The sequence below is a fragment of the Streptopelia decaocto genome (assembly GCF_964273445.1).
Source record: "Streptopelia decaocto genome assembly, chromosome: 1".
Taxonomy (NCBI): Eukaryota; Metazoa; Chordata; class Aves; order Columbiformes; family Columbidae; genus Streptopelia; species Streptopelia decaocto.
The window spans coordinates 43,992,758-44,569,473 of NC_138663.1; the positions used below are offsets into that span (position 1 = coordinate 43,992,758).

At 37.8% G+C, this 576,716-nt stretch overlaps 5 protein-coding genes across 27 annotated transcripts; 2 read left to right on the top strand and 3 right to left on the bottom strand.

Moving 5' to 3' along the window:
- Nucleotides 1-14,148: 14,148 nt before the first annotated feature.
- Nucleotides 14,149-447,310, top strand: ANKS1B (ankyrin repeat and sterile alpha motif domain containing 1B; the record flags this gene model as incomplete). 16 transcript variants are annotated; one of them, XM_082076086.1, is made up of 27 exons in its annotated part: nt 14,149-14,282; nt 61,137-61,217; nt 65,338-65,494; nt 76,172-76,468; nt 84,271-84,346; nt 86,461-86,562; nt 95,077-95,187; nt 98,167-98,342; nt 119,834-119,974; nt 142,274-142,439; nt 169,153-169,289; nt 183,678-183,858; nt 224,453-225,036; nt 227,137-227,209; nt 249,706-249,812; nt 276,698-276,796; nt 288,906-289,058; nt 393,561-393,668; nt 398,859-399,038; nt 409,496-409,573; nt 413,939-414,013; nt 419,324-419,452; nt 423,700-423,771; nt 433,619-433,705; nt 438,216-438,353; nt 445,851-446,018; nt 447,200-447,310. In XM_082076086.1, 27 exons carry the CDS (start codon nt 14,149-14,151, stop codon nt 447,308-447,310), a joined length of 3,921 nt encoding a protein of 1,306 aa, XP_081932212.1. The 16 variants fall into 16 exon arrangements, with proteins under 16 accessions (XP_081932212.1, XP_081932220.1, XP_081932221.1 ...); XM_082076094.1 differs by lacking the exon at nt 409,496-409,573; XM_082076095.1 differs by lacking the exon at nt 409,496-409,573 and having other exon boundaries at nt 413,942-414,013.
- Nucleotides 447,311-462,215: 14,905 nt separating this feature from the next.
- APAF1 (apoptotic peptidase activating factor 1) lies at nt 462,216-497,398 on the bottom strand. Of its 3 annotated transcripts, none has more exons than XM_082076083.1 (27): nt 497,017-497,355; nt 495,309-495,446; nt 494,836-495,025; nt 493,380-493,577; nt 492,181-492,364; nt 491,022-491,134; nt 490,370-490,501; nt 489,717-489,955; nt 489,007-489,174; nt 488,064-488,195; nt 484,489-484,602; nt 483,705-483,883; nt 481,781-481,907; nt 479,572-479,697; nt 478,827-478,958; nt 476,803-476,928; nt 476,157-476,318; nt 475,718-475,846; nt 474,805-474,930; nt 473,790-473,909; nt 471,240-471,365; nt 470,750-470,875; nt 468,822-468,941; nt 468,360-468,485; nt 467,457-467,582; nt 466,853-466,996; nt 462,216-463,882 (listed from the first exon to the last, which is right to left on the bottom strand). In XM_082076083.1, exons 2-27 carry the CDS (start codon nt 495,444-495,446, stop codon nt 463,739-463,741), a joined length of 3,747 nt encoding a protein of 1,248 aa, XP_081932209.1. In that variant the 5' UTR covers nt 497,017-497,355; the 3' UTR covers nt 462,216-463,738. The 3 variants fall into 3 exon arrangements, with proteins under 3 accessions (XP_081932209.1, XP_081932208.1, XP_081932210.1); XM_082076082.1 differs by having other exon boundaries at nt 495,309-495,450; XM_082076084.1 differs by lacking the exons at nt 462,216-463,882; nt 466,853-466,996; nt 467,457-467,582; ... (10 more) ...; nt 479,572-479,697; nt 481,781-481,907 and having other exon boundaries at nt 484,474-484,602; nt 495,309-495,450; nt 497,017-497,398.
- A 98-nt stretch (nt 497,399-497,496) lies between these two features.
- IKBIP (IKBKB interacting protein) lies at nt 497,497-507,010 on the top strand. 2 transcript variants are annotated; one of them, XM_082076107.1, is made up of 4 exons: nt 497,497-497,654; nt 499,212-499,439; nt 501,055-501,172; nt 502,067-504,226. In XM_082076107.1, exons 2-4 carry the CDS (start codon nt 499,246-499,248, stop codon nt 502,832-502,834), a joined length of 1,080 nt encoding a protein of 359 aa, XP_081932233.1. In that variant the 5' UTR covers nt 497,497-497,654; nt 499,212-499,245; the 3' UTR covers nt 502,835-504,226. The 2 variants fall into 2 exon arrangements, with proteins under 2 accessions (XP_081932233.1, XP_081932234.1); XM_082076108.1 differs by lacking the exon at nt 502,067-504,226 and adding an exon at nt 505,979-507,010 and having other exon boundaries at nt 497,504-497,654.
- Nucleotides 507,011-511,826: 4,816 nt separating this feature from the next.
- SLC25A3 (solute carrier family 25 member 3) lies at nt 511,827-521,456 on the bottom strand. Of its 2 annotated transcripts, none has more exons than XM_082076110.1 (8): nt 521,316-521,456; nt 521,009-521,162; nt 517,365-517,486; nt 514,141-514,320; nt 513,844-514,025; nt 512,960-513,132; nt 512,287-512,397; nt 511,827-512,176 (listed from the first exon to the last, which is right to left on the bottom strand). In XM_082076110.1, exons 2-8 carry the CDS (start codon nt 521,154-521,156, stop codon nt 512,016-512,018), a joined length of 1,077 nt encoding a protein of 358 aa, XP_081932236.1. In that variant the 5' UTR covers nt 521,157-521,162; nt 521,316-521,456; the 3' UTR covers nt 511,827-512,015. The 2 variants fall into 2 exon arrangements, with proteins under 2 accessions (XP_081932236.1, XP_081932235.1); XM_082076109.1 differs by lacking the exon at nt 517,365-517,486 and adding an exon at nt 517,079-517,200 and having other exon boundaries at nt 521,316-521,455.
- Nucleotides 521,457-526,485: 5,029 nt separating this feature from the next.
- On the bottom strand, nt 526,486-549,921 carry TMPO (thymopoietin). 4 transcript variants are annotated; one of them, XM_082047432.1, is made up of 11 exons: nt 549,441-549,921; nt 539,423-539,549; nt 537,872-538,030; nt 536,287-536,387; nt 531,842-531,961; nt 531,643-531,738; nt 530,982-531,092; nt 530,016-530,105; nt 529,863-529,928; nt 529,608-529,702; nt 526,486-528,374 (listed from the first exon to the last, which is right to left on the bottom strand). In XM_082047432.1, exons 1-11 carry the CDS (start codon nt 549,681-549,683, stop codon nt 528,083-528,085), a joined length of 1,500 nt encoding a protein of 499 aa, XP_081903558.1. In that variant the 5' UTR covers nt 549,684-549,921; the 3' UTR covers nt 526,486-528,082. The 4 variants fall into 4 exon arrangements, with proteins under 4 accessions (XP_081903558.1, XP_081903560.1, XP_081903559.1 ...); XM_082047434.1 differs by having other exon boundaries at nt 529,863-530,105; nt 549,441-549,885; XM_082047433.1 differs by lacking the exons at nt 529,863-529,928; nt 530,016-530,105 and having other exon boundaries at nt 549,441-549,906.
- Nucleotides 549,922-576,716: the final 26,795 nt, after the last annotated feature.

Below are 576,716 nucleotides of genomic sequence, written 5' to 3' on the forward strand. Positions count from 1 at the left end.
TCTATCGATCCAGTTCTTAAAACATTCATCACAAAATGCTTCAAGAAGATTTTTAAGCTCACTGTTGCTATCTCCAAATTGTAGAGAGTACTTCAGATTCCAGTTAAGCTGTTGATATAAATCAGTATCTTTTAATCTATTGTAGGAACAGAAAATGGCCTTGCTAATACTCTAAGTAGCGATGAAGTTGTGTATACTTGCTGTGAAATCCACTAATTCATCCCTCCCAGTAGGGAAATAAGTTTTCTGAGGGCCCTGCAACACAACTGTACCTTTGTTTTGTTTTGTTTCTTTCCTTCCAACCCATGCCTTTTGAAGCGCAGCCCCATTTCCTCAGCCTCAGTGAAGATACCTGTCCCTGTGAAGCTGGTAGCAGGCTTTGGAGTGCTTGAAGCATCTCTCTAGTGTATTCAGGCAAATGCTTGGCTTCCAGCAGTGCAGGCAACCTGCAATGAGCTGCACTCCCTTCAGCTTTGTGGCAGTGTACCGCCTGGTCTTGTATTGCTTCTTAATGACATGGAATCTGAAAGCATGAGCAGCATAAAGATCATGTGAAGCGGTATTTAGGTATGCCAAAAATGTATAGTGAGAGGCTAGGAATAGTGGTCGTGTGCTGGAGAAACAAAGCTCTGTTTCTCAATCCAATTAAGGAAAAGCATAAATCTGAATAGAAGCTGCATAGTTACAGGTCTTTCTATGTCTTTTTAGCATTCTTATATAAAAACTTTAAAACCTCACATTTCTAAAATTATTTTACTCTTTGAAATTTGTTTTAGTGAATTAATTTAATTTGATGGTCTCCTCATTGCATGTAGAGGCCCAAACTTGCTGTCACTTCAGTGATTATGGATTTGTACAGGTTTCAAGCAGTTGAAACTGCTTCATGAATGTAAGCAAGGGTTAGACATTGTGTCTTTTGTTACTAATTAAAATCTGCTTATTTGCTATTATGTATCTTGGATATAAAAAATCAGAACAATTTTAAAGATGAAAGGTATTGTTGAAACACTTTAATATTTAAAAAATATTTTTGCAACTTTCAGCTTCTCAAATCCTATAGAATGTCTCCCAAGTATGTGTCACACTACTTGCCAGCTGAAACAAGGTGCAGCAAGTGAATCTTCAAAAGTCAGCTAAGCTCTTGATAGCCTGTGTTCTTTCCCAAAATAACTGGAAGCTTCTGCAGCATGAAGAGATGAATCTCACATTGCCAGCTACTTACATGGATAAATATTAGCTTTGTTAAAAGGTCATTTTGGTTTTATCCATCATTGCCCAAGCTGTACCTAACCAGTTACCTTAAAGTATCAGTGTTTTGTTATTTCTTCGCTGTTCTTCTAGGTTAGAGTATGCTTGAAACCACCACAATTTGTTGTTTAGGGGGATTGGACTAGATGATCTTTTGAGGTCCCTTCCAATCCCAAACATACTGTGATACTGTGAAGTATTTGAAACATTTGGAAGACAGGCATGCACACATGAGCACTTCAGAAGTGCTCGCCTGAGCCAGTAAGTGTGGAATAAAAAATAAGCCCCTAAACAGCTTATCTGTGGAACATATCTGCATGTCTTCATGTTGTTGGCAAACCTCAATACACCATTACCATGAGAGGTGCAACTGTATCTCACTGTGATTATATTGCTCTAGTAACTGTTGAGGCTTTTGAGCACTGGAAAATACTCTTGCAGTGAGAATTACCATATTGAAGGCTATGGTGGTTCACGGTTTACTAATAAGAAAAACAGTGCTTAAGCATTTCTCAGAATTAGGATTTTTTCAGGCATTCTCAGACAGGGAATGGAAGATGGTTGGACTAGATGATCTTTCGAGGTCACTTCCAATCCCTGACATTCTGTGATTGTGTGGCGGCGAGCGGGAGCCCCCGCAGGAGGCACCGCTAGATGGCACGGCGAGCAGGCGCTCGGCCCTTCGTCTCCCCCGGGTGCCCGCACGTCTTGTTTCTGACTCATGAACAGTCTCATTAAACTAGGAAATGTCAAGATACAATTTGGAGTTCTTATAAACTTTTGATGATTAATTTCATAATATGATTTTACATCAGGCTGGGTTTCACTTTTAATTTAGATAGCTTATCTTTGTTTCTGCTGCCGCCTTTATGGCATATTAATTTTTTCCTCTTTTAAATAAATCATAGGAACTGCCTGAACATTGTTAGAAGAAAGGCTCTCTTCTCCTTTTTAGGTTTAAATAAATTCTAAAAGCATGTTTTTATACATATTGTCCCTTTTATAGTAAAATGTTTATGATATTTGTAGTGCTTCATCATTATCTGTTAAAAGTTTAGGAAATGGTTCTGGTTTTCCTGTCATTACATAGGTGAACAACTCCACCTTGATATCAGTTTATTTGTTCCATTTCCATGCTAGCTAGAAAAACCTCTGATTTTAATTCTACTATTTTTTTTTAAAAAAAGGAGCATATATAGAGAGAGGATTCCTACACTTCTTTGTGAATAACCAAATGTAATCCTTTACAAATGCTTACCTTACCCACCTTCACCTGATGGTAATCTAACAAGATAGTCTATATCAACGCTATGGTGTGTGGTAAGTGATCTGGAGTAATCTCTTTTTATGTCGTGTTTGGCTTTTCAAAAGCTTACAGGCAGAATGACTAAGCAAAGAGGAAAGCAATCTATATAAAATCTACTGTAGGAATAGGGTCACTTTATTTTTGTCAAAGAGAAAATAGCATAGAAAGCAGATGTCTTTTCATTCCTCTGGAATCCCGATGTGACTTGTTCCTTCCACTTACTTTAAAATTTTATTTCTAATAAGACACTGCAATTCAGGATAGGTACGATGGAGAGGGTTTTTTTAAGGCGATGCAATGCCACATACTAGAACATGTTGCAGAATTTGGCAAGATACTGGACACCAAGACAATCAGAGCCACTTACCTGAACTTAACTTGGTGTAGAAATTAGGCCTCTTGGGTCAAACTTAGCAGGAGGAATCCCAAAAAATCATTTGTATCTAAAACTAAGACTCAATGCATGCTTGAAAACACATACTCACCAAAAAAAGTTACTTACATATTTCCTGTGTACTTAAAAATATATATGCAACGGTTTTCTTTAAAAATTATAAAAAATGTTGTGTCTCCAGAATTTTATTTCTTATCCAGGGATAATGTAAGAAACAGTCACTGATAAATTCTCTAAATCAGTATGACAGCTATTAGCTTTAACTGGATCTTGAGTCCTTCCAAAACACCAACAGCTGGCAACATGTAACTCTCATGGAAAACTGCAAGTTCCCAACACCTGTTGATCTGATGATGTATCTGGGAGCGGTCATGACCTGAACAATGAGGTTCTTAAACCTTCCTTTGTAATTATCTGAAGCATTTTCAGCTTATGCAACAGGAAGGCATGCCTTTGAAGTCATAATGTTAAGATTTAAACAGACTCCTTGAAGTGGGACTTGACAAAATATTTCAAGAAGCAAAGACAATGTAGAGTTAATCTCTTTTGACTTTCCATTATGCAAAACATGTCCCTTATTTAGCTACTGTAAGTCACTGCTGTCAGGAAAGAGGGAAAAGGGAGGGTATTTGAAGGAAGTAGGGAAAACAATGCACTAGAACAAATTTTGGGCACCTTATTCACAACAACTTGTTCCCATCAGGCTGAATAGTTGTCATGTTTAATGTCATTACGGCTCCCTTTAAATCTACAGCTGCTGGAGTCAAAAGCAAGATTTTTACCTAGCATAAATTAGTCAGATACAGCCAGTAACAGATTATTTTTTTTCCTTCCCCATCTGTTGATAGAAACTTGTACATGGAGCAACACCATACTGTATGTAGTAGCTGGCTGCTAAGGACAAGCACTGCCATTTAGAGTGCCACTGCCATAATCTCCCACTTTGCTGATGTGCCTTCACTTTAATGACACTTGGAAACTTCTTATACCAATTGGGAGAACTTGCATTAAGTGAGATTTCTGAATAACGGGATAGTTAGATACTGTGAGATCTCATCAGCAGTATGGTTCCTGACATCCATCAGAAAAAGGCCTGCCAGAAGAATTGGAGACTGAAGCACTGGAGGTGAAGTTACTGGCTGAAGTTACAACTGAAGCCACACTTAAAAAAGGATGAGGCAGAGCTGTAACTGAAACATGTCCCGAGCACGATGTACATTTTCACTACAACCATCCTAACAGAGTAATCATCCTTGTGAGAAACATGAAGTGATACCAAAGAACAGAAAGAAGTAGAAAAGAGAGAATTATTTTGAAAGGAAGTTTAAAAATTGAGACAAGAGAGAAATGCCCAATAAATGAAAGACATGCTGAGTAATCAGTCAGGTGGGATGAGTGTTTAGATACCACAAAGACATGTATGCACAATGTACATTAGATCAGGTACCTTACAAAATGTACCAAAAGATTACCTGGAAAAGATTATTTGATGTAAAAACAGTCCTACCTGAAACAAAAGAAACTGATTTGGGTTCTACAGCAAATCTGAATTGTTGTTTCCTTACTAAGATGGTCATAGTGGAGGAAACCGGCTTATAAAAAGGTATTGGGCTAATGCAAGGCAGTGTCTTTACTAGAGTATCACTCAGAGAAGCAGTAGTTTGATGTAAAGCTAACATCAAAATAAAAGTGGGTGTCCCATATTTTGCTGTTCCAATTTTTAAAATGTTTTATTGTACCTTCACTATGAAAAGGGATGATGTTATAAAATATTAGTGTCATAGATGCTCACTAATTTGCCATTACAAAACCTATTTTCAAGAATCTACCATGCTTGGCAGGTTCAGAGGTGTGAAGGGAGAAACAGATGTAAGAAAAAATTGATCACAGTAGTTATCAGGTTTATGTTACTTAAGAATTTTCCTACTTGAATTACTCATCCCACTTTAGTTATTCACCCTGCTTTAATACAGTTTAATACACTCTTTTTACACTGCATCTCTTTATTGGAGAGAGATCTTTTTAGCTCCAATTTGTGGTGTACTAAATTATTTGATTAAAGATTACTTTGCATTAATTATTGCATATTTTTCTAGGCTGATGCCAGCCTATTTGCATATCTGTAGCAGAGCATGTCTCTGTACTCTCTATCCTCTTAACAAAATATGAAAATAGAACATATATCACTAATAGCTGTACCAGTTTTCTTCCTATGGAAAAGAATCCAAAATTTAATTGCTAAATGTGTTTTGCTGAATCAGCTCTAGTTAGAAGAGTGTCACAGATATACTGGTATCCTTGTAATCCTGCCTGGCTACCTTTGCCACTGATGCTCTGGTGTAGGTCAACACACTATTGTGGTGTTCAAGCATATATCTTTTATATATACACATAAATGTGTGTTTCTGCCTCTGAGCTCTTAGCTTTAATTTAGCTACTGAATTAAAATTAGTAGGGCTTTTTGCCTGGCGTCCATAGTCACCTTCGTTTCAGATAAATAATGAGTGTAAATCAAATGAATTGGCTGGTTTCACCATAGGCTTTACCAATTATTATTTTTGACCAAAATCTATTGTATTGTCTGAAGGCTGAACATGAGAGTTGTCACATTAGCAAACAAATTACTCATGCTAATATTTTCCTCTGTAATCCAGTTACACAAGAGATAAATGAGATTTAGAAATTCCCTGCACAACCACGTCCTCTCACGCAAAAAGCAATAACTTTCATCCCTAGGCAGTACAGGACTAGCTTTCAAATTTTAATAAACGCTCTAGAATGTTATTTTGCGGGGCTTGGAGAAGTAATTAAGAATGAAGAACCTTTTTACTGTCGGACTATTTGAATAAAGTACGTCAGGGGCCTAATCTTGCGCTGGGAGCAAAGTATCAGCTTCACAAAATCACTATCTCTGACAAATTTGGTATTAATGTTCCTCTCGGCAGACAGAAGAAGCACCCGTAACATCAGAATCCCTGTGCAGTTGTACATGTACTGTACAAAAACATAATAAACAATACTGTGTATTTAAATTTACATATAAAGGCTACATTAAACTATGGTCTTAAACAAGGCAGTATCCCAAGTCTAGATAGATTAGTGAGATGATGAGCAAAGCTTACATACCTATTGCGTGTGCTGCGTTACTATCAGTGTGCACACATAGGTCGCAGTCTCCGTGCTAGCAGGTAATTCATCAGAATAAGAGCACGTGCAACCAAGCATTATACAAAGCAACCCTAAGCATATCCTAAATTAAAGTATTTGAATGGTTTGTGCCTGTGCCCTGACGATTTCATTATATTTCCCTAGTTCTTGTTTAGGAAAAAATAATGGATAATGGTTTTGTATTCACCTTTTCCATACCACTTACGATTTTATATGCTATCTTCCTATGGTTACCATTTTTTTAAAGCGGAAGTGGCCTAGTCTATTTAGGCTATATGAAGGCTGTACTATACATCTGATCATACTTCTTCACTGTATCTTGCTTAGTTCTGATATAATCTTTTTGAGACAGGACAAACACAATGGCTTTATACATTGACATAATGATGCTCATTTCCTTTGCTAATAATTCCCAATGATTTTATTTGCCATTTTGATTACCACATAGTATTAACGGACAATTTCTTAGAAATATCCCAAGTAACTTGAGATTACAGAGATGTAACAGCAGTTTGGGGATTGTAGAAGGGGAATGCAAAATCTCCCTCCTATGCTGCAACAGAGAATTACTTTCTTTTGTCGGTGTTGAATTCCACCTCCTATTTTACTATTTCCTAGAACAATGCCATGATGTGCTTTTTCATACACAGTTGTAGTTCGAACTGTTCTGAAAACCTATTGTTTCCTTAGCAAATTTTTCTTTCTTCACTTTATATAGTCTTCAGAAACTATGAGTTTGCTGGACAGTGCAGGCCCTAGGAGAGATCTCTACACAGCTTTCCTGACAACCTCTTACCCTTGTGAAAACTAGACGTTCTTCCATTTTATCTTCCCTCCTTTAACCATTTGTCCATTCACAAGAGAATTGTCCCTCTTTCTCAGTAACAGTTTAGTTTCTTTGAAAGTGTTCAGTAAGGACCTTGTCCAAAGCTTTCTGGAAAGCTAAATACAGTTTCTTGATTGAGTTGCCATTTTCCACATGCTCTTTGACTCCTTCAGAGAACTCTAATAGATACATAAGACATGACCTGCGTCTCCAAAGGCTGTACAGAATCTTCACATTTCTATGTAGCCAGATATCTACCAATTTGCCAGGCACAGAAATCAGACTCATTAGTTCTCCAAATCCCGCTTCAAGCCCCTTGAAAGTTTTTAGCATCACATTTGCTGCCTTCTACTCATCTAATACCAAGGCAAACTGAAACACTAGTTCACACCTCGCCCTTATAATTTCCTAAGTGTTACATCTGAGGTTTCTTCAGACTCTTTGGGGAATTTAATCTGGTTAAGGCAAGTATTTATTGATTTGTTTCAAAAAAACTTTTCTTATGGGACTGTAACTTGAGTTAACTCCCTGGGCTTGACCTGTAAATAAAGGCCATAGTAGTTGAAAGGACAACCACTTTTTCACCACAGGTAAGTTATGTTCACTCAAAAAGAAATGGGCCAGATCCAAGAATCCAGTGAAAAGTTAGCTAGCTGCATCATTTGTGTTAAGAATAACTATCAAAGTTAGAACTTGAAAAGATTTGGTAAATTATAGCTAGTAAGAAAACCAGTGGAAGATAGTTCTTCATTGTATATTTGAAAGTGCTATATCCTTTTGTTTTGTTTTGTTTTGTTTTAGTTGTGGGTTTTTTTTGTTGTCATGTGTGTGTGGTGGGGTTTTTTGTTTGTGGTTTTTGTTTGGTTGGCTGGGTTTTTTGTTTTGCTGGGGTTTTTTGTTTGTTTATTTTTGGTTTTGAGTGCTGTGTGTTCTTTTGGTTCCACGTTAATTCCCCTGCAACATTAATCATATATTTGTCTTTGCCCTTCAAATGTTTTCCTATTATTCCTAGTTGTATCAACCTCTTATTGCCCAGCTCTCAGTCTGAGATTTATACCTTTTAAACACATATAGACAGTTCTGAGCCTTCCCTGATTATTACCCAAATATATTCTGTTTTCTTCTGTGTGCACGATACATTTCCATTAATCACTCTCACTTTCAGACCCAATGAGGTCTGAAGCCATGTGTTGCAGAGCAGCACAGTTGGAATTTCAAATTCATTCTGCCTTATTGGCCATCACAATGTTTGTTCACAAGCATAAACATAGCTGAAGGATGTACGATGCACAAGTGTTTGCTCAACCATTTCTGTTAATCCTGAGGAGTCATTTACTGCTGTATATTCCTATGTAACAGTTGCTATTAGTAGAGACACAAACAGAATGGAAACCACTGGCAGAATACCTCTAGCTGTGCTATTGCTTTGCAGTGCACAAGGTCCCCTGTGGCACCATTCCTGTCTGCTACTGTCCAAGAGCCAAGGGGAACAGTTGTGCACAATTTTAACAGCTGTCTCTACTCCCCATTGTGGTCCCTCATCACTAGCGTGTTTCCGCTGAGATTTCTCTATGATCCTTCTTTCAGACAGTCAAAATCTGACATGCAGACAATGTTGTACATAACTTAAAGGGAAGACAAGAAGGGGAAAATATTTTAAAGTCTGAAAGGGGTTGCAATGTATCCAAGGTAGAAACGAGTTATTTTTATTGCAACAAGCAGTATATTGAGCAGTGCAGGCAAAGCTTTAATACTGTATTGTATTTGTCAGCACATACTGGACATGGCCATCTAATTAGCATGCTGCTCCTACCTACTTGTATTCACATTTCATTCTGCATTTATCTCTAATGCATGAAAAACAGTCTTAGGCATATTTTGATAGCAAACTGATGTAAACCTATGACAGAGCAGAAGGATTGGATGAATAATTATACTGCTAATCCCACCTGCTGTCACACAAGAAATACATGTAAAGAAATGTATAGACATACCAGTTAATCTTAGCATCTGCCATCAGAGCAAAATTGCAATTGCACTGGAAATGGCACAGCAGATTTGACTTACTGTCAGTGCTATCCCATCACTGTTTTCTGGAGGCTCAGCTCTCCAGCACAGATACAACCTGCAGCCAGGATGTACTTGAGACTTCTGAGCAGCAGGATATCACAGCCCCTTGGGGAATGCAGCATGTTTCCCATGGTACATCTGGATGACTCTGTAGGTCAGGGTCTGGGTGACAGAATAATAGTTGAAGTTCTTGCTCTTCTTCTGTATGTTCAGAGCCCCGTGAGAAAGACTTAGTGAGGTCAGTCAGTGCAAGCATTGAGACAGTGTCTTGCTGCTGTGCAACGTCATTGAGCGATTGTTTCCTTGTGTGTTCTTTTCCATTACAAATTTACACCATGACAACATGCCTCAAAGCAAGTAAGTGTTTACAGAAAATGCGACCTAGTCAGAATTGTACAGTCAGAGGTAGGATTGTTGTGGATAAATCATCAAAAACGGCTTTTCCCTCACCTGTCACTTCAGCTTCTACTCAGTCTGGTAAGTCCAAGCATTCCTGTGTTCTTTTGAAACCATAGTGCTCTTGGTGTTTTTATATTCCTCGTAAGTTAGGTTTAGTACCCTCGGTTTCTAGCATTTTCTTTCACAGTGGAAGAAGGATGCAAGTTCTTTTGCGTTTCTTAGTGGTGAGAGCTAAACTAAGCAGAATGTGAGTATTATGGCATGTCCCAATTATCTAAACTGAGGATCTGTCTGCCGTGTCCATCTGCCTTCTGTCACCGAGCGTCTTGGTTTCACCCTAATGGGGATTCAGGACATGATGGGCATTCAACCCCAGCCTTAAGAGTTCAGCTGTGCTCCTGGGACCTCCACTTCAAACTTAGCCTCTGAGCCTGATGTTTAGATACCTCCTAGATGAGCAGGGCAAACACAAAGCTAGACATGATTGTTTGAAGTTCACTCTGTCTTTTTTTACACTCTTTGTATACTATAAAGAGTAAAAGACACTATCAAGCCTGAAAAACTCCTGTCACCCAGGTGCATGAGAAACAGCACTTTCTCTCAGGCACTTTGCAACCTCTGTCCCTAACTTACCATGGGGCTACGAAAATGAAAATAATTAGGCCTATTTAATGCTAATTTTTTTTCTCGCTGTCAAGCTGATCTGATGTTTTATTCTAGCATTTTGAGCTCTATCTCGGAATATCCCTCAGAATTTGTAATAGGGATCTTAGACCTTCCTTATATCTTTACATGAGAGAATTGATAATAGACTGTTCTGAAATATGATGTTAATACATTTGCTGTTCTACACAGCTATTTTTAATGTCACAGATTTGGTGGTTTTTCTCAATATTTGCAACTCAGTTTTTCGTATCCCTTCTATGCTTCTGCTTGAAAACAGAGAGAGGAAAGTCAGAGAATGTTAGGAAGCACCCATTTAATTGGCCTTTAAGTAAGGGAGGCTGCAGGAGGAAGAAATCAAGAAGTTGTCACCCTGAAATGAGAACAAAGACAAGTGATAGTTGCATTGTAAAAACATTAAGGAAATTCCTTGCTTATTACAGTCAGTCTCAGTCCTTTCAAATGACAAACGAGTTAAAGAATTTCTAGGTAGGCTAACTACTTTCTCTGGTATTTTAGAAAATGGAAGAAAACAGAATGCAAGGCATATGTTGTGTTAAGAGAAATTTTAAGATTGAAGGTGTGATGCCACTTAGACACTGACAGCTGCAGTGGTCATAACTGAAAATGTCTTCACAAATACTAAAATCACAGAATGAAAATTCTGCTGTGGTATGGAACAGCACTGCTCAAAAGGCACACAATGGTTTGAAAGAACTCTTGTCTGTTTTACAAATGATTTTTCTCATCTGTAACTGCTTCAAATTATATGGTTATGTTTCTACTTTCTATGTTTAGTTAACATATTTATCATACATAGAATTTTTAACACTCCACAGTGAGTGTTGTCCCAATATTACCAGGAACAAATAATGTAAGGCATCTAAAAACACCTGATCTAATAGGTTTGACCATTTACATTCAACTCGGTCTTCGTATGATGTGGCGTTTTTTTCTTCTTTCTTAGTACAGTCTACTATCGATTTCACCTCTGGAAACAGACCAAGCCATGTTCTGAATTCTTTGCTTCAGTAGTCCTTAGAGTTTATCTATGTTTAAACCTCCCTTTTTACTTTTCGAATTCATTGAATAACTGTTTTCTGCTCTATTTGCTAACAAAACTAAATCCCCTGTTTGGCCTTTGCAGTTTTGTTGGGCACTAGGCCGATGTGTTTACTAGGGTGTCTTTTGAGCCTTGCTACATTCATAAAATCCTTCTGAATTTGCTGGCTACTGCATACATCTGCTCCATTGATATTTCTATCCTGATTCTCTGTACTGTTCTTCAACAGCTTTCTGGATGATCTTTTCAATTAGAGCAGAGTCTTGAGATTTTATTTTCCCCAAGAAGAATTATGTAACATTTATACTGAGTCATATTTGCCATCTGCTGATCCAACCACATAAACATTCCAAATTCTTAAAAACCTGAGTTTTCCTTAGTATCTGCTTCTTATCTAATCTTTCACAAATGCGCAGGTTTACGCACACACCCTAGCATTACAATTAGCTCTTCACAGAATACTGACACCTCTTCAGAAGCTCTCAGAAAACTTGAAGAAATCTATTCATGCAGAGGATACACGTGAGAGCGTATTTATCAGGCAATGCATGTGATCGCATACAAAATCAAATGCAAAGCAGAAATAAAGGGAAATTATGGCTGCCTTAACAGAGGACATTGATTCAGAATGCAGGGGTATTCTTAGTTTACGGCTAACTTCTTTGGAACTAGTTAATGCTCAAGTGGCTGTTAACAAGACATAGAACTTTTAACTCCAGCTTTAAATTACTGTTTTCCACTGTGACTCTGCTGTGACTACAGACTTAAACTGAAAATCTTAATTCCTGTGACTATACATTTATTTATTTAAACTATAATGAAACACTTGTGATCACAGAATCAGACTTTAAAATTGCTATTTATATCAGACTCTCACAATCAGAAAGACTATAGAGTCTCTCCACCAACTAATTTTATGCCAATGCTCAATTCCATGTCTTGTTGACAATATTGGAGAAGGCAAAATTTCACATTCTGGAAATGCCAAACTATGTAAATTAAATTTTCTAGATTAAAAGAAAAAAAAAAAGGCAAAACCCCCACACCACCACTACCAAAAAAACCCCACAAACAAACAAAAAGCAACCCAAAACCAAACAAAAAAAACACACACAAACCCCAGGTGGTTTTGGTTTTGCTTTGTTTTGGTTTTGTTGTTTGTTTTCCCTACAGACAACTATATTGGAACAATAGGTCTCCATTATGATGCTATTTTTTTTCCTTTGTAAGAAAAAAATCTGATCCCAGAAAGAAGTATCTCTTGATTTTCAGAGGTTAAACTTGTTTTATTAGCCAAGAAAAATATGAAAACACCTGTAAAACTGTTACTGACGTGCACTAAACCCAACCATTTGTGAAATCAACAAGGATCTTACCATTGACTTGAACGTACCATAGGTCTGGAGTAATTAACACCCTTCCTGAAAGCATAACGTTAAAATCCCGCCTACCACAATGTTATTTTGCCATTGCTGTGCTTTACATCTTGTAAGCACAGTTCGTGGCAGAATGCCGCTGATCTTACTGGGGGAACGGTAAAGGGTCTTAACTTATTTGCCTGTTGCACCTATGGTTCTACCTACACAAATTATTAAACTAAAACAGGAACATGGGGCTGTAATTTTCACATATGCACGGTATCAGATGGTGCATTAAACAAGGATGTCCGTATGAGCTGGCCAGCACTGAATATTTTCAGCATAGCTTTCAAGAACCCAAAAAGCTGTAAGGAACGATTAATATTGCTGCCTGGAAAAATCCTACAATTCAAAAGGTTACACGTTTGAAACCCGTAACAAAACCAGGAGCACCAGACTAGATGTGACACCAAATACACTCAGTTACACCTCTCATCCCTTGAAACATTGAAAAGCCACAATCCTGGCGTTTGGTGGGTGTGAACAGTCCCCGCCTGCCTCATTCGCCAAGCCAGCAACTCAGTTCTGCTCCTGACCTCAGCGGGACCCGGATTTTCCTTTTTGTCTACCCCGGTTTGCTCAACGAAGCGGACTCGGATGCGCGCTGGAGTGTCCCTCCGTGTCCTCGGAGGGGGTTAAATCCTCGTTCGCCGCGGTCCTCTCAACGCCACCCCACCCGCTCCTATTTGGCCTCAGGGCGATGTGCCTCAGCTCCCACCTCCGACCTGCCCGCGCCCCTCCGTAACGCACCCCCGCGCGGGCCAGCGCGGCCTCGCCCCTTGCCGCACCCAGGGGCGCGCGCAGCCTCCTCAGCAGCGGGAGGACCCCCCCTCACCATCGCCCTCCGCCGCCCTGGCCCCGGTGCCAGGTCCCTCCCTTCCCCTTCCGCAGCGCGAGGAGGCGCCAGCTCCCCGGCGCTGCCCCGGAGCACCTGCGGCCGCCCCGCAGAGCGCTCCCGCCGCCGGGGCCGAGGGCAGCGCACCTGGCGGGGCGGGCACCGCCCCCCGCGCGCGCGCGCTCCCGGCCCGCAGCAACGGCCGGCGCGCGGCACCGCAGTGATGCGCGAGGCGCGGCCGTTACCGAGGGGCGGGCGGGGCGGGGTGGGGGGGTGCGCACCCCGCCTGAGCAGCCACTGAGCGAGCGCCAGCCGCGTCTCCCCAGCAACCGGGCTGGCAAGTCAGGGCTGCGCCTCCTCCCTCCGTCCCTCCCTTCCTCTGCCCGTCCGTGAGGGTCGCTATCCCCCTCTGCCCGGCCGGCCACGGCCACGGGGGCTGCCCGCTCCCCACGCCCCGTCCTCCAGGCCGGGGCTCGGGGTGTGTGCACGGGAGTGGGGGGGGAGATTCTTTATTGGCCTCGTTCTCCCCCCCCTCCGCCTTCTCTTCCACACTCCACCCAGAAATGATCCAGTGAAACTAGGAGGAGGTGATTCTCCTCCTCCCTCCTGCTGCTGCTCCTGCTGGTCTGGAAGGGACTGCAGGAATCTCTGCCGTGCTCTGCTCTGAGGCAGGGGCTGGGGAGGGGGCAGAGGGGGCTGCTGTGGCCCGGGCTGCGGCTCCCCCGGCGGGGTGCGCGGGGGCTGCTCGGTTCCCGACCATGGGCAAGGACCAGGAGCTGCTGGAAGCTGCTCGCACTGGGAATGTGGCTCTGGTGGAGAAACTCCTCTCTGGGAGGAAAGGAGGGATCCTGGGCAGTGGATCTGGAGCTATTCCCTTATCCAGCTTGCTGAGGTAGGGACACCGTCCCCCATCAGATGCTGGGGGTATTGACCTCTTCTTCCCTCTCATCATCATCGTCGCCTTCATCTACATTTCCATTGCTGCATCTTTCATAGTAACAATAAATCGTTCACTCTCTAGCCAAGTAGAAGAGTGCCTGTGTTTAAAGTCACAGGCAGTCATTTTATTAATATAGTGCTACTGAATTTCTTGCCTTCAATGCGTCAGTAAGGTACTTGTTCATTCCGTTACTAGCTGTGGTGCAGAACTTATATTTTTCTGTCTGGGCTAATATGCACAATATACTAATTACTCACCCTTCCTTTGATATTTCATCTTCAAATTACTACTCTTAATCATGAATGGAAGCGTTAATCACAGACGAGGCATTGCATTGTGGAATTCTGTGTAAAAAGCCATAGCTTCAACCCATGCCCTCACTCATAGTTGCTAGCTTCACTTGCAGAAGAAATTAGGCAAAATGAGCCTACAAAACAAAGAAGCAATTTTTTATTTTATTTTGTGTGTGTGAGAAATCATTGAGGCAGTGGACGTGTGAAACTTAGGGAGCAGGTTAGGTAATAGCAGCATGGCTTTCAAGGTACCTGGATTACTGGAGTGAAACTGGGTTACTTGCCATGTTGGGTGAAAGGACTCAACTTTAGTCATTAGTTGTATCTCAGGCAATATACAGCATGGCTCTGTTGCTATTTTCATCATGATCCTAAGTAGGGACATTGTCACAAGCATTTATGACATTTGACAGTATCCAAACAAGAGAGGGTCTGCAGCACACAGTGCAATGCTAGTGTTCAGTGTTACACTAGGTATAGCAAAAGAAAACAAGTGAACTGAAACACTGTTGACCTAGACCTTGAATAAATTGTTGTTCGTTTTGTTTGCTTTTTATTCTCCTGGAAAGAACAAAAAGGCCTAGATGAATGGAAGTTGCTCAACTGAGAATATATTTGTGATTCTGCTGCCAGTAGCTCCTTGTCAATATTTCAGTGTTCCCTATCAGAGGAAATTTAATGTAACTGTCCAAATGATACCTGTTTAAACTCTGTTATGAAATCTTGCTATTTTAATTTTTAAAGCTGGTTTTAGTGCTGTAAACAACAACAGTTCAGATATTCATAGTTTACCCAAGTTCTATTGTGCCCCAGTTCAATTAGTTATTGTATTATCGTTTCACTACTAGTCCTTTGACCAAAATCAAAACACTCTGTGTGATTGCTTTTTGTGCTGTACTGGAATAGCCTGCTTAGCAAGGAGTATGCCAGATAATTGGTTGAATTTAACATATGAGTGTTCTTAAAACGTGATACCCATTTTTTGCAAGTACAGAAGTTCACTTCAGTGCAATGACTGGCCATTTATATTCCAGTCCTACTGCATGATTTGTGTAGTCACTTTATTCAGGGCTGGTGCCTGTGCTGTATTTTGCATTGTTACTTTCATGTTGTGTATCGTAAGTTCTATATACCCAGAGGGAGTGTATTTACTTGTGTTTTTCTTTTCTATTAAACAGCAGTGTTTTGGTGTTTTATTTTGTGTATACAGAACACTTTAAGTATGTGTTTTGTATATACAGATGGACCATGACAGTCATTGTTTGTTACTCAGAATTTAAGTATTTTAGGTTGTAAACCTTTGGAAGTACACTTAGCTTAAAAAGAAGTAAAGTAAAACATGTACTGTTTTATTTATGATATTTCTTATTAATGTTATAAAGAATGTCTATGGCTTCTGTAAGTGTAACTTCAAAAATTAAAAATAAAGATTTAGCATACAGCTCTTAAAATATTTCTAATTTTAAATAAGTTATTTGAATACATTTAAAAATGATTCAGTAATGGATTGATGCATAAACATTCACAATGTAACACACTATTGAATGTAATGCTTCTTAGAGGGAATCTTAGTAATTTCGTTGACTTTACCAGGAATGTTCAATGTAGAAACTACTATGCATTATAGAAAGTGTTTTCAAGAAAGAATTATGTGTGCTAGGTATTTTAACTTTTTTTTTTTTTCCGAGAAGTTACGTGATCTAACTGATGCCAGTAATTATGCATTAAGTCCAGAATGACATGCAAGATTAAGTTTGGATGTATCTTGGTACAGAACGCATGCAAACAAAAGGACGTACTGAAAGGGAGTCATATTAACATCTCAATCCTGTTTAGGAAATCAATGCTTACTGAAAATAGCAAAGTTGTGGAAAGCCATAATTGTATGGTATAAAAGTTTGAATTTGAGGTTAGGGGCATCTGAACATTTTTTTAATAGAAAACCCATTGAAGTAGCTTACTAGTAGAACTATACTAGTATTTTTGCATACAGTTTAGTAGACTAAAAACTGCCTTTGAAAGTTCTAATAAAGAGAAAGCATTAGATAAAATATAGAGACATATTTTTCTTATTTTAATAGAATATTTAGGAGATGTGTTTGACAGTAACTCCTGGTGTTTCATTGATCATAATTTTTCATTAGTTCCAAAAATGGTGCCCCAGAACTACACCTGTCCCATTGTGGTGAGAAAGGTCCATGTCACTTTTTCCTTTTGGCAATGCTATTCCTACCATTAGGTTGGAAATGTCCGAGTCTTTCAGCATGCAAATGCACTAATACTGTGCTTCATATGTTGGTCTAAGTAGCAGTACACTTTCCCTTTGGATTTCTTCTAAGTACTAGAGATAGCTCAGGTCTATGTGGCTGAACATTCCATGGCTTGATGCCTTTTTTTGTGGGAATTTGCTTTGCAGTAATTATTTACCTTGTGAATGAAATTTAATATTCATGAATTGACAAATACGCATTGATTGTTATCTGACCGAAGGAACAAACTATCTGGGCTCTGATCTATTTACATTTTTATAACCTTTTTTTTTTTTTTTTTTTTTACTGTATATATGGTACTTGGGGGAAGAAATGGCAAGATTTTGTGTGATTGTTTTATAGCTGAACCTGTTCATTGATGTTAATTGCAGGGTAAATTGTCTGATTTTTAAAGGGCTGGCTTCTAACTTGTAAGTCATTGTATTAAATTATGACAACAGTTCAGGAAAACAACACTGTTCCAGAAGACTATTTAAGCACACATATAAATATATGAATGAATTATGTGAGGATTTAAACACGTGCTTAAAGCAGAGTATGTGTAAAGTGCAGAAAAAAATGATATATGCTTAATTAAGAGGTCATATGCACCCAGATATCTGTAATAGATACTATGTAAGACCTTGTGCCCAAATTGATTTATCTAAAGCAATGACAACAAATCAGTGATGTTTGACTGTGTGGACTGAAGAACTTGTTTCAGTTCAGGAGAAGTATTGAAAGGCTCTGGGTCAGTTCATGCTTCCTACTTCTATCTCCATACTTTGCTCTGGGATATGAAGATTGTGGGTAAACATACTGAGGGTGAATACCTCAGATGTAAAAGTTAGCATAAGGCATTGCAACATACTAGAGCAAGGCCACACCTAGAGTAATGTGCTCAGTTTTGGGCCCCTCACTACAAGAAAGACATTGAAAAGCTGGAGAGAGTTCAGAGAAGGGCAATGAAGCTGGTGAAGGATCTAGAGAACAGGTCCTACAAGGAGTGTCTGAGGGAACTGGGGCTGTTTATTCTGGAGAAAAGGAGGCTGAAGGGAGACCTTATCGCTCTCTACAACTACTTGAAAGGAGGTTGTAGTGAGGTGAGTATTGGTCACTTTGCCCAGTAGCAAGTGATAGGAGGAGAGGAAACAGCCTCAAGTTGTCCAGGGGAGGTTCATATTTGGTATTAGGGAAAATTTATCAAGCACTGGAACAGGCTGCCCAGGGAAGTGGTTGAATTACCATCCCTGGAAGTATTCAGAACACATGTAGACATGGCATTTAGGGACATGGTTTAGTGGAGGACTTGGCAGTGCTAGGTTAAGAGTTGGACTTCATCTTACAGGTGTTTTCCCACCTAAATGATTCCATGATTCTACATGTATAATCCTCAGTAAACATGTGGCATAGACTAATTTAGTTGCTTAAACCTGGCTATTTAATGGCATTTTAGATGCCCATGAGTTTCTGAGGTATCTGCATGGCCTGATGGACTTTAATGAAGAACCATGCCCTGTGGAGATACATCTAAATTCCAGGTGGGATATACTAGGTTTTCTAAAGCTGTGTTACATGTGTTTGTAGGCTACAGTCTTCAACCCAAACCAGCAGAACAGGGCTGGGATATGTTCTTTTGCTATGAAACAAGGATATTTTGTGACTCCTCAGAAAACATTCGGAGTTTAGAAGACTGAACCATAAGGGAAGGTTCTTGTCTCTGTTTCCTCTGGGATTCCATTTCCTGGAATTGTCACACATTAGTATATTAACTATGTTTCATGTTAAAAACCAAATATGTTTTTTAGGTGTGTAATAGATTGTAAATACAATTTGCAGATTTTTAAATTCTTTTACTGGCTTTTATATTATTCCAGTATAAATTGAAAAACTTGAGAGTGAAATCCCACAGTCCCCTTAACAAAATGTATACTTCAATTCCTGTATCCCATATCCTTAAATGTACATTAAGTGATTTATCACATAAAAAGAGTAAAGTGTTTCTAACAAAACCAGTATTTTTAATTTTCTCAATTTGATTATCTGCATATACAGAAGACATTTTTATTGACCAACCAATTTTTTATTATTGGATAGAAACAGGCTTCATTTCTTTTGAAGTGTTTCAGGAAAAATAACTTTGAAGGTTTTTGTGTATCTTAGAGACCTTATATCATTTTGCCACATGCACACGGACGTGCCTTTTGCCCTACAAGTATTTACAACCTAGTGAAAAATGGACATTTTTTTATTAAATGCTGGTTTTTAGTCTTTTTAAATTTCACGTGCTAAAAGAACTTTGGATTTCTAGCAGGACTATGGGATAGAATCTGAATTAATATGAACTGGCACAGGGTAGTAGGGAAGGGTGAGTTGGCCCCTTCTGACTCTTTGTTGGCTGCTGCTATTACACAACATGGCAGGGTGGAGCAGCCTGCATGGCGTTGGCTTTTTCTTCTTCTACACTTGGCAGACTGTGGCAAGGAATGGCTCCATCGTTGCTTTCCTTACTTACTGCAGCTACACTATGTATAGGCCTGGCCCAAGATATTTCTCCTCTAAAGTATAAGAAACCCAGCAAGCAGATTGTCAGTCTGGGAGTTGCAATCTGTTTCCTCATCTGTTTCTCTGAGCAGTGTCTTGCTCACAGCAAAGCCACAATTTAGCCTGATGGCCTCAGTGCTGAGAACAGAAATCTACTTCTATCCTTGTGCAGAGCCCTGTGATTCATTCAGCTTCCCGTGCAAAATGAGATCACACATAGATATGACTTGTAGAGCAGAAAGGATTTAAAATATTGAAATACTTTACGAAGCTTTAGTTAAAATTTTCACAAAATTGTTTTCAGATTATAATTTAAATAACAAATGGATCACTGTATTAACAAAAATAAAGGCACTAATTTTGTTTTTCATTACAAATAGCATTGTTTAAAGTAAAAGAAACTTTCCTAGGTTGATTTTGTAAAGAGATTGTATTATATGAGGCTTGCAGTAGCAGGGTTCTGGGCTGATGTACTTCTGAGGTCACTTGTTTCTATGTTAGAAGATATTTATTTGAGATAACCAGTGCAGATAATAAAATGGCAAGTATTTGTTACATATAAGTCAGTGGGGCATCCCATTGGTCTACGCTTATCTTAGTTACACTACTTTTAATTAATGCATAGAGGTTTTTATACTGATGTCCCAAGCAGAGACCTGTACTCCCAGGTTCCTCAATTACATTCTTTATCCTGTTAGAGCAGGAAAAGTCTGTCTTTTGGGGACATATTTAATTTTTATTCCTTTTATCTTTCAATATGAAATGCAAATTATTGATCACTGCAACACTTAGTTTATCCTGTTCAGTACTGGCAATAGCTGATCTGCATGTTTGGCCTTTGAAATGTTTGAGCCTCTCTTAAAACTTAACCTTTGTTCTGTTATTTTCTCCCTCTCTTTGACTTATTTTTAGTTTTATTTCTGATAAATGCTTTCAATCAAAGTTTAAACAAAATTTTATCTATGGAATTCCTTAGATTCTTTGCAAATTTGAAACTTGCGAAGTTATATATGTGTATACATATGTGTACATATATATATGTACACATATGTATACACATATATGTAAAGGTAGCAATATGGACAGTATCCAGGACATCTGGTAGAAATCTCACTGTTAAAGACAAGGCAATTCACAAAGTTTGTGTAACAAATCTTTCCTGGGAGCTCAGCATGATCCTGGATTCACAGCTCTGTAGTTAATCTGTGTGGATAAACTTCTCACTTCTCCTTGCTCCAGATCTTTTTTTCTGAGTGTTGTTCAAATGCACGGCTTAATAATTTTCTAGAATGTTAGACCAAATGTAAAATCTAGTGTAAAAATTACCGAGGTCATATTATCTGTCCATAGATAGGATCATAGATACGGGGCTTAGCAGTGCTGGTAGGACTGATGGAGTTTATGGTGGAGTCAGGAAGACTAATAAGAGGTATTTTACAAACGTATTAAGGAGAAAGTAAGGAAAAACCCCAGAAAGTGTCTGTAACTTCAAATAATTATTTTAGAATTCTTGAATTCTAAGCCACTAGATGGCTAGTGCCTAACTCTGCAGAGGACCATATAAATACATTTTGATCACCATCTTGTTTTCCCTTGTCTGATATTGACAGTTCTAGTAGTTTGGTAATTCAATAGAATTAATGCTGCTTTATACATTTAAAAAATTGATATATGACATTTCTGCTTTTAAGTGGTAGTGTTATAGCAGCACTGAGAGGGGAAATAAATGAAATAAAATGAAGAATGATGTAATCTGAAAGGTCTGCTATCTTGTGACTTGTCAAGGTTGGAAATGTTATGATGAGCAAACACAGATGCTTTTAAGACAAGCATTTTCACAGTCACTGCATTGTATTCACGTTTCTAAAAATTTACAGGTAGATCTCTTTACTTGCCTCAGTTTCAGTTTGTATGGGTATTCATGGATGAATTATTAAGGAACTGCTTGTAGCTCTAAGACATTTTTTTATTGGCTTGACATAGGCATTAGTTGAAGCATCCTATAAACTGCTTTAATTTGTGCTATTGGTATATAATCCCTAAGGGACAATACAGCATAGAGTGCAGTTACACTCCCTTTCCTTCAGAAAGCTTAGCCTCCTCTCTGGGAAGGTGACATATACAAGAGTCCCACAGCTGGCATTCCCTTCTGCCATGGAACTTTTCTGCTGGCCGCTTCCAATCAGAGTACACATCCTAAGCCTTTTTATTACTTCAGAGTAAAATATTTTGACAATTTTTAATGTTAAATGTGTAAGGCATAATAAGCAGTGTTAATTCCTGCCTACTGATACATTTTCATGTACATGGAACCTTTTGGGAAATAGGGAATACATTTTGTTTGAACTTTATAGCCTTTTTGTTAAGACTTTTATTACTTTTTAATTACTTTTTCCTGATCACAGTATTTTCAGTACGTTCATTTTGCATTTAAGAAGTGATATAACAACTCTTCTGCACCCAATTTAACATCTATGAATTTCTAATAATGTACAGGTATCTAGTATAAGAAAGGTTTGGTGAGATTTAATTCCATGAGGTTGTGCTTTTATTAAAATCATTTTACACTCTTTCCTATTTATTGCACATACACTTTCTAAAGAAAGAAGAAATGCTAAAAATGACATCTTGAGTGCAATTTGGTTCCAGTTAAAAATACCCAATGATAGCTATGTTTCTGTAGGTGTTGCAGTCTGTGCTAGGCGTCTAAGTTCCCGTTGTAGCCGATAGAGATGTAGTCAGTACAGTTACGGAGCATACAGAGTGATTCAGCTCACCACAAAGTAGATATGGAATTATTTTATTTCAAACTGAACCACATCCCTAATTTAAATATTTTTGTAGGTAAGAATATTTCAGTGAAGAACAGGAAAATGATTCTAATTGAAAGTATATTTAGAATAGATATATAAATGACCACTTAAATAGCTAGGTTGAAAGAAAATTTATGTAGAATTTCTCTTCTTCTGTTTTATAGCTGATTTGGATGAATTCAGAAGTAGTAGGCATTAGGAAGTGACCAGATAATCAATAGATTACCTGGTCAAGAGGCACAATCCTGGATGGTTGAAGTTAGAGATACATGAAAAATATATGAAATGCATGATGTTGTGTCACATGTGGTTCTTTACAAATGCACCAAGTGTAAGTGTGCAAGAATGGAATTAGAAAAACCTTAGCTGGAGTTGAAACTAGTGAGGGATGGGAAGGGAAAAAGTAAATATGTTGACAGCAAAAGAAAATGTGGACTCACTGCTCAGTGAAGCAGATCTAGTGACAAAACACATTGAAAAGGCAAACTCATTGCCTATTCTGCTTTGTTTTTTTTCGTGGTAAAGTTTGACTTCCCAGGTTCCTGAGCCTACTAGCAAAATTTGTGTGGCAATGAAACATTACATACAGTAGAGACAGATCAGAAGAACACTTAAATTCAAGGGTATGTAGTCCCCTAAGCTGGAAGACAGGAACAGGGAACATACTGAAGCCCAAATAATCCAAGGGGAAATGGTTAGGGACCTGCTACACCACTTAGACACACACAAGTCTATGGGGCCAGGTGGGATCCATCCAATCCTACTGAGGGAGCTGGCGGAGGTGCTCACCAAGCCACTTTCAATTATTTATCAGCAGTCACAGATAGCTGAGTAGGTCCCAGTTGACTGGAAGTTGGCAAATGTGATGCCCGTCTACAAGAAGGGCTGGAAGAAGCATCCAGGGAATTACAGGCCTGTCAGTCTGACATCGGTGCTGGAGAAGGTCATGGAACAGATCATCCCGAGTGCCATCAGGCAGCACATACAAGATAACCAGGTGATCAGGCCCAGTCAGGATGGGTTTATGAAAGACAGGTCCTGCTTGACCAACCTGATCTATCCTTTCATGACAAGATGAGCCGCTTAGTGGATTAGGGAGAAGCTGTGGATGTTGTGTATTTAGCCTTCAGTAAAGCCTTTGACACTGTTTGCCACAGCCTTCTGGAGAAACTGTCTGCTCATGGCTTGGACGGGCTTACTCTTTGCTGGGTAAAGAACTGGCTGGAGGGCTGGACCCAAAGAGTTGTGGTGAATGGAGTAAAAACCAGTTGGCAGCTGGTCATGAGTGGTGTTCCCCAGGGCTCAGTATTGGGGCCAGTTCTGTTTAATCTCTTTATCGATGATCTGGACAAAGGGATTCAGTGCACCCTTAATAAGTTGGCAGATGACACCAAGTTGGATGGGAATTTTGATCTGCTGGAGTATAGGGAGGCCATACAGAAGGATCTGGGCTGGCTGGATTATTGGGCTGAGGCCAATTGTTTGAAGTTCAACAAGACCAAGTGCCAGGTCCTGCACTTGGGTCACAACAACCCCATGCAGTGCTACAGGCTTGGGGAAGAGTGACTGTGAAGCTGCCTGGCTGAAAAAGATCTGGGCGCATTGATCAACAGCTGGCTGAACATGAGCCAGCAGTGTTTCCAGGTGGCCAAGAAGGCCATCAGCATCCTGGCATGCACCAAGAATAGGGTGGCCAGCAGGACTGGGGAAGGGATTGTCTCTCTGTACTTGCCACTGGTGAGGATGCACTTTGAATCCTGTGTTCAGTTTTGGGCCTCTCACTACAAGAAAGACATTGAGGTGCTGGAGAGAGTTCAGAGAAGGGCAATGAAGTTGATGAGGGCTCTAGAGAACAAGTCTTATGAGGAGCAGCTGAGGATGCTGGGGCTGTTTAGCCTGGAGAAAAGGAGGCTGAGGGGAGACCTTATCACTCTCTAAAACTATCTGAACAGAGGTTGTAGTATGGAAGGTGTTGGCCTCTTCTCCCAGGCAATAGGAGGAGAGGAAATGGCCTCAAGTTGCACCAGGGGAGGTTCAGATTGGATATTAGGAAAGATTTCTTCACTGAAAGAGTTGTGAAGCGCTGGAACAGGCTGCCCAGGGAGGTGGTTGAGTCACCATCCTTGGAGGTGTTTATAAGATGTGTAGAAGACGTGTAGATAAGGTTCTTAGGGACATGGTTTAGTGCCAGAGTTAGGTTATGGTTGGACTTGATGATCTTGAGGGTCTCTTCCAACCAAAATGATTCTGTGATTCTATGACCAATGTTACTGAGAGGCCACTGTATTCTTTGGAATTTCATGTCAAACGTGGGACATTTCTGATGAAAAGGAAAATGTCACACCCATCTTCAGAAAGGGCGAGAGGAAGGTTCCGGGTTCATCAGGCTGGTCAGTCTAACCTAGATCCCAGGAAAAGTTACAGACCATATCCTCATGGAAGTAATTTCTAGGCACACAAAGAACAAGAATGTGATTTAAAACAACCAGCATGGATTTACAAAGCTCAAATCATGCTTGACCAGCCTTACTTGCTTTCTACAATGAGATAACTGCCTCTGTGGACAAGGGGAGAACCGTGAATGCTATTTACTTTAGTGCAGACTCTTTCAGTCAAAATGGTGAGCTGTGGACTGAATAAGAGGATGGTGAGATGGGTGGAAACTTGGCTGGACTGCATGGCTCTGAGGGTTGTGATCAACAGTACAAACTCCCACTGTTGTTGTCTACTAGAGGGTTTCCCCAGGATTCGAGGGCCAGTATTGATTGCAGCATATCAAGTATAGCAGGTTTGTAGATGATATCAAATTGGGGAGAAACAATTAATATGAAGAATTGCTATTAGGAGGGATCTGGACAGGCTGGAGAAATGGGCTGATTAGAGCCTCCTGAAATTCAGCCAAAGCCACTGTGAAACCCTGCAGCTGGGAGTGAATAATGCTGGCAACACTACAGGCTCTTATGCTGGAGTTAGACAATTTTTTTATATTTTTCTTGTTTTTCTGTCACATTAGTCATTACAAAAACATCAACATCACATTTAGTCTTTGAGTTTACACATTAGTAACTTTCTCCTATAAGGACAGTGTGATTGTTGTGTGAATTTTTATCCCAACTCTTCATATCCCAGACAAGTGCTGAAATAGTTTAAGTTTTAAAGTGTTTGTGTTGTCACAATATGAGAATTGTCCAGGAAATAGATGGCTTTTAGAGAAGATTAAAAAAAATAAGAGTTTTATAAATTAGAATTGGAAATACCTTCTGGAACAGGTATTTTCCCTCTGCATATTGCCTGAATTTCAAACCTTTGTGTAGTAACTTCCTAGTGGGTTTGTTACTGGTAGTTCTGAGAGTTAACTGTGAGTTTAATATCTTCCATGTTTAGTTGCTGACTTGCCAGGGTCATTGTTTTCTATTTTTAGATGCCACTAGACATGTATAGTGAATCTGTGTGTATAGGTTATTTTTGCAGATTAAAACCCCCAACACATTAATATTAGCAGTTTGACCCCAGAATCTCAAGTCATTGGTATGGTTTCCTAAAAAACCTAATTTATTCTTATTTTTAGTTTTCAAATTTCTTGAGTAATTATTTATCCACTTCCATATCCTCCTTGTCATCTGTATAGCTAATTTGTCAGATTATGCTCATAAGTAATTTGCAATCACTCTGCTTCCTGTTTTGTGCACATTTATTGCAGAGCAGTATCTTGCATAACCAAGTAGTCTAATGATCTGCCAGGGATCTTCTCACATAATGTGCACAAGTTACATTTCAGAGAACCAAATATTCCAAATGTAGAATAAAGCATATGGTATTAATATATAGTTTACGTATGTGTTACAAATCTGTTGTTTGCCTGTCACAATAGTTAAATCTATTCCCTCTATGTTTGCTTTCCTGTAGACTGTGTGAGTCTTGATTTCAGAAGGACAGGAGTCATGACATAAGCAGAAAATGAAGCTTCTAAAATAAAGAAAGAGGCATGTGTTCTGGGTCAGGAATTGTGGCTAGAAGACAGGTGAAGGGAGAGATCTGAATAGGGGTATTTGGAGTGTTTTGGCAAGTAGGTTGTATATAATAATTTGAAAAGGCTGGAATGCTATAAATGGTTGGTAACAAAAATGGGTATGAGAACTAAGACTGACTGACCATAGTTAGAACTGGTGGGGAGCAGAAGATGGAAGTTTAGGAGACAAGATCCAAGGAACACAGAGAAAGGAATTACATTCAGCAGAGTAAAGAGAGAATGGAAGTGCACAGAAATATAGTTTTCATTCAAAGCCTGATGTTTTCATATTTCCTTGCTATAACAAATATTTGTGAAATACGTTTGCAAATTGTCTAATTTTCTTTCAGTGCTAAAAGAGACAGTGGTTAATAAAGTGCCATCAGTCATTCCATTAGTTTAAGTGGAAGAGATTGTTGTGATGGATATAGAGATCCTAAATCATCTGTTTTTCATCAAGATGACACCACATGGTGAAGTTTCAGGAGTGTTAGTTTGCTTTTTTATTAATGGTAAAAATAAGGTTCCCAGTGCAGTTCTTATTTAGCCCCCTGAATGCAGGCATTATTTTTTAATGACACAGTCCTGTAGTCTTTTCTTTCATGAGGTCCTTAACTCAGTTGCGGCCCAGGATAGACAGTGCTCATTGAATAAGCAGTTATTCAATATTTTTTATCCTTACTATTCAACGTTTAGCCCCGAGCCTTATTTACTGCACACAATTCAAACTCTTCTCTAGAAAAAGAATGATTAATTTTTGTCCTGGGCTTTTCAGTGGTATTTGTCACTGTATTATCTGTGACTGAGTAAGGATGTAATGTCTGCAGTTCACGAATGTTAGCTGAAGCACAGTTAGATTATGGTGAGGAGTATCCACTGACTTGGTGCTTCTAACTGGTGACTACAAGGAGCTCATTTTTCACGGTATTGGTATAGTTAGTGAAAACCATAGGAATGGCTCTTCTTGGTCAGAATGAAGGTCTGTCTAGCCAAGCACTATTCTCCAGCAGTGAGTGACTGGGAGTTAAGAGTCTGGTCATAGAAGAATATAGTAGCAAAGCAAGCAAAATAATACTTCCCCCAGTGTAGTCTCACAGCTTCCAACAATTTACAGCAGCTTTCTGAGACAGATGTATTGTCTTTGTATTTAATAGCTCCAGTGAGTTTTTCTTCCATGCATTTGTTCAACTGGTCTTTGAAGCAATGCAAATTTTTAGCATTCATAGCATCTCACAGCAAGGGTTTCACATCTTAATGAAGTATGATGTGAAGAACATTCTCTATAAATTAAGTAGCATTTTATATGCTCAAATCTATAAAAATCTGTTCAGATGTTCAGAGATTTGTTTCTGGAGTAGACATGGGGAGAATCCAGTTCTGTGGTGCAGTATTAAACTGCTATTCCTGTTCTTAACTTGTTTAATTGATTTAGTAAATACCAACATACCTTTTAATACCTTTGATTTTAAAAAAGAAAAGACTTCTTATTTAGTCATCCCCATTATAGGGGATAGGCCTTCAACTGTTCCAAGATCAGCATTCATTGCACAGGGAAAAATAACATGGAATCCATGTAGTTATTAAGGCTAATACATTTGCGTAAGCAGGCTAACTTAGCACCAACACTTTAATCCTTGTCTTTCCAACCTCACTTTTTTAATGCAGCTTTCTCTGTATGTTTTTATACAGACTACCTGTGTGTTGGTGAACAGAGCATAATAAAATTGGAAGTGCCTCTATTAATTTACAAAAAATACAACTGCTGATATGTGCATAATAACTTAGAAAAATGACATGGAATTAGATGTGCTGGAGGATCTTTCTTTCTTTCTGGCAAGTAATCATATGCATTTGAACAAGATCCCCATTATATTATGTGAAACAGCAAAAGTGACCCAAGGAAAATCAAACTTTAATTGTTGGAAGTAATTTGTGAAGATGGAAATAAAGCAGCTGTGTGTTGGGGAAGGATGTGACTTTGCTATCTTCTTTTGTGGGAAACAGTTATCGAGGACAGAGCAAGGTCATTCCCCAGTGGTGGAATGTTTCTTCTTATATGTCATGCCTTAGAAAGGTAGTTTGAGGCCTAAATGGGATGTGTGTTATTTCCCTACTTAAGCTGGTGAATCAGAGTTAACTAATTACTTCAGGAGTAAGCTTTACAGTAGATGAAGCCAGTCATGCTCACTGGTTCTTATCATGTTGGTTCATACTGCTTAACCAGAAAGGAGAGAAGCTTCAGCATTCAACATCCATGTCTCTGTCATTCAGGCAAGAATAAATAAAAGAACGGAAAAATGAAAAGTTTGTGATACATTGCAGACCCAAGAATTTTAACATAATGCCAGTGTTTGAGGGCACACCCATTTCTACCCATTCTCCATCTGAATAATATCTGTGATTGATTTGGAGCTGCCTATAAGAGTCTAAAAATATTAGTACTTGATTGTGTTATTATTGTGACACCAGTTTTGTGCACTTTGTGAGTTATGGTGAAGATTATCAGAAATACAACCAAGAAAGAGGGTTTGGATCCACATGCAGATTTTGCAGAAAATCAGTGTGAAATAATGAGAGCTACTCAGTATGATGCCATTGTTTGATCTCTTCTAAATCCCAGGAAACTGATCTTGGGGAGCAGGTTCAGGCTTAGGCATCAGCTGGGTTCAGAGGTGGACTATTGAGTCAGATGAGGTGAAGTAATGAGAAATGCAGTGACATCTGGAATCTCACGGAATGGGGTTCCTTTACTCACCACTCATGATGATCTAGATCACATATGTCTATTATTTAAAAAAATACACTGCTCGAAAGACAAACTTATTTGAAGACATGGAAGCATGTATTAATACTTAAAAAGCACCCACCTTACTGGTTTCTTCATTTAAAGGATTAAAGTGGCAAATGTTTCATAGGGTTAAAATTCCAGATGTTTTGTCAAGTGATCTGGATGTGTATTTTACAGCTGCTTCTACATCTAAGAAGCCACTATTTAATGAGTTGCTCCTAAAGAATAGTAGTTTACTTGGTGATGTTTGCTTTGTCACACCAAGTGTGCAGGGTGCCAAAATCTTAATTTGAAGATGTAAGTATATTGCACTAGATTTGAAAATATTGCAAGCTTTTATTCTTTTTGGAAAAAAAAAAAAATATATATATATATATATATATCTTTAAAATAAAGATAATAGTTTAAAACAAATAAATTTTTGGTGAAAGGAAAGATACGGAAATTTATATAATTAAAGGGCTCTCAGCAACAACACAGACAAAATTGATAGATTTCAGAAATACTTCCAAGGTGTTAACTTGTGAAAAAAAGATTCAGCTATGCTGAAATAAGAACTTTTTTTTTTCATCCTGTATTTTCCCTTGGTCAATGTGTCTCATACAATCAGAAGAATCTTTGGCTTGTGTTTCTCACTTATTCAAACTAGACCAGTGACTTCTTCAGTTAGTGTTTAGGAGTAAGTTTTGTTTGGTTGAATTTTTCATACTGTTTCTCACAAAGTATTAGATACTCATGGCTAAAGAAATTTGAGCCTGTTTGATGTGACTGTTTTTACGATAAATACTCAAACCCTTAATTTTTCTGTTGGTGAGGGTTGTATAATGGAAAAACAGGCTTTTTGTTGTCAGTTTTCAAAACATACTTGAAGTTGACTTGAATCATATGGACTCTTCACTCTTTTGATTGAGCTTGAGTGTATATAAGGGCTTGGAGATCTATACCCTTAGCAGCAGTAACAACAAAGTATCATTTCCACAGGAATCATTTAAGGGTTCCAAAACTGTGTAAGAGTTACACAGGTACAAATGTCAGAAAAAGAGTAACAGCAACAGAAATCTCGTGATGTGTTTCCAATCCGTAAATAGTTTTTTCCACAAAATGAACTGTTGCAACATTTGCTTCTTCTCCTGTTGCTTTAAAGCTCACCTGGTTGCAACAGGGCACAGACTCAGGAAATAAGTTTTGTAAAAAGCAAGTGAGGTTGCTAATAAATGTCTGTATTTTAAACAGCCAAAGGAACATCCTCTTTGTTAGGCTGCCTACTTCAGCAGGCAACCTCCAGGGAATGAATCAGCTAATGATGATAGTTGTAAGAGACAAAAAGAGCTTTCTTTCCATTCCCTCAGTAACTAAAGATTGTTTTCATAGAATTTTTTGTCCTCCTCATCCCTCCTTTTCCCAGTTTAACTATTTTTCTCCCCTTCCTTTCTCCTACTCGGACATCTAGCTTGAAAAGGGGAAAAAAGTTAGGAAGTGAAGAATCCTGAAGTTCCTTATGCCAACCTTGAAAAAGAGGACCTTGCTGCAGATACGCCAAGGCCAGGGAGTCCAGTATGAAAAATATTGAAGATGTAAGTTAATGCTTTTGGAGAATGCTGAAGGTACTAGGTTTGAAAATGACATGGAAAAATTGAACATAATCAAGGCAGAATTCGTTGCGAAGCTTGAAAGAACAGACACAGTGCTGGGCAAAAGTGATAAGATCAGAGATACAGGGTTGATTTCGAAAGTGGGCCATGATAACTTCTGGATAGAGGGGTAGAGGTCCACTTTTAGAATCTTCCTCAAGGACTGATGAAAACTAAGAAGTGGCAAATAAATTTGTTTGGAGAGTGACAAGAAAACATATGCAAGTGTTTGGATGTTGTCTGAGCTTTGCCCAACAGAGCTGTAGCACATGTGAATGGATCTGCCTAGGTACTTGGGAAAATGCCAAAACCACCAGCTCTGAAAAAAATTCGAAAGAAAGGAGCTGAGTCCCTTTGTGGTATTTCTGTTTAAATGTGTTCTTGGGTTAAAAAAAAAAAAACTCCTGAGAGAATGAGACAGCAGTCTTCAGGTTTACTCTTTGAAGGATGGAGACAGATTGTCTAGACATCTTTGGAAGGAAGTATGCTACTTTGGCTAGTATTCATAGTAGCTAATTACCTAAATCTCCTTTGAAAATATGACTTACTTCAATGACACAAGTTGTCACCATTTTTGGATAAGATCCCAATAAACACTGAAGAGGAAATAAGAACAATTTTTCCAGAAGGTCAGCTCACAGTACACACTCCTATGCAAGTTTCACTTGATTTGTGAGCTGCTGTGTCATTGTCAGTATTTTCAGCAACTGTCATGCAGCATGCATTGTTGCAGTCTTCTGGGATTCTTGGAAGAGTCTGGAATACGACTGAGATCTTCCTGAGAAGAATGAACCTTTTGGTAAAAGTGACAATTCATTATATTCCTGAAAAGTATCTTCAGTTATTTTTGGGTCTTTGGGGATTTCCTTTCTCAGCTCCATAGAAAGCAATCTATATACAAGATCCATTTCTATTGCACTGCCACACTTATTGGGCATTAGATGAGCCTCTTGTAAAGCATATGAAACTCTGCAAGGAATTGCTTTATTTTCATTGTAACTAAAAGGCAGATGCTGCCTTTCGAAGCAGTTGGATTGACACTCACATAGGGAGTTGCCAGGAACTATTTTAAATGAGTACAGATTTATCAGAGCAGTGAAGGGGGCTGTCCTGTCTGTGTCAGCACTGCTTCATGTGTTCTTCTAATTGTATGCCATTTTAGTCACATGGCCTAACATTCAGAACATCACAGGCAGATATAGTTTTGATGACAAATCTCTTTCTCCAACCTCTTTCTAAACATACAGAACTTGACAATAATACAAATGATTAAAATATTTGTTTTTGTTTTTGTTTTGTATTTGTTTTTCATTTAAAGTTGGTATTTAAAACACTCCTGGTTAATTTAGGAAGAATTATTTTCTTTCTAAATGTGTTTTCAGTTTGGTTTTGATGGGCATAATGCAACGAGTTTTTAGCTAGATTTGAAAATGTTGAAAAACCTATAAACAAACATATTGGACTAAGATTAGTGTTTTGTGACCCACCTTAAAATTGTCAGAAAAGGAAATAATGGCCTGACTTTAACTTCTACTTTGAAACATAATCTGTCTCTTAATTTGGTATTGCATTGCTGTGCTTAAGTTGGTCATGTGTAATATACTGTCTGGGTTTTTTTTCTGTCATATTCAAGTGATTGTTTGATTTTTGAATAGATTTTTTGGTCAGTAAGCATATGTTCTGAGTAGCAATTACTGTACCCAAAGAGAGGTTTGCCATGCATCCCTTAAAATTGATTCTCAAGCTTGAGCTGTGATCATTTATCTTTAGCATAACAGCTGAAGATTTGTACACCTAAACATTAATTCACAATCCAAGTGAAGAGAATGTAATTTGGCTAATAGCAATGTATTCTGTAACTAGACACTGAACATATTAATGATACTGTGTAACTAAGTGTTACTGCTAGTATTTGTGCTAAATATTGCACATCTCTAATTCTGTTAGTGCTTTGATCGTTAGATTCCCGTTTCCATTTGAAATGCTATCAAATTGTGGTTTTGTGTTTCCCTGTTAATCAATAGTGAGCTAGCCTATCAATTTTTCAATAGGTGAGTATTTTCCAGTACAGCTTAAAAACTTAAATGTAAATAATTGTTCACTTTATCTTCACACTTTATTCTGTTAAAGGATGTTATTTAAATGCTAATTAGACAAGGCTTGGTATCACCATCCTCCAGAAAATAATGCAAGTAGGAGAAAACATAGTGAAGAAATGTCCTTTTCCCCCCACCTGCTGTCTTTTTTCTGTAGGTGTGCATGAATGTGTGACATACTCATGGAGGGCAGCTAGTCCTACTGAAACAGGTACTAAAATTAAAGTGGATAAAGTTTTTTGGTTTGTAGTTGTTGTTTTTTTGTTTTTCACCAGCTTTTTCCCTTGAACTGCAAGAGTTTTTATGATACCTGTAGTGATCTAAGTTTCTCAGCATAGAAATGACATGAAGTGTAAGACAATCCAAAAGAGTAGTTAAGCTGATAAACATATCCCTTATCTCTGATGTGGAGGCTCGCGTTCAAGTCTCTGTTTTGTCATTATCCCAAGAGAGTTCTCTAACAACTCGTTTAGCCAACACACACATTTTCCCTGGTCCAAAGGTTATGTATAATTACGTAAACGTGTTGAAATAGTTTTTAAAAAAAATTAACCCAAAAATTCAAAGTATTATTGGTCAGGACACTTGCTTGGGAAACAGAATAGCGGTAAAGGGGGACTTTAATTTTCCCATCATAACCCAGCCATCTTGAATTTCATGTTCTGATTTTTAAAAGTTTAAAAAAGTAGAAACAAGCAAACCAAAAGCATTTCAGAATTAATGTTAGTTTATGTTTCACATGAAAAAGTGGAATTATCAAAACCTCAAAAGTGGAGGTCAAAACATTTTGTTGGATGGTTAAGACAGTATGATGCAAAGTAAGTCAGTGTTCTGCTTGTGCTGTATTGAATCCTTTCTACACTGCACTTCTCAACTCCATTTTTTTTTGTGTGATGACTTTTTTTTGAATGAGTAGAAATGTGTTAGAGCTTCGATGGTAGCTTCAGAAACATTAGCACTCTTTGAAGAGGACTTGCAGCTTTCTCTGTGGCTTGGACTTCAAAGAAGTACAGTACTGTGAACTTCTCAAAGTATTATGATTCTATTTTTATAGACTTAGCAAGAACTATACAGTTACACATGTATAGTCATAGGTTTGATTTGTTTAGGCACTGAACAAGATTTAAAATTGTTCCCTTTGCAGTTGGGTATCACCAGTCTATTCTTATCCATGTAAAGTGTTATGTTTTTACAATAATTTTCATCTGCTGAAGTAATTCCTGTTCATATATGACTTCTAGATGAACTATTTGGGGAAAAAGTATGTTCATGAAATACAGGAATTTAGAACACAGAGGTATCTTAAGTATCTCTCTTTCTCTCCTTTTCCCTCCATGTCTCTCCCTTTGTTTCTGTCCACCTCTCTTGCTCCCCTCCCTAGACCCCCTCCCTACCACTCTCTGCCTCTTTCGCCCCATCACTCTCTCTCTCCATTAATCTATCTTTCCGTTCATCTCTCTCTCTCCACCTCTTCCTCTCCTTCATTTCTCTTTCCCCACTCTCTCCATCTACATCTCTTCCTCCCTCCTTTTCTCTCTCTTTACCAGTTTAAGTCATAAAGAGAATCACCAAAACCAAAATAGTACAAGAACACAACTCAGGAAACATTGCCTATTGAGCTGGAAATAGTGAGGTAGAAGGATATAGTGACAAAAAGTAGTCTGAAAAGAGATAAGTTGATGTCTTTATTTGGAAAAAAAATGGTGTTTCTCCCTGAGGATGAGCCAATGACAAGTATGATTAGACTAAAACAGGACAAGTCACCCATAATCCCATCCAATATTAAAAAGGAAAAGAGTGACATAGAGAAGAAGACATGTTTTACTTAGAATATGGAAATCTTGGGTTGCATGCTCTTCTCTATGAACTGAGACTTGCTATAATAAAAACAGCAAATATCCTAAAGAATCGCTGGAGTATTTGACTGATTATTCTTAAGTTCATGAAGGAATAAAATCCTGTAGAGAAATATCTGATAGGAACATGAGATACTTCAGACATTTAAGAGAAGAGCTTAAGATGAGAATGTGTGATATATTTTCAGAGATAATTTAGATGACAGCTAGAAGTGAAAAGAAAAAAAAAAGTGTGTCTAGGGATCATTGGCAGTAAAGAGAGAAAAGTTTTAGATTTACATGTGTTTGATTTGCTTTGGTGATATTACTAGATTGTGTTGGTTGGGTATCACATATTCAGAAATACCTTTATTTTTTAATGTATTGTAAACAAAAGAATTGAACACTGAAGTGCTTCAGATTTACAATGGAGCTGCTTTGGAATAAGCTTGGAAAATAGGATAGTTAAAGTAATGATTTGTATAGAAAATCAAAAAGAGTGGGGACAGTATAGTGACTGGCTAATATACTGAGCAGAACAATAGTTTATAACAAACCTGGGGAGGTGATTTTTTAGTTAAAGCCTAAGTATGGATGAGCACATTCTGTTTAGAAGAGATATAAAGAGAAGGTATGAAAGGGAAGTTCTTTACCGTCAGTTTGCAATTGTCTCGTGAAAAGGGTAACTCATGTAGTGAGTAAAAAAAGCTGTCTTGGAAATATCACGGTCATGTACTCTTGCATTCCACTTCCTAGGCTTTTCTCCTGAAAGATCTTAAGTCTTGACACAGAGGCACAGAATTGGGGAGACCCCATTTAGGGTCACTTAGACCCAGAGGCACTGGGAAACATGGTGGAGTAACACCTGTATTATTGGTGGGTGACATTATCTGTGTCAGGGTCAACAGAGCCAGCTAATAATCTATGTATGTCTCTGCTTAGATTCAGATAGGCAGAAGAATGACACCCAGCCTAAATGTACACAGAGCAAGCTTAAGTCTAGCAGGACTACTTAGCTGAGATTCAGCAGCATGCAAATGTGACTATAATCCTTCCAGGTCTTACCTGGCTTTGGAAGCATTATAACTGCATGTGGTTGGCTAAGAAGTGCTATTAGATCCAAACTGGCTTTTTGCAGACAGTTCTATGTGTCTGAACCCATGTTTGCCTGCAGGTAGACTGCCCATGAACTGCAGCATGCGAACTGCATTGACAGCATGTTGTATGTACCCTTGAATGTTGTGTGTTATCACATAGTATTCTTCAGAAAAAAATCACTCCCCTTTCGCAGTACAATATGGATGGAGCTCCCTTGGTTGCTATTTAGTATTTTATATTCTCATTGTTAATATGGGCTTATGCTTTTAGTGTGTATTATGCAGATATTTCTATAAAGAGAATTCTTTTCCTCACATGGTTCTCTGTAGAGTTTTGAACACATAATGCATTTATTTTCAAAACAACCTTGTTCAGTATTATTACTCCATTTTACAAATGCATATGTGAAGCCCTGAGACATTAAGGTCAACATTATTGGGTAATTTTAGACGCATAGTTCAAAACACTTAAAAAAGCACAATTTTCTCTGACTTCTAGGGCAACTACAAATAGTGCTTTTGCAGTTAAAACTCAGGATATGGAATGAGGCACCCTGAAAGTTACATGCTTACTGATAATTCTTGCACAGTTAGATTTAGGAGACTTTCATACTGTGAAAAAAACCTCTGTTGTGGAAAAAGTCTGCATCTCTAGGGCAACATTGCACTACCCTGCACACAAATTTATTCTTTTTCCCCTTGCAGTCCTCTAGTTCATTCAGAATAAATTCCACTTTCTGTTTAACTTTGCATTCAACAGGTTGTGTTGCTACAGAATCATGACCTACCTTTAGAGCAGGTTACATAGGCTGCAACAGGTTTATCGAGATAAAAAATTCATGCAGTTAATAGATCATTGAATCAGAGATTATGCATACATAAGCAGGAATTGAATTACCATCATAAAGTCTTATTTGTGCTATTTCTTGACTTTTCAGTGTGTCTTGGTATAATATTTTGACATAATTGTATCTATGTAATTACGTTTTTTGTGTAAAAACAAACTGATAAATTAGAAATTCCATTATGTTTGTGGTATCAGCACTCATATACATTAGGCCTGTGTAACTTTTACACCACAGCTGGCCAGCTGAATGGTAACAGCTCATGGGGCTAAGAACCTGAATATTCATAGGCAAAGAAGTCATCTTTTAGGCCTGATCAAGCTTGCAAGCCATCAACTAGATGAAACTGATGTAGGCCAATAGCAGAGATGGCACTTCAAGATGTGCTACACAGAACTCTATGTGCTTTAGTGGAATTCTTGGTAGCAGTGCACAGCGGTCATACACATTATTATTTTGCTGAAAGTGGTGCTGACATTTGCTCAGTTACATGGGATTCAGTTTAGGAAAACGTATTATAGCAGAGTGTCTAACAAATGTTTCTGCTCACTCAATGAAAGTTCAGCTCTTCTGCTCTGTCCAACTGTCTTCTTAACTTTAGCCTTTACTCCAAATATCTTGTGCATCTTTGTGTCCTTTCACAGCTTCTAGTCTTACCCTAGAGGCTGATGCTTCCAGTCTTTTTACTCAGCTGTTTTCATTCCTTCAACTCCCCTCCTCCAAATTTCTGGTCTTGCCTGTACTAGTTTGGTCCTCTTTGCTGTCTTTTTATTTAATTTTAATTTCCTGTGAATTTCCCTTCATATGCTCACTCACATTTCCCGCCCTCAGAAATCTCATGTTTTCTCATATGACTCTGGATCTCCTTTCTTAGAACTCTTTAGTCTGAGTTAGGTGTCTGACATACAAAATTCTAACTGGAATAAAGCAGCTGTAATTATAAGCAACGTAAAATGTGGTTTTACACCGGGGAGTGGAGATAATGCTTAAGAACAGGCAGTGTTGCTAGGGCACTTACTAAATTTACCGCCAATAAAGAAGAAAGGCAGAGAAAGTACATCCATGGATCTGTTTTTTACTGATGGGCAGTAACTTTTTACCATGGTTTGTACAGGAGACCATGATTTATTTAATTCTGCATGGTAGGATGAACAGATTCATAGAATGCACTAGTGCATGAATAGTACACTCAAGGAACTTAATGTTCATAAAAGACATTCTAATTATTGTAGTAGAATGAAGGGAATAGTCTAATTAAACAGTGTGGAAATAGTTTGAGAAATCTTAAGATTTAAGAGACTTTTCAAAAAATCATGCATGAAAGTGCATGAAAATTTGTCAATTAAAAACCTGCTGGTTGAAAGGGTAACAAAGGGCATTTATCCATATAGAATTATCATGTGTATGCATAAATACATAAAAGGAAAAACTAAATCCCTCAGTAAATGAAGATAATTTTGCTGGTGTAACTGGTTAGTCTGGAGAGTGAACAGGAGAATTTCTTTGTGCCATTAAATGTACTATTTTGCTCACACCCAGCATATAGGCATGTTACAGGTATTTTGTGTTACACTAGTACTGCTGTACTGGTGATATGTTCCAAGTGGAGAGCTAGCTTCAGAGTGCCTGTACATTGAACACCTTTATAAATCAGACCTGACTATGAAAGATGATACATTCTCAAAGTATTTGACTGATAAGTAATGGGAGAAGACCTTGTAAAATTAAAAAAAAAAAAAAAAAGCAAACTCCAGAATACATGATACTTAAATACTTTCTGTTATATAGGCTGGATCTTTTATTTTATTAAGGATATTAACCTGAAAATATTCTCAATATCTGAGAATCCTTTTCTAAAGAAAATTGTGAAGAACTGAAATAATCCCAAAGTATGATTTATAGTTTTCCAAAAGGAAACATATGATGATAAATAGTGCTTTCTATAAGTCTAATACAATATTTTACTATCATTTTATTTTGAATATGAATAAAAAAATCATTATCTTGAATCTAAGCAGAAAGCATAAATGATTCATGAATCATAATTTATGAAAAACTCAGTTGTATTTTAAGAGATTTATAAAATTAGATAATGATAGGAATGCAGAATATGCAACATTTTTATTTTAAATATATAATTGGATTTAAGTTAACCAAATGATACTGTGATTCTTAAAACCTAATTATGAAAAAAATATTGCATTAGCTTGAATATAAATGGTGTAATGGATTAAATTTTACTAGATATGAGACTGTAAAAGTAGAGACTATAAATGATAGCTTATTCTACCAAATTTTAAGGTTTGTAACTAGAGGGTTGGTCCAACAGTAAAACAAAGAGGAAGATGCATTTAAATATGGCTGACTCCCAAGACAGCCTCAAGAAAGTCTGATATGAAAGCTGTCATGTTCTTCCAGCCTATTTGTTTCCTTTGTTCAGTGTCTAGAATAAGTTCTCACTTGGGGACATGCCAAAGTTTGATTCCGCTGAATATTTTCTTTTTGGAGGAAGAAACCAAAATTACATTAGTCAAATTGACAGATGCTGAAAAACTGGAAACAATTACAAAATACTTTATAGGATAGGATTAGACTATAATAAAACCTTGATAATCTGCAGGAATGTGTTGATCTTAATAAAACAGTTTGATAATTAAAGAAAATAAAATTATACAGTATATAAAGAATACTGAGTATGCAGAAATTGATATCAGATACTTTAGATAACCTATACAGATACTTCTGTTTATACTATCAAGAGAATTGAGAGATCTCAAGCAAGCTCAGGGTACCTACATTCTCTAGCAACATATGGTAAAAATGCTTCTAATCCCAAACAGTTTACAATACAGAAAACACAGGCAAACAAAAGTAATAGAAAAAACCCCATCATTTGATCTGTTTTTCTCAAATCTACAAGAGAAGAGTGTGCCAGAATTGTGATTTCTTTTCACATTTAAGTATGGGCAACTGGTACTTGTCTTTTAGAGTGTACCTAGTGTTCCTCAGATGTCTGAATTTTGGTATGCAGTTTCTTTCAACTTTAGCTTGTATTTTGGTATTTGTTTTTGTATTTTTTGATGCATGTAATAAAAATAGTGTCACTTATACAGTTGGTGCCTCAGACGCATCTTGGTGCCTGGTTCATTTTGTGTTTAAACACCCAGAGAAACTCATGTCTGGAAGTACCTGCACATAGTTGGGCAAAGTGTTATGTAAGCATGTACCTGATCTAGCACAATATGCCAGGATCTATTATTGACATCTCAAATAATGAACTTTTTTTTACTTCAATGGTGTATTAAGACTCGTGTATTATCACTAGCAATAAATTGTGTAATATTTTTTAAAAAATTTGAGGTTAATTACATCTTCAGATCATTGAAAATTTTCTCATGATAGTAGGCTGCTGATAGAGTCTGTGCTACTTTCACTTGATAAAATTATGCCCTGCATCTACAGGTGTGCCATTTCATTTTCAGAAGCTCTATCAAACCTAGTGATAAATTGACTTTATTGTAATGAAAGTTAGTGACTATAGGCAACATCTAATATATTTATGACTGACACTTGACATTTAGGTGCACATGTTTTGAAATAGATCCTTATGTTTTATACTGGATCTGTGACAACTGTCCTCTCTGTCCTTCCACACTGAAGATGCAATTTTCAATGAAGTTGGTGGTGTCTGAGGCTGAATCTGAGATTTAAAATGCTTCTATGAGCCTCAAGAGATATGAGTTTCAGTTTCAGTACATTACCAAGGCTGTTTAAGCCAACAGGATCTTAAGCACATCTTCAGGGTATTGCACTGACATTCTGAGAAGAGTACAATACTTAGAGAGTTTGAATGGGTCCATCATGTATTAGTTTTGTGTTACATAGTTCCATTACAGGTGTTTATGAATATTTTCTATTCAGGTGTTTATGAATATTTTCAGTGAAGTGCATGATTGAAAATCCCTGGAAAGCGTAATAGACAGTGAATTAGAAATGACGAGGAGTAATGTCAGTGAAGTATCACACAGTTGACAGATATCAGATTAATAAAATACATTAAGGCTTAATTTAAACAGATCTAGCATTACCCTTCCCCAATACATCTTCCGTGAATGTGGTTTACGTTCTAAAGTGATTTTGTGGCAGTTGCGGTTAAAGTAAAACAAAGCTCTCCTTCGTTGTCAGGCTTGAAATGGAACAAAACTCAGAAGACAGTTTGAAGTTACCATCAATTTCTTATTTATAAATAGATGAACTAGTCAAATAAGAACCCTTCTTAATAAGAGTTGTGTATTTCCTAGAAAGAAATAAATTTCATTAATGTTTGTCTTCTAGTTGCTGTTATTAATACAATATCATATCCATTTTTATTATAAAATTATTCTGTATTTATCTTGATCTTTTGCCCTGTGATCACAGGTTTAGTGACAGTGTTTTCAATAGAACTTCAATTTTAGTTAATTTTAAAGACAAAAATGTAAGACTGTCCATTAGTTTATGAGCACAGAATTAGAAATGCATCAGTTGACTGGCAATTGCAGAATTCAGGATAAACCAAGAAAGCAAGAATTTAAATCATTCTGAGCAAATTTTGTATTTTTGTAGGCATCCAAAGTCATATAATTAAGCATATGCATAAGCATCTGGAAAATGGAAGCTTCTATCAAAATTGATTTATCATGGGGAGAAATAAAATAGGAGGAAGGGAGTAAAGGTGGAAAGGATAAAAGTACTGAAATGTCATCTTTAAAACTGTAGATGCTCTTCAGGAACAAGTGTACAGTGTGAGATAGTAAAAGCAGGGATGGTGTGTTCAGTGAGAGTGAAAGAGTGTGCATGTGTGTGGCTAAGCTAATATCTTACTTGGCAGTGGTTTACGCTGTCTTTTGCAAATCATTTTAATTTAGAAATATAACATTTTCTCAAGACTATTGAATTTAGAACAGAATAGTAGGGGCAGCTGGCTTCAGGATAATTGGCAAATTTGAAGTCTGACAGACCAGGCTGACAGCAATGAGAGTATCTGTTGCTTTAACCCTTTAATCCCATAAGACAATTGTCTCAGTCCTTAGTTCATACAGCTCCTGTACCTTTTCGTAGCTTTCTCTCATATGCTCTCAGAGCATAATCTTACTCTTCTCTGAATCTTCTTTACTTCTGAGAGATACCTACTACTCTTTTCCCAGATAAAAACTACAAAACTAAGTGAAGTTCAGCTCCATTTTCTTTTTCTACTCACTTGGTAAGCAATCACCCTAATGCTGAAGTATTCTGGATCTTTTGACTGTTCTCTCCTCCCTTTTGACCTGACTATGAGACACATGCATCCCTTTCTGCAAGAAGGGCCAGCAGAAGTAGAACATGTAATTGGTTGTTATTTGAGCCTGGGAGGATTTTAGATCATATGGATTTAGATCATATCCTTTCTGATGTGTAGTAACCTATCAGTCTCAAATCCAAGAAACAAGTCAATCATGAAAGTATGGTGCATTTTAGGAATAACTTCTGACAGCTACTACACACAAAATTGAGATGTTCTAATTTTCCTTTGGTGTGACTCCACAGGTATTTTTTTAAAGATATCTTACCACAAACTGTGTATTTGTTATTTTTGTTTGACTGATTTTAATCAAACTAGCTATCATTAAAAACACAAGCCATTTGCATCGTCTTCTGCAGGATATTAGCCTAAATTCATAGATTAGACATAGGCTTTCTCTTAGGGACTAGACTTTACTGAGATAAAATCATTGCTCTTCTTTATGCTTGGAATGTTGTGTTGCAAAGCCAGTGTCAACTGCTCTATTATTCTTATTATTGTTTCTGTATTTTATTTAGAATTACTCAAAGAGGAAATACAGAGCCGTTCATTAGTTAAGAGATCGGAGACTAGGATATTTGTTTCCTAGGCGAATGCTCTAATCTCCCTTTCTGAGGATTTGCCACCATCACTGAGCACCTTGAAAGGAAAGAAGTCAGCTTTTCTCAGTTCTCTGGGAAGAGGAGATGACTGCTTATATTAATGAAAGGCGCTCTGAACTATGGGTATTAAATGGAGGACATTTTTATTTAGTCTTGGGATGCCTCATCCTTGAAACAAGAGGGGTTTTCAGAAACATGCATGTCTTCAGTGTTTCCTCTTGATTATTCTCATTTTAGATTATTCTCTGCTAAAGTGTTAGCTAAGGTGCATGATTCTGGCAATGTAACATATGTGTGGGTAACACAGGTATTTAACTCAGGGTTCATCCTGGGAAGACAGATATCTAAAATCTCTGTGTTACCTATTTCATATGTGCTGTATTTTTCATAATTCTAGTCCTTAGGAAATACCAAACCTGCAATTTAAAATGAATGAAAAAGAATTTCAGGTCATAGGAACCTGAACACAAAGCACAGAACGTAGAAGCCTTTTGGCTTCAGCCAGATAGTATTTGTTTGCAATTTGTTATGCCCTTCTTTTTAGAAGAAGTCTTGGAAAATACAAGGGCTTTGCAATAGTGAATTGGAGGACAGTATCTAGGTTTCAGTCTATCAATGAGAGAATAAGATCAAGTTTTGAAAGACAATCATTATAATACTGGACTACTATTAAACCATCTATAGAATAAAGCATGTAAAATTACTATTCTTTTCTTAAATCAACTTCAGTTTTTTAATTTCTTCAGCTCCATCAGCGTATCTGTTTTCTTCAGGAGGACATGTCCAAGTACATGAAGGACAAGAGGGTGAATGAAGAAATTACCATGGATTTACCAAGACTAAATTGTACTTTTCTAACCTGACTGCCATCTGTGATGACAACATGAGACAGCAGTGTGCCCTTGGAGCAGAGAAGCCCAACTATATGCATGGCGAGCACATTGAGGGAAGTACATATTCATCTCCATTCAGAGAGGTGTACAGTTTTGGACTCCACAACAGAAGATACAGACAAACTGGAGCAAATTCAGCAGAGAGAGACACTAAGATTGATAGGAGGCTGGAGCACTGACAATAAGTTGAAAGAGCTGTTTTTTCAGTCTGAAGAAAAGAAGACTAAACAGGATCTCATCAACTACTCAGGCTCTTCTCAGGTGTTCACAAAGGGAGGAAAGGGACAAACTGCAACAAGGAAAATTATGATTAGATATTAGGGATGAAACTCACAGTAAGGGTAATCAAGCACTGGAAAAGACTGGCAGGAGAGGTGGTGAAATCTCCATGATTGAAAATATCTAAAACTTAAATGCACAGTTTCCTGAGCAAACTCATCTAACCTCAAAATTAGCTCCAACTTTGAAGTTTTCCCATCTCAGAGGATCTGGTTGATTCAGATGATTCCAAAGGTCCATTTCATGTAATCTATGAGTCTTCACAGCTACATTGTGTGCATCTTATTTCCAAAATGTGCTTTCTGACCGTGACCATTCTGTTGTTTCTCTGTCTGTCTTACCTACAACTGCCAGGCTCTTTTGATGCTCATGCTTGGTCATAGGATTGATCATGATCAGTCATGTCTACTGCTTGCTACTGTTACTCAGCTTCTTAAGCCGTGAGACTCTTGGACAAGAGTGCTGTTTTCCTTCACTAGCTTTTTGATAGTCTTTTTTTTCTCATCCACTAATTTAAGGTGCTTTTGTTTAGGAACTTTCCTCATCTGTTACTTAATTAAGAGCTGATAGAGACGCTTGCCTGTTCTCTTTGTTTTCTGCTGCAAAGTCTGTCATTGTTAAAGGTGCCACTGTCCACAAATAATTTCATAGTAGAGCAGCTCTGCTACCTGGAAGTTCCTTCAGCCTCCAAAAATTAGATAATTAACTTTTAGTGGGGCTGAGCTGCTGTTTTCCCAGTCAGCCCATTACCTACATTGTCACAGACAGTCTGAAAAGGTGGAATTGTTCAAACTGGCTTGCTATCCAACCACAAGTATTTAGATTTTCAGGAGAAAACAAGCAAACATTTTTTCAGGCTTGCTTGGATATTGCCATATATTGTGGTCATTTGACCAACTTCCGACTGCTCTCATAATTCTTATGCCAGTGATTAATGGAACGACTTTATGGCAGTACTGAACGCAGTCCAATGTATCTCCCACATTTCTCTCTATGACAGCCAAAAGTAGCCTAGATTTTATTAATGTATCACGTGTCCTAGCTCTAAGTTTCATAGAAAGTGTATGTAGGATTGGACATGTGGTGCACTTGCCTTACAAGTGTTAGAAGGCAAAAAACCCCTCCATCATTATAATATGAGAGTTAATCTTGATGTAATCTGCTTGCTGGTGTCTAGCGTTGTCTTCCAGATGTTCAGTATAGTTGAAGATAAGAATTAGAATTCTCTGGATTTGAAGAACAAAGATTACAGATGCATTTTCTATTATGCATACTTTAATGCATGACATCAAGAGGTGGACATCTTAGTAACAAACAAACAAACAAGCAAAAAACAGAAACAAAACCCACCACCACCACCACAAAATCAAACAAACAAAACCAATAATAATAATAAAAACCACCAAAACACAAACTACACCTTCACGTATAATTCATTTAAAGAATCACAGAGCAGTTGATATTGGAAGGCACCTCTGGAAATCATCTGCAGAGGTCAGCTCAAACAGGTTGCCTAGGACCATGTCCAGTGAGATTTTGAGTCTCTACATGGATGGAGACTCCACAACTTCTTGGGGCATATCACTCTAGTGTTCAACCACGCCTACAGTAAAAAAAGTGTTTTCTTATTTTCAGATGGAATTTCATGTATTGAAGTTTGTGCCTATTGCCTCTTGTCGTGTCACTGAGCGCCACTGAGAAGAGTCTGGCTTTGTCTTCTTTACACCCTCCCATCGGATACTTATTGATAAGATCCTCCCCAAGCCTTCTCCAGCCTGAACAGTCCCAGCATACTCAGCCTCTACTTTTATGAAAAATACTCCAGTCCCTTAGTTTTGGAAGTCAAACAAGTTATTTCTTTCTCTCAGTAACAACTGAGAAGTAACTATGCTGATGGTTTGGACTTAAATTTGTAAAATCTTTTTATTTTATTTTATCCTCAAAATATAGCTATATTTAAATAAACTTTATCCCTTCACATAAAGTTGTCAGAAAAAACATTATTTTATCTGTGTATTACAGAGCTATAACCTACCCTCATTTTGTTTTCACCTTAAGTGCAAGAAAGAAGAAATAACAATAGAAACAATAAAAATAGAACCACAGCAGCACTGATACATGGGGAATTACTGTTTTCTATTGCCTGAATTGACAAAGTGCCTTTGCTCATTCAACTTCAAAATAATTTATGCATAATTATGTTTGATAGAATAGTACCAAATGTTGTGGTAAAAAAAACCCTTATATTGCTGTCTTTACAATGCTGAAATATTGATTATGGTATGGTATGGTATGGTATGGTGTGGTGTGGTGTGGTGTGGTGTGGTGTGGTGTGGTGTGGTGTGGTGTGGTGTGGTATGGTATGGTATGGTATAGTGTAGTATAGTAACTATGTTGACTTTTGTATATCTTATTCATATCTTGGGTTGACTTCAGTATAGTAAGACTTTAAATGGCACCTTTTAAGGATAAAATCCACATATTGTCTTTTGGATAATCTGAAAGTTTTTCCTTGGGTATGTTACAAATATGAGTTCTGTTTGATGTAGCTCAATGTCTAAGTATGTAAATGATTTCCAAAGAAAGGCAATGGCTTTGGGAATAAGTGAATAATTATACTATAGGCATATATTTCTCATTTACAAAAACCTCCTCAATATGTAGCATTTAGAAGATTTGTTTGTAGATATCTGTCTTTGCTTATAACAGTAACTATATTTAAAATTATTTCAATTTAAAATAAGGTTACATTATACAGTGTACCAAGAGATATGTAGTTTCAAACTGTAGATTGTATGTATATAGATTATTATTCTTTTATATTTCATTCAAAATCCATGGGTTGGAGCCTAAGTTTAGAAGTATATACTTCTTTTAATTCACAGTGAACCACTTCACTAGGAAGTATAAACAAAGATTAAGGAAAGACTATGACTTTTATGCTATAATTAACTTTAGTTATTATTATTTTTCATCTTGTGGTTGACCAGTACTCTGTGTAATTGAGTAGGACAAGTGTTATATTTTTCTTTTCTTTCCCTTCTTTTGTGTCATTATTCTTCTCTTATTAGCATCCTTTTTCTTTCTCCTCCTTACACAGACAACACCTAATCCCATCTATGGGAGCCTGACTTCTATTCCATTGCCTCATCCCTTAAGCACTTGGAAATATTATTCTTCCTAAATTTTGCTGTATGCTTGACTTCTGAACACGTAAGACCATGCAGCTGAAGTCCAAACTCTTTGACCAGCAGAGTCTGTAATCATTATATGCAATGTGCAATGTGAAGAAGATGGTACAGCCACCTAACAAGTCTTCATGTCCTTTTAATGCTTGTAATTATAGGAGTGAACTAGTAGGAGCTCAGTTCAAATAATTTGAATTTCTGATTTCTTTCTTCCTTTTTCTTGTGTTGTATTTAGTTTATTTCTAATACACAGTATTGTATGCATTTAGTTTTTTATAGGTGTTTTAATTTGTACCATTATGTACTTATTAAGGCTTCCAGTCATGAGAAGTGAGAAATGTAAAAGCCTCAGCCCTTTCTCTCTACAAAATCTCTTTTATTGGAAGCAAGTATTGACACCACTTTTATGAACTCTTCAGAGCCTGGGAAGAGAATTCAGAAGTCTTTAGGGACATATTTACAATGTGCGTGGTGGTCAGGACAGTGATTACCATTTTCTTTCAGCTTTGGGTGAAAATGGCCAAGAAATAAGTTCAGTTTCATTGCATACGAAACCATTAGTAAACCAGCTAAAAATTACATTCCTCATGATTTCTAAAAATGGGGAAGCTTCCAACAGCTCTTCAAATTTCTGTCAGGTTGTCCTGGTGTCATTTAATTGCCTTTCCTGTCAGAATTAGCAAACATTATAAACTTGATTCTTGGTTGGTTGTGGCCCTGAATAGCACTTCAAGACTATTTAGATCATAATTTTGCCTGTAAGATTCACATTTTCCATAATGGTTGCATGTCCCATTCAGTGGCTCTAAAGAGATGCTCTTTTATTCCAAATTCCCACCCATATCTCTTTCCTTCCCTGGAGATACCACTAAGCCTTGCAGCAAAGACACTCTGGTATTCATAGTAGACTCATGTTTATACAAATATCCTGTTTAAAGTATATGCAAAATATTTATTTGCCAAATCGAAAGACACAGAAGCTTGCACATGGCACTGCTACAGTGTGATACATAAACAAGGAGCAATAAAATTCTTCTTCCTGTATTGGGAGCTGGTTAATCTTTCAGATCGGTACATCCAGTGTAAAATTTTCCTTATGAATTCCTAGAAGCCCTGAATACTTTATTAGACAATTTGACCTATTTTAGGCTTCTGAACTGTGAGTGAATGATTTAGGACAACATCCTAAAATTTAATCTTATGACCTAAGCCTTCTAGAAGCTGATATTTTTTTCTCAGAGATCAATAGAAAGTGTCTTCTGCCCTGCTTCAACTATAGTCAGGCCTTGGAATCTCTATTATTGATTCTTTCTCTGATTTAATTCCCTGATGTATACTTTCATTTCAGCTTCTTCCAGGGATTCTCAGAGACAGTGTGACAGGCAGGCAGTATGGAAGTGCCTACTTCCAGGACCTCCTTCATCATGGGTGTGGATATCCAACTCTCACTTTCATCCTTGACCTGTTCTCACAAGACACAGACTTGTCCTTCCTTCTGGAGAGACCATCTAATTAATTACAGCAAATACTGTCTCTGATAAGTAGGCCAGATTTCCAATGTTTAAATAGGTCCCTCTCACCTAAGAAGATTTTTGTCTCCTTAATTTGTGATGACTGGGAAACTGGAAGTGAGAAATCTCTCAGTTTAGTAAAGGCTTTTGCTGTCCTTAAGTTCAACTCATTTCCTGCTGGTGGCAGTAAATATTTTTTCCACCCAGTCACTTCTGGATTCCTCCCATACTATTTGGCTGGGAGTTTTTTCCAAGAGCTCTTCTTCCTCTATGGAACCTAAATTCAGGTATTTTTCATGTGAGAATTTTTAGGTCTATAACTACCTTGTCTTTCCTCAAACATTTTCTAAAGACTGCTTTTTTGTTGTTGTTTTGTTTGTTTGTGGTTGGTTTTTTTTAAGAAGTAGATGAGATGCATGCCACTATAGCCATTAACAATCTTTTCCTGGAATAAGGTCTGAGTCCATTGTAGATTCCTTTCTTAGCCTGATATCAGAATGAGAATGCTGGACTACTTTGCAGGTAAACTGTGCAATTATGGATGCACTGTTAGGAGTTTCCATCAATATGAGTGTGCATGTGAAGAAGGAGAAAACAAGTAAAGAAGTTGACTTACCAGCAACAGTATATTGTTTGGGATATTCACATATATAACTTTCCTTCCCCTTCCCCTCTATCCTGGAGCAAGGCAAAGGGCTAAGAAAAGAGATGGGGTCAGCCTTCCACTCCTCCCTTCTATGCCATCTGCTGGGAGGATCAAAGGCACAATACACAAACATGAACGGTGGACAGATGCTCATCAGATCAATCTGGACCCAAACTCAGCCAATATTGCTCTTGTGTCCTCTAAGCTGATAAATGCTGTGGTTGAGAGACAAACTTCTGCCAAACCTATGACAGGAATGGGAGGCTACATCTAACTTTAACATGCCAGGGACATTTCTAGGTACTGGAATGTGCCATGTGGTGTTCTCCCAAGCTACCAGGCACAGCTGAAGAGTTAATATGGGCCTTAGGGCCTGATAGACAGTCTGGATGCAGCTATCCTGTTTGGAAGGTTTAAATTCTGTAGGTGTGGAGCATTCTGTTCCAGTATGGCCTCGATGCCAGAGAATATTTCCAAATATGTTTAATTTACTATTGCTGATGCAGCTTGTGTTCCTAGATGGTTCAGGCAGGAACAGACAAAGGAACTGACAAGGCATTCAGGGTCTGGTAGAATGGAGAGTATTAGCCTGCATACAACCCATGACTTAACTCCTCGGAACTAAACAGAGCCAGATAGTTTTAAACATCTGTACTGTACTTCAATCTCAACAGTGTATAAAAAATCTAGATGCCAGATTGCCCACTGCCACCTTGTAAATCAAAATGTTCAATGAGGACTAAACCAGTAGTATGTCTGTTACATGGAGGACAAATACATAGAACTCCACTGCCTAAACCTGATTGGCTGGAAAATTTATTATGGAATTTAGGTTGTTCAGAATGACTAGGTGATATATGAAAGCCTACCAGAAGAACAGTTTCTGTTTGCAAACTTAAAGATACAATCCAGTATCAGTTTACCTTTAGGTGAAGTTTTTTGCAACCATGGTGTCTACAAAACTGAAATTGTAAAATTCATCTTGCCATTTAAAGAAGCCTCCAAAGTCATTCTGGATTGATTTCATGCCCTGGATTTGTTACTAATTTTTTCTTTCCTGTGTGGTAGAACTATGTGATCAACTAGGTTAAAATTTGTATTTCACTGTAATGAGAATCTATTCTTTCATTGGCTATTGAATTGTTAAAGTTTTCTGGTTTACAAAAAAGTCGGAGGTTTTGTTTCTCTTTTTGTTTGCTATAGATTTGGTACAGTTTAAAAATTTCTACATCCATAAACTGCATCCTGGTATTCTGTTTCTCTGCCCAGGGAGAAATTAACCATTCACCTTTGTTTGATTACTCTTTTATTGGAAATGTTTACAGGTTATCTGTGCATTCAGACTGCTCTGAAGTTGCATGATCAAAATCTGTATGGAATTATTTTGATCACGGCTGGCAATTCCTTAGGCTAATAATGTTCCCCAAATTAATTCAGTGTCTAAATTGACAATGTTAAAGAAGTAGTGCTGTGGTACAGTATCTTTTCAAAGCATGAGTGCATTGTCAATGCAGGCATTTTCTATAAATCTGAGATGAGATCTTATGCCTTTTAAGATGCCTAGCTCCTTCAGGTCATTTGCACTCTTTTCATTTGACTTCCTGAAAGTCCGGAAGAGATGGATATTCTAGTGAACAGGTGGTTTTTAAACATTTACCTTTTACTATAAACCACTTGCACTGAGAAAGAAGTATTCCTGAAATTCCACTAATATAAGCTATGTCAGACACAACTATATGAGGTTCTTTTCCTGTGTAGTGGGACCAAGGGACACCAGCCATGAACCAACAACTAGTCAGGCCTTACGTGAGCAGGGCAATTTAAGGAATTAATCTCTTTTTCTATAGCGCTTGCTGGGTGCTGGGTATCCAGCTGCTCAGGAGAGCTGACCTAAACAAAGTTTTGGTTCAATTTAATACTTTCCTGGGGGAAGCTTCAGCCACTTCTTAAATTTAATTCCACTAGAAGGATATACATATATATATAATCTATATATATATTTTATAATATATATAATTATACAATACATAATATATAATATATAAAATATATATTATAGAAAATATATTTTATATAATATTTAATTATATATTATATAATTTTATATATATATATATATATATATTTTTTTTTTTTTTTTTCTGATATGATTCCAAGCATTACAGGTATTATTTTAGTCAGGCTTTAGCACTTGGAGGAAAACAACTCTCTTCTTACTACTTGAAATCAGATTGTGCACCCTCTGGTGAAATAATTATTTCTTCATTTAACAGAATAATTACACTGTCAAGACTGAATTAACAATCAAATCTACTTGTTGACAGTGCCCTTAAAATACATGTATAAAAAGATCTTTCTTTCCAAGATTAAAGATAATCAAAACTTGAAGTCAATTCAGTACAAGGTAAATTCAAGAACATTTTTCAACATATTTTTCTGGGGGTTTTGGGTGTGGATTATTTTGACAGTTACAATTAAATAGCTTTCAGAGAACCTAGCCCGTATGTATGTCACAGGCCTTCTTTCTGTAAAAATCGACACCTTTCTAGAGATTTCTCAACAAGGATCCCTTCCTGTCTGCAAATGATCAAAGTTTAATGACCTTTAATGTAAAACAACAAAATAACTATGATTTACATATAAAATAAAGGAAAACAAGATGGAATCTGCCATTTCACAAGTGCATTTCCTAATCTTTTTTGGCGTATCACTTCCAATTTGGCCCTTGTAGGCCAGTCTAAACTTACATGTTATGTTTAGTTTAGTACTTAAGATTTAGTGAGGGTTTGTTCTTTTATCACTGTATTATATAAAGAGCTAGCAATAATATTTACATTAAACACAGCTGAAAAAATAGTAGTAATTGTTTCATGAGCCCTGTATGTACCAATCTACTACTAATAGTAGATTATAGGGAGAATTGGAACTGATAATTTTGCATGGCGTCTTATTGTGGAATTGGGATCTCTTCTCCAATGTTTCTCTAAATCTATGGTACTGGGAGGAATATTTGCTTGCAAATTTGGGTTCTCTAGATATCTCTTACCAAAGAGGCAGTTCAGAAAGAACATTAAATTATTCCCGTAATGGCTGAGGCTTATAATATGTTTTACATGAAGGTATCTGGCAAACCAGATTTTGTGGAATATCCTATCAGTTCTGTTTTAGGGAGCAGAAAGATGACAAGATTATTCAGTTAACGTTCTTAAAATATTTTTCCCCAAATTTAGCATTTTTATTTTGAGATTACTGAAAAGATCATGATCCATGTGGCTGCAACTGAACAGAGCATTTGCGATACTTACAGAGTAGATGGCTGCTCCATTTTCTAGAAAACATGAGCCAGTAGAAACTATTTGAAGTACAAAGAATGTTTAGTTTCATTCTTAGTATTTCATTGTTTTTGTAGAATTAAGAAACATAGTGTTCACTTCAGGTACATCTAAAAATAAGTGGGGCTTTTTGTTCTTTTTAAGCTGTTTGAAGCTTTACATCTGCCAGTTCTTTCCTTATAGTAGAAGCTTCTGTGTCATTTAAACTTCTTAGTCTTGGATTTCATTTCTATATATGATAAGGCTTTTAAATAGAATAGAAACAATAGCTCTTAATGGATTCAAGTAGGGAATACTAACATATATCGACTGCAGATTTAGTGAATATCTTTACCGTAATTACATTTTGCCTTCTAAGCTATGTGTTATAAATTATTTTCTTCCATAAAGGCATCGTGTTGGATGAATTTATTTTTTCTGAGTGATCCAAGTGATTACTAGTACATCTTACCAAATGTTTTGTTGGTGCTGTGATGGATATGACCTTTGTAATTCTTTCAGTAAGAGTGTTAATGAAATTTTAAGTGGTGATATTATTTTTATATACCCAGAAGCTTTGGAAGACTTTTGTTATATGAAAAGTTGTGAAACTTTAGCCTCTCTAGTTAAAGTATGTTATTTATCTTCGTGAAAGTAATTTTGTGATGATAATCCCAGTCATGATCATAGTAATGCTTTGGATGCTTCTGAGGTAATTCTGACCTCTGTTGGCAAAGCACAGCAAATGAAATGTGTGCTCAGGAGCACACTTCTGTTTTCTTATTATTTATTTCAGACATGGTGTATTGCTGAGTGAAGAAATTAAGGCATTAATTCAATGTTTTTATTGTTGGAAAGTTTCTTTTGTCCTACCATTCTGATTGAGTATAGGATGGAGGATTTATGCTCAAACTGTCCTTAGTTAATAACATTTCCTGGTTTAGTAATGTTTGTACCAGAGACCAGACTTTCATCCAATATCTTTCTTATCCAAATTTGCTATACTATGCCAATGACATTGAAACATGTCACATTATAATAGCTCTATGTGTTAAAGATTTGATGTTGCAAATATTGCATTTTAGGTTATGCAGCATGTCTGATATAGCCACCATTCCATAATACAATGTTTAAGGCTCTGAGAAAATGTGATCAGTTAATTTTTTTTGCTCAGTTGTACTTAATTGCAATAGCTAATTTCATACTAATCAACTTTCTTATTTAACACGTTAATCTAGTTAAAACAAGTAAGGAAATATTGAATTGATATAATCCTAACAGGTGCTTTTTTATGTGCAGTAACTATCATTTCTATCATATATTTGTCATCTCTTAATCTTTCAAATGTCTTTCGTAGGTTGTGTTCTCATTAGCAAAGTTATTATAATGCTGATGGAAAAAAATGAGTATTAACACTTTGATGTAGCTGCGTGACGTGCACCTCTATTTTGAAACTATGTTACTCCAGAGAAGAGACTCAAGTTGTTTAATATTTTATGTTATGGATAAGAAGGGGTTTTAGTGCTATTTTGAATTCATTTTAATTAAGATTCCTTTCAAGTACCTTATATATTGCAAAAACATACTGTTGCAGGCTCTGACCTTCTCTGCTGTGCTCATTGTCTGCTTAGGAGTACAGAGTCTGAGTAATTGAGGAAGTATTATACCAGATATCACCCATGTTGTCTCTATGTTATATATATGTTATAGGTCATTCAAAAGCCTTAATATTTCAGGATTCATATTTTGGAAGTCAGTTGCTGGAGCTGCACTCTTTCACTGTTCTGAATTTAGTTCAAGTTTATAGTAGTTGTCCAAAAGGGTTGTGCGTTGTTGCTGCTGTTATAAGATGAAGATATGAAGGCTTTGGACTGAGAATATGGGAAATCATGTGGACAGTTGATGTAATACAATGTGGATGTAAACACAAGATGTGAGACCCTTATGTTTGTTACATTCTCATGTCAAAACAGCTAGTGATTTATTCCATTGATGCAGGGATTAAGATTCTACTGTAAATTGATTTCTTAATCTCCTTTGCAAATCTCAACATAAACTGAGAACAAGGTGTTGAATGGCCTTCAAAAATCAAGAGGAAATGGAATCATTCTTTTTTTCTAATGTCTATTTTGCTAGTGTCTGATAGAATTACTCTACATTTGAGGAAACCCAGATTAGGAAGGACAAGGTATTAAAGCCAGTTGAATTGCAGACTCTATAGATAGCAAGTTCTGTTCTGTGTGTCCTAGAGCTATAACAAAGAGTCTCATCTTAGGTTGGTTTCTAGGATGAACAATCTTTAATTCTGAAATGAGGTCATAGTTCTAACAGCATCCACATTTCAAAAATATATATTGTTACTCATCCCAGTGCTTTTTCCAGTGCCAGAACTTCAAGAATTTTTATTCCACTTAAACAAGTGTCAGTAAGTGTTCCAGGATGCATAATTAATCTTTTAGAGGTTTAAAAATCTAATTTTATAATACATATTGACTTTGCCTGTTCGTGATAAGAATATATTTAAAATTGCAAACACTGTGGATGGGAATACTATAGTAGACCTACGAAAATGTATTCTGGAAAAACCCTCTATAACTTCTCTCACTAGAGATTCAAGGTCATTTGAATTATGAAAAAGAATGGCTAAAGAAATATCTCTCCTAAAAAAATATGTCATCAGATCTGTGTTCTTGAGAGAAAGAGAAATGGGACTTTGCTTCAGTTTGTTTCTGATATGAGAAATATTAGTGTGTTTTGGGAGATTTTTATTTCATCTACGTTTTACAAAACAAGAAGTCAGATTGATCTATCTGAGAATGTGTTCTGCTCTTCCAAAGGAAATACTGATTATATATAGTATAGTTCAGTGTTCATAGGTACATTGACGTAAGTGTATCTTACAATCATGAGATATGCAAGGGTTTTCAAAACCCGTCAGAAGATCCACTTAGGTTGCTGTGCTTACAGAAAAATAATTATTGTTTATATAGTTTCACCAAATAGCAGTCATCTGAGAAGACTTGAAACAACACAGCATTTATTTATAAGGGGAGTTCAATATATGTATATACATATGTATATATGTATTTTTTATATATATATACTGAAAAAGATATAGTTGAGTATGTCTGATTGTTTTTCTTTGGTATTGTATGGCTTAATGTTACCTAACACAGTGTAGCCCTGGTTGATCTTAATCAATCTATAGATCTCATACAAAGCCTCTAGGTCTGATTCATAACAAATGTGTAGAACCCACCTGCCTCATATATGTAGGGAGCCCAAACTCATGATACATAGAGTATAGAGTTGCCCTCTGTACAAACAGTTAGTCTGATGCACTGATCTTCAGCATTAGCCCTATGTCATCCCTGCAGATTGCTCAGATCACATAAGATCATACCTTGAGGTATTCTGGACAACTGTTTTAAAACATGGTTCACATTGCTTAAACACGAATGATTTTACTTATTAAAGATACTGCCTGCTGAACTGGTTTTGAACTGAGTATTTTCATAATTTAGTCAGTAGCTGTTCTCACAGTGTTCTGGTGCAGGATGATGCCAAATGAGAGTTGAATTTACTTCCTGTCAGGACGACTGGATTTTCAAGGACAGAACTCTGGAGTGGATCCAAGGATCTGTCTGACTCATCATTGAGAAGCTGGAGTTACTAAGGTTCGCTATGAACTGAGTGAAACCCCAGTTTGTCCCCATAGACAACTGGGATACAGAGGAACCCTGCTGTCATAACTGATGAAAACTTTCTCTCTTTTAGCCACTCCAGGCAAATTGGTCTTGACTGTAAGGATAAGGCAAAGCTAACCAGTACTAGTCAGAAACATATTGCTCTCTGAATACAGCCCTAGTATTATGCAGTATACTCAGCCAGTGTAGTTCTAGATGAGCCGTCTGTAAAGAGTGATGAAGCCAAGCTGGTTAGATAAAGGTCAAATGCAAAGTGAACATATATATGACAGTCTTTTAATCAAGCATGACTAATTTATTACCTATTCCTTTGCATGACATCATCAAGAATTCAAAGTATTTCTCCTTTCCATTCTTTACATATTGACTGATTTTTATAACATTTAAACTGATGTAACTGTCAACTCTATCAGAATAAAATTATATACCTTTCCATTAAACTAGTTCATGTGACTTTTGTTCAGGTTTAGATTGTTGAGTTTTTACAATGCATAGTACTTAGCTGGAGAGACTGAGTGCTCCTCAACACATTTTCCTAGGTAGATTCTTTTCCAAACTAAACATATCTAAATGCACAGACTGTTTAATCTGAAGACTCCTAGAACACACCTCCTAGTGCTGTACGTCTGCCATACAAGATCACTTATTTCTTTAGTATTTTTTAATACAGATGTTCAAAGTTGACAAAAAAAAAAAAAAAAACAAAAAAAAACAAAAAAAAACCTTTTTCTCTCCAAAAGTTAGAGAAGGATCTCTTTCTCCCAGCTGTTGTAGAAGCCTCCACAATACTTATAACACTTTTTGAATATTAACTGGGAAGAAAAATGTGAAGACAAATTAGAAAAAGGACAGTCATTCACTTCCCATCTAGCCTATCTAATGCATGAGCATCAATAGCTACCTAATAATGCTCAACTTCACAGAGCATGTCTGCTATAACTATTGTGATTAAATTCAGAATTTGGTTTTGCTTTTGAAAACCTGTTTAAGGAATGATATGTGCAGTGGGAGCAGGATTTCCCATTATTAAAACTGACCTGGCAAGATGAGATTCTCTGCTTCTATCGTCCTGAAGAGCCAGAGAATCTCTAGGAAGAGCTTCCAGAAATACTGAAGACCTGGGAAAGAAGGTGGGGAGAGAAGGGGGAGGGATGAGGACTAGGCAAATGATACATCTCTCTCAGCCCTCAACAGAGTTCAGACCCAAACTATGCAGGCATGAACACCATGTTCTGTCCCTCTCCTCTGGAGGAACTGATTCCATCCAGACAGTGTCATCCTCTTCCTTGCTGCTTCATTTCAGAGAAGAAATAAATTCTGAAGTGTCAGTTTTCAGATAAGGTTTAAGTGAAACCAATGGGCAGACAGACACTGATGTCATTAGGCAGCTTTCTATGGCTTTTAGAGACTCTTACCATCTTTTTACCAAAATATTTTCGTTTTGCCGTGGTGAAACTACCAAATAAAGACCATAAATATTAGTGCATGGATAATGAAATAACAATGAAATAATAACATAATAGCAATGAAATAATATAATGAAAGTATATGTACAGAAGGGAAGTAAAATGGAACCAGATTTAAAGTTGTAATGGCCGTTCTATGCACGTATGCATAGTTCTTGTACTGTTGATAGGGAACGTGCCTGTGTGATGAAGATTAGCTAAATTAACTTCTGATTTCCTTGCTTTTGTGTTCATGTGTGTGTAACAGCGGCCACTTCACAATTTTTTTTTTTTGCATATAGCAAAAACCGTAGCAAAATAACAAATCAGCTAACCATCTTTTTCTTTAGTCTGTCATTTTCATATTACTTTTGAAATGCTACTCTATATATGTAATAATCTTCAGCTCATAAAAAAGAAAAAATGTTCATTTTCTTACCAAGTAAAGAGTATTTCCAATTAATATATGACATGAATTCAGAAGGTCAATATACTTTGTCCACAATGAGAAAAAACTGTAGTAAGGTCTTTCTGCTTTTGGCAGTGAAGTAGTGTAACAGACTTCAGTTTCTTTGTGTCTCACTTTGGCAAGTTATAATGGAAGAAACGAATTGATGATCATGTTTTAATTCAGCATTTTAATTCATCATTGACTGAAAACTGATCCTTTGAACAATATATAGGTTCAAGTACTTTTTAAAAGTTCATTAAGTGATAGAAAGATTTTCCTAATTTACTGATGTACATAGGAAAAACAAATCCTGACTTACTAATACATGTAAAATTAAGAAGCTTGATTATTGACTGCATCGAAGAATTAGGAGAAACATGTTTTTGAGAACATTCAGTATTAAAGGCAATCTAAAGAGATGCTAATCTTCTCTTGAAAATCTTCTTTCCTGGAGGTTGAATATTAATTTGTCTTCTTCTGAGTTCTCCTTAGTATTGCTTTCACAATAGCTATTAAAGTGTTTTAATATACAGATAAATCAGTATGGTTGATAATTGTTCATATATTGTATGTGTTTATGATGCTAAGGAAGGGCTCTCTAGGCTCTTTCTCTTTTTCTACCCTCCTTTTCTATGAAATTAGATGCTTTTATACACAGCTAATGCACCACTATACTTTTGCTTTTTGTATTCTAATGACAAGAGAAGAGCTTTAGATGAACTGTTCACCACAGCTGGGAGTTTTAGGGCGTAAGGCTGTCCAACTTGAATTTGTTTGTCAGTTATTAAAGAATAAATAGCCAGTGTATGCACTGAATCGGCTTTCATTTTGTAGGAAATAATGTTGCACTATTGTAGCAATGCAAAACCTTCTAGGAGGAGACTTCTGCACTGGCCCAAGGGAAAAGAAATGCCTGAAGCAGAGTCCTGCTCGTGTCCTCTGTGCTCTTTAGTTTGAGAATAGAGTACTGATTTTGAATGTGTCTTTCTATACTGTTTGGGACCTTATAGTGATAGATCTGTCTATCATATTTCATCTCTCTGAGTCATCAGGATTTAATATATTTCTCCTTTGTCTCTCAACTTGAGTGTCCTGAGAAGCTTCGCATAGGTGCACTTTTATACGCATTAATAAAGTTTCAGTTTAAAAATAAATAAATAAATAAATAAATCAGAGTAGTTTCCATTGAAAAATATTTCCTAAGACCAGAGTCAGGAAATACGATGCATTAAAGAGTGCCTGGATTAAAGGAGAAAATTAGAGGAGAAAAAGAACTAGTTTTTTGTGGTTTGTGTTTGTTTGGTTTGGTTTGGTTTTGGTTTTGTTTGTATTTTATTTATGTATATATTTTTTTCTGTGTGTGTGTTTTATTAAAGGCCTAATGCATAATGAATAATCTATGAACTTATAGATCCTTTGCACTTTCAAAAAACAACCACCAGGCAAACTCTAACAACTGTGAAGTAAAGCAAGGAAGCAAGCAAAACCAAGTAAAATAATATTCTGGCTGCTTATGTATTTATTCTAATATTTAAAATATGACTTTCTATACCACTTTTAATTTTCTGCTTCATTCTCTTGTAAGCTGGTATAAATCAAAGGAAGAAAGTAGAATCCAGTAAATAGGAAAATAACTAATAAAGTATTATGCGAAAGTATAAAAAGAGGTTATCGAGTATTGACAGATAAGGATTTCTTTCCTTCTAATAGATAAGGACAGCCTGTCTTTGCCATATAAATAACAGCTGCCTATTATGGAAGAGCTATCATTCATGAAGTTTAAATAATTTATTATAATTTGACAGATTAGAGTAACCTTCAAAGTTGGAAGTTGCCTTCTCTAGACAAGAACATCTATAGACTTCTGAGCCGATTGAAAAAAAAAAAAAAACCTTAATTTTTTGCTTCTTTGCACCTAATAAAAGATTTCAGTCATGTTCTTCCAAAAAATTAAATTGCAAGGAGAGGTGAGGTACCCAGCATTATGCAGAATTACACTCACTGCAGAACACAATGTGTCACACAAATAATTCTGTATGCTTGTAGTATTACTTACGGGAAAAAAAGCTCTTTACATTTATGAACTGATGAATCATCCAAACATACAGAATGAAAAACAGACTGGTCTACAACACCAGTATTCCATTGGTAATAAAGTATCAATTACCATGTAGTAAAGAATTCTTAAAAAGTGTACGTTAAGCGTAACATGTCATTTTATTGATGTAGATCATGATAAATGTCAGTAGGAAAAACACTTTTTACCTATTAGCTTCAGACTTTTTTCTTTCAACAACATTTGATTCTAAGGCATGAAGGGAAATATTGCTTGCCAGTGACTGTTTAACACTATATTAGAAGTTGAAGAAAACAGATTGTATTTCAGGACTCATATCTTGTGTCCTCGAAGTTGTAATACTAATGGTTGAAAACTGTCTTACAGAATCAAAAAGTTGCTTCCACAAAGGATACAGTCAGCTTCAAATGTAGTCAGTTAGGAAAAAGCCTGCTGGTAATCAGTATGCCTCTGGTATCCAATTTCCATGGTTTGTGAGGATTTTTTTTTTGTTTTTTCTTTTGGTAGATTAGCAGTCACATTTTTCTGCTTTGAAACAAAAGATCTTCTTTACTGTTTTGTGCACAGTCCATAATAGATTGTGAAACTGGTTACATGGGATGCTGACTGTAAAATAAGTTCTGTAAGATACAGAAAGATAACAAAAACCAGAAACTTTTGTTTTACATATATGTAATTTATCTAAAAATATAATTGGTGAAAACGGAAGCTGAAATATCAGGCCAAGTAAAAAAAAAATACTGTCCCTTTAAAGGATATTATTGGTTTTCACCAATCTTATGTTTCTATGCATCTAGACTAACTGACCTAAAGTCAATGGACATATACATGTGAAAAAACTAGTGCAAAATCAGATTCTAACCTCATTGTAATTACCAGAGTAATACTGGGAGACCAGATCTAGTTGAAATGACAGAGTAGTTATTAGTCTTTGACACTGCCCTACATAAAGTTCATGACTGCTATGAAGATGAATGTGAAGAATTATTTTTATAAATAAATTATATTGATATCAGGATGACATTTGCTATTTTAAGTTTTCTAAAGGTAATTTGTCTCTTAAAGTTTAATCACACTTGTTGCAGTGATCTTTAGATTATTTATACATCAAATTTCTGACATTTCTGTACTTGCAAAGCCAAAAAAAAAATATTTACAATTGTGCTTTGTTTGCAGCATCTGGCGAGGACCAAATATAAACTGCACAGACAGTTCAGGTTATACTGCTTTACATCATGCAGCTTTAAACGGACACAAGTAAGTGCCTCATGTTTAGTTTTTATGATATTTAACTGCATAAAATAAATATGTAGCATAGCAGAGATTTTCACAGAAAGCTGGCAAACCCTGACTTAATAAAATAATCTTATTTCCTGTGGGATATATTAATATAAGAATTTTTGACACTGTAATTGATATCAGCATGCAGGAGTGACAAATGGGAAATGCAGTTCGGAAGCTATGGATTCTGTACTATTTCTTTCAAATTCTTTCTCTATTTTGAGTAAATTTATCATTGTTACTGCTAGTGCTCTAGCAGTGCTTTTTAGCTGGAGGGAAATTGCAAGAGAAAATTTTATGGTATACTTGTGTGTGTATGTATAGAGCATTGAATGTTTAAGGAAGCAATATAGTGAAACAAAAGAACAGTATAGATTAATCATTATCAAAGTAGAAGTAGCATGATAAGAATATATGGTAGCTATACCTGTGAAAGCAGAAAGAAAAGGCTATTACCTGGTATGGGATGTTGCAGTTTTTTCCTCCCAGCTGTCCATCCAAGTTACTACATGCATGTCTCACTCAAGAAGCTTGCAAAAGCCCACCAGATCCTCACTAAGGGGTCCTGCACTGGCAGACCAGTGCAGATGAACTGTTAAGGCATTGAAGTGTCAGTAAAAACAGTGGAAACTTGCTACACATTTTGTTATTTCACCTTGTAATTTGTTCTGTGTTACCACTATTCTAACATGATGCCCCTTGCTACCTCCATTGTGTTATGCTGCCAACTGCATGTTGTTATTAAGGCAGAACAAGAAAGAAAGATTTTAATGAAGTCTATAAAATTCTAGTGGGATGGACCCCACTGTAACTAAGGTAAGAGCTACCCCGCTTAATACAGTCCACCTCTCTTGTTTGTAAACTGACAGTGTTAACTCTGTCTGGATTTTCACTAAAGAAAATTTTGACATAAGGCTTTGTGTTATTCCTCTGTGGGAAATAAGGAACTGATCAAAACCCAACTGAAATTAAGAGTGATTTGCTCTAATTTTAATGTGATTTTGGACTGTTCGTAAGATAACATATGAATCCATAATAATTATATGTTTAGTTTACTCCTTTTGCAATTTTTTAATTCTTCCTTGGAAAAATCAAAACTTTATGTTGTGTCTTTAATTGTATTCTAGAAATCTGCATATTTTCTTTAGACCAGATTAATCTTTTAGTGAATAGAGGATATTCTGTTTCTGAATAAATAAATGCAGGTAAACCACTACTAAACTACATATTGTCCATTTTCCAAAATTTCTGTTTTGTAGCAAGATTCAGAATCATCTATTTTAATATATTTTACCTCCATGGAATTAGGTCGAAGCCCTTAATATGGTCTATTAAACTCAACCTTTTTCAAAAAGGTAGAAAATCACGTTTCTCCTGTTGATAGTTTATGTGCCATTGCACATTTTTTATTGACGGAAGCCCAAGACTTAACTTGCAAAGACTGCTGGTTTTAAATAGATAAAACCTGGTTTTAATATGTTTAATAGTGACTATAAACTAACAGTTACCCAGCAAAGTAGAAATATTGCTGTATAAACACTGAGTCTGTCAGGGATTTCAAGTGAATCCTAGCAATATAGACTATAAAATCCCCAAATATACAAAAGCCAAATATTCTGTTTAGACACAGTGTTGGCCTGACTTCTGCTGAAGTCAGAGGGACCTTCAAGATGTGGACTTATGTACAGCAGCAGATATAACTGCATCTGTTGAAAATGTCATAATGGTCAGTGGCTACTATAAACCCTTACCCTCACAGCAGGGTAAGTAGCAGTTAATAACACCACGTTTACAGCTTGTTATATGAAAGTAAACTGAAATAGATCAAGAGGTATTTCCTGGTAAATCATGATGGCTGAGGACCTGCTCTCCAAGCCAACGGCAGCACTGTCAGCAAGAGAATCAGACAGACACCTGGTGGTTGTAATTTTGTTAGTCATCACAAATAAAAAGTAAATACCTTTACACTCTGTTTCAGTTTTGAAACTTGATATTCAAAAACATTATTGGGTACAATCTTTTGACACAAGAACCTTCATATTTAGGAGAATTTCTTGTCCTTTGAAAACTTCGGGAGTTTTAATGTTTCACGCTTTACATTAAGATGAACTTGACATTTTTCAAAGTTTTTCAGGAAAAGTGAGAGCTTAAGACTTAATGACCCAATCAGTAATTTTTGGCTGGGACACTTGTTGGACACCAGTGTTCAAGTCCCTGCTTGATCATTGTATGTCATGAATTCCCTCCTCCTTGGTTATTCTGGGATAGTTCTGTTTCCTTTGAAACTATTCTTTATGTAAGTAATTAAATCATATCTGGGGCAGGGACTTCAATCTCAGTGTCCCTAAGTAATTTTACTTAGTCCAGTAGTGTTACTCGGCTAAGGACTCTGAGTCTTCTCTACTTTGAAATTTATTTCTGCAAAATGAAAAAGTTCTGACAGAGCACTAAAAAAGACTCACCCTAGAGAAGTGTGGTGGGTCAGGGCATTCTTGAAGGATGAAGGAAACCCAGCTTCTATTTTATATCTTGAATCTTGTAAGAGACTTTTCTCAATAGTTGCTGTATATTGTTATGGAGGATTTCAGTTATGGAGGGGTTTGTGCTGTTTTTTTTTTTCCCACATAGTTAAATTTGTGTTTCATTTTATTTGTGTCCCTTTCAAACTTCTCTGAATCTCTAGCCTTCATTATACCATCTACTGCAAGACCAACTCTTATGACATGGGAAGTCTCTCAAACCTTATTTGTACTAAAAAGTTTCTCTCAGGAGTCACTTTTCTGGAACTGTTTGCGTAGAAAAAGTCTTCCTGTAGTGGAGCTGTTTGTTCTTAATTGTTTTCATGTTATTTCACCTGGTTAGGAGTAAGCGAAGTCCAGCTTAAAGTCTCCCTCAAAGCTTAGAAGTGATGACTCCAGTATGTGTATGATTTCTTTTGAAGACATTTGGGAGTTTCTTTTGACCTGGTTATATTCTTTCTTACTTGCCACATTTTTCTCTCAATATGCAATTAAATAAGTTTCCATCAAGTCTGGTAGAAAAATTGCCTTGGGATTTACCTTCTGTCCTGATTTGTAGTCAAGGGCTTAGTTTTCAGTCATAACATGGGCTGCATTGAGCTCCCTCCCCTCCCTCATCTTTTGAGCAAAATCAGTAAGAGCCGGTCTTTCCATATTCAGCATGTAGAACTGCGCACACTGGATCATAAATGCTACTAACTTAATAACTGATGAGGCCTGACTCTGTCAAACTGTGAGAAGACAAATGGAGAGATAAGACAAAATTTATTTACCTTCTGACATACTTGATAACCAATGATCATACCATGCAGTTTATTTTTAAATTTAACTTTTGAAGTTAAGTACAAGAGACTGCTTAAAAATCAGGGATGCAATATACCAGCTTATACTAATCTTAATTTAATGTATGATAAGCCACACTGAAAATACTGAAAGGAATATAATAAGAATTAAAATAATGAAAGTCACTTTTTTTCCTCACTGCTCTCAGGAAGCTGGATGTGGGAAATGAAAATAGAAGCGGTTATTCCATAGAAGATAGTAAATACCTAACTAGATCATCATTAAATTGTTTTCCCCTTCTTTGGGATAATGCCTTAAAGAAGAAGGAAACCTGTTACTTGTAAGCCTTACTGCAAGACCGTGTCCATAAAACTACCCTCTTGTCTTCCTGCTTCCAGAACTCAGCAGTGATGGGGAGAGGAGTATTATCTGCCTGTAGTGCCTGGAAGGTTTGTCTTGAGGAACATGCATGTGGCCTGGACTGGGACATTCTAAAAACAATTCAGTGGCCAGGGGATGCAGTTGAAAAAAAGATTCAGAGAACTGATGATAATATTGTTAATGGGTACTCATACAAAGCAAGAATCATTACAATTAAGAACATTTTTGCTACATTTTACTATCCATTTCATTCTTAGAAATGATTTGTCTTCATTTTTTAGGTGTTTCACTTGAAATACAGGTGGGTTTTATTCTGATATTCAGGGTAAAATTTTTGGTAATATGTATGTTTGTGTAAAAACTTAATAAAATAAGCTTCCTGTCAACTTTTAGATTTACTTCCTGTTTTCCAGGGATATAGTTCTCAAATTACTTCAGTATGAAGCATCAACTAATGTAGCAGATAACAAAGGTTATTTTCCTATTCACTTGGCTGCTTGGAGAGGAGATGTAGACATTGTGAAGATCCTCATCCGTCATGGGCCATCACACTCCAGAGTGAATGAACAGGTGAAGTGGTAAAAAGTATTTGTGTACATCATCAGAAAAGACCAGAACATATTCTTTAGGTCTGGCAAGTTTATAGCCAAATTAAACAAACAAAACAAAACCCTATTTTCCATTGTTTCAGTAATGTCTTCTGCAAGACTGATAAAATCTTTCAATATAAGCATATCAGATATCTTTCTTCTGCATGGGCACTGACCTAAAGGATATTAGGTTTTTAAAGTATGAAAAAAACCCTTCTGCTTTTTTTCTGAAAAATCATACAAAGACGTACTTTAACTATGGATCTTCTATATATTGATGTAAATGTACATAATCTCTGTGACTTTTTTACTTTATTAGATATTAAATTGCTGAAAAACTTGGAGATAGAATTAGTATTCTGGGTATATTTTGAGTGTACTGTAAATGAACTGATATGCAGAGATAAATGACAAACCAGATGGACTGGATGTATGCATGTGCAGCAGAAAGGATGCATAAATAATAGGAAGAAATGATTGGAGTATTACAGTGGGTAAGGGCAGGATAAGTATGTTGCATTCTGTTGTTAAACATATGGCACACCTTCTGTTTTCATTCCTATATTCTTATAGGGTCCCTTCATAGGGTTAGTATTTAGAAATACAAAGAAGGCAGTTAAAATCTGACAACATCTACAGTCAGCTGAACAGCTTGAGGACTAGAAGTAGGCTGTGAAATATGTGTAGTAGCTGTAAGCTATTGAATTTGCCAGGGTAATCAGGAAGTTATTGGAATGTAAAGATGGGAGTCAGCTCCAGATTCAGATATAAATTTTAGTGTCTACATGCTCCATTTTATTCCACAGAGGTCTAGTCACTGTTATCACAGGAGCCAAAAGGCTTATTCAGGAGTCTGAACATAAGGCAGGATTCATTCACCCAAACACACATCTGTGTGGGCCTGAATGTATGACAGAGAATGCTCAGAATTTCTATGTCCTGTGGAGTGGCTGATGGACTCCAGGTAGGGTACCCTACAGCACCTCAAATCGCAAAGTACAACCTAACAAATGGAATGCATTCTGAGTCTCTACATTAGTGTGTCTGGAAGGCAAATTGTGAGAAAATAAGAAATATTTGGCCTAAATTGCAAACACTTAACTAGTGTGAGAGGCATTCCTTGAATAATCTATTTGATATTTGAGGTTATACATTTAGCCATCAGAATCCATACAATAACTATGATATGAACATCAAGTATTAGTGCAGGAAATATAGGAAAATAAAGTAATAAAATACATCCATGTGACAGTCTTCTGGGAAATCCTCTAATACCCTGGCTCATCTAAGAAAAAGTACAAAACCCAAATCTTGTCATTCTGTAGTCTGTATTGCAGATTAGGAGTTTCTCTGAGTTTCTCATTCTCATCAGCTGTTGCAGGTAGGATGAAACCAGTTGAATAGAATAGTTGACTTTTTGTCAAGGAGAAGGGGTTTTTTTCAGTTTTATTTCTACAACAAAATAGAAAAGCAACTTTCTGATTGCATGTTAACCATTTACTTGTGAAAAGATTCCTTATACCCTGCTGACAAAAAACTGGAAGCTATGCAGGAACTATGCAGGAAGGGATAGTGAAAAGATATTTCAGTAAAATTAGAAAGAAATGCTAATTCAAACTTACTTTTTCCCAATCACACATAGATATCCAAACTTTTAGAATATTCTAGAATTTGATTAGGTGTTCTATCCGGTCTCTCTGGTTTAATCACCGGAGCAAATAAGCACAGATACATCTGATTCTGTACCACACTGACTCAAAAAAGTCTTGTCATCAGAAGTCCTGCTGTTTATGCATTTTACCCAAAAACTTTATAATGTGTGAGCAATTCTCACAAGAAATGTTGACCCTCAAGTCTCTTAAGTGAATCTTCGAGGCTAATCTCGCTCATACTCCGTTCTTTTGGCCTTGTATATCCTGTGGTATTTCACTCTGGACAATGACCAGCTTTAGTAGGTGGACCACTTTGCTGGCACTGACTATCCCCTGAAAATTAGCACTCTACATAGGAGAATATTGACCATGTCATAGAATGAGGGAAATGTCAAGCTGGTAAAAATCCATCTCCACCCACATATCCTCAAATAACACCAGAGTGACATCCTTACCCTAATACTTATTGTACATTCTTATGAGCCTGTAAGTTTTTGAGGCTTTTGCTTATTTACCGATACGCTCTATAGGGCAGGTGGCTCCTCATAGCTCTCATAGCTTCTTTTAGATCTGTGGAGCTGAAGCTAAGGCTTATCAGAAATCCTGGGCTATTTTTCTTCCTTTTTTTTTCTTTTCTTTTTTTTTTTTTTTTTTTCTTTTTCACAGCAGCAAATTATATACTCAAGTCAGACTTAGTTGTTTTTTTTTTTCTTTTTCGTGTAAGGATCACATTAAGAATGTATGTGCTTCCAGTTGGAGAAAATAAATGTTTTCATTATTTAAAAATTGCTGCAACTAATTTTTCATACATCTTTGCTTTTCATCTATTTTATTAAAATTGTGTAAAACAAATGCTTCTAAAAACTTCAGTGAAAGTAGTGAATACAACAAAAAAGTAAATGAGAAGCTCATGATGCATGAGTATATTTTACATGAATTCATGGATTTAATATGGTATACTGTAAATTAGTTGAACTGCATTCAATACACTCTAATGCAGTTAACTCGCATCATAGGATCATAGCCAGCCATACCCAGCACTTAAAGCTCTGAATGCCCCCTACTGTTCCTATTATATAACATTGAAAAAAACAGTATAGAGGCATACAGTTAAATGACAATTATTTTATGTCAGTGGTGGAATGTAGACTGGCAACTCTACACACAGAAAATGGTTACAGCATAACCATTATGGAAGAATAATTCTGTTGCTGTTTAATACAGGAGTCTAAGCTGACATGCATAATGTATATTTAAAATTACTAAATATAGTGAAATTAAAAAACCTGTAAGTCTTTAAATGTCATTGATGGAGACTTGAAAATATGTAAATTATAAATTGAATGAAGATCAAGTAGCGTGAGATCAAGATTTGTTAGTAAATTAATGCCAAATATAATTAAAGGTGTACTGTCAAACTACTTACATGCTTGTTTATGAAAAGACATCTCAGTAGCACAAACATTTATTATGGTAACTCTCATCATAAAAGTACATAATTGATGGGAGATCCTAATATATTAAAACACAAAACAAAACAAAACAAAAAAACCCCAACAAACAAACAAAACAGCCGCATCTGGGTCAATATGTAGTGTTTGGTATTAGGGCAGGAAATCACATGCAAAAAAGGTAAATGACATCAGGAATAAATATCAAGTTCAAAATATATTTATATATATAGAATATGAACAGTTAAAAATTTTGAGGAAAAACTGTGAGCACTTCTGAAGTTTCTCAGTGATATTGTTTTCTGTGTTGTGATTCTGCCTGGTTTTTTTTTACACACACAGCATGTCTTTTTCCTTACATTTATATATTTAATGTACTGTAGAATTTGTCCAGGCTTCAAATTATAATTGCCATAAAAAAATGCCCACATTTCCTTAATGCCATTTGACACTTCTTCTGAAATGTGAAGGAAATGAGTTATGGATGAATTAATAGTATGTAAATACCTAACAGCTAACACATTTACTGACTTCCCTAAATCATCAAAATGAAGCACAGATATTATATGCTTCTCTCAGTGACACCTCAAGGACTTCCAGAAATACAATTCAGTTCCAAAGTAGCCTGCAAAAGCAATGATTTTGATACTCTGCATTTGATGTTCCCCCCCACCCTTAAATCAGAGACTAGGCGGATGAATTTCGGAATTTTCTTTGCAACTCGTATTATACTCTTTTTAGAAGAAAAAAAATGTGCAGAAACAATATTTTTTATTTGAACTGATTGAAGCAATACATTTGAAGAAAACATTTATTCAAAGTAGTTAACCAAATTATAGAAATACTTTTTTTTTTTCCAACATAAGTATATTTCAATTTCAATGGGAAGTCAGTAGATTATATTTGGATTCACACTGGATATTGTGCAGCAGAATTTTTTTGCAATAACTTTTACGAAAATTGTAGTTTTGAAAAAAATATTACTGTCTAAATCCAAGTATTCTCTAAATTATGGGGCAAGGGTATCTTTATTTGTCATCATATTGTTCTTATATGGTAAAGATATTAATTAGAGTATATTCATAGAATCATAGAAAGGTTTGGGTCAGAAGGGTCAGTCAAAGATCATCTAGTCCAACCCCCTTGCCAGGAACAGGAACATCTTTCACTAGATCAGGTTGCTCAAAACCTCATCCAACCTGACCTTGAACACTTCCAGTGATGGGGCATCCACAACTTCTCTGGGCAACCTGTTGCAGAGTCTCATCACAAAAAATATCTTCCTTATATCCAATCTAAATCTGCCCTCTTTCAGTTTAAAACTATTGATTTTTTGTCCTGTCACTACATGCCTTGGGAAAAAGTCTCTCTCAGACTTTCTCATAAAGCCCCCTTTATATATTCAAAGGTTGCAGTAAGGTCTTCCCAGAGCCTTCTCTTCTCCAGGCTGAACAATCCGAATTTTATGAGTCTTTCTTCATAGGAAGGAAAGGTCTTTGACCATTTCTGTGGCCCTCTTCTGGACTTGCTCTCTTTCTTGTGCTGAGGACCCCAGAACTGGATGCAGTGCTCCGGGTGAGGTCTCACAAGAGAGGAGTAGGGAGCGAAATTCACCTCTACTTGATTCTTTTTATGCAGACCAGGGTAGGACTGGCTTTCTGGGTTGCAAGTACACATTTCCAGCTCATGTCCAATTTTTCATCCACAGGTATCCCCAAGTCGTTCTCTGCAGGGCTGCTCCTAATAGTTTGGCTACTGAGTCTGTACTGATACAGGGGATTACCCTGATCCAGGTCCAGTACTTTGCACTGGGCCTTGTTTAACTCCATGAGGTTCACTCCATGAGGCCCACTTCTCAAGATTAGTCAAGTCCCTCTGGATGGCATCCCTTCCCTCCAGTGCATCAACTGCACCACTCAGCTTGGTGTCATCCACAAACTTGCTGAGGGTGCACTCCGTACCACTATCTATGTGATTCATTAAGATATTGAATGAGATTGGTCCCAGTACAGACCCTAGGAGGACATCACTTTTTACTAGAATGTTCATTAGAGATTAGAATACAAAGGCTTAAACTGCACTGAAGATGAGAAAATTAGGAATGGAGTAAAGAATTTCAGTACCTCTGTACCAATTTTTTGTAGAGAGAAACGAAAAGAAATATAGTAGTGCTAGAGGCAGAAGAAAATGTCCAACTAAGCTATTTGAGTATTTATCCTCTTACAACTGATGTTTCTAGTTTAAGCAAAACACTTTTAATTGTATTACATTTGGGTGCAAATAATTGTAAACTACTTGCATATCTTAAAACAGTTTGACAAAGTGAAACTTCTGACCTGACAGATTACTTGATTTGCTTTTATTGGCAATTGCCCATGCACTAAACCTTTTGTGTTCAGGTTTGATGCTGCATGTAGCCAAATTATCTGGTATTATTAACTACATAATTTCAACATTCATACTACAATACCTAATTTTTATACCCATTGGTGCCATGTTCAGAATTCAGTTCAGATTCCACTAAAAAAGATTGTATCTCCCAAAGTGCCTTTTTGGTTTTGTTTGGTCTCAGTAATGATGCTTGGAAACATTTGTGCAAATGCAGTCCCTTTTCAAAATTACAGTTAAACCCATTCTCATTTCTGTATTAAAAATCATCAGGGGTCTGCATGTCAAAACTTTTCACAGACAGCCTTAGGCACTGGTGGAACATTATTTTGTGACAGGACAAGACCTCATGAAAGAAAAAATCAATCAGGAATGATAGGTCTTAAAAAAAAAAGCCATCAGACATAGAGAAACACATCCAGTAATACAATATGGAGCTTCTTTTAAGTACTGAATAGGTATGAACTCTCAAATTTCTAAATTTTTGAATGTAAGCAAACTTGTGAGTAATTTTTGGTCTGTGTACAATTACAGTTGTAGCTGAATGAAAAAGGAAAATATTTAGGCTTGTCTTAAATGCTTTGATTTTTAAATCAGTTTTGAAAATACATGTGGAAATATTAGGGATACCCAAATTCTAATGCTTGCTTTTGTGTTTAAGAAAGTACTTGATAAGGAGATTTAGGGGCTTTTTGTTTCTTTCATGACTTTCAAACTCGACAGGTTTGTTGATGACATGTGATAAGAAGACGGATATCATTAGTTATTTTTCCACATAAGCTGCATGGACTTTAAGAACTTTAAAATTTGCTTGACAAAAATAACGGACGACACAACTATACAGTAAAAGTCTCACTGTTTAATAGTGGCTTCACAAGGACCTATATAATATACGTGAGAGCCATTTGTTATCTTGATATCTCCTGTACGTTCACACTATCAGATTGTCAAGCTACAACAATTGTCTCTCTAACGTATTTGGTAATCTGTCCTCTAATGCACAGACCTTAAGATGTGTTCTACATTTTGCAGTGGCATGCATTTTTAGTAGCTAAATGATGTGGTACATCTTGTAATACTGACCAGATGCAATACTGTGAAAGCACAGTTCAGTTTGCAGCAACAGAAGTCTGAGTTCTGGCTGTATGTGGAAGAACAGATTCAGAGAAAGGCTAGAAAAGGTCAGGACCATGCCCATGAAGAGACCAATGTAACAAATAATGATGAAGAAAATTACAAAAGGTTAAAAGTTGGATGATAAAATGCCTTCCTTATTTCTGAAAGAGGTCCACTGGGCCACATGAATAACTGCTTAATTAAAATATTATTAATTATTAATATTACAGAGTTCTGTTTCATAGTATTTTTGAATCATATTGGTCTACTCCTCTCTTTTTGTCTTACACTTTGTATGTCTTGCTTGGTTCTGATTTCTAGATCTTTCTTCACTCATTCAGTCTTAGGATCCATCTGGTTTCTAACGTATATTGAAGTATCTGAAATTTGTAAAAGAATTCTAGTATTTTTCTTTAGCACTAAATGCATTATTTAGCTCTTGAATATAAAATTTGGAGATATAACTACACAATGGTAATTTTCATGCAGACGTTTGTTTTCATAGCAGGCGAAACTGCTCACTGCAATGAATGTTAGTGCATAAACTTTGTTTGAAACAACTGTTTACATTTGTGTCTTAAAATGTAGTCAATAGTAGTTATGTTAAATAGTTATTATTAATAGTTATTATTAAATTCTTCAAGAATATTTTTTCATGCCTTTCAAATAATTCTTCAAAATAATAGGCTCTTTTAGAGATATGAGGACAAACACTACCTTAAATTCAATAGAGTTACACCTGGGTCAGCTTCGTCTGCACAAAAGCGAAGGCAGAAGTAACAGCATTTTTGGGAGCAAGGAAATAATGTAATTTCAACTCTTAAAATTTCATAATATGTTAGGTTTTAAAAATTATTTTTCTTATGCTATGTCTTCTACAAACAAATGCATTAAGGAGGAAGTTCTTAACTCTGAATGAGATGTCCACGTCCATCTTACCATGAGGAAGAGGAAGATAGATAACATTTCTTCCAGTCTAGGAAGGACACTATTACAGGCTCCTCCATCTTAGGGGTCTCTCTGGGAATGCTGAACCAACTGTGTCTATCTGGTAGGCGTTCCCTCCTTTCCTAAATTTGAAGGCGTCAGACTCTGTCAAAACCTACTTAAAAACTCTATCCTCTCTTCTCAGTAAAACCTCTTGCTTCCAAGGTGATTTATTTTATGTAAGTAGTACTAAATTGTCAAAGCAGATAAATTTTGAGGGCAGTTAAACAAGTTGTAATTCTCTCTTTGAAAGTTTAAACGCATTCTGTCTTTTATACCTGAATTGAGTTGATTAATTTACATTTTAAATAGGGAAGGATGTTGTATTATTAAATTTTAATTAGGTAGTATCTCTCAGCTCTGATAACACAATATATACGATGCCTGTTCTGACTGCATATGTGTAGATAATTTAATTATCAAGTTTGCCTGGGTTGGATTCTATTTTATTGCAGTGATACCTAGTTCTTTTTAATTCTGAATCGGTTCGATTTGTCATTAACTAAAATGTAGCTTGAATTTGGCAAATGTAAAGAAACAAACCATACAAAAATGTTCAACAACGTTCATTTGAAAATAACAACATCTTGTTCAGATTTACAGATGCTTTTATACACCATGCTTTCTTAAAATATAATTTTCCGTAAATATGTCCTTGCATGAAAATTCAACTGGATATTCTTTATTTAGGGGGAGTGTCTGTATCTGTGGCTGAAATTTTGGCTAGTCAGCACATTTTGAGAAAAAGTCTGTAACCAATGTAATTTTTATGACTCTTTGAAAATTTAATCAGAATAGTTTAAAACTACAATATCAGACTATTGGCACAAGATTCCAGATACTTTATATATTATCCAGTAATGCTTGAAAAAATATCAAACGTAAGCAGATATTGGATAGATAGATATATCTGAGAATTGTATAGTAAATGTATATTTTGCTGTTTACCTCACAGAATGTGGATATAGTCATACATGTGACTGCTTTGTGTAACTATTTCCATTAGATATGTAAATACAGTAACTGTAGGCACAAATTACCATAATTGGCCATTTTATGTGCAACTATCTGATTTTCGTACTTAATTGTGGTAATTGTACTCAAAATGAGGCTGCAATTGCCCATTCATCTGTGTAGTTCTGTCCATGAATTTTGAAAATCTAAAAATAAGTTCTCATAAACTATGCTCATGATTTGTGGGTATACCACTGTATGAAAAAAATAGCTTTGCCCAGTCCTGTGTAAAGGACACTTTAGAAGTCACTAGAGCACAAAAAGCACATCACAGATAGTTGACAGATCATTGCAGCCATGTAGCATTGTGACAGTATATACTTTAAACTGAATTTATGCTCTATGTACTATAATAAAGACCACATGGTAGTCTGAATAATGCACAATGATTCAAATAGTTCTTATCCATCAAGCCACGTCTGCGGATGGAAACTTCTCACTTTCTACCTGTCTCTTCTCCAACTTCTGTCTTGCAGTTTAGCAGGAAACACATTCCAATTTGTGTGATCTTGGGTGGTGTTGCAGATACCTGAAGAGTTTATCTGCAACATTAATTTATCTGAATGTATTGATCTTCCTCTTATGTGTCCCAGGTTCATCTAAGTCATTTTAAATTACAAGATGAGATGAAAATGACAGCAATGTTGTTAAAACCACAAACCTGAGATTTAAGTTCTTGATTATAGAAGTAGAAATAACTATTATCAAAGAGAAAAAAAAAAAGTTTTCAGCCTTTCCAACTTTCTAGGAATTACTGTGCAACATGAATTTTCTTACTCTAGCTAGCTTTTGAGTAAGAGGCCAAAGCCACATTTCTCTGATTCCCTCACCCTTTCTGTCTTTCAAAAGACAATTTTTTTTTTTCGTATTTTCAGTTGTCCATGCCTAGAACTTTATTTGGTTGTTTCCTTGAGAAATGCAGCTTGCGGATTCAGATTTATCTCTTCTCCTTTTTTTTAGAATTATATTCCTACCCTTTTCTAGTATATTTCCTGAATTTACATTATTTTATATTTCTTTATATGACACATTAGCTTATTGGGTTTCTACTACTACAACATTTTCAGAACTGTCACAAAATATTCTAAATTATACATCAAAAGAGGCATTCCACATACATATTTTTAAAATTTATAATGTGTGTCCTGTTTTAAGGCTTCATAGACACTAAATAAGATATATTCATGATATAGATGTCATATAGAATTTGGAGAGCTCTATAAATGATTTATTTCCTCTCTGCCTGAAGTTGGTTTTATGTTTGGGATTGCAAGTATACAGGCAGAATGGAAAGGAAACAAAGATACTGCTAATTCTCAACATTTATTAATTATGAAGATTATTAAATAGTGTTTGGGGACAGACTTGGGGGACATTACTTTATGAAGCAAAAACTTATTCAATCCATAGCATACAAAATACTCATATGCCTTAAAAAGCACACATACATCTCCCTGGAGCCCTGAGAAGATGAGCTGCTTATATGATATCTTAAGTCTTTCCAATATGTGCAGTTCCTATTTCGCCTTCTTCCAAGCTTTGATTGTCATCTTGATAGTAATTTTTATAGGGATTTATGAAGCTAGCCTTGTGCCTGATACTTTTTCATTACACAGTTTTTCTCTGTAATTTCACTACTCTAATAATGAACTGCTATGATTTAAAACCAGTTACACTGAGAAGCGAGACTTAATTGTCAGAGTATTTTTAAGAGAAGTACTCCCCTATGATTTCAGGAACAGATGAATCAAGGGTCACAGATTTCAGCACATCATGAGCAACAAGGATTTTTGGGGCATGTTAAAGATGGATTGGGAACAAAGTGGACACACAGGGACCTGATCTGCTTAAGAGCCACAAAGCTGAAGTATTAATGTATTATTAGTAAAATTTTAGTGGAGTCATTCTGAAGCCTTTAACATACATTACCATGGGTTATATTGCAAACCATGCTGGTGTAGTGATCTAATGGATGCAATATATAGAAGCTGAGCAGTTCTATTGTGTGATTAAACATTAATTTCTGAAGCTTTTGTTTTGTTTTAACAGAACAATGAAAATGAAACAGCACTGCATTGTGCAGCTCAATATGGTCATTCAGAAGTAGTTGCTGTTCTGTTAGAAGAGCTAACAGACCCTACAATAAGGAACAACAAACTAGAAACACCTCTGGATCTGGCAGCGCTTTATGGACGTCTGCGTGTTGTAAAAATGATCATCAAGGCATATCCAAACCTGATGAACTGCAATACAAGAAAACACACTCCTTTGCATCTTGCTGCACGTAATGGCCACAAAGCTGTTGTACAGGTGCTTCTGGAGGCTGGAATGGATGTCAGCTGCCAAGTTAGTGTGTAATTTCTTTCTTCCCTTCTTCCTTTCCTCCTTTCTTCCATTCTTGCCTTACTTTCCTTACTTTCCTTTATCATTAGAATATGATTCAAACAAAATAACTTCTTACATTTTTTTCTTTTAAAAGACACTTGCATTTACTTTGTTAGAAATCCTGCAATGTGATACATAATACCGATTTATTTCTTATGACCAAAATAATGTGTTCAAAGGGATAACTCAAGAATCATAAGCATCTTCAACTGAGTGTGTATTTTAATGTTGTCTTGAAACAAGTAGATAAATCATATCAACAGTTCCTGTAAGTATGTATATATATTATTTTTTTTAATTATTAATATTTTTTTTAGTTTTTTACAACATTTGCTTTAACAATACTAAGCTGACTTGCTAAAGCTATGGCAATTAATGGTGATAGCAATCTGAAACAATGTTTGACTGAGAACTCATTTTCCCAGGGTTATAATATTCTAAATCCAAAGTTGCTAATTAATAATGTATACATCTAAAAGAAAATTCTATAGCAGTACACTCTTTCAGCTACTGGCTCCAACCTGTTAGTTGTTTGCTGCATCTAGTTCTATGCACAGTAAGTGATAATGGTATAAAAGGGGTAAAAGAAACATAGATGGGAACAGATACAAGGTACAGCAGTAGTAAATTTTATGTCCAATTCTTTGTCATTGAAAGCGTCCAAGCCTTTGAACTACCGAGGACCTGATTCTGTTATGTGTGAGGTCTTGTTCAAGTCTTATGATTTCTCTTGTTTAATTGGTGGCACTCTATTTGAGCTTAAAGTGCATTTTATCTTCAGATTTAAAGTAGCCTGTTTGCTCTCTTGGTATATATAATATGCTTCAAATTAAGGTTGTTTCAGCTTTATATCTATTTTCAGAAAAATCAATCAAACAAACATAATTGCATCTATTTTAGAGTCACACCCAGGCATTCTTTATCAGTAGATGATTTAATAAATCTTGTGAACTTTGCTTAAATGTTGACAAAGTTTTATAAATATTTTAAGCTTTAGGTTCATTTAATCAAACACCTTTGTACACATAATTCCCTTTTATATAGAAAGATTGCACCTGGATTCCATGCACTTTTATTATTTCTGGATTCTTCTATGTAAGTCATGTTTTTTCAACTTTTGAAGAAAAGAATGTGAAGTGGGAAGGAAAAGATAAATTAAAAAACAAAACCAACCAAACAAAAAAACCCCACCAAAAAACCAAAACAACACAAAGCAAAACAGAAAATATTAACATAAGACTAAAAATGGATATTCTCAAATGCCTTTGAAATGAAAAAATGGTAAAACTGTTTTGCTACCTTCATTAGCTCTGGTATCTTTTGAGGTAGCATTGTTACTTGTTTCAAACTATTTATTTCAAACTGAAACACTATTTTTGCTGTGGTTTGCCTGTTTGTGTATTTGCCTGCCATTATGCTTTCAATTTGCTTTTGAATTTCTTTACTAGAAAGTGATACACTTGCAAAGGCTGATTTTTGTTTCAGCTGTACTTTACTATTATTACATCTTCAGTAATTTAAAAAGTTTAATGCTAAAGCAACACATAAGAGAGTACATGTTTCTGAATGTATAATTTCTCTTCTATCGCTAGCAAATGAATGAGGAAAAATGTTAGAAAGAAACTGAACTGATGCCTGAATTGATGCTTGAGAAATAGAATAATTGAAGAAAAATAGTCTCTTTGATGGCAACTTATAAACTGGTGGTTACATGGAGTTGAATATTACGCAATGCTTTTATGAAATGTGTTCTTCCTCTTATGTAATCTAGATAATTTCTATAATTTCTATCTATAGTTACACCAAAAGTTTTTGGCATAGTGGCTGCAAATTCTGTACAATCTTCTTTTAAGAAATTATAGATTGTTTTAGTAATGCCAATTTGTTTGCCATCTACACTAAAATTCTAGGACTTTTTTAAATTCTATGTTTTAAGTAATCTATATTCTTATTTTTCTTAGTTTTTCTAGGCATGGGAGATTTTTAAATTTTATTTCATTTTATTTTTTGCACTGTGTAATCTTGTTTCTTCTGTGTTTGTCCTACTTGCCATAAGGAAATATCATTTATTTATTTTCTCACCGGTATACAGATTCTCCATCAATATGTTCCTCTTCATTCAGCATTTTAGCATATTGGCAAGTTGGCTCTGTACATATTGTTAACTTATTACTTCTATAACCTCTGAAAAATTAGTTGTTGATGATTACTGGCAGCTTATTAAACTGAGCAGAGCCTGTTCCTTAAAACTGAACTCAGCTGTTTTAATATTAATTAAATTGTTCTGCATCACTGATTGGGAAAGAACAATATATAAAGTATAATTCCATGTGGTAAATAAGATTGTACACATTCATACACGTTAAATAAATACAGCTTATCAGCAGTAAAGAGCTCTCAGAATGTTGAGAGACAATTATAGAAGTAGCCTATCTCCTATCACTCCATAATTGTAAGTATTTATTTGTTTAAATGGGAAGTTTACTTTAGCCATGTTATCTTTCTTTTCTGTACTCCCTGAGCACTTTTAATCGTAACAAATATTTGGGCTAATAATAGACAGCATTTAATTTTTGATTAAATTAATCACACATTTAATTCATTTCCCAGGTCTATCCATTATCCTTCAATCTGAAATTATTTACAAGTGGGCAAAACAAATCTGCTTCATCTCTTTATGCTTTGAAGTTTTCATTTAAATTGAAACATATGAAAAAGGTTTTGGTGAGTGATAGATTTTGGGCCCTCAGTAAAATAAGATACTGCACAGTTCAGTGTGTTTTATGTAAACAGTAATTTTGTGATTGTAAAGACCTTAATAACTTGGCCCCTTCTGCTTATCCAACTTTCATCTATCCCCATTTGCCTTCCCTTTCTGCTCCAGTAATGATGGCAATTTCCATTGCTTATCACTGTAGTTCTTCTGCAAAGAGCTGTGCCCCTTCCTTTTTGCTGTCACTATGTATGGAGGATATTCCGTGAATCAATTTGCAAAGCTACCATTCCGTCCTTCAGACTATGTGTGAAATCCATGTCAAAACTGTAGTAAACTGCCTATGAGTAAGGACTAGACAAGTGACTTAATTACAAGCTCTTGCATATTTACATGTTTAAAAAAGTCTCCAATTAATAAAACCCTTGATGCTTTTATGTGAGTCTGCAAATTGTGCACTGAGTTGATTTGTGTATCCTGGTGTTCCTAGTGACAATGTGCTTCTATCCTTGCTTGCTTTGTGTGTCCAGCTGTGACATTGTACCTGTATTTGGCTGTAAACTACTTGGGGCAGGGACTGTTCTATTATAAGCTTAGCACAATTCGTTATCTTTATTTGATATACAGAAAACTTATGCCAGGGAATCAATATATAATGCGTTGATGCAAACTCAAGCAGACTTTAGGTCACTGTTTTCATGAAAAAATACCAGCATTTTTTGCATTAAGTACCACTGTGGAAGAATTTCCAAATATAATGGAAGAAAAATATGATCCAAGACAATGAAAGCTTCAGGAAGTAAAGCGATTAATATTGTCTATAAATCATAAGATTGCTTGCTGTAGCATAGACAGCAAGAGTATATTAGTGCATAGATACATCATTATAACTGAAAAAGATCTGCCTAAAAACTCTAGCACATCTTAAATAATATATAGAAATTATTTGCAACTACATTTTTTAATCCCTCCAATTTGTGTAACATGCTCTATCGCACCGGGAAAAACAAAACAAAACAACAACAACAAAACCAAACAAAAAAATCACAAAGAAAATGAACAAAAAACCCCAACCAACCAACAAAAACAAAACAAAATCACAAAAAAACCCCAACAAAACCCCCAAACCAAACAACATTATTTCTATCCTCAAGCAGTAGTCCACATGTACCCTTAGAAAGAGATTCATATCTGCTCAGCCAGTCCTCTGAGTTTCTCTTGGTCCTGAGGCTCAGCATTTTCGCTGTGTTAAAATGGAGTTTGGTAACTGAACTCTCCGGGAACAAGGACACTTCTGCCTTCTGGACAGTTTTTGGGTCGAGGGATCTGATTCACTCGTTAGTTATTCACTATTACCGTGAAATCCTCCCTAGAGCTTTTGAGATTTACGTCAGCCTTCATCTTCATGAAATCTCATGCAGGATTACACATCTGCATCTTACAAGTGTGTTTTCAATCTCTGTGTTCCCAGACTGATTTTCCTTCAGATTCAGGGTGATATTCCCTGTCTTGCTCAGAAAGTCACATATATAGAGGACAGATCATTCCAATATTTATGTGTTGTGCCTCTCAAATTCCTCTTTCAGACAGCCTGTTTGCAATAAATATCTCATTTCTGGGATATGGTGTTCATTAGTATTGTCTGATAGCTTGGAGTTGTAAAGCAAAGACTGTCCCAGGATTCAGGCAGTGCAGAATGCCTGTAAAGCAGCATTTCAGGATCATGTTCAGGTATGGCGGAATATCACAGTAGCATAGACAAAGAAGCAAGAAAGTATGAAATGAAAAAACTAGCATTTGGCTTTGAATTTCTCTCCCAACACTATGAGTTACAGATGTAGGTGGGTTAAATTTCTGCAGTCGCTTTATGCACAGTGGAGCTTTGGTTCATTGTTACAGATCTATCTTCTCTCTCTCAAGCTGTCCCCAGATATATTTGTTTGGCTTAGATATCTACAGGAAATTTTATGCTCTCCTGTTAATTTTCATTCAATTTCAAGTGAGATGCTGTCATCAAGGAAAATATTACTTGCCTTTCCTCCAGTGGGGAATTTTTATCAATATAAAGTACTGGTGCCAGTTCTGATGATGATTATACCAGGATCTTTTCCACCCCTTAACTGAGGAATCTGAGAATAGATCCTCCCCCTTGTCCTCAAAGCTGTTGATTCAGCATGCCAGAACATTAATCTTGCCCAGTCTCAGATCATGCCACAGCAATGGATTTTAGATAGCTGTTGTCACTGAAGTATATCCCTTTTATTCCCATTAAAAAGGTTCCTTTTTAATATTAATACAGAATGATCTCTACAATTTCAGTAAAGTGCCGCGTGTTCCCATCTCTGCAGTTCGTCCTCAGTAGGACTAAAATTTTGTGCTCCGACCTTGTATAACATTTGAATCTCTGTGTATTTCATTGCTGGTCTACACATCACTAATTATTATCCCTGGCAGAATCACAGAATGGTTGAGGTTGGAAGGGAACTCTGGAGGTCTAACCCCCCTGTTCAAGCAGAGTCACCAAGAACAGGTTGCCCTTGACCATGTCAGGAGAGCTTTTGAATATCTGCAAGGACCCAGGTTCTACAACCTTCCTGGGCAACCTGCACCAGGACTCAGTCACCTGCACAGCAAAAAAATATTTATGTTCAAACAGAACCTCCTGTGTTTCAGGTTTTCCCCACTACCACTTCTGTCACTGGACACTACCAAGCCTGGCTCAGTCTTCTTTACACCATCCCTTCGCATATTTGTACACATAGATGAGATCCCCTGTGAACTTTCTCTTGTCTGGGCTAAACAGTCCCAGCTCTCTCAGCCTTTCCTCAGAGGAGAGATGCTTCAGTCTCCTAATCACCTTAGAAACTCTCTCCAGTGGCTCTGTATCTATCTTGTACTACGTAGCCCAGAACTGGACAGAGTACTCCAGGTGTGATCTCCCCAGTGGTGAACAGAAAGGAAGGTCTCACCACCCCTGACCTGGTGGCAACACTCCTCTTTGTGCAGCCCAGGATACCATTAGCTTATTTGTTGCAAGGATACATGTTCATGTCCAAATACAACAGAATATGTTCAACTGTAGTGAATATGTTCAAATATGAGAGAGACATTCTTCTTTTCTCAAAACAATGAGTGATTAATTGTGATAGAGCCTCTGTATTTGTGTTCTTCTTTGGCAGGTTACTGTGCCAAACTTTTCCTCATTGTGGCTTTTGGATTGCACCACCTGTCTTTCCAAAGTCAAATTTTTCGGGAGCCAAAGCTATATTTCACATCCCTGATGACAGGGAACTCTGTGTTAATAGTACCAGGTTCACCCAATAGTCTTGACATTTATTCATGTCAGTAACTGACGGACCCGTGGAAATGCCATATCCACACAAATGCCAAAGAAGAAAATATGCTGTGTCAAAGCCTTTTTCAAGATTGCTGATGTGAAGCTGTTTTCAGTAATCAGACCTATTGTTTTCAGTGAGTTTTCTGAGAACTGTTTTCATTCCCAGAAATTTCTAAGTTGCACCTTAAGCTCTGTGTATATCTTTGTGTTTGCACTATGTCATTGCAGAGTTGTTCAGTGTTAAAGTCAATTGCAGTTGCTGGAAACCTCCTGTAGATAATATTGAGTAAAGGATTCTGAAACCATCTCTAAGTAAATCCAAATATTTAGACTTCTTGTTCAGAATAAGTCTGAGAATCTGGTTAGTTTCTGAAAACATAAAGGCTGGAAATTTTGTTGAGATATGTATTTCATATATATGTTTTCTTACTGACTTCCTTCTCCTCTCCATTATACTGTTAGTATGCCTGATGTGCTGGATTTAAATGACACTGGGCATGCTCTACTTTATACATGCATGTACTAAGTATGAAGAAAGATAAAGAGTGAGTTTTCCTATTAGGGACGTAACAAAGAATTTTCAGGCTCAATTGGTAGGACATATGTACTCATACTGTGTGCTCACATCCCACCTCTGATTACTTCTAATTAGGATATCATTGCATTGCTGTAACATTGGTGAATTCTGATACAACCAACAAATAATAATGAATCACTATTTTATTTCAGACTTTTTTTTTTGATGTGTCTTTCAAATCTTTCCACCATAGCAAGCATGATATTGGGGCATTTGGATAAAATACAGAAAAAAACCAAATTCAAGCAGTAAAACCTTTAACATTTGCCCACAAATAAAACCACTCAAAATCTAATTTAGTGTCAAAAAAAAGGAGATGAGACAGAGATTTAGTGAGATCTAATAGTGCTCTAGCTAGTGCTAATGCTATTGTATGGAAAAGTAATCTGTTCAGATCTTTCAGTAACAGTCGGTAGTATAAAATACTAAGAAATGTAGCTTTTAAGAGAGGTAGGGTGGCATTTTTTTCAGTGCTATAAATTTTATTTGAACAAAAGTCCATTCACAAATAATTTTCTGTCACAGAAATCTGCAAAATGAGGTTCACAGGCATCTAAGGTAGAATTTTAATGATCCAAACACAGGCATCTAATGCTCTTGGAGGTGCCTTGGGGTATCTAAGACATCTGTATAGGGCGGATATGATGCAGATCAGATGTGAGCATCAGCTGGAGGCCAGGTGGGATATCCTAGGGCATGTCTCACTGTGCAGCTCAGTTGATCTTCTAGGGTGTGATGTAGTTTCAGATTAAAACACCTAAGTCTAGATATCCACGTGTAAAGTGGCTGATTCTGCTGAACAGCTATGTTCCACTGACGGTATTGACTAGATTTTCCCTGCCTGGAATAGTAGTTTAGAAATTTTACAGAAACACAGGCTTGTTAATTGGGAGTTGTATTACATTCCTACTATATTTTCTTATATAGTTATTCATTTTTATAGTAGAACCAATGGCATTTATGTTCTTATCTTCAATAATAATAAAAAATATAGTAGTATTTGTTCTTGCCTATTTAATGTTTTTTATGTGTAGATAAAATAGAGAGGAAAAATACACTTCTTTTCTAAATATATTCTTTCTAAAGAATTCATCAGTATTTTAATTTGGATTTTAAATGTCACTTTTTTTTTCTAGACAGAAAAAGGGAGTGCACTACACGAAGCAGCCCTGTTTGGAAAGGTGGAGGTAGTACGCGTTTTGCTTGAAACAGGTAAATCTAATTTACAGGAAACACTAAACAAATATCCTTAATATTCCTAATCTGGTATATGCCTCCTGAAGTTTTGGTTGTACAAATTACTGTTATCTTTCTCAGCCTTTGCAAATCTAATTTACCTCTCCTTAAATCAGTGTTCTTTTAGAATAAGAAATTACTATACACAGAACAACAGGAATGTTTTCACTAAGACTCTGAAGTTCCATATATGACTCAGCGTATGCCACTGTATTCTGAGAATAAATGTATTCTGAGAACAAAATGGCTACATAAAATTTTGTTATTCACTCTGAAAGACAAGAATATTCTTTGACCTAGAGGCCTGAAGACTCATGTTCACATCTATTTCCTTTACATAGCTATTCCTAACAAACACACAATCCTGCTTGCTTCTTCATTTTCTGGATACATTTTGAGTACCTGTGAAGGAAGGGGAAGGCGCTGACTCTCTGAGAATTGCATTTGTCCTGAAAGGACAGGGACATAGAGTCCCAACAAACCCACCTACTACATAGTAAGAGTTTCAGAACTCCTGCAGGTAAATTACTCATCTAAACAGCCGTCTGCTTAGATAAATTAAAAACACAGTGAAAATATCTAGAAATTACTTCTCTGAGATACGTGATCTTCCATTACACTGAGGGATCTCATTGATCTTTATTATCAGTGCTTGTGGGGTTATATACTGAAAAAAAGGTATGTCCTACTTACAGGTCCTCATGTAAATCTCAGCTAGTGCATACCTGATCTGAGAACTGTTTTCAGAAAAAATGGTCCTACCAAGATGCTTTCTTGTTTGGATGAATAGGAACAAGGCAGCAAGGTATCTTCACCTGCCCTCAAAAAGACGAGACCTTTTTATATTAATTCACCTAAAAGAGGAAGGTCTAGAGACCATCACACAAACATAGGGAGTCCTTAGACCACAAATAAAGGATATCTCTTATACATTAGTACACATCATAGCCTCTGCCAGAGTACAGTTGTACAAGGTAGCAGAGCAGAATCTTCACTGTGAACTCCTTTAACCCCAAATGCTCTGCACTTCTGCAACACTCCCCACTTTCTGTCCTTTTTATCAAACAATCCCCCACCACTGCTAATTATCCCAGCAATATTTTGGCTTTATTTTCAGTGAGTAAACAAGTATATCTTTCTCACAAAACAAATTAGGAAACTGTCCATCAGGTCAGGAAATGACAAGAACTGCAGCCTTTTCTGTGAGTAGGGAAATCCTTCCATGCTTCCAGAATATAAATCCTTCGTTCTCTGATTTCCACTATTGAGCACCACAGGAAGCATACCATTCTGGTTGTTAGACTCTTTCATGCTGTTACTTTTTATGAAAGTACATCTAAACTGAAAATCAACTTCCATCTTCTACCATAAGGCAAACATTTCCAAAGTAACTCCTAGAAGACAAAGGCGGAGAGTTGTGCAGGTACAACAGGTTCTCTGAGGCCTATCCAGGATAAGCCTCAAGCTTATTTATGGTTGTGTTCACAGTTTGAGCCAAACAATTACTTTGTCACCAGTCTGAACAGTCTGTCAATAAATGCTCTGGCTGTTCACAGTGCTCTTTTACTACTTATGGGTATTTCAGTCTGCTCAGAGCACGAATTTCTAACATGTTGCCATGAAGTACGAAACTTTTAAGGTTAATGGCTTTTTCAATATTGCTCCCTAGACACATACTGATACTATGGACTAGAAAATCTCCAATGAATCAGAACAGTTTGGGGAGAATTAGAATCCAGGAACGTAGGAAAAACATTCAGAGTTCTTCATTTTATAAAATATGATTTTCAGGATGTCTGTTTCTTAGGAACAGCCTGTTAAAATAATCCCAGGTTCGGTTTAAGAAGCTTACTTTATATCTCCATGTGTTACAGAAACATAAAAATAATACATGTCAGCATGTGAATTTTAGGCTACTCAAGCTTTAAACAGAAATAGATGCTGTACTTCAACTATAACACAGCTGTTAATCTGCTACAGTTGTAAACCCACTTGCATTCAATTTTCCAGATAATTGAGTCTGATATACCACATTTATAATATGAAGTACTTGGGTTAAAAATTCCACCAGAGATCATTTTCTTTTTCAGGAATTGATACCAACATAAAGGACAGTTTGGGTAGAACAGTTTTAGATATTCTTAAAGAACATCCATCCCAGCAGTCACTCCAAATTGCAGCTCTACTTCAAGGTAAGTCATATTCAGTTATACATTTGTTAGAAACAATTCAGAATAGCATAGAGGAATATTAAGATATATGGTAATTTCTAATCTTTAAATATTTCATTATACAAAATAGTAGTCTTCTTTTGAAGTAAAAGGAGAAAATTCTTGTTTGCCAAATACACAAAAATAAATAGTTGGATATCTGAATTTCAGAGTAAACTCTTTCTTTTTTTCCAGACAATAGACACTAACAAGTTGTGTCACATATAGTTACTCTTTGTACACTCTTCATTACAAAATAATATATTGTAATATTTCACTGCAGTTCCATTAAATTGTGATGCTAAACTAGAATCAAAATGCTTGAATAATTCATAAATAACACCTATGACTGAAATATTATGACAAATTTTCAAAATATTTTCTCATTTTCCTTAAAAAAAAAATCAGACAGTAACTCTTGTCATTATGATAGAAATACCATGCTACACCGTGTCTGAAGGAATAACAGACTGGCTTCCAAACTTGTTAGCCAGCTTCAGTAAACTTTTCCAGTGGGACAATGGACTGAATATAGAAAGCTCCTATAAGTATAATGAAAATTTTGCAGGCTGGAGGAGAGGTATTATCTTGAGGAGCAGATTCATGTTTGTTGTTTCTTAACCCATTAGGCAGCTAAACACCACACACAGCTGTTTGCTCACTCACTGTCTCCCAGTGGGATGGGGAAAAGAACTGGAGCAAAAAAAAGGTAAAACTTGTGGGTTAAGATGAAGACAGTTTAATAGGAGAGAAGGGATAATAATAATAATAATAATAATAACAACAAATATAGAAATATAGAAATCAAATGATGCACAACGCACTTGCTCACCACCCATTGACTGACACCCAGCAAGTTTTTGAGCAGCAGTCCACTGGCTAATTTTTACCTCATTTATATACTAAGCACGATGTCATATGGCATGGAATATCCCTTTGGCCAATTTGGGTCAGCTGTCCTGGTTGTGTTCCCTCCCAGCTTCTTGTGCATCTCCATCCTCCTTGCTGAAAAGTCCTTGACTTGGTATAAGTATTGCTTAGAAACAGCCCAAGCATCAGTGTATTATCAACATTCTTCTCATACTGAATCCACTATACCAGCTACTACGAAGAAAATTAACTCTGTCCCAGTTGAAACCAGGGCCATTTTTATAGCTGAGCCAAATTAACGGCTTGCCTTGAGATGTCCCTCTCTCCCTCCTTCCTATTTTCTTTTTCCCTTTCCCCCATTCCTTCCCTTCCTCCTCCCCTACTTCCAGCAACACAGTTCCATTCCATATTCCCTGCTTACAGGAGATTGTAAAGTGATCTGATTCAGTTCATGAGCCAGTAATATTTAAAATTTATAATTTATTATATTACCTATATTTAATAGTATGTAGCATTTTTTTAAATACTACAATTATATAAATATACATTTGTTTATTTTAATGCACTTGCTTCCTGTGTGATCCAGGTCCCAGAGTTAGCTCTGTCCCAGGTAACTGGCAGAAATTTGCATCAAAAAGTGGGAAGGATGAGGGAAGCTGGACTTTCTCCTATCGGCATAAGGCAGTTTCTAGTTTGACTCAGACTGTGTGGTGAAACTTCAGCCTTGCTGTCCTCAAATGAGCTGCAGTGTGAACATACCACTGTGGAACAGAAAAAAGGGTTAATATCATACTGAAACTTCTTCAGTGCCAGGAAAAGAGTCAGTCAGAGCTTCCACCTTCTTAGACATCCAAATCAATCATCCTTCAGATATTAATCTAAGATTCATTATAATGTCCCATCACCAGCTAAACCAATTTTCATTTCAGCATCTCTGCATTGTTCCATTTTCTCCTTACTGTGATAACCCTGCAGTCTTAACCCCATTTGTGAACACAATGTTCCACAAAGTACCCTTGCTCTTGGAAAAACAGAGTGCCCAAACCCCTCTCAAGGGTTTGTCACGTTGATGGATCAGTATCTGCCCTTAGTTTTTACCATTAAAAACCCCCCAGAATATTAATTTCAAGGCTATTTGTTGCTTAGACATGCAATCTTTTTCATATATGTGCCTTGAAAATACAAAGAAGACTGCTTAGTATTTTCAGCTCATATTAGTATGAAACCGTGCTTGTAATGAGCAGCTTATTTATTTTTGCTCTGTCTGCCTTGAAGTCAGAAGTGATGGGCAAGGATCAAAAATGTTTACAAAGATGCCATTCTGAGTCTTAAGAAAACCTGAGGAACCCCTTTAGACTTCCTTTGTGGAACCTACTGAGATTCATTGTCATCAGCAAAGGTTTGACTGAAGCTTTAACCATCAATAATAACTGTGAGCTGAAGTTGAAAAATAAAATCAGGAGTGGTAAGATTCAGTACTAGCACTACTGATGATACAGTAGACTTACTCTCTTCTAAAAAGCTTGTGGAGTATACTCTTCACTGAAATGGGGGCATTTATCCTGTTGTAGCTGAAAAATCAGTGGAGCACTGGGATTTTGGCAAAACCGCATGTACTGTAATTGAGCTTGACTTCAGCGGGTAATGAATTCCATGCAAAGAAAGGGCAGTTGCTGAGAGAGAGTTTGTGGCTTCCAGATACTTTCGTGTTAAAGCTCCTGTCTTCAGATGATTGTCTAGAGAATCTTTCCTTCATGTAGACTTATAGGAAAAATAAATTAAGTTAATAGTGTCAGACAATTACTGGCCAGATTTTGTAAGTACCTTCCTATTTTTTTAATTTATGGAGACACAATGGCATTGCACTGATTCTTTCACCTTCTTGCCAGATTAGAGTAAGATTTTATGGCCTAGCATTCTCATTAATTGTTACCATTTCCCCCCTGCATTGTTATGAGTGTTACTGTACAATTTATAGTATTAGCGTAGCATAACATTTGTTCCTGCAACAAGACATTAGCTTTCAAAATACAAAACAAAGGTTGAAAGATGCATAGAAACAGACAAGAAAGTAATGTGTCTGGTATTACTGCAGGGCCTGATAGGTAGTGTTCTGTCCTAGGTGCAGAGGGGTTACAGAGTTGTAAGAGAAGTTTTGAAAGAAAATGAGTTGGTTTTGAGGATATTTATGAGAAACTTCTTTAACTGAAAAGACAATAATTTATGTCTTTAGAAGCAGTTCATGGAGACAGTACTACTAAAACAATTCAACTGATAATAAAACCTGCAGGACTGGTAGTCTCCTGTGAATGAGGCTTCCAGAATTTAAGAGTTGTGGATATAAGTTTCTATTGGTGCTCCTTTTTTTAAAGAATATTTACAAAATTACTTTTTACAGATTATAGGTTTTAAAAAAATGAAACCATTTGCCAGTGAGGTTTTAGAAATGGTCCTACTGTTTTTGTAATCTTTGCTGTACATCTTTTCTCACTATCCTGAGAAAATGGTAATTGAAGATTCTGCAAAAATATTCTTTTTGTGTGTTTGCAAACTCTGCCATTTTTTGGAGATTTTGGTGCATTAGCTGATAGAAAGAAAATTAACAACAAAATCACTTTAAAGAGCAACATGAAAAAGGCTGAGTAAACTATTCATCACTTAATTTTTTTTATATTTTTTTTTTTCTGCGTGTTAGTTATAGATGGAATTATTAGAAAGGCCAGTTCAGGTTTTAAATCTTTGTCTTTCATATATGCCCCATCATTTTCTGTGTCTTGCTCAGGTCTGAGTTGCATTGAACTCAATTAAAAATACTTATACAGTTTGGATTCTTTATATGGTAGTGAAGAAATAGATGTTTAGGCATCATGTACTCAAAGAGCAGAGAATTAGAATATTGTGCCAAACAAGGCCAGTCTACTGGATACATTTCATGGATCTAGTGAAACAGCATTCAATGCTGAAGCGGTTAACAGTATTGGCACTTAGGGCTTCATAATTAGGCATTGAAGATAAAAGGGATGTTGTCAAGGCTAGTAGGCCTAAAATTAAACCGACCAGCTGTGTTTTAGTTTTAGCACATGTGCACGTGATGCAGGTGCATGCTATACCATCGTTCGGCTCTTTCTCCACAGCCCGCTAGACTCTCTATTAGAATCTTGCTCTTATAGCACTTCTAGAAGCAGAATTCTTGTTATTATAGAAAAAGGATATAGTAGATAAACAGATGAAAAATGACACAAGCCCTGGGAAGGCACAATAAGCTCTGCTGCATAGAGAGTATGGAGGGAGATGTAATGGAAAGCTATTTCTTCTCTATTCTGCTGAAGCTGCTTAAGAACCTAACATTGTTTGTACATGTCACCAAATTATTCCTAAATGGAGAATGCATAAGAAGCTGCAGTACCAGGACTCCTTTCTTCTCCCTTCTCCTTAAATATCTTTTGTGTCACTAGCACTGGCTTTCTTTTGTGTACTTTCTCTCCCTTTCTGTGGAAAAGTAGATCTTCCATTCCCTTGAGCGCAGGAGGCCAGCCTCATGGGTAGGATGGAAAAGGTTTCCAATCAAGGATTTAATTACAACTGCATGGAATGAAAATAATTGGTATCTCAATCCCACTTTTTTTTTTTTTTTTTTTTTTTCCTGGGGATTGCTTAGCTCCTTTTATAGGTTATTGTGTAAGAGCTGTAGAGCATTAACTATGTTTATGAATTAATTCAACTGCTGCTGTTTTGGGGACTGAAACTTTAGCTGCACCCTTACCTTCTCAAGATCATACCATTATCTGAGTGCTTGTTTCTGTTGATCTTCTCTGAATACATGCACAAACGTCTCCTTATGTGCCTGTAACTTAAACATCTACTGATTTAAGGTTTCTCTGGAATTAAGTTAAACTTGAGTAATTCAGAATTATCCTCTGAAATTTAAGACACTGAAGTCAGCCTAGCTTCTATCCCAGTCTGTCACCTTAGCACACCTGAAGGCAGCAGTTACCAGTCAGTTTTCTGTAACTGCTGTTGTAAGGGGAAGAGGACCTGGGTTATGAAGCCCCAGGTTTACTCCTTCCCAGGGGAGCAAGTGAGCTATTTTGGGAGGAGCTTTTAGAGAGCTCATGGCTTGATGCAGCTGCAGGATCCTCAGCTGCATTCTGGGTGAGCTCTGGGGGGGCCAGAGGGTGCTCTGAAGATTGTTGCTCTTCAGGAAAACATGGAGTGAAGAAGGAGTAAGGATTCCCCTGCAGGGACATGGGCCTTGGAGGGGAGTGGTTTCTAAACTAGTTTTATTCCTCTGATCTAGTTACTTAGAGAGCCTTCTGCTAGAAAAGGTGAGTATTCAGATTTTTATTCTAATCAAATTTGACTTTTTTAGAGTTTAAAAAGCCTTTTAGGTTGATCTAGGGAGGAACTTGTTCTAGGGAAGAACTCTATGCAAATCCACCTTGTAGCGTGACTGAAGTAGGTTGTCAAAACAAAAGGGAAAGGAGCTCATACTTCATTTAATTATTATATATATATATATATATTTTTAATAAGAAGTTAACTGAGACTAGTGTAGCCATTACTCTAAAAGCCAGGGCTTGTAAATAAAGCAAAAATCTTGACCCTCTCTCCTTACTAAGGAGTTAGGACCTGCAGGACCTGAAATTAAAGCAAGCTGTGCTCTAGAGCCCAAGCTTTTACTGCCCCTGGAAGTTCAGCAGCAGGTCCAGCTGAGCTGAGCCATGTTCTCTTCATGGCTTACCTTCCTGGCTCTGGCCACTCTGCAGAGGGGCAGCTGTCTTTCCCTCCTTATGTGATAATACTTTCCCTTCTGCTTGGCTTTGACCTAACTGGTGCTACAGAAGCTGAGAAGCCTGGAGTTCCAGCTGTTTGAACTCTCCAGTGCTTGTTACCTCCTTGGGTTCATGTTTCCTACTCCTCTTATTTCCACTGCTGTGTGACCACTTTTATGCTATTACTTTTTGTGTACATGGCCCTATTTAAATTGAGTGGAGCTATGTTAAAATCAGATAACTGTATAAAAGAATGCTACTAAGCAGGCAAAATTTTTGAGATTATTAGTGTTAATCCTCACTGAACTGGAATCTGCTGTTTGAGTCAACAGAAGTAAAATATTCCATTCTTCCCAAAGCATTACAGTGAGGAAACATCTCCAAAGTGTGTATTAACAAATGCTTCCTTTACCCCTTGTATGCTGGTCTTAGAAACATGGTACACGGTGATAGTAAGCAGGTGAAGAAAATGTTATGAATCTGACAGGTCATGTCGCAAACAGCCTTTCCTCTATCATAACAGGCTTTTCTCTAAACTCTCTGAGACCACAGCTGGGGAAACTGTTCTGGTCACTAAGTGGTATAATTGACTAAGCATGGCTTTGTGCTGAATTATCTTGAGCTTTTTGAGGAAAGTGATAGAATCCAGAGCAGTCTCTCAAGTACACTATAGTCAGAGCACATGATGGTAACAGTTTCATTTTTCAATAAGTTTGGGCAGGCTTTGAAAGCGAATTTCTAGCCAGTTGCAGGTGAATAGAATTTGGTGGCCGGTAAAAGCATCCACTGCTTGTGTGTTCTTTGTCTTTGACTCTTAATGTAGATCACCTGTTTTTTGTCTGTTTCTTTGACAATATTATGGATAAGTCTACATTAACCTAGACAATAAGCCTCTCACAACTGAATGCATCTCTTTTATTTGTCTCATACATATAATTTGTATCATCATATCATATGAGAGAATTTTCAATAGTATAAAACCAAGTTAGAAGTCTGAATTTTTAAGGGTTACACTCTTACAAGGATGTCACACTGTTGGCCCATTCTAAACCTTTACAGCACGTTTTATGCTGAGCCTTTTGTAGAGGTTTTCTGGAAGGATCTCTGCAGTTTTTAAAGTATTTATGAGGCTTACACTGAACTTGGGATATCCTTAGAACTAGCCTTCAACAGGTAAGTGCATTAGTCTGAAAGTGAAACCCGATAAAGAATAAAAATAGAGTATTATTTTAAAACCACAGTCTTACGTGAATATTGGACAGCAAGGTTAAACTACTTCAAAATCTCCCCTCCATTTCCTTTCCTAATCAAATCTGTATTAATCCAATAGTTTTAATGCTCCCTCCTGGTAGAACTTCATTTTAGGTTTGCTTTTGGGCAGCTGCACAACTATCAGGCATGAATTCCTTGATCCTTTTATTTTGCTTTGGATCTAGCTTCCTTTTTATTTCTCCTCCATCTTGCACATTAACTTGACAAATAACATAGCTGACAGAGCTGGAAAACATTCCAGACCACTTTGTCATGCTGCTGATTTTTCTCATGGTCTCATATAGCTCATCTTTGCTTCTTTCCTCTCAGCACTGCACAAAAAAAATAGAAGGTGCCCATTTTCCTATGAAGAAATGTATGACAGATTATCCAGAGGTCTATTGCCAGCGATCAAACTTAATATCGGATATTTTAAAATCATACATTATTTTAAAAAAACCCAACAACCTGCAAAGCATTCTGAAGCTGCATGCTGTTCTCTGCCATTTCCAATTTCATTTTCTCAGATGTCTGCTTTATCACAGATTGTATTTGGCTTTTGGGGTTTATCGTTTAATCAGGAATAGCAGCAAGCTAAACAAGTGCATTATAGACTATAGAAATTAAATCAGGAAACTTCATTTCCCAAAACGTCTTTAGCCCTTCAATATGATACTGATGACAGCAGTTATTGTAGTTTGCTTTTGTGTGAGTTGTAACATCTAATGTTGTGGTTACTATCTGGTGTCAGGAAGAACTTGTTTAAGCAACTTCAGAAAAATCAAGAAAATGATGATGTAGAATAACTGCCTGAACTAAGAACTGGTCATTCTACTAGAAAAATAAAGCATCACTTTTGCATAAATTAATTTATAATTATTTATAATTTGTCCCACAATAACATTCATAAGTTTTTTGTGTTCCATTGAGCTAGCCTGTGTACAAAAGCACATGAAAACTATGTATATATTTACCAAAAAAAAAAAAAGAAGTAATGAAACTGAACTTCAGCATGTTCAACATTCCTTATTTTTATGTTTTTATAAACATCATCATGAAGGTGGGGCAAGGGAAGTTTTAAGGATGAAAAGCACAACAATTTTAGAATACTGCTTTTTAGACTGCTAGTTTTAGCTTAATTTTAATATTGCATTCTTTTCTCATGTACTATTTCTGTGCTACAAGCAGAATATTTGGTTTTCTTAACAGTATGAATATAACTACTTACTGTGAAAACCCTGAGTATCTTGACTAAAACCTCTCAACAGTTTTAGAACAAAAGTTGACTCCTTCATCTGTAGTACTATAATGGAACGGTTGCATAGGTCTTTCAAGGAGACAGCAAAAACACAGGAATAGTCACAACTCATTACTCCTACAATGAGATTTCTGCAACAATTTCAGCAAATTAAAGAACTGATCATTATAGTAGTTTATTATACTTTAAATTATTGCCTTGCAGCAGTATTTATGAATAATTACAAGGTTATAATATGAAAAATTGAAAAGGCTTTAATGAAAAATGAAGTAGCAAATATACTTTTGACTGGAATAAACCCCCTTAATTCAGGAGTTTAAGTGTATGTGTATCTTTAAATTGCAGAATATATGGAAACAGGAAATGCAAGTATTTCAGAGGAACGCCCACTGGAATGCGCAGAACATCAGTCTTGCATTTTGTCCCCAGAAGTTCCTCCGTCTCCAAAGGCTAAAAGTAAATACATGTACTCTGTGAATACAGAAGCTGTACTGAACTTCTCTTTAAAATTATATTGCTAACACATTTATACAAACATACAAAATGACATTTAAAAAGTTATTGATATTGAAAAGCTTTTTTCCACCACCAATTACCTATCTTGACTACATACACTGTAATCTATGTCATATAGGAAAGGAAAGAAACATATTCCCAGAAAGGATAAGTCACTGATGGATTACAATGTATTAAATTATTTGATCTTAAATCTTTTAAATTTATCTGATCTTACACGTTTAATAATTGAGTAAAACAAAAGGATACTAGATATGTTGAAATACTCTGCAGGCATTGTTCTCATTCAAGTTAAAGGTTGAATTTACTTTATCTTTCCCAGTGAGTACCTCTTCCAATTCTGTTACATGTGGATGCCTTTTTCAAAGACCATGTGTGTACTGCTCTTCCATTCATCTTCTAATATATCTTTCATATACTACTAACATGACTATCACTGTGGAGTGTACATGCTTTCATCTTATATTCTGATTCACGCTTGACACACCACAGCCACTTAAACAGGCCATTACCCGAGTGTGGTGTCATTCTGTTCTTCCATTAAAATCACCGTCCTGTAGATGCAAACCTCACTTCTCCCTTCTGTAATCACCTGAAGTAAATGTAATTGGCTGCTGGTAAATAACTAAACCTCTCTTATTTGTTTTTGCTGTGTGTTGTTTGATCGTTTTTAAACACCTTTACAGGGAGAGTTTTCATTCATGTGAAAACTAAGGTTACTGCTGCATGCCACATTATGGTCTTCATGGTGATAGTAAGCAAGTGTTCTAGTTTTGTTCATGTTTCCCATTGGAGTACTTAATAGACATATGGTGTATGGAGAGAAACAGTTCCTTTGAGATTAGTAGAATCATGAAGTCAGCTACACTATGCAATAGAAATGTCTGTCCTGAAATTAAGTAGTAAAGGTTTTAAAGATGTTTTACTTCATAACAGTAAGGTCATGATCTCACATTATGTGTTTCCACTTTCAAGGCATAAATACTGTAGAATGTGCTAGCTACTTTTGCTTGTCTATTGTGAGGTCTGATTCTAAAGGAAGGAAATTGTATTAATACTTGGTTGTGCTTCCCATCCGTCAGTGTGCCATTCTCTGACAATCTAATTTCAAATAATTTAAATGAAATTTGGGAGAGGGATAGCAGTATCAATTACCTTTCTGTGACTTTCATGAAAATAGGTAGCTAGATAGAGGAGAGAGACCTTAATTAGTACCTGCACTGAAAGAAATAGGCAGAATTTGTCTTTCATATATTCGTTCTGGCAGCAATCAGCCAGACAGCGTACACTTACTCACAGGTCAGTCAGCACCCTTGCAGTTCCAGTTTTGTCACACTGAATTCATTCTTACTAAGTAAGAAATGTTGCTGGCTGTATGTGGGAGAACATGGGATTGGGGCCATTAACATAATTCTGTAGGAAATGGTAGTCCAATTTCTTTTTAGGGCTCCGTATCATGATTTTAGAATAGTTCTTAATATTTTACTTCCAATATTTATTTACTATAATATTAATCTAGAATAATTTCCATTTTCTAATTAAAAAGCAGAATAAATAAACCTGATTATATATTTGCACAAAACTCCTAAATTAAATGAAGTTACCATTGAGTAAAAGTAACAAAAGTTTTGAATGCAAGATTTCTGTTACTTGGATATTAAAAGGCAATTAGATGCTTTTAATTAACAACTTCTGTTCTTGGCTCTGAAAATATCAGTCATAACTGGCCATAGTTTTAACTTCAAAAATATTTTGGAATATTTGTTTACCTAGCATAACAAACAGTGACTACAAAATAAAAAGACACAAAAAGAGCTCTAGACCAAGCAGCTATAATATTATCCAGTGCTTCTTTAGCTACATGAATGTACATTTGTTTGTTGTATATTGAATTATCTCTGTATTTATTAAGTCTGAGGACTGTAGTTTCCAACAATATGACTCCTGTAAAGCTAATCAGGAGAAGAGGTTTCTTATTTACCTCTGGAAAAGCTTGGCTTTTACTCACATTTTCATTGCTATTACTGAAGGTAGCTGCATAACACATGCAATGGATTATGAGAACCTAACAGTTTTTTATGATCAGTAGCTTTTTACTCTATGGAGGCCTTGCTGCTGCCAGTGGACTATTTGCAGAAAAGTTAGCACTCACTGTGATTCTAATTACTACTAGTATTTCTGATAGCATCACTAAGTTAGTATAGGCATGTGAAACCCATTGTCTTACTAATTTGGTAGATTTCTTAACTAAGGATATATGCAAAATTAAGGAGAAAACATGTAACATAATGCATAATGCACTAAACATGGTTTTCTGATAGGCTGCTATAGGGAGGAATGTTTCAGACTTGTGGGTTTTGCCCTGTATAACCTTCTGCCATTCCATTTAATCCTGGGGAAGTGAGCAAGAATTGCCCATCAAACATAGATACTTTGACGGACCAGATGTGCATTCTTGGAAATTCATTTCCAACCTACTTACAGTTTATGGAGCTTGTGTAGTGTATTAATTGATCACAGCAGCAAACGTGAACCTGATGCAGAGTATGGGACAGTGATTTTGTATGTTTGTAGAAACTTTCCTTTCCTGGCTTAATTTTATATTATTGGGTAGTTGCTGTTTGTAGCCAATTTTCAGGACTAGAAAAGAGACAAGGGGTAAGTATAAACTGTAATTCATCCTAATTAAATGGGAGTTTTAGGGGAATGCAGAAGTATGTAGATTACCTCCAGTGATTCCCAATCTGGAATGGGAGGCCATTTTTTTTGAGGGGAGAATTGTGCATGAAGGTCACTGTTTAGATTATAGGCATGGAATATAACAGATACTCAATAAAATTTAAAGAATGTGCATTTCATTTAGGCATAAATTACCCCTGGTATTCTAATTATTGACTAATGGTGTGTCTGTTTTTAAAGGTGAAGCTGTGACTGGAGAATTGTCAAAGCTCTTAGATGAAATCAAATTGTGCCAAGAAAAGGAGTACTCTTTTGAAGATCTGTCTCATACAATATCAGACCATTATCTGGACAATTTTAGTAAAGTATCAGAGGAAGAACTTATGACCAGTGGAAGCCAAACCAAGCTTAATGTAGTAAGTAAGATGGGACACAAAGACAATATATTCAGTGATATCTGCTTTATTTTTGGCACATTCAAGAAAGAAATAGTGTGAGAGTGAGAATAGCAGAAGTCTACCATTGTAATAGAAAAAAAATATTGTTGCATGTGCTCATTACAGATTTAGAATTTAATGTTTTCCTTATTTACAAAAATATTGCTTACCACACCTCAGAATGGCTTTTTATGGCAACACTAATATCACCAAAAGTTCAGGTTAATTGTTCTTTTGAGTGTTGGGAGTGCAAGGAAAGGATTTTTGAGAAATCAGTTGAAATCAGCATGCTCAGTACTATACTGGCAACTAAATGCTTGCAGAATCTGATCAGAAGTGGCCCCCAAAAGAAAAAGCTAAGTGTCTTCACTTATGATTCTTACACATTTACTACATAGCTTCCCTAGTAGCCTAATAATATTGCAGACTGAGTCTCTAATACTGAAAATCATTGTGGTTGTGATACTTCAGTGATTTCCAACTACAGTTGAAAATATGACTTCATTACTACTAATCCTGTGAATAAAGTGCTCTAGGATTCATTTTTTCTTTACAGTGTAACAAGGCTTTTTTTTTTTTTTTTTTCTTTTTAATTGAATTATCTTCCTCAATAAGTAAAGTAAATGGAATTGCCCAGGGAATAAAGGACAGAACAGAGGGAAAATGCTAAGTGCTAAATTTCAATTAATGTTGTTCATAAGTTAAGAAAAATTATGCTTTCATATGTGGGGAAAACCATGGCAAGTTGAAGCTTTTATGTTCTAGAGGATTTATTACAATATATGTAGATGGAATGAGATTTACAAAGATTGTTGGCTGCCCTGAAATGCACTAGATACTTTTGTAAAGCCCGTCTAGATGTTTGAATGATTAGCTTTGTAACCCATATTGAAGTCAGACTGAACAAGGTACTGATCCTATTTATGCATTGTCATACATCTTTCTAGTGTCTCTGTATTTAGGTGCTAACTGCTATTTAAATCTGCTCAGCTGCTGTTTTGCAGAAAAGGTAATCCATATAATTCTGTAAACTCAGACTGAAATTTTTACAGACTTAAATGAAATACAGCATGAATAGGAAGTATTTGGACACTAAATCTGTAATTTATGTGGACCAGGCAAATACAGAGGTAAATTAGGCAATACTCTTTTTGGTTTTTTTGAGAGAAATTTCATCTATTTGTGTATTGAACTAGATATGAAAACAAATCTTAAAAAATGGGGACTGTTTAAAGCATGTTGTGGCTCTCTCCTACTAGTGCATCCAGCTTTTCTTTCAAAGAAAACTAGAATCAGGATGATGGGAACATACTCCCAACATGAAGACAGGATGGAGGGCAGAGCACTTTTGCCCCTCGAGTAAACCCAACTATGCAGGCCTATATGGAGAGGACTCTGCTATGATGTGGGATTTTCCTGTTTGATCTAAATAATCCATTTCATTTTTTCAAGTATTTTAAGGTCACTCAGTCTTTTCAATTGCTACCTTGCATCACAGTGTCTTCTAGTTTTGGGGAAGTGCTGCCTTCCTTTGGTGTGTAGACTCCTTGTATTGTGCATGGGTGATATGAAAATCCACACACCCTATAAGGAGCTATTAAAGAGTAATCAGGAAGAAGCACTAAAATGAAGAGATATATTTAGCTCTGAAAATGGGCGCAAAGATGGATACTGCCAAATTACTCTTGGGGGCAGGACTGGCAAGCATGGTGGTGAATGAAGTATGACAGTAGGGTGATGACTGAAGAAACTTAACTGAATGTACAAGAACATGGATATACAGAGAGAAAGAAGTGGAGACATATATAGATATGGAGAGTCAGAAATATATTCCTTGGATATGGATTAAAGAAGATAAATATTCTTACAGCTGCTTCTGACTTTAGTTTTGTCCTCCCTGGGAAGCTTCCATAAAAATCTCAGTAGAATAAGCAGGGTCTTCTGTGTTGCCTGCATTCATTCAGCTGGTGTTCATTGCTGCTGCAGTGCCAAGACCTCATGGAAGCAGGAGTGTGGTGACACTGGAGCACAGATTCTTTCAGCCTGTGGGACCGATTGTTGCCTTTCTCTGTTACCAGCTCCAGCACAAGGCTGAGAACTGCACCTGGTGTGCCTCTACAAGCCAGTAGTTACTTCGGCTTCAAATCAGCAGTTTTTTCCCCTAACTTTCATTGTTGACTGTGCCAGCATCAGCTGTGAAGAGGTGTAGAAGTCAGGTCCCTGTTGGTAAAGTGCCAGATGATGCTGTTTCCTGGTTTCCAGACATGATGACTTGTGCTGGCTTTTCAACTTCTTCTGTACTCCAGTGATCTGATCAGGTTCAAAAACCCAAGTCATGAAACTTAGGGAGATTCTGCAAATGAACTGGCTGCTAGGAGACATCTGCATTTTTTTTTGCATCATGCTGTTGTTCAGAGAATTAGGAGACCAAGACTGTGGAATATCTGTTTGGAGTAGTAGCTTGTGGGACAAAAACTTAATAAGTTGGAGAAAGGAGTGTCAGGAACTACCTCCTGAGGATAGCATGGGCATGTGAAAGAGAAAGCACCAGGAAGCAGGGTGTATTTCAAACCATTTTGTTCCATTTGCTGAGTTATTGGACAATTAGTCATCCAACCATGTAGCAAGTTGTTCTGGTATATTTGGACTAAGGGCCTTCCTTCTTTCATAAAACTTTGCATAGATAACACTACACATTTTATTACTTAATATTTTTCAGTTGACCGGGTGTGTGACTTGTGACATAAGGCATTTAAAAAAAAAAAAGTTTACGTTCTCATGGTATTTTAAAGTCAAATAGGAAGTAGAGTTTGCACACCTCTAAGGTTAGGTGAAACTGAAAAAAAAACTTTCTGGATGAAAAATTTGGGTTTAGTCATCTTAATTCCAAATTACTAGCCAGCTTGGTGTTGACTCTTAAGTTTCCTCAGGACTTGGCAGAGCTGAATAGGAAAATAGAAGGGCAGGATCTTGAGGACTGGAAGGCGTGAATGTCTAGGAGGCAGAGGGTGCACTGGAGCAGTAAATAAAAGGAAGGAGAGTAGGAATAGACACCACAGTGTACATGTGAATAGGAACAGATCTGGAGAAAAGTAAAAATGTCTCCACAGGACATTTCCATTCCAAAAGCTGAAAGGGAAACTGGGAAAACGTTTCGGTTCTGGAAGAGCAGGCTGTGTTAGCTTCCTGAACGAAGAGAGCAATTAATGAAGAAGGTGAAAGCTGTGAATACTTGTTTGCTGAATAGCAGAGTCAGATGAGACTAAGTTAATGTGATCTTTTATTGGAAAAGTGCATTATAAAGAACAAACTAAAGACAGTCAAGTTAAAGCTACACTGGAAACTATAATGTTAGTGCTAGATTTTGCAACTCCGGCTGTGTTTCAATGTACTTCTGATGTTTTCTAGTCTGTCTTCACCAGTCATTAAAACATGTATATTTTGAGATACCCGACAACAACCCCCTGTTCATTCTCTCCACAAAATTAAAGGCCAGATTTAACATAATTTTGCAACTGGAAATCTCGGTTATTAGGCTACTTCAAAGAGAGCTTTAAAAAGGCATTTATACATCCAGGCATGATTTTAGTTGGAATTACTGTTTTTCTCAAAGGCTTGTACACTGGTTGGGGTTGATGGTGGATTCATGAATTTTACTCCCAGTTCCTGTCTGCGTTTTCTTTCCTATTTTGGTCCTTGTGACTTGAACACTGTCTTTAGTTCCCCTGTGTATGCAGAGACATGGGAAGCCCTGACAGCTGCTGTACAGGCGAGCTGGGAAAGATTTATACTTGTCTATTGTTCAGTGCTGACACATTACAGTTTTTCTATGTTTGTTAAATTCAAAACTTTGACCCCAAATAACTAGGATTTGATCGTTCAGCAAGTCAGAAAAGGAACTGTGCTTCAAAACAAGTGCCAGAAAACATGAGGTGGAAAAAGATGTAGGAAAATCCTTGATTGTATTAGAGTTCAGTGAATTTACAGCTTTCCTTAAAAAAAAGAGCTGTCTTAAGTACGATTGTATGATTGCTAGCGTTTGGTTTGGTGGGGTTTTTTGTGTGTATGTGGGTTTTTTTTTTAAGTATCATTTAAAAAAATATTTATTTTCCAATAGATGGCAGTCTGGCTCAGTAATTTCAAGAACAAAAGCAGCCATCTTATATAAGTTTTCCAACTTTTTTTCACTGCTACATTACAATCATGCTTTTTAACGCGGTTGATAGTACAAACTGCTTAACAACAATTTTCTGTAATTCTTATAAGAGGGAAATTACTGAACATTTTGGCACACATTTAAATTACGAACTGAAATATCAGGGCTAAATGTATAGGTGTATTATAACACAGAGGTTAGGCATCGAGTGTATATTCAAGCAATCTATATAAATTCAAGAGCAAGTAAGAAAATTTAAATAGGTATAACTTGCATAGCGGGGATCCAGAAAAATTAAGCGTGCCAGGAAAACTGACAGAAGAATGTAAAAGTGTATATTGTGAGGAATCTTCTTGAGCTCCTGCAAGTAAATAGTTTTAATAGTTTTAATTTAGATTCCTGTGTCCTTGAAGTACTAACATCGTTAGTTTGTCAGGTTTGAGGGTCCTGTGTATGTTTGCATGTGAGAACAAATCATTCTAGATGGCATATTAAAACCAGAAATATGCTGTATTTATCGCAATATTTTTCCTCATTGTGCTTTTTAATTTAAAAAAGAAAAAAAGAAAAATGAGCTTTTTGTCCGTGTAAGGCAAAAATCCTGTAGATACTAGAGTGCTATGTTACTTTTTATTTCCTTTAGACAGCCTGTCATTGCAAAACAAAAAATGGCATATTAAGAACTTCTACACTTTCATATATGTGTGTATGAGTATTTGTATATGTTTGCAAGATGTACATATTTGATAGAATACATCTCAGTCTTTTAATTACATAAACTTGCTATTTTATTTTAGTGTTTTTTTTTTTTTTTCCTTAAAATTGACTCTTAAGAGGTTTGCCTTATTCTGTGTTGAAAAGTTTACTCTAGTCCTCACTTAGGAATGAATTTGAAAAGCGTTGTTTCCTTTCTTGACAATAACTATTCTTCATATTTTTGAAGTCATGAGAATCATTGAACTAAAACTAATTTTAAAATAATAAAAATCTGCCATAAACTGAAGCTCCAAGTTGAAGTATTTTCTTCAGATCAGTCCCTTTAAACTTGTTTAGTAGGTGGTGGCTTGCAGTGTTTGCTTTTACATTTATGCTGTTGTGTTCAGAAGCATAATACATAAACTACATTATTGATTTACAAGTGCAAATGCAATATCTTACTGTCTTTGGATATGTGACATGAGTTTCGATTAAATACATAGTTCCAGAAAGTGGTTTTGTGCTCTTAATGGCAGAGTATATGTTAAAGGATTTTACTTAATTACCTGGAATAAATACTGAGAAACCTAAGTTATAAGGTGCCCCTATGTTTTTTGCTTACAGAATAAAACTGAAGGTTGTGAAAACATGTAGGATTACAGTGACTGCACTACAGAGGGATTTCACAGAAGTGGCAGCAATATATCTGCTTAAATTTAATGTGGTTATATAATAGATAATAAAGGCTGGCAGCAGTAATTTAAATTTAAACATGAAGAAGGGTTCTGTGTAGTCTCAGGAAAAATATTTGAATTTCATCACAAGCAAGTAAATGTCAATTTCTGTTTATTTCTGTCATCCAGAAGGGGAAGTTGATACTTATGGACATGAAGAGAGAAGGTAGGGGAGGAGATGGTGGGGGAGGAACCAAACAAAAAACCACCACAAACTTAAAACCATCTTATATTAACACTTTTGAAAACAGCGATGGTACATATTCAAAGAGATTTACTTTATACTCTCTTATGCCAGAATATCAAGAAGATGAGGGCATCTAAAGGCAGTAAAGCTATGTTCATGTTTGCTTTACGTCTAAGGGGAGATTTGAAAGCATAGAATTGTGTGTTTTTGAAAGAAGATGGCTCAGAATGAATATATTAGAGATGAATAAAATTTATGCATGGTCCTTTAGAAGTCAGTCATTCTGAATAATTTTTTTTCTCTAAGGCATAGAACAATTATTTTTTTATTAAAAAGAGCACATGTATTTTTTTTTTTTTAATTCTACAAAGTAACAATCATTGGAATGTGTTGAAGAATATTGAGGTAAACAATTTAGTAACACTATTAAATAGTACTGGCAGGTGTGTTTTGTTTTGTTTTTTAACAGAACATTTAAACAAATAGTGACTGAGCTGAAACATAATGGCTAAGAGTGATCAAATATGCTGGACTAAAATAATTACTATCTAGGATCAAACATGGTAGCTTTTAAGAATATCACACACTTGCATATAGGCATTATTGAGAGAGCGAGACAACATTCCACATGAAAATGATGTTGAGCAAGCGAGAAGTGTATACAATGGCTGACTAATGAGGATACATTAAAAACACATTCAAGAACTATTTTGGTTACTTATTCATTAGGGAATAGTAAGACAATCAAGCCTGATTGTTTGAGACACCATGGAGAGAAGCAGATAAATTTTAAATTATTTAATATAGTAACATTTGTTGAATTTGATAATATAGCTTTGCTGTATTGTGCAAGTATTTATGATGTATTTAAAAAAAAAAAAAGAGAGAATTGTACCAAGACTCAGTGTTTAGAATATTGTTGCTTTACTTAATTCCCCTTTGTAATACTGATAAATAATGTATTGCCAAATTTTAACATTGCAAGAATTTATTAAGTTGCTTTTTAACTCTTCCCCCCAATTCAATTATGAATCTTATTTTCAAGCATATACCAACTTTATTTCTGTGGGAAGTAAAAATATGAAGGCCATCTCTCCCAGGATATGTAAACCCTACTTTTTAAGATTCCCTTGTTGAAAAGATCTACCCACTCTCTGAAGATAAGATTATATAACTTTAAAAATTGTTTTTAGAAGCTACCACCCAACTGAAACCCATCTGTTAGTCCCAGTTTCCGACAGACACAGTGGTATACCCCACGGAGGAAAAACTCGGATTGCTGTTATATTTTTTTCATTAGACATTTGCAATGTGGCATCCAGTACCAAGCATCCAGTTGGTCAATATAGAGAGATATACTTGCTATAAGTAGCTTTACAAAATGGTTTCTAAATTCTGTTTTAACAGGAGCTGGTTATTACAAAGAAGCAGAGGGAAACATACCAGCTTCATACAAATTTTTGTCCCTTCTATTAGATAGTTTACCTAGCCAAGTAAAGTTCAGACATTTTAATGTATTCTTTCCTAACCTATGTTCTATAGTTATTAAAATAGGTTATTTTTTTGTATCTATATGTTATGCTATGCTTCGGTAGAATGTTGTAAATATTTCTGTATTAGCGGGATCCTAACAGCAGCCATGTGGAACTCTGCACAGAATAATTTGCCTGGTGGCATCCTTCACAGCCAACTAAATTAGCCTGCAGCTCCCTGCTGCTGCGATTTCTTGAAGTATTGCTAGACAGTTCTCCAGCGTGCGGCATAGACATACCCTGTGAGATAGTCAGCACTTATTTGGGAATATAAAATCCCCAAACATGACAATGCTTGGTATGATTTAAACTACATGGAGTAAAGTGTAACTAGGGGAAGGTGCTGGCCAAGCCACCAGTTCCTCTAATCTGCATTAAAAAGAACCTACTCCTTTTGCACTAGAATGAAATTCTGGAATATTTAACCAGTCTGTCCAATTATGTATGTGTGTGGCAAATTCCCTGACTATCAGATACTTGCAGGAAAATAGCTTACAGACAAATGAATCTCTCTGAATGCTGGTGTGTGTTTAGCTTGTACTGGTGAATCCTGAATGTATCTAATCCTTTTGCTCCAGTCTGTCACATTGTTTACCGCAGTGACCGTGTCCCGCTATGTTTTGCAGAACAGGTGCTATATATGTAGAGGCATTTTCTTTTATTTACTGAGTATATGCTTCCATATATTCTTATATAGTAAAATCTGACAGAGTAGGAAACAACAAATAATTTCTGCACACTCTCCATAACTTGCAGTACTTCAGTCTTGTCCTTTCTTAAAGCTTCCTTTTTCCTGGCTGAATAATCCTAGAATTTTCAAGTTTATTTTGTATGTAAATCGTGACATGCTACCAACTGCTTCACTTGCCCTGCTGTGGACTCTTTCATCTTAGCTAAATCTCTTTTACATAAGGATCTTGGGTATGGGTGTAGCAGTTTTTTCCATATAAAGTAATTATACTATAAGCTTTTCAAATCAAAGAACTTGTTTGTCTTTATGGCTATAAAGCTGTATGTATGTTTGGGCTGCTCTGGAAATGATTGGTAATATTTTATCTACTCAAGAATCCTGCTGGACAGCTAATTTACCACAGCAGATTTTTGCATTTTTTCACAAGGACCATTTTAGTTCAGAGTCTGTCATATGTTGTAGCACTGAGCACATATGTAATTTGAAGACTGCCCTCTGTTTCATTAGACTTAGATGAATACCAAAGAAATCTACTATTCTCAACAGGATTAGCCAGGATCTGAGGACTCCATCAGAACTGATCTCAATATCATCTTCCCAATATGAAGTATATTTGCTTTAATTAAATATCTTTGTGTGTATGTGTGTTATTCAGAGCTTTAGGGAACCTTCTTTTTCATCACTATTTGTGCAATTGTTATTATTTTTCTTAACATCCCTGATAGTCCTGTGCCATTATGGACATTGTTGCCAGTTGTGTGTAGCAGAGTACTTGTATCTTTCGTATCTTCTGTTTTTTCCATACCCTCAGTGTGCATCACCCTGTCAGTATGCAATAGCATACACCATGTCCATTTTTAAGCTACAGTCTCCATTTAGGATCTTCTGAGAGAATTTAAGTCACTTCCAAAGAACAGAAATAGAAGATAATACCATGAGATTTCCACCCATACAGGTGACTTTGCAATATTAACCTCAACTCTCATATTATTACAAAGCCAGGTCATCAGAAAGACTGATTACTTTTGCTATTACTAGGATATCAATCACCGGAGATGCTTCCCTCAAGCCCTGACCTTCCCTAGGGGTCTGCCAATAATCTGTCAGTGACTCCTGTCCTGTATTTCCCTCAGGTATCTCCTCTCCTCAGATTTTTCACCAGTGTTCCAGCCAGAATCAGGTTTTCAACTTCTCCCTCACAAGAAAACAAAAAGTTATTTTCATCATGATCTTCCTTGGTTCTCTTAAAATTCATTTTCTCCCTATTTGATCAGACTATCACCAGTAGAGGCGCTGAAATTCCAAAGGTGGGATCCAGCTGCCTTAAGTATCTCATGTCACTGTGGATGCACAAGGTACTTTTTGCACGGGGCTAAGACGAACTCTGTCATGCCTTCAGGAGCAGTGATTCAGGGTCAACAGCTACCTTGTAGTATCTAAAATGACACTGTGAATGTCTGTGCTCGGCAGCTGAATTCCATTATAAGCCCTCAGGTCAGTTGCATAAGCATAACCATCTAGTCCTGTTCTGGTCAGCAGCTGAGACATCTCCAGGGGGCTGGCAGATGTGACAAAGGACTTGGAAAGTCACAGTGTTGTGGAGTGGCAGGCAGGGTGGCCAAGGATAGACACTGGACTTCAGTGTAGAGGCAACTTAAGATCCAAATGTCCCTCTAGTAGATTGGCATTGTTAATGTTAAGGATTGAGAAATGTATGTGAAACTTTAGTAATCTATTTGGTTTATCACATTTGAGCAGTAGAGAATGTAAGAATATATGAGATCTCTCAGGAACATGAGAGATTTTTCCAGCATTTAAGTATGATTAGATTTTAATTTCTGAAAACATATTTTTGCTCTCTTGAAAAATTAGTTTTGATAGTTCGTAAAAAGCCTGAACTTGAATATGTGGGAGACTTCTTTTTCACAGTCCTATCTATCTACCCTAGGGGAAAGATAACTGAGTTAATAAGGAAAGATGGAGAAATAATGATTTAAAATATACTCTCTTCCGTCCTGCAATCATAAACAAAGAATATATCATTCTAAAAGTGTTTAGCTTTTGATATTTCTGCATGTCATAGGGGTAGATATTTCTGTCATATTTCTAGAACTCTGTCACTGTTGTCAGCAGGTATCAATGCAGGTTTGATTGTGTTTTTTAATATGTAGTGACCTTAGGAAAAATGAGTGTTCTACCAACACAACAGGAGACAAACAGTAGAGGAAAGAAAATAAAAATCTTAAATATTTTCTGTATATACCTAAGGTTAACACTGATTTCATGTCTACTCTCTTAGTATAAGAATAAAGTCATTAAGCTTGGAACTGTCAGTGAAGCCTGATGATCACCATCTGATAGGAAATGCGTGAGAAGAGTGAGAACCATATGTGTGTGTCACTCAGTTGTTTTCTGTAGTGAGGGGAAGAGCATAGTTTTATCTCTATGGTGTAAACAGAAGATGGAGCCTACTAGTCCATCACAGCTATGTGAACCCCTACAGGATCTATTAAGGGGTGGAGAGAAGTGTAAATGCATGGTTTCACTAAATCCTATGATTCTTTTGAAGTTGAATAAATTGGTGCTCTCTTAGAAGCAGCAATCCCATTTTCCCTTTCTTAGCTTCTTAATAAGAGGTATACAAGTGAATGCTAATGGTAAATATTCTGCCACATTTCACAGGGCAAAATGACCATTTGTGATAAGCTAATACAAAAGAACTCTTTCTTTAAAAATAGTTTAGTAGCTGAAATGGGAACATAGGGCAACTTGTTTGAACCATTTGCGTAATTTCTTTTTTTTTTTAATTCTATCATAGTGGCAACAAACACATTTATATTTGACATATTAAATATTTTTGTCCTTAAATCTTGAAGTAGTTGACCACTCGTGATGTAGAGTTTCATTTTGTTCTGTTGGCAGATTTTTTCAGTCCCCATGAATAAGCTCAGCAAGTAGAAAATTAATAGCAGAAAAATATATTGGACCAGATTCTTATACCTCTGTAAAATATAAGATCAGGAGTCATTCACAGTGAAGGGGCAATTGCCTAATATTTACTATGCATTAGAAATGTTTGCCTGTGGAATTAACACGGATCAGCAGTGTGCTCTAAATGCACCCCTTAGCTTTTCTGTAACTTCACTGTATTCTGAAACCCTTAGCTGAGTTCAGTGGTATAAGTTTTTAAATTGAGATTAGAAGCAGAAACCAGGGTTACTTGACCATGCAGACATCTGTTATTACAGCAGTTACTTTACTTTTCCAAAAGGATGTAAGAGTTGACGGATTAACACAAATTTTTGTCAACTGTTTTCTCTTGGCATCTTTCCTTCCTAATCATATTATAAGTTTCAGTTTAGTACCATGAGGGCAAATCTCAGAAGAGGCTCTTCAATTTTATTTGCTTTAGTGGTTGAGATTGAGCAGTTTCTATTAATACTACTGCTGTTATTTCTGTTGATATTGGTGCTCTGCCCAATATCTCTGGAATGTGAACTGTTCACAGCCTGCAAAGAAGCAGCCTCAGCACTACCTGTCAGTCTTAGACAAAAATAATATTAAAATGTGGAAATGTTTTGTGCCTATGCTGGCCTTTCTTTTAATTATTAATAGTTGTTTCCTTATGGGTATCGGAATATTTACTACCTTGCCTTTGTGTCTGTCCCAAATGGTGTTTTTTTTAAGGAATGTCAATATTTTTAACACCTTACTTATTAAATCAAGAAATACAGTGTTACACAGGAGTTGTAGACAAAAACGTGTTACCAACTGACTTGCTTATGTGTATATTACGGGATCTTTAAGACACTATATGGTGACTGGCTGAAGAAAGAATTTAAATATTACCTCTTCAGCTACTTAGGAGTATGTCTGGAAAATAACAAAAAGGTGTGCTTGTATTGTTGTAGATCTATACATTCTGTTTGAGTCTACCACAGGCAAAAAGAACAGTACAGATGAGCTAGTACAGGAAGAGCAACCACTGGCCTAAATCTTCTGCTGGTACTGGTTATTGAGGTGACTGCAGTGAAATCACTGTTTTAATTTTATACGACAGGAAAAAGCAGCAGCTTGCAGTATGTGAGCTTCACACTGGCAGATTTTCCTACCAGCCATAGCAAAACTTTTGCCTTCCTAGTGAATATGATGTTGAATCCTACTTCCACCTGCCATATAAACAAGGCTGCATTGAGAGCTGTTGTCCAGTTGATAGTACTCTGCGTCTCTTATGGGTTGTGTGTGTGATCCTTTTTCCTAATACTGCTAGAAGAATCCGAGATCTTGCATAATTTACTGAGAGGTAGATTACTATTTGACTGGTCTTTCCAGTTAGGCCTTCAAATTCTATAGCATGTCAAGACATTTCAGCTGATTGTCAGCTATTCTCCTGCTTTGTTTTTATATTGTATTTAGCACTTACGTGACAATATGGCAAACTATTTGTGTTTTGCTACTAATGGTTCTGTAGATAATTTAGTACAAATGTTCTTCAAGGCTTTTTCAATTATCCGCTCTTAACCAGCATTCATCTTCAGATGACTAACTCAGTGCTGTATATAGTTCCTCTTTAGATTGGCTTTGTCTATTCAGGTATGATTTTTCTCTTACATCCTTCATTAAGCCAACAGCAACTTAATGGAATAATAACTGCATTTTCAGTAACACACTTTTACTGAGAATATGTATGCTAAATTAAAAAACTGTGCACTGGAGGAGTAATAAAGTGGTGACTTCTGCCTACTCACTTACCACCTGATTTTTCCTCTAATTTCTATTCCTTCTGCTCTATTTCATGAGAAATAATGTATTTTCTATAAGTTTAATCATTCTGCCACCCACTTATCCACCCTCTCTTTCACAACTTTAAAAAAAGAAAAATACATGTTTTATAGCTGATTTGCTTTGCAACTAGATTGCACTTTTTCAGATGTTATATGATAACATTCAGATAGTATAGGGCTGTTAAATACAGAGATGCCTCTGTAGTTATTCTTCAAGCAGTATTTTCTTTCTGTGACATTTAAAGCCAAAAATGCTAGTCTTTACTTTGAATTATATATGTATATATATATATATATATATATATGCAAGGGTAGATATGCTTAAACTTCTAATTCTATTTAATTTTTCTAAAAATATTAACACTTCATTTCTGCAGGCTCCTATACCTTTCATTATCAGTCTCTTCTTTTGCAACTGGTACATGAGTTTTTTTCCAGTGAGTCACATTTTGGAATGAGTCATGTGCTTATTGATTCAGGGAGACACATAAGCCTGTTGTTAACATGAGAAATCCCATTAACTTAATTGGAACTATTCATGTGCTTAAACTTCAAGAGTCAAAAGCAAAAAGTTGCCAAATTCCTGCATTTCTGCACAACCTACATTTGTAGATACCCTTTCTGCATACCAACTTAGGTCAAAACTACTATGCCTGTGGTATGGAAAGGCATCCCTAGACATACATTTCTGTAGCATAGAGTGGCCTTGCAGGTTATATGGCTTGGTGAATTGTCTTGGGGCTTTAAGCTTCAACAAGCTGTGCTCTTTTTCCTTGGTCAAGCAAAGTGCTTTGATGTTAAGCGTAACTGTACAAATAGTCTGATTTATGAGTCTTAGGTACATGCTCAAAGTTAGACAAGTACTTAAAACACAGACTCACTTCATTTTACCTAATGTTAAGAGGGAGAGATTAATTTGGAAGGCAATTCAGTCCTGTCCCAAACACAGATGTTAGGATGCAATAAATAAGTTGTGGAAGTACCTGTATTTCCATGCATTAGAGAGAACTAGTTTAATCTGTAGATTAAACAATCCAGAAATCAGTTTAACCCATAGATTAAACAAGTAGCTCATATTAAATGTTTAGTTTTCAAATGGTTTGAACTAGTTTAAAAGAATGGTGTCCTAAGTGGTTTTTGAATTGGGACAATGCATCTTGGAGCTTCAAGCAGCTAATCCTTCATCCCTTTAATTTCACATTGAAAAACAAACACAGTTTATGCTTCTCAAGATACTTAAAAATGAAAAGTCGCTCTACTATATCATTCTTAACAAATACGTTCTTATTATTGTTGAATTATATTTAACTAAAAGCACTTAGTGTTCCAATCTCTGCATTTTTTCCGTTTATGGAATTACTGAATTTTCTGTCATTTGAAAATCTTCACCCACATGGCAAAGTTAAACAAGAGTAAGAAAAGAGTAAAGATTCTTACTGAAATACATTAAGGTTTCTTCTGCTTTGCACTTAGGATATACACACAAAATCTCAGATCACTAAATATCAACATTCTAGCAGCAGCTTTTATCTATAGATCAGATGCTCTTCATATGAAGATTACCACACTCAGTTCAAAAGCTTTTGTGTTTAGTGAAAAGTCAATTAGCAAAGATCAACCTTTTCATTAATAAATGACAGTGTGTTGATGGGCCACTTTTATGGTTACTTTTTAGCAAATGAAAAGCCATCCTAAGTCTTGAAAAATATTTTTTTCTTCCATTGATAAAAGAATTGGTTGGTTTGTGTGGTGTTTGGGTGTTTTGTTTTTTTTTTAGTTTATGCCTGATATTTTCTGATTAATGAACAACTTGTTAGGTTTTAAAATCCTGAAACTTTTGTTGTATGTATGTATGCATCCTTTTTGAGAGTAGTGCAAAGATTCAGAATTGTCTTAATTGTCATTATTTATGTTACTTGCAAGGATGTATGGCACTGCTTTGAATACACATTCAGATGTACTCATATTAAAATATCTTTCTTTAACTTAGTATTTTGACCTTATGCAGTGTGCATTGTACTTGCCATCTAGTTCCAGGGTGCATTTGCTGCATGCTGTTAGATCCTGCTGCGAAGACAGAATGATTTAACTTCTGGGGTGCTCATTGTGACAGGTGTCCATAGCACTTGCCCACTGAGGGGCAGTAACTACACATTCATGTGCTTTTCATCACGTATGTGAATTAATCATGTTTGCCTTAATTTAATACATTTTATTCCTGTTACATGTAGTCAATTACCATTACTGCTGACTTCCAAGTTACAGGAATTTCTTCCCAGGCTCAGACATTTCTGTTCTTGAGTTCAAAGTGTGTGACTGTTTCAGACTTTCTTGTTTGTTTAGTTGGTTTGGTGTTTGTTTGGTTTTGTTTGTTTTGTTTTTCTTTGTTTTGTTTGCTAGAGCTTGGATTTTCAGAGCAGTTATTCTTACGTGGCACTGGAAATGGTTACAGAATATCTCATGTTAATTCCCGACGTAGCCCAGCACTTCTGCAAATGTGCCTTCACCATTTCAATATAGCCAGGAAATAAGGAACACAAACTTAGTGACCATCTTGGAGAAGTTTAAGTGACATGTGCAGCATCCCAGAGGGATTATAAGGCAGCGGCAGGGACACAGAAGCATTTAGCTTCTCCAACATTCAGCTGCCTTCTGTACAAGACCATCCTTGTTCTCTTGATATTCCCTTGCTGAATACAAGAGGTGCAATCAAGCTCTCACCAGACTCATAGTGAATGAAATTATGAAAGAGATGTAAACTAGGAGCATATTTGTGAAATAATGGTTGCAGAGGTTCAGTGTGAGGTGAAGGAACAAGATAATGAGGATGGGAAATGGAAAAACGCCAAGCAGGGGGAAGGCTGACTTGGGGGATGCGGGAAAGGTGTGCCCAGGCCACCGAAACACTTTCCTGTTATTCATCTGTAAGACACAGCATGAGTCTGGTAAATGAGGCTCCTCCTTGTCAGGATCCTTGCTGAATCCCAGAAGGGCACATTTGGTTAATGTAGGGACCCTGCTGTGGAAGGATAGTAACTGGTGGTGTTACACTTGATGCCCAAATGCTGCTTTTTTTTCTATTCTGCATCCATCAGGCGTTTTCCTCTGGGAGCAGCCTGGGCAGCAGCAGAGGGAGCACTGGGAGCACAGGAATGTTCTCCTGTCCCCTCCCTGGCTGCCACAGCTGCTGGGAACAGCAGCGTCACACAACCACCTGCTCGTCCTAATTTATAGAGGATGATCAGGAACAGTTTCCTGACTTATTAATAGAATGTGAAATTAGAATATTAGACAATGGAACTGTGGGTTTTTTCCTAGTATTTTATGCCATAATTACATAACCTTTAGGCCAGGCAGAGGAGAGGTAGAGGCACATATCTGTCATCCAGCAGTTAGGATCATATGAAACATTTACATGGTCCTGTGTCTGATGAACTATTTCTTCAGAAGAAACTTCCTACTGACTTCATTGTTCCAGACTGAGTGGTAGCATTTAGCTTATCAATTGTCTGGTTGCTTTCTGCCTTCCATAAACAGAAGGAGATTGCCTTCTGGATTTTGTCTTTGCTGCTCCATTTCAAAAAGCTTATTTTCTTAATGTGATATGCTGCAAGATGAATGAATAGTTAGCATTAGTGCTTGGAACTATGATGCAATAGCAAATGGTACTTTATAACTTTTACAGTTTTACTGGTGCTATCTTGCTCTAGTGGATGCTGTCTGAGAGGGTATTTGTGATACTTCTGCAAATGGATGACAATTATGCAAAAACAAAGATACAAGAAGTAAAAAAAATATTTTTGTGTTCAGTTTTCTGTTTCACTGCACTACTACAGGGAAATCTCTGTATCTTGAAACAAGGGAATGAAATCACATTTTGCCTAGCAATGGCTGCTTACAATTGTCAAGGCAGAAAGCAGACCAGTTTTTATCAAAAACAGAGAAAAAGAGGGAAAAAAAAGAAATAAGAGGTTTTGTATGACTTACTCTATTCATAGAGAAAACTTGTCAAGATAATGAGGTCATATGATAGGAGGAAATTGTTCACATCTGTTAAAAAGGAAGGCCAAAACTTTATGTATGTTTTATACATGGCGTAAGGCTTCTTGAACTGTGAAGGTGGTAGCTTTAAGTAATAGTTATGATTAAAGGTGCTCTCTTTTTCTTTTCCTGTTGACTTTTAAGAGTGAAACAGACTTTCCCTGTGTGTGGTGGTGGGGTTTTTTTTTTCTTTCTCTTTTTTTTTTCCTGTACTTGTCATTCTGTTTGTTGCTAAATATTGGCTTGTTCTTTTAGATCAGGAGAGAGATGTCAAGTTACTGTGGGAGCCAATCTGATGTAGATACATACACCAGGAGAACAAATGCCCTGTTTACAGAATAAAGTGTTCTTCAGTCTAACATATCCTACTGGGAAAATTTTGCTTTTTGTGTAGATGGAGACATGCAGAGGAAGACTTCCATACGTAAATTTTCAAAGGTATAATTTAATGCTCATCAGATATGAAAATCAGAGGTGATACATCAGGCCCTGTAGAAACTGAGGGAAAACTTGCAGCTAATTGTAATGGTCCAGTGTCCTTATGCTGTATCTTACTACTCCCTTACTGCTGCTATTATGCTTTAACTTTTGTATATATAGAAATTATATTGTTAGTCTCTTATTGCTATAAGCAATTCCTAATACTTAATTCAGTGTTCCCTTAAAAAATAGTACTTTTAATAAATCTTTTATTCTGTATCAATGTCTTCTGGTTTCCCTACCAATTTTTTCTTTTTATATATTATTTCTAGTCTCTGAAGTTTTTCTGTCTGTTTTGTTTGAGGATATATGATGCTTATACTCGTGTCTCTTTAGCAGATTTGGCCTTTTCGAAGCTTAGTCTTACAGTTTATGTTGACTTCATGATTTCATAATGTCAAATTCAATTAATTGAGCAACTACGATCTACGTGACATTTTTAAACTACATGTAGTTTTTATTTTTGGAGTCAAAACAGGCATGAATAAAAGGTTCTCAATTGTGTCTATTTTTCTTTAGGTGACAGAAATCTCTTCCTCTCTCTGTCTTTTTTTTATTTTCTTCTGAGAAGTGAGCATAAATAACTTTGGTTTCACTAAAACTCCCCCCACGGGGCTATTTCAAGGCTTCCCAGCAGCACACACAGAATTAGATTATCATGTCCAAAGGATCTCTGAGGAAGCAAAATTAAATTATACAACAGAACAGAAAAATGAGGGAGTTCTGGGAAAGGAATGAAGGCATGGAGGGAATAGCAGGGAATTGTTTGATCTGGGTTAGTTTCATGGGCTTGTGTGACAGTCTGGGGTCTGTGGATTGACTGTAGCTCTTTTTGTATCTCCCCTGTGTCTTCTCTGGGTGCATCCTTCTCCCCAGAGTATGCAAACACAGTCTACTCCATTTGGGGGACATCTGACTCCCATTTCTCTCATGCAGCTATTAACTCCTTCGCTCCTCTTGGCAAATGCAGCTCTCGCCCTGCAGCAACTTCTGTTTATCCCTTTGCACCCGTTGTCTGGGAAGAACTGAGTTTCTGACAGCAGAGATGAGTGAGAAAGGTGATAGCGGTAGCTGTTTCTTCACCCTTCACATATGTTTCCCTTAGTGCTTTATCAATAGCAAAAATCTGGGCAAGAAGGGAGACATCAAGCAATAAGCATAAAAAGAGCCAAACCTACTCCGCAGTAGTCTGTAAATTAGCCTGTATCATGTAATTCACTGCCTAACAGTTCTGGTCAATTTATTCCAGCTGCATTCAACTGTATTCGGCTCTGGGACCCCCAACATAAGGACCTGTTGGGGAGGGCTCAGCGGAGGGCCGTGAAGATGATTGGGGGGCTGGAACACCTCTCCTATGAGCTGAGAGAGCTGGGGTTGTTCAGCCTGGAGAAGAGGCTTCAGGGAGACCTTGTAGCAGCCTCCCAGTACCTTAAGGGGACCTACAAGAAAGCTGAGGAGGGACTGTTTACAAGGCCATGTAGTGACAGGACAAGGCGTAATGGCTTTAATCTGAAAGAGGGTAGATTTAGGTTAGATATCAGGAAGAAATTCTTCACCATGAGGGTGGTGAGGCACTGGAGCAGGTTCCCAGAAAACCTGTAGATGCCCCATCTCTGGAAGTTTTCAAGGCCAGGTTGGATGGGGCTTTGAACAACGTGGTCTAGAGGAAGGTGTTCCTGCCCATAGCGAGGGAGCTGGAACTAGATGTTCTTTAAGGTCCCTTCTGTGATTCTGTGACATCGACTTATCCTTTTTTGAATGATCAGGAGATCTGCCTATATAATATTCCCCACTTCTTCTCATTCATATTGACGACATTAATTAAAATTCATGTGATCCCCACTCTATTGTAGGCTATTTATATAAAATAAATCTGATGGAATTAATACAACTCTCATTCTCCTTGTGTAATTGTTCTATTGTTCAGTAATACTTTTGCTATGAATTTTTTTTCTACTGTGATCCTGTAATGGTTAAATACTCACATGTTCTTCCTTGAATGAGTCAAATGTATTGAATGTCATTGTTTCTCCTTCCTTTGGTTGTGTTAAAAATTCTCTCTGATATTTTTGTGCATTTTTTAACTTTAGAAGATGGAGTGACTATATTTTGTGCCTTTTTATTCACTTACATTGGTTTGTAAGGCCACAGCTGATGTGTGTTACCTGTTTTCCTGTACCTGCACTGCTGCAGTTCTTTGCTTTTTGCTCCAGGGGGCAAGAAGCACTTTATTCTCTGGGAAAACAATTCTGAGATTTAGAATATAAATGTAGAGCAACCACAGTGGAAGATGGCATCATAAATAGATGGGAAAGACCTGTAGTCTGCTTCCTTTGTCTATGCAAATGCATAGCAATAATAGTCCTTCACGACCCACACTCTGCGGTTAACCTGATCCTTTTAATCATCTGTGTAAGAATATTGGTTGCCGTGGTAACACATTCTGTGGTACCACTTGACTGTCAAAATAACCTCATGAAATAGCATGCTAAGAATGTTTTAGAAATTGACTTTCAAAATAAAAAGTAAATAAATCCACCTAAGTTTAGAAGACAGGGCTAGATTCATGAAGTCTGCAACAAGGGAACAACCATTTTCTAACTGAATCAAACTAGTAGCGATGGATATATCATGTTTCTCATCTTTGGTGAGTGAGCTAAAACAGAATTTAGAAATACTTTTTCTGCTTAAATTAATGGTATCCAGCCACAGTGGTGTCTAAGAAGTTAGCACAAGAGTCAAAGGTTAAATGATCCTCAGATGTAATACAATTTGAGTTAGTTTCTGTCTCTGTGGTGCCTTTGCTTCTCTTACAGTTCCCATCAGCTTGTATTAATCTTCAGAACTGCTGCTGTTTCTCCACCTCTTTCCCCCTACTTTTCCTTCATCTCTGCATTCCTTTTCTTGCAGCAGACTCCACACATTTCTTTATTGTATTACTAAAATAATCTGCAATTAAGTGGGTTTTAAAAATTATTTTTCTGCGGGCCTCATAGCAGTGCTTTAGAACTAATTTTGCCACCAGAATAATAGGTGTAGTCATCCATTGTTTCAAACAGCATTACGTTGGTCAGGCAAAAATCCAGCCACTTCTGAAAGATTGCTTAAGGTAAGCAAGCATTCCTAAAGAAAGCATTTAGTATCTGAATGTCAGGTAGACTGCACAAACAAATGTCAAACAGGCTAGAATAGCTATTACATATTCCAATTTAATCATGGACAAAGAATTAAGACCTTTTTTTTTTTTTAAATATCCTGTTATTTTTTCTTGTCATAGTTTTTTTTTAGCATGAGATTTTAAAAATCTTTCATTACTGGCTTAACTTTCCTTCTCTTTCTCCTGAAATCAATGAAAGTTGCCACTGCAATTCATCCAGCTGGGGTGGACTATACTGTGTAGCAAAATAATATAAATAAATGGGAAGTCTTCATTCTTCCTTTTTCTGGCTGTCATAAAAAATTAGGATACTAGTTTAAGCAAAAATTAGCATTATTCCCTTATTGTTGAGACCAATATGGAAGCCTTAATGCTCACAGCTGAATGACTTTTTCCTTTACCTTTCATCCCTTCTAGCTGATGAAACAAAATAAGGCAGGTCATTTTAAATTTTTTTGCCTACAAAATAGTTCACATGTTTGTTATTAGTAAATATAAAATTGATACCTCAGATTTTGATTGAATTTTTTTTCCTGCAAAACACTTGGACTGATCCAGGCCATAGTAATACTGCTGTACTTTTCTGAATGCATCAGGCAACTATTGAACAAGATCCTCTTTGTTTATATTATTTCCATCTTGGGGATAGCACTTTTTAAATACAAAAGTTATGTTTTCTTCTCTATAGGATATTCTGAACTTAATGACATTAAAGCAAATTTTCAAGTAAAATGAAGTAGAAATCACCACTTGATAAAGAAGAAAATAAATACATATTTTTAATGTATGATGTTGTGTTCACTCATATATAAAGTATAATTGCAGATAGGTCAATATGCACCTTCCTTAGAAAGTGTGATTTTCATATAGCAGATTGACAGTTGAGTAGTTACTTTGTATTAAAAGAGCAGTTTATCTTTTGGAATTTATAAATGGGAATCTTTTAAGTTCTTTCCATTAAGTAAAATGTATCACTGTGTTTAGTTTGAAAGTGCTGTTTCTTTATGTGCAGAGGCCTTCTTCAGCATGTTTATCAGCGAGAGAGGAAGATGATGATGATGCAGGCGAAAATACTTGTGGTCCTTCAGGTTTATGGGAGGCATTGACACCTTGTAATGGATGCAGGAACCTCGGATTTCCCATGCTTGCACAGGTATACATTTACCTTTTCATTAGCTGCTTAATCTCTGTTTTACCTCTTACTGTAATTTCCAGTCTTGCCTTATTCCCTTCATAATTGTTACCATGAGTCTTCATTTTAACCTTAAAATCTGGTTTTAAAATTAAATGTCAAGATTTGATCATCCTGCTGTAATACTCATCCATACGAGTTTAATATTGAGACCGTGTGATGTTTATTACCCCCACAGACAGATAGTTTTTATGTTGCATAACTTTCTCTTCTGATTCAGTCTGGAAAGAAATTATGAAGTCACATAGTTTCCTTTGGGATAAGTACTCTATTTTTGATCAGTTTTAATTAATATAATGACATCTCAGCTACTTTCTGCATGGAATTAATTGTGGACATCGTGTATAACTCAACTGATGTAAGAATATAGCCTAAGACTTCTCTTTGAAGATTATGTAAGTTAAAAAAACGTTCCCAAATATTTTCAAATGCTCATGATAATACAGAAGAGAATAAATAAAAAAGGTTAATATAACTGAGTCAAGTCCCAACAATTCTCAGAGCAGAGCAGTCTGCCATATCCACCAGGGCATGCCAACAGCTGTGTCCCGAACAAGTGATATTGTATTGCTACAGAACAAGATGATGCTTATTGCTGCCTCTGCGTCTCCCTTGTTCTCTCCCCCACTGTAATTTAGCGCTCTCATTTCTGTAACACTTTTCCTGCGCTTTTCTTGTAGCATTGAATGGAGGCCTGCCAAATTTCTGGTTAGAATGTCTGTTTTTTTTTCAGTTGCCTCCTTACTTGGCACTGCATTTAAATAGCTTTGTCAGATTCTTGTGTACCAAATTGGAATTACATATCCTGTCTCACCACACTTTATACACTGTTGCTTTCATACCGTGACTGTACGTTTTATTCCCTGTAGTCTCATGGGACTTGCACCTGTTTGAAGTCAGTGTTAAAGCTTCCACTGCAGTCAATGGAAACAGGATATGGCCACTGATGTGCCTGAATAACAACGAGCACTGCCCTGTCTTTTTATAAGAAGCTTTTATATCCCTTTCCCCTTTCAGTAGCTGTTTTCTACTTCACACTATCTATCATTTTAGACATTTGGCAAGTTGCAGAGCTGTCGGAATTAACCTGATCTGCAATAGGAGTGCTATAGCTACTGATTCCTCATTTTTAGGAATTTGTTTCAACAAATATTTCTCAAATAGAACTTATTTAAATCTGTATCACTTATGGTTTAATTTTTGTGAAGCTTTCCTATGATGAATGTATATGCCCATTTTGGAGTGATTTCCTAATTTTAAAAAACATTTTTGTTTTCCTTGTTTCTCTTTCATGAAAGGTATGTGTAAAGCATACTATAAAGTTGAGGAATGCATTTGAAAAACAGAATAAACTTAGCTTTGTTTGTCGGTATCTCTTTATAAAGAGAGGCTGATGTCAAGAATGATGTAAGTTTTAAGATACTGACTCCTGAATTAGTTTGATTCATTGTACTTAAATTTTAAACTCAGCCTTACAATATCTCATCTTTCTTGCTCTGAGAACTAATAAGTTTTTTCATTATGGGTACAAAAAAGAGTATATTTATTCTATGCTCATTCATGAAATGACAGATCATCTTTCCAGATTGTTTCTCTCCATAAAAATTGAAGATAGATATAGTTTTGGGGTTGTTTGTTTTTGTTTTTTTTTTTTTTAATTCTTATGGAAGAATGGAAATCTCCAAATTACAAACCAGTGAATTCAGTTTGTAAAGTATTGCTGTCACCATATGCAATCTTTCAAGCTGTTAGCTAATCTGTTGGATCTTCCACATTTACTTCAGAATGCAGCAGAGAACATCTTGTTCTAAGGGATCAAGAGCACAAATTATTAATTTCAAATTTTAGATTGAGACCAATATCTTAAATTGGTCTAACAAATTATGATAGATATAATCTGTAACAGCATGTTTTAGAAACACACTTTTGTACTTTTACCTAATACTTTAGTCAGCCTACTAACATATCAGAAAATGCAGATTTTCATAATGAAGAAACAATGAGATAGAGATACTTGACGCATCTTAAAATCCACACTCTAATAAAGATCCCAAAATAGGGTAAAGGGTCTGTCAATTACTCTTAAACACAAGCAACAAGTTCATTTTTTCAGTTCTCTTCTAGTTAAAAATAGATTTTATGGTTATGTAAATATACTGTGTTTACACATCAAAGGAGAGCAAACATAAAGATTGATTCTTGGTTTATGTACACAGTCAGAGGTACAATGGTAAAATGAAAGTGAATTGTGAGATTATGACAGTGTACATCTGTGACCTAATGAGCTAATGGTTTTCAATGTGCTAAAGAAAACAAAAGAACAGTTATCTCCTGGACAAGCTTGATTTCTTTATTACAGTTATGGAAAAAGGCTTGGCTGGAGGTATTTCTGACATGCAGTATGTCATTTCTGTCTGCACTGTGCTGGGAAGTGTCATTTTAGAAAGGGCAGTTATAGAAAGTTCTGTGTAAATTGTTCTGCAGAGATCATTTAAAACCTAACACAGCAGTAACACAGGTTTTCTCAGAATAAGCAGCTCTCCTTCACAGTCTCACAGTTGCTGAAGTCCTGGAAGAGCTTCATGGAAATTTTTTGTGTCTTGTAAAAATTTCAGAGTGCCCAATTCTGTATCAGTATGGAGCTGACAACCAGCTTCATCCACCCTCCCAAAATAAAAGCCGGAGGGCAAGGATACCCAGATGGATTTTGAGAGACTGAAATTTAAATGCCTCTTCATACTTTAGTGGAGAGTGAATTCCATTTGTAGGTTATGATTTGTGGTTAATGTGGGACTATTGCTTTTTTTTCTGACGTTAGTCTTTCTTTTTGGGCAGACTTTCCATCCCTCCTTGGTAAAACTGATGCACATTCTTATGAAAAATGTTGACTCCCTCAAATAAGTATTTTATATTTGAAAAAACCTTTGTTAGGAAACTCCAATTTCAGTATTTTCTGGCTGACAGTCAGTAGAAAAGAAAAACCTTTTTCCCACCTGTATAACCGCATACCTATCTTTTACGGATTCCAGAATTTCTAATAATCTGAAATATCAGCACAGTAAAACCAGTTTTGAAAACTTTCAAAGATGTAAAACCACAGAAGTGCTTCTATAGCAGTCTCAAATTCTAGCATTGCAGGATTCAGTGGAAAGTGTACTCTACAATGGTGCCTGTTAAACTGAGACAAAGATCCTATAAATGATATGATAGTACTAGACCCTCTCTCATGGATCTCCAGTTTTTGTAAAATCCTCCTACAGTTACCACCAAGATTTTTAATGCTTTAATGGTTGTATTTCTGCCATCACAAAAATGTGATACTAATGAACATTATTCCTGTCCAAGAGCTGGAACAAAAGAATATGGAATGTTGTGTATATATATTTCTCTCAGAGTAGCCACAAAAATAGGAATTATGTGAGTGCACTGTCAGAAAGTTTGCTGATGACACCAAGCTGGGAGGAGTGGCTGACACGCCAGAAGGCTGTGCTGCCATCCTGTGAGACCTGGACAGGCTGAGAGTTGGGCAGGGAAAAATTTAATTAAATAAACAAGGGAAAGTGTAGAGTCTTGCATCTGGTTAGGAACAACCCCAAGTTCCAGTATAAGTTGGGGAATGACCTATTAGAGAGCACCATAGGGAAAAGGGACCTGGGAGTCCTGTTGGACAGCAGGATGACCATGAGCCAGCACTGTGCCCTTGTGGCCAGGAAGGCCAATGGCATCCTGGGGTGGATTAGAAGGGGGGTGGTTAGTAGGTCGAGAGAGGTTCTCCTTCCCCTCTACTCTGCCCTGGTGAGACCACACCTGGAATATTGTGTCCGGTTCTGGGCCCCTTGGTTCCAGAAGGACAGGGAACTGCTGGAGAGAGTCCAGCACAGGGCAACAAGGGAGATGCTCCACTCCCTTAATCATCTTTATGAGGAAAGGCTGAGGGAGCTGGGTCTCCTTAGCTTGGAGAAGAAGAGACTGAGGGGTGACCTCATTAATGATACATAAAGGGTGAGTATCATGAGGATGGAGCCAGGCTCTTCTCGGTGACAACCAATGATAGGACAAGGGGCAATGGGTACAAACGGGAACACAAAAGGTTCCACTTAAATTTGAGAAGAAACTTCTTCACGGTGAGGGTGACAGAGCACTGGAACAGGCTGCCCAGGGAGGTTGTGGAGTCTCCTACTCTGGAGACATTCAAAACCTGCCTGGACGCCTTCCTGTGTAACCTCATCCAGGTGTTCCTGCTCTGGCAGGGGGATTGGACTAGATAATCTTTCGAGGTCCCTTCTAATTCCTAACATTCTGTGATTCTGTGATGAAGTATAACATATAGCTGGAGAGAGCTCTCTGTGCTGGAGGTCAGTACTGGAAAGAAAACTAACGTATGATCCTTAAAAAATATTTTTGAGCAATGCCTGCTAATGTAAAAAAAAAAAACCTGGAAGCATTGTAGTGTCATTATTACTGACCATCTTAAATGAGGAATTGGTCAAGAGACTGATACTTCAGCTAAATGTAGAATGGCAAAGTTTAGGGGTAGAAATAGCATAATCAGCTTCATTTGTAGATTAGTAGTTACAATAATGAGGATTTCCAAAGAAACACAAGCTGCTAGGACAGAATTCTGCAGATAATTGGGTAGACAGTACAGCTTTTTTTTTTTTTTTTTAATGCTCTTTTTGAAGGAATCACAGCACAGATCAATGATAGCAGTGAAGATATAGGAACAGGGGCTTCAGCATGGTGACTAACCTTGACTACTAACCCGCTGAGACTGCTAGCTACAGAGTCAGGTTGTAAGACTGTGTCACCACATTGTCTGCTGTTTGTAAATTGTAGTGATAGCTACAATATAGCTGTAGATAGCCACCTATAGCCTCACTAGAAGTCAAACCTCCAGTTATTGAGTACATGTGCCACATGTCCTATTTGTCAGTCAATATCACCCCCTGTGGTTGTAGTGGAAAACTGACTCCTCTGAAATCCAACCTTCAGCTGATTTTTCTTCCCAGTCTGAGTTTCAACAAGCTTCTCATCCCAGTCTCCTCCTTTTCAAAGCTTATATTCTCCATGGAGGTGTGTCTCTCATTTTTCTCTTGTTTTGCTTCAGACATTTTGCTATTCCACGTTGCCGTTGGTTAGTCAATGTTAATGAGTCAATGAGTTAAGTTTCTGTCCTTACAAAGGCAAGAACAGCAAATGTAAGTAGAGTAAGGATTCACCTCTTTATATTTTTACTAAAAGGAGTTTGAATTCTAGTCCCTGCTCTATGATTATGTGTATTTATGACAGTTTATGTGGAGTGCCATAAGCTGAAGACTACAGATTTATGATCATTTTTGGGTGTTGCTTTTTCATCTGGTCAAATTTCAACTTGTATCAAATTCTTTTTCAGCATAGTAAAAGATCTGAAAGTACCCCCATATCAGAAAAGGCTAGTATCTCTTAATAGATAGGGTCTGTGGATGTGGATCTCTAAAACAGAAAAAAAAACCCCATGAAACGTCATCATACCTCGTATTAATGCTCTAATTTCTGTATCGTTTTGTGTAAGATAGACACTTCTCTCAGGCTAGATCAAAACAAACAATCAAGAAGCCACAAACAAACAAAACCAAACCAAATAAAACCAAAACAAAATAAAAACAAACACAGAACAACACCGCAAAACATAGCTAGCTGTTTCCACTGTATTCTGGAAGAAGCCTTATCCAGTAGGAATGTGAGGCATTTTCTAGGGACAGGAAGACTACCAATTCCAAAGGAAAGGCAGATGTGCTGTTATTTAGATAGTGTATTTCAAAAGGCTCAAAGGCATTTTGGTCTACTTTATTTTGATGCAAGCTAACATTGAGATAAAGTCATTAAGAGAAATTTGAGACATGTTCAGATAAAACAGTTGGTCCCAAGCTGCCCTAGCACAAGCAAAGCCTGTGTTTTCACAGAATCATAGAATGATAGGGATTAGAAGAGACCTCGAAAGATCATCAAGTCCAATCCCTCTGCTGGAGCAGGAAAACGTAGATGAGGTTACACAGGAAGGTGTCCAGGCAGGTTTTGAATGTCTCCAGAGTAGGAGACTCCACAACCTCCCTGGGCAGCCTGTTCCAGTGCTCTGTCACCCTCACCGTGAAGAAGTTTCTTCTCATGTTTAAGTGGAACTTCCTGTGTTCCAGTTTGAACCCATTGCCCCTTGTCCTATCATTGGTTGTCACTGAGAAGAGCCTGGCTCCATCCTCGTGACACTCACCTTTTACATATTTATAAACATGAATGAGGTCACCCCTCAGTCTTCTCTTCTCCAAGCTAAAGAGACCCAACTCCCTCAGCCTTTCCTCATAAGGGAGATGTTCCACTCTCTTCATCATCTTTGTTGCCCTGTGCTGGACTCTCTCCAGCAGTTCCCTGTCCTTCTTGAACTGAGGGGCACAGAACTGGACACAATATTCCAGATGTGGTCTCACCAGGGCAGAGTAGAGGGAGAACCTCTCTCGACCTACTAACCACGCCCATTCTAATCCACCCCAGGATGCCATTGGCCTTCCTGGCCACAAGGGCACAGTGCTGGCTCATGGTCATCCCGCTGTCCACCAGGACCCCCAGGTCCCTTTCCCCTACACTGCTCTCTAACAGATCATTCCCCAATTTATAATGGAAGCTGGGGTTGTTCCTACCCAGATGCAAGACTCTACACTTTCCCTTGTTATATTTCATTAAAGTTTTCTCTGCCCAAGTCTCAGCCTGTCCAGGTCTCGCTGGATGGCAGCACAGCCTTCTGGCGCGTCAGCCACTCCTCTCAACTTGGCATCATCAGCAAACTTTCTGACAGTGCACTCGAGTCCCTCATCCAAGTCATTGATTAATATATTGAATAATACTGGCCGCAGTACCGACCCTTGAGGCACTCCACTAGATACAGGCCTCCAACTAGACTCTGCCCCATTGACCACAACTCTCTGGCTTCTTTCCTTCAGCCAGTTCACAGTCCGCCTCACTACCCAATCATCCAGACCGCACTTCCTCAGTTTAGCTGTAAGGATGCTGTGGGAGACTGTGTCAAATGCTTTATTGAAGTTAAGGTTTTCTTCTGTGTATAGATGAGCTACACCAAGTTCTGCCTTGTGATAGTAGAACATTCAGTGCACACTGGTCAAAAGACAAGATGGAATGAAAACTACAGAGTTTCATGTTTGCTGCTTTATTCAAAGGAAAGAGTTTCAGCATGTGGATACTGTCAGGGTGCACTGAGGACTGGGAAACAAGGATGTCAGGAGTGATGGCCTGCCAAGGCATGTCCTCATGAGCTAGAGCTTCTCACACCACCCCTGTGAGGGAGCAGGACAGGATGGGGAGGTAACTGAGGGCAGCCCTGAGAACAGCACATCAGGGCAAGTTCACGATGCTGAGGCAGGTTCAAAGTCAATCGAGAAAGTCAGTCAACATGTTGGGATTGGGAGCAGGTCGGGTTAATCAGGAACCAAAACCCAGTCACCAGGATGTCTACAGCGATGAGGCAGGTCTGAAGCGCAGCTGGGAAGTCAGCCTGCAAGTCAAGGTCTGGATCAATGGGATTGTTGGCCCAGATGTGCCAGTGGGCACAGATGTGGCAGCATTAGAGATGTGCGCTTCTGCGCATGTCTCGGGCAGACACTGTGGGCCCAGGGCTGAGCTGAAATGGAGTCCCTGCTCCCATGGGCATGGGTGTGGGTAGGGGCCCCAGGTGAGGCTGTTCAGGGACAGTAAGGCCTATTGCTGCACTCAGAACTGTGATAGCTATTAATCAAAGTGATAAAGTACATAAACTGGAAGCTGAATTTGAAATGTGGGAGTTATTTGACCTGTTATTGCAGAAAAAGAAGAATAAGACCAGGAAGGAACGCCTACTGATGTGTGCAATGCCAAATTTCTTTGTGCTTCTTATCCAGGTTATCCATATACAAGTGTGAACTTATTTCATCTGTTTTATAGTTGCATGTTTTGGCTGGCATTTGTATAGACAGAGTATTCCATCAGAGGATCCTTTCCTGAAGATTCCCAATGCTGCATGCTGCAAAAGCAGATATGATTTGTAACAAAAACATGTTTGCATGTCTCAGAATGGTGTAGCTGTGCGGTATCAAAGTACAGGGACAACACGTATAACAGCAGGGTCTGGGCTATGCAAAGTGCTGTGACTGTGAATCTACTTCTGGCTCTCACTCCTGCCTTACAGGGAAGACAGAACTTCAACTTTTGCATTCTTATTATGTTTAAATGTGAAATAGGCACTAAGTAGCTTGGGTCTGGGGGTAATGATACTGGAATACTTCAGCCATTTTTGCTTTGAAGTCTCCTTACGGAAGAAACTTAGAAGATTGAATGAAGAGTAGCTCCTTTCACAGGTTTTAGTAAAGTAGCAGGGGGCAATTTGAACAAAGAGGAGTTTGGCGAAGGCATTTGTTTGCTTTATTGAGTGATTTTAAGGGGCACAAGGCAAGGAAGGGGTAAGAAATATGGTAAGTGTAGAGTGCTCTTTTGTGCCAGTAATAGAATTGTTTCTTGGTCTTCATCTTTTATTCTGCAGTGTAGACTAATTAAGCTCCTAATACATTTGTTTTATAAAATTGATCAGTACCCACATACATATGTATTCATATTTTCTTTGCAATAAAGCAGGATACTGCAAATGTATGAAACTCTGTAGTTTTCATTCTATTTTCTTTTTCATGGATACTGTGCTTTGAATGTTTTTCTGCTAAGGGGCACACAGCCTGATGTACAGAGATAAATGCAGGGGAGATAAATGCAGGAGATAAAATCAGAGAGGTGGGTGGTGCAGAGTCTTGTGTGATCATAGGAATATTATCAGTTTAAAGAAAGCAGTCTGTATGCCTTAACAATGATAGCCATGCCAGCATATTTTCCTAGTTGTGATATAAAGTAATTGTGAGATAAGATAGGTTTAGCTATGTCCCATTTGGGAAGCTGCTGGATCAGCTCAGCTGCAATGCCTCTCGAATTAAGTGTTGTATGTATAACTTAAAAAGCCTGACAGTTATTCCATGTATTAGACATGATGGCCAACCAGGAACACCACATTTGTCTCTTACAAACTAAAGTGATATCTGTAAAGAGAACAGTGAAGTTCCTATGGGACAACTGAATTTTGATTTAAAAGCAGCAAGTATATATGTTCATGTTGCCAGGAAGCATGACTACAAAAATATAGACAGATATGGAAAGTTTACTCAAATATTTAAAGAAGCTCTAAGTTTCTAGCTTAATGACAGATTTTAATCTTTTTAGAAGCAATGAACTTCTGGGAGACCTTCACATTTATCTGTAAGACTGATCTATATTCTGCTTATACAACTCCTGGATTCCTAGAAGTAGGAACTCTAGTAACTTTGTTGTGGATTCTCCTGTGGAAGAGAAATTTCCACAAAAAACGTTGCTTATTTAGAGGGAGAGAAGAGAAAGTGGATGCTGGAGTACATTTTTTTAGCAGATAAACTGTATATAATACTATTTTGTCAGTGTAGACTGTGATAGGCATATTTAAAATTCAGAGTTTGATGCATTAGTTAACAGGGTTATTTATTTCATGTCTGTATTTTTTATGTAATTTTAAAAGTAATTTTTAATGGGAAAAAAATTTGTATTGTGTTTGTATTCTAGACATGGGTTAAGGTTATTCTGTGGAAAGCGTGACATTGAAAATTATTATGTAGTAATCATGTTTACAATTGCAAAGAGAGTTTTGGATACATGAGAGATGAATGAGGAAATTAAGTAAGGAGCTAACTCAATTTTTCACATACAGATCAAGTCTATTCCTAAAAAATCTTTCTCCTGATACTCTCTGGAGAGAGACAGCATGACTATGTTGTCTCTTTCTGGATTATTTTAATATTGTGAAGTATATTGGGCATTATTTATTTTCACTTTAATATTTCTTCCCGTTTGTACTCCTTCTATTTTCAGTTGTCTCTAAAAATTTTCCTCGACTTTAAGCTCAGTGCGCGTGTTACAGCAACATTTTGAACCACTGAAGTGCAGAGGAGGAGCTATAAAAAAAAGAGTATTTCTTTTTTGCTCTTTATTTAAAACAGAGAAAAAGAGCATATTTTTAAGAAAACACGATTGGCTGAAGTATTTCAGCAACTTGGACCAAAGAAATGATGTCATTCTTCACTTCCCTAACAACTTTACCTCTCTGTGCACCCAGTGGAAGTCCATTTCAAATTAGACTGGTAAAGAAACAGATTTGGCTAATATTACTTGGTGTTGAAGTTCACCTAAATTAGAAATAAAAGCCTTGTGGTATTACCTAACTTATATATTGCAGGGGAAGATACCTGTTATCTTGTTTGGTGATATACTAATTGGATAGGTAATGATATAGACATGGTAGAGACGGAATTATTTTCAGGGGAGACCACCATTAGCTAGGAAAATTTTGACATACATGAATAGCCAGAGTAACATTGTTGTATTAGCTTTAATATTTTCCTATAGTTTCTAACCTTCAATGAAAAATGTTTTTTGTTTTCTTTCATTTTTTCTCTTCTTAATTTAGTAGATTAAATGATGAGCTTACTTAAATGGGGTTGACATGGAGTGCTGTATTACCCATTAAAACCTTTTTCTCTTAAAATCTTGGTTTGCAATGTTGTCTCTTCTGCAGTAAGCTGAAGTTTGATTGGTAATTTCAGGAACACACTACCCACAAACTAAAGCAGCTACAGAAAAGTGCAATATGTACTCTGCCTAGAAAGAATCAGCAGGTGATGATTATACCCTGCTGAACAGTGCTGGGAAATAAGTATATTGAAAAAAATGTGGCTTATTTTAGTGCTATGCTAGATTTCCTGCACGTGTTTTAAGGAATGAAGCTGCACATTTTGTTCTTGCAGACAGTATGTAAGTTCTTAATTTCCATTGTAAATTTCCAGTTGCCCATGACTTAAGATTTCTTGTGGCAAATGCATTTTTACTGTACTAGTTGTACAGTCTAGACACCACTACACAGGTATGTAATGTAACCAGAGATGTTGTAAGCTATTTATTCTTGGCTATTTTCAGAATTGGCTGGACAAGGCCCAGAGCAACCTAATGGTTAAAGCTCTACTTTAACTGAAAGTTTGAACAAGATGACTCTTTCATATCATTATATATAAACATCTGTGTTCTATAACTGTGAAAAATTCTAGATATATGACCTCAGATGAACAAATTTCTGTAAAAATTTAGGGCTGACTCAGTTTTCTTCAGTTTGTAATTTACTGTTTGTGAAAGTATGGCTGTCCCTGTCCATGTGTAAATCTGGGCACTGATGCTATGTGTTGTCTCCTGGTGAGATCGTGAAACAGCATAATTAAATGGGGTAAGATAAAGAAGAGGTGTATCAAACAGTACTAGAATTATTGATACATGCCAGCAATCATCTGAAATATTGATGACCATGCTGTTTTTCAAGATGGACTTTAATATTCAAATTCAGGTAGAAACTAATGGTGAATTGAATACTGTTGCATTCCTAACTGAAATGTGGCAGAGTGAACAACTGGGACAATTGTAAATAGTATAAATATGTTACCTTTTGGTTTTTTGTGGTTTGCAATTTAGTGATAACCAGAAGACACAGTTTCAGGAAATTATTTTGCTTTCAATACTGCCTGACAAATTATGGAAAAATTGAAAAAATAAATCAATTTGAATTGCACAGTGAAAGGATCACAATAGTACATAGCAAATAGTTTTGTACATTAAAGAAGTTCAACTTTGTATTGAAAACTTCATTTTTGAACATCAGCTGCTTCGTGACAGAAATATGAAAGCAGTATGTTGAAACTCAAAAGCTTATGTAGAAGTTCGTGGTTAGTCTGAGCAAATTGGGTTTACTGTTCAGTATTACATTTTATGGGAAAAAAAGGCATAACAGATACTTTCTGCTTGCTGTTTCAGTAATAATAACAGGATGAAAAGAGTTTATGGACAAAAAGGCTAGTATCGGAGGTATCTGGAATTAAGAGATCTATTGGGTGGGGATATCTGGGAACTGTGATTACTACATGGATTTACTACACAGATTAACCATTAAGTCATGCTGTAAGGTTGGAGTTCTATGAAGGCCCACGTGAAGGCACTTGATGTTTTGGGACTTTTTTGAGCCTAGCAACATTTTTTTCTGTTTCACACTTCTTGTTGTAGTTTGGTAGGTTGGTTTGTTTGTTTATGGTGTGTGGGTTGTTTGTTTGGGTTTTTTCTGTTTTTGTTTGTTTGTTTGTTTTTTGTTTTGTTTTTGTGGTGGTGGTACAAATATAGTTGAGAACCACTGGCAAGTTAATACTGGAAACTGTGAGGGACTTCTCTTTTTTATTCACTTTTTAGTAGTAGGGAAATTTGCAGCTTCATTGAGTAAGTCCCTGGAGAAGTCTGTAAAATTGATTGAACCTGATTCCTTTCTGAAGAAAAGACCTGACTGACAACTGAGCATTTAAAAAGGACAACTTTGTAGTCTGTAACTGTGAATCCTCTCTTGCTGTACAAAAGAAATTGCATGCCTTGGGTTTAATGTCATGTCTGGCTGTTGTATTTCACTGAAAACTTTTATTACCAGTACCCATTATACTGAGTTTGAAAATGCGATAAACCCTGATTCAACAAATTACGTAAGCTTACTTAAGCATAAGCATTAATGTGCTTAGTCCCATTTGGGCTTCCAAACATACGGGACTTTATCGGGAGACGCTTATGTGTTCATGGAAATACAAAAGCAGTCTAAGGCCATAGTTTCTTAAAGTCTGAAAAATGATTGCTTATGATTTTTCCACTATTCATAATTCATAAATAAGATGAACTCATGAATTGGAAGTCGTAGAAAATGAAACTGAAGTTAAAGAGAGTCTATATTTGAGACATCAAAGAGAATTATGTAAGACTACATTGTTGCGTGTCTTCATAAGGTATTTTGCGTTTATTGATAGAAAGTGTCGTCTGCCAATACTAGTCAAATACATCTTCACTTTAAGGCCTCTCTGAAAGACAATTCAGCCAGGAAATTAGAAACATCATGTTTTATGGTTTTCTACTCAGAAGAATGTTAATCATTTGAATTACTATGGAATGCAAATGCTATATTCACTTTCCAGAAGCAGTAAGCAGTCCCAATCCATAAAATATTACTATAATAAGTAGAAATAACAGCAATACTGTTAATAATATAGAGAACAGTTGTGTTACTTTGGAAAAAGTGCATTTTGCAGAGTCTTTCAATGTAAAGCATGTAAGTGTGAAGACATTGAGTTAAATTAATAAATTGACAGTATCAAATTGATTGTATTATTTTTGGAGGTGCTATAATTGTATAGAATCCTAATTTTTGATTCACAGCACTTTATACTGTGAAAAGAAGAGAGAAAATAAAATCTTTAGGCAATGTTAAGTCCCGTTTACTTCTATCTAATTTTGAATGTAGCAAAATTGAGTTCATAACTCTCAGACAATGGTTTAGCCTATGTAATTGTCTAAGTACTTACAACCCACTAGTTCCTCCATAATCAGCCTTTATGTTTAGCAGATACTTCAGTTCTATATACAAACAAAGCTTTTTGAGTAAACTGCTCTAATCCACTTGTATGTGGACTGATGCCTTGAATTCTGCCTTATTCATCTTGGTTTTATAGTTACTGCTTTTGTTTTGTGATTAATAAATATAGGCAGCAGAAAGTTCATTCAGAAGCCCATCTGGGTGCTTGTGCTCCCTGTATCAATGATAAAGTGTGGGCATCTCTGAAGATGTTCAATTGATTACTGTTTTCTTTTGAAGAGGAAGCCACTGGAAGCCAGCCAGCATAAGACATGAAGTAGAGGGATGTGTTTGCATACATACAAAGCTTTTGAGCTGAATTTGTGCGCAAATTAAACACCAGGACGCTTACAGAGAGCACACAGCTGACAAAGCAGAAGGCCTTCCTTCTCTCTTTTCTGCCCACTTCCAAAGTGGGCAGATTGAGTGTATTTTTATTTGTTTCTTTTGAATGTAATAATGTTCTATTGTAAAGCACATGAACAATTATTGAGCTGCCTCTTAAGGATAGCTATCTTAACATCTTTCTCCTAAGGACAATTGTTTCTCATCAGGACTGTATTACCAAAGAAGAACTGCAGAAACTCCACAGTTTGCATTGTAAGTGGCTAGAATCTCATTTTCAACCCAGAAAGATCCACTGACCGATTCTGTTTCCTCGTCACAAAATGATGAAAGGATCTTGAGTCTGCAAATTACTCATGCGTGTGTGTGTGTGTGTGTGTGTGTGTGTGTGTGTGTGTGTGTGTGTGTGTGTGTGTGTTAAGCATTTACATTGCTGTTTTGAAGTTGAGTTAGTAATTTGTTGAAATATAAGAAATTATTTTAATCAGAACCTGGAGCAATAGAATCAGTAGGCAGAGTTTTGTGTACTTGTTACCATCTTGTTTGAGTGAAACACTAACATAGTTTGTTTGGATATGAAGGAAGATCACACAGCATTAATTGAGAATATCTGTAGTAAAAGTATTACAACCTGTGTGACTGCAAATCTGGGAATTCTAACCAAAAAGACATATGATTCTGTGATAGCTGTTCTGAAACTAGAATCTTGCAGTGAACCTATAGAAAGTTTTCCAAGTTCAAGTCTCACTGAAAGTGTGACGTTGCTTCCATTATTATCCTTCATTTTCTATAATCTCCACTTTCTCAGTTTCCATTATGCAATAAATAAGGCTGTAAATAAGTACATTATACCATAGAAATCATTATAGTAACAAAGCAACTTCGACATAAAGCAGTGGGATTACTTATTTGAAGAGCCATGAAGAAGTAGCATGTTTATTAGCTGAATGTTTCTCCTTCAGTGATAAGTAGTGAATTAGGTAACTATGCTGATGTTATCGTCGTTATATTTCAGTCCTAGCTAATTGAGTTCAACATGGCCAAGTCAGTCCTCATAAAACTGAAGGCAGTATGATAACATAGCACTGGATGATGGACTTTATGTATCCATAAAACTAGGTATCCACATTATGAATGTTAGTGTGTTTTGGCATGTTTTTGGCCAGGAAGCAGCAGAGTTCACAAGGTCTCCTTCAGAACTGTGGTTCGAAGCAGGAAATTACTGGGTTCTGTAAGAACGTAGGAGACATGGACAACACTGTATTAACATTTGACTACTACTATTGTGAATAGTTCTCCTGTTGTAATGGGATAGTTTGTTTTACAGTTTTAAAATACTGATTCTAGTGTACACTATGAATTTACCTCTGATTGTCTCTTACTGTTAGGTTCAGTTTTTACACAGCTGAAATGCCGTGCTTACTGTAGGCAAATATCATTCTTTCCTATTTCATTAGAAAGTGCTAATTTTTACAGACTTTGCATGCATCATGGGGCCTTTAAGGTACAATTTCAAAATGTTCTTCATCTGTTGATTTTGTATCTCATTTTCTCTTCAGTTGTGTACCAGATAAAGCTATGATGATTCACAACAAAGTTGTTTGTTCTTGATAATATGACTTTCAATAACTTTACTATTTGGAAAAATGTTTTATTGTTCTTTCTGTTTTGCTTTGGGAGCAGGCGTAGGAGGAGTATCTTTTAAGAGAGTCTTGGCTTATGCTGTTGCAGTTATTACTCTTATACCAAACATAATTAAATTTCAATTTCTTCAGTATCAAACTGGAAAACTTTTAAACGTGGGAGATTCCCTTTCCTGAAATAGCAAATGTTTATCTGTAGTTCCAATTAAATCCTCATGTATGGCATCGGTAATTGGTTTTTATTGTGCAAACACTTCAGAACAAGATGCATGTGCAGATTCAGAAACTTCTATAGAAATGCACAGATTATTCATAACAAATAATGGATCAACACATTTTGATGGTAAAGCTTTACTTTCAAAGAAAATGTCTTCCATAATGTCTCGTTTTAGGAATGTTATCTGCCCTCCAATCAAGATGGTTTCAGTTCTAGGATTCTTTTCTACTTTACGTTAGTTGTGAAAATTGCTATTTACACAGATGATGTGTTTTTTTTTTTCCCTCAGTATCTAACATTTTCTATGGTTTTGGCCTTTATAATATGAGGGATTATTTCTACTTCATTTTTGCTGCTTCTATTGGAAACCAAGGATTGGTAAGTTTTAGTAGACTAGGAGACAAAACTTGTTTTAAGAGCTGGACCAAACCTATGGGTCTTTCAGCTGGGGGGAAGCAGCATTAATGTTTCACTTCCTTGTGGTCCGAAGGCAGAGCTACAAATTCTCATTCACTCTTTCTGTGCATATTTCACACCTACTGTCAAGCACATTTGAAAATGTTAACCCAAAGTGGAAAATATTTATTTTATTGGCTTAGGGGAAAGCGATTTAATGGTGACTTGGAAAAAAAAAATGTTATGCTCAAAATGAATCTGTCACTTACTGTTGGGATCACTTAAGTGGGGAAATCTACCATTCTTTCCATAAAACTGTTGTGATCCTTTTCTTATAAATAAGAAAACCTTCATAACTACCTTCAAATATTTGGACTATTACCAAATGACGTCCAGAGCCTGATAAAGTACACATGTATTTATCAGTCTCTGGGAAAGCAGAAAGCAGTTTCTTTCTTCTGACTGCATTAGATACTGGAAGAGGCTTCCTCCTGTTGTCCTGAGTGTTTTGAACTTTGAAGCTGACACCCTTGGAACTGTGATATTCTTCTGAGCTTCTCACTTTCCAGTGGGTTTTTTATGTCTTACTAGAGAAAGCGTTATATGAAAACGAATGATCGTATGAGCTCTTCTTCATATATGAAATTCAGGCTATAAAATTGTACCTGAATACTTTGACAAAGATTAATTAGTGATTTCATTATCATACCTAGTAATGCATAATATTGTATTCTTAATTTTTTCATCCTGATTTTTTAAATTTACCAAAATTTGCCCCATGTAGTGAGCTAATTGCATTTTGTGTGTGTGTTTCTGAGTGTGCACGTTTAAAACCTAGACATTAGAGCATAAGCAACTTGCAGAGTAGTATTGTTTCCATGGAGCTGACGTTTCAGCTCATTTTATCTTTTTTAATATTATAGCCTCTATTTTAAATAGACATTTTTTGAATATCAAGCTATAGGAAAGACATTTTTTTTTAATTTCACGTTGTTCATGAAAGCAGTGGGAAAAATTGGGGGATATTTAACCTGGATGTTAGTTTCTCGTTTGTAATTGCATTTTGTTCAGATAAGCTAAGAATCATTTATTAAACCAGTTATTGTATTGTGCTACATTGCCACACACAACCATTAGCATTTGCATAAACCAGATTATGTAGACTTGCAGTATATTCTTTGTCACAGTGAGTTATTTATTAGAGCAAGCATCTGCTCTTTTTCATGGCCAGAATGTTGTATGCATGCGACAATCATGTAATGTGACTACAACAATCTAACTTGATTTGAAATTCTGAGTATTTGCCAGATAGAGTTACAAAAGCTCTACATAAAATATAGTGATATGTTACTGCTGCTGAGGTTAACGCTGCATTCATTATGTTTGCAATTTACTCATATTTTCAGACATTTATAGTCTAGGCTACATTGCTAGGTTTTGTATTGTAAAGCTTTGTAGGAACCTTTAGCTTTGAGGAGTTGACATCTATAGTTTTTATATGAAATTTTAGATTCCAAACAAGACATGAAAACATGCATTTTAAAAGGAGAAGACAAACCTACATTTGGGGTGCAATGTAAATATCGCTTATTTATCCTCAAACACAAAGTCTGAAAAGCAGATCAAACTTTTTTGAATGGTTTCTGAAAAGTTATGCATCACGTTTACATTTCTAACAATATAAATATACAGGACAACAAATCTAGCATATTTTTCAAAATGAACATTTTTCTCAGCTCCGTGAAAGACTTATTGAAACTTAAAAAGGCTGTTTCAGATGCTGGAGGGAAATAATTATTTCAGATAACTCTGTACACTTATTATTCCTACAACAGAAAACCCGCTGTTTCAGATACCTGGTGAGAGCGTAAAAGAGAATATGCTTTTAAAATCTATATTATAAATACTTTGTGCAGACCAGAGTAGATCCTCTAGTGTCATTACCCTTAAATGAGATTATTGGGGATTTTTCAGTTTCTGTAATGTATCATGAAGTAAACCTTATTAGCTGTTCTATGACAAATTACATATTCAAGTGTTTCTAGCTGTCATAACAATGAACATTTATCATAGTTTGACTCATGAAGAATGATTCTAATTACATGATACTATAAAAATTGCTATGGTTAAATTATTAGTAATAAAGTGTTTTTACTAGCCAAAAAAATTATAGTAATATCCCTGATTCCTTTCAATGGAGAGGCAGTCAAAATAAATATTTTACTATCTAATTGTTGGTTTGGGTTATGATGACATAGGAAATACTTTCAGTTGTTTTTGCTCAGTACATTATTGTGATAAACTCACACAGTTCCATTCAGGTTCAAGCATTCTCCCCACCATATTGCTGCATGTCAAAAACCTATTGTAATCATCTTCAGCCACTGCTCAGGACTTCTGTCTTGCTTGAATTTTTGATTCCTCTCAGCAATCTTTGATTACTTATTATGAATATTTCAGTGTGAAGTGTCCCAGTCCGACAATGTTATACATGGGTCTGTTTAGAAACATTAAGAGGTATGTTTGATGCAGGCACATTCAGACTAGATATAAGGAAAAAAAATTTACTTTGAGGGTGGTAAAGCACTGGCACAGGATGCCCAGGAGGTGGTAGATGCCGCATCCCTGGAGACATTCCAGGCCAGGCTGGACAGGGCTCTGAGCAACCTGACCTAGTTGAAGATGTCCCTGCTCATTGCAGGGGGTTGGACTAGATGACTTTTGAAGGTCCCTTCCAACCCGAACTACTGTATTATTTTCTGACATAAATGGGATAAATGCAATGATCATTGCACACTCATGAGCTGAGACAACAGAACTGGTATTATTGAGAAGAACGCTGAAGAGCTTTCAATTTTAGAAAAGTGCAGAATCACATGGCTTGACGCCTGATACTTGAAGACAATTTTATGTCATGTGTTAACATCTACCTTGAATTAGTTTAGAGCCTAAAAATTTCTAGAATATGCTCAGTACCTACAAAATGGAGAACATGTTGCAGCAACCAGAAAACTTTATAGTGCTCTTCTCTAGCAATGAGAAGTTTGTCTTTTTTGCTACATATGCAGTTTTTAATTGAGGCTTACTGTCTTAATCAGTTGATAGACTTCCAGACTTTTTGAAGTATTAATGATTCTTTTTTGACTCTAACTTATTTAAGTTCTGCTTGGCGTACTATTATCATATTTGCTTTATTAGGGAGAGATTTCGGAAGAATTGACTTGTCAGTAATTTACATTCCAACAATTTTCTCAGTAACCCCATCATTTTTATTTATTCTTCTCTGACATTTATATTCTTGCAATGTTAATTAGAGAATGTTGAATAACATTCAGAAGATCAAATTGAATGTTAAGAGCAATTAGAAAAGGAGTAGAGTACAAAAGAGAGAACATCATTATGTCAGTATGAATACTTGGTGAGCCCTCATCTTGAATGCCATGTGGAAATCTGATCCCTGTCACACCACTGAAGACGAAGAGGGTGAGAGCTGACAGGGATGGTCAAAAACCTGGAACAGCTGGATGAGTAGATTAGAAGGACAAGGAAAGTGTGATAGAGGTCCGTGAAATCACAAGGAGAGGATAAGTATTATAAAGAACAACCATTTATTGCATTTGAAAGTACAAGAATTAGGGATGTGAAACCTGATAAGACAGATAAAACAAAATGGGGTGCATGCAATGGGTAAAAAGTGACATGTGCTCTAAAGTCAACCTGAGAAGGTAATTTTAGAAAGTTGGATCAGTGGACATGCAGAAGAAAGTCAGCACCTTTTGATTATGAAGTGTGGGACTCTCAAAGAGTTGTAGGAGAACTACTGCATGCTTGTCCTGCTCTTCTGCTGGTCTCACTGTTCTCTGGGCCAGCACTGTTGGCTGCCTTTGTAGAGAGAATATTGGGTGACATAAAGTACGATCCAATGTCTGTTCTTGTATTTCATATATCTGTTTTTAATGGCTTTGTGGGTTTTTTCTGTAATTGAATTCAGGAACTGAATAGGGTTTCACTTTGGTGTTTGGTGACAATTTTAAGGCTGCATGGCTTCTGTAGGCAGATTTACTAGTACTAGGATTTTGGCATTCTGACTTATTCTTATAGAAACTTGCATGTACAAGGATTAAATTGAAGTCTGCTGGTTTAGTCATTGCCTAAATGGACAAGGTAGAGATTCCTTTTTTTCAAGGTAGGAAGTAGTCACCCTCTTGTCCTGTAGTTGCACTTCAGGCACTTCAATGCCTCCACATTACACAGTGCAGTCTAGAGAGAAATATTTTCCATATTTATTGTGATAAAAAGGCAGGAATGTAACACAGAGTTAAAAGAACTGTTATTTATAAATTACAAAGTTTTTACAGTCGTCTCTAATTTAAACATAAGGATTCAACTCATGCACATTTATTCCAGTAATATAACTGTGTATTTGTAAACTTCGTGATTTCAGTTGTACCCTTCCTAATATCCATGCTTCATTTTATGCAGGAGAAATTTTCTATTAACCTCAATTAAGGAATGGAATGACTTAAGTATAAAAGTTGTATTTGAAGCTGCAGTAAGCCCACTTACAAACTTTTCCAAGTCCTTGTTACATCTTTAGAGTCCTCTACCCGAAACTAGTTACTATCAGTACATATTGGTAAGATTGTCAAGGCAGAGAGCTCATACTCTGACTAGATATAAACAGGAAAGTGTAAAAGAGGTAGAGACACAATCACATTCCTCTTTTAGGCATGTTTGTTTTTAACACTAATCTTGCATTGTTTGCTGGTAAATACTCGTATTTTATTACAAACGCTTGTTAGTATTCTGTTTATTTTATTTTGTATGATTTCTTTTTCCCTGTTAAATGTTTCCAGTATTCATTTTCAAGTTCTTTAGCCAGTGGTGGTTTAACCTAGGATTTAAAATTTGGTTCTACTGAAGTGATCAAGTAGAATTTTGAAGTGAAGCTCCCGTTGCTGCTATCTCAGCCATTATCCTTTGAGAATCCTTGAATTATTAGTAGATTATGAAGTTTCATAAAAATCAGGTCACAACACAATGAGCAGGAAAAACTGCAAAAAGTTTGGTAGTGTAATGATCTGCTAACAGTATAAAGCATTTATCTAAAAAAGGGATAGTTATCTACAGCCATAGTTTACCTTAGGCAATACAAGTTGTACTTGTTGAAATTATTATCCCACATCGTGTTCTGGTTGTCACATTCTTCAATCATTTTTTGAGTAGTGCTATGATAACATCGAACTGTCATGGTGCTTCCTGGCCCTTTGCATTTTATTATATCGTATTTGATTGATGTGTAGTGCTTGACTTTCCCAGGCATCCATGTGTCCAATGTAAGAAAGATGTGAAAATACATCTTTGCTCCTGCAATTTCTTTCTGCTGGTGTTAAAGAAATCACAAATCAAGAAGCTCTGGTAAACCTATATGGCATCTTCTTATTCATATTCTAAAGCAGACAGTCTGCTTGATTGGACCAGCAAAACTTTTGACTAATTCTTTTTTTCCCTTCCCTCAACTTTTGCTAATGATGGGAAATCACTATATGTATATAGGGATGTTGCGCCACTATTGCTGGTCACTCAAATATAGAGCAGTAATTCATCTTCATTCACAACCTGGGATCCTGCCATGAAAATGTAGATGGCATATCTTTAGCTTTCTTATATATATAATATAAATGTATTGTAAAACCGTCCCCAAAGAGAAAGTAATTGCAGTGGTTAACATAATTGTCTCTTTCACAAGATATAATTTAAAAAATTGAATAAGAGACATCTCCTGAATTAGAATCTAGCAAAGTAGGTATGTCAAGACCAGTTATGTTGGAGCTTTTGCTAAATACAAAGTTTGATGAAGACATTTCTGTAACTAAACAAGAACTATATTACACAAAAATTTAAAGAAACAAGAAATGTTATATTCTAGCATGCAAGTAATCCTTCCAGTCTGTTACAATTTGGATTTCCACAGAATGTGGTATTTAATTTGCTGAGTTTTAAACCGTGCTAGCCAGAGTTATTGAACCTGGTTCTTTTCCTGTGTTATCTGAGAAACATCTTTCTGACCTGCTTGAATTTTTGCATTTCAGGAATCTTATTCAAAGAAGAGAGGTTATGCATTGGAAGCAATACCCTCTGTACCTCTGGATGCAGTTCCTTCAGAAAATGACAGCAGTCTTTGTGATTTGATAGACATAGCAGTGACCAAAAAACCGTGTTCCCTAGAGATAGCAAGAGTTCCTTCCTCAAGACCAGGTAAATCACCAAATAATTCTTTACATAGGCTTTGGTGTAAGTGTAATGTTATAGAAGGTATAGAATTATATACAGAAAATATAAGTTAATATTTTCAAGAATATAGTACTTTGTTTACTTACCACAGTGTGATTATAGCCTTCTGTTAGTTGCTGTAAGAGCTTGATATTAAAGTTTATTAGCAAAATGCTATAGAAGTGAAGCAAAACAGAAGTTTAAATAATTTCCTAGATAAATATGAGATTGCATAATGACAAATTTAAAATAGAATTTATTTCAGTGCAGACTCTTGCAGTAATCTGTTTACCAATCCATTTCTATTTTTTAATGAAGTGCCTAGCAACAATATTTTACAACTAATTCAAAACTTAAAGCACTCTGTATTTCTGTGTTACATAAAGGAAGTTCTGTTCTGTTATTGAAAATGAAATAGTGAATGAGAATTGATAAAAGTATTAAGTGACTGTTTGGCAGACTGCTATTTGTATTTTACAAGTTTGAACAGCAATGAGTTGCAATAGTTAAAAACCAGTAGAATTGTGCTGAGTCAGATGAATGATATTATCTGTAAGGACCCTGTTAATGTTCTCTACAATTACGTGCTCTCTTCCATTACCCTTGTTTGAAGTCTTTATCAGTCACTACCTGGTACAGGAATTTCGGCGTACGATCATTTTGCTATGAGTAATTGGACTGAGAGTCTGCTTTGACAAATGACAGTTCAGGAGCACAGACCTATTTGAAATGGTCAATTGCCTTTTTGATCTGTGCTGTCTTGATTATGAATCATGATTTTGGAAGTGTACAGGAATGACAGATGATTGTTGACTAACACCATGTTACCTATCTAGTCTGTGTAAAGGGAAGCACCTTGATTTCACAGCTGATATTGGAAGAGCACCAGAGCTATATCAGGCATAGTATATAAGTATATCAAGATACGGCTTTGGAGTCTGCAAGGTGAGGTGGAGTGGATCATAATTCCCACCTCTCTTAAATTAGGGCTAAAGAAGGCTTGGTGGGAGCCTATATTATGAACAGGGATCTCAGAGGTGGCACAAAGTACGATAGCATCTTTATAGCACACTTGCACAGAGTGGACCAGAATCTGACTTGAACATCAGCACAACGATTTGTGTAAATCAAGGTTTACTTTGTTGTTGTTTTTTTGGCTCTGATAATCTAAAAAATTAGCAGTCTGTACAAGACAATATTATGGGTTGCCATTCAGTAAAGGAAGAAAAGGCCAAAATATCCTTGTTTTTCAGACTTCTACTTGATTAATCACCATAAACATACTTATTGCAATGGGAAGATTGCCATACCCCTGCCCCATAAATTGTCTGAGGGAGTTCATTATCTGCCTTCATAGTAATGGAGCTCAACTACAAAGCTTTCCATTGTAATTAGTATTTTAAAAAATTATAGACTTTTCAGTAGTTAAAATACCAGGTTTTGGAAGTGTGCTGTCTGCTGGACATAGAAGTTTTTCTCAGGCGTAGTAAATCCGTTAAGATCAGTATGAAAAACAGATCCTAAAAATCACATTTTTAGGTCTTAATCTGGAAATATGTTTTGTGTATGGTTAAATGTGGAGCGTATCAGCATACCAGAGAATAACGAAGGGAGCTGTAGGACATTCATGAGGCCACCCATCATCTTTATAAAATCTAGTAAGGTCAATAAGTTGACAATAAAAAATCCGTAATTCTTTCTGCCTTAGTTTTCCATATAGCACCACGATCTTTTCCTTGGCATTTTATTGGGAAGAACATTTGGCCATATAGATAAGCAGATTCCAAAATGTTATTTTATTTTAAGGTATGAATGTAGTAGTTGTCAAACTGGCCTGGCTTGTAAGCCCAATTTGTAATCACGTCGACTGTTATCTTATACTGACCCAAATGTAATCAACTGTGTCACTCACAGTTATAAGGTACTTAACACTAGGCTTAATTGTATGTGAAAGTTGGCCTGCCACATCAGTTCATACAGATTCATTGCTTGAATAAGTTATGTATGATTACAGACATAATTAATTTAAAACAAATATCTAATTTACATGTCTTTTTTCCTGAATTTCCCTGGTTTTGTGTCACCGAGACATGCTGACTTTGGGAATACTGTTTCGAATTGCTGTAGTATGTCATGTGTATTGTTCATTTCAGACCATATGGCATCACTTTGAACATAAAATTGCATCTTGTCAGTCTCTTTTCCCCAGGTGGCAGGACACTCTGATCAACTCTCCCCACTGTCTGGGGCATTACTACCTCTTGGCAGTAGAAGTGAGACTGACTGCACTCAGTGATTGAAAATTCTTCTTTCCTATATTGAGAGAAAAGGTCATTCTGGCTGGCCTTTCAAGCTGCAGAGCTGCATGTTGTCACTATTATCTGCACTGCCAGTAAACTCTTAACAGGTTGGGAATAATCACCTTGCCAGTCATCATTCTCTGATCTAGTGGGAAAAAAACAGACTGCTCTGTCCTTCTCCATGTTATTTTTAGCTTCCTGAATCTTATTCTTGAACTGGTAGGGAATAGCAGAGAATGAGAGCTCCATGCACTAAATGGTAAAGGCTCGTTAGATATAAGGGAGAAAAACCGAACAGAAAGGCAGTAAAAGTAGGCATAAAGTTTGTTACTTCCACTTCTGAAATCCTATCTTGTATGAGTTTTGTGGCTGTTTGCAAGAAATTAGGTTTATAGAGGAAGAAGTACAGTTACATTATTGGTTTATGCTGGCAGTTAAAACATTTGCTTCTAACTAGGGCTGATCTAAGAGTAAAAAAGACCACATGTGTGTCTGAGTTCAAGTTAAGCTGTTCTTTGTTTCTGCAGTAGATTGATAGGACAAGGTTGGCAAAGTGTGTTAGTATCCGTCTCAATATCTGCTTTTAAACTAACAGGTAAGACTTAATAGGAATGTTCTGAAATAATGCACTCTTTTGATGCAAATTTTTCTGCTAAGTAAAATATAGATTTGGATTTAAAATTTCATAAATCAATCTCATTAAATTAATTTAATACATTAAGTGATTCATGAATCAATTTTACTAGTCTTTCTGTTGGGCTATTCCAGAATATTATCCTCATTCCTTAAATTAGGCATTTCTACTAGTATTTATAATTTTTTGACTGCCCTTCCGTTAAAAAAAAAGTTTAAAAATCACATGACATATTTAACCTTGAAAAATAACCATAAAATTTTATTAGTTCATAAGGCACACATTAGCATTGCCGTTTTGATCTTAAGGATGTAATTAAATTTTCTGAACTATAGCAACACATCATCTCTGAAAAAGGTGAAAAGTTCTAATAAATGGCTAAAGCTCAACACACTGGATAATTCTAATGCTAAAATAGGCATTGTCAGGTATCTTCATGTAGTTAGTGTGGTTTTTATCAGTTATCTAGCATCTAGAATACTGGTAGCAGAAGTTTAGGTGCAGCACCATGCTGCATTTGGGCCTGTGCTGTTGAAGACCCTTACAGACTTGCATCCTTGGTTGCTTGGATATTTGTACCATACTTCATCCTTGCACCTCATAATGTAATACACTTTTTTAGCAGAAATATTGGATGAAATCTGAGCTACATTCCAAAAGAAATGTTAATAAATATATATTTTTCATTGGAGTTGAGTGTGTGTCCATACCCAATAGAAAGATCATATCTCTTTCAGTTTGCCTCTGTAGTTTCTACTGCATAAACTCTCTAGGCGTGATATCAGGTGGCATTTAACATGCTAAATGTTTAAGAATAGTGAATGATAGCCAGTACTACTTAAAATATTTTTAGGTCTTATTGGGTATCATTAGGAAATAGAGAGGACTTTTCAAACTCTGTTTTTTCATGAATAACTTGGTGAAAAACAAAAAGACAAAAAAAAAAAAACCACAACAAAAACAAACAAACAAACAACAACAAGATGAAACAAACCTCTTTTGAGAAAGTTGATCTGTCTATCCAGACTAACGAAGGGCTTAGTACGGCATCTCAATAATAGGACGAGACAATTCTGTTCATAAACTGTATGAAAATCATCCTTGGATAAGTGAGTTCTAGTTCAAGGACCTGTTTTTCCCAGTTACCTTGCTTTACGGTAGCTGCTGGTCGAGGTGACTTTAGTGAACTGTCTTCAACTCTGGAATCAGCTCAGCTGTAGCAATGCGGAACACAGTGTCAGCTGCAAAATCCAACTGAGAAATAAGGTAAATACTTAGGGGCTTCACTTATGCTGAGCTCTCAGCCACCACATAGCAATTCCCAAGTCAGCAATTTTAAAGATAGCTCTGGTACAATGACTCTACCCAGTTACATCTAAGATATGGCTTCTGTCAAGGGGATAAAAATGTCCTCAGAAATGTGACGTGTTGCCACTAGGCTGTAGCAAGCAAACACAAGGCAAGGCTTTGAAACATAAAGAGAGAAAGATCTTGGCAGATCTTGCAGCTAAATTTATTTTTGAGAAATCTTGCTGTTGTCGGTCACGATGTTTTTGTTATTCAGAAAAAGTCTTAATTTTCACTTAAATGCCAGTAACTTGTAAGGAGGACCATGCAAGAGAGCCTATCAGTAATTAATTATACCTTTTTCTTATAACCTTATAATCACAGCAGTGAAACTAACAAAAAATGCTAGTCACTGAATAATTACAACATATCAAACTGTCCCCAAGCTGGCCTATTGACTGCAGTATTAGGGTTTGTTTTTTTTCTTTCCCAGCCTGGCATCCCACTCCTGACATTATGGTGAAAATGAACCTGAAAGTGTGTAGCCAGTGTGTCAGCTCACCTCTGCTGACATTCTTGTGTCTACTGTATAACACTGTGTCAGCAGTCTCATACAGATACCTAGGAGACTGTTCTTTAGAAACCTGCATTGAAAAATAGTCTGTGATAACATTTTAATAAAAATTAAAATATTAATCTTATGCATATGCATAGTTTCCAACGTTATTAAATACTTGTCTTGGTAAATAAAATGCTATTTTTCAGGTCGTCAGTTTAAGATTTACTTCAGTACCAAATCTTCGCAGTACCTGTCCTGAACAAATGCATCTTTTCTTTTGTTTAATGAATTTATACTTTTGGTTTTGTGCAGTTATTTTCTAGATATAAGCAAAGCAGTGCAAAGTGGCCACAAGAAGGAACCATCACACTGCCAGATATAAAAACTGCGTGGGTTAATGGAAATTCAAGAGGCTAGCCTTAGTCACCCATGCTTCATAATTTTTAAACTGTAATTGACCTGAAGGATCATGCACTAACCTTTTTGAAGTCCACTCACCCAAATTGCTTCTAACAGGAGGCCTGCTAGTACAGCTGTATTTCATTCAAGCACACTTTTTAAACCAGAGATAGCAGGATGTAGTGCACTTAAACACATGACCTACAGTCTAACTTCTCAGGATTAAATACTTTCAGTAATCAAAAAAGATCATCTTGCCTCTGTAGAGAGAAGAACATAATAGAGAAGGGAGATTCTTATCAAGCAGAGTAACTGCAATATATAACAGTTGCTCTAGAACCATCTGAAAATAACTAGAGTCTGTGAAATTTAGCCTAATTTGACACCAGTGTTTCTCAACCAACTAATTGTCCATGAAAGCTCTTGGTATTATGGTGCATATTCAAAATCATTACTACCTGCCAGCTATGAGTGCTGAGTTTCCTAAGTACTAAATCTCAGGCCTGATGTATCAGGGCAGCTGCCTCTTCAGAGAGGGGTGGGTGGGAGCAAAGGGGACTACCATGGCTGACAGGACAGGAGCCTCACTAGTCAGGGCGCTGTCTCACCACCCATGAGCAGTGCAGACCTAGAGATCATGCCAGGTTCAGCCAAGAGCCCAATTCATCAAGCAAGTTTGTGCTGATGAAGTAGCTCTAAAGTCAAGTTAGAACATCAATATGCACGGCAGGATCAGGTCTGGTGATGGCCAAGAAGGTTCATGATGACAAAACCAGATCCCAGCTCAAGCTAGGAGGTCAGCCCGTGAGTTGGAGAATGGGTGCACAGCCATAAGCACAGGACAGGACTCCTTCAGCATGTCTCAGGCAAGAACAAAAGGCTCCATGCTGAGCTGAAATGGTGCCTCCAGGTAGGTGGATGTGAATGGAGAACCCTGGAAGGCTGGTCAGGGCCACTAAAGCTCATTAGTGCCTCAGGGCCTGACATGATGTGTGAATGATAATCAATCTTCCTTATTCTTCTGTTTTATCACTCAAGGAGACAGTATCTCCAAAGAGTATAATTCATGTGTATGTTAATTGTGAAGTGAAGAGCCACTCAGAGCTTGTCAATAAGGAACAAAAAGCATAGCTGTGTGTCGTAGTGTGAGCCCTGCATCAGTTTGATGGAGTAGATATCTGACAAAAGAGGCCTGTGTTTCCATAACAACCTAATAGCTGAAGTCTTTCTTAAGAAGCAAGTGGTTTCTCTTCTAAGTAATTTTTGGCCTTGGAGAAATGCTCCCATTATTAAGTAAAGTTTCCAAGTTCTCTGGGTGTTTTATACACTCTAATCCTCCTGTACTTTTTGCACAGAAAAAGATTACTAGACCATTAGAAGAATGTGAAAGAATCTCACAGTGCCCTGACATGATGAGGATACTCCCCTTAAAGGGACAAAACTTACTTCCTATCATTTGTGTCCTTCCTTTAATAAACCTCTCAACATACATCTTAAAAATACCTGGGGTTTTCTGCCTGTTACTCTGAATAGAAGTCTGTTTCAGAACCACTGATTTCTGTGCTCATGATTAAGAAGATTCTCATTTCCAACCTTGGTGTATTTGTGGCCAAGAGGACCCCTAACACACTGTCTTTGGCTAAGTCAGAACTCTCCTGCAACTCTTCAGGAAGTGATTCTGGGCAGCCTCTGCATGATTCCGAAAATTTCTCTTGCCCTTACACTTGTCTATGCGTACTGCCTTGTCATGGTGGTTAGAGGACGCCAAACCATGATCAAGTGTCACATAGAGGTGTTCCAGAGGTGTGCATGTGCATCACAGTATGTTCAAATTATTTTGTCTTATTTCTGTATGTATCCATTTATGTTATTTCCCTCTGTAAAAATCTGAATATTTCCTACATGCTGTATCCTAATCCGCTTCCCATTTTCTGTGTAAGAGAAGGGTGAAGTTTTAAGGATTATAAGAAGACCTGAAGTGATTGAACCAAAAACCAGATATATTTTTTCCATTAAGTGTTATATTTAGTCCAGCTGAAAAGATTTTTTTGTTTGTTTTACTATTTATTTACCTCCCTTTTAGTGAAATGTACTTTGAAGTGAAATTTGAAAATTATCAAAGAATTTTCAGCTGTATTTTTCAGTCGATAACTTGCAGTGAAATATAATGCCCAGACTTAGTTACAAGATCTATGCACATTTTTTTTCTCTGCTCTTCTTTGTCTTCCTTTAGCCTGTGTCTGAGACATATGGACAGAATTTGGTCACAGTACAGAATTTCTCAATTTACTTGTTTGAATAGGTTACTTAATAAAGATGTAAGGATCACATTCAGAGCTTCAAGATACAAATCTTTGCCAGAACACAGCGTATTGGAAACTAACCTTCTACTGACTGATTTTCAGTGATGACACATTTTGTATTTGTCATTCCTACTGCCACAGTATAGAGTGCACAGTTCTTATCAGAAGCAATTTTGTCTAATGCATTAGCATATGTTTGCAGTTGAGATTTTTAAATTTCATATGGCATTTTAATAAAGGTTAAGGGAGTGCTGATGGAAGAATAAAATATACAATAGCTCTTCTATCATGCATTTCATTGTTGTTTTTTTCCCTTCAGTACAGATTTAAAAGAAAAGAATTCTGAAATTTATGCAAGGAGAGTGTTTGCTGATATAGTTGTTCTTATAATAAAAATTAAAAATGTATAATTTATTTTCTATTTTTAAGTACTTTCTGGCATTTTATAGTTCCTTCTATTTTCTCTAACTACAAATCCCCCAAATATGGGCAGCTTTGGGAGTTCTGTTTTATCATAATGACATTTTCCTACCCATTTTCTCTATTTATGATATTATTATCATAGTTCTTGGAGTACAATTATGATGCTTTATATTAGCTTTTTTTAAGTACTGTATCTCTTAGAGCAGCACCGTTCGCCTGTGTTTCTGGTCCTATGTTAATTACTATTTTGTTGACAGGTGTTATTAATGTACTGGTTTTGACCAGTAGGTCTGTAAATGATCTGGTCTCAGAGGCTGGCATATATTCCTAACTTCATTGATGTCAGGGCATGTTTTGCCATTGATTTCAGTTGGGTTAGATTTTTACCATATATATCCTCAAAAGAAGGGTCTTTATTAAAATTAGAAATTTGTAAATTAGGTATTGATTTGAGATTAGGAAAAATTGGTGTCTTTTGTAGTATAAGATGAAAAATGAGGTACTATCTGTGAGAATATTTCCCTTTTCTTCTGATTTCATATTAAATTAGGAGAGGATACCTCTTAAAGTACACTGTAGTTGGAAGTGGCTTTAGATGGGTCAGTGCAGTGTGCATCTCCAATTTCCTCCCAGTTAGCTACCTCCCTAAAATCATGTTCTGACAGCATGTGAAAGCTATGACCCTCTTTCTACAGTGAAGTTCATTCCTAGATAGTTCAGGTAAACAGATCCAAGTGATCCATATACACTTTATGTATGCAAGTCCTGTTCCATATTCTTTCTTGATACGGTTGTAGCCTTCTGTCAGTAGAGTTATACTACCAGTGCACATGTCCCCTATCTAATGTTTAAAGAGGAAAACATATCCCCTCTTTATTGTTTCAGTTTCTCATACAATGTGGAAATCGGCTTTCTTGATAGAAGTTACAAAGGGAGACAAAAAATAAAATTTAACTCCTGCAGTGCAAAATAAGCACTATTTTCATTAGGGTGTGACTCAGATTACAAACATTTTAACAGAAGAGATGAATAAATGAGAGAGGATGAATGATAAAATATTTCAATAATAGTTTATCCACTGTCTGCTTCTAGTTTAAGAAGTCCTGGGCAGCGTGAGGTAAAGCCAGCAGTTCCCCTAACACAGATGTTCCTTTAGTTATTCTATATTATAAACAGAGAAATTTTGTATTTGGATGAACTACTGTTACTATAAAATTCTCATATTAAACAATAACAAGAAAATGGAAATCCTCCAATTTTGACATCACTTGAGTGGCAGACTCTAACTTCAGAGCACTATGTTAAAAACTGATTCTTTGCTCTGTTGGGAATAAAAAACATCCTGCTTTTTTGCTTCATTCCACTTGCCTTTTGACAAAAGCAGAATTTCTCCAGCAGAGAAACAATAGAACTTCAGTATCACAAACTGAGAAGCAGGCAGTGGAAGCATTCAGTGATCACTGTTTTTAGTGTCGTACTTTCTTGGCTGATCTTTGCCCATTCAACTGGCAGCTTTCAGAATCCCAACAAAGACCATTAAGAGAAATGAGGTTTATATAGGCTTTCTGAACCTCTTCCCACACCCAATGGTATTTGTAGGATAAAGATGGGTAAAACTGTTAGCTTTTTTTTTTTTCATTTGGGTAGTCTGGAGAGAACAGGTGAGTGATATAGTCAGTGGATACTTCTCATGCACTATCTTTATTAACTTTTTAAAATTATCTCAGTTGCAAACACAGACCATTTTAATATCCCAAATGTAATATTAACCCAAATGTATTATAAAAGTGAACGTCAAATTAACTCTATTCACTTGCAATAAACTTATAATTTCATTTAAAATACAGGGTAACAAGTATGATCCAGTTTCTCTGAAGCAATGCTAATTTGCATGACCAATGGCCCTTTCATTTATTATTAATGGTGATCCATATCAGCTGTTCCATTATTCCTGATGTCAGGCTGTAAGCCTATAACTACTAAGGTTACTCCTTTTAGTTTTCTCAAATCTTATCAATATTCCAAGTGCTATTAAGAAACAGCAGTGTTTGCTAAGATAACTTCTTGCCAGATCTTTTTAAACTCCTGAATAGAAATTAGATAGATATGTTAATTAAAAATTTCTAGCTTTAGAACTCACACTTGACATTACCTTTGGATATTTTCATATGGGCATATTTACATATGAGTTTCTGTTTGATATTTAGGGAAATACTTTACATCTCTCTTATTTTATAATATTATTTCTCCTACCACATTTCTAGAGTAATGTGCCATAATCTGATCTGTTCCACTGTCCCTTTCCCCCACTCCTTTATATCTTTGATGCAGCAGAGGTCTTGTGGAAAACCAGCATTATAATCATAATTAAAGACTTATTCAGAATGCATATGCACAGGAGTCTGAATTGAGGTTGCACAAGCCACATCAATTCTTATGTATCACAGCTCTAATGTACTTTCCTTTACAACCTTATCATGCCTCTAAGAGGTTTTTAGTGTATAATTAAGATAATTGCTTCCCATCGTATGCTCCTCTGGATAATATCTCTGATAACATCCTTAACAATGAAATGCTATTCTTAAAAATACTCTGTCATTTCTGAAGTTAAAGCACATGGGAATGACTGATACCACATGACCAGTTCGTTATCAAAATACATGCAAGTTTCTGTCCACCCATCCAGTATGTTCCAGTAAATATGTTTATGTTGTTAAAGTAATTCTGCTCTCTAAAGAATTCGTGTACATTTTCTCTGCAAAGTGGGAGAAAAAGACTGCTGCTTGACATATGTTAAACATTTTCTGATGATTCATTACTTTTTACTATTATTCATTAAAGTGCAGTTGAAAAAAATTAGCATTCATGGAAGTTTGGGCAATTTTTGCAAACGAATGCTCATCAAAGTGCAAGCATTGTGACCAATGCTTAGTTTTGTCCACCCTGGTGTAATTATCATCTAGAATGATCTCATTATACACTTGACTGCATGCTGTTAGACAAAACCCCTTTTCCAAATCAAGACAATAATTCAAAGGTACATAATTATTTTGAGGTATTTTGCATTTTAAAGCCCACATGCGAATATCATTAAGCAGGTTTTGGGTTTTTCTTTGTTAAATGACTATTAGTTGCAGCATCTTTTGCAAGTACTTTTGAGTCAGGGATGAAATATACATAGAGCATATACAACATATTCCATTCTAGTAAGTAATCCTACACTTCAAAATGCTGCTGAGATTGTTTTATAATTGAGTAGATTTAAGTGATAGTACCTTTTATAAGTGGCAATAGTTTAATAGATATAGGAGGAATAATATAGCTACAAACCCCATCGAATTTCTAATATTAGCAGTAATTGTAAAGCTTCATTTTACCATTAATTTGTTTACATTTTACATGCATCTGGTATAATCTAGAGGAATACAAGCTTGTGGAATCACTGTAGCACTTCATGGAGATCTTCACTAGGCACTTAACTAATATATGTTTCGTGGTGCACCTGTGGATTTTCTACAAACCTTAAATTCGATTTTCTACAAAGCTTTTCAGGTTGAATCTTACTCTGAGGAACCAGTTGTCTTGATTTCATACTTTTTATTCTTTTATACTCAAGACTTTGCATGTTGTTCTATTTTTCATTAAGATGAAACTGAATCCTATAATTTGAGAGATCCAGTACTCAAGAACTAGTGCTTTGTTAGTCTTATGTCTATAAGGTAATGAAGTTAAAGTGGCTTTCAGAAACACTGGAAATGCAATATAGATGTCTTCACATAAAGAACTCAGCTCTCTCATGGGGAAGATGAATTTCTCCACTGTTTAGTTTTTCAATTTCAGATGATAAAGCCACTCAACTCTGAATGATTAATCACTAGACACTGCAATATACGTAACTTAGGATCATCTAGACATTCTCACCTGCTGCAGGAAGTTATGGCATTAACAACGCTCCTGATTCTCCTGCTCCTTTTGTAGGTTTTCAGGATTTTTTATATTTTCTATTAAAAGCCGCAAGTTCAATACAGTTTATTCGGGTGTGTTTTCTGACTTACTTTAGATGGTGAATAAAAGTGTAGTCTACAGGTGCCTTGAAGCACGGTAATTATTATGTGACAATGGAGGAGTTTGCCTTGGTTGATGACGACTGGGTTAAGGACCAATCAAGCAATCTGGATATCCATAAATCCATGGGTCCAGATGGGATGCATCCACAGATGCTGAGGGAGCTGGCTGAAGTTATTGCTGGGCCACTCTCCATCATCTTTGCTAAGTTGTGGGAAATGGAGAGGTGCCTGAGGACTGGAGGAAAGCAAATGTCACTCCAGTCTTCAAAAAGGGCAAGAAGGAGGAGTCGGGTAACTGTAGACCGGTCAGCTTCACCTTCATCCCTGGAAAGGTGATGAAACAACTTATCCTTGGTGCCATCACAAGGCATATCAAGGATAAGAGGGTTATTAGGAGCAGTCAACATGGCTTCACCAAGGGGAAGTCATGCTTAACCAACCTCGTAGCCTTTTATGAGGACATAACCGGGTGCATAGATGATGGTAAAGCAGTGGATGTGGTCTATTGTGATTTCAGTAAAGCATTTGACACAGTCTCCCACAGCATCCTCGCAGCTGGAACACAGGAAGTTCCACTTAAATATGAGAAGAAACTTCTTCACGGTGAGGGTGACAACACTGGAACAGGCTTCTCAGGGAGGTTGTGGAGTCTCCTTCTCTGGAGACATTCAAAACCCACCTGGACACCTTCCTGTGTAACCTCATCTGGGTGTTCCTGCTCTGGCAGGGGGATTGGACTAGATGATCTTTCAAGGTCCTTTCCAATCCCTAACATCCTGTAACTGCCTTCAATTTAGGTGTTAGATTTGATGACCTGAGCAATCCCTTTCACTGTCCCATACTAGAGATGTGGGAGATCAAACTGAGAACATAAAGTACCAGGCCATAATATGAATACGTCTGTCTCACAAGATGTGAGGATGCTGTTCAGTGCTGGGCTCATGTTTCACATCTTGTCTGCATCCCAGCTCTATGTGAGACCAAGATGTATTAATTTAATCCCTGCCCTGCTCTATCAGAATAGTTGAGCTCCAGCAGGGCCCATTAACGAAATGATCAAAAGATCAGCTTTGTGGGATACCTGCTCTGCAGTCATCTTTTCTTTTCCCCATTAGTCTTTCTTGCAAACACACACCAGGACTTCCATCTTGTGCCAAGAACTGTTGCTGATGAAAATATCCTGAAAATTATACATTTCCCAAAGTAAAACAGTTTGGATTAATCAGTTTTTATATGGTGAAAATATTTTATCGAAAGGTTCATATCCTGCATGCATACGTTGGTTTGGTGGCTCTGTTAAGAGATACATACTGAGGTCTCTGGATCATAGCTCTACTGCCCCCTCTCTGGCTTGTGTCGTTTCTTCTCTGTAGGGATCATCTGCTGCCACACAGTTACTGTGCTTTTTCAGATAGCGTAGTGAAGAGTATCATATCATATCACAGGCTTTGATATGAATGCAGTTAGGAACCTTCCTCTGTTTCCTACAGTTCTACTAGACCTAGCACAGCAATAACTGCCCCCTCTACTCACCACTAAACAAACTGAAAAAAATTTTCAGGTCCTCCTGAGTGTCGATCTTTAGGAGATTATTTTTTGTGACTGAATGCATCAAATTGGGCTGTGATTTTAGGTTATACAATCAACTGAATATGCATACTAATAATTTTATTTCAGAGTGACCTGAATTAAATCTGAAATACTATCTTTTAGGATAAAAAAAATCATACCCTAATTCTACTGTCTTTACTTCTCAAGTAAGTAATAACTTAAATGTGGTGATTCTGTGAAAAAAATAAGACACTGTATTTAATATTTCAGTACCTTTAGTTGCATTCTACTGGGAACTCACTTTTTCATGAAAATATGATCTGTTTTATGTAGTTGTTTAATTAACTTTTCTACTAACCTCAGTACATTTGGAAAGCAGATGTCTTGGCATAGCTTGCTAAATTTTGTTAAAATCAAAATATTTGTGAAAATATTAAGCAATTACTAAAATAAACCATTTTTATACATAATGAACAGATTTATTTGTTTTGTTCAGTGTCAGAGATGATTAAAAAATAGAAAAACATTGATTCCTAGTGTAGGTAAGCAGTGTTGCATTCTGTCAAAAAAAAATTCCTCCTGTTCTATTTTAAGTTAAATAAAAACCACTCATTTACTTCAATTTTCTCTGCTTCTGTCTCCCTTTCTGCATCTGCTAGTCAGGCTGGCAGTATGTAGCATGCTGCCAAAGAGTTTCCTTCTATTACTTTACAGAGATTTCATTTTTGTCCTTTTTGTACCCTTTTCATTTTTGTACCACCTCAACAGGAGATTTGAAGTGTGTAAGAGATGCCGAATTTTACTGTATATGAAACTAGGATGAGAATGGGTTTGTATTGCCAATTCACAAATGTATAGGTACAGAAGATCTCTACTAGCAGCTAATGATAGAATAATTTTCTACTGCACCAGGATATCAAACTAATGTTTTCCCTTTTTTGTGATATGCCTTCAAATACTGCAGATTAGGAAGAACCTCTGTGAAAGAATATTTTCACATTCACTTCCATTATTGTTTTTGGGAAGCAGGAAAAGTCTTCAGAAGGACCATTTCATTTTTGTTCCAGGGCAGGGTGTATTATTCTTTCTATAATAAAATATATCATTGTATGCAGTAGTATCTGTTATAGATGAGGATATTAAAAAGAATTGTTAGTAAAAATATTCTTTCCATTCTAGCTCCAGCTGTTTACTCCATGTCCTTTTTCTTTCAGATATTATTCTCTCCCTGCTGGAAGATACTTAAATATATTGTACAATTAAAACCAATTTCTTACCAGTAGTGCTGGGACTGAAACTAAATTTTTCTCCGGAGCATTTCCATTATTTTGACATCTATTTTGTCTTACATTGTGATGAAAAAATATCAAAACTTTATGTGAATATTGTGTAATTAAAATTTGCAAAAAATATTTTTTTCTGATAGTTATATGCATTGTCTTTCAGAGTTTTCTCATATAAGCTGTAATAACTTGAACAAGGATTTGCCATTGATAAATTCAACAAAAGTATTAAGTGCCTTATGAAACCATTGGAAAGAAAAAGCAATACGTTTTATAAATTGCTTGTCCAGCTGCTAGATATCAGCCTGATAAACACAATGTGGAATGAATTTGTGACTCATTCTAATGGAATAATGATATTTGCAATTTGTTGGTGGTGAGGAATTCTGGCAGTAAGACTGACAGGAGTTCTGGAAATCCTGCATTTTTTTTCTTTTTTTTTCTCCTTTGGCTAAATACCTACCTCTATTCCAGTGTAATTTAGTAGTAATTCTTCTTTGTAGTTAACACTTGAAACTAAGGTATGTAGAATAGTTTTAAGCCATAATTCTATCCATAAAACTTGGCAAAAAAGCATACTTTCACTTACATATGATCCATTTTTTGGTATTACTGGTTGGATGGCACCAGCTACTTTGTTTCTGCCCCACTGTGTTGGAATATTCCTTCTTGTCTGAATGTACTGATTTGGCTCTTTGTCAAACAAATGGGCCAAAGCTGTGTCGTCTAGAAATTGTGATTTATTCATTTGCTCTAAAGAGCAAATACAAATAGCATACTTCTTCATAATATGTAATGTTTTGTGCTATCTTTATCATTCCTTTATATAGTTAACTGCAGCTCTCAAAAGTCTCAGAGCTCTATCCAAACTCCATATCTGTGATCCCAATAAGACATACAGTAGGTTGCATTAGTGGGAATACTTAATAATAACAGGAGAATTTTAAGAAATTTGCAAAGCTAGCTTGTGAATCCAAAAAACAAAACAAGAAGAGAAAACCACTGAAGCATACTACATGCTGTGGCACTAACTAAATTGCATATGCTGAAGTGTATAGAACATTCTAAACACTCAGAGCAGAAGTTATGTAAATCCTGCTTTGTCAGTCAGAAGGTAAGCTTAATAATGCATAAATATATAATACTGTTCTAACATGTAATTCCATCTAAATTGCAGCAGATAAAAAATAAAATAATGCAGGAATATTAATTAGAAGGGTAGAATTTGAGTATTTTCTGTAAGAAAATGCTAAGTAAAATAAAAATATGTAAAAGTAATATAGAGCAATATTGTTTAATTAAAAAATACAATCAAGAGTTTGGGTTTTTTTCGTTACTAAAAACTCTAATGCTGTAGTGCCACAGATTAGCTGTTCATAGTTGGAAACTGGATTGTGTTATTCCATAATTATCCACAGTGTTTCCTTTAGTTTTCTCAAATCATTTGGATATTATCAGCACAACATATTGGACTAGATAGCTGGTCCACTCTGGTACAAATGTTTCCATATTGCTTTCAAAATCAACAGCAAAGTCTTTTAAGATCCCCTGCATTCTGACTGTGTATTTGTAGTGCATACTATCTGCTGGACAAGTTCTTTATGCTTAATGTTACACTGGATACAATATACCCTTTGAGTTTTGAAAAAAAATATTTTCTGTGTAAATATATATTACACACAAAAATGTAAATTTGCACAGTGACAGTTGAGCTCGCTGGTCAAAAATTTAGATACTTCAAATAGTAATTGGATATTGCAACTTTTGAAAGATCATTTCTAGCTCCCTGACTTTAAAATATTTTATTTAGCTTCTTGACTTCAGTGTTCTGATAAAGAGCTTTATTAACTAATTGAAACTTCAGAAGAAGCGGAGTTCCTGAAAATATAGTTTTGTCCATATATTGCATTTAATTGCAACTAAAGCTAGATTCATATTGGAAGGTTTATCTTCAAGACCGCTTAAATTATTTATTAATTGAACTTGATCCCTAGGGAGTATGGCTATCATCAGTATTATTTAAATTATTTGAGAGCACTTACTTTCATCACCTTTTGTGGTTTAAATTTTGAGATACTTTGAAAATGTAGCCTAATTCACTAATCATCTGTTGCATTTGCAACAGCACTGTGCATTTCTCTGCACAGCACAGTTAGCTTATTCTCTTTGGATTATAGGAGAAACCTTGTGAAATACTAAGGCATGCGTATGATAACATTCAGTGACCCGTCACTGATGACTTAAATGTAAAAATAAGAACAGACATCCCCACTATGTCTGATTCTTTTGAGGAGGATTTATTTTTTTTTTTTTACAAGACTAACAGCCATCCCAGTTTTTAGGGAATGACTGAAATAAACAAAAATATTTTGGCACCTGTAACTACACCATGTACTTTTCATTGAACTTCCAGAAACATGATGACTACATGCTGAGACAAGGCAAGTGTAGAAATCTATGAAATACCTGTCATAGGCAAGTGCAGTCATTTCACTACAAACCTTTTAAACAGGGAAAAGCCAACAAAAAAAACCTATTTCACAAAAATAAAGTGTATATGGCAACTGTGTGGCATTGTTTTTGAATGCTCAATTAGACATCAACAGCTTGCAGAGGCAGCCTCAAAAGGTTACTCAGGAAACAGTGGAAATCACCCATTATCTCTCATTAGCACTTAATGAGAGATGTTTTTCCAGACAGTTGCCTGGTATTACAAGGGTTATGCAAGCTTGAAGCAGTTCCAAAGTCTATTTGTGCAGGTGGGTGATTAGAGGAAATAAAAAGTTGATAATAGTCATACCCAACTCTCATGGATGATGCAGAAACCACTAAGCAGACCCCCTGCTGCCACTGGAATGCACTCCACTGGTAATTAATTCCAAACACAATCCTGAAATAGCTGCCACATCCAAGACTGGGCCAGTTATAGCTTCAAGTGCTTTCAACAAGACAGTTGCAGATATATATTTACAATCCTACTCAGAACAATGGTTATTCAGGTTTAAGTGTGTGGGAAACAAAACAAATTCAAAAGAGCAAATTCAAACAGTTTAGTCTAACTGTTCTCTCTGTGCATCCAATGTAACTACCTACTGATTCCATTATTCAGTATTCCATCTGCTCTTTTGAAATCTCTTGTAATGTTTTTTCCTTGAAATCATGAAATACGTGATTGTCCCTGTCTGTAGTTCCTAGATTTGTACCAGGTTGAATTGTTATGTAGGAGAGAAGGTTTGCTTTGGGGATTCAGTCAAGTTAGAAAAATTTTAAAGTTGAATCCTACACTATGGCAAATTGCCATAGAAGAATTAGAATTAGAATTCCTGTGTTCTTTTCAGAGTTTTGCGCCTCCATATAGGAGGAAATATACACAAAGGCATTCCAACATTTTTTTCTAAAGACGGGCCAAACCCATAGAAATTGCCAGGCTCAATAAGTGTTTCTGTAGTAGTTTTCTAATAGCCTAGCAAATTGAGTTTGCTATAACTAATCAAACTTAAGTCTGTCTCGATACCACACTAAAAAGCATTTCCATCCCAGACAACACTAAGCCATCTGAAGCTTTAGTCATGTTTTTGCATTATCCTGATGCTGGGGTGTCCAAAACAGAGGCAAGGTTTTGGTGTGCCTTGAAGAAGTTTGAACCACTGCATGAAATCTTTCACACTGAGCAGAGCTTGAGGAATAAAAGGAAGTTATTTACTAGTAAAAGGGAGCCTTTGCAGTTGTTGTCTATATATGCATACAGGTGTATCTATATACATTTATGCATACATATAAAAGTGCAAATTCATTGCCATCCTTCTTTTTCTTTCTCCCAGAGTTGCAATGTACAAATGTACCCAGGCACTGAGGTTACAGTATAAACCTCTGCAAGGTCATAATGATCAGGCTCCGTGCTTTAAATATTCTGTTTGCATCTCATATAATATGTTCAGGGGATTTAGAATTTAGTGTAAATATTTCTACACACCCTTACATGTGTAGCATATAATCTTGTTCTAGATTATTACTGGTCCATGCTTCTAAAGTTAAATATACATTTCTTCTGTTCTTATAGCAAACTGTAAATCTGATCATACAGTATTTAAGTGACTCCACAAATAACTGAAATATGGTAATAAAATACGCTGAGTATATATTTGCATTTTGGTTCAGATCACTAGATGGGAATTTAAAATAAATCATAGTTCCCAGTTACCATCCATTGCTACAGTCACAGGCTGGTTTTGGAGCACAAAAATCAGACTCCTTTTTGATCTGAAGCTCCATTTCAGGTGGGCACCAAAAGTATGGGGTCCTTCTGGAAGCTGTGAGGTACATGTGTGGTGGGGGTGTTTGGTAAAATAAATAAGATGGCACATAGTCCTAAAAATTCAAACCCACATGTACTTTAAATGGATTGTTACTAGGATCATCTGCTTTGATCTGCCGATCCATTGCCATTGCACTAAATTGCAGAAATAACTGATGTAACAGTTAATACAGACTTGAGCGTAGATTTTGAAAAGGATGATAGTGTGTTTCTCTAATGAACATGGAGAACTATAGATTAACTGTGTGTTCCATTGTGGAGATTTATTTCTGAGGTGAAATCTAATTATATTACTGGAACATGGGCTGACTTTTGGCTTTTGATATTTTGTTTGCTGAGATGAGGTAGGAAATGTTCTAGTTGGTATACTTGGTATCTGCCCAACAGTTAATATTGTGGCATTAAGTACACATAGTGCCTATGCTTTGAGTACATTATGAAAAAAAATCTATTAGAAAAGTTCCAGTGAACATTTTATCCTCACAGTACGTAGATAGTGGGTTGAAAACCCTGATGAAACACTTGCTGAGCTGTGGTGATGTGGCCTATTACCATTCATAAGGGCATTTTTCTCTATGCAGCATGCCATATGAAGGAAGACAATAATCCGCTGCCTGACTACTACTAAAAGAAGACAATATTCACTTTCGTTTTGCTTTCTCTGTTATCAAATCTGAGTGATCCTTAAAAGTGTAAAGCAGTCATCGTATACATGAACAGGAGCTCCTTGCACTCCCCTCTTTTGTTGAACTCCCATCATCCTGTAAACTTCAGGAAAAAAAAGAGCTTACTATATTTTTTGCCATGACAGGAGAAACAAATTAAGTATTATTTTTAGAAAGATCTTTAGGCAACAGTGGTTATAGGTTTTAAGAGTGTGAGTTGGGATTCATCCCCCATAATTTTAGGACCTTGATTCGGCTGCCCATACATAGATATCTATTGACATTTTAAATGCTTTTGGGTGTCCCAGGCTGGTGCTTGGGCAGTGAAATTCCACAGTTCCTGCAAAGCCTCTTGCAGATGCCCTAAACATCACCTGGCACATGAACTTGCAGCCCAGAAAGCAAAGCATATCCTGGGCTGCTTTAAAGGAAGTGTGACAAACAGGTAGAGGGAGGTGATTTCCCCAACTCCGCTTTTGTGAGACCTCACCTTGAGTACTGCATCCAGCTCTGGAGGCCCCAACATGAGAAGGACATGGACCTGTTGGAGTGAGGCCAGAGAAGGCCACAAAGATGATCAGAGGGCTGGAGCACCTCTCCTATGAAGACAGGCTGAAAGAGTTGGGGTTGTCCAGACTGGAGAAGAGAAGGCTCTGGAGATAACTTATTGCAGCCTTTTGTTACCTAAAGGGAAACTACAAGAAAGCTGGAGAGGAACCTTTTACAAGGGCATGTAGTGACAGGATAAGGGCAATGGCTTTAAACTGAAAGAAGGTAGATTTAGATTGGATATAAGGAAGAATTTTTTCACTATGAAGCTGGTGAGACACTGAACCAAGTTGCCCAGAGAGGCTGTGGATGCCCCATCCCTGGAAGTGTTCAGGGTCAGGTTGGATGGGGCTTTGAGGGCAACCTGGTCTAGTGGAATGTGTCACTTGCCCACGGCAGGGGGATTGGAACTAGGTGATCTTTAAGGTCCCTTCCAACCCAAACTATTCTGTGATTCTGTGATTTCCTTGGACCACTGAGGTGATATTATTTAACCATGTTGCCCTATCTGTGTGCAACAGAACTGTCTCAGCTAGCTGTCCAGACTTTGTTTAAAGCTAATGCATATCTTAATCAGCGAAGTTCAGGGCTTGTTCCTCTAAGGTAATGTTTCTTCAGTATAGTATATCTGGATATAGAATATATTCTAAATTCTAATTAATACTGTTTTAACTGGCTTTCACTGACTTAAAGAAGAGCTTACCATGCTCACTGAAATGTAGATGTATTTCAAGAAATCCCGCCTTGCAATTCTAAAGAGCAGTTTCTGAATCACTCAAGACATTGATAACAAATACCGTTTCTTTGGAAAGAAGTTTAGTAGCATATGAATACAGAAGTTTAACTTTAGGCCCTGAATTTTTGTTCCAGAAATCATTCCTATTAGGTAGATGTATATAACACATTACATAATGCAGTTTTCATTTTATTCAGAACTTCTTTTTAGAGCCATGAAGATGATTAAGGGAGTGGAGCATCTCCTTTATGAGGAAAGGCTGAGGGAGCTGGGTCTCTTTAGCTTGGAGAAGAGGAGACTGAGGGGTGACCTTATTAATGTTTATAAATACGTAAAGGGTGAGTGTCACGAGGATGGAGCCAGGCTCTTCTTGGTGACAACCAGTGATAGGACAAGGGGCAATGGATACAAACTGGAACACAGGAGGTTTCACTTAAACATGAGAAGAAACTTCTTCACATTGAGGGTGACAGAGCACTGGACCAGGCTGCCCAGGGAGGTTGTGGAGTCTCCTTCTCTGGAGACATTCAAATCCCGCCTGGACACATTCCTGTGTAACCTCATCTAGGTGTTCCTGCTCTGGCAGGGGGATGGACTAGATGATCTTTTGAGGTCCATTCCAAACCCTGACATTCTATGATTCTGTGATTCTTTTTGTACTGAAAGACTGCAATGAGAATGAATCACTGAGTATGTATAATGTCATTGTTAGCAGACCAACCTTACTTCCTATGAAAGGATTGGTTATGATGTTAATTCCTATATAATATCTTTTGTATGAGACATGAGGTTAGTGTACTTTCATGGTTAAACATTTTTATGAAAAAGATAATGGTATTCTTATATTAATTACGTTTCAATAATATTGAACTGCATAACAGACAAAGCTGAACACTAGGCACAAAAAGCATCTTTTTTCACAATTGCATTATATGTGACAGTGTGGTGAAGAATAGATTTTGTGAACTGTTTATCTTGCTGCTTCCTTGCTCCCTTAATGTTCTCATAAAAAGGTGCTGTAAAAAATAAATATTTCCCTTATTAAATTACTTAAAACTATTATTAGTAAATTAAAAAAAAAGTGAATTAGCTCTTTTTCAATACTATGAAATTTCTTTTTATTATTTTCCTGTAAGGATACATAAAATAAGTGTTGGTGAAATATAGAACAACTGGAATAAACCAGTAAAATGCTAATCTGCATTTCTGGATTTGGTGGAATTGATTCAATATCAATAGATTTTAGTGTAACTGAAATCAAGCCACCAGTCCATAATCAAAGGGTGCAGCTCTAATTTAAACAATGTTTGTATGACTTGAGAATAAAAAACATTTTTTTAAGTGCTGGTAGGAACAACCTGACCTTCAACTTCCAAGCAATGACATCATCATTTTCACTATATGTTTTTATATGTCCTTGAGATGGTTAATTGTAATTGTGGTCATGATGGCATTGTAACACTTTCTGTCTGTTAAAACCTTTTATGCTAAGCCAATCAATCAACCAAAAACCAAAGCAAATTGGTAAGAATCGCCAAGATGTAAATCAGCATAGTATTTTTATAGTCCACACTAGATGAGTCCAGTTAATACAAAACCTGAATTTAAAAACTTAATTTGGTTATTCTGGACATAGAAAACATAACATAGTATATTTTTTGCATCCTATCTTATTCTATTTCCTTTGCTGTGAAACAAAGGAAATGGAGGATGGACAGTCCCCAGTAGCCATTCTTAAAAATCAGAATATGCTCCAGTTACGTAATCCTTGTGACAGTTTCTCATGTTTGATGGAGGCAGGAAGGAATATTGTTAGAGCACGCTGCAGCTCTATAATTTTTAGCTGCCACATGATCCCAGGAGCCTAATGTTATCTGACTTGTACAGAAACATCTCTTAGTTTATTGCAATTTGAGCCAAGAACTAGAAGAGAATGACAGCCATTAATATGTCCCTGTTGGCTACATCTATAGCAGCTATCAGGCACTCATCATGGGAGCTAATCTTTCCTAGGTAAATGTGGTAGGTTCTCATTTTTCCAAGTTCTTTTTGCCATGAAATGTTCCACTGAAATTTACGGGATTACCATTTTGGTTACCTAAGGGGAAAAAAAATTGCTTTAGTTTTGTCACCAGAGGAAGAAAAAGGAAAATGAAAACATAATTATTATATGGTTTAATTACAAAATAAAATATATTCAAATCTCTTCGTAATGAAACTATGAGTAGTATATACATAAGCAAAGAAGTCGCTCAAATTTGTCACAGGAACTAATGTGATGGTAATATCCTCTCTCTGATTGAGGATATTTCCCATGTGCCTAATGGGAAGATCATACTGTGAAAATAAACAGTTATCCACAATAAAGAAATTGTTCTCAAGAAACCATTACATGTCAGACACTTCATTCCCTTCAGAAAGTAGTGAAGGAATGAAATACTGAGCAGCTGTATTTTTTTTTTTTATGGGATGTTTATTTCAAAGATTTTTTTTTTTGCAAAACTTTATTTTTAGATTCTAAAAGCACTCTCCTTTTTTGAATTACCACTTTACTTCGCTTGTAAGACTGTAGCTACTCTTTTTTTTGAGATTGCAGCACATTATATATGTTCCGGAGTTGGTTGTAGTTTTATGCATGCACTGCAGCTGGAAAAGTTTTTCTCAGCCCTATATAGTGGGGCATATAACAGCCCTGCCTCTCCTCAGGAATATCTTCCAATAAATTTTCGTTCCAAGAATGTCACTCCCAGTCAGTTTGATGCACCTCGGGTGGGACTGGGAATATCGCAAGGCTTGAAACAGAATGAAATGGTGAGCAGAAAACCGTATTCGTCACCATCAGCACCAATCTGTATTTCTAACTACCTGTCCTTGGAGTGATGCATGTCTGAGATACTTCCATACCACAAGACCTCCTGATTTCACTTGCAAGGCTTTCATGTGCTGAACAGCTAAAGGGCAGCTGTGCTACAGCACGGCCACCCAGCTTTCACAGCCATGGAAATTCCAGGACTACTGAAGTACTGGGGAGTTTGTGTTCTTTACAGGTTTAGCTGTTTGTCAGAGACAATTGTTCTGTTTGTTTCTCCCACCAGTAAGTAAATAAGTGTACTAGGTACACTTCGATTAACGTGGAATGCTTTTCACTCTGCTCCCCAGATGGTGCCTGGATTATCATGTCTCGGCAACAGCATAGTCCCTTGTTTGGCATGTCCACATACAGTGCAGGGTTCTCTCACAGAAATCTCTGATTCTTTGGTCAGGGAGGTTCTTTGATAATTATCTATCGATGAGTCTGTACATAGAGTGAAAGAAGACGATATTTCATGTTTTGTAACAAAACAGGATGACACTTCCAGCTCAGTTAGGATGCTGCTAAGACTCATATTTAGCCTTCATCCTCATTATGGGATTTCCAAAGAATATGGCAACGCCTTGGGGGGGTGTCTTCTTGTCAAATCCCTGTCCCTTCTTTGATGAGCTGGGCTTTCAGATCACAGGATACTCATTCACATGCTGCATGTGAACAGTCTTTCAGTTAGATACCAGGTCAGACAGGAAAGCGTAAGAGAGACTTAAGGCTTTCTGGAATGTCATCCAAGTTCTTCTGTGTCAGGGACATTATGAGGATTCACCTACAGCTCCTTTCTAAGGCTGTCTAAAAATGTGTTTGATTCATTGTATTAAAGCACATGTATTATTTTCTGAATGAAGATATTTCAGATCCAAGATTTCCCTACACACTCGCAAGAAGAGCCCTGCTTTAATACTGCGGACCTAAAGGACTGAGAGTTTTGATGAGATACTTTTCAACTATATTGGAATTGTCTGTTTCTGTGACAGGGAGGGTTCACCCTGTTGGATGTCAGGAAACATCTGAGGTTATCAATGGGGATGTTGCAGTTTCGGATGTCTGCCAAACTGCCACCTGAATTTTCATTTACACCTTCATTAATTGTAACAATATTGCTGAAACATTTAAATCTGATATTTGCTTTGTAAGAACAGTTTGTCAGTCTGTATCTGACTAGAAACTTTAAGATCTTATCCAGATACCTCATATTTCTACAGGGAGTGTTTCTTAGAATCGTCCACGTTATGTTTTGTAGTATCTGTAAGTTTTAAAGGCCAGAAAGTTTACATTCTTGCAATTATTCCTCATTATTTTATGTTAGCTACGTTAATGTAACTGGGTATTTCCTTCCCTTTGATATCTTTGTTACACTTCCAAGAAATATTCCAGGTCAATAGGACCGAGAGGGAGAAGTTTCTGTCATTTCTTTCATGGTGACATTTGCCACAATGCTTTCACAGGCATTCATCTGTGCAGGTGGAGGAGCTCATGTGTGTTCCTGCAGAAGCTGGTTGGGCAAAAGTTCTCCCACTTACAGCACTGGACCCGCTTTTGTTTATTTGGAGTCTGGGTTTTTTTCTGAAGTGGATTTGCCCACAGAGTGGAAGCACATATTGGAGATCCATCTCAATTACAAATAAATAGGCTTTCTCGTGTGAACTGTGCAGGCTGTCAGCTGAGGCCTGCAGACATGAGATTTGAATGTAATCATTGTCTTAATGCAGGGCCATGGGTGTTACAGCACATTTAGGAACATGAAGCACATTTTTGTGGCCCACAAATAAAGGTATTCTATAAACTCACAGACACTGTAAAGGCGTCTGTAGCCATGCACAGGCAATGGCATTTTCCCCAGAATCCGAACCAAAGCATTTCTCTAATAATACAGTTCTAAAGGCATGAATTAATGTGGAGCTTTTGATCTCCTGCTAAGTCGTTCTGGTGCTTGGTTACCATCACAGCTGGGAACCTGTGCCTTATTTCATAGTCCTTTCTATCGTCTGACCTGATTTTCACTAACTTTACATTGTTCAAACAGCATTAAGAACATTTAGAGAAGGTAAGGATGGTATTTTAAGTCCCCTTAATGGTCCTTCACAGTGCCATAAAATGGTAACAGCATCACAAAATATGTCTGAACAGCAGTTTCCTGTGTACCTGCAGGTACATAGACATTTTTAAGCCAGCTATAGGTTGTCTGGCTGAGATACTGCTAGTAAGGTACATACTGCACTGCAAAGCTCTACGGAGGATGGAAATTTCACCAGAGGAGCCAAGTACATTTTCATGCAATTAATCCTTGCTGATCTGTTATGTTGTTCACAGTGTCCCAGAAAGCTGTCACTGGTGGCAATTCACATGCTCTGTATGTTTATATAACTTGTTGAGCCTAGGTCTTCTGTGTTAGGCTTTTCCAGGCTGATATATGAGTTGCATTAGAAAGCTCCCTTTTAAGTCACCTGTTCTACAGTGTAGTACTTGGATTCACAATCAGTAATTCACGGTAACAATAGTAAAATATTTGTGTTTGTTTTGTGCCTTACTTTATTTAGGTACAAAAGAGTGCTATATGCTGCCTTAACATAGAATGAATGTATGAGCTCATAAAATAAGTGTAGATATGCAATACATTCCTTACCAAATACACTTAAATTGCAATAAATTTTTGAAGTTGAAATAGTGTTCTGGGTAGCATTCTGGTTTCAAAATAATTTTTTATTTTAAAATGTATGAAGTATTTGTAAGTTCACATAAATGCTATTTTTATTCACAGATAATGCACCTCAGGTAGCAATTACCGCACCAGGATCTGGTAACCATAGAAACAGCTCTACAGGCCCAACACCTGACTGCTCTCCTCCATCACCAGACACTGCACTTAAAAACATAGTGAAAGTTATTCGTCCTCAGGTAGGTGATCACCATAGCATCCTCTTATTAGCTGTATCTTTCATTTCAGAAGCAGGCTGTGATGCATGCATTTTAAGAGGATATTTTCACTATCCACATATGAATAGGTCAAATCCAGATAAACAGAAAACAAAATAATTTTTCTATTTGGGAAGCAATCTGGGTAGCAGGAGAAGATTTAATATTCTATGAATGAGCGAAACAACATACAGAGAGATATCAATACATTTTTCTTATAGCATGAATGATTCTTTATGTAATATTTTGTATTTTTATGCACTATTAGTTTTCTTCCAAGTTTATGTTCTGTTTTATGAGTATTAATTCACTGTTACTTTTTCAGGTTTTCTTTTCTCTTTCTGTATCTCCATTTACATGGTCCCATGATGTTTCATACCTTCTTTAGTTTACCTTCTTGTATAGTATTGCTTCTTGATTTTCATCCTTCCTAACTATATGTATTTCTAATAGTGTTTGGTAAACAAGATGCTTAATGCATAGAAGACTTGAGTGCCCCTTGTAATTCTTTAAGCAATACAGCCTTTTAAAATAAAAGCTTTAAAATTAAAAAAAAAATCTTAGAACTTGATTCAGTAATATAGAGGTAATCAGCATAGAGGAATTTATCTTGGAATCACAGGAACATAGGATAACATACATTAGAAGGAACCTCAGGGGAACATCACCGCTTAAACAAGCATGACATTATTTGTGTAAAAGCTAGTTATGACAACTACACACTGAATTGACTAATTGTGAAACTTTTTTGGTCTGAACTCTGCAACTGAGCCTCTTTGATGCTAGTGGATGCAGGCTTTGTTTCATCAGTATGATGGCATTTATGTAACTTGATAAGTAGCTGATGGATATATGATATTTTGCTGATAATTATATAGGGCAGATTGTTTTGATGCTGCACAAGTGAGTGTGTTACAGTGTTGGAGGTGGATCTTCTTTTCAGTACTCATTGGAACACACAGTTCAGAAGGTCCTGCAGGATTAAAGGTAATTACAAGATGCACCTGCCATTTCTCTCTAGAAGCCATTGGTTTCCTGTGGCTGACACTGTCATTGCACAAAAATTCTAACAACTGGGTGATGCAGCCCATCCCTCTGTGACATTAGTTTGGTTTCCACATTCTGGTTTAAATCTAGATTGCAGGGGCTCTAAAATAACAGTTTATTCTCCTTTTGTCTTTTTATAGTTATTCCTCGTTTTGCTTGTTCCTGTAGTCTCCTGTCCCTCCCACTCTACACCAGTATAGTACCAAAATGCCTCCTTCCCTCTAAGATGTTTTTTATAGTAGGCGGCAAGCAAACAGAAAGGTATTGGAATATTGTTGGAACAAGCTGTTGTGTGATAGTTTATTGAAAATAGCATGTAAAAAGCCGTTTCCATCATGATATTGCCAACAGATGGACCCAGAACAGTGAATGGTGATGTTATTCCTGCTACTTAACTCTGAATGGATTCAGCAGATTCTGGGGAGCTATTTCCAGATTTAATTCATACCATTTACTGATTCCCAGTATTCTCACAGTTCTGCAGAACTGTGCAATAGGTAGCTGTGCAATATCTACGGACAGAACTTTGCCACGTTTGCTAAAATGTCTCTCCTGTGGCCCTACATGTGGCATACTTCCTATGCAGAAAACAACAGCAGAAAAGCACACGTAGGCTTGTGCTTAATGCATGTTGTATATCTATGCGCTCATATACAAGAAGGTGGATGCAGTATAGCATTCAGATCCCATTATGCTTCTCCTTTCTCCATGTGTTTTATGCACATTGCTTCAGTATTCTTCCTCTGTTTTTTTTTTCTTTTTTTTTTTTTTTTGTTGCTTACCTAACCGCCTCCCCCCAAAATCTCAAACCAAGAATTTAGACAAAGAAGTTCTAGATGTTTGCAATGTGATGTTTGCAAACCATTAGTGTTAATTCTGCCTGCATATTTAATTCCTTTATTCCATGCCTGCTGCGTTCAATTACATGGCAAGCTCTTTGAAGGTTAACACAATGGGATTCTATTACTGACTGACCTCTCAATACTCATGTAAAACTAATGAATAGTGTTACACAATGCATGCAAAATAATTAATTTTCTGTTGCCTGCCAGGGCCTTTTTGGACTTTTCTAACAAAATAAACAGATCTATATGGGGATAATATAAATTTCCAAAACAGCTGTCACTCTTTTCCCCTTTTCATATGTCTTATGCATCCAGCACAGGAAGGTGCCAGTGAAAGGCAGAATGGGAAACTCTTCAGCAGCTAGTTTTGCATTAGGCAGGCTTTCGTAGCTTGGATGAAACTGCCAGGAAAGTCTGGCCTTTCAACTCATATTATTTTCCTTTGTAGCCTTAGTTATCTTTCCTGAAGAGTTGTGTGTATAACAGTTTACCCACAGTGAGGAGAAACACCGTGTTTCTGGGTAAGCAGCAGCAGAGGGGACCGAAGATTCCTTCCTCCCACCAGTCTAGTGAGGAATGGCAGTAGCAGAGAGTGGAAAGAGAAACCTGGTGAGCTGGGTTTGAAGGCAGAGGTGGGGTCATTCCGCCTCCCGTTTTCTTTGGCCTTTTCTTTCTAAGACTGCGTGCCAGATCATGTGATGGCAGTGCATGTACATTCTTCAGCATACGACAGATTTTGAAGATGTTTGTATGAATGTGAGGTTTAGCACAGCACAGTGGCCCCTCCTCTCTCCTCTTCCAGCCACTGTCATACCAAACACAGCTGGCTGGGGACTCTGTCAGCTACAACTGCTGAAGAGTTCCCAGAAGAGGAGGGAGGCTGTGATGCTGCACTGCCAGCCCGTGGGGAAGTACCACAGCTGGGAAGTGTGTAACCGGAACTATCTCATACACAATGTGTGAATCCTGAGGGGTCTGGGTCATGGACAGTTAAGGGATTCCCCACAGTACACCCAAACTTGTTTTGTCTTTTTCTTTCTAGTTATCTCTTAACCTGGCCTTAATTATTCCCCTTCTTATATTACAAACATACCATCAGGAATTTCTGTTTTGCCCCAACCTTTCACTCAGTTTTCTGGAAATTTATACTTTCTTCCGTTAATTATGATGAATTTTGAGGTGAGAAACCTGTGTTTGTTGTGAACCTACCACTCATCTCTTCTGGAAATTTATCCTTTCTTCCATTAATTATGGTGAATTTTGTGGTGAGAAACCTGTGTTTGTTGTGGCCCTACCACTCATCTCTTCTGAGATTTCATTGCTCTCTAAAAAACTACCTAAAACTCTCTTTGGATATGTCTACTGTCCTATTCAATGTACTATTAATAAAGCCGAAGCCTATTTTAACTGAAACAGCACAGTGCAGCACTCTGGAGAGATACTAACTCAGATCTCAGGGGCAGTAATAAGTTCAGTGCTGCAGTGCCACCCACCTCAACTGCTTCCAGTCCTGAAGCTAGAACACTGAATAGTAAATGAGGGATCTGTGTGCTCTTTTATCTGTGCTCCTTACCTGTGGCTTCTACTTCTGATCTAAGATTTTGCAAATACATGTTTGTTTCCAAATTTTCACAAGGTCAGTCTCTGAAAAAGATAGTTGATTGACTATTTACATATATGCAGATAAGAAACAAACAATTTATTTCAGGGTTTGACTGACTTGATAATTTTTTTCCAGATTTTCCAGACAAGTCTTAGTAAATTTATAACTCAGGAATTGCTAGTTAATGAACACTTCAAAAAGTAATACAGTTTAAAGACATAATACTAACAGCTCATGGGGGAAAAAACTGAGATGCGGTAGGAGACCAAGTAGGTTAATGAGTTAACTAAAATCCTCTGAGGTTTTAGGCTTTCAAAGTTTAACTTAGTTATGTTGGTACATATAGTAAAATATAACTTATGTTATCAGACATAAATTTTAGAAAGGGATAGTAAAACTGAACTTGTTCTACTACAATTGCAATAGCTCCCAGTCCGGATGAAGCCTGAAAAAAATTAGGCTGCATGTGTGTCGAGGGTTAAGATTGCGGGGTGACAATAAAACCCTGGCAGATGTATTGGTAACCTCCTCTCCCCCCCCACTTCCCCCTTTTTCTTCCTCCCTCTCCCCCCTTCCCACTCAGGACAGGCGATCGGGAGGGAAAGAAGAACAGAGAGAAGAGAGTTGGAAAAATTAAAGATGTTTTACTAATGCTACTAATAAGAATAGAGAAAATAATACAAAATATACAAAACCAATCTTGAAAGTCTCAGCAACTGCAGAGCCAGCCACCAAAGTCCTGGATTAGACTCTGCAGCCAACCGGAGCTGGATTCAGTCTGTCACTAGGCCTCAGTTCGCAGGGATGAGTAGCAAGATCCTCTCCTAATGTCAGCCATAAGGAAAAAGGGACGAGATCCTTGTGATCTCCCACTTTTATATGAAGTGTTCACGTGAATGGAATGTTATACACAGTTGGTCAGTTTCTTAGTCACTTGTTTCTCGTCGCCCCTCTCGCGAGATGTCCATCCATGCTTATCAATAAGTTTGCATTCCATTGCTAGGTTTACCAAAACATGTGTCTGGTTCTCCAGGAAAATGCAGTTAATATGAAGGCTTTAGCTGACAGGCAAAACTCACTGAAAGAGAAACTTGTTTTTTTAACAAAACCAGGACAATGTGATGCTTTGTGTGTTTTTTGTATTAGACACTCCATTTAATAAGACTCTCCTTATTTATTTGTTCAGCTCCATTTGAACAAATAAGCGATATACATCGAGGGGGGAAAGAGCACCTTTTTTCGTAAGACTGTTTCTTTTGCCACTGCTATTCACTTATGGGTCATTGGCCAATTCTCATTGAATTCCAACTTCTCACCTTTTAAATTCTGTATTAAATGTAGTTCAGAATTTACATATTCTCTTCTTGACTTTTTAAGATATATTTCAAACAGCTAACTGTAGGTACAGCTTTTGATGTCTGAATGTGGATTATTTCAAAGTAACTTGAATTTAATCCATCATGAATTTATATTTTTCCTATTTTATGTGAATAACTGAATACCTTGGGAGTGTTATTTCAGTGATATAAAGAGGGCTTCTGATGGAAATACAAAGGAACAGAAAATTTCAGTGTTTCTGACATAATGAAATTTCATCATCTTGTTCTTGCTGGTTTTACTGCTAAGATGTGCAGTAACCAGTTCATTAAAATATGGGTGTTTTTTCTTGTGGGTTTGGATGTGCTGTCTTTACTTTAGTCATAATTTTTTTTTTTCTATTTATCCTTTTTAACCTCTTCAAACAAAGTTACAATTCCATCTATGGTTCATTGTTCCTCTGGCTAAGACATCTAGCAGTATAATAGAAGATAATAGTGTAAATATTAGAAGACAGAATTAGTTGTCTCATTTTTCTGCATGCAGCAATAGAATCTTGCAGGACACCTGTAGCCTCTGATAGACCTGTCCCACTTGTTTGGGCTACCAGGTGTGCCTTGCTTAATGTGCAACTATTTTGTGTATGCACAGTGAGTCTGGCATAACTATGTAGATGTAGTTCTTCTAGGCATAGGGAAAGACAGGGACCATGACATTCCACCCCCTGTAGCAGCCCGGACATAAATGTGCAGACCAGCTATAGGACATTTGTGCTCCAGAAACACTCTAGCTGACCTAAAAAGTGACAGTACTTTATATACAAGGAAATTATCTCTCATCCTTTTTGGACTTAGATGCATGAATTACTTTGAACTAAACCAAGCAAAATCATCTTAGAGGCAGCTCTGGAAATAAACAGTTCTGGAAAATTTTCAGAATTAATTGTTCCATAAACAGGATTTTGAATTGGATTAGTGTCACTGTTTCCCTGTGGTGAAATAACCCTTCTTCCTCTCCTCTGTCAACACTCCACTACTGTACCCTTAGTTCTTCCCCAGTGAAATGCATCCCTTGGCATACTTTGGTTGAGTTGGTACATGCCTGTCTCTGCAAACTTCATGAAATCCTCACTGCAGGCTGTTGCACCAGTCCATAAACGCGATGCATCTACTGAACTGGTTTTGTGACACAAAAAGTCTGCTTTGTTGCTCTTTACTGTAAAAAGGAGGGCTGGGGAACACAGTTATGCAATAGATTCTCACCACTTACTTTCTGAATGAGATCACAGGACAGCTGGGCTGTAAGGATCTTCTTTCTCCTCTGAACAGCTTTCCGTGTTGCGCCCAAGTTACAACATGCTCAGCCAGGCAGGAAATAACTAGGAAAATCACCATGGAGAAATACCGTGCAGGCCTGCTATGCTTCCTGTTTGGGTGCACACTTATTTTTTGGGTATGTTTTGGTGCTGGACTTTGTGCAACCGCGTGCTGTGTCTATGTTTAGCACAAGAGACAAATAAGACTTAAAAAAGACTTTACTGAGAGTTATGATTTTTGAGGGGATCAAACCCATCCTTTCCAAGGTAAAAGCCACCCCTTTGTACATGATTTTATGAAATTCTGGAAAGTGCTGAACTTTTGAAAGGCGCTGAGTGTTCCCAAAATGCACTAAAATAAAGATGTATTTAACAGTCCACAGGTGGGCAGATTCAGCCCTCATCATTAGTGTGCCTGGTCTGGAAATCTCCCCTGTGTTTTGTAGTGTTTCCAAGGCTTCAGATACCCATTAGGGCTGCAAGCACTTCAAGATAGTTGGCAGCAGTCAATGACCTTGATTCTAGGTAGAGAGATGTATTTCAGAAATTTTTATATATATATATATATATATATTTGTTTGTATACCTTTTAAGTGTTCATGTAAATGTACTGCACACAGTTCGATATCTTCTCATTCTAATGATGTTGAAATGAATAAACAAAGAATCAAACAGATAAATAAAGCTCCTAAATAGACCTTAAAAAAAAAAAAAAAAAGAAAGAAAGAAAAAAGAAAAGAAACCAAATAAAAGATATGCTGTAAATGCTATTAAGATGTAGTTAGCAATTCACCTATTTCTTTCCGAAAACAGGACAGACAATATAAAAATCTGTTATTCTGAAATGCTGAGTTCCATTTACAAAAAGGCTATGGTTGCAATTGTCTCACAGGACTGATTGCCCCTGCCCCTCCCATTTTACCGCAGAATTAATGGGTAGAAGAAAAGTAACAGCTCCAGAGAAGGATATTTTTTAAAAAAATCCCTTAGGGCATTGTGACTACTTAGTAACAACATTAACCAAAGTATTATTAAAGAGATGCATTGTAGAAGATCTCCTTTGACAAGTAACTATAAAACATAATTCTATTTAGATTATTTTAATTAGAGCTGAGACAATATGAAAACATAAACACATCTACCCAATACACAGTGCTAATGAAAACAGCAAACAGTATGTGTGAGTGCATTTAATTGCAGTTCAACGGGATACTAAAGCACAAGTATAAATTAAAGTAGAACACTCATTATTGTCAGGAGTGTTATGTTTTTAGAATATCACTTCTACATGCATATGTTTACTTGGCTGAAGTTGGTTGCCTATGTCTCTAGGTTGTTTCCTGATTCAATATAAGCAAAAATCATACATAAGATTAGAATACTTTTCATAGCTGAACTTGTAACAGACCCAGTTGGTGAAATCCTGAGCATAAAAGTAGTTCAGATGCCAAAAGGTAGGTTTGTACATCTACACTAGTAAAATAAGCTGCTGAGCTCTGGAAGGTTGTCATCTATACTGTTCAATTCTTAACGTAGTCCTGGGCATAGTTTTGGTCCTGTACAATTCTCCCTCTCCAGAAGTGTAGGAATAATGGTGTATCTTCAAAATCTGATGACATCTGTCGAAGAGGGAAATGACTACAAACGTGTTACAGTTTTTAGCATTCAGGACTGCTATACCTCACAAACAATAGGTTTGCAATTAAAACGAAGGCAGAAGCCAAGGAAAATGGAAACTCGGAGAAGATTAGTTCTTTTCCTTATTTATTCCTAGTCTGATTTGTCATCTGATATAAGACCAGGGGTGGAAGATGGAAGAGGAGCAGCAGCCCCCTGATGTTTAGTTACTTACTCCAATGGAGAACTAAGGAGGAGCTATTATAACAGGCACAGAGAACTCTAGAACCACAGGAACAGAAAGCACTTCGTATACATGGTACCTAGATTCACATTGCATGACTTTCTAACCACAGGCTACAGGGAGGAGCTGCCCTCCTTGAGTGTGTCACTACTGGTGAAATGATCAATATATGCTGATGGGCCCTGAGATTTATTTTAAAGAAGTAAGCACTTGCTGCTCATGCAGGATGAAAGAGGCGTCTTTCTTTAAATTAAAAATCAATGAAACAGAAATTCCTTGGACTTAGGCACTATGATGCCATTAAAAAGGAATTTAGTTTTAAAATGCATTTAGTAATGAAAAGGATCTGCAGTTAAATAACAGTAAGAACTTTTATTTATTGCTGGTTTTTCTTTAATTCCCATGAGCTTTTAAGTTCCCTGTTGTGGCTGCTTGCAATAAACTAAATTAAGATGTTGAGAAGTAAAAACAAGAATGTCAAGACAGGTGCTGAAACTGCCTATACATTATTTTTAATTGTAGTCATAATTTAAGATAAGGTTAAATGAAATGAAAAAATTCAAAAATTAGATTGCCTTAAGATTACCTTATTAAAAAGACAATGTATCTTCAGCTTGTTTAACATGGTATTTTGAGGCTTGACAGAATAATTTATTCAGGGGTCTAGTAACAGTTCAGTGCAATCTTTCACTTGTAGGTGACACAGATGAATCAAACCCAGATCCATTGTAATCTCCAGTTTTTGCAGTTTCAAGGCCACTTGATCATCTTATTTCAGATCCAATAAATCAAATAACTCTCGGCAGCAGCATTTACTGATGAGAATGTGTCAGACCTGCTGATTTCTGCATATCAAAACTGAGGTAGTGAGGACAGGAATAAGTGAAGAAGCCTGTCTTCTCACAGGCTGTATTTTACCAACAAAAATATTAACATTATGGGATTTTATGTAAGTGTACATGAACAAAAGAGACAAAGAGAGAAACAGAGATGGTATGTTGAGATGTTGAGACAGAAGACAGAGACTAAGAAATTTAAAAAGTGATGTGAAAGTTGTATTTGAAAGGGGGGGCAGAGGTTTAAATTGGATACATTGAAGGACAATGAGAGGGATGTAGTGACTGATGAAGTCAGTGGGAGATAGGACCATTAGGGAGTTCATTTGAGAGACCTTGATAACAAAACCACAGAAAAAGCAGAGAAGCAAGTTTTGGAAGACTAAATAGAACTGGAAGCAGCTTGGGTACTGTGAAGGGTGTTTTAGAGTAAAATAAGTTGTTTTGGAGGGAATATAACACTAGACAGGAGAAAACTGAGAAAAATAAAGGAGTGAAAGGGAAGATGAATGTGTAGAAAGAGAATGTGATCTTAAGAAAGAAGGAAGCTAGAGAAAGGAAAATTCCTGTAGTAGGACTGAGTTCATCAGAGAATTAGAAGAATCAAATCATCTGAGCAGGTACCAAATAAGGGATTTATGTGTCCACTTGGTTACACTCATACTGTGTTATGCATGTGAGATGAGCCTGGAGAAGGGGCTACAGCCTCTTACTTCCTTTAGTAAGTCTGTATTTTATGTGCTAGCTAGAATTTGAGAACACAGGTTCACTTCTCTGTTCTATCATACATTTTCTACATGCTATAAGCCAACTGAAACCAGTTTTTACATTATGTAGGGAAGCTGCAATTTGGCAGGAGCACTGCAGAGTGTCCTCTAATCTCATTGGTTCTCAGTGATTTAATGAGCTGCACATCCCTTTGGAAAGGTCTCTACCGTAGTTCAGCACCTGTAAAATGGGGCTAATAGCTCTGCCATAGTGCAAAGGAGCATTGTGAGAATTAATTCTTTAAAGATTGTGATGGTGCTACGTACACAAATCCAAAGGATAAGAGAAGGTGAAGTCATAGCTTGTACTGCAGAGGACTCCGAAGTTAGATAAACATTTTTATGTTAAATTGAGAATGGAATTTTGCCCTAGCCCCTCTGCTAAATGTTATGTTAAGTATATGAATGATCCCTTACATGCTCATAGTGTTACATGTGAGTCATGGCAGCCTTGAATATTCATGGGAGCATTAAATAAGTTCTTACTTGCCTTTTAAACAGAAAGGCAATTCAGTATGTGTATTTTGATGCCTCTCCTTATTTGCAGTGTTCAAAGTGGTATCTTTCATTGGTAGATGTTTGCTACTGACATGAAAATATGAAAATATTCTTCATATCACACCTGATTTAAAAGTTATTTATATCTTGTTATTGCAATATCTTTAAAGATTTACATTGATTTATTTTGGCCTTTGTACTGATGATAAGGTCTATTCATTAGCCTGATTTAGTATGCTGTTTTAGGATAGTGTAGGGTTTTCTAGGTTGGTATCATCACAATTGAAATGGTAGTCATGAAGAAACATTTTGAAGTAAACAAAGCCAATTACTAGAGATATTTATACATAAGTAAATTAAATACATTAATGTAATGAATAAAGTACATCTACTTAAGGAGACATCTGCGTGTGGTTATGTAGCATACTTAGTGAGGTGAAGTCAAGCTGTAAGTAAGCTATGATTTCACAAAGGTTATCTAAGTGCATGCAGACTTTCTGAGTAGTATGAGGCAAACATGTAATGACTGACAAAGCTGGCTTTGGTACAAAGCCTAAAGGAAACCTCATCTCTTTGGGACAGAGTTTTGTGTTTGCACAATCTCCACAGCTATAAAACCTTCACCCCCTGACTTCATTGGTATTCCATATAGTAAATAATCTTCTTAGAATTATTCAGGGCCTATCTGGGGACATCTTGGTAAATATAATTTAAAAGTGGCTTTGGCAGGTGCAATCCAGAAAACCAAGGTACAAGACTCTAGTAAGTGACTTGTTAATTGCTGGCTACAAATTCTGCCAATAAGACTGGAATTTGTCTCCAGATTCTATAATAACAAGGGAAGTAAGTTATCCAGTGCGTCTACATGTGAGCTAGAGGTGGGATTCAGTCTGTACGTAAGATTCTTTGTCTGATTCGGATATCTGATCTCCTGTCATGCTTAGCAGAGGTGTAAGATTCAATTCAGTTACTAAAAATAAGCATCTAATGTCATTTGGGGTGCCATAAATGTGTCTTTGACATGCATGTGTAGGCTGTGATATATAACACAGGACCTACATAGGGGAGAACTACACTCTTCTGGATGGCAGCTGAAGGCCAGGTGGGGTGCCCCAGCGCATCTCCAGTGATGGCAGATACATGTATTAAGGCAAGTGACCAGGGTGAGGTGAATTGTTCTCTGGACTCTATTGGTTGTATTGACTAGATCTCTGTTGACTGTAATGGGAGCTTAGATACCCAGTATAGATATAAACAGCTATGTTATTAATTTAGTTATCTAAATCTGGAACAGAATTATCCTAAGTGTAGAAATAATCCATTTTTTTTCTACCATCTTTGTGCAAACTGTACTTTAGAGAGACACAGGCAGAGGCATGCAGTCAACACAAACTGGTTTACTGCATCTCTCTTGGCATATATTAATGAACAACTAACATAATGTAACAACATAACATTTTACAGGACCCAGCAAAGGTGCAAAAGGCTCCTCTAGTTAGCTACAAAGGCTCAGATGCTAGATTCCTGTGTAATTATGTAGAAAAATTATTGGCGCATGTTGACAGATGGACCTTGTTAACTCCAGACAATATAGCAGAAGTGTTATGCTGTAGAGCACTAGAGGCTGTGTGAGATTCTGTACAAAATCCTTAGACTGGAAAAATGTATTAAACTGAGATATGTTTCTCTGAATTAATAATAATAATGTCAAAGCTCAAAATAATACAGGAGATATTTTGTATTTGCATTTTGACATGAGCAGACAGAAAACATGTTTCTAGCTTCCATAATCATCTTTGAAAATCACTCTCGATTTCTATCACTAACCTGTGTCTCCAGAGCAAGTCATAGCTATTTCTTGATGGACCTTTTTTTAAAATCTGTGAGCACTTGCAAAGTAACTGATCTGTGAAAGAAACTTCAGAAAGGTTTGGGGTTTTTTTGGTTTGTTTCACCCCTCCCAAGTTTTACCCCACCCAAGACCTTGCAAGTGTTTATTAGGAAACTTTTAAAAGATGTTAGAAGAGCTTGTAATACTACACTGAGGGGTAGTGAAACAGCTGATCAGCCTTAAGTTAGTAAAAGTCTGTATGATCCATCAGATACTGCTTTCTGATTCCAAGAAAGGGCCACCCAGGGGCTGAAGGCCTGTCTGGACAAAGGCCAGAAGCAATTCCTTTTGAAGCTGCTTGGGAAGACAGAACTGGACCTTCCCAGCTGCCCTTTTAGGTATGAACTGCCTCAGTTTAAGAATAACCAGAGATCATACACATGTTGCTTGAAGGGGCACCTTTTCAATTTAGAAGCTGAGGTCCTCCAAAACCACAACAACAGTGTTGCTTGGGAAATGCCCGGGAACATGTTTCTGAATAACTGGAGGTCTTTTTCAGTCTTAGAAATAATTAGGTCATTGATGAATTTGTTGTCTAGCAAAAGTGTGCAGTTTAGGTTTAATTAATACACATTAATATTTTTCGTCTGATCAGAGAGTTGTTTTGGCTCAGGTCCCAAACAATGACTTTTAACCAGACTGTTTGATGTTGGAGTCTGTCCCTGTTCATCGAACCCTCCCATGAAATTACTAGCCCTAGGTGTCAGCCTTTCAAAGCAGAAGCTGTTTTTAATTATTAAAGCAAGTAAATCCCCTCAATAGACCATAGATGAGCTCCAGATGAATGCCCAAATTTACCCTTTGCAATTTTTCTCAGATTTAACAGGACACAGTTAATTCATATGGTGCCCAACACGACTTTAACAATCAACGCTATACAAACCTAAGTCTATTTTTTCGTCTGACATACCAATAGAAAGAGTGAATTTTTAGTGTAAACAGTCTGGTTCTTTATTTGTAACACAAACATTGCAGGACTCATAACCTAAAAATGAAATAGACTACACACCAAATTGAAAATTACTCCACTGGGATAGACTGTATTTTAACAGGTAGTTCTAAGTAAGGTGAATAGCTTCGTGGTTCAAGGATGTTCTTATTACTCCCAGGGCAGTAATTTGGTCTTGACACTAGTAAGTACCAAATTCTTGACCTTTGCAAATATTCTGATCTGTTAAGCTTGGCATGCTAAAACAAGAAAAGTTAAAGCACCCTTTACTCTCTTTTTTCTATTTACTTTTCCCAGCTTTGTCATCTAAAGCAGCAGTTCCTGAGGTATATATCTCAGGATATATATTTTATGTATATATAAAATGCATGAAATAAATATACAGATAGCTATACATCTGGATGCAGGGCCTCCTGTGTTTTGGAGGAGGCATTTAATGTTTCAGGTCATTGGCCTTGAAACATCAAGGAGCATCGTGGGATTAGGATATTTTGCCTATGGAGCCAGATGAGTGCTGTGACAGACTTTAGCATGACATAGCCAACCATCAGTGGTCTGTGGCTTATAGTCCACCACACCGATCACTAAGGTTACAAGTAGTGCAGAGCAATGAGAACAGATCTGTGTAGAGAAAGCTGTTGCTGACCTGATGATCAGACTATATAGGTTTCATTGGTTTTAATTTAGGTTTGCTTTAGTCTGGTCCTATGGTCAAAGGCCATAAGGAGTTGAAGCACATTTTGTACAGTCTATATCGTACCTTATGGTGTAGACCCACCCAAAAAGAGTGAGTTTCTCACACTCTGCAGCTGCTCTGCAGTCTAAGGCAGAGCCTTTAAATGGGGTCAATGCAGAGGTCCACTTCAAAAGTAAGTGTTTGATACAAACTAGTATCAAGTTTTTCGCTGTTCTTTGAAAACTCATGAAGAAATTTTGATTTTCATGTTTCTTTTTTTAAGCTTTTAGACATGTCAGTCTTTGAATATTTAAGGCAGCCCTTCATAAATTGCATGAACAGCAGAGGGTTGCATTTGAGTGATGAGTGCTTGTTATTATTTTGTAAATTTCTTTATACAGGCATCAGCGGTCTAATTGTTTTGCAAGATGTACCCAGCAATGCAGCTGGTGAAGAGCTCCCTTTCTTATCAAAAGATGATTGAAATTATTACATGCAAGGCTGTAAAACCCTATTTTATTTTGAATTAAATTGATTAGAATGAAGACATGCATTTATTTCTAATGAAGATTGATCTACATATTGGAAGAAAATTATCTCTACATTACCACAGCTTGTCGTATGAAATGATTTTTACTAGTACTATTTAAACCAAATAAAAACAGTAAAAAGAGAGAAATCCTGGGTAAATTTATTAAAAGTCAAGTAATGAAAACTATACAAAACGTCTGTATTCTTCATGCCAAACTTCTGTTTTTCTTGTAGCCCAAGCAGCGCACATCAATAGTATCTTCTCTGGAATTTCACCGAATGAATCACAGCCACAATTATTTTGAAATCAACTCATCCATTGGCTGTACAAGTTTTATTTCTACTCCTGCAATCAGTCCAGCTAACTACTCCTTTGGATCTCTGGAACACAGTGTTGAAGAGAGAGAAGTTCCAGGTATAGAAAATAAAGCTTACTTTGCCTATCAACAAAGCTATATAAAACTATAGGTCTGTGGGGTTTAAGCTGGAGTTGCTGTTGTACTTGGTAGTGAAACACATTTATCAAAAACACACAAAATTATTCTTGATTTCTTTTTTCTGCTGCTCAACAAAGGGTTCTGGTATTTCGTGACCAATATGATTAAATTATACTTTTTCCTGAATGTTATGTTTTGAATAAACCAGATTTTGTTTTGCAGAAATACCTAGAATTTAGGTATTGTAGTTCTTGAAATTATGATGATTCAGGTACACATGTACTTTCATCCTTGAGTGGTCAGCATACTCTAATATGAATTTTAAATTGAAAAAATGTACTTAGAAATCATTATTTAACCATCAGTAAAGATGAGGAAGGGAAGATTTCTAAATAACCTGACATTATTTCTGCATTAGTTATGGGATTCTTAAAGACAAACTTTAATATATTTGCTCTGATGATAATAATTGAATAGAGTGATAGTGTGATTGTGACTGTGAAGGTTTTCTATGTATATTCAGGTTTACCTAATGAAAATGCTTTAAAAGGTATTAAAATATTTTCTTCTCAGATCAAAACTTTAAGAGCAAGAAAGTGTCAGTAAACTGTGCATTAAGCTACTTCTATCCCTTCAGATTTCATATGCAAGTTGCTTTATTTAGGCTAAACCTGAAGCAGAAGGGTATAGTATTTGGGAAAACTGATGTATTGAAATAAATGTCTGATAGCTAGTTTATATGATCTGCAGATGGAGTTATTTCTTTTAAAGGGATACTATATTTAATATTTTAATAGAAGCAGCTTACTATAAAATAAAAATAATAATACAAATGTTGAAATTCAGTACAGACCTATCAGTTGGCTTCTGTAGCATTCGTCTTCAGATGAGATGAATCTTGTACATTTCTGGTTGGTAGGGGTTGAAAATTCTGAAAACTGTTGCTTTTAGATGGTCAAAAAATCAATTTCATAGCTAGATCAAAGGAAAACTATATTGTTAAAGAACTGTTGTGAAATAAGAGTGAGATATCCTATCAGTTATGATGAAGAATGGATTGAAAAGATCAGAGGTTATTCATATTGTTTTTCATAGATTGACTGTGTCATCTTTGAAACTAAAGGATGTTCTTATATGCATGGATATAGCAAACCTTTTCAAGCCCAACTGGAAATAATGGATTTGTACGGTATCTTTCATTCCTAGTTGTAGGGTCATTTGATTCTTTAGGGTTTTGGATTTTTTGTTGTTATTGTTTTTTCTACTCTAAATTCTCTTCAGTGATTGTAATGTTATTCTGTGTAGTTGAATGATACTAAATATGTCTTGACGTTTAAAAGCAAAAATAAGAAAACAAAAATAACATTCATTGGAGTTAGATAATGAACTTCTCCAGATTTGGGCTGTTGCACAGTTCTGGTTAAGTTCTTCATCATATCTGGATTTGCTTTACTTTTATCTCCTTTGGTTAAATTTACAATGGACTGCACTCAGTAGCTTTTAATCACTGCATTTCTTTTGGTCTGAAATTGGAATGATAATCTCATGGTTATTAGAACTCTACATTTCTAATTTGTGGATGATTTGATTTAAGGATTGAGTGGAAACTGAGCTTCCCCTTGTCTCTGCCTAGAAAGCTGAGCAAAAATTAACAAAGGCAAAATGACTGATTCTGGAGTTCTGGACATCTTTTACAAGTTTCTCAAGAGTACAGTTTACCATAAGTAAATCATTCATTTACTATCAGTAAATGAAATCATTATAGTAGAAGTGCAATTCCTCCTCCTCAGATGGTTTCTATCCTAGAATTGTTTAAGCAATATATTCACTGAAAGGTTCCTTGTTCCTTTTACAGATCTACAGTGACAACAATTACAATTCATCATATGTCTTGATTATAACCCTCTGAATTGCCCACTTGTTCTGAAAATTCATGGAAGATTTGCACCTTAAAAGAATGTTTAGTTCAGTAACAGCTGAGGATTTGTGCATGTTTGAGTGTTTCCTTCTATATTATATTCTTGGGTGTTTATGTCTCTCATTTTTTTTTTTTTAAAGCATCATTGGCAAAAAGCAACTAATTATTTTTTCATGCTTATTGAGGTCAAGGGTCTTCTGGTTGACCAGAAAGAAACAATATACAGAAGGAACTCATTTTCATAGTAATTTCAGCTAATAGTTTTCTGTCGCCTTCTTCGAAACAATCAAAATGCTTTTTACGGAATTTCTAAATCAGGAACTGCCATATAAACATGGCCTTAGTATTTCCCTACTCAATTTCAGTGCTTTTTAAGGGGTTTTTTGGGGGGAAACTTGCCATGGTGCATCATCATTCAGATGAAAGTGGGAGATGCATACAACAAAATAATTATTCTAATTCTAAAATAATTATTTTACCTCTACTTCCGTGGTCTGCTACCAAAGAAGAATCTATCTCTTGTAACTTTTATAAATTAGAGAAAATTCCTCTTTATATTTGGGGATCACAGTTTTACTCTTGGTGTTTACTAGTTCCCTACAATCCCCAATTTGAAACTGGGATCGGGATTTTCAGTAAGTGTATTTTTATCAAATAAAAAAACACTGAACTCTACCACAGCACTATATTATCTGACTGACAGCATATGACTACATTTTCTGATTAATTAGCTGGAGAACAGCCCACATATAATGGTAGGCATGTGCTTTAGCTTTGGGATCAGATGGCCTTGTAGCATAAACAAAACCATTTATGTTGCCTGCATGGATGGCGGAAGATACCTCAATATCAGGTTGCATGAAACTAAAATGTAAGGATGAAGATTCTGTTATTTGTTTTGAACTTCAACTGGTGAAGAACCTGCAATAAGTTTATGGAAACTCTTTTCTCACTGTAGTATACGTAGGGCAGATTGTGAATGCAGCTTTGGCATGGCCAGTTTTCACAGCTTTATTTGCTGCAAGAACATTGACTTCATAGAAGTAAGTCAAATTCAGAGTGAATGATCATAGCATTGCATTTCACCTTAAGTTAGAGGTCAGTGGATCCAAATAATGTCAGCTACTACCGTTAAACTTTCTGTAGTAAAAGTGAGTCCACTCCGTCACACAAGGAAGCCACTATGTATGTAAATCTGTCATGGTGAGATGCTATTCATTATCTTGATCATCTGAATACATGTTTAGTAGGATTTTTGTATGACTACACAAATGAAATATTGAAGACCTGATCATTTGTGAGATGTTCCTCATATGACTTTGACCGGGTAACAAGGACCACTAGATGTGCAAGATCATTCATTCCAGAAGAGGGCAGTCCGGGCTTTCAGGCAGATGCCTCTCTAATATCATAGCTCTATGCCTTGTTATATACATCCGTGAAGTTCTTTTGAAACTGTAAATCTTAAAGACTGAGTGCGGCAAAATCGTGGCCATCTTGGTAATGTCAGCTTGGCATAATCAACACTTGCAGCAGAAACTGTCACTCTGGATTATTTTATTTTTCATTTCTGCTTGAACAGTCAGAATAATGGATCTTTCTCTAACCCATATTAACTTCATTATGTCTTCTTGTACTGAGCATAATTGGGCTGTGAAATTAAAAAGACAGTTCTGCACATGTTCTTGTTCTGTTTCAGATCAGAAAATAGATCTGTACTCAGATGCACGTATGCACAAAAATGTCAGCAGTTGTCTGTAGGTAAACACATTGTAATCAATTTTCAGTCCATGAATATCTTTACATTTTCAGTAAATTCTGTATACCACTCATTGTAAAACAGCATACAGTTTTTCTTGCATCTTGGTGTGGTACCTAAAGGTATTTACTGAGTTTCTCTCTTAGTTATAGAGTTTGTTTCCACTGTAGGACCTTAATGTAGTTCTTACTTTTTTTACATGCCTTGTTTTCTGACTTTCTGAGTAACATTATTTCATTTATCTAAGAAGGCTACATTGTTCTTAGGACAACCCAGAATGTACAATTTGAGAATTCAATCTTTAAAATGTGGACTAACATCTTTTCTCTTCTACAATGAAAGAGCAATATTTGAGTCCCACCTTAGGTTTCTTTTAGAAGTGTCCTCAGATCTTTCTTTAAAGTAAATATCTGATCACATTGTTTTGTCTCACAAGCCTGATTTTTCTGAAGCAAAAGCAGCTCTACACTTCAAAATAAGCTTGCAGTTTTACCTTTCTTTTTCATGGCTGCTAGAAAGTATTAGAAACTTGGTTCAGAGGTCTGGTCTAAAATTCCTGGTTCTGCTGCCTTTCTAGTTACAGTCAAATTTTATTCTGCTGCAGGAATGTTCCTTTATGTGACATTAGCAAAGCTGCTATTTGAGGTAGGTCACATATTTGTCAACATTACATTCATATTTAAATATCTGATTTATTAAGATCAGTTATGGAAAGATCGCACTGTAAAGTCTATGTAGACTCTTCAAGCCTAGTTTCTTCAATTATGAAAAAGTTTTGGAATTACTAGAAGTGAAACATAAAATAAAGGAAGGTAAAGAAAAAAGAAAAAACCTTTTATTGCTAGAGGGTGTTTTTAGGTGTGCTATATGTAAGTTCATGGCACACCGTCTTTGTCTGTTAACAATACCTCACTAATTACCAAAAGAACACGTGGTTTTCCAGTGACAGAGAAAGGGGAAAATACTAGCATGTAATGAAATAACCATACTTGACAAATGCTGGTAAATAAAGCTTTTCCATCTCCTGCGTATGGACACCTGCACCTCCAGTGAGGAAACATCTGAAAAACCTGGTATTATGAGCCTTTACCTACCTATCATTGATTAAGAACTCTTTTCCGGTGAAATGCCTGAGAAGGTCAAATTCTTCATCATCTTTATGGTTACATTACAACAAAATCTACCAAGGCATTCTTCAAACCAGGTTAATTTGAGTCTTTTCATCTATGAAGATTACCTGCTTTTTTCTCTTCAGTTTATAGCCAAGTTCAGCTGAGTGCAATTGGTGAGACATAGTAGCTATTCCACAAACTGCTACTGGGGATCATACTCAGTACTGTCTGAAACAAATTCTTTTTTTTGTTGTTCTAATTAATTTGTCTAGCAAATGTAGCAAGTTAAGGCCTCCTTATGTTGCCCTTCATTTTACTGCTTCTAATTTCAGCCTTTGCACAGCTATCCAAGGCAAAGATACAGTCTGTCCCACAGGAACAGAGAAATGCAGGGTTATTTAATACTATAAACTACTATTTGTTAACTGTTATCATCTTTACACGTTCCAGTTTCAAAACAACACACTTCAAGTAGCTCATTGTAATATATCTCGCTGCTACAAATATGTCAAGATGCAGTGTATAATGTCTAAAAAACAGAGAGCAGACAGATCAAGGTGATGCCTGGAAAGCCGTAGATGAAACTGGCTCCTGTCATTCTATTCAAAACCAACATAACTTTACAAGAAACTGATGTTTTGTACTGGTGCTTGCATTAAACGTTAGATACAATAAGCCACTAAATCCCATGCCACCTGAACTTTAAATATTCTTGTTGGAGCTAGTTATATTTTTCCAACTTAACAGTGTTACCTAGCTCTTCAATAATGCCCATACAATTTTATCTTGCAGCCTTTTCTCAGACTTAAATGAATCACTTGGGCTAAACCCACTTCATAGCTGTTAGTGTGAACCTGCTCTCCAAACATATTGTCTCACATGTCACTAACTACGTGGACATTCTGATTGCTAAGTCAGTAGTAAACTACTTTGAAAATAAAACAATTTAAAGCAGGCATATTGAAGGAATAAAGCTGCAGATGGGTCTCTAAGCCCTGTTGTCAGATATAGCATTGGATGTGTTAATGAAACAAGAAATGACATGAACAGCTAATCTCTTTTCAAATTGAATTCTGAAGCGTCTGACCACATGTGGACAGGCATGTGTTGAGCAACGTGCGTGCCTGTCTTTCATTGAAATGGCTGTCCTTCAGAGGATTTGCTCTTTTCTTCCACTTTATTTGCATACTATGAATAAAGCCAATTAGCAATTGTTGCCAACACAGGAGACAGAAAAATCCCATGTAATATGTATCATACATTTACTAATTTTGAAAACCTAAATGCTTAGGCCTCAATACAGCAAGGAGGAAGGTAGGAAATAGGGAAATGCTGTGATAATGCTGGAGATGAGAATTTCTTAGAGACTGTCTTACTTTGGAGAAGATTTCCCTCAAGATCCTTAGGAACACTATGTGCTACACTACAACCAGCTTCAGGAATCAGCTATTTCTTCAACTCTTTTTGCCCCTAAAGTAAACATAAAGATCTGTATGCATGTTTGTCTACATGTCTATTTGTGCTATAAAAGCCTATTACACTTCATTTGGTTGCACGTGTCCTCTTTTTTATGAGATGATATTTTGTTACAAACATGCAACAGTGGTTCATCACATCATAAAATGTTTTTCTAAAGGAACACTGGATATTTCAACAGTAATTCTATACAGAACTTTTAAAAAGCTTCTTTGGAGGAACAGGTTATGAATGCAGCTGTTAGTAGCAGTATAATTTACATTTTAATTATATATATCTGATGCATTTTTCCAGTTATAATATTCATCCTGACAAGTAAAGTCAGAAGCCAAATATTTTCTCTGATGTTTCATTTACAATTCTTAGGCATTTCTAGAAGCACAGTAACCATAGGCAATACTCATATTTATCTAATTGTCATCTTGGTCAACTCCTTGCTTTGCTGTTTGGTTTTTTTGATTGGTTGGTTGGTTGGGTTGATTTTTTATGTTTTTGTTGTTTTGTTTTGATTTACTAAGCTCAAAGCAAAATAACTCCTTAACTTGTAGTGGGACCATTTGCAGAGACAGATCATTTTATTCTTTAGGCTGTCAGCATACCTTGTATTGTTCCCTTATCTTTCCTTTGGACATTTTGTAAATAAGATTGACCAGGCTCTGGAGAGCTGCTCATGCAAACTTCATCAGTGAGAATTGCCACTGCAAGATGAGGGCTATGAGAAATGAGCACTAGGAGGTTTCAGTCTTCAGTTCCTCACAGTATTGTTGCAGTACAGTTTTCTTTCACTTGGTGAATGCATTTAAACTTATTGTAGCATTTTTTAGAATATTCTATCTTATGTTTCAATCTATTTTTCTTTTCCTGTTATCATGTCCTCTTATTAATACTTAATCGCTTTACTGCTACTCCTCCTGACCAGAATGTTTGTTGTATCCTTTAGAAAGCTTTGCTCACCAGCTGTATTTCTGAGACCTGTGTAAGATAATTAGAACTGAAGGAAATGGCAAAAAAATTCCTGTTGTTTTAGAAGAAATTTTAGTCCTCCGAGCATACTTAGTGACCTCCAGCTTAAAAAATGAAACCAAAACAACCAAACCAAACCCAGAAACAAAAATCCTCTCTGTATTACATGCCAGCCAGTAACAAAGAATTTTATCTGTTTTAAGACCACTTTTTGTCTTAAGTCACTTTTTATTTCTCTTTCTTACTCTCTGTGCATGTAACTCAATGACATCTTTTGTTTGCTGTTCTTGGCTATCCAATTGTAATGCTACTATCATTTGCTGTAATGAATGTCTCTTCTTACGTTGTTCCACACTGTCTGAAAATTGGCCTGTGTGAGTGGGAAAATGAGCCTTCTGTACCTTTGGTGAATATCCAACAACTAGGGTAGGGTCAGTCATGCTCATTAAGTAATTAACTGCATATTTTCTAAGCAGTCCTAGCTGAACAATGTAAAAGAGACACATATCAGAGTACATTGCAGGTGCTAGTATTCTTGCAGAAAATGAAAGTTCGATGCCACTTAGTGAAAGAAGAAAAGGGAACTTGTATCTCCCACATTCTGGAATACCTGCTATCATTTTGTCTAAAATGGAGATAACACCATGAGTTCCAGAATTTTGATCCTAGCCTCAAAAATCTTATTTTCAGTATGAATTAGTCAATAAATCTGAGACACTTTCATGAATGGTTTCAGAATGACTGAATTCATTTTACTGTAAACAAAGATGAAATATTTACATCTGTTTTTTTCTGTTTCATTGAGTAACTTCTATACAGTAGCTACTTTGATAGTTTGTGATTAGATAAGAATTCAAAAAGGTACTGGCAAGTTTGAAAAAAAAACTATTCCTTGCTCTCAGAAGCATTTCTGTGCTTTGGTAGAAATAAATAAGTTCACAAATTCAAGATATAGCAAATAATATAAATTGAAACTGTCAAGAGGTTTATTTTAAAATCTAATTTCGGACTTGGTTGTACAAGTTCTGTGTATGACTGTTCATTTTGTATTTCTAGTTGTGATGTAGCTCTAAATATAAAGTTGTATAAATAGAAATTATTTTTGATAGTTTAATTTTTATATAGTGAGAAGCTTATTATGTCCTTAGAGTTATGCAGAGGATTCATGGAGAGTTTGGACTTATTCAGATGAGAAGATAGGGAAAGACGGCCATGTCTGGGGAAGATACAAAGCTGTAGTGTGAAAATATGTCACAACTGTCAGAGACCCAAATGAACAAATTCTCTTAAGTTTAACAAAAACAGAAGGACATAAAATAAAAAGCATTAGAAAGGCTGGTCTGAGTAAGAGTAAAGTTTTATCTACTCTGTATTATATTTGACAATGAGCAAATATGAATGCCCTTGGAAAATGCATAATTGCAAAAAAAATGCATAGTGACACCTCTTCAGAATATCATTACAGCCTTCAACTATTTGTAGCCCGAGGTCCTCCTTAGCCCAAGATCCTTCTGGATGTTTCCCATGTATTATGTAACCTTAGTAGATTTATCCTCTCTGGATTTAACCATTCTCCATTGATACCATGTATAATTTTGAACCTACAAAATACTATTGCAAGGAGTTCCACCCTTAATATCTAATCCCCATGATGGAGTTGCGCCTTTTGTTTCCAATAATTTAAAAATTCAGAAAGCTGAAAAGTGGATCCATTGTTTATGTTCTAGAGCTTTCATTTTTGTGACTTGCTCCTAGTAGGTTGTAATACCAGCTGATGCCCATTTTCTGCATTTCAGCAGCACTGTTCATAGAACTAAGATTCTTAAGACCTGAGACACAGAAACATTTTCTTTTGGATCATGGTGTTTGGGGTTTTTTTTCTAGTTATGCATATTTTTCTTATATCAATAGAAGCCTTTTGTTAAATCACTTGAAAGAAAAATCTTACTCCCACTTTTGCTGATGTTTTGTAGAGCTCATTAGTGGTTATTTACTGTTTGTACATTTAAACAAATGAAAGTATTGAAGACTAAGTCTGTAGTGGCATTATTTATGTTTGTTATTATTTAATATTTAAGTCATGCTGAAATACCCTGTTAAGAAGAACTCTGGGTCAATCTTGTACAGATTACAGGGATTAATATTACTCACTTCCTAAGGTTTTGTTTTTTTTTTTTTTTTAATTGCTGTCTTCAGACATAACTCAGAGGAATCACAGGATTCTTTATAATCCACCTTCTCCAGAACCCATACTGGCAACAGTAGAGGCAACACGCATCTTGTATCATCATAGACTTCGGCATAGTCATACCAGGGAGTCTGTATCACACTTGTATTGATCAGTAATTTGTAGTGATATCTGCAGTCTCTTTTTTAATGTACTGGATAGCTTGTAGCTTTGCTAATAAGGACTGCGCTTCTGGTATTGGTCAGGCTTTAAGTGGCTGTAGAGAAGTATGTCCTTGCACAATTGTTTGCAAGATGCTTACTAGTCAAGAGAGAAGAATCTCCATGCAAAACCTTAAACTATATGTAAAAACCCAAAGACATTAAAAATTAATTTCACCGTAGTGTTTTTAGTATCACTTCAGTTAAAATTTAGGTTAAATTCCACTTAGTTGAATTCTCTGGGGCCCAGTATGCTTGCTTTTTTAAACGTAAGTTTTTCTTCAAATATAATGCTCTACTAGCAGCTTTTCATTTATCAAGCTATCAAGGTATCATATACAGATATATATATATTCATACTTGAGAACCGCCTTGTTACTATTATGCTTAGCTTGCATGAGCTACAATAAGGAGAAAGATAGATGTAGGTTTATTCAGTTTTAATGTACACTGGATTCCATAAAATACTAGAAACCTACACGATAATTCAATAATAATTCAATATTTCAATAGAAACAATTCAATAAAAAATGATTAAAAGTTAATTTACTTTTTTATTACTAGTTTTTGTGTTTCCCATAGCAGGACAATGGCGTTGTTATTGGGATTTTTGTGGAAAATGTACATTTACCTATACAACAGGCTACTAAGAGCCAGTTTAATACTGTTGTTACTAAGGCAAAAGTAAAAACTAGGTATTTTTCAAATGAATCCTGTATATCAGATACTTGCTGGATCTTAAAATATTGTCTTGGAATGTTTAGTGGCACCTTAAAAGTGGTGGAAGAATAAATAACATGCGTTTTCTAAAAAAATAAAAGTTAAAAAAAGTCAGCAAAGGTATAGAGCTCACGTTGAAGCCTGTCTCCCCATTTAATTTCAGCCAGAAGGGATACAGTTCATGCACTCTGAGACTGACAAACTAAAACACTAATGTAGTTGCACCTGTAAGCCTTCAGTATAAATCAGCTCCTATTAACTACAAAAGAATCAGAAGAATGAAAAAAATGAGAGAGATTCTGAATATTTCAGCTGTAGGAAAAGCTCTAATTTTCCCTCTTACTGTGTCAAGCATCATAAAGCATGACTATGAGATATAGGTTTTGTAAAACCAAGCTTATAGTCTTGTTTTTCTTTTTTTCTTGAGATACATTCCAGGAAAGCCAATTGTTAAAACTGTAACTATTCCATTATTTGAATCGCTTGCTGTTTATTCAAGCAATTAGAATAATCCTACCTGCCTGCTAGCTCATACATATCCCTCTGAAAAATTGAGATGATACTCACAATTACCCTCTTTTCCCCGCTGCTGTAGAAGGTATCCTACACCATCTTCATAGGCAAGAGAAACATGACGCTGAAAAAGATGGAAATTGGATAACAAGATAAAAAAATCAAAATATTGCTAAAAACACAGGTTCAGGGAACAGGGAAGGCTGTTCTTCCCTGTATTACTGGGTATTTTTCACATAGGTAAAAACATCCATGATTTCTCTTGATCAGCATGGACTGCAGGGACTATAATACCCCAAGCTTTCTTGTAGTTTATGAGGTAGTTTTGTATCATGACCACAGAAGAATAAATGTTCATCACAATTTTTTTCTTTCATATTGCAAAATGATATATGGTCTGTCCGTATTTTATTTCTGAACTATGTACTCCCCTTTGAATACCTTACTCTAATAATTCCTGTAGATAATCCCCTTCAGAGTTTACCATACTCCTATAGGCAAAAAAATGCTGATGATGTCATTCCAAGTCAGTGGAATTGACCAACCATATCTGCCTACATGGTGTGTCTGCGTGTTGTCAGGTGAAGGTCTTGGGCAGTATATCTCTTATTCAGAAGTACTCAGAGAATTTAAGCAGACAGCTTTGTTTTTGTGGTTTAACATTAGCTGGTCCTCACCTCATGTGCTGTATCTTCATGCTTTTACTCTACAGCAAATGTTGAGTTTATCTACTTCACAATGAAATAGAGCTGGAGTACTGTTCCTTACCATCCATGTAGGAGTACTAAGAGTATACTCATGGACAGTTTCTATGAAAGCATTGATGCTCAAGTGACATATTGTCCCTTATCTTGTAGCTGTACTTGGAAAAAGGTTGGGGAAATGGAAATATCACTAATCTCAGTTAAAGATAAGGTGAGCAGCACCGAAGAACTAAGTGCCTTGCTAAATTTTGAAGAAAAATTTTTGAACAGACCTTTTTTTAAGTTCCAATCAAGTGTCATAATCAGACTTATGATTATTTCAGGAAGTAATCAGACTTCTGATTATTTCAGGATTTCAGAAAATTCTGAACTGATATATTCTTTCTCTCAAGAACATTCTTCCACAGTATAGCAGCAATTGAAACATCACCTATAGCAACAGTAGCCATGGGGAAATAGTTTCACTGCTCCAGCAGGGAAAGCAAAGCACTGTCATAAAATGTAGTACGTAAAATAACATCAAAACAAGAGTGGTGCTTACCTGGAATCTTGATGAAGTATACACTCTTAAGGCATATATTAGTTCTTTAGATTTTTTAATTATACTCCATGGATGATATTGGGTTGACTTACATACTTTTATCAGCTACATAAATAATCAACACAATTCGTTTAGAAAGTATTGTATAGTTGTTTCCTTTCCTTTACCTTTTGGGACTTAAATAATCACAGGTTATTCTGTCTTGAATAATTTTTTAACTTCTTGCTATAATTACATATTTTTTTGTGTTTTCCTAATGAGAGCTTTATTTCTTTTTATGGGAGCTATATGCACTCTTCTTAGGACTTACAAACCAGGCTTGGTTATTGGATATGCACTTTCCTTCCATTCTTTTGCATCACAACCAATAAGACCACTTATATTACTCAACACCATATTCATATACTTATACTAAGCTACAGTAATTTTGACCAAAGAAAAACCCACCCATCAGTCTGTGTATAATTAAGTTCTGCCTCACCACAGGCAACAGATATTGTACAATTAGCATCCTATCTGTAATCAAATTAAGCTTCAAGAATTGATTACTAAATACTGTCATTAAAGTAGTATAAGGAAAAAAATGCACAAAATAGTAAAAGGACATTAACTATATTTCACAGCTATTGGTCATTTTAGTCCTAAATCGGATAACTCAAGGATAAAAACACTGATGATACAGAAAACAAACAAACAAACAGAAGTTTCTGAGCAAATAAATTTTCGTCTAATAGAAAGGTATTGCTTAGTATTCATTATATCCCTCATTCATTCCCTGGAAACTTGAGAGCTATACTTGAAGTAGGTCTAGTGGTTCTCTTAAGTAAATGTCAATGAAATTATTATATTAAATCTGATGAGAAATTTAAAAGTATTTTGTATTCTGATTTACGAATACTGTCACCTGTCAAAACTGTGTGAGAAAGAGAACAAGAAAAATTAGATCAAAAACAGGAGAGAGAAGAGAAAGAGAAAGCAGGTAGTCAACATCTTGGTGGTTAGGATATTTATCTATGCTATAAAATCCTTCTTCCAAGGACGTAGGCTGGGCAGGGATTTAAACCTCTGCTTTCTACATCACCAATTAATACTTCAAACTCCTGGTCTTGTAGATTCATACGTTCTCTAGTTTCATCCATACATTCTTTTATGGAGCTAGAAAACCTGTTGCCAGGAAAGCATTACGGAAACCAACAACTACATCTCATGAATCTTTTGTTAGATGAACTAACATTTTCTACAAAAACCAGTAGAAAATTACGTGAAAAAGTCCTAAATTATCATTTTCTCAAAAATGAAATAAATGCAGTTACATAATCTTACAAGACAGGTAAAATAAATTGTTACTGTTTTTTTAATGGATGTAGTAAATTGTTCTGCATGTTACCACTCATTCATTCATTCATAACCTGGAAAACTAATTAGACTTTTTATACCAGAATTTTAATTACATGCTGTATTTACATAATCTATGTTATTATTTGAAGTCACTTTATAGACCAAAATGTGCAAATACATTTTATAAAATAAATTATTTAGTAAGATATCTATAGCTATGACTATCTTGAGACAATGTTATAGAATATTTGATACTGACAATATATGCAGTTCAGTAAGAAAATGTATTTAAAATGCTGCTTACCAGTTAAAATTCTTTAGGGACCTGATCCAAAGCTTATTGGTATTAGTGGAAAGATTCATACTGAGTTTAGCAGATTTCAGATAGAATCAGACTCCAACACATTAAAAATTACTAGTGTGAAAGAGCTTTTTCTTTCTAAAATCACTGGAGGCAAATACATTAGTTCAAAACCAGTGGGATATCATTCTGAACTAGATCTATAATTCTAAAGTAAAACATGTGCATGATAGGTCTGAGCAGTCATTTAAAAAAAAATTTGGACTAGCACACTTATCTGCAAGATTTAGGATTATTCTTTGCTCTAAAAAGCATTTAAATCTGCATGCTTCCTGTTTTTCTAAGGCTAGAGATCAATTTGGGGCATTTTAGCATAGTACATCACTTATTTCTGTTTCAGATTCTAAAAATTGCTTTGAAGTGTATGCCAGAAGCAAAATTATTTCTGCCCATAGATGAAATAGCTCATTCTCTGTGGCTTCGTCAGATGTGGAATCAATCTCTGCGCAGGAAAAATATCATTTTTAAAAATAGAATAATATTTAGCTCCTAATTTTAAGTTTAGCACTTAGCATTCAGAAAACATTTTGGCCTAAATTGTGTTACATAGTCAGAAGCTCTTCTGATGAAGTTGTATCGAAGGTGATCTGCCCCATTTGGACACAATCTGCTCTGGGAAATAAGAGAAAGAGGAGGGTCTGCTGTCCATTGCTTGCTATGCTGATGAAGAAGCTTACTTGGATCCTTCTGGAGAGGTGATTCTCAGGAAAGCATGGGGGTGTTAGAAAAATCTGTTCCATTTCCAGTATTTTTGACCCTTTCTTAAGAGTGCAAATTCATGCAAAATAATTTGAGCCCATTACCTCCTTGCCTGATATTCTGAGATATGTGATGTGTAACGTGCCAAAAGAAAAGAGGATTGGTTTATCTCTTCAGTCCCTAGCAGGGAAAGAGTTCAGGGAGTGTTGCTGTCGGCTGTTCTTGAACAGCTGTCTTGCTAGCTGGTGTACGGTCTGATGGCAGGCTTTCACACAGCCACACAGGAACAGGAGCAGTACACAGTCTGGCCCTGTGTAGATCCAGAGCAGCATATAAATAGAAAATGTAGAATTAAATTGTATTTGAAAAATTCATCTAGTCCAGACCATCACAGCTATAGTCACATTACTAGTATCTGGTTTCCAGAACATTTTCTTACCAATTTTCTGCATGATTCTGAATACTGAAATATTATGAGATCATTGCAATGAACAGTTATGTCATAATTTCTGTTGCTGAGGCATTCAGGGTCAATACTGTCATCCTATATTAGTAGAGAGATTTCATATAAAGTGGAGGCAGGGCACGTTATCACTAAGGTCAGGAGCTGTGAATCACACGCTAGAGACTGTTCTAGAGCTGTCCAGGGTACCAAAAGGGTTTCATCAGTTGCTGTTCATTTTGCTCCCCTTCTATTCACAGCCTTCTCAGATTTAGTGCAAATCCCACAGTCACTTCATGGCTTGAGGTTGGGAGGACACATTTTCTTTTAATGACCCATCACTGGAGCTTTTGTCTGCAGAAAACATTAGCGAATTTGGTTGATGATCTATAGTACAGTTGAGATTAAAGATATTAAACATGTGAAAATTAATCTGACACTTTTCTGAGCATCCCGATTTCTGGATGTACTGCTAAATGCTTTAGAATAGCATGTATGAGGAAGTGTAATAGGATAGAAGATACTTATCCAAAATTTGAAAGGTGTTTGCATTGTTTAATGGTGTTTTGTGTAATGTCTGGGAAATGAAAAGTATATAGAACATTCTCTTATGGGATTATCTTTTGGTGACTCTGAACTTCTGTCTGGACCCAGAAATGCACAGTAAATGTGACACCTCTTTTCAAAAACTGTGGTTAACAATAGAAATGTACCTTTCCAATGAGGTATTTACTAAAGCTGTTTGAAGCTCAAAGCCTGAATAAGCAAAACAGACGCAAAAGTTGTCCCAATTACAGTTCAAGTGTGATTCTGCATATTTTTTTATAATTAGATAGCATATTGGAATTATAGAATTGTGATAAAGAAAGATTTGGTGACAACTGTGCTGCCCTGGTATTTTGCACAGAGTTACTGAAAATAAGTTAAGTGTGAAGCATTTCCCAGATGGTAAAAATTCACTCCAAGGAATTAAAATTGATACTCAAAATGTTGCTGTGTTCATGAAGCTCCTTTTGCATCTTGAAAAAGAAAATTGCCATGTACTCTAATCACTGCCAATTGTACTGTAATTTATTACAGAGAAGATTAAATGAACACAAAAATTGCAGGTGGAAATTTGATCTGTCCCTGCATTAAAGACTTGCAGTATATTATTCCCATCTTTCAAGTTTTGACCTATTTTTGCTATATTATAATGAAACCGAGATTTCTTCAGGGAAATATCAGTAAAGCATCATGCCCTTATGAAACAACTGTCAGTGTTAATTTAGTTAGAGACATTTCCTTCAGTGCAAGCAAGAATTCTTATAATCCCTCAATGAAGTATTAGTTTCTAAAAAACGTTTTTATCATAGGATTCATTATTGTGTTTGAGATATTTGAGTCAGTTTAGGATAACAATCTAATTTAAACCTATCTTCAGATTCCTTAATATTGCAATGGGCTTACTGGTTTTAATTGTTTTGCTGTCTGAAGTACTCAATTGAGGGTTACCACTGGACCTTTTTTTTTCAAATTTTGCATAACATTTTATTATCTAATATTTGATATGTGCTTTATGCAAAAGAATCAATGCAAGTAATCCTTACTTGATTAAAGAACAGAAAAATACAGATTTAATTTGGTATTATCAGCATAATAGTCATAACCAGTGCATATAATAAATGGCACATTCTTTGTCAAATGTGACTTTATGTTGAAACAAAACAAAACAAAACAACAACAAAAAACAAAACCAAAAACCACAAACAAGCAAACCAAACAAAAAAAAATTAAATACCTCCATGATTAAAATATCTATAAAATCAATGCAGAGAAATATTTTTTTCTAAATTAAGCAAGTATTTGTACATGCTCCTGCATAGACGTGTCCTGTTTCCCCAAGATTTCCAACACAGAACTTCAATGTTTTACAAAAAACAAACAAGAGCAAAAGGACTTCAGCTGTGACTGATCCTAATTCTCTCCTTGCTCACGCATCATTCAGAAGTTGATCGTAGTTTCCCCCAAAAAGGTCACAGCAGTTTGTCTATCTAAAATGTTACGCAAGTAAAGTATACTGTTTAATTTCTGTAGCAGAAAAGTATGTGATGTTGCTCATAGTCTGCTGAATAGTGGTACTTAAAATGTGTTTCATTATATTGGGATCAAAGCAGTAGAAAAAGCTGTGCTTCTAATTATTAATTTATTTCTGTGCATTTTGCAAGGAGAATTATTGCCTACATTTCTGTGTACAGATAGTACAGCATTGTGAAAGCAAGCAACATAAGCCTTTCTGTTTGTGGTACTGAGAAAGGAAGGTGCTATATAAAGAAGATTGTTCTGGTTTTGTTTTTTTAAAGCTGACAGTAAATTACTAGAGGAAGACCTAAAAAATTGAGAGGTAAATCCAATTCATTTTATGAAGCATCCAAACATGAGGTTCTCACAGCAACCATGTTTTAAAATTTTAAAAAATACAGAAGTATTAATTTCCATTTCTCTTAAGAGCTTCAATATGGATCCAGACTTGAGCATTTATATCAAATGAAGAGAGCAAGAAGGGCATATATACAACAGTAGAGAAATATGTCTAAGCTAACCTGTGACATACCAGTAAATGTTTTATCTTTAGAGAGACATTTAGCATAAAATATTAAATACAGCCACTATAATAGGTGACATATTTGTTAACAGATTTCTTATTAGTGGAAATTATACATTAAAAAATCAGGTATATATTTTTAGCATGTAATTGAGAAACTGGGTTAAATACTGATTCTTAGAAATTTGCAATTAAACTAAGCTATGTAAAGAAGACCTGTTAGCAGCTTCAGTATTTAATTTAATGTTTGCCTCATTGCTATCATTTAGATTATTCTTCTGTGTTTGATGTTTTGAAAATGACTTATTCTAAGGCATAGTTGCTGGGAAGTAATCACTGTTTTCCTAACATCTTTCTCACTGATCATCTGGTCTTTAGATGGAGCCCCTCCCTTTCTGAAACACAAAGAATAACTATACATCTGCTATTTTTCTGATTCACTTGAATATGCTAAATACTGAGCTCTTGGCTGTGAACCTGTGTCGATTCTTTAGTTGCTTGTATTGTCCTTCTAACTTAACACACCCTGAGTGCATTTCCTTCTGTATCAAATGATATACTTTTGTACAAATGAAATTCAGAGTATGTAGGAAGACTGTACTCTTTAAAGATACTGCCATAGGATGATTGTTAAAATTAGAACTAGCTTTATTGTAAATACTACTTTTTAAAATACTTTGGGGGAAGTAATATTAATGCTATAATTATATTCTTTATTCCACTACACTTGTATATGTAGATGATGGAAGCAGAGATTACTGGATGTTTTTTGGGGGTGAGACATCATCAGAACCAGATCAGCAAAATGAAATGTGGTACCAGAACTGTGCTATGACTACCTTGATTTGGTACAATAGTACTAGTGCTAAGGTTGCAATGATTTTATAAAGCCTATGCTTTCCTGTTCAGGACATCAGCTGGACAAGAGCTTGTCCGTTGTGTCTTTACTAATGTAAAACTTCCTGTGAAATTAGTAAGAGAATGGCTTCCATAAATCTTGCATAGATGGCACAGATATTAATGCAAAATATTTTAATGCTTTGCTTATAATGAAGATGTTGTGAAATCTCAAGAAGTATTTTTGTCTGAATGGTGAATTTAAAATTCAGTTTCCTTAATGATCCGATGCATTCTGGAAATACCATAAGTTGTCGATATCAGATCTTTTCCAATTTTGTTGGCATAAAATACGCGTAAAAAACAGACAATTTTTCTGATCTTATGTGAAAACATACTACTTCATAAACTGGTACTGATTCTGAATTAGGTGGATTACCATTCAGTGAGATTACCTTTTCCGTGTTTTGTTTCATCGCAGCGGAGCTGGGTTGCCTAAGCAACCAGTAAAATACCAGTACTGGGATGTGGCTGCTGCTGTCTTCCTCTCTCTCTCCCAGCCTGAACGCAGTCAGTGCCTGTGTAAGGACAGCATTGCCCATCACACTTCATAAAGTGTAAAGTGAATAAACAATCCTGCACTAGACAAAACCTGTGCTGTTACGTGTTGAGAGGTCTTCTAGGAAATATGGAGCTGGAGCTGGTGCATTGGATGAGGTCAGAGAACCACGGGTGCACATCTGAGGACATGGAGCTTCATCAGCTCTGTTGTCACAGGGGGAGTTGTCAGGGAGAAAACTGAAGCACTGAGAGATGGTGTGACTTGGTGGGAGACACACACAGAATATGCACAACACAGAGATGTGCAGACAGACACAAACTCTTGCTAGAGCTTCAATTTCTCTGCATACAAATTGAGTCTTGCCCAGAAGATGTGTAGCTCTGTGAAATGGAGCTCCTGGACAGGATATTTTTCAGGTGTCCTGTTAGCAGTTTTCACATTTCAGCTGTTAGATAAAGAGGCACTTAACTGCTCCTCCTCTTGGATTACACAGAAAGTGGATGGTAGGCCAAATACTTCAACAAAATGTATTGGTCTGATTTGTTTTGCTACAAATTAAAAAATGAAATTGTGTCAAGGAATTCTCATACCTCTGTTTAATCTACAGCAAAATTTCATTGGTAGAGTATGTTGAAATATGTGGGAGATCAAAAATAACCATGTTAGGCTCTTGACTTGTTCTGAAATGTATTAATTATATTAAGTACTCCTCAGATACTGTGATATGAAAAACAGCAAAGATATATCAAAAAGATTTGTGGTTTTTGAGTTCATACAATGGAAAAGGCTGAAATTCTTACAAAAGCATTGCCTTTTCTGGCTTTAATTACTTGATATCTCACATAAATTTTTGAAGCTATTTTTGTCATGCATTTTTTTTAAAAAATTTGTTTATAAATATTTTCCACAGGGGTGTAGTAGCAGATATCATTTACTTCATTTTCAGTAAAACTGAGGCAATAGGAAGGTATTTTAAGAAGAAGATGCTTATGTTCAGTGAAAGGAAAAGTGAAAAGTTTTATTCCTTTGTAAATTTCTTTTAGCAGAGACAAAAATAAAATGTGAATTTAGCATAAACTAATGGAGTGTAATTTTCCTGCACTAGCGGATAAGGAACTCTGATGCTTTTAGCTCACTTGTTTGAGTGCACAGTTCTAGTACCTGGAGGGAGAGATGATGGGTTTGAAGGTTCCATTGTTTCTGTTCTGTTATCAGCTATGAGCCCCAATGGTCTGTAGTGTAATAGCATTTTGCTGTGATAGGGGCTCTCTACAAATTTTTCTTACATAGCCAGGCTGAGTGGGAGTATAAAAAAGCCACATCTCTGTTCAACATCTCTTGCTACCAAAGAACTGTGTACAAAGGCGATTTATTTGAAAACATCCCTTTCGCTAAAGAACCTGCTGACTTTACTTTTTGCTTGTGTAAACTGTCTCCTCTTTATGGGGTGGTGGGTGTGTGTGCCTTCTAAAACACTTAAGGCTAAACTGAAAATCCAGACCTGTGGCTATTTTATTATCTGGAGAAGAGAGTCTTTAGGGAGACACCCATCCATGTAACAGTTCCATACACAGGTGGCTTTGCTCACACACCCACAGGCCGAAGTTCACTGGTCAGTTCAAATGAAGTCACCCATGTACATTATTATATATAAACCTGGTCTTTTTCTAGAAAAAATGTCAAAATACATTGCTTTTTATTGAAAAAAAGAAATAAAGTTTTTCAACAATTTAAGTTTTTTGAAACATCACTAATTAACATAAGAAAAGTGTAGCATGTTTAGGAGGTAATTGCCAGAATATAGAATTGACAGTAAAATTAGTGCTTTTAGTTTTTTGTCATATTGTTAGCCTCTTCTGCATACAGACTGAACAGATCTGTTTTATGCTCCTGATAGCTAATGAGAAATATGAATACACTTACTGCAAGGGAAAACACTGACTAATCACTTGCAGACCACACCAAAAAAATGATCTGTACTCAAATGTAAATACCAAACAAAATTGGATTTATATCTTTATTTATTTTTCAGTATTTGAAAGTTTAATGAACTGCATTTAAACCATGTACAGGTACGCATTCTGTTTCTGAACTGTTTCATTATATGTTTTGCCTTTTAGAGGCTTGTGTGTCTTCACAATGCAACATATGTAAACATAATAAATAAACAGAAGGCTTGCATCCTTTTAAAACTCTACATATTAGTAGTGTGATCAGAACAGAAAAATGTAGCTTAATGTAATAGTAGGCTTCCAAAATAAAGAGTTAAATTATTACGTATCTCTTGCTGAAAAATGCCAGAGAATTCTGGCAGTTCTAATTTTGTATTACTAGGAAAAAATGAGTTGCTTCTGAAAATACTTTGACAATCGATTTTATTTTCTAGTTATTAATTAGAGACGCAAATATTAATTGTAATAAAAAGTATTAGCACTAAAACATTAAAAAAATAAAGCAAATGGTCATGTTGAGAAATACAGTCCTTACTTCGTTTTGAGGCAGTATCACATATTCATTGACCTGAGGAGGCTTTGCACAAGGCTTCACCTGTCAAAGTTAATGGCAGTTTATCACCACTTTGTGTTTTCTCAGAAGCAGAATTACCACAAAATCATTATTTTGTAGTCATTCATTCTATTTGTGAGAAATGTGACACTTTGGGAAATAATGAATATTATATTGAAAAGCGGCAGATGTTAACTCTGTATGGATTAGCAAGGAACTATTGTAACAGCTTTGTGAATGTTAGGTATATCAGAGGATCCTTTTGGTATTTTCACCTGAAGAATTCTGTGGGGATGAAAGAGCCAAGGACATCTGAAGTATTCTTGATCACTCCTGCCATCTTACTGAAGCATAAGCTCTGTATTTTTGTACTTTATGTCTTAAATTGTTTTGAGGAGCCATTTCGGGACCTGTAGTTCATGGAGTGTCTGTGGGTGGTCTCTGAACTCTTCGGTACTACTGATGTTCTGCACCACCAGTGCCTGTTCTGATGAAGGACTAGATGCAGTGACCTTGTCCTGAGTTCCTCTGTGCAGCCTTTAATGATGGTGTTTCTCTGTCAGTGTCACATTTTCCTCTTGGAACTGAAGTTTATGGATTGTAGTTAATACAAATGACATGTTTTGGTACAGCACAAGCATCTTCTCTGTAAAGTTTGATCCACTAATGGAATAAGAAAACGGAGTCCAGGAAGCCCAGAAAACAAAGACAAAAAGCAATTACTCTGAGTTAATATAAATATCTTTTTTCACCTCAGGCCAAAGACAAACAGATGGGGCTCAGTAAGTAAAGGGCTTGTAAAGTACTTTTATAATATTTAACAATATTTATAGTAGTAGTAGTAGTATAACAATATCTAGTTCTTAAACATGCATATGTATTAATTGTTTCTTATACCGTCTTACAAAAGCCAGTATTGTCCCGATTTTACAATATTTCTGTATTGTACAATGAACACGTGAAGATAAAACCAACAGTTCAGGAACTAGAAGCAATTCATCTGTAGACCTATGTGCAGACTAGTTAGTCCTGACAGAGAGAACTAAATAGACAAAATGCACTAAATAGACAAAAAAATATATTGATCAGTGAGACTGTATCTCAGACCTCAACTTCAATTTTTGCATGACATTGCAGGGTTGTTTTAGGCTTCCAGTTGCATGCAGAGTTAGATAAATCACATTACACAGCTGTACAGCATTTACTGGGTGGTGTGCTTTCCTTGGTAGTGATGTCAGATAAGAAGTGTTAGAAAGCATAGGGACTGAGTCATTTTCTGGGAAGTTTAAATGTGTAGGAGAAGGCAGGAGGCAGATGATATGAGTTGGCATCATAATTTGGAGTGCTGAGGGAAAACCACCCAGCACAGGGTTGATACCCTGTTTGGGAAGCTGGAGCTGTGCATTGGGAAGGTTAAGAACAATGTTTTAGATGGAAGTTTCACAGATGCACTGATAGTGTTTTGATTCTCATATTTCCTAAGTTTAGCTTCCATAACCAAGGTGGGTACAAAATCTCAAGTGATGTGACTTTTCATATGGAATTAAATTCTCTAGGTCACTCAACTAACCTTAAATCATATCAGGCTCTAGGCAATAAGTTCAATGACTTTCTAGTTACCTAGGTGGCTATATAAGTGGGTTATAATCTTATATGACCGTTTCTTTAAAATGTCTTTTCTAAATAAAAATTGCTTTGTTTTTTAGAAAGCTGTCTTGTCAGTGCTCAGCTTTGTCATAGCTCATTAGCGAGCTGGACACGGCTTCTGAAATAAGGTCATATCTGCTGGGGTAATTTGGGGATTTTCAGGAGGCTTTTGTTGCCAGCACTAAAGAAGATGAATGCAGCTTTTATTATAAAAATTTGATGATGAATAGAAGTCATAAGAGTTAAATGGGTTGCTGTGGAAGAGATCATAAAAGGGTCAGGTATTTAATTGAACTTGCAATCATGACAACATTGCACACTCCCGATACAATTTTTCTTCATACTTTTCTCTGTGTGCCTGCTGCAAGCACAGTAAATAAACTTTTAAATGAACACTGTATTTCTAGCTCCCCTTGCATTCAGAAATGGTTTCAAGGACCCTAGAGACCCGATTTGACTTAAACAAACCTGTAAATTGTTTGCCATACCAGTCTTCTCAGTTGTGAGAATACCAGGTACCATCTGCTTCTGGTATAAATTCATTGTATCATACTGTGTGAAAATTAATTTCTTGCAAAACAGTACTTAATCATTTAAATATTTTAAAATAATTCCATTAGAGTTAAACCATAATCGTGAAACTTCACATTTTCTTTTGATATATGTGCGCCTAGAAGTAACAGATCATTATTATAGCCAAAGGGCTTTATAAAACATTCTCTAATTTTTCAGTTTACTGTCTATATAATGACACTTTGTATACTCTCTAGTTAAATTTGTTTTCTCGTATATTCAGTTTCTTTCATGTTAAAGAAGATTCCTACAGACATTATTAGGGAAGCATGAAAGCACAGTATAAGCATTTATAAAGCACTTCTGAAAAACAGGATTTATTATGAAGTCTGATAAGCATCTTAAAAGATGCTGATAATACTTAGCTCTCATATAGTGCTGTTTTCATTGACAGGTCTTAAAGCCCTTTAGAAGTATTGGTATTATCACAACCAAGGAAATTCAGGCAAACTAAACTGATTTTCTGAAGTCACCTGATAAACTACTGAGAAGGCCAGAAGTAACTCCTGAGTCACAATACAGCAGTTTTGACTTCAGATTACAGTGTTCTTTTCTGCATTATAATTGGCTTCAGTTAGGCAATCTTCCACTGAAAGTATTAGGTTGCTTTTAATAATTTGTAGCATTGTTCTTGTGGATTTTTAAATTAAAAAAAAATGATGTTGGTATTTTTAAAGGTATCTGAGCGAGCTAGGCAAATTGAGGCAAACACTCCCTTAGTCTTCCTTGGCAGCCCCAGTATTTTACTTAAATTGTAGAGAATATTACTACAAAACTGGTAATTGTGCCATCTTTAAACTGTCTCTAACTTGAGAAAGGTATTAAAGTACAGCATAGTATGGGCTAATTTGGTCTGGGGTTTGGAGCAGGTTTCACAGCCTATTATCTGCACTGTAATGATATTGCAAGATTTCTGTAACTATGTAGTGGTTTTTTTAAAGCTACCTTGATCTGTACAGTGTGCTGCAGTTGTGAATGCTCTGTGGCCACATCTCCTGGCCCTCTAAGTAGTTTTGGTTTTATTTCTTTCTGCTGACCTTTTGTATCACCTCTTCCTTTTCTTCTATTGTCATTATTCAGCTGCATTATTAAAAACTAATGAGAAAACTTGATGCAGACAAGGGTACCCATTTTAAGTTACAAAAAAGTGTATTTTGTGGATTTTCTGTAGGTGTACAGGTATGCAGGCAATAAACAAGACAGTGTTAAAGCGTTTATTATACTTAGTGCACTGGGGTATTTTACAGACTTTCAATACATACTCTTATTTTCAGTCAAATTAGTTTTCTTCTCTTGCACTTTTTCCATCTAGAGTCTTTCAGACAAGAAGAAAATTTGCCATTAAATTAGGTAATGAAAACATGGTGTTTCATAAACAAGGTCTGTTTATCCTGTTTTTAATCTGGAAGCGGTTGTGTTAAACCTTAATTTCTCTTAGTGGAAGGGAAATTACCATTTCAGGTAGTTCAGCTTTTTCACTGGATACCACAATTTATATTTAGAAGGGGTAATCTCTTAACAGAATACTTTCAGTGAACAGCTGGTACACAGAACATTTTATATCATTACAGCTGTCTTCAAAGTGGTTTTATGACTCAGCCTGAGTTTGATACCAAGACTAGAAGCTTAAATTGTGTCAATTTTTCTCCTTTCATACTTCAAAAAATGTTTTCTTCAGAAATAAATGACCTATATCTTAATCTCTTGTTTTACATAATTCTTGACAATGTGTAAAGTTCTAATAAGTAATTTCTCTCTTTCAAAAAATAGATTCCCCTCCAGTGGAATATGTAAAAATCAAGTTTCTTTCTAAACATTCAGGTGTTGATTTGGTAGGGTTTGGATGTTCTACTGTGAAACAAAAATCAACTGAACTACCTTTTTATTCAAATACAAATGGCTTAATATTGGTGAATGTAGTTGAATCATTATTGTTATTATTCAGCTAGTCGGTGCCACACATGCAAAGATATCTTCTAAGAAAGGACGTTTGCACTCACAAATTCTCAAGCAAAAGCAGTTGTTACCTTGAAAACTACTCTTAAATCAGCATAGTGGAAATTTGACATGATGACAGATTTATGAGAGAAACATTTACAATGTACTTACTGACAGATTTGCAGTATTCCCACTGAAATTTTGGGAAGGGAATCTTTTTGTAAGAATACAGAAATCTTCAAAATGGCAACAGGATTATTAGAAGCAACCGCTTGGAGGCCACTGTAGAGAGTGATGCCTTTTGTGCCTGATGTGTCATTGTAGTGGGATATGAAAGAAGATGAACTACATCTAAAAAATGACTGTTGGTGTCTCTAAGATCCCAGCTGTCAATTAAGTGCTCTCGATACTGTTGTGAATGCTACAGTAAAGGCTCTATACAATATCCCTGCATCAGTATTGTTTATTCACATAGAGGGTTTGCAGGGGATGATAGCTGCATCTAGCACTCCGTAAGGGCTGATGATTTCAAATCAATCATGGTGTTTATACATTAAATTAAGAAAGACATCTGCCTAGATCACTAGTTTATTTTAAGAATGTGTGGGAGCCTAATTGTATTAACAATATTTGAAGTTGTAGAGGAAGCAGAACAATAACAATCTCAGGCATAACACTTCCAAACTTCTTGTGCTTTGTCACAAAGATGGGACCTGCATATTGTCAGTGTTTCCATTTTCTGAAAACTGCAACAGATAGGGTGTGCCCATCAAAAAACCGCTTCGTCAAAAGGCTGAAGTGCATTGTGAAAAGACTAAAATTAATCCTCAAATTTTGTAATACTTTTGAGAGTGGTACAACATGATGACTCCTTTACCTAATTAAGTGATTTTCCTCTTTTCCGTCCACTCCTGTCTGTTTCTTTGGTGTAACCTCCATGAATGTCTTTGTAGTCACATGAGAATGTAGGATGGAACTTTACATTTTAAGGCTGAAGTTCTCTCTTTAAAGTTAGCATAAGGAGAAGTAGGTTCTGTAAGTGTACACATTAGTATCTTCTAATTCACAAGAAAGGCATGAGTTAATGACACAGGTCAAAAATGCCTTTGGTTTTCTGTTCCTTCACTTTAACCCTTCTGGCTTCTTTTCATATTGGTTGAGCTTTGCCTCCTTTGCCCTCAGTTTTTCAGATATTACTGGAATTCTTGGAGATTTCTCTTCAAGGCCCCGAAGTGCTGACTTCTTGTTTGTGTTGGTCCAGAGATCAGTATCCACTTCCACTTTCAGTGATGCTGGAAGCTTTGCTTCCAGCCTTTTATTACCTGAGCTTTGTACTATTTATTTGGTTTTGGATGTTGTTTCTTTGTCTGTTTTCATATGGTTCTGGACACTTACTGTGACTGAAGGAGAAGAAAGCACTTGGGACTGAGGATTTTGAGCTGAGGCCTATGAATACAGTAATCTTTGTTCAGGAGTGAAAATATAGGCCATCTGTAAGATTGCACAGAGGAAGAATAAGAATAAGACTTTAAAAAACGTGGCTTTATGGCTGAAGGTTTAACGATCAATTGTCTTTACAACCTGGTTTACAACTCAGAACAGCATGTCTGGGCTTCCCACAGGGAAGAGTGGAAAGGACTGGTGATTGAATATGGAAAATGTTAAGAAAATCCACTGTGGGCACAGCTAAACATCTGAGGAAGGTTTGTCATGTAACTATGATAGCAAAGAAAAACTACATGTAGAATAACTAAAAACTATTTGAGGTTATTCTTTTTAATTGAGTGAAAATATAGTTTTTCAAAGGTATTTCAGCTGCTTTAAACTTCTAATTGATTTTTCATAACTTTTCCCGTTTGTCATGACTGTGATACTGACAACATTATTACGACTTATTCCAGAAATTGTCTATGACAAATCTATAAGTCTAATTATAGCAGCAAAATCAAATGTAACACAAAAAAATAATGTCATTGCTATTTATATAAGAAAAGTTGCGTTTAAACATGATTGACCTTAGACTAGATATGCAGTAAAACTAGTAACTCCATTCAATTCACTTCAGCTTCAATTCACTGAGCAGTGTCCCTTCAACATGTATTTGAAAACTTCAGGTTGCACCTGGACAGTAATTTAAATTTGTAGCAGCTGTAATAATATAGGAGAGTAACATGGCAGAAATGAAAGGCAGAGACATCCAATTTCAATATCATGATCAAGTGAGCTTCCTGACAGGAGGTACAGATGTAGCAAGAAGACTAAAAGCACTTTTGCTGAGTAGTGCAATTCTGGTAACATGCAATAGGTCCTTGGAATTAGAAATCAGATTCCCTTAGCTTCTGTTTTAGTGTTTTCCCTCTCTCCTTTTGTAATTCATTATTCTTGAATATTTTTTTAATTTCTCAGGAATTTTAGCTATTCTTTAAAGTGTGCTCTTTTTTTTCTTTCCAAAAATTTTCAATCTGCTTTTTTGTATATTCCATTTAGAGGGCAGTGTGAAATAGAAATTAACTGATTTTCATATTTAGTATGCTTGAAGTAGGGACACTTAAGTGAGCTGTACAATGCCTAAGAACTGGGTTCATCTTTTTTAACTCCTTTAGGTCTGCTGTTGGATGCGCATATTGTTAAGGGAGATGAACCTCCTTACTCTGTGCTCTTACATGCAAGACAGGTACAAATGGTACTTTCTGACCTAAAGTTTATCAATTTGACTGCTGTGTTAATTTTCTTTTTAAAGACATTGTACCATACATGTCAGCTTCAGTAAAAGACAGGCTAGCATTGCCTTAAATTCTAGTCAGCTTTAACCAGCCAAGGGCCTTCTCTGATGCCTACATTTAGAATTCATAGAATCATAGAATGGTTTGGGTTGCAATGGACATTTACAGGTCCTCTAGTCCAACCCCTTGCAATGAGCAGGGACATCTTCAATTAGGTCAGGTTGCTCAGAGCCCCATCCAGCCTGGCCTGGGATGTCTCCAGGGATGGGGCATCTATCACCTCTCTGGGCGACCTGTGCCAGTGTTTCACCACCCTCATTTAAAAAAAAATCTTCCTTGTATCTAGTCTGAATCTCCCCTCTTTTAGTTTAAAGCCATTATCCCTTGTCCTCTTGCAACAGGCTCTGCTAAAAAGTCTGTCCCCATCTTTCTTGTAGGCCCCTTCTAAGTACTGGAAGGCCACAATAAGGTCTCCCCAGAGCCTTCTCTTCTCTAGGCTGAACAACCCCAACTGTCTCATCCTTTCATCATAGGAGAGGTGTTCCAGCCCTCTGATCATTTTTGTGGCGTCCTCTGGCCTCTCTCCAACAGGTCCATGTCTTTCCTGTACTGCGGGCTTCAGAACTGGATGTAGTGTTCTAGGTGGGGTCTCACTAGAGTGGAATAGAGGGACAAAATCACCCCTCCACTATGGACATCTCACATGTTGGTGTATAGTGTTACTGCCACACCCACAATGAAGATTACATATTTTTATTTGCCTCAAGTCAATCCCTCTGTCAAGATAAATTAAGGAGAACTCACACCACAAAAAGGCTTGGAGTTCTTACTTTTCAACAGGGATTCTTAGAGGTGTAGCCATTTAGGGAAAAAAAGTAGAATCATAGAATGTCCTGAGATGGAAGGGACCCACGAGGATTATCAAGTCCAACTCCTGTCCACACATTTGACAACCCCACAGTTCACACCATGTGTCTGAGGGCATTGTCCAGTCTCTTCTTGAACAGTGTCAAACTTGGGGCCGTGACATCTCCCTGGGGAGCCTGTTCCAGTGCTCCACCATCCTCTGGGCGAGGAACCTTTTCCTAATGTCCAACCTAAATCTCCCCAGGCACATCTTCCTGCCATTCTCTTGGATTCTGTCATTGGTCGCTGAAGAGAAGAGTTCAGAGCCTGCCCCTCCTTCTCTCCTTGTGAGGAAGCTGTAGACCGCAACTCTTCACTGGAGAATTGTGAAGTTGTACAAGTGTAATGGTCTTTCTTTTTTAATAGACTTTATCAACAAATTGACTTCAAATACTGGCAAAAAGTATCAGACCTTGGAAATGATGGATTTATGCTGAATCTGTCATGTAGTAAAAAACATTGCTGTATCTGTTTTAGTATAAAGTATGGTTTAACTAAACTAGAATAAATATGCCAATTTTAAGAAGCAGGCAGTTACATTGATTCAGACCTTTGTACTTCTCTTTTGTGATTACTGCATGACTTGGGCTGGTATCAAATGATAAAAACAAGGTTCAGATTGCTTAGAGATATTTTGAAGCTACTTGCAAATTACAGACTTTTAGTCTTCATATTGACAGTTGGACTGAAAGATTAGATGAACTTAAATCAAGTTTCACTTAAAATTTACTGGCTGATCCCAGTCTTCAGTTCACAGGTAAACATAATTATTGATGTCCATTAATCTTCCTTATACTGAGGGAAAAATAAGTAAATTAGAGCAGAATGAAGCAATAGTAACATTTTAGGCCTGTCTTGCTTCAGATATTTCTGGTTTAAGGACCTGATGATTTTTTTATAACCTATACTGAAGCATTCATTGCCTCTGACACTATAGATAAGAACAAGTTATCTCTGAAAATAAGTTGCTTTCTAAATCCAAAGTATCTAATTATGTAGTAAGGAAGTTTCCTGTACTAATTAATGATGTGCCAACAACTGGATGGAGCTCTCTGGTGGTAGAGATTTTCTACATCCTGTTTTTCCTGATATTCTAATCAAGCTGTTACCTGAACAGAATCTGGGCTATTGAATATGAGCCTATAATTGGGCAGTGCCACCCATACTGCTGTAGTTTCTGATCACTTAGGTTCACATCCTGTTTTCCTGTTTACAGTTCCTAGACTCTTAAATTGTCTTCGACAGCTGAACTATCTTAAATCCTTTTAGCTTTAAAATCCTTTTGTGTGAGACAACATCTGGATTATGGTGTCCAGTTCTGGGCCCCTCAGTTCAAGAAGGACAGGGAACTGCTGGAGAGAGTCCAGCACAGAGCCATGAAGATGATTAAGGGAGTGGAGCATCTCCCATGTGAGGAAAGGCTGAGGGAGCTGGGTCTCTTTAGCTTGGAGGAGACTGAGGAGTGACCTCATTAATGTTTATAAATATGTAAAGGGTGAATGTCACGAGGATGGAGCCAGGCTCTTCTCGGTGACAACCAATGATAGGACAAGGGGTAATGGGTGCAAACTGGAACATAAGAGGTTCCACTTAAATACGAGAAGAAACTTCTTCACAGTGAGGCTAACAGCCTGGAACAGGCTGCCCAGAGAGGCTGTGGAGTCTCCTTCTCTGGAGACATTCAAAACCTGCCTGGACACCTTTCTGTGTAACCTCATCTAGGTGTTCCTGCTCCAGTGGGGGGATTGGACTGGATGATCTTTCGAGGTCCCTTCCAATCCATAGCATTCTGTGATTCTGTGAAATTAGTCCTCTTCATTAGACCATGCTAATATTTATTGTCCTCATGCACATTATTCCACCTATGTAAGAAAATGGTCTTCTCAGGAGATATAACATGTTTGAAGAGCAGAGCTATGTGGTGTCTTAAGGGTGTATCCACCCGATGTGTTTCAGAGGGGAAAGCTGACCCTTGCATTGCAGAGAAATATCATCCTTTCAAGAACAGCAGAATTCTGTGGAAGTGACTGAAGATGTTACCAGCATCTCCTTGTCATTGCACTCTTTCATAGGTGGCCACCCCAGATCTGGCTTCAGCTGAAGGGTTTCTAATCTGTCTCAAACAAAATAAGCCAAATGAACTCAACTGCTCTACCCAAATTGGCACAGTTGATTTGCCCTAAGCAGATCAGAGGCCATTCTTACAAACAGCTGTGGCAGTGGAACTGTTGAGTGATACCTTCTGACTGGAGAGCAGCAAGGTGGGTGGCAATGCTTTCTGTTGCCACAGCTATTCATTAAGTGAAACTCAGTCCTCTAACTTTCACATGATTCTAAGAGAAGGTAAATAGTTTGGGATTTCTACATGTAGCACTTACGTTGCATTAATTTTCCACCAGTTATGTAAGTAGGGTTTTCATTGGATTAAACTTTGCCTCTCTCTCAGACTCTGTAGTTCAGAAACAGGGATGGCAAACCCTCTGTTTGTAACCAAAACAACTGACCCACATTTGGAAATATCAAGGAAATATCTCTGTGGGAGCTTGTGACCAGCAACTAGTTGATGATTCACACAGTTTTTCATAATCATATCTTTTTAGTTACATAAGTATACAAAGAAGTCAGAAAAAAATAAAAATAATTTTAATGAAATTTTCTTAGCTCTTTTAAGACAAGGAGAAAGTTTCTGTAAGTTTTGGTAAAATCTAGTTAACCAACATGGTCCTGCAAATAGCCTGTAAGAGGCTGATTTGCAGCTTTTGCCTCAGGCAGCTGCAGATCAATAATTTCTCTTCCCTTTTTTCAGCTGGTCCTTTTAGCTCCTTAGGTGCCTTTTGCTCTGTGTTAGTAAGAGAGCTTAGTAAAGTGTCATTTGTTATGGATCCTGAAAGTGGATAGTTGTATTCCAAGTTCATTCATTGCTCTTTCATGCCTGAACTATTGTAGTTTAATGCTTGTTTTTGTAGTGAGTTACAGGCTTGCTAAAAGACCATGATTTGTAGTGATTAGTTTCAACGCAGTGACATGTAAGTAATTATATACAATTTCAGTAAATGTTCCACACAGAGTTGAAAAACTTTGCAATTTGGGATGTAATCTTCCATGACTGCATGTATCTACATCTAGAACTGGATTGTAATTTTACAGCGAGAGGTATTTTCTGCACATTTTTAATATTTATACAATTTCTGTCCTTACAGCTTTGTTTCTTCTGCCTAACAGGAAATTTTGCAGAACTTAAATGTGAGCATTTGGAGTGAGGGGGTCTTTGTTTTACATAATTTCTTATAAAATCACTGATTCCATTCTTGCTGGCTTTGAAACATAAGATGAAACAGCATAAATGAGCTGGTATGTGGAATGAGGAGAGGCAAAGTACTTTGTTTCACATCTTAAGTATCTTAAAAATACTTCTCAGATTAGAAATACATTCTTTATCAAGGTTAGGAAAAACATGTGTATGATCAGTGCAAATGCCAGACCATATATTTTGCATTCTTTCTGCTTTTGTCTCATACTGGGGGAAACTGAATTGTTGCTTTGGCAAAGCCTTCCTTCCAAATACAAGTGTTGAAATTGTTGAGCAACATCTCCTTTTATAAACTGCATTCTAAAAATCATCTGTTATTTTTCCAGTCTCTTTTGCCTTGATAAATAGTAAGTTTTGTTCCTAGTTGGTGGAGGACTTTGTCATTCCTTCTTTGCATTCGCTGTGTGAAATATCAGGAGTGCAACAATTAATGAGGTTTCATTAGATCTTCAACAAAAGGTTATGGTTTCAAGAGCTCATCTGTCACATGCATATTGCTTTGCACTGATTTTGGTTATCAAGTGTCACAAAATTTTCCTCTTCTAAACTCTTCCCTGCTGTACTACATTGTCAAATTAACATGTACTTTCTGAGCACAACCACAGCCCACTCAACTGCTAGCTTTATCCTGCAAGAAGAGATTATCGCAGAATTTCTCAATGCAATTATATGTGATCTTTCTGCAAAATTACATTTTGCATCAATTTCCATTCATTTCTCAGAATTTCCCATGAAAGCTGGCTTGAGTATTACAAAGAAATACTGTGGGTTTTCTTTCCTTTTTGTTGCATGGTAGAGTTGAAATATCTTCTTATAGTAGAATTTTAGTTTGAACAGGAATGATGAATTAGTTCAGCATTTCACCTGGAGGATGCTGAAAATTATTTTATTTGCTTGAAATTTTTAGCCCATAAATATGTTAACATGTTAGTTTTCTGAAACCTTCTTATTTTTATGAGGAGGAAGATTCTTGTGCTATTAAATGTGATGGTTCATGAGAGGCTGCCTGTCATTAAGCTGCCTAGGACCCCATGCCTTATGTAGTCAGGCGGAAAGAAATTCTCATGGAAACGGCATTATGGGGGTGGCAGCTGCAGTTCTTTATTTTTGTCTAGTTTGAATTTTGCAGTTAAAGATTAATCCTTTATGTGATCTTTGTAAGTATTGCATTTGTTTCCTCCTCGAATACAGAATATACTCTCCAAATATCAAAACGAATTTCTGAAAATTTACAGGAGAGTCAGTATGTCAATAAGAGTTAAAATTAACTCTATTTGCACCAGATTACACTCCTATTGCTGAAATTTTGGGCAAGAACTATATTTCAATATTTTAATGTGCTTAGAATTAGCAGTAATTACCAACTAATATCTCTCCTCACAGAAAGCTTTTTTCTTCATTAGAGGCTGGCAAGCAACGTTCTGAAAGCTCCATACGGAACTGTCTTTCCTCTGAAATCTTTCTTGTCTTTTGCAATTCCTGATGGTTCCTTGTGAAACAGATAAGGGAAATGTGGACAGTGAAATTACTGAGAAGGTAGCAATAGTGAGGCAGTAAAATCCTTCAGTACAGTCAAGTACAGACTGTGATGTTAAGGGCTTGAATTGGCAGTCATGAAGCTGGTAAAAGCAAACACATAATCCACAGAGACTTTTACTGTGGTTTCTCAGGGACTGTACAGCTTTGAGAAGCTGGTCATGTTGGAACCCTGGCACAGAGCCTGGAGACCACTGACACCAACCTTGCAAACCACCTTCTGGTGGTTTCTCCGGACTTTGGAGGAAGCAGAAGGAGAAACAGCAATCTGGCTGGACACTGTTGCTCCTTTTCTGTGTTGTTGCTGGTGACAGTAGAAACCCACATTCTTCATTAGTCACTTAGTAATCGTGTTGCTCTCTCTCCCACACAGGTCCGTGGTACCTTGCTATAACATTTACTAGAGTGAGAAAACATTGCACTGCCTCATCAAAGATATCTGCAGGCAACACACTACCATCAAAGAGCTGGAGCTTGGTCAGGGCACCATGCTGTTTGCTGTGTTAAATAATGCCTTCCAGAATATTGTGGCTTCAGTTTTTAAATACTATGAATTTTCTGTCTTACACCTTTCTTGCCAATCATCCCATTTTATGATATCACTTTGGCAGTACAAACAATATCATCGCCCCTGAAGGTATTCTAGTGTGTCCAAAGCGGTCTTCACCATGCAAATAAGATGACTTCCTTGTTCACCATCCCTCTATGAGAGGGTACTCTCCAAATATTACTCAGCTGCGACTGTTAGTTTTATCAATCAGCTGAGTATGTGGAAAAGGGAATTGAGAATACATTTTTGGGCAGATAATACACACGTGTAGAGTGTGCTGCTAAAAAAAAAAAAAAAATCTTTCTGTATCAAATGAAAGAAAACTTGAATAGATTAATAATGCAAGTGTCACAATACATTTGTGACCATAGCTATAGAACAAATTTATTGTGGATTTTTATTTTATATTAGAAACTTGTGCCATGGCAACAGCAATGCCTGTTAAAGATGTAACTCTGTCCTTATAATTTATCTATTACCACTCTTTTCATTACTATTATTATAACTGTTATTCTTCTCAATGTACTTTACTTTTGAACATTTAGTCTCTTGAGATACAAATGTGAATATGATTTCCAACTTTGCATGAATGTAAAATTCACAGTGTTTAGTAAGCTCCTGATTTTCTTAATGTGCTCAGTAGTTTTGGAGTCAGATTCAGAAAATAGGTATGTGAGTTTGATGAAGCATCTGTAAATTATAGCTCTCAAATACTGAAAGTGAGAAATGGTATTCGACAGAATTCTATATATGTACCACAGGCAAGTGTGCTGGGGTGCACCAGTGTGTAAATAAATAGCTGATTGAATTGCATCTGCTGCCTGAATGCCAGTTTGGTTCTATATAAACTGGTGATAATAGCAATATGTATCTGTGGCTTTGAGATTGTGGCAGAACTGAATTTATTTGTAGTTCCAAATGTAAATGTTTTTCATGCAACACAGATATGGCAGTGTCACAGTGATTTTCAGAAGTAATCCACTCAGATGGATAAGCTGTATGTGCACTTGTAATAACACTAAAGATCTGTAGAAATAACATAGTTTATGTTTTGGTATTTAGGATGCTGTTTACAAGTAAAAAGACAGGGTGGTAAGAAAAGCAATATCTGGTGAGGAAGCAAGATCTCTTCCTGTTGGCTTCTTTTTTAAGAGGACAAAAATAAATGTTCTTGCAAAAAGAAAAAAAAAAACAATTTATCATAAACAGAAACATTCTGTTCGTTGGGATTCAATCCAAGTGCTTGAACTTCTCCACCTATTCTCTCTCCCTGGTATCCTCATGCTTTTTCTTGAAGTCCATTCTCAGAAGACTTACTCAAAAGCCCATGAGGAATCAAAACTGTATTGTTAACTTACTATTCGCTGAGTATAGACCTGTACAATATAATTGCATTTCATATTGTTTCTTACTGCCAGTTAAGTTGGTTGAAACAAATAAAAATAAAGCATCTAATAAAACAGTTAAAAAGCATATGATAAAGTTAGGGGATAGAACACAATAGGAATGGAGAGTCTGAATTTCTCAAGTATATCAGTAGATATAAGATTAATTCTAACCACACAGGACATTGATCATCATTATAGACAACTTAATGAAAGGATTGTTTTCGATGCACGGTAGTATTCAAAAGAATGAGAATAATTTTGATATGTTTAAGAACAGACATAAAATAACACATAAAATGTCACATTTTGTGCATCATGACTAAGCCTCAGAAGAAATATAGATTTCAGTATCCGTTGCCTTAATATTTTTGTCAGAAATATGCAACAATAGACACCAATCTCAGATATGGGTAATTATTAAAAGCTCAGGAAGGATTTTTTTTTTAAGTTGCCTGTTCTAGCAAGGATACAGAAGAAGCATTATGTTCTCCTGTTTGGAGGTCTTCATACTTTAAGCTCTTGAGACTGAGATTCTATGAAGACAGAGAATCATAGAGTTTTAGAATGGTTTGTGTTGGAAGGGACCAACCCTCCCTGCCATGAGCAGAGACATCTATCTATGAGATCATGTTGCTCAAAGCCCCATCCAACTTGACTTTGAACACTTCCAGGGATGGAGCATCCACAAATCTGGGCAACCTGTTCCAGTGCTTCACCACCCTCAGTGAAGAATTTCTTCTTTATATGTAATCTAAATCTACCCTCTTTCAGTTTAAAGCCATTAACCCTTGTCTTATTACTACATGTCCTTGTAAAAAGTTCCTCTCTGTCTTTCTTGTAGGTCCTCTTTAGGTACTGGAAGGCTGCAATAAGATCTCCCTGGAGCCTTCTCTTCTCCAGGCTGAACAACTCTAACTCTCTCAGCCTGTCCTTATAGGAGAGGTGTTCCAGCCCTCTGATCATCAACATGTAGTTGCAGTTTTAGATACGGTGTACCATATCTAAGAGATTACTTAATATCTCATGCTTCACGTCTTAGGTCAACAAAGACTGACTTGGAATAAAAAAGAAAAGCATACTCTGGCAAATTATTTTATGACTATCTATTGCCTGGATTATATTTTCCTTTTATGATTTCTTTAAAACAATACAGTGAGTAGTAGGCTACTATACTATTTAGAGCTGTGGTATAGTCCATCTCTGTACTCTCATTATTCTCTGAACATAAAAGTATTAAGCATTAGCTGTATTATGGAACTAAAATTACAATATAATTCTGTATTAAAAGAGCATTAGCCTTAGCAGTTAACAATTCAAAAGTCAAAGTATTCAGAATTATAATTGGATCATTAAAGTGTCGTTTGGAACGGATGTTTAGAGGTCCTGTTTGGAGCAGAACTGTCATCATCAGATCAGGCATGACTTTTCCCAGCCAGGAATAAACCTGAAAACCTCCAAATATGGAGAAACCACCTCTCTGGATAACCTGTTCTAGGGTTGCAGTGCAGCGTGCAGTGCTACTTGGTTCTTAACCTTCATCATGACCACATACTATGTTTTCCAGACAACCTCAGTCTTTTTCATTGCCCAATATATATGTGGTTTGCATTCCTCAAAATCATGTGATGAAGAAGGCATAGCTATGAGATCTTCGATTCCCACGTCATGTAATTAACAAAGGTCTTCATTTAAGTAAAAAGTATCAAAGAAAAGTTTTATTTAGCAGTATAAATGTAGTGAAGATATTTTAGATATTGTTGAAATCCTTGCAATCCATGTGTCTGTAAGGTTTTCTTTTTCCCGATGTATTCTTTTTTCTTTGTCCTGACAAAAGCATTTATCTCTGAAGTGAGTTCAATAGACAACTGCTAAGACTCATCTCTGGAACAGCAGAAGATAATTCAATTCATGTTTAAGACATCTGAATGTAGGTACCTGAATGCAAACTGGATGCCATATCCCATTATAAGCATTGGCAGTCTAGTCAATACAGTTACCAGAGTACGGGGAAGGATTCAGCTGACCAGCTACAGCATGGAGTGAGTGGCATCACTCTCTAGGTCACACTGACTTTATCAACCTGATCTCTCACTATGGCGGGAGCTTACATACTTCTTACCTGTGTATATATGTATAAGATGTCTTAATCTGGACCTGAATCCCAGATGCTGGGTTTTTCTTGTAAGGGAAAAAACACCTAAGTCAAACATTATTTGCATCATTTGTTTTCCATTTTAAGTTCACCTTCAAAATTGCAGACATATATTTAATTCAGCAACTTTCAGAAATGAAAGGAAGTGAGAATGTCTCATCCCATGTCCCCCTTTTCCCTGGCTCTTTCCCCCCAGAACAACTTTTCTGGCATTATTGATTCTTTAAGCTCTGTCATATCCCATATTCAACCTTTTGCCACAACACCCCACATCCTTTTAGTTGCAAAAGGTCTAAAGTAACAAGACTGGTGAAGGGACTTGAACACAAGACCTATGGGGAGAGGCTGAGGGAACTGGGGTTGTTTAGTCTGGAGAAGAGGAGGCTTAGAGCTGAGCTCAGCACTCTCTAGAACTACCTGAAGGGAAGTTATAGCCAGGTGGGGATTGGTCTCTTCTCCCGGGCAGTCAGCAATAGGACAAGGGGGCATGGGCTTAAACTCTGCCAGGGGAAATTTAGGCTGGATATTAGAAAGAAATTATTTACAGAGAGAGTGGTCAGGCATTGGAATGGCTGCCCAGGGAGGTGGTGGACTCACCGTCCCTGGAGGTTTTTAAACTGAGATTGGACATGGCACTTAGTACCATGATCTAGTGAATGGACTGGAGTTGGACCAAGGGTTGGACTTGATGATCTCTGAGGTCTTTTCCAACCCAGTCGATTCTGTGATTCTGTAACAAGTATATATTCTAGTCAGTTATTTACCGAAGAAGGAAAGTAAATTTTCTGAGTGTGTGAACCAACACAGACAGGATGCAGGAACAACCACAAAACAAGAGATGAAATGCAAAGAGTAAATTTATTCTTGTTACCTTGTGAACCAAAGAATCCCTGACGCAGGACCTGGGCAGAGGCAGAGCTCAGTCCTTGCTAGAGGATCACCATACCTGCCATTTTCACCTGTATGTCAGGGATTCACACAGGTGTAGTTTACTGCTGTGCTTTGATCTTTCCCACAGCATGGCAGCAATCTCAAGCATGTTCCTTCCATTAGGTGCCTCCAAGTCTATCACAGGCCTATGTTGCCTAAACACAGGTGTTCTCATTGTCCAAAACATAAGGCCGAACAACAGTCAGTATGATGTATATGTTTTTTCAAAACCCCAGCTGCAAGTAAGTTGCAAGTCATTTTTATCTTGAAATTTTAACAAATGAAAAGAATATGTGATTTTACACTTTCAAGCTGCTGACTAGTGGAAGAGCTGATGGTGTTTTATAGTACACACCAAAAACTTTCTTTTCTCATTCACATAGTCAAATACCACCTCCTTTTAGAAGTCATATTTTGAGATTTGTGGTTTTATTTTTACAAACAGATATTTTAGCAAATAGGATGAAACTGTTCAGTTTCTAAGCAAAGTATAACATTATGCTATGTTTGGTTCCTTCTGGTAATATGTGCATACAGTCCTGCACTTGGAGGCTACATATCAACATACAACTTCTCGCAGGAATTAGATGAATGTTTTTATCTTTAATGAAGTATAGAGATGCAACTGTTATTGGGGACACAGTGATTCTGAGTAGAACATGCAAAATTAATGCCATGTGGATAGAGTGATCTTATCCACACCAACGCTTTAAATGACGCAGCACAGGTAGAAAAAGGTCTCTTTTTTTTTTTTTCTCCTAGTTCTTACAGCAACAGACATTAAAAGGGCTATAAATTTTTAATAAACCATTCTGAACTGTGCCAAAAATGGCATTTTTTCTGTAGTTTCTTTTTGTATGTGTGTGTGCTAAATTGTGTATAAAAAATGTTTCAAAAAGGCTTGATTTCCTATTCTTTTTTTTCCAGTGGCTCTGTTATTCTGAATCTGTTCTCAAAAGTTCCCAGAAATAAAAATAACACTTCAAATCTATTCTCTAGAGACTGTCAGCAAAAAGGCAGCATAGTGTAAATTCACTATCATTATAATGACTATAAAAAGAAAAATTGCTAACAATACTCCTGACAATACTGGTTCTTCATGTGTTTTACTACCTGCAAAGTAACTAGCTAATTCATCATACTAAATCATATAATTTGTACATATTTCACCTCAATAACGAATTAAAAGAGGCACCACCAAGTTTATGGAATAACAGTGACCTATTTTATTTTACAATTTTTCTTTTTTTTTTTTTTTTTTTTTCCCCTGGATTTCATGTGTAGCACTGAGTAGTTTTGGCTGTTTTTCAACAAGAAAGGAGAGAATTGTTTTTTAAGAGACTAATAAATAAATTCATGGCATAAGTATCTTTTGCTTCTGTATGTAAGAAAGAAGCAAGCAGCATACAAAAGTCCTTTTTGTGGAGAGTAAAGGTTTTGTTGTTTTTGGTATTTTATCACCCTTTTTTTTTTTTACAAAGTACTCTCTCATTTCAGAGCGTCTTTGCCAGGGAGAAACATCCACTGAAAGTGAGCTTCCTGAAGGACACCCCGCTGAACAGTTTGCCGGTTTACTTCATGGCTCATCACCTGCCTGTGACCCACCTGATAACCCGCTCCAGCTGTACAGCAAAACAAACCAGTGCAGTGGCCCACTGGAAAAAAGCCTTTTGAGCAAGAGCACAGTGCAGCAGATACAGACACGGAAAGAAAGCAACGCTGATCCTCCTGTTAAGAAAAAAAAGCCACCAGTTGTAAACCGAACCATATTTCATACTAAAACTAAACCAGTAGAAAACCATACGTTGGTTGGCACATCAGCAAGGATAAGTGAACAGTGGGTTATTACGACTGGGGGATTTGTGGAGCGAGCGTGCACGCTTGGGAGAATACGATCTTTACCAAAGGCTTTGCTTGAAATGCATTTGTGCAAAAATGTTTCGAAGTCTGATTCCAATCTTATCACACATCCACCAAATGACAAAAAAGCAAGAAGCAACTGGAGTGAACCCACACCAAGCCAACAGTGCTCCAAAGGGAATTCGGAGAGAACACCTTCCTTCACATCAGAATGGGAAGAAGTAAGTTTTGTTCATTTTTAAGTACAAGCAAAGATATGGTATTGTGTAAATGCTGTTATTGTTTTCAGTTTCAGAGATGGAATAAAAAGTGAATCTTCCACACTGCAAATCCTCAGAGAGTATGTCGTAGTGTGATGCGTGGTAGTTTGACAGCTGGCACAGAATGTAATGCATTTCATTTCAAAACGCTGCACACTTAGTGAAGTCCATGGTTTCCATAGTGAATGAAGTTAACCGGAAGTAATTCTACAATGTATTGTTACATAGAAATTATTTTCTACTAAAGCCCTCACGGCTGACACTATCAAAGTTGATATAATTCTTTGTAGCTATGCCCATTGTTTACATATTTTTAATTATTTCCCACCATGGCAATGCCCACCAGCAAGAGACAAGGAGAACCTAAGAGTTTTAGGTTGATTATGCATTTTACAAACCCTCCCTATGTAACCTATCCTCTAACTGTTAATGTAGCCTGTGTACATGATGCTCGACATATACCTGACTTGTGTGAAGTGGGAATGAACTATAGCTACAATGAATTTGGGACTATTGAAAGAAATGTCCACACTGAGTTTGTAGTGCACAGGCTTGCTGATACAAGAGTCTTTATTTTAGTTTTAGAACTAGATTTAAAACATTTTTAGACACCTATTCTTTTTTTTCCTGTGATACATTTCAGGAATGTAAATGATTTTTCATAGACACAAAAGTTCCCTCCTTACTGAGGTAAAGTGAGAGTGGGAAATGTTTATATCCTTACTGTTATTACAGAGAAGCAAGCATTTCTCTTTAAAATTACTACTATGGGGAGATGTATGTATCTCCAGAGTGCCATTTCATTTTGGAAAGAATCCAGAACTTGTTTGTCTGATTGGTTATTTTTCTAGAGAAAGGTTTCCAGCTCATCTAATGTCTGATTTGATAGGGCATTTGAAGGTAATTTTTGTTGTAAAGCAGATACTTTCTCAGTGAAAAGGTACTTAGGATCAGGTTTTGATCATAATAACCGGGATGCATTGTTATGAAATCCTGAAACGAGTCAAGTCCAAGTTTGCCTTTTTAGGGGGACATTAATATTAGATTATACTTAAGAGTAAGAAAAATGTAGTTTATTGAAATCAAAACAAAAAAACCTGAATGAATTCTAAATCTGCAGATCCTGACATAATTACCAGATTTTCTTCTGTCACCAGTGACAAATACATATTTTTAAAAAGGACACAGTTTTCTTAATAGTCTTAATATTAAGCTCAGTAAAAGCTGGTTCTCTGTGACTGCCTTCTTAGACAACACCAGCCTTTTGATTCACTTTTTGTTTTGTCATGTTCTTACAGAAAATTAGAAAGGTATAATAGTTTTGATATAGTAAGTTCAATGTAGGTTAGAAATATGCAAGTGAGTTTTGGGACCAATGCAGTGCTGTTTCACAAACACTATCATTCTGCGGCATGTGGGGACATAGATGTGTTTAATTTCTATTCAGTGGTCTTGGGGCATGTGGAAAAAAGTGATACAGGAAATTCTCTGGAAATCTTAATTGAACAATTGCTTTAGTACTTTATAACACACAAAACAATGTTCTTATGCATTAGTATTACTGCTTAAAGAGACCTTTAGTGATTCACAGTTATCATCAAATTAAATGAGCCTATGAAATTAAAATCCATTCTGTAATATACTTGAATAGATGTATTTTCCTCCTTTGTATTTATATACTGAAGTATGACAAAGTACAAGGTTTTTCAAAAAGATGGACCCAGTTTCAAAGCCTTGTGATTTCAAATTGTGTCCATCTTTTTGATACACCCTGTAGTTTCGAAGAATGAGATATACCTAGATGACCAGAGTCATCAGTACGAAAGGAACTGTACTGTATAAAAAGAAATACTAATCTCTAGCTTTAGCTTTTGATAGCATGCAAATGTTGCAAAATAAAAATCAAAGTGCAGAAATTGTCTGTCTTTGATTTTTGTGTTCTCCAATATTGATTTTTGTTTTCCTAATGAGAGTAATAATGCCATCAATGTATGCATCAAAACCTGAAGTTAAATAACAAAGATGAGGCCATCAATTGTTTTCATTCTTCTCTCTTTGTAGATTGATAAAATCATGAGTTCAATAGATGCTGGAATTACTACTGGACTGGGGGAGATGAGTGATCACACTACAAGTAAGGAAAAACAACTAACTATTGTTTAATTTTGACTTAACTGTCTATAGGGAAACGGGGGAAAAGATAATGCCAAGTAACCCACTGTGTTGAAATCATTTGTAGGTATTTGAATAAACATGCACAGAATTGATGCTGTTTACTGTGAGAGATGCATTAGGCCCAGTATCCTGGAGCTGTGACTTTAAATAGTGTATTGGAGTCATTAATGTTATTTTGAAATCTTACCAGAAAAAAAATATTCTATTAATGCCTTTGTGCTGAATCCTTTCTGCTAGGGAGATATTTTCCAATCTTTTTCAGCTGAGTTTTTGTTTGGAGTAATGGGACCTTGAGTATATATAATCCAGTAGCTGCTGACACTTTTTAAAGCATTATATAATCAAATGCTGCTTCAAGAAAATATTTGGCACAGGGCTGAAAGTGTTGCTGACAGCCAGTGGCTGGTGTTAGCAATGATGGGAAAATTTTCAAACCTTCACTACCGTGGTGAATTCTAAGAATTCCTTAAGTCATGGCTAGACTGTTGGTGTGTCAGCATAAACCTACACAACTGTGCTGATAAGAATTTTGGAAGTATTTTACTATGTCTTCTTCCTAACTCATGGAAAGAATAATTTGGTCTAGAGGCAAAAATATGTAAACTCCCCTGTACTAGTACATCCTTGCTAGCAAGTGCATGCAATTACTTGGGTTTATGTATTGGGCAGGAGATTATGTACCTTATGGCTTGAACGTATTAAAAAAAAAGGTATTTTAACAACAATCCATTTCATGGGGCAGTATGTCTGTGCAGGACAAGGCTGTGTCTTATCAATTAAATAGAGTTGACACAGCTATTTTAACAGCAGCTGGAGAGTGAGAAGGGAATCTAGGAAAAAGAGAAAATAATGTATTTGAATACAAATATAATTACAGATAAAGCAAGCAGATTCAGTTTATTTTTTTTCTAAAGAGTAAAAGGCAATATCATGTAAAGTACAAGGCATGTTTTCCTGGCAGCCTGCTTTTTTCTTTCTGAAACTTGCAGTGTTGGAAGGAAGATCTATTCTTAGAGAAACTCTAGGTTAGGAGGTAGATATTAATTTCAGAAGATATTCTAAGTAATTCAGGATTTGCTGCTTTTTATTTTTTATCATGGTAGTGAACAGGCACCAAATAGGAAGTCAAGCATCCATTAAGAAGTTGCAGAGCAGGTAAGAGCTATGAAAAGGAGACAAAAGCAACAGTATGCATACACTATCTTGCATAACTTAGTGATCTGTAAGTAATACACTATCCCTTCCCATGACTGACCGCTGCTTTTCTTTTTCTACTTTTTTCTCTTAAGATCAGAAAATATCTCACAGCTCTTGTCATCAGCCATCTTGTGGCTTTTACTGCATGCATTATTTTTCTTGGCATTCAAATGTGGCATTTGGTTCTCCACATCTTTCAGTTGGCAGGAGATACACATACACTCTTCCCTTCGCTTCTGTTCCCAGAGGGGACTCTGAGTCCCAACTTTTTTTCTATTCGGTATGCAGCTTCCTGCAAACCAACATATTTGCTTTTCTGTCAACTTCTTAATGGTCTTTAGCTAGTTTAGAATGATGATCTGATTTTGCTCTTAATGAAGAAATTGTGCTCTATACTATTAATCAAAATACAAATGCTTTTCTTTAAATTTAACCAATTTTGCTGTACATGGAAACTGCAATAAAGACACATTTTTCTGCTGTGGAGCTGGCTATATGCAGCTTTACATGTATGTTTTCTACTTTTCATTCCTTTATGCCTTTTCCAGGTCCAGTCAAACACAGTTTAGGCAGCAAAGCAAAGGGAACTATTATAATATGAAATGTATTAAATGCATTATATTAAACACGTTATACTTCAAATATATTCTTATTTTTTTCTTAACAAAGTGATAGGGTTATCTAGCAGAAAATAAGGAGTCTTTATTTCTCTCCATTAGAAGACTGGAGTAATCAATCAAGTGTAGTTTTATTACAGTGATATTTAGATACATAACAACAGATTTTTCTTGACATAAAATTTTATCTTGTGTTAGTTACCACTTATTAACTACCACAAGGCAATACAAGGGTTTTTCTTCCTGGTAATACAACCTGAGATTTTTTTTTTAATAGGTCTTTGGCCCCAGTGAAGAGATTACTTTGAAGTTTTCTGCCTAAATCAGTTTTTTGTGTGTGTGCTTCTTCTTTTTAGGCTCCTATAGTTGATTGGCAAGAAACATTTCAGGTGCCTCAGTGTTCCTCAAAGGTGCCTCACATAGCCCCTGTTTAATTACTTACAGACGTCTAATTACTTACAGCATTGTTGGCATCGCTTTGTGTTTAACTTAGGGCTCTATCTGCCTATATGTTGTAGTACTGAGGACCTAAATTCCATCTCAGAACTTCTTGTTCACCTCCTCTCCTCTCTTTCCTGGCTCTGTGCTAAGCATAACACAGACAAATGTAGAGATCTATCCTGTGCTTAGGAGCAAAGATTAGCTATATGGTATCAAGTAATATAATTTTGAAATACTTCATCAGTTTTTATATAAATATATGAGTTTTGTTAGCTTTACTTGAATATATGTGTAAAATGATTATCCAGTCGAGGTTAAAAACAATGTATTTAATGTTCAGAGTGTACAATTCAAGGAGATTTCTCTTAGTGCTGAACAGAAACATCTAGATTATTGAGCACTATATTCAGGAAACTTCAGTTTTCTAATCTAAAAACCTTTTAGCAAACAGTAGAATTCCTGATAACACTGAAAAACAAATGTAGCTTGCTATGGAATCCTTCATTTATGTATTTACTTAGTCCTGTTACTCATATTATACTTCAGTGTCTTATGAACAAAAAAGTTTTTGTTTTGTAAAATCAAATATCTATTAAGTTCAAGCACAAATAATCTACAAGGCATGAAAAGCTTTTTATACTACATAGTATCTCATTCTCAGTGAAAAATATTTGAGAGGAAATATCATAGAAATACAGAATAGTTTAGGTTGGAAAGGACCTTAAAGATCATCTGCCAACCCCCCTGGCATGGGCAGGGACACCTTCCACTAGACCAGGTTGCCCATCCAGCCTGGTCTAAACCACTTCCAGGCATGGGGCATCCACAACTTCTCTGGGCAGCCTGTTCCAGTGCCTCACCACCCTCATGGTGAAGAATTTCTTCCGTATATCTAACCTAAGTCTACACTCTTTGATTTTAAAGCCATTACCCCTTGTCCTAGAACTTTTGCCTTCGCAAAAAGTCCCTCTCTGTCTTTCTTGGAGGTTCCCTTTAGGTACTGGGAGGCTGCTACAAGATCACTGCAAAGCTTTCTCTTCCCCAAGTTGAACAACCCTATATCTCTCAGCTTCTCTTTGTAGGGTGAGGTGCTCCAGCCCTCTGATCATCGTTGTGCCTTTCCCTGGACTCACTCCGACCGCTCTATGTCCTCCTTATGTTGGAGGCCCCAGAGCTGAACACAGTACTCCAGGTGGGGTCTCATGAAAGCAGAGTAGAGGGGGAGAATCACGTCCCTTGACCTACTGGTCATGATTCTTTTGATGAAGCAGAGAATATAGTTGGCTTTCTGGGCTGCAAGCACACATTGCAAGGTTGTGTTGACTTTCTCATCCATCAACTCCCCCAAGTCTTTCTCTTCAGGGCTGTTCTCTGCCCAACCTGTATTTCTGCTTGGGAATGCCCTGAGCCATGTGCAGGACCTTGCACTTGGCCTTCTTGAACTTCATGATGTTTGCACATGCCCACCTCTCAAGCCTGTGAAGGTCCCTCTGGATGGTGGCACTGCTACCCTCTAGCATGTTGACCACACCACATAGCTTGTTGTCAGCAGCAAGCTTTCTGTGGGTGCACTCAATCCTCTTGTCCATGTGGCAGACAAAGTGCCAGTCCCAGTACTGACTCCGGAGGAACTTTACTCATCACTGGTCTCCACTTGGACATCAATCTATTGACTGCAACTCTGTGAGTGCGACCATCCAGCCAATATGTCATACACTGATAACTCAATAGCTATATTTGAAATTAGACAATTATGACATCTTGTGATGAAATTTTTGAGAAGATTTATGGGAACTTTGGCCCTTATTTTCCTACTGGTGAAATCTGGAAAGACTTCTTTTAGATGTCCAGCAGACTTTCTTAAAAGCAATTACAGGAGCAGTGAAAGGAGAGAATCAGAACTAGCTGAGTATGGTCATGAGGACTTCATCCACAGCATGCATTCGGAAACAAAAAAAATAAAGCAGAGCTTTCAGTTTGGTAGCAGTACAGCTACTGGAGGAGAAAACTTGACACTGCAGAGAGGAAAATGGCTGCTGATGTCCTCTGAGAGCATGTAGCATTCAACATCTGAATAGCTTACCAGTAAAATCAGAAGCAGGAGTGCTGATCAGGGACAAAGTAAGAACTAATCCCAGTGATAACAGACAAAAAAACCCACTAGCCCGAAGAGTACAAGATCCCTGTTACTGAGAGGAAATAAAAGTTGGTGCTGACTAGTGACCTTCTGCTCAAAGTGGTGTGGGGACATATGCACCACCTGACACATTATGGCTGGTGTGTTTCTTCACAAGAGCCCAAATTTGTCAAGTTGCAAGGGATTCTACCAATAGCTAGCACATAATAAAGAATACTAATTATACTGCCAAGAATGATCCTAATCAAATCAAAAGTGCTTATGTGCCTCTGTGGCAATGGATAAAGAGGTTCGAGATTCAAGAGATATTGTTGACTCTCCTGTCACGTCCAAGTCAAGCATCAGTCAGATACACCCTAAATATAACTACATGGTTTCTATTCTGAGAGAACTTTAAATTAAGAACCATGTGTCAAGGACAAAAATCTTCATCATTAATAATGAAAATTTCTCACCACTGAGAAAAACAGGATTATTTGGAACAGGATTAAAGAAATTATTAGACAAAGAATCCTGGGTCAGTTTGCCAGATGTCTTAGCTGTTTGTACGCTAATGGTAGAAGAAAGAGGAACAAAGAAGAATTAATGAGGAATAGACAAGAATTAATTGAAGATTATGACAAAATTTGCATTCCAGACAGTTTATTATTTATATTCCAATAATAGACCAGTCATGCAGAGGATATAACTTCTTCAGTAAGAAGGGAAGAAGAGAGGAAGTGTTGGCTTGTTTTTCAAAAATATAATGATTGCTTTGAGATCTTGAAAATAGGGTTAGTTAGAGTTGTTAAACATCTGTTGGTATCCAGGAAAGCAGAAAAGAACATGGTTGTTCTTGGTACATATTCAAAGCCATTGGTCTTGATAGTAATGGGAGATTTTAGTTATCACAGCACTTGGTGGGATAGAAATTACGTTAACAGACTGCCCAGGGGAAAAAAAAAAGTCTTAAGACAGTAGATGTCAATGAATTCAGATGAGTTATTTAAAAAAACCTCTAGGGTGTAAGTTAAAGAGAAATCTGTGTGTTCTTCAAGAGAACACTATTAAAGAACGCAGTACAAGCTTTACCAATGTGAAGAAAAGAAGTGTAAAAGACCAGCTTGGGTAAACTGTTATATTTTCTTCCACCTTAGATATAATGTGGAAAATTTCTGTATTTACTAAGCATGGTAGGATTACACATGCATGTAGAGACAAGTCAGAAGTGCCAAAGTACTCAGTGAGATGCAGCTAGCAAGAGAAATGAAGATTTAATATAACATAATAGTACATTAATAAGGAGAAGAAGAACAAAGAAATCTTTGGCACCTAAGAGAGGTACTGCAGGAAAGGAAAAGCTACTCATAGTAGGTGCAGAGAAGGCAAAAATGTACAGTGACTTTTTATCACACATTTACTAAAAGGTTGCCGGCAAGCAGGAGGCATGCACAGCTAATCCTAGGGCTAGAATCTCAATTGTAGATAAGGAAAGAAGAGGTTATATAGGTAAGATACCTTAAAATTGGTTTCATGAACTTCATTTTGTGTTACTTAACTGTCTGGAAAACTTAGACCTGTTGTGTATTTCTCTGAGAATTCTTGGAAGATAGATGGAGTACCAACAGACTAAAAGAGAATGATGTAGAACTTATCTTTAAAAGGGGAAAGGAAGGATAATGAGGGGAATTATTTTCCGTTCAAAGAAAAGTCACTGAACAGATAAACTACTTAAATTAGCTAGAAAATAGTAAAGAAATAAGTGTGTCCAGGTGAGTTTTGAATGTCTCCAGAGAAGGAGACTCCACAACCTCCCTGGGCAGCCTGGTCCAGTGCTGTGTCACCCTCACTGAGAAGAAGTTTCCTGTCATGTTTAAGTGGAACCTCCTGTGTTCCAATTTGTACCCACTGCCCATTGTCCTATCATTGGTTGTCACCAAGAAGAGCCTGGCTCCATCCCCGTGACACTCAGACTTCACATATTTATAAACATTAATGAAATCACTCCTCAGTCTCCTCCAAGCTAAAGAGCCCCAGCTCCCTCAGCCTTTCCTCATAAGGGAGATGCTCCACTCCCCTAATCATCTTTGTGGCTCTGCGCTGTAAACTGCATTGAATGCATCCGGTCACTAATACTGAGTTAGAGAAGCAGGCACTTCTTTGGTAATGTTCATCATATCTGAATGTCTGAAGCATAACAAATGGCACTAGAAATATCTATGAAGAGGGCCTATAGGCTCTGGTACCTCTTCAGATGTACCATCTAAAATTAGGTGAAATGTGTCTCCCTCTTTTCTCCCCAGGCCAAAATTATAAAGGCAATATAGTGATGCATCCAAATAGATTACTAGGGAGATTGTAACCTCTGTTACATTCAATAGAGTCTTAAAGACTTCTGGATATTTGCCAGAATTAAAAAAAAAATGATGGTTGGGCTATAACTGACCTTGACGTGAGTCATCTGAATGGATTAGGTCACTGGTTTAAGTCACTTTGAGCCTATTTTGTAATGATTCTGTGACTACTGTGATAACATGATTTAGATGGCACCTGTCTACAAGGTAGAGTTTAAGAAATGGAACAGCTGTCTTTTTCTTGGCATAGCAGATACTTATACTGATTAGTAACATACATTTCACAAAGGATTTAGAAAAGCTAATATGTTTAAATATCAGCCATCTGCACTTCTCTGGTAAAAAGAAGAAACGTTTCAATTTCGTATTTTCTTTACCTAATTATAAACAATTTTTTCTACAATAAAAAAGTCTTTCAAGGCACACATAGCAGTATTTCTGTGTTGACTGGAACCCAGTAGCTGTTCAGAGGTGTGTGATTCAGAATTTACTTACATTTGCAAGTCACTTGAAAGGGAATAATCAAGAAATAATCTACTTCGGATAACTTTTTTTTTTTTTTTAACATGGGTAATGGATATCATATCATTATCATGATTGAAGTAAGAATTGTTTCAAGTCAGAGCAATTAAAATAATGACAAGGAAGATAATTGTTGAAGGTCATTGCATACCAAAATAATCCGTTTAGGACTGTGCTGGGCTTTTGAGAGAACCACTTCTGTCAAATATGTTCTGGCACATGGAGGGTGATTTACAGATTTATAATTCTGCTAATCATTAGTTCTTTTTTGGATACTCTCTGTAAATGGCACTGTCCAGGACTTGTGTATACAAGTGTACTCTAGTTGGGTTTTCTTTGATCAGCTCAGCCAGTATCTATCATTGAGTGGCTTCATTGTTCCACCTAGAGACATACAGGGTACAGTTTACTGAATTATCTTCAGTTTCTTGTTCCACATTTTTGTCTTGGAATGTAATATATTGGCGAGCCTTTTTCTGACAGCCGAAATAAGCAAATTTGCTATTACATTTAGCAAATTTGGATTTTACAAAGATTATTTGTTGCCCTTTTGTGAGAACAGTGCCCTTCCCTATGCTTGGAGATAATCCTAGCATCACATTCAGTATCTATGTCTAAATATCAATATCAAGACTTCAAACTTTGCTCTCTGAGGCTACTTGAGTAAGTGCCTTTCAAAGATGAATGCTGCTTGTTAATGGAGGAGGTGTATGCAAGGAAGCTAGAAAAATCTTCTGAAATATTTCCTTCAGCAGTATGTATTATCACATCTACAACTTCAGAGAGAGCCATGAGTTGACTCTTCTAGAACTACTTTGAAATCAGAAGGACTCTGGGACACTGACAGCTATGCCTGAGTTGACTCCATGTGAGCCATTTCTCATTTGAAAGTGGCAGAATTGCAGTGGGTTGTGCTGTATTAAGAATAAAGCCTACAACTCCACTTTACATCCAGTGTTTCCACAAGCAAGGCTTCATTGCTTCTGGATGCACCCACTAAATATATGTTTTTATGTCATGTGGTATGTATTTAATGCCAGGGATTGACAGTATGTCATGGAACACTGTATTAGACTACATTTTGTGGTGTACCTTCTCTGATCTATCATATCAAGATGAAAGTTGTAGGCAGTCATCACATGAAAGTTATTTTCTTTGCTTATTTTGCTTACTCCACTGATATGACCAAGGCCATTTTTATCAATGATGACTCTTTTGCAGGGTGGGGAAAACTGTGAGAAATTTTACTTTTCCAATTTGTGAAGGACACGAGTTTGAGCACAAAGGTTGGAAAAGTTAAGCAGACATGACTTCTGCAGACTAGGAAAACATGGAATCCAGAGGGGCCACAGCCAGAAAAGCTGAATGAGAGGAGTAAGAGTTCACATGGTGCCCTGTATGGCTGTAACTTGTAATTGAAATTGTGCAGACCTTTAACTGCCAGAAGCTACATGCTCAGTTTCTTTCTTCCATCTGTTCTTCTACCACTACTCAGACATGAAACCTTCATCTTCCCTAGTATGGTTCTGCCTATAAAAGCCAAAATTTCACTCAGAAGTCAAACTTTCTTTTAACAAATGAAGCCTTGTTAGGGTGGCCCTTTTCTGTTTACTGCCATATGGTTGCAGTTTTGGCAAAGTGGTCTTCCTCCAAAGCTGTTGATATCCTCCCTCCTCCAAGGGCAGAAACAGATAAAATATAAGTACTTAATTAAGGCAGAATTTTAATTAGATATGTGTAGGCAAGTTGGCATAAGGCAGTTTTCACAGTGGTATGTTATATACTTGAAAGTATATACTTTCATTGCAATTTAGTGTATGTTTTAAAGCAGTTCCTTCCCTTTTTTACATTGCTGTGCGGTTAAGCTAAACACTTTGATGTAGTGGATTTAATTCATAGATTTTAATAAAACGAGCCATGCACCCTCTCACAAAGTGGGAGACCTCTTTAGCTTAGTTTTGAATGCAGAACTCGAATTCTGCAATAGCCAACCACAACAATCAGACTGTAAAATAAGGATACCATCAGTTCTCTCCCAACTCCCACCTTCTCATTGAAGCTGATATGCTGTGCAAAAAAAAGGACAAAATATCTGTAACATCATAAAGAGGGAAAAAGAAAAAAAGAAAAGGCAGAGGGAACCTGACTCTGTAGCTGATAGAAGAGGAACCCTATGAGAGAAGACAGCTCCAGCAGCTGGTCTCTGCTCCCAGTGCTGTTTGATGCCTGCTCAATACAAAATGCATATACGGTTTGAAATTTTTAAACTGCAAGTCTATGAACTTCTTACCATCAGTTATAGGATGGCACTGTAGGGAACAGAGCCACACATTGAGGTTTGATTCTGCACTTTCTTGTATCTTATTAACAACTGCAAAGTGAGCGTGGAATTTTAAGTTGCAAGGGCAGAACTGATGGGGGGAGTTCACATAACAGAAGTCAATATGAGATGTTATGGAAGGCAAAGGTGATTCTTGTTTCAGGCCAAATTGTATTCAGCCACTCATGTTCTCTTGTGCATGTTCATCATGCTCACACTCAATACCCAAAAGCACCAAGGTGTGCATGCGAATGTGGCCAAGTTACCTGTCCATGGTCACTTGTGTGTGACATGGAAGGCTTACTATTGAATTCTCATTGCATCTGTTGGGTTCCTTTTGATTAGCAATAGCGAACTAATTTTTTGATAGATCCTTAAGAGTCAACAGTTGGTATGGTATGGAACTTTTAGTCCAAAATGTTGTTTATTTCAGGGGTGCTCATTGTCTTTTCTTCCTTATCTCAGATATTTTAAGGCCAGGGTCTGTCATCCTATTGGAATAACAGGAAGATGAATAACACCTGCAATGTGCTGTAATGTTATTACTGCCATCCTCTGTAGTATAGGGTCTTCTGCTGATAAATGATGTGTGCTGTTGTTTTATCAGAGCACACTACTTGTCTTGACAGACACATTGCTTAGTGTTTTACCATCATCTGTGTCCTTGGTTATCAATACAGACCATACCTTTAACCCTTCATAGCACTGTGTTCTTCTGGTGCTTTCACACATGCATTTCTATTAATGCAAAATTTATACCAATCTTCATATTTATTTTACAAAGACCTGCATTTTGAATTATTTTAGTGGTAATTTAAGTGTATGTAATCACCTAGACTATAACATAGTGGAGAACAGAAGCCATATAGCTGTAAAATATATAGAAGAAATATTTTGAGCATTTATTCACTGACAACATGATAGTCATAATGCATTGCATTCCACTGAACTTACCCAAAGATCATATAAATTCTACAGAAGAAATCACGAATAATTGGATTAATGTTTTGTCAACTTCTACATTGCAAAAGCCTAAACAAGATATAAAGATGCATCTGTTTTAATGATCCATTGTATCCCAACACCTTACAGAAGACTGGACAGATGACAGATTAATTGTAGAGCTTTTGGCTATTGTTTTATAATAAATGTAATGCATTTCTTTTGTTTTCTCTAATTCATATATTCCTAGTATACTGGCAATTTTACCCTGTAGTGTCATAAATGTAATATTCAGATATATGCTCTTCATACACCTATTAATCAGAGATGTGCTTGACACTTCTTCATCCGTGCAATCTCTAATGCATTTTCTTTTTACATTGCCACTCTCTGTGTAAGTGCCTAGCAACATATACCTTTCGTCTCTGTCCATGCCTTTTGTGTTCAATGTCAGGCTTCTTTTTCCAAAGCTGCTAGCAAAGCAATTCAATAATATTCTTAGACTTGAACAAATGATTTCTGTCATATGTCTTCTAGAAGGAATAGAGAAGATTGACAGCAAACAGAGAAACTTAAGACAATGGAACTACAATATCATAAATATTGACATTCATCACTGAGTGAATGGATAGCCTAATTCGTGTCAATTTTGTCTATAGTTCACTTGTGGCCATCAGATTTTGTCATGCTAAATTTAGATAGTCTGCAATAGGACTGCTTGAACAAAGGAATCTTCTACAAACTCTCTTTTAATTGGAGGATTAACATGTAATTTTGAATGACTTAATATACTGAGACTTATTTCCCCACATCAAATGCAATGTTTTAGTGAAATAGTATAGGAGATTCAGACCCCATCCAGTACTGATATATTCTCCTTTGAAAAATGTTTAAGCCTTGGCACTCTGGTCAGTTGTACTGTTGTTTCCGAGTAACCAAACTGTATTTTTTTTCTCACAGAATTAATACAAAAGATGTATTCTTTCTTGGAAAGCATGAAGTAAAATGTTTCTCAGACCTAGAAGTCCTTTTTGTTTTTTCTTGTAGAAAGATTTAATCTCAGAAAGAGGAGTGATGCATACTGAATCCCTACCATCTTTTCTTTCATTTAGTTATTAACCTGATATCTGATCCTTACATTCTGCTGGTAAATATGGTTGGAATAGAAATCTGTATGACCATACACATGAACAATTTATGTGCACTTTGAATATACTACTCAAATATATGAAAATTCAAATAGTGTGTACTTACCACTGTTCTTAGTGCCTTATTTCACTATTTTAAAAATATTCTCACATTAAATAATTTCTTGGATTCTGTGGGTAGTAAATGGGTACCTAACTCTTAAGTGGATTTGAAAACATTTCTGAGGATGATAAGGTTAATGCTGAAATCTGTTCTTCCTGGTCAGTTACCTCCTCTGTCAAACCTACCCCTGAAGTCATCGAACTGTACATACTGTATCTTTTTGCAACACAGGGTTGAATATTGCCAATCTGTGCCCATCTAGATAGGAGATAAAAGGATCAACAACAGTAGATTGCAGACTTCAGAACTTGAAAAAAAAATGAATTAAACTATTTTTCAAAGTTATTTCCAACAGGACTGAGGTCTTGCCCGTTTCTCCACCCAACCATGACGGTCAGGGGAAGTGCTAATAATCTATGTCACCTGCACAGGACAGTTTGGCTGGATTTCACAAAGCTAATGCTGGAGTGTTTGTTGGTGTGCCTAAAAAGTGGCAAGCTAATGGTGTCCTCATTCTATAATGCTCTCATAATCATCCTACTGTAATTCCAGAGGTTAAGAGATATTTTTTTAAAGCCATGATAAATGGCATGAAAAGAATGATCAGATTACTTGAGAGTTTTAGAAGTCACTCGCTTACGTTCAGCTTTTTCCTTGCAGTTTAATCCTAACCTTGCAACTGTATAATCAATTACACCCATGTATATTAATATTTCATTCAACTGATGTCACTAAATTGAACAGCATTGGTTCCTTAAAGCAGAATCAAGTTCAATACCAGGTTAGAAATGTATGTAGAATAGGAATTAGCACCTCAGTGAAGTTAAAAAGCGCCTAATGAAAAATGAGGCTTTCACAACCTGTGGCCAGGAAAGACTTTAAAGAGAGAAGAATATTCCTAGCTTCTAAAATAGACTGTATGAAAGCCATAAACTGATTACTAAGGATAACTCCCTAAAACTTTGCTCGATATCTTTGGTACTCTTTTGCATGAGAGGATATAGGTGCTACTCTTACCAATATATTAGGGTTAGAGATGTTGTGGCCAGTGAGACTGTGATGAAGTTTATCTTTCACAAATTACATAGAGATCTAAGTCTACTAAAATTGAATTAATAGCAGTTTTTGAAAGTTCAGTTGGTTCACCCATGTTTCCTTCTTAATATAGCAGTCTTTAGATTTAAATAGTTATGAATCCCTGGAAGCTCACATTTCTAGTAATCACGAGAGCATCACATGCTAGTTGAAAATCTTTGGCTTATTATAGATTTTACAGCACACAGAATTGTTTCTGATTTTAGTTCCACCTACAGAAAATGAAGTAATTTAGAATATTGAACTAACTAAAGTGTATTAATTTGCTTTCTACCCCAGACTGTTAACCTGAGTTCACAATTATAACACTAGAATCACTATTTTTTTGTTTCATTGTCACGTGTTCAGTAAGATATTGTATTTTAATGCCTTCAAATCCTTCAAAAATTATTTGCTACATACTACTTACCACTCCTACTTCATAAGCCATGATAAAAAGAAGTTCCCAAAATGTTTTTTCTAATTTTATCCACTGCTGCCTTTAGCTCTTTATTTTAGATTGTTGTGTTGTTATGAATCTGAGATAGCTGAGGTTAAATTATTGATTGTTAATATGAATTTGCATTAAATGCTAAGAATAGTATTCAGTGTAAAGCTGTGAGTTGTTGTGGTATCTATTTCTAAATTATATTTGTTATTCGTAACTTCATGCATGAGTCTTGACCAATATTTTTAAATGAACTCTGCAATTAGACTGTTTTTCTATTTATGGGATGTGATGGACCATCTCAGTTACTTAGTGCTACCTCCATTTTCTGGTAGGCTATTTGAAATATTTTTAGAGCATAATTCCAAAGAATATATTATCTTGTCGATACACAAATCCCCCTTTTTGCATAGAAATACAGCATTCATATAGAGACCAGCCATTCTTCTCAAATTCATGTAAGCAAAAATCCACATTCAGGAAAGTTTTCAAACAGTGAATAGCAAGGGATGTAGCTAAACAGCTCTAGACCAGAATTTAAGAGAATAATTGTACGTTTTGGTTTTGTTTATTAAACTAGCTCTAGTTTTGTTCTTCTTTGTAGTATAAGAAATAATCATTAACATGCTACAAAACATTAGTGAAACCAATCTGACAAGTACATTTTCAGCTAACCTGTACCTGTAGGACCACTTGAGCTCTTGCTGAGATCCATTAGGCTTGACAAAGGAACGATGGATGGAATGATGCCTAGAGAACGGTTTATTAAACTTGTCTGGAAAGTTGCCTTTCTCATTGCAGTTTCTAAAACAAAAAGCCATGCAGGACTAAGTACAATGGCCTGAGAGGTGTTTGCACTGTCTGTAGGCATTAACACAGGTTCCTGAAACAGGATCCCAGGGTCTGTCTTTGAGTAGGGGAGGACAGTTTTGAATTCCTATTCCAGAGGTGGGAGAGTGAGAACTGAGAAGCTGGGCCTGAGGAAGCTCACAGACAGGATGAACAGGGTTTATATAACCTCATCCATATTCAAAGAGTCCAGTGAGTTGCCAGAGCTGTGCCAGCATGCCACCCACTCAAGCAGCATCTTTATTATTCATTGAAAGATGCTGCAGTTTTATTTTGGTGTTGCAGAGCCTATGTTAGCAGGGGATAAATATTACAGAAGGTGGTTAGATATAAAGGTTTTCATGTAATAAAGCAAGAGAATCTGACTTTTTGTCAGGGAACAGAGAGGTTCAGTTGTTCCCTAGTGGCAGTGAGCTGTGCCCTCACCCAACGGGGCACAGTCCCATGGGGTTTGCACCTAGTGATCAGAACCACGTACTGGTAACACAAGCCATTGACCACACCAGACAGGCCTCTGAGGGATGATTTAGGTCTAGGGTCCATCCAGGGAACACAACCAGGAGCAAAATGAGATTGGGTCAGAAATAGGAATGGAGACCAGGCTGTAACATGCGTTCATAGTCCATGCAGAAGGCAGAGATGAAGATAGGACTGGAAAAAAGCCACTGTGTATGTCTGAGGAGTCCATCCAGGAGATGAACTACCTACAGTGTAGGTCCAGGGTCCATCCAGTAGGTAGGACCAGAGGCAGGGCCAGAGACTGGTACTGCTGTGGCATTGCCAGGGCAGGGACTGATGGCCTCAGGCTGAGCTGAAACGGGGTCCTGGGCCATGGGCAGCGTGGGGGGAGGCCTGAGGAGATACTGGGCATGGACAGCAATGCCCATTGGTGCTCTCAGGACCTTGACATCTCTGATTTTTATTCATTATTATTATTTGGTGTTATCAGTGAAATGTGGTAACTTGTGTCTGGTTTATATATTACTATTTTTTGAATGTTCTAGGAAAGAAATAGGTGAGGGGTAGTTCAGTGTTGTTTTTTAGTAAAGAGCTTCAAGTTATCTTTGCTCCCATTTAAGCATACTTTTTCCAGTAGAGATTGGGGGTATCATCTTTACAATTAGCTGCTGGTTAACATTGAAGAGCTAATGTATGTAGCAGATCTTGTCCTGTATCTAATCTATAAAAATATTGAAGTTAAGCTGGGATTGCCTCAAATAGCTAAATCCAACCTAATCTCAACTCTTGACAAATCTCAGGGGATAATTTAATCTCAGCTAAGTTATTTTATTTTAAAAAGAACAGGTTTTACCTGTTTTAAAAGGTTTGAAAGGCGAATGGGAGAAAAAAAATAATTAAAAGGAGAGAGGCAGATGTGAAACAAAACAACAGATTGTTGTAGCTGCAGATGAAGGATGATAGAAGAGCAAATCATCATAAATTACAAGGAGAATAAGTAGAAGAGACATACATAGGGAGTGTAGAAAAGGAATTACTGAAAGAATCTAGAAGGAACAAGAAGGACAGAAGGGAATTCACCTGGTCAACTGTTAAAGGAGATCACTCTAAAATCTGGTGCGTCAGGGGCAAAGAAGCCTCTGAGCCCAACTAGCAAAAGAAAACTGAAGACAAAGTGCCACACAGTCTCAAGTTGAATCTGATTTGTAAAATAACCCCAGGAGAAATCCTCAACCTTCCATCATGTATACTTTTAAGATTCATAATTTCAAAGATATAAACTGCAGTGTCAGTACAGGAGTCTTCTTTGCACAGCTTTCCACAGGACCTTGCAGTGGTTACCAAGTCTATGAAATCATGGTTATCATTTATTTAACAGCTGTATTTAACTTGAGATGTCTCTGTGCAGTAAGTGTTCTTTCAAGCCTTCTTTGAACAGTTTTGTCACATATTTCTCCATTACTCAGTTCTGCTTCTTTGCTAGTCCAGTGTTGCTTACAAAGATTTGCTCAAATTTGAAATAACATAAATTTGTTTTTATGGTGCCAGAAATTATAACATAAAGGATTTGGCTTGCATAGTATTTTTAGCAAGACTATGTAGTATACATTTTTATATAAATACACTTAGTATACTAGTTTTTAACAGTAGTCTAAAATCTTTACTGAATTAAATAAAATATTTTGATTGGTCATGGTGTCATGTAAATTTTCAAGGTGTTTTTTCTTTTCTTACTAGTCTCAAACAGTGAAAATGATTACTCATAGGTGGTAAGTGTAGTGTTACTATTATCCTGTAGAAGTACCTGAGGCAAGCACAGAAATTGCACTAAGAAACTAGAATAGCCAGAATAAGGATGTACACATTTACCTCTTGGATGTGAAGATCATTCCTGAAAAAAATGACAGGCAACTGGAAGCTTTTTGTCCTACCAAAACAATTTGTATTAGATAGAATAATTTGATAGTATGGTGGGGATCTACTGAGATTTGGATTCCTATCACCTGCTCAATGCTGTCTTCAGCAGTACAAGCTCCCTCAGTGCTCATGAAGAGGGGCAAAAAAAACAGCTGAACTCTAATTGCATCTTAACTGTATCTTTCCTACGTGCCTTTGTGGGGGCACCCAAGAGACAGAGAGACATTCCCTCAGTTTCCTCCATTTCCCATGGAACAGTTGCAGGGGGAGGGTGGAAGATGAATCCTGCTGTCCCTGCAACCCTTTTTCTCCCAGCACATTTCTTCAACCACCAAACTGGCAGAAAAATCTATGAAGAACTATTAAGCATAAAGACACTATTTCTCTTTCAGGAAGTTGTTGAGCTGCAGATTGCTGGAAACTGGGAAAATGTTTAGAAAGGACCACTGCATGTCCAACTTATTCTTATGCTCTTCTGTAGGCATCTAATAGTAGGCACTGTGAATGAAGCCAGTGAATGGCTGAAGCTAGATGAAGGTGTGGTCCGAAGCAATCTCACTGTGAAACATCCATCTGTTCTGAACTAATTCTCACAGTTCAGTAGGCTGCATGTTCTATTTCTGCTCTGTAGGTGAAGGATATAAATCTGATTGAAATTGTGGCTATTACAGCGCTATGTATTATAATATCATTTGATTTTCCTGTTAACTTTAGAAATAAATTATCCCCCAAAAATTATTCATTTAAAATACAAAATCAGAATCTAGAAAGACTAATTGTATCTTAAGCAATCTTTCTGTATGGTGATATCTGTTACCATATATCATATATATATATATATATATATATATATTTTGCTCAGCACCATAACAAGTCCTGAACAGAATAAAGTGCACTGAGTCCTAGTCCAGTGGCTGTGCTCTAGAAAACAGACCTTTTAGTTTTCCAGGAAGATCTGTCCCTCATTTACTGAACAGGGGATGGGTTCTGAAGGAGACTAAATTGAAATTGCCAAAGCAATCAACTAAACATGAAAAATATCCTAACTTTGAAGTGTCTGTAATAAACATGTGTTTTATGATGGAGTAGAGCACTTTGACTGAGCTGTTCCTGGCTAAATCATACATCAACAGTCAGAAGCACAGACTCATAGAAAGGCCAATGGGGTTCACAAAGTACAGTTCACTGTTGATAACTCATCTGTCAAATAAAATGAATTGTCTTTGCTCACTTCATAGTTATAGTTATTATAGATACAGTTATTGTACTTACATAGTGGTAATGTAGAGTTAAATAACGGTATAAAATTCAGAAAAGAACTGTGAGGATGATTTTCCTAGTCAATGAGAGTTGTTCCATTAGCTTGCATTAGTTGTGGTCTGAGAGTTATTTTTGTGCATTCTGAGCCACACATAAGCAATGGAATGTAACCTTTAGATTATAGATACTAGATAGTGTTATTTAAATTCAAGCTGTTTCTATTGATTTTGTTTTGTTTCTGTATATGCCATGAAAAATGTCTCTAAAAACACGTTCAAGAAAATATTCAGCCTCACCAAACATGATCATCCAAAGTGGCATCATCACCGTCCAAAGAGCTAAGCTTGCTGACAGAAGTTACAGATTTTATTTAAGGCATCCAAGTTTTTCAGAGTTTTATGAAAAAGATCATTTGAAATCTAAGCATTTTGAGTAACCTACTACACTTCTCCCATAATAAACTTGCTTTAATTATATTTGTCTGCTGGATGTTAGACATAGTTTTTCCCATACAACATCCTGTTCCTAGCTATTCTTATCTCCTCTCCAGGAATACATGTTGTTTGTTTATTCAGTAGAACACCCAGTCACACTAACTTTGCTGTAGCACAAGTTCTGTTGCAGTTCTGAGAGAGAACTTTGTTATCCAGCTGAAATCATAAATACAAAGAGGAAAATGATGCCTCATTTAGTGTTGAACAAGGCTGAAAGCTTTAATTAAAAAAAAAAAAAATTTACAAAGTTTACAGGACTTACTGTAGCATCAATTTCTTCTCCAGCGATGCTAAACCGGATGCCAACTTACTTAAAAGATTCATCCTTTCATATTGTGGTACAGTCTCTGCTGAGAAATTTCTTAGTACTAAAATTCTCCAGTTTATGATTCCTTAGCACCAGAAGTATTTAGCGATGTTCAACAGGTATTGACCTACCTAAGAAAATGGTTTATAATGATCTATCCATAACTAGGGGAGCACCTCCTCTGCAAATAATCCCTGCATTTCTTTCATTTCCTCACTCAAAAAAATAAAAAGAAGCCAAGAAAGAAAAATCCACATTGTTAACAGCAGAGACAATAAAATAGAGGAAACCTTAAATTCCTTTGCATTTAGAGCAAATCTGCCTTACAACATGTTTGAAATCATGTGCTGTCTGATATCACAGATTCAGTCAATTCCAAACCCCACAAGAAAGATATTCCGAGTCTCATTGGGAACGAGACGTCTTGTAGAAATTTTCGTATAGCATACCAGATGGCATCTTTCTTGCAGACATCACTTCAGTGTGCTGCTTCTATTCCCTTGGAGAAGAAAGAACCAAGTACTGCTATCCTTGTAAGAGACTCATGCTTCAGTTTTCTCATGCAGGAATAGGTACATCTTTTTTGATTGTGGTATCACAGAAGGATTATCATGGGATTTATGTTCTTTGAAATAATAGGAAAGCAAAGTAACATGTAAATGTGTTACAGGTGAGACCACCTCATACAGTCTGCATGATTCTTTTCAATATCAGGATCAGCTTTAGGCATAGGCAAAGTAGGCAGTGCCTGCAGCAGAGCACTGGTGGGGCTGGCACTGAATTATAGACTAGCAAAATGAAGAGATAGGCTTCTAGTCTCAAAGCAATAGAACTAGCTCCAGGTTCCACTTCATTGGCTCAGAAAAATTGCCCGAGCAGCCTCCCTAATATAAGCCTCCTGGACTGGCAAAGAACAAGGAGATCTAAAGAGCTGCAGACCCTAATCTCCACATTCCTGGCTTTACTCTGTACCTTTCTTTGCCTTACTACTGCCTTTAGTGAAAGGAGGAGGGGAAAAAAGTCTTGCAGATAGCAGGATACTTTAGCAATGAAATGGACAAGGTGGCAACCTGACTGTGTTTCTCCTTATTTTCTTTCCCCTTGCTGAGCAACCTTATGTTGTGTTGATGGGCTCAGACATGTAGTTATACTGGCAGGGGACAGAGTTGGAGGAGGGTGCACAGTAGGACCGACAGCGCTATAATCATCCGGTGCCGGGGCCATGAAGATAGTTAGACACAGTACCAACAGCTACATAAGGAAATGTGTCTGGGGAGCCACTGAAAAACTGAATTTTGCCTACACTGTTGCTAGGCATTGAGCCAAGCACTTTTCATTACTGGCAGCATGACTTCCATGCTGTTTATAGTAAGGTAAGGAAGAAGCAGTTTGACCATGAAACTGTTATATTGATTATCAGCTGTCTGCTGTTGTGGGCAGAACATTTTTGTTGCTGAGGGACACAAGATGCAGAGACATTTGTGTTTATGCATGTATAGGAAATATAGGAGTCAATCATTCATGAGTCTTTCGAAGAGTGGGATTATGCTTTACTAGGTCTCAGTCTGATATAATTTTTTTCTGCTTATGGAGGAAAGGAAAAGACAATTCAGGAATCCGTTTCAAAGGAACTCGTGATTTCTCAGTCAACTGAGAAAAATTCAGCAAGGATTTAATTCTCCCCTTGTTTAACATAATTTTGCTCTTAATTTGTTCTTTGAAGACCTTGCCCAGCCTTTCAAATTTGCTTACCCAAGGGAAGTCCACTATATTTCAACTCAACATATCTTACCCTCCTCCTTACAGCCCTACTACTGACTGGGCACAACCATGAAGGGATTATGCTCCATCTATGTACAAAGATATTGATTCACAGTAGAAAAAGATTTACAGACAGGTGTGAACAGATGCATCTGTATCTCCAGGAGACCTAGATTCCTATCAATTTGGTATATCTACTTTATCTAAAAAAAATAAATTATGCTATTGTTTTTACATACTTGGGAAAATCCCCAAAAGTTTCTTCAGCAGTTACAGATTTACCAGCACCTACCTTCAGTAGTTTTTTGAGAGACATAATGGAGCAGCAATACCAAAGTGAAAGGTCATCCAGTTTTAGTCCAAGGACTAGTTAGGTTGGAGTTGAAACTCTTATAACGTTAATTTAAAATATCCAGCTAAGTTTGAAGTCTGTTCTGCAACTGCTCAGGGAGCCTCTGCATGTCATTTGCAGAGACTTTGTATTAGAACATGTTGGTCAGACTGTAGGTTCAGATTTCTGTGAAACAGTTTTCTGCCATAGTATCATCAATCCCAAATGATGCCCTTGACAGATACATAGAATTTCCTTATGCCTGGAATTAAATTCCTCCTTAGAGATGGTAATTGCTTGAGATTCACAATGGACAAGAAAAACAAATAAAGTAATTAGTGTGTTCAATAAATGAAGTTATACTGGACAGGATTCTTAGAACTGTACCGTGAGTATACCCATTTTCTGCCTTTTTTCCTAAATCCTTTGATCCCATTGTGAAAAGCAAAAGTTTAGTAAATATTCCTCTCAGAAAAAAAGGTGTAAAATATTTCCATCTTGAGAGAAACTGTCTCAAAAATGGAACATTGATGGAAAATACATCATGAGGTATTTGTTTCTTGTGCAGAAAATGAACTTTGCTTTCTTTTTAAATTCATCATCTTTTATTATTTTTTTCCAGCTATAGTTGATAAAATATACATCCTTTCTAGAAATCATGCAAATCTTATATGTCTGCCTGCTATCATTCACATTTTTGTAAGAAAAGGATATAAACTTAAGATTTTATTCAGTAAAAATATTCTTTTAATTATTCATTTGAAACTGTGACCTTTTCAAGTTGAATTATTATATGTTCGCATGAAGGTTTTCTTGTGTCGTATAATATTTTACGGTTGAAGAAATCATGCAGATAATCTAATTACTTTGACCAAAATTATTGTGCCGTTTATGTCTTTTACTGTACTACAGGAGAGAAACTGTGAAATGTATTCATTATTGATTCATTAAAGGGTTTTGCTATTATAAAAGCAGAGATGCAGACCCCTACCTATTTTGTAATAAAAGGGGAAGGGGAAGTCATAGCAAACCATGCCATAGGCTACAGTTTATGTATTGCATTTCTTAACATCTTGTGAAACGTAAAAATCTACAACAAACAGATATGTAAAGTGTAACCGGTATGAAGATTCTCTTCAGATTTAAGTGCTCTAGGTTGCTTTTGAATCTTGCTATTTTCTGCATTTGTTTTGACTGCTCTCATCATTCAAGATTGACGCTTGGATGGGTGTGTAGGAGGAACCAGCAGCAGCAGGCTTACAGCTTGCAGACAAAAAAAAAATCTGCCTTATCTGATGGCTATTATTGAAAATGCGAGGTGTAGCCTAGGCTGGGTAATGAAGGGGAGAGAGCGAGGGGGAGCAAGAAGCATGGAGCTGCATACTGATGAGTGTAGGAGTACTTGATAAAAAGAATTCTTGCTGCTGGCAGTGCATTGCTCATTGTGGAGTATTCCAACAATCACATATAACGGAGAACAGCTTAGCTGACAGCTTGATATGCTTTTTTTTTTTTTTCCCCTACTGTATGACGTACTGGTCTGTAGTAAAGATTAATAACTAAGAAATGTAGAGCTAGGATCAGATCTTACGCTATATACTGCCCTGTAAACTATGTTTTACTTCTGACTTTTCTGCTTGCTGAAAACATTAATCTGTGAAGCTGGCGGGCTCCTTTGATACCAACTTTCCCAGGAACACGATGTGGCAATGCCACCTCTCAGCCCAGGACTACCGCTATTATCCAGTGGATGGTTATTCGTTGCTTAAACGCCTCCCTCTTCACCCTCCTACAGGACCCCGATGCCCTGTCCAGACAGTGGGACAATGGTTGGAAAATATTGGGCTACCTCAGTATGAAAACCACTTGCTGGCTAATGGATTTGACAATGTGCAATTTATGGTAAGAAATCTTCTGTGCATAGCTGTGTATATACACTGTAGCTGCCTTTTTTGTCTGTCTCTCATGTGCTCATAAAAACCTTGGAGCTATTCTGCATTGCACTAAGAAGATCTGTTTTGTGTTTCACTTTTCTGTGTCTAGCTAAATTAATATATAAACTGTCCTTGTATAAACTTCCAATGTGTACACATTACAAAATATTCTAGCTAGAAATACAGTAAAAGAAAAACTGAATATTAAGGTTCTCTCTCCCCCTCATCAATCTTCACATTAAAAAATAAAAATGCACAGTTATTTTAATCCATTGCAGGATTTTCACAGTATGTAAAAGCTGTAGACACCCCTATCTGCAATACATCATTTTATTGCTTTTATTTAAACATTAACATAATTGTAATAATAATTAAATAACATGCAATGACATTCTTGCATTGAGAGCTATTTTAATACCAGAAAATTATTTAATGAGATGTGCTCTCTATGCAAGTGATTCTAGATGCCTCAGTTAAATGTTTTTCCATCTTAAATAATCAGGCTATGGGATTCACTTGTTGAAACCTGTGCCCGTGTGGAAAAGTAATGCATCCCTTTTAATAGTTCCATTTGCATGTTTTAACTCTAGGCATTTATCAGGAACATTTGAATGAAATAAAATTTTATGTAGTTCAGAATTTACAGTATTACCATGTGGTGTAAAGTAACAGAGACCTGTCATGCACAAACTTTCCACTGAAATGAATATTGACAGTAAAGAGAGAAGCTTACTTGTCAGGCTGTTATATAATCATTTTCTACATGCTTCAGTATTCCCATTCCTTGAACCCCTTGCAAAAACCCTGACTACATTTCTTATAAAGTATCAGAGCTTAAAATATTATTAATTACTTCATTTTAAGACATTTTTAGTAACCCTGTGTATGTTGGAACAGTTCTAACTTTTCATAACTTACACCTGGCATATAAGAAACAGAAGTGAAACAACATGGATATTATGACTATAAAATCATCACGAGTTGTATTTTTCCTATTTAATTTCTTTTGCCAACATCATTATATGCCAAATGGGTTACTGATCAGAAAATTAAGGCACAGATCTCTGCCATTTCCACATTATAACAGTGTAGAGGTTCCTTACTGTTTTTACATGGCTGCCATGTGATCTTTTAATTATAGCAGTAAAAATCATTAGAATCTTTACCTTTCAATATTCTTGAAAACAAAGGTGTAAGGTGTGCTGTCAGCCCAGCAATGTAAAAAAGAAAAAGATTTCAAAATGCATTTCAACTACAGCTTCCCAAAATATAACCATATATATATATATGTATATATATATATGTTGTGGTGTTAGTTACATAATTAGGTGATTGTTTAGTCTTAAAGAGATTATGGAGGGAAATTGTTCACAAGAAGCTGTAGGTGGCATAACAAATGCACAGGGGTACACCAGGTAAACGATGTGCACCAGAGAAGCCAAAGAAACTGTCCTAGAGGGTTTTCCAGTCGTCCCCTGGCTCTGGAGGGGCCTGAACCACAATCTGGGGGAATTTATGAAACTTCATTTCCTACCTCTCTTATTAATATATTTAGGTAAACATACAAATAATACACAAGATTCACTTATTCAATACACAAAACAAACTCTTCAGGTATCAGGCAGATTACGTTATGCCTGCCTGTGTTAGCTAGTGTTTTCCAGTCATTTTAATTTAAACCTTTTCTGAAGTGATTTGTTTTAAAATAAATATCACAGGTAAAATACAAATTACTTTTAATATTAGTTGGGACAGCGTGCGTATGTGAATGGAATATTAGACTCTTAAATCCAGTGATAAGCAAAATGCTGGAAAATTGCCAAATAATAAAAATGTATGATTTCAGTAATAATTCCTAATTTATTGATTTCACACTGTTCATCATGCTGTTATATATTTTATTTTTTCTTTGTACCAGAAATTGAATAGTTCCCATATTTTGCTGGAAATAAAAATGATCAGAAAACACTAATTTCTTTACCTATCATTCTTTTTAATATATCAGCATTATGTAAGGAAAGCCTCTCCTGAAAATTTAAATGAGTGTTTTTAAAAATATTTTCCATTCTAACAAAAATGTTAAAGAAAAAATTAAACTTCAAAATTTTGTAGGAATATGAGAGAAAGACCTGCAATGCTAAGAGAAAAAATCAGATTACTCCAAACTTAAATATGTGATAGTCTTCCTTAATGAGAGAACTGCTTTACCTTTATTAAACTGGCTTACATATTAAGCTGTATTTTATAGGCTTACTAAATTAAGTGTTTCAGATAGGTTAGGCACTTTACATTGAACAACTCTAATACTTCAATGCAGTAAAAATCAGTTAGACATATTTATTCTTTATTCTGTGTCATACTCCTGCTTTTGTTTTTCTGTAAGCACATTCTGACCTGCATCTATTCATTCTGTTGCCTAAGCAACAACTCCTATTAAGTATGATTTAGTAGTACAGGTCTTACTAGGTGTTCAGAACAGAAGAGGGAATATAACAATGATATAATTAATGTCCATGGAATAACATACATCTGAGAACAAATATATCCTATTTATACTACTCTCAACAGCAAAATTCTATTAATTAAATTAGCATTCTAATTAAAAGATGATTTTCAGCTAAAAAGATTTCACGGTTAATCATTCATTAGATCATAGAAATTAACTCTTTGTGTTTAGTTCCCCTTGGGCGTTAGAAAAGTTATTCACGAGGCTGTGCTTAGAATTAGATAGATTTGTTTCTATTACCTGAAGTGTGTGGACGTTATAGTAAGAAACATCTCACATTTCACAGTGTGAATATTTTTTCTGCATTTCATCAATATATGTTTTAAAAATAGCTTGAAACATAGTATTAAAAAACTAGATCTGTCTTTGTGAACTACTTTATTTCTACTTACAGAGTGTTTGCGCACATAGCAAGTGCAATTCCTACCTATTATTAGTGTCGTGCAGGAATTACACTTGCATAACATCTAGTAGGCCCGAGGCAGATTCACTCTCAAAACTTAGTTCATGTGCGCTTGTAGGAGTAGAACCATACTTGCATATCTATATAAACATATGCAATCATTATTAACTTTGATCATGTGTTGTATAATAGGCTGCAGTGTCCTTCAGATGTAAAAATTTGTAGTGCCTTTATGCAGAGATACTCTGTGTTAGAAGATGCAGATGATACTGCAGTTTCACAGTGTTAAATGCTGTTTTGCATTTAAACTAATTTTAAACGACAAGAAAACAATTAGATCAGTCATAAATTACAGCATATAAACTAGATATAAACGATAAGGAAACCTAATGAATCCATTATCATCTTTTGATACATAGGTTCATGGACATTCCTGAGAGAAGCTATAATCTTTATGCAGACTAGCAGGCCGACATAACTTAGTATGCTGGGGAAAAAAAAAGTTAAATTGCTGAGAAACAGATGAAAATATACAAATGTGCGAGGTTACTAGGTCCTTGCATGCAGCTTTCTACAACTCTGAGGCTTCATCAAAGACTTCATTCTGGATTCACAGAGATAAAAGCAGCTCAATCAAATAACTACCCAGTGGGGACTAGTTCTGATTAAGGACTGTGTATGACTATTTATTTATACATTGTTCTAATTGTTTAAGATATTCTGAAATTTTATCACTTGCTTAATATTGCAATTTGATGAAGATAATATATCTTAAAAAGATTTATAAAACACTGTATGAGAGAAACAGGGACTGGGCAAACAAAATGAGTTAACAGAAAAATATGAAGCATTTTACTATATTTTTTGACATTCCAAAATATTGTTCAGTAGTAACAGTTAATAATCTGAAATGGCGTTAGACAGGAGACTTTCATTGCTGCTGTGTACTTACAGGCATGCACTTCTACCCCTTCAAGTACTTAAATGTCTTGCATCGCCTGAGGATCGAAGTATTGCCCAAGTATTTTTTTAAATTCTCTCTTTTTCACTGTTGGGAAACTGAGGCATAGAGTGACTGCAGGGCAGAATTTAAAACTGCCTATAAATTTGAGATAAGAGGCACTAGTTCTTGAAATAGCCACTAGCATAACATTTAACAGATCAATTCAGTTGCTTAAATGTGGCTATCTAGTACCAGTTGGGATACTGTGGCGAATCCAGGAGATCCAGACAGAGCTGACATTATTACTGAGGACAGCCAGCCCCTTCATGGTTAGCAGGTGGAGTCCAGGTGTGATACCACCAAGCATCTCAGACAGCTCTAGAGTCCTGATGCTTACGCAGCTGAAATGAATCTTAAATGTTGTGGGTCACAAGGAGCTTGTGACATGTCTAGGGACTGAGTAGAGATGTCTTGACTTTCCACCTATTATCTTAGTTGCAAATGAATTTATTTTCTTTCTAATAATTTTCTGTGTTTGTGTTCATCCTGCGAACTTACCTGAGCAAGTATTTACCTGGTTTCACAGTGCTAGGCATGGACTACCCTCTCAATTCTCCTTAGGTGCCTGTTTTGGATTTAGTTTTGAGTTCAGTTTTGACTTTTTTTCCTCCTTCTCTCTTTCTCTCTTTCTTTTTTCATTTATTTCTTTGTTTCATTAGTCAGCTGAAGTTTATCTGGAGACTGCCCTCTCACAGGTGTCATTTCTGGGATTAGCTGTCTTGGAACACCCAGTAATTCTTCTTGCCTTTATTCTCTCTAGGGGATCTTAAACTCTGTATCAAATATAAAGGAGAGAAGCAATTTTATTCCTCTAGAGTGAAATACATGTGAAATAAATTCTTTATGTGCATTGACTCCAAGTCCTGTACTTGAAGAGACCACCACAGTTTTTATCCAAAAATACCTGTACAGTGATTGATGATTTGGGCATTAGGTGAAAGCTTGAAAGGGTGAGTCAGTCTGCCAACACCTTTCTTAAATTAGTCGTGCTGCAATGATGAAAAGGAGGCCAATGTTTGACAAGGGTTCTAGTCCTAATGTGCTTAGGAGAGCAGATAACCTTTGGAACACCCAGGCTCTGAGCTATCCAGGCCCATAACAGCTGCTGCACAGACTCATCAGGGCACTCATGCATCATCTGAAGTGTAAGAACATTTAGAAAGTATTGTCTGTGTGCAGTTTACTCAGAAATGAAGAACTGTTTAAGGGAACCTTAGAACTGTCAGGCAGTGATATGCAGCAAGACACATTTTTAGCAGAGTAGAAGGAATATTAAGTCCCACTGATGCTGGAATAAGCTGTGGTTTAATATTTTCTGTACATCTAGTAAAATCTTAGAATATATGCCGGCAAACGCAAGTTTCAATCTCCTCATCTGGCTGTTACTTGCAAAGTCCAGGACTTGCTTTTAGTTTCATGGCAGAACTACAGAACATGACACTAAAAATGTGGTGTTCCTCTCAGTACCAGTGTGGCCCTGGCTTCTTCCCTGAGCAAAGTGGCTCTTGGTCACTCTGCTCTCTCCCTTTCCTTCATCTCAGTAACCTTTTGCAACTGTGGCTCCTGAGGCAGACCAACTCTTCCCTTGGTCCAACCTGTTAGCCAAACATAGAGTAGGGCAGAGTTAAAGTTCAAATATACACATCTACTGGTGTACCGGTCAGTAGATTTTTAGGACTCAGTTCAGTTGCCCACGTATTGGAATCACATGAGATGACTGAGACATCTGCGTAGGCTTGGAGTATATGATAAAGGATCTATGGAAAACTCATATACATCTGGAGCTTCAGCTGGATTCCAGGCACTGTACATTTGCAGCACCTCAAATGATTCTAAAGTCATATCTGTGGGCAACTAGGTGAAGCATCTAATCAGCCACTGAAGCCAATGGAGCATAGAATGCTATTTAACTGACTGGCTGACTAACTATTAGGGTACTTATTTTAGGATAAATTAAAGTAGATTCATCTGGTCAGCTGAATCACTGTCTAGGCTTTATTGATATTTTTACTTGGTCTCCTTAAGCTATCATGTAGACACAAAAATTTCGATAGCTCAGTTTGGGCTAGAATTCATTCGTGTTCATCAAAAAGGAAACACAAAGTATTTTTATTAGAGGTTTTTCTCCTCTCTCAGAACATCAAGCTCTGAGGCTTCAAGATCTTCTTTTTCATCCTAGTAGGGATTCTTACTATAAAACCTGCAAAGGAGAGCTCAAGTGGGTGCCTGAGCTGAAGACTGGACCTGTCATCCTGCAATAGCAGCAGGTCTAACAAATAATCCGATTCCACATGATCCAGTTAACACTTCTGTCATAGTATTCCTCAAATGGGTTGAGAGATGGGCGGACTTATTAATGTACTCCTCAATATTGCATGTGTAAATAATTGCTTGCTCTTTCTGTCTTGAGGTCTCAGACCATTCTTCATCATCCAGTGTGAGTGCATGCAGATCTGGAGAGGCAGTGCACATTCCCCAGTGGAAAGAAAGGGATTTTAGACAAATCTGCTTCATATGTATAATCTATATATGGAGGAGGGGAGGGAGGGAGGGAGAGTCAGGTGATGCATGCTGGTGACTGATCCTGCACTTGACAAAGGACTTTATGAAAATGTTGGCAATAAGATTGTTCAACAGAGGAAAGAGAAACAAGATAGAATTTTTGTGTGTTTCACTTGAACAACTGATTCATAAAGAACTCATCCTCAGACTGTTGACTTAATTAAGGCATCCTGGGTATGGTGGAATCGTTGAGAGGAAGAGGGAGTATGTTTTCATCTAAATCTGTCTCAACAGTTGTACGTTGTAGGTATAATCAGGGATGGGTCCACTGGCCTGTGTGCCAGGTTCTGCTAAGTTAACCTTCAGGTGAGGGTTTCTCTGGTTGTTCTGGAATATTTGTCGATCTCTATTTAAATTTTACTCCACACAAGGTTGTACATGCAAGGCACACCGGCTGGACTTCAGGCTGTACACCTAGTAGACAATCTAGGTGCCAGTATATGCAGTGCAATACCCTTCCACTCACCTCTACCACTCAGGTTAGTGACATCCAGTGCGTATGTACCTCTTTGGAAAGCTCACTCTACAGCAGTCTGAGACAAAAGAACTTATCCAATGTACATATCAATGTACTGGGCTCAGGCTTGCCCCCACTAAGGACAGAAAGCCAAATCCAGACGTTGAAAGCCATTGCGTGTACAGCCACCACTAGAAGTTAAACTACTTAATCTGTGAGTATGGTGCTTGGGGACTGGAATTAGTCCCATCTGTTCTAACAATATGTTGAATGTTAATGTAAAATGATGTACTTGAGCTAAAAGCCCACCGAGTGCGGAGTCTGGCCTTCATCTCAGTGTACAAACACTGATGAACTGTATTCTGAGACTGCATGTGAGGAATTGTCTATTGGCCCCAAATAAAAGTTTATGATAAACTAGTAGAAAATACTTCATCTGAAAGTTAGGTTGATAAAGCAAGTGAAAATTCTAATAATGGTATAACAAAGCATGACATTTTAATAACTGATAAGAGATGTAATGCTGATATAATGTTCATGCTAAGTGTTTATTTAAGGCAAAAACCAGCTGATATTTTTACTGAAAAGGACCATCCTAAATCTTCAAGAGGCAGAAATGTTTGTTTATAGAATGATGTGTATAATGCTATTCCTCATAATTTATGAAAGATATGAAAAACATGATAATATGTAAAAGTCATTAAAAGTAACAAAACGTTTAAAGGTTAAAAGAGGCAGAAAGTCTGAGTTTTTACTCTTCGGGGTGAAAAACTGAACATTCAAAGGATTGTATTTACATTGTAGGTAAATAATGGAAAGCTTTGCAAAGGAAGGGAATGGTAGACTTAAAAACACTGGTCTGTATGTAGTAGAAAGTTACAGTTTATTCTTAGTTATTTCATATGGGAATATTTCTTAATAAAATAAAAATGAGAAAACCCACAAACAGTAAAGGGAATTTAAAAAGGAATACAATATACAGTTGTGTATATTACTGTTTTGAACAATATTGTCCAACAAGAAATAATTAAACGGCATCTAGAGCAACAGGTAGATTAATCTCAAGCAATAACAGACTTCCGTGACCAAGTTAAAGATATATGAAAAACACAGCAGTATGGGGGAGCTTGATTACAGATAATTACATTGTAGGATTCCAAAGGAGTTATCAGGTAAAGATTAAGGGGTAACTAGAAATAAACGTAGGATTCTTGGACATGTTATCCTTTATGAAGGAAGACTAGGTGGTGTAAGAAGAGCTTGGGTAGTTATATGAGCAAGTGTTAATACAGATAAACAAAATAGAAACAATCTAAAATAAAGAGAGAATATATCATGAAAGAATAGGTAAATAACCAAGATACAACAAGGAAAATGTAGGCGAGAAAATTACACTTCATTAACTATGTGAGTAGAATACATTCAGAAAAGGTTTTTTCAATATGCTACAGCTAAAAGGAATATTAAGAATGTCAGATAAGAGTCATTTTAGTCTTAGCATAAAGACAAAGTATGAGAATTAGGGAAATATAGTGTTAATGAAGACCACTGAGACACTGGAGAGGGAGAGGAAGAGAGAGAGATAAAAGATCTGAATCATCTAGGTTAGGTGATGTTTGATGAAAAGTCTTAAGAAACTGAAGAGGAAATACTAGATCCTTTATCAATCATCTTTGACAACTCCTGGAGAATGAATGAATTAATAGAGGACAATTAAAATACAAACATAGTACCAATATATATTTCAGATCACAGGATTCATCCTCAGTATAGATTTCCAGACTCTTGACCTCTTTGTCTTCAACCTTTCACCATACAAGTAGTGCCTTATTCAAGAAGGAAATGGATGGCAATGTCATTAGCAACAGATAGTTACCATCGTCTGTACCAGGTCTGGTGGGGAGAAAATGGGAAAGTGAACAGAATGTCGTAATGGGTCGTAATGGAAAGAATAAATGAAGTAACTGTGCAGTTGGGAGATGAACAGAATATTTAAGGGAAAACAGTAAAGAAACAGATGCATTGTTCAATGCATTGTGCCTCTCATCATGTAGATGAGAAGCTTTCCTTCTATCAAAAATAATAAAAATTTCAACAAGTAAGACAAGCTTAATTTTGTTAGTAGAACTAGAGCTACTTTTTTAAAAGCTGTTCTATTATGTGATGTACCAGAATTGCCATGCAAGCAAGGCATTCCTGGTATTGTTTCCTTGAATACTTCTGAATTTCCTGGGCACCTAAAGATTTTCTCCTTCAGTTTAGAGGTCTTCTGTTTGCCCACACATTGGTGAGAATATTTCCTTCTCCCATACCCCATGCCTATGTATTGGTTATGGTGCCAACACCAAGACCAGTACATTTAACCTTTTTTAAAAGCAATGAAACCCTTGAAGCTTTTATCAACATACTGTACATTCTGCACAATGTCCTGTCTGTTCTGCCTATTTACACATACGCTCACACACAGAGGCACACATTACACAAAAAGGTAATTCATTAGGGTGAGAAATTCCACATGCTCAGAAATAAAAAATTTGAGAATTACAGTACCTGTGCAGCCTCAGTTCATCCCTCACTTTCATATGCCTTATGATACAGTCTTCAATCATAGGATTATCTACTAATCTGTCTCCCTCAAAATTCCTTCCTCATTCAGTGTAGTGAGATCTGAGTATGCACAAGCACACATTTCAAGGAATTAGTAGTTAAAAATAAAACTTTCTTTTATTTTTCTAATGTTTAATTGCTTAATGACTTTACAACCTTAGCCCAATGGATGTTTGAAACAATGATGAGACCCCCCCAAACTGCCTTCTCTCTTCATTCAGTAGTGATTTACACTTGTCTAGTGTTGTTCACCTGGAACACTAGAATTGTGTTATCTCTCTATAGTACTTTAACATCCAAACATGCTTCTCATTTGCATTTGCATTTTAGAAGCAAAGTTATGAAGAGTTAGAAAAGGTAAAAGGATAACACTTCAGATGTTTACTTTAGACAAATGAATATATTCAGTTAGAAACACTTTCATCACAATTTTTCAGAAGCTGAGCACTGTGCATCAAAGGTCACCTCCAAAAACTTTGCATACATGTTTTACATGGGTCTAGGCAAAGATTCAGTTCTAAAAAAAGTTGATGTTCTTGACTTTTAATGGGAAAAAAGATATATCCTTCAACTGCTGAAGGCCCTGTGCAAATAAAGCAAACTGCCTTAACTATGATTTTATTTCACATAAGCATAATTTATTGTTTTAAAAATGAGCTTTTGTTCATTGTAAATACAAGGTCTCACAATTAAATTCTCACCTGGTCTCTGGTCCTAGTCCACTCCCGACTGAAATATATTTGCAGGAAAACAAGTGATGCTATTTTACTCCCGAAATAGTATATACTACTGTAGACTTTAAAACACATTTTCTTCACTATGAAATGAATTATATTCTGTATCTTTTGCTGTCCCTCATTAAGCTCAAATTAGTGTGCAGATGGGATAAAATCTCCATGCAAAAATATACTGTATTTGTTTTAGGCTGGCTGGTACTGATGAAGCTGATGGTACATACACTTGTACATAAAACCCATGACTTAACTGAAATCTCATGTTTCAGATGTTTATTATTATCTTGTGCATTATTTTATTGAATTATTTGAAACCAAATGATTTAAGAGCATTATAAATGGAAACAACAATGGATTAAATTTGCAAGACATACCATACCTGTTCTAGATTTGTGTTGAAAGTCTTTGACTGGATAATAATTCTTTGAAAATTTTTTGATCCAACAACCAGAACTAGATGGAAGTTTTGAAATATAAAAGCCAAAATATTTGCCCAGGTGGCAGATGTGGAGGGATAAGCTTATTGTGGATACAAGGGCTAACAGTCAGTTTAAATATGAAAAACTAGAAAAGCATAAGTAAAAGCATGCTGGATAAACACCTATCAAATGACCTTTCTGATATAAATACCAAACAGTATTTTCTCTGACTGCCCAGTTAGCAGCCATGAATTGGTAAAGAGTGGCCTTCTGTGCACAATCCCCTTTTGCAATTGGGAAGAGGGTGGTAAGAATCTGCATCTTATTCACTGGAACCTTATAGCTCATGCTAAAAACACGTGCAGCTGGTTACAGCCCTTAAAAGCTCTGAAATGACTGATAGATTCTATTCTTCGGTAGCCACAGTGTTTAACAGCTTTTTCACTGCTTCAGGTGTGCTTTCTCCAAACAGCTCCCCTTTTAATCACATAGAAAGCCCACTTCTTGAAGTTAAGGTGGTGTTTATAAAGAAATACTAGTTCTTAACTGCCATGCTGTGTTAAGATAAAAAATTGCACAGTACTGTGTTGGTTTTTAGCCTTGATCCATTTTTAAATATAGTATGAATATTATAGTTCTGTTAGCTTCTCTGAACTCCCTAGGCATCCCTCTTGTTGCCAGAAAGGAATTATGAATTGACAAAGCAAGTTATTTTATTTCATTTTCCATCTCTCCTGGAATTTGGAAATGTGTCTATTCTGTCCATGAACTTTTTACTTCCTGACGTTCTGATTTTTTAAGTACTTGTTTTATTACCTGTAGAAACAGTAGATCTTCACGTTCTGCCCAGAAAAATAACTTTATGCAGCAAGAGTGGAATATTATGTCAAAGAACCCAGATACAGACAAATCTTTGGTTCCCTAAAATATCAGGCTTTTTGTCAGCAAATTCTGCTGTTCCTGCTTGTGTGGCTTGATTTCTCTCCAACTCTTAACTCTGTTATGTATATAATAGCATCTTGATTCATATATGTACTCGTTTAAAATTCATGCTGATTTTCTTTCTTCTTGAACAATAACAAGTGGAGACTCAGGAGAAAAGAGAATAAAGAAAACACTTGCTAGGACATGCAGAAGCAGCCTGGTCTGTGGAAAATGCACAGGACAAAATATCTAAGGGTCTTTTCTGAGGTCAGCGTTTGATTTGCATTATGAGTTTGGGGAAGGTGCTTCTCTGTTCCCTTAATTATCTGGCTAGGAAATTACATAATATTGCTGGCCCACATATATGAAAAGAGAGGATACTGGGATAGAAATACCTGTATATTAAGGGCTATATTGTGGCCAATTATCTGCTTGTGTCTGTCCTTTCATCATTCAGGTTTCTAAGTACCTGTAGCTGTAAAGCACAGTTTCTCAGGAGGGAGCCAGTGGTAACCAGAATGCCTGAGGAATCTCACTGAATACCTTCAGTTAAGTTCTGGATAAATTCGGTGGCAACAATTGGACTCAAGCTAAAAATAGTGCAGGCAAACAAAAGTATTTAATACTTATTAATATTTTTGCACCCCAAACAAAATGAATCAGGAACATTTTTGGTTCATAGGCTAGATATATGCATTTTGTCATTACTTTAATCTTGAAATCATGCATTTTATTGGTTCTGTAAGCCAAACCCATGGCAGAAACTGTTTCTTAGCATTCCTCTTGTCTCTCCTGGAGCTGCTTGGGTGCCACTATTCATTTCTCTGTATTTCTGAGATTCTCTGTGTCTGACCCTCTCTCCCAAAATACATTTGTGTTTCTGATCTCTCTCCCTGCTTCAGCATCTCTGCAGACTGGACTCTTCTTGTGTTCCCCATCTCTTCCTTTTCTTCATTTCCTCTTTCCTCAGTAGAAATTACTGTGTGTCTTTTTTGTCTCCAAAGCAAAGAAGAAAGGAAGGGAGGGAAGGGGAAGGGGAAGGGGAAGGGGAAGGGGAAGGGGAAGGGGAAGGGGAAGGGGAAGGGGAAGGGGAAGGGGAAGAAAGGAAAGGAAAGGAAAGGAAAGGAAAGGAAAGGAAAGGAAAGGAAAGGAAAGGAAAGGAAAGGAAAGGAAAGGAAAGGAAAGGAAAGGAAAGGAAAGGAAAGGAAAGGAAAGGAAAGGAAAGGAAAGGAAAGGAAGAAGAAACTGGGGAAGCAAAAGAAAACCAAGAGGAGGATGGAGGATTTCTGCTTCACATCTAAGTTATTTTAAAACATGTTAGGGAGTCCTGGACAAAATCAGAGGGACATTTAACTGACTGGTTTTCACAGAGATATTCTTGTCACTCTTTGGGTGACAGCTCTGGCCCAACACAGCTGGTGCTCAGTGAGAGCCAGTTTGCTTGGCTGGGTTTAAGCTGACACCTTGGAGAAAGCTGGTCGTGCTCTCCAGCATGTTTTGTACCCTGTTTCTCCAGAAATAAGACCTACCCCCAAAATAAGCCCTAGCATGATTTTCCAGGATTTTTGACTATGGTTGAACTATAAGCCCTACACAAAAAATAAATCCTAGTTACAGTTCATAAAAAAGCCAATTTAAATAGTGCCCAGGCAGCTATACATGAAAAAAGTAACCATCTTTTGGAATGAAAAAAGTGTAAGACCCTGTCTTGTTTTTGGGTAGTACCATATTATTCAGATTTTTTTGTTTTCTAAGGTGTCTCAGGCTGCTGATTTATCTAGAGAGCTAGCTACAGATTGTGACAAGCTTTTTTGCTAAAACTGTTGCACTGAAAACCCTTTGATACACGTGCAAGGGAAGGAACAGAATTTGGATTTGCTGTAGTGTGAGTATTCACCACTAAAACTGAATTTGACTATGGTTGTCCTTTGACTACATATGTATATACATACTAAATACTCATTGAAATGGAAGAAAACAATCCCTGCATTTAGACACTGAAAACTAATAGATTTAGAACTAATAGTTCTGGCCCTAATTTGTCCTACTTAAATTCTTTACCTGTATAATGAGTGTAAAAATGCCACCTTGTCTTCAAGTGGTCTCATAAAATATATTAATTCCTGGTTTGGGGCTGTCTAATATTATTTCAATGCAAGTCTATAAAAAGTCCACAGAAAGTGAGTCATTCTTACTGGTGAGGTCTTCAATGAAAAACTATATATAAAAGACATGGACCCACACAGAGAATGATAAAGGCTAAAAAAAGAAATATCAGCTAACTTATTTGTAAGTACCATCCATCCCCTTGCACTGAATTCATGGATTATTCATAAATATAATTATAGTGTGTGTATGGTGCCATGTAGAATATGTATCCTGGGGTGAAGGGTGGTGTGCCAGTGTTGAACAGTCTTTGTTCTGGTATTTTGTAGCTTCATGACTCTGCAACATTCCTTTGATGTGTAGTGGTGATCAGCAGCTGTTATTGTACGTTTTATTAATTGTGGTAACTTTTAAGAAAGTATACTGAAATATAGAAATTATACTAAGTGAAGTTACAGTCTTCCACAATCTTGTGTCATGAGGTTAGGAGCACACAGTTTTAATATTCAGCTTGTTGGTAGCAGTGGTCTGGTTTGGACTTGATATTAAAGGCAGAAGACTCACAGGTGTTAATCAGGAACCATTAGGAACATTTATCACAAAGAAAGTTAAACTAGAAAAAGCTTAGCTTGCTCACAAAGGAATCTGCAAAGCATTAATAAAATAACTGCTTGAATTTGGGCAGGGAGAGGTCCCAAAGGCTACTTAAACATTAGTTGTGGAGTGCAGTATCCTTGTTGTAGGACATGGGTTGATGGAAACGCTCATTGCTGTAGCAACAGAAGGGAAGGTGCCACACGAGGAGACTGACTTGCATGAAGGTTTCCTATGACTGAGGGATGTGAAGCACCAGTGTCAGATTGCTGGACTCTGACAGCAGGTGTCCCAACATGTTTACTTGGACAATCAGCTGTGCAGCAGCATTGCAGAACCCTTCCACACTGTTCTGGGACTGGATCAGTCTGCATACGAGTAATACTACCCTAAGAATATATCAAGCTGCCCTCTCATTAATTTTGAACGTGTTACTTTGGATTCTTAAGAAAATGCAGCACATCAATGGGAAGAATAATCAGCCCCTCAGATAAATAACAAAACAAGTTTACGTTTACATAGAAGATTCTTGAAACCAAATACTATTTGCAAGGCAGGAAGAATAGTTCAAAGGGCTATTATCAAGATGCTAGGACTGTCTGTATGAGACCAATATGTGACTTTAAGCTTCATAGCTAGTACTTGCTTTGTTTGGAGACAAGATACATAGTTATATTTCTGAGAACAGACTTCTTCAAATGCATGACCTTTTTTCTTATCTTCACTGGCAGTAAAAGATTATGCCTGTCATTATACATGCAAGTAATTTATGGATTGGTATAAAACTGTCATGTTGTGTATTTGTAACTTCAAACTACTCAGTTATGGGTACAAAACACAGAACCATGATAGTCACACTAATTACTGCCTTTGTGTTTTATCTGAGATATACAATACAAGAATATTTGCAAAAGAGTGAGAAATGTGTAAATAAAGCAGAGAACGTGAACAGGAAGAAAGGGCACACTATTTGAACTGTATCTGAATACAATATGTGGATTGGGAATAAGTTGCAAAGGGAGAAAAATAGATTTGAAGGGAGGAAGGGAACAGAGAGCAGACTGTTTATTATCTGGCTCACACATCCAGAAATCTGATTTTGCATTTGTTTGTTTATTTATTGGATGTTTGTTTATTTTTATATTTCAGAATTATAAATGTTATTGTTCAATGGCAAGATTCGTAAAAATTTTGGGCAAACTATTTTGATGCCTGCAGTAATTAATATTTTATATGAGACCCAGTAAATTTCTGTACAGGTTTTTGTATAGGTTCTGGTTGACAGTAGCTGTATTATTGGTGAAATAGCTAGACCATGCTACATTAAATGCTACTGTTTAATATTAAAAATATGTTGTTGTGGGTTGGCAAAAAAATATTAAGAAACGCAATGATCAGTGAATCACTCCAGAGTACACTTCTTACATATCAGTGGCTACACAGTTGTTTTCCGAAATGGAACCTTTAATTTTTAGATAAATGTAGCATAAGTTGAATGTCTTCCCCTCATTCTTTGGACTTATTCTCCAGTTATACCTTGTTCAAGTGTTTTAGGGATCAGCAAATGACAGAGGGTGAAATATCCCTTTATACATAGAAATTATGTCACCTTGACAGGCTTGAAAGTGGGTTCATGTGAACATATTGCAGTTCAACAAGGCCAAGTGCAAGGTTCTGCACATGGGTTGGGGCAGCCCCTCACATCAGTATAGACTGGAGGATGAATCAATTATGAGTAGCCCTGCAGAGAAGGACCTGGGGATACTGGCGGGTGAAAAACTGGATACAAGCCAGCAACACGCTCTAGCAGCCCAGAAAGCCAGTCCTGTCCTGGGCTACATTAAAAGAAGAGTGGCCAGCAGGTCAAGAAAGGTGATTCTGCCCCTCAATTCTGCCCCTCCTGAGACCCCACCTGGAGCACCGTGTCCAGCTCTGGAGTCACAGCACAAGGAAAACACAGGCCTGTTAGAGCAGGTCCAGAGGAGGCCACACAAATTATCAAAGGGATGGAAGCTCTGCTATGAATAAAGGCTGAGGGAATTGGCGTTGTGCAGCCTGGAGAAGGCTGCAGGGAGACTTTATTGTGGCCTTCCAATATATAAAGAGGTCTTACAGGAAAAGACAGAGAAAGACTTTTTACTAGGGCATGTAGTGACAGGACACAGGGCAACGGTTTTAAATTGAAAGAGGAGAGATTTAAATTGGATATAAGGAAAAACTTTTTTTACTATGAGGGTGGTGAGACACTGGAGTAGGTTGCCCAGAGAAACTGTGGATACCTCATCCCTGTAAATGTTCAAGGTCAGGTTGGGTGGAGTTTTGGGCAACATGAAAGATGTCCCTGCCTATTGCAGGTGGAGTGGACTAAATGATCTTTGAAGATCCCTTCTGACCCAAACTGTCCTGTGATTCTAAGTATCCTTTTTTCCATGCACTCTACAAATTTAGGCCTGTCATCATATCACAGTTTTGAAGGCACTGGTCTTACTTTGATTCTTGTGGAATATATCACTCTAAAGTTAATTTGTAAGAAGGCTGGTCCAGGGCTTCTGCCATCTCTGCAGAAAGAAAAAGAAATAAGAAATAAGCTTTGCAGTGCAGGGATGATTTGCTTCAGTCTAGGAAAGGGATGGTAAATCAGTTTCTTCCAAATGCTAAAGAGCAGCTGAGCCTTATGTATACATTAAAATCTGTGGTGGTTTTGTATTTAGCAAAATCAGGTCTTCTGCATGCTGTATATCCAGCACTTAGTCTCTAGCGTAGCTACATGCCCATATGCTTAACTTGAAATTAACCCAAAGGTGAGAGTGAAAAAAAATTATATAAGACAGATTATTTATATATTTTGCTTTTCTGGGCAGTTTTGGCCACTAGCAGAGCTACTGAACTAATGAGTTACAGAGACCTTTGATACACCTCAGAGGGTCATACTAATGATTCTTGGGAACAACAGCTTTGATTCAGATTCTCTAGCATTTTTTTTTTGAGAGGCAGTGTCTGCTTGGTAATGAGCGTAGGCTTCGTGGCACAAACCAATCGTTCTTGAAATCACTACATGTAAAGCAAAATGCATCCTGATGTGATGCCATAGTCCACGCATGACACACGGGATGACCATCCAGTGGAATGATAATTAATCTTCCCTTATGAGAATAGGAAAATGCGTCTCCCAAATCGTTACTGGAGAACAATAGCACCATGCAGTGACATAAAGCATGTGGGATCACATCACAGCGATCTGCTGGTTGCCGTGGTGACGGGAGTGGGCCCGCAAAGCCAGCCGCCCGGCTGCTGAATTGGAAGGGATAAGAAAAACACAGCCCACTTCCCATGCGAAATGAATTACAGGAACAGGCAAAGAAAGAAAAGAAAATTGTCAACCCTTAATCAAATGTTCCCGTATTTTTAGAAGGGGTTCGAAGAAAGTGGAGGCCATCTCCTCTTACTTCTTGGGCTTCAGAAACCTGGCTAGTAATATCCCTCTACATCCTGTGGCAATAAATCACAATGGTTTGTGTAAGAAAAAAATCACATGTAGCAGAAATCTCATCTGTGTGCAGTGGGAGACAACAATACCTCATTCAATCCTGCTATTCTTTGTGCCTGCCTTAGCAAACAATATCTGTAGGAATATGCTAAAATGGGTTTCAACTTAACACTGTATTTAGCATCAAAGCCTGACTGTCTATTTTCCCTCCACCCTTTTAATTTTCACCTCTAGAAAGTTAGTATATTCCAATTCCTTGTTAGCTTACAAGCTCTTTTACCTTTTACCCTTGTGTCACCACTACAGATCAAAAGCAGCATGGTGGAATGTGAAATGCATACAAACATAGCAAATCAGTGACACATAGAAAACACTATTCATTTTCCAGTATTTCTCATTTTTGGGAGCCGCTTAGTATTTTATTATATTTAGTAATGTTAAACAAAACAAGTTCAGTTGACCTAACAGCCTCCAATTTCTAGCAGCTAGGTCCTGAAAATGGTTTGGGTACTTGCCAAGTTAGGCAGTGCCTTCATTTTGCAGTGCACACAGTGGACTCTGAACAGCCAGATGAGCCATCCAAGAATGTGTTAAAAATGCAGTTAGCAGCAGCAATGGTGAGCATCACCATGCTTAACTTTACAGTTCCTGTCTCTGGGAGTGGGATCCCTACAATTGAATTAGGCACACAAGACCCTACGTAACTTAATAGGAAGAGAAAGGCATTTAAGAAATGGGGTTGCAACACTAAGCAGTGGAAGCCAGTAAGATACTACAAAGAAGGAGTTATATCTGAAAGCTTTGCCACTCTTTGCAGCCCTGTATTAGACATGATTTAGAAGGCTGGATTTCTCATGCTTCTCCCTGGATCTTGACATCCAGGTCATCCCTTTGGATGAGGACAACTGGCTCACTGTTTTCTTTCAAATTACAGTATGCACTAGAAGCATGAGTCTGTAGCTCAGAACTTAAGATACTTGGCTGAAAGAAATAGAAAGTCCTGATTTTTTAGCTTTTTCTCTGCTTTTTATATTTGGCAGTCACTGGATGTAAACCAGAAAAATTTCTAGCAACAGCACAAGAAGATTGATTTACCACAGCCAGCTGTCACTGATCTAAAGTAAAATATTCCTTTCTGGTTTACTGGCTAAACTTCACAGTAATTTAGTTTCAGCAGGACCAGTAAATGATTCCTCCTCAATCCCATGCCTTTTCCTATCTGCTGTTGCATAGCTTGCTCTCTTTTTAGGTAACTTGAGTTTGAGAAGGACACATGAATCTGACCTCCTGCCTTCTGCATTAATCTTCTAATGGCTGGGCTGGGCTATGAGAAAGAAAGATAAAGCCGTTCTTCCTCATTCCGTCATATTTTTAAGAAAGAGCAGCTGCCAATTCGTGCCATGCTCCTCTGTTTCTGCCTTGGGAATGCCCTGAGATTTCCTACCAGATCAAGCTCTGATGGCATCTATGAGAAGGACCTACTTTCTAGGCTCACTCGAAGGTCTGACGTGGTTTCCAAGCTGCCCCATCTGCTCAGAATGGCGAGCTTGAACACGAGCAGCCTAAAGGCAAAGCTGCTGGTGTGAGTGGGGTTCAGCTGCAGGCAGGAGATGAACAAGGGCTTCCAAGACCTCAGTTGTAACTTTGGGGCATAAGAGTGGGAAGGCTTAAGTTTTTTTCAGCATATGTTTTCCTTGCTGCTATTTCACAGAGGCTTTCCGTGAATAATCTGTTTTTAAGACATGGATCATGCCTGGAATTTTACATTCAAAGTCTTTGACTCTGTGTTTTGTGCTCTCCAGCCTGATTTGGTTGGCTCACATTTTAAACAGCATGACTAGAGTTAATAAAATACGAGGAAGGAAATACTTCTGTGAATCATTCTGGGAGGTGAACAGAGTGTTTACATTTATTACAAAAACACCAGTATTATCCAAGGTTAAACAGATCTCCATGTTAACATGCAGAGCAGGTATTCAGCATTTTTGTTATGTCTGAAAATATCATGTTTGCCCCTTCCTGCACTCCCCAAACTTACACACTTATTGGAGAAGGGAATATTTTTCTGAGAATTCAGAAGTCTGTTAATTAGCTCATAGTAATATTGATTTTAAAGTGGGTCCTTTGAGAAATTTAGCATCTAAGCTAACTAGCATTTATCTCAAGTAATCTGAATAATGGTACAATATAGACTCTCTGGAATTTTCATTACTCAAATGAAGTGAAATTATCTTTACAATATACATTCAAGACATTAAGATGTAATTTAGGTAAGTATTAATAATTATTTTATTGAATTGTTATGACTAAATAGGCAGAGTTGGGTCAACAGCATTAGTAATTAAGTGGGCCAAGTGTGACATCAGAGGTAATTTTTTCAATTGCCACCTTATCTGTGCAGCTAATTTGCATGTGACAATTGTGTTGGTTATAATGAATCAGTGCTATAAGGAAGAGAGGATAAAAATAGCATAAATTCTTCCTACAAGGATCCTTGTCCCAGCTATTGGTATTGTTCAATTATCACTATACTTTAATTAACTGTTGCTGTTGTGTGAAAGGTCTGTGACTATATGTTCATTTGAATATCAGTATTTGAAAAGCTTTTGATGGCACTGTTTACTTTAGGTTCACTTCTGGAAGAGCTGAATGTGAAGCAGAGAGAGATCTTTAAAACAGGTAGAGTGGGACTAGGAGTCTGTTCGGACTCCTTTTTAAACTGACCCTTCTTACGTCACCTTCTATCTTTATGCACAGTTTGTAAATTAGGGCTCTGAATTGCTATCACCTCACTCCTACCTATGAATGAAATACCATTTTTTAAATAACATCTCAACAGTAGTTTGTTATTACTTTCTGACAAAATGACAGCAATATGGGAAACTTTGTTCCCGTTTTCTCTTTGGTTTTATAGGGTTTTTAATTGCTAAGAAAGTCACAAATGTAGACTGACAGTAGAGCAAAGTGAGGACTGAGAATGTGTATTAGTAGTTTAAAAGCAAAGTAATTTTAGAAGAATGTTATCAAATTATTATTTTGCAACATGCTCAGTCATTTCTTCCTAGCATGTTTTATAATCAACCTCTTTTCCCCAAGGCAAAATTTCATGCTTCTGCAGGGGTTTTTTCTAACATAGTCTTGTCAGGTTTGTAGGTGAAATAACAACTTCGGCAGATTCTCCAGGAATCTGATAAATCTTTCTGACCTCAAAGTACAAGTTAAGCATTTCACTCAATAATCATTCTTACAGATCTTGTTTTCATGTTAACAGTGGCAATATAGCAAGAGGCAACCTTTTCGCTCATATCGAAGTGTACTAAATTCTGGTTGTTTGCCAGTTCTTGTTTGGAAATTAAATGTGTGACACACTTGCCTGGAATTTTTGCACTAAGAAGAAGGGGTTTTCATTATTGAAAACTACATTTCTGTAGTCATTTCTGCAAGCCTCTAAGAAATAAACTGTTTTACCTTGTGGAAAAGCTATGTTGTGATGAAAATTTATAAACCTTCTGGCATACCATTTAGACAATGGAAAATAAAATGTCCTTATTCAATGTGTCCTTAACCATTTTGTGAGATTTCTTTAATTTGTTCCCAGCCAGAGAACAGTTTAGATGTCAGCTATTTCAATGAGATGCAGTTTGGAAGGATATTAGGATTAGGTGATCAAGAAGCAAAGCAATTTGGAATGAAGAGGGAGCTGTTTTAAGTGAGCCCTTGAGGATGCATTTCATAACAGCCCTTGTTCCCATTGGTACCAGGTGCCTACTCCCTTCCTTACCAGTTATGCTTGTGGGGTAGAAGGGGTAAGGAACATCAGGGGTCTTTGACGCTGTTTGTCTGTTTTCTATGTCTGACTTCAGTCTCCAAGCACGTACAATGGAAGAGCATTCCCATCTGCCCCTGTCCTGCTCCCACCTCGCTTATCTGAGCGGCAGGAATTATGGTACTCTCAGATACCCCAGCTAACTGTACCACCTCCCAAATCATCTTTTTTCCTTTCTATGCCAAGTCGTATTTCCAGCAACCCTGAAAACCTCAGTATGAGACCTGTTGCCCCAACTCCATTCAGATCCCCCAGCTGTGCTCCTGCAGTGTCAGGTCTCAGGAAGCCAGTGGGAGATACAGTGCAAATATAAAATTTGGATGGATATTGCTACCTGGGCAGCTGGGAGAAGGCAAAAGAGAGCATATCGTGCTCCCCAAGCAACAAGAGTGATGCACCCACTGGTGCTACCCCGCCAATCCTGTATTTACCTCCCTCACACACACCAACCTTGGTCTTGGGCAAACCTACTTCCAAGACACCAAATGCATAAAAAGGTTGCCAAAAGTTGTTGCCACTTCCAGTAGCATTTGGCATCTCCAGTTGAACTTGATCTCGATAATGTCTGCTCAGTAAATGGATTCAGCTCAGCGTGGGGGGTGGCAGCTTTTACAAGGCTTTAGGCACCAGATTCACTACTTCTCCTCCTCTATCTGATGTAATTGAGCATAGAAAAAGCCGAGTTAGTTGGTATTGCCAGCCTATCTCCAGAACTTTCCCAAATCTTCTATTTCTTACATAACAATATTTTCTTTTGTGAGAGATAAAAAAGCTTCAAGTGCCAAATTAATTTTTTTCCTTCTCTTTTTTCAGCCATTTTTTACTCAGTTTACATATACGGATGCATCTGCATTTACCTCCCCACTGAGGGTTTTTTCCAGGACTTTCATTGCAATGAAAATGTTTAAAACCTCTCTACAACCTTTATCAGGCTTTCACTCTGGTAGCTGAGGTGAAGAACAAGACCAAAAAGCACGTGCAGGTTGTTTGTTCCCCACATACCCTCTCTTTCACCTTCAGGGGTTGAATTTCCAGATAAGTTTAGTGATATATCTCCCAGCTGTTTGAAAGCTTCTGTACTATTTTTATTTTATTTAGATGACAGAACCAGACATTGAAATTTTTCACCGTAGGTCTCATCCACAGAAAATATCAGAAAGATTAAAAACGTAGGTACAAAAGGGGAACAATGAGAAACACAGTCACACCTGTCACCCTAATATCTAGAGATTCTGTATACCTATATCTATACTTACATACATTTGGAATCTGGTATAAAGGTCTAATACAGCATTTTTGGGAAAGGCTATATTAGCTTCAGGTAGAGAGTGCCAGAGGTGATTTTGTGTGCAACATCCCAAATAAATGCCAGTGAAACCTTTATCTCATAACGTACCGTTATGTATTTTGTTCTGAACATATTTATAGGAACTATCTCAGATTTTGGCAAAATTTCTGGGTTTTTTTAAATTGTGTTGTTTTTCATATGGCTCCAGTCTCCCACATGCAGCTTCGTTTTTCCTTCCTTCATGAGCCCAACTGTTCTGTGAAACTTCTGCCTTCTTACTCAGGAGATTGGCTTCCTGCATGTGCCCACAGGGAAAAATATGATATTTCTGAGAGTTGTGCAGAACCACAAATCCCAGGGGGGTCAGCTACACTTTTTACTAACGGGAACTTCAGAGCCAGAATCTTTCTAATTTATAAGACTATTTCTTATGCATTAACAAGACAGGAACTCCAACAGTGTAAGCTGAAGGGAATAAGATCTGAATCTGTCCCAGTATAAGCAATTTTGATACATTCTTAGTGCTTTAATTCCAAGAAGTAAGTTTTCCAACTAAGTTTTCCTATAGACTTAAGAAACCACAGTATCACAAAGCCTCTTATGTTTTTATTACATAATAAAAGCATATTAACCTCAGTACAGATGGCTGTCCTATATTTCCTGTTATAAGGACCTGTTCTGTATATAAGCATAACAAAGGTAAATCTTTGGACTCACATTCCCTAGGTGTCTACTAGAATCATTTCTTTTTGGTGCATGTTATAGCTAACAAAGCTGGTTTTAAGGCCAAAATAATGTGAAAAGACATTCTTGCATTAATATAAATTTTAATTACATTTACCGTGTTGCCTCTGTAAAGTTAATCAAGGTTATAATAAAAGAGGCTTATAATAAAAGTGTGCGTGGCAGCTAAGAGCAGGGAGAGAATTTCTCCTCTTGTCTCTGATCTGCTGCAGAAGGAAGTGAGGTTTTCCTCACTCTCAGTGTAGGAGCCTATGGAAGGAGACTGGAGGAGTGCAAGAGGAATTGGGTAAAAAAGGAATCAGGGACTGGGATTAAGGGGAGAATAGGAACAGACACCAGGGAGATAGGAATAAGGGAGACTGGTTTTTTTTCTCTTCACAGGCATGTCTGCAAAGCAGACAACAGCTTTCTACTACTGTCGGTTTATTCCTCTACTTTAAGAAATAGTAGGTACATACCGACTATCTAAAGTTTCCTGGTTTGCTCTAGTGTTAAATGAAGAGCTGGTTTAGCTCCATGGCAGGAGACAATTAAGTCTCTTTAACAGAAGAGATGAGTGTCTGCTACTGTTGACACTGATGGTAATACACAGGAAAAGCTCCAAAACCTGAGCACACTGAAAGGCCAGGTTGCTGCCTTCTCAGACGGGACAAGGAGCCAACACAAATTCCAGTCTTTCCTGAGTTTTAAATATTGGATTTTGTAACCTTGACATACTTTAAAAAATACATAATGCCAACTGCAAAGAAACAAAATATATTAACTAATACATAAGGAAAAATAATAGTAACATATTAATAAAATAATGCTGTCTCTGCTATGCAGCAACTTTGTGTAAAGAGACAGGATTTTTTCCTGTTCCTAAGTGTTAGTTGAATTGGGTTTTAAATATTGCAGTATTTGAAGCTGGATGCCAAGGTTACTGACACCAGTAAACAATGTGTAGTAGCTCAGTGATGAGTGTACCGTGATTGTGTGTAAACATCACGCAGTCATGAAAGGTGAAATCTGAAAAACAGTGAAATGAAGTGAAAGCAATAGCTGTAAACAAAATAGCTGCATTTATTAAAATGAACAAAGATGTATAGTCTTTTTTTGGACTGGATCCTCACTTGGCTCAGTTTAGTTAAATCCATTTATGCCAGCTATTTCCAGCAGCTGGAGAATCCAGCCTAAAATGGAAGGTATTTTTCCCCAGTTCTTCCTGTAAGTTTACAGCCTCCTTTAGGTTATTTAAAGGAGAAAGGAAGAAAGGGGAAATTACATTGTGTGTGTGTGTTTTCCAGGGAGATGAAGGGGGTGTTCACCCCACCTCATCACTATCACTGTTTGCACAGCCTGTGCTGGGTGCACTCCTACCCCGTGTGATGTACTTAAACTGCAGTGATTGCACAGCTTCTCCCTTTAGAGCAGGTTTCTGCCTGCCCCTCTTCTGAATGCCGCACAAAAATTCTTTCAGGATATGATTTGCAGGCTTGTAGTCTTAAATCATACCACTTACTGTGCAATATAATTTTAAATGTAATAGCTTCGCAAAGTTTCCATGATTGCCTTAAAAAGACCTCCACTAGATTTTGCAGGATACTCTGCAGAGTAGCACTTGAGAGTCCTCGAAAGTACATCTGTAAACTAATCAGTCCATCTGAAAAGAGTGAAGATTTAGCAGCTGAACAGGGTGAAGTATTGCATATACCAGCGTGCTTTTTGAAAGCAAGCTCTGTTGCTGTGGGACAGGAGGTTTCATATTTAGAAAGAATTCATATCCGTTATTAAGCCCTGATTCAGCAAAGTATTTAAGCATGTTCTATTATGCGCCTATTAGCTTTTCATTTTGCTGCTGCTTAATAGCTCTACTGAGTCAGAAGCAGCTAGCCAAATGGAAAGGTGGAGATGAAGTTTTTCATGGATTTGCTCACATAAAGGCTATTTCATGATGATGTTAAATGAGTACAAATAATAAGAATTCTTGCTTCTAGCAAATTAGTGTCATGAGACTCCAATAGGGGTAAGAGTTCAGGCAGGCCATCTGGGTTTTTTTGCAGGTTTTGCTCACAACTGTAATAGTTAGAAGCTTTTTTTAAAAAAAAAAATAAAATAAAATAAAATAAATATATATATATATATATATATATATAAAAGAGGTTTTGGCTGAAATTAGATAGCCTAATAAGGCAATACAAGATTACCAGCCTACTTTGCACCATCTTGATTTGATCCCTTACTGCAGTTCCCTTTTCAAGCTATGGTTGTGCCTCCTGTGATTCCCAGTAGTCACTGCCAGCTAATCAAGCACGTTAACTTTCAAATGCTGAACTTACTGTCTAGGTGGTGTCAGATGCCTTGAATCTGGGAGTCGTCTTATCCTGTTTGTGGAGCTATAGGTCCTGTCCTACTGGTAGCAACTCCTCAGAATAGAGGCTTGAATTGAGGAGTTTTGTGGGTGCTCATTTTGTGTATTGTTTGAACAGATGGTCTTCTTCAGCTGTTTGCATGTTAGGAGTTATTTGATCTGCCTGCAAGCACGGAGATAAGAGCAGTGATGGGTGAAGTTAGGACAAAACTGGTACAATTAAATTCAGGGGATGGGGACTGTATGGCGTTTGTTGATGCCCCTCTTTGGTTTCTTCACTGTGCAATATAATTTTAAATGTAATAGCTTCGCAAAGTTTCCATGATTGCCTTAAAAAGACCTCTCCTAGATTTTGCAGAATACTCTGCAGAGTAGCACTTGAGAGTCCTCGAGAGTACATCTGTAAACTAATAATTTTATTCTCATCCACTCTGTTGATCTTATTCTGTGCAAAGTCTGGAGAAAAATGAAAATAATATATAGCTGGGCAAAACAGGAAGGGAATGAAAATATGAAGTTTCTGAACATTTCTCTGGTCTTGTCCCTCATTTCAATCAAATGAAAGAAGGTTCACATCTAGTATTTGGCTTGAGTGAGTGAGTGTCCACTGTCAGTGCCGCCAGCAGTATAGTAACTGTCCATGAGCTCAAGCGCCTTCCACCATATTTTGTCATCATGAAAATGAATGCAATCATCAGTCATTTATGATTGTTGTTGGATACTACAAGTTAAGCAAAATGTTCTCTTTTAAACACACCAGAAGGGCTTATTTCAGGCTATTGAAGGCATCTGCTATTTTTTCATTTTTATTCTACCTTTTTTTTTTTTTTTTTTCCATTTTAGGGAAGCAATGTAATGGAGGACCAGGATCTCCTGGAAATAGGAATCCTTAACTCTGGACACAGACAGAGAATACTCCAAGCAATCCAGCTTCTCCCAAAGGTATAGTTTCTGTTATTATCAAGCAAGGGAACTCACACCTCTAGCTTTCACATTACCTTAAACACCATTTTGAATGGAGAACAATGTCACTCTTTACTGGTTTTGTAGACATGTTTTTTGCATATGCAAATGTGCCATAACATAATGTCATTGCACTGAACTCATTTTGTATAGATGTAATAGACAGACAAAGTGAAGGAGAGGAAAATCTGTAATTTGAAGTGATGGCTGTTTAGAATTTATTTTAATTATTTTTGGCTTTTCAATCTGTTTATAGACTGTCACTACATATGTGTAAATAAGGCTGTCAATGAATGCCAAATGTTTGTCTTTACATAGCAGTTGGCCTGGAAATAGTTTGCCCCTTATATCAGTATTCTCAAAAGCCTTGGATGAAACATCATTTCCCTAATACCTGCCTTTTGTGTAAGATGTGGAGACTTCGTGCAGGCTTCATATTTGATTCGCTGCTGTGTACATGAATATTTCTTCTCATCTGTGGACAGAATAACTTGCAGACATTTTTCCAATCATTTTTGGTGCTAGCTGATTTAAACTATAGATTTTAAAATCAGTGATAGAATGGGATTTTTCTCATATTTTGTATACCAGAATATATCAGGCTTCTACTAGCATTCCAAACAAGAGAGGTAGTGGACCTAACATGAAAACTTACTATTTGATTTTGCCACACCAGTAAGGCTCATAAGGCTGCCACATATAATGCACATACTTAGTCTAAGTTACTAGGCCAGAAATAAAACCTAACATAAAGTGCATGGAGCGTTCTGGAAGCAGCATGTATAGACTAATTGAGGTAAATAGAGATTAGTCTGCCTGCAGTTTGATAATGTTGGAGAATTAGAAGAGTTATTAAAGGACTTTTCAGTCTAGAATATGAGGCTGGCACTGCTGGAAGAGGCTTATTGATGCATCATGACTTACTGGATGGATCACTTGTAAAAGAGAACAAGGGTTTCTTTTATATGGGAAAAATTAGAAGTTGTGGACAATTTCTGTATCTGGATGTGTTAGTCAATCCATATATACTACAATATAAGTCTGCACTGAAACACTAAAGATTATTAAAGACAATAATATTCCACATACCATATTAGACAAGTAACATAAATGGTAAAAGTGGTAGGGTATATGAAAGTAGCATTTGATGAGTTACAATAGATATTTAAGGTTTAACTATTAATTTATTAAGTTTTCATCAATGCTATCATTCAAACAAAATTTTGTAATCTTAATCCCAGCTCTTAGCTGATGGAGTATTTTTTCTGGTTTTCGTACTTCTTAGAGAGATCACTATTCTTGTTTAAATTTTCCAAAATTAATGAATGGATTGTTAATATATAATAATTGTAGTGCTATCTGCACTCAGTAGCTGGCGTTTATGAAAACATTTTTAATAATGTCTGCTTTTGGGGAGTATACTAATGCTGAGACCAGATTCTGTCACACAACTCCAACTGAGGTCTTTTAAAAATGTGCTTAATGTGGGAAAGGAGAACAGAATCAAGGTCTAGAAATACTCTTGAAACCAGTTGAGAAGAAGATGGTTATGCAGTTACTTGGAAGAATCAACATTAAGTAATTAAGTAACACAGAACAGCTTGAAGCCTGGGCTGAGGAACGGTTGTGTGGTCTTTAGCAGCTTCCCTGTTAAACTAGAATAAACAGTCCTTAGGGACCAAGTTTTTAATGTGTCTTTGATTCAAGAATGTTACACCAAAAGAAAGGCAGTTGAAAACTGAAACTATGCATCATATTTCTTCACTTAAATGACTCAGCAACACAAGAGAGCTTACATAGTAAAAAAATCATAATTTCCTATTCAAAATTGAGCTCTCTTGAAAGCGCAGCTGTCAGAATAGTTATGGGGCCCAAAAATTGGGATCATGGTAAGTTTCATCTGATGTAACCTCCCCTTGATGTATTCACAACAGCTTGCTGAAGGTCTAAAAATCTTTGACATCCTGCAAGGAACTGTGAAACATTTCTGTATTTCTCCTTGTTTGTTGATAAGTTCAGCTCTGTCATCATGCATTCAAAATATTTCCTATGGTCTAAATAATTTAAGATCTCAAACCATAGTTGGACTCTCACTAATTTGAATCTCATTAGATAAAAATTCTTTTAGTTTGATTTGAACATGTACCTTTTTTATGTTCCTCATTTAATTTAAAACTTGATGACTCCTTCTGTTTTAGTACTTAATAACATTGGTGATGATATTATTCTGAGTTTTACTATAAATGTTTCCTGTCTTGTCTTATTTTTTTATGGAAGTTACATGCTTTATAAAACATCTATGGATAAGCACTTCCTTAGAGCCGTATACTCAGGCAGTATTAACTAAGCTTAGAGCATAAAAATCAAGAAACAAATCTATTGTCAAGGTTTTAAAATACTCTTAAAAAAAAAATAAAAAAGCTCTTTTTAAAATTCTCATCAACATTTATCTCTGCAGCCTGAAAATGCAACAGGCATTTAGTGGCTGAAAGGAAAGACTGTCTTTTTTTACTCTTAATTGCTGGCTTCCTAAAGAGTGATGAATTCCTTTATTTCAAACACCAGTAGCTTGTTTACGAAACTCTTTCTAGAGCTTTATCTAGGTTTTAATAGGAAAAGAAAATATATCTGTCGAAATGTAGATGAATTAATCTTTGTAGTTTCTTATGCAGTGTTTAACCAGTATTAAAAGGTATGTTTACCTGGATTTCTCAAAATATTTTTCCTTGATGATTCTGATGATGAATTTTTCAAGTCTGAAACACAAAGGTGTAGTCTACATTCTGATGATTCTGTTTTTGAGGAGAGGTAAACTGATATGTTCATAAGAGACAGGCAGAGTTGAAATCTCTCAGATTTCTGCTTTTCAAAATACCTTTTATTTTTGTTGGATTAGAGCTAGTAGCCCAAATTCTTATCTCACACTAATGTAATTTAAGTTATTCAAGTTTCACATTAATATTAACTAGAGCACTTTATAGCGTATTATTATTAGATAAGGTCAAGACACTCCAGTAGAAATATAATTTCTGGAAGTTAATTCTTGAAATGGAAATATTTTATACATGAGATCAGTCTTAGAGCAAATTTTGTAGTGGACTTTGATATTGCATTTAAGATTTTTTTGTGTGTCAAACGAATTAAATCAATAGAAGTTTGGAGAAGGATTTTATTCATTTTATTAAGAGGATGTTCAGACATGTCAAGTGATAGAGGAAAACATCTAAAAAGATACTGAAGTTGCAAATACAAGGACCTGAGAAAAAAAATAATACTGAGAAAATAATTGTGTGTGGGATATGCTTAATTGATTAAGAAAGTACTGGCAGTCATAACGTAACATTTTAGCCACACTTAAGTGCAACAGGAAACTAGGGAGCATTGTCAAGTTATTTTGGTATCCAAAACCTATGTGCAAGTGACTCCCCGATAGGTTCCTGAAAAAACAAAATGTATTTGAATAATAAGAATTATCCTAGCTTATCTGAGAACTTAGTTAAGAAAAAGGATTGGTTTTGTGTGGGATGCTCAGTGTATGGCTTCTTCTCCCGGCACATAATGGGAACATTCTCTCATTTGACAGATGGAAGAAAGATGTTAGCTGAAAGCAGCTTTCTCCTGGCTTCAGAGCTATTCTTAAAGTATGCAGCTTGTTCCTTCCTGCATGGAGAGGTCTCAGCACAAAGCAAGTTTGGGAATCTTGTAGCAGTGGTGTGCAGGCAGCCAGCCGCTTTCCTGGGTGCTTTGCAGACCCAGACAAGAAGTAGGACATGATCAGGCTGTGAGCATAGGAGCAGTAAAGCTGTGCTTCCAAAAAGTGCTGGATCTATTACTCATATGTAAAACTCTTTTGTGCAAGCACAGTAAGTCTGGCATTTAGGAAAACAGAACTACTGTGCTTGTGCATGTTAACTATGCTGTGCATGTAACAGAGAATGACCACATCATATGGATGCTATTGTTATATTGCTATTGGCTTAGACATCCCAGAGCTCAGCAAGCTGATTTGAATCCTGGTGCTTAATTCTCTCCCTTTTAGCACAGTTAATAGGTAGATCATTCCAACTTCCATTCCTAAAGACAATGTCCAAACTAGGAAATGCTGCAAAATGGATATTATAAAGTTTATGATCCTGTCCAGCCATGACTCCTTGGTTCTGTACTGCTGGAAGTGAAGATGAAAAACAGAATTCGAAGGAAATGTTTTCTACCTGCTGCTTTTCCTCCTTCTAATGCCCCTGGGAATTACTTCCCTGATTTGGAAGGAGGCCATTCACTTGCTTATTGCACTGCTTATAAGACCTTTCACCATAAAGAACAGAAAAAAGTGTTGGAATGCAGCATAATGAATTTTTCAAGTCTGAAACACAAAGGTGTAGTCTACATTATTTAAGTAATGCAGCACAATAGAAATGGATCAGTAAAACAAAGTTAGATACATCCCTGCTATGCTGTTTACTTCTGACTAGCTTTAGACTTGTCCTATAGACCATATATCCCCTCCATACATGTGTTTCAAAGCTTTCTCATGAAAGCAGTCTTACAAATGTTTTCCTTCTCAATTGAGCCTATTAGTGAACCACTCTAGACATGACATGCAGTCATTTATCTGTATCACTTAGCTAACAGTAGCATGTCACTGGTTCTGCCACAATTGCCCATATAGAGTCTTGTTTCTTTTCTGGCTTCTTTTATACTTTCTTCTTTGTCATTGACTCTGCAATGCCTCCTGCCTGCTCTGAGAATACTCAGCAGACAAGGAAATATGCTATAAGAGAGGAAGCACTATTCTCTCTCTATGACAACCAGACTAGGGTGACTGAATGATCTTACAATATCCGCACATCCTTTTGTCCGAGAAAGAGAACACAGACAACTCCTTTCTGGGAGTATTTGATGGAGTGGCTGTTCTGCCTTAGGCCTTCACACTTCATGTGTTCATGAGCTCCATCATGGCCACTGATGGGATCCACATTCCTGTCTGCAACCTGTCCACAGAAACACAAAGACTACCACTCAGTTGTCCTACACCTTTACTCACTATGGCATGTTTATGAACATATTTTCAGGTCATCAAAAGGACTTCCAGTACCTATATGGTTCATAATTCCAGTGCTGGCTTCAGAAGGAACACTAGCATCTTCCCTGCAGGCAGCAATAGAGTTACCATCATCTGTATACTGCCTGCCTCATGCAAAATGCTATGCACCCATGGCATCACCATGTCATGAGACCTTACCTGTCCAGAAATGGAGCAAGTACCCAGTTTAACTGTAATTCTGTCACATGCTGTGTGAAAGGACAGTATGGCTTTCACCATCTGCTTGCAAGATAGCAAGCTGCATGACAGCCTGGACACAAACATTTCCAATATTTCTCACACTGTACATTTGGGCTATGTTCTGCACAGCCCCTGCGAGGACACAGTTAAGTCTTTTAAAGTTTTTAATAGACTGAAATAGCAAAGACCAGTTTATTCAATACCCAAAAGCATGGCTCTCTCTTCTCTTTTAATCTTCTCGGAGATCAAGGATGGCACTTGTCTCTAGGTCCCTGCACCTTCACAGATAAAGGAAAGACCAACCGGGAGTGACTGGAGTAAGACAAGGAAAATGTGACTAACACTGAATGTCTTTTGCAGTGTTTCAAATGCAATGAGAAGATCACAAAGAAATGGATCTCTGTCTCCTTGTGTCACTGAATTTCTAACCCTACTCCCACCTCCACACAAAAGAAGCAGAGATGTCTTCATGGCCCTTGAGTCTTAATTGCTTCACCTATTCAGTCCTCAATGGCACTGGGTTGATATAAATGATTATTCTGCCTGCTGGTGCGTGGCTGTTAACTTCTGTCTCCAGTGCCATCTGGAAAGTATGCAGACCATTTCACTATAGAAAAATTCCAGTTGGAGCTGCTAGAAGATGGTTGGTGAGGTGGGAGGCATGAAAGGCTAACAAGACCTATGTAAGTGATTGCCATGAATTGGGGAGGGAGGAGGAGTAAGACTTGAAGGCAGCTAGAGATTCAGGGCTGACTAGGTCAGAGGGTACTTTTCTATGATTCCTCTCTCCAAGAAACCCTTCTTTATGTCCTCCTTCCCCTCCTCCAGTGAGATAAGAGCTTTTGTCCCATCCCCTCCCACTTGTCATCTAGCAAGAGAAATGATTCATCTCCCCTGTGCCTATGCCTTTGGTTGCAACACACCATTCAGAGAATGACTCTCCCCTTTCAGTCTTATGATGGGCTGTTAGCACATTGTATTCAAGGCATTGTTCCCCAGAGGGCCCCAAGCTGTACCTCTTCAGTCTCAGAAATGATCTCTGTCTGCACAGGATGCCAAGGCCAAGTTCTCTGTAGCTGTCTCACATGCGGAGGTTCAAAGGTCTCCAGAGAGGCACCATGGTGGTGGTGTGAAAGCATGCCTGTAAAGCTCTGGCTCTGTGCACTGAGGTGCCAACAAATATCCACAGGACTGCTTGTAGAAATTATACTCATAGAAACTCTTGAGATCAAAGGCCATAGCTTCTACCTAGTCCACAAATGCCAGATTTAGGTATTCTTAAGATAGCATTATGTGCAACTGAAGTGTCCTGAACTGTTACATACCTCATCCTCAGTAGTATTGAGTGAAACTTGTTCTTCCCTTTACCCAGGCATTGCGTCTGATGAAAAACTAGGAGGTCTTTTCAGTCTTCAGGATGTGGATCTGTTTAAATTTCTCCAGGAAAAAAAAAAAAAAAAAAGTGTGTGTGCATCTATTTTCCTTTAAATTCAGAAGACAGATTCCAACTGCAAAAATCACGGAAAGGGGGCCTATTGCAATGCTGGCAATCTTAGCTAGGAAACTCTGAACTCAGTTCATGGTATTCCAGATTTGCCTTCGGGGCAGGACACTGAATCAGGCAGCGCTGCAAAGTGAACGTGCCGATACTGTCTTTTTATAGTAAGCTGTGACAAGATAGATAGACAGAATAAAAACCCAAAAGATTCCTATACAGCTCTTCCTCACCCACCGTGCTTTTGCAGGCAGGTCCCTGTTTTCACGCACTGGCTTTCTCAACAGCAGCCAATGCAAAGTTTACTCAGGTCTTTAGGGAGTTGTGCCCCTGCCCTGGAGAGCAGCCACTCCATCCAGTTCCTCAATTTCTGCACCGTACTTCAGTCAGCAGCTCCACCTGATGCCCCTGAGCCAGCCAGGTCCTGTGGTCTTCAGAAGTGTCACTCTCCGAGCCTTTCTTTCACTGCTCCAGAGGAGGAATGACATCCTCTCCCAACAACACGAGCCCAGCTGATCACATTTATAAAGCACATAATATACGACACACAACTCACACAGACAAAAGACCAAAAAAAAAAAAAAAAAGATACCTCTTCCATACCTCTTCCATACACAGTCATCAGATTGTTAGTTGATAGTTTCATCCAAGTTCCCAAAAGTGCTGCTTAAATCTCTCAGCTAGGCCAGAAGTTTAAAAGAATGCATTCTGTGCTTGGTAAAAAGATTTCTTGCAAACCAACACAAGTGCACAAGTGTAAATTCATTGTAATCATAGCCATCATTTAAAAAGCTGTGAAATTCAAGTAATCTCTTTCTCCTTATAAAGCAGATAGAAAGCTTGATTTTAATACACACAGCGCTGAGATCCACCAGATAGTGGAGATAATGTGGAGAAAATAGCATTAGTTCCCCATCTGTCTGAGATATCAGAGAAAACTGGTAATAGTCCATGTTACTGAATTCACCTTGATGCTTCTGGTGCATATATGATTACTTTGAAGCTCTGTTTTTGTTTACCTGGCTACCTTTGAGGAACAAAAACTCACGTACCTTGTATCCTAAGGTAAAATACTATATAGATAAAGCAGTGATGCACCTGTAAAAAGACAGATGTACAGACAGTTTCTTGTAAGATGTATCTCAACCCATTAGGATGCTACTTGACGTTACTTTTTTATTATGAGAAACAGCTCTTTCTGGCTTCTGCTTTCTATTTATTTCAAAGGAAGTGATACTAGAGATAGATCAATAGGGCCTTGGAGAGAAATCCTGTATGCTTTGTGTCTTCTTCCATGCCTCATTTATGTAATACTTATATAATATTTTCTTCAAAGTTTCTTTTTCTCTAAATCCTATGGGCTTCATTCCTAGCCTTTTCCATAGTCGACACACTAAAATCATCTGTTCTTTAAAGATAACAACCAAATGAACTAGTAGCAGTGGCTGTGGAAGAACAAACCTCCCCCTATTTATGAGCAGTTAATATCTGAAAGGCTGTCATGACTTGAAGCTTAGAGATTTTATGCTGCTCTGAGTCAAACAGTGTGTGCATAGCTGCTTAGATGTTTGACACCACTGGTGCATGTGTTGTTGCTGGTGCAAAATGATTGAAATGTTACACATGGAAATACAGACAGTAGATAGGAGGAGCTTTTTCTCAAAACAAAATAAAAAATCAGTCAGCAAATATCATCAGCAAAGAAGCCTACAGGGTTTAGATGATCTGTAAGGGCAGTCTAAGATCATGGTGCAGTACAGAAAAAAGAAAATACAAACAGTCCAAGAGCCATGACCTATTAATGAGGACTGGGATAAGATGCAACAAAACTGGAGACCTAATAAAGTAAAGGGGCAGCACTTCCAGACAGATGTTTCAAACTCTTAGCTTTTTTTTTTTTTAATTTAAAAATTCTGTAATGTTTTGTAAGAAAAGCAGATACTATTAATGATAATGTCATGTCTAGATAACCAATCTGTCAATAAATATTTGAAAATAAAACATTCAGCCATCTATGAATGACAGTTAATAAGCCAGCTGATGTTATTAACATACAGAACAAAACTTCCTATATAAGAGGACAGATACTGAAAGTTTATTATTTTTCACAGAATCACAGAATTAGGGTTTGGAAGGGACCTCCAAAGATCATCTAGTCCAATCCCCCTGGTGGTATTACACACATTTTAGAAAATATGGTCTAGGTAAGAGATTGGTTCTTGGTTCATGACAAAACAAAATACTGCTTTTGTGCTGAAACTACTGGCAAATATTCTAGTTCTGAGATTACTTTTCTGTGACAGGAGCAGCAGGAGGGGCTGCCCTGCCAGGGCAGGTGGGCTGGCAGCTGAGGGGGGACAGTGAAGCCAGCAGCGAGCACAGAGCGAGTGAAGCAGGGACATTGTCAATGGCTGCAGAGTGCTATGTCCCAGGGAAAATCCACAGGGATAAGGATGCACAGGGTCTTTTTGGGAGGGCAAGTTGATGGGTGAGGATCAGCAAGGTGCATGGCTGGGCACAGATGTAGCTGTGGCACAGCTCAAGCAAATGTCAGGGACATGGACCTGAGCTCACATGCAGCTTCTGCAGAAGGTGGGGTGGCCCCGACCAGGCTTCTCACTGTTATTTCTCATGTGGGTCTGATCCCAGGCTGTGCAGCTGCACCACCCCCGACGTAGCCTTGAATGCAAGCTGCCAAATTTCTGGGGCAGGGAGAAAGAAAATGCTTGCAGAGCCTCCTGCTGCCCAACAACAGGCCAGTGTGTTTTCCATTAGGCTATTGAGTGACCCGATGACAATTTTGTCAATTGGCACCAAATCCGAAGAGTGAAATGGTCACATACATTCCAGTTGTTCTCTGTTCTTTTTCTTATTGAATTGTTCACCTGCATTTGCTTGCCTGCAGCCCTTTGCAACACGCCGTAGTAGAGTGATATCTATTTTAACAACCCTTCTGACGGAGATCTCCAGTGGGAACTGAGAATTCAGAAACTTCCCATGCTGTGTTTGCTTTTTATAGAGGCTGTCGGGTTACCAGAATTGTGAACCAGGCTGCATGAGATTTCTCAATCAGCAGGTCAAAAAAAAAAATCATGTTAAAATCTGGACTTTTTAAACAGAAATGTCAAATAGCAATAAACAAAAGAAATAATTTGCATAATGTGCCCCATCTGGATATGCTGAAAATTGCTTTGAAGTTGCTTTGCTTTTATTTGTTAGAGAAAGAAAACAAAAATACCTTATATCTTTCACGAGTCATGTTCTCTGTGGGCCCTGTACATCTTCTTCATGTCTTCTCTGTATTAGATTTTTCTTCTTCAGTTTACTGGGTCCTTTCTTGTCACGTGTCAGTTGTTTAAGCATACCTCATTTCAAATCAGGTCTTGAATTAAGCTTCCCAGGAGTCAGAGCTCCCAGGGTCCTCCAATGTTTTTTGCAACCTGCTGGACAGAGTACTGTCAATCTAAGATTTGAAGTAAGTCTGAATGACAATGAAAGAAGAATTTGCCATGCTTTTGACGTCTAAGAATTTCATTCTAAATTAGGAAGAAACTAAATTCCAAAATGTCAAGTTCAAGAACCAAACTGAACTCTCATTTCCTAATATGACTCCTTTGTTACAGAAGTGACCTCAAAATCTACAATTCCCATTGTTAATTATGTGGTTTCTCCTGTCTCTCTTTTATGATTTAAGATACTGATTTCACTATATCCTTTAAATATTTCCATTAATTTTGTATATCCAACATCTGCAGCAAAAGACCGAAGAGGAAACTGTCATATCCAAGATGCAGTGTGCCTGCATCACTCCTCTCTGATACTGCAGGAAACCAAGATCAAGGTCATGACATGGTGGCTTTCTGCATTTGAACAGACAAATCGGCGAATACTACTGTGGCCTTCAAATGCACTCTTTTCTTTCCTCTGCTTTGAATTCAAATTCTGTTTCATATAAACTTTGAGAAGTAAATTGGGTCAGGCAAGATATTAAGATCAAAATTCTCTCCTTTTTAAATTACTTTGTCACTCACTTCAAACTTAAAGCGTTATGTTTCTGTCACACTTCCCTTGTTTCTCAGGAAGTAGGAATGTACAGAAGGAGACAGGAATGGGAGACAAGCTTTCACCATGCACAGTGTCACTTTTGCACAGTCGGGAGATTCTGTGCAAAACACAAGGTTTCTAAATTTCTAAATCTTCTTAACAGTTTACCAGTTAAGTGTATTATCCAGTTAGCAGTAGTTACATTTCTATAGAAAGATTATATGCGTATACCAGTGTTGAAAATTGAGGCTATTGCATAATTTTTTCTGCTTCATTCTACTTCCACTTCTGCCACTTCTTCCACTATTGCAAATTAATTTAAAATTCATAAAAAGAGTATGGCACAACAGGTTGCACAGGTAGAGGCTTCATACATTTTTATCTTTAACAGCTAGCTTGAAAATCTTCACTTGTGTTACTGAGAGGCAACTGTGAAAGAGAAATTGCAGCTCTTTACTTCTTAGCAGCTTAACAAAATTCAGAAAAATAAGATGCCAGTGGTGTTTCTTAGTTTATTATGAAAACAAGATTAATGTGATTATTCTTTCTGTGCCTGTGTTGCTATTTGAATGCAGGTGGTGCGCTTCTGTGTACATCATTCTGTCAATTCCATTCCAATAACATTTGGTTTGATTGTCCAATCTCAAGCAACTTGACAGTCAGAGGCAAATCTAAAATATATTAACGGCCCAAGAGTTCCATATAAAATGTGAGCAGGTAGAGGAAACAGACTTTTTTAAGCCTCGTCTGGGGACAGAAAAATATAGTGCAGTTTCAACCATCATAAAATATCAGATAACCTACTAGGAGATATAAATTAGGAATAATATAACCAAGGTGATATGTTTCACTTGCAGTTTCATACCCAAAGATCCATTCCTCAGTCTAATTTCTTCCCCTTCTATGGAATCTTAGCTCAAATATGACATTTTTGTGCAATCAGGATATTAATAATGTTCCTTTCTCATCCTTTCTTTTGCCTTCCCTCACTTGTGAATTCTCTGATGTCTAGTAAAAATAGAACTCATGCTGCAGTCTTGGTATACTCTGGTTTAAAAGGCAAGCAGACATAAGAAAAAGATCCATTGTAAACTAAGTTTTATTAGTGTTTTTGCTCACAAAATTGCTTCATGTTGTACTAATCATTAAAAGAATGTTGATAAGAGAATGAGATAACTCTGACCCAAAGAAAATAATATCAATAGCTGCTGTTCTGAAAGTTGTTTAATGAATATTATCAGTAATTCTTGCTCATTCTTGTTTTTCAGATGAAGCAGATTGGTCACGATGGCTACAACCCCAGCTCTGTAGCTGAATGGCTGGATTCCATTGAATTGGGTGACTATACCAAATCCTTTCTAATTAATGGCTATACATCGATGGACCTTGTGAAAAAAATCTGGGAGATTGAATTAATTAATGTAAGTTGATCAATTTGTAGCAGTAGTTCCTCCTAAATACATTATAGTCCTTGCCCTTACATATCAAAGCGAAAGCACAGAAACAAATTTCACTACAGATAGTGTCATCAAGTGCTGTTAACATTTACATCTTTCATGCCTATACCTGGATTGACTGTACCCTTTGCTTCCATTTGCTTTGCTATTTTCTTTAGCATGGTATTCAATCAGCATGATTGTGTCACTGCTTCAGGATGCTGAATGACGTTTAAAAATATATTTTGGTAGTATATAGCTTTTAAAGTGCCTAACAGTACTTCTGGTAATTATAGTTACAGTTTACTTTTTCCACCTGCCCTGACTAAATTAAACACAAAATAAGGAGACCTTAAATACAGTTAATAGGTTATGCTAAAGGAACAAAATCTTTTATTTCAATATCACTTTTACATGAGTTAGTTAAATTAGATGCCACACATGGGTAACCATAAACTTCAATGTAGACTGTGCTGCAGAGTAATTTGGAATTAGATTAATTTTGTATTGATACAGTGAAGACATTGATGGTACAGCTTTGCAGATGGAATTTTCATTTAAGTTATGTTTCTGAAACTGAGTTGTTTCCTTTTATAAAAGATAGATGGTATAGCTTTAGATCTGCTGTGGCTTTTGAAATCAAGAGTTTTTCTGAAATTTAGGGCAATCCCAACACGGAGAAAAGCCCAATATCATACTTTATTGTCTCTTCACAGAGAAAAGGCACAGCCTCTTCCTTCCAATATAGGAGATACTGCATGTCTGCCTCTCATTAGTGTCTAACTCCCAGAACAGTCAAAAGCCCACCAGTAACCATAGGTATTTCATATTAACTGAAAGACAAAACCATTGCATGTTAGAATTTATTTTCTTGCTGTCATATTACAGTTAATGTTAATTAGCATGAAAATGTAGAGTAAGGACCAAACTCTGCCTTACATGTTATGTCTGTTGCTTTCAATGTATATTGTAGGTGTATAATTGAAATCAGGATGTGACTGATGCTATTATGGGTGTCTGCTGCTAAGCTATTTATAACTGTGATTCTTTTTTCTATATGTGGCCAGAATTTTAATAAGAACTGATGGCTCTTTGCTCCAGAAGCTAATATAGATTAACAACCAGCACTGAGTTGAAAAAAAAAGTGGAACTCTCTGCTCACATTGTCTTCTGTAACTTAATTTTGCATCCCAAACATTGTGCCATAATCGGTTTGGAACAAATTACCCTTTAGCTCCCCCAAGTGGATCATTAAAACTTCATTAAAGGCTTGTGGTTTGATTCCAAACTTGCTTAAACTGATGAAAAGGGTTAATACATTTCTGTAAAATTACTATCAAGCAGACCAGTATATACCCCTCTAACTTTATAGCTTAACGTCATGTTCTCATTTAAAGCCTGTACTTCTTGGGAAAACACTCCCTTTTGCAAGGGAGTTGCAAGAAGCAGCTGATAAAGTGTTGTTTAAATGTTTGTATAGATGTAGATACCTATGGAGATAAATATTTTTCCCATGTGACATATTACTGGATTATTGTGTTCAAGAGCATAGTTGCTATCTGTGATGAAATAATGTTTACTGAGAAAATTTGTAGCTTATAAAACTATTTACTGTTATTTTTCTGTTTCAATTGAGGGTAATATTTCAGAAATGGACAAGAAATTGGTTTGAAGCATTGTGCAGTCTGGTGGAACAAGATGCTTATTTCTGACCAGCAGGCCTGCTGCCTGAAATTAATTTCAAAGGTCTCACTTCACATTCAGGTGATGGCATACAAGAGCTTATTACAGAAAATTCTTGATAAAGGAATGCATAAAGGTCAAAGCCAGTGGCTCTGGAATATGACTCCTAACTTGAGTAGGTCAGAATCTAGCCACTTGAAAAATAAGAGAAAAAACAGACTTAACATCCTGAAAATAATTCAGAGTTCCCTTGTTGTAGTGGTTCTTGGTGCTTAAGTTGTAGATGGAGCAAGAAGTTTCATTTACACTTATGCCAAATACACCAAAAAAAATGTATCAAGGTCTGCAGATATGATAACTTTCTCATTTTAGCCATCAGTTTAAACAGTTACAGCCACTGAATCTGACATAAAAGCCTCTCCTGCTTTGGTGCAAGGAATGCCTTAGTTCATATTTGGTGCTTCTTTCCATTTGGAAATCATCCATGGCTTCTGGAGGGGTAGAAACAGATTTGAAGGTAGAGATAATATTCTCTTTTAAGTAAACTAGCACAACTGAAAGGACAGGGAGAGAAGATTTAATTTTTCACAAGCCCTCCTTTACATCTCAAAAAACGAAAAGTCTTTAATATCTTCTTTCTACACTCTTTGTAGTCATCAACTCAAATGCCTGTGGATGAAGTTCATGAAGATTTAGGGTTTTTTTCCAAAATCTAAACTAGTAATAAGGTCATCCTTTATGCATCTCAGTATACTGTTGTTTTACTTACCACATGCCTCAGAACTTCCATGTATGATGCTGACCATCACACAAATCTATTCAATTAACTTATTAAAGCAAACAGCTAATCTTTTGAAAGACATAAGGAAGAAAGGATATTCTGAAAGTCTCCCTGTAGCTGAATGAAGCTAGCCTCCCTAAATTCCCTTTATAAACTATAAAGGATGGTGAAAGAATCCAGAGGATGATTCAGGGTGGTTAAATTACGGTTAATTATCTGTATTGCTTGTTAGAGGAGTTTGTCTCTCCTTACTGACTTAGAGAGATGCTAAGATTAGCTTTAGTACCACTGTTGATCTGCTGGAGGGTAAAAAGGCTCTTCAGAGGGATCTGGACCGGCTCGATCGCTGGGCTGAGGCCATTTGTATGAGGTTCAACAAGGTCAAGCGCCGGGTCCTGCACTTGGGTCACAACAACCCCAGGCAATGCTACAGGCTCAGGGAAGAGTGGCTGGAAACTGCCTGGCAGAAAAGAACCTCGGGGTGTTGATTGTCAGCCAGCTGAATATGAGCCAACACTGTGTCCAGGTAGCCAAAGAGGCCAACAGCATCCTGGCACACATCAGAAATAGTGTGGCCAACAGGACCAGGGAAGTGATCGTCCCACTGCACTCAGCACTGGTGAGGCCCCAGCTTGAATCCTGTGTTCAGTTTTGGGCCACTCACTACAAGAAAGATGTGGAGGTACTCAAGCACGTCCAAAGTATGGCAATGAAGCTGGTGAGGTGTCTGGAGCACAAATCCTGTGAGGAGCTGCCGAGGAATCTGGGGTTGTTTAGCCTGGAGAAAAGGAGGCTGAAAAGAGGTTGTAGCATGGAGGGTGTTGGTCTCTTCCCCCAAATAACAAGCGATAGGACAGGAGAAAATGGCCTCAAGTTGCACCAGGGAAGGTTCAGATTGGGTATTATGAAAAATTTCTTCATGGAAAGGGTTGTCAGGCATTGGAACAGGCTGCTCAGGGAAGTGATTAAGTCACCATCCCTGAAGGTATTTAAAAGATGTGTAGATGAGGATCTTAGGGACGTGGTTTAGTGGGACTTGGAAGTGTTATGTTTATGGTTGGACATAATGATCTTAAATGTCTTTTCCAACCAAAATGACTCTATGATTTTGTGATTTTATGATTAAAGTTAACTCTTCTGAGTTACCTCCTACTCCCGTAGGACACTGGAATAGTCAGAGCTTTGAATCTTCTTATCTTCCTAAAAAAGGACAGTTCTTACTCCATTTCTAACACTGTTTTACCATCCTCGAAGTTACAATCTAGGCAAGCACATTAAAAAAAAATGCAAGGAGAATGCCAAGCATATGAGAGAGAGAGAAGATCTGAGACACCAGTGATAAAGGCCACCTTACCTCGGCTTCTCTGGTCCTCCAACTGCTTCATTGGTGTTAAGAAACAAAATTAATATACAGCTTCCTGCACTTTATTGAAAATTATTGCAGCAAAGTCTACTCTAAGTTATGTGTTAATTTCTTTCAGACTTTAAAGTATACATATACATATATATACTGTGTGTGTTTCCTCAAGCACAATCAAGCAGCAATTAAAGCCTTTCAATCAGTCACTTTAAAAGTTATTTATTTGTGTTTCTTGCAAGCTCTCACCAGCATTCTCAGTCCTTTTTCAACAACCCAGACTTGGAAATTTAGATTCTGTTTCACTAGTTCATTTGTCATTTTCAGATCAAGAATTTTCCTAGATCCATTTGCTGCGTTATTTTCTCAGGTATGTGCTTCCCGGGAAGCATAGTTCTAATTTCCTTATCCTGGGATTGTAAATTTTTGGAATGCCTTCTCCCAGCATTGGCCTTCCCAGCACTTCTGGGTTTGTCTCCCAGGTTTCTTGGCTCATTAGAGAGGTCAGATTCTGTACTCAGATTCAGATATTATTTGATGCTGTAGATATGTGAACTTTTCTGAAATATATATAATATGAAAAGTCCACTGTGTTCTGAAATCCCCTAACCCTATCTAAAGTGTGCACCTGTGCTTTAAATTATGAATGCTCTTCTACATGACTAATCATATTATTCTTGTCTGTTATTCTGGATTACTTACATAACCCTCCCCCTCGGGGAGTCACTCTCTTCAGGGAACTTTTACTGAAGAAATTCTTCAGGCAAGGTATAAACAGCTTAAAAGCACAAAGCAAGATATTTATCATCTAACACACACAATACACTGTAAGACTAATGAACTAGGCATTAAATCAACCCCCACCAAATGAGTCACTAAGTCTACCGGGCAAGTAGTCATCACTCGGGTAGGGGAGGGCTGGCCTCTGTTGCTCCCTGGAACAGGCTGATCCATGATGTTGCTGAGCTGATGTCTTCTGATCTCCCCTTTTTTTCCTGGGGATTTTATACCTTTTAATGCGAATGTTGTTATCCTTGAATCCTTGAGGTGCCAGTTTCCTCTGTCTCAACAATCTTACGTCTGCAACTTTGCCTTTCTTATCTCGTATGCCCCCAGCCTGTGAGCTCCCTCACAGCTCCTTCTCACGCCCCAGCAATTTTCTCAGAAGAAAACTGAGAATGGTACCACAGCTGCGCTGTACTGAAAGTAGGCCTTGAATCACAGATAGCTGAACTCCTGGGAGGAGGGTTACATGCAAGTGGCCTGGTTTATAATTTCTTCTCAATTAGTTCATCCTGCACTGTGAGCTGCTTCTATTTGTGTACATCCATCTTTCACGTGGGTGATCCAGTCTTCGTCTCCTGTAACGTTAATGTTTACCAATGGCTTCTTAAACTCAATTACTGTCAAGATTTTGAACTTTTGGGGAAGTGTTCTTGATGCTGTCTCTCACAATTTGCATTTCTGGTTTATATTAGGCTATAATGATTGCTGTTCAGGATCAAAGATACTAGAGAGAGAAAATAACTGCCAATGGACTGCTTTCCATTAGTTTATAAATAAATACTTTGGACCCTCCACAACATCAAGTTCCACAATTTAATTTAATTACATACTGTGTGAAAAGGTGATTCTTTAATTATATTAAAGGCTGCTGCATGATCATTTCACCGCAGCCTGATAGGTTTTGTACTATAGTAATGAACAAGCATGAAAATGACCATACTGAAACAGATTAGAGGGTTTACCTAACCCACTGTAGTGCCTATAAAAATGGCCTTGAACAGATGACCAGGGAAGGCTACGCGGATTGGACAAGCATATTATGAACTATCTGCATAGCATTCTTCTAGTCATTAATAATTTGGACTTCTGGAATTGGGGAAGTTCTTCCCAACTGATCCTTGTCTTTCTTACCTTGAATGACTTATTATCATCATCAAGTTTTGTGATCTTACTGCTAGTCCTATTTCCTGCAGAAGTTATAAATACATTGAACAGCAGAAGTCTAGTCACAGATCTCTCCAGAAATTCAATAAGAACCTCCTTCCTCTATGAAAACTTCATTCTCCTCTACAGTTTCCTGGTTTAACCTCTTCTTATGTCTTAATTTTTTTTCTAAAAAGCCCTTTAAAAGTGGCTTCATAAAAGGACTTTAGAAATCCAGACAAACAAACAGATCAAGCAGATCATAAACGACATCAGCCTACTTTTTGACTGTTTCAAAGAACTCCAGAAGGGTTTTGAGGTATGAGATGCCTTTACATGTAGTCACTTCAACTCCTCCTTGTTGTAGTTATCTGTGTGTCCACTACTAGTATGAATTATTGAAAAATTTACCTGCGACATGCTTAGAGGCTGCTATTTCCATGAATCTCCCATGTATTAAAAAATTGTCATCAATTTTGTTACACTCCAATCCTCAGAAAAAAAAAAAAAAAAAAGGTTTTGAGGGAAAAGTTACACATCATTGCTAGCAATTCAGCCAGTTCATCCTTGAATTCCTTTTCTATTTATCTTTTCTGTGCTATGGTTCATTTTGCACACTTCTATCATTTATCCTTTCCATCATCTCATTTTCAAACTGAAGAGTCTTAGTCCATTTAGCCATTTCATACTTCCAGAAACCCTCACTCTGTGTGTTTAGTCCTCTGTACAGCTCCAATATACAGAGTGCCAGCTATACTTGTCCAATTTTGAAGTCAGAACTGCTTTATACATACTAAGCTTGAGCCTGTAGCTCTACGTAATAACAACCATTGTATTGAACTTAGTTCTCAGAGCTCTCATGAGGCCTTAGCCAACTAATGCACCTACAATCTCAGTACAACTTATAGTCTCTGCTTAAAACACTTAAAAATGGACCACATAGTGCATTTAGATTCCTTGACCAGGTTAGTATCTCACTTAGCAGCCTTCCCATCTACTTCAGCAAAGCAGATAGCAGCTCCACAGCTTGACTGGGTAATACACACCAAATGGATGGATTTTATACAGTCCTCACTTGACAGCTTAATTTCCCATGCTCTATAGCATGAAAATAAAAGTTTTTCTTAGGAGGGCTGTCCTTCAGATTCTCCTTGAAAAATTACTCTGTGACTCTCCTTCTCTTGTTATTACTTAATTTCCCAAGTGTGCCACTCTGCAGAGGCAGTTTTTGAAGAGGAATGAAACATTACATCTCAATAGCGTATTCTCAGACATTGCAGCTGCAGATCTACAATTTCTGTTCCTTTTCCTCTCTACCTCAGAGCCCTGTGCTGGATTTCAGATCACTGAAAAGAATTAAGAGTGCTTGGAGCCACAGTCTTTTCTGATCTCCCAGAGACACTGCTGACTGAAAAAGACGCCCATAGCTCTTCGCGTAGTTGCTTTCTAAATGGCTCCAACAATTTTGATAATCAGAAGAGCTTTCAGGACTGAAAGTCTGAATTAGCAATTAGCTGTGGGATCCCAACTTTTATACTTGTTGAGTTTAGAAAATTCTTTGTTTACTCTTTCCAAATATTCAGGAGCATGTTACTAGTGTATTTGATTAAGAAAGTACTTGAAGTTAATTTACGTGAACCATTACTTTTAAAACAGCTACATATATAAACATGTACATGCACATAGGTGTATATGTATGTATTTGCTTTCAGTTATATACATTTATATATACAGAATTCTCCAGCAAGCTAAATGATGGACTATCTCACTTCAAAAACAAATGCCACCTCTCTAGAGACAACCATGTTGAGGTACTGGTGCAAAACCATAAGTGTTGTGTTTCAGAGTTTATCTGTAGCATAAAATGTTTTATAATCATTCTGACACCCTGCAAAAAACAAACGTGCATGTTGTACTGAGGAACAGATATTTCTAGGCTTTAGAAGTTTTATGGAAATCTTTACAGTTTTCTGCCAGCCAGGCTGAACTTTAGATCTTCTCGCTCATGAGTAAAATAGTAGTCTATATATAAAGATGCATTAAGACATTTAAGAAAATCTTTTCTACTACATTTGTCATGTTTTTTATGTTAAATAACTGCAGTTTTGCAATGGTTTATGCACAATCTTGATTGGTCTGAGGAAATATGAAGAAAACTTTCAATATCCATTCAAATTCTCTGCCTCATCTATTTGCAAAACTATCCTAATTAACATAAATAATAGGGCCAAGTATTAAGAAGGTTTTTGATAACAGGATAATTGCTTTCAAATCAAATACTGCAAAGATGAGTCTGGAACTGAATAGCTTTCACCATTATGTATTATTTCCTCATGAAGTAAAATATGTATATGGATTTGCTTAGTTTCTCCTACATTAGTAGAACAATGCTGCAAATGACACTACATTAATATGTGCTAGCTGCTACAGTTGTAAATACAAAAAATAACTCTATAAATTACTCTGTTTCCCTTTGAAATGGGGTCAGTAGGTTCACTGCATGTGCAAAAAAGTTGTGAGATATAATACCTATAGCAAATCTTTTTCCTTATTCAGTAGGTCTGTAGATTTTGTTCGTCCAGGGCACCCTCAGAGGTTTTAAAAGGGTTTTAATAATGCATATCTCTGTTTCTTTTGCACAAATGAAATACTTACCAATTGCAATCATATAGTAAATTTGCTCCATTGGATCTTGCATTTGAAAATGGTTGTTTCTGCCGTCAGATTCTTTCTTTGAATACTGGTAGCATCTCCATCAGTCACTCGGTACCTAAATGATTGTGGCTGTTACTGATGATTTAGAAACTGTTGTTAGGTTGAGTATGGCAGTGTATGTTTCTAGAAATCTCACTGGAAGCTCTTTAGCCTCAACAAATCCATTTCCAGTATTGTAACTTCATAACATGTTTAAGTCTCAGGTACAGTTTCTGCATGTAATATTTTGCATAGATAGTGATCTTGTAGCCTATGAGTGATTTGATGTGAAAACTTCCATCTGTTCCTCATGGTAATGCAAAATATTTTTTAAATACATAATCCTCTTTCCTCTATACTGTTACTTGCAAAATATCAGGAGATGACATAAATCATGGCAATTTCTGCACACCATTTACTGTTTACCTCTTCCTACTCCCACCTTGGATCGTGGCAGCGCTCAGACTCAAAAGTGGGAGGAAAAACACTCCTTTTAGTTCAAATACAGTGCTTTGTTCGGTTTACGATACAACATGGTAAAGAAAGAAAGAGAAAGCATTTGCACCCTAGACGTTTTCACAGCATTTATTTTTCAGTAGTATAATGATTCTATTGTAATCCATCTGGTGTCATTTTGCACTAGAGATTATTTAAATAGATGATATTATGTAAGTACTTTGAAATACTTTCCCTAATTCTATGTTTTTATTTCCTTATATTATGGCAATAATAAAAAAAAAATATATTGTTTTCTGATTAAAAAGTGATAGCAAAGTAACCATGTTTAATCAGTAAATCTAGCCATTGAATTTTGCAGATTTCTTTTAATGTTTCCCTTTTCCTGCACTTATCTTTAAATGTAAAGATTTTAGTCATATAAAAAACTATATAAGTTTTTAACAATCACTTTTACATCTTTGCTCTTTTTTTAGAATTCTTAAAACCAGAGCTTTTTTCCCTCTCTCCTTTTATCTTTTTTCTTTCCCTCTGCCCCACGCTCTTTTCAAAACAAATTATAATCAGGTAGTGATTGGCAGCAATTTTTAGCACTAATAATCAAAGCTGAGCAATTTTAGCACTTATTGTGTTCCACTTGCAGGATCATTTTCTTGTCCTGTAACACACTAGGTAGCACAAATGATTGATTTATAATGCAAGATCATTTTTTTATTAAAGCAACCTACTCTGCCTAGTGCCAAACAGGGCACCATCTCTGAAGTATTGTAACAAAATCTCTCTCCATTCAGGCAGCAAATAAATTACCTTATCTTCTGATTTTCTGTCTAAAATCTTGGTGTTCTATAAGAAGGTTCATATTTCAAGTCTCAGAATGTGACCTCCTCTCCAAGGAGTACAGCAGAACCAGCCCAACCCAAGTTTTCTTATTCTCTTTAACAATGCTAGAAAATAACCCCTCTTCCCAGCCCACAAGTTCTCTACAAAAACAGATAAAATAAAGAGTAACTAAATATTATGTTGTCCTAGGCAACAACTTGTTCTGCCTTCGGTAGCTGAGAAGAGCCCTGGATAAAGAGTTTTATAGTTTACCAGCTTAACCGTTTCAGTGTTGGTGAGCCTGCAAGAAAATTGGATTTCTATTTTTAAAAATGTCCTTTTTCAGATCCTTTAATCTGATATTAACTTAGAAATTTTAGACACATCCTATTTTGAATATGGTCTCCTAAACAGGCAGTCTTAGGACAGCATCCTTCACTACAATAATGATTGTAGATTCTAGTAGAGGTGGTTCCTCTAAAATAATTTCATTATGAGTATTTCAGTTTTCTTTTCTAGGCAATATTTGTGCTGGTTTTCCTGGAATAAATTGATTGTTTTGGATGCCTGCATTTCTTGTCCCCAAACCCTACCTCTTATAGTTCTAGCTTACAGCATTTTAAAACAGATTGTGTTGACTGAAGGTCAATGTAAAATACTTGACGTTCATGGTAGATAAAAGCAAATGAACACAGTGATGTTAATGTTGTAAAGCAATACTTCTGCCTTCGCTTTGAAGAAAATTTGTAGTGATAAAAGTCATAAAGAAGTATCCCCTGTTTGCAAAGAAATAAAGCTGCAGAATTTGTTGCATAATGTTTTCAAGAACTGCAGTACTGTTTTGATGCTTTTAAAAGAATACTGTGTTTTTCACATAACTCTCCTGCTGAGCAGTGTGCAAAGGAGAAATCATGCCTCTTTAAAATGTTTTCTTTTTTTTTTTTCCTGCTTCTTTGTTGCCTTATAGGATATTGTGAGGAGTTCGTATTTCCAATAAAAATTCCCAAGATCTTGACTAGCATCATTTCTGTTCATGACTGGTTTCAATAGTGAAGGAGGACTGAATGGCAGTCATTTTAGCTATAAGGATGTTGAAGATCAGAAACATTTTAGAGACATTTTCCTTGTACAGAAGATTTTGTTAGCATTCTCAGGTGGAAGAGCAAATGCAGTGCTGTACCATATAGACCTATCAAGAGTGATTAATGTGCCAGAAATAGGACAGTAGCATTATCCTGGGTCTTCTGCCTGATTCTCCCTTCTCACATTGTTGAGAGTTAGCGTGGATATCCCTGCAGTGCACTGCATTTGTATCATACAGACATAGTCCCAGATTTAAAAAATACTGAGATTATTAACAGAAGTAAGGTCAGAATTTTTCAACACAATAGAGATGAGGGGAAGCGAAGTATTCACTTAGCTATAAAAAAGTTCTATTGCGGCCTACAGCCAACAGGGCTTGGAGTCCTTAGAAGACATCTCCAAGGATTTTGTCCTTCATTGTTTTTAACTTTCAAAGGAATAAGATATCAGTAACTTTCCATAAAGGGCAATTGAAAATTCTGATAGCCAGTGGTGCTGAGAAACCTTTCATATTCAGTCTGTATCATTTCAAAATTACATACCATTATCTCCAGTTATCAGTTTTCTACAGATGTGAATAACACATTGGCAGCCCCAATCTTCACACCCTTGAAATAGTTATTGGTTGGTATTTGCAATCCCTTTCATAATCATTGAGTCATTGCAAGGTTATGTACATTTAACTCCCAGCTTTTCTTCCTACCTCTGTTTGTACTTTTTCTTATTTATTGCTTATTTTTTAAGAATGTTTTTCCTATCATGGAGAGATCTTAAAAATGCAGTATTCATCATCCAAAAGTAGTATGTTGTACAGATTTGAATTCAATGCAGTAATTTGAAAAAGAATTTGAGAAAATGCAGTTAAACGTGTTTCTGTGTGCAATGATATTCAAAATGGTATTCAGATAATGAATTACAATATAGGTCTTGCAAATCTCTTTTGCTGTTCATAGAAAATGAGAGATCTTTCTAGTTTTATGAGGTTCAAAACAGAGAGTCAGTTTCAAAACCTCTTGCAACGTTTTATCTGTGTTTTTTCGTTTGTTAATTAAGCACCTGATTCAGATGCAGTAATGACAGAAGCTACCGGAAAAAATATAGTTAGACCTTACTTATACTTTTGTTCAGGTATTGAAAGCTGGATTAGAATCTGTCTGAGCCTGTCAGGTTACATGAAACACACTCATCAGGAAAGGACATATATCAGTTTAACAAATATTTTTTATCGTTCTGGAGGAGTCAGCTCAAGCTGCTGGCCATCCTGATTTTCTCAGGATGTAGACTCCATGCTGCCACTTAAAGTAACAAATTCAATAATAATAATATTGGGTAGCTGCAGATGAGCTGCTAATGACTGTTTGGCAGTCTCTATCATCAAAAGGTTTTCTCATCATCCCCTCTTCCACATATGTGATCTCCTTGAAGATGGAAAACAGTCATAATGTCTTCCTTACCCCTCCAGTAAACCACAAAGAAATACATGTGCGCTCACGTGCACTCATAAAGCAAAAGAACAAGAATTATGCAAAGATAAGTATTTTAAATGTTTCTGTTCCCACAGGCAACACAGTTCTGCTGTGTTTTCAGTGAATGCAACCAAATATAAGGTAGTTTGTGCTTCCTGTCTTATGAGTTGAATTTATGTAAGATTTATATAAGCAACAGATAAGCATCAAAGCCATAGGTGTGGAGGACGGATGACAAAACACTGAGCTAGTTCATAAATTTACATTATTAAAGAGGAGTGATATATCTATGCTGCTTCTTTTGTTGAAGCTAAACAACAATTTGCAAGCAGAAATAATTCTTCTTACCTGCTTTTAATAGCAAAATCTACAGTAACACCAGTACATGGCATCAACCAAAAATGTTCATTATCTGCTCTGATCGGTACCCATTTTTTTTTGGTTAATTTGTGGCTCCCTGCAAAGCAGAAGCATAACATATGACTTAATGTGAGAAAAAAAAATGACAGAAGTTTAATATGCCTGTAAGCATATGGAGTGGTTGGCTTTGGAAATTCACTGGAACTAAAGCGTGGGAAAGAGGAAACTGAAAAGTGAGGAGAGTTAGTAGTAAATGAGGGAGTTATATGCAAGGATGAGATGTCAAGAGTGGGAAACAGCTGCCATTAAATGCTAGTGGGCTTAGTAAAAAAGACTAGAAATACATAATGAAGTAACAGAGCATATATAAGTAACATATAAACCAGAAAAAGATTACATTAAAGTCCTTACTTTATGTCTGTCTAAAATGTAAACAAATTGCTACACAGCTATATAGAGAATTTCAAATATTCAAAATTATCTTCCACTTTGGTTTTCTCTGTTTTCCTTTAGTCTTCAAATTAGCTTGCTGGCTCTTTGTGGAAGGAAACCATCTTCAAGGATTGCTAGAGTGCTCCTAGAAAACTCTAATATATTATCTAAAATTATAGTTTCTTTCAGTATTTTTACTATTGTTATTAATAAATAATTACAGGATATCAAAATGATTATTTACAAAAAGTGTGGAAAATGAACACATATATTATAGAGGAAATAAAACCATGGATAGTGTTTCAGGTAAGAAGATTTGTGTCTAGAATACCTTGATGTGAGAAAGAGTTTAAAAAGATTCTTTGAAGATGTTTTATTTAAGATAAGGTTCTGGGCAACCTGGGGATTTTGGTATAATGTACTTCAGCTTTTCACCATAAGATTTCAAATGGTCTCTGGAATTCAGATAAGGAAGACAAGCAAACTGGCTGCTATCTTCTCTGCATTTCCCCAGGGATTTAACACAGATTATTCCAATGTGTCAAGGATAAAACTCGCTCCCTGTTTTGCAGGAGGTGCTGTTAAGCAAAATGGCTGAGATTTTGTGTTTTATTGCTGACAATTTGTTATATTTCCATAAACAATGGCATTTTAGCATTCTATTTGTTTTATTTCTCATAAGTATTTTTTCTGTGTAAGTATGCAATGAGCTGCTGTACTTTGCTTCTGAGAATCAAAGAAGATACTGCTTATAATTCAAGACAGACCCATTAATAGGGCAGTGAAGAATTTTCTTTGGTCCTGAAACTCACTTATTTGATTTGACTGTGCATGTAGCAATTATCAAGACAGTAAATGTACTCAGAGGGTCTGAAATATAAATCTTCTGATGGGAAAATGTCAAGGTAAGTTTAAATTAATAAGATAGCCAGAAATGTGAAATCTGGTACTCAGATTCAGTCTTTGTCATGTCCTGACATGTTGAAGGTGGCAAAATTATTTTTTAAAAATAATAATAATGAAAAAACCAAACAAACCAATACATTCTTCACTTATCTGTTAAAGTGGTAGTAGGATGATGTGGTAAAGGTGATATCTCTGTATAACAAATCATTTTACTGAATTGTAAAAGAGGTGAGTATTATCAATAATATCCATGGCCAATTTTACATGCAACTAGTAAAATAATAATAATAATTTGACGTGCTTTATTCGTTTCAGAAGCTAGCTGACCCTTGGCTTTGACAAATACCATATGGAATCAATTATTTTTGTTGTTTGTTTTGTTTTCTCCTTCATCCTTTTTATCTGAAGGGCAGTTCCATGAAAATATTCTGGAGCTCTGTTTGCTCTCACTGTGAGTTTCCCCATGAGTTCCTACTCCTGTTTAGCTGACGTGCTACAAGTAAGTTGTGATGGTGCATAAAGAACAAACACTGGTCAGTACAATGTAAGTTCTAGGACATATCTGGAGGTTTTCTATCTTCAGTGTTTTCACCAAAGAAGTCTTGCAAGCAGCTGAAAACTTGGCTTGGCAGTACATACGTCCTTGTGTGTGTGTGCATGTGAGTGTGCAAAGTTCAGGTCTTCTGTATCTCCTTATGAAATGTATTGATATTTTAGTAACCCAGCATGTTTATTCAGTGCATTGTTTGCCATAAGCCTGTTGAGAACTTTTAAATGTATGACCTGAGGTGACTGTTGCAGAAAGGTACCTTGAGTTGTATAGGTGATAAGTAGCATAAAAACATAGTCATATATTTAAAAAAAAAAAAAAAAAAAAGCATTACACAGTCATCAAATAGGGTAATGTAATTACCCTAATAGGGTACTGTAATTACCAGTCTGCTTTTTGTGTTATGTTTAACTTGCCAATGTCCTCCCTCCTCTGGCTTGTATTTTTTAAGAATTTTTCTTTGCCAGCCTTCTTATGGTGTTACAGCAAGAGCAATAAAAACAAGGCCAACGACATTCTCACCATGTTTTGACCCAGCCAGTCTCTCCTCACGGATAAACAGAAGGACCCTCAGTTACATTGTTCAGCATATTAGAGTGCACCATCTAACCAGCTATTCCCAAAAGACTTCAAGTTTCCAAAAAGGGTTTTAAGGCACATCGTTACAAAGTTATGCCAAAAAAAAAGGGTAATGTTGGGCACAATTCATAACTGTGTCCTCATCTGCACGTTATATTAATTAGTCTTTTTCATATTCCAGTCATTAAGTGGGTGGAAGTGTAGCAAGACATTGCATTTTTGGAAAAGCCTATGCTCTTCACATACATGTGTTAATTTTTGAGTTCCTTGCGATGATCAGTGCTGCAGTACTCAATCATGAATATAATGGAAACTTTCCAGATTATTTTATTTCTGCTAAAGCAAAGGAACAAATTGGCTTAAGAAACTATTTTTCATAGTTGTATCACAGTTTTAAACAGAAAATTCAACTTTCTTTTAAAAATTTATTTATTCATAATTCAAAACTTTTAAAATGTACAAAATTTTAAAATTACCTTTAAAATATAACTTATACAAAAGTATCATATTGAAAATACATTTCATGTAGCTAGGTAATCACCTGAAATTTCAGACAATTGGGAAGAATTCATTAGTGTTTTCTTTGACCTGTTTTGAACATGCCAGATCATATCCTACTTTAGCAAAAGAGAGACCTAAGAAGGGATAAAATTTCAGTTGCTGCTTGTATCAGTGAAGTTAATATTTACAACTCAGGCATAGTCATAGAAGATACATGTCTAGATTCTTGCTATAATCACTGAAGATACACAGTGATTTCTTTAACATGATTCATCCTGTCCTAAAGGAAATGCTTAAATTCCATCAGATGAGTCACGCCTTAAAGGTGCCTGTTTCTCTCTGCTAACCTAAAGGGAACCTTATGTGAGTATTGAGGTCTCTATTGTGGATATTTTACATTCTCTAAGATCATTATCACTCTAAATCGAAATGTGGCTTTGTACACAATAAAATACAATAGAAATTATTGACTAAAAATGTGAGATCCGGGAAAAATACAAAGCTATTCTACGAAGAAAAAGAAAAATGTAGTCCCAGTATTGAAACTTTTGAGATGAAACCTGTTGCCCCTGGAAACCCATTTCTCAGTTGTGGAAATATACTGGAAAGTCTTGGTATGTTCTAAGAAACTTCATGTAGCACATCATCACATACCAACACGTTTTGTCATTAACAAAGACTGCATGTACCAGACTGCATACTCCTTAGGAACATCATCTATCGTACATATGGGGTTTTTTTCAGTCCTGCAACTATATGCCTCATTTATTTCTAAAGCATTTGTAGCAAAAAACAGAGCAATTTTTACCATATCTTTTTGAACCCACAGTCTTAGTTATGTATTGGAAGCGTAGCCAAAGTAAATAGTCTCATTTTTATGACATGACATTTTCATTAAAAAGTCTAGAAAAATCTCCTGTAAAAGAGATTATCAGATTCTGTCTTTCAATTCCTGTGTTCTATCCAGGACCTGTGTTTCTTATTCAGGCAAGATAAGTCCCATTCAAATAACACAGACCCTGATTTTTTAAGGGCTGTGCTCTTTACAGCTGTCCCTACAGATTTGAACCTATGTGCACTTCCTAAGGATAAGTTTCACGTGATCTTTTTTAAACTTCATTGCAAGATAATAAAAATTCCTGCTTGGCAGTTAAACAAAGCACTTACCAAAAGTATAGCTCTGTACATCTCCCAGGTTCAACTATATCTGCTTTATATTTGAAACCTAAAAAACTTTTACTGACATTTTTCTAGTGGTCTCTTAGAAAATGTGTACATATATGATAAAGAAGGAATGAAATTTGGTTATGCTTTCCTGCTCACTGAAAACAGGGGAGCCATACATTCAGAATCAGCAACTCCTGACCATATTCCTGAGATTAGTTTAGACTACAAAAAAGTTAAACTTTATTGTTACAGTTATAAAAGGTGTGTTATCAAAACATATTTTAAATTGTCCTTGATACTTCTGTGCATCATTTTCACACAGTTTTGCACACAACACCAGAAAGATACTAAGATGTGCTTCTGGCAACTGAGAGAAGAAACAAAAAGCTCACCAGATAGTTGACAAAGGCAATTTAGAAGGTATCAGTAAAAGAATTTAATACTGTTACCAGCACTGTGATGGAGTACAAAAGGGACATAACAGAACTTTATAGTTTTGAAGAGTAAAACCAGAAAGGTGTCAGAGTAATGTATTCAATTTTTTTTTTTTTTTAAAAAGTCACAATTAAAGGAAAAAATTGTTTATGACATATGAAAAATTAGAAAACTGTCTCTCAGAATGAGCATTGTTAACATCATCCTTTGATACATTTAAAGGTGAAAAAAAGTTAATAAAATAATAGTCCTGCATGACAGAAAGTCAGGTCAGAAACTTAGTAGGAGTCTCTCCAGCCCTAACTTCCATGATTCAGTGTAATACTTTCGCATAAAGCAGCACACATTGCTATACTGCTTACAAGATGGCATTTTAAAGTCATTGTTATAAATGAAAATTCCACTAGGTGGTTCTGGTGCTCTTCTAAAAAGAATCAAGAAGGTTAGTGCACGGCAATTCTGTGTTCTCTTTTTGCTGTATTGGTTACCTAACTATTCTGTCAGAATCCAAATATATATCTGTATTTTGAATAGTTGTATTAATAATATATGTCTTGATTAAGGATAAAATACCCTTGGTCAAATAAGACAACGACATGGGACTTTTATAGTGTGAAATTCTATTGTTAGTTAGTATTTATCACTTAACCTGCTAGAGCTCTGTTTTACTTTAGCCTTGGAAATTGCCTTCTGGAACTTGTAAACTCGAACTGTCATCACACTGGGCTTGTAATTAGTTTTATGTTGTGAAGCACAATCATTCTAGTAGAATTTAAAATTAGTAAGTTATTTGCATGTAAAATGTTGCTATCATCTAAGGTGGAATGTGACAACAGAACATGAACAACTGTCATTCATGGGAATTTTCTTTTTGTATGGGCCATTGCTTAAGATAGGATACTGATTCAAAGATATCACTGCTTGAGAATGATGTTATGGCCCAGTTCAGACACCCTTGCATTTTTATTAAAATCCGCTTATACTTATCACCTTTTCCCTTTGCACTCCCTCTGTTTCACAAATGCCAACTACTTTTTCTCTCGGATGTCCTGAGATCTGCAACTTGAGATATGCAGCTTGCATATTCTCAGCTTGAATTCATTTTTAAAGGCTGCTGTTGCTATTTTAGGCTTGAAGAAAGGTCTTTGTGCTCAGATGCCTCTATCTCCCAAATGTGTCAATCTGGTCTAGCGAAAGGTTTTATTCATTACTACAAATCTTGCCTTGTTGAGTACGTTTAGAGTATGTTACTTGTTCTACAAAAGGGCTTAAAAAAAAAAAAAGTATTACTTTTTTTTCTGTCTTTTTTGCCATTGCTGGTGTTACATGGTTATTTTGCTACCATGATACATGTTATTAATGCTAGGTAACTGCTCCAAATATTTCCACAAACAAACTAAAGAACCCAGTTTGCTTCAGCTGTGTTTGCATTGCATTTTCCTAATATGCTAATGAATGAGCTTCATAGGAGTGTTCATGGAAGAAATTTACAGATTATGGAGAATATTACAGAGACTGCTACAAAACAGATATGATAAATTCCAAGTCTGTGCATCAGAAAACCGACTCTGATAATTAATGTTTTTTAAACTACTTCAGTATTTGTACTCATGCCTTTTCTTTTTTTCTGCTGGGAGTGTAGGCTAGTATGTAGCAAGTATAAGCCTCTTGGCAATAGCCCTGCTAATCCATTAGAAATCATCCACAGACCCACAGAGCTCCACAATACAGCACAGACTCCTGGCAGGCCAGAAATAAGAGCTCATATCATGTACTAGCAACAGTTATAATTCACCTGCCATTAGTTTTCCAATTTAAGTATTGACTGCTCACAAATAAGTCTTTTTAAAAGGCCCTGGGTCACATTTCACAAGAAGTAGGAAGCAAACAGCAAGCGCTTTATAAGTTCTTCCATTTTTGCTGCTGTTTTTAGTTCTTGAACCTGTCTTTTGGAATAGATAGTCCATTTTCCAAACAGTTTGTATAACTCAATCACTGCTAATTTGTGCTTGGATCACACTTTTCTGAACTCATTTTTTGGGCTGTTTTGTACCTAGGGTTTAATAGCACTCGGTGATTAAAGTGATCATCTCCAGAACTTGTGGATACTTTCTACAGGTGATGTTATTTCTTTAATCCACTGTTAAGAAAGCTTGTAAAATCAGGCTCTGTGTTTGCTATTAAAGTTGTAGAACATTGATTTATCAGCTATATTCATCTGATGCCATGCTGTACAGCCTATGCAGGGAATTTGTTCTGGATTGATACTGCACTTTACCAGAATAACCTTCTTATGTCTTTTCATGGTAGATGTAGAATGGAGATCTACTTCAGTCATTGAACAAGACTAGAAATAGAAGTATTTCCCTGTACACAAGGATCTCAAAAGATTGCAACAGCAAACACATCCAAAAAACATTCATCAAGAGTAAACAGTGTGAAAAGCCTTATGACATGCTTGAAAATGCTCTGATTTGGCTGACAGTCATAGAGAATTCCACCTTTCTATACAAAGGGAGAAGGCACCTTAGGAAAATGCTTATCAGAAAAAGTGGTACTCTTTTCCTAAAACTCATTCTTTCATCCTGCCATAGCCAGCCATCCATATCAGAAGTATTGTAAAGCTGTGATCTAAGTGCTTACTAAGCTCTGGAAAGCTCAGCTAAAAATGCCACATACATAGAAGATCAAACGTGCAATGGATTGTGATTTATGTGTTGAAATACCCTTGTGACTTCTGTTATTCTAGAAAGAAAAACATAGGACCACTTAGAACTAGATATTGCAACACAGAAATGTGTATATGGAGAGAAATTAATTCTCTTTGTAGCCAAGCATTTAGTGTAATGTAATTAAGCGCTCAGTAGCCAGTTCTGGGTGCAGGAATGCATGGATTTGCAACATTTATTTCTGCCAGAGTTTGTTAGTGAAGATGCCTTTGATATACAAAAAACCCCCACTCAGTCTTTATGATTGAAACACAGAATCTCACGAGTTAACTAGTGGAAGTTTACTTCTGAAATATTCTGACAACCATTGCTTGACATATCCAGGGACTAGCATTGTAACCAATACTAAGGCATTTGTGATTGTGAAGAACTAGAGAGGAGCATTATTTTTTCCTTTTTTTTTCCTTAAGCAGTACAGTAGGTGCAGCAACACTTCCATGCTTCAGTTCTGCCCACAAGCCCTTTCTCAAAGAAACAGTACATATTTTTAGAATGCCATTAATCATGATATACAAAATTTATGTGTTATGTGAAAACAAAATAATTTTCTGCTAACATTGGGACATTTCAAGCTTGTTTTACTCCTTGAGATAAAGAACACAGAGGTGAGTCATGTTGGTGTGAACAACTTTTTAATATGGTTCATGATCAGTATTACCAGAATTGCCCTCAAACTCAGAAGCCTGAAAGTATCTTTCCTCTTGGTATTTCAAAAGGACATTTCTATTATAACTTAAATGGTGTTTGTCATTGTGCATTTTATTTCTAGAGTACCCTCTCATAGAATGTTGTTTCTCAGGAAAACACATAAAATGTCACAGATCAGCCTGGCAGGTTTTAAATTGTCTTGGTGGTTCTTGACACACCAACACACCTTAGTGCACCACTAGAGCCAGAAAACTTTAAAGAATGGTTTTGATTAATATTCTGATTTCACATGTGTTTTACAAAGACATTATTGCATGCATTTACACCAGGATACTACCTCCTGAATTCTGTGTAAGCTTCTGCTATTCCTGATGGATTTGTACTAGCTGTGATAATAAGCAAGCAACTGACAGAGCCTCTCTGGCTTACGGTACATTACTAAATTAGTTGTGTCTCCAGAACAATGAACTCCCCAGCGATGTATATGTTGGTAAATTCAACAGTGTTCAGAAAGTGTCTCCAGGCACTAGAGCACACATTCAGAAGGACCTGGGTACACTTTTTAGCATATTCTCCCCTGCAACTCCCAGACACAGATCCAGAGCTAGGATGTTTCAGAGGCCATTCCCAACAGCCCTGCTGTCCCACAGCTTTGCAAAGTCAGAGTTTACTAACATAGATGCAGACCATTTCATACTGTGCTGGTTTAACTGAAATTGAGTTAATTTTCTTCACGTAGTTAGAGCCTTTTCTCCTTCATAGTTAGCAAAGTCTTTTGTTTAGATTTACTATGAGAATGATGAGATAACACTGCTTTGTCCCTGGGACAGAGTTAATATTTCCCTCTAGTAGCTTTTCAGTGTTTGGGATTTAGTACGAAAAGAATGTGAGAACTCACTGATATCTTGGCTGTTGTCAGGGAAACCAAGGAATTTTTCAGCCATCAAGCTACGAGTGCAAATTGGTAGGAGGGGCCAAAGACAGAACAGCACCTAGACTGACATCCAGATTGATCAATGAAATACTCCCTACCATTGGTGTCATGCTCCGACATATAACTGGAGTCAGCTTTTCCGGCTGGCTGATTCTTTCAGTTCCGTTCTGGTTTTCCAATTCATTAGTTTGGTTAGTCCCATTCAGGAGTTCTGTTTTGTTGGGAGTTCGGTGTTAGTTCAGCCTTTTCCTGTTCTGCCATTTTGCACTTGGCCTTTGGGCCTTTCTACCTTTTGGCTTTTCTCTGTCTCCCTGGGACGGGCTGTTTGGGACCAGGGCGCCCTCCTCTCCAGGACTGGCCATTCAGCACAGATGGAGTTTATGAGAAATTGCATTGAGTATCACTTATTTTGTATTTTATTTTTATTTTATATTTAGTAGTAGTTTATTACTATTCTGTTATCGTATTAAACTTTTTATCTCAACCCACAAGTTTCTCTCATCCCTTTTGGTTCTCTCCACTATCCCACTTAGGGGGTAGAGGGAGTGAGCAAGCAGCTATTATGGTCTTAGTTGCTAGCTGGGGTGAAACTGCAACACACAATTTCCCCTCGATGCCCAGGAAAGTTCTTGGGCATATTTAATTTCTTGCTCTGGCTACAGATCCACACTTCAGACTCAGAAAGTACTTCAATGCTGATGCTGTTAGGAACTTACATGGACACTGTCAACCTGAAAAATATATTTTTCAACTATTTTTTAGAATATTGTCCCTTCTTAGTCTATTTTACTGTAATTTTTTATTTCCATGCTATTTCATTTTTTAACAGTTTACTAAATGTTCTTAGACATTTTGATTTTCATGCTATTTCATTTTTTAACAGTGTACTAAATGTTCTTAGACCAACATAGAGAAGCCATGAAATTGCTAATATAAAGTAGGTACAATTAAGTACCAGTAATTTATTAGAAAAGGTCAGCCATACCTAACAACTACACTTTCCCTCTTTACAGTCCTCTCAAGCCTAGTTCTTCTTAGAATATTTTTTAAGAAGAGCTGCTGGGAAAAAATGAAGACTCTTTTTGGCTTCTTCCTCTATTTTTCTGCTCCTTGCATTGTATCCTAGTATTCCAGAAAAGATAGGAGCATTTGATTTTTACTTTGGTACTGTTATGTATATACATGCATTAAACCACCTTAAAAATCTCCTGTGCTATCTGTAATGACAACCATGTACATGTTACTCTCAGTTCTTTTTGTCTCAGTTGTACCAAAAATCATCTTGATTACTGTCTTGCTATAGCAACACTTTATATAAAATTCTAACGACTTGGATCTCAACAGGGAGTTTTAATTAGTGCCAAAAGTATTCAGTTTCTGTCTTTCTCACAATACTGTCATACGAGCAGCAGATGAAAGGTTTAAATTTTAATGTGTACTCCAGAATACTCCTTTGATTTGTGTTGTAAATACTATTTGGCAGCCTGATCTTATTACTGTGTTTTACTTTATTACTATAGGTAACTTTCAAAAAAGAACTTTAAAAGTTGATAGAAAGTATGGGCAAGAATAATCTAGGTATTTATTGTGATACATCATCCATTATCATCTTGTTACTTTCCAATATTTTTACTCTGTTTTTCAGCAAGTTCACATTCTGTGATACCCAGTTTTTTGGATTGTTTTCTAACTTTGACATCAACTGTAAATTCAAACCTGCTGCTTCTTCTGTGGCTCAATCTGTAGACATTACTTCATTAATATTGTAAACTCCTCAGAGCAGAGATCACCTTATTGTTTACACAATACTTAGCACAGTGACTTCCTGATTCACGATCAGTGTTTCTATCCACTATAGTAGAAGAAAAATTACTTATGTCCATATTTTATTGTGGGTGATTTTTATTTTATTTCCATTTAATCAGGTAAAAAGCAAGTAAACTGGACTTTCCCTGCTGTCCTGCATCAACAGGGGGGCTCTGCTTGTCTGCACTGCAGTGCGAAGGTGTGATTTCAGAGGTCTCAATGCATCCTGGCTTACCCAGCAGAAACTGGTTTATCCTTTACAGCTGAATTGTTCAATCTCAAGTTTTATCCAGGAGGACATCTTAAAAATGTACCCATTGTTGAAATCAGTGGTATCACAGCCACGGTGCTGTCAGTAGCTGCACTACCTGGGTATGTCAGCACAGGCTGAGGTCATGGCCATTAGTTGATGCTTACGTACGTCTCAGCCTGTGACTCGCTTCCCTCAGGAACCCTTTGCACATCCCATGGTACAGCAGAAATGGCGCTGGGGGTGCCTGATGCCACGTTGACTGTGCTGCAGAACTTCAGACATGCCTCGCAGGTGGGACGGTGTGGGTGAGACACACCCTCTGCTGCAGCTGCAGCATCTTTCCCTACTACTGGCAGCATCTGAGCCAGAAGTGACTCAACTTTTCTATAAGATAGCGATGGAAGTCTCAGTCACTGTTATTTAAAATCACAATATTTGAAAGCTGAACTAAGCTGACGTGTAATGCATGCTACAGAGATCCATGGTCTGTTTTATGGAGTCACTTTGCATTTAACACAAGGTTTTACTATGGGTGATGAAAAGGAAATAATAGATTCTGGGAATAGAATCTGGGAATAGAATAGAGGAACAACAAGATTTAGCAAGAGTCCAGAAGTATCAGGGTCCCACAGGGCTTGGGGGTCACTGGGGCTGGGGTGCCACGGGCTCCCCAGGGCAGCCCAGGCCTGTCCCACCGCCCCAGCCAGGAGTGGGACAGCCAGGGGGACCAGGGCAGCCCCAGCCCTGGGCATCAGGCATCTCCCTGGGCACAGGGACAGGCTGAGGCTGGACTGGGATGTCGGTCCATGGGTGGGTATCAGAATCAGGCACAGTGGGGGGACTGGGGTCAGAAATGACCACAGGATGGTCATGCAGCGCTTCTGTGAGCCTGTGGACACCAGAGAGGATGTGCTCTGGGACCTTACCAGAAAAACAGAGATAGCTGAATGCCATCTGACAAAGGCATGGTGCATAGTGACTCCTTTTCTTGTTCTAGTTGTTAAAATCCTCCAGAATGTAATAACCTGCTGCTTACGTAGTTGACAACATATCAATATTTTTTAACTGGTGATTCCACGTGGTTTAGATCTTTTGACAGATTCATAGATTTTGCTGCAGTGGCCTATTTGCTTATATCCTTTTTGACAAAATCTGTGTATGACAGAGATCACTTTACTGAGGATCACTGGTGCATGGATATAGCAGGTTACCTTTTTCTATTGAGAAACTCTTTAGGATATAGGTAATGATACAGAAACATTTTAAGTGTTTCTACTGAAGAGTTATTTCTAGGAAACTTGACTATTACTTGTCTTCTCTTTGTGTGTGACAGTCTAGCCCTTTTAATTGAGATGTATATGAAGTATGGTTATTTCATTCTTGTTTGGTTTGTCTACATTTCTGTACATTAATTTCAAATTTAGTCATAGGTTTCTAGATATTCAGTTGATCAGACTATTCTTACTGGTAGAAAGCTGACACTTTCCACAAAATATCACATCCTTACCATTTAGTTATTTTTCAGTTTCAAGGATGAGAAAATCATAGAATCATAGAACAGTTTGGGTTGGAAGGGACCTTTAAAGGTCATCTAGTCCAACCTGCCTGCAATGAGCAATGACATCTTCAACTAGATCTGGTTGCTTATAAGCTATGTTAGATGAAATTTTGTGGTTTTATTAAAAAAGCAAGGTGTGTGTTTGTTAGTTAGTGTAATATTTAAGTTCATGAAAATGTAGATTATTTGCTAATTTTACTCTTTGACGTAACTGTATGAGTTTATTATCCCTGCTACTTTGTAGGCACTCTCCAAGGTCAGTGGAAGAATATAGGTAGCTCCCATGACTAATTATTCTCCTAAACTGTTGCTTTATTTGTAGATGGGGCTTTTGACTTCTAATGTTCAAGGGCTACCATATGATGGGGAATAAAAATTGTGTTAAGAAAATATTCAGAATTCCTGTTCCTGAGCTCCATCTCGGTGAAAAAGTACCTCATTACCTCTGGATAGTGATCTCTTCTGCAGTGGCTGGGGATGAGAGCAACGTTTGCATCATAGCAGTGACTGAGTGTTGAGTAATATGCCAGAAAACTTCTGAGCTTTGTGAGTCACCAAACCTGAGTAGCGTGGAGATCCTCTGGGCTGATTTGGAGGGGAGAGCAGGAAGCATTTCAGAATGTTTCTGATCATTCCTATAATCATCTTGTAGTGACCCAGGACCTTCTTGTAATCAAGTTTCTACTACAACTACATCATATATGTTGAGCAAAGAGATGTTCTTACTCACTTACAGAAGCAGACAACAGCCACAGGAGTCAGAACCTGTATGCTTTTTGAGGTTGAGTTTTCCAAGGATTTTGAGTTGGGGTTAATTCAGAGGGCAGAAAGTTTCTTCTAAAAAACTTTGAAAACACCTTATCTTATTTCTGAAGCAAAATAACTTCCACTCAGGAAAAGGTCATGTATGCTAGAGTTGTGGAGATATTTCCAAATTAGAAAATTGATACATATCCAAAAAATGTAGCCCTGTTTGATATTTCTGCAGGTTTTATTCTAATGGTATAAAACAGGTTTGTGGAAATCTTCTGGTCGGCACTTCTTGCTATCAGGTAGTATTTACAGCTTTAAAGCTTGAATTTTCTTCCTATTTTCATCTGCCTTAAGAACACTGACAAACTATCAGAGCATATGATCTTTTTAAGGATTTGAGGAAAGCAGTTAAGTTCTGTGTGTGATGAAACAGTGTATAGGTATTACAAAGCTGTCAAGGCCATTCTCGGCTAATGGACTTGGGGTAAGACAGGTACTGGTAAGGTTAGAGATTTTTTAAAGATTTTTGAGAGGGCTACTGATACAGAGGCTGAGTTACATTGCTAACTAAACATGCTTAGGGTCTGTTTGTGGGCTATGAAATTAAATGGCATGAGGTGACTGTTATCTGTCCAGGAAAAATCTCATTCTTACCCTCCAAAAAACAGGTGCTCATGTCTTAACTAGCTCATGTCTTAACTAGCTCATGAGAATGCTCCCCGGAGCAGGCTGTCCTGTGAACTGGGCCTCAGAGAGTGCTAATTGTCCATCCCAGGGAGAAGGCTATCAGTTAATTAACATGGATGATCAGCAGTGTGGTGCCTGGGCTTACTCCCTGGCTCTGTTCCACTGAGGAGTTTAGCCATAAACAGAGGTATCCCTTCTGGAGTGAGCAGCTTTTCCCTGCAGGCTTCAGGCTTGCTAAAGCGCATTGCTGATTGATCCAAAGGCAAGCGGTGATTTAGCCTCATTCATTGGGTTGTTTGTCTGCTTCTCTTGCTTTTCTTTATAACACAAATTGATGGGAGCTCCTCTGTTGGCAGAACTTGGTGTCTGAGATGACAAGTGAAAGACCACCTTAAACCTCATTCTCTTTCACACGTTTTCTTTTACTGCATTTTTGTAACAACTTCTGAACAACCTAGCCAAGTAATCTGTTTTCTGTGTGTGTAGAAAAAAAAAAAAAAAATGCCCTGGCACACAGTCACAAGTCCCATTCCACAGGAAGAAAAAAAAAAATAAATAGATATTTGAATATATATATCAAATCCGGATCTCTGATCTTTTTCTCTTGGGTGCAATGGGTGAATTAGATTTGCAGGAGTCTGTATTTGTTTTTATGAGAACTATAATTCTTTCTTTCCCTGCTGCACAAAAAGGACTATTTTCCCAGAAGAGCCTAGAGAAGAACACCAGGAAAATATGAGCTGTAGTCCCAGACTTTAGCTTTTGTTCAGACTGTCCTCGTTTACTCTCCTGTGCCACAGTAGTAGTTTCAGGACAATATGACTCTTCTTGTGTCTGGGTGGTTTACAGCAACAGGTCCTTCCTGAGCCAGGAGGGAGCAAATGCTTACCCCTTGAGGCTCAATGAATTCGTTCTAATTACTTAACTGGCTTCTGCAACCTGTATTATCGTTATGGGCAGGTGAGATTGTTTTGTTTTGACCAAAAGACCTATTTACACATCAGTAATGACTATACAAGCTGGTTTTCCTAGAATCCTCAACCAACCAGAAGATGCATTGGCTCTTGCATCTTGGAGGAACATTAAGACGCATTCATAACTTCTCATTTTGATTGTTCCAAACATTCATCGGGTATCATTCAGAAGTTGGTCACAGCAACAAGGAGTAATGGGACTGAATACTAAGCCCTGTCTTTCTAAGTTTGGAAAACAAATGAATCTCTGTGGTAGGGTGATACATCTGCTTCTTCCTAAATGATTTGGAATAGATTGTGAAGTTTTTTGCATTTGCAGAGCCTACCATGTTATTGAACAGCACCCAAGAACAATCTCCTATATAAAGAGGGGAGGGCAGGTATTACAGAAAGCATTCAAAATGTGATCAAGAAAAACAGCACACCTGTTCTGGAAGGGAAAGCACCTCTCTGGACCTGCAGGAGAGCTTACAATAAGAAGTGAAACAGAGAGCTATTGAAAAAAAATGAAGCCACCAGAAAAGGTATTTTGCTTTTTAATGTCACAGCTCTTATGGGTGTGTGGTTTTTTTGTGGGAATAGATGCCATATTTCAAAACTTCAGCAGACAGCATACAGGACATGATATATTTTTTTTTGTTAGTGTCTGTACCAACCATTCAATAAATCAATCACAATATCCTTTATAGACTGTTTATTGGGTTTACATTTCACTTTAAGAAGCTGCTGGGTGTTAATATGCTCTTTTGATATAAGAAGTATGCTGGCTCCCAAAGTGAAAATCGAATCTCATTGTTACTGTGAAAGATGCATGTCTTGTAGAACATGAGTTTTCCAGAGAAGAAACAGCAAACATTAAATCCATTTACTAGAAAGTAACTAGCCTACTTAGTTATTTGTGGCTGATCTACTATTTACTATTAATGAATTGACCAATATGCTTAGATGATGGCACTGGAATAGCTGCTTATCCAGTTTTCAGTCTGTAATTGCTTAGTTGGCTGCTTCACATTATCAGGATTTTTTCACTGTGCTGTATTAGTAAGTTTGACTTTTGCTTACTGAATTTACTAATACTGAAAGCTAAAGCTTTAAAGACCAAGAGGACTTCCCCATCTTCTATAACTGATGCTAACCAGTGGATTAGGACTGAGTGTGCAGGTTTGCAATATCTGCTGCTGTACTTTGATTTATAGCATTTGGTCTCTAAAAAGAAGCATTTCCATGGAGGTGATTTATCAGTATTAAGGTTGAGGTCCTCAGAGGATCTGAATTAGCATTGTTTCACTACCAACTTATTTTTCACATATCGCATATCTAAAACTTGATGAGAAATGCAGTACTCAATATCACTGCTAACTCCTTCATACCTTTCATTTTTTTTTCAAGTTGTTGCAGCTGAGAGTGAGAAGAGATTACATATGGTCATACAACAACAGAAAGAGGCCAGAGGAGAGGTCAGCTGCATAGCAACTGAACTTTTGGAAGAACAGAAGACTGAGGGACCATGTCTTCCTTCTTTTATGCAAGGAATCATGAAGATAGCCTGAATTGTGAAAGCCCAGGAGAATAAAGAAGGGGAAGAGAGTAAGCCAGAATAGGATGTAAACTCCTTTGAATTTCAATGGGGATTCCATGCACAGCATACCAAAACAGTACTGTGGAAGAAAAAAAAAAAAAAAAAAGGATAAATAACAACAAAATGAAACACTGCAGAAGAAAGTAAGATAGAAAGAGAAAATAATCTCCAATGGTATGTTGTTTGAAGAATGAAAGAATGAAGACACTTAGCAAAATATGTAGCCAATTTGTCAATATTCTTGCATTGTCAGTGTCCCTGGTCAAAGAAGTTGTATGTGAAATCTGAATTAGCAGAGAAGCAGAACACTTCTGTCCCCTGTTAGAGGGGAAACCAAACAAACAAAAAACCAACAAACAAAAGCAAAGGTAGAAATAGATTTTTCTCTAAAACCAAAGTGCCTGTTATCCCCTAAATTATGCAAAAATAACACACTTAACAGTCCTTTCTTCTGCAACATGTGATATTCTGTGAGTGTCCTGGTTCTGCTTTTTGAGACTAAAAAGCTCTGAGAAGCTTCTGCAGGAATCTATACCCTCCAGAAGGCAAAGTCCTCCAATTTTCTGTAACACTTCCTTATTGTCTTCTCTTATTAGAAACAAAAACACGAGCAACAAACAACTTATTTCTTTCTTTATATCATACAAACTTAGGTGTCTGTATTTTAAGACAATCAAGTTGCTGTAATATATTTAGTTTTTGCTCTTTAGAGAATGGTATCCACTTTTGTCTCCACACTGTGCTTTTCTGCCAGCGTGCCAGTCTGAAGTGGCATATGCCTGCCTGTTTACCATTTATCCAGCACAGTGTGGCTGTCCTTCAGGGAATAAAAGTTTTTCAAAAGATCCAGAACTTTTAATTCTTGGTAACCTCTTTCACCTCTGACTATAGGACAGGTAAGCACAGTCTCACTCTTTTTGTCTGAGTTCTATCAGGACTGTAAAAAAGCACGAAAAGGGAATCACAGTTTTGTTGCTGGTGAGTGAAGACTAGTTTTTCTGTGAAACAATTTCTGTATTTCCATAGACTGATTCCCTTAATATTATCCTCCTGTCTTCTTTTGGAGAAATAAGGGTGAATGAGGAGAAGTAACCCATTGACAAATTTTCATGTTATTGTTTCCGTCCATTGGTGAATCATGAGACTGAACTACAGGACAGCCTTGAGTTATAGAGATAATCAGTTTTCATTATTTGCAACAATTAATATCAATTTTATTGATTTAGTCCATTAATAAGTACCATCTTTGCGGTGCAATGCACTGCCCTCTCTGTCTCTCTCTCTTTGCCTTTTATTCTGAAAAGGTTCTGCCTGCACAAGATCTGATACCATGTCTTCTTTTCTTCCCGCATTACTGTGTTGCTCAGGCCATCCTCAGAGTCATCTACTTGAATCATGAATGTGAATTTTAAAATTGCAAGCACTGAAGTAAAGCTTACTCAGATAAATCATATTTAATGCCTACTAATCCAGCTGTTCCACCTTTTAACTGTATGTAACTGTGTTCCGTGGACTTAAGGAAGAGTGGTCTCCTCACAGTTTCTTGGATAGAAAAAGCATTCAAAAGCCCTACTGTGGGCCATCATCACCAAAGTTCAAACTGAGGTCCTGGCTTTTGAAAAACTTGCCCCTTCCTCTGGAGCACATCTTAAACGGATTTCTTTTGGGCAAATTCAGAGCTCCTTCTCAAAGCACTATCACATTACATTAACCATTTGTTATTGATTAGGTGTGGAAATATTAGCATATCTCCAATTTAAAGTTAGCTTTTCTCACCCAGGTTTCTTTCTGTCTCCTGTGCCTACCCAGCAATAGAAAGCAATTCTAGTGGATGTTAAGTGATCCATGCCCAGACTGCTTCACTGATTCTGTGTCTTCAGCCATACTGTGGGGTTGATGTAGCATATCTGCTTGGGCTTATGTTATGATTTAAGGCTTTGTGCTAAATTAACAGTTTTAAAGTTTACAAGTATTTTTTCTGCACATTATCGAATTCAACAAGTTAAGTTTTTCTTTTGCTGCTTCATGATTTGTTGGCATAGAAGTCTGTGACCCTGTTGTTTATTCAAACATATAGTGCATATCAATTATGTGCAAATAATCAATTACTTTTTTTTTTTTTTTTTACAACAAATTGTCAGAAAGCTAAAGCAAAAAAAAATCTTACAATAACCTCATTGGCACAGAATTAATTTTATTCTGTTTGTACTGTGAATCACGCAGCATGCTTCCAGCAGTTGTAATGGTGCTGAGTTCCTTAAAAAAAATAATAAAAATGAAAAACTATATAAAAATGACTTATTGTATTCTATTATACCTAAAAATATATGTAAACAGTATAATCGTGAGGAAGGGTGTCAACGCTGGCTACTATGAATGATACTATTCTTGCTTTAAAGTATTTTTACTCTTGCTTCCTAAGCTTGGTATCTGATACTGGTGATGACTAGAAGTTTCAAATAACTCATAGTGAATAATAGATTTAATTAGTTTTAGCTCTGTTTCTGCATGTGATTTTGTCATGAACATCTTATAATTTTCTCAATTGTATTCATGAGATAATTTTTCTGTGTAAGTTTTAGGCTATATATTTTTCACAACTGTGAATATTTAAAATTCAACATCTAAGCTGTTTTAAAGAGCTTTGATTGGATGTATGAGTCATACAGTGTTTTTCTGTCCCGGGACTGGTTGAAAGAAACTGGTACGTTTTTATGAATAGTCACATTTACAAGTTCAAAATTTGCTGTGTTCTTATTCTCTCATATTAATTTTAAAAGGTCCTTTTCTGTGAAGTAGTCTGCTGTTTGACTCCTTTGTCTGAATAGGGACTCAAAATCATACTCAAAATGTGTCCAAACACAGCCACGGTAGAGACAGCATTTTTCCAAGGAAATATTTCTGGAAATTCTCTTCAGGTAGATATATATCTCATCAACTGGGCATTTCAAATATGCTTTGACATACTTTATTTGAAATGACTTTGTAACTGGAGTATATAGGTCTTGAAAACTCGGGGGGAGGAGGGAGGGTAGAAAAGGTCATTTGCAAGTCTTAGGTATTTTGTACTATGGTTAAGGAAAAGCATTTAGTGTTTCTTCATGTCTGAATTCATACAGTCAACATGGAATTCTAGCCCAAAAAGTCTGGATGCAACTATGTACTCATTTTTGCATTCACAGTTCGCTTGCTCTGATACCACTAGAGAAACTAGCCCTTGAACTAATACTTAGTTCTAGATTAGCATTAAGACATTTTAATATATATGTTTCTCTTACTCCAAGTTCTATAACTAAATCAAAAGTGTATTTCTGACATAAGAGTAATTATATGTAATGATTAAAATTTAAAGCTTTGAGCCACTAATACCCCAAGGCAGGTGTTCTGTTTTGCTGATATGTCATGCTGAATTAAGCTGGTCACTTTTGGCCTGCTCACCTGGTTCACATACTCCCTACAGGAATTAAAATACTTTATTACATTTTGGTTGACCTGGCCTTTACCTCTAAAACTTCATGGAAGAGATAGAAGCAAACAAAATCTATTGATTACGTACCTCACAATTGTGTAGTGGTTAGTATAATTTAAAAAGAAAGTTATGCATGAGAATATGTTCGTTAGTATACACTCTTACCCCTGATGTCATTAGGGTCACATCCAGAATGTCATTTAATATCATTTACTTTAGCCATAAGTAATTAAATTTATAAAAAAGGCTTCAGTGGGACTAATTGAACATTCAGAATATGTTTAAATTCTTTGTACTTGAAACATATAAGAATTGCAAATACTCTGTGATTTCTACTATGGCTGTTCTTGCTCTGTAATAACTTAAATGAAAACTTCTCTAACACCAAGCATATACAAGTCTAACCAGAGGGAATGACAGGCTTTAAGTGTTCCACAGTGTTCATTCAACCCAATCCAACATTCTGTAAGTTTTCTACATCAGAAACGTTTATTCATACATCTTAGCTGCCTATGATCTTAAAGACTCTCTTCAAGTAGCATTTCTAGGGATACTGTTACCAGCAAGATAATTAGTAAAGTGGTGTCTTAAATAATATCATGTTCGATGAAGCTGGTGTATTTTAAACTCAATTTCATTTGCTTCTATAGTGTCAAGTAGAAATTAACACCGTGACTCCAAAACATAGAGATAATAATCCTTTCAGTTATATTTTCTCAATTCAAAGTAACTACTAATTTCTGAAGAGTTTTTCTGGAACTACAGGATGGTAACTGAGGTCAGAGTACAGCCAGGTTATCCACAAACCGCTATCCCTCTCTATTTGTGTATCTTAATTGCCTGTTTTTCATTTCAAGCAGTTAGCAGATGCTCCTTCTAACAACCCTACACAAAACTATTAAGCTGTTCCCAGCAAATAAATTATTGTCTTAAACAACCAACAGACATGATTAAATGCGTGTTATTTTTCCAGAGCTATTCCACCACTTACTTAGCACTGGTAACGCTCTGACAGCAAAGATCTTTAGAACAAGATAAACTTCTATATTTTGCCCTTTGTGGAGATGTGCTTGTAAGATCAGCAACACTATCTAGCAACCAAAAAGAGTAATTACAGCTTTCTCCTTCTCTAACTATGTAAAATCATTTAACCAAATAAACACAAGGATATCCCTTATGTTTTATGATGGCTTGTTCTTCTGCCTTTTTTTCACGCAGAGGGACAACCATACCTTACATAGGATCCCAGCAGGAAAAACCCTAGAAATTCCTGGAAGCCCTGCCATCTGTTGGAGCATAGCAGAATGGGAGCTCTCAGATATATAGGAGGTTTTGGTCCATCACCTCTTCTACACTTTCTGTAAAGAACAGAAGATAACACACAGCCCTCCATTTGAATTTTGGGTAAGCCCCTTTAACATAATTCTTATGCAAGGATGTTGCTGGCTTACCTGAGGCCCTCTGAGATCACCAGTTTGTGATCATCATTATTTTATTATATTAAGTAAAAATGAAGTAGTGAAGATGTAGCAACATAAATGGCACCAAATGAATGCAAGTTTTGCAATTTCTTGTATCAGCTTCATATCCTCAGACAATAGCTAGAGATCATTGTTATTTATCAGTATACAAATCTGATAGCACAAAAGGAATATAAAGGTTATTTCCTCAGAGAATGGCTTTGCAGAGATAGTATCCCACTGACAATCCTTTAACGAATAGAGCAGCTTTATCCAATATTCCTGGCCTTTCACAAAAATACCATGTCTGCTTCTTTTCTCCCTTTTCTAAAAACAAATGCGGAACAGATAGAAGAGGCAGAATTAAGTGACATAAAAGTATTCTGTGTGCAGTCCCCTTCACTGTACTACTTTAAAGAGATTAACATGAATATCAAGATAACTACTCTTTTTCATTCTATAAAGAGAGAGACATAATGCATATTTGTTAGGAAGGAACATACAGATTAAAAATAATCTTCTGGCAAACAGCACCGTGAAATAAGAGCAGAAAGGTCACGTTAGCATCTGGGTGGATTGTGACAAGGAAGAAATGGAGACAAATGACTAGTCTTAGATTAAAGATTCTCAGAAGTGTCTTACAGTAGAGTTATCATCATTGCAAAGGTGATTAAAATAGCACGCTTAGTCATGTTGTATCCACTAATCTGGAGATAGAACATTATTATACAGCACTTATTCACATATGTAGTGCATGAAGGCAGAATTTTAAAATGGTACATCCCATTCGGCTTGTGAGTCAAGCGAAGATTATGGAACACCCATTTAATTGCCTCTGTAATGCCACAGCTGCAGTGTGTGTACTTCTGCATTCAAATACTAGAAGCCACTTTCCTAGCTATTTTAGCTCATTTTACCTTCATTCTCTTCACTTCCCTGCTAGATGAGCTGCCCAAGGGCTCCAGTGAAAAATAGCTTTCTGCATTCTTCCAGAGGAAGGTGCCTCCTGCACCCAGCTGGTCTGTAGTAAATCAGAAACCTCCAATGTTTCTTCTTGAGAGGGAAAAAGCTTCGATGTTGTGGCTGCAGAAAACATTGCTGACATTCTTACCAGGCCAACAGAGACCAATTTTCTCATGAAATCTTCCCAATTTTTTTTTCCCACCAAATTTTATTTAACAGTTATGCTATCTAATCTATCCAACTATCTCTTATAATTCATGGGACTAATTCCTCTGATTCTTAATCAGAGGTATGATATGAAAATTCCTGCATGCAGCCTGCATGCTGGAAACTTTAGACTACCATGCCATTGCATTAGTTGTGGTTTATCTTTTTTTCACACCAGTTTTAGAAAAAGATCCTTCATTCGTGATAGTTTCTGACCTGAGGGAATTCTAGCCTGCTTGCTCTCCTTGTAAAGGCAAGGTGACCCTAAGTATCCTGCAGCCTCTGAGAAATCTAAGAAAATAGTTAAGTATTGAAAGAGATCTCATCCAAATGTCTCCAAGGTGAATAAACTACTCCACATGCACCTTTTTAATCCACTTTATGCTCATAATCTATCATACACATGAAAACTGATTAAGGAAGACATGATATTCATTTAACTGAAAATATTGCCGTGATAAGTAACTTATTTGGAATCTGAGGATGAGAACGTATAACATAGTGAGACTATCTTTGATACTTTAAATTTGTGAATTGAGAATGATCTCAAAGGTAGAAGGAAATAATTGACATTGTAATTGCAAAAAAAAAAAAAATCTATAAACATAAAAGAATTAGACAGAAAAATATGTGCATTTTCCTACTTCAATACTTCTGTTCCTTGATTAATCAAGGTAGTAGTTAAACATGGAACATAATCATAGAGGGAGCTGCAGTCCCTGATGTAGTCAGCTTTGTATTTACAAGAGACAGCGGCAACTTACCTAGTAAGAAGCCATATAGCTGCATTATTGCACCCTGGTTTAATTCATTCTGCCAAGAAGTTGTGTGTGTTAGACAAGGCACATCCCCTCTCTGGTGTGACCTTGATGCTGTTAGTCACCAGTCTACTGTGTGCTGAATTGTGCTGCCCAGCCATAATTGAAAAGGTTTCTTCTCAGATAAAAATGTAAAGATAAGCAATTGGGAAAGATTTTATTCTTTCATACATTATTCTGGGTGATATTACCTGTTCCTTATTCTAGTCTTCTTTTTTCCTCACATAGAGGAAATTCTGGTGCAGTGCCTGGGAAAATGATTCGTCAAGTGTCACCACTCTCAAATCCCCTGTGATACCCAAAAGATTTTTCAGATTATCTTGCATATTTTCACTAATAAGGGACAGCTGCCTGCAGAACAGAACTATAAAAATTAGTCCTTAGTTTATACATACTTTAAATACATTTCAAGCAGTTTTTTCATTGCTCTAGTTTGGACTATAGATATTGATAAGTTATGAATTCAGATAATTTATGGGACAGACTCAGCTGTGTCCTTTCAACCAAAGAAATAAAACTCAGCCCACTGTAAGGAGTTATGCCAAACTGCTTTCCTCAGCCGATAACATCCAGGGTAAATAGGCAAGACCTTTTTGTGTCTTCTTCCCCCTCTTCGTCTGTGAAATGTATTCAACTCAAACAAGAGATTGGTCTCTTCCCACGGGATCCAGAACTTCATATCCCTAGAAGCTAATACGCTGATCTGTAGCTGCATCATGAATATTATTCAACAGTCAAGATACTGTCTGTTCTGCCAGAGAAAAGAAGGCTTTTGCCAGATCTTAATCATGAACCATATAACCTAATAATCTATGTTTAGAAACTTCTCTTCCAGATGGCGCACATTTCCTTTTCTCATCTTAGGATTTCTTCTGCTAAGTTAGACTGTTTATGTTATTCCTTCCTGTTTTTCCCTCCATTTCTCTTCAAAAAGACTGAGAATTAGTCAATACAGTTACTGTAAAAATTCAAAATCATTCTCCAAGTAAGTCTCTCATTTGCAATAGATATTCTGCCTCAGGGTAAAAATCAGTATTTTTAGATACCATAGTGCCATTTTTCCCAGATGACTCCAAAAATATATCTGAAATTATTTTATAAGTACTCTGAATGTTCTGTCATTTCCTTTTATTTGAGGTGGCAGTAATTTTGATGGATTCACATTGCAAGGTTACGTTTTAAACTTCCTTGCACTGATAGACAACAGTGAAGTATTGAAAATGAGATGTTTGAAAGGCATTTTTCTTTAGAGACTGGACCAGCAAGGAAAGAAATCATAAATCACTATTGCATAATTGTAGGGGTATAAAAAAAAAGGGAAAAAAAAGATCAATACTCCAAGCTTACTAAAAAATGTTCATTGGAAAGGAAGGAGAGAGATTTTGTTTGGTTTTTTGTTCATTTTCATGGGAGAAACTATACCATTCTATTTATTTCAGGGGCGTAGAATTTCACCAGGACAAAAATAACCAAGAAGCAGTAAAATGAGGATAAATACTGTCAGGTATACAGTCCAGCACATGTTTTTGTCTCGTGGGTGAGATAACCCACTTCAGACTTTTAAAGGTGCATGTGACCCCATGGCAGCCACACTGTGACACTGATGAGAACCTTTCTTTATTACCCTCTCTTTGCCAAAGGGCAAGTGCTGTCGTACAGGAGCACAGCCCAAATAGCTTTACTTTTGCTGTCACTCCAGAAGCTGTAGGAAGAACAGTGGTATGCTGAACATCTGAGAAATAAGAATGACAAGTAAAAATAGACTGAAACAAAAAAAAAGATTTCAAGAGAGAGAGGGGAAGTGGCAGTAGGAATCAATGTGAAGTCCAACAAAACATCCTTAGTAAATCTTCCATCTATTCCATTGCTTAGGCATTAACACTGCATCTACTTATAAAAGTAAAGGAATGCTGCTTGCTTAATGTTAAACTGTTACTCCTGTTTCTATTCCTTTTTTAATGCTTAGGACTTGCAGCAAGATATTCTGATACAATATATAATTGTGGAAAATGGCTCATGGAGCACAGCACAGTAGATAAGCATTAGTATCTTAGAAGAACTTAATCAGATTAGTAACGAACTATGTAACTTGATGCTGTCTTGATAAAGTTGGTAACAAAAGTGAATCATGGCAGCCTTGAGTTATCACAGTTCTATTAAATCTTTGAACAGAGTATCCACAGTTTCAGGGGCTATAGCCAACCAGTCGGAGAACTAAGGTCATGGGGAAATGTTACCCTATGGTGAAGGCAGAAGTTAGTGATGTTTGTATGCTGTCATATCACTCTCCTCCCAGACTCCTTTCCTAGGATATGGGCTCCTGCTTTTCACTCACTCTCTTCTGGGTCATTACAACATCAGCTCACAGTTATTATCTGTTTCAGAATTTGTGAGGGAGAGGGGGGAACACTGCAGGCTGTGGGGAATATGTTTCAGTCATTTTCCATCCCCTCTGTAAGGTAACTACACAGGTAGTGTCTCCACAGCTTTCAGGGAAAATTGTATTAAGAGGTCAAGGGAGCAAAAGCAGATCAACAGTGCTGAATTTGGGAATACTGTACAGAACCGAGAACAAGATTCATGTTGTAGTGAATGTGATGCTACAGTAATATCAATGCCTAATAATTCTGGTACAGTTTAGTATTCCATCATTTTAATATCTCAGTGTTGTTAGTTGTGTGGTATGGTAATGTACGGTGATATTCTGTATACACTGATGAGGATATTGCTTTTTTGAGCAGCAAGGAAGAGTGAATTCCTTTCAGGTCATCCATACCCATTCACATTTTCTTGCAGCTAGATAAGCTGAGGAATTAGAAGCATCATACAGAGCCTGTTCTTTCTTTTTGAATCTGAAATTCTTCAAAGTTGACACAATCTGTTAATACTGAGTTGCTAATACTGCTATTTGATGACTCTGGTGTGGACTATGTGAAATGTATTTCATGGCTGCCATTCTAGCTTCTATATTTGTCCCAAATTGTCAGTGTTATTGGTTAAAGACTATGTGTACTCAAAGGCAAAATTATTCGCATGTCTGTGGAGCTGATGTTTCCAAAAATGGTTTGAAGAGTGCTGGCAAGGCTGTGGGGAAGTTTGCAATGGGAAATGATGTGCTTATCTGCTGGGGGAATGTGAGCTTGAAAGAATGAGCAAAATGACCAAAAAAGGTTTGAAAAAATACAGACAGTTGGAAGCAGTTAAAAGAGACAAGCTAAGTGTGAACATAAAGAAAAAATAAAATATAATCATACACTGAATAATAATTACTATAGGGAAAATTAGAAAGAAAAATTCATAGGACAATGAATAATGAATAGGATCAAAAGGGGAAAAATCTCAAAATTACTATATAATTAGTTGCTATTTACACCCCTGAGAGAAGACTATTTTTTACTCTATTTTTTTTCTCTAAGCTAGTCACTGACTTTATACCTAGATAGCTGGATCATTTTTTTTGCATTTGTATTGTATCTGGCAGAATACATTTAAAGATATTTTAACTATGTAAGGGTAGTTTTTTTCACTTTCTACTTATAATTTGACAACCAAAAAGCCTGTTTACATATTTTTGAAGCTATTGATAAAGTGATAGCTGATAATAAAATCCTAGTATGGGACATTACTTTTTCCATTATTAAGGACAGATCAAGTTTCATATTATAAAAAACATTTTCACATGTACATAAACTCACACTGAAAATCAGCAACAGTTTATTGAGGGGATAGCCAGCATCATTACTTTTTTTAATGAACTAATTTTACCAAGTGTCAACTTTTGCAGGCATTTCTCCTCCTCTCTTAGATATTACGATGTTAGGAAACTTGTATTTGTTGAAGGGTGCCTTTAAGAACAATTACAGAATATTCTGGACAGACATTGACACATTAAGGGATTTTTCTGTGGTGCATATTGAGATACCTACTGAATAAAATTCCCAACATTACAATCAAATTTCACTGATTCCTTAAGTCTTTTCCCGCTAGCTAGCAGTATTTTCAAATTATTTCAAAACAGATTTCAAAACATTATTTCAACATGATGTCAAACAGCAGGTGGGAACATTGGTGATTCACAGTGCAATTGGTATGAATAGGTTGCTCTAAATAGGTTAGCAGGTGTGATGACTGATGACTTTAGGAAGCATAGAAGATCACTAGAAGCTTCATGCATCAAGAAGAGAGAGGAGGTGAGACCAGGCTTTACTTCTACAGGATATTTTTTCTGAAATGGCTTCAGCTGGTGGGACAAGACTATTTTTTTGAGATTTCAGAACACAGAGGCTGAACACAGTACATAGGCCTGGCAACCTAGATGAAACTGTAGCTCGAGCTGTAATAGGAATGCCTTTTGTATCTTAAGTGTGAAAAGTATTTACCCTCTGCTGTCTGGAAACCTGCTTCTTTTCCAGCTGCATCAGCTTATAGTCAGCCATTTCAGTGTTGGTAAATCAACCACTGAAGGCGTTTTAATGAGGGCACATTCTCTGGTAAGTCAAAATATGTCTGTGCTAGCCATAAAACTTGGAGTAAAAAAGATGAATTGCAAGTTTTAGTCCCTAAATTATATAGTCATACATAGCTAATATTTGCCCTCTCCCACTGGGCAAAAGACACTGCAAGTTCCAGCTGATTAGGTATGATTGATCCATTAACATTAATAAATATCTGAAAAGGTCCATTGTACCATGACATTTTGAAATTTCACCCTGCTCCACACAATGAAAAATGAAACTCTTGCCTGATATAGATGTTAATGGTGCTATAATTTCAGACCTTATTCTAAAAGACCCACCTTTATTCATGTTTCCCTGTTTTACAAAAATTATTGCTATTTGTATGCTGAAAGATGCTACTTGTATCCTAATTACAGAGTGATAGCCATTACATATGGTAGATGTTTGCCATGTTTGCACATCAGAAAGATACTTACACAGAGGTGATGGATGGGGACCAGATAGAGAGTCTTTCAGAATGCTTTCAATAGGCTGCAAAGCTGTTTCTTCAAGTGTCCTCTTGGACTTTGGGGTCATGACCAAGTAAACACTATGCTTTGCAGGTTGCAAATGGTTACTGTTGTGTATGAAATTACTACACGTTACAGTATATACTTTGATTTTGTTAGTAAAATATGTTATTAGGGAGATATGCAACTTAATAGCATTTTTCAGTTAAATACAATTCTGGAGTAATAAAACTATAGCTTTGATGTATAACAACATAGTAGACTGGAAAACTAAAGTAACAGAAACAGTCAATGTGCAGGATGAATGCTTATCTGTAAAACTGTGGACAACAACAATTTGTAGGGAGGACCACAGCTGTTCTCGTTGTGATTCTTAATGTGAAGAGGGTCTGTCTGTCCTATGCACCCAGAAGAATGAAAAGGCTTTCAGTGCTCTGTGTTCTCAGTAGGCCTGAGGACAGGGTTAGATAGGCCAAGACATTTAGGCATTGTCAATCACTGTTCTTCAGTGAGGTCACTTTTTCTGTGTCCTATCCAGCATCTGTTCCTGAATACATCTTTTCCATCCAGTCTTCCTTTTCTTGATTATTTCTGGCATTTTTCCTAGTTCTTCTCCCTCATTCTTCTCTTCTAATATAAGTTTTCTTTTCTGCTATTGTTCAGCTGCTGACTTGGAGGCATAGCTGGGTTTTGTTAAAGCAACACAATTCTCCTTCATTCCCTTTCTCATCCTTTAGAGATGTAGCAAGGTATTAACTACTGATATTAGATTTTTCCCCTCATGTTATGCTGTGATTGGTGCTAAAAAAAGAAACATTTTTTATTCCCTTTCTGTGGTGTATTTTCCAGGAAGAAGAGTAAGATTTTAAAGGAGTTGTTTTCAGTCTAGTATATTTTCTCTACAATACAGCCTTAACAATAGCCTTTCAATAACTGCTACACATCTTCCCAAGCAGAGGCAAAGGATTCAAAAGTAGTAAGACTAGTAACTTCATTTTAACTCATCCAAGACAGGCTGTCCTTACATTGAAGATAGTACCTGCCAACATAGCTCTAGAAGTATGCTCTTAATAAAATTAAAAAAATATATTTAAAAATTAAAAAAGGGGGAAAGAAAATTGGAAAGATTCACTGCATTTCTACTGTTTGAGTGTCCTTTGCACAATAATAATCATGGGATGCACCATCAGAAAATTACTCTGTTAGTTCCTATTAATCCTTTCCAGCTCTTCCTTTAAAGTTCCTCAGTATCCTGAGAACAAGGATTTAGCAAATGGCACAAAACTCGAGAGTGACCGATGAGTGTTAAAACATTTTCCTGCTTTTTGTAGGCAAGGATAATGACATAGAGGATCAAGTCAGCAGGGAACAACACATATGGGTGAATAGGCTCAAAAAGATCTAGTTCAATGAGATATATTTAACCTTTTCTTCCACCCAAAACTGCCAAAGATAAGCTGCCATTATCAGATTCTTCTGAACTGAGGGGAAAATACATTACATTGGAAAAATGCTCTTTCTTTTTAAACAACACATGATTAAGTTATAATTTACAGTATTACTAATTGATTCTCTATGAACAAGATAAGAGACTGGCGAAGTTTCTTCATTTATCCAGCAGTGTTCTGCCAGTGATACCAGATGCAGTTCATAAACAGGGCAAGAAAATTTATCACCCAGACTCTCTTATTATAGGATTTAAATGGTCCTTGAAAAACCTTTCTGTTTGAGATGTAGAATGATTAATTCCAGGAAGATATTGTAGGAGCTAAATGTTTAAACTAGACCCTGACCAGCATCTTGATCCCATCTGAGTGCCAGTACAATGTGTTTCTGCATATTTACTTTATATAAAGGGTCTAGACAAATTTCTGTTTCTGTCAGAATACTACTGAGCAGCTGCAGCACATTATATCCCTGCAGACAATAAATTTGCTTTTGCACATGATATAGTTTAAAAATGTATGAAAGGTCTTGTTAATTTGTACTTACCAGTAAAAGATGAAGTTCTGTCATGGGAACTTAATTTGGCAGGGATATAGCCTGGATCCATTTGAAAACATGGTGGATTATTTTTTTTTTTTTCATTTATCTATTTTTCAACAGCTTTTGTAAGACTCATGACATCTGCGAGGTTAGAGGAATTTGCTAGCTATGGTGGCAGCTGCTCTTTTACAAAAAGTTAACCTCCTCTAGAATCCTTTTCATAAGGCAGGCTCTGATTATCATATTAGTCTTTTCAATTTATTTGCGATTTATATTTCTAAGACTGCCTATTCATAAAGGAGAATATAAATACACACTTCAGGTTAATCAACAGTTCATTTACAGTATGGATATGAGAAATTTCTGAAGCAATACAGATTTGTATTATGATTGTTTTATCTCCTATTTTTATGACAACTGCAGAAAGGTGTTATTTCTCAATCATTATATAGGTGGACTAGTCAGGATATAGAAATGGGATATAGGGCAGTATCACTTCTTCCTTCTCTGAGAATTTGGATTAAACTGATGGCAGCAGCAGTGGCCATATAGTTAGTATGTCTCTGATATATTCCTGTTTTTGAAGGATCTCTATTCATACTATACTGAACGGTATTAATTAGATGCAGCTTCTAGGTTAGCTGCTTAGTTTGGCAGAACAGTATTTCAGTACCTGTTCAACAATGATTGACATATGCCGTGACTGACAGTCTATGGAAAGGACACCTGAAGAAGGAATGGATGTTACATATTCATGTACTTTCAGGTTCTACTCACCTTATCTTCTCCTGGGTGAGAGGGAAAGGGATTCTGGCCAGAATGTTAATAAGGTCAACAGAGGTCCACAAGTTGGCAGAGAAAAATTGCTGAGATATCAGAAATACCACAATCTTCCTTCAGTAGCCTGGCATTCAAGATAGGCTTGAATTCAGAGGGGAGGGCTATCAAGGGTACACAAGGCTGTTAAGAGGAAGTCCTGGAGTATGAAATTTTGGCCCCTTAACTCTGATTTGACACTGCAGAAGCAGCCTTTCTTTTCACAAGACAGTGATGGAAGTAGGGGAAAGACCACCCATGCAGCACAGAGCCAAGCCTCTAGATCTCTTTGCTTGAACTTCTTTTATAACCCCATCTCCAAAGCAAAGTGAAGTAGTAATATCTGTAGCAATTATTAACTTATTCTGATGTATATATCCTAGCACAAATGTATTATTTACAAGTGAATGTTTGTTGAAAAACATTTCTAATCCTTGCTATAATAATATCTTACAGCATTTATATGTTTTTAAAAGAAAGCTTAGAATAATTTAACCTCAAGTGTGAAGTTTAATTTAATTTTATGTATAAGAAAATCGTATTATCTCTGAAAGCTCAGGACGGCACTAAATTTGTGACCTTATGTTAATTTCCTACTGGTATATTTCTTGGACTTTTTCTCTTTTGTTTTAATCTATGGCCGTGATAAGTTCAAGAGCATTAATATTTATCTCCAAATGTGTTTCATTGCCAAGTGGAAAAATGAGGATCAGAAGAAGTTATAAGGTAGGAAATAGTCAAGCAAATCAGAAAAGGAGGGAGAAGTATAATAGAAAATTTTGATCTACTGGTAATGGATTAAAATATGGAGTGGGGAAAAAATATCGCCAACTTTACTGCTCTGTTTTCTCACTTTAGTAATATTCTGAATGTGCAGACAAACAAGCAGCTGGAGGACTGAAGGGTATTGGAATCTTGGATGTATCTGTCTTCTGTATTGTCGTTAGTTACAAAACATGGAGCTAGCACAGAATTTTTCAAATCCCATTCAACAAGCACTAATGGCAGACGAGCTAATTGTTTTAAAGCACTCTGTACCTACTGGATTAAAGTCTTTCTGTGGTATTGTTACTTGGCTTTCTCATGGGCTATCTGATGTTGGAACTCCCACTGGATAGATAACAGGCTGAGGGCAGCTGAAAGCAGATACTGTTCTTGGCTGGACTCTTTGATGGCTTACCTGGTCTTAGATAAACATTTGATGTATTGCAGGTCAGACCCAAAATATTCAACATACATCATGGTTCTGTGGTGACTGCCTGGTAAAAATCTGATCCAGCTTCTCATGCAGTGCATATGGAAATCTGCTAATGCACTGAGAAATGTGTTTGGTAATTTGCCCTGAGAACGTTGACAAGGAACTTGACCCTTGGAAACAGGATTTCTGTGTTTGCTCCATTAGCTGTAGTGTTCTAGGACATACAATAAACACAGTTAGAGATGTACCTCTTCTCAATACCATGAAATACCAGGAACTTGTGTCCTGGGTGTCCAGAAGCACAGGACTTCTGCACACAGCTGATCTACCATCAAAAACCTTGTCATGAGGAATTACCAACTGCCAAGTATTGAATGTATCTACATTTAAATAAATGGGGAGAAGAATGAAAGGGATCATAGAATGGAAGAGTACACATAGTTTTCTAAGCAGAGCAGACCAGATGTGGAGCAATGCAGCTTGTAATAATAGTGGCAAGGACTACTTGGAGAGACAATTGAAATAGTTATAACAACCTAAGCCAGGATGAAGTAGACCAATGTAGGACACAATTTTACATAAGATGAAAATGATCTCTTTGTTTTATGAAAATCTTCAATGTATAGAGAAGATCTGCATTTTGTTAGAAAAGACTCAATTTGCTGAAAGGCTTGCTTTTGAGTTTTCAGAAAAAGAAAACCTCTGTAAGTTTCACCTAATCAAATATATACATTTTGTGCATAGTGGACTTTCAATTTTTGTTAGAACCTCATAATTCAGTATAATTGCTCAGGAGCAGCCAGCAAAAGCATATCCACAACCCTTTCAAAAGCCTCTCTTAAATCTGGAGGAACTGGCCATTGAAAAATGTCAGCCAAAGTACTAACATAATACTGTCAATTCGAATCATGATCCAAATAGAAAATAATGTTTCACTTCGGTGCGCTTTAAAATAGTTGCTCCTTCTTCACACTGGATATACTACCTGATTAGCAGAAATCTGTTAACAGTACAGTTCTTTATTCCAGTAGTTAATCAAATAATACAAAACTTTTCATCAATAAGCATCATCGTTGTGGGTTTTTTTATAATTCAATGTGGGCATCACCAAAACCCATAGCAACAGCAAGGAAAAGTAATGATATCTTCCTGAAACCCATCAGCTCATTATGGAATCAGTCTCCCTGGAGATGACGCTTGAACCCCTTTGTTGTGGTTTAACCCCATCTGGCAAGTAAGCACCTCACAGCCGCTCGTTCACTCCTCCCCCTCGGTGGGATGAGGAAAAGAATCAGAAGAGTAACAGTGAGAAAACTCGTGGGTTGAAATAAAGACAGTTTAAAAAGTAAAGCAAAACCCACAAACACAAGCAAAACAAGGAATTAATTCACTGCTTCCCAGATGTTCAAGCCATCTCCAGAAGAGCCGGACTCCATCATACACAACAGTTACTTGAGAAGACAAATGCCATCACTCCAAACATCCCCCCTTTCTTCATCTTCCCCCAGTTTTATATGCTGAGGATGATATCATATGGTGTGGAATATCCCTTTGATCAGCTGAGGTCAGCTGTCCTGGCTGTGCCCCCTCCCAACTTCTTGTGCACTCCATCCTCCTCGCTGGTGGGATAGTATGAGGAGCTGAAAAGGCCTTGATGCTGTGTAAGGCTACTCAGCAGTAACTACAACATCCCTGTTTTATCAGCACCATTTTCAGCACAAACCCAAACCACAGCCCCACATGAGCTGCTGTGAAGAAAATTAACTCGATCACAGCCGAAACCAGCACACCCTTTCTGCTGAATTTTCTATTGCAAGCAAGAAGTGAGGGTGATAATAAACATAGCTGTTAAAGAAATTGGACTGCTTTATCAAGTGCAAGTTTGTTTACTTTTAATCAGAAAAGCTTTTCTGGAGAAAAAAAAAAAAAAAGGTCTGTTTATTCTTTGTATATCCATTTTTTTGTAAGTTAGTCTCTGTTAGTGTGCTCTGTCTGGTTTCTTAATAAACTCATGTCACGCTAGCAGCTGAATGTTTCTTTTTGAAGACATCTCTTATTGCTGAAATTTCTGCAAGGAGGCATGGTAGTGTGTATTTTATTATGAAAGGCTGCCCTGCCTGGACCTTGAGCTAACAGCTGAAACTATTGAAGTCTTTTCCAGTGACATTCTGCCCAGTATGCACCCTGGAACTCTTTTTGGAATTAGAAAAAGACCCACTGAAATATTACTGTTATTCTAAATCCATAAAACCCACCGTTCCTCTTAAAAATCAATATTAACTAGAAAAAAAATCTGATGATGAACTGAACTAACAGTCAAAGAAAGAAGAATTCTTCTGCCTGCTTTAATAACTTATTATTTTTGAGGTCATTGTTTTCCTGCTTCAGGACCGTCCTCCCCTCCCCTGAATGTGGCAGAACTGCACAGTTACTCATCCCTTCCTCTTTTTCTCCTCCCTCAGTGACAGAATTTCTCATTTATGCTTTCATTCTTTGAAAAAGCTGAAGCAACATTTGTGTTCTCCTCATGATTTATCTGTACTACCCTGAAGTTCAAGGAAAACTTGAGCAGAGTATTTTTCAGAATATATGGGTAATAAAATGTGCCTCAGAAGAGCTTATCAGGTTCCCAATTTAAAATCCTTACTTTGCTCTTTCTGCTGTTGTGGACTAGACCCTAAATAACATTTTAATGTTGATCACTGGCTCCTGACCTAGGAAAACAGGATTCTCTTGAGAACCTATTAACACCATGTAGTTGCCCAGAAGAATTACTGCTGGAAAATACAGATACCTCCTCACCTATAGGGATTAAGCATTTGGCATCTTCAGGCGTATTCATCTTTAAATTGAGAAACCTGGGCATGAGGTTGATGCTAAATCTTCTTCATGATAAGGCAAGGAAAGTAATTATCAGTGGGCCATGGGAGAAACTGTCAACTTATTTTTTTAACGGCATGTGCATGGTTTCAGGTAAAAGCAAGTATTAGCTTGGAGATTTATGTTTGTTAAAAAATGTTACCAAACTAAAGCCATTGATCTCATTTTTAGAATGCCGTTGCTCGAGTTATTTTAGAGGAGTCTTGCTCTTGTGATGTCCAATCCAGGTATGAACAAGTGTCATTAAAACATAATGACTTAGAACTCATTGACCATCCTTTTAAAAGCAGTAAATCAATTAAACTAAGCTGATTAGGATTTAGTCCAAAAGGGAGGAGTTCAGGGCCACTGGCTTCTCCAGAGACATTGACTGTGGACAAATGGACCTTGTGTTCTAGTCTGATGGGAGGTGGATCCCTTAGGCATTGAAATCAGTGTTTTCCCACAAAATATTGCTGGTTTCCTTTGACAGTTATGTAAGAATAAACATCTCCTATAGTAAAGAGAGAGAATGTGGCAGAAATTCAGAACATAGCTACAACAAAACGTAAATGATCAAAAACGGATTTATTTCAACTAAGTATGTCAGGTACCACTGTTGGCAGCGCAGATGTACTCTGTAGGGATGATCACCCATACTTCACACTGTTGGAGTATTTGCCTGGGAACTCTTTGATGATTTCAGTTCTGCAAAGCGTTAAGCAATTTCTGACGTACTTGTGGGTCCTGCTGGCTTGTTTTGGGTCACCACATTCAGAGGCATAAACCCAGAGAGACATTTTGCACCCCTGCTGACACTGGGACTGTAAGACAAATAATAAGAAAAAGTTATTACTAAATGGAGTGTGGAGAGGAAGTGATAATGCTGTAGGAAATCATGTGGTTTACTTGGTATGTTTAATACTTAGCATGAATCCTGGTGTTTTGTCTGCTTCCCTTTTATGGGATGTATTTGGGTTGTAAAGAGCATCAGTTTCTCCCTATGCATTTGGAAGCATAAATGACAGATGTTTCTGATTATATGTAGGTTATCATTGATTACTATATTCAATGAAGGATTAAATAGTAGTACTTTACACATAGTAGTTTCCAAAATACAGTCATTGTGGCATGTTAGTGGACACATCAGAAATAACTTCTAGCCTCCTTTACATTTGCATTTCACATAACTTGTCAATTTGTACCACTAGATGCATTGAGTTTTTTAGCTTGATTTTTAAGGTATTTATGGTCACTGGCTAAATTAGTATTTCTTCTGAACAGGTCTTCTTTTCTAGAACTTGAATTTTATTTCATTAAAACCTATAGCTCTAAAATCTGTGTGCAAAAAAAAATATAGTGAAATAAAAGAAAAATTATGTAGCAAGTCTACTTATGTTTGCACAGAGAACTTAAAAGAAGTTCCAAGTTGGCTTTTAAGGTTTGAGTGTTACGAATAGCAGTTCACCTGAGTATTTAAGTCCATCAAATGAAGAAAAAGGGAAGTGAAGGAATACAATCTGAAAGTTACAAATCTTACCCCGAATAGCAGCTCATTGTTGGTAGAGATATTTGGATTTAGGAATTACTTCTGCTTTTTACTGTCACCCAAAAGGAATAAAGTCCAGCAGACCGTCTGAACTTCACTGATGAAAAGGCAGACCAATGCTTATTGGCAGAGGACAAAAAACACGCACGATCACAATTTAAATAAGAGTAACTTCTGCTGAAAGTATGATATTACTTTGTTTGCCCATGGATAGAGACTGGAAGAGTCAAGATATTTTCCCCAGATTTCTTTACTGCCATGAAAGCATTTTGAATTACACACACTGATGGAATAATCACAGTAAATTTGATATTAAATCTATACATTACTGAAATGAGGAAAAAAAAAAAGTGAGTTATCTATTCAGATAGGAGCATTTGGCCTTTAATAATTTATTCTGACATATCCAGGGCTTGGCTAAAGGTCACTGGCAAAGGCAAATCTCTTAAATTTGTGGGGTTAGTCGTGTTGAATGTGGGAAGTTTTCGTTCTGTAACAGACCTGAACATGGTCCCTGCTTAGATCCAAATACCTCACCTAGCATTTGGGCGTGAGTCTATGAGGTACACCTGCCTTAATGCCTCAGGCCAAGTAATACATTGAACAGACTTTTCACAAGATGAAGTATGCTGATTAGAAATGTGCTGTAGCCATTCTCAGAGTGATTTATAGCGAAAGAATAACATTTTAAATGAGTTCTATTAATTTCTGGTAATTATCATGCAGTACCAATTCAACGTGGCAAATATTTTGCCATATAACTAGAGTAGTTGTTATTGCACATTACAGTTTGCTTGAAATTGTGTGTAACTTACTGATAGTCAAACCTTCAAATGTTCATGTAGAAATTACAAGAATATAATATACATAAACATGTTGCATAATACTCACATATAATTGCAAATATTACAAGGAACAGCAATTTGAGAATAATATGATAGCTAGTTGCCAAATAAGATTTTTCCATGAAGTTAAAAATACTACTTTCTTGACCTATATTTTTTAATATATTTTGAGAAACCTTTCAAAGTTACCTTCCGCCTTTCTTGGTTATGGTGAGTTGAGTTTTCCTTCTATGTACCAGTGTCTGACCCCAAATCATTTACTTATTAAAAGACACTATATAAATACCCTGGAACAAATTAGCCTGGTGGCACTGCATGTTTTCGAAGCTAATTTATATCCTGCTTAGAGTTCCAGTGTTTGAGAGAGTCAGTGGGAAGGTACCTGGGTAACTGAAAGCAGCAATTGGCTCATAGAAATTCATCATTCAAATAGAAACATTTTGCTAAATACACTGAAGCTAGAGTTGTTGTTCTAGTACCTTAATAATTCTCTCAAGAAAGGAATTAAGTTTTCAGTGAAGGCTTGTCCTGCAAAACCCAGATGCTTTCTGTTGTAATCCCTTCACAGGACAAAATCTAGAGACTTTTTTGGTAACAACTTCCAGCACTTTGTCTTTCTGTGTCATCTTCAGTTTGGGGAAAATCCCAAGTGTTCTCTTGAATATGATGGACAGGTGGATACCTTCCCTCCTGTAGCAAGCATAGGGAGCGAAGTGACTTACTCAGATTATGCAGAGTTTCTAGCAGAAGTATAAAAACTTCTCAGAAAGAAGTCACAAGGCCTGTCAAAAGCGGCTGCCCCATTTGGTGTTGTCAAACAACAGCCTCTGCCATAAGCAGCAGCATGATTCCTCCCTGTTCTGGCAGGAAATAAGCTGGGGGTACTAATTAAGCACCACAAAGTAGCAGATTGCTGGGTCTGCACTTCCTTCCTCATTTGCTTTTCCTCAACTGTCCACTACATGTCAAAAATAACTGTCACTTTCAGACTAGCCTGTTAAACTTCATTATTATTATCATCTGAGCTAGCTAATTTGTGCCAATTCTCTTCCTCGCCTTCTTTGTCAGAATGCTAAGAACACCCCATTTCTCAATGACATACATTTTCTGCTTTGCCCTTCGTGCAGCCAGAGTTTACCCTGGGCAAAGAGAATCTTGAGATACTGTTCCAAAGGTGATGTTCCTGTAACCCTTGCTCATATTTACTATGATTGCTCTTTTGTCCCACACCCCCTTTTTAATCCTTTATTTTGTAGTACAATTTGTCTTGCTTATTTCAGACGTTAAAAAGCTGTGTTTTGTTGTAATTTTTACTGTATTCTGTCATGTTTTTAATAACTTCCAGTAACTCTATATTTATCAGGGGAGTTCTCGTTTGGCAGTTAAATTATTTTTATCGTAAAGTGGATATTATCAGCCCCTTTGAGAGGAAGCATGAGACTGAAATAATGGGACCAAGATCAAAGCCAGCAGCTACACAGAGTTTCTTGAGGAATCCCTGACTGGAAAATAGAAGCTGGCTGATGGCATTTTTTTGTACAACTAATGAAAATTCCCCAAGAGGTTAAACCTGTTAATAGTTTGGAAGATGTATTAAAAACTCATTTCGGACCATACAGAATTCCCAGCAATATTTCATACGTATTCAGTTTGCCTTTACTGCTGGTACTTTTTCACCACCTTAAGCTTCTGTCCTGCAACCACACACAGAATCAGTCCTGTTTCTTTCAGTGCTTACTCATCAAAAAACTGTAAAGTAGGGTCTAAGTACTGCTGATTTTTCTCTATCCTTTTTTATTTAGATGCTCTGATCTTTCTAGCAGTATTTTTGTATTTTATCAGTACCAAAATTGAATCTCAAACCCTTTGATTAACGTGATAGCATAACTGCCTATGAGTGTCCGTATTCTTTTACTGAAATGCTTCTAGAAAAAATGTAATAATTAAAATTCTGATAAATTAGCAGAAGGAATAAAACAGTACATTTTCACCAGACTCCTTGATATCTCATTAGGAAGGTTCATAAATTCTGACTTGTAATTAAGATCAAGTGTTTCTTTCAAGTATCTGGAATATACTCACTTCATATGTATTTAAACATTACAGCAAATTGATATTTTTTAATTAAAATAGCTTTTTAAAAAAAGTTGTAACTGCAGATCAGAGAATACAAGATGTAGAAAATGAATGTGAAGAATAGGCAGAAAAAGAAGATGAAGAAACAGAAAAAAAAATGTATCAAAGAGTTAGTGATGTATCAAATGAAAAAAGTATGAGAATTACACACTTTATGTAATTTATTAAATAAAGTGAAACAAATTATCCAAAAAAAAGAGTCAGTCAGCAAAATTTATGAGTTTTCTGGGAAACTTTTAAAAAGTATTTTTCCCCTTACAACTGCAAGTAATTAGGTGTAATGTTTATTTAATATGGCCTGTGGTTTGTATCCTAATTTGTTATTTACTCACAAGGAAGAGTATCATTCATTAAACCACCAGAAGCATTTTGTGCAGTGTTATGGGTTTTCCGTGCAGGAGATCCATCACAATAAAGAGGACTGCAATTATTAAGATCTGACAACTCCACAATCCAAGTGATAAATCTAAAAGCAGTGTAACTACAACTCCAGCCGACTGTAACCTGCAATAATATCTAAAAATATAAAACATTTCAACATTCTCATCCTGTATGGTCAGTTCTGAATATGTGTGGATTTTCAGAAATTTTTAGAGGCCTTTCAGGAAGGTAAATTTTACCCAGAAAATGTGTGATACATTTCTCAGTTTCTTGATTTTGTCAGAGTGCAGCGAGAGACGGTTGCTCCGTAAGAGGGGGGACCCAAGGGGGAGAAATTTAATATTAAAACCAGAAAAGTTTCATTCTGAAGCATGAAATCTGCTTACTTATACTGCAGAAGGGTGTAAGCTGTCAGCTTGGACAGTCTTAGCACCCTCTTCCATGAAAAGATCCCTGAATAACTGAGGCAAGGATATTGAAAAAGTCTGTTGTGTATCAAGGTGGCATTAGCTGTTTTCTAACTACTTTGACACACGTGGTTTTAGTGGGGGTTTTGTGTCGTTGAGTCTATGTTTCATAGCTCTAAGAAATCCATGACTGTGGCCTCAGATCGAGTCACCATTTGCAGGACCAGCCATGTTCAGACACATACAAGCCAAGTGACTTTTTCAGCACAGACGGGCAAAAGTGTTGAACAGCTAACTGGACTGTAAGAAAATGATGCTCAGTCAACACTCATTTAGATGTGCAAGGGAGTTCCTTGTCATTTAACATACCCAAAATGTCTTACAATAGTATTTCAGCTATTGTACTGTTCCAGTCTTTCCATCCATCAGGATCAGGAATTTTTTCAGGGAAACTTCTTACTGGAAGTTCATTCTCAATGGGAGATTTTCTTCCTTTCTCATCTCAAAACTGGCCTTCATTGGAGAACCATAACAGCAATTAGTTAACTGTTCTGAACCATCTTCTTTTTCCCTCAGCAGTCTTGCCTGTAGAATAAGAACAGTAAATATTTCTTGTGACTGCCTTACTTTATCCAAATCTGATAAACCAAAGTATCTCAATGAAAACGAATCATCTAGTTTCTCCCTCTAACTGAATTATCTTCTTCCTGGAAAGGCAATCTTCTGCTTCATGAAGACCACCTTGGCCCCAGCCAATTCTTGCTCTTGGCAACTCTCTGCTCAGATCTTAGAGCCAGGCAATGTTATTAGCATTTGCTGCTGCTGTCATTGCTTAAGACCTAATTTAAAGTACCACTTGCCGACCACACATTTTTCATTAGGACAGAATCTTGTCCTGATGCTCTCATACTTTTCTTTATTTCTTTTTTTACCCAATACATCACATTAGCACATAACTGTAAATATACTTGTAGCGTCACTGTAATACACAATGCTACTTTATTTGATCACAGATTGGGGTTTTTTTGCACGTTTGGCAATAGGGCTAGCTAGAGAAATGTGTGAAGTCTGCCACTAGACAGTACTGTAATGCAGATAACAAAGAATACAAGGAAAAGTGGAAAATGAACATAATTTTTGTCCTGCAATATGAAAAATGTGGAGCAGCAAATCAGTTTTTCAGGTTTGAAAGATTACTGGGCTTCCATTCTGATAAAAGAGGTAAGGAAATGTACTTTATTTTGTATTTCTAAAATATCAGCAAAAGTTAGTTTTTCTTGTGAGAACTGTAATACTGGAACCAGATATTGTACTTAAGTCTGAACATATTGGTAGCAGAAGTTAACCTAAGTTTTTGCCCAGTAATATATATGATATTTAATTTCACTACTCACTATTTCAGCTGATACAAACATAGGGGAGAAAAAATCTAGAGATGTTGGTTTATCCATTGTTGATTACGCAACAGCAGATAGCCAAAAAAAATACATATATATATAGATAATGCAACATTTTGTGTTTTTATAAAATGGTATACAAAAATAGTTAAGCAGGAATTAATTTCGACATAAATCCCAAGAGAGCAGTCATTTCTAAAGAAGAGCTAAAAAGAAAATAAGTAGTTTTGCAGGAACAAGTTTTCTTCACCTTAATTGTTTGCCAAAAACAGATTGAGCATCTTTATTGAGCTATTAGCATATTTTCCCCTCTATTTTTATCCAGGAAGGCTCTGTTCCTCACTAGGCTCAGACTTAAGAAAAGTGTTTTGCTTTTGAATAATTTTATAGTTGTGGTAGGTTAGCTCCAGTAGAATGGCCTGCTTGCTTTAATCAGTATACTACACTCCAGATTCGTAAAGAGTAATTTTATTCTGTTTTGTAATTCCGTTATTCTTTATTTCCTGAGATCTGTAGCGGTGTGCATCTGGCAAAAAGGCAAGGTATTGAAAAAGAAAGAGAAAAAATGAGTTCCAAATTTGAAAGTAATACAAATGTCATTAAGACATTTTTATTTAAGATTGTCTTTTGTTAAGTTATTTTAGCAGAAGTAAATATATTGTTAAAATTGATTTCATGATATAATTGACTCTAGTGATTTGGCCTCTAAAAGATGTCATTTATTTGATAAGACACAGTGCTCTACTTGAGTAAATACCAGTTGATATATCCATTATTTAAATACTGCAAAAGGTTATACACATTATATTTATTTATCAACAACAAAACTGCCTGTATCAATGGTAAACAGAAACAGCTTGATTTCATGCTCCAGATTGGAAAACAACTTCAAAATGTTGATTATCCCAGAGCTACCTTTTCTGACACACTGAAAGCTCTTGTTTCATTATCACCACCTGCCATTGCTATTATAGATTCGTAGGTGAAGATGAAAATTGTAACAAGTGAATCTTCCCATATTCTAATGAAAAATAACGATGAAAATTATGCACTACTGAAGGAAAAAAAATCAACCAGGGTTTCTTTCTGGCATGCCCAGGGTCTGCTGAGTACAAAAAAAAGCAGTGTCCATTCAGGAACAGGCTCAAGCTTGCTGCTATTTTGCCCCATCTGCCTGAAACAACATAAAAGCAACAGAATGACTGAGAAAAACTTGTACAAAAAGGAACTCAAACCCCTTTCACTGCTGTAGGCGAGGCTGTATTGCACCCCAAAGGTGTGGGTAGACTTCAGGCTGTTGGACCAATAGTCTTTCTGACTAAACTGTCCAGAAAGATGGATTACCAAAGAGTTATTATCCATTTTCCTGTCCTTATACTTGGAGTTTGCAGTTTGTTGTGTACTTGTGTCATTAATATAGATACTGATACCATTCAAAACTGGCACAAAACAGGTGAATCAAGCAAAGTCATACAGACAGCTAAACTCCTGTCTGTTTTCTTTCTCATTGTTGGGAGGAATCTTTATCATCTGGCAGAATTTTAATAGCAGAAATCTGAATTGGCCTGACTGCCTTGTTTATGTCTCCTTCCAGGCAGTCAAATCGATTTCCTAAAAACTCTACCCTCCGATACATCCATTCACCCCATCACAAATGGACAGGTAGAGAATTATGTCACACCTTCATCTCCTGGCACGTCTTTGTCTTTGAGACCCTTTTGGCATTCCTACTGCCATGCACACCGTGGAGTGCTGGTGTAATGCTGGAGCCATATTCATAAGGACTATCAGAACTTCAGATTTCATTAACAGCTAATTAACAGTCCTTCTGGCCTTTGTAGTTAGTACTGTGCTGAATTCAAGAAATAATTTGGATAGGTAATTATGAATGCTATTTAAAAATAATGAGTTGAAGCATCTGCAAGATTCTACCTTGACAAAAATGTGATTGCTAAAATTGTCACTGACTAATACATATTTGTGAGGAACAGACAGCACCTGAGAAGAAAAAAGTATATTCTCATTGTCCACAAAAGCTCATTAGAAATGAGAAAGAAATTTGTAGGTTTTCCAAAGAAAAGAATATGAAATGGAAGATGGAAAAATGTCATTTCTTAGAAATATTTTTTTAAAGGATGAAAATATGCAGTATCCCATGCCAGTTGCCAGGGATGGGGCTTTGCAGCATGCTGGGGATGACTGTCTCACCCCTATGCATATTACAAGATTGGAAACTACATAGTCGCTTCTATGCACAGTTTAATGTTATAGCAATTTTTATTTAATTTGTACAGCCTTGCAAAAGTTGGTATTTACAAAACCAAATGTATTCTTTCATAATCTGGCTTTTCTGCCTCCTTTTCAATCATTCACACCCATAAGTCACCATTTTGTGTTTATATTATAAGGTTATAGTAATGTCCTTAATGTAACGGTATTTGAAGCAAAACATTTATGAAGATGAATGGCGTGCATACACAGTGGTAAATGGCTAAAGTACCTAGAGGGTGGTTAAAATACAGTATAATTGTATGCAATACAAAAGTGTAAATCAGTCTCATTTGTGTTGCCTTTTAACTAAAGTGATAGGTTATTGTAGCTACAGAGTTGCTGGGGCTTGAGATGACCTCTAGGGGTCACCTGATACTTTCTCTTATAATAGCACGGGGTTTATTGAATTATTTCTAAATCACCCCAAGAAATAAAAGACTTAAACAGTTTTTCACTTTAAGCTAGTGATAGCACAGGCTGTTCTGCATATGAACTCTTATTTGTTCAGATATTATAGTCTTTCCTAATGTGTAACCTAAATTTTCCCTTCTACATGTTAAGTTAGTTTCTCGGTCTTCTTTGATTAATCCAAAAAATGGCCTACTTTATGACATGCCTTTAATTATTTGTAGACAGTTCCTGTTATGTCATTTTCCTCCGGATGGCAATTGCTTAACTCTATAAATCTCACAAAGCTCTTGTTTCCCAAATGTCCCACTTCAGCTACAGTCTACCCAGCCTCCTCGGCCACAGTGCATCCTTTTAAACGCCATGTCCCCAGACAATTCTCTGATCTTTAATCACTGCCGAGCACTGTGTAGCCACCCTGTGCAGTATTTGGGTTGTGCTTCTCCAGAGTGAATGAAAAATAACAACTGAGCCTAAAGGGAACCTTACAAACAAGGAAAAGGGAAGTTTAAGGGGAAAATTAAGAGTGATGTTAAGAGGGGCAACCGCTGAGAGAGTCCTGAAATTCTCTCCCCTGGTTTACTCATGTCAGTCAGGTGTAGCCACAGAACAGCAAGAGCTGATATTGTTCTGATGGGCCCAGGAGGAGTGTGTATATTATCACCCTTCTTGCAAACAAGCATTCCCGTGATTGGAGGCAGGTTCCTTAGGTCATCCCCTTTGCCATCAATTGTCTTATGGTATGGCATTCCAGTGACTTAATATAGAAAAAGAACACATTTCTATCTTTTGCAGCAGTATAAAGTATAAACATAGGATCAATTTATTATAGCTTTGCTTTGCATTTATTATGTAGCAATACCTTCTGGCCCTAAAAGAGAGGAATTTTCTGAATCATTAATGTGGTTTTTATTTTTACAATGTAAGTTTTGTCTTTGATTACTTCCTAAAATTTGAATAGATTTTTTTCTAATTATAAAAACAAAAGATTTTTCATCTAGTGAATATTCTATAACTTTAGATTTTTTTTAACTCTGATTCATGGCAAGAAAATTAAATCACAAAATATTTAATAGCGAAAATATTCTAAAACAGTTTAATTTGGACATGCCCAGATGTTTGTTCTGAATATTGACTGAAAACAAAATAGTAGTTTAAAAGCCTACTGCATTCATTTTCATGTGGGATCAGTCTTCATAGACAGTTTTCATAATAGTCCATAGTCTAGTGACTCCTCTGATTCATCATGGTACTTGAATCTCATGGTTCAGGAATCTCATGCTGTAGTGAAAGACAGACCTTGAGGGGCTCTACCCTTCTGCAAAAGACAGAAGTCTTAATTATAGATCCAGTGAGAAAGTCACTGATTTGGAAATAGAGTCACTGTTTTTTTCACTTGGGGGAAAAAAAGGCGGGGCGGGGGAAGGACCTGTATTCAAATGGAATATTTCATTTTCTTTTACTTATTCAAAACACACCATTCCAGGAAGAAATGTTTTGACTAGATTTTCCAAATGAAAATTCAGTATTTTTAATGGAATATGTTAATTATGAAGAAACTACATCTGTCAATAAATTAGGATATCCAGATAGGCTACCTAGTAATTATACTGTTTATCTTTTGATTCTCTTCTGATTTTTTTCTGATCACTCTACTTTATTATCCATCTATCAATCTGTTAATAATATATCGACAAATATTTCACCGTACAGTCTCACAAATAGATGTTGGTATCTAGTATTTGAATAGTGCCAATATATTATGGCCACTGTTACAATACAGTAATTATTTGCAGCACAGCCTTTGACACAATTACCAATACTCAGTATTTAGATTTTTTAACATGCACGTGCACCTTACAGTGCCATCAAAAATACATCTGAAGCCACGTACTTAGTGTTGATATACACCCTGCACGCATACATATACATTTCTAAAGTCAAGGAAAGTTTCCTTTCTCTTCAAACCTGATCATCTCGTGGTATTTTCGGACTAACTATACTGTCCAGCTCAAAATTAATTTTCCCAACTAGCTTTTTCTCAGTTCTCTGTGGACCCCTTACTCCTTCCTCTGTGACTTGCGAGTTTTAAAACTAGTATATTTATGGGGAAAATAATGAAACAAAATAACTTCTGTTATTTTACACTTTTTCTACATGAAGCCTGCCAATCAGCTGAGGCAGGTGTTTCCTTACTTCAAGACTCTGTTATTGCTTCCCTTCTCCGGATAAAAACATGCACGCTAACATTCACATACCTTTGCTTCATGGGTCCCTCTTTACTTAGATGGCTACTAGGAAGCAAATACTCTGTTCTACAGTTCTGAGGTAATATTCCACTTTATACATTTCTTAGGATTAACAGCAGATTTTCACTTTTTCATTGTTTTGCTTTCTGGTCACGTTAGATTATATCTGTTCGTTTATCTCTTTATTTTCTTTTCTAATTAGTCAAAGGTAAAATAGTCATTGTGGTCACAAGAATAAAATGGATCTATGTACTTTTCCTAAATTGGTTTCTTTTAAAGATTTCAAGAATCATTAACCTACCAGAAACTGGATTGTACTTCATACTCATATGGATATTTCACATGAAAAATTAAAGACACTTCCAACTATATTCTATATGGTCTTTTAGAAACTTTTTAAAAATCTTTTTTTGCATCAATTTGGCTTGTAATGCCTCCTCACTCCTGGAGTCCTTTTAGTGAAATAAAATCAAAAAGCCTCAAACCTGTACTGTCTCAGGAACTCCCTTGCGCTGTCTTCTGCCCTCACAGAAACTGTCTTTACAAGTGCTCCATGTTTATAACCACTACCAGTAATTGCCCAGCTCATTTCTTGACCCCTTATTCAAAGGCAGGTTAAGGCAGTTACTCCATCCCTTTGGCACTCAGGCAGTAGCAAGTTCTCAGCGAGCAAGAACCAGATGTTGTGTGAGCCTGTATGAACCAGACATCTCTATTTGCCTGTGCGGGTGATCTTCAGATATTAAATCTTTTCTTTGATTGATGTTTATTTTTTTCTATAGACCCATGAGATTGTCTTGGATAAACAAGAGCATAATCTGTGTCTGCCAGTGAAAATTCCTTCCAAAACCCCAGCACATCGCAGCACCAGCCCCCACAGGGACTCCAGCGGTTTCAGTTGACAGCCCCAGTTATCTCTTTGGGTAGGGGTCCCACATCGACTGCATGTCCACTCAACTTTATTTGGACTTGCTATTTCCAAAGAGATTGTATAGCCCAAATTTATCAGCTTCTTTTGGACTTCTGTCCAACACCGGACAACTGTAACACAGGTACTTGAACTTCTGAGATTAGAACTAAAAGAAATGTATAAAAACAAGTCTGGTTTTAGTGTAATAGCGAGATGTCTTTCTAGTTCTTAAGTTTTCTCCTCTAGGATACTGAAGCTATCAGAGGTGTTAGTCCTATACAGCAAGCTCCCATCCTCTGAGTGCTGACCCAGAGCTGAACACAAAGCCAGCTTGCAGGACTAGCAGTAAATTCCTCACGAGACTTCCCTGCTTAAAACAGTATTCTGTTAGTTTTCTGTGTTCAAAAGATGACAATTTCCTTTCTCTTCTCCACTTTAAACTTAAGTCCCTGCTTCTTACCCAAGCCAACACAGCTTCATCTGTCTTCAGTTGGTGTATTCCTTTTGTCCTGATTTGTTACAGCACTGTTGGAAGTGTTACAGTCTCTGTCAAGCTATATATCCTGAGAATTATGTACATATATTTTACCAAGTGCATAGTCTTTATTGCGTACTTAACTTTCTTTAAGGATCGTGCATAGCCCATAACTCCAGTAACAGAATTCTGTGACTCTGGTTTGCAGCTCTCCCCCTCCCCTGTGTCCTTCCTCACCTGTTGTATATTCACTCTTAGCCAGCTAAAGGGTCTTTTGGTATCTCATTTTGGCAAGTATAATTTACTTGTAAAAATTTCTAATATGTTTTTTATCTACTGGTTTCATAATATGATTTTGCTTATTCAGTAAACATACCAAAACAATTATTTTACCTCAATATCTGAATTTTATTATGTTTTCTGTGTACTTATAATAACCTATAACTATATTATGGAGTCAATCTGCTCAGTCCCTATTTGGGAAATTCATAATCAATGTATTTGGCTCTGAGAAAGGATTGTAAAAGCAGTCCTGTTAAGTATTTGAGATCATTTTATCTTAGTTTTTATTAAAGATCACTTCCCTACTTAAGAACAAGAATTTTATCTTGCTTTGACTTTCTAGATCCCTTGATAGAGTATCAACCAGTAATGGTATGGATATCAGCAAAGCAGTTCAAATTAGCAAATACTTATCTCTACCAAAGACTCAAGTTACTTTAACATAGATTGTTCCAGCTCTGTTGAAATTAAAAAAAAAAAAATAGCACAGAGTTTTGGAGAAGTTATTTGAACAATTAGGATAGAATATTTTTAAATTTTACTAAAAAGAAGCTGCTTCAACTTATTTTCATAATTAAACTTTATTGCTAAAGGACAGTAATATTCTATGACTAAAAATTTCCAGTATGAATCTAAGTGTTTATTAAAAATGAATTTTAAGTAGAAAAAAAATTTTCTCCCTGTGTTCCAACAGATTTCATTTTCCCTGAAAATATGTGTAACATTTTTTGTCAGCAGGAAAAAATAACAGGGGCCATTTTGTTAAAAATCTAAGTCTATTTTGACTTGTTCATCAGAGAAGTGTGGTAATACTTACCCATGGGTTGAGGCTGGGAAATCTGGGATGTAATTAACTTTATAGATGTTATAACTGGTTTATTTACTTAAAATTGTCTCTTTTTTTTCTATATATTAAGATGATAATTTTCCAGAAATAATCTAACCCTCCAATTTCTGAATTCTCATTTATATAAGACCTTTCTGTTACTTTCACCTGGAGGTGACCCAGGCCTAGAGTCTGCAGCCATGACTGTTTCTGCCTACAAAGTGGTTTCCACAATAATGAGAAATGCCCCCAGGGTACCTGATTTTAAGGTACATATAGATACAAATACAAGTATAGGAATCCAGATCCAGTTCCAGCCAAATTCTAGGAATTGAGACTTCCTTATTGTACTGCCTTACTGGTCAGCTATTTTTTGGATTCAAATATGATAATGGTAGTCTTTTCCCATAAGGCTAGTTAACAATTAGCCCTGCTTATCTGAAATTACTGAACACAACCTAGTGGAATCACCACTGCTCAGCCTAAGCCACTGCCTGCTTAGGAGAATCACATGGTGTCTACTATTCTCCAACTTTCAGGACTTAGCAGTTTCCCACCAATATCACATCAGTTAAGAGAACCAGGCCCACAAATCAACCACAATTGAATTGTCCCGTTGCTGTAAAAGAGAAAGCAAGCTGCCGAATTCCTTACAAGAAGAATCATGGCCACCAGAGCAGCTCCTCATCTATGGAGACTGCATGAATGAACTGCTGGACCAAGTCCTGATCACTGTGATCAGTACATCAGCATACTTTGCTGATCAGTTCAAGGAAAAACACAGGGAAATTTTAAAGAAAATATTCTATTTCTGATCTGATCAGATCCACCCTTATCATTACTGACACTGTTTAGCCTCAACATATATAAGATTTTGGAGCTCTGAAAAATATTTGCTAAAACTCATTAAATGGATTTTTGTCCCTTCTAGGTAGATCCCCGTTACTAAAATAATGTCTTCATCTGCCTTCAGGAAAAGACATTCACCACTCTTGTTGAAACACACAGTAGACCACACAGCCCTCAAACCAGGACTGCAGCCTGTCAGCAGTCCCCACTTCTCACACCCCAATTCTGCCCAACCTGTAACATCCACCAGAGAGTTAACTGATGAAATAGCTGCTTCATGGACATGAGGGAGGCAAATTTTTTCTCTTTATAGTAACAGATTTCTCTGACAGGACAGTCTGTGAAGTTTCCTAATGTACTTTCCTGCTATGACAGAGGTGAATAGACCAGCACTTCATTTATTTTGATCTTTACTTATCTGGTCCTGTCAGGATGCAGAGTAGCCAACCTTCTCTTCAATTCCAGAGCAAGAGCAGGGTGAGAGCATCAGGTTCAACCATCTCAGCTGATGACAGCACACAGGTGCAGATATGTCTCACTCACGGCTGACACAGCCATGACACCTACTCAGCTGCAGGTTGTCAGACGTTAGAGAAAGAGCTGCTGGCTGGAAAGGCGTCCAGGCAAGATGATGGTGAGAGTGGCTGAATGGGAGATGTACATGGTGCTGAAATCACACAGATTTCCCTGTTTAAATACTACAACAATCTGCATTTGTGTTTGCCTGCTCATCGAGCACCTAAATTTCTAGAAATGCCCTTTCATTCACCACCTTGCTAGAAAGCTTCATCCTTTCCTAGGACTTGCTAGTTGTTACACACTTGCTTCCTTCATGCAGAGCTGCTATAGTCTGCAATATGTTACAATCAATGGAAGTAATGAAGTTTATGGCAGGTATAGAAACCGGCTGGCACTTCTACCACACTCTGCCATCATCCTATCGGGCTCCTGCTGACACCCTTAACTTGTTCCTGCTCTGGCTTAGCAATTCCATTAAAGTATTGCTCCTAACTCAGAAAGCTGTTAATGGATCACATCCCACCTCTACTAAAGATCTGATTTCCATTCACAAATGCAGATCACAAAATCCAGGACAAAGTGAGTTGGAACTGTGCAGAAAGTCTTGTTAGCTGAAGGGATAGAGATGTGGAGATTCAAGGTATTGGATAAATTTAGACAAATCCATAGCCAATGCTAGACATTTTAAGGAAGTACTGCCAAAACGTCTGCTTTTAAAAGACCTGTTCATGTCAGAACAAAAATGACACTGACAATTTAGATGTAACATTTTATATTGTGTTAATGTGTTTTGAAAAGATGAAATGTTTTGAAATGGTCATTTTCATATTTACAGTCTGAATCTTTGGAATTCTGCTCAGGAAACATTGCAAAATGTTTATGTTTTCTCCTGATTCAGGATGAAACGAAACTTCTGCATTCTGTTCAATCCTTCTCCATATGGGCTACATCAAATCTATATAAATACCAGACTGCATCTATAAGTTTTTCTTGAAAAACTGGAGATGAGGGAAGGGGTATATTCAGTTCAAATCAAAATAACTTTCCAAACCTCATCCTAAGAGATGCTTTTGAACTAATGCTTAGGGTTCCCTGACATTAATTTGGCAGGACTAATTAACTAAAATCAGTGATGACATAGAAAACTATATCTCTAGGAGCATGCATTACTATTTTAAGCATTCCTTTCAACTCTTAAATAAGCTACACTTGCTCTTAGGGATTCATAGAAAAGCTTACTCTACTGCCTTTAGTCACACGTACACTAGCACGTTCAAAATCAGTGCTATATTGGGGTTGAGTTGAGTCAATCCAGCTGACCTGTTACCCATCGCTGAGCCTGGTGGCTATGTGCATGCCTCAGCAGTGCTTTTTGTAGAGAAGGTGTGTTATCAACGATGTTTGTAACCAAATGATCCATTTAGTAATAGGATCAGTTACTTCTCGAAAGATCTGCCTTTGAAAAAATGCAGCTTAGCACTAGTTTAAGACTTAATTAAAGCTCTGATGGACATAAACAGCCTCAAATAGGATTTATTTTGGTGCACAAAGCCATGTATGCTTGAAGTTCTGTATAAGCACATGCAGTAGGACATGCCAAACAAAAGGGCTAGTGAATTACGTTTCTATGTTTGGTCAGTGTGAGGTCTCTGAGAAATCTAGACTATGGACTTGCACGCGTGCTTGGATACTATGGCTTGCTGGTGTACAAGGTCTGCAGCTTCTACATCTTGCTTGAAAATCACTGTAAATTTCAGCACTGTGAGTTGGCTGTATAAAACCATGCACAGAGAGTAACACTCCTAATTTTTCTTTCACTTTTTTATTAAGCCTTTTATTCCACAGAAGATGGAAAAGCCAGTTCTCCCTGAGATTTGGTATCTCCAAAGGCAGAATCGGGGCCTGGAGCACCTCACTGGCTGGCATCTTGGACAGTCTGCAGGGAGCGCGCTGGGGAAAGGCAGCTTGCATTAGAAACCGCACACTCCCCATCGCTTTACCTGCTGTAACAGAGTAAAATTTTTTGACTTGGTAAAATGTTTCTTCCAGCCTCCGCTGGCTGAGCTTGTCAGATAATGTGCTCAGCCATCAATTGTATAACTTCCTCGGGGAAGCAGAGTAAGAGATAAGAGCCGCCATGGGGGACTGAAAGTGCAACTCCATCCTCTGACATTTTGTAAAGTTAAATTACAGGGGCGTTATCTTTTGTATTTTATTTCCCTTATTAGACAGTGCGGGTGCTGCTTAATGGATGCAGTTACTGAAGTAAACAATCCCGTGGGATGCTTATCGGCTCGTATTAACGCAGGAATCCGAGCTCTGCTAAGATTTATTTAGACACTAGTGTTAAAAAAAAAAAAAAAAATAGAAAGTGGTTTAGCCGAGGGAGCAAGGGAAGGTGCTCGCCAGCCGGCGGCGGGGGCAGAGTTTCGCTGGCACCTCCCACGGCCCCCGCCAGACCCGGGGCAGCTGGGCCCTCCGGGAGCGCCCCGCCGCGCTCCCGGCCCGCCTGCGCGGGTGGGCGCGGAGGAGCGGCAGGGCCCATATCCATAGTAACGGCGGGGGCCGGGGGGAGGCGCCGCGGCAGCTCTCCGTTCTCCGCCCGCTGCATCCCGCGCGGCGCCGGGACCGCACCGAGCCGCGGTGAGCGCGCGCGCGCCCCCGCCCCGCTCCGCGCTTCCCCGCCCCCCAACCCCCCCCACCCGCGGGCAGCGCGGCCCGGAACGCGCGCGCGCGCCCCCGTGAAAGGCGGCGGTGGGGGGGCGGGGGGCCGGCGGGGGCGCGCGCGGCGGCGGCTGGACGGGGAGGGCGGCGGGGGCTCCGGTGTGCGCGGCTCCGCGGCGCTCTCCCTGCCTGACTCACCGCGGGGCGCGGGCAAGATGCTCAGCGCGGAGGGGTAGCGGCTGCGGAGCAGACGTCGGGGCACCCTCTCTCCCCGCCCCCGCCGGGCTCGGCAGCTCAGCCCGCCGCAGCCGCCGCTCCTAGGTGAGACCGGGGGGCAGGGGAGGGCTGGGCGAGCCCTGGGCGCGCACGGGGGCCGGGCACGGGGCCACCGGGCGCCGCCCCCGCCCTGCCATGCAGCCCGGAGCGGGGGGCGGGGGACGGAGACTCGGCGCCGGTTCCCCCCCGGGAGGGGAAGCGCCGGCAGCGAACCCCGAGGGGCGGGCGGGAGCCGGCGGCGCCTGCGGTTGCCGCTTTCGCAGGATTATGTCAGCCTTTGCTTCGCCGGTTCCCCCTCCACCGGCGCTGGGGCGGGCGGCGGCGGCGGCTCCCGCCCGGCGGCGCTGCGGGGCGCCGCGCTCCCGGGGCGGGCGGGGGTCGGCGCGGCAGTGGTGGGCAGCGGGGCGGCCGGAGTGTCAGCTGCCTGACGGAGCCGGTGGTCTGGGCTGGTGAGTTTTCACCTGGCCGGAGTGGTAGGGGGAGGAATGCGCCCCGGGCAGCCCCGCCTGCCCCGGTGTGCGTCCTCCCTCTGTGTCCGAGCCGGGATTAATCTCGGGGGCGAGGGAGAAGGTGGGAAGCCACCTCGCGTGCCGCAGCGGGAGAGCGGTCTCACGGCGCACGGAGCCTGCAGCCGCTGCTGTCGGGGCGGCTGTGTCAGTATTCGCGTTGCAGACCTCTGCTTTCTGAGGTCTCTGAACTTGGCTGTGATGTGCCCTGGTCTAAAACTTGTCCAGCGAGGTCTCGGCTTCAAGGCACCACTATTTGTCCTTTCGGTTATTTCAGGAACGCTAGTTCAGCCGAGTGCTACGGTTGTTTAAAAAAAAGGGGGGGGGGGGGTGGGGGGAGATGAAAAGCAGAAGTGTGTAGAGACCAGAATGACGGTATATGGTTCAGTATCTCAGAAAAGGCTCGTGTTTCAAAAATACATCTTAATGAGCAGTTATTTTCCCTTGCGGTGAGAAGGCAGTGTTGGTATTGGGAGAGAAAAAATGGTACCTGAGAATTTCATTTGGAACTCAATTTGCTGCACACGTGCAGTTACGCTTTTCCTGAGCATTTTTAGCATGTGGACTGATGCATGTTGCCATTTGCCTTGCAAAATTCCTTCTCTGTGAGCGGTGGCAATGTGTGCCCACATGCACGGAATCAAGGTGTGCTCTGTACTGTTCTCGACAGCAGCGGCATTGATGAGGAAAACTACAGTGTCCATCTGTGGCAGGATTACTGACATAGCGTATCGTAATGGTTCCTTAAAGAACATTTTAACTTATTCTGTTAATAAGGCACAAACTAGTGTTAAACTAGACCCTGACACGACAGGTAGTGACTTCTTATTTGAACATTTGTGTCATCTTCTGTATATGCCAAAATATAAAATATAATAATCTGCTAGGGAAAAAAAAAAAAAGAAAAACAAACAATAAACCCTCAGTGGAAGGCTGTCAGGTAATAATGGGGACATATTTCTCCTGAATATATATGGGTATAAATTGTAAACATTCATGTAAAGTTGATACTTGTTTGCCGAGTACAAAACCTTGATTCTATGGTGTTTGATTACCATAATGAGTTGAAATACCATTCCGATGGCACCCTAAAAATTTCAGTGATACTCTGAAAAGAATGGAGAGTGATTTTGCCTGATGAATTTTGGTCTGGGGGCACTTGTTCACTAGGAGAGCTGTTCTTTTTGATACGCGTCTGTAACTCACACAAGCTGTGGTGGTGCAGTTGCTTGCAGACCCTCTTAACCTTACATACGTGAGAAGTTCCATTTCAAGAACTTGTGCAAATGGTTGACAGATGAGAATTGGAAGAACTTGCTGATGTATTAAAAGTAAGCGCTGCTTTTTGTAATATTGGTGAGCTCCTTTCATTTTTTTTTTTTTTTTCCTGGAGAAAGGAGATGCGATAGTCAGGAAGAGATAAATTTATCTGGTAAGAAGGCAAATTAAAATATACTATGCATATTCATTCTACTTAGAAGGCATTTAAATGCAGTACCCCAAAATTAATTCAGAAAGCTGAGGACCCAATGCTTTTTCTCTTAGCATTTTTCTTGGTGGGGGGGGAACTAACACCTCTAACTGGAAGTGGGCACATGGAGTTAAAAAGGGAGGGTAGAGGATGTGAAAATTAGGAACAGAGCTGTCAATGAAGCTGCTGTCAAGGCTGCGCTGAACTAAGAAACTAAAGCAGAACGGCTCTAGGTAAGAGTTTTGCTGCTGAGGAACTTAAGGAGTGAGCTGTGACCCAGGTCAGTCATGATTTGACTTACATTCCAAGGGCAAGACATTTTAATGTTGCGGGAATCAGAATTCCATGTTGGAAATGCTCAATTTATTTCCATCAACTGGGAGGATGCAGATTTTGCTTTGTTTTGACATTGAATAACTGGCATTTTGGTAAGGATCTTTGTATTTATTTGTTAAATGATAGTGATAGGCATAATGAATAATATTCTTTACAAACAGTAAATGTCCACCTTGCTTTGAGCAGACTGAGAATCTGCCAAGCCTTGGACATAAGCTCTCTTGGCTCGTGGTCCTGAGAGACCTGCTCTGCATGCAGACTGGAAGTTAAAGCAGAGAGATGAGTAAATTATATCATTCTGGGTCCAATCTTATTCATTTGCCAGATATCAAGTGCGACTATAAGACTGCTCTTATTCCCTGATGGTCCTGTTATCCAATGGTTTGCTTACTGAATGTTGAAGATTTTTATTAGTCTTCCAAATCAACAGTCGTTGTGATGAGCTGGCCAGCTTTACTCTTGAGAGATATGATTTGGAATTGTTTTCACATTTGGGAACATGTTGGTTTATACTAGTTCACATTTTCAATGTTGTCTTCACAGTTAGATGAGCTACAAGCTTATTTTTAAGAAATCACAGTCAAAATCTGGAGAATAACACCTTCAGAAAATTGTACCAGCCTAGCACTCTTCACAATCTAATGTATTTTTTCCCTTTGTGTAGGCAATAACAAAGGGCTGCTTGTACTTGATCTTTTAGTCCGTGTGCCAACTATGCCAGTTTGTCTACAAGACAGTAGTCTTGGTTCCAAGTATCAAAGGGTTGTGCTTTAGCTAAACCTGTCTTTGGCAACGTAATCAAGCTAGGGAAAGCATTTCATTGTCATAGTTTGATTGCTGTCTCTGTCCATAGTCTTTCTGTATCTTTTGCCTTTGAGGAGAAAAACTTCAAGATGTGATAATTTAGATAGTGTTTGAGTGTGTTAAATTGAGTATTTTGAGCACTGAGATTCAACGATGTAGGTCTTCATGTGCCTTATTTCCAGCAGTTTACCTCTATATTCTATCAGTCTGCTCCCTTGTTTAAACTGCTCTCAGAGATAGTCTGGGTTTATGGATTACATGTAAAGACAGTGGCGTGTTTTGGGTAGAGTTTCAGTGATCATATTGCTTTTGACATGGAGTTATATACTGATCAGTAGTCCGAGAGAAGAACAGGAGATACCTGATGCTGGGGTTTTTTTGTTCATTTTGGTTTTTTCCTTGCCCTTCTATTTACATACTCTGGAGCAACAGAATTTTTCTAAAGGTCTTCAGTCAGGTAGGAAACATTTCTTCCTCTCTCCAAAGATTCCTCATTTAAAAAAACCTCAAATTTGGGCTGGATTTACTCTCACAAGCTTGAGCACAGTGTTAACAAAATGAAAGGGTTTTCTTGACTCTGTCACCCCCTCAATGAATTTACCTGAAGTGAAATACCTTGCAACATTGGAAATGGCATTTGTGCCCAACTTCATGTTAGCTGCAGATGTTAGCTGTTATGTCTAGCATAAGGGAGTGATGCTAGTGATGAACAAACCTTAATCGAAGGAAAATCATCAGAGAGATAGCCGTTATTCTTGGTAAAACAATAGCGACTCTGGGTTGAGAAGTGCTAGCAGACTTGGAGATTATATCTGTCCTTGGGTCACAGAGTGGAACAGGTTCTTGTCATGGAAATGTTTAAGCACAAAGGAGAAAATTCAGGACCATCTCTGGTCTTCCTCCATTCCTTACTTACTGCCTTTAGCCTCCTTCTAGTAGGATATTTCTAACTCAGTTGACTGAGGAACATCTTGGAGAGTTTTGCAATTACTTTCTTAAAAACAGATGATATTTGAATAGTACTTTTTTGGCCCATTCCTGTGGGGTTTGATAGTATCTTTGTGATACCTCTAGAGAAATCGCAAGAACATACAAGCTGCTGTGTTTTCAGTGTAATGACAATAACCAGCATTTGCCTCCTTTTCATTAGGGCTCAAATCCCAATCTATACATGAACTGAGATTGGGTTAAAGTCAAATGGCTGAAATGGAACTTGATCAAGAGAAGAGTTAATGAGCAAGGACAGTGTCTCTGAGGATCTTCTAAAGTCTCTGGATGTTCTATCACTTGAGGGTACTGGCTCAACATTATAAAGTTGTCTGCAGCACTGGGACATGTTCACTCTCTGGACAGTTAAGATTTGTACTTTTTTTCCCCTTGTAGATATTCATATATTGACTTGTTTCCAAGACTTGCGTGTGATCCTTGGTAATCTACCAAAAAGAAGGGCAGCTTTCCTTTGGGAAAATAATTTGGAAATTCCAGCTGGTACAGAACTCAGTGATTGCAACCATCCTGCTTTTCCTAAATGTACCGCACATGCTGTATGCATATTAGAAGTGCTCAAAATAAATGTCTGGTGGGGAAAAAAAGCCTTAGGAAGCTTGAGATGGAAGTTTTTTTCTCCCAGACTTTTGCCTTTGGAGTTTGCTCTTTCTAGAAACATGGAACTGGGATGTGTTAAGCAAAGATATATCTCTTCGCTTACGTTTTTCCAGCTTCTTGATGCAGGAAATCCAAGGTGATTTGTATGAGGTTTGTTAAATGTAATTGTTTTTTTCTTCTTCTTCCTTCTGTCCCTGATTCCTGCAGTGAGCAAACATCCAAAGAAGTTTTTCTGTTGTTTAGAATATTTTAAGTTCTGATGCTGAAAAAATGGTAAATTTAGTAATAGCAGATTAAGTCAACAGGGAGTTGTCTGTTTGACAGCAGATTTTAGCTCACTGTTTAATTGCTGAAGTAGTTTTTTTCCAGAAAGTGCTTCTCCACAGTGGAGAAAAAAGTTTCGTTTTTCAGTACATTTAAACATGGTGAAACATGAAAGTGATAAATACTTGTTTTGTTTGTTTGACTGTGGATGATCATCTAAACTCTTCATTTAGTTGACTGGTCCTCCAGACTGCGGAGTGGAGTAAGACCTTCAAGGCTTCTGGGTATTTGCCTGTATGCTGCCTTGGCTGGTTCTGCACACTGTAAAGTAAAGCTTTTGCAAAGATGTCAATAAGAATATATGTCTTTTTTACTGAGGATATACTTAAGATAATTTCTTTCTTCATGTATCTGCTCAGTGAAGAACACTATTACACAGAGTATCTTTTTGTTTTGAAGTATTGTGAATGACAGTAAAAGCCACTGGTAAATTGGTAAGCCACAAAAATGGCTGAATGTAATTATTCTTAACATAGGAAAATGCTAAATAAAATTTGGTGTTCATCAAGATTTGTTATACAATAATAAAATGTATGTGTATATGTATGTGCGTATACACGTATAATAGGAGTAACTTTGATTATAAAATTTTACTGCTGTAATGCATGATTATCTGACTGGTTTTAGGCTTCATCTTACCCCGTTGAAATTGATGTTAAGTTTCTCATCATTTTTAATAGATTCTTTAAAAGTGCTTGTAGAAATAATCTAGCAACTTCTTACTGTGCCATAAAGTTTTAGATAATGTCACTTATTGCATAAATAAATATGCTGAGTAAATGTCAGTTTGCGAAGAGTTAAAATGATTAAAATTTAAGCTAACTGAAAACTGTCTAATTATCTCCTTCGGGATCCTATAATCAAAGAGCTGTTATACCATTGCCATACTTTGTTAATGCCTTTATTTTCCAGGTGTGTTTTCAGAGGTAATTGTAAAATCTAGGAAAAGTGTTACTTTGTTAATAATGCAGTCACCTGGAAAGCTTATTATTAATGAGTACCCAGTTGGTTTGTGAAACACCTGCATTATTATTCTATGATAAAAATACATAGAACTTTAACATTCTGTACTAATATTTATAAAGCACCACAGAGGTAAGTGGATTATTGTAGTGAATTGTTACACAGAAAAGTACTTCAGGAAAATTTAAGGCAAGTATTATATGATTCATTTGTATTTTTACTGAAGCCATTACAAAACTGAAAGCAAGTTATTAGTTTTCTTTAAAATATGAATGTGGTAGTGTTCCTGCTCCTAAAATGAACAAGAAGCTAGAATTCAAGCAGTTCTATAGACTTTTGTGAGTACTTCTCAATCCTTATCCATGATATGCCCAGTTCAGGTATCTCGGAAGCAAAGACTGGCTCTACATGAGGCACATTATGAAAATACTTCTAAACTTCATTTAAAAACTCACAGTTAAAGTATCAAGTTTAACAGGTGCTCACAGGTTTAAAAATCTGTTGCACTAGCCTTCTCCTAGAGGTTTGCCCACTGCTTATTAATTTAATTAATTGACTGTCCATGAGATTTTTACATACTTAAGCAAAATGGGAATAAATCTTTAGTATTGTCTGAATACTGCAAAGTTGCACTTCTTTAAGCATGAAATTATGGGAAAAGCACTAACTGTTACGACTGTCATTTTCTGCTTGAATTCTCTTGATTCTAATTTTTGTTGTTGGAAAGAGTATCTTTATGACCTGTGTGAAAAATTAACCGGCCCTTTGCCTTACTACAAGGTGCTGATTTTGGGGACGTCATGTGGTGCCATGACTTGAGCACTTCCAAACCGCTGTCTGCACCCTGCCATCTCAACACACCACCAGACAGCTCCATACTTGTCCTTCAAACACTTTGCGTATGTGTTGGTTGTGATCACAGCACAGTAATAATATCTATTTATGTAGTGCTGTCCACATCGTGTTCATTTCATAAGCATCCATAAATCAGCGCTGGATAATCTTTGGGGTTGACCTGGATGAAATTCATCCTTTCCACCTCTAGCGTTTGTCTGTGCCCATTCCTGCTGTCTTTCTAAGGCTTGCTGTCACCGTTGTTGTGCTTCACAGAGCTGTCTTGGACTAAGCGATAGCTCTGCAGTGATGATCTGCATGAGGAAGCATAGGGCAGGAGAAGAAAGCATCATGTACCCCCAGGGCTTTCTCTCAGAGATCTTGAACAAGGTTCTCAGCTGGTGTAAATTGTCATGGCACCACTGATTTCATTGACTGCACACACTGAAGATCATGTCTCATGTACTTTGTCAGGAGTAATATTCCTGGATACTAGGAAGAAGGACAAGCGACGGAGTACGTTCAGTTTTAACTGCAGTGAAGCAGGATTTGAGCAGCCCCGACATACCTTTCTGAAGGTAGTAACCATCCCCCTGTTGCTATCACAGCCATGAGAGACCCAACACTGATAGAAACTCCATGGACTCTTGCTGAAGATGCCACCTTTTAATGTGATTTTATTTACTTCTTGATTCGTGTTGACCAATTAATTGGCTAAAATTCAGAGAAAATGAAATATGGAACAGAAAAGCTTGAGACCGGTATATTACATCTTCGTGGCCTAAAAATTAGACTTTAAACTTTATGATTAAGTATGTGGTTTTCAAAGGGAAAGGTGCCTTTAGAGGAAGCATTAGTATGGTTGATATTCTCTGCAAATGCCCAGTTGTGGAAATAGGAAACTAACGTTAGGCAGTCCTAATCTAGAAAGCTTGGCTGTAGAGTTTTAAGTTTCCCTTTGAACTATACTTCATTAACTATGCCATGTTCTACTATATATACAAGCAAGCGACCTTCTTAGATCAAAAATTTTGTTGAAATCTCTTGGTTTTGATATTGAAGGATAGTGCTGCAGGACTGTACTCTGTAATAAGAGTTTTGGTAATGTTAATTAAAAAAAATAAATGCAATTTAAAATGTAAGCTAAATAGCAGGTCATATCCCCCGAAACAGCAATTTTTCCTGTTTAAATAGTTGACTGTATTTTCTTTGTTATTATGTGTGCCAAAGACCACTCCAGTAAAGAGAAAATTGGGAAGCTGCTTTATTTTTGAGCAGTTTCCTAGTTATTTTCACAAGTAAAGCTATCACACTGACTCTTGGTGTGGTGCAGCATTGTCCATGTGTGGTACCTGAAGACTTGGTACATGCCCAGTAGCAGTCAGGATACACCAACTGAGGACAGTAGCTTGGTCAGAGTGGGGAGTGATTTCCCAGTTTGCTGCTCTCTGGTGTCTGAGTTTGTCAGTCTATTCTGGGACTTTCACAAGAGAAGAATCCCTTTTTATCTGCAGAGCATAGCATAGAATTTGTTTTAAAAAATGTCTTTCTTGCCTTATGGTATACGAACTTAGACTTTGTGTAAGAAAATTTCTTTTGCAAAAGCAGTTTAGAACAGAAGTTCTGTAGAAGAAACTATCAGAATTAGAAGCCGTGAATAAATACAAAACACCAGTCGTCTGTCTTTCCATGTTCCTACATTGACATGCACCCCATTTTGAGTTATGTAACTTAAGTAACAGGATTGTTATTTGACCTTCATAATCTCATTGCATCACTGGAGGTACAAATACTCATGTAAAATAACATTTCTTGTTTTCTAACCAATCTTCACTTTCAGTTATCTGCATGTGATGATGATTTTGTACTTTAATGCAAAACTGTTGATTCATGGAAGTAATCCTGTGTTCATGCATTATACAGAAGCTATATCGGGTATTGTTGCTATTGCTAGGGGCTGATGTGTCACATTTTTATAAATCTTATTTCCAGAATATCTTACTTCAGCTACCACAGCCTGTTCTGGTTAAAACCCTGTTATGTTGATCCTGATGCAGTGATGACATAACTAAGAGGGTGAGGGAGCTAGTTAAAAAATAGTAATCACCTTGAAGTATTACTTTAGTTTATCACGAAGGTAGGAAATCCTTACAAGTCAGGTACTCCTAAAGAGGTGGTAATAGGGAGAAAGTAGTTGATACAAACATGTGAATATTTGGATTTCAGCACTTTTGGTTAATCTTAATTTTTTCTGCCACTCCCCTCCCCCAGTTCTTTAGTCTGAAGTTTATACTTTAATTATATTATGCATCTCCTACTTCATTATTCACATCTACTGTTTCAAAAAACCAAATCCTGAGCTTTTGCACCGTTGCCTTTGTGCTCATCCATGGGCAAAGGAGAGGTGGAGCTGCCTTACTGGATGGGGTATGTGTGGAGAGTCCTCTTGACTGGTGGTCTCCAAGGTGGATCTCGCCATCCAGCTTCCCGTTGTTCCTCATGTGCCTGCTCTCTCACCTCAGCACAGGGCTCTGCTGAAGAGGATAGAACGATGGTCTGGATCTCCCTGCCCATGAGAGGGAGCAGGTGGTTGAAGCTTAGATCAGCCTTGAGGCATCCCTATGTCCTACAGGTTTGAACTGAGGATTAGGCAATCAAAAGTGTAACTTAAGTCACTTTTCATCACACATGACTGCGGTGAGCAGGGGCCCTAGTATGAAAACAGATACCTGAGTTCAGTCTAAAGGTTTTCATGTTGCTGTGTTCACGTCAAACAGTTGGAATTTGGCTCAAACTTTAATGGTATATGTGTCTGTGTAATCAAATTCAAATATATTTACATAATTACTGAATTATCAAAAGTATTAAGAGAGCTGTCATGTGTTATTATGCTATAAAACCTGATACCTTTGTAGACTATGACACATGGATTGTTTTTGTTTATGCTTTTGACATATTACAAAAGATTGTGTTATGTGTTCAGAAATTGCATTGACACTATAGCAATCTCTGTCTCCCTTTGCTACACGGCAGTTTGTAAAAAAAGAAGAATGTCAGTCATGGTTTTCTATAATCTGAAAAGGGATAAGAGTTGAAGTAGTTCATCATAAATAAAAAAAGAATTGATAGAGGACTTTTATTTCTTGAAGCTCGGTCTCCCTTCTAACTCTATAGTACATTTTCAGGCCATGAAACGTGGAGGTTAGGGACACTAAACTCTTTAATTTGTAGACAGGAGTAGCTGAAAACGGGCAATTCTGGAAAAGACTGATGTCAGAAGGGAACAGGCACTTCAGATCAGCAGGGGAGATTCTAGATACTCCAGTACCTGGTCTATAATTAATGTTTAAATGATTACAGTTTTTATTTGTGTTCTGGTATCTTCTTCCACCGACGAGAAGACAGTTGGCATATTCTAATTTATATTTTTGTAGAGCTGCTTTGAAATATTGTGTTGCCTGTTAATGGTGGGATGAGGTGGTTTTACTTTATGGGATACAAGATTTATTAAGCTTCGTTTTTGAAGGTTGTGCAAAGATACTGTTTTCTGTTATAGTCCGGGTGTGGACTGGGGAACTTGTCCTGTAATCCAAGGACTCTGAATGGAGCTTCAGTCCACCCTCCCTAATGTGTCCAGGAGATATTTTTATACCTATGTATGTTTATCTTGCGTATGTAAAATGCTTCTGCACAACAGGGAGTATGCATATTAGAGCAAAGAGCATGTTAGTTTTTACAGAAAGCATCCCTTCTGTGTCCTGACATCAACTTGAAAACGCAACATTGCTATTATTTAGCTGAACAACCACAAATTTCTGGAGCTTGTGTATTTTGTATTGCGTACATGCCCATAGCATTTCAGTGCTTGGTCAATGAGAACATTCTGGTAGATGCCACTTGGTAGAAGACTCTTGCCCATGTGGCACAATGTGTGAGTGGCTGAAGGCAGCTTACAGACATGGCCCATCACTAGTCTTGTGTTGCCACAAAGACATTGCAAAGTCGTATTTGTTTTTTCAGTGCTAGGGAGTGAGAGCAGGATTTCAGATGTGTACTCAGCAAAAGCAAATGCCCCTTTATGAAATCACTCCAGTTGCTCTTATATCCAGCTTTCTATAGAAGATTAGAAAAGATTATGCTAGTCTGCTACAAATAGCCTCAGTGTCGGTCCATGAGTTTTTATTTTCTTATAGTAGTGATTCAAATATTTCTGCTCACTGTAGTGAATCATCCATCTGAGGCAATGATGTTTTCTACCAACCAGACCAAGGCTCTGTCAGTAATAGGGTTGATTGCTCCTCCAAAGTGTAACAAATCCCACCGGAAAGCAAGAATACTTTCACCAAGAGTGCTTGGTCCATCATGAAAGTGGAAGTGTTTTTCTGGATGAAGTAGATAAGAAATGGAGTGATGCTCATTTCAAACACTTTTATCCTAAACTACTGACCTCCTTTTAAGTAGTCCTGAATTTCTGTCAGCTCGGTAAGAGGCCAGGACTTTCATCTGTATGTTTAGGATAATGTGTGTGTGATTATTCTACAGTTAAGGAGTTTTTGAGGGATTTATTCCCTGTGTTTGCTCTGCTGCCTGGACTGTACCTATCCTAGGAGTTGATTGCAGTATTTATCAAAGCTGTGGAGCCCCCGTTTGAGCCATCTGTAGGTAGTGGTTGTGCCATCTGTCACTGAAAACTGCATTCCAAAGGGAGAGACAATATGCACAGACTTCATCATGCAAAGCCTGTAGGGTATGGTCTCTGATGTTTGCTTTATCCTTGTAAGATATATAGGTTGTAGTGTTTCGCTAACTCCTAAAAGTTTTATTGGAAGAAGCTTCTGAACGCCACAGTAGCCAGTGCTTCATCCTTGCCCATATGTATGCATTTTGCATTTTACTGAACTCCATGCATTCCTCTGGGAGGTGAACTATGGTACCTAGTTGGTAAAGACTGTAAGAATGTTGAAAAATGGGCAGAACCAAGCTGCGAAAGATTTCAAGCTAGTATATACTGCTCAGAGATAATGGGAAGAGCCACACAAAATGAGGTGCCTTTGGGTGCAAGTATATAATTTGCTGAATATTTTTGCTATGAATTATCAAGGATTACAGCAGCAGCAGATGTTTGAGGCAGCATGATGTAGATTGTGTGTACTTTTGTGTTATGATTAACTGAGCCAATATCCATGTATTCCAAGAGATAGGTGATTTCAAAAAGTTTTGAGAGAACATTATCAGCATGTTCCAGGAATACTTTCACTACAGATATTGCTACCAGAAGCAGCATTCAAAATTTTTGTGTGGTGTTCAGTGATCACCTAATTTATGATTAGCAGTAGTGATTTGTGTTTAACCCCTAAACTTGAAGTGAAATTTCCACTGTCTTCAGATTTCATACTGGATCTGAGGGCCCTGTGACAACCTAGACAATATCAAATGTGAGAACAGTCACCTACTAATGAAACTGTGGGCCTTCAGGACAGCAATTTTCATGACTTTGTATTTTTTTCTTGCACGAGCTTACTGGCAGTCCTTGTCACAGTCAAAGGTGCGTCTTCATACTGTGCGGTCAGGGGGCTGTGGGCCCTTCTGCTACCTTTTTCAACTCAGGGTAAATCATGGACAGGACACATGCTGGTAACCAGAGGGCTCAGAGGCTGCTGCTGAATCTGTGTGTTGCCCAGGACAGTACCTTGTCCATGCAAGTAGGACTCTCGAGCTACCCTGGTTCATTTTTGACCCACACAGGGCTGGCAATCTGTCAGAAACAGACATGAAATATAAAGCAACTAAGCGGTGGGGTTTGTAGAACATAGGTTTTTTGGTTGTTGTTGTTTTGTGGGTTGGTTGGTTGTTTGTTTTAATGCAACACAAGGAATAATTCTTGCAACTGACGGAACCCTAAAAAGAGACATTTCATCAGTGAGAGGTGATACTGTGCATTGCTATGTTAAAGAAGAAAGGAACTGATGTGGCATAAGCAAACGCACTTGAGAAAAGCCTTGTTATAGCTATTGCTATTCTAATACAGATCAGATGTAGTATTAAGAGCCTGTCATGTCTTAATATGTGTAATGTGTAAATATGTGTACTTACATATGCATTAATAAAATATTCCAAGAAATGCATAGCAAGAACATTGTATTGTCTGTGAGAGGTAATGCATGTTTAATCTAGACCTAGCTTCAGAAGATAGTCGTGAAACGTGGAGGATCAAACATTTTATTTAAATATTGAATCTTGGGGCATTCGAGTGGATTTTTCTTTGTTCTTTATGGATGTTCTCTCAACATGAAACCAAGGGGATATATAAATACATATATTTCCTTTTTTTTTCCTTTTTTTTTTTTTTTTGCAGTGTAGCAGGGACTTGCTCAGTTGCTAGGTAACAAGGTATTGCTTTATTTGCCGGAGCAGTAGCTGAGTTGATACTAGAGGCAATGATTTATATGAAATGTATTAATATATACTGTAGCAGTAATAACGATTATTGAAATTGCTTATTTTTATGTGCTCTGTGCCATGGAAAAAAATATAATCAGTTCATTAGAATATTTCCTTCTGCTGCGCGTAGAAAAACTACTTAATTACTAAGAATGTCCAGTTATTTAGTGAGGCAGCAGAATCTGTGTGGTTTATTTAGTAGTCTTAAAAAGGGTTATTTCAAAAACAAAGCAAGAAGTAAAGCGTTAATGAAAAAAAAAGTAATTTATAAGGAGTTGTTATTTCCCCTAAATTGTCCATTCATACCATTCATACCTTTTTTTTTTTTTTTGGCCTTTCATGGATGGGCTTGCTTTTCCAGCAGCAATACGTTTTCCTCCAGGGATCAAGACCAAACCTGTCAGTCACCAGGGCAGAAGTTGGCTCATTCCCGCTGGCAGGCTGCCATCTCGGTTCTGCCTCCAAGAAGACCAGCAGGTGGTCTGCAGGCCACTCCGCTGCCTCCTTTCTCACACAAGTCTGGAAATTCAGAATGGTCAGAGTTGCCTTCAGGGCAAATGCCAGTGCCACCTGCTTCCACTCCTGGTGCACGGCTGACTGGGTGGTGCTGGATGCTGTATCCATGACCAGAAATGTCACTGCCATTCATCTTCTTGGATTTTGCTGTTATTTGGGAGAGGGAAGCATATATAGTCGTAACAGATTCTCCATTGTCTTGATGCTCTTCTTAGATCAGGTTACTTAAGAGTAACTCTCTGTTATGTGAGGTGTATTAACCTGATCTCACTGCTGTTCATGGCTCCAGGAAGATTATGTTTGAGCACATGGAGCAGGATTTCTGTGGTCACACTGAAGAACAGTAGTTATTCTTTCAGGATGATGGAAGCCATCCTGACATAGAAGAAAGCTGTCTTTGGCATTAGCCAAATTAGTGAGTTTGCATTTTTAGTATGATTCAAATCACTTGTGCCTAAATTTTTGACACCTTTCCTCCTTTTGAGGATGGAGGTATAATAATACAGCACATGTATAATTCTGCTGTTTCTAGAGCAGACATTGATCTTTTCCCCATGTCAGTCAGTTTTTAGCAGCTGTGAATCTTTTTAACCTGCAAGCTCACCTGTTGGACTCTGAACTTGGTTCTCAGACGTTTATATATTGCTCCCGAAAGCTACAGTTCACCTCCACTCAGGAGTCATTCCTCATACTGATTTTCTTGTCCTGGTGGATTTACCTTTGAAAAGGTTCCTATCTAGAGTCCTGATCTTTCCATTTGTTTTCACAAAGCAAGATCCTGCTGTATTTGAAAAGAATGAAAGTGGTGTTTATCAATCTGTGATGGAGAGCAAGATAAGTCTACAAGTCACAGTTGATGGGCAGGCAAAAAGAGGATAGTACAGATGGTAAAGTTGATTTCGATGAGCCTCACCTGTGCTAACAAGCATTTGCAGCTGTGGGTAACACGTTGTTGCTTGAAAACCTTTTTGTAGCTTTTACATTCTATTGTACATGACATTATCTGTTAGACCTCTAATGACTCCTAATACAGTCATTCACATAATCAGTTCATAAATAAATAGCTGCAGGCTTGGACAGTGTCTAAACAACTAAAGTATTCCTGATCCTTTGGCTTTCATTTCAGCAAAATAATTAAATAAAAAGAGGCAAAATGGCACTCTTACAGAATCTGGCTTCCTGAAAAGTTGCAGAAAAGAAAGAACCAAAGCACAAGAGAGTTAAAAAGAATAAAAGTTATTAGAAAGCTATTTCTATATCTATAAATTTAGAAAATTAAAAGAAATAAAATGAAAACAGGACAGATGAGAGAAAATGGATGCAGCAATAAAAAGAGCAGCAATTATGCTTCAGCATGAGTCAAAAGGACACATGAGGATGGTTCTCTTCTGTGAATCATTGAAAAGAAGGTATTTGGAGCCACTGCAGGATAAGGCCTTCAGAATATACAATTCTGTTGTCTTGGAAGATAAGAGGAAATATTTTTCTTTATGTTTTCATGTACTATCAAGTGAAAACTCTGCATTAAGGAAGCTTTTGCATCCGGGGTTGGTCGCTACCTGTCTGCTCATCCTCACCTTCCGTTTCAGCAGCTTCACCTCTCAGGGCAGTGCTTTGCTGCAGCTCTTGGGTGCTGGGTGCGCAGCTGCCGTGGGTGCTTTATCTTGGCAGCGGGAGCATCCAGAGAGTCCTTGGATCATTATTGTCACACAGAGACATACTAACCTGGACTATAGGACTCCCTTAACTCCCCAGATCTAGTGAGCTTTGTGTAATTAATTTCCTGGTCAGATCCTAATCAGACTCTGACAGAGGACAACGTTTGCCTGCTTGATTTTTTTCATTATTTGAACAGTCAGGTTCACGACTTGGTTCTTCCCTGAACAGAAGATTATCTATATGGCTATTTTGATAAAAAATGTTTTCCTTAGTGGATAAATCATCCAAGAGCTGGATTGTTTCTAATTTCAAAATGCTTTAATATGGTTACATTAGTGTGTTTATAAGCTTACAAATCAATCTGATGCTTGCTTGTCCTAAGCAGCAGACATGTCTTTCCAATCTCAGTCAAAAGAGTCCTGTGTAGAAATTGTGAATGTGCATGCTCAGGTGAGAGAAATCACTGGAGACAGTTGCTTAATTAATCACTGTTCTGGCATGAGCGTGGAATGACATTCACTCTACATGAACATCATGTCATTTATGCAGAGACAAATGCACAGCCTAGGTTTGTTTTGCCAAGTTGTGTTTATTGCTGGTGAAGGACCAAATTGAGTCTAAATTTGGGGTTTTTTAACTTTTCTGTTTGTAGCAAAAGAGTATTAACAATATCATGCTCCTTTTAGGAGCTGAACGATGATTAAATAACTACAGTTATGTTAAAGTTACATAAGAAACAAGAGTTGAGGTTCGTACTCTGAGATATAATTATTTTTAAAAGACACGTACTTCAGAATTTTTGGTCACTGATTTACTCTATTAAAGTTTCCTTTTGGGGAATAATTTTTTAACGTAAAGAAGTATGTTTTTGCAATTATGCTGTCAGCCTTTTGAACTTTCAAACCGATTGGGCCTTTGAGCTGGAGGAATGGTTTATTTCAGAGGTATTAAATTCTTACAACTTTCATGAGAGTAGTGGGAACCCTTTTAATATCCTCATTGTGATGGGAATGTTGTGCCTTGCAGTGCTGGGGTGGGAAAAACTGCAGGTAAGGAGTAGTAGAGTCATGGTGGTGGGAAGCTGAAATTACTATGAGGATTAGGGAAGGTGAAGACATAACTAGATGGATAGATGATGGCAAAGCAGTGGATGTGGTCTATCTTGATTTCAGTAAAGCATTTGACACAGTCTCCCACAGCATCCTCGCAGCTAAACTGAGGAGGTGTGGTCTGGACCATCAGGTAGTGAGGTGGACTGCGAACTGGCTGAAGAAAAGAAGCCAGAGAGTCGTGGTCAATGGGGCAGAGTCCAGTTGGAGGCCTGTATCTAGTGGAGTGCCTCAAGGGTGGGTACTAGAACCAGTACTATTCAATATACTCATCAGCAACTTGGATGAGGGACTAGAGTGCACTGTCAGCAAGTTTGCTGATGACACCAAGCTGGGAGGAGTGGCTGACACGCCAGAAGGCTGTGCTGCCATCCAGAGAGATCTGGACAGGCTGGAGAGTTGGGCGGGGAAAAATTTAATGAAATATGACAAGGGCAAGTGTAGAGTCTTGCATCTGGGCAAGAAAAACCCCAGGTTCCAGTGTAAGTTGGGGAAGGACCTGTTGGAGAACAGTGTAGGAGAAAGGGACCTGGGGGTACTGGTGGACAGCAGGATGACCATGAGCCAGCACTGTACCCTTGTGGCCAGGAAGGCAAATGTCCAGTTCTGGGCCCCTCAGTTCAAGAAGAACAGGCAGCTGCTGGAGAGAGTCCAGCGCAGAGCCACGAAGATGATAAGGGAGTGGAGAATCTCCCTTATGAGGAAAGGCTGAGGGAGCTGGGGCTCTTTAGCTTGGAGGAGACCGAGGAGTGACTTCATTAATGTTTATAAATATGTAAATGGTGAGTGTCACGAGGATAGAGCCAGGCTCTTCTTGGTGACAACCAATGATAGGACAAAGGGCAATGGATACAAAGTGATACAGAGGAGGTTCCACTTAAATATGAGGTGAAACTTCTTCACTGTGAGCATGCCAGAGCACTGGAACAGGCTGCCCAGGGAGGCTGTGGAATCTCCTTCTCTGGAGCCATTCAAAACCTGGCTGGACGCCTTCCTGTGTAACCTCATCCAGGTGTTCCTGCTCCAGGGAGAGATTGGACTAGAAGATCTTTCGAAGTCCCTTCCAATCCCTGACATTCTGTGATTCTGTGATTACAGAGGTGAAACAGGTACTGAGAAAGGAGGAGTTGTGTTCTGGGACAAGGGAAGGATTGTGGAGACGTAAGTGCAAACTGCACCGTTACTTATGCTCCTGGTGGCACATGTCAGTTGCTGGATGCCTCTTTAAAATAAATTACTGTGTGATGAGTGGCATATGGGCGTAAGTAAAAGCATTCACTTGGTTGCTGGTAGCTTCTCACTCTGCTCTCCTCATTGTGTGAAGTGCCCTCTGTTAGCGTGATGTGACTGACAAGGGCCACGAGCACCTCACGCTCTCATCATCTGCCCGGGGGAAAAAGCGTGTGCCACAGGGTAGCTGGATGGAGCAGAGCCCTACGGTTTGTGGGACAGGGTTCCTCAGTGTACGTGTTGCTGTGCAGTGGGTAGGGAAGGCAAAGGCAGGTAAATACACCTTCCACCCGGAATGGAAGGTGGTGGAGTGGCGTGATGGATGACTGTTAAAAATTCACTTCTGCTTTCTCATCTCCTTTTCATCAGATATTCTACTGTTTTAAAAGGGTTAAGGTTTGCTGATCCTTGATTGGGCAAAGAGTACCTATTTTTATAACATTTTTTTCCTTTATATTTGTGATCAGTAAATGTAATGTCACTTATGTAATCATAATCATTTTTCACTTAAACTGGTAATCTGTGAGAGTATTGTGATTTTCATAAGTATCATCATCAGTTTATGAGAACAAAGAGCAGTATAAGAAAACAGTGTGGAACATATGATTTTAGGCTTGCAGAGAATGAAGACTGTAAGCCACATCTTACAGTGCCTGGCCAGACTGCATACAGAGTGGGCTTTTTTTTTATGGCTCTTATTTGAACCATTCTGGTTGTGAGGATACTGCAAGTAAAGCCAGTTTGATTTTTGTGAATAAAGCATGGCATTGGGATTTAGGAGATGTGGTTTCCATTCCTATTAGTATTCCAGGTTTTATCTTCAGCCTTAAGTTTGTCAGTTAATCTGCATGTGCTTCAGGTTTCCATTTTTAAAAAAGAAAATAGGAAACAGAAATCAGGGTGTTTATTTTTCTCGTCTGCATCAATAGAAGCATACACTTATATGGTGCAATGACTCAAAAGCCACACTCTATCAGCATTACCAAATGAAGCGGCCACATTGCAGCAGGGAAAGTTGACTCTATGTAAAATTAAAGTCAATGCATTAAAAAATAGGTTTATAATCTGATGTTTATACTATGGTAAGACTCACTAGAGTACAATAAAGCTTGATCATATGCAATGTAGTATAGTGGATTTAATTTCATAATTGCTAATAATAAGTAATCCTCCTGTCTCCAGGGTATATAGAAGGTTGAAAGGCAGCCAAACCACTGCATTTTCATTGTGTCAGAGTGCTTGGCAGTTCTCTGTGGAAGCATGCTGATGGGCAGAAAGGAGGTTAGGAGGAGCCTGTGGGTACGTATGGCATTGCTGTCAGGTTCATAAATTACACAAGTCCACTGAAAAGTGGGTGCACAGTAACACATGTTCTATATCCTCCCGTAAGACTCCAGTGTGGCATTCTTCTAGCTCAGGGGATTCAGTTATTCACTGCTCTCTCCGGCTCTTAATTTCATTTGCAAGCCCCTTTCACAGGAGTCTGTTCTACTCTTAATGCTTCTACGTAATTTTCCTGAATACTGGAAGTGCATAAAAGCAGTGAAAGGAGAATAGACCCTGAGCTTGGACTGTGTTTTCACTTTGCTAAATTCCTGTTTTACCATTCATAAGCTCTCACTCTACAAAACCTGTGCTGCTGCTCTAAGATAAAATGTGTAGGTTTGGATTTCATTTTCTAAGAAGCTGGATAATAGGCATAGAAGTGATGCATAGAGTGGCATATCAGAATGGTTCTGTGTTACATTGCTGTATTTGAAGGCAAAGCTAAAAGAGCAAGTCTTTTACTCATCTTCACATTTCTTTAATCATTTTTTTACATGCTGTGAAATAAAACATACTGTGTCATATAATTTTCTTCTTGAAACACATTGGTCAACCCTATTCTAACTCAGCTAGTTGAAGCAGGAGGCTATGTCTGAGCACATGTACTTTGCTCCCTGGTCTCTCCAGTTCCAAACTCATTTGATGTTCAGTTTACAGGCATTTTTCATTTCATCTTGCTGGGCTGTGGTTTCTCTCGTACTTTCCTGTAGAGTGATGGAAGTTCTGGAGGCTCAGATGCAAGAACAAATCATACCAAACTGGGTGCATCTAGTTCCCTTCATTCCACCGTTGGCATCGTTCTTCTTGAGACCTGGGATGCTTTAGCTCCATATAGGCTTCTGCTGTAGTAAAACACAGGTGTTAACAAAGCAGGCTGGAAAGATTGAGAGTTGATGCTATAGGTTCCAGAGCAGCTATTAGTTGCTGTCACCTGCATCTTATACTAGTATATCACTATCATTGTGACTGGGATGTGCTGGTTGGTGGCTGTTGCTTGCCACCAACACCAGCAACCTGGGAGGTGTTCCTGTAGGGTCAAGAGGAAGGAGAGACATGTCAAAACTGCAGGTTTTCCCCAGCTTGTCTCAGATCTGCCTCAGTTTTACACGCTGTATCAGTGGATTGGGAGGAGAGGTGTAGCCCTGTCAACAGTGTCTTTTACACCTGGGTCTCAACAGGGTCCTTTATGCAGCACAGCCAGAGAGAAATATCGCCGTACAACTTTTCTCATTCATTTTTGCATGTGGTGTTTGGTTTTAGTGGTTTGGTTACACTTGGCTTGTGTCCGAAGTTTTTTTTTGCATCCCTGAGAGATTATAAATTCCTTTTACCTAAGTGAAAGTTAGAACCTTTCATAACCCAGTGCTATGAAAAGCTGAAGATTTATTGGAGGGTAACAACGTGCCATGTTCATTTTGACGTGGGGACCACAAGGTAAAAATTGTCAAGTTTGGAAATGAAAGGTTTCTCCTAACTACAGTGTGCATGTTGCCTTCAAGTCTAATTGGTGTCTGAAAGGCTCTCTTTCTCACTTTTACATGGTAATAAGGATTCTGCAGGCAGTGTTTTCAGTAGTGCTGCTCCATCTTGTTTACAGTTCCTGTGTGTAGAATTCTGAAGACCAGTTGTCCTTTAATTAGTGATTATATAGATGCTGAAAAGCTAGTCAACCTCAGGGCTTCAAATAGCGTAGGAAAATTATGTTGCGGGGTTTTTTTGCCCCCTGCTATGATAATCCAAAGTTTTCTATGCAGTCATGGGACTTGTGCATTTTTCTTCCTAACAAAAACGGAGATTCAGAAGTTTGTGGTTTTGGGAAGAAGATAAACTTCAGTCAGACTTGTGATGAAATCACAAGAGTAAGAGACAATAGAAATGCAGTCTGCTTGCTCTCACCATAAATGTGCTATCTCTGAAATGGAAGTAAAAAGTAAGCCTAGGTTTTGGGTTTTTTTTTTTCCTAGCCATGAGTATAACCAGGTATGAGATTGAATATATTTGTAGGGTAGGTCTGCTGAATAAGAAAATACTATTTTTACACAGTCAACTTTCATTCTAGCATTTCATTTTAACTGTACCCATCCTTTTCAGTTCTGCAATGCAGTGTAATCCCTATTTTATTGGAATACAGCATGTCCAAGTGAGACACTGGCCTCATTGCAGTCAATGATATTTTGCAATTGGCATCAAGAAAACAAAGATCTCATCTTTGTTAACAGTAAGTGGTATTTGAGAGAGACTCTTTCACTGGAATTAGATCATTGCAGGCAGGTAATTTATAAATTTGTGGAAAATATTTAGATACTACCAAAGTTGTAATGCTTGTATGCTTGATTAAGTTATTAAACAGTGTTAAGCTGATACTCAGTGTACATCCAGAAATTAGAGCAAAGCAAAGGTTCCTTTGGGAACAAGGCACCTTGGACCAAGAACATGTGTAAATCTAGACAAAAGGCAAAGTGTTAGCTAGAAACTAAACAAGTACAATTTTGACAGGGAATATAGATTGTGCAGCCCCAGATATCTAGCACCCTGGTACTTCTGGCAAGCTGAGAAGGATTCTCAGTGGATTCTGCTGCCCTGGACGAGTACATAGGTCCACAGGCAAGGGCATGGGGGGGAAAGGGCGTTTTTATTCTGCTTGGAGGATTTTGTTAATATTTAAGTTAATGAAATGTCTGACCTATTGAATTATTTTCCTAACCATTTATCCAACTTTAAAATGCATGAAAAATTCAATACCACTAACATAGCAAAAATGATTTAAATGTTGTGTGTTCACTGAGTGCATAATAATCTGCAGTGTATAGATAACTTTTCAGTTTGCTGCACAGAGATTTAGCTGTGCAACTTCAAGCTATGTTAAAATAATGATGTACATTTTCCTCTTTAATTTTAGAACCTATTCTTCAGTATATGGGTCAGCTCCTTAACTCAGTCCTGTATTAGTCTTATTGTACAAAACAGGCCTAGCACTATGATCAGGTCTTCCATGTTTTCATTTCTTTGAAATACTGAACTGTAAATGAGCTGTTTCTATCTAGAATTATAGAGGTGTCCAACGAGAGTTATTTTCTTCTTGCAATCTACACAACAAAAGTTATGTTTACCCTCTGAAATAAATTATTTTTACTAGTGATTCTTCTGCTGATAAATCTTTGCAGTTTTTTAACGTTTCAGGAATTAGAGAGTTTAAGGAGAAAAGACAATTGCTTTCTTCTTATCTTAATCTCAGTTGTAAAGTTCAACAGATTTTGCTATCATTCATTTTCCCATGTATCTTCTCTGCCATTGTGAGGAACATTTTATCATGCTAGCTTGTGTCTGCATTTTTGCTTGGGTGAGGAAGCTAAGCTGCCGTGATTTTGGACTTGAGATAGACTGTGTGAGCCTCTGTGAGCACATCTGAACGAGAAATTCTTCAGTTGCACACCCCAGAAACATGAGGCTTAGCTCCTAGTTTGCTCCAGTGAGGAGCAGTTTGATGCTAATCAAATCTAGGCCTTGGTGGCCGCTGTTTCTCAGGCATGTTGTGGCCAACTCTTCTGCAGTCCCTCACACATTTTTCTTTCCTGCTTTCCGTTCATGTGTGTGTGCATGAAGATAACACACATCATTCATTTTTGCATAAAGGTGTGTCCATTTAAATGCCAGATACACACTTGCACACCAAGTGTTTGGAATCAACTCAACAAATTATGCCCATTCAAGTTTCATTGAATTCTCCATTTTATGCCATAAAACTACACCTATAGAAGGAGGGGAGCTTGGGAGATCTGTCAACGCAGGTCACTGGAAAGTACAGCTGAGGCATACCAGCCCAGGTCTTGTCTGTAGAGTGCTCTAAATTTAGTGGTTTTGTACTATTCATATATGGAAATTCCACTTGCCCTCCATTTATATTTGATGCAGGCTTTGTTAATGCACACTTTCTTGTTAAACACACAGAATAAAAATGTGGTTGTAGTTACAAGAATGAGTAACTGCTCTTGCACACATAGAAGCCTAAATATATATATATGTATATTCTGGATACACATCACCTGACATTTAATCTCAAAAGGTAGCATGAAGTGGTGAGCTACAAGATAAATATTATGCGTTTCCCTTCCTTGATTTTAAGAGATACATGTGGAAAAAAAAATTGGCTATTGTAGCACTTTGGCTTTTTAGTGTCTATTGAAAAATAATTCCATGCAGATCTTAGGGTACACACTCTTCCTTGTGCTTGTGAATTGTTTCACAGCTTTACACATCTTAAATGAGATAGCTGGACTACGCTGCTTTAGCATTTAAATGAAGCCAAATTAGTATTCTGTCAGCCAGCAGAAGGGGTTTTTATACTAGAAAGGTGTAGGAGGAAGATGGATAATGATGGATGAAACTTGCTGATACAAACACATGCCATGTTTTCTTAAAAATATGAAATTCTGAACCACTGAAGCTTGCACACTGCTAAAGCTTACCCTAGGTGATTTTAACATATATGCCAATTCCTGAGGGCTCACAAAATTTATTAGCAAAATAATAGGATGGTAACACACAGAAGTGAATTTTGATATTTTCTAAGTATTTCTTGCATCATATCACTGTAATTATTTTCAGTTTAGACAGTAAGAAAATGTATCCTAGTGAAGAAATTTCATAAGATTATAAATAGCTAAGAGGAGACATAAATAAAACAAAAACAAAAAAACAAAACACCCATAGCATGAGCCCATGCTCATCTTTCTTTAAAACATTATTGAATAGCTGTTCTGCAAAATGCTTCCTATTGGTAAAGTGTTGTTTTTTCTGTATGTCTCAATAAAGAATTAAACAATTGTACTATGCCTGATAGTATACTAAGTCGTCCTAGGTCACAGCTGATGAGGGGAGCTGGTTGCAGTGCTCCTAGCAGCACCACTTGTACAGAAAACTCATTGTACAGACTACGAAAGAATAGAAATGTATGTGGGTGTTTGTTCTCTTCGTTTCAACAGCATCCTAGAGGTGCAAAATAAGGACAGAGATTGCTGAAGAATGAGGTGGTCTCTTTCTGCAGGCTTGGGTGGTTATCCTGTAAATTACATATATAATAGACATTAAATATATGTTAAAAATGTTTATTACATGGTTATTTCATTGCTTATGGAGAAGAGCAGATGCTATTAAATCAAATCTGTTTTTATTATTAATCCAAAAGCTTCATTTCCATTTTCCCTGGGCTTTTTGCATTGCTCATTGGTCAGCAGTTTCTGCTGGTTCTTTTTGTTGTCGTTTCTCCCTGTCACCTCCGTAGTAGTCAGCTGGATGAGCTGGGAGTATGGTTGCAAATGCAGATTAAATTGCTGAGCAGGGTGGGAGGTGGTAAAGAAATAAACGGGACCTGGAGCAAAGCTGCAAGTGGAAAAGGAATTTGGAGTCTGTCGGGCTGAAAATAAGATGTGAAGAGAGAGAGGGAGAAGGGTGACCTAAGAGAGAGAAGGAAGTTGAATTTGCAAAGAAAATAGGAACATTGTCTGAAGAGCCATAACAGACAAATAATGTACTCTGGTTTATCACAAATGCCTTGTATATGTCACCTTCAAATAGCTACCTTTTAATTTTACTGTTAAATGTAAATCCTTCCATTAACTATTTCTTATCTGATTGCTATAATGACCCATTTTCTGGTCTTCATATTCTTCTCCTGTGTTATTTATCCTCTTAAAATTTCTGGCACTGATCTTTCATAGGTTCCAAATACTCATTTTACCTTATTATGTCAGGAGCTTGCGTTGGTTGTATCTGTAGTTAAAAAGTGGATTAATAAAACTTAATGTTTGCATTTTAAGTTCTCAACAGATAGAATCGTAGAATAGTTTGGGTTGGAAGGGACCTTCAAAGGTCATCTAATCCAACCCCCTGCAGTGAGCAGGAACATCTTCAACTAGATCAGGTTGCTCAGAGCCCCGTCCAACCTGAATCCTTGAAAGTTTCCAGGAATGGGGCATCTACCACCTCTCTGGGCAACCTGGGCCATTGTTTCACCACCCTCATTGTAAAAAGTTTCTTCCTGATGTCTAGCCTGAATCTCCCCTCCTTTAGTTTAAAATCATTACCCCTTTTTCTGTCATAACACAACTTGCTAGAAAGTCTTTCCCCATCTTTCTTACAGCCTCCTTTTAAGTACTGAAAGGCTGCAACAAGGTCTCCCTGGAGCTTTCTCTTCTCCAGGCTGAACAACCCCAACTCTCTCAGCCTGTCCTCATAGCAGAGCTGTTCCAGCCCTCTGATCATTTTTGCGGCCTCCTCTGTCCCCTCTCCAACAGGTCCATGTCTTTCCTGTGCTGAGGTCTCCAGAGCTGTACACAGGACTCGAGGTGGGGTCTCACCAGAGCAGAGCAGAGGGGCAGAATCACCTCCCTCGACCTGCTGGCCACACTTCTTTTGATGCCGCCCAAGGTACAATTGGCCTTCTGGGCTGCAAGTGCACGTTGCTGGCTCATGTCCAGTCTTTCATCCACCAGTACCCCCAGGTACTTCTCGGTGGGGCTGCTCTCAATCCCTTCATCCCCCAGACAGTATTTTATAGTTAGGACTTAGTTGTAGCTCATGCCATCTCTTGCCTTTTTTTTTTTTTTTTTTTTGTGATTTGCACATGGTGCTTTGTCACTTATTGGCTTTCACCTTTGCTCCCTAACCACTGATGCAGAGGAATCCCTGGTCTGTGCAAGGTCTCAGCCAAGTTGGTCTGCAGCACAAATGTAGACTCTTTAAAGGTGTTCATTGCCACCTGTGTCCCGGTGATGAAGCACATGGTGATGTGTTCAGCGTGACCCCAAGCAGCGCTGGTTTGTGAAGCAGCTACGAGCGGGAAGGGCACACTGGAGTGGTGACGGGGAAATGGGGTGTTAAATCGTCCTGCTGTGCTTCAGACTCCTCCAGTATTCAAGAAGAGACTGGACAATGCCCTCAGACACATGGTGTGAACTGTGGAGTTGTCCTGTGCAGGGACAGCAGTTGGACTCGATGATCCTTGTGGGTCCCTTCCAACTCAGGACATTCTGTGATGAGCATGCTGGTTTTGAACCAGCATATCTGCATCAGTCCCCAGAGGGCTCTTGCTAGAAGAGAGCTGTTTCCTAGGAGCACATTTCGCAATTTCAGGGTGTGAGTGCACCATGCTCTGCTCTCTCTGTTTGCCGAACTGAAATAGAGTTTTTTTTTAATTATTATTATTATTTTTAATCTCCTGGGCAGCTAGGAAGCACCAGTACATTTAGAGTTTTCTTTTAAAATGTTTTGTTAAATTTACGTATCATTCTAAATCTTCAGTCGTGAAGAATCTGGAGAATATTTCCCCATCTGTCCGTGCTGCACTTTGATGGGAAAACTTGGCTGTGTCGCTCTCATGCTGGTTCTGTCCTCTGGGCTCATGGCCAGGGCGGGCACCAAGTCCTGGGGGCTCAGTGAGAACATCAGCACTTTGTGAACTCCTTTTGAGAGGTATTGATTCAGAAAAGATCAGCGGTACCTATCTCTGACCAAATTAGGGTGAAACACAGAATGGGTTTCTGAAAATTAAGAAATTGCCTGCAGCCAAGTAAGCTCGTTGTATGTGATACAGCAACATAACATTTCAAAAGCGTATTTTAACCTTTTCCTTAAGTATTTTGCATTCCTACTGCTGAAGTAACAGAGTCATTTACTTTCAATTCTGTGCAGAAATTTGGTTTACTTAGGCTGTTGAGTATCTGTGAGAACTCTGAGGAGAAAATATGAACACGAATCATGAATGGAAAATATTTTATGATTCAAAGGTTCATATTACAGCAGAAACAAGTCAGTTTAAATGTCAAGGTTCTTAAAATGAGAAAAGTCATACAGTTTTCTGGATGCAGATCTGGATCACAAATACAGGAAGAATTAAAAAAACCCACATAAATGAGATTTGTACTTGAATAGTAGAGTTTCTAAAACTCTAAAAGTATACTTAACTAACAGTGACTAAAATTAGGCTTACATATTCATTTGAAAAGCCCAAAATGTTGGTTAATTCTTTAGTACAACTCAGAAATACATTTTAAGTCTAAGTAAGATATGTGAAAATATCCCAAATGGCTCGATAATAGAACATAGCAAATATGTAAGTTGCATTATCATCTAATTGTCTGTAATAAGAGGGTTTTTTTCTCTTGTTATTCATATAAATTTACTCTTCTGATTCATTATTAATCATAGTTCATGTGGTGATTTGGTGTAAAATGTTCATGACAGGATTTCTTATATTACAGTGAGTTAATGTGATCTGTATTGTAGTGCACCTTGGTGACAAGATGATGTAGAAACTTGTTTGGCTTCACAATAATACTGCGGGCTATTATACCTAGTACTATAAATCAATAGATATAAATATACATACAAGCTAATGTCTTTTCTGCTTTAACATTTCAAGCTCTAGCAAAATTAAAGCTTGGCAAACTTGTCATCTTGAGCAAATGTGGATTTTCATGGTGCTGTTTCTGATCTGAAGGGTGATTATTTAACACTGTAGTAACATTTGTACAGTAGGATTAAAATAGAGTATGATCTTCATAACACACAAATGGGCTGAATCAGTTATATAAGATTTAACTGAAGAAATGTGAATTGATTTATTTTGGAAGTACAGATTGCATGAGAGAATATAACAAGCTCTGAGTGTATTACCAAAAGGTAGTACTGAGGAAATAATCTGGGCAGGAGGAGTAGAACTACTGGATATTTGATTGAACATCAGTCAATAGGAGAGTGAAATAGGGATGTTGTGTATACCAACAGGAGGAGTGTGTGTAAATACTTGTAGATTTCTGTCCCCTCGTATGGTTCCCTTTATGTTTCAGCTGAGGTAATGTGTTTATACATGGATTCTTTATGTCTAGTTAAAAGAAATTTAGGAGCCAGAGTTATTCTTGGTAGAAGAGTTTTGCAAAATTGCATGTATGTTATGATAAAAGACTTGCAAAAGAAAGGAAAACTGTTATTTCTTCTGTTTTATATTATTTATTTTTAAAGTAAAAATTTTATGTGTTTGTATTGGTTTTTAGATGAGGGGAAGAGGGATTGTTTTCTTTTTTTCTGCTCATGTTGTACATTAGAAATCACAGTTTTTTCTCAACTGGAAAACCGATAACCAGATATCAGTGTAATGAGCATGTTCAATCTAGGGTGAACATGACTGAGGACAGTTATAACTTTCTGCCAACATGTAAGTGAATGTTACAAGGGAGATAATGAGACAATTTAGGTTAAATATTAATGAAAACATAATTCAAGAATAAGAATGGTTAATCATTGGATTAAGGATATTTGCTAAATTACAATATTTAGAATTATAAAGAGGCATGGCTAGACATTGGGGAGATTCTTGACAACATTAAGAGTGGATTTGGAATCACTATAGATGTGATTCAGGGTTTCTGACTTCTCATAGCCTGGAGTCACTGTCCTGCAGTCAGCTGAATGCACAGGTCTGAGAAGTTGTTTTGGTTTCGTGCAGGTCCAAAAATCATGTAACACTGCAAAATAAGGACTGGTGGTGTTATTGCTACTGATGGGAAAGTGTGGAATGAACTCTCTGGCACTGTCTTTCCTTCTTTTGACTTTATTGCTTGGGTTGATTTGGTCTAAGGTAAGCCACAAGAAAAGCAAAGCCTGAGCAGTGGAGATTAGGTTTATCCTGTTTTTGACACTCCCTTTGAAGTGAACTTTCCTTTTTCAAGAACTTTTGATAAGGATGAAAAAAAGAGAAAGAGCAGAGGTGAACAAAACATGCTACACTGCCTTGTATGAGGGGTCCTGTGCAGTCCTTCTCACTGAGAAAATTCAAATAGAATTTATAGCAAGAAATCCTTTCCCATGATAACGCATTCACTGGTGGATTTTGCCAGAACACTTCATTAATAATGGATCTACCCAAACTGTGGAATTCAAAAAGATACACACATCTATATTCTTTTTAATTATAAAATAATTTTAAGGACAACAAGTTTGAGATGACCAAAGCTCTGCTGGTTTTCACTGTTAGCGTGAAGTTCAGTTTATCTGGGTTTTAACAGTAGTACAAAATCAGCTTCCTGTTTGGAGAGCTCTTCAGTACAGCTTGCCCACTTGCTTTGTTCTAATTTGGTTATGTACAAAAATGTTTCTTCCTTAAGACAGACTAATGTTGAATGTTTAATGAAGGAATACACACAAGAAGATGTGTACGATCTGAACGGCCTTGCGGTTTCAATTTATTTCAAATCATGCAGACAATAATCTTTTATGTTGGAATTTATCATGTTGCTCAAAGCCACGAGAGAACTTACTTGAGCTATTGACAGATGAATGTTTTTGCCACTTTATTTGTATCCTTTTGTAACCCTACTTTTTGATGGTGTTCCTTCCCGCTCTTACCTCAAGGCATGAAAGAAAAAGATATTTTGAGAAATGCTTTTGCTGTCCCCTTGCTGCCCCTGGCAGAGTTAATCCAGCCATCCTGCTGTGCTCATAGAGCCTGTTCTCTCCCACCCACGGCGCTTCCTCCTCACAGATTAAGAGTCAAAGTACAGCATGATGCCAGCTCTGCCTGTGATGTATCATCCTGCTCGGCCATGGTGGCCATTGCCTTTTTTTAATATAGTAGTAGCATTGCTACAGTTGTGAGAGCATAAAGGGTATAAGCGAAGCAAGGATGTAAGGGACAACTAATAGCTTTTTTTTTTTTTCCTAAAACCATATCATGAAGTTGGAAAATGAATGAGATTTGGGGTTCACTGTCTGACAAGCAACTTCACAACCCAAACCAAATGTAGGTTAGACAAAATTGCCCTTAATTTATTTTAATTATGCTCATCAATTAGACCACATGAACGAAAACAGTAGACTACTACAGCTGCAGTTGAGATGAATTGGTAGCTTTTACATATGTAGTAACTTCTTCATCTGGTGTTAAAGGATGAGATTGATAAAGGTGGAGGGGGCTGTGGAGTAGGACTGGTATAATGTATTTAAAGCTGTTTTCTTCCAGAACCTGTAGTAATTGTTTTAATTACTTTAATTAAGTAATTGTTTAATGAGGAGGGATTGCAAACCAGGATAGTACAAGACAACTGGGAAAATAAGTTGATGGAGGATTTTTGTATTTGTTATTTTTATGCCAAGATTGTATGTCATGCCATAACCTATACAGAGGTTATTGATAATTCAAAGTTTATTGTTTTGGGGAATGTCCTTGATGAAAGAAAAGTTATTAAACTGGTCAGCTGGCTGTTGCTGCAGAGTAGGTAGAGCAATAATTGAGGGCCCTCTTTATGTCATGTGATGTATATGTAGGTGTATATTTCCTGTAAGGTAATGAAAACAAGATCTTGATAGAGGTGACATGGACAGCGTAACACATGGTACCTAAAATAGGGTCAATGTTGCCTATACTAGCGCATCACAAAATGTGCTTTACTTCATCCAGTGTGCCAAATGCTGTCAAAGCAGTGTGGCTGAGGCTAAGCAGCCACTCTGCGGTAGGGTGAATCCACACTGATTACTGATAAGACAGAAACAGTTATAAGAAGAAAAACATTTTTCATTACATGACTACCCTGTTTGTTCCAGTCCTCAGGGGGAAAATGGCAGACACCTGACAGACAAACTAGAAAACTAAGTTTGGTAACTGCTGAATACTATAAAGCATACACTCGTAGACCATGGTTTCTGTTAAAACTTTGGCTTTAGGCTTCTTTACAGATTTTTTGGTTATGCTAGCCGTTCTCTTCTTTTGGGTGGTCCAGTATGAGAGAAGCTGAGGTTTCATCATGGTGGATGCATCTCATGTATGACTTGCACCTCTGTGAGCACAAGCAGGTGCTGAAGAGATCCATCCTGGGTCATACTTTCATGCCCATTATTTTGTGCCACTGTTGGCTCTTTTGTGGTCAAGTAAGAAAGCAGATGAGAAGCTGGCAGTACAGAGAGCTGCTCCCTGCCCACCTCCTTGGTCCGTTTTTACGGTGGATGGCACCCCTGGAGTGCAATCCCTGGGCGGTCACCGCTGCAGCTGCTCCTGCTCTGCAACCCAGCACCCCTCCTTGTCAGACCAAACACTGGTATTTTCTTCTGCAGATTGTTTTTCTTCTAAGGAAGCATTCGCATGTAGTTTTCACGAGACCTGTAGGACAATTCACCTGTACTTTGGCAGCACATTGGGATGAGTTGTGTCCTTGGCATCACTCTCTCAGTCCATACTAGTAGAGTATAGACATTGCCAGTGCTGGCTCTTGTATCAAAGGCTACAAACACTTTTCACACTTTTATCTTTACAATTCTTTTACAGCACTTCTCTTAAAAAAAAAGTGGATATATATTAATGCTAGCAGTAGGACAATAATTCATTATCAAGCTTGTAACTCTGAGATATTTAATGCTTTACGGTATAAGGGTATTCTGGATTGCTATGCGAACTGCCCCGTAGCACAGCCTGAATGCAATCCATAGGTAGCTTCTGTGCATCCATTTGGCTTCAACTAGATATTCAAGGGTGGAGCCGATACTTTTAATGTGAATGGTTTACAATAAAAAAAAAATTACTAAACTGAAGATAATACAATAAGGTCTTCATACATACAGCTGATAACTTGCAAATATACCAGGAAACGGAATGTGTCCTGAATAACAACATTTGTTCTGGTCGTTGGTAGAGGTTCTCCTGTCCAGTATTTGGCTTTTCTATCTGTACGTTGAAGACATTCTTTCTGCAATTGTCATGTATCTACAAGCTGTTGATTATTGCAAAAAATGCATAGAGGGACCTACATTAAATTCTAGTATTAGAAGGAGATATTTAATACCACCTTAGGTTTTTGGTTATTTTATTGTCATTTTTATCAGATACAGAAATAAAAAATCAATTTTGAATTCTAATATACTAACATCTGTATAATTTGTATAATTAACTGATATTATTATCCCATGTCAGAGCTTACCTTCTAATGTCTGCATTGGTTTTAACTGTGAGCTAGAGTCATCTGCATTTTCACTCCAAGCAGCGAATGGCTGTTTGCTGCTTCTGGTATTATGGAAAGGTTCCTCACTGCGTGTTATTAGAAAGCTTCAGTGTGTAAAGGAAGTTATTTATTTAGTAGACGAATAACCTGTTCTTTAAAGGGACTTGAATGTTGGTTTTTTTTTTTTCCTTTTGCTTGGAATTAAGTCCATGAAGAAATTGAATCAAGATCAGAAAAAGGATCAGTTCTAGAGCTGATTTTCTATGGAGATTTGTATTTTATCTCCTATTTCTTGTTACACTAGCTGTATTTCACGCTTGTGTACAGTTTAATGTGCTTTGCTGATAATTGCATATTAAAAAAATAGATAAATAAATGATTAGCTCATTATGAAATGTGTTGTAGTACCAGTAACTTTAATTATAATTTATCTGCTATGTAAGTAATCCTGCAAAATATTGTGGGATAACATATTGGTATTGCAATTACTCATAGTGCTATATGATTAACATGAAGACCTCAAGGATGTTGGCCAGGAATGATACTGGAATGATGATTAAGGGAGTGGAGCATCTCCCTTATGAGGAAAGGCTGAGGGAGCTGGGGCTCTTTAGCTTGGAGGAGACTGAGGAGTGACTTCATTAATGTTTACAGATATATAAAGGGTGAGTGTCACGAGGATGGAGCCAGGCTCTTCTCGGTGACAACCAATGATAGGACAAGGGGTAATGGGTACAAACTGGAACACAAAAGGTTCCACTTAAATTTGAGAAGAAACTTCTTCTCAGTGAGGGTGACAGAACACTGGAACAGGCTGCCCAGGGAGGTTGTGGAGTCGCCTACTTTGGAGACATTCAAAACCCGTGTGGACGCCTTCCTGTGTAACCTCATCTAGGTGTTCCTGCTTCGGCAGGGGGATTGGACTACGTGATCTTTTGAGGTCCCTTCCAATCCCTGACATTCTGTGATTCTGTGATTCCTGGTCTCTGTGACAACACATTTTCCAAATCTGATCTGCACTAGTGACTAAACCTGTCATTACCTCAACATACAGGTGGAAATGCAAGTCACTAGCAGAGGGAGCAGTGTAAGAGGTCTGTCCTCTCAGTTGGGACTCAATTTGCAAATTTATTCCAGCTTTCAAGCTGCTCAATACTTTTTCCACTTGCTACCTGTGACAGAGAATTCTTAACCTAGTGAGAATTTGAAAAACAGTTTAGTGAAAAAAATGGCTTGTCTGGCAAAGTCAGGCGAAAAGTTCCCGCAGCCTGGGTGGTACCAAAGGGTGTCCTGAGGACTTCTGCAACAAATAAGAAATCCTCACATGCCTGAATCTGATCTGGGATGTCAATGGCTGAACGACGTTATAATACCTCTGCTCTGGCTGCATGCTGATCGGCAGCTCAGAGGAGTGTTAACAACCTGGGATTCAAATTACCTTTACTTGGAGAAGACTTTTGGCCTCTGACTTCTCAGTAGCATTAAAGTGAAGACCCACAACTAAATTATAGATTTGAGGGGGGGGATAACAAACAGATGTCAGTTCCTCGTGATAATGTATAGAAATGGGACTTACAAGGCAGTCATCTATCTCTGTGAAATGCTGTCACCAAGACAACTGAGTACTGTTTCCAGTTAGATAATTAATTCAGGGGGATAATGGTGCATATTTCATATCATTATGATATGAAATCATAAGTCTCTTACAAGTTCCTTCGTATGCCTAATAAACAATCGCCTCCATTGCAGTTGGGGAAAGCAGAGAAGTCTTGCATCGAGCAGAATTGCAGCACGTCTCTGATCACCTCCTTCAGAGCTTCTCTGTTTTCATGAGCCGGTGCTTTGCTGGCTGTGCAGGGCTGTACGGGAAGATCCCTGCACTGTTAAAAATGGCAAGGGTTTGTGATAATTTAAGGTTGGAAGGAATCAGCGGTTGCAGTCAGGATGAGAAAGAGCATAACATATCACTATGTGAAAAAATGCAACAGAATATTAATATGGTTTGGACTGAATTTGGCTGTGTCTGGTATTGGTAAACCACTGGGCATCCAATATTATAGCTGACTCAGGCAAATTTATCTTTCAAAATGTGCCAGTTATTACACCATATAATCTTGGTGTGTATATGGGATATGGAGCTCTTTCAACTTTGTTTTTTTTTTTGGTAACTATTGGTCACTGACAGCAGTTCCATGGGTAGGATTTGCAAAATTTTGGACAACTGTCCATGCTGGAAATTTATATAGCAACTGTATTTAATCCACTCTCAAATATTCAGTTAAACCAGTCATGATGGTCAGGTGAGCTGTACTGGTCAGTCTGGGCTTGCTGCCTGCATATACTGGGCACTGCTGTGTTTTAGGATTAGCCCTGTGGGGCAGCATTGTGGCAGGAAAGTGGTATGTATTAATATATTCTTCACCTGCAATTCCAGATAACCTGGAGTTAATTCCAATATGACCAGCAGTAAAATGGTTAATAAAATTGAATTTAGCTAGTGTTTCAGGCTTTTTACATAGAGACATAGGAATGTCACAGCTTGTTAGGTTGTATTTACCAGTTTTTATTCTGAAATTCTGAAGTATCTGATTACTAGTACTACTCTGATCACTCTCTGGTTTTCCACTTCGTAGCTAGTTCCTGGTGTCTGATTGCCACCGCATGTTTAGTCCAGACTGCTATTTGCACTATTATGGTACTAATTTTACCCCATACAATAACTTTCCAGATTATTCCAAAAGAAAGCTAACTGATGTCTTAAATTTCAGCAAGCTTTATAATACCCATTTTTAAAAAAATGAAGAATAATTATGAAAATACAGTATTGGATCATATTCAATCAGAAAAAAAGATCAGGCAGAAGAATGTTGCAGAAATAACACTCAGTTTTAGATGGAATAATGTGTTAATTCCAGCATCTGCACATATACAGTCATCAGGGAGCTACTGGGCTACATATGTTTGGTTTTTAAAACATCTGTCAACTAAGTCAGAAATCTGAATGCAAAGTGTTGCATTGGTTGCATTTGTGGATTTCTTACATTTCCTAGTGGAATTCCATTTTGTATGCTAATCATTGGAGAATATGGAGGTAAAAATAGGATTAAATTTGTGTGCATGTATCATTTCTTTGGACAAATGACTTATCCGTTCTCCTTCACTTGTATTACAACTTCAAACATGAGAAAATATATGAGATGGAGTTGCATTATTGTTGTTGTGGGTATGCTATTGTTGGTGTGGAAAGAGGCATGTCATGTACATGCTTTTTTTTGTCCCAGTAACAAAACAGCAGGTTGTGGAGGGCCTTAAGCTACTCTTAACAGTTTCATGACATATTGTAGCTGATTCCTGCAGCCACACTGCAAAACTCATTTCGTTGTCATATATGAAGTAGGCTACAATCCATTTGTCAAAATGCTTCACTGCATAGCACTTAGGCGCATTGTATTGATTGTCCTTATAGTTCAGTGTTAATATGTTCACTTTTACCTGGTATATGGAAAATATTCATGGGGAACTAACTTGCGGTCTAGGTAAGTGCCAGACTTTGAAAGGTTATTTGATACACAGTGTTAAGGTATTTCTAAAATACTGCTTTAGGGAACTTTACCATTGCACACTGTTGACCTATATTCATGATATTTGACATTTTTGATAAATACTGTCAAGGACAATCCATCACAGAGCAAGTTTTTAGAATTTCAATGTGTTTGTTAAACTCTCAGAACTCAAATACAGCAGTGTTTCAGAAGATAGGTTTTCCAAGTAGGAAAATTACTAGGGTGTCCATTTCCAGAAGAGCACAGCTGTCTTCAGTTAACAGAGAGTGTGGTCCAGATGAGACTGGGTACATCTGCCCATTGGCTGAGGACCATATATTTCTGCAGGTTGCATCTTTAAATCCCTACCACTTCAGATTTGGGGTGACCACCATTTTAGCAGAAAAAACAAAATGTGGAATAAGCATAGCAGTGTTTACGGAGTTCAAAGATCTGTGTTGCTTTCAAATTGGGCGCAGTTGTTGAAATAATATAACCATTTAGACCCGTCTGCTGATCTCTTATGTGTAAAGTCCCTCAAGACTCGTGTCCTTTTCCCTCCTGTTGTTGAACAGCTCTGTGAAGTCTAAGAGAATTGCTCTGTGATATAGCTAATAAGGCAGTCAGAGAATTGCTTTGTGATGTAGGCTAATAAGGCAGTCAAGGCACTGAGGAGCTCGAAACAACCTAGGAACTGTAGCTTGACTTGAAAATCTCTGGGTAAATGCTCTCGATGACAGGGAAGCATTATGAAAGAATAAAGTTCACTGAAATGCATTACCTGAGTAATGCTTAAAGCAGCTGTAGTTAGTTCACGTGTTTCATATAGCTAAATACGGAGATAAACTGTGCGCCCTTCTGTTCAGCATTCAGTATAAACTGAATACATAACTAAGTCTCCTGCATGCCTCCGGCATTTTTGCGTGTGCTGTGCTTTCTCAGCTTCACTCATGCTTCTCCAGATTTAGACTAATGGGGGAGCACAGAGCCAGGCCTGTGAGGCTCTTCAGCTTGGGCCTGCTGCTGGGCTGCAGGCTCTGCAACAACCCTGTCAGCAGCCTCTCGGAGGAAGATCTTCATGTCAAAGCCCATCACTTTGTAGTTGTGAGCAAACAACATGTTCTTGATGTTCAATGGTATCAGATAGCACAGAGACATCCAACAGAGGAAGTGTGTGCAACTTCATGTGCCCATGGATAGGCAGGAGTTCACTCACCAAAATAAACGCAGCATGTTGCTGTACCATACCCTGAGGTATCTGGATCTAAAAGATGCTTTGGGAGAGTTGTTGGGGTTTGAGGGTTTTGTTTGTTTGTTCTCATGAATGGTAGCTCTTACTTGTACTGCTTAAACTGAGGTAGTTGTTCGCTTAAGAGGTAGCATTTTCAGGGTTTTTGGGGGACTATTACTTTTTCTAGGTTGAGTGAGAAGTTCCTCTTGACGGAAGGGTGTTGACACACGGTGGTCCTAAATATAGTGGGAAGTACTGTCTTCTGAAAGGGAATGGAGGCAGCTCTGGTATATGGAACTGTATCTACAGTCTGGAAGAGTTATGTGAGGACACTGCTGTTTGCAGAGCAGAGGCTTGCATCTACAGTTATGGCTGGTTTATACTTTGAAGCCATTGTAGCCATTAAAGAATAGCATCAAAATATGACTTCTGTTCCACTAGTGCTTAAGTTTCCAACTTTCTGCTTCTGACCTCTCTGTTCTCCTGAGAGTGGTGGTGATTTTGTGTATAGTAGGAACATGGAGAGATATAAATGGGGAATAGTTGCAGTAAATTTGGAAAACGTTTTTGGAAGTGTTCTTGGAGTTTGGACAAGCACAAGGTATTTGAACTTGTCCATTGATGGTCATGTTTTTGTGCAGCAGAGATTTTTTTTTTCCATTGCGTCTGGTAATAGTAATAGATCTTCAGGACAAAATTTGTCTGTCCTGTGTTTCTTATGCAAGGATGATTCTACACAATAATGCAAACTGTTATGTCATTCGGAGATTACCCGTGAAAGGCATGGTGAATAGATTTAAAGTGATAACATTTATTCATTGTGCGGTTCCTTTTCTCCCATCTTGCCCCCTCTAAGCATTTTCTGGCTGTTCCTCACTCTCTTCCTGATTCCTCCCATTCCTGTGAATACCTTTAATCCTCATCATTCATCATTTGCCTGCGCTTCTACATTTCTTTCTCCAGTCTCCTCCTCCTCTTCCCTTGGTTTTACTCCCGCTCTGCTGCCTTCTCGTTTCATTTTCCTTTCCTCCTGACTCATTTCTGAGCCTATTTTTTTTCTGTTTTCCAAATCTATACCTGCTTAGTTTTTTTTTTTCCTTTGTTTTATAGGATTTCTCCTCTGATCTTTCCTCTCACTTTCTCTGCTGATTGTTTACTTCACACTGCTCTCTGTCTGCTTAACCTGTGTAGTGGACTAACTTGTTAAAAGGTTTAAAGAGAAAATGGCTTCACTCTGAATGGATCTTCCTTTAGTCATTGCAATGTGGTCTTTTTAATGAGATATCTTTGCTATTTTTTCAGGTCTTAAAAATTAGCTTGATTGGCCACCGGAAGCGTGTTCTGGCATCTTTGGGAGACCGGCTTCACGAAGATCCTCCTCAGAAACCACCTCGGTCAATAACCCTCAGGGTGAGTCCCCAGGAAAATTTGTTCATGTTTCTCAAAAATTCAGCAAGTGTTTCCTAACATTCGTGTGAAAACAATTGCTACTTTGAGTGGGATTCAACTCACTTCAGGAGTTTACAGTGTAGACATCTTATGCTGACCCTCTCAGTTACACCTCCCTGTATAGCCAGCAGAGATAGATTGACATTTTTACAGGGTGATTCATCTGACCCGTTTCAGATGTCTACCTTAGGATAAGTAGTATCTTAGAAATACCAGCTTATCTTCTTTGCTCAAGAAACTAGCTCAGGACCAGGTATGTGCAAGCTGTATGTCTACATTTGCCCACAGGAATCTCAGCCTAGGCTATCAATATTGCAGAAGGAGAACTATAATTTTTCTTTCATGTTTTCAAATGCTTGTACTTTTCAGACATATGCTTTATGCTTTCTTTAAGGAAAACCTCTTGAAATTGTTGAGACAGAAATGCTATTAAAATGTTTGTGTATCAGAAGTTTGTCATGTTGTTAATTTTCAGTTGCATTCCCACTTTCAGAAACCTTGTTGCAATATCCCTGGGGTTTTTCCACACTTGACCAGATTTAATCTCCTCTCATTAAACCACCTTCACTCAGTTTCTCCAATCCAATGCCTTTGCTTCCTTGCTGTCTGTTACCCTTACAGAGTTGTGGTCTGATGATCCACTCCTACTGTGTTCTCTCCAAGGGAGTTCATATCAACACTTTTTATTTTGATATTTTAGGTCACACCTTTTGCATTTGATTGGATCTGATTATTTTCATGGGACTGCATTTCTGAGTGGAGTCTCATTTGGGACTAAATTTCCAAATGTCAGAGAGTCTCGATGCTCACAAGTTAAATTTCCTAGTGTAAAGAGAAAAAGAGAAAGACAGAATGAGGGCTTATTTTTACATACACCTACAATTTCTGTGACCAGCCTGTTTTTACCCTGCTTATTTTCAAATGCCATATATTTCTCCTCCTCAAATTCAGACTGTTCCTAATACTGTGTTTAAAAAGGTCTCATAGGTCTATAATATCCTGCTTTAAGGCACATTGCATAAATGTGCAGATATTTTTCTTTGATATTTGATGTATTATGTGAATGATTTCCTGATGCATGGCAGGTGTTGAAACACTCCTGGGAAAGAGGAATCGTTTGAAAGTTGCATGTTATTGCTCAATACTTTCAGTGCTCTGGACTGGAGAATTAGTTCCTCTTCAACTGCTGAGAAAGTTTCCACAGCCCATGTTATTGGTTAGGACTGTATATTCTCTGTTAATAGTGAAGAGAAAACTGGATGTCCTCCATCTGTAGTCAAAGTGATAAAAAGTAGTCTGCTGCTCCACAGCCAGAGCTACTGATGCGGGCAAATGCTAAATGTCGTTCATCACCTCATGGTATTGGAGTCTTCACAGAGAATCCTAAAGAGGAGGACATGAGTTTTGATTAAGGTTTTCTATCCCATCAGCTGTTACTATGCCCTTTCACATGAAATGAGGACATAGTGTTTTGTGTGTAGTTTGCAATATTTTTTTAGCCTCAAAATTGGTTTAGATAAAGTATCTGCAGCTACTGGAAGGTTTATTTATATCTGTTAGAAAAGATAGTTTAAAGAGTCTACCTTTAAGGTTGCAAGGTCGACCTAAGCATGGCTAACACTTCATCTTTTTTAACTCTTTTTGTATTGTCTTTTAAAATATTTCAAAGTAAAAAATTGTTAAATAATGAGGAAAAGCATCAAACATAAGATTTTCCACAAAATATATTATTGCCAAAATAACTGTGTACTACAGAAAAGTTATTTGATTTCAAAGCCATATATTTGAAAGTTAGCACGTGCTGGATCTCAGGTTACTTATGCCATCTGGCTTTCCTTCCTTGAGTGTGTTACAGTCTTTAATTACAGGACCAGTATCCATATTGATAGAACCCCATCCTCACCTGGTCAGCATGGGAAGCTGGAATTTAAACTTGAGGAATGACAATTTACACTGGAAATTTGAAGAAGCATTGCAATAATAATGATGGTTTAAGACAAGAAAGCCTTTGCTAGAGAGGATTCTTCCTTTATGAACTGTTAGACAAATGTCTGTGGGGCACAAGGTGCACCTCAGCAGCCTGGGGAGGGATCTCTTAAGCTCCTTTCCAGCCCTGACCTGTGTGGTTCCAGCTTTATGTGACCAGCAAGACAGAAAGGTGGGGATGAAGCAGGTTTTGATAGTGAAATATTTGCTCAGGCATCCCTGCAGGGCACGTATCCATGCACTCACAACAGGTTGGAAACATGACATGAATACCTGGTGACTAACTGCAGCGTGGGACTGAGTATGTGATAGCACCTGCACGGGCATCCGTGCAGAGTGTAAAGGAGATGAGAATGTGGGTATGGAGTGAGGGAGAGGAATGAAGAAAGAATGGGAGAGGGACTCATGATTAAAGGAATAGATGTAGCTATGAAAATACAGATTTACACCTGCTTTTGCCCCAGAGCCCTTGGATAACGCTTGCTAAGTTATTTAGGTAATTGCCTCATAAACAGTAACTAATTGTATGTCACTGACATTCTGCATATTTGACTGGAGTCTCGAGTCTGATTTACGCAAGTGCTGAGCACACAGTGCTGCAAATTAGATCACTAGAAGTGGAGTTTTGAATACAAGCACTTGGAAAATCAGGCAATAGTTATTGTAATTGGGCATCCAAAGTGACTGATATTCTTTTAACCTCTGTCGGTGTGTCTCAGGTCCCCCACCTCTGCTGAAGTGGTGATTATAAGATGCAAGAGCTCACAGGGTGTGGTGAAAATAAATTGATTGATGTTCATAAAGTGCTTAGGAGCGTCATGAAAATGCCAATATTAGTCATCCTGTCTTCAGAGCAGGATTTGAATAGAGTTTAGGGAAGGGGTTTGGGGCCACAAAATGCAGTGAGAATAAAATACTGACTACACGATAACTAATGATAACACAGCACTGAGTGTATGACAACATGCTGCACAGTTGAGGATCCATCTGTGCTGTGAAGAACGACTTTGAGAAAATAGCATAAAATCATACAATTACATACTGTTCCATTATGCAGAGGCACCATCATTCTTTTATTTCTTGACTTTGTAATTCTTGTCTGTATTGCCTTGCCAGCAATCTTCCGATATAGATTTCTGAGTGAATTTCCTTTTTATATGCAGTTTGATAAAATATGAAAAGCTCAATGAGAGCTGTAATCTGTATATTCATTGCACGGTCATCTGTCACTTTGATGCACTGATGGCCATATCAGTCTGTGAACAGTGAGTGAATCATGATTTGGATCAGGGAGAGGTTATGTGCCTGGCTGGAGGGGCAGGTAGCAGACATTAGAAAGGATCCTGTGTGCTACCCCTGTACTCAGGTTATTTTCAGGGCAGAGACATCTGCACCATCTAGCCAGAACTGGGCAGAACAACACCCTTGTGGAAGAACGGGGGGTAGGCTTTAGATATTAGCCCTCACCAAACCTCCAGAGTGTGTGCAGATAACAGCTTTTCAGAAGCTTTTAACTGGGCCAAATGTAGGTGGATTTTTGTGAAGGAGGGAAAAAGACTACTCCTAAGAGGAAAACACTGCTTTCTTTGCCCTAGGAAATGTCAAGTGCCTGTCTCAGATCATGAGAAAGCTAGGGAATTAAAACAAAAAAAAATCCAAGTTAATTAAAAATCGTTAAACAACTAAATATCCCTGATTTTAGTAAACCAACATGGAAAATACTAATCCCTTATTGTGATTGTAAGGAATAATGTCACATAGACTCCTGCCTTTCAAATATTAACATCAGATGTTACTATCACTTGAATGCATACAGAGAATTGCAGCTTTCCATTTGGAAGAGATTACAATTCTCTGATTTCTTACACCAGATCTTGTTTCATAACAGCATGGAGTAAAGTATTTTGATGCTTTTCAGGATTAGGTTTGCTTCAATGTAATCATGCACAAAATATCCACTTTAATTCTTTCTTTAAATAAAAAGGCAGGTTTTTTACCCTTCATGCACATCAGAGCAGGTCTTTGCTTCTTCTCATTCAGTAATTAGGTCCCTTCTTGTTGTTCAGTATTGAAATATGGTATTACAGCAGTAGGTAATTTAGGCAAGATCTGCGCTGTGCAAACATGCTTCTGACTACATTCTGCCTCCAAATAACTTACTCTTGGAGAAATCTCTAGTGTCAGAGAAATTGAGCCCAGTAACCTGCATCATGAGAAGGGAACATGTTTCCCCATCCAGTTGTGATGACCGAGTTTTACAGCCTGCACTGGGATGGTGGGTGTGCAGACTGGCTGGCCAGTAGCTCTGGTCCTGCTGGTTGCAGCCTCTGAGACAGTGTTGGACAGTGGAGCTGGGAACCAGTGTTTGTAACTGGGGTTTGAACAAGTGATATGATGTGCATGAGAACAGGGCCTGGCTGTGAGCGGCGTGGTGGCAGATCCTGGTAAAATGTATCATCAGGAGGCCGTGTTTAGCTGATTATTAGATAGAGTTCATGTATCAATTTGCTGTGGTATTTGCACGCTGACTGGTACGAGGTCACAGTTCAGCATGGATTACAAGAAAAGCCTGGTAAAATATTTGTACCCTGATGTTTCCATGCATTCTAGGAATTGGTATTTAGCTTGTTTCTGATACCCAGTACTTCAAGTTAAACGGATGTTCTCCGAGACCCATAAAAATTGCAGACAAAGTGTCCATATTTTGTAAATGTTCGTGTATTTCTTTTTTCCAGCAAGAGATGTTGCTAGAGTTCAGATCACTTTCAAATCACTTTCGCTGCTCAGAGTGGCTGCTCAGAAGTGGTGAGAATGTATTTCATCTTACAAATAGCTAGTCGTAAATCATGGCTTTATTTGGGCCTTGACAAGAAGTAACTCACTGTTTTATCTCTCCAGCAGTCCTAGAAGGGAGTATATATTACACAAGGAGGCTTTTGAGAGGGAATTTGCCACTAGTTCGTGTAAATAATGAATTATTTTTCCTTCCACGTGGGCTCTACACCTTAGGTAGCAAATCTCAATCATCCACAGTAACCTCTGCTTCAAGGATTGTTCCTTATTTTTTTTTTTAGTATGAATAATTCAAATACACTTTAAAACATGTGGTTTGAAGTCAGCAATATGCTGTCTTTATTATGCTGCATTTTTCTCCTCTCTGTCCAGGAACCCAGCGGTAACCACACTCCTCCTCAGTTGTCTCCATCACTTAGCCAAAGCACTTTCACTACTGGTGGCTCCCTGGACGTTCCCCACATTATCATGCAGGGCGATGCAAGGAGAAGAAGAAATGAAAACTATTTTGATGATATTCCCCGGTCGAAGCTGGAGAGGCAGATGGCACAGGTAGGATTAAAACGATGCCGTGAAAAGCCCGCACCTTGCTGCCATTGGTTACAGAACTAAACCTAGCCATAGCCATGGGTCATATGTGAAGGCTGAATTGTAAATTACAAATATCGACAGTTTTTCCAAGCTGTCTGTTTCAGTTCTCTACCTTTTAAATAATGTAAGTTGGTGTACAGTTTCTCCTGGGAGGTAGAGTTTTAGGGGTGTTTAGGTGCCTGGAGGCTGAGATGAAGGTGCCTGCCGCGCAGCAGAGCATGCAGACTCCCGCTGGCACTGACTCTACCTCCTGCTTCTGTAACAAGGTGCAGATTCCTCAGTTTCTGAGCAACCTACATAAAAATAAGCTGACATCAGTTCACTGCCAGAAACTCAGAGGACTTGGGGGGGTGGGGGTGATTGCTGCCTTTATTAATGGAGAGGGTCAGCATTCTGATAAGGCTTGTGATCTGGGCATGTATCTTGAGTGCTAAAAAAAGAAAATCAACTGTGCAACAACTCATTTGGGCATTGCAACAGCACTAGACTCGACTGGATGTTCAATCAAACTGCTCATGAAAGAAAACCTAAGGTAGTCTCCATCTCTAAATTTCTTCATCCAACCGCAATATGGGTACTGATAATTTTAAATCAAGGATACATTGACCAGAGTGATGCCTTGTACTGTTCTAAAGGGCAATAAAGTTAAGCTTGGACAGCCTGTTGGCAAAAATGCCTTAGGATGAACTCAGCTGTTGTTTGGTGGTATGTATGGCAAAAGACAGCCAGGTCTTAAGTCGTGCAGTGCTTTGGAGCGTATGATGGACATGGGGCTTTGATTTGCCATCAGAAGCCAATGGGCAGCCAGTGCAGTTCCTGGAGCAACTCTCTCCACCAAGGAGCAGGTTGCTGCACGCTGCCGTGCAAGAGGCTTCCCAGTGGTTCACAGCCACAGCCCGAAATAGAGCCTTTGTCCAAAATCCATCCTTGAAATGGAAACAGCTATGCAAAAAACTTTTATGGTTAACGTAATGAATAAAAGACCACAGTCTCTCGGCTAATTGCATGAACAAGAAGTAGTAATTAAATAAACAAGCAAAATACAGAAACAAGTTATTACCTGGGAACACAGAAACAAATTGAATTCCATTTGTTCAGAGGACATTGCTAGGGAAGTTAAATTGCATTTGGCTGGGTGGGGCTGTTTCCTTGCTCTTTTTTAATCTCCCAATTTTCTGTTGTATAATCTGATTGTACAGAATTAAAGGGAAAGTTGCCTAGTGAATGAGCTTGTTCCCAAACCAAAGTCTGCTGGGCTTTGTGGCAAGAACAAGGTTGAGCTGAAGTCCAGCAAGGAAAAGCCCAGTTCCAAATGTGAAAGTATTTCTTTGAAGGTATCTGAGCATGAAATGCCCTCTTGCTCATGGCTGAGTAGACTGGTTCATCTACTTAGTTCATTTTATCACTTGGTTCACAAATCTCTATTCTCACTTCCTCTCTTAGTCACTAGCACTGAGGAGGGGAAGAAAAACATAACAAAACACAAACATGCAATCACTTCTTCGTATCCCCTTTTCACTCTCTTTGAAGTTCTCATATTCTCAAGACACTCAAAGATGGCACCTGGACATTTTCTTTAGGCTGCTAAAAATTGCTTTTCCAGGAGGCCTGTGATACGTTGCACATCCAAAGAGAAAACTGAGCAGTTAGTACTTACACCACTCCAAACCATTTTAAAACCAATTAAATGCTGGGATTTTTTTTTGGTGTGGGCGAGTGTGTAGCCACCGAATGAATGACTTCAGTGTCTTCCCTCTAACTTTCACCATGGAATATAGCAGTCAGCCTTTTAAGATTCCAAAGGGGAAAATGGATTCAGATGAAATCCATAAAACAGTGTTTTGTATTAGTCTCTGAACTCCAGCCAGTTTGGAGTCTTCCTCTGCTCTGCCCTCAAATTCTGCACTCCCAATGTGTGTAAAAGTCCCTTTGACTTTAATGGGAAAGTCAATGACTCCCTCTGGTGATCATTCTCGCGAAATTGGACTCACCCCATTAGGGGGCTTATAAGGGATTTCTTCAACCATGCTAGCCCAAAAATAGATTTTTAAATTTATTTTTTATGCAATATGTGCTTTGGTAAAATGAATGATATTTCCTTCTATTTTTTTCCTCAAAGCCGCCTTTGAAATTAAAGGTAAAATAATTGTTTCTGGAAAATGCAGGAGATTCAACTGATTCTTAACATGAGCCTTCTGCTCCATGTTTTTTTAATTTAGCAACTTCCTCCTTCCTTGCAGTTTGCAGGTTCCTTTGGCTATGTCAGATCAACAACAGGTTCTGAGCTGATATGGGTCCTGCTTTCCAACTAGAATACTTCTCATAAGCAGAATAATCTAGAGTGATTATTGGAATTGCTTTGAGGATGTTCATTGTTTTAACCCTTTCTTTGCTAGGCTGTTTGCATGCTGCTGTATGAATCTGCATGTTTATTGGATGCCATAATAGACAGATGTGCATAAAGATGCTGTGATTTTTTTTGAACGGGATTTAGGTGTGTCCTTCACAAGTATTTTTATGGCCTTGAAGAGAGAGGCCAACACGGTATTGAGAGATTATTTGTGGTATTGCTTTCATGAACCTGATTTTATTTCAGAAATGTCAGAATAAGGCTGTTTTTAGCCTCAGTTTAAAATCTGAAGATATTTTGAGAAAAAGGTGAGATGTGATGTTTCCACCTTTACTATGGCCTGTGTTTTCACGAAACTTTTACATGGGAGTCATCAAGCATGTTGATCTTCACAACAGGTATCAACCAGTGCTTGTTAAAACAGTGAGCACATTGGTTTAAATCTGTTTTCCTTTGATCTCCTAAATGGGTTTAAATAATTCTCTAAACCATAATCAAATCTACTTTTAAGTAATACACCATTTTGTTTCCTGGAGGAAGAGCTGATTTAGATTTACTTAATGTGGGTGGTTTTGTCTCAAAGCCAGCATGTACTTTCATTCACAGTTCCCTAGCAGACTGTTTGTGACCCAAGAGGGGAAAATCCTAATATAAACAATGAGTCTAACCAGTGTAGGTTCCCACTGGAATAGGTTTGATCATCCAGCTCTCCAGTTGGTCGCCAACTTTGAAAGTCTTTGATGTCTGGTTGGATAAATCACAACTACCAAAAAGGTAATACAGAAGAGACTGTGAGATGGTTTGTTTTCCAAAAAAAAGGGGAAAAAAGTCCAGAAAGGATTAAGTAGTCTGAGTCATCTGTGACTGTGGATGTTGAATTCTGAGCCTGCAAACTGTAGATTAATATGATCAAATTAATGTAGTTCAAAATAGCTTAGATTGCTCTTAAGATTGCCTAAACCTTTAAAATAGAACTGAAGTCACACAGGCAAAGCCTAGGGACTTTGGAACCAAGATCAATAGGAGGAGTCACACTGAAGGGATCGGGCTCTTCGTTCACCACTGAAATCATGGTGAAGGGGGGAAAAAATATATGCATTTGTGGGGAAGTGCATTGGAAGTTTAAAGAGAGCATAGATAAGTTCATTAAAACACACCAATTAAAAATGTCAGGTCTTTAGGATTCATAATTCTCCAGGCAGCAGAGAAGCTTTAGGTACTTGATGCAAGCATATCCCAGACTGCCAGCCCTGAGGCTGTTGCTGTTTATTGCTCCAGCTGGTGACATATGGTGCTTTTAGCCACTGTGGTCCATGAAGCCTCTCGCCGTGGTGGTCAGAGCTGGGAGCAGGGGCCAGGAGCATAGTCCTGCAGCCGGTGGGCAGGGAGGTGTGGGGAGGACCTCTGCCCACACAGCTCCTTGCAGAAGTCAAGCTGGGGGGGATGCAGGAGGGTCAGGCATCACCCCACGGGGCTAAACCTGCCATGCACCCCGAGATGGGAGAGCTCTGTCATTTTGGGAGGCGGTGGGCGGGCGCCTCTTTAAGGCTCTTGGGAATGCTCTGGGCTGTCTCTGCCTTCAGGAGAAAAAACAGGTAATGAGTCATATCAGGCTTCCTGGTCGGTTGAAGCGAGTTGTGGCCCGTATGGGTGACACTGCAGTGGGCTGTAATAGGAGGATATCTTAAACGGGGGATCTCAGACAGCTGGAAAAATTATTCACAGAGGCTCACAGGAGAAATTCTTTCCCAGAGATGCTGAACTCAGACTTCATTTTGAAAACCTTTCTGGGTTCTTTGGTCCCGTGGTCTGATGGCTCTTACTATTTTATTTGTGTTTTTTTCCTAAAATACAGGATAACTTAAATATAAGGTCATTGTAATGACTGGGCAGTAAGTTTGAATAAAACTGCCCCAGTTGTTGGGATGCTGCCTTGTAACATTATTTTGTGAGATATAATAATTCATTGCAGGATTAGGATTTACATGCAAGAGACAGTCATTTAAATGGAGTTAGTACCAAAGATCCTTTATATAGAGGAAAAAGGTAATGAAAACAAGAATTAGCGAAGGCAAGTTTATAGGAAAATTGTGAAATAATTTCTCTGCTTCCTGAAATAATATCTTCAGCTCAATAATATCTTCCAAATCCTTCACAGATAGTAATGTGTTCATATTTCCAGTGCACTGTGGGGCTATGTGGTTTAAAATTAAGTTTTTCATTTTACAGCTAAGAAAATGGAGGTATAGGGATATTGCAGGTTGGGTCAGATGACATGGAAAGTTTGAAGGAGCCAAAAATTGAACTCTTGTCTTATAGGACCCACTTTTAGTTTTTTAACTTTTAACCATAGTGTGACATTTTTTTTTTTATTTGCTTGTTTCCTGGTTGTTTTCCTGTCTCCTTCTCTGCTTTGGAAGGATTTAAAGATTACAGTGAATGAAGAGAAATATGCCCAGGAGAACACTGCTGCGTAAAATGAGATTATCTAAGAAGCAATGAAGAATGGTTTTTATGAATGGTTGAAATTACCAGTGAAATAGCAGAATTCTTTACTAGTGGATTTAAGAAGCATTAAAAAATGTATATAGTTGTCTAGATTAGTTCATTCTGTTGTTATTGCTAAGGTTTCTTGCTTCCTTTTTTTTAATAAGTATAAAATAGTGTATGTTGTGAGAATGATCAGCCAACCATTTTAAAGACAAGTGTGTAAAATCCAAACAAAATGCTATAAGGTTCATATTTTTAGATGCATTTTATTTTTAATATGGAAACATGCTGAGCTATGAAGACCTTCAATTTTACATCAAAAGAAAAATGCTTCACTGAATCAATTTTTGTTGCACGATATAGGTGTTAACTGACAGTTATTTTTTTAATTCAGATAGAGATATTAGTGCTGTATCTTGAACTGTAAATTTCAGCAAACTTTCATCTGCAAATCCTTCCAGTGTTGTTCATTTAGTGGACAAGTAAACTGGTAGAGACAGTATGAAAAATCTAAGTAATTTCTGTCTGAATAAAAAGATACCATTTTTTCAAGACCGTGACAGAAGCTAGTGTTTTGGAAATAAAGCCCTGGGATGTCGATCATACCTACATGCTGCTTCAGCATATGGAATTAATGAAGCCCCTTCTATATTTGGTATTAATGATCCAAACTAATGCCATAAATACTACACCAAGAAGGGGACGGATGTTCTTTCAAGATGGAGACAGATGTTCTTTCTTAATTTAATGTTTTTCGCACTCAGTCTGGTGAGCTGGAAGCTTTACATTGGAAAGATTGTATGAAGAATAGAATTGTATGAAAAATGGAGAAGATGAGGTAGTTTCTATTGTCAAATTCACTTCATTCTACGTGAAAGTCTTACTGTTCCAGAGTCAAGGTAGATTTTAATATCTAACATTTACATTTTAGAGCTTCTGGAAAAAAAATGAGTTTGGGGTGCTCTTCTGAAAGAGCCTCAGCTTTTGAGGGGGTGTGGGGAGGGAGCTGAAATGCAGATAGCTGTGCCTAATGTTCAAGGACCAAAGTCTTATAATCTTTATTGGTGACTTTTGCCCGGAAGTTTTTAACCTCTATGCAAGGCTAAATAGCTGGGGAGCACTTGTAGCTGGCAGCACCAGCAGAAGAGTCGTCAACCAGAAGAGGCTTGACTGCTCACCACGGTGGTGGGGCCAGAGCCGGGGCTGTAAAGCTGCACCTCCAGGAGCTGGACAGGGCAGCCACGTCCTTAGTGAACTGCTGGGAAGAGGAACCTCAGCTGGGAAGAACCTCAGTTCCCAGCAGGGAACCCAAATCCTGCGTTACTGGATTGAAATCAAATGAAAACTGACTGCCTGTCAATCAGAGAACACGGCCATCGCATGAAGGAGGGTGTCAGCTGTGTGAGAGAGAGGCACAGCTGTGTTAATAGTCTTTTCTCCTCAGAGAAAAATGTAAAACTATGGCTCTGCATGGGGCAGGAGGTGGAGGTGCACAGGACCTGGAGCAGGAGAGCTTTTCCTTCTTGCTCTGCTGCCAGCAAAGGGGACAACCTTTGCAAGAACACTGTGGCCCTGATCCAGATGTCACCCTTCTTGGAGTGTGCTGGCCATGGCACACGCCTTCTTGTGAAACCTCACTGGGTGCACTGAACTGGAGCCTGGTGTCACCCACTGCCTGCCTGCAAGAAGGACATTCCAAGATGGCTGGTGATTTTCTGGAAATCTTATGGTAAAGTGTTTTCAGGAGAAGCAAAAGAAATACACCAATGCAAAACACATATTCTAATAGGTATTATTTCTAGTTTCCACTTCTCTAGAAGAAATACTAATTTCAAGTTTCACTGTCCATCTCTGAAGGTCTGGTTTTTAAAGGAGGATCTGTGATTATTCCTGCCAGTAAGACAAGCTCTCCCCAGAGCTTTGGGAACATTCAGAAAAGTAACTTCTGTTGAGACAGCACAACTGCTCTCCCACAGTCCTAGAATGTTTGGAGTGACAATTACAAAAGGGGCCAGACAGCTCCATTCATCCGATTTTCATTTGTTTCTTTCAGCTCTTGTACCTTTAAGGATTGTCAGCCATGCCAAGAGCTATTTTTCTGGGATTTGATCCAAAATTCTCCTCATTTCTGGAGCTAAACTGAATTACAGTTAGCAAGTTACTGCTAAATAGTGTGCTTCAGAGGGAGAGGGGTTTGCTGCTGTTCCTCTCCTTCCTTTTGTGCCTTGTTGGTGCTGCAGTGCCAGGAGATGGGAGTGATTTCCCAGGGCTCAGCCCTGCAGCGAGACACAGAGGAAGAGGCAGTGGAGGAATAAGCTGAGGAAAGGTGGACAAGGAAGCAGAAGATCAGGAGTCACCAACAAATTTCTTGGACCAGCTCAGGGCTGGTCAGGCCACTGGGGGTCTGAACTACTTCCATATAGGAGTCAAAGACCAAAGGCTCCAGCTTCACTGCCCATGTTTACCACACAGTATATGTCCGAAGTCTGTCAGCTAGAGGAAACCAGGAAACACACTTTAAAACCTACTTAATATTTTGCATCGGATGACAAAACAATATGAATGACAGCATGGCAAAAGGGCAACGACAATAACTGCCTCTCCCATCCACAGGTGGGTGAGCCTGTTAATTTAAAAATACAGAAAACTGTCTTCTAAATATCCAAGTTCTAGGAGAATTCAGAATAAAACAACTTTTATTGAGGGGGAAAAAAAAGTCTGCGGAGGCATATTTTTTAAATACGTGCTCAACTCAGTGTTCAGTCCTAGAGAAAGTTCTCATTAGAACTTTTTGGAACTCTCCTCCAGTGACCTAGTAGGAAATAACTTGCTATAGGAGAAGCAGTAATGAGATAAGAGTAATCTCTAAAACAAGGTTCTGTGGGATCGCTATCTATGTCTTGTTCCTCCCACCATACCTTTATCTGGTTTGATGAACGCTGCACAGAAGATACCGTGTTAGGCTATGTTACATTCACCTATCCAGAGCCATGCCCTGGCATTTTCTAGACCTGTGTTTGTTGTTGTTACTCCTTCTTGGATTCCCTCAGCATGCCTCCATCCTCCATGAAGTGCAGTGGCTAAAACTAGACGACACCTCATATGAGACCTCGCTGGTGGCTGCCCTGTGTGGCACAGAAGTTCCTTCCCATGGTTTACAATATTTAGGAGAGGGAAATTGAGCTAAGGGCCACCAGGATGGTGAGGGGCTGGAGCACTTGCCCTCTGAGGAGAAGCTGGGGGACCAGGATGTGCTGGAGAAGAGGCTGCTTTGCGTACAAAAACTGAAAAGAAGGGAGGCACTGACTGGATGCCAAGAAAAACTTACTTCCTCTCCCTGAGGACAGGCAAGCATGGAGACAGGTTGCTCACAGAGGCTGTCCAGTCTGTGTCCTTGGAGGTTTTCAAGACCTGACTGGATGAAGCCCTAAGCAACTTGGTCTCATCTCACAGCTACTCCTGCTGTGAGCTGGGCTTGGAATGGAAACTTCCTGACCTACCTTCTAACCTGAATTATCCTGTGATTTATTTGCTTGTTCATTTGCAAGACCACTGTGTTTAATTTGAAATACACTAAAACTTCTAGATCCTTTTCTGTCCTCTTCCCACCTCCCTGTTAAATTGCTCTGATAATTTATTTGCTGGTTTGTTTGTGTATTTAATCTTGCATTCCCAAGGAATTCTCTTGTCTTACTGCACTTCATCTGTCTGATTTCTGTACTTCATCAAATCTGTTTTCAGTTCTTATCCTGTTCTAGAAAGTCCCTCACTTCTGAATTCTTCTTAAAGACCCTGAGCGCTCCTCCAAGCCAACACATGGTGCAGGTCCTTGCAGATTGCCTTGGCATGGTCCAGTCCAGTTTTGCTTAAATAGTGATAATTATTATCTAAATGTGCATTTCAACTTCTTGTGCAACCACTGCATTTTGATTCAGGCTAGTTGGTGTATGAGGCACATCATGTGTCACCATATCAGGAGTCACACGGTATCCAATTCCTGCAATGTTTCTTCTTGCTGCTGATGATTAAGTTGGCCAGTTTTCCAAGAAAGGAAGAAAGTTTGATCTGAGATAGTTAATACTGAACAATGTCATTATAAACATCTTGAATTCTTCTTGGCCATAGGAGCTCTGTCGGGTAACACATGGCAGGCAAGATCATGCTTTTGCTTTGTTATCATCAATAATGTATACAAATGGTGTGAATTTTGGGGTTGTCATAAGCAGAGACAGGAATTGGACTCGATCCTTGTGGGTCCCTTCCAACTCAGGACATTCTATGTTTCTATGTTTCTACATAGCTATAGATATGCACACATACATTCCTATATGCCTTTGTGTTTATTTCAGGCTACCCAGGAGCAAAGTCAGAAGGTGTCATAGACCACAAGGGCCAGGGGATGGCGACTGGATTTTTGAAAAATTTTTCTAGTAACTTGCTGTTCCCTGCAGTTAGGCTGGCTGTAACCTTCTGAATCTTCCTTTTCTCCCATCTTAAATATTTTTTAGCCCTTCTTTGGTCCTTTCGGTATCTTCTATGACTTTCTGAGGATAATCACTCCTGGATTAGGTAAATCTTCGACATCTCTTGAAGTGGATCTCTACCGAATATTGTTTCTTATGTGAATATGTTTTCTTAATCACAAGCAAGTTAAGTTAAATAAACAGAAGTGAAAATGTCCTTAAAAAATTATTTTAAAAGACAGTCCTAAAGTGATCATCAGAGTTGTGTCCCATGGTGAATAGATGGGGAAATCTTTTATGCATGGGCATCTACAGCTATTACAAAACTGGTATAATGATAGCAGAGTCTTGTTACGATGTAACTCTTATGCATTTATCTTTTGGGAAGAAAAGTTAAGCACGTTAGATACTCATCAGGCAATATCTGATGCCATTTTTTTGTCTCTACCACATTACTTAGGAAATGTTCTTTGTCAAACTATCTTCTTCACAGAACCTCTGTGTCAGTGGTATTAAGTATCCAAATGTATTTGTGTTTATTATGGTGGAAGTGCATACACAGATTTAATTATTTTCCTTCTTTTTAAAGGGCATATGTTTTAGGAGCTGAAAATCATGAGTGCTTGAAGCCTAATCCATATTCTCCCTCCTACTCCTTATTTTTTGGCCTCAGATACCCACTTAACCTTTTTCCTTTCCTTGGTTCATTCCTCTTCAGCACAGGGATGTGCAACTTTAAGTATTTCTCCTGGGGATTTCATAATTCATTAAAAAAATTCAGCACTTTGAAGACATAAAATATGTATATTGTAAATGCTAAATATTTTTACAGTGATGCAAGGAAAAGGTTGGTTTCTGAATTTTAATTCATTACCTTCCGTAAAATTAATGTTCCTTCTGTACTGCATTTCAGTACCTTAGTCATTCAAACATTAATGACTGCAGAACTGGGTAATGAGTTTTGTACTGCTGCTCTTCTGACTGGGCATTCATACAGTTATGGGAAGCTTTTGGCCTCTTACGGTCTGCTTGATTTATTATTGACTTAATCAAGTCACCTGTGCTTAAAAATGATTTAGCTTAAGCTTGTATCCTCCAACCTTTTAATCCTGGAGGTAGGTTGGTGTGATGGGGACATTTCACTTAAATCATCCTTGGAGAAGAGACCTGGACCCAGAACTTCTCTGTCACAGCTGAGTGCTCCAGACATCTGTTTTTAGACACTCCTCTTTCTCCAAAGAGTTAAAATTTAATAAGGAGGGCTTCCCTTCATTTATAAAAGGGATTGAATCATAGAATGGTTTGGGATGGAAAGAACCTTAAAGATCATCTAGTTCCAACTGCCCTGCCATGGACAGGGACACCTTCCACTAAACCAGGTTGCTCAAAGCCCCATCCAGCCTGACCTTCAACACTTCCAGGGATGGGGCATTCACAGCTTCTCTGGGTGACCTGTTCCAGTGCCTCACCAGCCTCATGGTGAAAAATTTCTTACTTATAGCTAATAGAAATCTACCATCTTTGAGTATAAAGCCATTAACCCATGTCCTGTCACTACATGTCCTTGTAAAAAGTTTCTCTCCAGCTTTCTTCACCCTTTAGGTGCTGGAAATTGGCTATAAGGTCTCCCCAGAGCCTTCTCTTCTCCAGGCTGAACAACCCCAACTCTCTCATCCTGACCTCATAGTTGAGGTGCTCCCACCCCCTGATCTTCTTCGTGACCTCCTTTGGACTCACTCCAGCAGGTCCATGTCCTTCTTATGCTGGGGACCCCAGAGCAGAGTAGAGGATCAGAATCACTTCCCTCAACCTGCCGGTCATGCTTCTTTTGATGCTGCCTAGGATACAGTTAGATTTCTGGGCTGCAAGCACACATTGCCAGGTCACGTTGAGCTTCTCATAAACTAACACCCCTTAGTCCTTCTCCTCAGAGCTGCTTTCAGTCCATTCTCTGCCCACCCTGTATTTCTACTTGGGAACGCCCCAACCCATACAACCCATATGCAGGACCTGGCACTTGGTCTTGTTGAACTTCATAAGGTTTGCACATGCCCACCTCTCAAGCCTGCCAAGGTTCCTCTGGATGGTGGCATCCCTTCCCTCCAGTCTGTCTACCACACCACACAACTTGGCGTCATCAGCAAACTTGCTGAGAGTGCACTCAATCCCCCTGTCCATGTCACCAACAAAGATGTTAAACAGCACTAGTCCCAAGGAACCAGTTGTCACTGGTCTCCACCTGGACATCAAGCTGTTGACTGCAAGTCTTTGAGTGCCACCATCCAGCCAATTCCGTGAAATTGGTGTCGCTCCAATTTAGAGACAAGGATGTCATGCAGTACAGTGTCAAATGCTTTGCACAAGTCCAGGTAGATGATGTTAGTTGCTCTTCCCTTGTCCACCAACACTGTAACCCCATCATAGAAGGCCACCAAATTTGACAGGCACAGTTTGCCCTTAGAGAAGCTATGTTGGCTGTCACCAATCACCTTATTTGTCATGTGCCTTAGTGTAGTTTCCCAGAGGATCTGCTCCATGATCTTGCCAGGCACAGAGATGAGACTGACGGGTCTGTAGTTTCCTGGGTCATCCTTTTTTCCCTTTTTAAAAATGAGCGTTATGTTTCTCCTTTTCTAGTCAGTGGGAACTTCACTGAACTGACACAACTTCTCAAATATGATCAGTAGTGCCTTAGCAACTTCATCCACCAGTTCCCTCGGGACCCACAGAGTCATCTCATCAGGTCCCATGGACTTCAGGTTCCTCAGATGGTCTCAAACCTGATCTTCTTCTACAGTGGGTGGTTCTCCATTCTCCCAGTCTTGCATTTGACTTCTGTGACTTGAGCAGCGTGGCTAGAGCACTTACCAGTGAAGACTGAGGCAAGAAAAGTAATTGAATACCTCAACCTTCTCCATATCCTGGGTAACCAGGTCTCCTGTTTCCTTCTGGAGAGGACCCATTTTTTTTCTAGTCTTCCTTTTATCGCTGGCTTTTATATTGAAGCTTTTTTTGTTGCCCTTGATGTCCCTGGCCAGATTTAAGTATATCAGGGCTTTAGCTTTCCTAACCTGCTCCCTGGCTGTTCAGACAATTTTTCTGTATTCCTCCCAGGCTGCCTGTCCTTGCTTTCGCCCTCTGTGGACAGCCTATCTTCTGTAGCTTTAACCTGTGAAAGAGGAAGGTGAAATACGTAGGTGTGAATTCCTCAGAGAAAGGCATCACGTTGAGAGCTCCTAACTCATGGGGTGAGGGTGCTAACCTGTGAGTTTAGGTTTGGGAGAAGATGGGCTGAGGAGGGAGGAGCAAGGTGGGTACCATCAACACATGTAAGAAATTATTAAATCCCTGCCCTTTTTAAAAATTGCGCAACTTAAAGATTGCAGACATGCTGCAGTGTAGCATTACCTGTTCCTGACTAGCACGAAAGCAGCTGATAGATGTATCTGGTGTATGTATACATTGAGGTGCTGCAGCGTGGTGGGCCACCATCACAGCATCGCTGTTTCATCGCAGCAGCTCTGCTTGCGCTGCCTCTGCAGTGCTGGGACAGACACTGGCTCCCAGATGATCCAGCCAGGGTACCACACCACTCCGTAAAGGCAAGTCCTCAGGAGGGGCAGGATTTAAGGGTGCTCCTGTTTCTCCAGAATATCAAGACGGTAAGAACTGGTTGTATGATATGACAGCATCATGGCAATCTCACGCCTGCGCTGGGGAGAAATAAAATGTCTGCTGGCATACGGTATGGTGCTGCCTTACCTTACTTCTTTCAGGACCCCAGCGAGTGTCAAAATAGTGCTACAGTATGTTTTCTTGATTACCAGATGATTGGGAATGCTGTACCTGGCTTGGAAATGCTTTCTTTTTTCTCTTGAAAACTGGAGGCACAGCCTCCTGCCATGAATTCCCATTCAGGCATCCCACCCCAAGGCAAACAAATTTAGGCATCACAGTGATGGGCATGGCAAGAAAGCATCCAGAAGGCAATTTGATTGAAATACAGGAAAAAAAAAATCATTAGTGCCAACTAATGCAATGTCCTAATAATGGCACAGCAGAGGTATCTGGAGCAGTGGTTGCTACTGGCCTGGCAGTGAGAGTACATGTTTGTCACATGGAGAGGGACTATTTTGTAGCAAGTTGCAGAGGATGAGGTAGAAGACTCTGAACTAAAATCAAAGTTTTTATTAGCTAGAGCTATCAAAATGTGCAGCCCTGCATATCATGAAGGAGAAGAAAATAACTTTGAAAACATGATGGGGAAGAAGAAATGAACCAGATATGGGGAAGCTTAAGAATTACTGAAGCTGGGGGAAGGGATGCACATGCATGCATTTCAGATCAAGAAGGAAATAAGGGACAATTAACAAAATTAGGCAGCCACCAGCCTGTCTGGCAGTGTTCAGTAGTCAGTCCAGAGGACGCCAGCCTACCCTGACAGTAACTGGAAGTGATAACCTAGTCTGTCAGCAGCCAGGTTTCAGGCTACAAAAGGTAAGAGCAAAAGCCATATTTCTAAGAAGAGTTGCACTTCCTTGGGTTGTTTTGAGCATCAGTGCTAAATTCCTGTTGCTGCTGACAAGAACGAGCAATGCACATTCTTGCTACTGTTAAATTACTGATCTATTAATTGCTACCTATTCTGGATGCTGCAGTTGCATTTTTCATGCGTATTTATTGCCTTTTGTTGCTGCCTGCTGAAGATACTGTGGGCAGATCCTACGTCTGATGCTTTGTTTTAGTTGCCTGGCTACTGTAAAATGTTATCTTAGCTTTTGCTGAGGTGTCACAGATGCTTTCTTGATGAGTGTCCAAACAAGGAAATATGTAAAAGATGCTGGTGAATGCTGTGCTTGCCTGGCTCTATTGCTTTTGCTAGAGATGCTACAGTAAGCTTACTTTGCTTTGCTACTACAGACTGTCTATACAGTAACGTAGAAGGTAGACTGAAACCTTTCATTTACACAGTGGGGTCATGGTCCATACCAAAGGTAATATCTGTATCTTTGTATGCAAAGGAACTGTTGTTGGAAGGAGATGGTGGGCAACTGCTTCACTTAATTGTAATGTGTTCTTTTATGGTAATTGTTACAAAAAACTTATTTTCCCTGTTGACTGTATTGCCAGATTTTTCTCTTCCTCTCTCACTGTGAAAGTCTCCAACAGAGAGAGATTCAAATCTCAAAACTTAATTGGGATGTTGACTTCCAGCTTCTTCCCTGCCAAAAACTGAAAGTAACCAATATTTCTTCTGCTCTCTGCATTTACTGTTTATGCCTGCATAACTTTATCTCTTTACATCACCAGCACTTCTGACTAAATTGTTTACTTGTACTCACAGTTTGAAACCTCTTCTAAAGTCTCTGAATAAGCTATGTTTCCTTCCAGTCAATCCAAAAATATTTTGTCAGCAAATAAATAAAAAATTACTCTTAGCAGCTGTTTTAGTTCCTTCTCTAATGTTGTTGCAAACCTTTTCTTAATTATTCTTGCCTTTTGGCAGTTGCGGTGCATTAATATTTACAAGATGAGATGTAGTTTTCTGTTTATATTAGCAGTCCTCTGTCTGTGAGATCTGGACCAACCAGAATGCAGGATATCCTTTCTCATCGATTCATCAGGTTCATAATGTAAGATACAGCGATAAATGGCTCTGTTGTCACTCTATGGATGTACAGTCTGTTGCCGTGGTGTTATCTACGGATGTCACGTCGCTCAAATGACAGAAAAGAGTTCATAACTTGTCCAGCGCTCTATTGGGATTATGTGTGCGCCCATTCGTCTATCGTGGCGTGTGGTTGGCATCTGTTGGCTGTATGGTGTACATACAGGCTGTATGGTGTACATACAGGATGTGGTGGGGTTGCCAGCAGCAGCCTCACTCGGTGGGGGCTTTGACTTCTGTACCTGATGTTTTTCTGTTTGCTCACTTTTCCAAAGCGAGAAACCGTGTAAACAGCTCGGTTTGCACAGTTTCACCCCCACGATGTGTTGTGCTGCCCTTTCTGTGTTAATCTATCGGCTTTGCCCAGCTGAGGGACACACCGTGATTGCAGAGGTGCTTTTGGGGAATTATAGGTAACGGTGGTGGTGCTCTGAATTTTCATCACTTGTGTGGCAGAGGCACATGTGCTGTGAGCGTGAGAGCAAACCTGGCAATCTGTGTTGCAGCGTGGTGAGGACAACAGCCAGTCACTCAGCACAGCACTTCAGAGGATCTGCAGACTCCTCCTTATTTCTGTCATACAGCTGCCTCCTGGGTGCTTTGCTGCCAGAGGGGGCTGTTTTGGCTACCGAGCTTTAGAAGCTTTAAAAATGTAACTACGCCACAAACCTGTTTCCGTTATTTCAAAAAACAAAGATAGAGGGAGTTAAAAAAATTTCTCTCTAGGAATTAAAACACAAGCAAATAATGAGGATTTGGCTGGTCCAGAGAACATTTAAAATTCTTACAGGGAGAAAATTATTAATTTTTCAGCCAGAAGCGTTGAATGTGTGTTCCAGTTTATTGTAGTCATGGTGACTAATGCGTGTTACCATAACCAGGCATGAGGCTTTAACAGGTGAAAAGTTATAAGATGTGGTCCTTGTTAAAAATGCATACATTCAACTCAGGTCTATTTTTTTGTGTGTGTGTGTGACATGGAGGGGTTTTAACTCATTTTTATAAACAAATGAGGCAGGTGTTAGAAGTTGTATTGAGGTCACTTCTTACCTGTGACTGCCTTTGCATCCAGGTGCCTTTAATGTGAGTCAAATACAGTTCCCAGAGAATGGGATGAGATAGAAAAATGTGCAACAATTGTAAAAAAATTACCTAATCACAGTAATCTGCTTCCATAGCTCATTTGACATCAAGCATCTAACCCTTTCTAGAGCACTCAGAAGTTCACATTTCCCCATTTTCAGGGTTAGGAAGGACCGTGAGAGCATGAGATATTGGTCTTCAAGGCTATGACCTTTGTGGTTAAAAGTTGTTACTGTAAAAGGATCAGATCTTCACCACCATGGCACCTGACTTGAGACTGTTTTGTAACACAAATTCTTTATCTGCAAAATGCAGAGTAAAAAAGAAAAATCTTCTTTCTCAAGGTGACTGAGCCCAGAGAGAGGAAAGGCACTGGTTAAAGGCATGGGGAGGTTAGAATACTAAGATGCAGGCAGTACAGCAAAAAAACACGTGATAAATTGCACAGATGTCTGATGAGCTGTAAAGTTAAATGAGGAATAAATTATCTCTTGCCTTTCTACTTCATCAGAGAGATAAAAATCTCCATACGTATATTGTGTCATAAAAAATACATAAGCTTAAATGTTTGATTATTTCTTATAATTGCAAATTAAATATTCAAACCAGAAAATCGTTATCCTATCATATCTATTTTTAAAAATGAAATCAAACATCATAGTTGGTCCTGCACGGCAATTTACGAACATTTCTGTACTGCTTGAAAGTGTTTTAGGTGATTATGAAGGTCCTGAATGTCTATACATCACCCATGAGTTGTTTCACACCAACTCCTCAGATTTAGAACTACTAGTAGTTCATGTTTTTCTACCCCAGACTTGAGACTTGTCATTTCAATTATTCTGCAGGTCAAAGATGTTCCTACTTTGTATTTTACCTGAAGTTAATTGCCATCATCACATCCTAAATATCTGAATTTCAGTATATGGCTAGACTCAGTCAGCTGAGGAGCTTCTTTTCTTCTTGTAGAGGATTTTAAGCCTAGATTTATGGAAGTATTTAGCTATATAAATCTTGTTTAAAAGCTTTTTTCCCATTTAATTAAAAAAAAAAAAAAGGGAAATTACAAAGGGAATATGTAATAGGAGTTAAACTTCTAAACATCTTCATGGATCTGGGCTTTGGAGACTACCCTGTTATAACTCAGTCTAAATAGGTAATGAATACTAGCAATAGTGTGGTTTAAAATTCTAAGGAGTTTGGTAAGAAAGAAAAGGAAAGGAGACCTAAAGCCACTTCTGCTGAATATCAAAAAAACACTTATGATACAGTTACAAAAGAAAATTTTATGACTATGTTTAACATGTCGTCTTCATCCATCATCATAATTGATACTTACGATGTTTATTTTAATGCAGCTTTTCTTAATAGCTGCTCCCTCTACAAGAGAGGCTGAAATATATGAAAGAAACAGCAGAAATCCTGTATCTCTGTGTTCCCTTAACCTCCGCTGTATTGCATGTTAGATCGTCCTAGAGACACGTACAGCAATCTTATCAAGTCTGTTTTGTCTCATTTAAAAGGATCAGGTATTAGGATGATTGTATATATTTATAGACCAATAAATGGATACAAACGAATGGTCTCCATGCAGTCCCTCTGTAAGTGTCTCATACACTAGTTTTATTAGCCTACTTGAAGATTATTTCTGAATTCCTTGAGATTATTGCTTCCTAGCTTCTTTATAGTATTGCACCAATAGGAGAGGGAATAACTGTTCCTCGATACCGCCCTTCATTTACAGACAGAAACAATGCAGTTCTTCGTGCTTTTAATATATTTCATGCAAAAGGGAGTCAGACTGTAAAACTATGTACTCATTTTACTCCTTATGTACCTTGTTTAAATTGTCAGTACTGTCTATTTTCTGCGTGTGAGGAAAGTCAGCTGCAGACCAGGGCAACAGAAGGGTTTGAAGCACTACCTGGGGTCGCTCATTCCATAAAAATTTTGGTCCTACCTCGTGGCCATCCCCGTGCTTCCTCAGAGGAAAGACCAGTGGTCAAAAGATGTACTTTTATAGCTTCTGTGTCCTGAATTTAATCCTGTTCCATCACAGTAACATTTTGATAAATGGATAGGATGTACCTCCTGAGATCTGCTTCCTTACACAGAGCATGCAGGTGTCTTTATTAGGGGGGAAAAAAAAAAAAGTCTGTTTTAAGTGGTCTATTACCTATGCCCTTCAACAGTTCAGAAAAGACAGTTGAGCACACTGTGAGAATTTGTGATGGGTGAAATCCATCTTTTCTTGTAGTCAAATACAAGCTGCACTAATAAGGATGCAGATCCTTGTCCCTTGTAACATGATTGAAACCTCATTTTATAAAGAGAACTGCTTCTTAAAGAAATCAAATTCCCACTTCAGATTAAACATGACAGGTTCTTCCACATTAGTGGTCAGAAAGATTCATTTATGTGGATATGGAATGCCAAAAATTGGAGCAATTGTTCCTGCTGCTTTCCCTTCAAAATTTGAGGTCAAACTCCTATCCATAGCATATAGGCAACTTAACTAGGCAAAATAGAAATTACAATACTGGATAATTTGTAGATGTGCTAATAGTGCCAAGATTAGCTAGGTTAGACTTGTTTTATGATGTTCACTTGCTTGAAGTTACCATATCGGCAGGGTAATGTTGATGTTTCCAGATTTATCTCTTGCTTTTCATTGCAGAGTTGTGTGTGTGTCATTTCATTATTTTGTGACACATGAAAATGATGTACTTGTTTTGTTTACTCTGTCCTGATTTAATTAGTAGGATGTGATAGTTTGCCAGACTTTTGAATGTCTTCGATAAGAATTTTTTCAAGTGGTTTTTGATGCTTAGTTTCTTTGTGCTTTGAAAGTCTTAACTTGTAGCCATATTCTGTGAAATGCTGATGACAATTCCTTGCCAGCTTCAACACATATTTTAGCAATATGACATGCTTAGAAAATACACAGAGGTAAGTGCAGGTAAAGAAAGAAGTAGCATAATCCAAATTGAAATCATACAGCAGCATAATCCAAATTGAAATCATACAGGAGAGGGCAAAATAGTTTGAGAGAGAATAAGCAGGGGAAGAAAGAGAATTGGGAAGGAGAAATCTGATCTTCAAAAGAGTGGGCAGGAGTGGGGAATCCAGAGATACACCAGACCAGACAGGATAGGGGAGAAGTGGGCCTGGTGACAGGGAAGAGGCTCAGGAAGAGAACTCCATCCATGGGTCATTTTCAGTTAAAGTAAGTTGATGCTGATTTGGCAGCATCCCTCATGTTGAGGACATTGGCAGCATGGACGCATGTGAACCACAAGAAAGGGAGATCACAGTTAAAAATCAATAAACTCAATCATTTTTTTTTTTGGCCTACAAGGTGGAAGGTCATTCCAGGTCCAGTAAAGCCATGTTTGAAAATAGTCAATGGCAGGTGAGACTCAGACCAGCACTGCCACGCTGGGGACATTCCTGTACGGATGCCTGTATTGGCTCTTTTTGGAAGGGAGAAGAGTGTCCTGTGAAGGGACTTGGCAGCAAACCACAGTCCTACCCATGTTCTCTGCGGGCTTTGAGGAAAGAGAGGAGATGACAGTTCAGGAAAGCAATCACCTATATCAATGAGAATGATGAATGTGGAAGGGTAATGTTAGGAACTCTACAATGAGACATCAAGAGAAGGTGATCAAAGTAAATATTCCTAAAGAGATTAAAGAATGCCCCATATATTTGGAGAATGTATGATAAGCCTTAAGATCAAAGCACAGTCTCAGTTATTTAGCCATTTAGGAAAGTTAGTTATAGGTTATATGTGCTGGATAATGGAAAACTCATTAACTGTGAAGAAAAGCTTGTAAAACACATAGCAGAATTGCTGAATGGCATTTTTGTGCACCTCATGATTTTTTTTCAAGTACTCTCATCCTCATAGATCTATTGTAAACAGTTATTTTTAAGAAACATTTCCAGCGCTTAATCATTTTATTCTCAAAGCAAATAGATTTAATTAAAGCCTCATTAAACATTCTAGTAGATGGCTTTGGATTATAAATTAAATCATGAAAAATGTTGTAGGAGTTATATTCCCTTATTATAGACACGGCTCTATGTGTAGAAAAATAAATTATTGTTAATTGAGCACAACAATGGGAGGCTACTTTATAGTGAATTTGCCAGCAAGTTCTCTTATATCTTGAACAACTGTGATTTTCAGACAGGAGACTGGGGAGAGCCTTCAATTACTTTGCGACCTCCAAATGAAGCCACAGCATCAACACCTGTACAATATTGGCAACATCATCCAGAGAAACTCATCTTCCAGTCGTGTGATTATAAAGCATTTGTAAGTGTTGATAAATTTAGTGTATTGATTTGGGGTGAGATATATTCATCTTAGATTTTGATAGACTGTTTTTTCATTTATATTTTTTTCAGTCACATTTAATGAAGCTACTTCCTCTGAAATACTGTAATTGTAATAAATGAGAAACAAGGATGCACAGGACTTTTTGCTATTAATTTTCTGAGATATTGCAGTGAAAGTAGCAATAGTGTTAGAGAAAAGACACTATGAATAAGTGGCTAAGTGTTGTAAAAGTGATAGTGAGAGCAAATGCTTCCACTTCTCATCTGTCACAAAAGCCTGTCTAGTACATATGGAAAAAAAAATAATAATATGGGATCCTCATACTTGCCTTAATGCTGCATGCACAGTAGTTAAAGTATTGCCGTGCCTGAATTTTATATGCTTGTTTTTGGGGAAAGGAGCTAGGAAAGATGGTCAGGGTCCTGAAGCAGTGTTTTCCATCCATGGGGCAACAGCACATTCAGACCTCTCACAAAATTTATGACTACTTGGAGTACCAGTAACATTAAGTTCCTTCAGGGCAGGGTGTATTTATTTCTACCTCCCAATAGCTGTAACCGATTCCCACTTCACGTCTTTGGAGAAATGGAGTTTCCCTCTACATCTAAAGACGTTTAGTGTTCTTTGACTCTTTATAAAGGCTTGTGCAGGAGAGGAAGGTCTCCTGAAGTACAGAAAGTCTTATTGAAGACTTTGTTTCTTAAATGACAAACACTTTTCTGAAGCCTTGAGTTCTCTGTCAACAGAGTGGGGGCACTCGTGCTTCTGGGGAGGCGAAGAGGTGCCTCAGCCCACCTATTTAAACTCTTGCATTGCCCCTTCTGACTTTGCTGGAAAGCCTGTTAAAGTTGCTGAAGGTGCTTCCCAGAGTACTGTGTCCTCTTCAGAGGTGGCCACCTAACGAAGCAAGGCTGACATGTTTTACAAAGGAAAAGGGCTCAGTGGTTGTAGTGCCTTCAGCATAATAGCTGGGGGTTAACCACTTGTCCAGGACATGGGTTCTAGATCCTCTTCACCTGAAGGAGCTTGGATCCTTAGTGTTTGATAGTACTTCATAGGATAATGCTCGTTTCACCAACAACTGCAGCGTTTTGGGGAGATTTGGAGGCTGCCGGACCTGATTTAAAGCATATCTGGAAAGGCAGGAATTAGAGACTAAGTGCGGGAGGGGTAGAGCCTGGCTCCCACTGAGGGGCAGAAGGGGTGTTACAGGCTTGTCTCCCTGGAGCAGGTCTGTGTCTTCCATCAGACCTGCATGGGGTAGAAATTGCCATGAAGGCAGTGATTGCTGCTGGATAATAGTTAGAACCTCTGCCTTCCTCCGCAAGTCACAGTCAAGGTCCAGCTCACCTGCTCTCAGTCTTGCTCTCCTCCAGTGTAGCACCTCAAGTTGAAAAGGAAGCTTAGTGACTTCTAGTTCTTTAAGTATTTTTCATAGTTTTCAGTAAAGTGAACAGCTTTATCTCAAGCATACCTTTTATCTCATTACTTGATCCAGCAGTAAATCCATAATCCAATGTAACCTTTGTAATAGATTGAAAAGCATGTGGATCATTAGAAAAATGAAGTTGGGATGAGCAGGAGTATCCATTCTACTGGTGATTAAGGAATCTCCAAATCAAAATATCCAAGTTATTGTTGATTATGGAAACCTCCCTGAGCTGTAATGACCTCAGCCTTACAGAGTAAAACTCTGGTTTGGAAGTTATAACAGGGGCAGCTCTCATTGTATGCCACATCACTCAGTTCAACTGTTGGATGTCCTCTGCATTGCTCCCATATGCGCTGGTTCTTTGAGAAGCAGCATTTCCAAAAGTACAGCAAGTCAAAAGAAGGCAAAATTCCCTCCTAGAATTTCAGATTTTTCTGACAACTAAATTGGACAGTACCTCTATGATTTGTTTGTCTATTCCACAGTCCACCCTGGGAAGCATTTCTGAATGCCTGCAGCTGAGGCTTTTTGCTGTTGTGCAGATGGGACAGGAGCTGCCTGTCTCTTCTTTTCCTTTTGTTCTGCCATGAGCTAAAAACCACTGATTTTTTTTCCCTAATGCCTAACCAACTGGTAGCTTTCAGGGAAATACCGATTTGTCATGCTGTTGTCTGTAAAAAAAAAAGATTAAAAAATTGAAGAAATGAATTGCATCCTTCCCAGAGAAGGCTAAGGATGCTGAGGGGGTCAGACAGCAGGATCCAGAGGAAGATACAGTTCAACTCAATACACTTTCATTTAATTTTCCAATTTCAGAGCTTGCTTTAAATTTGTTGTTCTTCTGCAAGGGCGATATCAAGCCATCCCATCAAATTAATGCCCAAAGCTCTATTCATGTCACCATCGAGCCCCCAGCTGGACTCACAGCTGCTTGGTTTATGAATCTTTCACATCTGCAGTCCTCCAGGAATGCCCTTCATTCGTTCCTTTCTGCCTGTGTTTATCTGGTAGTGTTGGTGTTACTCACCCTTCCATTTATAGTGCCCTGTAAAGTATTTCTCACTAATCACCATGCTGGCTACTGTCTACATTGAAATATTTATGCATTTTCTTGCAGGTCAGAGAGTCCTGCAGTACACAGTGTGAACTGAAGGCTTTAAAGAAAATATCTCAGTTTAGGTCAGGAGACCAGAGAGTTGAAGCAGTACACTTTCTGTTCAGTTTCAGCTGAAATGAAGCTGTTTCACTATCTGGTTGTGTCAGCATAGGCTGTTTCCAAGGGAAGTCGGTGTGGCAGAATGAAAGGGGTCCAGCAGTGGTGTTAGGCTTGCTGCAGCATCCTCAGTGAAGAGGCTTTGACTCCTCCTGCAGCTCACCTACCCCCTTCTCACCAGTGGCATGACTCCTCTTAAGTTCCTGTGTTGCTCACTTAGGACCAAAGACTTAAGAGGAACCATGGAATTGCTCCTCAGTGAGAATGCCAAGAGAGACACCTCCATGTCTGCGGAGGAGACAAACGGGCCAGCTTGCTGTCCTCTTTCCCCAGTTAAGCCAGACTTCCATGAGACACCATATAGAAATACATAAACATCCTGTTTGCACAAAGCTATGTGACCATGTGAACATCCACAGATGCACACACCTGTAACATCTGTAGGAGGAATGCAGAACATGGCTCTTGCACAGCCCTGTTACCAGTAGCAAGACCGCTCACTCCTAGGTGAGGATGATGCAGACAGCTCCAACCCTGAAGGAGCCAGCGCCGTTCACACGTGATCACAGAACGATAGAATGTTCTGAGTTGGAAGGCATCCACAAGGATCATCAAGTCCAACTCCTGTCCCTGCATAGGACAACCCCAAAATTCGCACCATGTGTCTGAGGGTGTTGTCCAATTGCTTCTTGAACACAGCCAGGCTTGGGGCCATGACTGTCTCTACTGAGAGGTACTGGAAGCCCAGAGGAACAAATCTGGAGGAGCAGAGCGTGCTGTCAGGGTGCAGGAAAGCTCTAACTGCACATGCCAGCAAGCACCGTAGTGAGGAAGAGGCAGGTAGGAAAGGGGATGTGTCAGGGAGGCACTCGCTGCCTTGGGTACCCTTGGGGATAAGCAAGCTCATCGGAGAGCACGGTGGCTTTCTGTGAGCTGAGCCAGGACCCAGGACCAGCACCCTGCTGCTTCGTCTCACCCAGCCCTCCTTCAGATCACTAAAGGCTACAGAATAAATAGTTCAGGGTCAGTCTTTTCGCAGGAAGAAATAATGATTTAAACTACTTTTCAGTTCAGATTTATTTTCTCTGTTTGCTGACTTTGGGCTCTGCTATTTGCACATAAATTAGTTACATATTGAGTACACAGAGGTTAACATAGCTCCTGGCCCTCATGTCCACGTGGCTGCACACACAGCAATATGAGTTTGGCAGATGGCAACTAAAAAAAGCAGATTCTCCATTTTTCAATAAAATGGCATTTTAAAAATGGAATCTGTAGTATTTGCTTGTTGTTTGAGTGACTAAGGTGATAAGCTAGAAGACTTTCAGATATCGTTTCAGAGGGCTCCATCTGATTCAATATGCTTGTTCCTGTGCATTCCTGTTTCATAGGTTGATTAACACACTGGTTTAAATGATTTATCAGAGAACTGCAGAGTAAAAAAACCTCCATATTAAAGCCATATATTAAGTTGACTGCTACCACTAAGGTTTTTTTAGGCATTTTTAGTGCATTTATTCAAACGGTTGTCTGTTCTGGAATTTTAGTTAAATTAAGTTTAATGAATTTTTATTTTAGTATTTAGGTTCTATGCTGGTAAAAGAGTTAAGAGGCACAGAGTCAACACAGGATGCATGTGCAAAGATGAGGGTAAGTTAGTGAGCCTGGCTCCTTTTTCTATCATATTAAATAATATCAACTTGTGATTACTTGTACTGTGCCCTTTTTGCTTTTATAATGTTCTGTTACATGTTTGTTTTCATTTGCATTTCCATTGGTATTCAGTAGGAATTATATTCTGCCTTTTACCTTAATTTCAAGTAATACAAAATTTAAAGGTAGATTTTTATTTTGCATGTTGTAGCTAAGAAGAAAACAAATGTATGCATTATGTTTTCCCTTGAATCTTGAAGTCTGTTTCAAAGTACTTTCCACACACTTTAAATGGGCCCATATCACATTTGCTTTTATAAGCAGAATTTGTAGCTCATATATGATAATGTAGATTGAATTTACTGTGTGAAAATATGCACTATATTATTGAAGCCATTGTTTTTTACCTATGGTCTAATCCTACAGTCACATAATCCTAAGGATGCTTTTATGAGTTAGTTATGTGCTTATTGATTGAAGGATGAAAAGGGATTTAATTCAATTTCACCTGATGGTGGAAAAGCAGTTAGGTAAGAATATGTTTTCCTGTAGCTCTTTGGCCTGATAACTGGTTCGTAGACTGAGCCTCATTGTAACTTTCTATCTCCAAGAAACAAACTGCTGCAGGAAACTCCAGCCAAGCCACAGGCCAGCTACACTATTTATTCCCAACTGTAGGTGTAATAAAAATGCACCTGTTCATAGAGATGGTGAACATACCATGGTCTGGCATGATTAATTAATGAAGAATATAATTGTTTGGTAATCTACCAAATGTGTAAAATTACATAGATGAATGAGTAAAATTCTGTCTTCTGTGGATCTTGTCTTTTTTGCAAGATGCCTCTGAGCACTAGACAAAGCATTCGGATCAATTAGAAAGCTGGGAGGCGTGTAAAATTCATGCAGTCAGACAACCATTTCCTCTCTTGGTTACATATCTGCAGCACACAGAATTTTGTACAAGCTGTTTTAGCTACAGGCTGGCAGTAATTCACGCTTACGAGATTGCCTGAAGATCTGTGGATTTTCAGCTAATTACATGCTAATCATTCCTTACCTGGACTTAAACTCCTCTAAAAAAACCCAACAGCTTGACACAGAGGGATCTACAGTCACATACATGTGTTCTGGGGGATAAAGTGGGGCTGCAAGCCTACCCTCTTACGATCCAGTATTCAAACTGTCAAATTTAGCAATTCAGGTTTTTTTTAGGCATATGCCTGTGCAGATCTTAGGGCAGAATTTGACACCGTAGTAGCGAGTGACATCTTCAGTAAGTTATTTGACCGAACTAGGAAGCTTAGCATCAAAAAAGTCACTCTAAATAATCCATAGTCATTTTAAGATTTTTTTAAAGTCATACATTTGGCAAACTTAAATTATATACCTGAAAAACTCAGTGTTGGAAAACATGTTTAATGTAAAATGTCATTTTTCTATTAAAATAACAGAGTTGCACTAGTAGTCTATAGAACCATACAGGGCACTTACATAATACAGTGATTGTTTTATATATATTTATTTTTCACATTGTCTTTTGAAACCATTGTGCTGTGACAATGTTCATTTTCTGGTTTGAGGGCTTTTTATTGCAAAGAGGTTTGAGTAAAACAATTCTTGATCAGGATTTCATCTATCCATGCTATGTAGTCCTCTTAATCATATTCCTATTCCAGTCAGAAGTAAAAAACATTGACTTAATGGGAACAAATTATTATTTTAGCCTAAGTTTCTCAGTGAGAAAAATGTGTCTTTTTCCAAAACTTTCTCCCTCTGGTTGTGTTCTAAAAATTAGTGTCTATGAATTTTAAGTCCAGCCTCTCTTAAACCATTTTGAAGTTTTGATGTGATGTTCATTATTATATTTAAGTGAGATTTTTACATAGGGTTGTACTAACATGATAGCGCAGCAATTTTTAGCATTTGTTTTATTTTTCCATTTATATATTTCAAATCTATAACATGCTGTAATATGAAACATGTTGGAGGGGAGTGTATCACATATAGCCTTGTACCATGCTGAGGTCCTTCCCTACAATTTTTTTAATCTTTCTGGAGTTAACCCCACAATAGTTATTAAGGAGAATGCATGAAAATTAGGTAGCTCATTTTTCTGCCAATGTGGCTTTAGCTTCTCCATCTTTAACCTAATGCTGCTCAAAACAAGTGTTGATATTCTCTGGATATCCACCAGTCAGCACAGGCACAAGGACAAAAGAAACCCATCAGTGAAAAAAAGTATCTTGATCTTCCTCAATTGTTCATAGATCCAGAAAAACACCAACAATTACGTGTTTGCTGACTCCAGATCCCTCCCTGTTGTAGATGTTTCCTGTACTTTCAGTTATTGCAGCTGATGGTTTTGGTTCCCAAGGGAAGCACCATGCAGATACCACCCACACCTCTGTACAGAGGGGCCTGCAGCAGCCTCCTTCTTGTATAGCTTGAGAGCGAAGGGAGATCCTAAATCTTCCATCATGTTAAAAAAAACCCGGGAACCTGCCTTAATAACTCTTCTTGGCTGTACTTCTCAGCATTGTGCAGCAGTGTGCTCCAGCAGGGCAGATGATGGATTTGTTTGGGGAAAACCACGCAGATGCAATAGGCTGAGCTCAGCACGGGGGTCAAGGTTATACATGCTTTTTGTTTCCACCCAAATCGCAGATTCTTGCAGACATCCAAAATTATGGATATTTGGCAAGAACTGCGCGTATTAGAGGGATCGTACTTTATTTTTCCATTCACATATTTGCACTCCAAGGATGGATTTATATTTTATGGTTTCCTATTTGTTTCCAGCTATTTTCTTTCACAAACTCCTTCTGCAGTTGACAGCACTGTCTTCTTATCTCCGTTCTCCACCTGCTGTAAACTGACCTTTGCTACATGGAGATTAAATCTTGCTGTTCTGGCCAGAATAGATTTGTTAATTATATTTGAGAGATGCCTTCAAGAACTTAAGAGCTTTCATCTTTCTCAGCGTGGAATAGAAAATATTACAAGTTGTGTTTTCAATCAGGTTACTGCCTTCACTTCAGATCACCATAGGAACGCAAAGTGAGAATAAACTGTGTTTATATCAAATAAAGAAAAGGAATAAAGTTTAACTGGAGCTAGGAAGAGACTATACAGTAGGCTCCATCTGGTATTTACACATCTGAATTCCTTGACCAGGTAGGAAGGGGATGATTTTATACTTACTGGCACAAGCACAGCAGCAAGGTAGACTCTTTCCTTGCCATGATGTTAAATCACTAATGTTGCATACATCATTATTGCATGCATACATACATACTGCATGCATACAGTCTGAGCCAATCAGACATTTACTGCAGCAGTAGGGAACTTAGATTTTGTTCTTGGATCCTGCCACCTTCCTGAATATTATGTATCTTTCTTAAACGTTTTCTTGCTAGAAAAGAGATTCTTACATTTCAGGTCAAAGTTCTGGGGAACCAGCAACATAATTCTGTTCTCAAAGCAGGTGTTTAAAAATATCTTGCTAACTTAAGACCAGAATGTCAAAGTTGGAATTGTTACAAAACCTGCTTCTTCCGTCTCTGGAGAGAAAGATGCAAATGGAGTTGACTCTCTGAAAATAGGCAGGGTCTGAGGCATTCCTTCCTCATTTCTTCTTAGATAAAAAAGGAGGAGCTCAACATAGATGACAGTGTCCTTGTTTCTGCGAATCCCTTTCTACTTTTCAGTCTCCAACTCCAAAAGTGTAAGTGTCTTCCACAGGCCTCCTCACTATGCAGGCAAATATCATGTCAGAATCAAATACTGTATATGAGAATTTAGATTATTTGGTCTTTGTTCTCTTAAGACTTGTAGATCTGTTTCTCCTATGTGGCCACTGCTCTGGGAGGGCCTGCAGTGGGACAGGCACATGCATATTACTCAAAAGGAAAAAAATAAGTGGTGGGAGGTCTTAAAGATGTTCAGTCCCTGTGCACATCCACAACATGTTCTTCAGAGGACTGCATGTCCTTGAGCTCTGTGGCTGAAAGGAATCCGTGGTGCAGGAGGGAGGTGCTGCCCTTTCAGCAGCAGATGAGTGTGTACAGATATTGCAAAAGCAAAAAAATCCCTTTTATTCTCAATTAGATGAGCTGCAGGTGCATCTCCAGTGCAATGCTCATATTAATGATGTAGCTTGGAGGCATCCACTAATTGTGGAGAAGTAAACAGTCTTGTACTGCAGGGAGTACAGATGCTCTCTTATTCCAAGAGGTATTAAATTATGTCAGTGATGCATTTTTAAGCCTTTTGGACTGAGAAAAGTTAGTAAATATTTGTTAAAAGGCAGATTGTAGTTTCAAAAGTGGCTTCAGAACTAACTGGTCAAAAACAATCTTTGACTTTTTATTTCAGTTTCATCTCATGCATGGTATTGTCAAAGTGATTCACTCAAAATGAAGTGTTTCATGAGGCTTCATAAACCTCAGATAAGTAACAGGCATACGGGTATGATACTAGATGGTACCAATACATATTTTTAAATGTACAGTTTCACGTATTTAGAATTAATAGTTGCTACCAGTGTGGAAAATGTTCAGATTCTCTTAGTGAAGTGAATTCCTCTACATAATTAAATAGTAACATTGCCAGCTAGAGTCTTTGGATCCTCTTTGGATATCTATTAAAAACCAGGATACAACAGAATTAACAGATTCATTTGCAAAAGTAAAAAAGCCAAGATGAAATCTTAAGGTTTTACAGGCTCATAAACTTGTACTCAAATGTAGGTATGGAATTTTTAGTGACTTGGCATAGTTGAATGATATCTTTCTACTGTGTATTTGCAAGATCGAGTATTATTACATGTGCAGTAAAACCTAAAAATGAACATGGTTTCTTTTTGATGACTGTATGAAAGCTGAGTAATCCAGTTATAAAGGTATATATAAGTACATGAAAGTGGTCGATGTGACAAAGTAGAAGTACCAGTGCATCCTGTTTCCTCTTGGCAGGAAATAAATAGATGAGATTAAAGTATTGTGAGAGTGAGCTGGATTACACTATGTGCTACAGTATATCAAGTGGATGTGTGAGCGTCTTACTCGAACATCATTCTATGTGTGTTCCTGAATTTCACATTCAGCTGCACAGAAATACCATGTTTTGTACACTGCAGGAGTATTCAAAAGTGTTGGACTAGCACTCTTAGTTGTGCATAGAACAATGTGTTGTAGTACAATCCTGTCTTGAAAGGATTAAAGGCACTTAAGGTTATATATTTTGTATTTGCATGTATTGCCTGTTTAAAAATAAACGGCTACTTTATATTGCTTTATTCCTAGAAGAAAGTCTTCTGCCTCTATAGCCATCATCAATTATCTTGATTTGTTAGATACACTGGCTGGATCTCAAATTATTTGGAGTTTAGTTTATGTTCTAAAAAACTGTTAAGCAGTTCTGCGGGGCCTTTGACTCAAAATACAGGTGGAAATTCTTTGCTCACTGAAGATAATTTGTAGCACTATACTATGGAAATCTATTTAGAGTCTGCTTGTATGGTGTTTTTTTCAGTGAAACTAAAGAAAATTCGTAAGATCAGAAGCAAACTTGCTCTCTCACTCTTTCTCTCTCTGACACCACTGCTCTTGCACCCCTTCATGACCAGTTTCAAAAGGAAGAATTGGGTGCAGCCCTGTCCAAGGCTGTACAGGGCTTTGGCACTGTCCTGCATAACAGGGGTTCAGATGCGAACTCAGAGGTGTCGTAAATCCAGACCTTTATTGTAAAAGCAAGCACTCTGATAACTATGCAGTTTTGCAAGAGGTGCCCTCCATTCTGAGTGCTGAGGGAACAAAGCAGCTTCATTGCAGCAGCTGCATCAAAATACAGGAGAGGCTGCTGTTCCTGGTATTCTTTATTTTGAAGAAAAAGAAGCTCTTTGTTTCTTTGGGGGTCTGGGGAAGCTGAAGAAATGCCCCATTAGATTTAGGATGGTGATGCTTTCTTCCATCTTACTGTGTCCGCAGTCAAGCCTGCTTTGTGGTTCTTGAGTTACACATGGCCTGTTCCTACATAGTCATCTACCTGTCTGGTGGGAAGTATTTCAGAAGTGGGTCCAAAGCTCAGTCTCTCTTGCATTGCAGACTGTGCAGGATTAAGACTTCTCACTATCAGAGCAGTGCACCTGAGGAGACAGGGCATGCACATCTGTCCTTATTTGGATGACCAGCTGATCAGAGACAGGCACTGGCAATGAGCCTAGAAGAAGCTTGCTGTTCATCCAGATGATTCTCCTAAAGAAGTGTGTTAAACAGCCAAAGTTGGAGGCACAAACAGTAGAGTTTATAGGAACTACGACCAGTTCCAGGCTAGTGAGCGCTTACCCATAGACAAGGTCCTGTAACTATGATTGCTTCTACATGAGGTAAAATCTAATCCTGCTACCATGGTATGAACATGCCTTGGAGCGTTAGACCATATGTCAGCATGCACATAACATCCAATGCCAGCCTTCCGCTGTGGCTCCTATAACTTTGGCTCAAGTCCATATGCTTCCCATAGAGGCACCAGATGGACAAGAACATTTTGTCACTTCATCATGTCCTCACAGAGTCTATACTGTGACTAGAACCTGAAAAATCCAAGGAAAGGGAATACTGACTCCTGTGTCCTACCTTCTTCTCAGATTATGGTCACAGGCACAGGTGGAAGTGCCCAGTTGGCCTGCACAGAGGTGCGAAATATCTGACCATGAATGCTATGAGACTTCATCTCAACATCCTAGAATTTAGAGCCAAAGCAGTTACAGTGTCTGAGTTAATTATATTTGTGTTGTATCTCTGAAAACTTGCATTACACATCCTTGCAGCCACCTCCTCCATTAAAAACAAAGGACCAACACGCAAGTGGTATGAGCTCACCACGACAGCTCAAAATTGTTAAGTCTGGAGACTGCTTGGAAATAATAATTACACAGTGGAGTTCAGTTACTCCATCACTGGGAATTGAGTGGGGAGTTGAAATAGAGTTGTGTGTTTTTCATGACAGCACTGTCATAATAACCAGAGATGTTATTCCTTTTGCCCAACTCTTGTTGCAATATGGGTACAAGTGCAGAATTGTTTCCCAAAATCACGTTTCTACAGGGGACTATAATCTTCCAGAACACTTCTGCACAAATCCTGAGGTTTGTACATTTTGCAAGCTGATAAGGGACATCAGGACAAGGGGTAATGGTCTTAAACTAGGAGAGGGAAGATTCAGGAAGACATTTTTTTACAATGAGGGGGGTGAAACACTGGCACAGGTTGCCCAGAGAGGTGGTAGATGCCCCATCCCTGGAGACATTCCAGGCCAGGCTGGACGGGGCTCTGAGCAACCTGATCTAGTTGAAGATGTCCCTGCTCATTGCAGGGGCATTGGACTAGATGATCTTTGAAGGTCCCTTCCAACCCAAACCGTTCTGTGATCCACTGCTTCTTCCCAGCTGAGACAGTTTGGCTTAATGAATTACAAATGTCCATCGGTCTCTGATTCATTTCCTAATTTGCTGGGTAAAATTTAATAGTATCTTGATGAGCTGTTTCACTCATATACAGTCTTCTGTTCATGACCTCGATTAAATACTACAGATCAAGTCTGCTCTAGACAAACCCAGGTGAATGTGGAGCAGATAAGGAAGATGATTAAATTAAAAACTACTGGTCTAGATGAAAGAGGACTCCCAGATGGTTAGTACAACATGGCCTTGCCAACAGGAAGCTTTGTCTTTATGGCAAATAGTGCAAATTAGATGAAAAAGCTGAAATAAATTAACTTAGTAGCTGTGTTTGTATAGTGTGTTGGAGGAGAAGAGGAATTTTGCTGCTAAGGAGGCAATGAAGGAGATAATTACAATAATCAAAATAGGAGACAAAGAGCTCCTGCATGTAGCTATCGGGATAGAAAGAAAGGACAAAAGTTGGATGATTGCGGGGTTGCCAGATGATTGAAGTGATGTTGTCATATTTGCGAATATTTTGTCTGGATATGAGCACATACGGGGTGTATTGCTTGTTATTCTGATAGATGTCTGTACTGCTGCTTCTGTACAGTCACTGTCACACTTTCTGTGCATTGAAATTGAGTTTTATAAAAAGACTCATTTGAGTTTTGTTATAGAGACACATACGCACGTACACACAGGTAGGTACTTGCTCTGCTTTTGGCAGTGATACTGTTTCTTTCTGCGCTTAGTTCAGAGACATGCAAATCAGATTAGTCTCTTCCTGTAGATTTTCTTAGATTCTTCAGGATGTTTTACCACTTAAGCTTTAATTTTTTAAAAGTGCCTAGCCTTCTGGGTGGAAGAAGCTTTCTCCAGGATAGATTGACACTTCATTGTCATTCTAAATCTCTTGTCGTTTGATTCAGAAAGATACAATGGTCCTCTCTGTTACACGGATGGGTGAGGCTCTCCTTGAGACTTTAATTAGAGATTTTAGCCATCATGGCACAAGACACTAATTGCAGAATGTAGCTGGATCTGTAACTTCATTTGATTCCGGAAGGAAGGAAATCTGATAAGGGAACTCGATTTCAGGTTTTTTTCTTTTCAGCTTTTGTTCTGCTCTTCAGTTGTTACCATCACCTATTTTTCAGACAGCTTTTTTTCCGATTCAATCTATGTTTTCAAGATTAAATCTGTGGTATTTTATTTTTCTTGAAGAATACAAAACCACCACTGCTACTTCATTCAGCTGCTCTAATGATCTTTCTAGGTGCCAATTCTAGACCTTTCAATGCATTTACACTCTCATTCCATGTGCTGGTATTTCTTCATCTTTAACTGTAGCTGAACTTACTGTTTCCTCTCAAGAAAATGTTTGCTCTGTGTTTGTTTGCAGATACTACCATGACTGAGTGTTCTCTGAACTTTATCTACATTATTTATCTACAGTAGTTTTGTATAGAATAGTCTTCTCCATTATTGCCTTCCACCTAAAAGATTTTAAATAGCTATATATTATGCCGTATTTGTTTTTCCTTTGGTTTTTTGGGGTTTTTTTAGCAAATTTAATCTGTAAACTAATCAACAGGTTGTTCTGCAGAGAAATTAAATCTATGTCAAATATTTGCTCAATCTGTTCGGCAGGAAATATCTTTGCTGTGTGCATCACTTTGAAGACACACAGAAGTAGACTAGCATAAAAGAAAACATAGCCTTATAAGAAGACATGAACTGTAGGTAGGAGAAGCTGGCACTGAGGGAATGCAGAATAAGCCTCCGTGCTAATTCACGTGTAAAGCAGCTTCCAGCAGCTGCTGCGCTCGAGGAACTGCAGACGGTCAGATGTGACAAGATACAACGTTGGACTGTCAGATTGACTGGCAGGCCTACAGGGCTGCAGGGATAGCTCGTGCCATAAATACAACTGCAAGAAGGCAAGAGAGTGAGATATTTCTAAATAACAACTAATTGGAGCAAAGGAAGACTACTACAAAAAGTACAGCGCTGTTAGTTTTCACAGCTGGGAAGGGCAGGAGGAGAAGAGACAGCGGTGGATGGGGCATGTCAAACAGATGTCTTAAACACACACATTTTGGGAAACTCGTGATTACATGACTGGACTTTTTAAGCCTGGCAAACTTACTTCATTTTCTTCACATTGTGCTAGGAAAGAGGAGAATTTTTACCATCCTCACAAAAAGCTGTAAAGCTCTTTTTAGTTTTCTGATTAGAAGGCAGCTATTTCAAAAACGCAGAGCATAGTCAGCTCAAGAAAAAGTCAAATATTTGAATACAAAAGTACCTTTTGTCTAACTTACGTATTTTGTCAGAAGAAGAGAAAGATCACTGTTCTTTCAATGCAACATAACTCTAACAACGTCTTTATTTCAGAAGTCTACAGAACAAATGAAGAAAGTACCAACTATTGTCCTATCTGTCTCTTACAAGGGAGTCAAATTTATTGATGCAACGAATAAGGTATGTGTAATTGTTCAATATTAGCTTTTTTTTCCTCACAAATAGGAATACCTATGAGGCTGGCTCTGTAAGAGCACCAGGCCAGAGAGGGGACAGAGTTGCACTTGGTGTTTTCCTCTCATTTTTTATCTTCTCTCCAAAATGAACGTAATCTTATTGTCATTCTCCAGAAACTCAGTCTGGAGGACAAGTGAAGCAGCTTTAATGGCTCATTTGGAGAACATTGTGTCCAACCTTCTGCCATTAAAAGGCAAGCTTATCACAAAAGACATTTGGCAGGGAGCCTCTGTGGAATCCTTTAACATATTCTTCCCCATACGGTCCCTTAAATGTGCAGAAAATAGATATATATTTGTTCATTGATATAATTTTGGGGAAAAAAAAAAAAGTCTCTCAATGAACAATAAAAATGCAAGGTTTGATGCAGGGCCAGCCATTGTAAGACTAAGAAACATGAGCTTTGAATGTCCTTTTCAAATGTCAGAGCCTCTTGGAGAGATATTTTCCTGGCCATTTGACTCCTTGAAATGCAGCAGCTTCTTAACAGTTGTTATTCTGTATTTTTTTCAAATTCCTGTGTGGCAATGCCCCTGTGCTTTGTTTCTTACATTTTAGATACATACAACATCTTTTAAAAAAAAAAATTAAAAAAAAAAACAAACACAAACCAAAACAAGCTCTGTAAGCAGGAGTAAAGTAATCCATGAATTTCTGTTCTTCAGATGTCTAAATTGGCAAGAAAATGGAGTCCGTACTGATGCTTTGTATGAATAGTAATTATCTTTTCTGTTATGTGACTAAAGCTCACTATGCAATATAAAAAATAAATCTGACAGCCCAGCTACCTGACCAGTTTAGTAATGTATATAGTGGCTTTGTGTTGCTGAACATTCAGACAGCACGGTACATCTAAACCAGTATCTGTCAAACTTGCCAAATCAGTCGGTTTTTAAAGGTGTCTAACTAGAACTGGGTTTTAAGTGAAGAAACAAAAGTAGATTTGTGAGCTTCTGCTAGAGTTTGGAAGCTGTATCCAGGGTTAGAAGATGGCATGAAATAAAAACAGTGGTGAAATTACTCTTATGTCAAGTCTGGCATATTTGCCAGAGCAGAGAGGCCAAGGATTCCTGTCAGCTCCTTTTTCTACCATTGATTCAAAAATGAGCTTCTACAACTCTCATTTCTTTTATGTTCTCTGATATGTGGACATAAATCAGGACATTGTAATGCTATTAACTCTAACTTGGATAAGGCTGTTTTCAGTGCTTAAACCTCTTCTGTAGTGTAAAGGATGTAACTGTCCTTAGGTTTACAAAAAAAATCAGGAGAACAAAACGAGTTTCCAGTATCTCTATGCACAGTACATATAATCTCACATAAGAAGAAAGCCTGAAAGAAGTTTGGCAAATTGCATTACGTGACTCTAAACCAGTCCCACTGAAATCTTATGCCTAGTAGTGCAATAGATGTATTTGGTGGAGGTAAATAATGCCACAGTGCTGTGTTTTTTCTCAAGTGGTAGATTGCTTTCTCTCCAGTTCAAAATCTGCACTGCCTTTCCCTTCTGTAAAAACCAGGTAATAGCCTGCAGCTCTCCCAGGAGCGTTGTTATCATCCTTGTCCACAGTGTGCTGTACCCAATTCCTTCAAGACCCAAAACAGATTAGCACTAAGGTGAGATCCTATTCAGACTTGTACCGCTTCCATATGAGCTTATAGTTGACAGCGCTGGGCATCAATTAGCAATAAATGCATATTTTTTTAATGACAAAAGTAGCTAGCAGTTATGTGCTTGAAAACTCAGCTCTCATGGCTGTTCATCCTTTTCCTTTATTACCACCAAGCTAAGAATTTGTATTCCAAGTCGTGGCAGGCGAAGTTTCAGGTGACAGGGAGGCCCTGGCCTCATTCCATGACAGCTATTCCAGTGGCGCCTTGAAGCTTGGAATGACACCACTTTGACATGACACCATTCCTTTGCAAGTGAGGCCAGAAAGAAATTGCTGCTTAGGAAAAAGCAGACCTGCAGAATTTTCTGGTGGGTGACAGCTAACCCTAACTTCTGGATGATTTCTACCAGGAGAGGGGGATTGTCTGGCGGGAGGTAGGCAAGCAAAAGGAAGGCCGCTTAGCAAAACCTCATCTCTCTGAGGTATTTCCTTGGCAGAACCAGAACAGACTTTCAGCTTCCCTGCTTTTTTGGAAGCGACGAAGGTTTCTCTTGACAAACCCAGGACAAATTTTCGGACAACTGTGCAGTGTTAGTCAATGCCTGCAGAGCATACCCAGAACGGTGAGCTGGTTCGTAGCCTTGTAGTTTCCAGCAAATAAGGCTATGGGTCTGCTGGAGTAGTGACTCTGGGAAACAATAAATGCATGCACTGAAAATATGTTTAATTTTGAAAAGTAATTACAGAGCACAGAAGCTAGGGAAAAGCTCAATTTCACTACTAATTTTCATGCAGAAGATTTAGTTTAGGTATATCTCATTTGATTCAAAACAAGCTTGGTATAGCTTTGTTTCCAAACTTCGCTTGATTTAAAGTTAAAACATCAAAATAATCTCCATGAGTTTTGATTTAAGTGAAAGCCCCGTGTCAGCCCCAGGTCATCTCAGAACTAAGTTTCAGCACAGCAGAGCTCTTTTCACATACACTGCTTAAATTCAGGTGGTTACTTTGTGGCTCATGATTTGGCATACATACTTCACATGATTTTAAGACCTTACAAGATTTAATCCTTTCTGCTTTCTAAACTACAACATTACCAATACAACATCAATGACAGTATATTACAGCTGTATCTGTGGATATCTAAATCCCTGGTTTTGGTATAATTGTAATTCTCATAAAAATCTTTGTTGAGGGTAAAAGTTATCAATTTGAGAACAAAGAAAATAAAACGCTTAAAGTAACTTGAAAAGCCAATGATTGTTAAGCAGAGATTATATGTGTCATTATAAATTGGCATATATTGAAACATAAGTACTGGTTTTGTCATTTTTATGAATAATGCATTAAACAGAAATAATCAAGTATGTTGCAACAATTTAAGAGGATTATTTCATTTCTTCAGTAACAATTTTCTTATCTTGTTTTTTCCATAACTTGAAATCTGGAATGCTTTCTATTAAGATTTTTCCTAAGCCATGTTTTCTTCAATTAGATATATTAATATGTCTTTTCAAAAACTTCACACCTACATGCAAGGGGGAAAGTTGCCACTTAGTGAATGGAAGAAGTTATGGCAAAGCATCTCAAGTAACTTAGTTGCATATTTTTCCTGTTCTTTAAAATAACAAGAGGGGGAGGAGAAGAGGTGGGAAGGAAAAGAAAGGGGTTAGGGGAAACCAGAGATTGTTTTAACTTGGGCAGGTGCCACTGAAGCAGCAGCAAACGGTGGCTCCAGGAGGGACCAGGACACAACAGATGTCCCATGTTCTGCAGTGCAGCAGTGTTGTTGTGCTGCAGCAGGCTTGTTCGCTTTGGGTTTCTGTGGGGAAGCCAGAGCTACAGCCAGCAGGGCCACAATTCAGAGAAGCCTATAAGCTAATGACTAAGTAAATTCATATTCAATGAATCATTCCTCTGTTTAAATAAATCATTTGAAAGGCGTGTGTTGCTGAAGCAAGGCCTAATCATAAGCCACTCTGCAGTATCTTCTTCTCTGGCTTCATGGTTCCTTTGGCCTGGACACAATAATTACATATCAGCAATTTATGTAATGAATATTCATAATTTTCTCCAAAGCTTTAAGACAGCTTTTTTTTTATTTCATCAGACAGACATGCCCCACCTCTATCTCAATAGTATGCTATAGCTTACATTGGCTGTTGCAAGTAGTGTTGCTCGGTGCATGAATGGTTTAATTTTTCTACATCTCTCTTACAGGATGCTGTTGTCAGTAAGTGGAGAAAAACTGCCAGATCCTCCTCTAGTTATCTTTTTACTAAAGAGAAGCCTTAAAAGAGCTCGCGGTTTCAATTATAAGCCATGTTTGGTGCCTTTTTCTCCTGGAAATGTATAGCTGAAATTTGTCAGACAACATGTGAAAAAAACTGGATATTGAGCCTGTTGGGTTTAATCAGATCCTGTCTGTCAGTAGACTGTAACAGTGTCATGCAGTGATCATTATACAGAAAACCAGCAGCATCATGAGATGCTCATGTAGTGCTTTGAAACTGTATTTAGAGTTGTATGCCAAGAAAGATGTCTCTGTCATAGGTTACTGAATAAACTGTATAAAAATCAAGCAGATTCATAGGGAAAACTCTAAAATGTAATTGTTTCCTCCCAGATTATTGGCAATTTTAGATATCATTGGAGAGGATCAAAGTTCCAATGACTTGTGTAAGATCACACATGGGGGGGGTGTATTAAATCTCTTCTTACTAAGAAACTTCTGAAATACTTCAGTAGAGCGTATGAACTTAACCACAAATCTAAAACCACACCTTTTATGGCTTTTTAAAATTTAATTCCTAAATTGATTGAAATTTTTTTTTAAACAGAACATTATTGCTGAGCATGAAATCCGTAACATTTCCTGTGCTGCACAAGACCCTGAAGACCTTTCTACATTTGCGTACATCACTAAAGACTTGAAGACTAATCACCACTACTGCCATGTATTCACTGCGTTTGATGTGGTCAGTTCATAGAAAATACTTCATTTAATAATTCTTTGTAATAATAATAGTTATTTAATTCTATTAAAACATTTTCAGGGTATATAGTGATTAATGGAAGGTAGCATTCACTTACCACGTGAGAAGTCTAATCGACTATGGGATAGTAAAAGGACATTTCTGGAGACGAGCAAAGATTTTCTTTTATATCCTCTCATTGCCCATCTGAAATAAGTCACCTCTGGAATCTGAGCTGTTGACTGCAAAGTTAGCCATGTAGCTTTTCGTACAAGTCTTGACCTAACCTAAGCTATAGCCTTCTAAGAAGTTTGTAACAAGCAGGTTTGGCCACTTATTCTGAAATCTCAGTGCACACAAAATAAATCAGAACTGGATCAATGTGCATTATATACGGCACTCAGTCCTGCTAAGAGGTACGGTCAGGAACTGACTTGAACTAAGTTTGGAGGGGATCCTGCATTTTTGACTGTGTTTTACTGCCCGGGCAGTCAGGGAAGGACAGGCTTGGTGACATCCAGCCTTTTGGATTTCACCCTCACGTGCCCATCCCATGCCAGCCAACAAGGGGTGAAAAGGCTGGACACTTTCTTGTGGGGGCCCTTTGAGCCTGGACACATCCCACCTTCATGAAGCAGATGTGGGCTGCTTTTTGGACCAGAGGTCAGATGTTACCACCCTAAGTTTTCTTCAGATTTCTTACCCTGCTGTTCCATGATTTTCAGTGTTTCCAGTGTTAAGCTGGATCAGACTCAGAACATCTCTATAAATATTGTTTAGACTTTTTTACATTATATTGAATAACCTGTAAAACTGAAGTTTCCTGTGCAAACATGTAGAGAATATACGAAAAGTTTTGTATTTACTTTAGCCAGAGAACCAAAACACAGCTCTGACAGAGACCACACAGGTAGCTAATTACATTTCTCAGGAGGTCCTAGGAATATTTGGCTACCACACTGTATCTGAAAGATTTGAAACATCTGTGATAACAGAGGTCTGTGTGGAACACCGTCCTTCCTGTGTTCCAGTGTAAGAGGTTACCCCTGTAAACATCAACAGGTTATTAATTATTAGATGGTCCCTCTGTGCTGCTCTGCCCTCTGTCACATCAGTGGGAGTTTTAGCTTAACAAATAACACACATACAGAATTTAGGGAAATTATATTTTAGAAGCACCTCTTCCTTTTCAAAAAAGATGCATTCATTTTGAAAATAGCAAATTAATTCTTTAATTCTTACTTTCTTGTTCCAGCTTTCTTGCCTAAAATATGTCTTAGTAATTTTCCACCAAAATAACAAGAGCTGTGAGGACTTTTTCTGAAATAATATTTCTAAGTTCTTCCTAGATTTGTTCTTCTCAGATGGTGATGCACAGACTACTAGTGTTTCAAGAAATCATAAACACCTATCAATTAATCAGTCATGCTGTTTTCAGCTAAATATGGTGAAATAAGTAGTGGCTCTCATTTTTAGGAATAAGAGGGCTTATTGTCCAAAACTGTCAGGAGTACTTGCCTTCCAAGTTAAGCACTAGATAAATTCAAGATGCTATTAAAACTTAAAAATCATTCAAGAGAAGGTATTGCAATATAGTATATGTATGAATTCTTGAAACGTGCTTACATGAATATAAATAAGTTAAATTAAAAAAAACCAGAGATGTCTGAACCGAGGCATTTTATTTGGGATTGGGGAAATAGTCAATGTTGTAGAGTAATAGCCTGTAGGAGAGTTTAAACAAGCTGTACAGGAAGGTAGTTTAGAAGGAATTCTAGTGTTTTGGTTCAGTGCTTTTGTTTAAATTCTCTGCTGACATTTTAGTGTCCACAGGGAGTATGAAAAACTTCAAAATTGTATTAAAAATATATAGACATCAAGAAGATGTTACATTATATAGATTTTAGTGATAAGTGAATCAACAGAAATTATACTGATGAGGTGGTTATTTCTCCTGATCCTTTTAAATACTTCTTAATGGTTTCAAACTACTGCAGTTTCATTTATAGGTTTAATAATCAAGCACTAGCATAGACCCAGGTATGGCAGATGAAATTCGTTTTATCCTTGCTTGGCAACAAAAGAATAGTGATCCAGGAATAATTAAAACATTTTGCTCGCTTCCTGTACCTTATGAGGAGAATTTAATACCCCAAGCACGTTAAATGGCTATTTTAAGCAATACAGAAACTTTAATGTCTAACTGTCTCGACTTAGTTTTCTCCTGCAATATAATCCTCAGTGGGGTGTTACTTACTCAAATATTCTCTTTTGGTGTTGTTTTATTTCTCAGGATCTAGCATTTTTGATGCAAGTACAAGCTCCGTAAAAAATAGCTAGATATTCACAACACAAGCATACAGGAAATCAAATTTTCTGTTTAAAGTCTAACATGTTGGCCTCATCTTCCAGTTTGCTAACAAAAACAATCCTACTCCTTTGTCAGTGAGGTCAAATCACGTTAAGAAAAATAAGGTTTAAAATGGTAGAAACCCACAATAATCAGATCTTAGATCATATATGTTATGGTAATGCAAGATATGCAGCTTTATGAAAAAAATTTCACTCTGTTAGGTCCTTCAGTTCCTCAGGAAGTGTGGGCAAGAACAATTTTCACTGCAGATAGAAAAGCCATTTAGTGTAGTGACATGTCAACAACCAGTATTACTGATACTTACTATTTATGAGTGACTGTACATGTAACTTCTCTACTCAGAGTTGAGTTAAAATTCTATAAGCAAAATTGCAAAAACATCAGAAAAAAATACTGAAGGGGACAAGTTTTGGGTGAAGAAGCGAATTTATTGGTCAATATTCGGAATCCACTATCGTTGTAACAGTTCTTATACCAAATTCTGGTTCATATATGGGAGACATCCAAAGTAATTTCCATCAGATATTCCTTCATTACCCAATGCAGCTATGAATGGAAAACAACGGGCATAAATTGGAACAATTTCTGCTCTAGCTCATGCCAAGGATTAGGCTGGTGCTCTACATAACACAAAGACCTTTTTATCCTTTTCTGTATTCTTTTGTCCTTCATTGCACAGACTTAAGCTGGATAAGAATTGGAAAATGCTAGTTTACATACTTAGAAGAGAAGAAAAAGCATGCATTCAGGTCTCAAAGTTCTGTTCATGAGGGGATGAAGGGACTATATAAAATTTTTCTCTGTTCATATGATCAACCAGGTACAATCAGTGTGGCATCCCCCTGTCTCTGGAACAGAAAACTTCTTTCCTTTGCAGTACCCAGAGACAGCATGCCCAGATAGTCCCCCCCTCTGGGGAATGTTAGGTGGAATGTGTCAAACCACTTCAGTTGCTCCTGGCAAACCTCTTGAGATGGAGCATACTCAGGTAGAAGCAGCTTTCAGCTCATGACCAAAATAATCTCCCCCTCTTGTCTACCTCGGTGGCTTTTGCAACAGTCTGAAAGATCCACTTTGAAGGCCTGTTTCCATCCTCCCATTGCATACAAGAGATCTTTTTGTGCTGCATTAGAAGAGAGGTATGGACTCAGAAGAGTTTGCCTTCCAAAGTTGCTTTAAGTCCAGAATGAGAAAGGATCAAGAACTTAAGTTGCAGGAGTGCCTGATCATGAAAGCCTCATGCAGCCCAGGAGTCCACAGCTGTTACAAGCGAGTATCAGCCACATTGGTCTCATCACACCATCTTTAGTGAGCTGAGCTTCCTTCCCCCTGAATGCATGAAGGCTGATCCATTGGAGAGCACAGACATGTCCTTTCCAGATCCCCCCTAAAAGTAAAAGTTTTGTGGTCTGGAGGGATAGAACATACATATACATTCACACTGTTGAATGTATGTATGTCAGCTCTGCATCTCTCATCAGTCCTGTTACTAGTAAGCAATCTTCCCTCCTTGTCAGGCTTTTGTACTAGAAATCCTCAATATTTGACCTTGAAGACTCTAATATGTGTAAGAAGTAGGCAACTGATTTGACCTGAGGGAATAGATATTTTTAACTAGTTTGGTATTATTCAGATCTTTCAAGTTAAGGCTCCATATACTATGTTCTGTTTGATTTTGCAAATTGCGATTTTAAGTTTGGTACCTTGAACATAGGGTGTCCTAATTGAGATTTCTGCACATCAGATGTGGTGGGTAGCTCCCATTAATAATCTCTGAGACTCCAAAGGAAGCTGCTTCAATAAAGTCAGTCTTCAAAAAAGACCGGATTTGACATTGATCTTAAAGAGGGAAAAATCGCCTAAAAGCAAAAACCTGTAAAATCCTCACATACGAAAAGTGCTTTCCCAAAAAGGCAGAATGGTAGTTTTTAAAAAAAATTCCTTTGCAAGTGACATTTTAAGCTTTTATAGCTCAAAAGACAGACATTAACAATCTTACTCTCCTTCTTAAAATACTCCTGAAGCCTGAACATTGCATTTTCATGCCTCTAAAAAGCTATGAAGAAGCAGCACCTGCTGTACTCATGCAGTAAAAAGAGTCAGTTAAAATGTAAGATAACAATTAGCCATTTTAATGGGTTGGCTGAATTAAAGCAGCTGAAGAATCCTGACTCAGACTTGCGCTGAGGCATTGAATTGTAACATTACGTGGCAAACAAGGCAATTGACCTCAATTTCTCATCTCCCAGAAACCTGCTTAAAGGCATTCACTTACTCACTTTCCTTCTCTGCCGTGCTGAGCAAGGAACAGGATTGTAGCAGCCTCAGAGGCACCATGGTCTGAAATATTTTGCCTCCTTTCCAAGGAGCTTGATGGTGTGTTGTAAGGATCAATGTCTTCTCCAGTGAGCAAGGGGTCTACAGCTTTTGAGCTGAGCATCTTTTGGAGAGGCAGACCTGTTTCCTTCCTTTTGTGCCACATGTTAAAAAAAAAAAGATAAAAATCAAACAGACTCCCCACTCCATCAGAAGAATTTCCACTGTAGTTTATTTTGTGGTTTGGTTTTCCACCCACATCCCCAAGGGAATCTTGCTCTCGCCTCTCTGGTATAGCCCATGCAACAATCCATACAAATTAACCCTCATATTCCTCTCCCAAGGCTACAGGTGAGAAATTCATGGAATCATAGAATAGTTTGGGTTGGAAGGGACCTTTAAAGTTTATCTAGGCCACCCCCCCTGCAATAAGCAGGGACAACTTCAACTAGATCGTGTTGCTAAATTCCTCAAATCAAACTTATTTAATTAATATTTTGTTTTCCAAATGAAATTTTGCAGATTTTTTTTTAAATTTTACAGATTTGAAAGCCATCCTTGCCTCCATTTGCAGACTTCTGTTCATCGGGGCTCTACCACAGTACACTATATGTGAAATATATGTACAAGTTACAGTTCAGTTTACATTTTGAATATTGAACAGAACAGTGAATGTTCTGTTTTATTTGCTCTATTTCAAATATTTATTAACCATAGAAACAGTTACATGATTCCCATAGCTTGCAGGCTCCAGGCAGGCCTATTTTTTCATTGCACAGACTACAAGAGAAAACAAATCATAGTGGCTTTTGACAAGATGCAGGACCCAGACTAGATTCATGGCTCAGCATGGCAAATTCTTTGCTTGTCTCCACTCTTATCTCAGAGCTTTTCAGACCTGTCTCTCAGTCATCTTTTTTTATGCCACACTGGATAGCGCATTTTCTCAATCCCACTACTATTAGAGTCTGCTTTTTCTCCAAGCCATTACTACACCCTGTCCTGTTGATGTATTCCTTAGCAATAATATTATCCACTGTAGACAATCCCACGATGATATAGTACACTATCTTACTGTCACAACAGCTGATTAAGTTGTCTCTAGGGTAATATACTTATTCTACTAATAGATACATTCCATTTAAAAGAATACTATTCCATACATTTTCAACAATTATATTCTGTTGGTCTTAATTCCATAGCCAGCATTCTGCTAAAAGGCATGGCACCTTATAATAGTCTCTTTAGGCTTTCATTTATTACTCCCCTGGCAAACTGCATCCTCAGCATTTCTTGGTTCTGGCCAGTTTCCTTAAGTTAAAGGGGAGACAATTTGGAGACTACTGCTATCACATCAGGCAGACATCTTTATTTGGGAAGCTGTGAAACTTTGGCTAGCTTGCTGTTGTGACTGCAGCTGTAACAGCTGAGAGCATCTCCCAGTGGAGGAGTATAATTGTTTTCTGTCTGACCTAACGAAGACCAGAGCTGGCGCCTTTATAAGAAGCTCTTACAATGAGCTAAATACCCTGAATTCAGCCTATACTATCTCAGTATATACTAGTGTGATAACAAAGGGATGGAAGTTCTTCATGACTACAGTGAAATTACAGCATAGGGCATGAAATAAAATGTTTATCCTTTTAACTATATTTTAATGATCGAAGGGCAGATAGTGTACTGCCAAGTGTCTTGCATTGCTTTCTGGCTTATTGCAAACTCAACAGTTAGGCTTGACTAGCTAAAGAGATATCTCCTTTAAAATTATATTAGAAACGTGGGAATTTTAAAGGATCACCTACTTTCAAAGCAGTGTAGGATTGCTTCCAACTATGGGCTCCAGAGGTTCAGGGAAGAGAGAGTAACTTCTGAATTACATCAAAGATTTATGAATTATTCTAAGGAGACTGTAGGACATAACAAGGAGCGCCTGCAGGCTTGCATTTGCTCTGCAGGGGGTCGAAACATTATTGGAAAGTTAGGAACCTAGAAATAGGCTCTGCTAGGAGCCTACAAAACAAACCCACAAACCTGAAAAGAATTGTCGTAGGAATTAGATTAAGGTCAAACATGAAACTCAGAGCTGCTTTTCAGTTGATGTAAAACTGTACTGAAAAAAAAAACACCACCTGGATCCTCATTCATGCTTTAAAAGCTTTGCGACAAGTTTCCTTCCACATATTCAATGAGAACTTACCACCAAACTGGTCTTAGTCTTAAGAGCCTGACTTCTTTGGTCATACACAGTCACCCCTCCAAACTTACAAGAGTATGGCTGGCAAGCCCGTTTCAGCTCAAACATTTATACTTCTAGAAAACAAAACCATGAGAAGGGTCCCCCAGCGCTTGAAACATGCACCTGAAGCAGAACACTGACTTACACGCCTGCGTAGGGCCCAAAATCGAGCAAGGTGGAGTGTCACAGAGGGGGAGGAGTAGTGGAAGATGGGTGGGATATTGAGAGCAGCAGGTATAGGGTGAGCTGGAAAGATGTGGGGGGGTTAATGTGCTTGTTCTAAGAAGAGATGACACACACACTCACCCACTCCTGTTTTCATGTTTAGTGAGACAATGTTTGCAAGGTTTTTAGAAGTAATGACTTTCAGTACAATAAATCACATTTAGATTGTTTTCAATCAATGAGAAATCAAATGACAGAGGTAAATATTGCAGAGACTTAGGAAGTTATTATCAGTGTGATTTATAGTATTTACATTACGAATCACTTTTGTAGACAGTATGACCCCACTTCATGTATCTGACACTAATTCAACCACACTCCAATTTTAACTGTTTTTGTTTTGTTCCAGAATTTAGCTTACGAAATCATTCTTACACTAGGACAAGCATTTGAGGTGGCCTATCAGCTTGCACTACAAGCACGAAAAGGGGGCCATTCTTCAACCCTTCCAGAAAGCTTTGAAAATAAACCCTCCAAGCCTATTCCCAAACCACGTGTTAGTATTCGGAAGTCAGTGGTAAGTAGAAAGTTGTGGTGCATGCAAACAACAAAATTCAGCTATACAGTTGTTATACATAGAAGCTGTATAAACAAGCATACCTGTTGAGTCAGAAATGCTCCGTGTCTCTGTTGTGCCACTTCTGCACATCAGCCAAGAGGGTTGTATCACTCCAACACAGGCAACCGCTTCAAGCAACTGCTCCCTTCAGATTCATCCAGTTTAAGATGTTGCTTGGCTCGTGTTGCGTTTATGTCCTTTATAGTAATTGCAGAGCTGTAATTGATTCAGTCTAGTATATTTTTTAAGTGCTGAGGATCACAGCCAATGCCTACTTCTAAAACTCTGTGGTTCCGTGGACTTTCCTGATCTTGTATCAAGAAATAAAATCAGCACCAAACTTGTTTGATACACAACCACGGCATATCTATCCAAATCGAGTTACAAATCCAAATCAATTTACAATTATCTTGTCACACCAAGCAACTTCTTTTCTTACCCTTTTTTTTTTGGACCCTCAGCAGACCCTCCTGTACCAAAACTGGGATTTAATATACCTTTTCAATATTTTCTTTGTAATCCCAAATGTCTAAGAATCTAAGCTCATTGGAGCCTACATATTGTCTTTGAAGTGCACTCCTGAAGTGCCTACATGACAGAGAAATATTCATTTACGGTAGAGCTTTAAAAAAAATATGAAAACTATTTTAAATCAGGTGAGAATACAGGCACAGGGTGACTTGGTTTGGAAAAGGGAAAAATGACTGCACAGTGTCTTCTATTCACTGGCTATAAAGTGAGCACCAAACTGTGTGATATTTAATTATCAGATGAGAGGATTGGGGACAAAAACGTATGGCTGTACATCTTATTGTCCATTGACACAGAATGTTCATACATAAAATTTTAGAGAAATAACATTCAGTAACCAAAAGACTTCTCAGGATCAAGTCTAGCTTTAAACATAGCTTTAGCAACCTGCGATGACCTATAGCTTGGGGATAGATGCAGCTCTGATCTAGAGAGGAGAAAGAAGGGAACCGTGGGTACAGGGGAGTGTAGACAGCAGCACTCACTGCTGTAGGACCTTGTCAATACAGGATTTCTTCTGTGTTCTGTTCATTTAAAGAAAAATCTTCTGCAAGGATCGCTGTGCACAGAGATGGTAACCCGCCTGTATGTTTGCGTTTGTCTTAAAGCAGATAGATCCATCCGAACAAAAGACTCTTGCAAATCTACCATGGATTGTTGAACCTGGACAAGAAGCCAAAAGAGGCATTAATACCAAGTATGAAACTACAATTTTCTGATACAAAACTGCCCCCCCTGTTCCTTGTTGTGCCTTGCACGCCAAGCAGTCACAGCACAGCCTTTCCTTTATGGCAACGTTTCGACCCAGCAGAGAGGAAGACTGCACCCCATGAGTGGCCTTGTAACTAACACAAAAAGGCTGACAGTCATCTCTGGTGATGTTCTTCTTCCTGCAGCACTGACAGAAGAATGACACTATATGAAGACTTTTAAAATTACGGTCCACAAGAGGAGTGAGAAACCTTATTTTTCACGCAGTTCTCCCTTGTGACTCTGCCACAGTGCTTTCTTTGATTTCTTATTTTAGAGAATTCTACTTTTTAAAGAAACAACAAAAGGTCTCTAAACTAACACTAATGCTGCCTATGAGTAGAATATTTGATTGGTTTTTTATTTAAATCTTGGCAGTTTTTAATTGATATAGAATCAGAATTAATAAATAGAGTATTTGTGAAACCACTGAATGCATTAATAATTCCTATGTTGAATGAAGAGCTCATTAAAGTGACATGAAATTAGGCACCCTGATTTCTGTGTGCACTGGTTTTATATGTAATCATTGGTGTCCTTTGATCCTCTACAGAAATAGGAATGTCTTGCATTGTAACAAAGGATCAGAGTTTTATGAATGGTTAGCAAAAGGTACTAATAATGCACAGAAAACATTTATTAAATATTTTTATGGAAGAGAGGTACTATAGGAAAACATACGACTATTTATGGAAGGAAGCCAGATTAATTATGACAAATGTTGTTTATTTTAAAGTTAAGTAAACCACTGCTATTGCAGCATTATGAAAATTATAAGAGTTGTAGCATCAGTGCACTGGATGTTCTGTGTGATCAGTCTGGAATGAAAGTGGAATGGTCATTCTTCTACACCTACATATAGTTTATGCAGTTCAACATTGCTATAGCCATGAATTCTACTAGTATTTTTAAAAAATAATCTCAGTGGTTCTAAAAAAGTCAAAACCATGGATTTTGCTATCAAGATTTCTGTCACAGAAACCTTGTTTGGAAGAGTGTTGATAAAATTCTACTGCAAAACATTTTCTAAATAAAAATAGTAAGAAAAAGAAAAAAATTCCAAAGTAATAAAACTGTTTTCATGGAACAAAATAGTTAAGCGTTTGCTTAATATTTGATTAAATAAGATTTACTTACATTTTCTTTGAAGTATTTTAATTTTTTTAATGTCCGTGGAGTATTTGTATAATACCATGATGTATATTTATGTAGAACTGAAATGATAACAGTGCAAATATCACTATAGGAGAAAAATGACATTTTAATGTATATTGTTCTATCCAGTCAAATTGTGAATCATTTTGAAGTTCATTATAGAGATATTGATAAATTGTGTGGTTGTCTTAATGTTTTTTTAATTATTATTTCGTATCCAGCTGAGGTTTTCCGTTAGAATCATCAGCTGGTAAATTCCAAAAACAAAAATTGACAATTGAACTTGGTTTAAACCTGATAATTGTATATGGTTTAGTTAAACCTAATCATAGCGCTGAGTGATGACATACTTTTAATACAACATTCAATTTACTTGAACAAAACAGTTCCTTGTACATATTTTGCCTATTCACTGTTGATATGTATGTAGTCAACTGATGGTAAAAAAAATAACACTAAAAATATGGTACCAAAAGGAAAATTGTATAGGAGAACAGTAAATAGTAGCCTCACTGCAACAAATACTTATGTAAATATGCTTGGGCTTCCAGTTATAAATTTTGTAATTTTGTCATTTATTTATAACCTATAAAAGCACACAAAATAAAATGAAGTTGTACAGTCCCAGTGCTTTGTGCATCATTTTATCATTGCTGAAGGACATAAGGGGCCTGGGTCCAAAGGAGAGTGAAATCAGTGAAAGGGCCTCCCCTCCCCTTTCTCCAGTTTCACTGGGCTTTGATCTTGTCCCGCACAAACCCAAGCATTGCTATGGAGGCAGTTTTGGTTTAGAATGCAGATTTTGTTTACGGATGGTAAATACTTCAAAGTCCTTAATTAACTGGTTCTTTGGTGCACTACTGAACTGCTGACTTCCCATATTTAATCGCACCCTGTAAAGAGTCGCACAGGGAGTTGTGTTAAAACACGTTCACTTCAGGCACCAAAAGTACAAAGTGGCCGGATTTTCAGGCTATAAAACTGGGGCATCTCTTACATTGCTGACTGACCCCTAAAATTAAAGGATGAGACATGAGCTGCAGCACAACTCTAAGCAGACCTAAGGGAAACGAGTGAAACAACAAGAACTGAAAACTGTCAAGAAGAGTTTGATCTGGGTTCATCAAAGGGATGTCAAGCAGGTAAGGTGGCACAGTGAGCAGCTGAACCTGTTTGGGAGAGATAATTGGGGCAAAAGAGACTGAGGGTGGCCAGCAAGACACATGAAAGCCAAGACATGGAACACAGTTGGAGCAGGGAGTAAGTGTGAAAAGTTTTGGGACAGTGGGGCAATGAACAATTGGAGCTCCCATAGCAGACATAAATTGAAACTGGAAGGAGAGAGAAGAATTAACAGGCATGTATTTGCAGAAACCTGGGATTTTAGGGGGACACATTTCCAGGTGGAGAGAGGTTCATGGGCTCCCCTCTGGCATGGGACAGTGGTTCAGCGTTCCTTTCTTCAGATCCAAAGAGACTTCTACAAACCTACACTAACCCAAAGCAGTTTCCACTTGATCTTTAGTCCTTCTTGGCCAAGGGGACGTTCTGTTCAAGTTCCTAGGATGCTGGAAGTGTATAGGCAGTAAGGGGACAATGATCAGTCTTAAAAGTGAAGGTAGGGAAAAAGCAAGACACCTCCAAAAGATCAGAAAGTGAGGAAAATTGCTATTCTTGACCCCTACTCAAGGTAAGAGGGAAGCAGAGGAAATCAAGGAAGTATGTAGCAAAACCAGGATTTAGTTGCAACAACTGCCTTCCAGTGGGTGAGTGGAGAACAGGCAAAAGAATAGAGGTGATATGGAAGGAGATTGCATTTGACATGAGAAGATAAGGAAATTGGGATCAAAGTGAGGTAAGTGTGGGTGACAAAGGAATTTGAGAATTATTTGGGTAGTGACATCTCTAATACACAAGTTAAAAAAGCTGCCGTTGGGAAAAGGCTTAAAAACTGGAGAAACTCCTGAGGCAACAATGAGGAAATTCTGTGTTGTAGAGGTGAAGGGTTTTCTCAAGCAGATGTTGCATTTCAGACTGGACACGGTGACTCCCCCAACTTGGCCTGGTGTTTATGAAAAGCCAGAAGAGCTACTGTTCACAGCTGGCAGGAGGAGGCACTCGGCATATCTGGTTCTGGGGTTCTGCCAACAAGTTTATGAGAGGCTGCTTCTCTTGCAGAACCAGAATGTTACACGCGCCTTGCAGTTTGAAGCCAACATCTCAGCATCAAAAACCGGCATGGCCATAAAATGGTGACCATTGGAAAGAGAATTAGTAGGTCATGAAGAAGGTTGTGTCAGCCCTTTGGAAAAGAAAGCAGCACCCTAGACAACTAATAAACTTTTACATCCAACTGTGAAATAGTTTATAGCATCCATTCTAGATTAAAACAGGCATTTTGTGCCATGTGCAGAACTCAAATTTAATTTTGCCCTAGATTTCTTTCGATGTGTGCTGTTCAGCTGTCCCACTTCACACTTCACTGGAAGATGATATCTAAGATGTCATCAAGACAACAGTCTAGAAATAGTAACTTCAACTGTCTCCAAACTAGCAGCCCAAAGAACAATTGACTCTACTAAAGAATTGTGGGGCAGTGACAAGCACATAAGTGAAAGACATGGCGTAAGGATTAGAGACAATATTTAGATGTGGGCACTTAACTAAGAAGAGTGATATATGTTATCTCATGTAAAAAGACAAACTGAAGAAAGTGAGAGAAAAAAGGACTCTTAACTTGCTGGAAATATTGACAGGATTTTCAGCTCACTGAAAAGCGCAGAGGGACAATGCTCAGGCTTCTGCTGAACAGCTCTGTAACTCTTCAGTCCTCAGTAACTTCTTTAGGTGAACCAACTCCTTTGCTAAACTCGCAAAGTGACCATACTGCTATCAAGTCCACCCTGGAACACACGGGTTCTAGTTACTTTCCCCACCTGTGAGCTCATAACCCAAGCAAGACAGAGGCTGATCACCAGCTCAGGTAACCAAAGCAAACCCAAGAGGTTCACTTGCAGCCAGCATTCACAGTAGGATGTAGATTTTTGTGGAACTGGTGGATGATCTTCTTCCTACTGACTAGACAGTCACACTCATCCTCATTACAATCCTGAACACGGCCAGCCGAACACCAAGGCAGAAAAGGGAACTCGCGGGAATGGCCTGTGGCCCTTGCCTTGCAGGAAGGATGTGCTCCAAATGCAGGAATGGGCAATGGCACCTCTGTGCCTGGCTCCTATTCTTGTACAATACCACAGGCAAATTGCTCTTCAGCCCTACTTAACATGTATATTCATTTGCTACTGCCACATCTTTCACCCTTCCACTATGGAAGTGGGTTATCTAGATCTTTTTGAGAATATGGGTCTGGGTAAAGTGGTAACAACTACACAGACAAAAATGCTATTGATATGAAAACAAAACAAAATTATCTCTTTCCCTCTACTCTTGCCACCAAGCACTTGGAAAAGAATATTTTTTCTATCAATCTATCAAGTTGAATTCAAAACACTGTACAACCACATAAGAAAAAGTGAAGCTTAGACAGAAACAGAGCGCCCTAGATTTCTTCCTCACACACAGAAAATATATATCACTAATTTAACATCATAAGCTCACTTAACTGTAAGATACGTGCCTTTTCATAATTTTTTAAAACATGGCAATTCCTACCTTCAGTTCATTAGAAGAACTGTTCTAATTCTTCAGATCTTTATCCAAAGCTAAATTTATTCTAATATTAAATCATTTTTTAAAAAGTTAAAAATTCACACACAATGTTAAGGATGGTTCAATGCTTGAGACAAACCGCCAAATTTGAAGACAGCATATTTGTTATCATCTTTTCTAAACATGTAATAGAAAACCCAAAAAGTCAGAGTGAAACAAAGGAAATGGAAATATGTTCCAGTATAGAGAATAACCAAAGAGCATTAACTTTATCCTATAGTGACACCATGAGGAAAAAATGAATAGACTACACTAATTTTGAAGACGCATTAGGTGCACTGCAGTTTTCATTCTTGCACTTGTAATTATTGGATAATGATAGTTGCCAGGCTGCAGAATTAAGGGCTTGGCCATGTCCTAAGCAAAAATATCCTAATGTATATGAATGAGGCTAGCACTACTCATTTCTTGAGTTTATGTTGCAAAGAAGATTAATATTTTTTTTCTTCAAGTTACCTTTACTTATACTGTTATATAATGTCTGGTAGGTATCAGTGAGGGATTAGGTGAACAATTCCGCATAGGAATTGAGTGAACCTACTGAAACCTCCAAGTATTTGGGAATGTTGTGCATGAGTAGAGGTTAATATGCAAAGATGTTAGATCATTCACAGTGACCATCTCTCTGTCACAACCATTACATTTCACTCAGCTATACTTATGTAAAGCTTCAGGAATTACCTAAATCAAATACCTCAAAAGCCTAGAAAGTCAAACTGATTGCTAAAACAAGTAAAGAATAGAGACTACTAAGGTGCCATGATTATCCCCAGCCCTGACGTGGCAGGAAAGCGCTTAGGTGAGACGTACCTGAGTGATTCCAGCTGGTGGTACACACAGCCTGCACTTGATACTACAGAAGGCAATGAGGAAACTTATCTCTGCCAATCTGACTTTAGAGAAATCTGTTTTTCAGCCAGAAGACAAGTCATCACATGATGGTCTGCAAGGAAACTACATTAGGAAAACAAAAAGATTGGTATTTTGTTGCACCTGGAGGCACAGATCACCTGTGTTCAATACTTCAGCCAATCATCTCAAAGGGAGGTGAAAAGATTTAAAGGTCAAATTATATGGTACAAGAGTGAAGTTCTTCCTGATCCACAAATGACCAACAAAAACTCAGAATCTCAGTATTTCATTAGAATCGCTGTCCTAGCACAAACTGTGCAGACCTGAAGCAAGAAACATTATCAGAGGGTCTCTTAAGTTCCTTTCTGCACCTATATTTAGGTGAGACATGCAAAGCAAGGGCATAAAGATCTTAGCTTTATAGTAAGCCATAACATCTGATGCATATAGAACAGCTGGGACCATTTAAGTAGAAATGGAATGTTTTCCTGAGATGTTTGTTTACATCGGGGGTGTCAAACTCATTTTCACTGGGGACCATATCAGCCTTGCCCTTGCTTTCAAAGGGCTGAATGTAATCTTAGGTCTGCATAAATGTAACTACTCCTACATTTATTCAGTCCTAAGATTACATTACTTTGAAGGCAATGGTGAGGCTGATGTGGCCCCCGGTGAAAATGAGTTTGACTGCCCTGGTTTAGATGCAGTTTTGCATACAGATGTAGAAATTAAGAACTAATTCCCTTGCTTTACACGATTTTACAAGTTTGTTTTTCTTCTAGCTGATAGAACTCATTATTCTATCTGACAGTAAGGCTGAAATGTCCTGTCTCTCTCCCACACCGCACTAACAGGTCACTTCTCAACCTTCTCTCCAGTTCAACAAAACAGATTCAACTCAAAATTTGCAGTGCAAGACTTTTGCCCAGTCCATGGATCACTTGTTGTGGTCCTCTTTTAAATTTTGGTTAAATGCATTTTTTTGTTCCTGAAATACAAATAGGAAAGCTCCATGCACACTACTCCAGCTGATGTCTTATTAATGAAGCACAGAATCACTACCTCTCTCCTTCTAAGACAGATTCTCTGCACATACTCACAGGGCCTGTTTACATACAACTGCAGACACTTTGAAGTTCGTATGGATGACACCATCCATTTTAATTCCCACATCACCATTTTCAAGATGGTGTCACTAGCATTCTTAAGTCTGCTATGTATTACAAAGTTGTACTTTGTCCATAAGGTAACAACAACATACTGTTGGATGTTAAATGACAGACAAGCATCATCTTGTGATAGCTATTTATTCTTGCAATTCACTCTTTAGCCAATTGATATTTATCAAATGTTTTACAGATCATGGACAAAAACATTAAATAACATTTTACCAAAAATGTGACCAATATTTTAATCCATCTAATATGTTCTCTTCCAGTGCTACAGAACAGAGGGTCTTTTAAATCAAAATGATGTGTGATAATAAATCAAATTCCTTAAAGAAAACCAAAGGTCACGTATTGACACTGATGGGTTTAAAAAACAAAGTCACAGACAAAACCATTAGGAATCAGCCGGCAATGTCTGCTGAAACCACCCTCTCATAAAACCACAATGATCAGCAACACCTAGAAAAATTCTGCGATAGTCAGAGTAGACTCTTCCATATAACCCTAAATCTTCCATTCCACCGTTTTACTCAGGAGTGACTTCAGGTCAACAATTGCCTTGGTCATCTCTTTTAAAACACCAGAATTATTAAACGATTGTGAATCATTACAATTTCTCATTTTTTTCCATGGTGTGACTAATTTTACCAGGCATGTATCAAAGGACACTTCACCTTATCCTTCTCAGATATTTGGCTATTTATTGGTTGGACTTGCTGATTCAAAATTCTTTAGTTTGAACAAATGTATCCTCACCACCTGTTCTGTTAAGATTATAAACTTCCTATCCCTGTGATTAATATATTCCAAATATTCTGCCTTTCTAACATTATATTTCACAACTGCATCACTGTGATCAATGGACTAATGGACTAAGCTGTTGTGTGTTTAATACTAAATGACCTCTCATTTACTTTGCTTATGAATATTCCCACTCTTTGGTGCACGAACCCCTACCAGTTGCTCCTGTACTTTACTTTGTACCCTATCATATCATAAACATCTCCTAATACACTTCTCTGTGTTTCACTGAAGCTTCTACCCCTCTTTTTAAGGGATGTCATGTAAAACAGTATCTCATTCAGCTGGTTTTGTGGTGTGTTGTTTTGTTTAGTTTTCACATCTATGGAACTGTGACCCCTTTCAATGATTCCAGCTTTAACATATCCTACATTACATCTATGCTGCCAGCTATGTGAAAAGTTGTTTTGCTGGAATGATTCCAAATCTGTCCCTCCCTGACCGAGGTGACACCCTGTTATACAAGGAATATGCAAGCAGAGTATCATCAGTGACACCTGGCAAACTGCTAATTTTTACACCTTGGATTTGATTTCATAATTTGATTTCATAATGAAGATTTCATAAAGGTTTGCTTTTCAAGAATGTCTCCGTTGATCCAATGCCAAGTGTGTGGGTGTTTTTCATCTTGCTATAGCTGATTTAACTTGTAAAAAGGAGACTTAACTTCCTCTCCATATTTTCTTTCAATTACATAAACATTCCTGTGAACGAGTCAGTAAGAATTTATGACAGATTTAGAGCTGCCTGGTGATAATTTATGAGTGCTTTATGTTGGCTTGATTACCAGAGTGTTTGTTATATGGTTTCACTTGTTTAACATAGCAAGAATCTGTCAGGAAAAAACAACCCTGAAAGGGAAAGATAGATTAAGGTACCAAGTTTTCAAACTCTAATCAGTTCTTAAGGAAAAATGCCAGAATTATTTGAATATCCTATTCAAAATAGCCTCTCAGACTGGCTTAGAGAAAGAAAAAGCAAAGTCCAACGATCCACAAGAGCAAAACTTGTACTTCAAATGGAAAGCAAAAAGCGCTTAACTGTTAGAAATACTGTTTCTCTCTGTCATGGTACAAACACCCCATTCTAATTACACCTTTTCCTTTAATTAACGTGCCATGGCTACTGGGTTATCCATGCTACTGGTCTCTGACTGCAGTCACTTAAATTTTCTCTTCTTCTGGGAAAGAATTTTTGCACTCCTCCCATTTGGGCCAAGTCATTGGGTTACGATACCTAATTCAGCTCTTCTCACTTTGAAGTTTTGACTGAGTTTAGGAACTCCCAATTTTTCCCTTCAAGGAACCTCAGTGGCCACAAATGGTCAGTCACCTTAGAAACCGCAAAAAATGTCTCAGTGCCATCATTTCAACAGGGAAAACCACTTTGTTAGAACTCAGTCATTGCACAAAACTCATTCAAAATAGAAGGCACCCAAGACTCAAATCCCCTTATTACTTGCCATAGTTATCATTTCTTATTTAGACTCCCAAACTTTGCTTTTGTGAGAAAGTAGAATATATTGAAGAGCTCTTGTATTTGCTGCTGACTGCTCAGAGTATTCACTGTGATCAAATTCTCATTTTCCAGATAGGTTCTTGCTAAACAAAACAGACACATGGACAGACGTATTATTATCCTAAAACAATTTCTAACCCGTGACAGAACTCAGATAAGGAGCAAAATAGGTAATGCAAAGCGGAGGTACAAATTGCATGAAGTAGAGGCACCGTGGTTTAATTTTTGAAAAGAAGGATAATTAATTTGTATGAAAACTATAAATCAAACATATAGGCAGGATTATAATTTTTAAAGAAGGTAATCTTAATTGTCTACATTCATGTTTTACTAACAAAAGCATCATGATGTATAAAACACTTGTCTAACTGCTTGTTAAAGATCTTCCAGATCATGTGTAGCTCAACTGAATTGTACCTGTCTCTGGCAAATATTCGCTGTTACAATCTTATGGGGAAAAACAAACTATTCTTCCACAGATTCAGTTTTGTCACTTCCTATTCTTCTTTCTGAATGAACATGTACCCAGAAGATCTCCCACAAACCCAGTGCTCCACACTATGAAAAACCAGCTGCTGAGTCAGAACAGCTGAACCCTGTAGAAAGAGAAAAGAATACTATCTGCTCTAAAATTGTTAGAGGGGACAAAGCCACAACTGTTTGGCTTTGGGAAACTGAGAGTGCAACATCTGCAAGATGTATAAAAGATTTATTTCAATAAGCTTTGAAAATTCAGACTCAGGTGACCTTTTTTTGTGCTATTGTTGAACATATACTCAAATAGAGGTAAAATTTATCCAACATTTAATCTGTTCGAACTCTTTGAAACTCTCCTCAAATTTCCCAGTTCTGAAGTTTAAGTTACATATTGATTAGATTCCTTCCACTTATTTCCTTCAATCTCTCATTTGTTCAGCCAGAAGTACAACATATATGTATAATGTATAATTATGTATCATGTATGATCGCTATGCTGTATTGAATATAAATAAACTCCACAGCACATTGTAAGAAATCATGCAAATGCTTTCAAAAACTGAGGAGCTACCAACTTGCATAAGTAAATCCTACATTACCCTCTAGAAACTGAGTGCTCAACCATCAAGACATGACTGTTGTCTTCAGATTGGATTATTTAAATCAGAATGTTTGATCTGTATTTAGACACAGATTTCCACTGGCCTATGCCTATGTCTGTTCATTCATTTATTCTCTACTCAAATTAAACAAACAAGAAATCCTCCAAACCACACCACAAACCAAAAACTGTTAAAAAGACAAAATTCTTGAGCATTTCCAAATCTCACATTAAAAATACATCATTTGCCTCATGCAGTATTGCAGTGCTGTTAAACTAAAAGTATATTCCTCAGTGGTTCCTTAATCTTTTTTTTTCCTACACTATTTCTGCCAAGGGGCTTATAAACAACAGCCAATACTGGTCGTAGTATTAAAAATGAATATAAGTTGTTTTAACTGGGAAGCACAGAAATAAATGTCCCTGTCATTGTATCTCTGGGACTCGAAAACGTACTCTCAAAACATGACAAGACTAAGATTTCTTAGCACTGGAGTAAGTTTGAACCACCAGGCTACAAAATCTTGGCACACATAAACCTGATTATTGACTGTAGTGAGGAAGAGGAATATGGACCAGTTATTACTATCTTTGGAGAATACTAAAGAAAAATAATGTGACTTTTAGAACCACAGGAAATCCCTGGTCTCATTTGCTAGAAAGTACTGGTTATCTATAGAAATGAAATCTGCTATACAGTTAGTAGAGAACAATTAAAAGAGCTTAAGAAACACAACTAATTTAATGTAAAATACTATATTTTTAAGCTAATTTAAATATTAAGCATACTTTGTGTGCATTTATGCATTAGAAATAGCACATGCTTTAGCTAAATAGCATTGCATTTACTTTTACACAGCTGGATTGGATAAATTTGTCTTTGCCTCATTTTGAGTCATTTTAAACATTGTTTTCAAAATTCATCTGAGTTTGTATGTTATTAGAGAAACTGGACAAAGCTTAAAAAAATTTCAGAAGGACACAAACTGAAAGAATAGAATGAATGAAAAATATCACACATATAGCCACACAGAATCTAATTGTAGCATCCTAACTACATACTCGGGTGATCTCTCTGAGTACAGAACAAGAATCCTCTCTAGGCTGAAGGACTCGAGTCTAACTGTTCTTGGAGCACTTGTCATACATACAAAATATGGTTTGTTAAATGGAAACCATCATGGGAAACTAATTTGTTCTGTAAACAGTCAGGCCCCAAGAGAGAAACCACCTATTGAAAGACATACTTCAGCTTTCCCATCCTTCTGAATAAACACACACATGCCACTCAAATAGTTCCAGTAGCCCAACTATCACACAGTTGTGGTGTATTCCACAAGTGTAACTGTAGTAGATGACAGAGGAAGTTCTCAATAACACGTGTAGATGGAAAAATCTTACTCCTTTATACTCGCTGGATCTTTTAGGATGCACCCTAACTGCCCAACTTAGGCCTCTATTAAACCCAGTTGCAAGTTTTCTCACAAAAAGCCCCCTTAGAAGGTGTGCTGAAAGTTAATTTGGGAAAAATAAACAAACAAACCTCAAACCCCAAGAAAACTCAACACCCTTCCTCCAAACCCACCACTCCCCATCCTCCCGCAAAAAACACACCAACATGCAAAGATGTGGATAGCAGCACTGCACAGCAGCTTTGGAAGTGCTGAAAAATATAGAATCATAAAAACATTTTGGTTGGAAAAGACCTTTAAGATCATTAAGTTCAACCACTAACCTCACACTGCCAAGTCCATCACTAAACCATGTCTCTAAGATCCTCATCTACACATCTTTCAAACACCTCCAGGGATGGTGGCTCAACCACTTCCCTGGGCAGTCTGTTCCAATGCCTGACAACCCTTTTTGTGAAGACATTTTTCCTAATATCCAATTTAAACCTTCCCTAGTGTAACTTGAGGCCATTTCCTCTTGTCCTATCACTTGCTACTTGAGAGAAGAGACCAACACCCTCCATGCTACGACCACCTTTCAGGTAGCCATAGAGAGCAACAAGGTCTCCCCTCAGCCTCCTTTTCTTCAGGCTAAATAGCCCCAGTTCCCTCAGCCACTCCTCATAGGACTTGTGCTCTAGACCCTATAACAGTTTTATTCCCCTTCTCTGATTGTCTCCAGCACCTCAATGTCTTCTAGTAAGTGGCCCAAAACTGAATACGATATTCCAGGACCAGCCTCACCACTTCCCTAGTCCTGCTGGCCATATAGGCCAACCTACTACAGAGTTCATTCCAAAAACAAGCCTAGCCATCTAGGCTTGACATCTTAATGCATATTGGCAGAGCCAGTGTTTTGTTCCATTCCTAGCCTGTAAGAGCAAAGTGAAATCAAGCACAAAAAAAAAAAATCACACTAGAAGTGTTGAGTAGCTGGCACACTCCCTGTTCTCCAAGCAGTAAGGTTCATTTTTGCTTCTGCTCTTCTTGAAAACACAACAGAAATAAAGATGTCCCAAGTTCTCAGAGCTCTTGGGCATCATCACCTCCACCTATGAGCCCAAATAAATTTGTGTCTTCATAACAGACAGAACGAGGAAAGCAAAATGTGGACAAATACATCTGAGTTTGAGCTATCAAACCAGGAAGCATCTCTCAGGCACACAGCTGAGTTCTGCCCTCCTTGGCATTGCCACAGTCTCTGCACTATAGAGAGAGGGCAACTGAATGATCTGGTGAAGTGTTCATGTTCTACTAGCAACTGGAAGAACGTACCTGAATTCTCTGTGACCTACTGGTATTCTGGATTAACTGGCTTCTTGATAATGGGGCAGAGTGGCCTTCCTGCTGTGTTCCATTCCAGGAGGGCAAGGGCTTTCCCCTGAAATCTGCAAAGGCATCAGCTTCTGTAAAAGACCTCAGGAGAGCAGAGATGAGGACACAGGCTCTGTCATAGCTAGATACAACCTGGAAAGCTGGGTTCCATACAGAGACTTCACTAAATAAAAAACTGTGGGGAAAAAAAAAACAACAACAAACTTGCACAGTAGTCCGTAATAGAGGGTTTAGCTGCATCATTTTTTAGGGCAGGAAGAATAATTTTGGGGTGGAGGATGTTCCTCTACTGGCAACATGTTACCAGTTCCAGCTCTACCCACACACTCCAGCACTATAAGATATCTATAAACCTTTACATGGGAAAACCTCAGGCAATAACTGCATAGCTCCATTTCAAATGACTGCAGGTGTGGGGAGGAAAAGGGGAACACTGTAGTTAAAGGAACGGTACAATTCAAGGCAATATAAAGCATCCTCTTGAGCAGCTGTACTGCATGCGGGTACAATTCCTCCTGAATAAAAAGATTTGCGAAGGAGCTATAGGTCTAATTGCCAAAGTGAAGAGACTCAGAACTTCTGCAGAAACTGATAGGCATCATTAAGAGGAAGCGTACCTAAAAATTGTTTACACAAAAGCATATGTAATTTCAGTTAGAGAACCACATAAAATTGGCAATGCTCATTAGTTGAATTTGAATGCAGACTGATTCAATTTGATCTGGCATTACAAGAGATAACGGAAGCGTTGTTGTTCAATCTACATAAAACTTGCTGGTGGCCAAACTTTCTTTTGTTTCTTTTAAAATGCATCTAACATCAAAGAGAACAGCTAAATCTGATGACACAGCATGACTTTATTTTTTATTACAGCAAACTGCCTTAACTTTATTTAATATTTTAAACTAAAGACTTGCTGACTTGTTTGGCCCCTATTTTAACAAATCTTCATTTACATTTTGTCATCCTCTTCAGACTTTCTCATCTCTATTTCTCTTCTTCCACCTCAGCTATGAAGACTTACAGCCAACTCCACAGATGTACACGAGCACAACCATCCTGACTTTATTAACGCCACCTTCTATAAAGCACGGCTTACTCAGATCCAGAGACAAGTATAAAGCTGCTGTGTTGTCATTCTTGCAGAAGAATTCAAGAATGCACTATTTATCTCCCACTTCTTCAAGCTTCTGGGCTAGTTGCTTCCTACTCACTTGAAAACTGAAATCATCCATGAACTCCACTCATTCACAGGTCACTTTCTCCATTAAACCACAACCAGTTTTTCCTGTCATCAGAGTTTCATTAGCGTTGTGACAAAAGTCAACTTTCTGCCCTGGTTCCTAATGCCAAATGTTTATCCTGTAACTTTTTACCTAGTTGGGTCTCTAAGTTCAGACCAACACAAGCCTGTGGAACAAGGACAGCACGGCCCAGGCAATCAAGGGACACTGGCTGAGAGGACCTTCGTGCTTCTTGGATCTCCAGATACTCAGGCAGAGCACCAGAGGTCTGTACAAACCACACAATAGAAGCAACTCCATCCTGAACATTACAGGACGTGTTCCCAGACTTCGGTTTCCCTTTGTTCAATTTTTCCTCCATCCTCATATTTAATACTGTTGCTTTTGATGTAGTTTGTAAGGCAGCATTATTTTGAGATGGAAAGTAAAACCACAATAAAAGAGGCAGCACTCCCCCTCCCTCCTACCCTGTAAAAACAAACCAAAACAAAACCAACAACAACACCACCACACACAACCAGAAACAAAAAACCACTCAAGAATTCAAATTCATTTACAACTTTGGCCAATATTGCCTGGATTATCTTTATTGAATGTTGTACATACTTGAATAAAAAACATCACGTTTTTTCTACTCAGTTTCTTCTCTTTACATTTCTGCCAGTAGTACCTTGATTATACTGACCCGTATTCAACAGTACCTTAGAAATGGTGGAATTTCAAGTTAAAAAAGAGGAAAAACTGGTGATTGTCAAACCAGGGAAATATCAAGAAGGTATATAAAGTCTTCTGAAATGCACACAAAAAATACTAAAAGTGAGAATTTAATTATTCAGTATCAGTTGAGACACTTCGTAATGTACTTTTTACAATTAAGCACTTAGATGGTGCCAACTACGAGAATATGAAAATCATGTTATTAATGCTTGTGCAGTTTCTCATAGCAGTTCAGAGGCAATTTACCAGAACAAGGCTTATCGGGTAGCCAAGAAAAATGGTCATCTAATTATTCACAAAAGATATGTCAAGTAAAATTAGTATAAAACATCAAAATTTCACCCTCAGATTAAATCTATAAATACATTGTAAAAAACATTCAGAAAACAAACAAGTTAAAAAATCAAACAGAAAATCACATATTACCAAGCAAGAGATCCCTGTGTGTAGAAACCCATGTAAACAAAGCTGATGACAACAAAATGTCTCCGTAGTATAAACTGAATGTTAATTCCAAAAAGTCAAAACACCCCTAAAATTCACATCTCCTTATATTTTTCAATAAATAGCTTTAAATCTATTTCCATTCTCAGTTTAGCCAGTTAGCTCTATTAATCCTTGATAGAAACGTGGCACAATCTCTTCCACTTCAATTGCAAACGTCATTTCAGATCTCGCCTTGAGAAAACAAGACTCAAGATCTTCCCCTGAACAAGAACGGCTCACGTGTGCTAACAACCAACTTTATCTCCACGAGGTCAGAAGCGTGAAGGTTCTTACCGTGAGCAGGAAGCACCGCTGCTGTGAACCAAACAGCTACTTGATTCATTTTGAACGTCAAGCACCAAGATAGGGAGTTTCATTTCTCAAATGAATTATGTCCCTGATTCTTTCCATTCTGTACTAAATGAAAATCCTTGCATCACAGTAAAATAATTTTTTTTTGCGCGTTACGCAGTTGTGTTCATGGCTAGAGAACATTTAGCCCCCAGCATTAGCACAAAATACAATTTCAAAGTATTATATTCCTATTATTTCTTCACTGCTATTAATATTAATTTCAACTAATTTGAATAAATCTGAATATAATTTCCCTACACAATTGGAAGCAACACACTTAAGATGCAAATCAAGACTTAAGGATTACAATGATGCTTATTAAAAACAAGATTAAATGCAAGTTCATTTAAAAAAACATGCTTAATTGTAAATAAATATACAAGAAAACATCATGAATACAACAATGAAATGTAATTCACAGCTTAATGAGCATCAGACAAATACTTCGCAGAATTTCGCTTCCAGCTCAAAAAAACAGGAATAATCTTTGCAGCGTTCAGCATATTAATCACAACTTCTGTAATACATAAAGAATACCAAGATTATCAACAGTCACATACACTCTGAAATGAGGAGACACATGTATTGACTTGAGGTTTGTTCCATTTGTGTAGAAGGTTTGTAAGGATTCTCCAGTAGTTACATTCCACCACTATAAAAAATAACACACTTTCAGTTAGTTGAAGGAAGCTTAGGACAAATTCTGTAAACAGGATTAGCATGGCAAGCCCCGTTGACTGCTTTCCCCAAAAAGGTAGAATTAAAAATAAAAATACAAGCAATCTTAAGCAGAAAATGTTTAGGACCGGTACCTAGAGGTATAAGACCTTCTGATGAAAAGAAACTTCAAAAAGACTGCAGCTGTGCAATTTCAGGAAAGAATACAAAATAATAAATTCAAGGACTGCCCCCTACCCCATCACAAAAAGTGATCGACAGACGTAGACTGTAATGCATCAAAAATTTAAAAGATTAGGCATTTTTCTATACACTAATGAATACATGAAACACATTGCCAGGCAATGTAAGCGAAACTATAGCTGGACTGAAAAACAGCTTGCCTCACAAGAGGATCAATCATGTACCCATTTGAAACCCTTCCCCATTCTGCTAGCAGGACAGACTTTTTGCATGGAGGTTAGATTTATTTTTATTTAGAATATACAGAAAGCACAAATACCAAAGATTCAGAGAAACCTTTGACCATTAGTTTACTCCATGACTGTAGACTGAAATTTCACATTTCTCAGAAAAACTAGTAGACCAATGCAAAACTGAACCAAACACAATCCAGCACAAAGCTGTTACTTGATTGTTCCACCAAGAATTCTGCCCTCTATTCTTGTAACATTTGGATCCAGTAGCAGAATATCAAAACAGAACACCTTCAGCTTTGATAACCTATAAAAGCAGGTGGTATTACTACTTTTTAGCTTACTCATCTCATGAAATATGTAATACTACAGCTGTGTGCATAATACAGATTGGCAACTACACAGCTAAAATGTTCAGATTAAAATCACTTTTCCTGAAGTGTCTGTTATTTGATGGAGACCCAGAAAAAAAAAAGGATCTTAATTAGCTCTTGAACCTTTGTTGATGGATTAAATCATCAGGTGTTGGGCCAGTAAGCACCACTCACAAAGTAAGTTCAACAGTACATAGTTGGATGCACCTCATCTATGAATAAGATGACTCATTTGTTTTAAGATATCTTCCATGTAACTACAATCCAACTCAGTCCAGTTTTTAGAGGTCCAAACTTCTGTAATGTTTTAGATTTTCACTGACTAGTATCTCCCTACAAAAAGGGTGCAAGTGTGTGTGTTTCCATGCATATCATACACATCAAACTGTAGATCTTGAAAGAAAAGCAGAAATACGATACTTTGAGAAGACATGGGGATTGAATCTGGTCCAGACGACTGGAAAAAGGCAAATGCCATACTCATTTTCACAAAGGGCAAAGAAGATGCTGGGAACTACAGGCCAATAATCTGTACTCCAGGTTTCAGGATTATTATGGAACAAGTTTTCTGGAAGCTATTTCAAGTCACTTGAAGGACAAGAAGGTGACCATGAATCAAAGGTAAACCATGCTGAACCACCCAACTGACTTCTAGTAACAATACTGGTGGCTCTTCATCCACTGCAAGAGCAATGGGTGTGATTAACCTTGACTTTAGCCAAGCCTTCAACGTAGTCTCCTGTGGTGTACCTATATTCAAACTGGAGAGATAAAGACTGGATGAGTGGAATACAAGGTAGGTGACAAACTGCGGGGACTGCTAGACTCAAAAAGTAGTAGTCAACAGTTCAGTCATGGTGTGTTGAGCCTCACCCTACTACAAGGAAGACACTGACAAACTGGAGCAAATCCAAGAGCACATGGTCATTGAGATGACTGGACACCTAGAACAGACATCATAGAAGAGAGAACACTGAATTTGTTTGGCCTGCTGTCTTCAGCTACCACAAACAGGGTTACAGACTTTCTTCTCAGGGCTCAGACGTGCCCCTGTTGGATTTGGGGACAAAACTTGATGGAACAATGCCCTAAGCAACTTCACCTAACTCTACAAACTACTTCTAGCAAGAGGCAGGACTAGATGAGTTCCAGAAGTCCCTAACATCCTAAACCATATGACTCTAAGAAGTATCACAACACCAAACTGTGTAACCACAAGACAAATGGGAAGGAAGCTAGAAATAGGATGCATATCTTGTCCTTTCAAATGAAATGAACATCAGAAGATGTTTTAAATGCTAAATTAGAAAATTCAAAGGTCTTTTTTAAATGGTTACTAACTGACTTCAAAGAATTTAGTCTTGTAGCATGTCCAACAGCCAAACACTGACCAACAATCAACTAATCTCCAGCACTCTGAGATGAGAACTCCACAACCTGCCATTTCACATACACACAGTTTCTACTAACAGGTATTTGCTATTGCATGAGGGAAAAAAATAAACTCATGAGGCATTTACAATCATGAAGAACCAATTCACAGACTGAAAGAACGACTACATCTTCCCCTTCCCAAAAAAACATGCCCAGTATGTCTGAACCTATGAAAGACTGATGAAAAGACTGATTTCCTCAGTTTCACCATGCCTTCTTCCAAAGATTCCTTACAGAATGTCTTTCAAGGCAGAAAATTATCATTTGCAATTCCTCCTGAATTTCTGTTTATTAAAAAAGTTTAAACTCAGTATCTTTAAAAAAAATAAAAGCCTGACAAAGCATTTTTCTGCTCATTATAGAGAACACAATTGCTGCTGAAATTGAGGGGATATTAAAGCAGACAAAAATTAATGGGATCTTTAATATTCAAGATGTCCATGAAGAAAGTTGCTAATAAAAATCTGAAGCTAATAAAAACAGAATATATGGAATTCAAAATCAAACTCCAAGTCTGAAGTCTGAATTCTTAAGAGACCTTCTCAAGTGGCTTTCAGATTTGAGAAGTGAAAACTTACAGAAAGTCATGAAAATGAAGCAATTTTGTGTTAACATTTTAGAGGTTTGTTTCTGTGAATTAGCTGGCATTTTCCTTTAAGATTATCAGAGCATTGCCATTTAATTAGGTATGTTAGGATATTTCATTACTTCAAGGCTTACCTTCAGAAAGCCTCCAGATGACACAAGCATTTTACTGTCAGGAGAAAATGAGAGGTCTGTTACCCAACCACCATGTGTGGGTTCTTCATCTGCAGTAACTGGGGAGCAGAAGTGAAGCAATGCACCTGTTAAAATATCCCAAATCTAAAAGAGAGAGAAGATTATGTATATAAGTAAACTTAATGGGGAAAACAAGGGAAAAAATAGTAAGGAAAAGTAAGGAAAGTTGAAATGTATTTTTCTATACTAAAGGAAAAAAAAAACCCTTGTAAATAAGCATTTTACTTGAAGTGACAGAATAATCAAAAAAAAGGAATTATCCTCTTAGAACTGTATCATATATTTGCAAGGTTTAATCAGACATGCAATTCACAGTAGAATTACGAGTAAATCATGTGAATCAGTTCCTCAGCATTCATGGAACATAAATCTATGAATATTGTGACAAGCTACTTTATCATGTGGCTAACGTTGCTATTTTCAACGCTCCAGTGTTCACCACAACCCTAATGAATTAGACGTGCAAGAACACAAACTATGAGAACCATTCTGTCTGTGAACTATCAACCAAATTATGAAATAAACAGCATGGTTAAAGCAGTACCCTTATTTCTCCTTTGTCATCTCCAGTGGCCAATAATTTGTTGTTAGGAGAGAAAGTGCAGCACCGCACGCAGGCTTCATGACCTTTCAGCTCATGAAGAACAGATGAACTTTCAAAGCTCCATATCTAAACAGAAAACATTACAGAAGAGTGAAAAAGAAAACTTCAAAAGCAATTATGACTTCTTTCTGAAAAGGCAATAGTACTTAAGACTTTTTGTACATATGTATATATATGTGTGCATTTATGTATGTATTATACTGTAGTCTGTTTTTATCATCTGAATCACACAAGAATGCATTTGCTACAAATAACTAAACCAACTGTGAATATATTCTTTTTCCTTGGCCTATACTCTTTAATGAAACTGATTCATCTACAAGAAAGTTTAATGCTCCTCATAGAAAAAGGATTCACCAATCAATTTAAAACTACATTTTAAACATCTAACAGGACACTTTAAAATTCACATGGGACAGCCCTAGAACATTAAACAATCCACTTATTTTTGCACCTTCCTTTTGAACAAGAATACCAGGAACCATGGACAGCACTTTCACTTGAAGTTCCAGAAATTTTTCCTAACTTAGGTTTCCAAATTAAGAATGTTAGGCTATTCACAAATCAACATAGAGAACTAAACAAAGGGTTCTGCACAAACTTGTGCACTAAACTTGCATTCTATTTGTACAGAAATCACCAAGACAGCCTCAAGTTATATCCAAGATCAACTGTGAATGACTGTAACAACTTTAGAAACATGTTCACAGATACAGAAAATTTACTACTAGAAATACAACGGGGTAACTTAAAATAATCACTAGTTACCTCAATAAAAAAAGATAGCATACATTTCAGGACAAATAAGGCATCATCTTTATCTTTGTACAGAAAGCAACCAACCTTTGCAGTTTTGTCAGCAGAAGTAGATGAAAATTTACTGCCATCAGGTGAAACAGCACAGGAAAGAACAGCATCGCCATGGCAAGCAAAATCTTTTTCTGTGTTTCCAGTAGTGAGATTCCAAACCTACCAAATATACAGGAAAAACAGGTTACTTTTGTAACACTGTAAAAAGGTTAAAAAAACCTGCGTCTTACACAGCAATATGTAGGAGATAAAACTCAGCTATGTGGTTCTAATATGGCCAACATTTTCCTATACTTACTGGCACAGTTAAAAAACAACAGGAGTGTAAATCTTACTAGAAATAGAAAATGCAAAATTGTGTCTTAAAAGTCAGCTTACACTTTATGATCAATTAAATAAAATGTGGGTCAACACAAAGTGCAGGAAACACCAAATGTCAGATGAGACAGTAACATGTACTTTATGTGATTTGTCAAAACAGAACCTTTTATTTACCTTAACAGTTCCATCAAATGACCAAGAAAGAAGTTTTGAATTTTCCAGAAGTCTAAAATCTTTGACTGCTTCCTTGTGCCCTCTTAGAAACACACATTCGCTCGACTGCCAATTCCACACCTAATCATAAAGATGGAATACTTTTTTAAAAAAAGATTAAATGACAGACATAAGTTAAGAAGAATGAACTAACTGACTGATTTTTAAGTCACAGGAATAATGGAAAGTTCTTATGGAGGCGACAACTAAATAAAAGGTTAGATAATGAAGGTATCCATAGTAGAGATGCTGAAGATGGAGGGATGCCACTGCATTTAATGCACCTGTGAGAGAGCTCCCCATAATACACAAATAACCTGATTTTCAAACTTAATTTGATGCTTAAAATTCACCTGTAATTTAAAAAGAAAGAGCAAAATAGCAATTTTCTAGGCAACCCAGAAGTATTGAGATTTAAACCTTTGATTATTGCAACAAATAGACTTCTATCATCTGGCAGTCCTCATATTTTTCCATACTTAAATTATCTTTCTTTTATATTTTTAAAGCATATTTTAAAAGAAATGCCATTTTGGTTTGCATTTTTATAACAGAGTGACTCTTCTAATTCAACTGTTCACTGAAAACTGAAGAAATGTAACCTTATTTTACAAAAGCTATTAAGCTTAATAGTTAGCAAATTAATATGTTTTCTGCATCAAAGAAAGAACAGAAAGCAGAGGTGTTCTGGTGACAATTCATGAGGCTTCACCAAGGCACCGTCCACTAGAGGGAGCTGAGGACCCAAAAGAAAAACGTTAGACCTGACAGAAGGATCCAAAAGCCAATTAACTGGTGAGTTGTCTGTACTGCTCAACTGACCACAGTGATGGCACTCCAGCTGCTTCAGGTGGAAACAAGCACCGAAGGGGATACTGCAGGGGTTACATGTGTATCAGGGAGCAGGTAGAACACAGAGGGTGCTGGAGCACTGGAACAGGCTCCCCAGGGAGGTGTCACGGCCCCAAGCCTGACAGTGTTCAAGAAGAGACTGGACAACATCCTCAGACACATGGTATGAACTGTGGGATTGTCCTGTGCAGGGACAGGAGTTGGACTCAATGATCCTTGTGGGTCCTTTCCAACTTGGTACATTCTATGATTCTATACTGGTGTTGGAACAGAGTTGGTGAGCAAAACAGAGCTGAGGACCAGCACTCACAGGTGTTCTGGAGATTTTACTTCAAACCAGCTCAATTTCGGTTGTGTGGACTGAATGCCCATTAGTAGCTGGAGCATCTGCTCTAGTTTAGGAACCCTGTCAGCACACCTGCAGCCTGCCGCAGGGCAAAATAAAGCACAGGAAGCATACACGACCAGGACATTCACTTCAAAAGTGCATCCCTGAGGTGAGCTAAAATGCAATAGTAGTATGGACACCCTAGAATGCTTCTCCAGAGCCAATCTACCTTGCTGAGAGGCAGAGCTTACTCATTTGTGGCTACATCCATGGAGTCATTCTGTTTCTAGCTAGTATCTGTACTCAGCACTGTACTGGACTAGATGGACACACAAGCCCACTCAGAGACGGGTCTTTTACCTCATTCCTTCAGACAGCATAAGCAAACCCACTGACAGACCCACCATACACAGCCAGTTCCCTTCACTCAAACAATCAGAACTGTTGAGTTATCTTGCTTGAAAATTAATGCTTCTTTCACCCATCTTAAAGAAGGGGGTGCTTATCATCCACAGCATTAAAACCAGATATTGTGTAATATTTGTCATCACATGAATAGAGGCTACAGTTTCTACAGTCCCTTGCCCCAAGATGAAGCAATAGAGAACACAGTAGTCATTTACTGAGCCTACCTTTTCTATCATATAAAAGATCTTTTAAAATAAATTGTAAGTCAGTTACAACATAATATTTAAGATATCTTCCAAACCTGTATAACGGAATCATGAGCACTTGAAATAAGAGTTTGACAATCAGATGTAAATCGACAATGCTGCACGGATGTCCTGTAGGCCTCCCGGGACTTCAGAACTTTCCCATCCAACAACTGTAATACCTTTAAAATGAAGAATGCAATAATTATATTTATTTTACATGCTTGAGGAAAAGGAAGAAAAGAACATGCAAATCCTTTTTTAAGTAACATGAAATGTAAATACACTATTCTTAGTCAATGGACTGGAACAACTGAAAATTCATATTAGCTTTGTCCTCAGTAAAACAAAATTCAGAGCTATTTTATTAGCATTACCTTTAAATTACTGTCACTCAGGCACCACTCACAAAAGTAAAAAACCTGAAGTCCTACGTTGAAGAAAATTATTGTACAAAGTCATTCAAATAACATTTCTTTAAAAAGAACAAGCACCAAGAAGGGTGATTACCTACTATTTTTAAAACCAGATTTAGGATTTTAATACCTTTATTGTTCCACTCTCCTGTCCAAAAGCTGCAAATTGAAGATCTTCACTTAAGCAACAGCAGGAAATCGGGGATTCTTGAGCTGCTGTCTGCATAATAACACTGTCTGTATTTCCATTGATAAGCTGTAAGATAGGAAGATAATTATTATAGTATTTTAAAATTTAATATTAAATAAATTACAATACAGAGCTAAGAATGCTAAATAGAACAGTTTCAAACTTTGCGTTATAAGAACAGTTACTTTCAGAAACCAATCTGATTGAAGGTCAGTGTAACTGTCTCCACTGAACACTCTCTGAATAGGACAAGTTTGCAGAAGGAAACACATCCCAGCATTAGAAAGCTTTTTAAAGTTTGTCTGACTACAGAAAACAGTAACTCAAAAAGCTACTCTCAAATTCAAAACCCACAGAGTGAGCTCCACACTCAAATTCACCTTGCCAGCTAGGTATTATAGCTCATGCCAAATGGAGTATAAAATACTTTAAGTTCATGCCCTAAGCATGACTTTAAACTTATTAGCACACATAATAAACAAAATCTCAACTCAGTATTGCTCTCAAATCAACCCCCTCAGGAAAAAAAATAATCTTCAGAATACAATGATTTCTAAACACAGTTTAAGTTTAGAAAATCCACCGGTGTGGAGTGTTTAAAAATTAACATACTGCACATCGAAAGGTGACTAGGGTGCCAATTCTGAGATACTACAAATTACAGAGGGTAAAACATGACAATTGCAAGAAAAACTACTTTTAGAGATGTGATAGCAGAGATTTACTGTTAAATTACAGTACACATGCTTAACTGCAATTTGTCTTTTCAGTCAATTCCTATTGACTCCTGCAAGAGTGAAAAATCTACTGTCTTTCTACAATGGAGTCTTCTCTCATGACTGCACCTCTACAGGATGTCACAATGTTGTATTTAAGGCAAAAAAATCTAAGCACTATCTTTCTCTAGGAAATGGCTCAAGTAAAGTTACAATAGAAATATACTAATTGTAAATAAATAGATCAGGTCTGCTAATTCAAATGAGAGCCAGACTACACCATTTCATAGTAACTGCTACAAATTTTACAGTTCAGGAAGATCAAAAGTAGTGATTATCCTAAACTGCTTCCCATACATAATCAGGCATAACTCCATTTGCTGTGGTTTCTCCCATCTCTTCACTGCAACAGATGCAACTTCCCTTTTCTCACATATTATTTGTTCACATCAATTTTAGTTTCACCATTTATGGCTTTCTGTGGCCTCGAAGTCTGAAATCTTTGAATTTCCAAGGCCCCATTGACACTTCAGCTATTTCTACATCTGTATTCTACACTAGCCAAATATCAACACCATTCCACTTAAGGTTTTTTTAATAGGATTTTTTGGTAGGATAAGAAATGGATAATTTATTGACAGAACAGACAGAAGAGGACAGAAAATAATCAGGAAGAGAGAAACAGGAGGCACAGGGCAAACAAAAAGAAAAGTTTCTGCAAAGAAAGCTCTCATTCTAGTAGCAGCCTAGGAAAAGCTGAGCATCTCTTCAGGCTAGAAATAAAGGCAACGGTCATGCTGCTTAGCCAGGATTACATAGCTTACATATTTGCCTTTGGCCAGGTTAGGAGAAAGGACATGACCCTACACAAAAGGATTATCCGTACAGTGTCCCTCAGTACAGGGTGGCAGAATCTATTCCAGCAGTCACCTACCTATACATCTAGCAATAAGAATTCACTGCTTTCACAGGCCAGAACAAAGGTTCATTCCTATTCAGATGCTGCTTTAGGTTAAACACCTGAAATAGCGACCTCATGAACAGATTTGTGGGTTAACATGCAATTGGTTTGCCTAAGCAGCATTCTGTAATAAATATGAAAGTGTTACTGCTTTTAAATAGTACAATCAACTGACTTTATTTGACTAATTAGACAATCATGCTTAAAGGAAAAGAAGATGTGCATGCACTTGCTATCATGGAATGGAAAAAATGTATTTTGGATGTTGGTGTAATTACTACATGGTGGATGGCTCCACAGTATTAAGACTGTATCCATTTTCAATATTTTCTTTAGGACATAAAAGACCCCATGGTCTCCTAAGGCTATAGGCAGACCTGGGCTCACACCTTTCATTCCCCCAATTTGAGACGACTCCTTCAGCTATGACACAGTAGGTCTGATGCACTACAATGCAATATGTGCTCCGTAACACCTGATCTCTACCATTTGCACACATTACACATTGCTGTGGACTTCTCAGCCACTTGGAGGGCTCACAGCCTTCTCAGTTGTGAAGAGAAACCAGTTTTGTCTGCGTTCAGCTTCAGTTTCAACATCAACGTGGAAATTTCCCCTCAAACTTCATTTTCTGCTCACTAAACTATGCAGAGTTTATAGACATAAAAATGTTATAATACATTAAGAGTCATTTGCTATAGATTCACTGTTTGAAAGCCATGAACAAGCAGTTTTTTCAATGTTTCCTCAGTTTCCTACCGAGATTTACAAATAACATTCAAATGTACTAAAATATTGAGAAATACAGCTTACTTGTAAATGCTTCTGATTGTAAATTGCTAAAATCATCACTTCACCATTGTAAAATACAACATCTAGTTCACTTTTTAGAACAGCATCGGAAGACTTGCACACCTTCTTTGTTTCCCAAATCTGTTGAAGAACACAGTATTTTATTAGTTTTATTAAAAGGACAAGACAGAAAACTTGCTGAGCACCTGTAAACCAAAGTCCTATTAACTTGCAACACCGATTTTTTTGAATCAGGTAAAATTATGCTTCTCCTGGTTTTATTTACTAGGGAAGGTTGAGCAATTACTGTAGTGATTCCAACAGATGAAACAGAACTAATTTTTCTCAGGCCAACTAACAGACTCCACCGTGTTTAGAGCCATAAAGCTTACAATTTTCTAGACCAAAGAAGAGCATTAAAATCAAATTATGAAAATTACCAAGTAAAGATTTCCATACTTCAACTGCTTTCAAAATTCCAAGAATACAAGTCTTAACTTGGGAGAAAAGGAAAGGTTACTTTGGTAAATTATAGTTCTACTTCAACAGGTTCTAATAAGGCCTTACGATTACAGAAGTCTATCCTAAATACTAACATAAATATATCTAACAATGAAAGCAATACCAAGTCCGCTACAATCCTCAGAAAACTTCACAATTCCTGATTCAGATAAAATCTAAAACAAAAAAGGAGGTTACAAACAACTACTCTTGAACAGCCACTGGACTTAAAAAATCATATAGTTGGACAATTGTTGTCTAATTGCCAGCCCAGTTTTAAACGGTGCCAACAATAAATTTAGATATACAGTAACTAAAGTAAAAAAGACAACTCATTTTACTGCGTGTCTAAATAATTTTCTAATTTTACAACAAATATTTAAATTTACATTGGCTATAGGCATACATAAATGCTAAATATAGATGATATGTAATATAAACATTGAATTTTATAATAAACAATTCCTTAAATTAGTATTTTAATAATAGGTATATAAACATTTAAATATTTCAAAAACCAAAGATGTCATCTTACGCGTATTGTCTGGTCATCAGACGATGTCAGAAATAAAGATCCATCTGGCGAAAATGTCACACAGTGAACCCAGCTCATGTGTCCCCTGCAGTATGCTACTTTTGATAAAGATTTAATATTCCATAACTACAACAAAAATGTGAAAGAAGAACTCAAATGGATTTAGATTGCATTTACAGGCAAAACAGTGCAAAACAAGTAGTATGCCTAATTACTCTTCTAGTATTTTCTTACTTCTCATTCTGAAATCAGGTGTAACAAGAATTGTGCCTGCTTATCACATGTCGATGGCCAGGTAAATCTAATCAGCAGCCTCTTTGACTGCTATAATTTTAAAAGGGTTGGGCAGGAAAAGAAAGAAAATATTTTTTAAAAATCACATTATAAATAAACAGAAGTTCAATTAACCATGTAGATTGAAAAAAACAAAAACAACACCAAAAACCCCAAACTAAAAAACAATGTGAACAATGAAAAAACCCACAACCATGAAACTGACACTTGTACAGACTGACTCTGGCTGTGCTAGTCCCAAAGCCATTCTGTTTTATTCCTTTGTAGTAAGTTGCCACATTCTACAGCAGCACATAGAAAGAGAGGGGGCTTTGAGTTATGCAATGGGAAGGCCTATACTCCTGAAAGTGACAACAGTAACTTTAAAGAAATTTAATAACTTAGCCTTTATATATAAACGTAAGTTGTTGTCCGAAATGAACATATAACTTTAAAATGTTATTTCCCAATCAATATTTTACATTTCAAAAGCAAACAAAGATTAAAAGAATGGAGCACATTGCAAGCCTGCTAAAATAGCTACGTTTGTTTTAGCCCTGCCTAAAATAAGCTTTTAAGACAAACATTTTATATTACAAATAGTCTTTCCTGGTGTACCATAGCAAGGGCAATCACTTACCTCAACAGAACAGTGAGACAAAGCAACTGCTACTAACTCATCACCAGGACAAAAGTCACAGTATTGGATTGTACTGTGATGACTTTCGATGACTTGCGTTAACAAAACACATGTTTTAACATCAAAGAGCTGTGAACACATAATTAAAACAGTTATCACCCAGTTTGTATGACTTCACTATAGACAAATAGCTTGTATGCTCAATAACATGCATTCTTGAATTTAGAAGGTATTTCTCTCAGTCAACAAGTTGATTGCCCACATATTTTTACTTTACACACAACTGAAACCACACACTTTATATCTGAAACATCTTAATGGCCTAGAATTTTATCTTTAATCATCATTTCTAACTTGACAACCTTTAAGGTCCCTTCCAATGCAAACCATTCTATGATTCCATACTACCTCAAGAAAATTATTGAAGTGAGGTACTTACCAAAAGCTTATTTTTGGCTACCACCAAAATCATGTCACCATTTCCAGACCAAGAGCAACATTTTACTAAAACCTCCACATCATCTGGTTGCTCATCTGCATTTTTGAAGAAATCTTTTATCTCAATACTTTTCAGTTCATTTGCTGACCGTGTTTCCCAAAGCTGCAATAAAAAGTAAAGGAAATACACAAAACCTGTTTTTACTGATGTGGATACAGAATACAATAAGGAAGAGCTGACCCCCCATCACTTCTAGGGAAGAAGGGAAGTAGGGGGTAGAATACAAAAAAGCTTTTACTACTTTCCCTGATCAAGAAATAGCATTAGAATATTCACAAGCCCAGACAGCTTAGACCAGAGAAGAAAAAGAAAGGTGAAAAGTAAAGGATTCAAAATGAGACTCGCTAGGATTTATTTATAACTACAGCCACCCAACTTTTTTTTTCCCCTAATATTGGACAGCCATTTCAAAATCTTGCATTAAAAATGGGACCAATAACCAACTGCTTCAGGATTTCATTCATTAAAGTTTTTCTTATACATAGTTTTTCTTTAAAGGTTTTCTTATACATAGTTTGCATTTTATACCAAAAAAAAAAAAATCCATCATCAAAACAAACAGTTGATTTAAAAATACACTCAGTACCTTTACTGTTCCATCTGTTGAACAGCTAGCAACATATTCATCATTTGGTGAAAATCTACAGTGATTGACGGAATTTACATGACCCATCATTGTATTTCTACAATACTTTTTGTTCAAATCCCAAAGCTGCATGAGAAATAAACATATAAATATCACCATATTAATGACTTATTAAAAGACAGTTGTTCATGTTTTTCTCAAAATCAGACACTAGCAACCAAAACCTCATTTTTTATTTTTTTCTTTAGTTTTTACCCACATGTTCATGGACTTCATGCTATGCCCTGAGCTACTCCAGGATTTACCTTCATCTGCTAACTTCCATGAAAACTATTAACATCAGAATTATATAGAACTAGTTAAACATTTCTGTACAGTGTAGATAAGGCCCTTGAGCAGCACAAGGTTACTGAAAGTTTCCTCAGACCAAGGAAGAAGCTTCCTCTCACCTCTTTCCCTTTTAACTTTGAAGTTCAGAATTATGTAGCTTACACATAATAACAAAAATGTTAGTCTTGGACAGTTAGAATGTCACCCATACTAACAAAGTTAAAAGAACATTCCATTTTATTTTTTTTTTTTATTTAGGGCTCCCCCCTTCACCCTTCTCACACACACTGTTCTCCAAGCCTATAGCCCACATTTCCCTTCTCTGTTTCCGAATTTCTTCCTTTTCTCCTATATTAAAAAAACAAAAATCATGCATTTGAGTGTTCGCGTGAGAGCTTAAAACAAGAACAGCCACTTGTACAGTGTTCTCTTAAAAAAAAAAATAAATAAATCAGGCCCTTTTGATAATTGTGCATACTTCAGTTCTATTATTCATTACTCAGAAAAGTGTCAGTCACTGTCTAAAATCTTAACTGCATTTGCAGGACAAAAATGGTCATTCTAAACAAGTCGCTTCTAAATCTACTTGTTCCAAGATGTCAATCTCAGACAGCAATTCGCTAAGACATCTAGGAGGCCAGCATGAAAGCCTCTTCCTTCCACCTTGACATCAGATCATAACAGTATTTCCCCTCCAGTTTACACAAACATAAGCTCTGGCAAGAACTCTTCAGATGAGACTTCACATTACAATTAAAACACCTCACATCCTGCTAGCTACAGCTTGAAGACACAGTTGTCCTCCCAACTAATAATCTCATCCTCACTACCTTCTCCCAACAGTTCTCTTGCACTGGAACTGGGCAACTGAGACACTACAGGGAATCAAACGAGCAGAAAAACAATCCCACCAGAAGTTTTTGTCAAACTGGCTCCATGAACCAGACCACTGCAGAATAAGACCAGCAAATGAACTGCAACCAAGAATACACAGCCAGGGCAGTAGGACCATCATCTTCAGTGTCAGTTAACTATATGATTTGCTTAGCTGTACTGTGCAATTGCATTCTTATTTGCCACAGTCTAGGTCTTACTTCATCCTTCTGTTTTCCCCAGTCCCTCAGATGCAGACTTCAGTTGCCTGGTTTCTGCTCTTTCTGTGGACACATACTGTCTCCCAGTCTGAACTGTGCCAGGCAGTTAACTTGACAAACCTCTTGTCTTGTTTACTGTTATTTTGTTGGCTTCTACCCTCAGTTTTTTACAATGCCAAATCAATTTAATCAAGAAAGTACCTGCTACACTTCCATAATACTTTTTTTTCCCCCCAATCTTTCAGCATCCGGGTTTTTTCACATTTTCAATCCTAAATATTTACCTTCATTTTTCTTACACTTTTTTTAATAAGTATTTTATTCTCATACTCTCCCATTCCCATCTCACCTTCTAAAAGTCTTCCCTACCAATAGAGGACTGGCCCACGCTCCTTCACTGAGCATAAACACTCCTCTGTTCTGCCTTGTTGAAATCCAATTACAGAGCTTTAGTCACTACTCTCAATCTGTTGCCATCTCTTCTCTTCTACCAGGCTCATTCAACAAAACTTAATTTATAGTGTTTAACTATATTTATACATCAATAATTGGCCTGTTATTATAAGCAGTGTGAGAATAATCTCAGCATTTTCCACTTACTTTGATGAAAGTGTCATTTGAGCAGGTGGCTAAAAGATACTGACCACTTCTGTTATTGAACTGGCAGCAATTGACTTGCTCTGTATGTTCTTCATATACACACCTACACTGTCCTGTTCTGGAATTCCAGATCTAGACAGAATTAAAGGATAAAAAAGACTTTAAAATATATTTAAAGTACTTCATTAAAAAAATGTAAACTATGCTGAGATACAGATAAAGCCCTAAAACATTAATAACACCTCAAAAATGTTTTGAAAATAAAGGGAAAGCATATATATTTACTTTTAGAAACAAGTTATGAAGGGAAAGGTCACAATTCAGATAAATACCAGAATTTCACCAAGGTTCTGTTACAATATTGAGGAATTAAAAATTCCAAATAATTCACATGTAACAGAAAAACAAACCAACCAAACAAACATGAAAAAAAGAATTCTGGATATATTCATCTCATGTTATGGGTAGGACTGGATTAATACATTATGTTCTACTTAAGAAGAAACACCTGATAATACAAGTAAATTAAGTGGCAATTCTTTAAGTATTATATTAATATTAAGCAGCTTTTACCTTATGTAAAAATGGGGCTCTTCTGTTTTTTTGTTAAGTAGTGAATTATCCACATAAGATTTAAGACATTTTAAAAAACCTTTAGTCTTAAGAATCTGCTCAGCCTGAGCTGATTAAAACTGAAATTAGAATTATGAATTTGTAAAAAATTGCCTCTTCTCCATATCCTTACCTTTACTTTTTTATCAGCTGAACAAGTTGCTACAAATTCACCATCTGCAGAGAAAGTGCAACAAAGTATTTCATCATCGTGGGCACTTATGTCCAGGAGTCTCTCTCCACTTTCTGCTTTAAACACCTAAAACAATAAATAATAAAATCTTATAACTCACATACAATTTTAAAACATTAATATAGGCTTGTTATCTCTCAAACAGCTCTCTTCGTATAAGCTGTTCATAAAATTGGTTTGCTTTTGAAAGCATTTATAATTTCAGGGAACTTAATAATTATAAAAATATTTAATTTGAGCTTCAATTTTGTAAGGATGCTAGAAATTGGTAGGGAAGAAATAGTGGAAACTGATTTTAAAAAAAGATTTTTGTATGAAATATGTGTTTCATTAATGACTTTTTCTACCCTCATTCTTTAAGCCTAAATCCATGTCCTTTCTCAGTATTTTTTCATAATAACCGCACAACACTCTAACAAAATCTAAACTATTCTTCAAACTAAAAATTCCAAGTTTATATATATAAATCATATATATAAATCATTATATATAAAAATCATATTTAGGTATAAGATATCCTTCTGTGGAAAGTAATAATTTCAGCAGCAGTTAATGATTTGGGAAACAAAAAAAGAAAAAAACAAGTAGTGAAAAATCGTACAGGATGCCCCAAGTCTCAGTCTTGAGCTCCTCATCAGCATTAAAAGGACAGCTGGGGAAAAGTGTGATATATCAATCAACCTCCCAAAATTCTGGGATTTAACTTTACAGTGGGGGTGAGGGGAATCAGGTCTCCCTTTCCTCTTTAGGTTACATATTCTTAACCATTACAGTAAATCACAAGGTGTTCTTTACAGCAGCATTCAGGGTACTACAATTGTGAAGTCCCTGGTTTTTTCTTTAGTTTTTCATTGAATGGGTATATCAATGGCGATGAAATGGTTGGTATTTGTTCAAATAAGAACATAAATACCGAAGTAACAGGAAATCTTCATTTACAATAAATTTTGCAGAATATCTGTTCTTAATCTAGCAATCATTGGGTTTTTTTATCTAACACAAATATCAGAAATAGCCTTGAAAACTGAAAAGTTTAGGCCACTATTAGAAAAAAAACATTAATAAGTTTGAAGTTAAACAATGAAATAAGGATTATTGCTGATTTTCCTACTACTACTTTAACACAAGCTTAGTTTAAATGCAATCACAATCCACAAATTTTACTTTTCTGGTTAGAAAATGAAGCAAAAAACAAGCAATCTGCAGTCTCAATACTGAGGCCATTAAGTACAGAAGCCCAGCACAGTAACTTCAGCACAGCATAAAACGAGAACATCCACCAGGCATCTCCTTAAGTAGATGCCATGATCATAATATTGTAGAAGCCAGCAAATAAAACAAATAAAACCACAATAACACCACATTAAGTAGCCAAATGAACAGCAACTAAACAGCACTAATATTATTACTTTTAGTACTCATCAAGCATCCAAAACAATACCAAAGGCTTGCAGAAAAGTTGTTTTTTTCCCTTACCTTTGGCTGTCTGGAATAAGGACACTTTACCAGGTTACTGGCTGGCTGATTGCTAGTTTTCTTGAGAGCTGGCTGGTGCCCTCCAGGCAGACTGCTGGCAAATTTATATTAGTCACTTGCCTCTCTGTCTCCCCTAATCCACTTTCTAAGCACTGCTGGCCCATTTTCAATTTAATACTGTCCTCAGCTTCAGGGGTTCATTTTTCTCCCCAGATTTATTTCTTTTGCATAAGACAGTTTACTAATTAAGCACCAGACTAGCATAATGCCCATTACCGTCCCACAGAAATATTGTTTTTCAGTTCTGTAGAAGGTCTACTGTGACTGGAAACAACATTTTTCCAAGTAAATATGAAACATGCTGGGGTGCATTGCTCAGGCTGTGAGCTTTTCTGTATCACTAAAAGGTTCATGTTCATGTATTACACAAAGGTGAGGGTATAAAGCCCTGAAATCACACAGTTTAACTTTCAAACTAGAAGATAATGCTTAGTATTCTAACCAGGCAACTTGTTGTTTATGTAACAATACACCCTTTTTAATCATATGTCTCAAATATGTTCTAGATCCCTAATATCTCCACATAGCAGCAAAAGAAAAGCAACAGGACTGTTAACAAACGTTATTAAAATGGTACACAGCATCTCTTTTCACTCATGCATTGGTATCTTACCTGAAGTGTTTTATCAGCTCCACAAGATGCTATTCTTTGTCTATCCTTAGAAAAGCAGGCATGGTAAACTGCATCTCTATGTGGACGAACAACCAGACGGTAGAGGTTTTTCAAGGATTTTTTATTTCTACAGGGTAAGACAGTTGATTTTAGATTAGTAGAATTTCCTACTGCTTTTTAAATTATTCAAAATCCTCTATAAAAACACTTTTTCATGTATCTTGAGCAGCAAGCTTTATAAGAAACAAATCAGTCAACCCACTGTAACTTACCTCTCAGCCTTTACACTGAAGTAAGAAGGGAAATACAAATTCTAACATTCACTCAGAGATTTTATTGCCTCCAATAGTTACAGCTTAGAGATCAAGAGAGATAATACGTGCATGAGAAATTAACATGCTACTCTATAGACAAAGCTGTTTCACTGCAAGACACAGCCTTCCTAATGGCATTTTTACAATCTGACACGTGCTGTTTCCAAATATAAATTTCTTCCTCAGAATTCTTGACCTCCTGGAGGATCCGTTTCAAGCTTATTAAGAAACATTTATAAATTTGTTTAGATCTTCGATTTGCCTAATTTTCACAGCAATGACTCAACTCTTATCACTACAGAATCACTTTAACAAAAACTTCAAATTAGTATCAATCGATCATCCTGTTTAGCCACACCTTACTCCAGAAAGCTATCACTGTAATAACATGATTTTTGGTGACAAATAGATTGTTATAAGATTTTTTCCTAGAATAAAAATGAATCAATGTTCTTCAAGTTTTTATCATTACCAGTTTCAAGTCTTCAGGCTTAGCATTTAAATAACGGGTAAAGCTGTGCTTCAGAATGAAAGCAATTTCTCACTGCAAAATACTGAGTAATCTAAGCCAATACTGGGGGTTTTTTTACATGTTTTAATAAAGCTAAAACTGCTGGTCAAGAGAGCAGTGTATTCACCTATACATCCTACAAACCATTTTTGGAACCTTCCCCTAGGATGGCATACAAAACCATCAGTCTCTGTTCTGTCAATTTTGGTCATGTTCTTCACCATAAGTATCCAATATCCAAGCTGAAAGCCCTGAACTTGCTGGGATTGACTCTTCTGAACTGTGCAACTTTCAAGCGTTTTTGTCAGCATTTTGTTACCTATGCAAAACTAAATAACCAGATATTCAAAGAGAATACCTAAATTCAGGTATGCCTGGATTAACCTGTCTGGTTATCACCATAATTACCTGATAGAGTCATTCTGGTTTGTAACCACCAAGTACTACAGATATAAGAACAGAAACATCAAACAGAAGAATCTAGCAGAGACAGTTACATGGTCAGATGACTACTGGACTATGCTGAAAAAATATTTAGATACATATACTTTTTCCTTGAACAACTTCCAAAAATATGAAAACAGCAAAAGATTATTTAAATAGGAGAAACTTCAAGATTGGATAGAGATCACAAAGCCTTTTAGTATTTCCCATCTCACTACTTTCAAAAACTTCACAAGTTAACACAAATGTTCTCCTTTTTAAGGTATGCACTTTACTAGAAAACTTAAAAACTTGCTGTAACCTACTTAATACTTGCACTACAATTCTAACTTTAAAAAATGTATTTAGAGAAGGTTAAAAGTACTTTATTTTCAGCTTTGTATAGCTATTTAAAAGGAACAATCATTCAGTACAGAAGTAAATATAATCCTCTAGTTATTTCTATGTAATTGTTACTAATTTGTAGCCTTACATATCAAGAGTTCTCCTCCTCCCACAAGTTCTTGAAAATTATTTCACTTTCTTTCCCCAGAAAAAACACACCAATTCTTAAAAACCTCCTCATATTAGCCATACACTGTATTTGGTCATTCATGAAATTATTTTCTTGGATGAAGGGATGAGCATATCAGCAGATGAGACTGTAGCTACTTACATCCATTCCAAATAAAATGCTCCTGTTTGTCTTTGAGCACGTAACTTGGCTTGTTGATATACCTCTGATGTCTCTGGTTGGCAAAGACCCAGCTGTATAATGTCAGGAAATGGTTTCCGTCCAAGAAGGTGCCCATTTAAAGACAGAAATTCCTGGAAGTTCTCACGTACTGTGCTATCCTATGTACAGAGCAGAAAATATTTGATAACATAGAAAGTAGATTTATTTCCTAAGTGCTCTTTGCATTTTTTTTTTTCTATACAGCTAATATTCTTACAGAAGCGTTTAGTTCTATTTTTCTATTATATTTAGGTCTATTAGCAAGTACATAGGATACACTGAAAAAATGCATTATCCTATTCAGGAAAGCATATAATCCTTACTTTTCAAATAAAGGATATTGACAACCGTGATTTATTCAATAAGCACTCAATGTGAAGTATCAGAGAGACTACTCCAAGTGACCAACAAAATTCTACACCTCCTCAAAACCAGAGTACCATATGTACCCACCATTAAGTTATTGTTCTTCACCTTAGTTATTGAGTTCTATCTATCATCAATTACTTGTGCACACACAGAAGTTTCAACTAAAACTAAAAATTAAATTTTCTTCATTTTTCTGTTCTCCAAGTTAAACTTTAACTTAGTGCCATTTTTATATTTCAGGTTTTTAAGCTTTCTAGATATCTCCCATATAGATATATACACATTCAACAAAATGCACTTAAACATGGAAAAATATATTTGGAACAGACTGATCATTTACCTTTTAGTATCATACCTTTTGATCCAGGACTGAACTATATTCTACGTATTCATGAATCAGATGAGCAGGCCCTACCAATTCTGTTTTAGCTTTAATCCAATCTAGAGAAAACATAAGATCACAGAGTTCCTACAAGAAACACAAATTCAAGTTCAGAGCATGAGTTCCACAACAGAATCTACTTGAGGGGAAAAAGAAAAGCACAAGAAATAAAATAGGTATTTCATATGCTTGGGTACAATTGTCTCCAGTTAAAAATTTAGGCAACTTCCCGTTTCCTGCATCTTAAACAGGTATGAAAATTCTGGGTATAGAAGGCTAAACTTGTTATTTTAATGCAAAAACTGCTCTTTGATATAGCTAGTCATTGAATGGATGGGGGTACAAAGCAAATCCTGACTTTTGTAGCACACAAGACCTGGTTTAAGATACAACTCTGAAAAAGCTGCTTCTAGTCCAGTCTAGCAAAGACCACTCTGCTAATAGTGGTCTCTGTTGGTCTTCCTAACAGATCCTGAGTTTGAATGAAAGCAAAAAGTCTGTTACAGTTGCATATAACTTGAAAATGTAAAAGCTACTTAAGAGGCTGTCAGAAACAGCAAACAGAATTATTAGAATAGACTATTTTGGTCAGAAGGGTCCTACAATGATTATCTAATCCAACTGCCCCACCAATTCAGGGCTGACCAAGCTAAAGCATGTTATTAAGGGCATGGTCAAAATGCCTCAAACACTGATTGGCTTGAGCTATCAACCACCTCTCTAGAAAGCCTGTTCCAGTGTTTGACCACTCTTTTGGTACAGAAATGCTTCCTCATGTCCAGTCTGAACCTCTCCTGCTGCACCTTTGCACTGTGCCCATGCATCCTGTCCCTGGATACCTTGGAGAAGAGATCAGCACCTGCCAGCGCTTCCCCTCCCCAGGAAGCTGTAGAGAGAAATTAGGTCATCACTCAGCCTCCTTTTCTCCGAACTAGATGAGCCCAAGTCCTTAGTTGCTCCTTACAGGACATTCCTTCCAGCCTTTCCACTAGTTTTGTTGCCCTTCTCTAGATGCATTCAAGTACTTTCACATCCTTGTTAAATTGTGAGGCCCAGAACTACACACAGTGCTCAAGGTGAGGCCGCACCAGCGCTGAATACAGCAGGATAATCACGTCTTTTGACTTGCTGGCTCTGCTGTGTTTGATGCCCCCCAGATGTGGGTTGCCCTCCTGGCTGCCAGGGCACACATACTGGTGACTGATACAGACCCTGCTGTCAAACAGCACCCCCAGATCCCTTTCCACAGGGCTGCTCTCCAGTCACTCTCTCCCAATTTCTACTTGTGCCCAGCATTATTCCATTCTAGATGCAGAAGCCAGCAACTGGACATGCTAAATTTCATCCCATTAGTCACTGCCCAATGCTCCAGTCTACCTAGATCCTTCTGCAAGGCCTCTTGTCCCTCAAGACAGTCGACAGCACCTCTCAGTTTGGTATTACCAGCAAACTTACTAATGGTGCACTCAACTCCTGCATCCAGATCATTGATAAATATAGTGAACAGAACTGGCCCTAGAACTGATCCCCACAGAACACCACTGGTGACTGGTCACCAGCTGGACATAGCCCTGTTTATTACAACCCTTTAAGTCCTGCTCTTCAGCCAGTTCTTCACCCAGCACGCCATGTACCTGGTCATCTTGCAGTTGGACAACTTGTCCAGTAAAAGGATGCTGTGAGGGACAGCATCCAAAGCCTTACTAAAAACCAGAAAAACTACATCCACTGCTTTCCCTTCATCCACTAGGCAGGTGACCTTATCAAAGAATGATACCAAATTAATTAAACAGGACTTTCCCTGTGTGAACTGTGCCAGATGGCAGCATCACTCTTTAAATGCCTTTCAACCCTACCCAGTATAATCTTCTCTACAATTTTTACAGGAACTGAGGTCAGGCTACCAGGTCTGTAGTTCCCTGGGTCTTCCCTCGCACCCTTCTTATAAACTAGAAAAACGTTGATGAGCTTCCAGTCAGCAGGGACCTCCTCAGATCCCCAAAACCCTTAATAGATGATTGAGAGGGGTCCTGCCATAACATCCACTAGCTCCTTCAGTGCTCTGGGATGAATCTCATCAGGCCCCATGGATGTGTGAACATTCAGCTGACATGTCATGTCCCTTACAATTTCAGTGCCCACAAATGCAAAGTCTCTTTTCTCACATTTGTGGTCCTTCAACTCAGGGGACCAGGCAGCCCAAGGTCCGTCAGTATTATTAAACACTGAGACAAAAATAGCATTGACCGCTTCTGCTTTTTCTTCATCCCTATTATTCAGATGGCCATCTCAAACAAATAACAGTTCAATAAAGTCTTTAGATTTCCCCTTGCTATTAATGTACTTAAAAAAAAGCCCTTCTTGTTAAAAAAAACATACTTGCTAGGATCAGAAAAACTGTTTAGAGACAACACTGCACAGGCTCAAAGTGTATTCTAATTTAAAATCAGTAAATACCATAAGAATTAAAAGTTTATCATGGTTAAACAAAGAAAAATAATACCTCCCAACTTTATTAGCCTTCCAAAAATGAAATCATGTCTTAATAAGGAGAAGTAAGTAATATTAAGAGTGTAAACTCTGGGAAGCATAGAGTCATAGCGAGAAAGGCTAAAGAACTCTGATAAGCTAATTCTACAAAATGTAAAAAGGCTAATAATAAAAACATTTTCCCAACACATTGAAATTAAAGACATTGAGATAATGAAATAAGAATGATTAAAAAAACCCACAAAAACTAGACCTGCAGCCCACACTAATTCTGAAAGTTCCTATAGGTATACAAAGTATATTTTATATGAGTCAGATGAACCACCTCAAAAGATGTTCAACTGAAAGAGTTTAAGTACATGCGAAATGAGGCAATTAGTAACCAGGACCGATTGCCATGCAAGGCAATAATTCTTAAGACATTATGTGAAAGTATTGAAATATTAATCTTGCTGCATAATTTGTGTCTTATACTAGCTTGGTACCTAAAGAACAGTAGATGGCAAAAATTACAGCAATTTTTTAAAGGCACCAAGGCAATCCTGGGAACAAGAGGTTTGCCCATCTAACTCTTGCTAGATTCTTTATGGCTGTTGAAAACTGGTAATAGAGAGAATGAACTTTTACACATAAATCAGTATGACATCAGAGTAAAAAACTAACAAGAATTACATGGAAAGAAGTAACTAATCCAATTGAATTCTCTGAAGAAATCAATTTACTTGCATTATCACACAATAAAGCAAGACTGAATTTTCAAAAAAGTTTAGAGAAGAATTCCTATCAAAGCTTCTCCAAATGGAAAATAAAAACATGAGCTATTATGATACAAAACAAGAAATCTTCTCAAGAACTGGGTGAAAAGACAAGACACAAAGGGTAAAAATAAAGTAACTTTCATAACAGACAAGTGATTATCAGTGGCCTCCCTAAAGGATGCTATGTTGAGTGCTTACCTATTCGCACAAAAGCCTGGGAGAAAAGAGATTCAAGTAGGAAAAACCCCGGGGGGAAAGGCAGGGGTAAGGGTGGCCTGAGAAACACTACTCAGAACTCACCTTCTGCATGTTGGCACCACTCATGTGATACGCTAGAAAGTTATACCAGTACATGCAATCCTCTTGAGAAGGAACAGGTGTATCAAGTTTGTAATATTTCTTGTACTGATTTACTATGTTTTTATGTAGCTCCTGCAATATGAATCAAAACACACTTTCAGTTAATACTATACCAAAGTATGGACTGGTTTCAATATTGAGGAATTATGTTATTTATATATATGTGTATATATATATAACCAAGGATAATTATTATTCCTCAACTGTAATACATCAACAAATGAAATTAGAAAAGCTTATCTTCCAAATTGTACACTTAACCTAATTTATTGCTCACAGCTTCTCCAGAAACATTCTCTGGATATTAAAAGACAGAAGAGCAAGTTGTGTTAACCTTTCTTCTTAGGCTGAGAACAGCTACCAAGTTACTCTTCGCATTAAACATGGGTGGCCAACAAAAAAGACCCTTACATATGTAGATCTAAAGCAAGCCTAAAAACTTGCCTTTTCTTCATATCTACTCATTTTGCCCTGTTGTTCAGAACTCATAAATTTATTTGGCCCAACTTATAGGTCCTTTCCCTCCAAGTATTGCCTTAAATTGAAAAAAAATGAGTAAAAAGCATTTCTCTGTATTAAAGAAGAAACTTCCTAATCTGGTAGGGTCTTGATGCCTTGATCATCAGATGGAACATTCCATCTCCTGCTGGAAATGTCTTTGAGAGAGAAAGAATGGAGTTTAGTTTCTTAGCTCAAGATGGAACCATCATGAAATCCCTCCACAGTTTCAAGTTGAAAAATAAATGTTTTTAATTAGTCGCCATTAAATTTAACTGCATTCTACGAAGCTTCACTGGATACTACTTAACAAGGGAACATTTTCTGAAGAATGCCCAGCTATGGAGAGTAAAGTTAGAATTAAGTAGATTAGTCAATACCCTACCTGAAGCTGGTTGCGATTCTTCTCTGTAAGAAAGTCAAGTTGAAGATCATGCAAATAATAATGGAATGACTTCCCATTACGATCACAGAACAATAGTGATTTGTTAACAAATTCCTGTAGTATATCTTCAACTTCTTCAGTTTCCATATCCCAAAGAATACAGAGCACCTAAAATAGATACATGAAGACAGAAAAGAATCAGAACTAAGGGGTAATATGACTTGTATGAATACTGTAAAAACGCTACCAATTAACTGACAAAACACATACTAACAAATATAAACACATTACAAATGGTAATAAATTAGCAAGTTAGCAAATTTTCCAACCTATAGGATGGATAACACAAGTTTTTGTGTTTGTCTATTTGTGATGATTTATGGTGATCATCTTTTTCTTAAAAGAGCCAAATTTCACGTAACAGTTTTAAACCTCCAGAGAGCTCAGTTACAGTCTAATTAAAGAGCTATATATGGAATGCACATTAAACTAACATTATGAACACATTTATTCAGTTACGATTTTTTTAGTTTCACTACTGACAATGAAAGTCATGATACAAAAATGAACCTGACCTACCCAACCCAGCAAGTACTATTAAGTTATAACCAACATAAGTTACACACAACATTTAAAAGTTTTATGAATTCTTCCAAGTTATTGCTTGTATCTCACTAAAAGTGATCAGATTTCTGCAGTGCTGTCATTACCTTAGTAGGTACTCTAACATCTTTTGGGAGGATAGAGAGGTCTTTATAGTAGTCTTTATAATTGTCATTCAGTTGCTCAACACTTATGGACATTGCTTCATCAAGAGCTTCATAATCATAAGAAGAAGATTTTCTTATTCTTTTGAACTGCTTATTCTGCAGCTGTTTGAGATAGTAGTCCCAGCGACTAGGGAAGTCTCGTAATAATGCTCCTATCAAGGATATCACAAGAGGAGAACCTGAAAGAAAAGATTAATTTAATCTTAGAGGTTTTCAAGGAACACAATCCAAGAGTTCAGTCAAGCAGTTGAATAAATCAGGTAATTTTCCTAATACATTGATTAAATTATTGAGGTGTGGAGAAAAGACAAAGAAAACATGTCATCCATGTAGACATCTGCAAACTCACCAAATTTAAGTGTAACAGGGGGGTGGAAGGGGAAGATATGTTTAAGAAAACTTTGAAATTCAACATGAGAAATTCTGTTTAGTTTTGTTTTTTCTTTCTCAAAAAAAGAGCATTTAACAAACACCTGTGTTTTACTTAAGGTGTACAGTATTAAAGAACGTTCCCTCCTCTATCTTTAAGTCAAAACCTCAAAGAAAAAAATACATTCAGTGGTAAACGGTATGCTAAAGAGTGACAAGTATACCTTTGCATTCTCTTACAAGGCAGTTAGCTTGTTCTGGCAGTTCTGATATTTTCATATTCACAAATAGCGATAAAATCTCCAGTCCTTTCTCATGTGCTAGTCCACTTTCCACATGAACCTCATATTTCTTGCCTAGACACAGAAACAGGGAAAAAATTAAAAGAATGTAAAAAGTCCTACAGAAACAGAGAGTACTTTCCAAGCAAAATCTAGAGCAAAGGGCCTGGCTTAGAATTTTTTGCATAGTATTTTAGGTGCTTTGTACTAAGGAGAGTATAAATTCTATAAGAATTCTTGTAAGAATCAAGTTTGCATTAGAGAGACAAAAAAATTAGACTATAATCTAATAATTACAAATGCATTACGGACACATTGTACGCGCAACTGCTTAATAGCATAGAGATAATCAGCAGCATCACTGAGGTTCATTTACCCTGCAGAGAATCATTGCACTCTTCAACGTAGACATATAACTTTCAAGTTAACATATAACATTTCATGAAGAGCATAAAGTCTGACAGAGAAAATTCTAGAACTTTGCCACTTGTGCACAAGTTAGACACAGATTCTATCAGGTTCTTTTAAAAGTTCACAAGAACAATTTGCATAAATACACACAGTCTGTGCTGCAGGAGAGAAACATGTTCCTTACCAGACACAGCATCTGTTACGCTCCTGTCTCTGCTGGTGATGAGAACCTGGCATTGATTATCAAATGCTTTTAATACCCAGGAATCCCAAATGTCATCCAGGATCAAAAGAGATCTAGTGCAAGAAGAAATATTGCAGATTTCAGATCAACTGTTAGTGCTAAAATACAGCATTGCATTTTAACAATGAGAAAACATTTTCAGAATTTACAATGTATTGCTGCATAATTTTTTTATATAAATATGTAAAATATCTGAAGAGGGCATTAAACAGTTTGCAAGAAAGCAGAATGCAAGTATCTCCAAAATCCAAAAGTTTTTACCCTTTATTGCTTTATAGCTACAACTGAAGCATAAACAATAAAGTTTTGAGAAATATTTCCATTAGTAGATGCCATGGAAAACAAATATTTACTCTGTTTTTCAAGTCATAAGATACTATAAATTAAGAAAAAAGTTGTATAGGACTAGATAACAACTCTGTTTGACACAGGCTAGTGAAAAGCTTTGTGGGAGAAACCATTTCAGTGTCTTTTTGACTCATTCTACGTACCCAATGAGAACACTGAAAGTTAGAACAATTCTTATTTCCAACTGTTTGTTCTCAACCTTTGTTATTTAACAACTAATATTTTTTCAAGTGAATGCAACTCCTGGACTGCTGGTTAACATATTTTGTTAGCAGAAGCCTTATTAGCCTACTACACATATTCATATTCAGGACAAGCCTACAATGTGTCCCTTCAGTTATCCCATTAAAAAAAAACCAAACATCTAAACAGGGGCAGAGTTGTACTATGTATGTTATATATCTGCCTCTAGCATCTATTTACCCTTCAGCTTTTGTACACTTATCTGAACTTACTTATTCTTTTATCATATGCAAGTCCGTAATTTTGAAAACTTTAACTAGAGCCCCCACACAAGAATTAAAATTCTAGAAGTATTGTTAGCTTCATCTTGAATAACACTTCCTAATTATCTACAGTAGAACAGAAAAAAAGGAAAGCAAAAATTCAAAAAGTTAGGAAGTTGGTTTAAAAAAAAAAATACACACTGTAGAGACATGTAACCACAAAAGACACCTTGGAAGATTAGACCAAAGTTACTCTGTGAAGTTTTATCAGCTAAAAGAATAGTGTTTCATTTTACTGACATCACCTGGCATATTTGCGTAGCATGAGCAATCGAAGACGATCTTTCGCCTCCTCAATGTTAAGTGGTGGCCTTTGTGAAAGAGTAGAGTCATGTTCTAATCTACTGCAGAGATTCTGAAGTTTAATTAGGAGCCCTGCTTTATCCTGTTTTCCAACAGAGATCCAGTGAACTCCTCCTGGAAAGTAATCTAACAAAAAAAACAACACTATTAATAATGCTATACATTTAAAATCTGAAATATTTAACAGAAGCTTACAATAGCAATCAGTAATCCAATTTCAATTAAAATACAAAACTCTAAAGTCTATTGCAAGTAAACCTTGCAAGTCTACCATTAGCACAGAAGGATGGTTCTACAACTACTTTTCAAAGGAACAGGCTCCGTAGGGTGAGTTCTCACAGAGAGTTCACACTGCCACTGATGCTGCCATCCCCCTCCTCTAGAGGCCTTCCTGCCTGTCCCATGAAAACCTCTTCTCCGTCCATCTTCCAGCTCGTCTGACTTCGCATTTACTTTGTTCACCCTGTACTACTGCAGGAGTTCAGAGTCTGGGATACGAAAATTATCCCAAAACAGTGAACAAGAAGGCATCTAGAAGAGCCAGGTGCAGCAAAGGATGCTGTAGTTTCTATCCCTACATCATGTTTTCTAGTTCCGGAGTCCTACTTTCATCTCCAAGTGTCACATGCAGGGGAAACAAATTAAAATCATTAAATGGTTTCATTTATGATCTGCTTTAAGATAAAGTGATACTAGTGTAACCACCCCACAAATGCCTGCCATTATTAAAAGGTATGCAAAAGTTAGAGCAAGGCTTTTAAAACTCACATAGCAAAAGGAAGAATCTGAGGACTTAACAAGAAATGCCCAAAAGGAATATAAACTAAATATGGTTATTTGGCACTAACAGAAATAACAATTTCAAGTTAATTAAGGATGTATCTAGTCTCCTAAACTAAAGCAGATTCCAATGTGAAAAGCTACTCAGAATCTTTTCCCATACATTAGTAAAATATTAGTGGTCCTAGAGCACTAAATGGTCATGAACGCTGTAAGTTGCAAGCGACTATTTCTGAAGGGACCTAAGGAATTCAGAAAGCTACATGTTAAGTTACTTTCAAGATGACATTGGATACTTTACCATACATGTCATATACCTGTAGAAATTTTTATAAAAATATAGATGTTTTTCTAAAAGTACCTTTCAAGAGCTGATGATCCCGTAAAGCTTCTGCTGTTAGAACAGTCTTCCCACAACCTGCCATTCCATAAACTGTGACCCAGCCTGGATCATTTCCCAAGCAGTACAATTTCTGTTTAATAGCATCTACCAGTTTTGGCCGAGTGACAAACACAACTGGTCTCTGTGGCACACCTCCTTCGCAGAGAATCATCCTAACTAAAAACAAGAAACATGAAAATAAAAAGTAATTTCTAAATGTGATGCCTCTTCAAACCAAACAACTCCCCACCCCAGATAACTAGTGGACTCCCTTCCGAAACTTATGCCCCATAGAAATGCTGTAAAACCTACTGCACTCACAACATCAAATACTGAAAAAACACTGCTTTTTGGAAATGAATTACTTAAATGGTAACTAGCTTCCCACCTAAAATAGCATCCAAATTCATCATTACATTTTCTGCAAAATAGTTACATCAATCCCTAGAAGTGAAAAGATAATCAGCAGCTCCAGTAGAACCTGTGGCAAACACAGGAGCTCAACATTCCTATACCCAACTGTCAAGTAAGTTCCTAAGCCAGAAGTTACTGCCTTACGGATGCAGCAGAAAACCAAACATGCTGTGGAAGGCTTTTCCTTTGCAGTTAACAGCACAGCATTGTGGTCTGAGCAAGACTTCTTTGATTTAAGCTAAGATAGTACAATTTGCAACAAAGCAGGTAAAGCAATGTGCACTTTATCAGTCCACTGCTGGCCACAAAGTGGCCATGTGCAATGCCAAATTATACTGGTAAGCTCTAGGAAATCTTACTCAGGTAATCAAACTTCCACATGCCTATGACACTTCTTAAAATGTAGAGTGGCAATAAGTATGACATTTCGTCATATGCAGTTAGAAGGTTATTCCCATTAGATACTATCGAATTATTTCATGTCAGTCAAAGATGATACTGATAACAACATAGGTAAAAGTTAGGAACTCATGTTGGGTAATTAAAAGGTCTGGTGGAGAGAATTAAGCAAGCTAATAACGAGATCAACTACTGGAATGCAGGCTGAGAGACTGCAGATTGCTCTTCAAGAGAAAAGTCAGAATTTTGGAGGCTACAACTTCTTTTATGTTAGATTCAGCTTATTTAATATATACAATTAAAAGGTTTTTTTTCACATAGAACAAAAATGTTGTAATTTAGAGAAAACTGAGCAAGCTTCAGGTTTGCTGTCTTCTCAAAAACACATTATTAAATATGAACATTTTCAAGATGACCTATGAAAGTCACAATTGTTTTAACTCTCCTGCCATATTAAATACATGACATATAGATATACTGACTACTACACTACCAAAACAAGTGAATGCACCATCTACTCCTTTTTCATTGGAACAAGTATTACAGATAGTCACTTAGCAAGGAATAAAAAATGCGACTTGTCTTTGCCTTCAAGCACAGAGATTGCCTTAGTTATACTGACCATCTGAAGTCATTCCATCCATTGAAGTCTTCCCATTATCAGAGGAGATGGCAGGGATGCCGTCCTGAAGAAGCTCAGCAAGATCTCTGTACCCTTCATGAAGTAGTGCATTATAAAAGGATCTATATGAATTATTATCTTTTGTAAGAATAATGTTTATTAGCATAGCTGCTTGCTCCTTCTGTGTATTCTAGAAAAAAAACATTAAAAGAGATGTTATACAAAACTAAGAGACCTCGGAAATCATCTAATCTATCACTCTGTCGGTTACAGACTGTTTATGGTTACAGAAATAGCCTTGAACTTGACCAAGCCCTTAACTTTATAAAGTGCAATAAAATCTGCACGTTACACATACACTAAAGAATTTGCTGAATCCAGGAATGAGATAGACAGAAATTATTATTTTCAAAAAGGATGATAAAACATGTGAGTAGACTAGGAAGATAAATAACAGCGAGAGATTATTCTACCTGTTTCTTCACTCTCTCCTCCTCCTCTAATGTTAGTACTTCATCAGAAATCATACAATCCATAATATAAGAGGTCTTGATGTCTTTTTCCAAGGCTTGGCGATTCTTAAGTAAATAATTTCTACTCTTGACATCCATCTTTCTTTAGTGTGAAAGAGAGGAAAAAAAAAAAACACAGCAAAGTTGGAACCAGAACATAACTTAAAAGTACAAGGAAAACATTTTAAAATAGCTTATGAATTTTGAAGTCAGAAAAAGTAGCAGAGCAGCTACATCACTGGAAAATACAGTGAATCTTCAGGTAAGTTCATAGCACAAACTGCAGAAAGCTAAACACTTAAGTTTTTGGTTTTTTTTTTTTACTTTCTGTCTTTATAAAGATACTTTCATACTACTGTTACAGGAATTTATTTATACTTTTAATGACTCGCTAGTCTAGCTTAGCTGGACAGTACAGTAGCATCAAGAAAACACTGGAGAAACCTAACATCTTTCCCTTTTAACAGAGAAAGAATAGGCCTATTAATAGTTAAGTTGTAGTAGATCACAAGCTACTGTGAATATGAATACTATTGTTGAAATATTACCTAGATGCCATATGTTATTATATTTAATAAAAACACCCAGCTGAGCATTAATACTAATTCATCTGACTACAGTATTTTTCATTGCTCCACCTGGAGGAACATAAATAGCTATAAAAGAAATTCAATCTTTAATTATTAATTAGACTCACAGTAAAACTTTTGTGCTCACTACATGAGTGGAAGCTTTCATTAAAAAGAAGATATGTACTGCTAATTCTTAAAAAAAAAAAAAAGAAAAATCTGAGTCCTTTTGCACATTTATATGAATTTATGTTTATGAACACTTGCAGAACTAAAGAATAATATTCTGGGCAAGCTTTTCATATACTAGAAACTTGCTAAATGTCTCCATGAAAAGGTCTTCTCCCCACCCACTACATCACTCAAATTTTTTAAGTCCTTGGATCATGCGACTGGGATAACAGGATGAGAAAGAAGTCTGGTCTTGTGGCTGGCAGCACTGGGCAGAACTGTGACAGAAATAAAATCCCTCTGTACCAAATCCCATGAGATTAACTTGATGCTGCCTTCCAGTACAGGACTCTATACACGCACACTTGACACATGATGGAAGTTGGAGCACCCAACACTGCCAATGACTGAGAAATAACTTCCCTTGTCAACATCCAATACACAACTATACATTTGTATTCTTCCTCCACGTCATAAAAAAAAAAAATGCCTGAAGACAAAAGAAAGTGAAAACTGTTGTCTACCGTCTAAAGGTTTTTCAGTACTGATCAGCTGCTTTGGAGAGTCCCTAATGATGAAAACGCTCTCTCCGATCACACTGTTGAAAAACGACCAAAGGTTTCATAGGCAATTGCAGGTTCCTCCACAGAGCAGGTGCCCAGAGAGGCGTTCACCTTCTCCTTCGTTCCTTGAAGAGAAGGAACTGCTGTACTGGCAGAATTTCCTATTTTCACTGAAAATTATGTGATTAGGAAAGTATTCCACCCTGTCTTTATGCCACCGCACCGCTTAGGAAAGGGGACATGAAAGCTCCCCAGAGGAAAAACGTCCAGGTTAAGTAATAATAAGAATAATCAACCCACACGTGGAGTAAACACAAGGAAGCACCCGACAAAAACAAGCCACAAACGCACAAAACAAAGGGTTACCTCACACCAGACACACCTCAGCGGAGCCGCCGTTACCAGCCGCAGGGAAGACGAAAGGGGAACCGGAGCGCTCAGACCCGTTAGCACAAACCCCGCCGGGCCGGGGGCTCTGCCCGGCCACCTCCGCACCTTCCCCCGAGGCGGGGGGACAACAGCCTCCGCCGCAGACAGCTCCGGAGCCGCGGGCTGGGGGCAGCCTCAGGGGCGCTGCTCCCTCGTCCTGTCCCGCCGACCTCACTCGGTCGGTGTCCGCCACAGCTGCTCAGCTGACGGGCGGCCCGGCGCCAGCCGGAGCCGCCGGCAACAAGTTCTCACGTCGCGCCGAGAAGCAGACGCTACCCGGCGCCGGGGAAGCAGCGCGCCCCGAGCGCTTCCTCCTTCCGGGCCCGCCGCCCTCCCCGGCGGCAGCCCGGCCCCCGCCCGCCCCGCGCGGAACAAAGCCCGGCGCTCCCGCGCCGGCGCAGAGATCCAGCGGAACGGCGGGAGCGCGCCTGACGTGGCGCAGAGGCTCAGGCTGAGGGCGCAGCAGTGGGTGAGGCGCCGGCCCGGGCCGGAGGTGGGGCCGCGGGGCCTGCAGACGTGGTAACGGCCTCCCCGCCCCTCTGCCGTGCAGCTGGGGCCGGAGGAAGCGCTTGAGGGTACGGAGGGTGCCCCGGCGGAGTGTGGCAGCGGGCGGAGGGGGTGCCGCGCTGCCGAGGGAGGGGGAAAGGCGGCCGCACTGTGCTGGGGGCGTCGCTGGGGCGGCGGGAGGTCGGCGGGGCTGGGTGGTGCACGCAGGGCCCCTCCTGGGGCGGGCGGGGGGTATCCTGGGAGCCCCCAGGGGATATGGAAGTGTTCTGGAGGGCCGGAGGGCAGTCGGTCACTGTCGGTGCCCCGGGCCGAGGGCAGGTTGGGCTGGGACGGACCGGGGTGAGGAAGGTGTGGGAGACGCGGGAGCCTCTGTGCGAGCTGTGACTCCCTGTGGGGCAGGGGGGTTCGCTCTGAGGCTGTCCTTGTTAAAACTGAGTTGTTGTGCCTCTATTAAACCGTTTCCCTAACTACCGTTCTGATCTCTTTTCCTTTTTTAACTTTATAATACCTGCTCTCAATCCTAAAATTGTTTTAAAAGTTGCAAAATAGCATTTCTGCTGTTTTGGGGAGAGAGCAAGAGATGGTTTTTTCCTGCATACTTCAAACTCTGAGCGTGCTTTCTAGTACTGTGACTCACCAGCAGCTCTAAACTTCATGCTCTTGTGACAGATTTAGATTTTAAACAGTGCATTTTACATATGTCTGTGAGTAAATAACTATTTCTGATATTTAAATACTTATATTTTGACATGCAATTAAGCTGCAATACTGCAAAGTGATCCAGAAAGAAGCACATTCTTGTTTCAAACTCTGCTAAACCAAATCCACAAAGGATCTAGTCTATTCCGAGCAGTACACTGGAAGATTTTTAGGCCTAAAAATTCCACTCTGTACTTCCACTTGGTTAGAAAAGGGGCTTTTGTGCTCTTTGAAACTGGAGGTTCATATTGCCTGAATCTGTTCCAACCTTAATTTTAGCAAAGAGGAAATTAGAGCTGCTCTTTCATCTGGATGTGTTATTTCATTAGTATTGTGTGTTTTTCTATTAAGTGATGTCTGTGGTTTTAGAGATGACATGAAATTATTACAGCAGAACTATTTCTAAGTTAGATCTTGATTTGCAATCTCATTTTTAAAATTTAGAAAAGTCATTTTCCCCTTTAATGCGGAGTCGGTAATAATTTTAAAAATAATCTATTAGTAAAACATGATAGTAAAATCGCTGATGAAATAATGACAGTAATCAACTATAAAAAGAAATATCATGGTTTCAGTCCTTGTAATTTTAAATATAACTTCAAAATGGCTTATTGTATAACAGTTGAAATATTTCTAGAAAACTGAAATTAGTTAAAGTTTGAAAAGTCAGTTCAGTTTGAGAAAATAGGAAAGAAGTGCTTTATAGTACTGAACACAGGTTTTCACACAGTCTTATGAAAGTATTGTAACATTTTACAGAAGTTTACATAACTAGAAAACTTTTAATAAATATTTAGTAAACATTAGTAAATACTAAAATAAACTCTTTGGGGCGTGTATTTGTGTAGCTAAAGGGCAGAAGGTTGTATTTGGGAACACTTGGAAGTAACTGGTACCTTTTGGGGTTTTTGTTTTGTTTTCCCTAGCTCTCTTTTTTGCTTCTGCTTTTTAAAACACAAAATGTCTGAAGTTAAGCAGAGGAAGAAAGGTATTTCTTCACCCAAGACCAATGAAGATCCACAAAATGTTGAGAAGCACAGTAAGTGTGGGAAGCTGGCAAGCCCCAGGACCAGCAGTAACTGGAGTTCCTTTTGGATGGACTCACGCACAACCTTGAGCATAATTTCCCTTGCTGGTTGCCTAGTGCTGACCTGGTAGGTAACCCTCTAAAGTGGATTTTAATACCTTCTTTTGTATTCTATACTGTATTCAGTCATGGGCAATATGATTGGTTACTTTTTAATATAGTGTTTGTGTTAAGTGACTGTAGAAATGTTAAGGCTAGAAGGGTCAAGAAAAGAATAATAGCATTCACAAGTGTGGAAACATTGAATTACAGAGGCTTGAGCTATTCTGTCATGTTGAAAGTTTAAAACGTGCCTTGCTCATGAATTCTGAATACCTGCTTTGGAGACTACATCTAACCGTGAAGAGCAACTTAATCCAGCAATAAGTTGAACAGGGCTCATTTGGCAGGTAATAAATAAGTCAACAGTAGAAGTGGTGTTTTCTGTAAATAATTTGCTCAGCAGTGTAGTAAATTGTTTGTTGGGTAGATTCTTCAAGTAAAGGTCAAATATCTTTGTAAAAGATGTTTTAGAATATCTTAGCAGCATCAGTACCTTAGTTCCATCAGAAACTGAGCTTCTTGTAGAAACAATATGATGAAATTCTTAGAATTCTAGTGCAAGAAATGGGTCTGGATTATTACAGTCCAGACATCAACCTGAAAATTGAGGTAAAACTTGTTCTTATTTTGTCATCACCCTGATTTCGTTATCTTAATATTTGAGAAATGTAGAATAAAATGATTACTGATGCTTCTGCTTACTGTTTCATGTATATCTGTTATATCTGTTTTGCTTGTATCTATCTATAGTTTGCATTTTAGCTTTTATTAGCCTATACAGATTAAGTTAGGCGTTGTAGATCTTTTGAAACTTCTGACTGCTACACAATGTACTGATAAATACCAATTTATGAAAGCACAAGTATTTTAAATAAACTCTATTGCTCTGGATAAAATTGTTCTTCCACTGAGACAACCCCTTCATAGTCTACAATAAAGCTTGTTATGGGATTAATAAACATCCAGCAAAATTCAGGGCTCTTGTTTAGTTGTCTCATTTCCTTTGTATAAAGTGCTTACAGTTCAGAAAGCTCTCAAGTTCACAGTAAATGAATCTAGAATGTATATAAAGTACAGAATTGAGATCTCTAGTGTCTGTTCAAAGTTAGCATCATCATGACTGTAGCTGTACAAGCTTTGTCACAATGCACCATATATTCTTGTATGGCTATAATCGAACAACATTAAACAGCCTTTCTGAATCCAAAGGCTTCTGTGCATGATTTTGTGATGCTTTGCAAGAAAGTACAAATGATTTTTTGGTGTGTTTTGTTGCCACTGGTTAAATAATACTTTATCAATAAAATATATTGTGAGGCAATGCCCCACAAGCGTGTAATGGCCTCCATGTTAGCAGTCTCATTGGACATTTTTCCTGTTTGAATGGTGTACTGTGTAAAAACAAAGCACGTCTATGGATGTTTCATTATTTTTCTACCTCTATTGGAAGACAACTGCAGTATGAAGAGAGATCAACTTCATTTAAATGCACTTTTTTTTTCCCCTCTCCTTTATTGATCTAGCAAATGCTATGAATACAAATCCCTGCAGTAACAGTTTGCTGTGAATCAGGTCCTGAAATACTTAATATATGCTAATTATGTAGTTATATTTACTATTTATTTGTTTGCAATTGGCAGGTTCCTATTTCAGCAGTCAAATCAATTTGCTAATATGGAGAAAAAGTATAATTTTTTACAGCAAGAAGCTGAAAAATTCCTGGATGTGGAAAATAAAGTTAACTTAATTTCTGAAAAGGTAATAATTAACATCTTAATTGGATAATCTGTGGTGAACATTTGCTGTTGTTATACTTTGTTGTCATTTAGTTAAACTGACTGATTTAAAATAAATTTTCATAATGTGTCTGCTTGCCCGTGAATAGGCCTTTGGGGAATATTTCACGTGACTAAACATGTCAATCGATAACATTATTCAAATATGTGAATATAGTGGTTGTATCTTAGTATTATATTTTATACATTGAACTATTTTAAAAACTTAGATTTATGCACATAATTCATTCTATTGGTACTGTTCTGTGTATGATTCTAATACACATTGATTAGAAGAAAGTTTACAGGCATTTTTATGTAGTAGACCTGTTCTAAAAATATGAAAGTGATAATGAAGTGGTAGTAATATTTTTTTCACTGCTATTTTATTTTCTTTTCCATGTGTGACATTATCAAGTAGAAAGCTTGGGCTGGCTGCCAAATTACCTCCTGTATCTTACAGATAATGATGGGAGTACAGCATAGTTTATGCCAGTGATGTTGGTTTAGCACTGATCTCGTAATGATGTAATTTATACATGATGTAATTTGGATATTTATATACCACACTTCAGATTGCAAAATGTTGCATGGGATTTAGGTAGTGTGATATATTTTACAAAAAAAAAAAAAAAAGGATTGACAACGAAGAAAATGGCATGTATTCTATAGAAATTCAACAGCAAACATACCCTTTTCTGTGACTTTTTCATGCTGGGTTAACAATAATTTAAAGGTGAAATATGAAAATAAATCATACAGGAGCTTTGTAACAAGTAAAGTGGCTTCTAAGGGACTTTATTCTCTGTTAAACAAGTGCAAGTGGTTTTCTATTTTGTTAAATAGACATGGACATTGTTTTGTGTTATAAACGCAGCTTGAATCTTCTGAAAGTATCCTACGAGAAGCTGCCTCATCCATATCTGTGATGCCTGAGTTTGAGCAGGAAATATCTTCTCTTCGTAACATCATAAATGATATTCAGAACAATGAACAGACTCTGTCTATAAAGATGCAGAGCATTAATGAGAAGTTCCAAAATGTTACAAATTCCTGGAGAAGAAGCTTAGATGAAATGAACACAAACACGAGTGTTTTAAAATCTGAAGCAAAGTTCATACATACAGAAGTTACTTCCCAAATTAATGATGTTGACCAAAGAATTAAATCCCTTTCAGAAAGAGTAAGAGATCTGGAAGACAGTACAGCCAGAAATATTAAAACACTGAAAAGGCAAGAAGACGACGAATTCTCTAGAGTTGAACAAAAGTTGGACTTGCATGCAAGGGCAGCTGAAAAACTAGAAGAAGAACAGAATAGTCTGGTAGCCAAGGACACAGACCTGAATCAGAAACTTGCGAACTATGAACCTAAAATTGAGGAGTGCAAGACCCATTTGCCAACAATTGAAAATGCTATTCACTCTATTCTTAGATTATCAAGTGAATTGCTAAGCATGGAGAAAAAGATTAAGGATGTGACAACACAGCTATATACTGTGGAAAATGATATGTTGAAAATGGTTTCTGATACAATAGCCATGCAAAAGGTTCTTGAAGGCATACAGCACAATGACAGCATATCGAAAGTGCAAAATGAAACAGTAGTTTTAGAAGTAGTGCATGACCAGAATGAGGATAAGTGAATTTGCACTTGAGGTTTTCATTTATGGAAGAGCACTGTAACTTATTACAAATGTTACTTCAACATATATTAAGGATAGCTGAAATATTGTCATTAATTTAATAGCATTGGATCAGAATGAAAGGCAAATTAGAGGGTAGAGATCAAAAAAAAACTGTATTGAAGGAGGAGTGTTTTCTTAAGGCTAATTTTTAGCTTATTTGTTAAGTTTTTTATTAAAAAGGAATTTGAAGCGAAGTGTTTAGATTTAAGGGAAAAAAAGTCAAAACCAGAGACAGAGTACAATTTATATTTAATTTTCAATAGTTTTTTATATTGTTACTTTTTGTGTTAACATTCAGTTGTAGCACAATGAACAATTACGTTCTTCTCTCTAGGTAAATATATACATATACCTCACTTTTAAGGTATTATATACCATAATGTTTTTTGTGCTTCCGGTACAGCCTTCTCAATAAGTACATTTTTAACATCTGAAGTTTAGATACCAACAGCATTATAGAAAAGAGTAGTAAAGTACCTCTTACTGAAAACTTTGTCTTGTACTGGTATCTATAAGCAGGGTGTTACATAGGAGCTGTATTACCTTTTATTTGTCCGACCCCCTGCAAATAGCCTCCTTAGACCTCATTTCCAGCCTTTTCAAACTTCCTAAAACCACTGGCCTGGTTTTGTTCTGCCATTGAAGTTGTTTGACTACATATGGACTGAAGCTCTTATTAACAGGTATTCCTGTTAGATCACCTTCCATCATTTAATTTGCAAGTCTGGTGTGATCAGACACTGTATTAGTTTGGGAGGATGGGGAGTTGTAGGTTGGTTTGTTTTGGTGCTGTTAGAAACAAGTTTTAACCTTTTATTCTGAAGAATGTTCTCTGTTAGGCATGACATGACATGTCTGGTATTGCTTTGCATTTCAAAGGGAAAAAAGCAATGTCACATTGCATCTCTTGCTTCAAGCTTTGGGAAACAAAAGCAATTAAAGCCATGGAGTTTGTATGTGGGGGTAGGGAATATCTAATTTATCCATAGATCCACTTACATAGGATGTAGTTCTGTAGCTGTTCACTGAAATTTTGGTCTTGGGACCACCATAATTTTGTGTTTACAGACTTATGTCTTGAAAATTTCCTGAAGTCCGGAAAGGAGATTGCATAATAGACAGTATGAACCCACAGCATTGATGACTTAATCGGGTTTAAGTTAAATTATTCTGGTTTTGTATATTCATTTATCTAGAACTCCACTGCAATATTCACTGAACAGTTAATGCTGCCTCCTCAAGACACTATTAAACCAGCATTTCTCAATGTTCACTAGTTTCATATATTTATTACTTTTGTATAGATTTGTATCCATTTACAGTCTTATTCAATAAGAATATATTGTAGTAGATTGCCCTGTCCTGGTGGAAATTCTAAGTCAAAATAAATTGCTCGTCCAGAATGAGTATGGAATAAATACTTCAGTGTTCCATTAAGAAATACTATCCTATATGGAAATGTTATTTTAAAATACTTTTCATAAGTGTGTTCCAGTGTGTTTCTAATTCATATTGTAGGAAACAATTATTTTCCAAATATAATAGGCCCAGGCAGGATCTCTTGGCAAAGCATATTTTAATAACGATTTTGCAAGACCGGGTGTTCTACCTAAAGGTAGGCACACCTAATAGGGCAAAAAGCCCCTGTTTATATCTCCCCGAAATCCCGGCCGCAATTTCCCTCCCTGTTCCCCATTGGTTGGGTACTTCAGGGTTTACAGACTATCCCGACACACACAATACCCTTCCCCTTATCAGTCTATTTAAGGTATGGATTCCTGGTACTTTGGCTACACTTCCCCCTAAATTAACTTATCAATACAGGTATCGGTATGTATACAGGTGTCAGTACATATTCCGGGAAGAGACTGTGTATTACATTAAGAATTCATAGTCTTATGTCTCTCAGTCCTTCCCCCCTGCTGGGGTCAGGTGCCAGGTCCTCAGTTATGTAAAAACAACAGTTCTTCGTTAAATGTTCCTTACAATATATTTTTGGGGGAGGGTGGCTAAATGATCAGTGGTACTCTCCTCAGTTCAGTGTCTTTCATCAACCTCAGCTATATTGAAACCTGAATGTACATGAGATCGAACAGAAAATCCTCATCCTTTGAGGGCATTGACTAGGAAACCAGCACAACTCTCCACAACCTACATTTTAGTGTTTTGTTTTTAAACAGTTCTGTGTTAGTGAGGAATGACCAATACTATTAGAAAGTTATAAATACTTACTTGGTGGTATTTTTACTACTCGTATCAAGAAAAGGATTGGTATGAAACTAATTATGGCCTCTTAGCATGTGTTTCAGCTTGCCCCTTTGGTGTGTTTTTTCTCTCCAAAGTTCTATGCTGATTTATTGGGGAATAAAGAGGATAGTATCACTCATATTTTCCTTTCATCCTCTCAAATTTGAAAACCAAGAACCAATTGTTTTTTTTAAAAAAAAGTGAACTAGCAAATTAGAAAATTCAGCCAGAAATCCAACAGTAGCATGAATGTTCTCTTGTTAGTGTAACTTTTATGGGGGCAGGCTGTTTAAGTGATGTTTTTCCTGTGAAGTATTTTGGTGGCTATTTAAACAAAAAGGAACCATGCCTTATTCTTTGGGCTTTTTCTTACAGGAATGCCGTGTCCAAAATACCTATTGTGATTACCAAAATAAAAACACATCAGTTCATTATGGTCCATGATCTTTGGATAAGGGAATTTTAAAGTGGGCATCTTTCTAAAACGTTTCTGAATTCCTTTCTACACGGGTCTTTCTGGATCGTGCAGATTATATTGGTTTAATACAAAAGTTTCCGTAAATCAGAAGATTGCATTTGTTGACGTGTGTTTTCAGAGGTCATGCTGGAAAGTCATATAGCACCTTCTTGTAATTTTTGTTCTCACAGAAGAAGTAGTAGCATTTGAATTTTTTATGTATACTGAAAAGAAAAGAAAAATTGGTTGTGTTGCAGCAGTTTATTTTGTAAAGACAGGGTTTGTGCTCAATTTCAATGTCAGGATAGTAAGATATTTCTATTAGAGTGTAGCTTCAACTGTTACGTGAGTTTTTAAGCTAGAAATCGTGTCAAATATCTTTGTTTGTATCCCTCTAGTGTGAAAAGACTTGGAACTTAATGGAACAGCTGGAAGATCTTAAAATAATTTCTCACATTAAACATCTGCAGGAAGATACTTCTACAATGAAAACATGGTCTAGCAGCATAGTTAAGAAACAAGAAGAACTGCAGAAGAATTTAACATCCCTTTTTAATGCAGTTTCAGGTGTTGAACAGAATGCAGCTTCTGCATCAAAAAACATAACTTTGACAATTGTGACCGTAAAAACTGACATAAGGCGCATTTCGGGCCTAGTCTCAGATATGACTGCGCTGACAGATTCTTTGCAAACACTAGAAGATAAAGTAGAAAAAGGTGAGAAGACGACAGTAAAAAGTATAGGTGACCTGCTTACCAGTAGCATCGACCGAAGTACAAAGCTACAAAGCTTGGCGTCCAGTAACGCAAGAAAAATTGAGCAAATTAAGACAACATTATCCAAGTTACAGAGTGATTTTAACAAGCATTCGGATAGACTTTTGGATCTTGAAGGTGACAGAGCAAAAGTTCTGAAGACAGTTACATTTGCAAATGATTTAAAACCCAAGATGTACAAACTTAAAAAGGATTTTGCCATCTTGGAGCCATTAATAGGTGACCTAACACTGAGGATAGGAAGATTAGTGGAGGATGTTTTACGACGGGAGAAGGAAATCGCTTTACTGAATGAGAAACTGACCAATCTAACAAGAGTTCAGACTCAGATCAAAGATATAAAAGATGAAATAACCCAGATTTCAGAGATGAATTGATCACTGTGAAATGACTTTGCCTAAAGAGTAGTAGTACTTAACAAGTACGAACTCCATGTGTACTTTTAGGAAGACAGACAGTATTTAAAGGCTTCACTTAGAAGCAAACCAAAACTTGACTAGAGATTTGTCCTCTTCCTTCAAAAAGGACAGCAAAAAGCTATACTGATTTCAAGGGACATGCTATAATGTGAGAAATGTCTCTCTGCATGTATTTGTCCTTCTGAAGGATGACAGATGCTATATTTAATAAATTGCTTGTTTTGTACAATGAAACAGTGTTAAAGCATAAAATGTTGTTCTTACTTTTGAAGTTTGCTTTCATTAAGAAAGCGGGACCCAAGACTGCCACATCTTCAGCTTTACTTTCCTGCTTCAAAGGAAGAAATAAAATTGTGGTTTCTAAGACAGAGTTAAACAAGAGTTAGTCAAACTGCTGTAGCAATTTAATATCTGTCTCAATAGATTCACTCTATGATTTTTGTAAACCATAGCACTTTTAAAAATCAATATTTAAATAGGTAAATGCAGTGAAGCAAGCAATGCCTAGAAATATTGCTGATGCCTTGCAAAAAGTTTGTCACGCATTTATACGGAATATTTGTATAAGGTTTTCTGTGAGGCTTTATTAAGTTTTTCTGTAAATTATAATTACTGTGCAGCACTGTTAGGTCTTTAAAACACAGAACTCTGGGAACAATGCTTTGAAAGACACACTAACCCCACTGATGGCTTTCTCACTGTGTCACTGTATCTGTTCAGAAATCCTGTTATTCTTTGTTTCTTAGCCTATAAAATACTGTAGTGAGCAGCAGAATTAGCAAAGAGAAGCTACTGAGGTCCCAAAAGGTTAGACTGATGTGAGCCACTGGCAGTATTTCTGTGGTCAAGAACAAGACTTTAAGAGATATGAGACATCTGAAAACACAGTAGGTGCTAGACTGGTAACAAAATAATGGGAATGGCTTTAGCAGACGAAAGGGGAGAAAGCGTATTAAATAGGAATAAAAATTACTATACCAATTAGGAGAGACACAGCAATTCAGAAAATCCCTGCAAATGAAGTGATACCAAGAAGCATACAGTAAGGCCTTTATAACTTCTCAGTTGTTGAGTCGGTCACACCTGAATATCTTGCATGGGAGTGTAATGAAGATATAATAGAACCATTCTTCTCCCTCACTATTCCTTATTCAGCATTCTGTATCTTTCAGCCTGCTTCACGTTGCTGGTCTTCCATACCTTGCTTGCTTTGTTACCTTCACCCTCATATGCCTTGTTTCATCAAGTTTTCCTCTTTTTGGTACAGGTTCATTCCTACCTCCCAGTTTTCATTTACCCCTTTCCAGCGCACCTGACAGACCACAAGGATAAACATGTCAAAAGAAAAGATTTTCTAGAAATCATCCACAGATGCTATTTACCTACCAGTGTCCTTTTGCTCTTCGGCAAAAATTCTTGAGCAAGCTCCTGAAAATAACCAAATGGCATTTGAAGGAGACAAAAACATTAAATAACATCCAAAACAATCAGCCATGCTAAAGCGTGTGTTGTGCATCATACTTGGAAAAACAAAAAAACAATATATATACACGCACATACATTTAAGAGCTTGGGGTTTACATAATAAAGATATCTCATTTGTATATTAAAGCCTGATACTCACTGAATCCACCTATCCTGGGTGTTTTTGTGTGGAAGCTCATGCTAGTCCCATCAAGAACACATACAGAATAGACAAGGCTACCAAAAGGACATTGATACAGCGGGGTGAGACATCTGTGCGTCTTTCACTGTGGCCCATATGATGCAGTTGTTATCAGTAGATAAATTGTATCATGGGCTATGGTAATTTTATTTATTTTGCTTTCAACTTTAAGGATTAATCATTTGTGGTCAGTACCCAGTAAAAATCTGGAGAGGCAGAACTGGAAAATGAGCAGAGTACTGTCTACACGAGTGAAATGGATAATATGCTCCAGTGCTGTGAGTCAGAGGAGTCTTGACACAACAAAAAGGTCTTTTGGGATGAAAAGGGCACACTCTCTCTTTGGAACAGGAATGCACTGGTTTTGGCTGGAATAGTTAATTTTCTTCATAGTAGAATAGTAGAATTTTCTTCATAGTTCATGTGGGGCTGTGGTTTGGATTTATGCTGGAAAACAGTGCTGGTAACACAGGGATGTTGGAGTTGCTTTGGAAGACCTATTAACCCTACTGATGGCTTTCTCCCAGTGTCACTGTATCTGTTGAGGAATCCTAACAGTGTTATTATTTGGTTTTTCCTCTGTGTAAGCGCTGCCCAGCAGTAACTCACTGAACTCAGCTATCCAAGGTACTCATATTTGCTATAAAATAAGCAGGATGTTTATTGTTTTCACTGTGAACTACATCATTTCTATGTAGAAATGTAAATGAATTACAACTATTTTTATTATTACAGCCCATTTTAAAATGATATGCAACAAGCACTTCAGCAAGTGTCAGCACATTCAATCTGTAGTACAACCTGATACACAGGGTGTGAATGGAGTTGTTATCCCAAATTTATATAGACAGCACGCTTTAAACCAGAAAGCTGATTTCAGCTCCAGTAATAGCAAGAAAGGATGTTTTCTCTTCCATAAAACAATATACACAAGCAGCATATACATAATCCATGTTTTACAAAGCACTTTTGGGTTCAGTGACTGCTCTGCAGTTCTCTAAGTTACACTTGGTTCAAAAGGGAGTGCTCCTGTAAAGTGCAGTTATCAATTACAAAGTTGACTTTCTAAATGTATTTTAATACTAGTTTCCCCACTAAAGCTTATTTGAAGTATCAGTGGGTGACCTTTTAGGCAACAGCATTTCTTATGTTAAACCCCTTAATCTCCAGCATCCAAACAAGCCTATGGCTGAATGTCAACGAAGCCAGCAGCTGCAAGGCAATTCTCTCCCTCTTTCAGGTTTTCCACTGAACTACAACACTGAAGTACCACGAAGTGTTTCCCCTTTCTCAGTTACAGAAGGGGAACAGCAGCTGCCTCTTGTAGTCTCATCTCAGATTAACCTTGATAAAATGTAACTGAGCATCTTTAAAAATAGTTTCAGGCCTACCCCTGAGCAATGAGAAAATGGATTTAGGATTTTTGTACTACTGCACGTATTTCAAATAGCTGCACGAGGGTGTCCCAATTCTAGAGGAAAATTGCATTCTTTTGCTCCACACATAGAATGACAAGAAAAAGTCTTGAGAAATTTAGCTTATCATTCAATTACTTGACAATCAAACTACCTCACTGCATGAGCCAAATTTCTCTCTCTCTGCCAGCCTTAAAAGTTGACAGAAGCACTTTACTGTCCCAGGATTAGAAGGAACTCGAGATGTTTTCTAGCAGTCTGCTGAATTAAACCATGCTTCTGAAGAACTATGGTATTCAGTACATAGAATTCTTTCCTAACAAGCTGAACCACATACAAAAGTTAACTTCAAAAGCTGATTTAACATCAGTGGTCTGGATACAAGATCAAGTCATGGCTATTGCTCTTCTCCAAGGAAACTCTTAGGAACATTTCATGATTTGTTAAATAATTTCAAAGCTTCCCACTCATGATGGGGCAAGAAGATACACATACTTACATCATGAAATATATTTAATCCAACACCAAAACACTTGTACACATTTTATTTAGATTTATGGAATTTGACTTTGCTGTATAAAGCAGTTAGAGACCAACCACTCTAAGAATGCATTTACTGTCATGGTGAGAGGGAAATAGAGCAGTTTTAGATTTTACTCCACATTTTGAAAGGTAGCAATTCAAAATGGCTCCGCTGGCTTGTTTAGCATTAACCATCTGAAATCCTGGAAGTTGGAGGGTTTTCCCAGGGAGTGAGAAGCTCAACAGCTTGTAAAGTGGTGGCAGGAACATCAGACTCCAGTAAGATGCGGTGGTCAAGGTTATTTATGCTACTTCAACGTCACCTGCTCTAATTCCTTTGACTCTGAAGGACACAAGTACAGAGGAAGTAGCAGCACAACATACATGAATGCCAAACTAAGTTCACTATCAGCTCACGTGCTGAAAGGCAGCATATTTAAACGGTTTTGCACAAGACACTTAAGCTCCAGCTCTACTAAGTGAACAAAGTAGTACTGGATACAGTCAACCCTTTATTATTAGGCATTTTCTGGATCTCTATGTGATTATGACCTGTGGGTTCTTGAACAGACAAAATGCAGAAGGCAGCATGCTAATCTTTCTGTAAAAGACTAGAAAGAACAAATTGCCTTAACAAAACATTGGATGTCTCCTCCTGCATGCCTAGGAGCATAGATTTCTTCACATCAACTAAGTTCCCAAAAAAATTGGTATGGCTTCTTGCACTGCAGCAGTGCATAGTTCAATCAAAACTCAGCATTACAGTTAATCTAACTAATCCAGGCAAATAAAGAAACAAAAACACAGGAGTATCAAGTCTGGGGAAAAGCTGGCAAGTTTGTCAAACTCTACAATAAGAGGCAAGCCATTTTTATTTTATTGCAAAGCTGCAGTAAGCTTTTAGTGGTCAGATCTCTTTAAGAATCTTTATTAACATCAGCTTTTCTTTTGTTAAGGTAGGAGCTACTGTTTAATTCTACAGTACAACCAAAAGGAACGAGTTCTTTGGTGTGGTTAAAAGCCAACAGAAGCAGAAATTAGTCAAGTAAGCAGAAGTTAGTTATGTCAGGATGACCACTCCAAAGCAGAAAAGGCTCCATTATGTATAAAGGTTCCTTCTCTCCCTATGGAGAACGCTGATGTTATGACCAGGATGCCCTGCCAGGCTGTAGTCTCATCTCAGCCATTCCAGAGTTCAGCTATTCTACAGTAACAGCTTATTATAGGCAAATTAAACAGTGGACTCAGTGCAGAGAACTGCTGATGGGTTCTGGAAGGATAGGTTCTTGGCACTTCTCTAGAAACAGTGAAAGCCTACTTTTGTCAAAATTGTTTTACAATTACCTACTTCCTGAAGCATAGAATAGGTAATTTTTTGTCAAATTTTTGGACAGGGGGATTATTTGAGGTATTTGCTGCTATGAAATGAAGCTTACATACGCAGTAGTAAAGACACTAAGCACTCTGTTTCTCATTTATTTCAGGCAATGATAGTGGTAAAATTTAAGCCCTCGTGTGGGATGAGGGCACAGCCAATATTGACATCATATAGAGTTTGTTTTCTACATAGTCAAATATATAAAAGTTTCATGAAACTCATCACTGGGACAGCCAGTACAGTCAGTCCATGAGTTGTCTATTCAGTTAGACCAAGCTTCTTCTTCAGAGATTCTGGCATTTCAGGTGGAGGTGGACGAGGAAGTCTGAAATAAACCTTCACAGAATCATAGATGAACCACTGTAGTGCAGTCAGGGTACCAATCATAATGATACGAGCAAACAGACCTTTCCATACACCTGTAGAGCAAAACATAAACCACGAGTAGCATAAGAAGCCAGGAAAAAAAGAAATCCTCCCCAAAACACCACAAACATTTGATCCAAAATACATGAAAGGAGAGATGTACCTTTGAATCCAAGCCTCATAAGAACCTGTGAAGCAGAACTGCCCTTTTCTTTGTTCAACACAGACACCACGGAGTCAGCAGGATGGGAAACAATTGCACAGAACACACCAGCTGGAAGAGTAATTCAACATTAGTTCTGTGGCACTTTAGCTGTACCATTACTGTGTACACTAGATACAACTAACTGAAACAGCACCTTCTAATTTCACAGAAGTTATGCCAAGCCTCCTGGTATCCCAAAAGGACAGTAGGTCCCTCCTTGTAATGTGATGTGAATATTAGAAAAGACCTTGCTTCTGCTCTTGCAGTACCTCTTCTTCTAAAACAAAAACTCCTTCCAAACCTTTGGATGTTGATAATCCCCCTTCCATCCTGATTTCTCTCCCCTTCCTTCAACCTTCCCCAGCATAGCAAAGATATAAGTTTTTTCACTCAAATCAGCTGCAGTTTCTAAACTTGGACATTAATATTGTTAATAACCATTAAGAGTGTTGTCCTACTACAGACCCATTTTCCATTTACAGAATGAATATAGTTTTTTTCCCCCTGTACATTTTAAAGTTACATATAAATTCTCCCATTCTAGTTACATCTATTTGACATCCTGAAAAGGAACAGGCTTCTTGAGTTGTGGTAGTACATTAACAAAGTGTAAGACTTAAAGATTCCTTACCAATATAGCCTGCAACAAATGTGACTACCAGCTGTTCTCCTTTTGTACATTCACTTCGTGGCTTGGGAACAACGTACTTGTAGAGAGCTTCAACAGTACGTTCAAAGCAGGCAAATTTCATCATTGTGTATGGAATCTGTCTCATCCATAGTGGAGCAACACCTTTGTAGAAACTTAACCAGAGAAGAGACAAACTCAGGTTCTTTTCCTCCAGTATTTAACACACATTTTTAACTTGAAAAAAGTTAGTTAGCCTGTTGCTTCTATCGGGAATACAACTTCTAAATAATGACACTGTAAGGCTCAATACCTTCAGAACAGAAATTTAAGTTTTATTAGTTCTCGAGTACTAACTTAATTCAGCAACACAAATTCTAATTTACCTGGATCCCTATGTTGCACAGCTGTTTTTTGTAGTCACTTTTCAGATTACAGTGCATTGCAGTAATGCAGTACTGATACTACAAGTGCAGTAAGGCTCATGTCTGCATACCAGCCAAGTCCCGATAGCGATACATGACTTGTATATTTACAGCCACTTCTACCGGAACAGAAAGCTAATATGCAGTTATATTACTCTTACATGCCAATGACTCAAGCATCTTTGACTGTACAACCAAAAAGTTGCTGAATATCTCTGACTGGAACTGCTAGAAACCAAAGTTATCCAGCAGAACTCAGCACAAAGATACTCACAAAGATGGATCTAAGGAGCATGTGGGATTAACAGCCAGTTCAGCAGATATTCCTTAAAGTACGTTTTCTTGAAATATAAAGATCAAAAAGTATTACAACTAATGCCACAATAGTTTTAGCAACACTCATTAGGAAGAAATACTTAACATCAAGAACCTGAATAAAAATTAAAATCAAGAGACACTTACGCCCAGATGCCTTCTTCTCCAAACATTTTAGGTACAGCCTCCCGCAGAGTGTTTGCATATCCAGGCTGTGTCTGAATACGAACTTTAGCAGCTTCCATTGGAGCCAGAGCAATGTCAGCAAAAAACTCCGCACTGGCAGATGCGGCTAAATACAGTGAAGTACGCCACAAATATGCATTTTCCTGAAGTGAATTGAAATACACATTTTAATTAATGAATCATGGTTTTGCAATTACTGTGTTATTAATACTATTATGTTGCAGATATATAGCCTGATGTAAACCACTTAAGGCTTACCTCTCCCAGCATGTTGCCATATAGGATTTTGAAAACTTCATAGAAACCAAATTTACAAAGTCCCTGCATGGAATATCCAATAAAGGTTGGAGCCCATCCCTTAGCCAAGCCACGAACACCATCTTCATTGATTGTCACTGAAAATCCATTGAAGATACTCTTGTATTTTTGTGGATCAACCTAAACAGAATAGGCAGTTAGTTGCTTGATATAACTAACTATTTCCTTTCTCACCGCCCCCCCCACCCCCTGCCATGTGAAATATAAAGTCCTTTTAATTCCTTATACAGCTGAGTTCCAGAGGTTGTCTGGACAGATGATGTACTCACAGTTTCACAGTGTGTTTGGGATTGGAAGGGACCTCAAAAGATCATCTAGTCCAATCCCCCTGCTGGAGCAGGAATGCCTAGGTGAGGTCGCACAGGAACATGTCCAGGCAGGGTTTTGAATGTCTCCTTGTCACCACAAGGTTAGCTAACGTAACTGTAATGATTACTTGCTAGTCTCAAACCCTGACTTATTTTAACTGCCGATGTGTTCCTCAATACTCAGGAACCACCAAACTGTCAGAATTTTGCTTTACATTAGTTCTCCAGAACCACACCACGACTTTCTGTATCGAAAAGATTTACTGAAATCACTATTTTAACACTATCAGTAATATACTAGTATAACATTTAGATCAGATTCTTCAAAAATTTGACAGCTTTTTTCAGCAATCTCAACCACTCTACACACCACACCTATGTACGCTCAACTGTCACCACAAACCAAGCCTGATGATTCACCTGATTCCTAACTGGAAAAAGTTATTTGTCCACTCTTAGTTTGATCCCTCCACATAGTCAGACTAAGATAGATGGAGCAAAGCAGATCAAAGAGTACTCAAGAACTCCTACACTTGTACTTTGACTTCACAGTAAAGACTACATACAAAATACTTCTTGCACATAAAATATCAAGTGAGATTTCATTTATAACTTATCAGAAATTAGAAAAAGACGAACTTGAATAATTTTGTTTTGTGTGAAATGAAATCTTTTAACAGAAATTCTTAACAGGGCCATTCTGACCAATTTTAAGTAACATCACACTGTTACTTTTCATATTTGACATCATCCAACATCTCCTCAAAGGGATAAAAAGGAAGATATCAAATTAGCAGTCAACCAAAGCTTTCTGAAAGAGCTATGGGACACACATGGCAACCTGCAATGAGTGACATTTTGTCTTGCAGTCTGACAACAACCTACTTGAGAATTAGTTCAACTAAACACACCAATTTTAAGACTCGGAATTTCAGAAAATCAGGTATTTAATCAGGCACTGTAAAATGAGACTATGTTCATGACAGAACCATTCTTAATTATAATCTACATAAAAGATGACTTCTTAAAAAGACATGAGAGGGCAAGCAGCATGTTTCTTCCTGGAGTATCTAGGAAGGATTAGTAACATGCTCTGTACTGGATCTGTAAAGAGAAATGCTGACAAGTTTTGCAAGGTCACACCTGGAATCCACATGGAACCCTCCTCTTGCACCTTCCTCTAAGTGCTGGAGAAGGAAGGGGACGTATCACCCCCCTCATCACGTAGGAAGCCCAGGACCAGTAGCCCAAGCCAAACATACCTACACCAAACAGATGAAGCCTGGGAACCATGAGGCCTTGCTCTCAGTTGCATATGCACCACTGTATGGCTCTTAGGCCTTCTACCCACTAACCCAGTTTGTCATCAGATTAAGAACTGTTTGAGATGCTACATCAAGTTCCTTCTTCTCAGGAAACTCAACATGGGTAGTCAAGCTGCCAATCTTGGATTTTGAAGACCATAACAACAGAAGAGCACATCTAAGCTACATTTTGAGAAATACAACACATGCTCAGCTACAGCTATTCCCTACTATTAGAAATAGGAAATTCCTACACAGTTAGCTTGGTCTCAATGCAAATTTCACAGAAAGCAGCACATTACCCTCATTTGATGCACCCTACATTTGTCCAATGTGTTACAGAATTAATAGTTTGAGAGTAGAATTTCAGGTGTTTCCAAGTACACAGAGAAGCCTCTCTTGTGAAGAATGGTAAATAAAGGCCTTCCAGAAGAACACAATTTCCAAGAGTATCACATACAGTATTCCTAATGTGATTACCAGGTCTGACTAATTAATTAGACCTCCTGAAATTAAGAGGGAACATCATAACAAAACCACCACTTTTGTAATCGGTGTCAGACAGGGAAATCACTAACTACTGTATTTCCAGAAATTTAGAAGTGTGGTTCAATTTGCTTCATTCTTGAGACACAGATTTGCCTGAAGAAATCCACTAGTATGCTTTTATCCATGACTGTTCACTGGATGATCTTAATGCAGAAGCTGGTATTGCAAATTAAGTGCAATGTGATGACACTCCCTTCCGTTCAATAAAGAACCACTTCAAGGAAACCAGTTGCAAGCACTGATGGCCTTACCAATACCATACCAAGTTTTACTCACTCTGTTCAAAGTAGCATCATTAGAAAGTATCCAATCCATAAGCCATGCAGTGATATCCACAACGTTAATATATCAAATTCTACATGCATATCACTCCAGGCTAAAAACCATATATCTTCACTAAAGATACAATTTCCTTCCTCAAAAGCACATAAATAGTTCTAGATATGCTACCAGGGAGCAAAGAGTGACATTGTGGATGCCTTTTAGTAAATGTAGTCAGCTAAATGTGCCTTAAATGTAGTAAAACGTATTTAATCCAGATTATCCTAAATGCCTCCATTTCTCTTTTTGTTAAGTCTCACAGCAGTAGACTTGATAAAGTAGCATTTGAGTTTACTCAATTCCTGTCATCCGGAAAAGATGGTGTCCCTACTGTAAACTCTTAATATGCTGGTTACATAGAGAAAAAGTTTAAGAAATGTTTAAGTAAATACAAACCTGCATACGACATTTCACTAAATCCAGAGGTACAACAGCAGTGTGTGTCAGGCCACAACTTAGGACCCCACCAACGCCACAGAGTGCATAAAACTTGAGCGAGCCATATTCACAACTGTATTCTGCAGCAAAAAATAAAGACACACCATGCTTTTACATAAACTCCATGCACTGTTGGACAATGATGTCCAGGGGATAGTTTGTGCTTCCAATTCATTAGTGAATTAATTATACCACACTAAACATGCTTTGTCAATGTTACCACATACCAACATGCAGAACAAACCTGCATTCTGCATTTAACCAGGTCTAGAGGAACCAATGCTGTATGTGTTGTTCCACAGCTAATGATCCCACCAAGGCCACAAAGTACAAAGAATCTGCCCGAGCCATATGCACAGCTGTATTCTAGTTAATTGAAAAAAAAAATAACATGTATATGATTGATCATAATGGTAACAAAGATCAGAAAATAAACAAAATTGGCTGAGCGCTACCTTCTCAAAAATATTAAACTGAAATAATCTCTCATGCAATATTATTCAATTATAGTGTTATACTAAAAAATAATTCCCTTTTGAAATGACAAAATTCGATTCTAGGCCTTCCAAATTGGGTCTGTTCCTTTAAAGAAAGTAATGGAAGAAAGAGTTTTAGCTCACAGCACATTTAAAAAATAGAAATGAATTCCAGAAGCACCTAGTAGAAATTATGACTTAAAAGTTGTAATATCTAACATTTTCTTATATCAAGGAATTACACAAGAACAGTGTTTCTCTACCAGTCTGGAGACAAAGCTTCTTTGGTTAAATATTATGTAATAGTCCAACTCCTGTATTTAGCAGACACGACACAGATCTCCAAGATCAGTGGACATTTTTCTTTGTGCAGATATATTTTCAGGTATTTTTCAGATTTTTTAAAATAGATTTTAAAAATTTTCTTTCCAATGCAGAATCTCAGCTTTATACAGCTTCTGTTTAACTAAATCGCAGAATTTTATGAAGTTAATCATCACATTCAATGCTTAAAAACAAGGTTCATTAAAGAATCTTTCAAATCACATTTTATCGAGGGATATTTCTTTGTACTGTGTATAAAACCACTTAGCCTTCAAAGACCAAGTTATTTTCACAAATTCCAGTAGACCAAAGTTACTGGAGCTGAAAAACAAGAATTAGTTTCCCCTCTTCAGTTTTTTTAAGATTCAGAGCATATGATTATGTGTAACCAGAAAACACTCAAGTTTACAATTAATAGTACAAAATAAGCATAAGGTAGCAGCACAGTTCTGCTACTATACTTAGCATTTTAAATATATACACGAAACTAATATACCAAATAAGCACACAGAAAACAGTACACTCTGTAGAAAACATTCCCCAGAGTAGAAAGGGAGAATCTAGGTTCTTTTGCTATTACATCTAGTGGTGTTACTCCATTATAATAGAATAGACTTTAAAGTGTTACACCAACTTAATAAGAACTATCTCCAGAGAAACACTAATGAAAATTAAAAGACAGCTAAAACTTAACTTATTCAGAGCTCATTTGCCCTTTTGTTTCTGAAATAAATTTCTTTATGAACATCAACAAAAATTTATGCTTACATTCAACAGCATCAACAGAGCACCAGTTCACAGTAGCAGGCTTATCCAGCTCATAAGTTCACTATAAGGGAAATTCTGCCCCCAAACATTCCAGATTTTACATTACATTTTACATTCACACTTCTCACCTTATTCTTCAAAATTAAACGTCAGGACAAAAAAAAAAGTAGTTTTTTTTTTCCTTTATCCTAAAACAGCAAATACCAAATAACAGATACCACATTAAACCTGAACTTAAAGCGAGGAATAAATTAAGAGTCATAATAATGCATAATCTATGAGATTTTTTTTAACTGAGATACTACTCAAGATTATAAATATGCTGGCCCAGGATTTACACATCCCTCTAAAATAGCTTGGTTATGCTATCAGATTTGCAGACAGCAGTAATATTCTGTTTACAGCTTGCCAAAATGACTGGTTAAGCAAACACAAACAAGGCTTTCTATGCAGGTGTAATCACAGAACAGACTCTGAGCCTGTGTTACGGGGCAGCTCTGTCTAGCTGTATCTTTGGTCTGCAGCATACCAATACTGCAGTAGTTACCATGCTGCCCAGGTACCACAAGTATTTGTTCAAGCTCCCTTTTTCGCAACAATTTAGTTAGAAGTCATACTCAACTGACAGACAGACATTTGTACAAGCCACAGAAAAGTAGAGCTCGACACATCTGCTTTATTACAATACTATTCAGACTGACCTGTCAACTAGGTGTTCAAAAACAGTAATTAAGAAAAGCAAGCCAGTTTCAATTAGGCTCAATCTCTTTACAGGTATCTAAGGTCATAGTGGTATTGCAGTATTAGAAAAAACAGAGTAAATCCTGGAGTTTCTATTTCAGAAGTAGAGTCAGATTTCCTAAAAACAGTTACCTGGAAAGAGAACCAGCTGAACATGTAGGACAGAGGGCAAGAAAATTATTCTAACATACCTAAAGGCTGATTTAACACACCCTGAAGCTACTAAAATATACAGCATAAAAACACATATACACTATTAAGACAGCTACATCATAAATATTTCATTTCTTTGCATCTGATCTGACATGTTAACAAGGACAAATTCCAAGAGCTGATCATAAAACACTTTGTTTCTGAGCTGCGTTATGGTTGATGACCTGAGCTGAACTCACAAGGTCTTGTGGTTTGTACTGACTTTGTATGACCTTGCATGTGCTCAGATATCTTCTGCAACACGTTACTCTCCCAACACAAAAGCCAGAGAGCCAACTGGTACGTGAAATAACAAATGCAGCAGAAAAGAGAAGAACTCTGGTCACCTTTGACTGCATGTGTCTACAAACAGGATGAAGATTAAGCACAGTGCTTTTAAAAACTAAGTGCACCTACTGAATATTTTTAGCGTAGCAAAGAGTGATTTAGGGCTTTAGTTAGCTAACAACAAAATTACTACACGCAAAGCTTAAAATCTTAATAAAATCCAACACTGAGTTCTGCCTTCCTTTTACATATTACATGAATAATCATGCAAGAGCACAAACATACTCCAGGAATCATAGTGGTTCAGAAAAGATAAAGGCAGAAAGATGATGCTAAATTAGTATCAGCTCTAAAGAACTGTAACTTAAACATCTACCTCTGCTATTAGAAATATCATCACGGTATGACCTTTGGAAGTCACCAGAGTGATGAGGAAACATACAGGAAGCACTTGAGCTTAAATTTAAAATGCAGCACTGTATCTCAGACAGCAGAACTATCTGATGTATGCCCCACAAGAGCAAAAGCAAAACAAAACCCCACAGAACAGCTGCAGGCACTCCTAATGTGTCTGGTTGTTCAGATGTCCAGCTGTAAATAAACGGAAAAAAATGAGATGCAAAGGAAAACATGGATGGGAGAGATGATCTTTCAAACCCATCCAGATTCACACGATGCTCTTCTCCATGGAAGAAGTATGGGCTGACAGCCTCAGTCCCCGAGGCTGCAGGCCCAGCAGAGCGAGAAAAATCCCTGTTATTCCCTAGACAGATCCCACCGGGGGTCTCTAATTCCCCTAAGCTAGCCCCGTCCCGTGTCCCCTCCCAGTATCTCCGGACCCCGCTGCCACCCGGCACACTCCGCGCGGGAGCGGAAGAGGCGCCAGCGCCTCCCCCGCCCGTGCCCTTCCTCGTCCTCCAAGCGCGCGCGTAGGCCCAGCGCCGGCTCCTCCCCGGCCCGGCCGGGCCCCGCGAAGCGTTGAACCTCCCTTCGCCACCCCCGCGGGCACCGACCCGCGCCAGCGGAGGTTCCGCGGGCACCGGCGCCTCCACCGCCCGCAGGCCGGACCCCCGCCGCGACCCCTCCCTGCTCCTCTCACCTTCAGCGGCGGATGCGGCCGCCAAGCTCCGCCGCGAGGTCGGCGCCTCCGCTGGCTCCGTGCGCTTCCTCACCCCATCCTGGGCCAGCTGGAAGTGCGGCGCGTAGAAGGGGTTGAGCCGGGCGAGCGGCGCGACAGAAGAGAACATGGCGACCTGAGGCAAACGAGAAGAGCAGAGCGGCGTGGGACGGTGCAAGTCCGCCACGGGCCCCACGGGCTGGCCTGGCCCCGCACCCGCCCGGCGGCCCGTAGCCCCGGAGCGAGCAGCGGCCTCACCGGGCGGGCACCCAGTGCCGCCCCCACTCACCTCCTAAGATGGCGGCAGCGCGCGGACCCGCTGCTCGGGCGGCAGCTCGGCAGAGGCTGACCGCGCGCCCGGCGCACTCACTTTGTCCTTCGCCGACGCAAGGGGCGGAGCCAGAGCCCAAGAAGCCGCAGAGCGATTGGCGGAGGCGCTCGGCGAACCGGTACCACGGCGCGCGCGCAGCCGAGGCTAACGCCCTCCTCCCCACGCCTGCGCACTGCGCCACCGCGCTGGGGAAAAGGGCGGACACGGCCTGGGCTGCTGGGCCGCGCCCTGGGAGCTCGGCTGTCAGCGACCCCGGACGGGGGTGGTATGCGGGCGCTCACGGCGGCTGCCCTTGCCCTCGCAGAGGGCAAGTCGAGCGCTGCAACTGAGACAGGCCAGAGAACCGCGCTGGCTCCTGGCGGAAGGAGTTTCTTCTTGGCTAGTCAGGTGTACCGGTGCACCCTCCCTGCCTTAAGCCCTGTGCCTGCACTTCTGATCCCTCTTCACTACTGCCCGTGGCTGGGTGCTTGCCAAATAGTCCACGTGCTTCCTACAGCCTCAGGCAAGCTGTGACAGCCCAGGGCAATATTAAACTAGAGACACTCCCAAAGCCCTGTGTGGCAGCAGCCCTATCCTGGTAGCAGCAGGCCAGCCCTGATTCATGCTCTGTTGCAGGTGTACTGGGGAGGGCACGCAGTTTTGAAGATCAGTTTAAAGGTGGCCTCAGGCTTGCCCTGAACTCCAGGTCTGTGCACTAGCACCTAGTAGTATTTTCTAATCACAGTCTAGTAAAGCTACAAACCACAGCTCTGTTGCCAAAAGGCTCACCCCCCTCACCAGGCTCCCACCACAGTGCGGTTTAAGACCAAGCACAGTCAGAAAGCAGGCCCCAAATTTGGCTGCAGCCTCTGCAGCTGCATTTCACCTTTAGAGGTCACACTTGCAGGGCATGGCCTACACTACAACACCTGCAGCCACTTACATAAGAATTGCCAGTTACTCGTTCGTTTAAAGCAGAATTTTATTTAACACAGCACCCATGCTTGGCCTTAAACTATGTCTCTTATAATACAGTGTGATTTCACTCATTTTAGTGGGTTTACACAGTACAAAACTAGCACAGCACAGTTCAGCTCTCCAGTTCCTGAAGAGATAAGAACTCCAAGCCTTCACCATCTTGATCATATCCCTATAGGGGTCAGTAACAACAACCTCAGAAGACAGCAAAGCAGGAGGCACATCCTGAGTACCCCAGCTATTACTTCTGGGCACAGAACCATCATGTACCTGCACCACCACAGTGAAGAACCACCCCTTCAGTCAGTGCAGTGGCTCCTGTCAAACTTCCCTGGAAGATGACCTGCTACATCAACCGCAGGACTTGGCTCTACTTGCTGTATTTCACAAGGTTGATTCAGGCAGACTGTCCCACACAGGCAAATTGACACATGCCTAATAGCACTGTCACAGAAGTCCAGGTTGGCTAAGTGCCTCTTGAGTAAACCAGACTCCAGCTGCCGAATAGGAAAAGGGTCAGCTGAAACTTGCATTCTTTAAATACTTTCATTTACCAACCAGCAGAGAGCCTGAAGTGTTCTGCCACTAGTAGAAAGGAAGACAGGTCAGAATTATTCATTTTGCCAGTACTTGTTCTGCTCTAATTGCTTGCAGCTAAAAAAATGTTGGTAGCAATGTTGGTAAACACTGATACTTAATTAGCTAATAACCTCTAAATATGACTGAGACTTGAACTCTTATCTTGAAATTACATATAAATGATTAAAATTCTTGCAGACTTACGGATTTTTAAAATATGAAAAACCTCTGCTCCTACCAATTATGAAGGATGAGCATGTGACTATTTATTTATATACATCTAGTGGCAATTTGTGTGCATAACTAGTACTGACTTTGTAGAACAATCAGGTTTTTTTTGTTTTATTTGTTAATAGTACAGCTGAAGTTAATTGTCAAGTACTATTAAATAGCAGAGTCTAACATATTTCCATGAAAACACAGGGATAATACATGTTCCTGCTGAATGCAGATTATTATACATGAATATCTCTTCAACTTATCCCAGATGTTAAAGAATAAAAAAGCATTAAATAAAATGTCATTCAAACCATGTAGATTAATCTGATTTCTGACACACAGTAAAGGTAGCAACAGATGAAGACTTTAAAGATATTACCTTTTGGCGTCTACCTCTGTCAGATTCGCAGTAAGAAGAGCTATTGTAAATTAAATCAATCTTTTTTATTGGTTGCTTTTCAAATTTTGGGAGTTTATGAAAACATCAGTTTGGCAACTCAGAAGTTTTCCTAATTATATCTCTTCTCCTATTATTAACACCCACCATATACCCCCTGTTCCCCCCCACGCCCCAAGCAGCATACAATCAAGAAATTGTAGACTAGAGCTTGTTTTGGAATAACTTCTCAGAGTTCTAACATTTTGGTGAAGCCTGTAAGTAAAAATCAAAGCTTTTATAAGCTTGTTCTCCAGGTGACTTATTGTTTTCAAAAATATGAGGCAGTAGAAAAAAATAACCATGCATACCTTTGATAATCAGATTGGCACAAGTAGCATCTGCTCCTACTGTAAGCATGTTTTACATACTCATTCACAGTATCAACACCAGAACTACTAAACTGTGACTCCACTGAATCAGTAACAGATCAGTTCAAGCTGTTTGTAGGCTTCACAGCCCAAGGGAAGCCTTAACACTGCAGCATCTCCTTCAACAGGGTCCAAACTAGTCAAGTTGAACGACAGCACTTGCATCCTCTGAAAGCAGTGAAACCTCTCCTGTTCTTATTCATGACTGCCTTAGGTGTCCTCATCTGATAATCTTTTCCAGTCTAAATTATCTCCAGACATTCCATGGTTTTCCTCCATGAAATTTAACTTTTTTTCCTAAATAATAAATAAAGGCAGCAATGCAGATACACTTTTAAACCACAACCAACCAATGCTGACAAAGAATTTCAAAGTGATGTGGGACAGAAAATTTGAGGAATTATTCTTTTAACTATCAATAGGTACATAGTAATAAGTATGTATGCCACCTTAGGACTATTTTACAAGTTAATTAACCTGTAGACCCTATGCTGTATGAACATGTGCATGTATGCATACATCTTAGCTTGCTGTTGCATTGGTGCAAAGCAGCCTGGTATACTTCCTAAGGAAAAAGAAAAGCAAAAGTCATAGGAAAGTTTTAGACAAACATACGTAGATTTACCAAACATACAGCAAAAGCTATACTAACAGACAATGAAGGATAGCTGAAATGCCCAAGTTTGTAAACATGGGATTTAAAAGTATACATCAAAACTCACCCTGTATCTATTTTGATCAGTCAGATGAAGTTTAAAAAATTTTTTTAAAAGCTTTCAGTCCAATATGTAACTTCCGCCATATCAAAGCAAGTCAAGTATACCACAGATGAGACATGCCACACAATTTACAAGCTTAATTGGCAATTTTATTTTTTTTCTTTCTGCTGAAGAGTCTCCTTTTGGAGCTCCATTCTTTAAAGGCATACTTTCTGTATTCAGCTTTTCTGATTTAACACTTACTTTTAAAGATATTTTGTTAACCGAACTGTCCAAAAAGGTAATTAGCAGGAACTGAGGACTTTAAGACCATGAATATTCAGTTGTGTCACAAGAAACAAACCAAAACACACACAGATCAGGCCTAAGAGGGACTTGAAAGGATTCCATAAGGCAGTACTAAGCATACTACCACCAAGTAAACTTGGAGAAGAAAAAGTTCCTTCCCACTGTTTCCTACTTAAATACAAATCAAAGTTTCAAAACACAAACAATTTAAATTTAAGTTCCTCTGCAGGAGTTTGTGTCAGACACTAGGTAAGATCTCAAAGCCTTGCCATGGATCAGGTGCCATAAAATTGTCTCATCACTGCAAGTGATACCCTCTACTGATTCGCAGCCTGAAACCAGAGTCCTGAAACTGGGTACACATTAGTTCAGCAGACAATTTAAAGGGAAAAGCAGAAGCTGTGGGCTAGAAAGCTCTAATTCAGACAGGCAAATCAAAATCTGTCATGTTTTCAGCACAGTATTCCAAGCAGTATGCCCAATAAGAACAAATCCTCCCAAAACACAGTCAGGCCTATTAACTTACACAGGCCTTTTTCCAGAATTCTTATAGCCCTTACCCTAAAAGGGACTTTAGCAATATTTGCTATGTCAGAACTGCACTAATTTTTGCAACTGGGATTTGGATAGTAGTACTAGTCCATAAAACTGCTCTATTTTGTGATTGCTTCTGAAAGTTTAATCTGGCTATGTCTTGAAGCCAATATAAACTACTAGAACAAAAGTGATATTATTAAAAAAGCAACAACAACCACCAAAACACAACACAAATGCCAGTTCATATTGCTTCAGTACTTTGATACAAAGACTATAGTATACTTCAGCATAACTTATAGAAGCAGTATTTAGAAGGCTTTAAGCACATGCAACTATTCAGCTAGTAGCACTATTACTACATGTGTTACTCTTAGAATGACATGAATAGCTTTAGGAATGCTGGTAAATACATACGTGGGACTAGGGGAGGAAGAGAGGGAATAAACAAAGAAGAGATTACTCTCAGGGATCACACCACTAAATGCCTCAAATATAATCTCATTTGTTTCTTGAAGATGCACTGTCTTGCAACTACAACTGAACTACACATAGGTTATTTTGAGGACTTATGTAGAAAAGTCTTTACCTTCCATGAAGTAATACTGAAGTTGAGAGGAGTCTCCAAAACATTGTATAAATGAAAGAATGGTGACATTTAATTGCATTGCAGTTCAGGGTTGGTTTGTTTTTATGATGCTAATAGTATCCCTGAAGGAGGTCAACTGAAAGTATTTCATGTAACTAGAAGAGAAAGATATATTTCATGTTAAAATATATAGCAAGGTGGTGTGAAAATTAAAGTGAAAAGGAAGTTCCTTAAGCATTGAAAAGCAAATGAAGACTAGCTTCTCCCCCATCCAAATTAAAGGCCTAACAGCCTAAAGGATTACAGTTCAAAAATACTGCTACAGTACAAGTATGATGAATATTCCTCCCAAGTGTTGACATGAACTTCGCTACTTTTACTATCAGATTTTTTTTAACATGTGTAGCTGCACAAAATGACACCACTGCTACATCAGTTGTCTTGCTTTTGCTGCTTTTCAGCAACCCATTTATTTTGATAAGGAAAATCGACACACATTAAAATCATTTTTATTTTTCTGCATTTTGACACCAAAAGTGAATGTCTTATGTTACAATTTTCTATAGGATGGACACAAGTTTAGCTATCTGGATTACTCAAAGAAGCAGATTAAAAGGAAAAAAACATTAACCTTAACAGAAAAAAACCCTATTGCTTTGCTACAAATTACCATGTTTGTTCCAAAGTTCACAGAAAGTAAAGATTCCCCCTAGCTAGTCTACACAATAATTGTACCTAGAGTAAAAAGATACTGACTACTAACTAATGTTCTCAGCTTTTTGTAAGTAGCACTTTAAGAATATGTAGTATGATTTATTGCAATTTTGTACTAAGCAATAAGACTGAACATCTGTATACTGCAGATTTAAGCACGCCAAAATGTATACATTCACTTCAAAAAATTGTTGCTTATCACTCTTCATTGGTAGTAGTGAAGTCAGCTGCCTGCTCAACTAAGTTACAGAATAGTGTTTCAGCATGCTTCCACTGAGAAAAATATTCAACTGCATGGAAGTAGTAAATCTCACCTTAGAAGATGAAACTGTAGCAGAAAATGCAGCAATGCCCTCTTCATACAAGAATAAAACTTCATATGGAATTTTCACACTTTGACAATACTTCTCTACATGAATATTCAAAGATAATCACATAAAGCTGTGTTGGAAAGACCTTGCTTTTTTTTTTTTTTAGAAAAAAAAAAAAAGACCACTGCTGAAGTCAGAATTTAGACTACTTCAGATAACAACCTTGACCCAAAAAAGTATTTTAGTAGCAAATTATATTGATGCAATTTTTATTTTCCACACATATTACTAATAAATAAGTTCCTCTAAGACATCTCTTGCCAATTAGATTTGTATTCAGCTTCTACAACACTGTAAGCACTAAAATGAAGAGATACATTTAAATGATGTTACGCTTAAATGGAGTTACTAATATCATACTAAGACTTTTACAGAAATGCAAACAGGTTTACAGTTACATTTACTAAAAAGTTACAGTAATCTACAGAAAAGGTTGTCCTTGTACTCTCCCTACACACTAAAAAAGCTGTTACATTGTTACTGAAAAAATGCATACAAAATGCATTTCCCTGTATCACCTGTGTTAAAATCCTCCTACACAACAAGCTATAGAGACAGAAGTACAACTTCTTTTCTGTACAAAGCAAAAGCTTTAAAAACACAGCTTCACATTTTACTACATTTTTGCCCTTCTCAGCTTCCAAGTTTTTGCAAAAACAAATATACAGTTTCTCAAAAATGAATTTAAAGGATGTCCACATTAAAAAAATAAAGCCTACAAAAAGTTCAAAGATCTAAAAAAAAATGTTACTCCTATGGCAAAGTGATCTCCTACTAGTCCAAAGTCCAGAAAGTTAATGTCCATTTAATATTATCTTGCGTCATTTATCCAATTTATCAGGTTCCAATCACATTATTTGTGAGAAGTCCTTGAGCCGATGAGAGGGCAGGAGAGTTCAATAGTTAAAAAACAGGAGATCAAACTGGGTGTGCCTTTCAGAAAGATACTCATTTGGCACTGCCCGAAGAGCTCATACGCATATATTTAGAGAAAGGGTTTCCTTGATTAGTTTCCATAGACTGATAAACCAAAAACAAGAAGACTGAAACAATGACAAAGAGAAGAATTTTTATCCACAGGGGAATGGAGCGTTCCTTTTTTGTTGGTGGTTTCTCTGACTTGCTGTCAGTTGAGATGCCATATTTTGGAACATACTTAGAGAAACTTTCCTCCATTCTGAAGTCACTGTGCTCTATAGGCCGGCTAGCAGCTCCTTTGATTGGTCTACGGCAGCTAGCACTGTTAATTAAAAAAAAAAATGCATATTTAAAAGAGCAATCTAAGGCATACAGGAAAATTTCTGTAAAAATTATTTTTAGTGAATGCAATACCTGAAATATTGCTCTCAAACTCTAGCATGGTGATGATTACTATTTTTAATCATTTACCATTCAAGCGAACACCCCTTAAAGAAAACTCAAATACTTCTTTACTTCACTCTATCCACATAATCAATGGATTGTAACTGGCAACAGAACTCTAGGAAGTGTCCCTCCCTGTCTGCATCTTTAATGATCACTTATACAGCCCCACTAGGATTTCTAAACCTAAGACTGTTCCTGGTCATTGAAATATCTACTGATGGCTAAGCCAGTCCCCAGAAGTAGAAGATAAAGCAGGAAGGGTTAAGAAACCCACACACAATGCCAAGTCCTTATATACAAGGAGTACATGTGCATGATTTTTATTTTAAGAAGTGGCATAGACTGATAGACTCCAAAACAAGAGAGAACAGAGCTGAGTAATGAGCAGATACACCACAGTAGTAGTAAGTGGTACTGCATATTCTCCTCATGGTAAGACTGTGCAATTCCAGTTTAAATTGAAATTAAATTGTGGAAGCACAGGAGTTGATTTCACACCTAAATATAGGGAAGCTTGCTCATACCCTCTAAACAGGACAAAGTTCTGTGAATTGCTTAATTATCCAGATGGTTGTTTCAATTTTTGTTTAAATACAAAGTTGTAAAGATAAATGCAATAGCCCTTCCTAGATCCCATCCTTGTTCACCCCAAGAGTAACCTTTGACTACATCAGGACTACTATTTAAAGGAAATAATAGGATATTTGAAAATATTTGCTTCTGAAAAAACCCCACACCCTTAAATCTACACTGGCAGATCTTAATTTAACAGCAGATCTAAAGCAGCTCTATCTAGCCAAAAACTTAAATATTGTGAGCCATTACCACAGAGAAGCCCTTTACATTTAACTTCTAGCATCCAGAAGTTTCACTTATTCATTCCTACTACAGTACTATCCTGTCCTCCTACTCTCAACTTAAATAAAGAGACTGTTTTGGCTAACAGAACTATATGCATAAACCAAGAGCTAGGTGGTCATCTCAACTGTCATTGAGCCAGAGTGCAAAAACTGTTCCTCAGAAATCCTGCAATATAATCACAAGATACTTCTCATCTTAAACAGGTTTACAAAACTAAGAAACAAGCCCCCATAAACCTTAATAATACCTAATTCCAGTAGGTGTTGATACTTCATGAGGGAACATTTCCTTAAGAATATCCCTTTCTCCTCTTCGTTCTTCTGTAGGATTTCTCTCCAGCACCTAGAAAACAAAAAACAGTTACAGACCTAACAGACTGCATAACAAGAAGTTCCTGCATTGCCATCTCAGTGACCACAACCATGTGCAATTTGTAAGAATGAATCAGTCACCCAGTGACATTCAAGAAGTTTACTTCTTGGGTTTTAGAAGTTAAATTAACCTTTGTTAGTGGCAGCTGTCTGGTCAGTTTTGGTGTCTTAAAGCATTTGGTGCTCTCCTCAGTTTCCTTTAAGATAAAGAATACACTGTATAAATATAATGTACCTGCCAGCCACTGACATAGATGATAAAAAAAACCAAACTTAGCCATCACCTCTATCATGGCTGTGTTGAGCAGATCACAGGATTGTTTGTGGCCAACATGATTAAAAAAGCATTGATGTGGGTAAACTGTCTCTTCTTGCTGTAATAAACAATGTCACAGTACAGTAAAATATTAAATGAAAAACACTCATGTGGTCTGAAATAGAATATCAAGTTTTCCCACAACCTTCTATTTGACAACTAAGTCTACACTGCAGTCACATTATAAACAAATAAAGCAGCCCATTCCATAAATCTCAGACCCACTGGCAGAGCAGGCTTCACAAGTGTTAATGCAAGTTTTATCTACGGTAACTACATGAAGCAATGAACTCCATTTAAATTCAGCCAAGCATTATCTTGTAATGTAAATTTCCACAATATTACAGTACTGCATTACATAGACTTGCAAGTGCTTTAGACAGTTCTCCAAGAGGTATGTAATTTTGATAGCTTGAACAGGTTAACAGTAAAATAATTACTTTCTTGATAACTGACAGGAATCTACAGATGCTTTTTAAGTTCAGGCTATTGGTCTAAAGGAACCCATCTCTTTGATACCTATAACTGAGGCGCACAGTGTTTTTTCAGGATAGGCTGATTTATAGGATCAATTTATAGGACCCAATTTTGTTCTGTCTTCAACTTATTCAAAAAATTTAAAAGAAAATAAAATAATCTACATTTTGTCTGGAAAAATAGCAGCACAAGGAAAAATGACAAACCAAAACATATCTGGCTTAAGAAAAAGAAAAGTAGGATCTTCACACACATACACACACCCCCCCCACCCCCAAATCTGAAGGGGGAAGATAAAAATAAATTTATATTTTCTCTTTTATGCTAGTCTACTTTGACTAGTGCCACCTGGGCAGTGATGCCCTCCATCTCTTCTGTACTTATGAGTAAGCACATACACGCAAGAATCTTGTTCACAGAGAATAAGCAATAGCAATCTAAGTTTTAATTTATTTACTTCAGCTGTCATCAGTGGTTTCTTTGGTGTTCTTCCAGGCATGTCTGAGAGTTCACTGATTGACAGTGTAGGAGCTGCATGCTTGAAATTTCCAGGCACCCTATTGACAACCTGCCAAGATTCAGAATTGTTCAAACTCAGAATCAAACAAAAGACAAAAAAAAAATAAATTGGGAGAAGGGGGCAGAACCAAACAACAAAACCTTTATGTGCATTGCATATATACATGAGTTAACTCAAGAAGGTTATGTAACAGATACTTCTAACTAAGCACAGGAAACATATTGCTTATCATTCCAATTAGTTTCTTTTAAGCCATTTAGAAACAAATTCTGTTTAGTTCACAAGAAAAGACAAACTTAAAAGCAGATATTCTGCATGTACTTAAATAAAGATCTGGGCTTTTAAAGTCGTTATTCTCAACCCTCCCCCCAAAAAGACATTAGAGTGGACCTATGTGTCTCCCTAGTCCCATCTCATAATAAACAGCATTAAGTACTAATAGAGATACTGAAAATGAGTTTTCAAAGACTACTGAATAGAAGACTGTGTTAAAAAAGTAAGACTATCTGTTCAAAACAGAATGATTCTGTCAGTAAAGATTATTACAGAAGAATACCACTCGCAGGATTTATTAAACATATTTACTAAGCATATTTACTAGGGTCTCGTTGCTTGCAGTCAATATAGTTTCAGCTATGGGAGTACTCTCTGTTATTACAGCATCATCTACAGGCAACTGTGCTGTAGCTTCCACCTGTTTGTTTAAAACAAACAAGAGAAAACAATTGAATAAAACAGTCACTGGGACCTTTAACAGAGAAAAAAAAGCTTGTCTATTATAATAAGCCTCTCATCACCCTTCTCCTTGGTGTTCTTCTTGACACTCTTGTCGACTCCCTAGAAAATGCCTGCAGAGGTCCACTTTTTGAAGATCCACTTCTCCAGACAGTCTCAGTAACTTCATCTTGAGAATAGGTCTATTCAAGCATCAAACACATGATCAAATACATGAAAGCCAGCTCTCAACATTGGATACCCACAACCAAAAGCCAGAATATCATGCATACTCCAGAAGCAGTGTGTCTACAATCCAAAAAAGAATTTGAACCCCAGTACATTCAATAATTAATAGCTAGCTAGATTAGTAGTGTTGACCACAATACTTACGTTAGAGCAAATTATTTTTCAAATACTGAACTAACTAGGTTATCGCCAAAATGTAAAAACCGATGACCTGCTTGCTGCAATAGCATGAAATAACTAATGCTACAAGTAGTTACATCAAGTCATGGACAACAGATAGACTAACATTTAGGCCCATTACTTTACTTGCCTTCACGAAAAAAAAAAAAAAATTTATGAGCACAAGCCAAAACCATCACCTTGTTCTCTACCCAAACAGGGGTCTATTCTCTCAAGCAGAGATGGGAACGGTTTAGGTACAGCTACCTACATTTCAACAGGAACTACTCTCCAGAGCATATACAAGACCTTCCTTTTTATTTAGTTAAATTTAAAAATAAACCCCCAAATTATTACTTTGTTAATACCAAAATCTTTGCACATTAACACCTCATGCATTGTTGTGTTACCAAGTTTTTGGTAACCGGTGCTGATGGAAGGTGTACAGACTGGTGCAACTGTCAATTAGAGGTTTAACAGCAGAAATAACTTAACTGGAACAGTATTAGCCCCAACATAATGTGTTAAGAGAGCAGGCTGGAAAGTATTTATCAAGGGGGAGGGGGCAGAAGTCTAACAGTGCCCTTATTCACTTCCCACTTGTGTATATGAAGTTAGCACAGTGAAACCAGAAGCTGAGCAGCTTTATGATTCTTAGCCTAGGTTCTGTATTACTGCTGCTACATACCCAGAAGAGGGAGCACAAGAGTTTTGCTTCACTTCAAAGTCACTGAAATACTTAAAAAAACAAATTATATTTTATATGGAATGGTAGATTTTGGTCTAGTTCTCAAATATTATTTTCAATTTAAATAGACTTCTGATGAAAGATCTCCCAGTCCCTCTTATCTTTATCAAACACTGGCTTCTTGTCCCTATTAAAAGCTTAACTTGTAACCTTCAATGATGGGTCCCCGCCTCATCCCCATACACTTTTTGAGACATGATGTTCTTTAAAAGCTCAGAGAAAACCACTAATTTCAAAGTGGTTCCACTCAAACACATTCCACTCAAGAAAGCAGTAAGGCAATTCCCAACTAATGGAGAGCTCCCCTCCTTATTTTCTTCTAATGAAAAGTTAGAAGCACTTCAGTAAATAACCACCCCTCTCCTTAGTTCTTCAGATGCTTGCCAGCCATGTATTTAAGTACCAAGTTAAGTTTTTTCTTGCATTAAAAGTATAGGGAAAAAAAACACACAAAAAAACAAAACAAACAAACAAAAACAACAAAAAAACCACCACCACCACCAATCTCCTGCTTAAGACCCACCCAGACTTTAGCAGAGCATATTCAGACACACAAAAAAAATGTTGTCTACAGTTACAGTTATCCTGTCAGTTGACCTCTCCTTGTGTGCTTATCCCACAAATACCTGAACTAAATAAACCCTACTAGAATGTAATACATTTAGGTATACCACCACCCTGTACATAGCCAGGGAAAGTTACAGTGGTGTGATACTCAAGTATTATGCAGCATGTGCTTTTAGCTGTCATATTACTCACAAGCATGGAAGCTATAGATTATGAGTTTAGCTCAGCTATGACAAGTTGTTTAGCCCACCCCTTTCTGTCCAGTGCCATTTACTACGAGGCTTTAGGCTCAGTTTTGAACTCTATATTCACCTAGATGATTGGACGTAGGGATTCAAATTAAGGTTTTCTTCCAAATTTTCTAGTTCACTATGAAAAAGCAATTAAGCACAAATGGCTGAGCTCAAATTCATCTAGCCCTCTCCTGTGAACTGACTGATAAGACCCATAAGCCTGCTCAACCTCCCCACCCAATATCTTTTGCACCAACCTGCTCAAAGAATATCTAATTGCACTCTTTTCTTGAGAAAGGCAACATTCATCTGTGCCAAATGACAATCCTTTCAGCTGTGTACATCTAGACTAAGACTAATGTTGCACGGGACTTAGAAGGGACTAACAAGTCTGCTCATACCACACTACTAACCAGTTAAGCTCCACCACTCTTCAGTCTCATAATATTTAAGCCAATGCCACACAGTGCATGACAGTTGCATATAATTCTGCAGAATGTGTGTGATTACTTGACACATCAGCTGCAGACTTAAGATTCAATTTCACAGGAAAAGAGAAAGAAAAGTGGAAAATGGGAAAGATGTTATCTTTTCATTTTCAGCAAAATATGACTACAAACATTCGCTAGCCAAAAAAATAGAATTGTTCTTGGCTTCAAGTAGCTGTAAATTTTTGTTGGTATGTGGGGTTTTGTTTGCTTTCTTATGCACAGCAGTCAGGAGTTGAAAGGTAAAAGGTTTAACAAGCTAAAGAGTTCCTGAAGAATTTGTCATCATTTTGAAATTAATCCAAAAATGATCTAATCAAGTGATATTTCTTTGATTAACTACTGGTGACTAAAATATGCAAGTTGCAAAATATTGCATCTATACTGCACATACAAAAGAACACAAGACAAAACACAGTAATGATCTAATGATATTACAGTGAAATTGGATGACAAAAAAATAGAGTAAGCACTCGTCATTTGAAAATGCCACAAAAACACATCACTCTATCTCTTCCCTTTTATTCTGCAGGTGGGTTCCTGACGACTAGGAAGCTTTGTTGATAGCTGAATTAAATACCTCTCTATTATACTGAGGCTGGCAGGGATTTCTGGGTAAATAGCAATTTAGAGAAAAGTAATTCTTAGAATACAAGAACATCAAGATTTAGATTACCATTATAAAGACCATCACAAACAGAAATTGCCTGAATAAATTAGTGTTAAGAGAGCAGATTGGAAGATGTATAATAGCATTTTAGGTTACACTTCCCCCATTCCTATAATTTGTTAAACTATGTGTCTCTTCTAAATCTGTAGAAGTGAAATCTGTTGAGTTTGTGCCCTAAGAATTCAATGAAAAAAATGAACAGAACTAGTTACATATCTCTATAACTGTGTTGTATTACCCAGGCTCACAAAGCAGTGTGTTACCTGCTTTAGAAAGCATCCATAGCAAAGCATATTTATACATCCACACCATCTGTCATTTAACATAGCAAAGTAGTGAGAAAAGCGGCTGATCTGCCAAGATATGTCAAGATATTAACAGGCTGGATTTTGAGTCACTGAACATTTTCTGTACAAGCGCTTTACTATAGCACAACTCTAATACTTGCTGGTCAGATGAATTACACTGTAAAGAACCTAAGTAACCTAAGCTGGGGAACAGGGTATTTACTGACACTGTCACATCACAAGGACAGATCAGGCACCAACTACTGAATCCAGCATTCAGTCAGCAGTCAGAAAAACTGAGTTGCTTCTGTAAAAAAACCCCTCTCTCACCAAGACAACAGAACTAACATTATTTATAAGTAAAGGACAAGCAGTACATACAGTTAGATTTAAACTTGTTATTATTTTTCCTCTTAGGAGAAACTTTCCAACAAATTAACTTCCACTCTATTGCTGCAACAAGCATAGTTGAGGAAAATATATTATATAGATTACTAATGCATGTGTGTGCACACACATTTATTAGATATATATAAATAGGCATATACAGAGGTACATTACTTCATGTATTATATTTGAATCAGTCATTGAACCTATGTATTTAAAATGCACACATATCTATAGATATCAAACTAGATAGATGGAAATATGGTGTATGTATTTGTATTTAAAAACATTTTGAAAAAGACACCAAACAAAACCAAAATACCATAGTTTTACCTTTTTTTTTTCCTTGAGAAACTGCTGCTTCTATTGAATGAAGTTGTTTACACACATCCAACAGGATGACATCAACCCATCTGACTTAAACTTGCCATATTTCCAAAACTAAACATGTTAAGGTTGGTTGCCTGTTATTTTTTTTCTAATAGGTGCTACAGCAGCTGGCAAGTCAGACAAAGAGCTTTTAGCAGACCATCATTTTCAATGTTAGACAGGCTAAAAACAGCAGCTACACTTCATTCACAAGACTTTCATGCTCTGTTAGAACAGGCTTTCCAAAAGAACTTCTAAAAAACAGCATAGCTCACTTAGTCAAATGTGATAATGTTAAAAGTAGTAACATGTTTAGTAAACACATCACCTACAGTTAGTAGCCATTTCAGATGCTACTAAATTAAACATACCCGGTTTTGTTCAACAACTCTTCTTTGTTTGAGTGCAACTGGTGTCTTCGTCCTGGCTTTCAATGGTTCTCTCTTCTCAAGCCTCAGCTCAGTCTTCAGATCTGTAACCAGTTTTAATATAACTAGTTTCTGTAATACTACTGGATGATGTATTAACTTTAAACCAATTGTATTTTAATTAACAAAAAATTAAGTGGCAACATATCTCCGAGTTACCATTTCCTTTAAAAGTTCAGAGACACAGGAAAGTTTCTCCATCAAAAGCAGAAGAACAAAGTCTTGAAGAATAATTGCAAAAATTATTTTAGAACACCGACCCTACCTTTTTGATAAACTTGGACTAATCCAGCAGTTCCATTCAGAAACTGGTGTCACGTTGCAATAACAGTAACCAAAATACCATTATACTATTGATAGCAGTAAGGGTATTAAACCTTTTCAACATTATTTAGTTTCATTTCCTTTAAAGTAAGTCCTGGCATATGAAACTCCTTTTTGATGCAGAAGGGTTAATGGTTGGCAGTCACTTACCAGTAAGAGAATGTACCATCTCCAACACCTTTCTAAAACTGTAATAGCATTACAACATATTTAGAGTTTTGGGGTTTTTTGGGGGGGCAGGGGGAATGTTTGGTTTTATCCTCAGTGTTTGAACAGCTTGGTAACTAGAAGCACAGGTAAGTATAAGGAGATGGCTATCAGTTGTGACTAGGTTCTTGGCTGTCCTATAAATAAATAAATAAATATCTAACTTCTCCCCCAGCCCCATAAGTGTAAGAGACTAAAGTTCAAAACAAGCCCAAATACACAAGGATGACTGATTAAGTTCCTAGTTGTATTTAAACCCTTTCTGTCCTATATCTCCATGAATGTTCCTATTAAAACCAAACAAAACAAAACCAAAAACACACACACCCCCAAAACCAAACCACACAAAAGAACCATCTTCTAACATTTAATTCCAGACACTCTTTAAAGCCTACACAGTTTTTTTTCTAAGATGTATAATAGCATTTTAGGTTCCACTTCCCCCATTCCTATACTTTTTTATATAAAATGGATATTAAAACTGCAAAAAAACATATCCGAGAACTACCAATCAACCCACCCCAAACTAGGTCCATGAGGAACACGGCATAAAAGGAATTGCGTCATACATGAAAGACACCAAACCACATTAAAAATTACAGAAGTTTAATAAAAACATTCACACACTATCTCATAGTAAAGATAACTACAGTAAGCATCATAAGACAAAACTGCACTTGCACTTAAAGATTAGGTGCAAAGAACACTGGAACACTACATACACAGTCCTCCTACCTATCATACTTACAGTGTCCAATCTGGGGAAAATGGACAAGAGGGAATAATTTATTAGCAAAAAGTTTCCTTCCTCAGAACAGGTACCTGGATCACTGAGCTAGTACTGCATGATCAAGTCCATGACTTGCATGGTCTACAGCAGTATCTTTAAGCTTCATGTACCAGAAAGATCATGCCCCTCTTTAGATCTTTCTTCTGCTGCAAGTATTACCAATGTATAATTTGAATAGTTCACAGGCAGGTTTCACCTAAGTCTTACCTTCTTCATTGTCACTGTACTGGTCAGAATCATTATTTCCATTCTGTGTGTTGTTCTCAGCAGGTGAAGAAATTGCTGGGAGAGGCACAGGTGCATTCAGTTCTGGACCTTGCTCCATCAGTTTCAACAGTTTTTTCTCATAAAGTTTCCTAGTAGTAGCTGTAACAAGGAAGAATACATGATATAGAGTTTTCATCTTTCCTGACATGATTGCTAGAACTTGGCTGTTATATATTCCTTGGGAAACTCTGATCAAAAATAAATTAAAAAAAATGTTCAGTCCATATAGCCTGAAGCATATACCTCTAGGTGTATAACTACCTTTAAGGCTTTTAAATTTTTGGTTTAAGAAAATTCTTGACAGAAACTTAGACCTATTAGCACACTGAAAATTAAAAGCATTTATCTACAGAAAGGGAACTTACCTGCTTCTTAGACACTTTGTTTCATATAGAATCACAAACATTCTCGTTGGAAGAGACCCTCAAGATCATAGAGTCCAACCATCAACCTAACTCTGGCACTAAACCATGTGACTGGTGCCTGAGCTGTTAGCCATAGAAAAGTCTAACCTTCGAGATTTCAGATAGAAGACACCCTCCCTTAAGAAGAAGTGGCAGACTCTCACAAGAAACAGAATCCATAACCTGTAAGAACTACAGCTTTTACTTAGACCAGATTGGAACATCTTTCCAGTGGACTGCATAGATATTTGAATTTTTCAGAAGACTTGAGTGCCAGACACGAGGAACAGGTTGAATGGGAAGACATATAGGAATAGCTAACAAAAACTATTATGCATAAGACTTTGAATACACTCAGGAGTCCAGGCTCCATCACTTGTACTTCTATCCACACAGGATTTCAAGAACATGTCACAGAAGGCTCGGCATGCTACATGCAACCTTTTTTTTTTTTTTTTTTTTTTAAAGAGTTGTGAAATCAAAGTACCTTGCCATCAGGTTAGTGCACAATCTGTAAGTCAAGGAGCTTTGATCCCACATCACAGCTGAGTGCCCAAGGAAAGAGATAAAGCTGGGGTCAGGACTTCTGACTTAGGTTAGCTTGCAGGATAGAACACTAGGTTCAAAGGGCCATAAAAAAAGTTAACAAAGGAAAAAGTTACTGCACAATGCTGTGAGTAGGAAAGGGGAAGTACTATGTTCTCATTCTGCTCTCAATGCTCTTAGCTTATTATGTAAGATGTATTTTCTATTTAAGCAAGCCCCAAACCTCAACCTTTCTATCAGAAGACCTAATTACCCCAGTGCTGAACTTTATTAGTTACACAGCTTCAGAACAGAAGAGGAACAACTCCAGCTAACCCAGAACACAAGAGGAACAAACTGTGGACTTGCCTAAGCTGCAATGCTTCAAGTCTTCTCAATGTGAATAGTTCATTGAAAACATCTTATGTGGGAAGTAGGATTACAACAGCATTGGTACTAAACTTAGAAAGCAACTGTATCAAAGAAGCTTAGAGTATTCAAAACTGAGGTTTAGTGAGAAATAAGTTGAATGGATAAATATTTGCAAGTTCAGTTGACCCACCTACAATTGGGCCAGGATTTAGTCCATACTTCACAAGTTGCTCTTGAAGATCTTCATTACTCATCTCTGTTATATCTAGGTCATCCTTCTCCTCTGGCCTTGGTTTGTCAGTCTTCTTCGTGGCTTTCTGCAAGTGAGGAAGGAAGAAACAAGACAGTGTTTCCAGTTAATACAGAACAGTATTTTTCTTCTAAGGGAACAGGGAGATAACACAGTTCTAAACATACAGAAAAAAAATACATTCTCCCCCATCACCACCACTAAAGGCTATATGAAACACTTCAAACATTTACACCTACTAAACAAACATGCATGAGTTTCCTACTTAAAGAAATACCGATTTCAAGCCTCCTCTATAGGGGAAAGAAAAAAAAATTTACTATTCTGATCCTGTGTTTTAATTTGAAGTTCAAGTACACAACAGAAGAGGATTTCTTTCCTATGACTGGAGAGTTAAGCTTCTAGTTGTTTCACCATCACTACTCTAAGGTACAAATATTTATGTTCCACTGGCATTTCTTAACATTATTCTTCAACCTAGCAGGTCAACACTTCTTCCTCTAATGATATGCAACAAGTTCTTCAGCATCTACACCCTCTCAACTGAGTTCCAAAAGTCCCCATTCCCACTTATATCAGTGGTTCCCAAGATTATATGATGTTATAAAGCAGGTACAGGAAAGGCAAAGCCAGAAACACCTTCAGATTTTCAAAATCCTGCCCTTCTGCTTAGGCCACTGCTATTGTAGCTCTAACAAATCCTAAACTCAACTCTGGCAACACTACTTGAACAGTTGGCAACACATCACCATCACATACAGATGGTTATCAAAATAATCTGCCAAGATGCTATTCCTAAATGAGCAGTTTCCATATGAGCAGTTTTTGATATAGTATATCAAAAAAGAGCGATCATAACATTTGTTCAACTTAGGAACCCTTTGTTACTACAATAGACCTTCCAATCTCCAAGATCTGAAAAAGAATAAGGAGGTAAGGCAGAAAAATATATGCTTAGGATCTGCTTCCTCTCAACTAAGAAAGATCTTGATACAAATATGCCTTATTTCAAAGCAGTATCTCAAAGTTGTAGAAGTTGTATCTATTTATATCCTACACTTCACATGTTTCTCAGCTTGCTTGCCCAGAAGATCTATCTGGGCTTTCTGATACTTACCAAAGATTAAAATCCCAAACAGTCACAAGTAGCATTTTTTTTCTTGTTGTATTTAGTAAAATAGCACTAAAAGACTATAAGATGACTGACATGAGTCAACAGTAGCTAGCCATTAATGCCAGTTCAATATTGGTTTGCATGCCACTTCGGTCTTGCCTCAAATGTCTCCACATTTAAAAGCCACAGAGGGACTTCTGAGGGCTTCTCAAACATAACTGACTCAAAATAGATTTTTCTCTAACTCCTGGATTGTGAAAATCCCAGCATGGTGAACTTAAAATCAGTTGTTAAAAAGCAACAGAATCTCCAAGATGAGAGCTCGTGATTTTTCTTAATCCTAAGAAACAAACTTCAAGCAGCCTGAGGAAAGGATAGGATCACTGAAGTGGCAAATTTGACTAATGACAGATTTACAACTCACTTTATCAAACATTTAATTAGCTTTTTATGTGGTAAAGGAATTAAGTTTTTGAAACAACAGAGCCTACTTATCTACTACACAAAAAAACCAACCAACCTGTAGCCATAGGAGACTTGTATTTACTTTTGAATGTTTGGTCATAATGCTATTTCAAATTAAGTATTACATTAACAATAATTTCACATTCGGTGCAGGTTTTTTTTTTTCTGGACTACTGAACTGTTGAAACAGTGGAAGAGACTTCCAAAACATATGCTGGGTTTTCTTGTTGGGATTTGTTTGGACTATTGACAGCTCTGGTGTTCGCACACATCAGCAAGCAGATTCACTAAGAAGCTACTTCCATATTTCAAAAGAAAACAACTACCATGATGCAGGAAATCAACATCCCGATGGCACTTAAAAGAAACTGGAAACCTAATGTAATGTGTATCTGCCTTTGTATCAGTTAGGGGCCACAGGAGAGGCTATAACAATGTACACCAGAAGAACTTCTCTGGCATTCTACTAGACATTTCACAGAAATCTTAACTACCAGAAATCTAACTGCAACTAATGACTACTACAGTCCTCTAACAGAAGTAAACTCACATCCCATAGTGTCCTCAGTATTGTTTTTTCTTTCAAGTACCATTTCACTTTTTCCTGTAGTATTACCCCACATTGAAACCATCAGAATAGTCAGTTTCAGCAAATGGCAGAGAGGGGATGAAAAGCTAAAGATAATCTGTGTTCTTCAATAATATGGCCGGATGCTTTGATTACCTTGTATCCTGTGAGGTCTTCAACTTTTACTTTTGAACACCTATTCTCCTTAAAGCAGATCCAAATTACTTCATTTGTACACACAGAAACCGATCATTTAATCACTGTAAGATCAGTCCCTGGAAGCTTAAGGCAGGAGAGAAAAACTTCTCTGATACCTTGGCTGTTGTAGGACAGCATTAATCTCAGCAACAACCTTGGCTCTAATTACCACTACTATTATAGTATAAAGCACCACTACACTATGCATCATCACAACTTATCCATGCGACTACACCATGAAGCAGATCAAAAGAGCTAGCTTTAAAATTTTTTGCAAGCAAACAAAAAAACATCCCCATTTCCTGGTCTGGTGATCATTAGTAAAATTGAAGTTGTCTTACTGTGGTGCAGGGGTAAAGCACTTAAAATGAAGTTGTGGCAAACACCAGGATTTGCCAAAGTAAGGTGCTACAGCTGACCACTCTGCACATAAATATTCTTGTAACCTTACACCCAGATCAATAAATCCTTATCTAAAGATCATCTACTTCCATCCAGAGCTAGCAGCAGTTTAAAAATATTTCTAGTCATTGCTATTTCCTAGAAAACAGAAGAGGGAATATGATTTGCATACTTCACTTGAGAGAGATTTGTTCACATCAAAGAGGTGGAAATTTGGTAGTGCTATCTGCCAGGTTCAGTTTCAGATTAACTAGGCCCCAACCCTTCAAACAATTATACACATGGGGCTGCCACACAGCATTCTCAGTTCCAGGGCCACAGGAAAACAAGAGCATAAAAGAAGTTCATCTTCTCAGAGTGTCATCTCTCCATGGCAAAGAGCTTTCACTAATGAGAAGAGCAGAAAATGCAAGTGATAAGAATTCAGACCTGGAAGCTGTCTCTTACCTCATCTTTGGCATTCCTGCTGAACAGAAATCCAACAGCCACAGACCAGCTTATCAGACAAACTTTACAGCTACCCTTTACTAATTCTAGCACTATTCCACCAAACACATATGACAACCATGCAACATCGCCAGATGAGGTGTTTTCAAATGCCAAGTTAAATGGCACCTACATTAGGATATTCAGGGACTTTAATCCCAAACAGGTGCAGCTTCATCACCAGAAGCAGAAAGGCTCAGGGCTTCTTTACTCTTTCTCTGAATGAGGTTAAGACAGGCTAAGAACACCCAAATCATGCCAACAGAATGCTCTTTAATTCTCCCATTTGTACAGTGTCCTCTCTGGTTTAAAAAACAAACAAAAAAAAAAAAACACCACCACCCACAAAACAAAACAAAACCAACAAACAAAAAAACCCCAAACCTGTATTTCTCTCAGGGAAGGGAAGGAACTGTACATCCCAAGTCTCAATAACAGACTTATACTGTGAAATACAGAGGTTTCTATTCCCCTTGCACTTTTTATGCTATCACACACAAACATTTCCTACAGTAGAATTTTTTTTTTTTAAACCAAGTCCTACTGAACTTTTTAACCTCAAACGCCTCAAGACAATATTTGCCAAAAGCTACAGGGCAGACAAAATAAATAATGGAACGGAAATTATGCAGTGGTAATTCAGAGATACCGATACACTAAACTTTAAGAATTCTCTACGTTTTAACCTTAGTAAATGCCAGACTTAGAATTTCCAAGCCTATATATGGTAACAGTCCTAAATTATAAGAGCAGGGACTACTTTAACCCTTCCATCCCCTCCTCCCCCCCAGATACTAAATTCCATGTTACCCAGTTGAAGTAATGTACCCACTCTGAAAATACATGAATGCTGCAAAATGAAGAGTTGCTTCCAGAGAACGTAAGTGAAAGAATAAAAATTCACAACAACAGCATCAAGAAAAACTAACAGATGGTTGGTCTCATGGCTCAAACTCAATGCTGACCTGGAGATCTGGCTTGTTTATGTGTCCCTGCTGAACAACTGACATACATTGCTAGACAAAAATTACTTCAACAAAATTATTTAAATATAATCACTGTTATTACACCAGCACTTTAACAAGTATGTCTCTCTAGTTCATGAGTCTAGAACCACAGAAAGTCTGGAGGTGCAGAACAGCAAAACACGACTTCCCACTGCAGCAGGAACTGCTCACTCAGCTCACCCCTACTGCTCACAGCTGTCACTCAGATCACAGATGAGTGCCATTTAAAAGGCCACAAAGGTGTTAATCTGTATTCTGGGTCACATTTGTACAGCACACAGTTATTAACAGATACAGCCACACAGGAAACACTGAATAGATTCTCTTCCTTCAATGGGCAACGTGTGTGTAAACACACACACACACATTCTCTCAGCTATCTAAGTGTGCAGTTTCACCTTCCACACTCCCAATCTTCATAAACTACCAGTATTATTACTACCTTCCCTTTTCCAATAGAGATAGGGTTGAAATCATACAGTTACCGCAGCTACAGATATTATCACTACCACACCACTCCGACCACAAAGAGCTGAAGCTAGTTCTGGAACTTACTTGGCTACTTGACTAAAACAAACAATCAATCAATCTTACCCAATAGGTCTCTTTTATAAACTTCCAAACAGGCCTTTTGGGTTCAGATGCTCTCATCATACCTTCATTAACAGAAGTGAGGAGGAGACATTTGACTGATATTTTTCAAATTACCACTTTAAAGATCAAAAATATCACTCAGTGTTTTAGAAGAGATTACTCCAGGATACAATATGCACCAATAAGCTAAGTCAAAAAAACCTACACATTCTGAGCATTGAACAGCTCCTGTTTAGCAACAGTGTCAAGATTATATTTTTAGTATGTGCTTTAAAACAATGCTCCTAAAGAAATAAAAATTCCATATCATAGTTATTTTTCCTTTGAGCTATCTGTCCTGATATTCAGCCCATAACTAACCAGGATCAGGAACATGCAGATGCAGATGGTTCCCCTCCCTCAGCAAAAAGGTGTCTCGCATACCAACCACTGTCCTCAAATACCACTATGCTAAATAGGCTTTGAAAAATTAAGTTGCTCAAAAACATCACTAGAGCTGGAGAAGCTGGCTCTTACAGACAGTATTATCAGACTGAGGCCCAAACAAGCACTATTTTAAAAGCTTTTCCTCTCCTGGTATAAGTATTTAGGCAAAGTGAGCCCTTCCCTTCCTGCTCCAAAAAAAAAAAAAAAAAAAAAGTATTACCTCTAGAGAAATGGCTGTATTTTAAATGATACTTTCAAATACTTCACAGGAAAGCTCTTTAAAAATGTTTGGGCTAACATTAAATTTTACTTGGATTTCACGATTTTTATGTATTTGACAGCATTTGAAGTTATCTTCTACAAAGCAGACTGCACTTTTGTGCAACAGGAGGGGGGTTTACTGCATCACATTACAAAGCATAAAAATACTGTCCAAGTTTCACTGAGGGGAAGATCTTCCTACAGTAAAATAATTTAATTTTTAAATTCAGGTGCCAAAAAAATGTTAACTGCCTAGAGTTTGCTGCTCCAAAGCATGATGTTTTCAGTGCTTGAAAACAGAGTCAGAACAAAACCCCTACTAAGTTTTGATCTGCTCATATAGGCAGGTTAATCATCTGTATGTTCATCAGAATAAAAAACAGGTCAAAATAAACCTGTATTAATATAAATGAAAGAGCAGCAGCATCACTATGGATGCATGACACTTGCCTACAATACATAAACTTTACATCACTCCTGCATTAAGGTTTTTATTTGTTGTCACAGAAGTATAGGTTGGGTGTAGTATTGACAGAGCTGTACTGGAAGAGTGATGGATTTAAAAGACGTAATTTACAGTAGAATTAAAACTATGGAATCTTGTCTCATTGCTGCACAGCTTTTATCAATAGAAAATGTGCACCTAAAAGCATTGTCAAATGCCCAGAACTTAGAAAAAAGGACACTAAAGTGACAGTGTAGACAGTTTAAAACTACTGATGACTACAGCAATGTCAAAACATTAACTGTCGGTATCAAGAGACCTGGTTTAGCTCTGCTGTCTTTACACTGACTGCAGCATGGATATTTTTACTACTTCAAACTTGTTTCTCATATTCATTTTAAGAAAAACACTGCTCTCCCTCCCTTCAGTATCTGTAAGTCAGCTGACAGATCAAGTAAGGTATTGATTGAAACATAACAGGAATACCTGCTCCTTCCCCCTCGAAAAGAGCCCTGCAGCCTTACACCCCACACTCCAAGGGTGCCAAGGCAGCAGAGCCTCCGAGGGGTGGCCAGCCCAGTCATATCCACCAGCATCCCAGGCAGCTCTGCCCCACCTCACACCCCAACTTTGGCCCTGCTTTGGGCTGACAGTGGGGCTGTATCTGCTCTCCCATGCAGCTCTAAGTCCTAACCACCTCTACACAGACACAAGCACTGTTAATTCAACTGGTTGCAGGTTCAGAAAAGGTTATAACTCCTTGCACTTATTGAAGGGAAGCGTGAGCAGACGCAGAGCAGGATGGGGGAAGACTCAGCAACCAGTAAATCCCTCCAGTGACTAAGTCAGGACCACTCTTATTCAGGCCAATATAGAATCTTGATTACAATCAAATTTTCACACTAAAAAACATATTAATCTATTTTGTACATCCTTGATAGTCTATGCCTGTAAAGTAAGCACAGACTGCTTTTTGACTGTGACCCCAATCCTTTCAGAAAGGATTGCTCACTCAAAGCACTTGGACTTCAGCAGGCAAGCACACAAAAGTTCAGTACTCACAACTGTTGCGTTTGTATTACTACTGAATAAGCACAAGAAGAAAAATATTGTCTCTCACTTATATTGCTCTTCTCTATCCAAAAGTACCCATTTCTTCACTCCAAGAGTGATTCTGACCCTTTTCTACCTCTCCCTCAATGCATCCAGAGTTCACTCATTCATCCCAGCAGTGGGAGTAAGCCTTCACTCCCAAATAAGTTTGTTTGGTTTTCCTGATCGTCTTTTCTTTTAAGTATTGGATAACATTAAGCTATATCCAAAGAAACACCAGAAAATAAGGAACAGCAGAGAGCACAGTGGGACAGAAGCCTCCAAAATGCAAATCTATTTAAGTACTCATTCAAATGTTTTTACAAGTTGATACTAGCCTTAACTGAGTCATCTGGACTGAAGAGACATCTGCACCTTTCAAGTTAAGCCGTATTCAAATATTTAGATCGATAATAGAGGAGTCCAATTTTTTTAACCTCATAGAGGATATCTTTGTAATACAGTAAAGTATTTTTGTGTTCTAGAAACATATTAAGTAGTTGGTTACTTCGAAGTTTGAAACAGCTGGTTTACATCCCCCCCCAATGTACACAGACCAGTACTACAATTTCTAAGAGTTGCAATATACATAAAAATGGAACTAATAAAGCATTGCAATTTTGTTACTCAGATCTCCACCCAGCAAAAGAGCCATGTTATTATACCAGTACATGTTAGAAAGTACTTTTATGCATCCAGTGCAAATTGTTTTCTGGTCCTTTAAAACATACACATAAATGCCTACAGATAAAACAATGGAAGTTACACAGAGGAGTGAAAGACAGATGTTGTTGAATTCACCTTTGTTTCCAGAGCCTAAAAAGTGACTCACATGAAATATGGAATTCTTTTATTTTATCCTTCCTTTCTGTAAAGCCTTGCAGTCCCAGCTTCCTCCCTCTGCCCGTTATTTCTAGTTTCTTCTCTTTCAGAGGTTTGAGTGTTTTTTCTCTCCTGTTCTCTCTTAATCTTACCTAGATATTTTGCTTTGTTTCCATAGCAGAGTCCCACCACCCTGGATGTCAGCCTTCCCTCACTTCGCCTCTTTCTCTCTTCCAACTGTTTTGGGGGCAAGTCAGTCTGAAGTCCTCTAGGTTACTCTTTTGGAAGGGCAGCAGATCAAAAGAACCACCCTTATGCCACAACGCATTAACAGGGACAACAGCTACTCAAGCTACAAGCAGTTTCACAACTACCTAACTTGTACTAAGCAGACAACCAGCATATATCAACCAAGTTTGGTTTGTTTTTTTATTTTTTTAGAGAGGGGTGGTGAGGAAGTGCGACAAACTCCAATCCAAACTGTCACTAGACACTACTCTAATATTATTACACTAGACTAGCAGAAACAGCAAGACAAACAGAAACAGCACACAGCCTTCCAGACATTGTTAACAAAGTATATGAGTACCACCCATTCTGTAAACATCAAAAAAGTAACTCAGAATTGTTTAAACTTAAGCACTGGGGAAGGGAAAGGGAAAATCAGATCTAGGAACTTCAGCAGTTATGAGACTTTCCTTCTCCTACAAGCAAGTCAGATTGAAGCTCATCCTATTACTCAAAAGCACCTAACAAGTGATACACAGGCAGACCACTATAAGTCAGAGAACCGTCTAGTTCACTGTAAAGTTTCTGCAGTGAATACCAGTTAGGTACTTCAATTAGATAGACATTAAAAAGAGGTAAATAATTTGGTGAGAAATCTCATCCTCTTTTAGTTGCAGTTTTCAGTTTTGTAATTCAAGGACTCTTTGTTGGCTTTTTAAAAAGATTTTAGTATAAAAGACCTTCAAAAGAGTCAGTTTCCCTTCACTCTCTTTACAAATAAGCTTTGAAAGTTATTTCAGATACTATAATTAAATACTTGTAATAACACACACATTACAACTGCAATAGCTGGTATTCTTTAAACATGCCTTTACACAAGGCCAGATGTCTTTTCTTTCATACTTCTAAGTTATGTAAATTTACAGACCACTTATTAAAAGTTAAAAAGGAAATAACATTTTCCAAAAGGGAAAAATTCCAAGTAACATCAGCTCCCTCCCTTTTTCCTTGCATGATAAAACAAGGTATGTCTAGGAAGGCAAGTAGCAGTGGATCAACTGAACACGCAGCAGAAGTACTCTGCTACAAAACATACGCTGAGATGTATGAGACACAGCTACATTAAGCAGACGCTCTTTACACTAAACAGTCCACTTCATTAAATAAAACAAACAAGCTGTTCCTTCACAGCTTCATCCTTTCATCTGGAGTAAATTACACAGAGTAGCGTTGCTTCAATACAACTGAGACAGCTGGTGGGTGTCTTCTTTCCGAAGTAAGTTGCCGCCTCGTGAAGAGTTTCTCTTACTTTACTCCTCCAACAACCAAGCATTTTACTTAATAGATCGCCCGCCAAACCAAAGTAAAAGCTACCCCATTTACAGTCGGGGGCTCGTCTGACGCTCCACGTGCGATCGCGCTGCCCCTCCCTGGCCAGAGCGGCCTCCGCCAGCCGTTCCGAAGCCAACAACGCCGAGAAGCGCAACACGCGCGACGCGACCCAGAGGCGAAGCCGGCGGCTGCCCAGCACCGACTCCGCGGGTCACGGTTCGCCTCCCGGGGCGCCCACCTGGCAGCGCGCCCCTGCCCCTCCACCCCAGGCGATAGGGACCGTCCCCGCCGGGCACGATCGCGCCCTCAGCCGAGCGGCACCTTAAATAAGACGAGGCGGAGCCGTCCCCGGCCTCACGCGGGAGGACACGCGGGGAGCCGCGGCGCTTCACGCCGGTCTCCAAGCCACGGGCAGACAGATCTATTCAAGCGGGAAAGCGGGCCCGAGACCGCCGGGAAGCCGAAGGAACGCGGGCGGAGCCAGGATCTCGGCGCGGGAGAAAGGCGGCGGTACTCACCCGCCCGACGGCAGCGCCGCGGTTCCTGGCGCCGAGAGGCGTGTGCTCCCGCTCCTCGTCGCTGGAGAAGTCGGGCTGCGCGGCGGCGGCGGGGGGGTTGCGGGCGGTGAGGTGCTGCAGGTAGAGCTGCACATACACGTCCTTGCGCTGCTCGCCGCCCGGCAGGCTCACATTGTTAGCGATCAGCTCGCTCTTCAGCTTCTCCTTGGTCAGCACCGACGGATCCGCCAGGAACTCAGGCATCGCCGCCGCCACCCTCCCGGGAGAGGCACCGACAAAGCGCGGGGAGAAGGGGCGGGGGAGGGAGGAGGAGAAGGACTCGCCTACCCCGCACCAGGGACCCAGCTCCACAGCGGGCGGGCGCGCACACCGACCGCTTCTCCCAGCCAGCAATAAACTGCACCCCGATTGGCGGAGAGGAAAACGAAGCGGCCCTACTATTGGCTGCCGGGCGGAAAAGAGGAGAGGCGCGCGGGACCCACTAGCGTTAGTGCCTTGCGCGAGGGATAGTAACGCAGTTTAAATTCGGCTCAGGCGGGAGAGGCGCGAGGGGCGGTGCTGGCGCGCGGGGGAGGGGAGGGGAGGGGAGGGGAGGGCGGGCGGGCAGGCAGGCGGGCTGGCTGGCAGCGCGCTGCCTCAGCGCCCTGCCTCAGCGCCCTGATCCCGCCCGCCCAGTCGGGCCCCTAGCAACAGGGCTTGTCCCTTTAATGATACCGGCAGGGTCTTCTCGGGGCCTCCCCGCCGCCCGTTGGGGCGATTAAGGCTGTTTTCCCCCGCCGGGTGAAGGGGTAGGAGCGCTCCGCTGGGGTGGCGGTTCAGGTGTGGCCGTCGCGCCTGTCGTGAGGTGGGGGTGGGGGTTGAGGAGCTCCCTGTAACCGGCCGTGATCCCTGTGACCTGCTGTGACATCTGTCACCGGCTTCTCAGGCTCCGGCTTCCCAGGCGCGATCGGCTGGCAGAACTTCAGTTTGCTGAGGGGCCGCCTCGCAAACACCCTGAACCAGAGTTTTCTCCCAGGCAGCCGAACTGCTGCTGCCGCCAGCCAAGCGCCAAACTTCATGTAACGCGTTACCCGGCTTGAGCAGAAACCCAATCGGCAAATTGGTGGCTATTCTGATAGTGTAACTGCTGCCGCTACGATGACTTACGTGCTAAAAAAAAAAAAAAAAATCTGTCGTATTGCAAAATTTGAAGGGCACATAAGTCGTTTTATTGAGCTGACTTCCAAAGTCCCACAAGTCCGACCCTGCTGGGGAAGGACGGCTGAGTATAAGACTGCACGTGTCTTTAAATAAATGAGTTAAATCTCTCAGTATTTACATGCTGCTTGCTGGGAACATACACTGCTATAAATTTTCCTGTATTTTATCATGGGAACAGTTTAATATTTAGATCAGACATTTATTCTATGCTTTTGAGAACTGTATTGCAGTATCAGAGATAAGAACCGAAACTGAGAATTTCATTTGCCGATGGATCATAGACATGAAACAGGATTGTTGGTGTTTGCTCCCACTCCTCTTTATGTTCCAAAAAGAGTTTTAACTTGCAGTTGATGAAAAGTATTTCCTGTGTTTTGATTTGCTCCATCACTGAATATGGTGGCTGTCATTCCTGTTTACCTAGTCGTTACCACAGTGTCAGCTAGATGAAGGTGCTGAGGGTTATTTGTGTGGAAGGTAATTTCGAGGCAAATCAAGGACCCACCCACATCAAGCCTTATGCTTCCAGCTGAGGAATTGGTGTGGTGTAAGAAAGTAATGAATACAAAGAAGCAGCTTAGCTTGGGGACTTTAATTTACCTTGTAGTGCAAGCAGTGATATGAGGTGGCCATCATCTGCAGTTCTTTATATCTGAAAGTATTGGTGTTGTATATACTTCATCTCTTCAGTTTGTTAGACAATGAAGCTGAACAGTGATAGCATATGCATACAAAGCAAATATTCATATAACAATGTCGATTGACTATTATCACTTGCTTTTAAGCCTGAATAGAACAAATTAGATGGTTCTATTTATTTCCAGCATAACTTACCCAAAGTCTTTCCTGGAACATAGGGATCACATGATAAATGTTCTAGAAATGCTTAAAGGAAATTAAATTCTTCTCCAAATTTGACAGTAATAATTTAAAGTGTAGATAGTGTGTTTCACTTTGAAAAGCCTCTAGGTGCCTTGGAAAACAGATCCTTCCCCCCCCCAACCTTAAGAATTTGCATCATATTCAGATATAAAACCAGTTGCAGACTCACACAGTATACTTCAGAAAGGCAGCAGCAGAGAGATTCTTCAGATATCGTAGTAATGTAAAAAATAACAAGCTCGATTCATATAGAGTAAAAAATGTTTCAAAACAGTATAAGGGGGAACTGAGCCCAGGAAATATTAATCAAGGTTAGAAGTGGAAAAACAATCTAAAAAAATGATGCAGACACCATCTAACATCCTCACGGACAATACTTCAGGCCTGTTCAGATTGTTTTCCGACACCGCATCTTAGAGGAATGCAGCTGCCAATTGCAACTCATCGTACTGTTTGGAATAGGCAGTACAGCTGGTGCTTGCTTTTCTTGTGCGTGACCCTTAGGAGTGAAAGGAATGACAACTGTTGAGCTTGAGTCAGTTTACACCTTTCAGTCTAAATATGTCGATGGTAAGTCTGGGTTTAATGTATTAAGTGTAGCATAAAAAAATGCAACAGCAATATAGTATGAAGTAGTAAATCACTACAAAGTTACACTCTCAGTTCAGCTTTGGTCATAATAAATGGATGGCTTGACTGGCTTTATCTTGGATCTGTATTTTTTTTTGTCTTTTTCTGTCAGACAAAACTGGCATAGAAGCATAAAGAGAGAAGACACTAAGCATCATATGTTTTGTCTGTTTGTTCAAAAACCAGTACAGTCGTTGTGGAGCCACAGCCTCAGATTAACATTACTTACAATTCATATTTACAGTCCATTTATGTTTAGAAAGTTATTTCCCCAGCTATAGAAATATAATCTTGTGTGAATGATTTTCTCAGTTACATTGTTACACACACATTGTTACACTCTTATTGGCTCACCTTTAGCTACTTCCAATGTGACAAAAGCTATAAATAACATGTTAGTGTGACCTTATTTCAAAGCATCCTATTTCTCCGGGAAGCCAAGCCTATAAAAATACTTGGCACAAAACTGCCCTTTATTCCCTGGTTCTATACTTTCTATCATCACTCCCTGGGAGCAATAGGCATTCTCCAGTCAAGGTATAAACAGGGAAAGTAATATGACAAAGTGCCAAAATGAGCACGTACATAATGATTAACTCTGGAACTTGCAAATATCATCACAGTCAGACCTCAGTACAGCTAAGGATCTCATCTTTATTGTTTGTTTTGTTTGAAGGAAATAAATCTTACATTTTGTAGCCTAACACAGCAAGCAAAGGGGATAAGAGAAAGAGTTCATTATTAATGAGGTCAAAAGAGCTTTCTAATGTTTTTGCAGGAAAAACAACCAACAACAAAAAAGAACAACCAACAACAAAAAACCCGATGAGGTGGGCCATATGCCTATTAGATGATTTGCGACTTAAAGGTTGGAGTACAAAACTATTGTTTTACCATGGCTTCTGTGAAGCATTCCAGTACTTAAATGTTTATCCCTAACAGCAAGTTCTGGTTTTCAAAGACCAGAATACCTGACTCTACCTGAGAAACAGGTAGAAAAAGAAAAACAGTCACATTTTAACTCTTCTCAGTATAAATGGTGACAAAAGGCAAGTTTAGCAAAAAAAGTGCAAATGGTGTGAGACTACGGCCATTTTCAGTAGTTGAAAAACTGCTGAAAGCTTGCCTAAAAATGTAAAGTATGCTGAAAGTAGAAGCCAAAAATCTTTCTTTTGTAGGACTCTCCCAAATGTCTGGAATTTTTTAGCTTTCCTTAAGCGTGAGAAACAGATTTTTCAGTCATACAGTCTTATCTGACATGAAAACACCGAATGCCTTCTAAGTTATCTCAAATGTCTGGTTCTGAGTTTCCCAAAGTTTATGATTCCTAACTTCTAATTCCATCCATAAAAATGAGACAGGTAGTTTATGTTGCACTACACTGAAAAAAAAAAGTATTCTAAATTCAGTGCACTGTTTAATCTGTAATGAAGTATAGATGTATAATTTGCATTCATGTGTAACATTTGCCTCATAATACAAAATAAAATTGTGAAGGCTATAAACCCTTTCATGGCAAAGGCATTTAAGGTAGTGCTACAGACATGCTGTTATCTTAGACTAGGCTGATACAGAAATCTTAGCTAAAGGAAATATAAAAAACTTATATGAAGTATTAATTCAGTCTTGGTGCACAGTGAGTTTCACAATGAAAATAATATTCCCTCTGAGAAAAGCAATAGAAACTGGAAAGCATTACTGTAAATAAAATAAACAGTTGCCTAATCATTACGGTGCAGTATAACTGTATTTTCTAATATAATTCATTTATTTACAATATTGATTAAATTAGAAAATTTAGATGGCTTTTTAATAACTCTAGCTTTCTTATCAGAAATGTCTTTTTTAAGTATAATCCAAAGGGATTTAAAAAAAAAAAAAGAAGCATGCCTTACTATAATGGACAATTCTGGAGCAATTCTGTTGTAGAAGTTGTTACATCTGCTGAGTTTGCCACTGGATAGTTTTAGCAGGGGGACAGGCTGCTCACTGGCACCTGCTGGGGATCATGGACCGCTGTACCTGCCCTTGCTGTGAATACAGGGGCGCCCAGCGCTAGGGTGCTCCGTACGAAGGTCCCCAGGCAGGGAGAGAAATGTGTACAAATGAGAGGTGTAACTGTCCTAAAAGTTCCTACTGCTGACATTGAGATAGGTGTAGGCCAGTACCAATGAGGAGTGAAAACAGAAGTCTCTGCTCCTACTTAAGTACACTGATGGAAACAAAGTGAAAAGGACAATTTACAGGGAAGTTTCCCGCAATTAATAATTTCCAAATACTTATTCGGATATCTATTTTTATCATATACAGACAGAGATAGTGCAGAAGCTATATTTACCATATTTAAGCTATTAGTTCAGCTCCAAGACTTTTGAACCTCCTGTGGATTTAAGTTACTACCTGTCTTTAGCTACTGTCCTGGTTTTGTTAAAAACAAGACCGGTTCTCTTTTAGTGATTTTTCTTTCAGCTAAGTTCTTCTAGGTGGCTGTACTTTTCTCAGTTTTAGCCTGCATATTTTTCCTAGGATGCTGTACTCGGTGCTGATAAGAGACCAATGGAATGCTGAAGAAGCTCGTGTTTAGATTTATTACTATGGTAGCTAAGAAAGACTGATAAGCTTTCCCATGTTCAGTTGTGAGAGGGGCGTGTTTGAGGAGGGGTGGATGGAACAGGTGACTAGAACTGACCAACAGAAGTATCCCATCCCGTAATCGTCATACCCCCTATATAAGAGGGTGATCACTAGGGTCAAGCACTCTTTGACCATGGCCGGCATCTAGAGAGGACCCTGTCTGTCTGCCTGTGATCTACAGGCCTCAGGCCCTGCATCCCTGCAACCAGGTTCCAGTTTCCTGTGAAGTCCTGCCCATGACTTCCGGGGGCCTGAGCTGCACCTGCTGGAGCCGCCAGCTCCACACACCCAGCTCTGCTGCTGGAATGACGCCAACTCCACACCGAGCACTTGAGATTGGTTTTGTATATTTTGTATATATTCTCTATTTATTAGTAGCATTAGTAAAACCCTTTAAAACCCTCCAACTTGAAGTCTAAGTCTCTCTTCCTTTCCCCTTATCTTTCTTATCATCTTTCTGATCTAAGGGAAGGGGTGGCGGGAGGTAAAGGGGATAACAGAGAGCGTCTGCCACGGTTTATTGCCGCCTTGCCTTAAACCTTGACAGCTACTAATAACTTAATAAGAAAAAAAATCTCTGTTAAGAGGTCAGGTTACAAAGTGAAGTATTCAAAAGTTAGAAAGGGACGAAAGCACAGAAGCACATGTACTGTAGAAATACTGATGAGAAACAAACATCAGCATACTTGAGTGCCTTGGAATTAATGGAGTCAACTTGACAAAACAGCTGTGAGAATAAAGAGAATGATTACCCCCATTTTACTGGTAGGAAATCGAGAGGGACATAGTTAAGGCACAGTTAATGATTTCATTTAATTTTTAAACATCACTAGATTATATTGACTTAGGGACAGTAGGCTCTTTCTCCAATGAACAACCAACAAAAAAATGTAACCAAACCATTGGTACTTGTTGTTGAAAGGCAGGATCCTGCTCTCTTTCCTGCCCCAGGCCGTGTGCTTCTGTCACCCTCCTTGTATTCGAGGTAGTAGTTGTGCCACCAGGTCTGCATGCGGAGCCAGCAGCTGCTGCTGCTGCATGATTACAAGACATGATCCAAGTGGAATGAGGGAAACACGCAGGTAGGGATGGACAGGGCAGAGCAAGACTGACTGTTTTGTGACAACCTGCACTCCCACTGCGTTAGGTTTGGTGTGAAACCACATCTGGAAAACTTCATAGAATTATAGAATAGTTTGGGTTGGAAGGGCCCTTCAAAAGTCATCTAGTCCAACCCCCCTGCAATGAGCAGGGACATCTGCAACTAGATCAGGTTGCTCAAAGCCCTGTCCAGCCTGGCCTGGAATGTCTCCAGGGATGGGGCATCTACCACCTCTCTGGGCAACCTGGGCCAGTGTTTCACCCCCCTCATTGTAAAAAAATGTCTTCCTGAATCTTCCCTCTCCTAGATTAAGCCCTTATTGCAAGCCAGAGATATTGCCTGGCAACAACCTTAGAACAGCCGCACCTGCTTTGGCAGCAGTACAGGAATGCAAGCAGGTTGCAACCATCCATTACCTCCATCTCTCTGATGGATGGTAAGGTAGAGACAGAAGATATTTTTGTGGGACCAGGGAAACATCCAACAGATTATGCATCCAAAATAAAAAGGACTAACCACATAAATGGAAGTCCAGTCAGCGCAGCATGTGAGGCAGTTCTCTTCTGTTCAGACCTGGAAAAATCTGAGTCAGCTGAAATACTCTGACTAGTTCTGGGCACTTAAAAAAGCAATTTATTTGGAAGGACTCCAGAGGCAAGTGATACAAATAATCAGAGGCCCAGCAAACACGATCTATTACTCTAGAACAGCTATGGAGAGGCATAACGAATTTCAAATATGTAAGAGGTAGCTATAAAAAGGAATATACTGTTCCCTGGTGCAATAGCATGAGTACTGGATTTAAGTTACATCAAAGGAGACATCAGGGTTAAACTACACATAACCACTTCATAACAGTAAGGATAGCAAAGCACTGGAATGGAGCATTTGAGGAAGATGCAACATTTCTGTGTTTGAAAGGTTTTGAAGGTATATGGCACAAACATCAGCCCATAAAACCAGTATTTATCTTAAAAAAAACCCACATAATTTGCAACTTGCTGAGTCTGATTTCTAAGACTTTCGTATTCTCTTCAGTTTCTGCCATGGTTCACAACACTAATAATCAATCCTTACAAACTTAGAATACATACTCTGGTATGTTTCTCTCTGTCCCTCAAATTCAGGCTCTTGACAAACTATTCTGTTTCCCTCTTTATGAAATTTCACAAGGTGTCAAACTTTCCAGTCCATATAAGTCATCAAAGTATTACTTCTAGGACTTGCTGTCTTATAGCTAGATGAAAATTAAGTATTTTCTGTGCCTTTCTGCCTCTGGCACCTCAGCTTGTGGAAATGGCTACTTTGAGAAACCTCTTGTTCCACAGCCTAAACCCATCACACTCTGACGCACCTCCCGTGGCACTCCGCTTCCCTCTCCCTCCTCCTCAGGGTCCCCTCTCCCTCCTCCTGAGGGTTTTTTCGCCATCAGGGTTCTTAACAGAGCATCTGTCACAGCTCTTGGCTCCCCTGGACCACTTGCTTCCCTTGCCTCTCGATCTTTTTCGTGTGAACTTACAGTAGTCAACACAGGGCCTCCCTGCCATTTCTTTTGGCCTCTGTCCCATTTAAAATTTAAAGCGACTCTTTCTATACATCTTTCTGACTTTTTCTTCATTATTTCCACACAGTGGGTTGTCTTTGTAAAACTTTAAATGGATCTTCGATGCGTTCTTGCCTTCTGTATTTAAGCGTGATATTGGAAAGCCCTGCATACACAAACATCCTATACACAGGCATGTCTATTTTATCCAACGGGATCTTTACTATTGCATTGCTGGAGCAGTGACCCTGCGCCGTGACTCCCATTTACCTCCGAGCAAGCTTGTTTCCCGCCCCAGCCCCCGGGTCCCCCCACCGCCCCCGCCGTGGTGCGCTGCCGGCAACTGCAGCCCCAACCAGGGGGGAGGGAAGCGGTGTCCTCGTTTCTTTCCCCCTTCATGACACCTTTTTGTCCCAGCACTTCCCACAAACCGCTGCTGTTGAAATCTGAACGCCAGATGCTTTCCAAACACCTGTTTCTGGCGTTTCTCTGCCCAGGCTGCCCCGTCGGTGCTGCTCTTCAGACGGCCCGCGTTTTGTATTGTATTTTTGCTTTCGTTTTCAGGCTCAAGCAAAAAGAGCGGCCCATAAGCTTTAGGAAAAAAAAAAAAGAAAAAAAAAAGAGAGAGTTCACGTTCCTCCGTTTCCTCCGAGATGAAGTCGATAAAGGGCGGGTGAGGAAACAAAGGAAAGGAAACAAAAGCAAGTGACCCCGACGTGATTCGAACACGCAGCCTTCTGATCTGGAGTCAGACGCGCTACCGTTGCGCCACGAGGTCCTGCTGGGCATAGGCTTTCAGCGTGTTACAACTCGCCCACAAGGGCCGCCGGTCGCGCAGCGCCAGCTACTTCGGACAAGGCCAGGGGGCCTTGGGGGCCGACGCAGCCGAGGACCCTTCTTGCCCGCTGCGACAACCGCACCGACTAAAACCGCAGGAGCCCCGCACACCGGCCGCTCTCCGGCGCCACTGCTTCGTCTCCCGCCGTTCCGCGCAGATGTGTTAACTCCTCCCACCCACACGCCCACTACCAGCCCCCAGCAGCAAGAGCCTCCCGCTCTCCCGAGCTCGTCTCCCGCGGCACTGCCGCCGTACGCAGGCTCACGGGTCCCTGTTCCCGCCGCCTGGAGACAGCCCCTCCCGCCGCAAATCCTCTCTGTTATTACCACACAACAACACAGTTCTCTGTGCATTGGTGCATAAAGGCAGTCCCGCAAACCCCTCAATCATGGCAGTTCCTCGTTAGTATAGTGGTGAGTATCCCCGCCTGTCACGCGGGAGACCGGGGTTCGATTCCCCGACGGGGAGGCCGTATCAAAATTTTTATCCCCGCCGCTCACAAGCGGAAGGGCGTGGCGCTCTGGACGGGCGCCTTTTGCCGCCCGGGGGAGGGGAGGCAACGGCTGGGCCTGGTGCTGCTCCTGCTGAGGGTGGGGCAGGAAAACAAAGCTGATGCAGGGAGGAAACAAAAAGCGCGCGCTCGCACTTCTCCCCGTCGGGGAATCGAACCCCGGTCTCCCGCGTGACAGGCGGGGATACTCACCACTATACTAACGAGGAGTCCGGGGGGCGCCGCGGGCCCCGCGCAGCCGCTGCCCGGGAAGGGGCCTCCACCGCCGCCCCGGGCCGCCCCTGCGCTGCCCAGAGCCCCGGGGAGGCTGCAGGGGGCTCCGCAGCCCCCCACGCCGCCCCTCCTTCGCTTTCCGTGGCCTCGGGAAGGCTGCGGATGCGCAGCGGCGCTCGCACGATGTGCAGAAGCCTCACGCCGTGCTTTGTGTGCTGCAGGCGCGGGAATGGGAAGGGGCTGTGCTGGGCGCTGCTGGCGTCCTGCAGCTTTTTGTCCAGCACCGGGAGGCGGTGGGAAGAGGGCGGAGGGAGGAGAACGACTTCCACATGGCTCGTGTTTGTCCGGGTCCTTCCGGACTTTGTGTGCTGCCGTGGGGAGTGAGCGATATCGCGGGCCCCTCCCGTCGCTCCTGTCCGCCCTCCCGCCCCACAGCGCAGCGATCTGGCGAGCTGCGTGCTCGGATCCCTGAAAGCTGCAGGGCGAGGGAGCTGCCCGACGGTGAGGAGCAGATCAGCAGCTCGGATGTCTTTGTATTTTTTCATCTCGTTCACGCAGACAGTGTCTTTTTACGGGAACCTGAGAAGCCCCGGAGTCAGCAGTCCTTGGGGTGAAGGGACTCGAGCACCTGCTTCTTACCTACCTAAAAAGGGAACCAGAGAAATGGAAACCATGTACTTTGAGATTCGAGAGTAAAAGGCAGAAGGACATATACTGACCATATGGCTTGATACTGACCCAGTCAGCAGTAACATGGTTGTAAGTTTGCATCACGGTGACATTAAACAGGAAACTATATTTAATTTACTAGCTTGTTAGATGAAGAATTAACACCAAACATAAGCGGGTGATTGAAACAACTGGTGTTCTCTTTTGAGATATTTCTTTGGATAAAAGGACCTCAGCTTAGCTTTTTCAGACAAGCCTGACTAAATAACAAACAGCAATCTATACGTAGACATCCAAATATAAGTGACCTGTAAATGAAGCTTTTCGAAAAATCGTCCCAGTTGTTTAAGCATTTTAATGTAACTGAGTTTCTCAATTGATGCAACAGGTTCAAATTTTATCCTGACAAGTGAAAAATAAAAAAAAAGCCATAATAATTTCATTCCTTTAAAGGTAGTTTAATGAGATGAACTGGTAGGGCTGTGATAAGGTGATAGGCTGTAAATCTCCTGGAGCAGAGTCAAAAACAGTGTTGCTAGGCTGATCCAAACTTGCTGTGCAGGTTCAAATGTTATTCAAAAGATGCTGATGGTTAACTTTAAGATGGGAGATTTTCTGGTGGATCAAACTTGGCTGTTTGCATTTCATGGGACCACTCACACTTAGCTAGTTTAGAGCTTTTTGCCAGTCACTTCTCAGTTCCTTCTGTTCTTTGATCTCTGCGGTCAGGTAGCTGAGATGTGATGACTTGTGTGGTGCTTGCTGCAGTCAAACCTTCCTTTGCTGCTGCTCTTTGCCTCAGAGCTGGTTATTCCTTGGGTTCCTGCACAGACCTCTCCTTGGGCTGTCTTCTCTTGGAACAGGATTTCTGCTATCTCCATAACGTCTCTTGCAAATTTATGGCATTGCTAAGCATTTTCAGAATACCAGAGCCAGGCCCACAACAAGTTGTTTAGATGTTTTGCTGAGTTCTTTACTTTGTCCATGAGGGCAAAAGCAGATCTTTCTGGGAGTTCTGGACCTGCTGAAGACATGGGGAAAGCCTATCGGAGTGCTGCACACTTGAAGCACTATTTTCAATAGCTTGGTGGATTGCTAAGGGTGTTTTTGTCAGAAAAAAGTTACTTTAGCAACAAGAGTCCTTTGTCATGCCTCAACTCACTGCTCTGCTGCACACCCACTCCCATTTTGCGGACAGCTACTTCTGATGGCATCAAGCATCTTGTACACTCTCCACACCTTCTTCCAAACAACACAACCCTGAACCAAAAGTGCCAGTCAATATGCTGGCTCGTGCTCTTGCACAACCTCCTCCCACCCATCATTTGGCAGGGAGAGCAAGTGTATCTACTAAAAATACCTGCTGTGACGTGAACTGGTGATGGTGATTCTTTAACACCCCTAAAGAAGGATTAACCAACTGTCCTGCTGTGGTGAAAACAATGACCGCCTTTGTTTTCTCAGTGGGGCCTACATGCACTTCTGAAGTACGTCTTTCAAAGACATCCTTATGTACTCCAGCCAAGAATATGACTTATTCAAAGCTGTCTAAGAAGGGAAACAAGAAGAGATGTTGAGGTACGAGTCAGCACAGCAAAGGTGTTGGTTTGAAGTGGGTGGACTATTACAAGGCTGCAATGACTCCCAGTTACAGAGCAAATGCATTCCCTGTTGATTTGGCAGAGGCATGTAAGCACAAAGCAGAACAGGTACTAGGGACTAACATCAGCATTCCAAAGTCTGTGAAGCATCTGCCTTCTCCTTGGGATTTGCATACAGCTATTCCATGTGTCCAGTTCTGACAACCTTGTTCCATGCTTTCCTCATCATTGCACCAACTTTATACTCAGCATCCACTAGGGACACACTCCCTGGAGCAACAGGCATCTGCAGGAGGCCCTTTATGCCCATAAGCAGGAGTAGGGCTGGGATCTACTGCGTCATTGTAACTGGACGCTGGTTACCTGTCCTTCACCTTGCTTAGCTGAAGCTGAACTTGCAGCTTGTCCATCTGAGTTTTGAATGTCATCATGGATAGGAGATTCCACAAAACAGAATACAACCGGCTGTCCATGCTCACTGTGAAGAGATTGTTTTCCTTATATTTACTTGGAATTTGCCATATTGCAACATGATCAGTTGCCTCTTGTCATTTTGTTGTGCACCTCCAAAGAGAGTCTGGCTCCATCTTCTCTATTCCCTCCTACTGAGTAGCTGAAGACACAATTAGATCATCTAGTAACTTTCTTCAGGCTGAACCAACCCAGCTCTCTCAGTGTCTCCTTCTTTGTAACATGGTCCAGCTCCCTGCTCTTTTGCTGATGTTCTGTCGAGCTCATCAATGCAGTTTGTCCATATCTTTATTGTGTAGCAGTGCCCCAGACTGTACACAGTCCTCCACAGGCAGTCTCACAAAGTACCAAATGAGCATGAGGGCAGTAATCACTTCTCTCGATCTGCTGGCTATGCTGTTACTAGTGCAGCCTAGTACATAATTAGCTTCCTTTGCCACAAGAGAAATTGCTCACTCGTGTCCATCCTTGTTGTCCACTGGAACCTCGGGGACTTTTTCTGCAAAGCTGCTGTTGACCTAGTCAGCTCCTAGCTGTTGTGTGGGGTTATTCTATCCAAGGTGCCAAACTTTACATTTGCCTTTGTTGAACCGGAAGACACATATATTGGCCCATTTCTCCAGTCTGTCAAAGTCCTGCCGAATGAAAGCCCTGCCCTTGAGTGTATCAGTCGCTCCCGTCAATTTGATATAATCCCTATGTGTCACTTGCTGATATTTATTTGCCTTGACAAGGAACATATTATGCCATTGTCTGTGGCATGTTGAGTTTCAGCACAGCTGATACCATCCTTGGCAGTGTGCTCTGGGATGGACCATGCTGTTGCAACGGCCTGTACTTCTGCCACACAGAACTGTCCCTGCTTCTGGCACTGTGGTTGTCCAGGTGTGACACTGAGACCCGTTTTCCTTTTGCAGATCTGGGACACAAACTGTGAAGTGCAGCAGTTCTGCCTTGGAGGCACTGCCTGGTCCCCCAGGCTGGGCTGCACAAAGCACCTCACAGTGTGGCCACGCTGCCAGCCCCGAGTCCAGCAGCAGTGGTTTTGGCACAGTGCAGTGCAGTGACAGTGGAATGAGGTCAAGGTGCTATCTCTAATTTGAAGTAATCACTTAAAATTTGACCATACAATGGTGTCTTGAACTAGATCGAGCTTCTTAATACCAGGGCATCTCTCAGTCTAAGCTGCTTTTTGAACCACACTCTGAAAATGATACCTGATTAAATATGTCAAGCTTTCTTTTTCACATAAATAACTTACAGAGGTGCTTTCTGTATAGTTGTTTTTATTTTGCCTTTTACAGTTTCTGTCCATTGTAGTGGATTTGTTGTGCCATCTGCGTGACTTAGTAACCTCTTTCTGTGCTAATGTATTTTGATCAAGCTAAAATGAAGTTTTAGAAGTTATTAGAAAAATCAGTTTACATCACTTAAAGGAATGAGTGGTCAGACATCCTGTGTAAAGTAATTCAAGGTAAAGTGGACAGTGACAATGTGTGTCCGTGCCTGCTGGATTACTTGGAGGAGGGGACTTAAGGGGCTTTCCCCTATTAGCATGCTTAGTATAGTTTATACAGTACTAAATGCAGCCTCACAGCTGGGCAGCTTCCTCTCCCTGTTGCATCATGTGAACTGTCCAATAAATGGAACCTTTTAAAAACCCATTGGAGGAATCTCAGGGCTTGAAAATTTATGTCCTAAGAATTGTGAAATAAAATAAGACAAGGAGTGCCCATGCAGAACTGCATTTTCTGTTTAGGTAAAAAGCACTCCAAAAGAAAAGGTTAATAGTTGAATCTAGCCATTTATATTCCTATAGCGTGGTTGAAATCCAGTGGATACTCCCAGTAAGAATGAACTCCTTCTCAGAGGTAATTTGCATTCTGATCACTTTTCCCCTCTGAAGGGATTGCCAAGCAAATGTATTAAAGAGATAGTGTAACAAACTGTAAAACTCAAACCAAGAAAAGTGGAAGCTGGCTGATTTTAATGAGTAGTTTCGATTTAGAATAGCAGAAATCTGAGAGATGTCCTGTTTAGAAATCAGAGGATAGGACTCAGTAGGGAGAAGGTTGATCGATTTGTGCGCAGAATACACCTCTTTGGCTTATGAGATGTATAGTTTCAAAGTAATCTCAAAAGAGTTTCATGCAGCAAAGCTGTAAAAGACATATCAGGGTACTGCAAAAAATGAATAGATTGTGTATTAATGTTAGTATTACTGTGTAATGCAGTTTTGGATGCTAGAGCATGCCTACCATATACCTACAAGAATAGTCATAATGTTCTAGCTGTGATGAAAGACTGCAGCGGATCCAAACAATTTCACCATTGGTCTGACTTGGTCTGAAAGACATAATTTCTTAGAATCTTGAAATTGTCAATAATTTGCTCCAAAATAGACCAGTCATGTAGTACTTAGAAGGAAAATTCTAGAGACAAATGTGAAAAAAGGAATCAAGTTCTATCATATACAGCCATAATATAACTATCAGGTCTGACTCTCACATCATATCTCTTCTAGGATTCATTTAAAAAAAAATGAATCATGAATCTAATAGAGCAAAATGAAGTGTACAAAAAGGAAAAAAAAACATGGGATAGCAAAACTCACAGAAAGTAACAACAAAAAGCACCATAGACTGAAGTTAGGTACCTAAACCAAAGATGTCGTAAGACAGAGGCATCACACAAGGAAATGAATTCTACTGTAAAGAGGATGGGGAGACATTGGTTTTACAACACTATGGACGATGAAATAGGCAACGAATTTTAGAAAGCTGATAATCAGAAATTTCTTCCATGTGTTCCAATGCTCACTGGATACAGACATCACGGATAGATGCAGGCCAAGTAATTAAAGTGGGGAAAAGAGAACATCTAAACCAAAGTGAGCATAGGGAGGAGGCGCTACTGAAACCAAAACCTCTGTGCTTTCTTAAGGTATAAAATTATGAACACACAAAAGATCCTGTAGAAGACTTGGAAAAAAATGTATCCTCCCATGTCAGAACTTACTAATGCCACTGACCAGAATAATGCTCGCTGTTCTCAGTTTCACAGATTGTACTACTGTAGTACCGAAAAATCAGCAGTTAAAAAAAAGTCAGCATGCTGGGCCCAGAATGAATAGGTGTCAGTTTAGTTTTTATCTAGTAGGTAACACAAGGGAGACTGACTTCACCTTGAAAATACTATCAGAATGTTTCATGGAAGTATAAAGGGAAATTTATGTCTGTTTTGCTGCTTTAATGAAGATTTTGAGAAGTTTCAGCACGACAGGCAGATACGCATCACTGAAAAATGGATTGACTCATGAAAGCCAGAGTTTAGAAAACACTGTAGCTGAGAGAGAAAGCAGCATTGTAAGCAGATAATGAAACATCATGTTGCATCATCAAGGTACATTTTGTCTGTGAAAGCATTTGTTATTAAGTAGAAAGCATAACAAATGGCAGTTTGGAATCTTCTAAATGCCATTGAAGTTAATGGACCTTATATGAACAATATAATGTCTGTTTGCAATCTTTCTCAAAGATTTCAATTATGGAGGACCTTCAGAGCTTGATGAATGTTTGAAAAAAAAAATGATAAATGTTAAAAAAAAAAAAAAGTGCTAAGAACAGCCTCAGCAAAATACAGAGTTGACAACTCATTTATTTTAACAACGAAGCACTGGATCAAAGCTATCAGCACTCTAGCAATTTATTGTAGTGCTGGCTCCACTGTGTATTCCTGGACCTGCAGTTGCCACCCTTTACTACTTCATTGTGTTGTGCACTTCTGTGGGGAACAGAAGAGTAGCCCCCTTTCTAGACAAAACTATGGCTTGATGGGGTACCAGTTTCCTCCCTTCTCCTTTCCTTAGGATACAAGGACCACATGGCATGGAAACCACATTCTTCTTTTCCTTATTCAGGGGTGTACTCCAATGATTGCCATAATTCATGTGCACAGGGAAACCTTGAGAAACCCCAGGTGGTCCTCATAACTAACAGAAACCTGTAAGGTCTAATTCTCATTTCAAGTAGTTGTTTTTTATCCCTGCTGTGCATTGTGCTGTTACTCTTACTTCTGGCTTCTCCACTCTGCAGTCTTCACTGTTTTGTCTTCTCTTCCCCCCATTCCCCTGTTTTTGTTTTCCTCCCCTGTTTTGTTTCTCCTTAAGAAAAAATTGTATTCCCCATGTCTTGTCCAAGTCATGGGGGTGCAAAAGAGTGATTCAGAGGCTGGAGGAAACTGCTGGTCCTGTTCAGCCAGGCCAGGAGAAGATCCTGGGTTTGGCTTCTTTTGCTTCTGACACAATTTTCAGTGTGTGTGAGAGCAATAGAAGGGAAGTGGATAGGTTTTTAGATTTAGCAGATGGAGGAAGGAAGATGGTATAAAATAAAACATTAAAAAGCCCTTACAGAAATTAATTGCCATTTCCAATGTTATTCATGATAGAGAAAAGCAAATGTGCACATTCACCACAGAGTGTACAAGATGTGATGGATGGTTAAACATCTTGCTCAATTGTAAAAGCCTGACACTTAAAGAAAGTGCAGAAATGAATCACAGTGCACTTTAAATTTGAAACAAGAGATGAATATTTAAAGTCAGTTGAACAGCCAAGACCACAAATGAGGAACCGTTGAGAATGATGTGCTTAGAGCACAGCTGCTTGAAGTAAGAGCTTAGCACTGCTGTGTATCTGCAATACATCGCCTGACAATCACCAAATTACTCTTAATTCTAATAACATCGAAGAAGAAGCAGCAGGAGAAAAAATGTCAAATGCGTGGCTAGGTAGAGTCAGGTTCAGAGAACACAGGACATTTTACAGCTTTCTCGTGGCTGATAAGGATGAGAGATGCAATCTGCAATCACTGGTTTGGACATGTCAGTTTAAAGCATCAAGGGAGACATTCTCAAGGTGACAATAAACAAGTAAAATAAGAGGTAATTAAAGGGTAGTACAATGCAAAATAATGCATCCATCTCTGGGGAAAAAATATAAACAAGGCTTTTTTTGTCATTGACATTAACGTTCCTTATTATCTGTGATTGGAATGTGGAGATTTTTACTTCAAAAGTCACAAAAACCGTGTTTCAGAAGAATAACCTTTTTTTCTTTGCTGTTTGCTATTTTGCAGGATAATGATTTTTTTTTTCCCCTCTCCGCAAAGAACTACAGTTTCAAGTATGCAATTGTACTGGCTCCCTCTGGTGGCATTCAGAAATGCTCTACTTTTTGGTCTGCTAAAGTTACTGTTTCAAAATTAGATTGATAGCAGAATTTGATGTTACTAGTTTATGTAATTGTTGTATTAAAAATAGGAGAAACAAACAATCATACATCTTAAATCCATTTAGTCTTACACAAAACCAACTCCTAAAATTTCCTAAAATTAGATTCTAGCAATCTGGGTCAAAATGGCTGGAGAAAACATCACTTGTTTCCCCTCCCTCACATGCTCTTAACTGAATTCCTGGATAGCATTTTGCTATTTTGAGTTTGGAAAGGAGAAGAGTTACAACAATGTCTTAACTATGGGACTGGCCTGTTTCACTTGGCAGCAAAAATCAATCTCTTACAGAAAGTTTTAATAGGAGAATTTCCATTTTGAAATTAAGGTGCTTGGCAGCTGTTGCCACTTGCACCCTGAGAGTTCTTGCCAGAGCTGAGCCAGATGTGCAGTTAATGCCTGTTTTTTGTCCATTTGTTTTTAATAATGAATACAGAAACTTGAAGACAGAAGGGAGAAAGAGGAGCAGAAAATGGGGAAGTAGTTAGATCATTTTCCCTATTTATGCACGTGGGAAGGACTCACATTTTGAGGATTTTGCAAAAGATGAAACTAACCCTTCTGCATAAAGTTGGGTAACTCTGCAGTTGCCCATTCTCAGTGTAGCAAGACTGACCAAGAGGAAGAAAATTATTAAAATTGCATCATCATTGCATCTCAGTCCCCTATCTGTGCAGCAAAACATGGTATGTTACCAAACATGGTCAGTTTTCCAAATTAATGAATGCTCCTGCCCCTTCTTTTACTTAACAATAACTGAGAGTTCAAGGACTATTTCCTGGAACCAGAGAGGGAAAATATTTTTTGGTCAGTTTGTCTCTGCTGTGGGAACATTCTCAGGTTGATACACTGATCTACTTTTAATTACATCACTTCAGAAACTATGAAAAGAGGAAGGCAGGAAAAGGTCAAGTTTTTATGTAGATTAACTACTCACATTGGTGTAGGCTCTTCTGTTTAAATGGATGATGGAGGCACAATCTTTTCTGACATAGTTTAAGAAAATTAAAAAAGGAAATGATAAAGGTATTTTTTAGAACCATTGTTTTCTAAAGGGCATGAAAACTAAGCTTTTTGAAAGGACTTTAGTGCTAAATACCAATAATATTTTGCACTTCTAACAAAATTCAACTGAAGATATAAATTTTTTGCCAAGTCTGACATGAACAAAATCCTGATCCTACAAACTCTTCAGCCCAAGCAAAATAACTTAAAGAAACTTTTAAGATAACTTTTAAATGAACTTATTGGGCTACTGAATCTGAAATGTCAGCTTTTCAGAATTATTTCAGACAGGTTAATTCAGGTTTTCAAAAAACTCTCAGCCAACAACACTACGAGTAAGGGCTGTACACCTGTGAATAATATATTTATATTTGTCTACTGCAGAATGAAAAATTCTCTCTGATTCATTTACTAGTATATTTAAGCATAATAGTTTTGCATTCTTAAGGCCTGTTTACATAATTCTGGACACCTGCAAGTTCTTAGAATATTTCTTTAACCTGTAAGGCACCATCAGATAAGTCATATATTGTGTGTGTCAGCATATTATTCTAAAACATTTAGTATGAACTTTAGTATTTCTAAATGTTATTTCTTCATATGAGGAAGTCCTCTGTTATTCATCAAGTTATTTACCTGACATTTTCACAATATGTGTTTGTTCTACATCTACAAAACCCACTAGTTTTGGGCAATGCCTTTTTGTTTTTAAAATCAATTGAACCAGTAATAAGTTACCAATTTTTAAATAAAACTAGCTTTTAAGCCAAGAAAGGATATAATAAATTTCATCTGTGTTTAAAAGGCAAAAATGATTGTACTGTTCATTAAGAATGGAAAGTCACTCATAACTCTACATCATATGATTAAAAGCTGAGCTTGACTATTTATAGCTAAGCACTGTCGAGAGTAATGGGTGTTGATGAGAGAACCTGACTGTTAGTACATTCCTAGATTAGGTGTGTGTTAATGAGACTCGTACAGTGCAAGAAAAGGGATGAAGAGTGAAGATAATATTTAGAAGCCAGAAATCATGCTTAAATTGCTTAGATACACACAATTGTAAAACTGGAGGTGAAAGGAACTAAAGTAGATAAAATGTTCACTTTCTGTTTGTAAAGCACCTCTGCTTCCTGTAGAGACTTAAAAATATAGACTCATAATGCTTTAAATATTTACTTCTAACACATAATTATATGAGTATTTTTAATAGTACTTAATTACTACTAACAAATACACCCCCTGCGTTAAATAAATAATTATGAATACATTGAGTGTGTATTTTCCTGAAGGCTTTTTTTTAAACAAAGGAGAAAAAGCAAACACTTTGCAAAGGGGCTCTGTTCCAATACAATACTGAAACTAACCTTTTTAGTTTTGCTTCTGTCATAATCTGGTTTATATTAAACATATTTTCAGGCTAATTGGCAAGCACCAAGGCATTTGACTCATATGAGTGTGTCAGTCTTTAAACCTGGGTACAGAATCGCTTTTACAGTGCCCATCATCTGGTACAATTCCCTAGAAGATTTCAAAGTTGATGAGATGCAGCTTTGCGAGACTACTTAGATCAGTCTGGGAATCTGGCCAAAAGATGTATATTCAAGACAGAAGATATGTCAGAAGATAGGTGGTTGGATTAACCAATCAGTCTTCTGGTCATCACTTTTATTCAGAAAAGAATCTTAAGATGCGGAAGCTTCCTAAATTCTAACTGTCGCTGTAGAATAACATTGTATTTTCATAGGATGAAAGATTAAAACACCAAAATGATACAGGTTTTTTTAGGTAAATGGGTTGTGGGTATCCAATTAAAACACACATTCTTATCATAGACTACTTCCTGTAACTGCAGAGTGTAGCAATCTGTTTTCCTTGTATTTGGAAGAGAAATAACAACTGTACTCAAAAAAGGGCACTACAGGGCCAATTAATAATATCACTGTTCTCTTACCTAGAGACATGCTAGTGTGTGAAGTTTAGATCTAGATCCGAGTTTGCTTACGCTTTAGGGAGGAACAGAAGAGCACTGCAGTTCTGTAGACCGGATGCAGAACTTCAGTTGAGATATTTGGGAGAAGGATGTTTTGGATAGGTACATATCTCAGATTCTAATACCTTTGTGTTTCAGGATGCATTCAGAATTTGGGTGTTGCCTTCTGCTAGTTTCCTATTTAAATTTCCTCTGTGGTAAAACAATGACTTTGAGATTTTGGTGACTGAAATAAAGAGGATTTGTGGCTTTTAAAAGGACAAGGTAGTGAAAGTTATGTTTATAGAGAGGAAAATATGCACAGAACTCATGGAATTTGAAACATGAAACTTGGAAAGCTGCGACTACAGTTCCTGCAGCCCATAAACCACAACATTTCCTTCAGGTGTTCAAATTATGCAGCCAAGAGGTGGCCATTGAGCAATGCACTCTCTCCCTGCACTGGGGCACTTTCTGAAAAGAAAAGCAGCATGAAGTTATTTGTCAAGAACAGCTGTTTCATGGCTAGTCCTAAATGGTTGGGTATGGTACAAAGAAAGGATGGGCATGGGTGATGGTATCAGGGCAGTCCAATGACAGCAGGCATATTGTCAAAATTGTCTGGCCAGAGCTCTGAGCAGCTTGGCAGGCTCTTGTGTGTACTGTCATCTTCTCACTTTATGTGCACATAGCAGCGATGCCCAAATTATGGTCGTTTGTCTCCTAGCTCCTAATGGCAACATTAATGAGCACACTGAGAACACTCCCTCCCTAGGCAGTCAGTAAAGAAACAGGGACAGAATTCCAGTGTTAGGCCATTAGAGTGTTATTCCGGACTGCCCACAGTGTCCAAAGTCAGGTGGGATAAAGGTAAGCTTGTTTCTATAGGAAATGGTTATTCCTGCTTGTTTCATGTACCCCTCCTTGTCTCAAGAAGTTTCTTCCTAAAGTTTTCTCTTAATTTCAGAAATACTGAAATATTATCTACCCTGACCCATGTTTTCCTTCATTAAATTTGTCTATAGGAATACAGTAATACACAAAAGCTTTAATTCATATTCTTGCCATTTTATTACTAAAAAGACAGTTACACTGAGACTGAAGATTGTTTTAGATTGAAATGTGTTTCATTAGGTAATTTAATTGATAGGTTTGATGCCACCACAAGTCAACTCCCAAGAAAAGGGAATATTTTAATTTTATATACTATGTGTAAGCACCTTCCAAGCCTGTATGATAATTACTCATCATTATGTCTGAAGCAATGAGCTTTTGGCAGAAACTTAATGACTGTTATTCCATTGGGCAAGCAAAGGCTCTGGTATTCACTTACTGAGTTATTAATTCTTTGTGTCTGAATGATCACAGATAATAATATTAATAAGAGATTGGAAATGAAGGATAGGAGGGTCTATAAATCAAAGTCCTTATCCAAAGGACATATGAACTCTGACTTGCTGGACGGATTGTTTTATGCAAGTGATAGTGTCATTTGTACAGCAAATGTCTAACAGCAGCTGCTGAGGAGTCACTGAACTACATCATTCTCAGAAAGATGTATGAATCTTACTGTCTTTGAAAACTGTAAAAATAAATTTATAGAGTACAAATACATTTTTGTAGATGAGGTTGCTTTTTATAGATGAAACTGCTTTCAATCAACTAAAGATGTGATATGATTTAATTTCATGAAATGACTATCTATTCTTTGCTTTCTAAATACAGATAAACTGGAATAGAGAAAAAGTTTGTAGCAGAAGCTAACATAAGAAGACAGATCCTGAAATGTCTTAGAAATACTTGTATTACGAAGAATTTTTCTATAATGCATTTAGTTGACATAGCTATGGTTCCTAGACTTTTCTGAAGAGGGGAGATTTTTCATTGTCTTTTGAAATGACTTAAAATAGTTGACCTTTTATATAACCACTATTTGTTTTTCTACAGCCTGCAATGGGAGGGGATTTTTTTTGTTGTTCTGCAAACAGCATCATTTTTTCCCAGACACAGCCATTTATGAGGAACTCACAGGAGGAGTACATCTTAGAAGATGAGGGGTTTGGAGACGGTATGGAAAAGTCAGACAGCTGCCATGCTGCAAGAGTACCCTACTTACAACATTTCTTTAAGTTGTCCTATAAACCATTTCTCATTTTCCTGGAGACCCAATGTGTTAATCTCCATTTTGGGGTGGGATGAGATACACAAGGTGGCAAGGGATGAAGAGCTCAGGGATGTAAACACATGCCATGGGGCATGTACTGGGTGCACTGGTCATTTTACAGAGGAAGAGCTGAGGTGCTGTATTTGCCAGTGTTTGTTAGGGCCTCATTTCAATGCAGGAACAAGAAATCTAAGAGTTACAATGCAAAACTGGTTTGTTTTTTTGTTTGTTTGTTTTTTCCCCAGGACCTCAGGCCTGAAATACAGCTCATACAGAGATCACCAAGGAACCACATTTGCCTACGTGCCTGCAGAGGGTGAGAGAAGTTGTAGTGCTGCGTTGCCAGTGAAATCCAGGCACTAAGGTCTACCAAATTAAGCAAACCTCACAATAACATGTAGCAGTTCTACAATTCAGTTTTAAGAGCCTTTAGTTTTAAAGGCCCCTCATGTTATTAGCTTGCACAGAGTGCATCAAACCCTGGGACCGAACTCAGTCTCGTGAAACCAGCAGTGAGGAGGAGAACCGGTAAAGCATTGTTTGCTAACAGCAGATCAGAGCACTGTGGTGGGACTGAGATCACCAGTAGTGTTGTATTTACAGCAGCATGTAGCATGAGCAGCAGTTGACTTTGTACTTGGAGATGGCCATGGATAATTATGATGACACTAAATGCATTTTACTGCCATTCACGATATTTGCAGTGGCTAAGGACACATATGCTTCCATTGAACCTGAAACTTCCATCAAATGTGAAATTTGTATATCTCAAGACTTAATGTACAGAGGAACAGGAACTCAGTCATTCAATAAGCCAAATTATGGATTCCCTGGAAAAGCCATCCCTGAAATATAGATCAGCAGCTGTATTTGAATGGATATAGATATATAGATAAGATAATATAGATAAGAAGCTGTATTTGACTGGTTATTGTCCTTTCTCCACAAGGGCAGGTGCCTCCCCAAGGCTGGGGCTTGGGCAGGTGGCAGGGCCTGTCCCACTGCCCCAGCCCGGAGCAGGGCAGCCAGGGGCACCAGAGCAGCCCCAGCCCCAGGCACTGGGCACCTCTGTGGGGACAGGGATGGGCTAAGGCCAGGTTGGTGCATCAGCCAACAGATGTGGGTCAGGATCAGGCCTGGTGAGGAGCTCTGGGATGGCTGGCCGGGGCCTCTCCCCATGGACACCAGCAGGAAGGGGCTGCACTGGCTCTGTCTTGGCCCTGACCCCCCCTGCCAGATCCCCAGGACCTTTAGAGATGTATTCAGCAAAGGCACTACAAAACAAGTGGGGAAATATAGCATCAGCAGCAAACACAGAGTTTATCACAGGATTTATGATTGACACATAGGAACCATACTCTATGGCAGGGTCATGAGACTGTATAAGAGCTGTAGGGCAGGTGAGGAGACCTTATGAGCTGGGTCCATTGCTTTAGGATGATGTAAACACATGCTTCCACATCATGAGCATGTCTCTGTAACACATCCCTCCTTCTCTGCAGCTAAGACATCTGAAATGGAAAGTTTCTGCAAGCCCTGTTTCATCCCTTGAAGGAGAAAACACCCAGACTGAAAAGCAGCAACATCATTACATCTGCTGAAACTAGTACAGGGTTAGTCAATGGCTAATAGAGGGCAAAAAGTTCAGAGAAACCAAGGAGGTCAGGACAGGGTCTAACATACACTGCTAGTCAAAATATTGAGCTGGTCCCTTTGGGTGAATACTGCTGGGTCTGAATGATTATGTGATTTTCTGATGTAGATTTCTGGTCTTCAAGTATAACTGCTGACATTCTTTTCATAGGAGAAAGATAGATTAAGAAAGGAAGGATTTAAGAACATGACAGTAAGCTTGAATTATTTCTAAGCAGTAGTATTGCAGAATTTTAACTTGAAACAGAGACTGAGGAGATCTGAGGCCCAAGTGTCAAAAGTCAAAGATATGAAGGAAATACATTCAACTTGTCATTAAATATAAATACCTCCATCAGGCAACAACAGGGGGTCTTCTGCCAGCACCATTTCAGACCAAAAGAAAGGCTTACATTGCCTGAAAATATCTCATTTTTCCCAGCTATATGAATAGCAAAAATAAAAGATGTTATTTTTCATTACAAACCATGATACCCTGAGGTCACATAAGAAAATTCTCCATGACTGAAAGACTGGTTAAGTACATCTTGTGAAATTTATTCAGTTGCTAGCCATTGATTTTTAATTGTATTGCCACAGTATTTCTGAAATGAAAACATTAGGGAGGTAGTTCTCTGCAAATATGAATTTCAGCTCCCCAAATATTCTGCATCATCTTCCTGACATATGTGGAAGAGGCTAAGCTGATCGCTAATGAGAAGAAAGAGTGTGTGAAGCAGAGTATTGGCAAAAATAATTGACAAATGGGCTCTAGTCAGAGCTCCTGAGGGTGATTGCAAAGTTGAAATGTTAGTCTGTGATACTGAAATAAACATCACAAGATTGAATTGAACAGAAAATACAGAGTCTTGCTTCTTTCCTTAACACCAATGAGCTCAGTGTCTTCTCGAGTCATTTTACTGATTTCTTGAGACAAAGTAGTTGTTGATGCAGGACTCCACCCACTTATAATGATATAAATCTGCAGAAAAGCATAGCAATATATATCAATCCTCAGGAAAACAGTAGCATCATCCTGCTGTGTCCCTTTGTACACATAACCATTAGGAATCCCAAAGGTAACAATTAGATGTTAGTATCTCCAAGTATAAAATCTTCTCTCACTTCCATGGCTTTTCTTCAGCAGTGTCTTTCCCAGCAGTGTCTTCCCATATAATTTTTCCAGTTATGTCCTTATTTTGTGTTTCTAGAGTTGTGGAGGGGACAAACGGCATCCTCATCAGGTTTGCAGATCACACCATATTGAGGAGGCTGTTTGATACAGTTCAGGGCAGGGCTGCTGTTCTGACTGGATGGAGAGACAGACAAAGAGGAACCTTATGAAACTCAACAAGTGCAAAGTCCTACACTTAAGAAGGACAAATCACTGGCAATGATACAAGCTTAGAGGCTGGGAGGAGCTCTGTGCAGAAGGACCAGAAGGTACTGGCAGTCAGAAAGCTGAACATGAGCCAGTGGTGTGCCCTGGCAGCAGAGAAAGCATCCAGAACTGCATTAACAGGAGCACAGCTTGCAGACTGAAGAAAGTGTTTATACCCCTCTACCAGCATTTGTTAGATCACACCTAGATAGTACATGCTTTGGGCTCCTCAAAACAAAAGACATCAATAAACCGGAAAAAGTTCAGCAAAAGGCCAGCACGGCAGTCAGGCTGGAGGACCTGCTCTGTGAGTGGAAGCTGAAGGAACGGGGCTTGTTCAGTCTGGAGAAGAGATGGCTTTGGGGGACCTAAGAGCAGCCTTCCCATACCTACAAGGAGGCAATCGAGGAGGTGCAGCCAGGATCTTCATAGTAGTGGATGGTGGGAAACCTGGTGACAAGGGATATAAATTGAAATAAGAGGGGTTCAAACTGGATGTAAGGAAAGCCATTTTCCTGTGAAGGCAGCCAAGAAGTAGGACAGGAGCCCAGAGAGGCTGTGCAGTCACTATCCTTGGAAGCTTTCAAGATCTGACTGAATAAGCCCCTGAGCAACCTGGTCTGATCTAATAACTTCCTCTTGTTTCATCAGAAGATTGGGCTAGAGAGCTCCTGAAGGTCCCTTCCAACCTGTGTTTACCCTCTGATCCTATGAAATTATTTCTGAAAATGTTCTTCTCCCCTCCTCTCCTTGGGTCACTTCAAGAGGGTTTAAGGGTGGTGGGAAGAGAGGTATTGCAGAGGAAGAAATAGATGTTTTATTTCAGTAAATTACATTAAAATCTTATTATTAGGAAAAGGGAGGTGTAAGTAGCAGAAACCACAGGAAGAAAAACCATGAGGCAAAGTATTTTGGAACAGAGGCTGTAAACTGTTATTAATGTGAGCAAGGACTGATAGACAGCCCTGATTAGTGTACAATTGTAATGGAACTTCATGTTTTACAAGATCAAAATAGTAAAGTGCTCCATTATGGCAATTATCTATCAAAGGGTGAAAACACAATAGCTGAAGTTGCTAAAATACTTCAGTGTTGATTAGCCTCATTATGTTGCAAATGTGTTATAGGGCACATTATGCTAATGTTGTACCTGACAAACAGAAAATGTTAATAGAAATGATAGAAAGACAAATTATAAGAAAGCCAATCCATGTTCAGTCATTACAAATCCAAGTGCATGATCAGCCTACAAATACTGTTTGGTGGTTCTGTGGTCAGCTTCCAAAACCCTTTCATCTGATCCAAGGGAACTGAGGTCATTCAGATATTTCTCATGACATGATAGATCAATAACATTCTATTCAAAGCCAAGACTGAACAGCTCTTCATTTGATGCTGAATTTTATTGGAAGGCAAATAAACTATCAAGCATTTTCAGGCATTCTTGGAAGAAAAGCTCTTTGTAATCAAGATTTGTAAACTGAAAGACCCAAATAGCTTGGATTGAACTAAACTGTAGAGTTTTAAGAAGGAAACTTAA

Bases quoted from the DNA above. Each gene is read 5' to 3' on its own strand.
- APAF1 (XM_082076083.1), bottom strand. From the start codon at position 495,446: ATGGATGTCAAGAGTAGAAATTATTTACTTAAGAATCGCCAAGCCTTG. The intron at 468,942-470,749 runs GTTTGGAAGATA...CTTTATGATTAG, and splicing joins CTCATGATTCCGTTATACAG to GTGTGGAATTGGCAGTCGAG. The intron at 466,997-467,456 runs GTACTGCTTTAA...TCTCTCTTTTAG, and splicing joins ATGACAAAGGAGAAATAAGG to ATTTGGGATATTTTAACAGG.
- IKBIP (XM_082076107.1), top strand. From the start codon at position 499,246: ATGTCTGAAGTTAAGCAGAGGAAGAAAGGTATTTCTTCACCCAAGACC. The intron at 499,440-501,054 runs GTAGGTAACCCT...TGCAATTGGCAG, and splicing joins GGTTGCCTAGTGCTGACCTG to GTTCCTATTTCAGCAGTCAA. The intron at 501,173-502,066 runs GTAATAATTAAC...TTATAAACGCAG, and splicing joins TTAACTTAATTTCTGAAAAG to CTTGAATCTTCTGAAAGTAT.
- SLC25A3 (XM_082076110.1), bottom strand. From the start codon at position 521,156: ATGTTCTCTTCTGTCGCGCCGCTCGCCCGGCTCAACCCCTTCTACGCG. The intron at 514,321-517,364 runs GTTTGTTCTGCA...TATTCTGTTTAG, and splicing joins TGGTTAAATGCAGAATGCAG to GTTGATCCACAAAAATACAA. The intron at 514,026-514,140 runs GTAAGCCTTAAG...AATTCACTTCAG, and splicing joins ATGGCAACATGCTGGGAGAG to GAAAATGCATATTTGTGGCG.
- TMPO (XM_082047434.1), bottom strand. From the start codon at position 549,683: ATGCCTGAGTTCCTGGCGGATCCGTCGGTGCTGACCAAGGAGAAGCTG. The intron at 536,388-537,871 runs GTAAGACTTAGG...AACTGGTTACAG, and splicing joins GTACAGTGACAATGAAGAAG to ATCTGAAGACTGAGCTGAGG. The intron at 531,093-531,642 runs GTAAATATGCTT...GAATCTTGGCAG, and splicing joins CTGCAAGCAACGAGACCCTA to GTTGTCAATAGGGTGCCTGG.